This window comes from Tamandua tetradactyla, chromosome 1, assembly GCF_023851605.1.
Source record: "Tamandua tetradactyla isolate mTamTet1 chromosome 1, mTamTet1.pri, whole genome shotgun sequence".
Lineage (NCBI taxonomy): Eukaryota > Metazoa > Chordata > Mammalia > Pilosa > Myrmecophagidae > Tamandua > Tamandua tetradactyla.
The window spans coordinates 6023054-6574757 of NC_135327.1; the positions used below are offsets into that span (position 1 = coordinate 6023054).

Below are 551704 nucleotides of genomic sequence, written 5' to 3' on the forward strand. Positions count from 1 at the left end.
TGGGGGCAGGTGGGGGACACTGAGAAGGACGGGGGGGCGTGGCTTCAAGGAAGCAGGCGGAGGGGTTGGGATGGGCGGGGCGTGTGACTGGAGTTGAGGATAAGGGTGGAGGGCTGCAGGGAGGAGGGGAGGGGCAGGCCTGTTGGGCTCTGGGCTTCAAGCCACAGAGCACTCTCTTCTCTCTCATCACTGCTCCACTCTGCACACTGCCAGGCATACAGCAGGTGCTTAATCAGTACTTACAGGACAAAAGATAGACTTGTCCACCCCACATGGAGCCTGCTCTGATGTCTTCTTGTCTCTCTTGCAGGCGCCCAGACAGGGCGGCCCTGGGTCCTGGAAGGACCGGCGGGGCCCGACAAGCACCCGGCTCTCGGCGCAAGGACCACGGCGCACACTCGACCCGGGAGCCGCGGCCGCGCTGCCTGGTGACCGGCCCCGCGGGGGGCGCGGGCGGGGACCCCGGGGGCCGCCCATGCCCCGGCTGCGGCCGCGCCCCCTCCCGCTGGAGCCGGGCGCGCCGGTGGCTGGGCGGCGGTCGGGGCCGCGGGCCTGTCCGGGGGCCCCGTCGGGAGCCGCGTCCCGGCGGCCGCGCGGAGGCCACCATGTGACGCGGCGCCCCTCCGTCGAGCGACCGAGCGGCGGCGCCCCGGTGCCTCCCGTCCATGCGTCTAGGCCCCGGCCCCGCGCAGCCCAAGCATGAGGCCGCGGCCCGACGGTCGGGGGCCCCGCGCGGGAGCGGCGCTGTCGCCCGCGCTGCTGCTGCTGCTGCTGGGACGCCTGTGGGCGGCGGGCGCGCCGGGGCCCCGCGAGGACGGCACGCTCGGGGCCGGCCGCGTGAAGCGTGGCTGGGTGTGGAACCAGTTCTTCGTGGTGGAGGAGTACACGGGCACCGAGCCCCTGTACGTGGGCAAGGTAAAGTGGGGCCCCCCACCTGCTGCGTAGACCCAGTTCCTCTTCCTTCCCAAGTCCCCGTGGGGAGTGCCTCCAGCCAGTGGCTCCCTGGCCAGAGGGGGTCATGCATCCCACATCCCCCTCTCCCTAGCCAGCACCACCCCCACCGCCAAGCGGATACTCTCGGGAGGCCGAGCCCAGATTCCACCCCTAGCCTACCAGGGTCAACCCCCACCCCCACCCCCACCCCCGTGCAGCCTCACTTCCCTCCGTGCTCATCAGCCCTCCTGCCCCTGCCCCAACCCCTGCCCTCTTCCTCCACCAGGCCTCTGCCTAGGCTCCTTTCTCCCCGAGAACTGTAGTTACCTTATACTCAGCTATAAGTCTCAGCTCAAATGCCACTTCCTCAGAGAAGCCCTCCTTGACCACACGCCCTTCCCCATCATGAGCCCTCAGAGGTCCCTCCATCTTTTCTTCCTGACACTTAATTGTGCATATGTTTGATTATGTGATTGGCATGTATCTTCTCCATTAGACTGTTTAGCTCACTATTGAATCCCCAGTGCCCAGAACAGACATTGCTCACAAACAGTTCAGTGAATTCATGAATGAATGAAAACTACTCTCTCAGACCCTCTGAGTAAATGCTGATTAATCTGGCTGAAGATCTGGTCCCTGGAAATATGAAGAGCCGAGAAGGCCATTTGTTCATCCATTCAATCCCTAGGCCTTTTGTGGGGCCCAAGGGTGATGTTGGGGAGGGCAGAGCCTCTACCATTTGGGGGATCCCCGAGTAGGGAGATATTCTGGTTCATAAAAAGCCTCTCAAGTCAGGCCTGACATTAATTAGGCACTCTTGGCTGGCTTCATGGAAGAAAAAACATTTGTGTTGGGTTTTGATGTACGAATAGGAGCTCTTTAGGCTGATGAAGAAGGGGGCATAGCCTACACAAAGACATGGAGGCCTGAAGGAGCCTAATTTATTCAGAGATTTAAGTGCCAGCAGTTGGTGTGTTGGAATGGAAGGTGCTTATAGGGCATGAAAATGGGGTGGTGCCCAGAAACATTTCTCTGACTTTTGTCAAGGCCAGTCAGCTATCCAGTAAGTTTTGGTCAGAGGAGGAAGTGGGGAGACTAAGTCCAGAGTTTCCTGTGGGCCTAAGTGAAGCTGAGAATTGGTGAGGCTGAGCTCTGTTCTGAGGCTCAGTGTTTAAGACCCTTGGCAGGGATAGGAGGAAGTTCTAGATTTAAGCCTTAGGGCTTACCTTGCAAGAAAACCATTTTCTCTGATCTAAGCACATGATTCCTTAGTCCTTGGCTACTTTCCCCTCCATACACAGGGCTGAAGTTGATCTCCACGGGTGAGTGAAGGGTTTGACAAATGGCGCTCAGAGAGGTTCAGAGCCTGGCTCAAATTTGTCCAATAACCTAATGGCAGAGCCCAGGACTCCTGACTCCCAGCTGGACCAGTGAGATAGTGGGGCTAGTAGGAAGAGGGTGAGAGGATGGGGAAGGAGGAAGTGGTGCTAGGCAAGAGCTAATGGGGACTCAGGCTTTGGAGCTAGATACACTCTAGTTCGAGGCTTGGTTTTGCCAACCAATGAACAGTGTGACATTCAACAAGTTACTTTACCTCTCTGAGCCTCAGTCTCCTCATCTGTAACAGTGGGACTCAGAGAGCCACCTCCTAGGATTTTTGAGAGGATTAAAGGAAAAAGCAGCAGGCTAAAGTGTTCAGCCTAGGGTCTGGCTATTTTGTTTTATTTTTAAATTACTCTCATCTGTTTGCTCGAGCTGCTGTGGAAGATACCATGCAATGGGTTGGCTTAAACAATGGGAGTTTATTGCTCATGATTTGAGAAGCTAGAAGTCCAGCATCAAGGAACTGGCGGGCTGTAGCTCCCGGCAATCCTGCATCTTACAGTGATCCCTTTCTCCTTGTTTCTGTTCCTCTCATTTCTGCTGACGTTGGCTTCTTCTGACTGATTGCATCTGGATCTCCCTTGCTTCTAAGGACTCCATTTGTATGAATTAAAGCCCGTCTAAATAGGATCTTCAAAGATGCTATTTCCAAATGAGTCCACACCTTGACTAATGAAAACGTCTTCAAAGGTCCTGTTTACAAACGGGCTCCCACGCGCAGGAACTAGGATGAAGACTTGAGCGTATCTTTTGTGGGGAACATGATTCAATCCCAACATGGTAGAAAGCAGTTAACCCTTAAATCGCAAGGGAGAAGTCCTTGTTCCCTTTTGTAGACAAGGATCCGCTGTCTAGAAAGGGCAAGGTCATGGCGGGGACAGGTGGCTTGGCCAGGATTTGAACCTGTGTGCATTGGCGTTCTTAGCCCCCGTGAGAAAAGGCCAGTCCCAGCCCGATTCTCCAAATGTCTGAGTCCTGTGGGCCTGGGAGAAGGACTTTGATCCAGGATGACCTCAGAGGGAGAAGGAAGCGCTGGGACATACATTACGTCTGCCTTGAGCGTGTGCCAGCCGAGGTCATCACGGGCACCCTCCACCGAGCGGACCTCCCTGCCCACCTCTATCCTGAGAAGATGACCAGAACCACTTGTTGATTCGCCACTTTCACCTGCGTTCACCTAGCCATTGTCATATCAGAGCATGAGCCGAGCCCCACCCCCATCTCCTGGAACCAGCCTGTCCGCGATGGGAGGGCCCTAGAGGGTCCGCTCGTTATAAGCCAGGGAATCTGAGGCCCAAAGCAAAGATCACGCCTCGGCCACAGAGCCACCTGATGACTGAACCGACCCAAGGAAGCGGGTCTCCTGGCCCGGGCGCCGTGCCCCTTCGAATGAGCAACCCTGTAGGAAGCATCTGCTCTGAGTCAGGCATCCTGCAGGACCCGGGGTCTTTCCTTCACTCCACATCCTCCCGGCCATCAAACTGTGTCATCCTCTGGGTCCGCCTTCGCCACCCGGAGCCCATGCTCTCACCCTCAGGACCCCCTCCAGATATGTGCTCTTTGCAGGGAGTGGGGAGAAGTTGCCATCTCTTTGCAAACGCTTGCCCAGAGCACGCTTTCCTCTGAGCAGTGGTAGAAGGTGGGGTTAAGCTTGCAGCCTCTGAAGGTAGATCTCCCGGACTCGAATCCCAGCCTTGCTGCTTTTTATCTCCGTGACCTGGGCACACGATTTAACCTTCACTGTGCCTCTGATACCTCCTCGGCTGCGTGAGGCTCTTCCTTGCACGCCCCTTCACTGGTTGTGGTAAGGGTGAGTGGGTTAGCATTGGCCAAGAACTAGAACAGCACCTGGCTGCTTAGCTGCGTGGTCAGTATTAACGTTTATCGTTTTGGTCTAGCACATCTCCAGCAGCTTGGTTCTGCCGTCTGCACTGTGAACCCTGCCGCAAGTCCTGCAAGCCATCTTGGCAACCTACACCCTCGTTTCTCAACACTGAAAGGGGGACGTTGTCCCTAACCCACTCCCCACTCTAGGAATATGCGCTTGGCCTTTTAAGAATCACCCGTCTCCTTCCCAGCTGAGTCCCTACAGCCATGCGAGCATTTGTGTGTGCACACACACACACACACACATGCACACACGCACACACACACACGCCACGCTCTCACTCTTCAGGGGAAGGACTTCTCCACGGCTTCAGTTAATTCACTGCTTCCAGGTCCCCCCATCCCAGGAGCTGCTTGGAGCATCCGTCCTTGTCGAATTCCGAAGGTAGCTTAGCAACAGCATCATCCGCAGACGAATCCTGGGCACCCAACCTATTTCACAGCCGCCTCCTCCATCACTCACCACCAGACTCCTGGGGACCCCTGGGGACGCCGGGCCTGTGGTGGTCGCGCGGCATCCCCCCCCCACAGCTCACAGCCCCCCCCAGCCCCCACGAGCAGCCCTGGCCCACCTCTTCCCCTCACCTTCCCGCAACACCCACCCAAACGCAACCTCCCAGCATTTCCATAAAATCTGGGTGCTTTGACTAATCCCTTTCCCGAACTGTAATTTCCCCTGAGGCTTCTGTCAGCTGGATGCGGATTTTGTAGGATTTTTAATTTTTTTTTAAAAGATAGAATTATGGGGTCAGCACTTATGACCAACTCCTGTGGGCGGCGAGATCTATTTTAGATATACGGCAGGATTAAAGTAGGGAGGAGAGCAGATTTAATTAAGTTGCTAATATTTAAAGAAAATTGATGAACTCCTGGTTTACGAGTGGCACAGGCGTGAACAGACCCTTCATTCTGGGGGAGGCTTTTTATTTGATTTGCTTTCCATTTAAATCCTGCACTCGTTTTATTTGCGTAGCCACACTGTCCATTTAATTGTCTTTAATAAGGAAAACGTACCTCCGCTCACATTTAATTTTGATTTAATTAGGAGGAAGTAATTAATGGCCTTGTAAATCCCATCTTTCAGCCCCCTCCCGGGAAGGGAAGCCATCATTCTTGTGTTTCTCACTTTGTTTATGAGTGAGGGCTGGGGGGATTCTCCTCCTGGGACCAGCCACATTTGATATGATGGAAAGAACCCAGGTTGTGGAGTTGGGCCTGGGGGGTGCCTCTTGTTAGCTACATGACTTTATGCCCTAAGACGTAGGTCCTTTCTAGGCCTCTGTTGGCCAATCTGTGCAATGGGCAGAAAATAATTCCCGGCTCATAATGTCATTATGAGATAATGGTGAAAAGGGCCTAGACCTCTGCCTGGAACCTGTTGGGCTCCCAGGGACTCTGTACCCTTGTCTGGATCCTGTGTGCCTGAGATTAGATGGAGTGGGTCTGTCCTCCCGAAACCCCAGGAAGACAGTGGGGAAATCTGATGACAGTTGTGTCTTTCGTTTATTGTTGATTCAGTGTGTTTGGGGCTGAGTGCTAGAAGAGGGAATTGAACAAGCTCACAGCCTCATACTTGCGTGTGCATGGAAACTTGCTTGCACTTGCACGCACACAAGTAACTCAGCCCTCCCATTTCCCTTGCATTTCTTTTGCTGGCATCATCAGAGCACCTGCTGTGTGCTGGCATGAGGAGTTCAGAGACAAAACATACTTAGCTCGTGCCCCTGAGGCCCATCATAGCTGGGGAGACTACACTAGACTGTTACAAGGGAGAATGGGGTAGAGGGCAAGGTGTGGGGGGCAGGGACGTGCAGAGCAGGGAGAAGGCTCTTTCTCCAAATGGGCAGGTATCTGAGAGGATTGCCTGGAGGAGGAGCTAAGATGAGTCTTCAAAGACATCCAATGGGTTGATGCCCCCTGTATCTCCAGTGAGGCAAGATTTTTTGAGTCTGTGGTTCTTGTGTCAGGAGATGGGGGACGATCTAGATGAACCCCTCAATCCCTCCTGCAAAGTGGGAAATGGAGAGGGAACTCGTCTATGTTGAACACCTACTGTGTGCCAGGAGCTTGTCTCATGAACAGAACCTATGGAGGGGCAGTATCAATCCCATGCACAGAAAAGAAAACTGAGGCTCCGAGAAGGCTGGCCACTTGCCCAGAACCAGACAGCAAGTCGGTGGCAAAGCTGAAGCTGGCATTCAGCTTGTCACCGACTCCAAAGTCCGTCATCTTTCCTGTTCTGTGGTTTTGCGGTCCTTTCCCACATAATAAAATCGAGGCTCGGAGAGCCTTGCACCACAGACTGCCGGGTGCAAGAGAGAAGACAGGTGTCAAGGCCTCTCCTGAAGGGCGCAGACCAGGGACTGCCCTGCAGCCCCCTCCCTCAGCCCCACCCCGGAAGCATTGCAAGCCCAATAGCCAAACTCCTAGAGGCCGCAGAGGCTCCAACAACACTTTGGAGTCAAAAAACACCTGGGCCCACCTGAGTCTTGACTGGAAAATGGGAATACATCCCTACATGCCACAAGTTCAGTTTGATGTCTATGGTCAGCCTGCAACATATGCCTGGCACGTAGTAGGCACTCAATAAACAGGAGCCCTGTCCCCCAATCTCCAGTCATGGCTGAGAGTCTTGAGAAGTATCTTCCAAAAGCAAAGCCAGCGCACACCGTCCCTGCTGCAGAGTCAGGACCCCAGCGGGCAGGGAAGGCAGCCCCAGCCCCGACTCCACCTCAGTTGCATGCTCTGAGCTCAGCTCGGCCCTGACTCTGCAGTCCCCAGAGAGCGGCCGCTTGGCCCCAGCCTGAGTTCTGCTCTGACTTCACGGAAGAACACCTGTGATTTCACCACTGGGTTCCACTCCTCATTCTTAAACAATCCCTGTCCGGGTCTGAGTCAAGGGCTGCAGGGGCATGACGGAGACCCAGGAGACAGGGAAGGACGAAAACCACCATTTACAGGACGCTTGGGTCGTTGCCAACACGTGGCATTTCATCCTCATCACACCTGTGCCAGGTAGGGCTTGACCTGATTTCTCAGGTTGGAAAATTGCAGCTGAGACAGTGGAATAAGAAGCCACGTGGCATCAGTGAGCAGAGGCAGGGCAGCTGTGACATCAGGCGCTTGGCTTTGCCCACTTAACAGCTGTGTGGCAGAGTAAATGCCCTCCCCCCCCCCGTGCCTCACTTTTCCCATCTGAGAAATGGGGATGATGAGGATAACGTTTTATAGGGCAGTGATAACAGCTGTTGAGCATCCTCACCAAGGGCTTCTCTTCCACCACGCCGCACAGACGTGTTTGCTGATTAAATACACAGACACCAGGACTTATTGGAAAGTGAGTGGAAGAACCCCGGAAGAAAAGAATGTACCCGCCTGGGCAAAAGGAAAGGCGAAAAGAATGAACAACAAACCTAAGAGCCAGGTCTCCTCATCCCCGATGCTGTCAGTGATTCAGGGCCGACGTCCAGAGATAATTTTATTGGGGGCATTAAACTGAGTTATGAGGTTTTTACAATCCAGCCACTTATGAGAAATCTATTAACAGTAACTGGACAGGAAGAAGCCTTCTCAGTGGCGCCCAGGATGGGCATTAATTGGGGCAATCTATAACAGGACAGGGACCCAGAAAGGTTCCACGAGACGCCTCCATTTACTCCCCGCAATTTCTGCTGAGAATCAGCAGACTCGCCAAAAGGAGAGAGATGCCCATTAATCGGCTAATGAAATATGAAAATGTTTATGGGCCATTCAATCTTCCAAATGGCACTTCTATAATCCACCTTTCAGACACAAAGTTCCACTGGCAGAATTTATACCCAGCTCCTCCTACGTGCCAGGGGGTGGGCGTGCGTCGCCCTCCATGACGACTTGTATTGACACCTGTCCAGCTGGGTGACCTGGGACCTCTAACGATCCCATCAACCGCGGAAGCTTCAAGAGGCACTGGGACCCGTCCGAGCTCCCTGGCTTACCTGGAATGCAGTTTCCTTGGCTCGGGGCTGCCTTAGAGATTTGGGCATCGGAGCGTAAGGGCTTAGATGTTTCTGTTTGGGGGAACAGCCTCCTTGATGGTTCCTTGCCCAAGAGATCCCCGTGTCGCGAGAGCAGCCTAGGACCTGAGGTCTAACCGGGCCTGGATTCAGTCCCAGTTGTATGCAGCAGACATTTAGTAGTGCTAGAATAATGGTAGGAAACATTTTTTAGGTACTTATTGTTGTCTCAGGCAGGGCTGGTTTTCAGCTAGTACAAGTTGATAGAGGGGCACTGGTTGTTAAAACAGCAAAAACCTCCCTAACTGTAGTAAACAGTCTCCCCCACCCGCCGCCTCCCCTCTCTCAGCCTTGGATCTCTGCAAGTTCCAGCAACCAGTGGGTTCCTGCCAGCCCAGCAGGGGCCTGGACAGAGCTCCCGCCATGGTCAGTGCCCCTGCCATTCTGGCTGTCCATATACTTTCTAAAAATAATGTATTTAGTTTTAATTGTAGTAAAATATACGTAGCATAAAAATCGTTTTCATCACTTGAAGTTGACAGTTCTTTGACACTAAGTGTGTTACAATTTCGTGTAACTTTCACTCTGTCTTTTTCCAGCCTCTTTGCATTATCGCAATCCAAGACTCCTACTCATTTAGCAGTAACTCCCCATCCCCCAACCCCGACTCCTGGTAACCACTATTCCGCTTTCTGTTGCTATGAATTTGCTTATTCTAAGTATTTCATATAAGAGATATCGTAATATTGGTCCTTTCGTGTGTGGCTTATTTCACTCAACAGCTTATCTTTGAGGGTTATCCATTTTGGTAGCGTGTAGCATGTACCACCCATCACTTCTTTTTACAGCTGAATAATATTCCGTCATGTGCATGGACCCTATCTCGTGTGTCATTTCTTCTGATGTTTTGGACACTTGCGTTGCTTCCGCCTGTTGCCTGTTGTGCATAATGCTGTGATAAACACTGGTGTGAAATGGCTGTCCGAGTCCCTGCTTTCAGGTCTTTGGGGAATATTCCTAGGAGTAGAATTGCCAGGTCATGTGGCCAGTCTATGTTTAACTTTCTGAGGAATCACCAAACTTCTCCTCAATGATGACAAACCCAACTAGGGTTCCTGTTTTTCGGCGTCCTCGCCGAAACTTGTTATTTTCAGTTTTTTTGTTAATAGCCAGCCCACTGGATGTGAGGTGGTATCTCGTTGCAATTTTAATTTGCATTTCTCTGTCGGCTAATGATATTGATCTTTGGCCTGTGTTTTAATTGGGTTGTTTGTCTTTTTGCTGTTAAGCTGTAGGAGTTCTTTATATATTCTAGATAATAAACCTTTATCAGCTATAGGGTTTCCAAATATTTTCTTCCCGTTCTGTAGATTGTCTTTTCACTTTCTTGAAAATGTCCATTGATGCACAAAAGGTTTAATTTTGATGAAGTCCATTTATCTATTTCTTCTTTTGTTGCTTGTGCTTTTGGTGTAAAATCCAAAACTCCGTCGCCTACTACAAGGTCCTGAAGATATTTCCCTGTGTTTTCTTGTAAGAGTTTTGTAGTATCAGCTTTTGCATTTAGGTCATTGATCCATTTTGAATTAACTTTCAGGTATGGTGAGAGGTAGATGGATTTCCAGTTGCCCCAGCACCATGTTGACATGACTCTTATTTCCTTATTGAATTGACTCGGTACCCTTGTTGGCAATCCACTGGCCATATATGTGTGGATTTACCCCTGGAGTCTCAATTCTGTTCCATTGGCCTATGTGTCTGTCCTTCTACCAGTGCCACATTGTTTAGTTTAGTTGAGTTTTGTATTGTATCTCCCTACATAGGTTTATATCTATATATCTATATCTACAGCTTATCTATACAATCACACACACAGAGGCAGATCTGTGATATGTATATCATAGGGAAAATTTTGTTCGCAGTGTTTTTGTTGTTTGTTTGTTTGTGGGGTGCGTGGGCTGGGAATTGAACCTGAGTCTCTTACCGCTGGATGACCCTCGCACCCCTCCACACCATTTTAATTATTGAAACTTTAGAGTAAGTTTTGGAATCAGGACATGGGAGTCCTCCAACTTTGTTCTTCTCTTTCAAGGTTGCTTTGGCTATCAGGGCCTTTTGCGATTCCAATTTGAGAATCAACTTTTCCATTTCTGAAAAAAAGAAGGGATTTTGTTAGGGGTTGCATCGCTATACTTTAAAAGCTTTTATTGTGGTTACATAGTATAATAAATATAACATAAAATTTGTCATTATAACCATTTAAGTGTCCAATTTGGTGGCACTAATTATATTCACAGTGTTATGCAGCCATTGCCACCATCCATTTCCAGAACTTTTTCATCGCCCCCAACAGGGCCCTGTATCGGTTAGGGAATAACTTGCCAACCGCTGGTAAAGCCTGGTCTACTTTTTGTCTCTATGAATTTGCTTTTTCTAAATATTTCCTATAAGTGGGGTCTGGCTTATTTCATTCACCCTAATGTTTTCAAGGTTCACCCATGTTGTAGCATGTATCAGAGCTTCATTCTTTTTTGTGACGATTAGTATTCTAGCCACCACATTTTGTTCCTTCATCTGTTGTGGGAGCTTTGATTGTTCCCAGCCAGTGGCTGTTGGGGGCTAATGCTGCTATGAACATCGGTTTGCAGGTATCTGCTCGAGTCCCTCTTTTCTGTTCTTTAGGGAATATTCCTCGTAGCAAAATTTCCAGGACACATGAAAATCTATGTTTCTCATTTTGAAGACCTGCCAAATTGTTTTCCACAGCGGCTGCACCGTTTCATATTCTCACCAGCAATGCAAGAGGGGTTCTAATTTCTCCACACCCTCCACCAACATTTGTTATTTTCCATTTTTTAAATAATAACCATCTTAGTGGGCTGTTCCTATATTAAAAGTCACATGGTGCCAGAGGGTGCTAAGGGATTCTTAACTCAGTCCTCCCACCGCCTCCAGGAGGTGCTGTTACTATGTCCATGTCACCGACGAGGCGGCTGGGAGATGCAGTAACTTGATCAGGAGCACACGGCCAGGCCTGCCAGCTCCAGAGCGGGGCTAACTCTCCTGCCCAAGCGCACCTCCGGGGAGGCTGCAGAATGGGGTAGGAAAGTCCAGGCCCTGGAGCTAGGCTGGTTTTTCCACTGGTCTGACCTCAAGTGAGTCATCCTACTTCTTTGATCCTCAGTTTCTTCCACTGTAAAAAGATAGATGGCAAAGTACACACCGTTTTCAATAACAGATAGAGCATCCAGACAGAAGATCAATAAGGAAATAGAAGGCTTGAACAATGCTTTAACCAGCGGGACCCAATGGACATGTATAGAACTTCACCCAGCAGCTCTAGAACCCACACACTTGTCTCGTGCACGTGGGTCATTCTCCAGGATAGAGCATATCTTAGGTCACAGATCAAGTCTCAAGAAATCCAAAAAAGATTGCAGCCATGCAAAGTATCTTTCTGACCATACTGGAATGAAGCTAGAAATCTATAACAGAGGGAAAGCTGGAAAATTCACAATAGATGAAAAATTCAACAACCAGTGGGTCAAAGAATAAATCGCTAGGGAAATTAGACAAATGAAAGTGAAAATACAACATATCAAAACATACGGGGTGCAGCAAGGGCAATGCTCAGAGGGAAATTTATGGCTGTAAATGCTAACATTAAAAAAGAAGGAAGATCTCAAATCAGAACCTTAACCTCAAACTTAGAGAAACTAGAAAATGAAGAGCAAACTAAACCCAAAGTAAGCAGAAGGAAGGAAAATATAAACATTAGTGCAGAGATCAATGGAATAGAGAACAGAAAAATAATAGAATCAACAAAACCCTAAAAAAAAAGTTTGCCCCTTTGAAAAGATTGATAAAATTGGCAATCCTTTAGCTAGACTGACAAAGAATAAAAGAGAGGCTGCATTTTAAGAAACGAAAGGAAGGACGCTACTGACCCCAAAGAGATAGAAAGGATTGTAAGAGGATAATATGAACAATTGTACACCAACAAATTGTATAACCTAGATGAAATGGGCAAATTCCTGGAAACATGCAAATTACCTGAACTGACTCAGGAAGAAATAGAAGATCTTCACAGACCAATGACAGATAAAGGAATTGAATCATAATCATAAACCTCCCAACAAAGAAAAAAATCCGGGACCGTCTGGCCTGACTGGTAAGGAATATCAAACATCAAAAAAATCAAAGTGAAGGGAACACTTCCTAACTCATTCTGTGAGGCTAGCATCACTGTAATGCCAAAGCCAGATAAAAATTACAGGATGATATCTCTCATGAATATAGATGCAAAAATCCTCAAAAAATACCAGGAAACAGAATCCAATAGCATAGTAAAAAGATTATACACCACAAGCAAGTGGGATTTCTCCCAGGAATACAAGGGTGGTTCCACTTATGAAAATCAAATAATGAACTATACCACAATAATAGAATGAAGGAAGTAAACTACATGATCATTTTGATTGACACAGGAAATTCATTGACAAAATCTAGTATCCCTTCATGATAAAAAAATACTCAGAAAACTATGATAGAAGGAAATTTCCTCAACATAATAAAGGTTATATATGGAAAAACCCACAGCTAGCACCATATTCAATGGCGAAAGACTGAAAGCTTTCCCCCTAAAATCAAGAATGGGACAAGGATGCCCACTGTCACCACTATTATTCAACATTGTGCTAGAAGTTCTAGCCAGAAATATTAGGCAAGAAAAAGAAATAAACTTTATCCAAATTGGAAAGGAAGAAATAAAACTTTCCCTATTCACAGATGACATCATCCTATATAGAGAAAATCCCAAAGACTCTACAGGAAAGCTAAAGAGCTGATAAATAAGTTCAACCGAGTGGTGGATCAATATGCAGAAATCAGTTGTGTCTCTATACACTAGCAATGAACAATCCAAAAAGGAAATCAAGAAAACAATTCCATTTACGATAGCAACTAAAAGAATCAAGTATCTAGGAATAAATTTAACCAAGGATATGAAGGGCTTGTACACAGAAAACTACAAAATACTGCTGAGAGAAACAAAGAAGACCTAAATAAATGGAAAGACATGTTCATGGATTGAAAGGTTGACTATTGCTAAGATGCCAAAACTACGCAAAGCAACTTACAGATTCAGTGCAATCCTAATCAAAATTCCAGGAGCTTTCTTCATAGAAGTGGAAGAACCAATCGTCAAATTCATATTGCAAAGGCAAGGGGCCCTGAGTAGCCAAAACCATCTTGAAAAGGGACAACAAAATTAGAGGAGTCAGACTTCCCAATTTCAAAACTTATCACAAAGCTACAGTCATCCAAGCAGAGTGATACTGGGACAAGGACAGACATATAGACCAATGAAGTAGAACTGAAAGTTTATAAATAAACACGTCTATAGCCAACTGATTTTTGACATGGGTTCCAAGTCCACTCAACGGTGAAAGAACAGTCTCTTCAACAAATGGTGCTGGAAAACTGGGCATCCACACGTAAGAGAACCAAAGTGGACCCGTACTCACACCATATACAGAATTGACTCAGAGTGGATCAAATGCCTAAATATAGGAACTAAAACTATAAAGTTCCTAGAAGAGAACCGAGGGGGATAACTTCAGGACCTTGTGTTAGGCAATGGATTCTTAGACCTGGCACTGAAGACACGAGGAACAGAAGAAAAAATGGATAAATTGGATCTCATCAAAATTTTAAACTTTTGTGCATCAAAAGACATTTTCAAGAAAGTGAAGAGATAATCTAGAGAATGGCCCAATTGAAAAAATGGGCTAAGAACTTACTAGACATTTCTCCAAATATGTGTCCGATAAGCATATGAAAAGGCGCTCAGCATCGTTAGGCGTAGGGAAATGCAAATCAGAACCACAGTGACATACCACTGTGTACCAACAGAATGGCTGTTACTAATTTAAAAGAAAAACACAGCAAATGAATAATAACAAGAGTTAGTGACTACGTGGAGAAGCGGGGCCCCTTGTGCATTGTTGATGGAAATGTAAAATGGTGCGACTGCTATGGAAAATACTTTGGCATTTCCTCAGAAAGTTCAATATAGAATTACCATATGACCCACATCCCAATTCTGAGTATATGCCCTAAAGGATTGAAAGCAGAGCCTCAGACAGCTATCCACATGCCAGTGTTCAGAGCAGCATAATTCACGATAGCCAAAAGATGGACTCAACCTACGTGCCAGTGATCAGATGAATGGACAAAGTGTGGTCTCTCCATGCAATGGACTGTTACTCAGCTGTGAGAAGGAATGAAGTACCAGCTACAACATGAATAACCTTGAAGACATGATGTTGCAAGTTATAAGCCAGATACACAAAGACAAATATTGCTGGAGCTCACCTATATGAAATAACTATGATATGCAAACCCATAGAGACAGAAAGTAAATTACAGGAAACAGGGGCAGCGATAGAGGAATTAGTGCTTATTCGATAGAGTGTGTTTGGGGTGATGGGAAAGTTTTGATAATGGACAGTGGTGATGGTGGCATGACACTGTGTATGTGATTAACAATACTGAATTGTATACTTACAAGTGATTAAACCTGGAAATATGTAGTATATGTTACCACAAGAAATTTTTTTTACGAGGATATCAAAACCTTCTCCAGCAGGCTTTGCAGGAAGGAGCCCTGAACTAGGGAAATTGGTGCAGTCCCGACATAGTCGCTGCTCCTTGGATTTAGATTCCTTTCTCCCTCTCTCCGCTCACTCCCTACCCTGGCCCTGGGCAGTCCCTGAGCCTGGCTCTCCAGATGCCAAGATGAGTGAAAAACCCCTCCTAACTTCCAGGGTCTCAGAGGCTAGGAAGCTCAAAGTGAGGTCCGCCAACCAGCAGCTTGGAAATTTGTTAGAAGTGCAAAAATCTCAAGCCCCACCCCAGACCTACTGCGTCAGAATCTACATTTTAATCAGATCCCTAGGTAATGTGCTTGCACATTAAGGTCTGAGACGCACTGGTTATAGCAATCCTACAACACTGAACATGATGATGATGGCTTGGGGTATTGCAGAGATAGAGGGGAACCGGGGTGGGGGGGGAGGGGATCCAGAGAAGCTTCTGGGAAGAGGTGGCACTTGAGCTGAGCCCTGCAGGATGAGGAGACTTGCAATAGGCGGGGAAGTAAGGGCGGGGTACTCAATGCAGGAGCTGAACCGAGGGCTCCCGTGCTGAAAGCCTTTGGCTTCTTTGTAAAGGCAATGAGGAAACGGAAGGGCTGCAAGCCGGGAAGGACGTGTTCGAACTCCTCTTAGGCTGATGCTCTGGCTGCAGAGGGGAAGGTAGATGGCAGGGCAGGGCTGGAGTGGGGAGAGCCATGGAGAGCTGGGGAAGCCCTCCAGGCCAGACCCAGGGAGGCGGGCCCCGGAGGAGGCTGGCTCAGCGAAGAGGTGGGCTTGGGGAACCGGCGCCCCGTGGGAGCCGAGGTGGGGAGGCCGAGGGCGGCTCCCACCCCAGCCTCCACCCCGCCTTCCCCCGCCTCCCCAGATCCACTCCGACTCGGACGAGGGCGACGGCGCCATCAAGTACACCATCTCGGGCGAGGGCGCCGGGACCGTCTTCCTGATCGACGAGCTGACGGGCGACATCCACGCCACGCAGCGTCTGGACCGCGAGCAGAAGGCTCTGTACACGCTGCGGGCGCAGGCCCGGGACCGCGCCACCGACCGCCCGCTGGAGCCCGAGTCCGAGTTCATCATCAAGGTGCAGGACATCAACGACAGCGAGCCCCGCTTCCTGCACGGCCCCTACATCGGCAGCGTGCCCGAGCTCTCGCCCACAGGTGGGCTGCGGGCTCCAGGGGCGGGGGGGAGCCAGGCTGGCCTGTCCTCGGGGCGGGCGGTGCGGTCGGGAGCTGCCAGGTCCCGGGTGGGAGCCTGCTGTGGGGGGGGATGTGGCTGACCCCTTGGAAAAGGCAGAAGGGCCACGAACCGCTGCCGGGTGCCCAAATGGACTCGGGCAGACTCCCGGGCCCAGTGGCACACGTGGCCAGGGCTGCACACGGGAACTCAGCCGCAGGCGTGATGCAGCTCCCGTGTAGGCAAGCACATGCGATGGGCCCCGTCACGCACATACTCGTGTGTCGTGCACCCACACACAGGCCAACACGCAGGCACAGCCACATGTCTGGACACAGCTTTGCACGCAGGTAGGGCCCCACATACCAGCTGGACAGAGCAGCTGCCCACGCCCCTGCCGCAGCACAGCCCCACACCCCGGCCCGCGCACGCACCGTCGCGCGCAGGCACAGCTGCAGCCCTCCGCTCCCCGGATGAGCACAGCCCTGGGCGCAGCCCCCACCCAGACCCACTCGCGTGCCCAGGTGCACCCAAACATGAACACAGCCACACCAGAAAGACCTTAGTGGGACACAGCGGAAACAAGAGCCAGCCGTGTGCCCAGAGACAGCCTCACACCCTGACATAGCTCATCCCATCCTGCACAGGAAACAGCCCCTCACGCCGCCATGGCTTCTGTCCAGATCAGTCACCAATGTAGACACGAGAAAAGCTGCAGCTAGGCGCAGTCACACTGGGGACCGGCTCCACCGGGCGCGGCCTCAGATGGGCAGAGGCACGGTCAGGTGCACCCACATCCAGCCAGCTCCACTCACTGCCCACGAGGAAGCGACGGCACCCTGAAACCCAGCACTGGGGACCTGGCTCCCCCACACTCATGCCTGGATGTGGCTGCAACCACCCAGGGGCGCTGAACACATAGTTGAATATATAGAAAAATACGAGGAAGCACACCCCCCGAAATACACGTCTGCAAAAGTCCTCAGACACAGCCATACTCAAAAACCCACATTCGTGCCGCTTCAGAGTCTAAAGGTGGGATGGACCTGCCGCCTCCCTCCCCGGGACCCACAGGCAGTTGTCTGACCATCACAGTCCTACTTAGCCTGGGGCTTCCGAGGCCGTGGTAGACACTGGAGTCGTGGGTGAAGGGTACAAGCCAGTGGCCGCCCTCTCCTTCCCCGCCGTGTTGGCCGAAGCCCTCTGCATGTCGGATCTGATAGGAGCAGTGGCCTCGTCTCCTAGACCACACTTGGTCACAGGCCCACTGAGGTCCCGGCTCACGCTCTGTCACTGAGTCAGTGAGGCCAGGGGCTTGTTCTTGCCTCTCTCTGAGGCTGGCTGACAGAGGCTTGGGTGTTTGAGTTCCTAGGGGAGTGTGCCGTTGGCCCCAGCTCCCACAGGCTGGGCCAGACCTGACAGGTTGGTGATAACGAGAAGCAGCTAGTAAGGGAAGAGGGTGAAGTGAGTCACTGGGAATTCTGGGGTCCAAGGAATGAGGAAAGTGGGGAGCAGTGAAGACATGTGTGTGATTGTGGGCTGGTATATACCCACTATGGATAAGCACGTGTGTGTGATGTGCATATGCATTCACATACGTGTGCAGACATGGCTAGCCAAATGGCCCCTTAAGGCCTGCACTTGCACACGGCATGCATGCCCTGTGTCTCTTGTTCATTCCACACACTTGGAATGAATGTGTGCATTCATTCATTCAGCCAATATTTTCTGAGTGCCTACTATGTGCTAAGGAATGTTCTAGGCACTGAGAAGACAGCAGTGAACAGGCAGATGAGACAGGAGATGCCCTCCTGTTCTTGCGGAGGGCATGTTCTGGCTGGAGGAGACAATGAGCAAATGAACAAATGCATCATTGGTCCAGGAAATCCTCTCTGAGGTGACGTTGAAGCAGAGACCTGAAAGAAGCGGGCTCTGGTGGAAGAGCATTCCAGGCAGGGGAACAGAATGTGCAAAAAGCGCTGAGATTGAATTCCCTTGAAGAATTCAGAGGGTGCCAGTGTGGCTGCAGCAGAGCGAGTGTGAAGGTAAATAGAGATGGAGAGGAGGCCAGACCATGCAGCCACGGAGAACCCAGCCAGGGCATGGCCTCTTAAGCTGAGTGAGCTGGGAAGTCGGTGGAGGGTCTTGTTCAGAGGAGTGACCTGGTCTGAGTTAGAGTTAACAGGACCCCATGATTACTCTGCAAAGAATAGATGACGGTAGGGGGTGGCAGGCAAGGACAGAAGCAGGTGGCCCATTGAGGAAGACATTGCAAATGATCAAGGCAGGAAAAGATGGCTTTGAACAAGGTGGCACCAGTGAAGGTGTTGAAAAGAGGTCACCTTTAGGGTATATTTTGAAAGTACAGCTGAAAGCATTTGCTAATGATTGGCTGTGGGATGTGAGAGAAAAAAATACTCAATGACTGTCAGGATTTTGACTGGAGCAATGAAATAAATGGAATTTCCATTTGTTGAAAGGGGAGAAACAGTGAGAGGAACAGATTTGGGATGGAGGGAAATCAAGAGTTTGAATTCAGATGTGCTCACGTAGAAATACATATGAGACAACCAAGTGGAGAACTTGAAAAAAGCAGTTCAGGGGAGAAGTCTGGGTTGGAGAGATCAAGTTGGAAGTTGTTGATGGCAAATACCCATGGAATTTCAGAGCCCAGTGGGAGCCTGGAAATCAGTTCTGCAATTTGGGGAAACTGAGGCTCAGAACGGCAGTGGCTTTCCCAAGGTCACAGAGCAAGTCAGAGGCAGCACAAGCTCCTGGCTTCCCTGACCCAGCAGCTTTCACCCCCTAACTCAGACTCTGATCTAAGACGGCCTGTGCCTGTCTCCCTTCACCCAGCGCTGCCTTGTTTGTTTCTGCCTGGAAAAGGCCAGAAGGGCCGTAAGAGACGAGGCTGGAGAAGAAGGCAGGTGCCATGCCTGAAGAAAGCAGAAGTCATGCTTGAGGGAAGCAGGTAGCCTGGGAAAGGCTTAAACAAGGAATTTGTGTGGTCAGGTCTGCATCTTAGAAAGTGGACACTGGATGGGGCTGGGGGTGCAGGCCCTGTAGCCACAAAAGCAGCTCACCCCTCATTACCTCACTCTCTCTTCTGCTCTGTGAGGTTGGCAGACTGAGGTGAGCACCACAGTGAGCAGAGGGAGCACGGAGGCTCGGGGAGGGACCGAGCAGACTAGTGATGGAGCAAGTAGCTGGGCTCAGCTCCCAGCCTGTCGGAATGTCAGGGGTCTTTAAAAAGATGTCCAGGCCAGACCCTCGTTGCCCAGATGGGGAAAGTGAGGCTGGGAGGAGGGGAAGGACTCGGTCAAGGTCACTCTGTGGATAGGTGGTCAGAGCGTCAAGGCCACGTGTCTAAGGACACCCAGCCCTGCCTCCCCTCCGTCCCCCAGCCCTCTGACCCTCACAGGCCACTCAGAAAAAAGTCGGGCAGGGGATGAGCTGGGGAATCCAGGTCGGGGAGGGAAAGAGCAGAAATTAAATTAGCTTATTTCATTTGAGCAATTTTTTGAAGGGGAAGCAAATCTGACACGGGGTGCTTATGGAGACTGCAGGCGGCTTCGGAAATCAGTCACAATTACTGAGCTTCCTGATCGGGGGCTGGGGGAGGCGGTGCCGACAAGCGGTGCCAGGGTCTGGGCAGCTTTGGAGATCAGAGGGAGCAGGGGCGCAGCTTGGGACATGAAAGGCAACAGCGCTCACAAATTAAACCGCGCACAGCTTAAAAGGGAAGAGGAATGTGCCGGGGGCTTCCAATGAGCCACGCTTCTGAGAAGGCGACATCAAGCCAAGCTGCACCTGGTGCAGCAAAGCAGGTGGCGAGCTGAGAGTCAGGAGGCCCGGCTCCCCCCTGACCTTGGGCAAATCCGCTACCCTCTCTGGGCCCCAACTTGCCCATCTGCTCATTGAAGCGATTCATTCATTGAAAGCTATTTACTAATGCCTACTACCACCCAAAGTACATGCTGGTACAGGGAGAGGGGCTGTCAAGAAATAAACAGGCAAATACATCATACGCCAGGTGCTGTAGGTGCTATGAAGCATAAGGGAATTCTTCTGTGTGGTTAAGGGAGCCCTATTTTAGAGAGAGTGGTCAAGAAAGGGGACATTTCAACAAAGAGCTGAAGGAACTAAAAGAATAAGCTAAGGAGCTATCTAAAAGCTGATCTTCAAACTTTATTGTGCATCCAAATTACCTGGGGTGTCTATTAAAACAGGTTGCTGGTCTCCACCCCCAAAGTTTCTGCTTCAGTAAGTCTGGGATGCAACCCAAGAGTTGGCATTTCTAACACATTCTCAGGAGGTGCCAGTGCCGTGGCCCAGGGACCACACATCTCGAACCACTAAGCTACTGTAGGAGTATTCCAGGCAGTGGGAACAGCAGGTACAAAGGTCCTGAGGCAGAGCAAGGAGGCCAGTGTAGTAGAAGAGAAGATTGAATGAAGGGGAGCATGTCCAATAAGGGCAGAAGAAGTAACAGAAGCCAGATGACAAAGGACTCAGTAGCCATTGAAAGGTTTTTGATTCTGAGTGACATTGGGAGCAGAGGAGTGGCACGAGACAATGTACATTTTCAGTCAATGACATGTGGGCCACCATGTTGAAAACAGACTGTAGTGGGCAAGGTTGGAAATAGGGAGAGCAGGAGAGAGGCAACTGCAATAGTACAAGCAGGAGGGGATGGTGACATGAACCAGTACAGGTAGAAGAGTTGGATCCTGGATGGACTTTGCAGGTACAGTCAGCAGTCAGTGAGTGATTGGATATGGGGAGGAGGGAGAGAGGAGCTGAGGATGACATCACGATTTCTGCCCCAGGAGGCTGGATGGAGGGCGCTGCTATTACTACATAGCAGCTGGAACGCTCCAGAGGGAGCACGTTTGCAGCACACAATTAAGAATTCACTTTGGACATGTTGAGACTGAGACGTCTACTGGAAATCCAGGCAAAGATGTCAAGGAGGCAGTTGAATCTATGAGTCTGGAGGTCAAAAGAGATCAGAGCTAGAGATACAACTTTGGAAGTTGTCAGCAGAGAGAGGAAATTTGAAGCGTGAGGCTGGATGAGCTCACCAGGGGAGTGAGTTCTGATGCAGGAGAGTCAGAATGGAGGCTCTCTCCATGCAGAGGGACCAGGCTGCTTCTCTGGGATGTCACAGTCGGACTAAGGGATGGAGAGAGGATTCGTCATGGCCCCATACCCAGTTCAACTCCACTCACTCGTTAGTATCAACTGTGTACAAAACACTGTACTTGGCACCGTTGAGGATACAGAAATGAGAAGCTCAGTTCAACACATATTTATTAGTTGCTACTTTATTCTGGGCACTGCAGGGGATGTAAAGATAAGTAATTGAATTAAATCCACAAATGTTTATTAGCACCCATTATATACAAGGCCTCCAATGGACTTGGCTCGGAGGGGATTGCAAAGATGAGTCACCCGACTTAGCAAACATTTATTAGCACCTACTTTATATATAGCCCCACAGGGGATAGAAAAATAAGTAGTTGCTTTCAATTCAATAAACATATATTAGCGTCTACTAGGAAACTAGCACTTTGCTAGGGATATGGTGGTGCAAGGATGAGCGAGACACCGCTTATGACCTCAAAGGCGTAGCGGATCTGTTTCATCGCTTGTACCAACTCTGATGAATTGGTGGTGGTGGGAGGGCTGTGTTGAGCAGGTTTCTGAAGGCTCATTCAGACTCATAAGAAAAAATACTGCAATCGATTAGTGATGTCTGGTGCGAGCAAAAGGAGAATGGGGTGGCACGTAGGCCACAGAGTTGGCCTTGCTCAACTGAGGGATTGGGGCTCTGCAGAACAGGGAAAAGGACAGGGGCCCTGACACAGCCACTTTCCCGTGGATTCCAATTCTGCTGTGAGTAGCAGCTTTCATAGATGGAAAAAGGCTGTTTTGTAGTGCAGCCTCTACTTCTTGGGACATTCACTAAATAATAGCTATCAGCCAATATTGCTTTCCCAGAGCTATTTCCTTTTATTCTCACAAAGCTGGGGAATAAGCTGGGCAGGTATCGCTGTCCCCATTTTGCCGATGAGGAAATAAATGCAATGAGAGATAAAGTGACTTGTTTGAGGTTCCAGGGACAGAGCTAGAGCCAGAAGTACATCCAGTCTCTGGAACCAGCCCCCGAGTTCCTGGCCTCAGCCTGCATGACTGCCCGCGGGGAAACCGTCCCAACCATTTCTGGAGCTTGTACAGGACCTTACAGCTTACACGGCACTGTCACATCCTCATCTCCTTTCACCTGCCCAGGGTGAAAGGGGCTCTCTTGGCGTGAGTGTTGGCACCTCCATTTTACACCTCAGGAACCTGAGGCCCGAAGAAGGGAAGGGAATTGTAATTGGGAGAGCACGCTGTCTCACTCCCAACTCCAGCGCTTATAGGGAAGGAGAGGGTGGCAGAGAGGAAAGGAAGGAAGCAGGAGGCAGCGTCTTCCCCCAGGGTCTCATTCGGGACAGGCAGCAGCAGGCTGGGAACCTCCAATCGCCCTGTCTTCAGCTGGAGATAGGAAGGCTCAGCCGCCCCAGGCCCAGGCGAGGAATCAATTGCTGGCCTCTGCAGAGACAACTTCTAAAGATGTTTTTAATTAAAGTCCAAGAAGATCTATACGTGCAATATCTCCTCGCCTAGCAACGGCACTGGCTTTCACCGCCTGGATTGTGGGGAACGGGACAGGAGGCTGCTGGGGGGCGGGGGGTGGGTGGCAGCGAAGAGCAGAGGTCCCGCCTGCGGGAGTGGGCCCGTGACCCTGCTGACCTCGACAGGCAGGAGTGCACCCAGGTCTCTCTCTTTGCCTTGTCCATCAATGAATCATTCAACAAACACGAATGGCAAGCCCTGGCTCACCTAGGTCGTGAAGGTGACAAAGCCAGCATCCAGCCCTCACGGGCCTAGCACATAGTAGGCGCTCTGTGCATGCTGAGTGCATGAATGGAATGGAATTATGAGCCAAAAATGTTTCCGCAAGTGGCAGAGTGGTGCTAGTGCGGACACAGAGTGCTGCTGTCCCACATGGACAGGGTCATCTTAGCTGAGATCCCCATTTAAGTGTGGAGAGGACACATGGGGGGCCTCAATTTGGGATCATACAAGCGTCCCCCCTCCCTCTCTGGGGGACATATTAGATTCCCACTCACACACTTAGGGGTTCCCTGTAGGGCCCAGTCTGTGGCTGGGATGCAGTAAGAAAGAATGAATGAGGAGGGCATTTGGGAGGCTCCTGGAGACTCTGGAGAAGCGAGTGTTTGCAGCGTCGGGAGCCCCCACCCCATAAAGCCAAACTTCACCTTTCTTGAGCCTGCTCGCATTCCCTCCCCCCTCCCCTTGTTTCATATGAATCTCTGTCTCCATTTCTGCTTACCTCTGCTTTCCTACCTCTTTCTATACCTCTCGCTGTCTCGCTTTCTCCCTGACTGTCTGTATCTCTGTCATTCTGACTCTCGCGTCTTTGTCTCTGTCCTAGTGTGTCTGTCTGTCTCAGGGTGTCTCTGTTTTCCCTCTTTCTCTCTGCCTCTCTGCTCCCCTTTCTCTCTGGGTCTCTGTCCTTTTGTCCCTTGTTTCTTTCCCCATCTGTCTGTGCCACCTTCTCTGTCACTTGCCTCTGGGCCTGCCCCCTCCCCCTCTATCTGGTGACACCCCCCACTCCCCGCAGCCACTTTCCTGGCCTCCTGTGACTCATCCGTCTCTATTAGGCCTCCCAGGCCTGGCGGCGGCACCAGGTGGAATCTGCCCCAGGAGCCACATTACAAGTGATGATGGAAGAGGGAGCCGGGGAGGGGTCAGCTGAGGAGGGGGCATAAGGCGGGGAGCTTGAGAGGGGGCTTGTTTCCCGTGTAATCTGAACATTACCAGAGACTGGACAGGTGGTTTTTAATTTTTAATAGAAAGCATTCTGTGCAGTTCTGGAAGCTGTAGGGGTTGGGGCTTTTTTTTCAATTTTTTATAAAGTTTGAGAAGCTAAATGTGAGCCAAGGGTCTCCCCAAGCCACGCGGGGTGGCAGAGGGAGGCAGGGAAGAGGCGAGCTGGTAATAATCACAGATGTCTTCATAACGATGGCATGCGGTCCCTTGTCTGAGGACCCTGTTCCTTTCCTAGGTACCCCATCTCCTTTTTCTCACTGAGTGGGAGGGGGGGTGTCCCACAACCAGGGAGGCAGGAGGGATCGAGTGTTATCTTCACTTTAGAGTGGGGAAACCGATGCCCAGTGAGGTCAGGTAATGTCCCGAGGGCCGGGCTGGGCTGGGGTTCACATCCTGGGGCCCGAGCCCCACTCCACGTGGCGCCTGAGCCAGCTGTGGCCCCTCCTGAGGCTTCTGGGACCGAGTCTTGGGTCTTAGTCATATGCCATGAATAGTGAGGCTCGGCCAGGGGGAGAAAACAGGAAAGAATTCCGGCCTGGGAACCAGGACACAGGTTCCAGGACTGGCTCCATGACAAGCCTCGTCAGAGTCGCCCAGATGGACCCGAGCTGCTTGTTGTCCCGGGGTCTCTTGAGCCGAGGCTGGCCTTCGGGCCTCCTGAGCATGCAGAGAGAGGGGACAGGACCGATCGCCCAGCGAGCGCACACGACATGCCCGGCTCCACCTGCCACCTTAATCCATCGTCTCAATCCCTGAAAGACAGAGATTACAGGCGGGGAAACTGGTTAGCTGGGTGGAAGGCCTGGCCGCAGCTGCCGGGTGGACAGACCTGGCTGTGAATCTTTCCCTACCGACAGTGAATGATGTGGCCTCGGGAAAGTCGCTGCACTCCTCTGTGACGCCGTTTCCCATCAGTTCAGTGAGGTGGTGGATGTAGGGCTGCAGTTACCAGCCCGGGACACATTTTAGAATCCCTCTGGGAGTTTGGAAAAATAGCTTTGCCCGGCCCCCGCCCCAAGAGAGGCCTATTTAATTGTTCTGGGGTGGCACGCAGCATCAGTTTTATTTTAAAGCTCCCCAGGAGATTGTAACGGGCAGCCAGGTTGAGAAACGCCAGCCTCTGTGCTCTCCAAGGACCAGCTTTCCAGCTGGACACTCCACGTGGCTCCCTGGGCTCCAAGAGTGCATTTACCCAGGAATCAGCTGGGTAACCCTTTCTGCTCCAGTCTGGTCTTAGGCCCTCTGACCCACCTAATAGAGGGGCTGAGAAGCAGCCCCTCTGCACTCAGCCCTCCCAACCCAGTCCAGCCCTGCTTCTAGGACTTCCAACTAGAAGCAGCTGTCAGGAAGGGAGAATCCTGAACCTAACTTCTTGCCCCGCCCCCCTCCTTCTCCCGTTCTCTGACACTTACTGTTACTCCTGTTCCACAAATGAGGACATTGAGACACGAAGGGATCCATTGCTTAATCTTATTCAGCCTCTACTTCCTCATCTGTAAGGCAGAAATCCTTGAAGGGCTCAACCTCCAGACCTTACTGTACAAATTCCATGAGAAAACATAAAGTATAAAGGCAGCACCAAACAAAGTATTCAATAAGTGATAATGATCATCATTATTATTAAATAGTGATATATAATGAGTTTCATTATTCATTCCTATTTCATTATCCATTCGTATTTACACTCTTTACCGTGCGTAGCAGTTTTCTTAGCTGTGAAATGGGAATGATGCAGTGGAATGCTGCAGCCGGCTTGTACAGGTCACGAGTGCCAGATATTTTCAGGAGTTTTGCAAGCCGGTGGAGGTCACGTTGGCAGCTTGCAATTGGCCCTCATGGGAGTATTTACACCACAGAAATCAGCAAACACCACAAAGCAGGTCATTCCATCCCAGCTCTCACCCACCCCCAGCCTGTGGTTAAACATGTACCAGCAAACCACTGCATCTCCCCCAGAGTTGGTGCCAGGACTGATGGACTCGATGGTGCATTGTGAGATGTAAACTGCTGAACCTGGGGGGCTGCCCCTGAGGCACCCCCACAGCAGCCACAAGCCTGGCACCCTTTTATCTGCTGATTCTGGGGAGCTGCTGGCCTGTGGAGAAGGCGGGAGGGGCATGTGGCTGAGGAAGCCTTCCCCGGCGCCTGGGGAGCCCGTGTGAGTCACTGACCCCACGCCACCCCATGCATGGACATTAACTGCAATGGCTGCAATAAAGCATCCGGGATTGGGGAAATGACTCCATCATCCCCGCGGGAGTCCCTGGGACGCAGCCAGGGAAGGAGAGCGCTCAGCTGGCTCCCTGGGGACTCACTCAGCCTGATGTGCCTTGCCCCGGGTGGGGGTGGGGGGCCCACAGCGGGGAGGGGTTACGAGAGAGGCTCAAACAGCCACAACGGGCACAAACAGCCACTATTTATTGGGTACCCCCCAAGAGCCTGATGCTTTATTTACCGCCTCCATTTCAGCACCTCCATGAGGAAGGCGTGATTGTGCCATTGTGCACTGGCAAGCGCTGCAAGGACAGCCGCCACCTGCATTTATGCAGTGCCTGGCGTGGGCTAGGCACGGTCCTCTGGGCTGAACATCCAGGTCTATTTGAATTCTCACGACAACCCCAAAAGTTCTGGAGCAGTGTCACTCCCATTTCACACATGAGGACGTTGAGGCACAGGGGGGCTCCCAACGTGCCCTCAGTCACACTGCAAGTCAGTGGTAGAACCGCCATTGATCGGGACTCAGTCTACCGAGCCGCTGTCCCCACAGTCACTGTGTCTGCGCTGGCACTGCCACCCACAGGGGTTTTGGCATCAGAGGGCCCTGGATGCAAATTTTACCACTTTCTCGCTGTTTGCCCTTAGTCAGGGCTCCTCCTCTATCTGACCTGTGGCCTCACCTGTCATATTAGAGGGGCCACTCTGCCTTGCCGAGAGGTGGTGGGGGTTGGAGTGGCTGGGGGAGCCGGGCTCGGGGGACATTCAGCAGGAGTTCATGCCTCATACGGTCAGCAGGTGCCTGTGGTTGAGCCCTTGGCTTTGAGTAGGAGACCCCCAGCCCTCAGCCTCGGGAGGCAGGGGGCCTGCCCACCACACCGCTCTTCCCCGGCTTCTCCAGGCAGCTGTGACACGGTTGAGACGGAGCTGGAGCTGCCAGGGAGAGAGGCGCATTGCAGGGCCGGTTCAGGAGGCTCGGGCTGGGAGGGGGGACCTGCAGAGGGAAATGAGAAATGCAAAAGAATGAAAAATAAATACATGTGTCTGCCTGGAGTGATGGAGGGCCTGGGGCTGGAGGCGGGGGAGGTGGCGGCAGGCGGGCTGAGCAGAATTGCTGCCCCAGCACTTCAGGGCCTCCCTCATTAGCCAGGTGGTGACCTGGCCTCACGTCTCCGGAAAGGTTGGGGTGGACCAGACTGGCTGGACTGGGGTGGGGGCTGGGGTCTCGCGCCTGCTCCTCCGTCTGACCCACCCCCACCCTGCTTGGTCCAGCCTCACGCGCCAAGCCCTGCTTTCGTCAAATTGAACATGATGTCAAATTAGAGCCATCTCGGACAGGCCGGGAGAAGCTCCCAGTTTAATGAGGCAGCGTCGAAAATCAATAACTTAATTGCCGCTGTTTGATGGACTTTTATCCAATTTATACTCTCCCCTGCAGCCTACGTGCTGAGCATGAGGAGGAGGGGGTCTGTCTGGGCCCCCGGGGGAGGGCCGAGGAGGGGCCGGGGGTCCCAGCCACCTACTTCCCAAAGGGAGACCTGGGCCCTGCCCCTCTCCTGCCCAGGGCTGCGATGACCAGGGGACGGTGGCCCTGGGTCCCCCATGAGTTCCATCCCCCTCCCACCCCATCTCCCTCAAAGCAGGGGGCACAGACGTGCCTGGCTGGAGCAGGAGGGGCTGGGGTGGGGGCCTGGTTCCCAGCCCCCCTCTGCCTCTGAGCTGGCCCTTCCTGCCCCTCCCCGCACTGAGCGGGTGCTGCTCTGTGCCAGCTTCAATTGCATCCCCTGCACCCCCTGAATCAGGGACTAGAGTTAACCCCATTTTGCTGAAGGGGAAACTGAGATTCAGAGAGGCTACCAACCCTTGTCCGAGCCCCCCAGCTGGGACCCACTGCAGCGACCTGTGGACTGGGATGGGACCCCACCGCCGCAGGTGGAGCCTCCACCTGGCAGGAAGCTGGCTGGGACACACGTGGTGGGGTGGGGGCGAGGGGCGGGGACAGGGGCGGGGTAGGCTCCCAGGACCTCTGGGCGGGGCTCCTCTCCCCGCTTCCCAGGGGTGGGGTGAGTGGGGGTGGTGAGCACAGCGGCGCCAGCTGACCCCTGTCTCGCTTGGTCCCCCGGGCCCAGGCACGTCGGTCATGCAGGTGATGGCCTCGGATGCGGATGACCCCACATACGGCAGCAGCGCTCGGCTGGTGTACAGCGTGCTGGACGGAGAGCGCCACTTCACCGTGGACCCCAAGACCGGTGAGGGGCGGGGTGGGGGCAGGGCCAGCGAGGCCGCAAGGAGGACCCAAGAAAGCAAAAGCGTGGGCAGGGGGTGAGGGGCCCCCAAAAGACTTGAGAGGTCTGAGCTCAGTGGCCGCATTTGTCCCTGGAGGTAAAGTGAGGCAGGCGTGCCCGCAGCCCTCACAGGGCTACAAGTGCAGCTCGGGGCGAGGGCTGGTGACCTTTTCTGCAGTTTGGGAAGCTGGGTTCCCAGGGCTGGTGTTGAGCTGATGAAGAGGCTTTCCAGCAGAGACAGAGACGGCTGGGGGGGTGGGGGGTGGCATCTGTTTTTGCTTATTTGTCCCCCACCGTCAACACCAGCATCCCCAGCCACCCACCCGCCCCACTTCAACTGGAGTTGTGCAGCTGGGAGTGGCTTGTGGTGCTCTAACCAGCCTCCCCCCGCCCCGGGTGGAAGGGGCAGGGTGGGAGTGAAGGCTGGAGGTGAGATCAGAACCACAGACCGTTTAGCAGATACCATCCTGGGGCTCACAGTTGGGTGGGGACAGGGCACTGGCAAATGCACACGCGATTAGGGTACATGGGCAAGAATAGGGTTTATGGCTTTTTGGAGGCATGGCAGCAAATTCCCAGAGGAGAAGTAGGGGTTGACAGAGAAGGGCGTTCCGGGCAGAGGGCACTGCGTGCCAAACATTGGAAGAAACAGCTTGACGCAAGAGGGGAACTGAAGCAGCTCAGCCTTGGGGGAGCGGGAGTGTTGAGAGGTGAGGCGGGGAGGCTGGCAGGGGCCTGGCTGGGCCGGGTCCCAGGCTAAGGAGCTTAGATTTATCCTGGCAGCAAGGCAGGGGGAGAGAGGGGAGTGGAGCGGGGAGGGTGGGGGCTGCATTGGGTGAGCACAGAGTTACAGTCGCGTTCGCTTACACATAATGTCTTCATTTTGTTTCCTCCTTGCAAGAGTAAGACATTTTGGAAAGCATTCCAACATTAAAGAAATGTAAAAACTACAAAATGAAAGCCACCTCCCAGCCCCCAGACCCAGTTATTGCAGCCCCAAAAGGTAGCCACTTGGTGTCAAGATCCTATGAGAACTTGGGCTTGTTCGCTTGAAAAATATTTTTTGAATAGATAATGCATTTCAGAACTCAAAATTCAAAAAGTCCAAATGGATATTTTAGTGATGATCCGTCACACCATCCAATCTCCCGGCCACCCAGTCTCTGTCCCTAAGGAAACCAATGTAATTTTCTTGTGCGTCTTTACAGAAAATAGGAACATGCATTTGTTTTATTTTCTTACACAAATGGTAGCTGTGCGGACACACTACACACACTGCTTACCTTTTTCCCTTAACAATACATCTTGAAGATTATCCCAAATCAGTACATAAAGAGCTTCCACATTCTTTTATTTAACTGCCGTTATGGATACACTAAAATTTATTTTGCCAGTCCCCTATTGATGGACACTTCCAGTGTTCCCAATCTTTTGCTACAATGAGCACCGCTGCAACGGATAACCTCATACATACATCATCTTTCGCGTGTGCAAGTGTATCTGCAGGATAATTTTCGGGAAAGTGGAAAAGCTGGGTCAAAGAGCATGTGCAGTCGGAATCGCAATAGATATTACCCGAGTGTGCCAGATTACACGCCCGCAGCCAGGAGTGAGAGCACCTGCCTCCCTCCCCTCCCCCACCAGGTGGGTTCATTGATGGCTTTTAAGCAGCAAAGTGACATGATCAGGTTTTCATTTTAACAAGCTCCCTCGACTGCTGCTGTGGAGTATGGCTCAGAGGTGGGAACTGGAGGTGGGGAGCCCCTAGAACCTGGGGTGCCCAGCGTATCTCTCCAAAGGACGAGGAGCAAAGGCCCACGCTCTTTCTCAGCTCCCACCTGGGCTCCTGAATCCCCTTCCCCTAGTTAGGGGGCCGGAAGTGATGAGGCTTGGTCCTGAGAGTTAGTTGAGATGTGAGGGAGGAGAATGGGCGGGCTCAGTGAGGTCCTGCAAAGGGCAAACCCTCAGAACGCGGGGCCTGGGTGAGCCTGCAGAAGTAGGTCGAGGGAAGAATCGGGGGATACCTAACTTTGGGGCCTGGGCTGGGGAAGGTACCCCCTACAGAAATAGAGGAATGTGCATTAACAAAACTACCTAGAAGCTGAGGACTCAATGAATGTGTCCTGGAATCTGGTCCCAGATCCAAAGGATTCAGTTGAAACCATATTGGCTTTAAGGTGATGAGAGAACCGGTAAGAAATATCTAGAGCATTGCACAAGCCATCTGAAATCTGGGCCTGGGGTGCTGAGACTAGTTAAGTTTCTTTAAGTTCTCGTTTCCCCAGGCTTGTTGTGAGGATCAGTGAGGAGGGGTTCATTCATTCATTCATTCATTCAGCGACTGTTTATTGAGTGCCTACTACGTGCCTGGCTCTGTTCTAGGCACTGGTGAGGGATACAGAAAATAACCAAGTGAGCATATTATATAGTCAGGTAGTGATGGGTGGGGACTAGGAAGACACATAAAACAGGGTAAGGAGATAGATGAAGAAATCAAGACAGCAGAGTTCTCACCTGCTATGCTGGAGACCAATTCCCGGTGCTTGCCCATGTGAAAAAAAGAGAATCAAGACAGGCCCTTCTGGGGAGGTTACTTTGGGCAGAGACCTGAATGAAGTGAGGGTGGAGCCACGTGGAGACCTGGGGGGAGCACCCTGCAGGCAGAGGTTGCATCGTGTGCATGAAAAGCTCAGTGCCGGCACCAGTGTAGACCTTAGCAGGGATGATGGGGGTGAGGAAGGCTTCCTCCATGGAGCCTAAGAGGCAAGGGCTTTAGAGTTGATGAACTTTCCATAGGAAAGGGAGCGAGAGAACCTAGGAATAAGGAAAAGGCCAGGACTGACTCCTGGGGGGTGGCAGGGGTGGGCGTGTGGAGGCTCAGACACCACGAAAGCAGAAGGGAAGCCAAACCCTGAGAAAGCGCATCCCCGGCTGCAGAAGGCTGGGAGAGGAAGGCTGGCGAGTGAGAGGCCGTAGGGCCCGGGATGGCGGGCCAGTGAGCACGGGGCCAGGCAGGTGGAGGAGTCCAGGTGGGGTCCTTGTTCCTGGGGCCCTGGGGACAACAAGGGTCTCTCAACTTCCTCAGACAGACATGTCCCACGAATTTCCAGAGTTTTCCTCCCCCTACTCACAGCCCCACAACAGGAGCTGCCCTGATGCCATTCCCAGCCCCAGCTCCATTTCCCCAGCCAGGAATATTCCACTGCTGCGGCTCTATATTTAGCAGCTGCTGCAAGGTACAGTCTGTTCTCGCTGTGCAGCTAGCGGGGAGCAGAGCTGGAACAGGGCCTGAGAGGAAGGTGTGAGGAGCGGGGAGGGGGGGGCACCCAGGTCCCAGGGCCACAGAAGGAATTACCTTGCATGTTTCAAAGGCCAGGCTTGCTGGCCACCCTCTACCCCCAGAGGCGACAGGGATGGCATTTGTGGGCTAATGAGGCGTCACACGGGCTCCCGGGCCACCTCTGCAGCATTTGGAGGAGGCGGCGGGGGGGGGCGGCGGGAACAACAGCTGGAGGTGGGGGCCGTGGGTGAGGAGCGGACAGCAGGGAGCCGTAGCCGGGTTATAATTCCCAGCCCCCTCCCACCACCACCTCTGCACACACCCAGAGCCGCCCTCGGAGGCTTCCAGATCGCTGCTGAGGGTCCTCTACTGGGCCAGAGATGTTCGTTTTCCCAGGGAGGAGTGAAGCCAGTATTTGTTGGGCGCTTCCTAAATGTCAGCTCCTGGGGTCAGGGTGGAGAACTAGACCTGGTTTCTGCCCACACAGAGCTTTTGTTCTAACAGAGAAGGAAGAAACAAATAGGCAACTACATGCAAGCTGTGAGAGGGGAAGTGCGGGGGCTGTGGGGTCAGACAGTCTGAATGTTTATTGAGCACCTACTATGTGCCAGCCCCTATAGATGAGATGATGAGCCAGCCAGGGGACTTTTTTCTGAGGGTGTCTGACTCAGGACTTGAGAAGGGAGCTTAGCAAGGCATCTCCAAAAAGTGAGACCCAGTGCTGGGAGCTTTGTCTCATTTAATCCTCTCAACTGCCCCACTGAGTGGATATCCCCATGTTGCAGAATTGGAAACCGAGGTTCAGGAAAGCTCAAGAATTTGCCCAAGGTCATGTAGCAAGCAAATGGCAGAAGGAAGACTTGAATCCACATTTAACTTTAAAGCCCCTCCTTTTTTTGCCCTGCCCACCTTGTCCAGCAGTGGCAAGAGTAGGTCCTCAGTGAGGGTCTAATAACAGGATACATCAATGAATGAATTTGCAGAGCCAGAGGTTTCAAGAACAACTTCATGGATTGATTTGCGATGTTTTTTTAGCCCAGGCCCCCCAGGAGCGCAACAGCCACCACTGTGCTTCTCCCGGCATCAGGGCTAGAGTGGAAACAGGACATAGTAGATAAAATACACCATAAATCCCTTCCCTTCCTGCCCGGAGCCTCTTTGCCACTCCTCTCATCAGCAAGTGGAGTCTGTTTCTCCACCCCTTGAATCTGGGCTGGCTTGTGACTTGCTTGGGCCAGTAGCATGTGGCAGATGTGATGTGATGCAGCTTCTAAGACTAAGCTTAAGAGACCTCCCAGGTTGGAACATTGTTGAGGCCACCAGGTAAGAAGTCAGCCCAGCCTGCTGGAGGCTGAGAGAACCTGGCAGCCCAGCTGACGGCCAGAATCAACTGCCAGACCTGTGAACGAGAACCTGGCAGCCCAGTCGATCCTGCAGTTAAAGCAGCTGCATGAGTGAGCCCTGACGAAACCAGCTGAGGGACCACCCAGCCAGCTAATTTCTGTGTCAGCTACTGCTGTGTAACAAACCACCCCCACGCTCAGTAGCTTCAAACGACAATGCTTTCTTATCTATCACAACTCTGTGGTCTGTCTGGGCAGCTCTTTTGCTGGGGTCCCTCATGTCACAGCCGTCAGCTGCCAGACAGCTGGGTCCCTCTTTCTGCTTGGGTCACGTTTGCAGATGTCCCATTAGCCAAGGCAAGTCACATAGCAAAGCCACGGTCAGTGGTGGGGATGGGTCCACCCACGGGCGTGGGTCACAGGAGCTGTTACCCATGGGCGCCTCCGGGGTGACCCAGGGACACCCAGACCCTCCATCCCTCTGAGCTTTGTGGCAGTTCTCAGCTGAGAAGGGATTCGTGTTTGCAGTTCCCCAGCAGCTGGAAGTGGCAGGGACAGCAGGAAGGTGGGTCAGCCGGAGCTCTTCTCCTCACCCCCAGGGGCAGACCTTGGCCAGACCCCATTCTAAGCTCACCCAGAGCTGGGGTGGCTGTGCCTTTAGTACCCAAACCCATAGATGGACAGGCCCCCCAAATCCCCCTACCAACCCCCTCCACTCAGTGAGATACTAGATGTAAAGGGGCACACAATGAGGCTTAGCACCCAGCAGGTGCCAACCTAAGGAGCTCCCTTCCCTGCCTTGCTGCCTCATCCACTCCGGACCCCCTGCCTTGGCACAGTGGCCACTCCAGTGTCCACCAGTCTGTCTGGGCAGACCGTCTTTCTTTACCCCTTCCTATCTCTCTCCCTCTCTGTTGTCTGTGAGTGGGCCTTTGGGCCTTTTCTCTCTGTCTCTGTTATTCTTTGTCTTTTTTCTCCTTTCTTTCTCTTCTTGTTTGTTTCTTTCAATATCGCTGTCTCTCTCTCTCTCTCTCTCTCTCTCTCTCTCTCTCGTGTGTTTGTATGCCTCTGACCCTCTGTCCCTCTCTGGGTTGTCTCTGCCTTTGTGTGTGTCTATCTCTGTCTCTCTCCCTCTCTTTCTGTCTCTCTCTGGACCTCCTCCTGGATGTATCTCTCTGACCTTATTTCTCCCCTCTTTCCTTCTCTCTTTTTTCTGTTTGCTGTCTCCCTCCCCCTCTTTCCTTAGCGTTTCCTTCTCCCTCACCTCTGCCCTTGGCTCTCACGAGGTTTCTTTCTCTATCCATATCTTTCCCAGCCCCCCTTTCTTCTCTCTCCAGCTCCTCCCTCTCCATCACCTTCTTCCTTCCCCTCTCCTTTCTCCCCTTCACCCATCCAGTCCCCCAGGGTGGAGAATATGACAGACACCACCCCCAGCACAGCCCCGGATTCATCCAGCAGACCACCAGGCCTTGGCCTGTCCCCTCCCCCCACCCCCACCCCTGAAAGGCCCCCTTCACAGCTCCAGGGTTTAGGGGCAGCACTGGGAGAGAGGTCAGGGAGGGCCTGCTGCGGGACTGAAAGGGTGGCTTGTCTGGTTAGGACTGAGAAAGCAAGGGGGGTGTGAGGGAGTGGAGACAGGGCCGTGGGGTGATGACATCTTGTGCAGGGGACCTGGGCTGTCCCCCACAGCTCCCGGGGTGGCCAGGCAGGAACTCCTGTTGCACAGCAGGTACGAACAGGGACTCTGGACCCAAATACCTTTTGAATCCTGGCTGTGCTGCTTTCTATAAGTGCCACCTCAGTCAGACACCTAGCCTCTCTGTGCCTCCATTTTCCCGTCTGTTAAATGGGTACAGACTGCTTCCCTTATAGAGCTAGTGAGAGGACTCAATGAGACAAGTCACTTACGGTGCTTAGAGCAGGGCCAGGGACAGAGCGATGGCTTATAAATGTCAGTTACTATTCATCACCTGGTGTCCTCAGGACATGAAGCTGTCACTGTGTTTCTCTGTGGTTCTCCACCGATTTTGCCCCCGAGGGCCATCTGATGGTGTCTGATGGCATTTTTGTTCTCCATGACTCAGGGGTGCCCTGACATCAAGTGGATGGGGGCCAGTGATGCTTGGTGTACAGGAGCTCCCACCCCACCCCCACCCCGCAAAGAATTATCCTGTCCAACATGTCGGTAGTGCCAAGGCCCTTTAAGGAGGTGTGGTTGTCCCCATTTTACAGATAAGGAAACTGAGGTTCAGAGAGGTAAAAAGACTTGCTCAAGATCACATGGTCGAAAAGATGGTCAAATCCGTCTGCCTCCGAGGCTCCTTGTCACTGGAAGGAGCAGCTGGGCAGAGGCTGGGTCGGGGGTGCTGCTGAGGGTCTCGGACGCCGCTGGCGGGGGGTCTGCATGGCCTCCATCAGACAGACGACCCATCCCGGGTCTCCAGTTGATCTCCCCAAAGCAAGCCCACCCCTAGGCCGCCCCCTGACAACACAGCCACGCACACAAACACACACGAACACATCCCACTGCTTTAGTGGAGTGTGGGGGGCTGTTTGGGGACATCAGCGGTCGGAGCTCGGGCTTTCCAGGGCACATCGCGGGGCTGCCGGTGCGTGACGCCGTGTGGCCTCAGCCCGGGGCTGCGCCTGCCACCACCTGTGCTCGGCAGGTGGAGCGGGTGGCGGGAGAGGCCCGCAACGCCTCAGCGACTTCCCTCCCAACGCCCCTCTCTCCGGCTGGCGGGGAGCCGAGGAGCCCGGCCTGCCCTTCGCCGGAATTCATCCTGCAGCCACCCCGGTTCCTGCACTGCAGCCCATAACAGCTCGTAACAGCTCGGAGGATTGTCTCCTTCAATGGCGAAGGGGGTGTGAGCGTGGATAAACACGTGTGACGGTGCCTATGAGTGTTTGTGTGCAGTATGTGTGAGAGATGTCCTGGGTGTGTGCACAGCGAGTGTGACACCGGGGTGAGTGCACACGCGTGGCATATCTGGCCCAGGGCACTGTGATCAGTGCTCACCAAACTGCTCCTCTGAACCTGGCTCTAGGCACAAGCCAGGCTCGTGCGGAGAATATCAGGGTCACCTTCAGTGACCTTCAGTGACCTTCAGTACTTCAGTGACACCTCAGTTTCCCCACTGAGGCCCACAAAGTGGGGTCGGCTGCTCAGAGGTTTAGGGTCCCAGTTCCAAGGCTTCTTTTTAGAAAACCTCACAAGTCCATGCTGCTGCTCGTGCTGTCTATCCACGTGTCTGAGCGTGTGTGTGTGTGTGTGTGTGACAATATGTATTTGAGAATGTGTGTGACTTTTTTGAGTGTACATGTGTATTTGAAAATGGGTGTGTGCAAGTGTATGTGTATGGGTGTGAGCCAGTGTGTACATGCTAGTAGGCTTCTGCGTAGCTGTGTGTGCATCTGTATATAGGTGAATAAGTCTATACAGGTGTAAGTGGATGAGTGCTTTGGTGCGTGTGCACCTGCGTGAGTGTGTGTGAGTGTGCACGGTGGCTGCCGAGCCCTGCCCCTGCGTCTGTGGCCCTGTCAGTGTCTCCCCCGGTGAGTGGGAACGGACCCGGCGCTCTCCGGGCCTGGGTCCTGCCTCAGCCTCTGCGAGGGGCCCCCACGTGGGCCGGGAGCTGGGGGGAGGCACCTCTGGCCTCACCCGCACCCACCCCCCCGCCCGCAGGCGTGATCCGGACGGCGGTGCCCGACCTCGACCGCGAGAGTCAGGAGCGCTACGAGGTGGTGATCCAGGCCACAGACATGGCCGGCCAGCTGGGCGGCCTCTCGGGCTCCACCACAGTCACCATCGTGGTCACCGATGTCAACGACAACCCGCCCCGGTTCCCGCAGAGTGAGTGAGGCCCCTCTCGAGGGAGGCTGGCCCCTGCGCGTCTGTCTGTTACTCCACCCGAGCCTCCTCCGCCCAGCTCCTGCAGCCTTCCCCTCGGGCTTCCCTGGGGGGAGGCGCCGTGTCTGTCCCTCCATCTGACTACCCGCTGACCTCCAGCTTCTCTTTAGGCTTCCCACTATAAAAGGGTCCCTTCTGTCCATCTGTCTGTCCACCCAGCTCACCCATTCACCCCCGGCCCCCGCCAATTAAGCTTCTTGCAGAGGGAGCTCCAGATTTGCCTGATTTTCCATACGTCCTGGTAATGCAGGTTCCTTCCCTCCCCTCCCCCTGCTTCCTGCTGAGGGTGGCCCCCTCCAGCCATCCGTCCGTCCACCCATGTCCTTCACAGGCCCTTGCATAAGCCCCCTTCTGCTTACTGCACAGTGAGCTGCCACACGCTGTACTGACCCAGGCTTGCCTAGGGAAGGCAAGATACAGGGCTATAAGACAGAGGCTGCAGCCCAGACAGAGGGGCCCATTTGTGGATGGAGAAACTGAGGCCTGGAGTGAAAGGCGCTTCTCCCTCTGGGCCTGGAGAGCAGGCTTCTGGGCTCCTTCCACCGCCTGCCTCTGCCGGCACCCCAGCCCCTATCAGCGCAGCCAGCTCCTCTGTCACACTCAGACCAGGACAGACGCCAGGGAGCCGTGCCTGGGAAGCCGCCAGAGCTGGCAGAGACTAAACTCCGCAGGGAGCTCAGCTGATTCCTATCGGGCACGTCACCACGCGAGGTCTGCTGATCTCACATTAGGCCCTGCCGCAGGGGACTGACCCCCGCGAGATAAGGGGATTCAATCCCTTAGCTGAGGGCTTAGCACCACCGCGGGGTGGGCAGAGCCTGCCGGCCCCTCCGCATCACTGTGGAGCTGGCACAGAGGCAGGGCCACCCATCCCCTGAAGCCTCAAAGCTCCACACAGAGGGCTGAGGGCCCCTGCCTTCTGCCCCATTGTGCCAGGCCTGATGCCAGCCCTGAGCTGGAAGGGGAGGGCACAGCAGAGAGGGGGAGGCACAGGCCCCAGGAAGACTCTTGTTTATTCATGCATTCATTCATTTTTAAAAATATGTCTTTATTGTGAAAAATAGCATACAAACAGAAGGACATAAAATATAAATGTCCGTTTTAACAAATAATTATAAAGAAAACCACCCTGTAACCACCAACCAGGACCCCAGAGGCTCCCACATAGCCTTTCCTGATCATAACTTCTCCCCAGATCTAGTCCTGCAGAGTGAACCACCATCTGCTTTTATGATCATCATTTTCTGGCTTTTCTTTAGCATCTCTTCATCTCCTTCTGCATTGCCAAATATTACAGTTTAATTTTGCCTGGTTGTAAAGCTTGTATAGAAGGAGTTATACAAATTCTTTTGCATCTTGCCTTTTTTTTCTTAGAATTATATTTATGAAATCTATGTGTTGCTGGTAGCTATGACCTCTCCCTTTTCGTGGCTCTATAGTATTCCATTGTATGGATATACCGCAATGTCTCCTAATGCCATTTGCACGCATTTCTCTAAGGTAAATACAGGGGGCTAGAATTGCTGGGACACGGGATATATTCCCCTTCAACTTTACTAAATAAAGCTGCTTACCAGGAGGGAATGAGAGTGTCCATGGCACCATGTCCTCACCAACACTTGGTAGTGTCAGGCTCTTTGATTTGCATTAATCTGGTGAGTGTGTACTGGTAACCCAGGCTGGTTTCCATTCATTCACCTCACTAGTCTCTCACACATTTCATTTATGCAGCAGCCTGGCATTCCGCCAAGCCCTGAGAACGCCTGATGCGTAAGTGATATGTTCCCTGTCTTCCAGGAGCTCTACCCAAGAGAGAGAGAAAATAAGCAGAAAATGATAGTGAAAGGCAGTGAGCCCTGCAATGGCGTGAGCTTGGGGGGGGGGTGGGGGTGGGAACACAGGAGCAAATCCTGGAGGTCTGGGAAGGTTCCCTGGAGGAGGTAACATTTGTGAGACTTAAAGGAAGAGTGAGAATAGGGGGATGACGGCTTGAGGAGAATAGAGAGGAATGTAAGAACTTCCATCGGGCTGAAGGTAGAGCTGAGGTGGGGGGGGGGGTGAGAGGTGAGGCTGGGGAAGGCAGCAGGTGTGTTCTAGGGTGGGCCAAGGGGCTTTGTCGTGGGAAGGGATTAGAGCAGGGAGTGCCATGGTCAGCTTGTGGTTTAGAAAGCCCCTCTGGCTGCTGTGTGGGAAGAGGCTAGAGGCAGCCACTCCACATAAGGGGTGCTCAGGCTTGGGGGGGGGCCAGAGTGACAGGCACCCCCATCCCCACAGCCCCTGCTTCACTTGGGCTGTCCATTAGCAAGGCATCTTCGCCTGGGCTCTAGGAGAGCAAGGCTGCTGCACCCACCTGCCGTCATCCCTTCTAGTTTCCCCTGGGCTTCCCCCTCCAGCCTCAATGGCCATCTTGACATTCTTCACACATGCCAAGCTTTGCACCTACCTCAGGGCCTTTGCACCTGCCGCTCCCTCTGTCTGGAATGCTCTTACCCAGACACCCACTTGGCTTATTCCCTCACCTCCCTCAGACCTTTGGAAAAAAATATCATAGTAGCGAGGCCTTTCTTGATCATCTTATTTAAAACTGCAGCCCCCCATTAGCTTTCCCCATTTCCCTTCCCTGCTTGATTTTTCTCCAAAGTATGCATCACCATTTGACATTCTGTATGCTTTACTATTGTGATTGTTTAGTGTCTTTCTCCCTTAAAGGAAAGCACCAGGAGGGTTGGGGGCGGGGGGTGTCTGTTTTGCTTGTTCCTGTAACCCCAGTACCTAGAACTTCGCCTGGGACATCATGGGCACCCAACCAGCATGCTGAAATGAAGGAATAACTGCCACTAACATCAACAGCAAAGTCGGGGGGAGCACCAACATTTTCATACAATCACCTTTCATTTATGGAGCAGCTGCCATGTGCCAGACTCTGCACTAATCATGTGACAGGCGCTGTCATCTAAGTTAAGTGTCATAGCAGTACCGTTGGGAAGGTACTATTTTTGCTCCCATTCTACAGATGAGGAAACCAAGGCTCAGGATTCCACAGCAAGGACTGACTCTGCAGCCTTAGCCTTTCTACCACTGCGCTCTTCTGCCCTCCTCCCCAGGCAGCTGGAGAAACCTAAGCCCAAAGAACTGTGGGTTCACTCACCCTCCTCTTTGCATCACCTCCTGCATCTCTGCAGAGCACACACCCCTCCCAGCTGCACTCTGGCCAAGCAGGGAGCCCCTTGCAGACAGGGGGTCCTCCCTGGAGGTGCATCTGGGCCCACCACCTCCCTCCCCCGAACCACAGGAGGCTGGGCTAGGGTTGCCCCCACCCCTGCTCACAGCCGTGTCCCCCACAGAGATGTACCAGTTCAGCATCCAGGAGTCGGCACCTGTTGGCACGGCTGTGGGGCGAGTGAAGGCCGAGGACTCGGACGTGGGCGAGAACACAGACATGACTTACCAACTCAAGGAGGAGAGCGGCAGCGGCGGCCAAACCTTCAAGGTCACCACGGACAGCGACACTCAGGAGGCCGTCATTGTCGTGCAGAAGGTGGGGCTGCCCCAGGGATGGGGGAGTCAGGTCCCAGGGGCCACAGATTCAGGAACGCCCCAGCAGCCAAACAGTCCCACCCAGTCCACTCCAGGGGTTAGGCCCCCCAGGGACCCAGGACCCACCTAGGAAACACTGATGCTTTTTTTACACAAGAGAACCCCGAGGCACAGGAGCTTAGGTAACCTGCCCAGCAGGGCAGGGGCATGGGGCCGGGCAACCTGGCCCCATGATGAATCCATCTTCTTCAGCACTGTGGGGCTTCTTGATCTCCATTTGTCCTCACTGTAAGATGAGCCCATTTCACAGATGGGGAATGGGAGGCCTGGAGGGGTCCAGCAGCAGAGCAGCAGAACCAGCCTGCAAGCCTGGCCTTGGGACTTCAGCACAGCAGTTGCTCTCTTTGTCCTCGTCCGCCTGCCGCCCACTCCCTCCCCCTCCCATCCCGGTCCCCTCCACTGCTCCAGCAGTGGCGCCTGAGGTATCTCCATGGAGCCAGCGCTGGCTGGGGGCGGGGGGGGGGGGGCAGGGCCCCCGCCTGATTGATGATCTGGCTCCCGAGTCCATGGTGAGCCATCGCTCACTCCTAGGCCAGGCCACCGGGGCCTCCCAGCATCCTGACTTCCCAGGCAACAGGATGGGGGGAGGAGGCGGCCACTGCCACGGAAGGGGGTGGAGTGTGGGGCAAAGGGGGGATCCCTCTACAGGGCAGGCACCTTCCCGGGGATCCCTGGGAAGGTCACCTTGCAGTGGAGGTACCTGCAGGTCCACCATCAGGATTGCTCTTTGCTATAAGGCTTGGACTTTAGGCACCCAGGCCTGGGCTGGTTTGTCAGAGGGACACCCCATAGCACCCACTATCACCACATGAGCAGTCAGATCTCAGACGACAGCTCTGGAGGCCGTCTGGTTTATTCAGGCTCAACACACATTGGTTGCTACCTGATGTCTCTCTCATTTAACCTCCCAGCTGAGGACCAGAGAGGCTGAAACAATGGCCCTGGTCACACAGCTAGTCAGCAGCAAGGCCAGGATTTAAACCCAGGGTCTTGTGGCTTCAGACCCAGTGCCCCTTCCTCTCCTGGGGCCAAGAGCCAGGTCCCTGGAGCCCCAGTAGCCACAGTCCCACCCACTCCACCCCAGGGATTAGGCCTGGGTCACTAGCAGAGCCACACTGCCTGGGTTCAAATTGGGCTCTGCTAGTGGCTTGGGCAAGTTACTGAGCCTCCCTGGGCCTCAACTTCCTCATCTGTAAAACGGGGATAACTGCAGCACAAGCCTGTTAGGATACTGAGGATGCCTGGCCCATAGTAAGTGCTGGGGAAGTGTTTGCTACACAAATTATTGCAACGCCCCCACGCATTGTGCCGGCAGGCTGGAAGTCTGGGGGCTTGGTACCTTCTCCCCTAACTGGCTGTATCTCCCTAGGCAAGCCCCCTTCCCCCCCACCCCCGCAGGGCCTGGGTGTCCCCACCTGTAACCCGGTCTCAGCCAGCGCCTTGGCAGCTGTGTGACCTCCTGGGGCCGCTGCGCCCTCTCTGGACCCACCTCCCTGGGTGGGGCCCTGGAGTCTGCCGGCCGGGCAGAGACCCCCGCCCCCTAACCGGCCGCCGCCCCCTCCCCCAGCGCCTGGACTTCGAGTCCCAGCCGGTGCACACGGTGGTCCTGGAGGCCCTCAACAAGTTTGCCGACCCCCGCTTCGCCGACCTGGGCACGTTCCGCGACCAGGCGATCGTGCGCGTGGCCGTGACCGACGTGGACGAGCCCCCCGAGTTCCGGCCGCCCTCCGGCCTCCTGGAGGTGCAGGAGGACGCGCAGGTGGGCTCCCTGGTCGGCGTGGTGACTGCGCGGGACCCCGACGCCGCCAACCGGCCCGTCCGGTGAGACCCCCGCCCGGGGCCCACGCCCGCTGCCCGCGCTCCCGCCGCCGCCGCCGCCGCCCGCGGACTGACTGCCGCGCCGAGGGGGGGGCCGGGCCGAGGGAGGGGCCGGGCCGAGGGCTGGGGGACGCCAGACAGATGGGCGCAGACAGGGAGAGAGACCGGCGGGGAGGCCGGGAGACGAAGGAAACCGGTGGTGAGACGCCGCAGAGGGGGGCCAGCACGGGAGGGGGAGCGGGGTGCAGGGGGGCTCCGGGCCCCCTTGGCTCCCCGTGGCGCTCTCAGCAGTTTCCATCCCACCCATCTGACCCAGAGCCCCAAAGTCCCCTCCCGCAGTGCCCCTCCCTCTGCACACCTCCACCTGGGCACCGCCCCCACCTGCGGCCCGGTGGGCTGAACCCAAGGAACCAACCAGCACTTCTTCCTCAGCCTCCCGCTCCTTCACAACTTCATCTTTCCAGCTATGGGGTCCCAAACGTGGGCGACACCCTCCACTCCTCTTCCCCCCCCCCACATCCATCAGCAAATCTTGTCGTCTCTGTGTTAAAGTACACCCAGAATCAGGGCACTCCTCGCCACCCCTGCTCTCCACCCTGTCCCAAGCCACCCTGTCCTCTTGCCTGGAGCACCCCAGTTGTCTCCTCATTGATCCCCCTGCTTCAGTCCTTGCTCTCCCCCCACCCCATCTTTGAAAAATATTTGATGGTGGTACCAGCTACCTAAAACATAAAATGTGCCGCTTTATGGTTCAGTGGCATTAATTACATTTACAGTGTGTGCTGCCATCACCACCACCCACCCCAGACCTTCTGTGTCACCCCAAAGGAGCCCTGCACCCATTAAGCAGTAACTCACCAGTCCCTGGTAGCCCCAACCTACTTTCTGTCTCTGAGAATTTACTTATTCTAGATATGTCATATAAGTGGGATCATATAATATTTGTCCTTTTGTTCCCGTCTTATTTCACTTGGCATAATGTTTTCAAGGTTCATCTATGCTGTGGCATGTGTCAGAATGCCATGCCTTTTCACAGCCAAGTAACATTCCATTTAAGGAAAGACCACATTTTGTTTATCCATTCATCTGTCAATAGACCCTTGGGTCACCCCCCCCCCCTTTTAATCTAGAATCAGTACAGAAGCCAGACTGGTCCTGCTCACAGGTAAATCAGAGCGTGTCCCCCTCTGCCCCCAAAGACACCTGCCTTGCTCAGAATAAAAGCCAAAGGCCTCACAGTGCCCCACAGACCCTATGTGATCTGGGCATGAGGGGGAGGGATAGAAACAAAGTCAATTTGAGAACCCCTGCATTGCACAGTTCCAGAGGGTGACATCCCCATAGTCTTCTGTGTGAATGGCACTCTCAGAATTGTGCAGTGCACAGCCTGTGCAACTTTATGTGCAGACTTTAGGTTAGGAGACACAAAAATGTCATCCTGCTTAAGTGCCCACGGGCCCTCAGTCAGGGAGATATCCCCAGTAGTCTGGGAAGACTTCCTGGAAGAGGCAGGACTTGAATTGAGCTGGGTATCTGGATGTGGTCAGGTGGAAATATGAAGGCATTCCAGGTGGAGGAGCAGCTTGTGCAGATGTATGGAGGCCGAGGAGTGGTGGGTGTGCCTGGGGCAGAGCAGGCTGTGGTGGCTACAATGGACTGGGGGAGTTGGGGCAGGAAAGGTAAAGTCTAACAGGGCCTGGACAGGCTGAGGAGTTCAGACTTTATCCAGAAGTCCAGCATGCCTGCATTGCCTCCAGCCCCCTCACTACCAAAACCATCTGCCACTGCCTCTGAACTACTCCACCTCCCTTCCACCCTGGCTGTAGGTCCAGGCTTTAACTGTCCCCCTTGGCCTGAGGCCTGGCCCCAGACCTCTCCCAGGAGGCATTATCAGTTCTAGTTGTCAGGAGACTGAGGCCCAGAGAGGGGAGGAGGCTTCCTCAGGCTCTCCAAGAGAGTAAAGTACCAGAAGTACAAGTCCTGGCTTCCAGGCCAGTGCGCCTGTCTGCCTACTCCCCTCCCCTCCGGTATCCCTCTTCACACCCACTTCCCGGGCTTCTCCTTCCTCCCTCCTCCCTCCTCCCCCTTCCCTTTCCTCCTCCTTTCATCTGCACTGAAAGAGCCAACTTTGAAACCTGCTTCTCACTCTCACCTTCTTTCATCTCCCTTTGCCAGCCCTTCCCTCGGGCTCCTCAGATGCAGGGGCAGTGAGGAGCTTGAGACAGGTCCAATTCACCACCACACAGTGACTCAGTCGAGGGCAGAGCCCAGGAGGAGCTCCCAGACTGCCAGGGACAAACATGGACACAGGAGGCCAGTGAGGGGCTGTGGACAACAGAGAAGGGGGTCCTCGGGGGCCATGGGTGCTGCCCAGAGCCTGCCTTCTTCACCGGCTCCCACGTTCCAAGGGGCACTGACCTGGCCAACAACTATCCATGGGCTCGTGCCCAGCTCTGTTCCAGGCAATGGGGAAGCAGTGGCGATAAGACAAGGTCCCCGCTCATGTGGAGTTTACCTTCTCTGATGGGGAGACAGACAATTCACAAGTCAGCAAATGGTTAAACAGGATCATTTCAGACATGAGTTATAAAGAAAGTGAAACAGGAAAAGAACAAGGAGGGCTTGGGGCCACATGGGCCTGTGTCCAATTGTGTGGTCAGGGAGCTGACAGATGAGCTCAGACCAGAACAATGAAGAGAGAGACAACCTTGCCAGGATGTGGGGAAGAGCATTCCAGGCTGAGAACAGCAAGTGCAAAAGTCCTGGGACAGGAACTACCTTAGTATGTTCGTGGACATGAAGAAATGAAGTGGTATCCTATGAGGCTTTGCCTCACACACTTTGGGGGGCATAGTAGGTGCCCAGGAAGTACAGGAATGCTGACTGTACAGAGCAAGTTCTCTGAGCCCCTGCACTGGAGAGAGTGGAAAGTGACTCATATCAGTGCATTTACCACTCAGGAGGTACTATACCCATTTTACAGATGAAGAAACTGAGGGTCAGAGTGGGAAAACAACTGGCCTAGAATCACCCAACTCAAAAGGGGCAGGACTTAATTGCACGGGTAGTTTAGTGGTTAGAATGCCCGCCTTTCATGTGGGAGACCCGGGTTCGATTCCTGGACCATGCACCCCCAAAAAAAAAGAAAAGAAAAAAAGGGGGAGGGACTTGGATTTAGCCCAAGATCATCTGCTTCCCCAGTCTGGCTGCCTGTCATTTCACCCCTGCTTCTTAACTCTCTTTCTGGTTGGCAAAGTTGCCACACCTGGGCTGTACTCTCCCTGGGCTCAGGCCACACAGATAAGTCATCGGCCCATGGAAGGCTGGGCCCCCATGTCAACTAACCCAATAATGAATCCAGTTCTAAGCAGGCTTGGGGTTGAGTCAGGAACTTGAGGACAAGGAGGCTCGAAAAAGGAACAGATCATTTGTGCACCAGGGAGGGGAATGAGTGCAGGCTTCCCCTGGTGTCTCCTGAGAAAGGGCAACAGGATGAGGCTTGGAATGGGGAGAGGGCTCTCCAGGTAGGAGGGATGGCAAGGGGCAGGTGGCAGGAACAGAAGCACGGTGCCAGGAGGGTATGTTCAGGAAGAGACATCAGCCAGCATTAGCCACATCAGATTGGTGAGAAGTGAGCAACACCTGGGGACAGGCTGTGACGGACCTGAATGCCAGGTTGGAGTGGGACTTCATCCTGTGGGCAGTGGGGAAGCCTGGGAAGGTTTAAGAGGGAGAGAGGAGAGTGCTCAGATGGACCCTGTCTCTGGATTAGGCAGCCTTGCAGAAAGACTGGTCATTCACCCACCCAGCCATGTTCCTACCAGCCCCAGTCCTGGCCTTACTGTGACTCTCCTTGAGCCTTAAAGTAGGAAGGTCCGCACTGGACCAGAGGGAGCAAACCCTTCATATCCACCCAGCACGCCACAAAGGGGTGCAGCAGTTAAGTTCATGGGCTTTGCAATCGGATAAACCTGGCTTCAAATCCCAGGTCAGCTGTACAACTCCGAGCAAGCCACTGTATCCCCTCCAAACCTCAGTTTCCCCATCTCTAAAGTGGGCTTCATGATAGTACCTGCCTCATTCATTTATTAAATATCTGCTACCTACCAGGTTGTGCACTTGGTATTCCCAGAGTTGGGGGGAGTATTAAGTGCTTGGTACATAGTAGGTCCTCAGGCAGTGGACCTCGCCATTTTTCTCAGTGGTCTGGCAGCCCATTTCTTCCCTTCGTTCTGCAACCAGTGCTGACCACGTGCAGGTCTGCAGGCATTGTGTGTGGGTGTTTGAGCACGTGCCTTAATGAAGGCAGAGAGAAAGGAAGCCTTCATCCCCTTGGCTTGCAGCCCCTTTGGTTTCTGAAAAGATCCCCCCACCCCCCAACAGCTAAGGTCACACAGCTAAGTTTCAAATTAGGCAGATGGGCACAAAATCCACACTCTTAACCACAATTCCCAGGCCTCCTTGTTCACCCACACACAAACACAGACCTATATCCTCTCCTGCACCCTTCCCCTCTTCCATGCTCCACTTCCCCTACCCACCGTCCTGACTGAGTAAGGAGTAGGATGGGGAGATTTGAGTGGAAGCTTCTCGGCCCGCAGAGCCTCCTGTTCTCCTCGGGCCACTGGCAAAGCCCTGACGTTCACAGCTGTGCACCTACCCCCAGCATGCAGACAGCACACCGGGCCGAGGGACCCCCAAATCTCCCTGCCAGCCATCAGGGACTAAGAATTAGAGTAACAAGAGTTCCCATCCATGGAGTATTTTGCTGGAACTCAGTTCGGCACTTTATATATATATTTAATCTAGCCAACACCCTTGCCAGGTGGGCTAGTCACACCAAGACGGGGTCCACACAGGCCTGGATCCGGAGCAGGGCTAAGCAGCTGCCTTTCTTGAGCCTTTGCTCTTCCAACTGCAAAGCACACCTTGCACACACACACACGCACACACTCACCTCTCTCATATTCAAGGCATGCCAACCCACAGAACATTCACACACATTCTCCCACCCACAACATACACCAGACACACAATTCATGAACCGACACGCGACGCGCATAAGGGCCTCTGACGTCCGCCCCGCCACACTCCCCGCAGCCCACCCAGCTGCCCCCACCCTCCCCCGCTCCCTGACCCACAGCCCCCCCATTCCCGAGTCTTTGGCTGGTTAATGGTGGGTCCCCGCGGCCCCCACCCTACGGCCTTGGGAACAGCTGCCTCCGCTTAGATTCCAGCCTCCTCCTTCCCCTCCAGGAGGAAACAAAAGACTAAAAACAGGAGGAGGAGGAGGAGGGCTGAGCACAGAGGGGAGAAGCGAGAAGGCGGGTGGCGTCCTCCCCATGCCCGGCCCAGGGATGAGGAGCCCCAGGCTATGTTGTGTCCCTGGCGCTCTCTTGGACTCTGTTCTCCAACATGGAAAATCAGGTGGAGATTTCCAAGGTTCCTTCCAGCTGAGCTGCCCCTCAGAGTCTGGCCTTACCTCCTTCTGACCCAAACATCCTAACACAGCCAGGCTGGGGACAAAGGGAACCTGAGATTCTATGCACGGAGGCTTGGATGGTTCCACAAGCAAGAAAGAACTCTGGGCATAGAGTCCCAAATTTGTGTACCAGCACCAGTTCTGTCACAGAGTCCCTGTGCAACCTCAGGTGGGGTCATTGCTAGCCCATATGGCACCTTTGTGTACATAAGAAAAAAGTGCCTCTCTGAGGAACTACTAGCAGAATTCTGGCTGGGTCACCCTCACTTCCTCCTTTAGCCTGGTCCTCTTGTGTACTACACAACCTGCACAACTGTACTTGGCAGCCCTGCGCTTGGCAAGTTCATGTCTGAGTCTCTGCCTTCCTCTGCAAAACAGGGGTGACTGTACTGGCCCCACAGGATGGTGGGGAGGGGCCTGGCCTGTTTCCTTCACCACTTTCTCCTCAGGGCCTAGCCTAGAGCAGCAGAGAGAAGGCACCTGGTCAGTGTTTAGGAGATAACGAAATGAATGGAGGCAGGGCTGGGGGCAAAGCCATCTACAAACTGTTAACTGCTGTACTGAGGGGAGCAGTTACCACCATGGGTCACCCAGGCCAGAGTGGTCAGGGAAAAGGACGCTGTGGGCTTGGCAGCTTAGGGACAGGAAGAAGCATTACACTGGGGACCCCAAAGATGGCCTAATAATGTCCGCCAGGCCTGGGCGCACAGCCCTTTGCAGTTTGCCAGCTGCCTTCACCTCCGCCCTAACAGCCGACAGGAAGAGAACAGGGCCGTCACCTCCTCTGGTCCACACCACAGTGTGAGGTGCATATGAATCACCCCCATTTCCAGACGAGCAAATGGAAGTCTAGGAGGCCAAGGGATTCCGCGGGGGTGGAGTGGGGGTGGGGGGGTGGAATGAGGGTTAGAGCCCGGATTCTAACCCAGCTCCGAGCCTTGCGCGTCTGTGTGGCCCCACCGGGGATCATTTTTGCCACTCAACACATGAGGAAGAGGAGGCTGGGGGCGCCCAGCGGGCGGTATTCCCGGGTCCTCCCTTCCCCGGGCCTCAGTTTCCCCTGCTGAGAGATGGGGGCAGGACCGCGGGAGGAGCAGTGGGGTGGGTGCTCGCGCCGGGCAGGCCCCACGGCCACCCTGCGCCGAGTGCACAGTGAGCCCTGCTTGGTATTCGCGGCCTTTGTCCGCCCGCGTTATCAGCACGGGGAGGCGGCGGCCGGCGCTGGCAGGGCCTCTCCCGGCCGCCGCCGCCGCCGCCCGAGACATGGGTCGGACACAGGCCTTTCAGGCCTGGAGCCGGCGCACAAAGGCCCGGGAAGAAGGCGGAACAAAGGGCTTTTTCACGCGGCTTCTGAAAAGCCGCAGATCAGCTCGCGCGTGCTGCGCAAGCGGGGAAGGGCCGGCAGCTCGCACCCCCGCCCGCCCACGCGGGACCCTGGCCACAGGCCCTCGCTCAGCCCACAGCCCTGGGCTGGGGCCTCTATCCCCGGCGGACCGCAGAGGGCCTTCCAACGCCAGAACCGACCCCCCTCGCCCTGCTCAGAATACCCCCCTTGGCTCCCCAGTGCACGTCACCCTCCTGGATGCCACCTCCTGCGGCTCCTATTCCGATATCCCACCCCCACCCGCAGCCCGCCCAGCCCTGGGTTTTGCACAGCTCGCCTTCTCCTGCACAAACCGCGCCTCTCTCCCCTGTCCCGCCTGTGCGGCCGTCTGTCCCCCCTCCCACTGCCCATCCAGAAGGCCATCACCCCCACCCCCGTCCCCTTCCCATCTCTATCCCCACCCCCATCCCTTCCCCTTCCCCATTCTCAAGCCCAATTTCATGGCTACTTCTGGGGAGATAAGAATCAAATACTCAGTAGCTGCTGACTCTGGGCCAGGCACTTTGCCTACTTCCGGTTCTTACAACAACTGTGGGTGCAAATTACGAGCCCCGCTGCCTGGCTGAGAAGCTAAGACGCAGCTGAGGGTGGCCCGAGGTCCCACCGCGGGCCCTGCGTCTGGGAGGCCACCCCAGCCCCGCCGCCCTGCGCCCCCGCTGGAGAGCCTCTGCCGCTCGGATCCCCGAGGCGGGCGACGCCTCTCGGGGGGTGCGGAGGAAGCGCGCGCAGCCTCCGCCCACTGCGGGGCCCTGGCTCAGCCCCGCCTGCCCCGCGCAGGTACGCCATCGACCGCGACTCGGATTTGGACGAGATCTTCGACATCGATGAGGACACGGGCGCCATCGTAACGGGCAAGGGGCTGGACCGCGAGACGGCTGGCTGGCACAACATCACGGTGCTGGCCATGGAGGCTGGTAGGCCCGGGGCCCCGCTGCGCGGATTGAGGGGGTTGGAAGCAAAGGCTGGGGGCGGGGCCAAGGCCCGAAAGAGGCGGGGCAAACGCTGATGAGCGGGCCCTAGTCAAGGAAGGGGCGGGTCCTGAGACATGCTTTCTTCCCTCTTCCTTTATGTATGTAGCACCTACTACATACCGGGCACGGTTCTAGGGGCTGGGGAGACAGCCTTGAGTAAGATGGAACAGCTCCTGTCCTCAACAAACAGAAAGGGTGTATGTCCTGTGTCAGGTGATGGTAAGCGCGAAGAAGCAGCAGCAGGGAAAGAAGAAATCAGGAAAAAGAATTGGGGGGAGAGTAAGTGTGGTTTCTCACAGGGGGAGGCTGCTCTGAGAAGGAGACATTTCAGCCAAGACGGAATAACATGAGGAAGCTGCACAGACACCTGGGGAGAGGGCTCCAGGCTGCGAGAACAGCCTGTGCAAAGGCCCTGAGGTGGCAGTTTGCCTGGCGTGTGGTTGGCAGGGGACAGAATGGCTGGCACCGAGCGAGGTGGGGTCCCGTGGAGGGGGGTGAGCAGAGGAGGGCCGTTGTCTGACTTAGGACTCCTCTGGCCGCTGCATTGAGAAGAGACTTGGGGCTGAGGGGGGAGCAGGGGCTGGGCTAGGAGCCAAGCGGGACAGTGGGTGGCCTGACCCTGGCTGCAGCGATGGAGGGGTCCTCCTGGAGTTACACACTGAAGACAGGACCTGCTGATGGGCACATGTAAGGAGTTGAGGTCGACTCCAGAGTGTTTGAGTGTCTCAAGACTGCTGTGAGTGTGGGGGTTCCAGGTACCTCTGTGCATCTGGGAGAGAAAGGGGGGGTGACCCTGAGACAGGGTGGCAAGAGGAATAGGCCAGGGCGGTGAGCAGGGGGAGTCCCGGAGCACCAGGAGAGGGGTGGGTACGCCTCCAGGGCCTTCTCTGACTGCCAGGCCCCCTCTGTACTGGGAACCACCCACCCCACGGCCACGGGGCTGGTCCCCAGGTTCCCAGGAGGCGGTAGGCAGTCAAGGGAACACTCAGAGTCCCTGAGCCGAGGGCAGGTGACATTTACACTCACTGCATACCTCGGCCTCCAGGCCCTCCTGCCTCCCTCTTCTCCCCTCTGCTGGAGTCCTCCCCCCGCCCCCCCCACTTTCTCAGGCTCCGCCAGCCCACTGCTGGCCGAGGAAGTCCCTGGGCTGAAGTTCCCTCTGTCTCTTTCAACTTCAGTTTAAAAGAAAATACAAAGCTGGCTCAAACCTCAGTGCCTGCTGCTCCCGAGCCTTTGAATGCACTCCTCCAGGGCAGGAAAAGGAGATAACAAAGGTGGCTGGAGAGGAAGTGGCGGCTGGACTGGGGAGGGGGCGGAGAAGAGAGGCCTCCTTCCTTAGCTCCCCCCTTTCCTCCCTGGGCAGCAACTGAAGCTCTGGCTGCAGATGAGTGGAGGGGGGGGGGGGGGGACAGGGCTGGTTGCTAGGCAGAGAGAGGCCCTCTCCCATCCCATAAACCCCCGCCCGCCTGTCACACTGCCTGAGGTGCCACCATTAGCAGGTCCCCTCTTGGGTTAAGCACTGTGCACCTCCCCAGTGGGTCTCCTTGGCAGTGCAGCTCAAGTAGCAGACAAAGGCGGTCACACTGAGGGGAATGTGTTTGCCATTTCACAGGCAAAAGAAAGTTGGGGGATGCCCCCCCCCCACAAACATTTTACAGTTGTTACCTAAGACATATTCTGGGCTAAATGTTTCCTAGCACCTATTTTACCGAATCCTCACAATAGCCTGATGAGGTGGCATGACCAGCACCCATTTTACTGATGGGAAAATCGAGGATCTGAGAGTTAGGAGACTTGCCAGAGGGCGTGCAGGGGCAGAGTGGGGCTTGGACCAGGTCTGCCCAGTTCCCTCCACGGCCTTGCCACGTGGCCTCCATTTCCTGGCACCCTCTGTTCCCTGAGCCCCTCCGCTGTCCTACCCACCCATTCCCAGCAGCTGACCGTGAGGACTGAGATGGGGGCAGGACAGGAGAAGGCTGGGCAAGTGACTCGAGCCCCCTCTCCGAGCTGTAACCAGGACTCCTGCCCCTTCCACCCCAGGATATTAATCAGTGGAAAAGTGGATGGTTCCCGCTTCCCAGTGCTGGGGGTTGAGGATTAAATAGGATAAGACGTGAGTGCATTTAGCCCAGTGGTTGATACTTAATAAATGCTCAATTAATGGAATCTATTGGTCTTGACATATATTGGGCACTGATTCTGTGCCAGGCACTTTACAGGGATGAGCTCATTGAGTCATCCGAGCAGCCCTGAGAGGTGTCACTACCGCTGTTGTCCCAGGGTGCAGGTAAGCGCACTGAGACTCAGCCAGGTGAAGTCATCTGTCCAAATTCCCACCCGTTCCACCCCAGCCTGTCTGACTCCAGAGCCCGCTCTCGCCCAGCCATCCCTCAAGTCACATTTCCTTGGTGCCAGGCATGCGGCCGGGAGCTGTCACATATATCCACCCCCTCCTCCTTCTCGCCACTCCTGTGAATCGAATACAAAAGTATTATCCCCGTTTTACAGAGAAGGAAACAGAGGCTCAGGACGGAAGAGGGGTGTCCCCGAGGTCATAGGGGCGGTTGAGGCAGGGCCACAGCACCCCTGCAGACCTCCGGCTCCCGGGAGCCCACTGCACCACGTGCACTACCTGCCCTTGTCCTCCTGCCCGGGCCCCTTGGCCTCCCGGGAGGCAGAGGGACGGCCGAGGGGTCACAGCAGCTCGCCGGCTCCCGGGCGTAACAAACAGGAGGTGACAGGAATCCGAGGGGACGTGTTTATACACAGCGGCTGAGCCTGGCGGGCACCTCGGGGAACGTGGCACTCAGCCGGGAGCCGGCGCCGTCACCCCGCATTGCCTCGAAGCCTCCTGCAGCCACTTAGTATGCCGGCCCCCCTCTTCCTCAGCGTCTGAGTCATCCATTCTCCCCATGCAGACGCTCCTTCCACTGACATTATCTTTAACGTTTTGTAATCATGAAATATTAATGACCAATATTGAATTTCAAGTACAATTTGTGTCTGAAGGCTTCGGTGGAAAGGGCAGTTGTAAAGGGACAGTGTTCAAAGAGACAGGGGGGACTTGGGAAGTGACCGCTGGCGAGGAGGGTGCCGGGGAGACTGTGTCCAAGCCACCTCCTCCGGGGTCACCAGACCCCGATCTGGTCCAGGAGGGGAGCATCTGGGTGTCCCGGACAGCAGAGGGTTAACCGGGTCAGAAGCTTCGACATCTGGGCCACCTCAGGCCAAGTCGTGTCCCACGGAACCCTGCATTTTCCCTCCCTGCCATGGAGCATGCTTTATGATGAATATATTCATCCGTGTACTTGCTTACTATCTCCCCCAGGAAACTGTGCATTCCGTGGGGGCAGCGTCTGGGCTGTACCTGCAGCTTTCATACCGGGCCTGGCACAAAGGCCATCAGTATTTGCTGGATAAACAGATGGACAGGCTTGTCCCACCGTCGGGGAAGTGGGGTTGAGTGGTGGAGAAGAGCTCGTTCCAGCTGCATGGTTTCCAGCCGTGTGCTCTTGGACAAGTCACTCCCCTTCCCGTTGCCTTAGTTTTCTCATCTAGAAAATGGTGCCATGACAATGAACTCTACCTTATTGGATGACTGCATGGATAGTAACTTTCAGTAAAGGCAGCTTCTGTCTATTTAAAGCTTGCAATAGGCCAGGTGTGGTGCTGAGGTCTTTATATCATCCCCTGGGGATTAGAAATCATGTAAAGAGCCTAGCGTGATGTCTGCACATAGCAGGGGTTTTATTACTAGAGAAAGACTCTGAGAGGAAAGGCAACGTCAGAGATGACGGGTTCCAGCCCCTCCTGCCCCCCACCCTGTCCATAGCTGGGGAAACTGAGGCCCAAGGAAGGGACGCAGTTTGCCCGAGTCAACCGATGAGGCTGGCTGACTCTCAGGCCGGCATTCCTCACGAGGACAGCTGAGGCAGGTCTGAGGGATTTGGAAGAAGGAGCAGGGACGGGATGAGGGCGTGCAGTGCCCTCCGGGGACTCACCCCCACGTGGACCCTCAGCCAGTGTTTTCCGTCACCCACCCTCCGCTGGGCTGGGTGCTGGGATCTGCCATCAGCACGGAGCCAGCTCGGCCACTGGCCTCTGAGCTCACAGGTGGCGGCGAGGGGCACGTCAACAGGCAGTGGCCACGCAGAGTGGACGTGAAGGGGCTGTGGCACTCGGAGCACGGGTGACTCTGAGGGGCAGGAGGCTGGAACCCCTTCCTGGAGGAGCTGACATCTCAGTTGGGCCTCAAGGGCTGAGGACGTCTCTCCAGGCAGAAAGGGGGTGCAGCGCCCCAAGCAGAAAGGCCTCGAAGCTTGGAAGTCCACTGCCGTCCTGAGAGCAGAGAGCCTTCCCTGGGGCTGGGCGCTGAGGCAGCTGAGGGTCTCCTGGAGGCCCCAGGGAGCCGGCGCGGATGTGCCACCCCTGCTTCCCTCGGGTTCAGGGTGGAGGGTGGGTTGGAGGGGTCAAGCCTGGAGCAGGGAGAACAGCGGAGAGGTTGCCAGAAAGAGTCCAGATTTGACGTTGTAGTGTGGGTGCCAGGGCAGGGCTAGGATGGGTGGAAGGAGTCTCCAGAGAGGCAGAGTGCCGTGTAGTCTGAGGAAGGGGCTGCTTCTGAAGGCAGTGAGCTCCCCGTCTCCAGAGGTGTGCAAATCAGATCTGGGCATCTTCTAAAACTGGGCCCTCCTGGAGCTCAGTGCCACCTTAAGGACCTGACAGACGCTGACAGGAACGAAGATTTTGTGACTTTAGATGGTGTCTCAGGAGAACAACCCATTAGGAACCAACTCAGCCCCCCAGGAAGGAAACTTTCTCCCACCCCCCCCCCCCCAAGCCTGGGAATGCTGTGGTTCCAGCCTGCCCAAAGCCTCCAGTCCCCACATGGAAGCCAAACAGACCCACAGAGCCTACGCCCCGAGAGAAGGCGAAGGGCGCCCAGGCTCCTGCTTCCCCCGCAGGTGAGAGGCAGGGCAGGAGGGGCAAGGAGCCTGTTCCCTGCCGCCCTGACACCCACCCCCTGCTGTGAGCACACACCCCCCCCCCGCCCCCAGACCCCCCCCCCCCCCACCGCCCTGCCTGCTTGTCTTGGCCGACTTGTAATTGGGATGATAAATCTTCCTGCCCAGCTGGCCAGCTCTAATCAGAGACTGGAACTGGTTGTTTGGATGCGATTTAAACCTGGGGGGTGGAGGGGGTGTCTGGGCTCTGCTCCCCCCCCCCCCCCCCCGCAAATGTGAGTGGTGAGGGCGCTCCTTCAGACTGCACTCGCTCGCGTTCTCTCTCCCTCTCTTTCTCTCCCCACTTTTCTCTCTTTCCCACGCCCACTCTCTCTCTCTGGGCTTCTCTTTTTCTCTGGAACTGTCAAGGAGAACCTCAGGGCCCAACTCCATTCGTTTTACTTTTGAGAAAAGCTTAGCCCTGAAAGAGACAGTAACTGGCTGCCACAGCCTGACTGCCTGTTGGTTGAGGGGTCCTTGGGGGGGTGCACGCCCCCGGACAGAGCCCCCCGGACATGCTCAGGCTGTCCTGGTTACGCCCCAAGCCACGCTCTAGGCGCCCGTGGCCTAGTCAGGGGGGCCCCAGCCGCCGAAGTCCATGCATTGGACAGGTGTTTATCACACACCCCCTACGGCCGTGCCCTGTTCCAGGTGCTGGGGAAACAGCAGGAAACAAAATAGGCAAAAGTCTCGACTCGCATCCTTGCAGTAAACGACGTAAGTAAGTGCAGACATAAAGGGATGCTGGATAAGTGCTACGGAGAGAAATGAAGCAGGGAAGGGGTCTCTGGTGGGCTAGAGGAGACAGACTGTAAAAAGGTGCCAGGGAAGTTCTCTCTGAGATGACATCTGGGCACAGACCTGGAAGAGGCAGAGGAGCGAGCTTGGAGCAGGGCAAAAGAGGGGGAGTAGGGGAGAGACAAGGCCAGGGAGGTAGCAGGGGACCTCACAGGCTATGCAGGACCTTGGCTTTTTGTCCAGGGTAGAGAGTGGTCAAGGAAAGCTTCCTGGAGGAGGTGGGAGCTTTTGTTTTGGGCTTTGAAGGCAAGTAGAATTCTGACAGGTAAAGATTGTAAGAAAGGCAGTATGATGAGGTGGTTAGAATTCCCACCTTTGGGACCAGACCCAGGGTCAAGTCCCAGCTTCATCAGATGATCTGGTGAGAACTCGGGCAGGTAGCTGCATCTCCTTGAGCCAATTTTCCCATCAGTGAAACAGCGAGAAGACTGTCCCTGCCTCCCACAGTGAACGGCAGGATGAAGTGGGGCAGCACGGATCATGGTCCAGGGTAGGTTAAGTTTGCTGTTGTCCTTCAGGGCACACGTTCCCAGGAGAGCCCTAAAAGGGCCGCCAGGCCAGGCCCCACCTCCTCTTCCCTGCCCGCTCACCCCCAGTCCCCTAAGCCTGGTTTAGCCAGATGAATAACTGCTAGGACCTGGGGTCTTCCTTGGAAGGGATCCAGCGACCCATCATCTATGGCCTTCCCTCTACCCCTGGGCCTTTGCACATGCTGTTCTCAGTCCCTGCAGCACTGTTTCTCTCCCTGTCCCCTTCACCTGATGATTTCCTAGTCACATCTCAGCCCAAATGTCATTTACTCCAGGGAAAACTTCCTTGCACGCCACCAGGGCAGGACCCCCGGCTCCACTTTCTCACAGGCGCTGAGGTTTATTCTTTCAGCTCTCTCACTGTCAGTTCTGCCGCTAGCCCAAGAGACCACATCGGTCTTATACATAGCAGATGTTCAGTCAATAACTGTCAGCAAAAACCAGAAGTCTCTGTTCCAAATGGCCCAGCCCAGTACCTGTCCCTTCTAAAGAAGGGACTCTGAGGCCCGAAGAAGGTAGGAACTCTGCCCACGCTGCCTGGCTCTGGCCTCTTCCCGAGGCAGCCCCTGAGCTGCCCAGCCTCCTTGGCCCCAGAACTTCACCTGCCACCCCCTGGATTAATGGTGAGCCAGCTTAGGGGAAAAAAGCATTGGGCAGAAGCACGTTTAATTTTAATTTAGGAATCAGTTAAGGCTGCAGGCCTGTTCAGCTCTGGGCTGTCAATCACCCTTCCTCAAGGCTGCATCAATTAGTTTAAAAATATTGAATGTAATTTTGCCTGACACAACATATTGCAGCTACTGCAAAATATAATTTATTTTAGAAGAAGAAATAATTAAACTAATTTGCATGTCAGTCAGCTGAACTGAGATGCCAGGAGGGGAGTGGGGCCCGGTGGGGGTCCCAGCCCCGGAGGGGGCACCTGCTACAAGGTGCTAGGTGAAGTCAGTTCAGGTTTGGGTCCACGCAACAGCTGCCACCAGATGGACACGTGTCCAGGCCACAGGGGGGCCCGTTTACGTTGTACCTGAACCAAAGCCGGGCCTGGGCTCGGGAGACCTGGAGGCCAACCCCAGCCCTGCTGCTGACCTGCCTTGTGGCCTGGTCTTGCCCCTCTCTGGGCCTCAGTTTCCCCCTGTGTAAAACGGGATTAACAATACTCCTTCACAGAGTTGTTTTGTGGAGTGAATGAGGTCATCATTTGTTATAAGTTGGAAACAATGCACAGAGGTCAAGGCTATTCAATTGATGGCGTCCCTGTTTTATATCAGAAGCATTAAAGGTGGTAAATGTATGAATTATCTTTTATCAATTATTATAAATGATACTGATTGTGATCAGGAGGGGTTGGAGGAAGTCCAGAGGTGAGAGACCAGGTCAGATCCCCACCCCTGCCTGTCCCCCTTGGGCAGTGATTCACACACACCCTGTAAGACTCACCCATGTAGCTTTCAAAAACCGTCCATGGCCAGGCCGTGGCATCAGTATTCGTTAAAGGCTCCCCAGGGATGCCACCAGGCCGGGGAAGCTCTGCTCAGATGTCAGTGGCACAGGATTTGACTGGGCCAGCCTGAGCTCTGGGGAGTCCTGGCCCCCACCATCTCCGGGGTCCCAGGATAAGTCCTGCAGGTGGCATCTTCGGCAGTGTAGAAGCATTCCCTCTTGGGTGCTCACTCGGTTGCCCTCTCAGATCTGAGACCCTCACTCAGGCCAAAGGTTCATTCAGGGCCTTTCCAAGAGGTGAAGGGTGACATTTAAAAAGAGAAGGTGGGAGGGAGCCCAGCATGGCCCAAAGGAATGGGGGTCCCAGCAGCAGTGGGGCCAGCCCTCCAGTGGAACAGCTTCTCTGCTGCCCCCCCCACGCCACATGGCGCATGGGCCCCTCTCTCCCTCTCTCTCCAGCCCCTACCCCACCCTGCTGCAGGCGCCCCGGCTGTTCCTGCCCGTGTCCCTCGCCCTCCCTCCTCCTCAAGGCGCTGCCGTCTGTCTGCAGCGCGCTCTTAAAAATAACGGCTCACCCGGCATTCCCAGTCACGACTCCCATCTCTCACCCCCGTAAAAGCAAGCGCCCCTCTAATCGCTGAAGTGGCAGATCTGGGTGAGCTGAGAAGATAAGCTGCCCCAGCTGAGGCAAGCTCCAGAGAGGGGTTGGGTCTTAGTTAATTAAAGACTCCCTCCCTCCTCTCCCCAGCCCCCCAGGAGGTGGCCGCACCTGCCTCCCAATCTCCATTTCTCTCTCTTTATCAACACATGAGCAGCTGCATTCAGTGGGCCCCCAAGTTCAGAGAAAGAGGAAGCCAAGCAGCCCCGGCTCCCCACAAAATTCACAGGGTGCCCAGCTGCCTGGAAACTTTCAGGCCGCAGAGAGCGCTTTCTGCTCGCCAGGCTGGAGACCCAGCCAGCAGTCACTGCTTGGAAATAGGGTGTTGTTTCCAGGGGGTGCTCAAGAGGTCACTGGCCGCTGGAACGCAGCAATCAGACCACATTGGCTGAGAGAGCTGAGGACAGAGACCAAGCAGGCACTCAGGGACCCCAGAAAGGGCCAACATTCCAGGTGCTGGAAAGGTACCCCAACATCCTAGAGTCATATAATGTTATTGCTAAAAGGACTGTTTGAGGACATCTGTTTGTTTATTTAACAGATACTTATATAGCACTTACTATGTGTTGTGTATGCAGTTTTAAGAGCTTTGCGGATAGGAATTCCATCCACCCTCTTAACCCAACTATTACTATTAACCTCATCTTGCAAGTGAGAAAACCAAGGCACAGAGAGGGTAAGTGACCTGACCCAGGTCACATAGCCAGGAAGCAGCAGAGATGGGATAGATGCTGCTTGGCTCCACCATCCTTGGCTCTTCAGCAATGTGCTGTCCTCATTTTCCAGGTGTGGAAATTGCTATCGGAGAGGGAAAGGTCTTGCCCAAGATCAAACTCTGGGTCAGGGGCAGGGCCACTGGAATCCAGGCCTCCTTCTTCCTCAGTTTTCCCAGGCTTCGTTCATTCATTCACCAAATGTATTACAACTTGCTATGCTGCGACCCAGGGATGAATGAGACCAGGGCGTGGGCTTCAGGGACATGATAGTTGAAGGGGTGGGGGTCTGGCCCACACCCACCTCCGGTGGGCTTGTCTTGCTCTCAGGATAGAGTTTTTGTTTGTTTGTTTTATTTTTTATTTGTTCTCAGGATAGAGTTTTGAAAGAGCAGAGGTCTTGAAGTTCCACTGCCAGCTGCGTGGACTGAAGACCAGTTTTTAAAACTTCCCCATGTTTTAGTTTGTCCTCTGCAAGATGGAGATAAAAATTGTACCAAGCCATGAGATTTCTGCAAGGATACCTGAAATACTGGATGTGCACCCCTCACGTGCTTTCTGTGCACTCTGTGGTGGTGGAGGTGGAGGTGACGGTGGAGATGGCGGTGGCGGTGGCGGTGGAGGTGGAGGTGGAGGTGGAGGTGGCGGTGGAGGTGGCGGTGGAGGTGGAGGTGGCGGTAGAGGTGGCGGTGGAGGTGGTGGTGGTGGTGGAGGTGGAGATGGTGGTGGAGGTGATGGTGGTGCTGGAGGTGGTGGCAGTGGAGGTGGCGGTGGAGGTGGCGGTGGAGGTGGTGGTGGCGGTGGAGGTGAAGATGGCAGTAGAGGTAGTGGTGGTGGTGGTGGAGGTGATGGTGGAGGTGGAGGTGGTAGAGGTGGAGGTGGTGGTGGAGGTGGAGGTGGTAGAGGTGGAGGTGGTGGTGGTGGTGGAGGTGGTGGTGGAGGTGGAGGTGGTAGAGGTGGAGGTGGAGGTGGAGGTGGTGGTGGAGGTGGAGGTGGCGGTGGCGGTGGCAGTGGAGGTGGAGGTGGAGGTGACGGTGGAGGTGGAGGTGGCGGTGGAGGTGGCGGTGGTGGTGGAGGTGGAGGTGGCGGTAGAGGTGGCGGTGGCGGTGGAGGTGATGTTGGTGATGAGATGGTGGTATCAGTGATTTTGGTGGGGGTGGTGGTAGTAATGGTACAAATGGCGATTGTGACGGTGGTGCTGGGGAACGGGGTGATGATCATAATGCCTTTGGTGTTTGTGTTGGTGGCAGAAACGAGGCTGAGCTAGTGAATGTGGTGCTGGATGTGAGTGGTGATGGTGGTGCTGATGAACTCATGATGGAAGTGTTGATGATCATGGAGGTGGTGATGATGGCAGAGATGTGGTGATGGCGTCGGTGATGGTGGGGATGGAGGTGGTGGGACTGGAAGCTATGGTGGTAGAGGTGGTGGTAATCATTCCACTGCATTGGAAGTGTCGGTATTGGCGATGATGATGGTGACAGTGGTGGTGAAGATAATAATAGAGATAGTGAAGGTGTCTGGGTGATAGTGAGGGGTTGATTCTGGGGATTATGGTGGTAAAGGTTGTGGAGATGATGCCAGTGGTAACGGTGGAGATGGTGGTGGTGATGGGAAGGGTGGTGGTCCAGTGGTGGTAAGAGTGGAGATGATTACTCACTTATATCTAGACATCACCAGTTCTGGGCCTGTCAGCAGCTTAGTCAACCCACAGATCTCTCAGGTGACACCCCCCCCCAATCCTGCTCTAGTAGCAGAGAGAAGGTTGTCTGCACCCCATGGTTGATGCCCCGCCCCCGCTCCTGTGCTCTGGTTTCAGAAAACCACGCCCAGCTATCCCGGGCATCTCTGAGGATCCGAATCCTGGATGTGAATGACAATCCGCCCGAGCTGGCCACACCCTACGAGGCAGCCGTGTGTGAGGATGCCGAGCCAGGCCAGGTACCGCTAAGGGGCTGGGACTGGGGGGCTGCCAGCCCGGGGCTCCTTCCACTCAGCCTCACCCCCAGCCGTCCACCTCCCCCTTCAGCTCGTCCAGACCATCAGTGTGGTGGACAGGGACGAGCCCCAGGGTGGGCATCGCTTCTACTTCCGCCTGGTGCCCGAAGCGCCCAGCAGCCCCCACTTCTCCTTGCTCGATATCCAAGGTGAGTTACTGCTGAGCCTCCCAATCTCGGCTGCGCAGGGGAGGGGCCTAGCCTCCTGGTCCCTCCTATATTATAGATGGAGAGACTGGGGCATGCAGAGGGTCCGGGTTGGGTCTAGGATAACGAAGGAGTCCGGGACAAGCTGGACCTGTCCCCCGAGCCATGGGGAACAAGCAGGCGGGGTCAGTGGAGTGAAGCGGGACATCCCGAGGGTAGGGAGAGATGGATGGAAGGGTACAGAGAGGCATGAGGCGAGAGTGGTCAGGGCAGGCATGCTGCTAGGGTGGAAAGAGCCTCCTGTTCCACGTGAAGGTTGAAATAACCCCCCTGTACACACTCCCCACCCTTCCGTCTAAAAGGTGCTTCATCTCACTCCATTTCTGTTCGCATCCTCACAGCCACCCTGGGAGATGGTTTTGCAGTCTGTTGTGCAGGCAATGAGACTTGGGCTCTAAGAGGACAGGGACCGGCCCAGGGTCACAGAGGGAGCTGAGGGGCTGGGACTGAAACCCCACCTGCCTCAGCTCCAGGGTTCCTCCTGCCTTAGTACCCCACCTTTAAGCACAGCGAACCCACCGTGACCTTCTCCAGAAAGTTCCCCAGAAAGTTGAGGCTTGGACCTTTGAAGGATGGAATCGGAGATGGGGGCGCTTAAGGGTTGGTGGCTGGGAGCCAGGGACTTGGGGCCAGGCTCAGAGGGCGGCTCCTTGTGCCAGCCTGGCAGCTGCTTCTCTAAGTCTCAGTTTCATTGTCTGAAATGGGGCTGATGAGGCTGCTGCTCGTGCGCCGGGGACCCCAGGCTGCTGTCAGTGCTTAACACATGTCAGTTCCTTCATTCAGCAGTGACTGATCCTACGACACACAAGCCCCTGGTGGGCCCTGGAAGTACGGTGGCAAACAAGACAAAATCCCTGCCCTTGTGGAGTTTACATTCGAGTGAAAGGAGACAGGAACTAAACATAAATAAATATGATAATTGGCTGTGGGAAAAAATAATGCAATCTCCACAAGAGTCTGAACTTTTTTTTTTGTTTTTACTGCCAGACCTGGGTGCCCAGAGTAGTGCCTGGTGTATAGTAGGTGATCAAGTTTGATAAATGAAAAAAAATGAAGGTAAAAGGAAAGAACGTGATGAAGTGATGGAGAGGGGAAGCTGTTCTAAGTAGGGAAGTCCTTGTTGACAGGCTCATTTGCATAGGGATCTGAAGGAAATGAGGCCACACAGGGAGCAGGGCCAAGGGCAATATCCAGACGGGAGAAACAGCAAGTGCAAAGGCCCTGAGGTACGAGCAAAAAGGAGACCGGCCTAGCTGGAGCGAGTGAGTGGCAGGACTGGGAGGAGACATGGTCAGAGAGGCTGTGGGGGCCAGTTCATTTTGGCTCCTTCTGGCCCTGGAATGAATCTGGGGTCACCCCAGGACCTTTACATCACCACCAGTAGCCTGCAAAGGGGAGGGACCCTCAGTGACGTGAAGGCCTAACCAGTCTGTGTTATTTAACTACCAGTGCAAGTCGGATACCTGATCAGAGGGATGTTGAGCATAACTGGAACAGGATTCCAGGGCCCTGCCAGGCTGGACATTAACTCCTTAGTTGGTTTTGGCAAGGTCTGGGGGAGGGGTACCGGCGGCAAAGGCAGAGGCAGCAGGGGAGACTTGGGGGACTCAGAGCAGCCACTATTTAGACCTTTCTAGATGTATTTCAGTATTTTAACAACGGGTGCAGCCCTGCCTGCTCACCAGTCCACTGCTGTCCTGGGCTGGCCCCAGGAGACACAGGTCGCCCTGGTCGACCTCACCCCAGGGGGCCTCAAGTCCTGCTCACACTGTCTGGGTTTGGCCAGAGGCCACCGGAGCTCACATCCCGTGTGATCACCTGACACGAGCTCGGGGGGCAAGGGGACAGCAGTGTCCCTGAGGTCAGGGCATCCACAGAAGGCTCCTTCTCCAGGCCCCTAGCCCCTTCCCTCCACGTGCCAAGCCCCCTCCTCCTCAGCATATAAATATCCTGGGTGACAAATGGCTACCCCAACCCATCTGTTTCTTTGTACAAATTTGTAGCCAGTTTGGAAACGTGATTTATAAATATTGCTTTTGCAGCCAGGGATTGACACTGATGTATGTCAGGACAGATGGATGGGTGCAGTGCCAGGCACAGAGCCCGCCTAGGAGGGTGGGGTGAGGGCCCGGGGCAGCCAGAGCCACCCCCAGCTGAGGTCAGCTGGAGCCCGGGATGCAGGATGCTCAGGGACCCCCTTTTGGGGGGCAGAGGAGCAGCAGGCACCAGGACGCTCAGAACACATAGCTCCATGGCCAAAGACAGCAATCCTGGGAGGCAACCATCTCCCCTTCACTCCCCCTGCCCTTGCGTAGGAGTTTGAGGCTGAGCCGGGGCCAGCCTCTCATTTCTAAAATCTGCTACTTCTCTCTGCCTCCACTACCACTGCACCTCACACCGAAAGCACACGAGAGCTTCCTAACTGGTCTTCACAGCCACTCTCTTATTTCAGATCACAAGCTCCCCCAGCTAGAATGTAGGATCAGAGGGGAACGGACCATGCATGCCTGGTTCGCTGCTGTTCCCCCAGGGCTGGAACAGTCCTGACATGTAGAGGTGCTCAGTTAATATTTGCTGCTGAATGAATGAATGATGTGTCTTTAGATCACTCCTTTACTTAAAACCCACCAATATTATCTTGGAAGAAAATAATTCAAATTTTTAGAAAATAACCCAAATTCCTTTCTATGGCCCCCAAGACTGTCCATGAGAGCCCCTGCCTACCCCTCCAGCCTCATCTTGACTCACTCCAGCCATCCCACTCATCCCTCCAGCTGCACCAAACGGCTTTCAGTTCCTTGAGTGTATTATGCGCCTTCCAACTTCAGCGCCTTTGCATCAACCGTTCCCTCTCCCGATTAATACCTACGCGTCTTTCAGGACCCAGCACTGATAGCACTTCCTACAAGAAGTCCTCCCTGTCCTCCCAAGCTAGGGCAGGTCCTCTCTTATGGGCTGTTCCTATACTTTTCCTTCACAGCATTCATCTTGGCTTGTCATTGTAAACTCAGTTGTGGGTTTATTTGATTCCTATTTGTCTCTCACATTAGAATATGAGCTCAGATCCAGGGCTCTTCACTGTTTTCCCCCAGTTCCTAGAATGAAGCTAGCACATAGTACTTACTCAATAAAGATGTGTTGGATGGATGAATGCATGGAAGGACAGAAGGAAGGGAGGGAGGGAGGGAGGGGAGGAAAGGAGGGAGAGAGGGAGGGAGGGGAGGAAAGGAGGGAGGGAGGGAGGGAGGGGAGGAAAGGAGGGAGGGAGGGAGGGAGGGGAGGAAAGGAGGAAAAGAGGGAGGGAGGGAGGGAGGGGGGCGGGGAGGAAGGAAGGAAGGAAGGAAGGAAGGGAAGGATGGATGGATGGAAGAATGGAAGGATCAGTGGATGGATGGATGAAAAAGGTAGCTATACCACCAACTCCCTGGATAAACTCAGACTTCTCTCTGAGCCTCAGTTTCCACATATGTAAAATGGGGATAATGCCACAACTTTTGTGATTGTGAGCAAGATGATTATGTATTTAAAGTACCCAACACAGTCCTTGACACATACAGAGCTTCCAGTCAATGCAGTTGAATCCACACCATTCTCTCTTTTCCTATCTTGCCCTTGAGTCTTCCTTCCCCAGGGAAGGCAGATATTTTCACAGCTGGGGTTGACTCACGGTTTGACAGGAGGGCTGGAGTTCAAGCCAGAGCCTGAGTAGCTGACCCAGGACTCCAAGTTATCCCAAAAGTAGTGGTTCATTCACGCATCATTCTCCAGGCCTGGCTCCGTGTCAGGTCCCGACTGACCACATGGCAAAGAGACAGGCACCCAGGAATATAACATAAACTTATGGGTGCTGTGACAGGGTGTGTGTGGCTCTTTGCAGTCAGAGCAGGGCTGGGGAGCAGCCATAAATCCTCCCTCCCTGGAAGGTGGAGAAGGGACGCCACAGAAAAGAGGCAGCATTTCGCTGGAGCGTCTCAGGTGAGACCTTCCCCAGGCAAGGCGGAGAGGGTGCTCCACACAGCGGGAAGTGCGTGCAGAGACGCGGGGCAGCCAAGGCGGGGAGCAGGCGCGTAGTGTGGCCAGAGATAGGGGTGAGGCTGGCATGAGAACCAGCGCTGCCTGAGGAGGGTGGTGCCCAGGAACGATCCGAGGGCTCCTGGGTACATGACCCCGCTTAATCCTCACGTCCACAAGGAGGAAATGCTACTGTTTTTCTCAGGTTACAAATGTGGAAACTGAGGTCAAAGACTCTACGTGAGTTTCCCAGGCTCATCAATGATGGACCCAGCATTATTTCTAGCATTTGAATGGATAGTTGCAAATAGTAAGAGTAATAGACTAGCATAATGAGCCCTCGTGTGCTCGTCACACGGCTTCGCCCCCTGACCGATCTTCTCGGGTCCACTTTGCAGCTGTGCCCCGGGTCACAGAGCCAGGCCCTCCAAGGGCCCGCTCCCCTGCAGCGTGTCCATCACGGGCAAGACCAGGCCTGGGGCTTTCCAGTCGGGGCTGAGTCAACCGAGACCAGCCTGGGGGCAGGGAGAAGGACGGGCTTGCGGGGTGGAGGCCTCGGCCCCGGCAGGAAGGCAGGAGACCTCCCTCGGCAGAACTGGCCGCCAAGGTGGGGGCAGCAGCCAGCTGGGCGCCGGGCCCTCCTGTGCCACCACGTCAGCAGCCTGGCGGAAAGGGGAATGCAGGCCCCTAGGAGAGATGGAGGGGAGGGAAGAGAGGAGGGGAAGTGAGCACCGGTGGTCACCGAAGCCCAAGTCCCAAGACCAGACCCCCGTTCCCCTGGGTACCGCCTGGCTGTCCCAGCAACAGGCTGACCCAGCAGAATGGGTGCATTTCTGTTGTTCACTGTCCCCTCTGGCCTCGCTTCCCCAGGTGTAAAAAGGAAAGACGTGGATGAGGAGAGCCTGGTGCTCTGGGGTCCTGCATCAGGCCCCACCGCCAGGCCCCCACCCCCAAGCTCAGCCTCTTAACTAGAGCCTCAGCGCCTGCACCAGGGCTCTAGACAGGCTCGGGGGTATTGGGGGACAGAGAGGTCCCTCAGCCAAAGGAGGGTGCCAGCCGGTCCCCTCTGAGGACCCAAGACTTGTCAGGGCCCGACAGACCAGAGCGTAAGGACCGCTGGCCAGCCGGGGTCCGAGCGCCCTGGGCAGCTGGGGCGGAACCTGAGAGGGAACAAAAGCAGGATGTTAAGATGAAAAACCAAAGCAAAACAAATGACAGAGCCAGGGACAGGACCTTGGCCTAGCCGGAGACAGAATCTTGGAAAAGCTGGGGACAGGACCTTGGCAGAGCTGGGGACAAAATCTTGGAAGAGCCGAACACAGAGTCTTGAGACAGCTGGGACTAGCATCCTGGGACAGCTGAGGACCGAAGCACGGGCTGGGTGGCTGGGGACAGCAGAGGCCGCCGGGGAGACGGTCAGGGAACCGGGTCACAGGGCTGGGGGTGGGGGGGAGGGCAGGCGCAGTAGCTGGGGCGGAAGCGGGAGGCGGTGGGGGACGGGCTGGCCTTGGGGTGCCATCACAGCCACCCCCTCTCCCGGAGCAGACAACACGGCGGCCGTGCACACGCAGCACGTGGGCTTCAACCGGCAGGACCAGGACGTGTTCCTGCTGCCCATCCTGGTGGTGGACGACGGGCCGGCCCCGCTCAGCAGCACCGGCACCCTCACCATCCGTGTGTGCGGCTGCGATAGCGCCGGCACCATCCAGTCCTGCAACGCCACGGCCTTCGCCATGGCCGCCTCCCTCAGCCCCGGCGCCCTCATCGCTCTGCTGGTCTGCGCCCTCATCCTGGTCGGTGAGTCCACCGAGAGCCATCTCCTTGCCTGGTGGCCTCCGGTCCCAGCTCCAGGCTTTCCTCCCCACCGGGCCTCAGTTTCCCTCTCCGTGCAGAGATGGTCCAGCCCAAAGGATGGCCAAGCCCTAACACACCCGTGAGGCGTCCTCTAAGTTCAGAGAAGCACCCTACCCCAACTTGAGTCCTGCGGGCCCCACCGCCACCCAGCCCGCACGCCTCTCCCCAGTCAACATCTAATTTTTTAAAACAAAATGTATTTTTTAACATTCTCCTGTGTATGGTACTTTGTAACTCTCTATGTATTGGTAAAAAAGGGATACTGTGACTCTCACAACCACCCAGCCAGGCATATCATTCCCATTTTTCAGATGAGGAAACTGAGGTTCAGAGAGGCTACGTGGCTAAGGGAGGTACACAGGGAGCCTCTTAACTCACTTCCTGTGTTCCCTGATCCTTTAAGGACACCGCCTGTGGTGTATCTAAACTGGGGACAAAACCTTGGGGCAGCTGGGGCCACGGCTTAAGATATTAGGGCGAAAAATCCAATCTGGTGCCAGTCCCGCCGACAGCCATCTGAGCCCCCAAATGACCCCACTGAAGAGGCTCCAGGAGCTGAACTAGATTCCAGTGGCCAAAATGCCACCTAGCACCATCACAGCCTCGCAAGGTCAGAGACATGGCCCGGCCTCAGCTCAAGCCTGGGTGGCACGCACAGCCAGGGCGACGGGCACTCAGGGAGCTCCAGGCTGCAGACAGTTTTGCTCAGTTCCCGGGGAGATGCCGGCTGCACCCCACCCCCTCCTTCCACCTCCCCCTGGTGTGGCCCCTACCTACCCTCAGGGGCCCCAGGGTGGCCCCGTTCGAACACACTGCCCCTCCTCAGGCCCCTGAAGCAGCCCTGGGCAGGCTCTTCCTGGCCGGGCAGCCCAGGCCCCCCTGCCCAGGCCCCCCTGCCTTCCCCACCCTCAGAAGCCCTTTTTCCAGAGGGTGCACTTTACAGTGGTTTCATTTTCTGAGGCAGTGCAAACAAATTTCTGCCTAATTGCCCACAAACGAAGAAAGTGCACATCAGTGCTCTAAAGGTGACGGGCGGAATCGCTGATCAGGCCGAGCACATCTGTCGCCGCCGCCCGCGCTCCCCACCATCTGCTCTCGTAGGCATCCCCGCAGCGGCTCCCGGCCTCTGACAACGAACGCCGCCCATCCATCTTTCCCACTTCTCCCCTGACACCTCCCTTCCCTCGTGCCCTCCCTCTGGACCTGCTCGCTGGGCCCCACCCTCTTCCCTGTCACAGGACACCGCGTTAGGCTGACAGCCAGCCCCTGTCCCCGTGGCAGTGGCAGCTGACTCTGGCCACCGGCCTGGCTGGAGCCATCGGGAGCAGCAAGAAGAATCTAGAACAGTCCCCAGCCTATATCCATCCATCCATCCATCTATCCATCCGTACATCCATCTATTCATTTCATCCTCTCACTCATTCCTGCGTTTACTTGTATGTCCATTCGGGGAGCAGCTCAAATCTGCAAGACTTTTCCATGCACTGGGGATTCATCAGTAAGTCAAAAGTCCTGAGTTTCTGGAAAGGTGGAGTGGCCATTTCTGAGATGGGGCAGTCTAAGGGGAGAGAAAGGAGAGAGATCATGACTTCAACTTTAAACATCTTACTTTTGAGATTCTCGTGGTCACCCAAGAGGACACGTTGAGTAGGATGTTGGATACACAGTCTGGGAGAAGTCCAGGCTGGAGGTTGAGATGTGGGAGATGTCAGCCTCTAAATGGAACCAAAAGCCACTAGTTAGAGGAGGGGGACCGTGTCCTAGGACATCTCACGTCAAGAAGTCAGAGAGATGAGAAGCCTGCTTAGAAGACAGAGAACGAATAATCAGGGAGGAGGGAAGAGAATGTGGAGTCCTGGAAGTCACGTGAAAAAAGCCAAGAGAGGACGATTCATTCATTCACTCATCTCCCCAACTCTCCATCCAACTCTTCATTCATTCATCCATCCAACAAGTAGCTTCCAGTGCTCACTGCCTGCTAGGCACCAGCCGGGGGAGCATTTCCCTGACCCGCCAGGGTAGTTGGGGATCTGTTAACACGGCAGGGTTGGGGCTCCTAAATTTGAGTGACCTCATCATCACCTTAAAACAGACAGCTGGGCCTGTAGATCTAGGGTAATGCCCAAGATTTACATTTCTGACAAGTGCCCAGGTGACGGTGGGGCTGCTAGTTCAGGGACCAATAGGGCAGAGCCCATTACCAGAGGAGCCCAGAGGGGAAGGCACTGAGCCTCTCCTGGAGCCCACAGGGAAGGTTCCTGCAGGAGACTCCTGGACCTGAGACTCCAAGGACTGAGCAGGGGCTCAGGGCTTCTGAAGTGGACAGAGGACGGTGAGGATGAAGGTGAAAGGTCAGAGTCAAGGACATCTCTCACTCCCTCAGGCCCATTTGTCCTTCATCTGTCCCCTCCCACCCCCCAGGCCTAAGGTCTTTCTGAGTGAGGGTGGGGACCTCCGAGGTATAACCCAGCTCCCAACACCCTTGAAAACTCTTAACATAGCTCTCTATGCTGCTCAGCAGGGGTAGGCTAGCCTCAACTTGCATACCTCCCAAGATGGGTAGCTCACTACCTCTCCAGAGAGCCAGCTCAGTTTTGACTGGAAGACAGGTCTTCTTGGGCATAAATGTAGGGAATTCCACCACTGTGGGGGGCTCCCCTTTGTCCTGAGGGAGGGGTGTCCCCAGAAGCCCCCCCGCGTGGCTGGGCCTCACTCGCCCTCTTCTCCCCCGGTGCAGTGCTGGTGCTGCTGATTCTCACCCTCCGACGCCACCACAAAAGCCACCTGAGCTCGGACGACGACGAGGACATGCGGGACAACGTCATCAAATACAACGACGAGGGCGGCGGCGAGCAGGACACGGAAGCCTACGACATGTCGGCGCTGCGGAGCCTCTACGACTTCGGCGAGCTCAAGGGCGGCGACGCGGGCGGCAGCGGGGGCCCAGACAGCTCCCCCCAGGCCCGCCTGCCGTCGGAGCGCCGCTCGCTGCCGCGGGAGCAGCCCAGCCCCGAGCCGGACTTCGCCCTGTTCAGGGACTTCATCGGCCGCAAGGTGGCGCTGGCGGACGGGGACCTGTCGGTGCCGCCCTACGACGCCTTCCAGACCTACGCCTTCGAGGGCGCGGACTCGCCGGCGGCCTCGCTCAGCTCGCTGCACAGCGGCTCGTCGGGCTCGGAGCAGGACTTTGCCTATCTCAGCAGCTGGGGCCCGCGCTTCAGGCCCCTGGCCGCGCTCTATGCCGGCCACCGCGCGGACGACGAGGCCCCGGCCTCCTAGCCTCCACCCCCACCCCGCCACGGCCTGCCGTCGGCCCGCCCCGTCGGGGGCCTCCTTGGGCCCGAGGACCAAAGCATTCCTCATCCCCGTCCCCACCCTCCCACCCTCCGCGGGCGGCCGGACGGGAGCGACTTGTGAGGGGCGGACACCCCTACGTGCTCTACCCCAACCCCCGGGCAGCTTTCGGACCCAGGGACGCGGAAATTACAACCAGCGTCATTAAAACTGCGGCGACACCTGGCATCGCCTGCGTGGCTCTGGGGTTAGAAAGGGAGATGGGGTGGGGTGGTGGCAATAAGGAGGGGCAGGACCCTCAGTCCTGGCTCAGGATTCGGGGTGCTGGAGGGTTAACTCTGATGACCCAAACAGGGTTAAGAGAAGAGAAAGAAGGGCTGTTGATTTACTAAATGTCTGCTATGTGCTGGGATGCTGTAGGGAGACCACCTCAGTTGTCATGGAAACCATGAGGCAGGGTCCTCCACCTAACAAGCGGGGAAAGCTGCCCAGAGAGGTTAGGGTACCTGTCCAAGGCAGCCCAGCGAGTGAATGGCGGAGTTCCGGCAGTTATCAACTGCCTGGCCTCAGACAAGTTACCTCCTTTCTCTGGGCCTCAGTTTCCTCACCTGTCAAATGGGGTTAATAAAGAAGCTACCTCGGAGAATGTGGAGGATAGCAGGGATTGATACCTGCTGAGTACTTAGGGACAGTGCCTGGCACATCATAAGTGTTCACTAAATGTTAGCTGTTGTCACTCTTAGCACCTTCATTGTCATTGCTAGAAGCCCAGTGTCTCTGCCTCCCAGAACTCAGCTCCCTCTGCTGCCCCAGGTGTCCTCCCCCTTTTCCCATCATCCCTAAGGGTGGAGGAAATGGTGTCAACTGTGATCTCCTGCTCCCACCCAGGGTTGGGGGTGGGGACACCCCCAGGGGCTTCAGAGCGTTCTGGAGTCATGAGGCTGCCGTAGATGCTGGCGGTGAATCCAGCTGGGACTCAAAGAATGAATAGAACGTGGCTGAGCACGAGCATTCCAAGCAGAAGCACGTCAGCAAAGGAGATGGTGGGAGATCAGGTGGGGGCTTCGGGAGAGGTGTGTGGCCCCAGAGGCTGGACCCTGGGGTGGGAGGATGGTGGGATGTGGGGCAGGGAAGGTTGATTGGAAGCAGACTGAAAAGATCTTGAAAGCCAGGCTAAGGAACTTGACACTTTGCTCAACTTGAACATGTCCAAAAAGGGTAGCTAATGGTGGTGATGGGGGAAGGGTTGGGGGTATCAACCCAAGTGGAGGGATATTTGGGGCCCTCAGCTCATCCTCCGTGGGACCCTTAACCCATGGTTCCTACAGCTCATGCTGCAAATGGGTACAGTAACTTGGGGAGACATGGGCTCACCTCCCTCAGCCGTGTGTGCCCAGCTCTCATAGAATCCCAACAATTTTTAGGTTGGTTGTTGACATCCCATTATGCCACGCAGGAAGTTGAGACTCAGAGGGGCAAGGTGATGGGCTCAAGATCACTCAGAGTAGGGGACAGAGCTGGGACAATGCCGGTTCCCCGACTCCGTAGGCACCAGCTGTCGGCCCAGGCTCCTGCCAAGAAGGAGGTTACTGGGAACTACGTCTCTAGAGAGCACACGGACAGGGTTCACAAGGACCCTTGAACAAAAGCCAAACCCTGGAGACTGGGAATGCCTTGGCCAATGTCAGACAAAGTTAAAGAACATTATTCATCCAGACTCACCTTCTGAGCCTCTGGGTCTGGCATTTACCAGCTGTGTGACCTTGGACAAGTCGTTTACCCTCTCTGTCCCTCAATGTTCTTATCTGTAAAGTGGGCACACTCATAGCACCTATTTGTAGGGTTGTAGCGAGGGCTTAATGCAATAATAGAAGCTGACACTTACTGAGCGGTCCATGTACCAGGCACTGCTCTAAGCACTCTACAGGAATTAACTCGTTTCATCCTACAGCAACCCAACGAGCTCTCCCCATTTCATAGGCGAGGAAACTGAAACACAGAGAATTTAAGTAACTTGCCCAAGATCAAATTGCTACTAAGAGGAGTTGCCACGATTAGAAGCAGGGCATGTTGGCCCCAGAACCCACCCCACTGATGGCACACAGTGTCTGCCACACAGCATGCTCACATATTCCAGATGAATCCTGATGGCAGCTGTCTGGGCTCCTGGAGAGCTTGATTCTCCCCTCACTGCATTCTAGAGCCTGTGGGAGCCCTGGAGCCGCCCCATGACTGCTGCTAATTCAGGCGGGGGCAGGAGGGCAATGCTCTCCCCATCCCCTCTGCTGCACTCCCTGCAACCACACCTGCTGTCTCCATCAGGCCCTGAGCCAACGCAGGAATGAAAACCAATGAATCCAGCCCCTTCTCTGACTCCACGAGACGCCCACTCATGCCAGGCATCTCATGAGTTTGAGATAATTTTCTTGAGTTGGGGACCCATAAGAGGATCACCCTGTGGGGTACCTGGCCTTTGGCTGTCTCACCAGCTCCCTCCAGATTCCCTCCCAAATGCTCCAAATTCTTCTCCCTGTGTCATGCAGAGAGTCTGGCCACCCCAGCTCCTGGGGTCTGCAAAGGTGCATACCCAACTCTGTCAAGGAGGTCAGAGAACTAAGAGTTACCACGAGCGCCCTCCTTCCAGGGGGAAATGATAAATCCTCCCCATTTTATCATCATCGCTGCCGCCATCATTATCATGGGATGGGAGTGTGCTGGGGAACATGAGCAAGAACTGATGGATAATTGGGCAAGAATTTCAGAGGCGGGGATATTGATGACAGCAGCAGTGACAACGAGCATGCTGATGGACGCAGCGCACTTACACAGCGCTTGCTGGTGCCAAAGTCTCTTCTCAGCACTGTACATTATTAAAACCAGCACGGGTCAGACCCGTGGGGCGTGGGCTCCATCTCGCTGTCTAGCGCATGACATACTTGCCTGTTGGATTGTGAGCAGGCGCGCTCATTAGCGCCATGCTATGGAGGAGAAGCCCAAGGCTTACAGGTGGAGAGGGCACAAAGCTGATCAGGGCGTGGGACCCTGCTCGGCTCTGCACGCAGGGCGACTCGGAGTCTGAGTGGAGCTTCTGGGTGTGGGGGGCGGGATGCAGGGGAAAGAGAGAAGCAGGTTGGTGCGAAGGGGGGACATCCCAGACAGGTGGTAGAGCCAGGGAGCAGGGTGGAGGTGGGGCCGGAATGGCTGGACCCCGTTGGGGTCTGGTCTGCCTCCCTGGTGGGTACCAACGTGCTGGTGTCAGCACATGGCTGTGGACACGCACCAGGGAAGTGGGAAGCCAGTCCCAAGCACTCCAGGCCAAGAACTAACCTCTCCTCCTCCCGACTCTGGCAGCTCAGGGAGCCGCTGTCAGAGGGGGCGGCTAAGTGCCCACATCCGCCAGCCTGCTGTCGTCACCGCCTGCCCCAGGTCACAGATCAGCAGCTTCACTTACCTCCTGCCAGCAAGCGCTCTCAGGCCAGCTCTGTCACTGGCCACTGAGCCTTTGGAAAATGTAACCCTCTCAGCCTCTCTCTGAGGCCCCTCTCAGGGCAAGGGGACCCGTTCCAGGACACACACGGGTGCACAAGCACGCCTACATACTCATGCCGGCACATGATGCACGCACACGTATACCCACAGACATGACCCCACAATTGTACGCAGTGCACATAGGCGTGTTCTTAGCCAGGCATACGGTGCAAATGCCTGCAGGTCTGCCAATGCACTCTCTCAGCCAGCATACCATGCAAGGACCAGAGGCAATCTTCGCACGTGCAAACAATGTGTATTAACACACTCACATCTGCACACAAAGCATGTAATGTCTGTCCATAGCTGAGTTTTCTTGCAGTCATGCATTTGTGTGCACACTGATGCTGTGAAGTGAGTGTGCACATCTCTCCTCTCAGGAATGCACTTGTGCATGTTGGTGAGCCTCTGTGGGTCCCCAGACACTCACGTTCGAGTACATGGTACAGATTTGTGTACATCCTCAGATGTGCTTGGCAGCACGAACACAGCTCCATGCACTCATTCATAACACCTTGCACATTTGCAAACACGCACAGGAAATTATGTGAAGCCTCAGGAACAATCATTTACAGACTTTAAATTCTATAGATGTGCTTGCACACGTGAGCACACAGGCCCGTGTGTACAGACCTAAGTGCATGCTCCCTACAAGCATCTAAAATAGGCGAACAAACTGGCATCCTCCCACAAGCGCTCAGACTTACACCACGCATGCACACTCACAATGCTGCCCACCCCCACGCCGCTGCCTGCTTGCATGGCTCTGCCTCCACTTCCCGGCCCACGTGGCCTCAGGCAGCTAACCAGCCCCGTCCACAGGCACCTGCAGGCAGGTCCACTATAGCTCCCCCACGGGTGCCTATCTCCACACACGCACATTCATGCGTGCAGGCACGTGCCTCTGAAGGCCGTCTCCTGCACGTGTGCAGAGTCAGAGCCCCGGCACGTGGATGCACACACACACACACCCCGGAGTGCCCTAGCCCTGGGTTGTCAGGTGCGCTGGGGACAGCGGGAACGGTGCCCACACACAGAAATCGCCACTCACGCAGAATTGCATCTGCCGCAAACTTCTCATCTGCTGTGCAAATGATGATTAAATGTTATTGTGTAAGAGAAAACAGCAAGGAGGGATTCATTAGCTTCATTGTCAGAAAGGACTCCATGGGCCCCAGCTCCCAACTCCAAGGCTGACTTAACCCCCTGTGTGCTGGGGCCACCGCGCTCAGACGTGGGCTCACAGAGAATGACAGCCCAAGAGAGAAAGATGTCGGTGCTGGACCACCTGAGCCAGCTTGGGGGCAGAGAGAGCACTGGACCGGGCGTCACGAGGCCTGCGTAGTCGCTGCCACCGTGCCTTTCATTTGCCGTGAGACCTTGGACTCGTCATTTCACGCACTGAATAATTTCTCAGACCTACGGTGTCCCCAGGGATGTAGAGACCCAGAGGCCACGGTCCCCTCTGGATGCAGGGGGCCTTTCGGATGGAGAAGGTCATTCCAGGCAGAGGAAAGAACTGAAGCAAAGGCCCGGGAGTGTGTGAACACGGCAGGGCTTGTACCATGCCTGGACAGCTCAGTTGAAAGATAGATTGTGAAGGGTCCAGTGAAGCCTTCCAAAGAGCTTGAGACTTTTCCTGTGAACAGTGGACAGTCATGAAAGGCGCCGGATAGGGCTGCCCGATGAAATGGGGAGGGCCCATATAGTTTGAATTTCTGGTAAGCAGAAATAATTTTTTTGGTATTAAGGTATCCTAAATATTGTATGCAACCTACACAAAAATTTCATTTTTTATTTTTAATTTGAATTTAACTGGGAAGCTTGTACTTTAATTGCTCAATCTAGTGACCCTATAGCAACTTTGCATTTCAGAAACATCACACTGTGCCCAGGGCGGATTCGAGGATGAGAGGAGACAGGGATACCACGAGGAGGGATGGTGGAGATTGAATTCAATCACGTTCTCACCTTCTTCTTTAGTCAGAGATCCCCAAATTTTTGCTGGGCACATGGAATATCAATTACAGAGACCGCATTTTCCAACCTCCATTCCAAGTAGGTATCTCCTGGACCAAGTCCTGACAATAGGACACGCACGTAGTTATCATGAGGCAGCTTCTGGTAAACCTCCTTAAGAGACTGCTGGCACTTGCTTCTTGCCTCTTTTCCTCTCTCCTTCCTACTGGCTGAACACAGCTGAGATGACTGGAGCTCAAGCAGCCATCCTGGACCAGGAGGACAAAGGGCCATGCCCTGGAGATAGCCAGACAGTGAGCTAGAAGGAAAGTAGGTTCCTTTGAACCTCATGGTGCTGCCCGGAGCCCTGAGCTACCTACCTCAGGACCTGGTTTACCTGAGATAGAAATAAACTTCCCACTTGCTAAAATCAGTTATTTTGCTCTTCTGTCCCAGGGAGCTAAGCCTATTTCTAGTTGAGACAGGAGTCTGACATGGGAATCTGAGAGAGAGAATGAGGTTTAAACCAGGTCAGCAACAACGGATTTGAGAAACATTTAGGAGGAAGACTTAGCAGGAGTCAGCAATTGACTCGATATGGAACAGAGGTAGAAAGGTCAAAGGTTTCCGGCTTGAGTGACAAGGACGGCAGAGCAGGTAATGAGCCAGGGAACCCAGGAGAAGCCTCAGACCTGGGGTCAGGGGAAGTTGGTTTGGTTTTGGATGTGTTGAGTTTGAGGGGCCTGCAGGCCATGTGCACGAGATATGAAAATTCAGGACTGGAGCCCAGGGAAGAGGCAAAGGCTAAAGACAGATTTGTTGGTCACCCACATCTATGGGTTTATGGAAGTTGTAAGAGCAAAGCAGGCCCGGGGAGGGTGTGCAGGTGACGGGATCAGAGGGCCGAGGGTAAACTCTGAGGAGCGTCAGAACCCAAGGAGCAGGGTGCAGACTGGGGTGCGGGTGGGGGAGCCACTGGGACCTCCGTTGCCCCAGCTGGGAAAGGGGCAGCTGGGAGAGGTAACCTACCTGATCCCAAAAATTCCTCCCTGGTCGGATATTCAAGGATTTTAAGGTCTGATCTTACACTGTTGATTTCCTGTCCCTGTAGCTCAGTTTCCCCTGGTGGAAAATGGGCTAAAAGTAGTCCCTATGTCATAGGGGTTTTAGGGAGGGTTGGTGACTGAGACCAAAGCACTTGGCCGGGCTTTGTCATCGAGTAAGAGCGAAGTAATGACAGCTGCTAGTACGTGGACGAGGGCTTGACCTGGAGTAGACGCCATGTGGTGGTGAGTCCTTTTTCCTACCCAAGCCCAGGAGACTGGAAGCCGGGCGGGCGCCTCGCTGGGCGCTTTAGTGGCAGGACACCAAGCTAGGTGGGGAGAAGGGGAAAATGGGGAAAAGAGAGGGAAGGAGCAGAGTGGGGTTTTATGGAAAGTCTCCCAGAGGAAGAACTACACAATCCAGGCCCCAAGGGTGGGGAAATTGGGGGGAGCCGAGGGGAGAGGGCTGCGAGCAGGAGGAGGGGGCTGCCAACGGGAGGAGGGGCTGCGAGTGGGAGGAGGGGGCTGCGAGCGGGAGGAGGGAGCTGCGAGCGGGAGGAGGGGGCTGCGAGTGGGAGGAGGGAGCTGCGAGCGGGAGGAGGGGCTGCGAGCGGGAGGAGGCGGCTGCCAGCAGGATGGAGCCTGGCACCCACCAGGCGGCCTGGAAGCCAAGGCTCCCACACCTGCAAACTGGGCCCTTGGGGAGCAGAAGAGAGCTGGGAGGGGAGCTGAAACTGCTCCCCGCAGGTCCGGCCAGCCTTCCCTCCGGGGCTGTGCGAGCCCCCCCACTTTGGAGGAGGGCAGTGTTGTGTAGTCAGAAGGAGGCTTGGAGACTGGTCACCAGCTGCAAGGGGGCAGGGGGGGGGTCGGATATTTTTTTCCTTTCCTTTTCCCTCATGCCCACTAGCTTACACAGACCCTCACATTTGAACACACACACACCACTCGGAGAAAACCAGAGACCCACAAATGCCCGTGTACTGCCACGGAGAACCCTCAGACACAAAGACCTGCGCAGAATCATACACACACCCGTACTTAGCACGCATGTTACAGACGTGGAGACAGCCCTGGCACGGCCCACAGCCGCTCACATCCCCAGCCGCGCAGATGCACACTCATGTCTCCACGCGGGCACACTGACACCCACGCAGACTCACCTACAGGGGCACAGCGGTGTTTTCACACACACACACGCAGGTCAGACGGCTGCATGCGCGTGCTCCCAGACCTACAGACCCACACCCAGACACAAAGCACATGGCCAAGCACATTCATGCGCGTGCACACACACACACACACACACACACACACAGGCTTCCAATCCCACTGTGGTTGGCAGGTCCCCGGCCTGCGCCCGGCCTGGCCTCGCGGCTCACATTCACTCCCCCGCACGGGGGGGGGCAGTTCAACCCCCACCTCCACCAGCGCCAGAGCAGGGGCAGTGAGGCAGGGGCCCCCTCTACACTCTGCTGTCCCCTCCCACCTTTGTAGTTGGGCTGGGATTTACAAACCTAGACACGCACACACACATCCCACCACATAAACACTGGAGCACTTTCCTGTTCACAGCCGCGCCCACTGAGCGTGCACACAGCGCAGAGGGCCCCAAGGTTAGTGTGCACACAGATCCCAGGTGTCACGAGTCGGGGCACGCTGCGACACAGATGCACAGTCTCATAACCCATCAGTGCAATGTGTGTGCACCCTTCTGGGGAGTGAGCTGATGTGTGTAAACTCGCAGGCATGCAGTGACACGCTTATACAGTCACACGCCGATCCCAGTCTGTGCTTATGTGGGCACTCGCCAGGATGCCTGAGCGTGTGTGTGCACCAACACACAGCCGCCCTGTACAGGCACAGAAACGCTGGGACACGCGAACACCTGCCCGTGCACACGCAGAGTGCCCAGGCCCCTCGCTGGCCCTTAGCAGTCCCCCCCCTGCTGAACCCAAGATTGCCCAGGCTGATTTCCCAGGAAAGGGGCCTCGGCACACCTGTCAACCTGCTGCTTGTCACTCCATCACGCCCGGTGCACTGACATTCAGAGCCCAGCACTGAAATGATCGCATTTAGCTGTAATGTACCACAGATTGCACTGACATTTGGAAAATTTTCCACCTCGGGACCCGTTTGACTTCAAACTTTTTCCTGGAAGAGGAGAGAAGTGGCAGAGAGGCGGCAGTGAGGGCCTGCAGTGTTCTGAAAGGGAGATGCCTCCCAGCCAGACCTCAAAAGCTGAGCCTCCCGACCTCACTTCCCAGAGGCCAGCCACAGGGGCAGCATCTACCTGGGGACAGGGAGGAGGGATGGACGTCCCTAAGGCAGAGACAAAGTTACAAACCTTGCAGCAGTCTTCACAGGCCTGGCAGTACCCCCTCACTCTCAGCGAGGCTCCTACTAAGTGCCAGAGCTTGTTTTACACAGGTTACATTTTCATGTGCTCATTTGACGATCACATCACAGCAACCCGGCAAGGAAGAAACTATTATTGCCTTATTTGAATGATGAGGGACCTGAAGTTCAGAGAGGTGAAGTGACCTGGCCAAGGTCATACAGCCAGGAAGTGCTGGAGCTGAGATTGGAACTCAAGTCCACCTGGCTCCAGAATCCACCCTTTTCCCACTTCCGTGCAAGCAGGCAAGATGTGACATGGAGCTGGGCAGATGCTGAATCCTCCCCTGCATTGATCACATCCTTTACCCTTCTCTTCTTTTCCATCTTCTCCCCTTCCTCTGGCTTCCCCTCTTGCCCTCCACTTTCCCTCCCCTCTGCCTCTCTAAACACGGGACCAGTGTGCCCAGAGTGACGGTGCCGTCGGAGGCCGCTTTCTCTGATGGAGGAGGTGGGCCTGAGCTGCCCCGGGGACTCCGAGGAGTGGAAGGGGAGGACGGACATCTGCAGAGGAGATGTGCAAGCCTGGCACAACAGTCTCAGGGAGCCCTGCCTCTTAGTGGGTGAAATGGCTGGGTCCTTCAGGTGACAGCTGTGGAGAGCCGGGGCCTGGACTGGGGAGACGTGCCGGGGTGGCCCAGCCCTCTCCGAGGCCGTGCCCAGCTCGGGATCCAGGCCACAAGGCCATCCGGCAAGACCAATGGCAGCCAGAGGGTCATGCACCCACTCCCCAGAGGAGGGGCCGTGAGAGTCCCGGGGACGACATTGGTGGAGACCTGGGCAGTGTGGGAGGGAGGGAGGGTGGGGAGGGCAGGGACGATGGGGAGGGATCTTACAAGGCAGGATGGAAGTGACATGGTCCCCGCTACTCCAAAAAAGAGATGAAAGAGGTGGGAAGGCTGTCAGGCCCTCTGAGGAGCTGATTAATCTCCTTAAGTAAGTCAGAGTCCAACTTCCCAAAAGGCAAAAGAAAGTTAGGTTAATCTACTCTAAATGATTCCTGAACTTCTCAGGGGTGGGAATCAATACGCACACTCTCTCTCTCCTCATAAGTAATTCTCGGTAATTGCAAGAAAGAGATCTTCTGTGGAAAATGACATTCTAGCTGCAGAGAGACGGCCAGCTGTGGGGATTGATGGGCCCCCAGTTGGGGAGGCAGCCCTGGGGGGAGGACGGGGCGCTGCCACCTTCTCATCACGGGGCCTCAGAGTCAGCCGAGTTTCTCTTCCTGCAGGAGCTTTAACTGGGTGGGGGAAGGGAGACAGAATAAGGAGGAAGAGGTGAGCTAAGCGCCTCCACGGACGCAAGCAAAGGCCCCTCCCAGTGCCCATCAGCGATGCCCATGGGTGATTTCAGAGCGGACCCCCAGGGCCCACCCTGATGCCAAGCAAAGCATATCTGCCCCTCGCCAATTTCCTGGGCAGACCAATGCTTGGCACCAACACCGTGAGGGCACCATCTCTGCTCGTCAAAGATGCCTTTGGGGCACCCCCGGGGGCCCAGCACCTCTCTCCTCAGGAGTGTCCCTCAGTGTCCATCCCCAGAGGCCTGGGTGGCACCCTCACCTCTGCTCCCGACCATAGAGACTCTGTTCTTTCTGAGCATTGAGCGTCTCCACTAACCACGGTTCTGGAACGTCATCGGAGCTCACTAAACAGCTGCAAAGTCAATGAATGAGTGAATGAATGTTCTTGGGAAGGACAGGAACTGCTTGTATCCTGTTCGTCAGCCTGTGCTCAGAAACTTACACAGTGCCTGGCTAAGGCGAGTGCTCTATAAACAACTGTTGGATGGATGGATGGATGGATGGATGGATGGATGGATGGATGGATGGATGGTGGTCGGATGGTAGCATGGAAGGAAGGAAGGAGGGAAGGAGGGAATTTGAAAGGGAGACAACTTTGGGAGCATATTTAGTGCCCATCTGTAATTCCAGGCCATCAGCCTCTGAGACCAGCACAAGGTGATCCTGAGAGAGAAAGGAAACCCACTGCCTCCTCCACCCCTAGCAGTTCTGGGCTGCCACGTGGCCTTGGTGGCTTCACCCGGTTCTCGCCTGGGCAGTAGGGATGAGGTGGGTGGGGGGATGGGCAGAGGCCAGGAGAGCCTCTCACCTCCAGGCCCTGCCCTCCTCACTCCCATGCTCCAACCTGGGTACAGTTTTCTAGAATGTCCCCAGGTCCTGAAGGAAAAGCTCATTCCTGTGATTTGCCCATTAAAACGTCAGTAGCTGCCTGGCGGCTGGAGAGCCAGTTGTCAGCGGCCCTGCCTGGCAGCGGGTTGGCAGGCAGTCCAGCGGGGAAGCCGGGAGGGGGCCGACAGGGCCCAGGCGCTGCTGTCAGCCCAACCCCTCTGCAGCCACCAGCTTAGGGCAGACGTGCCCATGCCCCCTGGCAGAGCTGACCACCAGTGCCCTCCAGAGCAGGGCTGGGGAAGTTCAATCTACCTGCCACCCATTCAGCACTCACCATGTGCCCAGTCCTCTGCACCATCTAATCTGCACCCTCAGGACAACCCTAAAAGTGGGATCAGGCACAGATGAGCCCCATTTCACAACGAAGGAAACTACGGCTCAGAGAGGTGAGGAAAGTCTCCCAAGGTCACACAGTGAGGGAGCGGTAGAGTCAGCACCCAAATCTAGGCTGCTCGGGCCCAGAGCCCGGGTCCCGTAGATGGTAAGTCACAGCCTCTCTGGCTCTATGTTCAGCATTGGCGCGTGACAGCTTGAGATGGGAGCAGCCTCACTGCAGGCAGGGGTGGCCAGTGACAACAAGGAGCGACCTCTGACCTCCACCAGCCAACTCAGCTGTTTGCAAGCTGTCATAGCCCCAGAGGATTTGGAGCTCAAGTCAGCAGGCAGAGATGAAGGGACCTCATCTCTGGGAGCTCTGCTGGCCCAGGGTGCCCCTTCTGTGAAGTAGGAAAACACACTTGTGCCCAGGTGAGACCCGGCAGCCCTGCGCATGACGAGCCTGCACCACCACGCGTGGCAGCCCGACCCTGGCTTTGACGTCCTGCTCCACTCTGAAATCGCAGGACCTTGGAACTCCAGGAGTATTGGCTCAATCAGCATTCTCCTAGTTTCAGCCATTCATCTACCAGACCCATGATTTCTGCCACATCCAAGTCCCGTCTGGGCGATTATTTACTTAATGTATGTCGTCACACAATCCTCTTCTTATATATAAGCAATTTTATTTTAAAAGCAAAACTTCTATGATTACATTAAGTGAAAAACCAGAACCTTGGACATAAATGGTGAAGTCAAAGTAAACCCACTAAGAAGAGGGATATTAATGCCTGCTCTGATAACATCTGCCGAAGGCTTCAGCCTGAGTCTTGCCCTCTCTTTGCTACAAAGGAAGATTACTCAAGATTAGTAAGTATTAGAGAACTGTTAAAGGCATCCCAGCAGCCAACTGACCCTCCCTCTTTGACATAATCCAGCGGATGAGAGAGAACCAAGGTGAAGCGGTCTTTTTCAGCAGATGCCAGTGCATGGCTATTTGTTTCTCCATGTGGACCAAACCAGGGGCTTGCTGGCCACACTGTTGGAAGCTCTGGGCTTGATGCTAACTCAAGGGCTTCCTCAAGCTGATATGCCCAGCTACTGCATGGGTCCAGCTCAAGAGCCTTGGGTTTTCACCACAGTTCTTTCGCTATTTGCTGTGCATCATTGGGAGAGTCCCCTCCCTTCTCTGTGCCTCACTTAGAATATTCTCTGCAGATGCTTTCAGCTCTGATATTCTAGAATCTGAGAGCTGAAGGGGTGCTTGCATTGGCTTGGACAGGGCTTAGGAAACTTTTCTAGGAAAGGACCACATAGCAAACATTTTCAACTTTGCAGGTTCTACGGTCTCAGCAACGACTCAACTCTGCCATTGCGGTGTGAAAGCCCAGGGGACAATATGCGCGCCAATGGACATGGCCGTGTTCCCATAAAACTTTATTTACAGAAACAAGGTGGGAGTTTGCCAACCCCTGGTCTGGGTCTAGGAGGACGAAAGAGGGCCCAGGGTTGGGGAAATTCCCTTTAGTTCCAGGTCTGGGATCAGGGCAGGCTTTGGTCCCCTGTGAGACCCCCAGCCTCCCCACCCCAAAGTCGTTACCCCCTTTATCTCCCCCTCCCCTTTCCAAACTTTCTCACAGGACGGGATCTGTCATCCTGCAAGGTGAGTCCCTCAGAGCTGGCCAGACCTTTGAGCGCCCTCTCCCCATTTCAGTCCGGTTCGGCCCAGACATACAGGGTTGGATTCGAAACCCACCTCCAGCACGTGACCTCCTTCCTCTCTAGCATGATATCCTCAGTGCTAAAGCGAGGATCTCTCTATACCCACCCCTATCAGGTTAATTGCAAGGAGTACAGAGTTCATTTCTACAAAGCACTCAGTGCTGCTATTACGCTAACATCAACAGCCCCTGGCCGTGGGACCTCCCAGCCCATCCCTCCTCACGCACCCCCGCCAGGCCCCCCCACGCCCCTCCCCGCACTCCGGGCGGGCCTCCCCTCAGTGTGTCTGCTCCACAAATCACTGCCATCGATTTCTTGGAAAGTGGCTTTAGGGTTTCTGTGATTTTTTTTTCCATTTGGTTTTAAATCCGGGTTTATTCTTAGCGCCTTAAGGGAGGAAGTAGAGATTTGGGAGGCAGGTGGTGCTGGGTTTTCCTTCCCTTCCTCTTCCGACGTCCCCCGCCCCCCCCCCCCCAGCGCCCTCCACTGCTCGGCCTGACTTGTCTCTCCCCCCAGAGCAGGAAGAGCACACAGGGCCTCTGCCCGCCCATGGGAGAGGGGCTTAGATTCCAGGCCCCCTGGACTGAGACCCCTCAAGTCCTAGTCAGGCTCCGTCTGGGTCTTTCTCCCACCACCCCTCCTTGGGCTCAGGGCGCTGACTCAAGGGGCCCCCACCTCTGCCCCTCCCCAGCTGTGCGGCCCTGGACGTGCCATTAAAACCCTCGCAGCCTCTGTTTCTTCACCTGCAGGATGGGCGCATCGGCGCTCGCCTAGCACAGTGGGCAACCGGGGGGGGGGGGGGGGAGCCATGGGCTGAGGCTGGCCAGCGCTCTGCATGCATAAGGGGTCTCCGCAAGGCCTGTTGGATGGCAGGGGGTCCGGCTCCCTCCCGGAGGCTGCGGGGTCCAGGTGGAGGCAGGCGGAGGCCTTCCCAACTGGGCCTTTCAAGCTCAGACTCTGGAAATGTTGCAGCTGCCGCTCTGCTACGACCCAGCTGGGACCCACTGACAGCATCTTAATTTCAGCCCAAGCTCTTTTCCAGACGGGCTGCTAATTAGGGCTAATGGGCAGCTCTCCCCACTGGCTCCCGCTGCTGCCTCCGCCCCCTCCATTAAAGCAGGCCACTGAGCAGGGTCGCTGGGCCTCTGCCCAGGCCCTGGTTGGTGGGTCAGCACTCTGGTTAAGCATTGCTCTCCAAAGCCAGGGGAGAGCTTATCTGTTGCTTTTCCACCAAACAGATGGGAGGTGGAGGGGAAGGGGCAGAACTCACCCAGACAGTCAGTGACCATGTACCCAGCTCCTACGTTTTGCCAGATAAGCCAGACCGGAAGCTGGACACTCTGGAATACCAATCCCAGCTTAATCTTGTGCTGGCTGTGTGACCTTGGGCATATGTCTTAGCCTCTCTGAACCCAGGTCTCCACATCTGTAAAAGGGATGTTGTGAGGGTGAAATACGATAGCAAACCTGGTAGGCTGCATACAACGGCCAGCAGCACAACCAGGAACTGGCAGGGGCTTGGGGGAGGGGGGCTCATAAAGGGCCTTTGGGTGCCGTCCTGGGAAGCTGGAACTTCATGCAGAGAACAATGAGCTGTAACAGTTCTCACCATGGTCCTGTTCTTTTGACACTTCTTTAGCCCATCCTAGGTGATGAGAACACAGTAACAGGTATGCTGCCCCAGCACTTACTCTATACCAGGGACTGTGCTGGGGGGCTTACAGGGACTAACTCACTCAACCCTCACTGATACCCTGCAAGGTGGACATGGCTATTATCCCCATTTCACAGATACGGAGAGTGAGGCACAGAAAGGTCAAGAAACCTGCCCACCATCACTCAGCGAGTATTGGGTGATGTACCATTGTCTAACAAAGTCCCCCAAAATTTAGTAGCTTAAGACAATAAGTATTTATTACATCTTTGTCACTGTGGGTCGAGAGTCCAGACACGGTCTGGCTGGTGACTCAGGGACTCTCACCTGGAAGCCAGGTGTCACCCTGGGCTGCGCAGACTTATTCACCTCCTTCTTGGCTGAAGACACCAGCTCCTTGCTCCAAGGGCATCTCCATAAGGCTACTCAGTAGGTGGAGGCTGGTTTCTCTCCTAGAAAGCAAACAAGAGAGAGAGCGCGCACCCAACAGAAGCCATAGTCTTTTCCTAACCTCATCTCAGAAGTGACATCCCACCGCTTTTGCCATATTGAAATTGCTAGAAATGAGTCACTAGGTCCAGCCCACGCTCAAAAGAAGGGGCTCACACGAGGACGTGATGACCAGTGCACCCAAACTAGAGCCATTTTAGAGGCGACTTACCCCAGCCAGTAACTGTGCAGCTGGCTCCAGATTGCATGTCCTTAATTCAGAAGCTGGGCCACATCCCAGCTCCATGATGGCTGCCTGAAGGATGAGAAATGAGACCACCAGCCCTGCCTTCCCGCAGCTCACCCTCCAGCGAGGGAAGCAGAAAGTAAGAGAGTGCCATGAAAAGTGCCACAGTAGAGGAAGGCAATGCAGATGGACAGGAGGGCTTCCTGGAGGAGGCGCAAAAGACAAGATGGAATTGGCCAAGCAAAGAGGGATGTGGAAGAGAATTTGGTAGCTGGAACAACTTGTATGGAGGCTCATGTGCAAGGCTGGTGCTTTGTGTGGAAGCCAATGTGTGTGTTGGAGGAAGGAAGGTGGGGTGGAGAGAGATGGACCTGGAGAGGTAAAAAGAGACCAAGTCGTAAAGGGGGGCAGAGAAGGAACATGGATTTTATACCAAAGAACTACAGAGTCACAGAAGGCTGTCCACAGTAAGATTTGTGCTTTAGAAGGACTAACCTAAATGGTATGAAAAATGGAAGGAGGAAACTGGGGACAAGGAGAGAAGTGAAAAGTCTCTCCATTCCTCCCTTCTTTTAATTCATTCATTTGGACAATATATTTTTATAAGGCCCACTATAGGTACTGTTCTAGGCACTGGGGATACAGCAATAAATAAGACAGAAGTCTGTCCTCTCGTGAAAATTACATTCTAGTGGGAGAGAAAAAAATTAATAATAATAATAATAAAGTAGGACAATGGAATAGTAAAAGGGTCACTTTCGACCGGGTGTTTGGGGAAGGCAAAATCGACCTTTATACCTGAAGGATGAGTGCGAGCGGGTCGGGGAACCCCTGTGGGAGAGCACCCCAGGCAGAGGCAGCAGCTCATGCAAAGGTCCTGAGGTGGGAACGAGCCTGGTTGGAGGCCAGTACAGCTAAGGCACACCAGGCAAGCGGGAGATGGACAGGAAATGAGGCCAAAGAAGTAGAGGGAAGCTGGGACAAGAGAAGCGGAGGCCTGACGCCGAGCCCTAGAGCGGGTGGAGAGGTGGCGATGGTGAGAAGTGGTATTAATAAAGCGCAATCCACTGGCCTTGGGTAAGCAAACCCGGGTAATGATGCTGAGCCCCGTGGGCAGGGGGGCCGTGGTCAGGGAGGCAGAGGAGAGAGGCTGGCCCGGCCCAGGCCCACTTTACGAGCAGGCCTCCTGCCCCCAGGGTTAGCCGCAGTGAGCAGTCATCACGGTCAGACCCCGGTGAAGTCAGCATTTGCATATTTCTTTAATAAAAAGTTATGGCTATACAAAGACAGAGAATTAATTACCCAGCATATTTTCCCTCCACTCCCTCTCCTCCTTTCCACATTGCCATGGCCCCAATTGCTTTCCACGACTTCTGGCTGAGTCAGCAGACCCCCCCTCTTCTGCAAGGGGGCGCAGGCCCAATAAATATGTACTTACTGCGTGTGTGCCGCAGCCAGCCAGGCCTGCACAGGCAGCACCCCCAGCCCCTCTGCCTGACGTATTAGGCCAGCACCCAGGACCGCTTTAGCTATTTATTTTCACTAAGAAATTAAATTAGATAGTTTGATAGCTTTCTGTGTAATTATGGGGAAAAAAAATACATCTCATATAATTTTTTCCATAATTAGGAGGAGAAGGGAGAGCATTAAGCACCCAAACCCCTTCCATTAGTGGGGTTCCCCCTTCTTTCCTCCCCAGCTACGTGGGGGTAGGGAGGTGCCCGTACAGCACACAGAGGGAGTTGGGGGTGGGGGTGGGAATTGCGTGTGGTTGCACGTGAGCCCCGGAGGGCCGGGCTGCGTGGAGAAGTGAGCAGTTTCTCCTGGCAGGGTCTTGGGCAGGCCACCTGAGTTCTCATCCTGGTTCTGTCCTTTATACTAGCTGTGTGGCCTTCGGTAAATTGCTTAACCTCTCTGAGCCTTAGTATCTTCAACCATAAAAGGAGTTGTCATGAGGATAAAATAAGATTTTTATCTGGAATCGTGTCTCCCTGGCTGAGTCCAGCTCTGAGATCCTGGATGCAGGTCATTCATCCTTTCAGTGCCAGGAACTGCTGCAGAATCCTCAGAACCACCATTTTCAGTGGGGATCAGGAGCTTGGCCTTATCCGCATTGAACCAATGAGGGAAGGGTTGCCTGGGCTCGATTCTCTGCCCCGGCAGCTAAGGGCCAGTTTTAAGTCAGGCAGGCCAGCGAGCCCAGCCTCCAATCCTGACCTGGGAGACAGCTGCTGTCCTTGGGGTGGGCAGGAGGCCCCTTTCCCTTTCACCCCAGACTTAGTGGGGACCCATGGCTTTCACTCGCCCCTCTGTGTGGCCAGGGAAACAGAAGCCCAGAAACAAAGAGCGGGGTACAGGCACCCCACAGGGCCAGCAGGGGCTGGAACCGGGGTCCTGGCGCCGCCGACCCCCCTCACCCCCCCACCCCCGCTCACTCCCCACGGGCTGGATAATTAGCTGGTTGATTAGAGCTGATTGCAACCCCCCGCGGGGCAGAAGAGGGAGCCCCGCCTCGGCGGATCCCGATGGCCGATGGGGGCAGGTGCAGAGGCTGCACAGGCAATACGGGCTGCTGGGGTCCTTTCCTGCCAGCCCTTCCCAGGCTGGCTGCTGGTGCCCCCCATGTGAAGGCCCCAGGAAAACAATGCTTTAACCCATGCCAGAGAAACTGAAACTAAATTGAGGGGCTCCCTGGGCCAGATCACCTGAGTTCTCATCCTGGCTCTGCCATTTATACTAGCTGTGTGGCCTTGCACAAATTGCTTAACCTCTCTGAGCCTTAGTATCTTCAACCATAAAAGGAGTTGTCATCAGGATAAAATAAGATTCTACAAGTAACACGCGTGACCGGGAGCAAGTGCCAAGGAAAGGTTATTTCCCAAGTCCCTGAAAGTGGGAAAAGCAACTTACCAGCTTCTTACCCAAAGGCTGTATGACCCCGATGGATGCAGGAAAAAGTTCTGTCTGGGTACCACCAGCCCTCCCCAGGAACAGGGTGTTGCAGCCGTTCTCCGTGCCCTGTGGAACCCCCCCCCACCACATACCTCAAGATCTTAGAGGGGGCCTGGGAAAGGAAATGTCATGCATCGACCCTCTGTGTGTTCCAGGGGTGAGCCCGAGGGGAAGTCATTTAAACTGCAGGTGAATTCCTGTTTTCCAGAGGGGAAATCGGTCCCCAGGGATTGCACAGATCACATCCAGGGGGCGCAGAGCCAAAACTCGACTGTGGGCCTCTCTGACCCCAGGACCTCCCGGCAGCTGAAGGACCAGGCTGCAGCCCCCTCCCTGCGTGGGAACACACCTGAGCTCAGGTGGCCCTGCCCACCCCAGGCCTGGCAGGGGGCAGGAACCCAGCTGAGCGGAGCACGGAGGCTTTAATGGAGGAAGCTAATCAGGGAATCCTAGAGAGGATGCCAGAGTAGATCCAATTAAAATGCCAGCGTCTGTGAGTTCCCCGTTTTAATTTTCCACAAATTAGCTTAAAAGGTGGGATGGAAATGAAGATATTAGTTGTGTTTTTTTTTTTTTTTTTTTAGAGCCAAGAAGGAAAATCCGTTGAGGATTATATTACTTGTTTCTCTTTAAAAAACAAAATCACTCTCTGCCAGGGGATTTGGGGTTGGCTCTCCCCACCCGTGGAGGCGATTTTCAGGACCTGCTTGGTAGAGTGGGAGCCTGGTAACTCCTTCATAAAATAAAGCCTGGTTCCCAGGTGAGTGCCTACTGTGTACCTCCCAGCCCTCTCCCACCCCTGCAGGTCGGCACCGTTGCCCACTTTCTCATCTGACACGTGGAGAGGTGAAATGTGCTGCCATGACCACACAGCTGGGAAATGGCAGCCCCTGACTCCAGCAGCCGTGCCCTCCCCACTGCAGCCCCAGGCCCGGGCCCCCACCTCCTCCCCGCTCCCTGGTCCCAGCCCCGCTCCCTGGTCCCAGCCCCGCTCTGGGAACTTGGGGAAGTGGGGATGCGGATACCCACCAGCCCCGGCCCGCCTGCTTTGCCCAGCGGGACCAGCCAGAGGCTATTAGTATTCCGAGGCCCTGTGGGTTTCCTGGGCCTTCTCCCAAGGTGCGTACCACCCCCGCCCACTGCCCCCCCCCGCCCCCGCCATCCTGGCTTACCCAGGGCAGCTGTGGTTTCCACCTCCCTCCACCCGCTGCAGAAGCTGGGTCTCGGGCTGCCTTCCCGCACCCCATGGCTGGGACTCAGCCCATCCATCACCCTGTCCCTACAAAGGCCGGCTCCTGTCCCCCTCCACCGCACCCCACACCCCGCCGTGACTGGCCTGGCAGCCCGTGCCCTTGATCTCACCACAATGCCCTCCCCCCGGGGCCACAGCACCGCCACCCTCCTACCTGCCTGTCTGCTGGAAAGAATTCATTTTGCCAGTGTGGAAACAATACAAGCCAAGGCTCAGCGGCAACCTCCCTCCCCAGCCTCCCACTTAGGGGACAGCCCCGCACACCCCTAAGTTCTGCTTCGAATCCTGGGGCAGGATCCTGGCAGAGACCAAGCTCCCACCCTTCCAGTCTGTGTGTCTTTAACCAAGTGACTAACCCTCTCTGAGCCTCTGTTTCCTCATCTGCAGGATGGGTATAATAAAATCTATGACACTGTAATTATTACCCTCTTCCCTCCCAAAACTGGGAGGCGTGGGGCCCACAAGGAGGAAGAGGCAGCAGCGGGCTAAGGTGAGGTGAGGCTTCCTTTAATGAAGCCCCGAGTGAGTCCCAGAGAAGGAGATCCATGAGGCTTTAGGGAGCAGGGTGACAGGTGAAAGCATCCCACTTCTCCCTGGCTGAGCACTCAGGGCTTGGGTTACAAGGCCAGTGGGTGGGCAAGGGCTGGGGCTGATGAGCTCAAGTGTGAGGGTCACGTGAATCTAGAGTGAACCCTACATCCACGGCTTTGGGAGCCCTGCCTGCCCCAGATGGCGTGCGTCCATACTGGACTTCGGGGTGGGGAGGTATGTGGGAAGAAGCCGGGCATTTCAGGGCAGTGAGGAATGGGTGCTGGATGGCTCCTGGGCGGCAAGTGAAAGCCCGCCCAAGTCTCCAGCTCTTCCTTTATCCCTCACCCCACTCTCAGCACACAGAGTCCTCAGACCCTTGTCCCCCCACCCACCCACCCAGCCTGCACCTCCACACCCTGCCCTGGGGCAAGGAGATCAAGGGATAAAGGGAAGAAAGCTCGTCACCCCCTTTTTCCCCAACAAGGCAAATCCTCCCCAAATCGCCCTTCAGGGCCTGGGAAAGGCAGATCCATTCCTCGGGGAGCTCAGAGGTCTGCTGCCTTATCTAAGTCCATGGAACAAGCATTTTGCATTTATTCCCCCAAAATGTGTTGCCGAATTGCGTTCCAGCCCATGGCTCCCAGCCATCTGCAGAGAGAAATCCAGTTAGACCTTGTATAATAAGTTCCTGGCAATCTTGCTGAGGACGCTAGGTCATAAAAGTCTCCTGGTTTTATCGCCGGTAACAGACACGGAGTGAAATTAAGTTGTCTTATCAAATTTAGATAATATATATCCCTCTAGAGCAGAAGGCGCTGCATGGGGCTTTCGTGGTATGAGCCCAGCAGGGGAGCTGGGGCATGAAGGGAGTGTTCTGGGGAGGGGGCAGGGCATCCTGGGAAGATTAGCAAGACTGGTCAGCAGGAGGGACGGCGAGCAACCCGGTTTGGAGGGTTCAGTGTCAGTCAGACCTGGCTTTGAGCCCTAGCTCTGTCATTTCCACCCTGGGTGAACTTGGACAGTTTGCTCCGCTTCCGAGGGCCTCAGGCTCCTCATCCGAGAAGTGGGCATGAGACTTAGATGAGAGGCTAACTGCAACTAGCCTAGCCCAGTGCTTGGCAGGTAGAGAACTCTCCATCACGATTTCTATAATCTGGAGGGAGACAATTAATTATCTGATCCCCTCTCTTCTCATTTATTGATGGAGAAGCTGAGGCCCAGAGAGGGGTAAGTACGTGAACAGTGATCGCCCAAGCAGACTGGGTCCCCAAGTCACCCCTTCAAGGCTAAGCCATCCCAATTTCAGCCTCCTGCAAAAGGTCAAAATCTGCCTCTTTGCTGCCTGGGTCTGCAGACCTGCCCAGTATGAATGGACCTACACAGTAGAAAATGTGGCTGTCCCTTTGCTAGGGGAGTGAATTCCCAGGACATTGCCTAGAGCCCGGTTTCCACAGTCCTGTCCAGCTAATCCTGGGAAACTTGTCCCACTGTTCCAGGAGGGGGCTGTCACTCCCAAAACCAGTGGCTGCCTGATGGAATTTGCCTCCCTTTCTCCCAATGCTCAGATCCTCTCTGTGACAGCCTCATCTTTGGCTTGCATACCTCCAGTGACAGAGAACTCACTGCCTTAACAGATATTTGTTCCATGTCCCCATTCTGGGCTTAAGACAACTCCAACTCTTCTGACTTCTAAACCCATACTCACTCGAGAACCACACCCTGCCATCACAAATTGTTTTCAGTGCTGCCCTGAGTGTGTGAGCCTGTGCATGTTGATGGATTTCTGTGTGTATGTGTGTGTGTTCCATACCGTGAGGTCTGAAGGGAGAGAGAGCTGGGCTGTTACAGCTCTGCCTCCTCTAAGGACCAGGCCTGGCACACAGCTGGTACTCAGAAAGAATTATGATACTAATGTTTATTGAGCACTTACTATGTGGCAGATGTAAGTCACCTGCATTAGCTCACTTAACCATTATTATAACTCTGAGATGCGTTAGCCATTATTATCTCCAATTTGCAGAGAGGAAGGCTGAGGCACAGCCAGGTTCAGGGGTTTGCCCGGGTTCAAACAGCCAGTAGGTGGGAGAGCCCAGACTTGACCGCAGGTGGTGTGAATCCAGAGCCGTCGTTACCGCCCAGCTAAGAGATTTCTCCATATCACTGGGAAAGCAGGAAAGGAAGGAAAAAAGGATATCCATCTCTTCCAAATAGACTGGACTCCTAGGGGTAGGAAATAGGTCATATGCATCTACCTTTTCCTCCAGTACCCAACACGGTGCTTGGCAAATATTACCTGCTCAATAAATGTTTGTTCAATGAGTGTTTACTCATCGAAGTCAACCTTTTCTCCCCCACCATTCCACAAGTCCTTGGGGATCTGTAGGGTGGCCCTCAGCCCATTACATGTGAGTTAGAAAAAGGCACCCCCTCTATGCAGGTACAACCCCACAGATCCAGCCTGGCAAGCCAACAGTCAATGGTGCAAAGATAAAATCTGCCCTTTCTTTTGGGGAGTCATGGCCCTGAGCCAGGGGTCCCCAACTTGACCCCTTTCCTGGGGACTCTTATCAACGTTCCATGGAAGAATTGTCTGTGGAAATCCCACTCTGGCTTCTAGACCTTAGCACAAAGCCTGAACATGCATTAGGCTTCAGGAGTGTTTGTTGAGTGACTATTTGTCAGCCTTTACATCCCTCCTACCCTTTTTTGCCTGCAGCCAGTCTGAGCCCCAGGAGAGCAATTGCTGCAAGAGCCACCAGCTGGGTGTTATGTGGCCATGTTGCTGATGGGGGAGTTTGTAGACATAAAAGGGACAGGCAGGGTCAGGCATAATTGGTAAATATTTGTCTATCTAATCAGAGGGCCTTTTAATTAGCATTTGTTTTTTTTGTGTTGCTTTTTTTTTCTTCTTCTTCTTTTTTTTTTTACTTTCTGCAAGAAGTCAATTAAATGTAGCAGATGGAGGAGAACATAGGGGTTTCCTTGTCTCCCACCATCTGTTCCAGCCCGCCATGACCACCACCCCCAGCTGCGCCCCCACCTCATTGGCGGAGCTGCCTGCCAGTTGCCAAAGGAGGGCGGGGCCTAGGGGACGGTGCGCCAGGCAGGTCTTTGGTGTCCAGGTTTCCCTGGCCACCCTGCTCCTGCAGGTTGATCCTGTCCACGCTGCCTGTGACCCTGAGGACAGCTGGACATCTTCTCTTCCTGCCTGCCAAGAAGCCGGGATGCGCTTGTTTTAGCTCCCACGGCAGGTCTGCCAGGGTGCCCCAGCCGGACAGGACTTGTTCAGTCCAACAAATACTTACTGAATGTTTGCTGTATGCCAGGCCATGTGTTGGGCACCAGGGACATATATCTCTGCCCTTCGGGAATTGGTCATTCATTGGGCAAGGTATTTGCTCATTCATTCTTTCCATAGTTGTTAGGCAGTGTGTAGGCCAAGCTCCATGCCAGGGCTTGCACACAAAGATGAATCCATGGTTTTATAATAACGTCCCAATGTGACATCCCTGGTGCTCCCCACAGCCCCAGCGCTCCCCCCACCCCACTGCTCCCCACAGCTCCACTGCTCCTCACAGCCCTAGTCTCCCCTCAGTCTAGTGCTCCCCGCACCTCAGTGCTCCCCGCACCTCAGTGCTCCCCACACCTCAGTACTCCCCACAATCAAGTGCTCCCACAGACCTAGCACTCCCTACACTCTAGTGCTCCCCACACTTTAGTGCTTCCCACAGCCCTAGTGCTCCTCACAGCCCTGGTGCTCCCCACACCCCTACTCCCCACAACCATGGTGCTCCCCACACCACAGGACTCTGCTCCTGGTTTGGCTGTTGCTGGATAGTCATCTGTCCTCCCCCATCCTGTCTGGGGTCCTGCTGAGGGTCCAGACCCATCTGTCCTGCTCATCCACACTGCCCCCCAGTACAGGCACAGCAGCTGGCACACGCCCCACCACCCATCAATCCCACCAACGCTGACAGAATAGAAGTAAACCAGGTGGAGAAAAGGAGACAGGGCATCATACCGGGCAGGGACCAAACTTCACAAGGACGTGATGGCTTGGAAGTTTCCTAGGTGTTTCCAGAACGGGGAGAGGGCCAACGTGGCATAGGAAAGAAAGGGGAAGGGCTAGAGGTAAACACAGGCCTTCAAGTTTCGAGTTTATCCTGATGAGCCGACTTCAGGCGTTGACATTCCCCTCCATGAATGTGACTGTTGTTGCCTTTTGTCTTCAAAGGATCACTGTTTTCACTTTGCTTTTTAATAGCAGCTTTGTTGACATCTCGTTCACATACCATAAATTTCACCCTTTTAGGATACACACTTCAGCGGAGTTTAGTCTATTTGCAGAGTCGTGCGACTATCCCCGCAACCTAATCTCAGAACATCCCCATCACCCCAAAAAGAAATTCCATCCCCATTAGCAGTCACTGCCCATTCCCCTCTTCCCCCCGGCTCCTGGGAGCTACTAACGAACTTTGTTTCTAAGGATTTGCCTATTCTGGACATTTCATATAAATGGCATAGTTTTCAGGGTTCATCCATATTGTCACATTGTGTCAAACCTCATTACTTTTTATTGCCAAATAATAGTCCTTTGATAGACCACGTTTTGTTTATCCATTCATCAGTTGGTAGATGTTTGAGTTGTTTCTACCTTTTGGTTATTATGAATAGTGCTGCTATCAATATTTGTGTTCAAAGTTTTTGTGCAGTTATATTTTTGGTCTCTTCGCTATATACCTAGGAGTGAAATTGCTGGGTGACAGTAATTCTAAGTTTAACTTTTGAGGCTCTTGCAAACTATTTTCCAAAGCGATTGCTTCATTTTACAATCCCATCAGCAATGTATGGGGATTCCGGTTTCTCTCCATTTTTTCCAACACTTGTTAATTTCTGTCTTTTTAATTTTAGTCATTCTAATATGCATGTAGTGGTATCGCACTGCGGTTTTTATTCGTGTCTGCCTAGTAACTACTGACGTTGGGCACTTTTTTCATGTCCTTATTAGCCATTTGTACGTCTCCTTTAGAGAAATATCTATTCAAATCCTTTGTCAATGCTTTAATTGGGTCATTTGTCTCTTTTTTTCAAGTTGCAAGTGTTCTTTACATACTATGGATGCAAGTCCCTTATCAGATTTTCCACTCTATTTTAAAAATGGAAACTTGTATCGTTGCCTGAAATGGAAAAAGACAGTTATTACCTATGTCATAAGTCAAAGGGAATTGTAAAATAAATACAAATCATTAATTCAGTCAAAGATACTTAATGATCCTTTATGTCCTGGGCACAGTTCTTGGCACAGGGACTGCAGCCATGAAAAGACAGGTGAAGTTCCTGTGTACATGGGGCACATAATTCGTCAGGGAAAAATCAAACAAAGGAAGCAAATAAAAATGTCACAGACTGGGACATGCTCTGCAGAGAGCTAGGAAGGGGGGGTGCATAGTTCCTGGGGGCTATTTTATGATGGGATGGTCGGGAAGGCCTCTCTCAGGAGGTGACCCACAGGTGGACGGCTAAAGGATGAGAAGGTACGAGCCTGCAGAGATCAAGGAGGATAGGATTCTGGTAGAAGGAATAAGGGGAACTAAGGGTACAAAAGAAGGGCAGTGTGGTTGGAGCCGAGTGGGCGAGGGGGAGAAATGCATGGAGGGAGTGGGAGAAAAGGACAGTAACTCGCCCAAGCAAGGCCTTGTAAATCAGAACGGAGAGTTCAGATTATAGCAAACGCTTAGGGAATGCCCTCTAAGAGTTTTAAGCAGGGGAGTGACACAATCTGATTAATGTTTTTAAAAGACCCTCCAGCTTCTGTCTGGCACATGGACTGCTGGAGGATCCAGGGAGACCAGTGCAGGTGAGAGATGATGAGGGCTCAGACCAGGGGGGTAGGAAATGGAGAGAAGTGGCTATTTTTGGAAAATGTTTTGCAGGCAGAGTTGACAGGCATGGTGATGGATTGGATGAGGAAGGCGAGGGAGAAAGAGGAATCGAGGAGACCTCCTGGATGAGTGGCTTGGGATGCGGGGTGGAGGGATGATTTTACCATCTACGAAACGAGGCAGGAAGGAACAGAGTGGGTGGGGGGGGAGCTCGAAGCTCCATTTTGGACTTTTGGATTAGACAGATCTGCTGGACAGGCAGAGGGATGGGTTAGGAAGGCAGCAGAAATTGATCTGAGCCTGGAGGGGCGCATCTGGGAGTCACTGAATGGTGTTTGAAACCACAGGACTGGGGAAGACCCGAGGCAAGATAGAGCCCAAAGCAGGACCCAAAAGCGCACCAGCATTTAGGGCCAGCCCCAAAGGAAAAGCCAAAAAAGGAGACTGGGAAGGACAGCCAGTGAAGCAGGATGGCAAACAAGAAAGTGTGGGGTTGAGGAGCCAAGAGAGAAGATGGTTCGAGAAGGGAATTGTTGGAGATGTCAAGTTTTAAAGTAAAGCGGTGCTGCTGAGTTCTAACGAGACCCGGGTGTTTGCTGGTTAGCTCTGAGACTGGGTCTGATCTTCCTTTGGCCAGAGGAGTGAAAGGCAAACCAGCACCAGACGGAGATGTTCTCGTTGGCATTGAAAGAGAGCTGGAAAGTTCCCAAGATTACTCCAGATTATTTAGTAAGGGTATCTTGTAGTACTTGAAGTTATTCCCAAACCTACAGGGTATAATGGCAAACTTTGAGCCACTCCTAGAGGCAAAGGGGAGTCATGGAAGGCTGTGGAAGAGGGGCATGACATGGTCAAATTAACGAGCCTGGAGAATGGCCAGGGGAGAAGAAGCAGGGAGGAGGCTGCTGGAATGGTCCCAGTGAGAGGTGGGGAGGTCTGAGGAGGCAAAACCTAGAGAGTTTTAGGAGATCACCCTGACCCTTCACTGTGACTCCTCAGTCACAGCCAAACGCCTGCTTTTCTGCTCATCCCATGTCCCACCTCTTCCCTCTGCTCTCTCTGGGGCCCTCTAAACCCTCATCAGTTCCCTCTCTGCCCCACTTGACACACAAGGCTAGAACTTCTTGAATGCTTACTATGTGCCAGGCACTTTTCTAACCACTTTACCTGTATTACCCATTGAATCTTCATACCTGTCCATTTACATATGAGAAAACTGATGCACAGAGAGGTCTAGCAATTTGTCCAAGGTTGCACAGTGTGTGAACAGTGAGCTGGGATTCTAACCCAGGGACTCTGACTTGAGTCTATATTACAGTGATAGAGGAAATGTGGCCCAACCTCCTATCCAACAAGAAACCCCTTCTTCCTTGACTCATTCCTTACAAACCTCCAGTGATAGGCATTTCACCACCTCGCAGGTCAGTCTACTTTGTTGGTCAAGTTGATTTATGAAACCCTTTTTTTCTATATCTGCCATGTGTCTTCCTGTAGCTTCTCCCCACTGGTGAGGGAGCAGAGGCCTGGGGACTGGCAGGCTGGAAGGAACGAGAAACGAGGAGAAGAGAAGCAGACCAGGGTTAGTAGCTGTGTGGCCTTGAGCAAGTCACTGTCCTCTCTGGGCCCCCATTGCCTCATCTGCTAGCCTGGCTGATGACAGGCGATGTCGCTGTCAGGACTGTGGCTGGCGCACAGCCCGTGGCCAGGCCCGCAGCGAGCTGCTGGCAGGAGGGGGCTTTCTGCTCGGTACAGCTGTCACCTCCGTCCCGAGGACCCCTCGCTCCTGTCCCTCGAGGGCCGCAGCCTCAGGCCCTACTGTGGTTTGATCTCATCCCATCCCCGGGCTCCCCCCCCCCCCCCGCCGCCCCCTGCAGCTCAGGTGCACCCCGCTGCACCTGCTCCCTCCTAATCAGGTTGCAGGGGCCACCCACCGCCCCCTGCAGGGCCCCAGGAGGTTTCCTGCTAATTCCTCTTCCTCAATCAGCTGCTTGCTGCCTCACCACTGATTGCCCCTTTGTTCCCCGCCAGGCCCAGACCCTCCCACCTCCAGGGCCTGGCTGGGCCCAGGCCTCCTCCTGGGTGCCGGCCCTACCTGCTGCCCTGCCCACCTGCCCCTGTCCATCTGTTCATCAGGCTGGCGGGGCCCACAGGCTCCTGAGGGCTGGTGGGGCGTGAACAAAACCACCGAGGAGCCTGTGGGTGTGCACACGCCCCCACAATCAAGAAACAGACACACACATATTCATCCTAATAAAGCACACGCACGCGCACACACACGCCCCACTAAAAAGGAGAACCAACACCCAGGAGCAACAGCCATAGAGCTCACAGGTTACTTCAAAGGACATCTGCATTAACCAGGGAAACACACACACATACTCCTTTGGAAACAAAAACCCACAAATCCACAGCACGCAGCAGCACACACACACACACACACACACACATATACACAGTCCAGGAGGCCCATAGGCACCCCAGTCTGGCTACTGCAACCCCACCCCCAACCCTCTGCCCCTGCACCCCCTTTTCTTAATTCCTAGGATGGGGCAGGTAGGTTGATGCCCATGGCTCTCGGCCAGCACTGCCTGGTCTGCCCTCCCCACCGCGAGCCTCAGGGCTGCTCTCGACACACGCCCCCTGCCACCCCGAGGTCCCTGTCCACACAGCACCGTCCGTGGGTGCTCAGAGTTGGGCTGCCTGCCTTTATCATCCCCCAAAGCCACTGTGACCCCTCCTGGGAAGAAACGGAGAAGGGGGGCTGACAACAAGATGGGGTGGCCAAGGACAGCTGCCTGGAACCTGCCCTGCCCGGAGACCCCAGCAGGAGCCACCTGGTTTCCAGTGGCATCTTGGTGTTCGGGGGGGTGGCCCCCCCCCCCCCCCCCCGAGAGCGACTTAGGTGGGGGGCAGGCTCTCACCCTGCAGGCTTGTTGAGTGCACTGCCCAGCCCCCCAGTTCAGGGCCCTTCCCCCCATCCCCTGGCCTAAGGGCCAGCCAGGGTGCTCTGTCCCCAATCCGAGGACACACAGCCCTGTGGCCCGGGTCATCAAAATACTGAACTGTTCCACACCCAAGGGTGAACAGCTGCTGCCCTCGGTCCCCACAAGCAGCCCTGGTGTACTGGACCCTCCCCTGGTTCCCTCCTCATTCCCAGGAATTAAAGAGTTAACACCTGGCACTACGGGGGGCCTCAGGGCCCTGCCCTCCCTTGGCCCTTCTGATGGTTCCTGTCCAGGATTACAGGGAGGTCATTAAATATTTGAAAATAAAACGCCAGGCCCTTGGCCTTGACCCTGGCTCTGTCCCTCCAGCCTCTCCTCCTGGACTCACTTGCCCTCCCCCACCCCCTGTCCAGCCTTTAAATAGAGCCCTAAACCTCCCCGCAAGACCTTAGAGAGGGCGCCAGGGATGTCCCCTCTCCTGGTCTCAGCCAAGGGGGGTTGGCAATAGCCCTGCAAGCTGAGCCCCAGCTTTCTCTGCAGCTCACACACCTTGCTGGCCCCTCTCCCACCCATTCACCCCCCCAACCTCCCCCCACCAGTCTCTCCATCATCTGTACAGATTTATTTCACGATAATTTCATTTCATCCCTGGCTCCAGAAAGATGGATTGGCCGGCGAGGTGATTGGGGAATCGGTGTTGGGCTCATAAATTTGCTGTCCCTCCATGAAGCTCCCCACACGGAGGGCGGAGAGTGTGACATGGGCGACCGTCCATCTCTCCCTGCCGCCTTTCCTTGGGGGCGGGGGTGGGGGGAGGGAGAAGGCTGCACAAAGGGGAATTCCCCTGCCCTAGAGCTGGGGAGGGATCTCTCTCCACTTTTGTTACCAACAAGGCTGCTTGTCACTGGCCTGGCAGGACAGCCCGCCCTCCCCGCCCCAGCCCCACCGACGGGGCGGCTGTCCCGCTGGCTGAGCGCTGGAGCTGGGGGAAGAGGGGTCCAGAAGCAGGGGCGCCTGCCCCTCCTCTCTCCTCTCACTAGTCAGCGGGAGGCATTGTGCTGGCCGGGAGCAGGAGGCTTGCCGACAGCTAGCTGCTTCTAGGAGGGAGTACACACACTCACACACGTGCACACTTGCACGCACATCAAACCAGTATGCACACACGCAGAATAGTAGCACGCCCACACGAACACCTGCCAAAGAAGAGATCACAAACACAACAGCAGAATCAAAGTCGCATAAGAGGCAGACATATGGGATTTGGACTCAAGAGCCAGAAATTGGATACTGGCTGTGCTGTGTGGCCTTGGGCCGCTTACTCAACCTCTCTGAGCCTCACCCCGCTCAGCCGCAAGGTAAAGTATACTCCCTCTGAGGGTTGTGGTCAGGATCAAGTATAAAATGGCACATAAATGGTAGCTGGAATCAGGATTGTGATGTCACTCACACCTACCACTCCCCCAATTGCACATGCACACACCTGCACACTGCCAAGCACGCACCTCTCCACCTCCGCCCTCCAGGAGCTGCTCAGAATGGTGCAGCCCAGGGTCCCCAGGCCCACAGGGCCCTTTTGCCAAGGACGTGAATTGGGGTCCTCTTCCCGCCCTCCCTCGCCATCGGTGCCCATACCTCGTACCCCCACACCCCCAATTCAGGTCACTTCCATTATCCTATTCCAGACAGGCCCTCCTCTCCCTAACCTCCACGCTCCTGGGTGTCAGGAAACCAGAGTCACAGTTAAAACAAAACTGGGAGGTCACTAGGGGATGGGTGGGGTGAGAGGCCAGAAGGCAAAGGGGGTGGATGCCGCAAACAGTGTAAAGTAGGAGCAGACTGGCACTCACAGAGAGGCCTGGGGTCTAAACAGGCTGCTCAGGCCTGGGTGAGATTTAGACTCCCCAGGCAGGGTGGTGATGGTGGGGGGGGGGGGTGTTAAAAGCAATCCTGGGGCTCGGACTACCACCCTCACACCCCTGCCCCAAGGAAATGATATTTGATTGGTCTGGGATGAGGCCTAGGTGATTCTAGGGGTGAGGAACTCAGGCTTGTGGCTAGTCAGTCCGAGACCCCTGCGCTTCCAGCTCCAGCTGTGTGACCTTGGATGAGTTGCCTCCCCTCTCTGAACCTCATGTGGGGAGCCTGCCAACCCACTGGGCCTTGGAGCAGACTGGGGGCCTCCAGGAGTCAGCCCCGGGCTGCTTCTCACCCCCAACCCCCACTCAGCCCTCCTGCCTCTCCCCAGGTTACACATTAGCCTCCCACCTTCCCCGAGCATTTCTTGTCTCTCCCCCGCCCCCCTTTCCTGGGGTCCAGGTTGGGATCTGGCAAGGAGGGAAAGGAGCCTCCAATTAGGTTCCTAGGAGGGTCCATTTCTCCTCCTGAACCCAACTTTCCAGATGGGGGCAGGGGATGGTGCGAGGCAGCTCTGGCGAGAATTTCAGCCCATCACTCCTTCCCCAATTAGTATTCCAAGGAGAGCCAGCTCCACAGGCCCCGGGATTTGTTTGCCAGCCGGCCAATTCCCTGTCTCCCCAGTTCAGAGTGAGTAATTCTGTCCCTCCCAGGCCCATTCAAGGGAGTGAATAATTAGTTACATTCAATTAGGCCCCTCGCTGCTGCCCTGGCTCCCGCCTGCCTCACTTGGGGCCCAGGCTCAGTAATGAGTTTGCACGTGGCTGACATGGGGGCGAGTGTTAAACACCCCCAGCCCCGCCCCCAGCCCCCGCAGGTGGGAGAGCTTGGAGGGAAGGGTGGGCGGGGAAATACCAGAAGGGCAGGGGACGGGAAGTGAGAAAGCTGGGGGTCAGGACTGGAGGAGAGGGGAGACAGACATGAAGGGAAAAAGGGAGGTGGGAGGGGAGGGGTGGAGAGAAAGGGGAAAAGTGTAGAGGGCACCAGGAGGCGGGTGGGACAATGGAGAGGCAAGGAAACCTCCTAAACGTCTGTGGTTAACGGAGTCTTTACATGGATCGGCCTTACAGTGGAATCCCATGTGGCAATTAAGAAGCATGTTGCAGATCTATATTTATTGGCACGGAGAGATGTCTGCCGTATACTGCTAAGCAAAGAAGGCTGCTTACAAAACAAGTGTATATTATAATAGCCCAAGTTTAAAAAATATTTTTGGCATAAGAAACAAGTCTGAAAGGACTGCACCCTGTGTCTGGCAGAGCTGGGAAGGTGGTCTGGTCTTATTCTCCTGTTTATTGCTTGGGGGGGGGTTGCACTGCACAAGTATGACTTATTTATAATTAGCCAAAACAATAATAATTGTTGAAAAGAGAACAAGGGTGAGATGGAGGAGCTGGGAGATGAGGAAAGGAGGCGGCGAGGGAGCAAGGCAGAAAGCAGGGAGTGGGGGTGGAGGGAGGGGCAGAGATTCTGGGGTGGGGGGGAATGGGAGGGAGTCCTGGGGCGAGGAGGGGGGCTGGAACCAGCCTGCACCAGAGCCCAGTCGCATGTACCAGCCAGCCGGGGTGGGAGGGGGCGGGAGGAGAGGGGCACCCACAGGCACCCACCTGACCTGGCTCTCTGGAGCCCAGTGCTTGGTGTCCGGTGGGGCCAAAGCTGCTCACTGACCTTGCTGAGCCCCACCCTGGGCCCCTCTGACAATGCCCGCTCCCCAGGGGAGACCCCCACATGAGCGTCCCCATCTCCCAGACTCCAGGATCACAGCAGGACTTTTTTCTTTTTCTTTTACAAATTCAAGCAGCATCTTCACCGCCCCCCCCCCCCGGCCCACCCTCACAGGTGGGTTTGTCATTTTCTGTGCCCAAATCACTCTGAGTAGAGAAATCCCTGGGAGCAGAGACTTTAATAACGTCTGCTGCCCAAGGAATCGACGGCAAGCCCCAAGGCTAAGGCAGGACGGTGCGCGGGAGGGAAGGGCCACGGGGGCCACAGGACTTCCAAGGACATGGACACTCAGCTCAGCAGACCTTTTAGAGCGGCTACCAGGGGCGTGCCTGCGTGTCCAGGCCTCCTGCCTGGGTGCCGGGTGTTGAGGAAGGCAGGCAGGGCATCAGCTTCATGCGGTGGAAACCCCAGAGATCTGGGTTCCCTGTGAAACCTGCCTCTGGCATATTGCCTGACCTGGCTGGCTCTGGACCCTCTCCGAGCCTCAGTTTCCCCATTATAAAACAAGAGGGTCAGACACACCAAAGCTCCCGATCTCCTTTAATTGCAACCCTTTGCAAGTTTCTTGGGCTCTTGCAAAGTTCTTGAATGTTCGGAGTTGCCAGCATTTAACTATAGGGAGATTGCTAAATAAAGGAGGGAAAGAATGGAAAGGTTGAGACCGGGGGAACGGATGAAGTTGCAGAGTAGAGGCCGCAGGAGGCTCAGGCCGGCGGGGTCGCGGAGTGGATTGTCTCACCTCCAAAGGAAGGGCGGGAGTGGCCTGAGGCTGGAGAAAATCCGCTGGGGGCAGGTGGCCCCGCAGCCGCCAGGGCCTCCCGCGTTACCTTGGCGCCACCTGCTGGCTGCCGTGGGCCTCACACCCGCCCCTCCACCCCACAGGCCGGGGCGGACCCAGCCAGGTTTGCCCGCTTGGTGGTTTGTAGAATAGGTCGGAGCCTTAGACCTCACGCCACCCCTTCAACCAGCACCTAGAGAAGCCAAAGCCCAGAACCAGCGAGGACCTTGTCCAAGGTCACATCGAAAGTTCCTCCCTGGCCAAGCTCCCACGAGAACCCGGAAGTCGCTGGCTGCCAAGAACGACAAACAACTCATCCGCCTTGTCCGGGATGCTGAGATAGGCAGAGTCCCCGCTGCTCGCGCCGGACCTCCCAATGTCTGGGGGCTTTCCCCACAATCAGGCCGTGAGAGGGGGCGGGGGCAGGTAGCTCATTGGAGAGTTGAACCCAAGAAGCACTGGTTGGGGAGCGGGGGACACGAGGCACAATCGGGAAGGGACAGAAACCGAGGCAGAGTGCCTTCCAGGCTGTTCCAGGCCAATGAGGCAACTGGGGTGCCCCCTCCGGGTCCTGGGAGACCCCTCACGGGTGTCCCTCCCCAGGGCAAGGACGCCAGGCTATTTATCCTCCAAGCCTTCTCCCTAGTTGGCCACTCCCCCTCATGCGTCCCACCCGCCCCCACACCCTTGCCAAGTACGTGCTCAAGACCAGGGAAAGGGCGACAGATGGACGCGGCTGCTTCCATAGAGACCTGAATGCCGAGGGCAGAGGTTCTCAAAGCCTGAGCCTGGAACCAGCAGCAGAACCATCATCTGGGAACTTGTTAGAAATTCAAACTGCGCTCCATCCCAGTCCTACTGAATCGAGTGTGAGAACCTCTGACCCAAGAGAGTCCAGGGAGGCACCAGTAGCGCCTACTACAGGCCTTGTGCCCATCTGACAGATGTGGGAACTGAGGCCAAGAGGCAGCAGTGACTCGCCCAAGGTCACACAGGTAGCAGGTGGCAGGTGTGGGCCCTTGGTCTCTTTCCACCACTCTGCCTTGCACAGCAGTGAGGAACTCGAGCATTCGGGCTCCAGGCAGGGAACGAGCGTGAGGCCCCGAAACCCCCACCTGCTCCCCCCCAACTCACTCCACTTGCGCCCAAGTGGCCTTGGAGCCCTTCTGGGAAGCCTGCCAGGCCAGGTGCCGTCTGGGCTCTCCGCTGCCCTTGCCGCCTGCATCAGGGACAAGCCCTCTCAACCCCCATCCTACAGCCAGCAGGATACTTTGGGGAAATTCCAAGCAGCTTCTTTTCGGGAAAAGGTTGAGACCCTACATGAAATCCAACCTGGCCTTATCCCCGTCACAGATCACTGAGCTGGGGCCAAAGCTGCCTCCTCACCGCCCCTCCCTCCTTGTCCTACAACCTTCCCCACTCCCCTCCCCTCTGCTCCCACTCCATCTGCCGCTCCTCCTGGCTAGGCTCCCCCTCAGTTGGCACAGCAGGAAAAGAGAACAGGACACTATTTTTATCCTGAGATGCTGCCGGGGGAAGGGGCACCATCTGACCGAGAAGTAGCAGCTCCTGTTGCAGTTGGAAGGTCAGAAGGAGGTGGGAGGCCAGGATCACCCCAAGAAGGTGCCCCAGCTATAGGTCCAGAGAGCACGCAGGTCTGGGAGAAGCAGCACAGGACCAAGAGGGACAGACGCTCTGAGTTTGGCCCCACTACAGACTGCTGTGTGACCTCGGAAAGATACGTCACCTCTCTGGTCCACTGTAAAAGAAGGGCCATTTTTGTGAGCACAAATCACAGAGAATGCTTCACAAGCATGGTGCCAAATGCGAGGACACGTGGTGGGGCAGCGGCAGCCTCGGGATGTTCTTATTCAGCCTTAGAAAATGCCCTAATTCTGCGGGCCTGACAATAAGTTAAACAGCTCATGTCACCCAGCGTGTCCACCCCCACCTTTCTTTTTACTTGTTTGATGAGCTTTTTAATTACATAAGCCATATGCAAATCCACTCTCCTTTTGGAAAAGTAAAATAAAGCACTATGGGAAAGCCAAGTTTCCCTTTAACCAACCCTTCCCCAGACCTTGCTCAGTGTCCACTCTTGGAGTTGCTGATTTTCTGTGTATCCTTCCAGAAGTCTTGTTATATAGATTACCCTCGTAACCCCTAAGACATATATTATATGTATACACAGATGCATAGTCACTACATCACATTGGTTTTGAGCATGCGCTGTTTGAAAAATTCCAGACCTATCAAAAAAAGTACCCTGCTTTCTTTCCCCTCCTCAGCAGCATTTTACTGTTGACAGGCAGTTAGGTGACTCCAGTTCTCCACCATCACAGACGGCGCTGCAACAGGCACGGTGTGTGTCTCCCCGGGCACTCGGCGACCCCTGGGCACATCCCGGAGGGTATGACGGATAGGCCCCTCTTGGCCCCCAAAGGGTTCCGCCTTGGCGGGGAGGGCAGGCTGGGAGACGGGGTGCGCTCCAGGGTGGGGGCACGTGGTCCGAGCTGAGCGGGTCCCGTCTGGAGTCCCAAGCCCCTGCCCCCGCCCCTGTCCCGGGCCCCCGGCCTCACTGCCTCTCTTGCACCGAGATGCGGCTGTCCTTGCCGTCCTCCTGGGCCACCAGCTGGCATCCGTGTAAGGTCTCCTGCACCGGGGCCATGGGGTCGGGGCCGGGAATGTCGTCCAGGAAGATGGTCTCCTCAGGAGCTTTCCTTCCAACCTCAGCCGGGTAGGCCTGGCGAGGGGGGGGCAGGCGGTGAGGGTCCCCCCGGTGCCCCCCTGCGCCCTCCCTTCTCCCACACCAAAGGTCCCTGCCCATTTCCTGGGTGCCTCCCGCCCCCTGCTGGCCGCACAGAAGGTGACAAGAGGTTTCCAGAGTGGGCGCTGCCCCTCCCAGCCCAGGCCCCAAAGACAGGGTGCCCCACGCGCACAGGAAGGGAGGGCGGGACAGCAGGTGCCAGGGGTGCCCGGGCGCCCGGAGCGGGGCGGGGGTGGTGGTGCAGGAGGGCCGGGGCTGGGGCTGGGGCAATGAGAGGAGCCAAATCTGCCGCCACCGCCCAGTTCACAGGGACAGACCCTACGTCCGTCACTCCCAGGGGCCACCTACCTTATTCTCTGGCCTCCTGACCGCCTTTCCTAGAGGAAGAAATGGGACGGAGGGGCGGGAAGGCCAGGTGAGGAAGCAGGCGGCCGGCTCTGGACCTGCCCCCCCCCCCCATCGCCTCCCCACCTGGGGACTCACTGATACAGGTGGATGCGAGGACGAAGAGGATGGCAAACAGGACTGCCACCACGATGGGGACGACCACTAGGGCTCTCTTCCGAGGTGGGGGTGGCCCTGGAGAGAGGAGCCCTCAGCAGCCGCTCGCCACCACCCGGCCGGACCAGCTGTCCCTGCGGCACCCTAGGCCCCTTCAGTGTCCGCCTCTCCCCCACCACGACTTCCAGACACATGGCCCTCGGGGGCGTGTGGCCATCAGGGTGTCGTTCGTGTGACCAGCGCTTTTTGCTGTTGTTTAGGATTTTAAAATATTTGCCAACGTTTTTAAATACGGAGATTCTATATAAAAATCTGGATTTCTCTTAAAATCTTGGAAGATCTGGTCCCAGGGGGGCCTGGAATTCCCACCTGGCAACCATCAGCTCCACACACTTCTCCCCCCTAGTCTCTGCCCAGCGGCACTGCTGCCTTCCTTGCAAAAGAATGGGTAGGGAAAGTAAATCATTTCTTGTAATGTCTCTATTCTTAGCAGGGAAATGAAAGAAAGACCAAGAGGTGAGGCTAATGAGGCAGCTGCCCTGGGCACAAACTTAAGGGGCACCAAAACACTCAGTAATCAGGATGAATAATATTTCAATGCAATTTAAAAAAAAAAAAATCAAATCCGCCAACGACAGGCTGCAGGCCAGCCACCTGTTTTTTAAATAAAGTTTTATTGGATCCAGGACCAGGATTAGGGTGCAGCAAAAGAAGCCAGCTGCTACAAGGACGGCATCTCTTTGTAAAACTTTGATAGCTTGCTCGTTGCCAATTTTTTTTTGGCATTAATTTTGGCTGCTTAAACTACTGCATGAAAATATTTATCGTGATTACTGCATTTTTTTTTGGACACCGTTTTAAATGCGGAGCCCAAGGCACCCTGTCCCAGCCTTGCCAAGAGGAAGATGAATTTTAAGAAAAAAGCAAAGAGAGGATTTTCCTTCCTCTGCACTCATTTACAGGTGCTGCCCAATGGCTGTGATTATGTGAGTTTGTGAGCGGTGCCGCAGGACCAGCTCCCCTCCCTCTACAACTAAAGCTGGGGCCCAGAGGGGACAACGTCACACTGTGCCAGCGCCTAAAGCTCAGGGGGGCAGAACAGCTATGATGGAGCGCCTCCAACACCCGGCACCCACAACAACCCAAGGTCGGAAGCGCTGGCATCATCCCGCTCTGCTGAGGCTCCCCCAAGTAAACGGCCGAGCTGGGAAGCCCCCACCCCAAACCGCGTCCCCTTCTTACTTCCCTTCCTCTCCCTTTCCCCATCCGTGCTTCTTGGTGGGTGCCTCTGTCTCCCGCCTTCAGGGTCCCACCTTCCAAGCCTCCTAAGACCCGCTCTCAGGACTCACCGCAGCGAGCGTCAGTGGTGTTAGTTCCCTCCAGCAGCACCATCAGGTCTTGGGTCTCACAGCTGTGTACAAAGGCACATGTGCGTACACACACACACACACACACACACACACACACAGAAAGCGATGCTAAGCTTCCCCAACCATTAGATTTCCAACTCCAGAGAGAGGCAGTCAAAATAATCAACAAGTCTGGGCTCACCGAGCACATATTACTTGCAACATCTATGCTGGTTATTATGGGATGAAAGAAGACCTAAGACAGACTGTTCTTACAGAACGCATGAGCGGAGAGCAGAGATTATCGCACATGAAATCTTTAAGGAGTACTAACAGGAGAGCCTGTAATGCGTGCCAGACTCTGTGATATAGGCTAAAGGGAGATAAGAACTGCTCGGAAAGGGGGGAGGCAGACTCCACCATGGCCGGTCCAAGAGATGATGGGTTCAGAATGAGGTGGGGTTCTCAGCCTTGGCACTACCAGCATTTAGGGTCAGAAATTTCTCGGCTGTGAGGAGCTGTCCTGTGCATGGTAGGATGTTTAGCAACATCTCTGGTCTCCACCCACTAGACCCCAGTAGCATCCCTCTCCCCAGCTGTGGCAATCAAAATGTCTCCAGACATTTCCAAATGTGTCATGGGGAGCAAAACTGCGCCCAGTGGAGAAGTCTGGGTTTAAGGGTATCAGGAAAGACTCCCCTGGGGAGGGACGATCTGAGCCGGCCTGGAGGAGGTGAAGTTCAGAGCAGCAGTGCATTCTGCTGAGAGGAGCCCCGTGGCCGGGAGGGGGATCAGGGGGTCGTGTGCAGGCCGGTGTTTGGGAATCATGGAAAACTGGGTCCTCAGAAGCAGATCACTGGTGAACAGCCACGGGGTTTCAGCCGAACTCAGCCGGTGAGCCCTACCAGCACCCAACCAGAGGACTCAGGCACGGAGAGGAATATTTTCCAAGATTCCATCATCCAGAGAATTGAGAGGGGGAGGAAACTGCAGGAAAAGCAGGCAGTGCAGGAGCGTGGGGAGGAGAAGGCCTGGCCCAGCGTCCTGCAGGAGGAGGGGAGGGTCTGCCGGAGATGGGCCTGACAAAGGCAAGCCCACCCAAGGTGGGGGAGAGAAGGAAGGGCCCAAGGGGGCAGGTGTTCAGTCCCATCTGAAAAGGGCACTTTACACCGCGAGACAAAGGTCACTCCTATTCCCAAAGGCCAAACGAGGACCCCTGCCCGATCCGGTACTTCCTAAGCTGCGGCCGGATGCTGACCCCACCCTCCACCCCCACCGAACCCACACGCGCCTCCAGTTCTCGCTCAGGCACCAGACACCATCAGGAGGCACGGGCTGAGCACCTGCGGTGTACGAGGCACTGCTCTAGGCACAGGGGATGCATCCGTGAAAACAAAACACAAGAAAAGGCCAAGTCGCGACACTTAATGGAGTTGGCCAACGACGGGGCACAGGCAGGCAGTATTGGTGTAAAAACTAGGAGGGACAATCTACGTGTTTGTGTGCGTGTGTGTGCTGACTTTTGTTTGTTTGCATATAGACTCTCTGGAAGGGCCTGGCTCGGGGGCTGTCTCCAAGGAGGCCAAGGCGAGCACCGCACCGAGGAGTCTGAGTTTCATTCAGAAGACTCTCGGAGCTTTAAAATAGGAGAGTGTCATGATCTGAACAGAATTTAAGAAAGCACACTTTGGCCACAGGATGGAGAGCCAGCTGAGGAGGCCGAGGCGTCACCCAGGCCGGGGGAGATGGCAGACCTGGTGAGAAGGAGATGTTTCCGAAGAGACCCGGGAGGCTGTGTGGACGGGACCCAGGGACTGACTTGGGGTGCCTTTTGGAGGGCGAGGGAAACGGGTGTGGAGTGTGTCTCAGACCCCAGAGCCCGCGCTGCCCACAGGTGGCCCGGGGGGGGGGGGGGCGCGGCAGACCCTTGATGGCCAGGCCTGAGAGTCCAGGACTCAAGAAACAAATCGAGACACGAGGTGTTCCCTGGAAACCACAGGATGGCAAAGGGGCTGAAACCCTGGATGTGGAGGAGATGGTGGCCCAGTGGTTAGAGACACAGCCTGGAACAGAGCCCCAGGGAAGAAAGGTCAAGGACCAGGAAAAGAGGAAGCACAAAAGGAGGGGTGGAAGGAAATCTAAGGAAGGTGCCATGGTACTCCAAGATGGAGGAGTTTCACGAAGGTGCTTCCACTCAGAGAGAGCAGACAAGAAAATGCTGGGAAGTTTCCTTCTGGTCTGCCAGGAGGTCTCTGCAGATGTTTTGCAAGTCCGCATGCGTGCATGAACACAGGGAGCAGAAGCGGAAGGACAGACAGTCGTCTGGGGCAGGGAGCAGAAGGGGAGGAGGCTTTATACCTTGTCCACGGGTGACACTTCTCAGAAGTAGATGACACACTGGAGAAGAAGCCAACCGGGCAGGGTTCACAGAGAGTGTCAGAAACCCCTGTCGCTGGGAGCAGGTGGGGAGAGGAGGGAAGGGACATTGATCATCGTGGGGGCCACACGCCCGGCTCTCAAGGGGGCAAGTGGACAGCTGGGGCGGGAAGAGCGCCCTTCCCCGCCATGCCGCAGCCCCCAGGACTCCTTCTGTGGCCCTCCGAAGGCAGACGTCCATGACTGGGGACGGAATGGAGACTTCCATTTCCTGCCCCTGAGCTCTAGTCCTGCCTCCAGAGCCGAATCCAAGATAGACCACTCACCAGCCTGCTTGACCCCGAAGCCTGGAGGGCACAGGGAATGCCGGGTGCAGCTCTCGCAGGCGTCGCTGGCACAGTGCAGACCCTCCTGGCATGCACAGGTGGTATCCGTTTCTGTGGTACCCTCCCTCTGCACCTGGAGTCCTAGGTCTGAGCAGAGGTGGGCAGAAAGGATGGGTACCCCTTGCTGGGCCACCCTCGGAGCCCCACTCCTCACTCCGCCTGCCCTTTTTTCTTAGACCCGCTTCCAAGTAGGAACGATAAGCAAATTATTTAACAATTACTTCAACCCAGACTCCAAGCCATCAGAACAGACCCTGGCTATTTACAGAAAACAAACCAACCCGAGTGGCCATCTAGCCGGCAAGGAGCTGGAATCGCAGCCCTGTTCCCAGGCCTCCCACCCCCAGCCCCCACGCACTGGGGTCACAGTATTTGTGCTGGTGACAGCGGGTCTCTCTGTTCCAAGTATCTAGGAATTCGCCCGCATCGCAAAGACGGCACTCTGTGTCGCTGACCTGGGTGCAGTCGTTCACCAGTTTCTCTCCTGGAAAACATCAGGAAATGAGGACATTCCGGCCAGTGCAGTGGCCAGGCCTGGCTTTACAGCTGGGGCCGCACAGATGGAAGCCTCAGACCCTTCCAGCCTTCGTGGTCTGGTGGGGGGGGGGGCGTCCCACGAGACAGGGGCCCTAGTCCTGGGTGGGTGGAGGTCCACCTGGTAGAGGGAACCCAGAACATTCTGAGAGCGGGACAGGGGTGGGAAGTCCCAGGCGCTGCTTTCAGATTCGAGCGTGCAGTCAGCACATGGGTTGTGTCCACCAGCAAACCAAGAGGACTTCTACCATGGGGCCAGAAAGGGGGCAGCTCACCTGGTGGGCACAAGTTGCAGCACTGGCTGTTTACTAGGTACTGTTTTCCTCTGCATCCGGTGGCGGGTTCGGGCTGGACCTGAAAACAGAACGTGGAATTGAGGGATCTTGAAATCTCTGCCACAGCCTCCTGGCCAGAAAGTGAAAGTCGGTGGGACCGAGACTGCAAGTCTGCTGGACGTTCCAAGCAGAAAGTGGGGCCTGTACACTGCTTTGTGGGTTTGTTTTGAACGGAACTGCCAACTGATCAGATTATAAGAGCACCTGGGGAGTCATTCTGATCATTTGAAAGTGATTGCTCAGGAACTTCACCCCGTCTCTGAACTCAACAGATCCTCCTTCTGGCTCTATGCCTGAGCCTTGCCTCTTTCTCAAAGAGCTCCAGACACCGCCCCGGAGGACTGAGGCTGCCTGACGTCAGCTGGTCCCAGTCCTGGTTGGGGCTATATTTAGCATCTGACCACTTCCTCTCATTCTTTTTCTCCTCCTCCCACCACCCTCCTCGGGTTTTCTCCCTCCAACTCTTCATCCCTGGATCATCCGGCCCCTCCGTCCTGAAATGCTAGATGTGTGAAGCTAGAAGTACAAAATTCAGCTCTTTCATTTTGCAGAGGATGAGACTAAAGGCCAAGGTGGCTAGGTCACCCGCCCAAGATCCCCAGAGATGGAATCCAAATGAGAACCCAGGTCTCCCTGCGCCCTTCCTCCATCAACTTGAGGTGCCACCCGTGCTACTAATTACTTCTTGTTAACTTAAGTACACTTATTTTTTAATTTTTTTCACATTTTTTATTGTGAAAATGGCACATATTCAAAAAAGCAATAAATGTCAAAATATATTGTAAAAAGTAGTTATAGAACAGATTTCAGAGTTTGGTATGGGTTACAGTTCCACAATTTTAGGTTTTCCTTTCTAGCTGCTCCAAGACACTGGAGACTAAAAGAAATATCAATATAATGATTCAGCAGTCATATTCATTTGTTAAATCCGACTTTCTCTGTTATAACTCCTCCTTCTCCTTTCATCTTTCTCCCAATCTTTAGGGGTATTTGGGCAAGGCCGATTATAACTTTTTCATGTTGGAAAGGGGTGTCGATAATATAGGATAGGATGATAGAACTAGCTGATGTTCTAAGAGAGGCTGGCCCCTCTAGGTTTCAGGACATATCTAATACAGGGACCCCTCTAGAGGTTGTAGGTTTCTGGAAAGTAATCGTAGTGCAGGATGCTTTTTGGAGAACCTCAGAGTCCTCAGTGTTCTTTAGGGTTGGCAGGAATAGCTTTGGTTGTGTGTTGGCAAACCACGATAAATAGCAATATCTACCTGAAGCTGTGTAAGAGTAGCCTCCAGAACAGCCTCTTGAATCTATCTAAACCCTCTCATCCACCTCATTTGGTTACAGTTCTTTTCTCCCTTTCAGTCAGGAAGGCTTTGTCAATCCCACAGCGCCAGGGCCGGGCTCATCCCTGGGAGTCATCTCCCATGTTGCCAGGGAGACATTTACCCCTGGATGCCATGTCCATGTAGGGGGGAGGGTAATGATTATACCTGCAGAGTCGCACTTAGAGAGCGGTCACATCTGAGCAACAAAAGAGTTTCTCTGGAAGTAATTCTTAGATATAACTATAAGTAGGCTTAGCTTCTCTGCTACATAAATAAGCTTCACAAGAGCAAGCCTCAAGATCAGAGGCTTGGCCTATTGAGTTGGGAGTCCCTAATGTTTGAGACAGCATCAGGGGTTTCCCCAGTGGTATAGCTTAATTAGTCCATATTTTTTCTTCCTTCTCTCAGGGGACAGTACACTTATTTTTAAAATAAACCTTAGATCATTGCTGGGAGAGGAGGGCCAGTATCACTTCTCATAAATAAAAAGTAACTCTAAAAATAAAATCAACAGAAACGGATGGTTGCGTTGTTTGCTGCAGGCCCTCCAACCGATGCCTGCTCTTGATTTTTGTTTAAAAAAGAGGCGTAGGGCAGTGCAACAGTGGCTCAGTGGCAGAATTCTTGCCTGCCATGCCAGAGACCCGGGTTTGATTCTCAGAGCCTGCCCATGCAAAAAAAAAAAAAATGCTTAGCAAGCACTTGAGAGGCATGAACTGTATACTCTAACTCCAAAGATTTAAAAAGAATTCAGAGGAAATCTGTGTTGTTTAGTTCTATATCTACATGTTACCTAAAATCATCCCACCCTTCAGGAATAGCCAATATAAAGAGCACAGGTTTGAGCCAGGCAGCTTTTGTAACACTAACTTGCTTCTCTTAGCCCCAGTTTTCTCATCTCTGAAATGGGAAGAGTAATAACTGCCCTGCAGTTTGGGTTGTGAAGATGAGGAAATATATAAGAATATGGCCTGGCACTGTGTCCAGAACACAATAGGTGCTCATTAAACAGCAGCTTTGGGTTATCACACGGGTGCGAGTTTCGACTTAATGCCCAGCACCCTGGCTAACTGGCTGGCTGTCCAGGATCTTACCAGATTGGTGGTTCCCACTGAGTCTGGATATCTGAGCAAATTACGTGCAGAAGTTCATCTTACCCCAGATGGGGAAGGAAGTAGAAAAGGCTACACCATCCGGTGCAGGTTCTCCCCTTATCCCTTTTGGGCTTTCTCACCATGCTCTCAGAGCAATGAAAGCCCTTGATGCCATCTCTAAGAACATGAGAAATGCAGGTTCTCCTCGGTCCCCAGCCCCCCAGCTCTGGGCTTCCCACCAAGAAGCTCGAGAGCAGGACTTGGAGACGCTCACCATCAGAGGCACATGGAATCAGTTACGTGTGGATTCTGCCCAGGTTCCACTGTTACCAACCATGAGACTTTTAGCAAGACACGTCTCCTTTCTAAGCCTCAGTTTCCCCATCTGTATAATGGGACAGTTGGAAGGAATCAGAAACAGATTCCAAGCATCCAGCTCAAAGTGTGATACATAGGATGCCCTCAATAAACAGCCCCTGCTATTGTCCTTGACAAGGCCCAGCCTCTTCCTGGAGGCGAAATGGGACTATGAGGGCAGACTCTGCTCTTGAGAAGCCCAGGTCTCCCTGGTTCTTCCTCCATCCCCTCCCACAAGGTCCCTCCTTCTCTCTCCAGCTCCACCCTCCTCCTGCTTCCTTTCTCCATTAGAGCCAATTACTTAGAGTGAAAATGAAAGCTCTGGAAGCAAAGCAGCTTTCCCACTGACCCTCCTCCGTTGCTGCCAGAAGTCATTCCTGCCCAACAAGCCTCAGGCTGGAATCTACAGCCCCTGGAAAAGGGGTAGGCCAGAGGCGCTGCGATGAGAGGGCCAGGTACTTGGGGGATTCCTGGCCTCCAGAATGAGGAACTACAAAAATACATTTAAACAAAAAATGAGTCAAACGTGAGGCCTCTGAAAATCCCGGAGATGTGCTTGGTTGGTTCTGGGCCCTTCTGATGCCTGGAGAAACCCTTGCTGGTCCCTAACCTTTCTCGGGGCCCCTGGGTCTTCTTGAATTCAGGAGGCTGAGACACGCAGCCTCTGGTATTTTTCATAAATCGGCTCGCCCGGGATTTGGGAGGAGACGTTAGAAGCCCCTTACCTTCTCAAGAAAGTACCCAGGGCTCTGCACCCACCCCTTTTTCCCGTAAGATGCCCTAGAAGAAGGCGGCGGCAGCTGGCAGGAGATGATAACCACTCAAAGAGACTGGTCTCTGTCCACACAGAGAAAGACGCAGGAAAAGGGCCACGCCTGCCCCTTCCCTCGGCCAGCCTGCCTTCCCGTCTTCCAAGACCTCTCACCCGTCTCTGTGCGGCCAGTCCCGGGAGCAAGACAGACTCCAGGAAAAGACCTGAAGTTTCCCAAACCCAGCCCCACGGGCTCAGCCTAGGCACGTTTCTACCTGCAGTGCCCTCCCCGCGCGCGCTCTAGGCTGCCTGGGACCCCAGACCGGGAGGAGGGAGACGCAGCCCACCCCACTCAGCCAGGACCGGGGGCACCCCGCCCAGCTTGCACTCCTCCTCTCCCCAAAATCACCAGGAAGATCCCGTCCCCTGTTGCCTTCCCATTCCGCACGCTCAAGCCCCAGACTCCCCGGTGGCATCGGGGCAGAAATTCAACTCACGGTGCTCAGCAAGCATCCCCAGAAGAGACCGTGCAGGGGAAGGCGGCCCATGGCGCGGCGACAGCGGACGGCGCCCAGCCGGGGCCCCTAGCAGCGCCCCGGGCCCAGCCTGCGGCCGGGGCGGGGTCTGCAGCGGCCAATCGCGGCGGGCCCGGCCGGGTGGGCGGGGCTCCCGGCGTCTCCGCCCCCCGGGATTTCCCCTGGACCTTCCCAAAGGGCCCCTCCTCCTGGAGCCAGGACGCGCCGCTGTACGGAAGAGGGAGGGCCGGGGAGATCCCTTGCTCCTCTCCCCCTGCGCCCACGAGAACAAGCCGAGAAGGGCCGAGGGCCCAGCCTGTCTCCCGGGCAGGGGTGGGGTGGGGGGCGAAGGGAGGGGAGAGAGCTCCCCGGGGGTGCTGGGACCCGCACGGGTCTCCTCCGCCGCCTCCGGGAATTCCGGCAGAAGCAAAAGCGTCCGCAGTGGGACCGAGCGGCCTGATGAAGTTTCCCTGCTGCAGAAAACGGGAAGGCCACGTGGGACGCAGGCGTTTCAAGGAAAAGTGTTTCCCCACGTCAGAGTTTCGGCCTCCTTTAGAGGAAATTCCCCCGCGTGGGAGCACCTCTCAGCCTCCCATCCATGCATTCATCCATGCATCCCTGAGTTGCCGCCTGGATTCAATTCCACGCCAAACCTGACACCACCTGCTCCAGACAGCCTTTGGGGGAGACCATAGGGCCCCTTTGAGAATCCTGTGAGACTCGGGGGGCCTCTCCTTGTTCAGAAACACACACGCACCCACGCACACACACACACACATACACACACACTTGTGCCTACATGTCCGGGTTCCATCCCCAAGCCGTCCTTGACCCAGTGACGCCCATCCTTGTGCTGGAACGCAGGATGCCTGGGTTCTGATCCGAGTCACCCCATGCTGGGCTGGGCTCCCTTGAGACTCAGTTCCCACCCACCCACCCACCCTCACCCCCAGTGAAAGCTGAAGAGCCTGAACTCGACTGTGATGGGGACGATGACCTTAGCTCTGAATTTCTGTGCCAGGCCCAAAGTCCAGATCAGGAAGGATGGGGAGGGAGTTGCTGCTGACCCAGTCCCCCACAGGGACAGCCCTGTGCCTACCTCTGGAACCCACCCCTTTGTTCCATCACCTCTGCCACCCCTGCTTCAGGTTCTGTCATCTCTCACCTGGACTCTCCCAGCAGAGAAGCTCCCTCCTCTTTGCATCATAAGCACCTGCTGAGCACCTATTTTGTGCCAAGCAGGCCTCACCGCATGACACCCGTCCCTCTCATTACTCTAGTTCTCTGATCCGGTTTCTTCCCTGCTGGAAACCCGCGTGGAGCTCTCCTCCAGCCGGGCCCTGATCCTAACTCCTTAGCTGGGCAGAGCGCCCCACCCCACTCAGCCTCCGCCCGCCTCACCCCTCGCTGCCTGCTGGGTCCCCCCACCACGCTGGCCTCAGCCCTGCTCTCCTTCTCCCCATTTCCCAAACACACGGGTGCTCTACTTACTGTGTCTTTCTGTTGCCTTTCTTCGACCAATTTAAATTTTGCCGCCTCTGAAGCCTTCCCCAGCTCCCTGGCACAAAGGTAGACAGTCCACCGCACGCCCACCTGGTATCCCCAGGTACCAGCCTGGGCCCCCTCCACCGGGACCTCCGTGAAGTCCAGTGGCGCATAATAGGACACCCACGCACATTTGCTGAATGAACAAATAAATAAACAAGCAGGTCCAGTAACTTGTCATTCTAAGTACTGCCTCCACCATGAAGAGAAATTGGGAGGGGGCATAGATCTGGAATTATGGACACACAGACCCCAAGCTTCAGTTGGGGTCAGAAGGGGTGGCGGCCCCTTGGACAGAAGGGGTGGCGGCCCCTTGGACAGAAGGGGTGGCGGCCAGATACCAATAGGTCAGGGACACCTGAAACCAGTGTCCGGGGGACGTCACTAAACCCACACGAACATACCCAGGGTGAAGTCAAACGTTAAAATACATTTTCCTTTTTTAACCTACTTTGAAAACACAACCACAGCTTTAATTCCTTTGGGAAAGGGGCATTACCATAATAACTTTAGCTATTACTTATTCTTTATTTGTTTGATTCCAAAATTGGGCCCTTCACAAAACTGCCTTAGGAAGCAAGCACGCAGAATTAAAACATTAATTATATTATATAAAACATAACATAGCAGCAATTAAAGCAACTGAAATTAATGTGTGAAAGAATAAATAGTAGCCTTCGGGTTGCCCCATGGGGCGAAGACCAGAGAAGATAAAGAGAAGATATTTTAGTGCATACATATCCTGAGGAGACATGGACTGGTGGGCACGGACCCAGAGAAGGAATAGAATCTTCTTGGCCTGAGAAGAGACTGCCGGAGGAGGGAAGGGAGAAGTCGTTTTAGAGGGGGGTGGCAATATTTCAGAGTCCTATTAAAGAGGGAAACCATGAAGATTCCATAGGGCAAAGGACATTTCGGAAACGTGGGGACCCAGGATTTTGGAATAATAGTGGAAATGGCTTTGAGGCCATGGGGTTGGGGTGGCAGGTGTCACAGTTCAGGTGAATAGTGAGGAGAGGGATGGAGTGCAAGTGTCAAACCAGAACCTGGGACCAGACGGTTCTACGTAAAATGCAAATCCAGTTGTGTTGTTTCTCTGCCCGGAGCAACTCCCAGGACCCTCTTTCCTTAAACTCTCTCGGCTGCAAGGCCGGGGGCAGGGGAGCTCCCTGCTCTGTTCGCGCATCTGGCTCCAGCCCTGTACCATGTGCTGGGCTGTCCCTGTGCCTGGAAAGCCCTTTCCCACTCTCATCGAGCCAGCTCCTAACATCCCATCCTTCCAGTCTCGGCCCTGCCTATCTGGAAAGCGCGCTCTGCCAGCCAGCCTGGACTGTACACCACCACCTCCCGGCACCTGCCCGGACTCCGCAGCTCTAACCTCAGCAGGATTCCAGCCCCTCCATGCTACATTTCAATGATTCTGTTTACTTGTGGAACCAGTATATTGAGGTGACTCAATTTTGTGGAGCACGCTAATGAAGCTTTTCCCCCCAATCTCTGCCTCCAATCATGCCATGGCAAATCTCACTTGTCCATCCCTTAATGACATCTTGGGCAGATTGCATTACTTTTGGATCACTTTCTGTCGTTAGACCTCATACAGGATGCTGAAAGAGTGTGGGAGCAGACGGGGGACCAGTAGGCTCCATCCCCTGTGTCCCCCACTCTGTGGCACTTCCCCATCTCCGCCAGATGCCCGGGCTCTCCAGCTGCGGTTCCCAGGTCCAGCTGTGGACAATACTCTTTCCCTTCAGCTCAGCAGAGTTGGGTCGGGAACTCAGAAACTCAGGAGAAAACCCTACCAGAAGTTCAGAAACCTCCAGAGCCAGCGAAACAGATGGGTTGGGTTGAGAAGGTCCAGTAGTTTCTTTGTTCCGACCTGGTTAAAGGCACTTGCTAGCTTGACTGACGCTGATTCCAGGGCAGGCTTAGGCTTCTCAGTCTCTGGGGTCTGGAGTAAGAGAGGGGGTGATTCTCAACCGAAAGGGGGAAGAGAGAAATGAGACAAAATAAAGTGTCAGTGACTGAGAGATTCCAGAGTCGAGAGTTTATCCTGGAGGTTATCTTATGCATTAAATAGATATCACCTTTTTTGTTAAGGTATATTGGAGAGGCTGGAGGGAACTGCCTGAAAATGTAGAGCTGTGTTCCAGCAGCCATGTTTCTTGAAGATGATTGTATAATGATATAGCTTTCACAGTGTGACTGTGTGAGTGTGAAAACCTTGTGTCTGATGCTCCTTTTATCTATCTTATCAACAGACGAGTAAAACATGTGGATTAAAAATAAATAAATAATAGGGGGAACAAATGTTAAAATAAATTTAGCAGATTACAATGCTAGTGATCAATGAAAGGGAGGGGTAAGAGGTATGGTATGTATGAAATTTTTTCTGTTTTCTTTTTATTTCTTTTTCTGAATTGATGCAAATGTTCTAAGAAACGATCATGATGATGAATATACAACTATGTGATAAAAAAAGAATGTTCATATTGTATGTTGATTGGTTTTATTAATAAAAATTTTAAAAAGAGAGAGAGAGGGGTGATGTGGGGGAGTCCACATCCCCACCGTGGCCTGGAGGCCCTGTGGGGACTGGTTCTGCTGTCCCCTCACTCCGCTCGCCCACTCGTCTGCTACCCTGCAGCCCGCCAGGGCTCTGTCCACCCCTCTGCTGGAAACGCCCCTCATCCGCCCTCCCCCTGCTGACACCCCCTCACCACTCAGGATCAGCTGCGCAGCACCTCGGCAGAGAGGCCTTCCCTCACCAGCCTGTCTGAGATAGGCACCCTGCACTGCCGAACCACCTCCCCCATCACTGGCCCCTCTTGTGGCACCTGTCCTAGGGACAGTTGTCATGGCAAACAGCAGGAGACGGAGCTGGTGAAGGGAAACGGAAAGGTGTCGGGCAGTTCATGGAATCCACTGGAAGGCAGGAACCATGGAGGCCAGGCACAAACAGTGCCCTGCCCCGGCACAGGTCTCGCAATTGGACTCCGGGGTGGTGGGGGGAGGGGGGGATTGGACAGACTCCTGGAGTGACCCCACCCCCTGGGGGGTCACACCCTTGAGCCCTGCCAGCCCTCCTTGTACAGGGTTGGCCTGTGTGCCCAATGGAAGCCAGCAGAAATGGTGCTCTGTCACTCTCAATATTAGGTTATGAAAGTACTGCAGCTTCTCACTTATGTGCCCTGTTGCTCTCCCTCTCTCTCTCTCACTCTCTCTCTCTCTCCCGTCCTCTCCTTCCCCCACTTTCCTCCTCCCCTCCCCTCCCCCTCCCTCCCTCTTACTTTCTGTCTGGTCATTCTCTTGGGAGAAGCCTGCTGTATGTCCCGAGGACACTCAGGAAGCCTGCAGAGAGGCCCACGGGGCCACCAGCCACTTCGGAGACCTTGGGAGTGGATCCCCCCAAGTCAAGCCTCAGGTGACTTCCGCTTCAGTTGACACCTTGGCCTTGGCTGTAACCTCGTGCAAGCCCTGAACGAGAACTGCCCAGCCAAGATTCCCCACCCAGGGGAACGTGAGATGATAAATGCTTGTGGGTTCAAGTCACCACATTTCACCATAACTTGTGATCCAAACTCGCCCAGCATTCCCTGTAGGTTCAGAGCTGTGGACAGGGACATCAGAGTGGCACCCCGTGACTTCCACCCAAGCTCTGGCTGCCAGGAAGGAGAAAGAACTCCCTGTGCCCTCTTGGCCTCCTCGGTGGGCCCTGCCCTCCCCAGCCATTGCCTCTCAGATAAGAAGGGTTTTCAGAGGCTGAGCAGCCAAAACAATCCAGGGGCATTGCAGTGTTCCTTCAACACCTCCCACGAGCTGTGGCTCGCTATGGCAGGATGGCATTTCTCTCCTTTCCCCACCTCCTCTTAGCTTTGGGCACCAAGCTAGAAAACCAAAGAAAATTGACACCCTCTTGGCCCAAGAGTGCAGGGGAAATACCCTCAAAAGTAAAAAATTTGTCTGCCTTAAAAATGCCGAACCCTGAGGAAAGACCCATGAAAAATCCACTTCTTATATTCCGGGAATTAATGAAAATGAAATGAAGTTTGAAAATCAGGATCAAGATACAATTCTGCTTTTTTTTTCCATATGACCAAAGCCCAATGAGTGAAGCTTTTACTGCTCAAGATATAGCTCAGCACACACACACACACACACGCACACACACTCATGCACAGACACCCCCCCCACACACACACGCACGGACACACACACGCACATACACAGACACACACACTTTATTACAGACCAAAAATGTACAGGCCATGGTCCTATCCTGAAATTAGATCATCATTCTCATTTCTACATTTGTAAGTGTCACTTTTAGTCCTCGGCTATCTGTACCTCCAGATTTTTCTTTCCCAGGGATATCACAGATAGATTCTGTTTCACATTCTATGACGTTATACCATGTGTATTTATTTCCACTTTTGTGAACATCAGTTTTTTATGTGTCTTTAAGCCTCTCATTTTCCCTTCCAACTCTACCCTTCCCTCTCCCCATCACATACGGGAAGTATCCATCCACATATTTAAGATATGTGTGTTCATTTCATAAGAAATCTTCATCTTTTTTCTGCAATCCCTTTTCACACTTACAAATATATGATGGAGAGGTGGTGGCTTGGAACTGTATGTACCCCAGAAACTCATGTTCTTAAAGCTAATCCGTTGCTGTGGGAGTAAACCTAATTGTAAGTGGGGCCTTTTGATGAGGTTACTTCAGTTAAGGCAAAACCCAGGGTGAGTCTTAATCCTTTTATGGAGCCTTTTACCGAGAGAAAGAGAGAAAAGCCACAGAAGCAAGAACCTGTAATCAATGAGACCCAGAAGCGAAGGGAGAGAGCAGCAGATGCTGCCACGTGCTTTACTATGTGGCAATGAAGCCAGGATCACCAGCAGCTAATTATGGGGAAGCAAACAGGGTCCTGACAATGCCTTGATTTGGACATTTTCACGACCTAAAACTGTAAGCCTATAAGCTAATAAATTCCCATGGCTAAAGACGATGCATCTCATGGTATCTGCCTTGAGCAGCCTAGGAAACTAAAATACACAGACATTATTCCAGTGAGTAGAAACAGATCTGAGACATGTATTTAATGCTGGTGTAATAGTCCATGGTATGGACTTACACAATTTATTCAGCTCTTCTCCTGCTGACGGACACTCAAACTGCGTCTAGGTTTTTACCACTGAGAAGCACGCTGCAACAACACAGCCTTGTGCACACGTCCTTAAGCACTTGTGCTTTTATTTCTATCGAATAGATTTCTAGAAGTGGAATTTCCAGATACGAATATTTTAAATGCTAACAGATGTTTTCAAAATATTTTCTAAAATGATGGAAAATTCATATGTAGGAAGTGCCCTTTACCTTGCATTCTCTCCATCACTAGATGCTATCATTCTTTTTCATTTTTGACCGTTTGATGGGTGAAGGGATACATCACATTGTTGTTTTAATTTACATTTCCCCAATTATTAATGAAGCTGAGCATCCTCTCAAATGTTTATTAACCATTTGGACTTCCTCTTCTATGTACTCACTATATATAGCCTGGCCCGTTTTCTGTTGTCGCTGTTGTTTTCTGAATTGCCTTTTTCTTTTCTATTTCATCCCTTCATGTATCCGTTCACAAATATTTACTGAGTGTGTTTTACACTGTCTCGCCCGGCTCATTAGCCCTCCCTGCAAAGCCTTCCTGCCCCTCCCTGTCTCACTTCCCCACTTCCTCACTTCCCGGTGCTTCCGGGAGTCACCCCCCACAGAAGCTACTTGCACACATGTCTTGGTCTCAGTTTCTGTTTCTGGGAGAATCCGACGGAGGCGCCTTGATTTACGGTCGAGGACCCAGCAGCAGGCTGCGCAGCCTGCCGGGTAAGAGGGCCTCTGAAGCTGGACGCCTTGAGGACCTTCTTAACCTCTGGTCCCTCTTTTGTAAAAATGGACGTAATAGCTCAAAACGTTATTATAAGGATTAAACAGATTATGTTATTTCTCATCTTAAGGTCTCGTAAAAATAATAAACGATATTTTTAACCCGAGGGAGTACAAGCCGCTCACCTTGGGTCACACGGGAACGGGGACCCTCATGTCCCATCTCACACTCTTCTGTGTCCCCTGGGTCAGGGATTGTAGAGTAACGGGGACCTACTCATCTGGGCTTTGAATTTCCTAGACTTGTAGGCGGAGTAGGGTGTCAGGCAGCGCCGTCCAGTAGAACTTTCTGTGAGGATGGACACATTCTCTACCTGTCCCATTCGGTATGACAGCCACTAGCCACCTGTGCCTTCCCAACACCCGAAATGGGGCTAGTGCAACCAAGGAAGTGAATTTTTAATTCTAACACACTTAAACAGCCACATGTGCCTGGTGGCTAACATATTGGATGGCTTGGGTCTAGAGGACGGGGGTTGGACAAGGATGGGAGAAGTCTTTCTTGGCTCTTTTCTTCCCCCTCTATTTTTTTTCCTCCAGTCACCTCCCCTGGCCTCATCCTCCTCGTCATACCACACCCCGCCCTTCCCCTCCTTTCTACGTGCCAGGTTCCATGGAAGGAAGCAGCAGGGACTGTGACAACGTTGTATTTTCATAGACCCAGCAAGGTGAAACAAACTCCTTTGTGATCCCAGTGTTGAAAGACAAGACAAATGCCTGCTATAAATAAAGCTGAATAAAGATCCTTTTCTAGATGGCTTTCATTGTTCCCTGCTCCCTGTTCCCTTATAGTACTCATGCTGAGATAATTTCCAGCTCCTTGGATTCTCAATAGTTATAAAACATACCATTACCTCATTTTCGTTTCATTAGATCTACAGATCATAAGACTACTTTGATTCTTATTACCAAGTTCAGCATTAATGGTTTCAAAATAATGGTTCTTTCTGGTTCAGCATGCGTCCAAAACAGAACTTCCGACTTGAGTATTCTTTTATCTCCTTCTTCCTACTTTTAACTCTAGTCTAGACAATGGCGGCTAATGAAGTGGTGCAGATGCCAGCATGTATTTCAGATACACGGAGACGCTTCCCGGCACCGTTCTGTAACCCCAAAGCAAAAACAGTAAAAGTAGTAATTTCTTTCTAAACCATCTAATCCTGATGGATAACATGGAAAGGTCTTTCTGACTCATATATCTGATAAGCCTTCGGCTCTCCCTGGCTACATTTCCAGGGTCTCTTTAATTAACTCTGCAGGGCACAGTGAAACACATGGGCTTAGCAGCTTGGCAGAGAAGGGTCTGAATCTTGACTAGGTGGCTTAGAAGCAAGGACACATGGCTTCCCCTCTTTGAGATTCAGCTTTCTCACCTGTAAAATGGAGGTGAGAAGCATGTACCTTGCAGGTTGTGGCAAGGACAAAGGGGATTCCCATAGGAAGCAGGCTTTTGACATCTCGGAGTGCAGGGACTCCGCCACTGGTAAACTGCTCTGTGACTTTGGGTAATTGACCAGCCTTTCTGAGTCTGCTTTCTCATCTGTAAGTTAGAGATAATTATAATAACCACCTTTTAGGGCAGTGGGAGGAGTCATGGAGCAGGGATATAGCCTGTTGCATGGTCTCAGCGTGGTGTCTTGCTCTGAGAAAACCCTCCCCTCTTTTTTAAACCCTCAGGAGAGCTTCTGACTGCTACTGCAGTAGTGGATGAATTTCCCAAGAGCCTGGTTCTTAAGTTTTGTGCGTGTTGTGGACTCGCATGGCAATCTGAAGAAGTCTATGGCCCCTTCCCAGAAAAGTGTTTTCAATGCGCAGAATAAGACACACAGTGTTACAAAGAAAACCAGTTATATTGAAATGCAGTCATTGAAATATTGAAAAGACAAATGTTGAGTTAGTACTCTATGTGCTTCTTTATTAATGAATTAATAACAAGATCTCATGGAAGGTCTAACACGTCCATAATTTCAAAGCAATGATGAATGCAAACAATAATTGAAGACCTCTGCAACCAGTGTCATGTGATATGAAATGCCCGTGACTTCTGAAGGTGACCTTGCAGCAGGCCCCGCTACTACTACACCGGTTTGTTGCCCACATTCGTAATTGAAAGGAACGCTTAACTTCAGTGAGGGGTTAATGAGAATAAGGAATTAGGTCTTTCTCACTCGAGCTCATGAATCCCGGGTTTGGAGCCCCTGCTTTAGGATATATTTTAACACCCCTTTCTCCTCAGCTGTGGGCCCAACTCAGTGATTAGGAGGTAACAGGTAAAAATGTCCTTGCATCCCATCACACAGGCTAAGTGCACCGTCCTACAGGGCATGTAACAGACAGACAGGATCTACTCCCAGACAATTCGCATTCAGCACTTACAACCGTGGCAGGTATGTATCAAAGAGCTTACATTTGTTAACTCATCAATTCAGAGCCATCCTTTGAAGTAGGTTCTATAATTATCCCTATTTTACAAAGGAGGAAACTGAGGCACAGAGAAGTTAAGTGACATGCCCATGTTCACACAGTTAGTAAATGGTGGAGCCAGAATTAACCATGCCTACCTGCCTCTATCTGGGAGCAGGAAGTAAAGTTTAAATTCAAACCTCTGGGAGGAGGAAGGAAAAAGAAAGATGGGGATGTAGGAAAGGGAATGGGAGACTATTTTAAGCAGAGGGAATGGATGGTGCAAAGGCGCAGAGGTAGAAAGAACAAAGGGAATGTGGGGCCTGAAAGAATACCAATGCGGTTGGCAGGTTGGAAAGCAAAAGAGGCAGGGGCATAAGATAAGGTGAGGCCCGAAGGCAGAAAGCAGAAGGCCTAGTTGGAAGGTGATTGAAGCGGCCATGGGTTCATAGATAAGGGAGATTTGGGGGGGAAGGAGGTGGCGCACTAGATGTGGGGGTGAGGCATAGCCCACTGTGGCAGTCTAAATTTCCCAAAGATGGTCACAACTCTATCTCCCACCTCACAGGCTCTTCTTGCAATGTGACTCTGAGGTTCGTACCTTCAAGAGGCTGGGGTGATGTTCTCTTCCCTTGAGTCTGGCCAGGCTTGGGGAGCCATGTGACCTTCCGGTCAGTGCCAATAAAGGTTAACACACCTTCCACCTGCTTCCTTCAGGCCGCTCGCCTAGAGAGCTCCGAGCTCCACGTAAGCAGCACAACTCCGAGGCTGCCGAGCTGTGAGGAAGCCCAAGTAGCCCATGCAGAGACGACGTGGGGAGTCCCCGAGACTACATGCAGAGAGAGAGGTGCCCGGTCAGACCCCAGCTGCTCCAGCTCCAGCCACTTTCTCACAATATCCACGTTAGAGACCCCATGCCAGAACTGCCCGGCCAAGCCTTTCCCAAATTCCTGATGCCCAGAAACTACAAATGAGAATAAAATGGCCGTTTTCTACCATTAAGTGTTGACCCTGGAACACTCATCCTTCAGAGTCTCTCTCCACCGCCCAGCCATTTATCCGGTTCTCACAAGGGAGATTTGTCACTCTCAGTTTGGTTTATTTGTGAGGGACCCTGAAAATTGGTGATGGTTTGTAGGTACGTTATCTCTGTAATTTCAATTACCCAGCCCAATGGTTTGGAGAGCATTTCTTCAAACTACAAGATGCTCAGAATCTAGACGCATTGACTCCGAATCTAAAGGGTATGGTGAAACTTGGTCCAGCTGACCTGCCCTGCTTCTGGACATTATCCTTTAGGTTTCTCTATGGTTATTGTCCTTACATTCTAATTCTATACCTCATCACATGCAGGCAAATTTGGAGATGGCCCCTTTAAGAATTTCAAGAAAAGCATTGATCAGATTTTCTTGGCACTCTGAGCAGCACAAACAGGATTCATTTTGCTGCATTAAAGATAAGTCTCTTTAAATGTTTTCATGATCATATTTTACATGGTTCTAGAAATAAAATTACTAAATATGTCCATCTAGAGTAATAACAATGGAAACCATTAATTTGAGCCTCCTATAGAAAAAATAATCATGTGTGATAAGAAAGAGATGCAAAGGTAGTTCAGAAAAGGTTTATATGAGATAAGCTTAGGGGAGAAAGGGAATCTAATTAGGCCTATTTGTGACATCATGCACCAAAATCAACTTTGATTGGATTAAATATTTCATTGTTAAAAGGGGGCGGGGAGAAAGCCATGGTAAAATTAGAAAATGAAAATGGGGATTTATTAAGTTTTCTGGAGGGAGGAATAACTTGGTTCACTACAGCAGCCACTAGTCTAGGATTCTTTGGCCTTCTTCCTTGACTTTGACAAGGAGGGCGTTTGCTGTATTAGTTTCCTATAGCTACTGTAGCAAATTACTGCAAGTTTAGTGGCTAAAAACAGCAGAATTTATTATCCTATGTTCTGGAGGTCAGAACCCCAGAATAGGTCAGCAGGGCACGTTCCTTCTGGAGGTGCCAGGGGAGGATCCGTTTTCTTGCCTTTTCCAGCTTCTATGGGCCACCCACATTCCTTGGCTCGTGGTCCCTTCCTCCAGCCTCAAAACCAGCAGCATGGCCTCTTCCAATCTCCCTCTCTGACTCTCCTGCCTCCCTCTTGTAAGGACCCCTGAGACTACATGGGGCCCACCCAATAATCCAGGATAGTCTCCCCCCTCCACATCCTTAATTTAATTACGTTTGCAAAATCCCGCTGGCCATGTAAACTGATCTAGTCAAAAGCTCCTGCGATTAGGATATTTTGGGAGGTCACGTATTCCATCTACCACAGCTGTGCGGAATTATGCTGACTCTGGTAGTTACATTCAGGTGTCAACTTGGCCAGGTGAAGGCACCTAGTTCTGTTGCTGTGGCCATGAGCCAATGGTACGTGAACCTCATCTGTTGCTGATTACATCTGCAGTCAGCTAGGAGGCATGCCCGCTGCAGTGAATGATGTTTGACTTAATTGGCTGGTGTTTAAATGGGAGAGCTCAATTTAGCACAGCCCAAGCAGCTCAGCATACCTCATCTCAGCACTCGCAGCTCAGCCCAAGCCTTTGGAGATGCAGAAAGGAATCACCCCGGGGAAAGTTGGTGGAATCCAGAGGTCTGGAGAGAAGGCCAGCAGAGATTGCCCTGTGTCTTCCCACATAAGAAAGAACCTCAGATGAAAGTTAGCTGCCTTTCCCTTGAAGAACTAATGAAATAAATCCCCTTTTATTAAAAGCCAGTCCATCGGCGGGCCACGATGGCTTAGCAGGCAGAGTTCTCACCTGCCATACCAGAGGACCCGGGTTCGATTCCCAATGCCTGACCATGTTAAAAAAAAAAAAAAAAAGCCAGTCCGTCTCTGGTGTGTTGCATTCTGGCAGCTAGTAAACTAGAACACTGACACATTTGGGTATGTCATAGGGGCTGGGCTCCAGACCCAAAGATCCTGCCAAAATGGACCCTCTGAGGGTTGGGTGGGACCTTAGCAGGCCGTTGGCCAGTTTCCTGAGCCACCTCTCTCAACATAAAAGAGAGCTTGTCAAGTGGCAGCAGTAGATTTCTGACCCACCTATCTGACTCTGCCATTAGCTCTGTCGGAGTGGGACTGGGAACTGATATCCCACCATAGGCCCCTCCACCACCATGCCCATGTGCTGGGTGACAGGCCTCACTGATCGCCCTCCAGTGACATTTATTCCATTCGTGCCACATGCGAATGGAGAGATCCATGAAAACCCAAGGTCCTGGCTTTGTGGGGATGTTCTAACCATCTGTCAGCAAAAGCAAAGCTATAAAAAGACACAGACCAAGGTGTCATCTCCAGGCGAACATAGAGAAGATGAGATCTCTGAGCTCTCAAGTCCACAGCACTGTTGTAAGAGCTTTAGTGGCTCTCTCAGTTAATTAAACTTACTTCATACTGGCCTCAAGAGGCTCGTGGTAGTCCCACCCATTTTGCAGGTGAAGAAGGTAAGGTACAGGAGGCCAAGAAAGCAGTCCAAGTTTTCTCAGAGAGGAAGCGGTGGAGCAGAGACTTGATCATAGGCCTGCCTGAATCCACATTTCGTGTTCCTTATCCACCAAGACGTAGGAAATGATGAATTCCCCCCAATAAACTCCAGCCAAGAAAATGACAGCTTCAGATATCTGTTTATATGACACGCTGGGTGTATTAGTCAGGATTCTCTAGAGAAACAGAACCAACAGAATTAATAAACCTCTTAATATTTACATATATATAAATATTCCTATAATATTATAGGAATTGGCTCATGCAACCACGGGGATTCACAAAGTCTGAAATCCTAGGGACAGGCCACAAATTGGGAACTCTACCATGATGTTGAATTCCCCTGGAGAAGTGCGAGTTGGGAATTTCAATGATGGTGATGATGAATACCCCAGGGGAAGCTGGCTGTCTGGAGTAGAGCTGGAAATTCTTCTTTCCAACTGCTGAAATCATCCTTTCTTGCCTTGCAATCTTCCACTGAGTGAATGAGGAGATGTCCCTCATTGCTGAAGACAGTCTCCTTTGTTGATTGTAGATGTAATCAGCCATAGATGTCATCAACTAATGATATAAATCCATGAAATCCCCTGACAGTAACCATGGGGCCAGCATTTGCTTGACCAAACAACTGGACACCATAACCTAGCCAAGTTGACCCATGAACTTAACCATCACTCTGGGTAAATCTCCTAGGGCAGTCTAGGGGAGTCCTGGGGTGGGGGGTGGGGGGTGGGGGGTCATGAAGCTTGTGAAGGTAAACTGCAGCCCCCTCTGCCCCCAGTCTCAACCAAGGCCTCTCTCCTCGCAGCTCTCCTCCCCTCTCTCAGACCAAGGAGGAGAAATACAGAGGTTCTTGGCCTTTACTAAGTCGTGTGAACTCTTCGAGAATTGGAAATGAGAAATGTTAATCCCTTTGCCTGGAAAAAATGCATTTGTGCATATAAATACATTTCTAGTTCTAGTCAAAAGGGCTTAGAAATATATATATATACTTCCATGTCTTCCTGCCAAAACTGTATAATGTAAACCTAACAATGACGATACATCAGACAAAACCATAGGACAGTCTATGAAATGGACAGCCTGTATCTTCAAAAAGTCAAGGTCATGACAGACAAAGACGGACTGAGGAACTATTACAGATTAAAGGAGGCCAAAGAGACTTGAAAACTAAATGCAACATGTAATACTGGGCCAGAAAGCAATTTGGATACTGAACCAAAAAAAAAATTTTTTTTTTAGAGTTTTTGCTCTAAAGGATATTAGTAGGACAATGAAAGAAATTCAAATAAGGCCTAAAGATTATATAATATAGTATCCGTGTTAATTTCCTGATTTGATCATTGTGCTATGGCTTTGAAAGGAAATGTCTGATTTAAGGATATAAACGCTGATCAAGGATTTAGGCGTAATGGGATATTTATTCCTGTTACTTTCAAATGAAGAGAAAAATGATGGTATGGATATACATACATATGTGTGGATATATACATACATTCAGAGAGAGAAGAGAGAAACAAGGTAAAATGTTTAAGATTTAGGTAATCTGGGTGAATGACCTTCAAGAATTCTTTGTACTATTTTTACAACTGTTCGTTAAATCTGAAATGATTTCAAATAAAATTTTTTAAACTCCTTTTATAAATCCTGGAATCTAGAGCCAGAACGCTTCCTTGTGTAGTGAATGAGAATTGCAGGCAACCTGCGACCTGCCTGAGCTCAGCACATCTCGAGGGTTATAGATAAAGGCTGGGCAGAGCTTCCATGAGACAGTGAGCAGGACAGGGTGGCGAAATGCTTCCTAAACCGAGGAGTGCAGTGTAAGCCAGGGGACAAGACCCCCCACCACCACCACCACCACCGGTGCTCTGTGAAGTTGGGCAAGTCATGCAAGTTCAACTGTCTCATCTGTAAAATGGACATCCTAATAGTATTTAACGAGGAGAATATTTTTATGACATTGGGAAAGTGGAGGATCTCTTAAGGCACAGAACGCCCAAAGCATAAAGGAAAAGATTGAAACATACGACTGTATTAAATTCTAAGACATTTGAATAAGACACCATAAACAAAGTAAAAGGACAAACCACAGACAGAAGACCTAACCCTGACACCAGATTGATGTCCAGAATATATAAAGTTCCCTTGTGGATCAATAAGAAAAACATAAATAAACTCAATAGAAAATGGCCAGAAATTTCAACATGCAGTCAACAGCCTATAAGAAAAGATGCTCAATATCACTGTATTCAGGAAAAATAAAACCAAAACAACGAAGATAGAATTTCACATCATTGCCAAAGGCAAAAATAAATAAAAGAATAAAGTCTGAAAATACCGAGGGTTGGCAAGGATATCTAAAAATGGTACTTCGTATGCATTGCTGGCAGGAATATATACACTAACACATTTTTGGAGAGCAATCTGGCAAAACCTAGTACAGTTCAAAAGATGTGATACACTACAAAATCAGCAATTCCATTCCTGGGTGTGTGTGTCCTCTGACACATGTGTCTAAGGACATATGTCCTGCTATGTTCAATGCAGCACTATTTGTTTTAAGGGGAAAAAATATAACTGTTCCTTAGACTAGATACATATATTGTATCTAAATTCATGCAATAAAATACTATGCAGTAGTTCAAATGAATAAATTAGAGCCATAGCTCTCAAAGCTTAGGGTGCATTGGACTCATCAGAAGGGTTTGGTAAAGCCAGATTGCTGAAAATTTATATTTTAACTAGTGCATTTCCTAATTTAACTTTTTGGTGAGTATAATTGAACACCATAAGTACATGGAATCTTGAACAAAGCATGAGATTTTGTTGGTTTGTCCAGGTTAGTGTGACGCCCCGATAAATCCCAGAGTGATTTGGGCAGTGAATAAGGAAGTATTTGCAAAATTCCATTGGGGGAATGGGGAGAAAGGGGAAAATATTCAACTTCCCCATTTGGAGACCAAATCAATAGGTCAAGCCCTCGATCTTGGGGTTTGCCACAATGAAACATATCCCTGCAAAGGATAGACTAAGCCTACTTAAAATTATGCCTGAGTCACCCCCAGAGAACTTCGTTTATTGCTCAAATGTGGCCTCTCTCTCTCTAAGTGGATATAGCAAGTGAACTCACTGCCCTTCCCCTCTACATGGGACATGACTCCCAGGAGTGTGGACTTTCCTGGCAACGTGGGACAGAGATCTTGGGATGAACTGGGACTCAGCATCAAGGGATTGAGAAAATCTTCTCGACCAAAAAGGGGAAGAGAGAAATGAGACAAAATAAAGTGTTAATGGCTGAGAGATTTCAAATAGAGTCGAGAGGTTATCCTGGGGGTTATTCTTACGCATTATTTAGGTATCTCTTTTCAGTTTATGGTGTATTTGAGTAGCTAGAGGGAAGTACCTGAAACTGTAGGGCTATGTTCAGTAGCCTTGTTTTTTGAAGATGATTGTATGCAGATATAACGTTTACAGTGCGACTGTGTGATTGTGAAAACTGTGTATCTGATGCTCCCTTTAACTAGGGTATGGACAGATGAGTAAAAAATCTGGGCAAAAAATAAACAAATAATAGGGGGAACAAAGTTTAAAATACATTGGGTAGATGGAAATACTAGTGGTCAATGAGAGGGAGCGGTAAGGGGTATGTATGTATGAGGTTTTTTCTTTTTTCTCTTTGTTTCTTTTTCTGGAGTGATGCAAACGTTCTAAAAACTTCTCATGGTGCTGAATACACAACTATGTGATGATATTGTGAGCCATGTATGGAACATTTGGATGTTAAGAATGTTTGTGTGTGTACATTGTTTATCAATTGGAAAAAAAAAAAAGACAGATTGCTGAGCTCCACTCTCAGAGTTTGCGATTCCTCAGGTCTAGGGCACGGCCTGAAAAGCTGCATTTCTAACGAGTTCTCAGGTGCTGCTGCTATCGGTCCAGGAACCACACTTTTGAGTCCACAAACTAGTTAAATGTTTGAATGCACCTAAATCCAAAAACCTAGTGCAGATTTTTTTTTAATCAAGTCATGAAAGCAGACAAAATATATCTATTAAACAATAGTATAAACGTTTATGGATATATACCTTTATAACAAAAATACAAAATGTCCATGGGAATGTATTGGAAGAGAGTGATTAACTTTGGGTTAGGAAGGCAAGGCGATGGGAGGGGAAGGAGATGAGATGGGAGGGGGCGTCTTAGCTGTTTCTGTATCATTGAGTTTCTTTTCAAAAGGAAAGGTCTGTGGGTGACCCAGTGGTGGGCTGTCCTTTCATGCTGGAGACTTGGGTTCAATTCCTGGACCATGCATCCCAAAGGAAAAAAAAAAAAGACAAAGGTCTGAAGCAAATTGGTAAAAGCATTGGCGTCTGTTTAGTGACAGTGATAAATAGAAAGGTATGTCATATTATTTTCTATGCTTTAATGTATGCTTGAAACGTTAATTAAATTGAGATTTTAGATTACATAGTATCTTATCACATAGTGTTGTTTTTAGGAGGGATAAATGATATACTATGAAATTTTGGGGTAAAGATGGCAAAGTGAAGCTGAGTCACAGATTCTCTATCCCTGTGTATCTAACAAAAATAGAATAAAATGATAAAATTAAAAGGTAGGAGGATTAATCCATTCAATCAAACAATGAAAGGGGAACAACTTTGTGGCATTAGCGTCAAGGAAGCCAAGGAGAGAAATAGAAGATTCTGGACTGAAGCAAGTATGGTTCTTAACCTGCTCCACAAAAGGACACGGGAAAGCAAGTGAATCCATAAAATCTGAGACTTTTCACCCCTACCCTAGAGCGGGTGAATAGCTTGAGGAAAAGGAGAAGTCCCTGGAAGTGGAGGTCCCTATGTGCCACCAGCGCTCTCAGAGATAGGAAAAACCACCCAGTTCCATTCTCCTGGGCTCCAATGAGGAGTTATAGTAAAGATCTGAGTGGATCTGCTCACAGACATTGGACCCACCCTTGGGTGGGGACGGGGAGTCTGGAAAAGGCCATTTATCCAAGTCACAGAAGAGGGAGATGAGGCCAAATTCCACCGTACATCCCCCCACCCCCCCCACCCCACCAGTACACCTGTCCCCGCCCTGCTCAGGCCACTTCACAGTGGACAGAACCATAAAGAATTAGCTAACGGTCCTGAAAAAAGTATGCTCCAGATTGTACCATGGCAGGCTGGCATACAATTATAAAGCTAATATTATGCCAACGAAAGTACCAGGACCGAGGCTCCGAAGTCTCAGGAAGTAGGCGTTATTGGTCTGTGCACACAGGGCTCAGCCGAGTCACCTATGAAAGTCTGAGCCCCGGACAGGGGCTGACATAAGACTTTTATAGGCAGACTGGCTATAAAAAGGACAGGGTTTTCCTAACATGGTAACTGGCGATGTTTGGAGGAGACAATTGGCTGTGCGCCTTGGCCAGAGCGGGAAGTCGAGCAAAGCTGAGTTTACGAAGCGGATGAGCCGTTAGGGGTGGGGGCTGTACGGGACCTTCTTATCCTGTCGTGTGCTTCTTGTAGCTGACCTTGGGGACTTTCCAGAGGGGAAGTAAACCTGAGCAAACAAGGAGGGGTGAGGGTCTTGCCTGCCTGCTACATGCCCCCTTTGACACTTGCCCATGCCCATGGCAGTTGCATCACTTTCCTCTTGTTGTAGCTGCGGGTATTTCCGGATGGCCGGACCTTCTGCTGCTGTTTTCCTTTCTACCAAGGCCTCAAGAGAGCGCCGTAAGCCACCAGTCAGGAGCCTCAGACGCTAATAATCAGGGTTTTAAACCCCTCAAATACAGAAAACCACCCTCTGAATAGGTCACTGGGCTCCAACCTTTCCACGTTTGAACAGGTACATGCGCGAGCTTTTCCATGTGGTGGGTTATTTCTCTAATGACTTTCCTTTGTTCGTCTATCTGGAGACAACAGTCAGTCCAGTGAAATTCTCCGCAGACCCCCGGCCTTGTCTGCCGGGGGTAATCTAGGGCCAGCCTATCCTGGAGGACTGTGGCTTGGATTGTGTCCTGTTTCTCGGCCAGGGAGTTGAGGGCGTTGCAGTCCTGTTGGTTATTAATGGCAGCCCGGCCTGAAGAAGGATGAGGCGGTGAGCCACATCGGTGGGAGTGCTATACCCCAGGACCCGTCTTTGGCCCAAGTGGTGGGTCCGTAATACGGAATTATTCGTTCCGGGGGCCACTCGTCATCCTTCCAATCTCCAGTGGTTATCCCTGTACTCACGCTCCTTGCTTTCCTGGCCTTACTCGTATGGGGTCTCCCAGGTGATCCTCCCATGCCAGGGGCATTCAGAAAAAGGCCAGCCTGATGGTCCCTGGGGCACATGCCCCAGCCCACCCAGCGGGCAGCTGTTTATAGGCTGTTTGCCCACATGTCCAACAGAGTCCTCGGGGGCCAGCCAAGGGCCAGGGGTGCTTATGTTTTCCCGGTACTTAAATTAAGCTTGGGGAGCGGGGATGACGGACTACCATTTTCCTTTCCCTCAAAAGAGGGTCATGTGGGTGTCTGTGTTGTGGACCTGTTGTCCTGAGCACGGCAGTTCACCGATGGCACGGTGTATGGGGAGCCCTCTCGTGCCGCCCGATGCTCTCCCACCATCGCTGTGGCCAAGCTCCACTGGCTATCCCGAAGCTCAGGGAATCCGGGGAGGGCGGTATTCAGGGTTGAGTCATTGACCCCTTTCCAGTCCTTTGCTCCCCAGAGCCACTGATCTCCTACTCCTGCTCCTCCACAGACGGAGTGTGAGGAGATCCCGAGGGAGGAGGCTATCTGCTCAGCCAGCTGAATGGATAGGTGCTGAGGGGGTCGAACCTAGAGGTGTCAATGGCTGCTTTTGGCGGGCTCAACTCTGGTTGGCGGCGGTGGAATATGGGGCACTGCTGAGGACCGGCTGGTGGGGCCGTACATTTCGGTGTAGATAAATGGCGCCCTGTGCCTGGAGGCAGCAGGTCCCCACCCCTCAGCTCGATGTGCATCCATCTGCCAGAAGGACCAGGCGTGGTGAGGCTTTAAATCCGGTGGGGATAAAATTGTAATGAACCTGGGTGCAAGGGGAAGCACGCTTGAGCTATGCTTCTGGCTGGAGTTGGCTGCCAAGCTCCTGGCCTCGGTTCTGCAGGCTTACAATCATGTGGGTGCACCCGGCATTGTCCCTGTATTAAATTCTAGGTGGGCCTGGGAGGGAAGAGCTACCCTGCCGGGGTTATGGTGATAGTTCTACCCTGAGAGACTAGCAAAATACAGCAGTGTTGAGCGAGGAGGGTTATAACACACTGGGGAACGTCCCTCGGGGGTGTACACAGAATACTGGGTCCCATTAAGGTGGCAGGTCTGGGGGTGCCGCAGCTGGAATACCGGTTGTAGAAGATGATGGTGGTTTCTACTTCGGCTCTGAGGCACACCGTGCACGGTGCTGTCCCTGGGAGGGGAGTGTCAGAGGACCCACGCCTTAGGCAGCGGCTAGGAAGGCTAAGGCGGTCAAGAACACGATCAACACAAACAAAGAGATTAAAGGCAACGCCCACAAAACGGGGTACTCGGGCTGATTCGTAGTTCCCCAAGCTCTGGCCGCGGGTTGACTAGCTGTCTCCGGTGAGCCAGGGCAGGGCAACAGCAAGCGTCGGTTGCTCAGGACCAGGGGTGCACTCCCAAGCCTGGGGCAGCCGTCTTGACCCGAGAGTGGTGCATCCACGGGATGGTCTCAGAGACCTTGACAGCTGTTGGGGTGGCTAGAACGACGCGACAATGACCTCTCCATTGAGGCTGGAGGGAGCCTTTTTTCCAGTCTCCTGCCCACACCAAGTCCCAGGGCTTAAACTCATGTAGGGGGGAGTAGATGGTTCGGGTACTGCTTCCAACACCCTCCCTTTTAGTTCACCTAAAACTTTTCCTTGCCATACTAACTGCTGAGTTATGCTCAGGCCCCCAACTTCCCGGTGGTGTCCCTGCAGGACCCTAGTGAGAGGTGGTGGCCTCCCGGATACTAGCTCAAAAGGGGAAAAGCCTGTCTTCTTCGGAGAGGCAGATCTGATTCTGAACAGAGCTATAGGGAGCGCTTGTACTCAGGTCAGTTTTGCCTCCTGGCAGATTTTTTTTTAATTGTCCTTTCAGAGTTCGATTCATCTGTTCCAGTTTTCCACTGCTTTGAGGTCGAGAGGCAGTGTGGAGCTTCCAAGTTATCTGCAGGGCCTTTGCTAACTTCTGGAGAGCTTCGGCCACAAAGGCTGGGCCGCTATCAGAGCCAGTGGTGAGTGGCATTCCATATTGAGGGATGATGCCCCCTTAGGAGGGCTCGTGCCACGTCCTGGGTAGTCTCTGAGCGGGTGGGGTACACTTCCACTCACCTGAGAAAGCACAGAAGAATACCAGGAGGTGGTGATAACCCTGGGCCCGCAGCAACTCGGCGAAGTCGACCTGTAAGTCCTTGAATGGGCTTAGGCCTGCCAATCAGTGGTTCAAACCTCTCATGTTGCCACTAGGCTGTTCGGTGCTGTTTCTGTGGCAGGGGACACACCTTTTACATGCTACCTTTACCCAGGAAGGGAGCTTGGGTACGTAGAGGTGGGTGCCCAAACTGGCAGTGAGAGCCTTCTCTCCAAAGTGAGCCTGGTGGCTCCTCACCAGGGGCCAGGCTAGACTCTGGGGGATGGCAATGCGCCCTTCGTGCAGGACCCACCATCCGTCATGACGCTTCTGGCCTTCTCTGGACAGTCAGCTGTCTTCTGGTTGGGAGTACTTTGGTTTCTCTTTCCACTCCTGTAAGGCACAGGGATAAGAGGGGCGAGGAGCGGCTTGGACTCGAAAGGGAATGTTAACTGGCCCAGTGCTGCCTCTCTGGCAGCTGAAGCCTCTTTGCGGTTGCCTTTTGCTAAAGTTAAGCAGTTTCCCCGAGCGGTGGTCAGAGGAGTGGATGACGGCTATGGTGGAAGGTGCCAAGACCGCCTCCAGCAAGGCGGGACCTCTGGTCCATACTTAGCATGCTTCCCCCCTGCTGTTATGAGTCCCCGTTCTTTGTACAATGCCCCATGCACATGTAGTGTTGTAAACGCATACTTCAAGTCAGTGTAGATGGTGACTTCTTGTCCCACCACTACCTGTTGACCTCTGGTAAGCATGATGAGTTTGGCCTGCTGAGCCGAAGTCCCGGTGGGCAACTCTTCTGCCTCCGTTATGTCCGCTAGAGTGACAACTGCATACCCGGCATGGGGTACCCCATCTCTCACCATACTGCTTCCATCAGTGAACAGTTCAATGTCGGGGTATTCCAGCGGTTGATCTTTCAGGTCCAGGCCCCTGGAGCAGACCTTGTCTGCAGTCTCTATGCTGTTGCGTTGCGGCGCCCCCAGCCCGGTTGGCAGTAGAGTGGCGGGGTTCAGAGTTTGGCAGACACCGAGGTGCAAGTTCGGGTCCCGCACAAGGTGACCTGGTACCTGGTGAGTCTTGCATTCGACAGCCAGAGGCGTCCCTTCTGCTCCATGAGGCTGGAGACCGAATGAGGGAACAACATGGTCAGTTTCTGCCTGAACGTGAGTTTCCCTGCCTCATGGACCAAGAAGGCAGTGGCAGCAACAGCTCTCAGGCAGGAGGGCCACCCCAGTGCCACATGATCCAGCTGTCTGGGGAGGTAGGCCACAGGCCTCTTCCGTGATCCGAGAGTCTGGGTTAAGACCCGGATGGCTGTCCCTTCCCGCTCACTCACGGATGGACGGACGAACAGGGTGAAGGGTTTTTCCAGATCTGGGAGGCCCAGACCTGCAGCTTGTGTGAGCGCCATCTTCCGGCGTTGGAAAGTGTGCTCCTGCTCGGTCCCCCACCGGAACGGGTCTCTGTCAGCACCCTTCGTAACCTCGTAGAGGGGTCTTGCTAACAGCACGTAGTTCGGGATGTAGACTCTGCAGAACCCGGGTGCCCCTAGAAATTCTCTGACTTGCTTCCTGGAAGTTGGCGTAGGGATGGCACAGACTACCGGCCCCGGGCTCCAGATTCCCTGCTGTAGGTAGAAGCCTAGGTACTTCACTTGCTGCTGGCAGATTTGGGCCTTTTTCCGGGACATGGGATGTCCTGCCCGGTCCAGGTGGTGAAGGAGGCATTCCATCCCTTGCTCACAGTCACAGAGGGATTCGGTGGCAAGCAGGAGATCGTCTACGTATTGCAGAATGATGCAGCTGCAAGCTTTTGCCAGGAAGGACTGTAGATCTTTCCCTAGTGCTTGCCCGAAGATGGTGGGGGAGTTCTTGAAATCCTGGGGCAACCTGGTCCAAGCATACTGTCTCCTGGTTCCCACGGAGGGCCTCTCCCACTCGAAGGCGAATACTTCCTGGCTGACTGGGGCCACCCAGATGCAGAAGGAAGCGTCCTTCAAGTCCGGGCAGGAGAACCACTCGGCCTTCCCAGGACCAGGCTGAGGAGGGTACATGGGTTAGAGACCACCAGTGGATCGTTTCTGTGACTGCACTGACTGCTCACAGGTCTTGAACGGGTGAAATTCCCCCGTCTGACCTTTCTTTACGGCAGCAGTGGGGTGTTCCACGGGGAGTTGTAAGGCTTTATGATCTGATGGAACTCCAGTCGCGCCAAGTGGCCCTGGGTCCCCTCAAAGCCCTTCTGGGGAATTGGGTACTGTCGCACTGCCACAGGGCGTGCCGTGGGCCTCAGGGCAATTACCACTGCGGGGCAGTGCCTGGCTGGGCCCAGCCGGTTGTGTTGGGCCCAGATGCTTGGAATGTCTGGGGACGGCAGGCTAGGCCGGGCTTCCCCTTCCGTTTTAGGTTCTTCATGCAGCCGCCACTCCTCGCCTGTGGGCATGGTTAGATACATGATTTTTCATGGGCCGTCAATCCTTAAGGAAGTCGCTCCCTCGGGGCCAAAAGCAATCTGAGCATGCAGTTTCCTGAGGAGGTAGGTCTCCCGCTAGCAGCGGGCACTGTAGTACAGGGACTGGTGCCATACCAAGTAGCCTCCAATGCTGCACTCTCTGGCCTTCAGGAACGGCTTCTCCCCTATGGCACTGGAAAATGGGCAGGCTTCCCCCAAGGTTCAGGTCACTGCTGAACGCTCAGCACCCGTGTCTACCATGAAGTCCAGTGCTTGACCCCCCACTTCCACTCTGACCATGGGTTCCTGGGGGCCTAGAAGGATGGAACCCGGTCTGTCCTAGTCAGAGAGCTCGTCAATGGCCAGCGCCACGGCGGCGGGAACAGGAAGAGGCCTGCGGCTGGTGTCCCGCCTTTCCTTGCCTGCCGTTGGCACTCATTCTTCCAGTGTCCCTCCTACTCGGGCCTGTCGGTTCCTTTCTGGTCGGGGTCCTAGGTCCCACTTCTCGAATGCAGCAGCCCTCTCTCTGAATTCTCGCTTCTTTATCCTGGTCCCCGCTTGGTCCTGACTGACCAACCCCTTCGCGGCCACTTCAATCAGCTGGCTCGTGTTCATGCCACAAACCCCTCTACCTTCCGGAGTTTTTGGCGAATGTCAGGGGCTGCCTGCCCCACGAAGGCGGTGTTCACCAACATCTGGTTGTCGGGATCGAACGGGGTGTATTGGTGGAAGGTTTCCATTAGCCGCTGGAGGAACTCGCTTGGGGCTCACCTGGCTTCTGCGGGGCTTCTCTGACTTTGGGCATGTCGGTGGTCTTTTGGCCGCCCTGCCTGAGGCCCTGGAGGAGGGCTCCGGGAATGGGTGGAGGGATCTTAAATCGGCCTCAGTGTTCGGGCCCCACTGTGGATCATCCCCCGGGAAGCTGCCAGCAGCCTATCAAGTGGGGTCCAAAGTGCCATCAGGCGCACTCTCCTCCGGGTGTCTTTTTGCTGCCGCTCCGATGTGCCAGCGCTCTTTGGTGTTGAGGACAGTCATGACCAGCAGTTTACAGGGCTGGTGCGTCTGGAAGAGGTCAGTTACCGCTTGCGGCCTCTCAGCGTATGACGGCGCGTGGTTTTTCCAATTCAGTAAGTCGGTTGAGGGGAACAGGACAGACATCCATGAAGGTTCTTCTCCCCTCCTGGAGGTCTCCCTGGACATCGACACAGGGCGGCCCTCGAGTTTCTCTCGGAGGCATCATGGGGCGATCCGCACCCTGCCACACAGTTGTCACGGCTCTGGGGGTTCAGGAGTGGCCGGACTTAACGCAGCCTCGGGCAATGTTTCTGGATGGCTGGGTGGACTCAGGTCTCCGGTCTGGGCAACCCCAATGCCACCGCGGGCGAGAGAGGTGAGAATATCACCAGTCTCTCAATTCCGGACGAGCCCCCAGATATGTTGCGTGAACGAAAGCACCAGGACCGAGGCTCCGAAGTCTCAGGAAGTAGGTGTTATTGTTCTGTGCACACAGGGCCCAGCCGAGTCACCTCTGAAAGCCTGAGCCTGGAACAGGGGCCGACATAAGACTTTTATAGGCAGATTGGCTCATGTGGGACAGGGTCTCCTAATAGGGTAGCTGGCGATGTTTGGAGGCGATGATTGGCTGTGCCCTGTGGCCCGAGCGGGAAGTCGCACAGAGCTGAGCGGTTAGGAGTGGGGACTGTACAGGACCTTCTTATCTTGTTTACGTGTGCTTCTTGTAGCTGACCTTGGGGACTTTCCAAAAGGGAAGTAACTTGAGCAAACAAGGAGGGGTGAGGGTCTTGCCTGCCTGCTACACTAACAGGCATACATTCCTCAAACACTAAAATGAGACTTTCTTGATAAAAACTTAAGTCAGCCAATAAATTAAAGGACTCAGGTATTAAGATACTGTTGTAAAGAGCAGGTGAACACGAATACATTGAAATACAGAATTTAGCAGCTGTGGGAATTATTACTTCAGAAAGGAAAATAAATATTATAAGTCTTGAAAGCATATTTTGCTTTTATTATTATTGTTATTATTATTATCCAAAAAAAAAAAAATCAGTACGAGAACAGAACAGGCATTGCCCAAAGATCCTTATAGGTTGGGAGAAGGACGAAAGGAGAAGGAGGAGGTATAACAGAGAAAATGGGATTAAACAAACAAGTATGATTGCTGAATTACTACATTAATATTCCTTATAGCCTCCAGTGTTTTGGGGCAGCTAAAAGGAAAAATCTGAGATAGTGGAATGGTAGCCCATGACAAACTCTGGGATCTGTTCTGTAACTACTTGTTGAAGTGTACTTCGAAAATTATCGCTTTTTTCTTTCTTTGTTTTGTATATGTGTTACATAATAGAATAAAAAAACATCACTGGGGGAGGAAGTTCAATAAAAATTTTGATTTCCACATCTTTTAGAACTGGGAGTTAATCAATATTGTCTGATATTGAAAGTTTGATTTTTAAAAATGACTTTGACTACTAAATAATTGGCAAAGTCTTTCTCTTTCCTGTACACAAATCTTGTAGGAACTAATAATGGTTATCAGGAACATTTGATATTTGATATCTGATGATTCCTTCAGTGTGGAGTTGCCAAATAAAATACAGTACACCTAGTTACATTTGAATTCCAGATAAATGATGAATCATTTTTTAGTATAAGCATGTTCAAAATATCGCATGGAACACACTTATACTAAAAATCTTTCGTTGTTTATTTAAATTTTCATTTTGTTTTCTTATTTGCTATATATGAAATTCTACTTCAATGTCATTTCAATGTTTTTATAAATATTAGCTATCATATACAGGATGTAAAGTGCTATACAAATGAAACACATTATAATGGGGAAAGTGTGGATACAATTGAAAAACCATGGGACTTTGAATTAAAAACTTGGGTACTGAGCTCTAGTTCTGCCTCAACATCTCAGTAAATGCATGACTTTGGACAAATCACTTAATGTAAGCATCACTTCCTCAAAGTCTATAAAATTGGGTTTTGTGTGTGTGTGTGTGTGTGTGTACATCTCATTTAATCCTCACCATGACCCCAAGAAGGTGTTACTATCTCTGCTGCCAAAATGAGACACTTGGGGCTTGGTTGAAGCTCTGTGAAGCAGGGGCCACATCTGTCTTGTCTCCCATGCCTGAGCTTAGCCCAATAAACATACCTGGTAGGTGCTAAGAAAATACTGAATATGTAAAAGAGTCCCAAAACTCATATCATATTAAAGGGAAGAGCCAAGTTTTGAACCAGATCTTTTTTATTCCAAATCTGGACTCTTTTATTTTCTAACTTTTCATTAAAAAAAAAAAATTTAGGTGTACTTTACATATAGTAAAATACACAATCTTTAGGGCACACCTCTGTAAACGTTTACCTTTGTGTATATCCCATGTAATAGATCAAGATTAACACATTTTCCTCTGCCCTGTAAGTCTCCTCAAGCATAGATTTTCCCAGTCTATGCCCCCTCCATCTCCATCTCCCAGAGCTAATTTCTATTCTGACTTCTATCACCAAAGATTTGATTTAATCAAAGCTCTCACTCTTAAATTCTAGATTTCCCCTCTCCTGTGATGTATCAGATCAGATACAAAGTGTATGTAAAAGTGTTTTATAACCCATTAGGCGGTGTCTGAGCCCCCTCGGTGTTTAGAATAGGTCCTTATGTCAGCTCACCCATCACCCATCCAAAAGTGAAAATGAAATAGACTCTATTATGCCCTGAATTTGTCCAAATGGAAGATTTTACCCCAAGATTTTTTTCTGATCCTCTTCAATAGTCCTGTCTTTAAAAAATTGCCAATTTCCTTTATCATAAATCTTTCGGCCCTCCTTCCTCTGGATATTCCTGAATCTCCACCCCCATTAGCCTAGAAGTGGCTGGCTTCACACCTACAAAGCACGTTGAAATACTAAGAATAATACTGATTAGAGAAAAAGCAAATGAATAGCTCAAAAACATTCTTCTACTATTGAATATACTATTGAACCCACTCTTCCTTTCTTACTTTTTTACTCCATTCAACAAATATTTCCTGAGCACCAACGCTGCTTCCTCAGCAGGGGTTATTGTTTATGTAGAATTCCTCATTGCCCCAAATTGACCATCCTGTGAGTCATACAAGGCAAAGCTCTCATGGCTCCAAGGAAACGCATGCTCTTTAGTATTGGCTGGATATTAAACTAAAGCTTCTTTCCCTCAGGCTCCCCTTACTAGGGGAGAACCACTGAGCTCAAAGTCATTACCAAATTGTAGGACCACTGAGCTCTAAAGTTCCATCTGACAGAAATCAAGCAGCTTCCGTTGTAGCAGACTTTCCTTGTATTCGTTGGTCAAACTTTGCAGGACCACAATTGAAGGTTTAGAGGCTGTACACCATTCAAGTACCCGTGTCTTGGAAGGGAACTTATCTCAGAAGATGGTGTCACACAGTTAAATGAGCACGTTCAGGCAGCAAGCTGTGCTGGCTTGAGTCCTGGCATGCCACATGCTCTCTGTAGACTCTCAAGCAAATTAACTGGCCTTAATGGCCACATCTGTAAAATGGTACCTACATTATAAGATAAAATGAGGTCATATTTGTAAGGGACCCAGCACATTATAGGCACACAATAAATGTTACCTATTATTATGTAAGTCAAACATCTAAATGGGAAGACATCTTCTGTGTAAGAATGTCTGCCTACGGAATTAACTTTCCCCATCATAAAATATTCGTCACATTATATTACTATAACTTGTTTATTGCTTGTATTCCCTACAAGGTTGTAAGTTCTCTGAAGGCAGGGACCTGGTCTGTTTTGTTCTCCATTCTCCACAGTGCCAAGCACATAATCACACATTAAATGTTTGTTAAATGCATGGATGAATACATCAAGCGCTGATTTAAGGAACTGCCATACAATCCTAAACCAACAATCTCTTGCTTGGTTATCTTAATCTAATTATCATGATTCTTCCTTCATCAAAGAGGAAAGAATAAGAATCAACATTTGTAAAGTAGTATCATTTGACAGGCTTTGTGCTTTTATCTTTAATCTCATATAATTTTGTAAAGTAGGAATTTTGATAACCATTTTGCTTGTGGGTAAACTAGGGCTCCAGTTACACCCTCTGGAATCCCTATTCTTTCCTTCAGAGCATTTAACTCAGTTTGCAGGGACACACTCAAGTGTGAGTATCCACCTAAAGCCATCTCTCCACTAGACTGTAATCTCCAAGACAGCAGAGATGGGTCTGCAAGCGCTCACAATAATGCCTAGCAAGTAGGTGCATAATAAATCAAGGGCCACCAAGCAGGTGTATAATGAACATTTGGTGAGTAAATGAGTGATGTGAGCACATGAGTGGGTGTCAAACAAACCTGGCTTCCCATGGTGTATTCAAATGTCACAGCCACTATTTTTTATAGCATGCTCACTATTCACAAGACCCCATGGGGTCTGAGGCATTTCCTAACTAATAAAACAGCCTACGGGATTCAAACAGTGATGGCTGTGATTGATAGAGAGTATTTAAAACTGTGTGAGCAAATTCCATTCCCTGTGACAAATATATTCTATAGATTAAAGAACAGTACAATGTTTTACATGCTTCACAGTCGACAGGTACATTCTGGGAAATCCGTTCTTGACACTGAATAAATATTCCAGGAAGAAACAAATAACTCAAGAAGAATCTGTGCAACTATCTCCGAAAGCCTTTTGCCTCTTGTCAGTGAAACTAATAGGGTACAAAACCTATTTAAATGTAAATTTAAATAAAACATCTTCTCCACCTCTTGGTTTCCGTGTGCCAGGTGATCCCGGAGGTCAGAGGAATATACACAACTTCCCACACACATCCCCCACCTTAAAGAGTCAAAATTTGGGTTTGGAAAATTCAATAGTTAAAAAAATATTATGCAAGACTAAAAGCAAAGGATTCGAGGATTGAAATGTTCTATTTCCACAGTTAGAGAAGAAGGAGTGTGCTCTAAAAGCGAGGGCCGGGGCAGGGGCTGGGGTTGGGGGCGGGGTGGGGAACAGAGACTTGACCATTGACCCTTTGGAGGAGGGCGCAGGCCTAGAGCCTATGCCCAGACCTGGACGCCGTTTCTAGGCAACCCCCAGCGCTCAACCACCGCCCTAGAGCCACTTCCCCGCCCTCATTGCCAGGGTGATTGACGCCTTAATTCAGTGCTGTCGTAAACCTGCCCGGTCTCGCGACACTGTCGCACTTGCCGCTGCGTGCGCGCCCTCTGCCCCCGTCTCCAATCTCCGCCCCGGCCGCCATTGCCTCGTGCCCGCGCCGGTCGGTTGGTGGCGCCTTTGTCCTACAGCGGGCAGGTGGGCTGAGGCGGAGGCGGCAGCGGTGGGCCTGAGGAGAAGGAGCGGCCGGGAGCCCGCCGCGCTGGTAGCGGTGAGTGCCGGGAAGCAGTGGCCGTCCGCCAAGACGTTGGGCGAACTGGCAGGCGGTTGAAGGGGGGGGCCGGGGCCGGACGGGGAGGCTGAGGCGGGAGGGCCCGCTGGACGCGCGGCCGCGGCCTCGTCTCCTCTCCGGGTGCGCGCGGGTCTGCGCATGCCCTGTGCGGGGCGCGGCCTCCCATGGCTCTCCGCAAGTCCAGGCCCGGGGCCTGGACAGCCTGTGGTGTGGTCGAGTCGCGAGGCGCCGCACCTCAGCAGCCCCTCAGTGCGCGAACCGCCGATACTAGCCCTGCGGCCTTCTCTGTGGGGTGCGGGGCTGCACGCACTTCGCCCGCTTCTCGAAATGGCGAAGTGAAGTCGCTCGCCTGTCGGCGCTCAGCGAGTCGATGGCGCAGTCGGGGCTCGAACCCGGGCCGCTGCGGGCGTTCTCGCGGCGTAGTGCGGCGTGCGGAGCTCTGGTGCCCGTCGCCGCCGCCCGGCGGCCCCGTGACCGCATCCTCGGGGCGTCTCCTTATCATGTGCCACCCCCACCCATCTTATAGACGCCGACCCCGGGTTTAGAGAACCGGGAAGGGAACTGTGCCCGAGGTTCCGCCGGAGAGTGGCGAGAGAGCCAGCGCTCGAACCTGCTGGCTGTCCTGTTCCCTGACCCAGGGCGCTTTCCGCTCCCCGACACCTGCCCAGGGGCCTCTCACAGGACGGCGTTTCCCACATTTCCGTCTCTCGCGTTCCACCCTCACGTCCGTGTACCACCTGTACTGCTCTTTACTAAATGTTATCTTCTCACTCTTTCGTGAATTTATTTGTTCGAAACGGAAACTTAAATCACAAGCCGTTCATTGGAAAGCCAGTTATCTTTCTAATGCTCATTAAAAAAAATAATAAATACCTATCTGTTAAAGTAAACAGTGCGTCCTTGTTCCTCCTGAAATTTATTTTGCGTTCCACGCTTTGGGAAACGCTACCCTAGCAGTGTGGGTTTATGGGATTAATTGTAGTCCTTCTGGCTTTGGCTCTGTGCACACAATTTTTCCCTGAGGCATAGCAGATTCCGTGAGATGCCCTGGGATCTTCGGGGATGGTGATTAATATCATATAAGCTTTCTCTTGTAAACTCTTGTCATTGTTGGCAAGTAGTTGGTCCTGTCAAATGCAAGTACTGTGTACAAGTGTACCTGGTGTGTCCCCTCAGTTTTCTCACAGCATTGCGGCGTGGTAGCCATCTGACAGTTTATGTCTCTCCCAACACTGACCGAGCTTTTTTAGTTTCTGACGACTCTAGATTTAATGCTTTGTTTTGTTTAATAAGTCACCTTGGGTGTGAAAGCTCACTTTGCGTTAACTTTTGAATCAGTAACGCTCTAACTTTGCATTGTGGATATTGGAAATCATTCCTTACTTTGGTTTCTTTGCCTTTCTATTAGTTCTTTTCTCTGTTCTTTCACCCTCCAGATATTCTTTGAAACCTGTGGCATGGTCTCAATCTAAAACGTAGAAACACTGATTTTCCTGGTGGGATGTTCTGAAGAAACCATATTGTAAACTTCAGTGAAGGAATCTTTCTAGATGCAGGTTGTCCAATGTTGCAAGCCTATGAACACCACACCTTTAAAGGAGGCATTGGCTCATTAAGTTCTTTATAAATTAATAGTCTGTTTTATTTATAGTCTTTTTATAAGCTCTATTTTTGTGTGAGAGAGAGCAGATATAGCTTAATTCCTTGAAAGGAAACTCAGAGAAATCAGCTCAGGCCATTCAAAGCTTTTACACAACCCAAAGGCTTTGTAAAAGAATTTTCCCTGTTTAAAAAAAAAAAAAGTTCTGTTGGCGTTACTTTGATATAAACACACTGTAGAACCCATAGAAAGCTAAGGTCATTTTCATCAAATTTCCAAGAAACAGTCCTGTGTAGAGAAGAAATAAGAATTTGATTTTAGTCAGGTGTAAATTTCAGAACTTTAGCAAGTAGAGCTTCATCTACCAGTGCTCAAAAGCTGGGAGTAGACATCTTTTGGAAAAGGCTTTAGAAGTCTTTTGAGAAAGAGCTTGATGGTTTACAACTTGTTTTAAAAAACCATTGCGATTATTCCATGCCTATGACCTGCAGATGGCAGTGCCTTTGTACAGCTTGTTGCTACAAGAAGAATTATTGGAATTCAGTTGTGCTTTTAAGAATGGAAAACTTTGGAGGAAATATGTTTAATTTTTTATTCCCTTCAGTTTATGCTGTTCCTTTGCTTTTGACTCCCCACATGAAGAATGAAATAAATGCTCATTCCTAAACTTACTATTAGTGGTAATGATAACACAACCAGCAGTGCATATGATTTACAAATCAGGTTTACAAATATCAATTCATTTGCTCCTGCTGACCATCTTGAGATAATCTCTCGGTATTATATCCTCTTTTACGTATGAGAAATAGTGGCTCAGAACATATTCGAGATATTATCAGAGATAAAAGAGTTCGCGGTCAAGCAAAATTGAGAAATGTAAAGGTAAAGCTGTGTTCTTACTCCAGATTTTCTTAGAGACTTTAACTTGCTAAACCAGATATCCAAAAGAGGAAGATGTCAGTACACCTTTCTCTTGTTATCCTCCCATCAAACATCTTGAGGTGTTAGTGTTCACAAAAATCAATTACTCTTTCTACTATACTGTGTTTCCCTTGTGGTTTATTAATAATTATGGTATGTTTTTGAGATAAATGCTTTTTAAAAGCTCATCGTCAGCTTTTTTGTGCCAAAAAAAAAGTTTGTCCTACACATTTGTCTAGACTGTTCTGCGCAAATGAACTGTCAAAAAGTTAAAAGAGTAGTGACCAAAAGAAAATTTAAAATTACCCTCTGTGTTACTCTCATTAATTTAATGAGAGGCATTAATGAAAGGATCAAGGTAAGGCTACTATCTGAATCAGCAGCACATTAAGGAACTATGAAGTGTGCTGACAGCTAAATATATAATATCAGCATGCTTTCTTCTTTTTAAAAGGTGGTTTTATTACCATCAGATATGAATATTTATAGAGATGGTCATTTTCATTTCTTTATTCATTCACTGAAAAATTAAGAGATAATGAGTCATCTGGACCAATCACTTTTACATATTTTACGGTCAGAACTTTTCCAGACAATAGAGATCTTTTCCCTTTACTTCATGTTCAAAACAACATCATTTATCCATATAAAGGCTGACGATTTTGGGCAAGGATCGAGGCAGTTCATGTTCCTCTGAAGAACAGTTGTAAATCACGTGTCTGAGATCTTGCGATCTTTAAAATATGTTGAGTGTTCTGCTGGTTTAGTTCTGGAATGATTGAATTACTGAAGGTTGGGTTGATCCAGCAGATAGTAGGCAAGCTTTTGAGAATTTTGAATTGTAAGTAATTTGACTTTGCATTCACTTGACTATGCATTTGGGGATTGAGATAGTGATAACGTGTTTAGTCAAAAAGTTTGCTTTTAAATGTTCTTCAGATATTATTTTTGATAGTCAAAGGAAAAAAATTAGAACTAAGATTTTTGTAAAGTTTTAAAACTTAGGATTATTAATGTGTAACTGAACCTTTTGCAGCTGTTGGAAAATTTACCTTAGGGTGGTGTTCATCAAAATGTGATCCCTCAAAAACTGCTTCAGTGTCACCAGAACAACTTGTTGGAAATAGATTTCTTGGGTGCATCCCCCTCATCCCTCATTGACAAAGTATCTGAAGGTAGGATCCAGGGAATCTGCCTTTCAGAAGCTACAAGGTGGTTTTTAGGAAACTCAAGTTTGAGAATCACTGCTTTAGGATGTTAGAAAATGGGAAATACGTTGAAGTAGATTCTAGCATCAATCTCTTTATAGCTCTGATTACTAATTGGGAATTGACAGTTCTGATTTATGGTTGGATTTACATTAATGGGTGTGTGTTAAGCAAGTCCTTAACTATAAAATGTTTTTACCAAGATTGAACTAGAATAGAAGTAGTTTGAATATCTGAGGGACATTGACTATTTTAATTCCTTCCATTCATATCAGTAGGATGCTTTCACTTCTTGAGAACAAAGAAACAGACCTACCAAGATTCCATGCTCTGCTTATTAATTTAAGATTTGCTCCAGTTTGTTTTTAGTGGTATTGATGAGAAATTATGTGTGGCCGTTTTTCTCATTTTTGCAAAGAGTTATATTTAGAAAACAAAATGCCTCAAAGAAACATCAGGAATTCTAGCCTCTACCATCAAAACAATGCTGACAGTTTCGATTTGCAGAATTTATAAAGAACTTTAGTTGGCAGTTTGCCCCTCATTAGTCAGGGGTGCAGTACTATTTAAAAAAAAAAAACAGCCAACTCAGTGGTTGGTTAATATTTTTCCTGCCTTTTATAACAGAGTAATTGGAGGAAGAAGCTTAAGTTTTCAGGATATTTTTTTAAATGAACAAATGAACTTGAAGACAAATGATAGATTGCACATTCCTCCTGTAGAGAAAACAGGGTCACTGACTTTATAATTGAGTATTATCATCATTAGGTTTAGTACTCTGGAAACTTGAATTGATCGTTCCATTTCCTTTGGAGGTAGCATTGTGACTATGCTTTCTATGTTGTTTTCATGGATTATATTTTTTACAGATCTTAGTCACTACCATCACATTTTCTTTGAAACAGATGTTTGTGGGTTATTTTCCCTACAATACAAGGATTTAGGGAGATTTCTAAATTGGAGTATCTAAGTTATGTTATGATATATAAGCTAAAGGGAAAAATAGATGACAGAGCAATAGTTCCCCAGTCCTGCAAAGAATCACCTGAGAACCGTGTTAAAATAGATTCCTAGGCTCTATTGTCAGATCCTGTAAGTTTGCACAAGGCCTGGGAATCTGATTTTTATCTATCTTAACTATAATCCAGGTAGTGCTAATATACCTTCAATAAGAAGTAGGGACAAAAAACTATATACATTAATATAAGGAAAGGTAGTTTGTTGTCTTTTCTTCCTGACCAGTGGGTTGAAGTAATAGATGAGTGGCTGTTAATGACTCCTCTGGCCACCCATTTTTCTCCTACTGTTCCCTTCAGAGTTAAACCAATGATCCTTGAAGAATATTATTACAATGGGTAATATGCTGAATATCTGAAGTTTAAATACTCCCTCCCCCCCTTTCTTTCTTTTCAGTTTTATATATACAGTAAAGCTTCATTCATTTGTCTTCACTGAAACTGTGTAGCAGCCTCCTAACAGGCAGGCCCTTTTGCCACCAATTTCTTCCTTTCGCATAGCGAAAACCTTTGCTGTCTAGATTTAGTCGGACTCTGGTTTCACCTGCCATTCCTGTCTCTTTTCCTCCTCTTATCCCCAAGTTCCCTTTACCAAACTTCCTATGATATATCTAACTTTTTATATCCTTAACAAAATTGCTTTACCTTTACATATGATGGAATGCCTTTTCTCTTTCTGGTAAACTTATCCTTCAAGACCCAGTTTAAATATTATTTTTCAGCTCTCCCTGCCTCCTGTAACCCCTTCACCCCATTCTTTCCAGTCTCCTCCCTGCTTCTCTCCCCTGCTGTACACATACTACCCAATGTTAGGACTCTGTTATTTCTCCCTTAATCATACTTTAAATGAAATTGTAGTTATTTATGTACATGTACCCTCCCCCTTCCTTTATTAAACAATGAACTTAAGGCAGGGAATTTTAGCTTTGTCATTTCTATATGTCTAAGACCTAGTAACAGGTTGTGACACATAGGCAAATGTTAAATAATTGAAGCATTTAATATACTAATTATACATTCTACTTTTGAAGTTCATTAATTAGTTCTCTGAGGATCTCTACTTGCATAGTTTAGTTGAAATTTTGCCCGTTTTATATAAAACTGTATTTTTTAAAATTTTATAGCTCCCTATATATCTCTAGCATTCTCCAATTAAAATTATATTTTAAAAATATCAAAAAGCTGGGACTTTTTTTACCAGTTAGATTGACTCACCCTCTGTGATTCCAAATTAATGTGGTGTTTCGCTAGTTGTCTCCTTGAGTCAACACAGGCAGGATATCCATTTTAACAAGAAGGAAATACAGGAAAAACCAGTGAGTTGAATTTCCTAAAGTGGGACTAGAACTCAGATTGACTGATTCCTAGCTAAGTGTTTTTTCTTCAGAAGAAGTAAAAAGAACAGGAAATAAAATGTTGGTAGTGAATTTTTATATGAAGAATTGAAGTGAATAGAATGTCAGTAGCAAAAAAACAAGAACATTATAGAGGTGGTAGAAATTAGATTGGTAATTGGACAAATAGGTTCTACCCTGCTGAGTGTCTCTAGGGCACTTGAAACATTGGAACCTGGTAATCAGTGCCTAGCCTAGAACTGGCCTTTTCTAGATTCTGTCGTCAACATCTGATCAGGGAGTCCTGGTAAAAGAGAGTTTTTCTGAATGGAAACCATGTCTTTCCACTCCCTATTGGAGGTAGGATAGGATAATGTTTAAGCACTTTGGCATGAGACCTGGGTTTGAGTCCCAGCTCTGCCTCCTCATAATTGTGTTGCCTCAGATAAGTCAGTTTCTCTAAACCTCAAGTTTCTTATTTGCTAACTAGAGATCATAATAGTGCTTAACTCCGAAGGTTATAGAAAGAATTGAATGGGATAATGCACATAATGTTCTTAGGGCTGTCCCTGGGACAGAGTAAGCATTCTGTAAATATGAGTTGTTCTTATTTCCCCCATTTTGTGTTCTCAGGAAAAATACTTTAATACAGTTTAAAATACAATTTTAAACCTTTTTTTTTTATTGTGAAATATAATGTGTATACAAAAAAGCAGTAAATTTCCAAGTACATTTTAACTAGTAGTTATAGAATGGATTTTAATGTTTGGTATGGATTACAGTTTTATGATTCTTTGTTTTTTCTTCTAGCTGCTCCAAGACACTGGAGACCGAAAGAAATATCAATATGATGATTTAGCAGTCATATTCATTTGTTAAATCCTATCTTCTCAGTTATATTCCTTTTCTTTCTTTTTTTAATATAATTTTAATTGGAGAATACTGGAGATATATAGGAAGGATGTATAGTATTCAAAATGAGCTTAAAGCAAGCAAATCATTCTCTTATCCCTTACTGGTTGCAATACAAATTTTTAAAATATCCCTGATGTTACAATATAACACCAAAGGCATCTTCATACATATCATTAAAATGAGAAGTATTGGGTCACTTCTGCCAGTTTGGGGGATTAATCTGTGATATCCACTGTCTTGTCTGTATAGTTTTCCAACTGTTATCATCATATAATTACAATTTGGTAATTCCTGATTGTTGGTTGGTTTTCAGCTAAGCCTTTTGGGGATTTTTATTTTATTTTATTTTATTTCATTTGTAGTCAGTTTTTGAAATTATATAAGCCTTTGGAATCTCTCAGCAGCCAGTGGTGGTATGTCACTAAGTATCACGGTTCATACTGCTCTTGATATTTCAAGTCTTCATTATTTTCCATCCTATATAGCCTGGGAAATGTAAAATTGATTTTTAAGGTGAAAATTGTTGTTTTGTAGTGATACAATTAAACAATAGGCAAAACAAAGCAGTTCTTGGTACTATGAATGAAACATGCATTTTTATTTATAGCATACCCAAGGACCATTGTGTGAACCCTGTCTGGCATATAAGTCTAAAATAAAATTGTAGATTCGTTATTATATCTTTCTTTGGGAATTCTTCACTCCACTCTTTTGTGGTTTAAACAGTTCTGCCACTTCCTGTAAAACATCATGTTTCCTAAATTATTTTTGTTTTTTTCCTTTTATATAAATCTCTTTTGTTAGTCTTTTTTCCCTGTCTAAAAATCCTTGAGAGTACTGCTTTTAACTGTTTCCAGAAGGCCACTTGGAAATGATAGATATCTAGGCTATGGTGGTTTTGAATAGCATTCACATGGCTAATGTAATTAATAGAATATAGAAGAAGCACCACCCAATCTGAGATGAAAAAGATACCAAGAGCCTACCTTTTGGTCTTTTGGGCAGTTGGACAGAATAGAAGTATAGCAGGTGGAGAAAGAACATCCTTTCTTTCCTTTTCTATGCGAGGGGGGCCTTTTGCCCTGAGACTCCCAAGTTACACTACCCTCTTGTTAATTAACTTCTCCACTCCAATCAGAGTTCCTGGCTTGATGTCCAAAAAGGTTCCCAAATTGTCTTCCCAGCTTTTCTCCCTTTTTCTTTCCGTTTTCTTAGTGCAGATTATCTATCTCTGTAAGGATTTAGGAAGAAAGTAATCTGATTAAACTAATTAGTACAAAAGCCCTTTCACCAGTTTCAGTATTTGCGTGTTCAAAGAAAAAATTGTTCAGATGAACCTCTGATGTTCAAATAATGGGTTTAAAAAATTGTGTAACAAATTGTGATGGGGCAAGCTTTTCTTGGCTCCTTAAATCTTTGCTATACTGTGACTAGCTCCCCAAAGTTATTCCTTCTCTCTGTTCTTCCTGTATTCTGAATTCATAGATTCTCCAAAAATTCTCTACGCATGAGTGTTAGGATAGTGTGTGTATGTGTGTATGTGTGTGTGTGTGTTGGTGGGGAGGGGAGATTAGTGGTGGTGATAGTTTTGTTTCCACAACTCTGACTGTACTCCCCTCCTCAACTCCTTAGCCCCTTTGATAGAAATAGACTCGATCAAAAATTTTCAGGTCTTGTTTTCTACATCTCTCATCCATGATGGAGGTTTAAGGTTCTCTTAAAGAGGAGGCAAATAAATGAACACTTGCCATGGTGCACTGAAAGTTTGATGACCCCTAAAATTAAGAAAGTTTTCTAAGAGTTCTCTATTTTGCAGAAGAAACAAACAGTAAGCCACACCATCCAGATATAATTGCTTTGGATTATTCAATGAAAATATATCTCAGGAGGCAGAATACAGTTAAGATTGTTTAAAAATATAATCTTAAGTGTTTTAAAAATAATCTTTCAAGTAATTGTAAAGAATTTTCACCAGCCTTCAAGGTAAACTGTTTACTTTCTTCATTCCAACTGGAACCAGTTTTGCCCTGAAAATACATAATACATGACCACTTTGGTCACCCCAATCCTATATGTAGAAACTTACCAATTAAAGTAGTGCCATATGTGCTATACTCTCACCTAAATGTTTGCCAGGTCAGTGTTTAGATGTGTGTCTGAATACAAGACTAATGATATATGGTCCTGCAGGGAGATATGGTACTTATTTAGAAGTGATCTTAGCACAGACACACACAGGGTATTCCATAGAGACTTTGAAAACTATTTAAATAATCAAAAACTTATTACTTTTCTCTCTGATTTGTTTCTGCTCTATATTAGAAAGCAGTACAAAGAAATGGCAGCAGTCTATGTTCATAGACCCCTAAATGGTCTGCCATTATATATAATTCAGACATTAGTGAACTTCAGAGCCTATAGATTGTGAAAGTGCCACATACAATACCAAAGATAACATTGATCTAGTCCTATATAGAAGATATTTCCTAAATATTTTTAAAATAAAAATTATATCCAGTGAATATAGAATATGTGTCTCTATTTAGATTTATGTTATCTTTAGTTTTGTCAAAAGCCATTCTTCTCCTGCACATAATAGAAATTTCTGATTTCAAATGTATTAGATGATCCTTCTCTCTTAAACAGGAACTCAGAAGTCAGCAACGTAGCATGGTAGCAATACAGCATGGTAAAGTCTATTCCAGATCTCTCAGATGCCTGTTACTGCTGTGGTTTTTCATATGATGGGAATCTGGTTGGGGTATTAAAATTACATTATTACTATTTTAAAGTATTCAAATTATATGGGTGCTTATTACCATTTGGTGTCATTAGATACACGATTGTTTGATATAAAACAAAGGGAACAAAACTATACTACAGCAGGAATCAGTTTTATTTCTTCCTTCAACTGGAGTATGAAGATTTTAATGCAGTTATCTTTAAGTAATAAAAATTGTCAAGTGTTATTTTGGACATGGATTACATTTCTCTAGCTGCTCATCAATTCTTATACACGGTGTATATTTTCAGTTCAGTTGTTGCAAAGGAGTTTTTGTTTTGGTTTTAGCAAAGCAGATTTTAACTGCACAGATTTGCTTTTCTATTGTAATTCCACTGTTCTCTATTATCTAGTTGCATATACCAGACTTTTTAATGAAATTTGTTTTGATGAGTGTTTTATTACCTAACCCTAATATACCAAATACCAATTCTTATTCTTAGGCACTTCTATATGAAGATTGTAGGTGTTAAATTTCGTATTTGTCGTTTAAGGGAAATAAATTTTTATCCTGCATCTTATTCTGGAAGATTCTGTTCAGTGGTACGCAACACAAGGCTCACTAAAAGGAGGTGCTACTTCATGGAATGTTGAAAGTTTTGAGGCATCAGATTCCAGCTGTTACTTCTTTTTCACATAAAATAGAATTGCCTTTTCTATATGTTTTTAAACCCTTTTCCCTTATCTTCCCCCCCCCCCCCACTTTCCCCTACAAAAGAATCTTACAGCCAACGCTCCAAGAATTTAGAAAACACCTTCCTTCCATCCCCTTTGGAGGAGGCAGCTGTCAGGTTTAGGGCTTGGCGTAGTTGTTAAAGCATCAGAATAATCATTTTACACGAATTGTGTGTTAGCTAGAAAACTGAGGGACATTGCTTACCAAGACTTGACAATGTACTGCCTTAACTTAATAATAAAAATTGCTCAAGTGACAGTGTCTCTGCTGAATGAATTTTCTTACACCATCTGGTTGTCATTGTAATTTTTTTGTTGTTGCTTTCATTTGAAATGTGCTGATGATCTTGTTTTTATTCCATAGCATTGAACAAATGGGTTGATTATTCTTTTCAGATATTAATAAGGCAGCGGAAAGAAGAAATATGAATACGGCTCCATCAAGACCCAGCCCCACACGAAGGTAAAGTACCCTGAAGCAGTGAGTTACCTTGGGAGAGTTGGGCTCTGGGGAGTTAAGCCCAACTTCGTACATCAAGGGTCTTTTCTTCCCCCCAACAAATCAGAAACTCAAGCAAACAATAAGAACATGAACCTTGTGTGAAGGGCCTTGCTGCTTGTTTTTTTTTAAACATACCTCAGGAGATGCAGAGGAAGCTTTGTGTTTTCGGTGGCAAACCCAGCAAGTTCAGCTTGCAACATGAGTTGCAGGCAAATGGAAGAGGATAACCCTCTGTCTATCCCCAGCTCACGTGCCAAGGGGGGGCCTCCACATCAGGAGGACTGCCCTAAGGCCATTGGTGTGTGCCATGCTGCCCTTTGGCTGGCAGCAAAGATTCGACTCTTCATTCCAAATGGCTGCCAGTCGAGATGTTAACCCAGGTTTACGGAAAGTGCTGCTTGAGAGATTACTGCTATGCCTGTGCTGCAGATCCCCTGTTTACTCTTATGTTTGGGTTACCTATTTGAAAGGAAATAAAAAAGGGCAAGAACTCTCCACCTCTCAGAAGTCTCCCTTTTTCTTAGCTTTCCTGGAAATAGCATTTTCCCAATATATTCTTCCTCCTAGTATACACAAAGGAGACAGTCCTGATGTGGACCCTTGAGATATGCATTAAATTGGCCTCTTCTCTCAAAGAAGAGCCATATTTAATGTTACTGGTTACACCAAATATGAGTATATTGTATGCAGACTGTCTGACCCCATGACAGCACACAAGTGGATGCTGCATGTGCAGTTTTTGTGGATTTCAGTCAGATATGAAATATTTCATATCTGATATCTTTTCAAGGCCCGAATGGGTACTTAGTATGGATTTTGCCTTTGCCCTTAAGTAAAAATGCCAGTTTTCCACAGTAAACTATATATGACTACAGTGAAGTAAATACTGCTAATATATGTACTCATACATTCTGTATACTTATACATAAAGTACCAATCTGTACTGGTAGCTCCTCAGATCACCTTGGTATATATCCAACAAACTAAGCACTTAATGTGACATACAGCTGTCCCACTTTTGAACAGAAACACCTATGCTTTGTTATATAGGAAAGACTGTCTTTTCTGTGTTTGTTGTCTTTGTCCCTACTTGGTTGTGAAGTGTGGGTACATTATAGCTACCACTAAGAGATTACATGTGTCAACTCTGCAGAGTTCAAGCAGATCCTAGAGGCAAAATAATGCTATTGATTTCAATTGGATCCTTTTTCCACTCTGCTCGTGCAGAGGAGCTGAATCCAACACAACTACAGCTAGGCTACACAGCTACAGCTGTACAACAGCCGTCAGATGGATGCCTGGCTATCCATTGATTACACTGCAGAAGTGGGCAGATACATTGGTATTCTTTCTTTTCTCTTTTTACGCCATAAGAATTGCCTGCAGCTTGCAGGTAAATACTGTATTGATTGTGTATATGTGGGTGTATGTATGTGTATCCTAAAGAGCATAAATGAATGCTGCAGAACTTCAACAGTTCCATATCATGCTGCTTCCATATAATGCTGCAGATATTGGACAGTCTCATCTGTATTACTCCTCATTGTCCCAATAAATGGGGCATACAGATGGTTAGGAGTTTGCATCTAATGGTCAGAAATATGGAGCTCCCATTGGAAACGATGGTAGCCAAGTGATTAGAAAGGAGATTAGGTGTGCATCCAATTTCCAGTGAGCTCTTATATGTGCACTGTAGATTTCTGAACTGTATGACTTACCAGAAGGGGTGTGGAATTTGTGGCTATAAACACACTGACTCTATTAGTAAAATTCCCCCCTCCCGCCCTTTCTTGTCCCCGTCATGCATGTGATCTTTGGATAATGTTATCTGTGTATTACTGCAGGCAGAGAGAACTTGTTCATTGCAGAATAGAGAGTATCTCCTGTTTGTGTTATGGGTTGAGAATGATCCTTTGTATAATCCTATTAATGATATGTATCTAAGTGCTTTCAACGTTTCCAATTTATTATAGCTATCCTGCAGACATTGGCACTGTTGAGGAAATAACCATCTCTAACTGGAATCCAGTATAGCCTTGGCCGGGGTGTTGAATTAAAACAATTAATTTCATCCCAACCTGAAGTGGGTGGAAAGTAGGATTAGTAATACCTAATTTTTTTTTTAATAATAGCCAACAAACAAAAAAACTCACACCAAAAAAAATAAAAACAGCATTTTTTTTAATTAAAAATTTTTTTTTAGACATAACAACATACAGGCATGAACATTCTTACCATATGATCACTCTATTCTTGGTATATAATAAAAAACTCACAATTATCATCACATGGTTGTATATTCATCACTGTGATTATTTCTTAGAACATTTGTATCAATTCAGAAAAAGAAATAAAAAGAAAAAAAACTCATACAAACCCTACCCCTTACCCTCCCTCTCATTGATTGCTAATATTTCCATCTACCCAATTTATTTTAGCCTTTGTTTCCCCTATTTTTTTCTATGTCCCTTAAACCACTCCCTTTCATTGATCACTAGTATTTCAATCTACTAAATTTATTTTAACATTTGTTCCCCCTATTATTTATTTATTTTTAATCCACGTTGTACACATCTGTCCATACTGTAGATAAAAGGAGCATTGGACACAAGGTTTTCGCAATCACATAGTCACATTGCGAAAGCTATATCATTATATAATCTTCAAGAAACATGGCTGCTGGAACACAGCTCTACAGTTTCAGGCACTTCCCTCCAGCCTCTCCAATATACCCTAACTAAAAAGTTGATAACTGTATAATGCATAAGAATAACCTCCAGGGTAACCTCTCAACTCTGTTTGAAATCTCTCAGCCGTTGACACTTTATTTTGTCTCATTTCTCTCTTCCCCGTTTTGGTCTACAAAGTTTTCTCAATCTCTTGATGCTGAGTCCCACCTCATTCTAGGATTTCTGTCCCACATTGCCAGGAAGGTTTATACCCCTGGGAGTCATGTCCCAAGTAGAGACGGGGAGGGTAGTGAGTTTGCTTGTCGTGTTGGCTGAGAGAGAGAGGCTACATCTGAGCAACAAAAGAGGTTCTCTGGGGGTGACTCTTAGGTCTAATTTTAAGTAGGCTTAGCCTATCCTTTGTGAGAATAAGTTTCATATGAACAAACCCCAAGATTGAGGGCTCACCCTGTTGCTTTGATTGTCCCCACTGCTTGTGAGAGTATCAGGAATTCTCCACATGGGGAAGTTGAACTTTCCCCCATTGTCACCATTCCCCCAAGGGAACTTGGCAGATACTTTTTTATTCACTGTTCAAATCACTCTGGGATTAATCGGGGCATCACTCTGGACAAACGTACAAACTCTCATGCCCTACTCAAGGTTCCTTATACTTAGAGTGTTCAATTAAACTGTCCGCATAAGTTATGTTAGGAAATGCACCAAATTATGAATTTTGTACCAAATAAACATTTATTGCTTTAGTCTTACACATAAGTTAAGCTTTTAAAATATGAATTACCATCTGTTTTCAACACCCTGCAATACTGACATTCCTTTGTTCTTCCTCATGCAAAAACATTTTTTAATTATAAACACCATTTTTAAATGAACTATCTCTCTTTACCAGATATATAAGTATATATTTATATAAATATGCAAATCACCTTTCTATACTTTTAGAAATATCTCCCTCCTCAGAAATGAATTCTAAACTGAGATTGTTCGGGGTTGTGGGTAGGGCAGTGAATTTCTGTGTTGTTTACAGTCAGCAGGAGGACTGCTAGGCTAAATCACATTCCATTAAGAATCAATCTTCCCCTTGGTGGTAGGTCCCTAACTGGGTTCCTCAGCATGTTCTTTAACACAAATGAAGTTCTGAACTGTCATGCTTATTTTCTTCAGGAAAGAGGAATGGTCACATTTAGTAAAATGTGTTCTGAACCCCATCTAAAACATAGGCAGAGTCCCAGGTTTTTTGTTTGTTTTTTTTGTTTTGTTTTGTTTTGTTTTACCTCAAAAACCCAGAAGCCAGGAAAATGGAACATTATATTCAGAATAGAGCACTAACATTTTGGTCATTGCCCTGATCGTACATTATCTCTTTAAGATGTACCAGTAGAGCTAGAATAAAATTCAGTAAGTAGGCAAAGTGATTAATGAGTGATTAGTCTCGAAGGGGCTAACCACTTTCCTGAGGGTGAACTTTGGGTATTTCTCTCACTTTGGGTGCATGCTTCCAGTCAAAAGCCTTGTTATAATTCCAAATGTACTGGTATGTCGACACCAACCAAACTGCTTTCATTTGGCAGCCCTAAATAAATTGTTTTTTCCCCTCAGCCATATGGGATGCATTGTTCACAGAGAAAAAATACTGTACCTATGGCAAATATTTCCCTTAAATTGTACCTCTTTGTCTTCAGTACTGTCTACCTTTAATAAGAAAATTGTTTTAGGCATGCTGGTGAGACTTTTATAATGCCTTGTTTTGCTGGGCTTAAATCTTGGATGTCAAGTGTGTAATCCTGACAACGTTGGCCTAGCTAAGCATGGAACTCTGCATCAGGGTTCTTGATCAAGTTTCCCCTACTCTGGATCAAGTTTCAGCCTGAATTCTTATCATCTAACCTTTGGACCACTTCAGTTGGACTTCTTTGAGCACATTGCATGGTTACCCTGCCAGTTATTTCACATTGCTACTAGGCCTTACTAGTCCTAAACTTCTTCAAAGACAGAATCAGGATTCTGGTTGGACATCAGACATTCTCAGTTTTCATCTTCAGCTCAACACCTTCACACACCGGTCTCAAATTGAAGTATATCCCTGTACAGACATGGCCTCCAAGTATTAGTTTTAAGAATCTGTGTCTCTTAAGCCTTTCTGTTAGGACCTAAAGAAGAGTAAATAGAATTAATTTGTCTACATCAAAAGCTCTGCAGACGATTTTCACCATATATTTGGGGATTTGAGGGATGTTAGGTATGGTGCCTCTTTGGTGAAAGTCATCAGGAATTGACTCACTGGAAATAAACTGGCTATGAACAAGTCTCCTAAATGGATTAAGATGATTTCTGCTTGTAATCCACAGTGCTGTAATTCCTTTGATAACTGCGAATTCCTTGGGTATAAGGCAGCTCTGGCTCTAGGTGGGCTTCACAATTACAGAATCCAAGCCATGACTGCCTCTGCAATAAGAGTTGAAAGAAAAGTCATCAGTTCTCAGCACATGCCACCTCTGCCAACAGAAAAGTCATATTTGTACTTCAGAAAAAATTCATCAGCTTGCGTTCCAGGGCGAAGCGTGGGTACTTAAAAAGCTTGGATCTTGAGCTGTAGCATCTCACTGCACCCCATATCCTACCTGCATCTAATGGCAAACTTCTTCACAAGGAACAGAAAGGAAGATGTTAACTTCTACAGAAAAAGAAAGGAAAGTACAGGGGCCTTCCTCCCTGATGTTCTGTACAGCCAAGGCCAGAGAACACCATCCCAGGCCTGGGGGTGTAGTCTCTAGCTGAAGAGAAGCTCATAGTCCATCAAAGTCCTCCAAGATGAGCCTCTGTCGTTTCTTACTCTTTAGGCTTTCGGAAGCTTAGTGCTCTACACATACCTGTAGTCCCTGGGAGTCAAAGCAGTTCTGCAGAAGCACGTCATTTGCCACCTGGGCCGTGGTTTTCTTTTCACCTACTCCCCACTGTCCCCTTACCTCCCAAATGTTTCCAAATGATGTGATTGTATTTCTCTCAAGGCAAAAAAAACATTTGCCCCTTTTTTCCCCTGCTGAATAACTGAGGAATTTATACAGAATTTTAGTTGCGTTTGCTACCTGCCTTCAGTTTGTGGACTCCAGTGCTGAAATTTATGTAACCACTGTTCATTGTCTTTTTAGCCTCTATGACGTGCCTGAGGGTACACTGCATTTGATCTACTTTAGTAAAACACCTATGGTGCCATGGGGTGACACTGTGAACTGTATTATGCTCCAGAATCCTCTTTTAACGTATTTGTTATCTGAGGTCAAGCCTCTCGTGCAGGAGGCTTTGTCCTTGTGGCACTATAAATCCTGCACACTGTCCCACCCTTTTGTTAGCTGTGTTCTCATTTTGAGAAAGTTGCTGTGACCAACAGCAGGAGCCTTTTTTTGTTCTTGGGAGTTCATTTGGGTCTTAAGTGACCTTAAAGAGTTTTTTGTTTTCTTTTTGTCTCAAAAGAGCAGGAGTCTGTCATACTGCTGTTTTGGAGAAAGGGAAAAGGTTTTGCCTCTTCATTTTAGAGAGTTATTATCTTCTTTTTCCTTGCTTCCACTGCTTTGATTCTTTTCCCTCTTGTAAATATCACCTCTTTTACATTTTTATGCAGAAAACGATTGAGAAAAAAGTAGTATTTTTATTGTACCTAGACTTTAGATTCTTTGAGGGAAGGGGAGGGCTGCCTGTCTTAAACTGGAAGCATGAACCCAGACTTTGGGAATATAGGGTTATAGTCAGTCTCCAGAGTTAGACTCTGACAGGTAAGTAAGGTTTTTCAGTTGATTCAAAAGAATAGGAACCAATGTGGCATAATTCCCCTAAGGTTGTGAATAGCATGCTGTGACATGATCCGCATCCCCCATCCCCATTCCTGTCAGCCTAAGCCCCTGCGTGTGGTCTGCGGTCTTGTCAGATTAGTGATTTCTTTCAGCCGTGATTGCCAAGAACACTTGAAATCTGATTCCACCTCTAATGACTACTTCTAACTACTCCCCAAGGCAGGTTTATCTACTGATCTTTAATAATCCAAAAATACTTAGCAGTTATACTTTCCCATTAGAGCCTGAGTGTTTGCCCACACTGTATACTACATCAGATGTTATTCATGTTAGGAGGATTATATGACATAATAGAAAAAGTTGAAGTAAGAATCTTACTAGTCTGCATTTTATTTAATAAGAAAAGTGGTATTTAGGTATCATTTAAAGTCCCTGATCTCCTGTATGTTTGCTCCTACAGATCAGGAATACTAGTGAGCCTTAAAACATAGAACCAGAACTTTTTTCATAGAAGCAAAATTGGCATTTAAATTGTTTTTGCTGTGCCCATGTAGATGAAGTGGAATTCATGTTTTCTCCTAAGCTGATAGCATAATAAATGATTGGTATGTATAATCATGGTAGATGAAAGAAATATAAACAAAACATGGTGTCTGCTCTTAAGAGGCTTACAATTTAGCTGAGTAATTCAATTAAGTCAACATTTACTCAACTCTGTACTGTGCCCTAGGGACACAGTGAAAAACAAAGCCTTCAAGAGAACTTACTGCTTTGTAGGGAAACCATATAAACATATAACTATAGAACATATGATAAATGTAGTAATAGAAGTATGTACAGGAGCAAGATTCAGTCAGCATATTTATAGGACTTCTCTGCCAGGCATTGATCTAGATAGTGGGTTTCTACTGGAGATGGATGTAGTCCTTGATTTCATGGAGCTTCCCATCTAGTAAGGGAGCCAAGCAGTAAATATATAATGCAAACTGTGGTAAATGACATAAAGTAAAAAGATCAAAGTGCTGTGGGAGAATATGGCCAGGATTTAGGGATAAACTTTTAAAGTAACAGAATCAGGGAATTACCTGTGTAAGTGATACTTACATTGAGACCCGACAAGTGAATATGGGTCTTTGCCTGATGCTCAACTTAGAGAGATTGAGAAAGACCTTGGCTAATTGTAACTGAAAGTCCAGTATATCAGGAGAATCAGGAACTAGGGAGAGGGTGAACTAAGGTTGGAGAAGACAAGCCAAGATCATGCAAGACCACACTAGCTTTAGTGGAGAGAGGAGAGGCAAGAGCAAAAATGGATTGACTACTTTAGACACTTCTTGCTATGATTCTGATGAGAGATGATTATGGATTAGCCTTCAATAGTAACAATTAAGGTAAAGAAAAGTAGGCAGAATTGACAGCAATTTTAGAAAAAGAATCAACAGACTTTGGAAATGTGGTTGGAAGAGTAGGTGAGACTTTAAGGGGAAGATGATTCCCAGTTCCCTGGCTTGAGCAACTGAGTAGGTATATGTGTATTAAAATGAAAAGGACTGAAGGAGGAACATATTTATAGGAGAAGTTCAGGACAAGATTTACAGAGGAGGTAAGTAATTCTTAAAAGTGGGTCAGACAAGACTTTTTACATAAAGGTAAATAACAGTGTAAAGTTTTTATCTTAAAATCAAGAGGAGTAATGGAAATAGGTGAGAGTTGAGCAGGAGGAGAGAGCAGTTACTAGGAAGGTTAGGGAAGGCTTTTTCTTTTCTCTACATTTTTTTTTTATTTTTTATTAACTAAAAAAAAGAATTACAAGAAGCACAAACATTCCCAACACATACACTCAGCAATTCACAATATCATCACCTAGTTGCATATTCATCATCATGATCATTTCCCACACATTTGCATCAATTCAGAAAAAGACATAAAAAGACAACAGAAAAATAAAACAAAAACAGGAAAAAAGAATTTTACACATACCATACCCCTTACCCCTCGCTTTCATTGATCACTAGCATTTCAAACTAAATTTATTTTAACATTTTTCCCCCTATTATTTATTTTTATTCCATATATTCTACTCATCTGTTGACAAGGTAGATAAAAGGAGCATCAGACACAAGGTTTTCACACTCACACAGTCACATTGTGAAAGCTATTTCATTATACAGTCATCCTCAAGAAACATGGCTATTGGAACACAGCTCTACATTTTCAGGCAGTTCCCTCCAGCCTCTCCATTACATCTTGAATAACAAGACGATATGTACTTGATGCATAAGAATAACCTCCAGGATAACCTCTCGACTCTGTTTGGAATCTCTCAGCCATTGACACTTTGTCTCATTTCCCTCTTTCCCCTTTTGGTCTAGAAGGTTTTCTCAATCCCTTGATGCTAAGTCTCAGCTCACTCTAGGGTTTTTCTCAGTCCCTTGATGCTGAGTCTCTGCTCATTCCAAGATCTCTGTCCCACATTGCTAGGAAGGTCCACACCCCTGGGAGTCATGTCCCATGTAGAGAGGGGTAGGGTGGTGAGACTGCTCGTTGTGTTGGCTGGAGAGAGGGGCCACATCTGAGCAACAAAAGAGGCTCTCTTGGGGGTGACTCTTAGGCCTAAATTTTAAGTAGACTTGACCTATCCTTTGCGGGGTTAAGTTTCATATGAACAAACCCCAAGAATGGGGGCTCTGCCTGTAGCCTTGGTTGTCCACACTGTTTGTGAGAATATCAAGAATTCAACTTGGGGAAGTTGAATTTCTCCCTGTTCTCACCACTCCCCAAAGGGGACCTTGCAGATACTTTTCCACTCACTGATCGAATCACTCTGGGATTCATCGGGGCGTCACTCTGGACAAACCAATACAAAATCTCTCATGTCCTACCTGAGATTCCAAGTACTTATGGCGTTCAATCAAACTATCTACATAAGTTATATTAGGAAATGCACTAGTCAAAATATTAATTTTGTAACAGGTAAACATTTTTTGCTTTAGTCTCACACAGAAGGTGACATTTTAAAATATTACCATCTATTTTCAGTACCCTACAATAATGACATTCCTTTGTTCTTCCTCATGCAAAAACATTTTTAAATCTGTACCTTGTACGTTTCACTGTTATTATACACTCTAGGCATTCCTAGATTATACCATCTCAATCCTTAACATCTATCTTTCTGATTTCAATATGTCTCCAGCCCTCCTCCCTCTAGGGAAGGCTTTTTGAAAGATGAAGAACATGACCTTGCCTGTGAGGATTGGGTGATACTTAAATTAGTACAGGAAAGATATTCCAGGTGGGGAAAACCTTGTAAGCAAAAAAATTTGAGACATATGTTGTGTGAGTTTAGTCATAAGAACAATTTAAGTAGTACTGAGGGGATTGTAGCTGGTAATAGGGAGAGAGTAGTTGAAAAGAGGACAGGTTTATTAGAAAGGGGTACCCAAAAGCTTACCAGACAAGCTGCAGTTAGTAATAGGTAGAAATTGGCATGTTAGGATGGTTATCTGATATTTATGGGTTGAATGAATTGAAATCTGAAAAATTGGTTTCTGTTTTGTTTTTGTTTTTTGGAAACTCTTGTGATGGTACCAGCATAGAAATACAGGCTTGGATTGGATTTAGGAATCCAGAAGGAATGGAAAGAAAAAAATGAACAGGACCCAAATTACCAAATAAGGAAGGAAGAATTAAAGCTCATTTTCAAAGACATACCTTGATAATGGGAAATGATTTTGGGCATAGGTGGAAAAGTCAGTAATGGGTTGGAGTAAGTTTAATTTTAGATAGAATGGGGATAATTTCTTGTGAAGAACATTGAGTCAGAATAGCCCAAGCATATCTATGATTTCAAAGTCTTTAACAAAACAGTAACAAAAAAAGCCTTGGATAAAAAGGAGCCAGTTTTCTGCATAGGCCTTCAGATTGAAAGATTATAGCTGCATTGACAAGGCATAACAACTGCTTATTCTTAATCCTTTATTATGTGTGTATCGTATTGTACATTCTCCTTTTTTGCTTAATTTGCTTATCATCCTAAGTATTTTAAGTGAAGTTTTCCGTACTTGAAGGATACTCTTTTAGTCACCATTACTTTGTATGAAATTGTGCTATTTATTCTTTTTTTTTCTTCATGAATCTTCTCCCTTTTGCCTTCCCCCAATTTTTCTGTCCCTTTTAAAATCTCTTCCAGATAAGACAGAAATAGATTGGGAGAAAATAGGTTTCAGGGGAAAGGCTCTTTCATTTTGAAAACCTGTTAAGAATAAGATAATAGTGAGGCATGTATAAGGAATATCACAGTATTCCCTGAAGCTTGATGAATGCTTTTACTTTAGTCAAAAACATTAGCTTTTGGCCTAATATCCTTATCTTCTGAGATTCTAGAACCTACTAGGCCTTAACTGTTGACTAGATGGATGACTGTCCTTAAAAATTTAGTCATGTTCTCACTGTTTGGCTGCTGTGTTTTGGAGAAAAACACTTGGAGGGTGGGGCCTTCCTCCTATAGGAGGTGAAGGTTGGCAGCCTTCAATTTCTTTGTCTTAGCATCTTCTTGCTCCCGCCCCCAGGGATCCCTATGGCTTTGGAGACAGTCGAGACACAAGACGTGATCGATCCCCAATTCGAGGAAGTCCAAGGAGAGAGCCCAGAGATGGCAGAAATGGCCGGGATGCCCGCGATAGCAGAGACATGCGAGAACCCCGAGACTTGCGGGACCACAGAGACAGCAGAGACCTTCGGGACCACAGAGACAGCAGAAGTATGCGCGACGCTCGGGACATGAGGGACCTCAGAGACTTTCGGGATCTAAGAGACTCTAGGGATTTTCGAGATCATCGGGACCCTGTATATGACAGATACCGAGATGTGAGAGACTCCCGAGATCCTATGTACAGGTACAGACACAGGCATTCTGCTTATTTTTGTAATTTTTTTATGCCTATTCTGTTGATATAATCAAATGCTTTTTCAGTCTTATATTTCAAATGTCTTTCTAGTGATAGATACTCAGTAAATATTTGCTTAATATGTGAATGGTTGATTGATTGTGCTGAGTGAATGAATCCAGGTCTTGCCCTGTGGCTTGCGAAAGGTAACATTGTGCAAGTGGAAGAAGATAGAGTGCAAATTGTGTTGGCAGTGTAAAAGGGAAGGTGGGTGGGGGACCTTGGAATGGTTCCTTGAAACTCATATGAATAATTGTTATTTTGCATTTGTTGTTGAAAAATTACTAATAGCCTGATCTATGGTGGGTGCTTCACATATGTTATTTCTGTCGGTCCATCCCACCCTCCACCCCCATCATTTTATAAGGCAGCTTAACTCAGTCACAGCTACAGAGCCTGTAAGCAGTGTATCCCAGATACAAGCCTTGTTTGTCTAATTCCAAAGTCCTATGCCTTACTTCACTTACTTCCTCAGAGGGAACTAGGTCTCAAAGAATTCTCTATATTGCATTTCTGCAGCATGGAACAGAGTTTAAATTGTTGCAAATTTCCTTAACTTTTCAGGAGAGAAGGCTCTTACGACCGATACCTGCGAATGGATGACTATTGCAGAAGAAAGGATGACTCTTACTTTGACCGTTATAGAGATAGCTTTGATGGACGAGGCCCACCAGGGCCAGAAAGTCAGTCTCGTGCAAAAGGTATAATAGCAGAAGCAGCCTGGTCTTATTATTGGTAGAACACTTTACAGAAGAAAAGAAAATAATAACCTATACCCCAGTTGAAAAAGAGCTAATTACTTGAACAGGCAGTTCACCAAAAGAAGAAATATAAATAACCCATTAATGTATAGAGAACATATAGATTGAAAATAGTTTTTTAAATGCAGATTAGTATCATCTGTCTGGTTAATCATCCAACAGGAAGAAATAAATAGGAAATTCCAACAATAAAAAATGAACTGAAGACATTAAGTGTTTACTTTTTGCCCATTGATCAGATAATTAGAACCATGCACATTTTGTATTTCTTTTCAACATGGATTTTTTATAATTTTTACTTAAACACATCTGTTTCTTTTTAGGTAAAGATAAACATGTTTTTTTAAGAGTCTGGTTTTTCTCAATAGATCTTGAAAGTTTTTCAAATTGTTGTTATCTGGTCAAGTTGAGATGTTTAAGAACCTCATTTTTAATTTGTTATAAAACTTTACTAACTCTTTTTTTTTTCCCAAGAGAGTTTTCCACAAACTCAAACATCTGTCAAAAAAGTCCGAAATAGTTCCCCCTCCTAAAAAAAAAAAAGCAAACTTGCATAATAATGAATTGCCCTTTTTTTTTAATCCACCAAATTGGCAAGAATCAAAAGGGATGATAATACCCAGTATTGACTAAGTGGTGAATAAGTAGGCACTAGGTGATCCACCTCTGTGGAGGTATAAATTAGGACTCCCTTTTTATAGGGCAGTTTGGCAATATGCACTAGAAGCATTAAAATAATCATGCCCTTTAATCCAACCATTTCATTTTGAGGAATTTATAATAGGAAAATATTAATACTGGTTATTTTTAGGAGGAAACTAGAAGATTAATTCACAATATACATGTGTTACAACCCTTGCCTATAAGTAGTTCAAGACTCAAAATAAAGCCTGTGGCTTGTTTTTTTTTTGAAGGGCACAGTCCTTATTTCAGTTTTCCTTAATGGTGTCTTGTAGAACGTCTGAAACGTGAGGAACGGCGTAGAGAAGAGCTTTATCGTCAGTATTTTGAGGAAATCCAGAGACGCTTTGATTCTGAGAGGCCTGTTGATTGTTCGGTGATCGTCGTCAATAAGCAAACTAAGTAAGAACCCTTTGAATTTTACTCCCCAGTACAGAGAAGGATCAGAAGAGAAATTCAGGCTCCCTTTTGGCAGCTCTACCCAGTAAACTTGGGCTGTTTATTCTGATGCTATGTTAGCCAAAGTTCCTTCACTTCTAGGCAACAGAAAGCCCAAAGGGGAGATTTTGGGTTTAACTGTGAAGTTCGGGCATAGCCAGATCCAGGGTCAAACTTATCATCAAAACCTGCCTCTGTGCTGGTGTCTCAGTGCTGCTTTTCTCAGTGTTATCATTCATTCTCAGTCAGTGTTTCCATTTGAAAAAGCAGAGTGGCACTGGCCTCCAGTTATGTTTCTTCTTAGCTTAGCAAACCCAGTAGAAAGAGTTTCTCTTTCCCAGAACTTCCACCAAAAGTCCTGGGATTATTTCTCTTTGGACTGACCTGGGTCACTTTGACATTCCTAAATGCCAGTTACCATGACCAGCAGTGCTGAAAATGTTTTGATTGGCCAGGCCTGGATCTTGTGTTCAGGGCAGAATCAGCCTTGTAGAGCCATGTGAACTGAGAGTGGGAGAGGGCTGCCTTCTCAAAGGAAAACTGGAGGGAGAATGGATGCTGATCAGTCGGAGCAGTTGGCACCCCCATCACAAGACAAGACTGGATCCCCAGTGCTCTGGGAGGCACATGTCTCTGCATCTGTTATCCAAGAACCAGCCCTTCATTGTGAGGTGCCGTGGCCTTGTAGAACTGTTAGATGACCACGTTAGTCAAGCCAGAGTTCACAGCACCATTTTACTCCACTTTTGCCACCTCTGATTTACAGTCTCTCCTCCAGTAGGGAGAGCAGAAAAGCAGAGGGAGTAGCAGCTTGCAGGCTTGGCAGGTAGTTGTGTTCCTTTTTCCCCAGGTGGTTAGCAGATAACTTCATATATTTTCTAGCAGTTTGGGGTTAAAGGGCTAATTTCAAAGCAGTAACTAGGGAAATAGGTGTTGAAACACCAAGCAACCGGCAGAATTGAAAAGCTCTCAGCTGCCTTGGGCAGAGATAGATGGTGCTCTAACTGTGGATGGCTTTTTTTTAATACCAACTGTATACTAGGTACTGGGACTATAAGAGAAACCTAAACACACAGCCTTTGTGGAGTTTATGCACCAGTTGGGCAGATGACAAAAGTATGTAGGTAATGAGTCAGTCCGATGAGAAAAGAATATATCAGGGATTTAATTAGATTGGCAAGAAAAGTCAAGGAAATTACTTAAATGATATTTTTCCTGTTTTATTGGTAAAGAAAGTGAGGTTCATAAGAGGTAAAGGGACTTGCTTAAAGCATCACAACTTTGCAAGTAAATGGTAAAGCTGAGGGATCCAGTCCCATCTTTCTTACTTTAAAGCCCATTTTTTCCTCACTGTGTGAAAAGTGAGACTGTGTAGCCTCCCCAAAGACAGACGTTTGCCACAAGTCTTAGGCAGTGGTAGGATGGTGTTATGGAAGAATCAGCTTCTGTCAACTTCTTGTGGAATCTTGGACAAGTCAAAACAATTCTGAGCCAGTCTAAAGCAAGGGAATTGGCTTAGATCCTTGGAGCCTGAAGAGGGCACTGGAAAGAGACAGCACGAGCTAGGATTTGAGCTCTCTACCTGCACATACAGTTAGCAGAGAGGAAGTAATGCATAGATTGGAAATTGGTCGAGGGGGGCTTACCCTGGACGCTGTTTTTGTTTCTACAGAGATTATGCTGAATCTGTGGGGCGGAAGGTGCGAGACCTGGGCATGGTAGTAGACTTGATCTTCCTCAACACAGAGGTGTCACTGTCACAAGCTTTGGAGGATGTTAGCAGGGGAGGGTCTCCTTTTGCGATTGTCATCACCCAGCAACATCAAATTCACCGCTCCTGCACAGTCAACATCATGTTTGGAACCCCACAAGGTACAGAGGCCCAAAATGGGTCAGAATCCCAGAGATCACAAGTCCATTAATTATTTTCAGCCTTACTCATCCAAAGATTCTGAGCAACTGACTCATGAATTTCACCTCAAATATGGTGGGCCCTTCTGTAAGTGGACTGGAGGAAACTTGCAGTCATTTTTCTAACCTGGTATTCTTTCAGTGGATACAGTTCTGGCCCTGCTATTTAAAATGTACTGTACATAGCCATTAAGGGTATACAGCGGTGGGCTGGCAGATATTTAACAACTGATGCTCTGAAGCAGGGAAGGAAAGTGCCCTGGTTTGTATAGCGTCTCCTCATTGCCGTGGTGTCAGTACTCTCGGTGTGTATTTCACACCACCAGCATGAAGTCACTGACGTGGCTATTGGAAGGAAATACACGTAGTTGACTGTCACTAGTGAGGGCCAGCCCCAGCACACCTGTGGCACATGCAGCTTGGAACATGATAGAATCCTTACTTCCACCTAACTTATAAGTGGAGGACAAAGGCGGGTAACAGGCAATTGGGATACTGTTTATAAGTGCTCTGGAGAAGTGAGCAGAGGAGGTCGTGAGAACAAGGAAGAAAGAGATCCTTATACCACCACCACCACTACCCCACCCCCCGGAGACTCATGATAGGTTCCTTCGGGTCCTTCCCTCAAGTGCCTTTTAGCTTACTTTGAGCCCGGAGTGTGAGACTCAGCCAGCTGATACCCTCCTAGGTGTGCTTAAAGCACGTGGCACCATAGGACAGACTTTTCCCTTTTGCCACTGTATTTGGGTTTCAATTTGCCTGACCCGTTAAACCCATAACCATAGAATACATAAGGCCCTCCTGTGAGCCACTTGTCTCCTAGACAGGATCCTCAAGATGTGTGTGGACATTCATATAAAGTTCAGAGAAGTCTTCTTGGTACCATTGAAACCACGTTGCACAGGGTTGAGGAGAGGGGTTATTTAGGATCACACTTTAATCTTATCCCATGACCTTTAGACTAGTGGATTCAAAAACAGTAAGCCAGCTCTGTTTTGAGGAGCACAGTGGGGAGCCAGGCTTTACAGAGGGGCTTTTTGGCCTCCTGGTGCAGTCTAGAGGCTGCTGGGCATGCCCCCTGTGGTTATTCTCCACATAGTCTGTTTGAATCTGTGGGAGGCCATCATGTTTCTTTGATTTTTACTACAAGTCTGTGATCAAGGAATTATCCCCAAAGAACCAACTCTGTATACAGATATGTGTTCCTTGCCAAAGATATCCATTCACCTCTCAACTTTCGTTTCCCTCTGACCCCTTGAGCCCCCACACCCCCATCCCTGAAGCTTTTTGTCACTGAAGTGGTTTTCTTGCCTGTTTGAGGTTAGGAACGGCTCAGTAGAGTCTAGCAAGTGGGCACTTAGATCTGTCACCGGAGAAAATAACTAACTCGTCATTCCCTCCCGCAGAGCATCGCAACATGCCTCAGGCAGACGCCATGGTGCTGGTGGCCAGAAATTATGAACGCTACAAGAATGAGTGCCGAGAGAAGGAACGTGAGGAGATTGCCAGACAGGCAGCCAAGATGGCTGATGAAGCCATCCTACAGGAAAGGGAGCGAGGAGGCCCTGAGGAGGGAGTGAGAGGTGGACACCCTCCAGCCATCCAGAGCCTCATCAACCTGCTGGCAGACAACAGGTACCTCACTGCTGAAGAGACCGACAAGATCATCAACTATCTCCGAGAGCGGAAGGAGCGGCTAATGAGGAGCAGCACCGACTCTCTGCCTGGTGAGCTACGTGGCAGGGCCGAGGTGAAGTTCTGACTCTGCATTTCTCTAATCCCCAGACTCTTGTTGGGAGGGTGTCAGGCCCAGACTCTTTGGGGTGTGTTTCGGGAATTGGCCCATCCCTTGGGTTCTTCCATGGGCCATACTTCCTGATACAATGATAACTTAAAAATTTGATACTGAATTCTGCTCCCTTTAGTTAATATGGTGTGGTGGGTGGAACTGGTGTTTCTGGCTCCTTGTAGCTGAAACGTATGCCCATTTTTGTTAGCGTTTCTCTGGGGAAACTAGGCTGTTTACTGAAAACAGCACATAGCATGAATTGGCCCCTTGGGGACGTTGATGTTATAGTCTATGTACTGTGTGATTGATGTGACTCAGTGACTGTTGTACTTCCCTTGGCTACTAGGCCTCCTGTCCTTGGGGGGGTTGTTTTCAACCAGATACCTCCCTCTTCTGTTTTCCAGGCTCGATTTCCCGCCAACCACTCGGGGCGACCTCGGGTGCCTCGCTGAAGACACAGCCGAGCTCCCAACCACTCCAGAGTGGCCAAGTGCTCTCCTCTGCTACACCCACTCCAGCTGCAACCCCCACCTCCCAGCAAGAGCTTCAGGCCAAAATCCTCAGCCTCTTCAATAGTGGCACGGTTACGGCCAATAGCAGCTCTACATCCCCCTCTGTCGCTGCTGGAAGCACTCAGAACCAGAATTTTTCCACAGCAGCAAGCAGCCAGCCTCAGCAAAGATCACAGGCCTCTGGCAATCAGCCTCCAAACATTTTGGGACAGGCAGGATCTGCCCGGAACATGGGCCCCAGGCCTGGGGCTCCTTCCCAAGGGCTCTTTGGCCAGCCTTCCAGTCGCCTGGCACCTGCCAGCAACATGGCTAGCCAGAGGCCTGTGTCTTCCACAGGTATCAACTTTGACAATCCAAGTGTACAGAAGGCTCTGGACACCCTGATCCAGAGTGGCCCTGCTCTTTCCCACCTTGTTAGCCAGACCACAGCACAGGTGGGGCGGCCCCAGGCCCCCATGGGATCTTACCAGAGGCATTACTGAGGCTAAATCTCTCAACTACTCCCAGTCCCCTCATTCCCTGGCCTCTTCCTACTTATTGCGTTCTAAATAGAGTTATTTGGAGGATGTTCTTTGCGCCTGTCCAGGTCCACATTGAATGTTGTAAGTTTCTACCACCTGCTCTCTCCTCTACTCAAGGCTATGTTGCTTATTCCTTCCAAAGTCAGAGTTTATACTGCATTTAGGGGTGTGTTTGTTGTTGGTTTTGTTTTTTGTGGGGGTTTTTGTTTTGTTTTTAGAAGATACATAATTTCTGGGGTCACTTGGGCAGTACATGTGGGCTCAGTTTTGATGGGTTTCTTAGGTCCCTTTGTCAGCTGGATTGAGGAGAGGAAAGGAAGATGCAGCCAGGCCCCAAACTGGCTGAGTTTGGAATAGCATTTTTCTGTCACTACCTTTATCCCTTTTGAACCTTCTGAAGCTTCCCAGCCTGGCCCAGCGCCAGCCAGAGCTCAGGCTTCTGCCCTGGATGCAGTGGCAGGCACAGTGATGTCCTGCCCTCATTGTGCATGGGTGGGGACTAGAAGAGACTGCTTGAGCATTCATAAATCACTTGCCCCAGAGTTGGTGACGAGTGGCCATGGCAGCCCAAATGCAGGAAATTTTCTGCCTGAGCCAGGGTTGTTTGGTTTTGTTGTGGGGTTTTGTTTGTTTGTTTGTTTTTCTGTTTTCTTTTTTATTTGCATTTATTTGGAGGATCTTCAGTGGACTGAACAGCTCCATTCCCAAGCAGTTTTAATATAAACTGTGAATCTGGGCCCCAACCACTCTTACCCCTCTTAATGTTTCTGTTAGCATCTCCCTCTCTGGTGGTAGTTTCATGGAGTCAGCTCTGAGAAGGCAACTCTAGACTCTGGATAGTGAACACCTTTTTTTTCCCCCCAGTGATTGATTTGTGTCTTTGGCTCAAAAAACAAGCTTTTGTTTTCATCTAGATTCTTGTTCTGTTTTCTGAGCAGCAGGAGGCAGGGACCATTTTGATATCAGACTTTGGGTAACTGGGCATGTTCTTGGTACAGTTTTGAGCCAGAGTGAAATTGTTAGAGGGAGGGCTTCTGGCTGCTGCTCTAAAATGGAGCCAAAGGAAGCTACCCTCCCCCTATGGAGAGTACTTATTAAGAGCCCTTTGGATCACTGTCTCAAGGGGCCCCTGGCAGGGTGCAGGAGAGAGAGAGCAGTGAGTAACAACCTCAGCTGAGTCTCTGCCAGTAGTTGAACAGACAATGGTTTCAAAACTCAAGGTCCCCAGATGGCAGCATTTTATGTTCTGACCTGTTTGTGTTATATAGTGTTTTGTTTTTTTTTTCCTCTTTGGAACTCTTGTGTTGTTAATAAGATGAGATGATTACTTTTTAATTAAAATGAAAAAGTAAAATCTGTGTTCATCTGTTTTTTTGAGTTGACTATCTGCGGCACCTCTTTCCAGGGGGCTATTTCCCAGGGTTGGAAGGTGAGAGTCCCCATTTAGTCTGCCTTGAGGCCTGGGGTCTGCTCCATTATGTCCTCAACCTGTAGATAGTCCTCAAACCATCTTTTAACTCTACCTTCTCTTATACAGTTCATCTCATTGGAAACTTTAATAACAGCTCGAGGCAAAAGCCTGCTGGCTAATAATAATGCTGCGTTAACCTTACTTCTGCTAACAGACATTCAGTGTGTTGGAAGGTTTGACTTCTTATTCTAGGAAAGGAAAATGGGGCTGTGAAAAGGCCATTTCTGGGTCACAGCGAGTGGTGTGGAGGTGCTCTGCTGACGTGATTCCCTCTCAGTTGCTGCCTTCCGTTCTGTCCATAGTGCAGGGAGTTGGCAGAACCACAGAACCACAGAACTTGGAGGACCATGGAGAGCACTTACTAGCCAGCCCACTAGGAAAGTTGGGATGTGTGGGGAAGTAACTAGACAGGCTCAGTAGGTTAGGACCAGCCACACGCCCACAGCACTGAGCCTGCCACTGGTAAGCATGCCCCATCTCTTAGGAGATGACAGTAGTGCAGCCCTCTACCACTCCTGCTACTCGTTTTTTTGTCCCTACAGGACAGGGCCCTGGACCAGCCTGTCAGTGCACAAACTAATCAACCCGACTTGGGGCTTCAGCCTGTCTCTTCTATGTCAGTGAAGATCATTGTTTCTGAATAAGAGTCTGGGGCACCCCTGGAGGGCCACCTTGAGTACCCCTCTTTCCACCTGCTTATTCTTCCCTCCTTGAGTATCCAAACAGCATACCTCATGTCATGAAGGGTATAATAAAATCATTTTTATTGCATTTTGTGCAGATGGGAGTCTAAAAAATTAATACAGTAAAAGCTATAAAGCATTAAATGGGAGCATTCAACAATTAAAGGAAAGAACCAACCCTCTCCTTTTCATATTGGCACAAGGAACACAAGATCAATACTGAGGCAGAGTGCAGAATACCGAAACACACTGAAAGTTAAAGGCAGGCCTAATAATAATAGTAATAAATACTCTTGATTTGGTTTGCAACCTCTCCTATTTACAAGGGTTTTCAATTGCATTGCATTGCCCTGCACATAGATCGACTAAACCAAAAGCAACACTAGTATCACTACAAGGCTACTGAAATATTGCACTCAGAATAAAAGTCACTTGAATGAACATGAAACATCTAGCTACAGTGATTATAAAGATAATTTTGATGACTGACATGATAACATTCATAACAAATATTGCACATGTAGCACAGAAAACTTGGGTTTTTGTTGTGAGATGTTTTCATCAACGGAAACTGCTCTTGCCAACCAGACGGTCCCAGCCCAGATAGTGCAACTTTGGTTCCCTAATTGGTGTTGGTTCAGCCTCTTTCACCTTCTGCCCAGTCCACCACTTCAGCCCTGGATTGTTTAGGCCCCCAGAAAGCTGGGGAGGCTGTGGTTCTCATAGGGAGGTCTTGTGACAGATGCAGGGCTGGTGTTAACACTTCTAACTTTCTGACTGGTAGCTGGGAGAATCCATCCGGTCCCCTGATGAACTCTGAGGGACCTGGCTCTAACTGCAGAACTGGCCTCCAACCACAGTATCTACCCCACTAGGATGGCACCAGCTCAGGCTCTCTGCCTGGGGCTCAAAGGAAAAGACACGGTGAGGTCAGGTGTACCCCGTGGCCCCAGCTCTGGGAGGTGGGCAGGATGTCTAACTTCGGTGCACGGGCCAGGGCCCTGGGGCTGGAGGTACTGTCCCCAGCCCCAGAGGGTGCTGGGATGAGCATGCAGGGCCTGTGCCCCTGTTAACGATGTGCCCTGGGGAAATGGAACCTGGCCTGTGCACCTTCTGTAGGGACAGAGGTCGGTTCCGACTGGGCTGGTGCGGCGGAAGCGCCAAGGACTGGAGCTAGGAAACCAAAGGCCTTAGGCTCTAGTTGGAGGAGGGCAGGGAGGCCCTAAGCACAAAGCACGTAGCCACTCCAGCCCTCCCCCGGGCCCGGGTGGCTGGGGTGTGCTAGAGGCCGCTGCTAGGCAGCGAGGCCGGGCTTCACGGGAGGCGGAGAAGGCGACTGGGTCCCCGAAGCCGGAGCTGCCGACTGGGGACAAGGGCGGGAACATCAGGCTCAGCAGTGGGGCCTCCTTGGTGGGTCGGGCCCCTGAACCAGAATCATTCCCTCTTCCATCACCTATTCCAGGGAGGAAACTCTGAAGAGGGGGCGCCGTCCAGCTCCCCAATTTCAGTCTTTGGCGAGGAACCATGGGATGAGGGGAGCAGGCGGCAAGCCGACCAGGGAGAGACGCCTGCTCCGCCCAGCGAAGGCACCGGGGCGGGGCTTCCTCGGGGGCGGGGCCTCTCGGTTTCTCTCCCTCCCGAGGAGCGCCCCTCCCCCGTCCTGGCCCCAGCGTGCATAAGAGCCGATGAGATGAGGCTGCGCGCGTGGGTCTGCAGCCGCGGTGGAAGCTCACGTCCGCTGGGAGGCGAATCCAGGAAAAGCTGGACACTTCTCTCCCCTCATCTCAGCAAAGAGCTAGGGGGAAGGGTCGGAAGCCAAGGGCGCGTGGGTAGTGCGAGGAGGCGAGAGCGGGGCGGGGGTGTCGAGGGGCCATGGCCACGACGCCCGCCTGGGCCGAAAGCACTTTTTGCCCTCAAAACCCTACTTCCCGAGGCCTCTGGCCCTCCCGGGCGCCCCCGGCGGGAGAGCTCGCCCGTGGCGAGAAGTCCGTTGCGCGTCTAGTCACATAAATATGGGCACGTTAAAAATACACGCGATGTCTCCTGTACACTATGTATAGGCTCGGCCCGCCCGCGCGCCCGGGTTCCGCGGAAAGGGGCGGCGGTCACGGCCGAGAGCCACCTCCCCGCCTGGCGCCCCGAGGCCGCGGGGACGTCGGGGAGCAGCGCGCGAGGGGTGTAGGGCGAGGAGCCCGGCCGGGCGCGGGGACCGGCCGGGGCCGGTGTCCCCAGCCCCGCCTGGGGGGAAGGGGTCGCGCGGACTGCCCGGGGTCCTCGAGCCCCGGCTCCGCTCCTTTCCGCTCCGCGCCCCCTCGCGCCCTTTATTGCAGCGTCTCCTCTGGTGGGGCGAGGCCGAGCTTAGAGAAGGGGCGGCGCAGCCGGGGCCGACGGGGCGCTGGGGGGCTGGCCTCCGCGCGCGCCCGTCCTCTCCGAGTCAGCCCCGACGGGCGAGGCCTGCGGGCTCCAGGCAGCGGGGAAAGGGGCCGGGGCGCGGGTCTATGTAAACGATGACAGCGGCGGGGGGCGCGGCGAGGGCTCCGGGGCCGCCGGCCGGGCGCGCTCGGCCCGGGTGGCAGGTCCTGGCTCTCAGGAGTAGATGGTGATGACCTCGCGGCCGCCGCCGCGGACCAGCATCACACGGTCCAGGTGCTCGGTGAGGACCTCGAGGAACTCCATGTCTGAGCTCTCGTCAAGGAGGACAGCGCCCCTTTCCCTCCCGACGGCGTGGGCCGCTCAGCAACCCCGGCCCGGGCTGGGATGCAGGGCCCCTGAAGCCCTCGCCCCGGCCCCACCGTGACCGTCAGGATACAGTTTTCGTCGCCGTTGCGGTTGCGCGGAGGCCCGGGCATGTTGAGCAAAACGAGTTTGGCGTCCCGGGATTTCTTCACGATGACCTCGTTGAGCCGCACGGCCGTGTGCATGCGCCGCACGTTGGACTGATTCCTGCGGGGGGCGGGGAGCGGGAGCCCGGGGCACGGGACAGCTGAACCCGGTGGTCCTGCCAGCCCCCGGCCGGATGGGGCTCCCGGGATCGCCAACCCAGATCTCTCCAAGACAGGCTAGAGACCCCAGAGGTTAGGGGCGCAAACTGGGGCTTACGATGGGATGGGCATGCAAAGAGCGGGGACCCTGGGCAACCCAGAAGAGAGAATGAAAAAAAAGTAGGAAGCACTTACAAGTTCTCCCACTCCCTTCAGGAAACAAGAGATGCAGAGAGAGGAAGAAAACAGAGAAGGATCAGAAAAAGAGGGAGCACGGGGGGGGGGGGGGTGCTGGAGCCACAGCACCCACCCTGCCTGAATACCGGCCCCAGGTCCCCGCTCCCACTTTACCCTCCCACTGCCTGCACCTGCACCTGCACGCTCTGAGCCCTAACCATCAGCCTCGACCCCCTAGGCCTCAGGTGGGGCAAACAAGATCAGGTCTGAGCTGGGGCTCTGCACTGCCAGACTGGGGGTCTTTCTGTTCTTTGGCTCTCCATCAGGAGGAAAGATTCTTTGGGCTCCCCCAGCCCCATCCCATAGCCCCAAGCCCATACGGCTTCATGCTGAAGAAGTCCTTGATGCCCTCGGAGGAGACAGGGCTGGGCCCCTTATTCTTCTCTGCCACCGACTTGTCCTTGGTCCAGGTGAGATGCACCTTCTCAGGATCCACCTCCCCCTCCCCCTCGGGCTCCTCCCCTGGGGATGGCGAGCTGCTGGGGCAGCTGGGAGCGCTCTGGTCGTGGATCAGCTGCACCTGAGGGGTGAATGAAGGGATGGCAGGTGATTCCTTGGGCGGCCAAAGGTGCTGCTCCCAATGGCAGGGAATTAGCCACCCCAGCCACACACCTCCTCCTCTGGCTTCTCCTCACTGTCAGCAGCCGTCTCTTCTGGGACGTTGAGACGGAGCCGGGTGTTAGCTGGGTTTTTTCTCCGGATGGAGCCTCGAGACTCATCTGTGATACTCTGGATCTAGGGAATGACACACTGGTTGGCACCAGCTCTGCTGGGAGTCACACCCACGCCCTACAAAGAGCTGCCACCAAAGCCGACGTTCAGCCAGGACACGCGTTTTGGAACCTGTTCCAGTTAAAATATTGCAACGTTTCTGTGGCAAAGAACCACTGCCTCCGCTGACCTGGCCACCTCAGTCCCCCTCCAGAACCCCCAACAACTGGAACCAAGGGATTAACACCTGACACAGCAAGCATCTTCTCTCCCTTAGCACCGTGGGCCAGGGCCAGTCAGTGCATGTGCCATTCCCTCACAACGTTCCCACCACCCCTGGCTGGCACCTTCACCCTCAGATGGCCTGTCCTTCCCAGCTAAAGGGATCACTGCGCATTCCCCTGAGGATCCTTTAATCACATTCTGAGATGTATGTTATCCACACTTGGGGAACCCATCACCTTCACCTGTAGATCTGCCACTCATTCCCCGTGTAACCCGCCACCCACCTCCGGGAACTCTTCTGCCCCAAGCCGTGATGGACCAGCACTCATTCCCCAAGGGCCTAACAGCCAGTCCCAGGGGAAGGGGGGGTCATCCATCCATAATCCAGTGATTCCACACTACCCACACCAGGGGGACTCTTACACTCCTCCCCCACTGATCACCTTCCCCTGCCCCAGAAGCCATCAACCACACGCCAGGAGCTTCACTCCCAACGCCCACTCATCACCTGTTATCCCTAAATATCCATCTGTCACCCCCTCTCTGAACCCTTGTCCTTGAATGAACCCTTGTCCCCCACACTGGCATCATCATCCATCCCCAGGGGACCCTCTATCTATATTGGCACCCACCACTCACTCTTGGGTCCCAGAAGCCACAGGCACAGGGGAATACCTGTCACCCATGCTAAGGGCCCTTCTGCACCCTGATTGGGGGGCTAGGTAGGTGCAGCTACAGTACGTGCCCCTGCTCCCGGGGCGCCTGGAGTGGGGAGGCAGGGCTGGGGGGATAGGTGATGAGCAGTGCTGCAGGGGAATGCGGCAGGGCCAACCGCCAGGAGATCAGCCCTGGGCCATCCTGACCCTGCAGACCCCAGGCCGGCGACCATGTGGCCTTGTCTACTCCCAGCCAGGGCCATCTCACCTCCCGCTCCCGCTCGTTCTTGGTTAAATGCATCTGTTTGAGGATCTGGGAGCGCTGCTCCATCACCAGCGTCTTCTCGTAGGTGTAAGCTGAAATGTCGCTCTCGTGCTGTGGGCAGACAGGGAGAGGGCAGGAGGGGAGAGGGAGGAAAGTAGGAGCTCTGAGCTCAAGGTCAAGGGGACGGAGGCTGGGACCCCTTCCTTCTGCCAGTCTCACCAAGGGCCAAGTTTAATCAAGGCTTGCGGGAGGCGAGGACAGAACAGAGGGGAAGGTGCTCTCTCAGGCAGAGCAGCTCATTCCCTCCTCAGCCCAGTGCAGGGCCTGGCCCAGGAATGGATGAATGAATAAATGAGTGGATTACTTAATCACCTCAGTGAATGGAGTAGGGGAAGAAAGAAGAAACAAAAGGATGAGTGTTCATGGGTGAATGGGTGGGTGAGTGAGTGAACGAATACGTTAATGATTGTATGGGTAGATTAATGAATGCACAGAGGGATGAATGGATGGATAAGTGAACTGGGGATGAGGCGAGGGTGGACGAGGGGCTGCACAGAACAGACGTTAGGAACCTGGACTCTGCCTGGGTTTGAATCTTGGCCCTGTCACTTATTGCAGTGTATTGTGGGGCAAACCACTTAACCTTTCTGTGCCTTAACTTCTTAATCTGTAAAATGGAAATGGGTATAGTAATTGTATCAGTCTCACGGGCCACGGTGAGAATTAACACATACAAAGCACAGAGCAGGCCTGGCAGAGGACGCTCACCCTGTATCACAGCCTGATAAAGGGGGACGTGGGTGGCAGCACCCTCGGGTGAGCCCTTAGTGCTTGAGGCTAAGGGGTGGGGTGGGGACCCAGCATCATGCCCCAATGGGTGCTGCTGGAGCCGAGAGGGAAGAGGTGCAGTGGGACTGCAAGATGGGCGGGGCAGCCCCTGGGACTCACCATCTCCACCACCTCCACCTCGGCGGTGATGCGCAGGTGGTATAGGAACGTGGTCAGGTCCTTCTTCATCTGGATGCTGTTGTCATCCATCTGGGCCACGGTGAAGATGCGCATCCGGCACTTTCGCCACACCTGCCGGGCAAGGCCGGGCAGCGTCGCCCACGGGCAGCCAGGAGGCCCCTGCCGCCTCGTCCCCCCAGTACACACTCAGGCTGACCTGAAATCCCCCTCTCAGGGCCCACTCGCTATAAAAACTCCCCTGCCCAGGCCTGAGGTGCCCCCGTTAACCATTCGGTTCCTTGGGTTAAGGATTGCTGGCCTTTCAAAAGGCCAGGACGTCTGAGGGGGAGATGCAGTGCTCAGCACCTGAGAACAGGACAGGAGGACACAGGGACCAGCCCAGGCGGAGCCCCTGAGCCTTGTCTATGGATGTGCAAGCACGCACACATGCACACACAGAAGTGCTCACACATCTGTGTGCATGCACACACACGAGCGCTCACACATTTGCATGCACACACACTCATACACCTGCGCGCATGCTCACACACCTGCCTGCACACACACTCATACACCTGCATGCATACACACACACGAGCGCTCACACATCTGCATGCACACTCATACACCTGCGTGCATACACACACACGAGCACTCACACATCTGCATGCACACACTCATACACCTGCGTGCATGCACCTGCGCTCACACACCTGAGTGCATGCGTGCACACACACGCCCGCAAACCCACGCAACACATGCTCACACCCTCACCTTGTGGTGCCGCAGCAGGAAGGGCAGCAGCATGAGCATGCCCCCGTCGTGCACGATCCACCAGACGTCGATGCTGCCCTCGGAAAAGCGCTCAGGATTCCCGGGAAACATGGACACGTTCTTGGTGACCAGCAGGGCCAGGTGGCCAGCCGTGGTTTCCCGGACCAGCTCTGCAGAAGGCCGGGGGGTTGGGCAGTGACTCGGGTCCCCTCCCAGCACCCAGCAGCCACAGGGGCTCCTGGCACTCAGCCCCCACCCCACCCGGCCTGGGGCTGGGGAGTCGGAAAACCATCTCCCTGGGCCTCAGTTTCCCCAGCTGTCCAATGACCATCACACCACCTGCCCTTTCTGATAATAAAGAACCCTGCCCTGCATGAACTCATGTAATCATCCCCAGACATGTAACTATGATCTACCTACAAAGAAGCGAGAGCAGCCTGAAGTTAACAGGGCAGGCTAAGGGCTGGTTCAAATCCTGGCTTACCAGCTGTGTGACAGGAAGCAAATTCCTTCATTTCTCTGTGCCTCAGTTTCACAACCAAGAAATCAGAGAAAACAGTTCCTACCCCTCATAAGACTGCTGAGACACTTGGAGAAAACTCGCTTGGCATGCAGTACACATTCTGTGTTGTTTCATTTCTCTATTCCTATCAGCAACTATTAGCAAGGAATCTGACGCTCAGAGAGGGTGAGTCACCTGTTCGCGATCACACAGCCAGGTAGTGCCAGAGCTGAGATTGAGACCCAGGTCTCTGCAACTTTAAAGCGGCAGTTCTCCCCGCTGCCCTGTCCACCTCCCAGGAGCCCAGCGGGAGCCAAGACTTCATCCTGTTTATAGGTGAGTCCCCAGCACATAGTGCTGCACCCGGCACACGGCCAGCTTGGCACGTGGTCACCTACACAGGCCCCATCCGCATTGGCCGTGCCTAGGGAAAGGTCCCCACTGCAGCCCACCAAGCACCCGTTACCGATGAAGTTCCTCCAGGTCTGATGATCTTCCTTCTGCCGCCAGTTGCGGGGCCAGCCAACGAGCACGGTGTTGTGCTGCAGCCCCCCGAGGCCCCCGGACTGGATCAGGTGGGACACGCCGTCGCGCAGGTTGGAGGAAATCACCACCTGGCAGAAACCTTTCACCTTCTCCGCCTCCATCAGGCGCCGGATGGACTGGTGGCGGGGGGGTCAGACCAGGGGCAGGCTCAGGCCTGCGGGGTCCCGGCCCGGCCCCTTCAGCGCCCCCACCTCTGCCCTCGCCCCTCTATCCACCCGGACCTCCCGGAAGTTCAGTTCTGTCCACATCAGCCCGAGGCCAGAACCATGCGTGGCTCCCCATTGCCCCCGGCCCCCACTTCTTATCTGTCAAGAAGGGCTCTTTGCCCCCTGTCCCACACTTCCCGCCTTCCTGCCTTTGCCACTCACACGGCCCCTGGCCCGGTGTGGCCCCCACCCCCGCTGTTCATGGCCCCCTGCCCAGCCCATCTGAAATGTCACCTTCTCCATATACCACCTCCCCCGCCAGGACAGAATTAAACTGGGCTTCTCTGCGTGACCCATGTGTTTTAACAGTTTTGAACATAGCATAATAATAAATATTTTAACTGCCCATTTAATCGTCACTGTGGGGTGTCCACACTGCTCCCATATTATGAAGGAGGAAACTGAGGCTCAGAAAAATCGAGGCTTGCTTAAGGCCACACAGTCAGGGGGGGCTACAGAGCTAATGGATGTTGCTGTGGGATACAAATCCAGGGATTCTGACTCCAGCCCCCATACTTTCACTTACTGTCCTCATGACAGACAGAGGTGCTATTTCTACCACTGCCACCTCCTGGCTGTGTGACCTTGGGCAAGTCACCCTACCTCTCTGAGCTTTGGTTTTATCACCTGTTAAATGGCGGTCACGGTACCTACTCATTAAGCAGTAGGGAGCGTTACACAACACAAGGCGCCACAATGCCCGTAAGGGCTTAGGGGAGCACCTGGAAATCATGAACACTCAACACCTTGTGTGACCCTTATGCCATCAACGCTCTAGCATCTGACATGTCTGAGAGCCTCCCGTGTGTGTTCTGTCTTCCCCACGAGACTGCAACCACCCTGAGGGCTGGGACTTGGTCTTAAACGTCCCATGCCTGCCACACAGCCCCTTTTCTGTGGCACACAATGAACTGAGCCGAGCAGCTGAGGCCTCCAGCTCTAGGCCCTGAAAGCCGGTGAGGCTGAAACAGCAAATGTCACAAGTCTTTAGGATGCCCCTCCCTTGCCTTACCTTTCTTCTCTTGTGCCCCTTTTTGTCTCCCCACACCTAGCCAAGGCCCTGAGGGCAGAGCAGCCTGAATGCCGGACAAACCCCTCCTCCATTACCCTTCAGGCTCTAGAAACCACTGAATGCTGAGAGCAGCCACGCTGGCTCTGCACGCAGCGCTGTGGCCCACCGGATGGGAGGCAGCATGCCAAGAGGAACGTGGGGTGAAATCCTGACAATGCTTCCAGCCTGCTGTGTGACTTTCAGCAAACTGCTTTCCCTCTCTGGGCCTCAGTTTCCTTCTGTGCCAAATATGGACCCTAACTCTGCCTACTCCAAAAAGTACAGGATCCAAATGAGTCTATAAATGTGAAAACACTGTGAGATATTTTTACTTTGCCAGGAAGAAGTCTGGAGTATAAATCAAGCAACGTTAACGCTGAGTTGTGGTTTTCTGTCCTTTAAGAAGTGACCTCACTTTCCTTATCCATAAAATGGGCCCTCCTTCATCTGGTGGTCTTTGGCTCTGAACTGGAGTCTAAGGAACTCACTTCTTGAGCCTTTAGGCTCCTCTTCAAAGGAAGAGGACATCAGACCCTGAGTCCCCTTTGATACCCAGGGGGTAAAGGAGGGAAGTACAAAGGGACCCGACCGCCTTCCCAAGGGCCCTCTCCTTGCCCCCCCACCCCATCCCCCCGGGCCTCCCCTCACCTCCTCTGCCCGCTGGGCCTGGGGATGGTGGTCCAGAAAGGTGCCCTCCAGGACAGAGCCCACGATGGTCAGGCCCTTGCCGGCCTTGAGCTGGGAGGTCAGCGAGAGCAGCTGCGGATGCACCACGTTCTGGTCTTGGTCCACGCGCACCAGCACCAGCAGCTGCGGCCTAGGGAGGGCCCAGAGCCACACAATCACCTGCCACCTGCTCGCCCAGCCGCCTGCGGCAGGCCCAACCCGCTCACTGGCACGTGCGCCCTCCCGCGCCCACAGCCGCCCACCGAGCCATCCAAACATGCATCCATCCATCCCTTGACTATCAACCCATCCAACCTCTCCCCATCCAACCCATCCATCCACCACCCACCCACTGATTTCACCTTCACCAATCCACTCTTCTATCCATATTCATTTACCCATCCATACATTATTCATTAACTCTGCACACATCCACCTCCTCACCATCCGTTCACTCATCCATCTCTTCACCCAACCATCCTCCCATACGTCCATGCACTTATCCATCCACCCATCTATTTAGTCACTGATTTCCTTATTCATTTAGCCATCCCCATCCACCCACCGCCTATCGATTTAATAAGCCTTCTCTAAGCACCTACTCCAGACTAGAACCTGTGCTAAGCATCTGAGGATTCACGTACAAGTAATGTAAACCCCTGCCTTCCAGAAGACGCAGTTTAGTTGCCATCAGCAAAGACAAACCAGCGATGTCCTAGGCATGGATCACACCCCAGGCCTTACACGTGGCAAAGTGAAGGAAACGAACGGGGGGGCGGGTTGGGTGAGCAGAGCAGTCAGCTCTAAAGCACCCTGGGCGGAGAGGCAGGAGGCAGAGAGGCCGGTTCCAGTTCTGCCTTCCATGACCGCTCAGCCCCTCTCTGGTCCTTGATTCTCACATGAATAAAATGGAGGGATGATGTTACTAATTAGAGTTCCCTAAGAGCCCTAAAACCCTCAGAGTGAATGACTCTACCTCTTCCAAAGCAAGCGCTACTCGGTGTTATCTCTCTCTCTCTCTCTGTGCACCTTCTCTGTGGAACTGTGAACTCATGGCATTCCCAGAGACTGGAAGGGGGCTTGGCATATATCATGCATTCACACATCCTTCTAACCAATGGAGGAATGAATGAATGAATGAAGGGTCAGAAGGCTGACACGGTGGATCGGGTTTGGGAACAAGTGTCTGTGACTCAGCTCAGCTCGGGTATTGAAGTGGGGAGGGCTCAATGCAGAGAGGTTAAGGCAGCGCCACTGAGGGGCCGCTCAGCAAAGTGAAGCAGGTGGGTACATTGGCCCCGCCCCCTTCCCCTCCGCCCCCCCCAGTCCCTCCCACACGTGGCCCCCACCTACCTCCAGTTCTTGGTGTGTGGGGGCCCTTCCTCCAGGCGCAAGAGTGCATAGCGAGCAGCACTGAGAGACAGGCCTCGGATGCCGTCACCCCACTCCTTCTCGGCCCTGGGGGCCAGGGAGGGGCGTCAGAGAGCAGCCAGGAGAGCACCGCCCCCCCACGCGGTGAGCCAGCAGCCTCAGGGCAGAACTGTCTGTCTCAGGCTCAGAAAGGACCCCCAAGGCACTCCTGCCACCTGGCTCAGGCAAGTCTTGGCTAAATTTCCTTGGAAAATCCATCCTAAACCCATTCTCTTAGCATCCTGTCCATCGCACAAAGCCCGGCTTCTCCCTGTGCCCACACCCCCACCCCCCAGTCCTTTCCCATTGCACATCTGCCCCTCCCCCTCCACTCTATGCCGCACCCTCCTGCATACAGCTTGGCCACCACCCCTCCAAGCACCCCTTTTCTCTCCCCGCGCCCCCCCACCCTGCAGCCTCTCTGCCCCTCCCCCCTTGCATACTGACCCGCGATATTCGATGTATTTGTAGATGAGGCCGGCGATAAGCATGGCCACCAAGGCATAATACCAGGAGCAGATGAACATGAGGGCCAGGCAGAGGCTCATGCCCAGGAAGGAGAGGGTCCTGCACACAGGGAGGGCCCGGCCTGTGAGCCCGGGTAGCACTGCAGCTGGAGTCGGGCTCAGACGGTCAGGGCCAGGTGGGCAGGGGCTGGACAGGAGCCCCGAGGCCCAGGTCCCGGGGAGTCACCCCATCATGGCCTTGAGCCCCAAGGGGACCTGGACACCTGGATGAGTGACCCCCACAGGCAGGAAAGCACAACCCTAGCCCCACCCAAGTGCTCGAGGCACCGTCCCATCCGGCCCCCACCCCTTCGTCCCTGACAAACAGCCCAGGCCAGGTGCTTCTGAGGCAGGAATCCTGGGGACTGCTGGGGGCAGGACCTTCCGGGAGGCGCTGCCTGGGGACAGGCCACTGGCCACACAGGGGTTCTGGGATGGCGGCACCAGGGGGCCTTGGGCTGCCCTCACTGTAGAACAGGCCTGACAATTTCCATCCTGCCGAACCCCACCGACCCACCGGGAGGGGGAAGAGCCGCGAAGTGAGATGCTAAGAGGGGCCACAGGCCCACAAAGGACCATCCCCCATGCAGCCAGCACACTGATGCCCACCTGCGCCCTGGTCGGCTGGTGCCGGCAGCGCCCCCATTTCACAGCTGAGCAAACTGAGGCTCGAGACGCTACAAGACCTGCCCGAGATCGCACAGCCAGGAAGTGCAATCGTGCTTCCAATTGGGTCAGGTCGACGTCTGCCCTCTGTGCTGCCTGGGAAGGGCCTCATAAGATTGATGAGAGGGAAAAAGGAGGCGGCACATGTCACATGCTTAGCATGGTGCCTGGTACAGATGACCCATGGGAGCAGGCTGGCAGCTGAGGCTGTGCTGTGTCACCCTCTCCAGGACCTTTCCCTTCTGTGCTGACTGGGCTACGGAGGCCAGAGAAAATGGGATTCCCTATTCAAGTCTGGGGTCCCTTGAATAGGGGGAGGAGGGACTGGGGTGGACCTGAGGGGATGGCCCTGGGTGGGCGCTGAAAGAGGCGGCACCCACCAGTGGTAATATCGAAAGCGAGGCCTCCAGTTGGGAGTTCTCAGCAGGGTCTGCACCGCACACGCCAGATTCACAAACATGTAGCACATCAGGAAGAACCTGGGACGCAGAAAGGGCCCGGGGCAGGCCAAGATGCAGCAGGAGGCCGGAGCCGGAACAGAGGCACAGGGGGAGAGCGGGGGCGGGGGAGAAGCCGGGAGGGGGCCCAACCGCAACCTGCTGCTCAGGATGGTGGGTTCAAAGGCTAAATCACCCCCATCACCCGTGCGGAGGTCGCCCCCGACACCCGTGCGGATGTCAACCCCCATCACCCGTGCGGACGTCACCCCCGACACCCGTGCGGACGTCACCCCCAACACCCGTGCAGATGTCACCCCCATCACCCGTGCGGAGGTCGCCCCCGACACCCGTGCGGATGTCAACCCCCATCACCCGTGCGGACGTCACCCCCGACACCCGTGCGGACGTCACCCCCAACACCCGTGCGGATGTCACCCCCATCACCCGTGCGGAGGTCGCCTCCCGTCACCCGTGCGGATGTCACCCCCAACACCCGTGCGGATGGCTCTCTATATAACAAAGCACGGCCTACAGTGACTATAAGGGGATCTCCTGTGCTGGCTGAAGTGGGTTGTCAAGGGTCCTAGCTGGAGGATCCGGGGAGAGGAGACACAGAGGGGGGCAGGAGGCTGGACACGCACATGGAGAGGATAGGGGCGACCTCGTCGAGTGACGCGATGAGGATGCCGATTTCACAGATGCAAGCGGTCAGGAGCAGCGCCCAGGTCGGCTCTCCGTTGGCTTTGCCGTGGCCAAAGACCTAGGGACAGAGCAGCCAGCATGGGGGCCGAGACCGTAAGGACTGCTCGGCCCCTTCCCCCAGGCTTGGGGACCAGGGAATTAGAGGCAGGTCTCCCTAACTAGTGAGGAGATGGGGAGAGGACGGCACATTTCCCATCCTCCGGGGGGTACTTCTAGCTCTTTCTCAGCCACCCAAGGAGGGTGCCACACTTTGCTGTATCCCTCCCACCCTGACACTGGTACCTCAGTGCCAGGAAGTTACATGATCCTTAAAGGGGAAAAGGAGCTCCAGGGGCACAGATGGGAGAAGGGCTATCAGGAGGTCAGCAAGAGGCCACGGTCGTGCGCTCTACAAATCTTTTAAGCACCAGGAAGAGTCACCCATTTCTTGCCCTTTGGCTGTCTCCCTGAGTCCCTGCCCAACCACTGGGCCAAAGGAGGGCCATTTGCCCCCAGTGACAGACACCTCTGCCCTACGAGATGGTGCTGACTTAGGACCAAACCCCAAGTAAGGTGCCCCACTCTGCTCAGCGGCGGGGCAGGGCATGAGTGCCCAGGAGGACAGCCAAGGCTGGCCGTGGCCCTGGCTCAGCGGAGGTCTCACCCTTCCCCTCTGGGCAGAGGCCGGGCTGCTCGGCGGGGGTGGGGCGGGGTGGGCTGTTCTCCCCGCACACACACACTCGTGGGCAGACACTCCCCACACAAACCTGCAGGAAGGGCACTATACCATCCCGAGAGATGGCCTGCAGCAGGCGCGGGGCCCCCGTGAGGCTCTGCAACCCAGCCCCACAGGTGGAGAAGAAGGAGCCGATGACAATGACCCAGGGGGATGGCCAGGCCAGCGTCCCCACCACCAGGTTGCCGTTCACAGCTTCACCGAACCTAAACGGAGCAGGAGAGGACGGATGGGCAGCGGCCCCTGGGAAGGTCTCCCCAAGCCAATACAGGACCGGTTGTGCACCCCAACACGGGAGAGACAGAGCCCCGAGCGTCCTGGGCACTTCCTGTCTGTGTGACCTCGGGCAAGTCATTTAACCTCTCCGAGCCTCAGCTTGGTTTCCTCATCTGTGAAACCATTAGAAACTATCTCATAAGATTGATGAGAGGATAAAGGAGGTGGCACATGTCACATGCTTAGCACGGCGCCTGATACAGATTACCAGCAGCACTTCTAGCAAAGGGCCATTGTGTATCGTGGGCAAGTTTCTTAGGCTCTTGGAACCTCAGCGTCTCCATCTGGGAAATGGAGCACCTAGCCTCATCCACGTGGTGGCAACTGGGGGAATCTAAGAATTTTCTAGTACTGATGCTCTTAAGGTGGAAGGAGATGGCTCAGTAGGTAGAGAGAATTCTGTCCCTGTTGAAGGACCTCAAAACTCAGATGAAGGGCTCCACTGCGCGACTTTTTGTATCACTTTCAATCTTGGGAGAGGTCTATGGTTAAATGATATGAGATAAGCGGAGGTTAAACTGCCCTAACGACTAAGAGGGCGAAAAAGATGCAGGATTTCCACGTGGCCATGTCACTTTCCTGCTTAAAACCCTTCAGGGCTTCCCCGACATTTTATAAAATGCAGCTTCAACTTCCTGGTACCAAAGCTCAGGCCTCAAGACCACGGCTCCAGCCTCACGTCCCCACGCTCCGCCTTACAGGAGCCGGCGGTGCCCAGGGACCCGACTTCCGCAAGCTGAGCCCCTGCTTCCCGGGATGTTTCTCCCTTCCACCTTCATTCGTGCTGTCTTTACTGCCTGGAAATGCCCTCCTCCCTCTACTTAGTGTTAAAAGTTGGAAAATTAAATGAGATAATGCGTTGAAGGCACATCTAGTATCCCAGTCCCTAGGAAGCCCTCCCCAACCCCCTGAGGGCTCCCCCCTCCCACGCCCTCCCATCGCCCCCGGGGCTTCACTTTATTACCACTCTGACCAGTCCGCATTTAAAGTCTCTTTACAAGTATGGTTACCACCCCAAAAGAGCTCCTTCCGGACCAAGCCCATATGTTACTTTTCTTTGTAGGCCCAGAACCCAGGTCGGTGACAAAACATCAACATTCACTAAATATCTGCTAAACGAATTAATGAATTAATAGATTTTTAAGAAAAAAAAAGTAAGATTATCATTCCAAGGGAAATGAGACCCCACGGAAGTTTTCTGGGCTGGACTGACATGGGAAAGGTGAAATACGGGAAGATGAGCTTGCAGGCAGCCCCCTGTGGCTTTCCTCCTACTGGGCCCAAAGCACAGGACTCAGCATCCTCTGCAGGTCTGCTTCTCCCTTACAACCCCACAGGAAAGCGCCATCCTTGATTCCTTTACTTACTTGTCCCGCAGGACGACTCCCTCAATGCAGGCGCCGAACAGAACAACGGAGCTGATGTCTGCAGTAGAGGATGAAGGAGAACGCCCAGGGTGGGGTGCCCCTCCTCTCCACCCCTCCTGCACCAGCCCTTCAGCTGCCCTCTCCCCAGCGTGCCCCACCCGGGCGGTCCCGGCCCGGCAGTGCAGGATACAGACAGCAGAGGTGGTGGCGATGGCCAGGATGGTGCCAGTGGGAATGGACTTCTGGGCATCCCTCAGATCCCCAGAGCGGTTAGAACCAGCCATGATCCCTGTGAACAGAGAAGAAGAGCTAGGACAGGAGCCAGGGCCATGGGGAGACCAGACAGACAGACAGAAAGGACATCGGCCTCAGAGACAGGAAGAGCATGTCACTTGGCTTCCCTGAATTCCCTCATCTGTGTCACAGGGACTGAGCTGTTGGCTCCCACCTAGGTGGTAGGGTGTGGGCCAAGAAATCCCCATCTTTGGCTTTGTCCTACCCAGCCACTCCCAGGCAGGGTCTCCCCTTCACCTGTGACCGAGGGGAAGTAGATGCCAACCAGCAGGGTGAAGTAGGAGGTCATATCACTGAAGACATAGGGATGGTCCATATCAACAGGGGTGCCATCTGCCAGGCCCATGGAGGGCATCCCCTGCTTCTCCACAATCACGCCCTTGGTCAGGTAGGAGCTCCACAGGTTCTCTGTGGGGAGACGAGACGCTCAGCGGGCGGAGCCAGAAGTCAGGGCACCAGAGCTCTGGGACCAGGAGGTGGAATGGGCAAAAGGTCAGGGTCAAAGCCACGTCACTGCCCCCAGACCCTGGTTCCATTTTATTTCCCCCATGTCCTGAGCCCCCGCTCTGGGTCAGATCACGTGCAGGGTGTTCACACACGAGTCAGACCTAGTCCCTGTCCTCAAGGATTTCAGTCTAGGGGGATAAACAGACCCATAAACCCCTATCTCAGGCTCACTCAACACGTCCCAGATGATCTCCCCACTTCCCCACCCCAGATCAGCTTCTTTCCTGCTGCCAGTAAATGGCACCACTATCAATTATGCTAGTTTGGAATTGCCCTCACTTGCTCCCACTCCACATCCTCCATACCAAACCATCTCCAAATCCTGTCCATTCCCTCTCCTAAATATTCCTCAAATGTGCCCCTTGTCTCTACTCCAGGATCTCTTGACTTTGGCACTGTTGAGATTTTGGACTAGTTTATTTTTTTGTTTGCAGGGGAGGCTGCCCTGTGCCTTATAGGATGTTTAGCAACATCTCAGCCTCTACCCACTAGATGCCAGCAGCATCCCCCCTTTAGCTGTAATGGGCAAGACTATCTCCAGACATCCCATGTCCTCTAGAGGACAAAATGACCCCTGGTTGAGAGGTACTGCTCATTCCCACCGGCATGGCTCCACCACTCTCATTCAGAAAACCATCATCTCTCACCTGGCCTCCCTGCCTCCATTCCATCCCTTTTTAACCCACCCCCAATAACAGCCAGTGTGAGCCTTCAGACATGCAGACCTGACCCTGTCCCTCCCTTTCAAAAAACCCTTGGGTGGCACTTCATCGTTCTTCAACATGGCTTCCAGATGCCCTAATCTGGCTAATGCCAGCCTCCCCAACATCACCCCCTTGCTACTCCTTCCTTTGCACTTTGTGCCCCAGTCATACCAAATTATTTTGTGATTGGAAGGACACAGTATGCTCTTTTGTGTCTGCATGATTGTAGGCAAGCTGGTCTTCTGTCTAGTAATTTCCTTATTCCCCTAGTAGAACTGGAAATCTTTTGTTTGTCCTTCAAAGCCTCCTAGGGTTTTGGAAGCCTTGTCTTGCCGCCTCAGACACGTGATCATTCCTCCCGAGCAGACCCTGTTCACTGAGTGCACCTCCATGAACACTATAACTCATTTGCTAATACATCTGTTTCTGTTGCTAGACTACTTGAGGCAAAGAACTGTGATTTATTTATTTTGTGTTCTTAGTGCTTAGCATACTGCTAGACCCTTAGCAGGAGCTTAGTGGGATACTTTTTAAACTGATTCTCCTGAAACTGAAACTGTTAGGTAGTGAGATACTTAAAGACTCCTCTTCATCTCTACCCTTCCATGAAGCCAAGCACAGAATATGGTCCAGAGTAGGTGCTCAATTAAAACAGACTGAGTTTAAGAGCATCCCAAAGAGAACCCCTTCATCCTAACTGCTTAACCTACTAACCCTGCAGCATTCCCTGGGGACCTAAACTCTTCCCTTCCCCAGACCTTTGATGAGCCCACTGGCTGCACCAGGAATGCCCTGGATCTCCGTGACATTGTTCCGGGTGAAGTACTCATCACAGGTGGCGTTGAGAAAGCGGGAGGAGCAGAAAAGGCCCCAGAGCCGCGTGGTCACAGTCTCATTTCCTTCCCAAGCCAGCTTGGCACAGACATCAAAGCCATGGCGAGACAGTGTGCGGTTGCCCAGGAGGCAGATCCTAGGGAGAGAAACAAGGGAGGAGTATGGGGAGGGCCTTGCCTTGCCCTAGCTTTACAACAGAACCACTGGTAGAGCTTCAAAAATGCAGATCCTCATTTCCATCTGACTTAATTGGACTGGAGCCTGAAACATCATCATGCTTTCAAAGCTCCCCCAAATGATTCTAATATACAGCCACGTGGAGAACCACTGCTTAATTACGTTGCAATGTTTCAGCACTACGGACAGCCTTCAATCGGTGCCCGCCTCCTCCGGGCATTGGAAATAGGGGACTCTGCCCTACAAAGAGTCCGAACCCACAGGAATCTGAGCCTTGGACCCTCTTTTCTGTGTTCTTTCCCATTCTAGAGAATTCGTCCAACACCAAGAGGTTGTCCCGTTCCAGGAAACTGTCCCCACCCAGGAAATGTTCCCCTTACCATAATGTCCATCCCTTGACCAGCCATTCCCACTTAGGAAGTCCACCATATCTGCAAGAAGTTGGCCCTTACAAGGCAAATGTTCCCATTCTCAGAGAAGTTATTCCCCCTAAACAGACTGCTCCAGAACAGGAGAGTTTCTTTCCTCCCAAAGGAAGTCATTCCCAACCCACAATCACTCAGGTTCTGAAAGGTGGGGTGAGTGGATGTGGCGGTGACTGGCATGCAGACCCTGAGGCCAGGCCAGGCCTGGAGGAGGACCGTGCCTTAGGCTCAGAGAGGCAGCACTCACGGGAAGTTGGGTGGGTCGAAGGCAGACTTGATGACCCCTGCATAGATCGCCAGGATAGAGAGGATGACACAACCCAGGAAGACGAGCGCAAATTTGTTGACATACTTGACACCCACAAATACCACGGTGGCCATGCAAGTGAGCACACAGGTGCCATACACTCGCATATTGTTCAGCATGGCTGCCGCCTCCCCGCTGGCATCCTCGGCCTTGAAGATGGCCATAGCTGGGAAGAGGTAAGCCTGCGGGAAAGGAGCAAGGCGGTCAGGCAAGTGGCCCGGTAAAGACCAACCGAGAATACACCCAAGGGAAACAACCTGAGGTGCTGACCGGGCTTGGGGAAAGAAGACATCTGTCACAGCATGTTTAGGAGAGCAAGACTGGAATAACATTCAGTGACAGAGGAATGGTTAAGGAAAGCAATTTCATCTTGCAAGAACTACGATGCAGTCATTAAAAATGATATTATAAAAATGTTGAAAGCAATTGTTTATTTCTCCTAGTTTGTTATTCATTATATCTCTCGATGATTATCTGTTATTTTGTCATTTCCAATAGAAAGCTATAAATTAGAGGTTCATCATTAGACGATTGAGTAAAAAAATTATGATATTTCCATATAGGCTACAGAGTTGTTAAAAAGAATGACATGGGGGTACGAGGGTAGTTGAGTGGAGGAGTTATTGCCCGCCATGCGGGAGACCTGGGTTCGATTCCTGGCCTGTGCACTCCCCACCTCCCCCCACCAAAAAAAAGTTCAACAAATGGTGCTGCAATAATGGGACAATCACATGGAAAAAGAATGAAATGTGACCCCCACCACAGAGCATACAAAAACAAAAAAGAACGACACAGATTTATATGGAGATTCAAAAAGCTATCTGTGCTATATGAGGTGAAAACAATCAGGCTAAAAAAAGGGAATAAAGCTTGTGATCTGTTTCTGTAAATACATATATACGTGTACCTGTATCAGTGCCTGTGTTTAGATACACCAAAATGTTACCAGTAGTTTTCCCTAAGTAGTGAAAATGTAAATAATCTTTCGCTTCTCCTTTTGCACATCTGTATTTTCTAAAACTTCTACACTAAATATTAAAGTGTATATTCTTACAAAAGTTATTTTCACTTGTCAATTATGTTTACAAAGAATTTCAAGTTATTTAGAGTAATGTCTGTGGCACAGAATTATATTTTACAAAGGCAGGACACCATACTGCATAGAAAAACAAAACCAATACACCAAAATGCTAATGCTGATTTTCTTTGTGGAAATGTCATTCCCTTCTTTACATTCTTTGATATATTTCCAATTTTGTATAATTGGAAGAATCACTTTTACCATAATAAACAGTTATTGCATTTTTTTTTTTTTTAAAGAGAGAGGGAGGAAGGGAAGGAAAGACAGAGAGAAGGAAGGAAGGATGGAAGGAAGGAAGGGAGGAAGAAAGGGAAACATCTTTAAACATTTTCTTGTTTTATTGTATTTTGTTTGTTTGTTTGTTTTTTACATGGGCTGGGGCCGGGAATCGAACCGAGGTCCTCCGGCATGGCAGGCAAGCACTTTGCCCGCTGAGCCACCGCGGCCCCCCCAGTTATTGCATTTTTTTAAGTCCTGGAAGGTCACTTACTCATCTCTCATCACTCGCCTCCCAGACCTTGGCTCCCCAGCCCACCCTCTCCCTGCACAACTCCAGCCTGGCCCAAAATCGGGACCCTGCAACCCATGTGAGTTCCAGGCCTCCAAGAGAGTGTGGTGCCACGGACAAGCACAGGCTTTGGCGTGAGAAAGACACAGGCTCACATCCCTCCCACAAGCTCCTTAAACTCTCTGAGCCTTGCTTTCCTCATCTTAGGGCTCTGTCCTCTTTTTTATTTCACCGGGCTCGGCAGAAGCGGGGGCAGGAGGGACTGGTGCTCAGGGGGAGGGCTGGGCATGGGAGAGCAGCCCCTGGGCCTAGGGGGTCCTACCCTGGCTGGTCCGTGCTGAGCGAGCCCAGCACGGGTGGGGGGCAGGGGCTGGAGGTGCGAACCCCTCCCTAGGGTCCGGATGGGGTCCCAGCCCCGCCTTGCCATCCTGCCACAGCGCTCAGTCCCTCCTGCTGTCTGGGGCACACGACCCCACACTCACTGCCCAACCTGGAGTAAAATGGCAGATTCCTAGGAGAACAGGAGAGTCATGAGGCCCACAAGGAGAAAGCGCTTGGGAAACGTCAGCTCCACTTCCTGTACCCCTGGGAACCCTGTCCAGCTCCCACACCCTCCAGGAGGGACAAGAAGGACAGAGCCCTAAGTCAGCAGCCCTCGCCTTCAAACCCTCTGCCCAGGCATAGCCCCCAACTGGGCCTCCCGGGGAGGTGCCCACCCTCACGCCCCACCACTCACTCTCCACGTGGGTCCCTCATAGCTTTCTTCTCTTGGGCAATCCAAGAGCTGCCATTCCTCTGCAGTGAACTCATGGAGCCCTTAGCACAGTCCCTGGTATGTGGTCGGGATCCCAACATGGTAGCTATTGTGTGACATTACTACTATTACTTCTACTGTTGTTTATTTATTATTCTTTTTTTGCATGGGCAGGTACCAGGAATCGAACCCAGGTCTCCGGCATGGCAGGCGGGAACTCTGCCTGCTGAGTCACCGTGGCCCGCCCTTCTACTGTTATTTTAATCCACTTCCACCATTTAGTAGCTGAGTGACCTTCAGCAAGTTGCATCACCTCTCTGAGCTTCAGTTTTCTCATTTGTAAAATGGGAATCATAATACCTAAGCCTCAGGAGGATTCCAGATCATGACTGTAAAGCACTTGGAACTGTGCTGAGAACACAGCGGGTGCCTGGTAAATGACAACCATTTATGTACTTAGTGCATCTTGTCTTCCCAACTGCACTGTGGACTCTCTAAAGGCAGACACCACACTGACTTCTCTTTGGCCTTACTTCATGGCCTGGCCTACAGGGGGTGTCCGGGAGCACCGGGGAGCTGACGGCCCAGGGCCCCACACCTCCTCCTTGGCCCCTCTCACCAGCAAGATTTCGATGGTGCCCAGGATGTACATGGCCCCAGCAAAGGTAGTGCCCAGGTAGAAGCAGAGGCCCACGGCACCACCAAACTCTGGGCCCAGAGACCTGGAAATCATGTAGTAGGAGCCGCCAGCTGCAGAGAGAACCTAGTATCAGCAAGAAATTCAAGGGGCACTGGGCTGCTGAAGGGGCACGGGGCCCAAGGACAGAGACAGAGAGGGGTCTGCTCGGCCTTACAGGCTTTTCAGGCTGCAGCCCTGAAAAGGGGCCTGGTGAGAGTCCCAGCCGGCCGCTCTACATGGGGTTTTGCAGCTCTAATGACCGTACTCCCCAGCTGAGGAGGTCAGGGTGGGATAGGAGGGCCTACGGCTGCCACTGTCTCATCCACACCAGCGGCCGCCTCCCCCCCACCCCAGCAGGGCTGCCCTTACCGCCTCCATCAGCACTGTCACCCAGACACAGGCCTGCAATGCCCCAATCGCCCCAAAACCCCAGGGCACCGTCCCGCCCTCCAACTCTTCAGGAAGGCCCAGGCACATACCAGGCACAACACCGTTGGTGGCGATGGCACTCATCGAGATGGCCGTAAGCATGGTCTGCAGGAGAGAGGGGGTCAGCGCGGCGGCTGGGGTGGTGGGCAGCAAGGCCTGGGTGGGGGCCAAGCCTTACATCCCAGGAACACCCGCCAAACCCACAGGTTCTCTTCCACTGAGCTTCTCCCTGGTCCTGTTCCAACTTCCACTCCTGCCAAGTCCTCTTGTCAAGAAAACCTCTTATTCACCACGTGAGCGAAGGAGCACACACCATAGCATCAGGGAGCTCGGGGCAGGGGGAGCGGGGGTCCCAGCCTGACCTCTGCACTTCTCTAAGGCTCAGGTCCTTCATGTATAAAATAAGGGCAGGCCCCTCGGCACTGTCTACCCTGCATGCAGAGCCCTCTCAGAGGATGTGAGAGGAACTGCACACGTGACCACAAGCAGGTGTTCAGTGAATATTTGACTTTTTAGACAGGATGGAAAGAACCCAGCTGTATAGCTGTTTGTGGCACATGACCCTATTCTTCATGAGTCTGGCCCTATCAAAGGTTAACTATGATGGGATTATGGGTGGGCTTTATTTTCATCTTTACACTTATCTTTTTCATCACCGAACCTGCATGACTTGTGTAAACACGCGCGCGCACACACGCACGCACACACACAGAGACAGGTGACCCCGGTTAACAGTGATCGAGGGACGAGCTGGCGAGATGCAGGCAGGCCCAGCCAGAGCGCGTTTATCCCCAAAGCGCACAGGCAGCGGCGCCTATAAAAAGCTCGGGTCTCCTGCTCGCCCCACCCCCGCCCGCCCCCAGGCCTCGGGCCGGTCCCAGCTGCCGCGCGCGCGTGGGCGAGGCGGGGGCGGCACTCACGCAGGAGCAGCAGATGAACACCATGCAGAAGGCCTCCAGGACGCCCGCGATGCCCACCACCCAGGTGAGCCGCAGGAACAGGATGACGCCGAAGATGTTCTGCAGGCACGGCAGGTACACGCCCATGAAGGTGCCCATACGTGGGGCCTGCCGGGAGCCCGCGTCAGCCTCTGCGGCCACACCCGGCCCAGCCCCCTCCCCTGTTCCCCCCTCCCACCCCCAACTCCTGCCCCTCCGATTCAATCCTCCCTTCTCTGCTCTCCTCCAGCTCCCATCCCTTCAGGCCTCCACCCTCCAGCCTGTAGGAGGCTCGCTCTCCATCTCCATCCCTCATTCCCCATTCCCTCCTCTCCCCACAGCCCCCTCTCCCATCCCTCCGCCTCCCTCATCCATCCCTTCATCTGACTCCATTTCTCCTCCTCCCCTCCATCCTTTCTTCCTCCCCCATCCCTTATTTCCCAAAACTCCCCACCTGCACCGGCTTCTTTTTGCCACCCTCATTGTTTTCTGCCTCTTCGTGCTCCCTACTTCCCTGGGGCAGGTTGGTGTAGTTGGCCAGACCGCTGAGCAGGGAGGACACCATGGGGCTGGTGTCCATCTCCTCCTGCAGAAGGAGGGTGGCAGTGTCAAGACGCTGGGGGTGGGGGGTAGGAGGTGGCGTCAGCGGGAGGGAAGGGTGCAGAGGGAGATATGAGGGTGAGAGCAAAACCACTGAGGTTGAGATGGGACGGGGAAGGAGGAGGAACAGCAAGGAGAGCAGGGAAAAAGGAGAGTAGGATAAGAAGAGGCGAGGAGGGGGTAGAGGAGGTAAAGCCAGGGAAGAAGAAGGAGCAGTGGGGGAGAGTCAAGGAATAAAGATGGAGAGGAGAGCACTATGCCCTAAGGAGGGAGGCAGCAGCTGATAGGCGGGGATAATGAATTGTAGGTGGGGGCCCAACACCGCTAGCAGCCCACCTCAAACAGGGCCATGTTCTTGCCATCGTACTCCTTTCCCTTCTCTGTGTCAGTGCTGTTGATGAAGGGACTGCTCTCCTTGGGGTTGCCATCACCTGAGAAGGCAGAGCAGTTATGGGTCTGGCGCCAGCTGCTTGCCCTCCATCCACTTGGGCATCCAGCTGTGTAGCCATTTTAACACTGAACCTCAGTTTGGTCAATGGAAAAATGGAGATAATACTACCTTCCTTGCATGATTTTAGATTGAAAGCATGTACAAAGACCCCAACGTACAACTTGGAAGTAACAAGTATTTAATAAACGTGCAAATGTTTCCCTGCTCTCTTGGGGGTCCTACTTCGTTTCCAGGACACTCACAGAGATGCTTCGGGGCCCCCTTCTTGAACATCTCTGGACCCATCCTGAGGCAGAGGCATGCTTTCTCCCAGAGGACAGGACAGAAACACATAGCCTGAGGCCCCAGGGACACTCCACCTCTTGAAGAAGTGACTCCTTCCAGCCTCTCCTATACCCCTCATTCATCTTTGGTCAACGTGCATTTATCAGATGGCTACCATGTGCCAGCACGAGCACAGGGAGCAAATGGCAAAATAAACACCATCCCTGCCCTCAGGGAGCCCAAGCTCAGGGAAGATGAACCAATAATCAGGAATCTCCAACCCAGAGCGGTAACACTCTGATAGAAGACAAACAAGGAACTGTGCGGACACAGGAAAGGCATCCAGCCCAGTCGGGGAGGTCACAGAAGGCTTGCCAGAGGAAGTGATGTTTCGGCTGAGAACTGAAGGATAAGTAAGAACTAGACTAGGAGAGAGGCAGGGAAAGCATTCCAGGCAAATAGAACAATATGTATGATGGTCCAGAGGTGAGAGCAAACAGAGTGGGTGAAAGGAGCCAAGAGCAGTTTGAGCTGGCTGGAATCTGAGGAAGGAGCATGTGAGGAGATGACGGATGGATAGTGGCATATGAGAAGATAAGCCCGGGAAGGTAAAGTGTGGGCTGGGTCCCTCAAAGATTAACAGGTCATGTTAAAAAGTTCGACCTCATCCAGAGGACTGTGGGAAGTCACTGAAGAACTTCAGTCAAAGAAGTGCCATGACAAAAGGACATTAGGTGACTTCACTAATATGAACTCCCTAGAAAATGTAAACTCAGACTACTAAAATAAAGAATATAGGAGATTTGGAGATAGACAGAATCTAGGGAAGGAGGAGCAATTACCTAATATGTAGAGATTTGTTAAGGAGGTTGAACTTAAATGTATGGGAATGGATAGAGGTGTGGGTAGTAGGTTAGTGGGATTATAAGTAATAGTGCCATATATATTTTTTTGCACAGTAAGAAGGGTTTTTTTTTATTTGAAATATAATCTGAGCAACATGAGTGCAGCTGAGAGGAGGAGGGATGGCCATCTGGGGCAGGAGAATAGTGCCATATTGAAGGTGAATAGTATTGAAAGGAGTTGTTTAAAGTCAGATATCTCACTGATTAGCACTACAAATAAAAATAAGTTCTTGCATGAACTACTTCAAAGGTATTACACTTGTATAAAAAGTTAGTGGTGGAGAGGCAAATGGGGAAAACTATCTTTGCATGCCTTGGACTACATTTAACAGAAATATCTCCCTAGTACCACAGTAATAGTATAGATAAGTAATGGGGGGGATAAGAGTTTTGGGTTTTCTCTTGGTGTGGGAGTGTCTATCTGTTACTCTTCTCTTTGGAGCAATGAAAATTGTCTAAATTGAGATTAGTGATGATTACATAACTAAGTGAGGATATTGTGAGACATTGTTTATTTTTGATAGAATGTATGATAAGTGAATATATTTTAACAAAATCTTCAGATTCAAACAGATAAATAAACAAAGTGCCATGATCAGATTTATATTGGAAAATAGGCACTCTGGTCTTTAGGTGAAGAATACAGATTCTAGTTGGAGACTTCCAGTGATCCAGGCAAGGGACTGATGATGGAGGCAAGGGAGGGCAATGGACAGACTCAAGGATTCTTAGCACTTATTTCCATATCGGGTGTTTGGGGAAGGGCAATGAATAATCTGGGGTAATGCCTAGGGTTTCTAGCATAGGTGAACGGGTGGATGGTGGTGCTACTAAATAAATGGAGGAGACTGGAACAGGAGGAAGCTGAGGGTGGGGAAGATGATAAATTTGGTTAAGGGTAAGATGCTGTAAGACACTCAAGTAGGTATGTCCAGAAACCACATGGATATGCTGGTAACTCTAGGATGGAGAAGACAGATTGGGCAGAGGAAGAGATGGGAGTCATCCATGTAAGGATATGTAGGAAGTATACGAAGCCAAGTGCCTGGATGAGACCACCCAAGGAGAAAGCCTCTCAGACATCAGGAGGGCAGGGTCCTTTCAGAGAGGTGTAAGTGCCCCCACCCCAAGCATATTTCCTTGGCTCGTCATCACCCTTCATCAGTGCCAGGCCTGAATTCCATCGTGGACCTCTCTCTGGACCCTGAAGAAACACTCCTCCAATCCCAAGTGAAGCTGAGGCTCTATGTACTTTAAATCTACTGGTCTTCTCATGTCCCGGCATCTCTCCCTCCCCATTTCCATCTGCCCAAATCTCATTCTTCTCCTCTCTACCTCCTGGAAACTTTCCTTAGTCACCCATCTAGGGTCCATCCCCAGAGCATGAGCTTTTCCTCTGTTAGAAGCTCAATCCCATCCTATCTCAAAATCCGGGGGGAGAAGAGTAAGTGATGCCTCACCTGCTCCAGAGAATCCCACCACCCACTGTCTTTTGCCACCACCTCCACCTCATCCATCAGAGCAGGAACTACTGGTTCCTGGGTAAGGGACCACCACCAGCTCTTTCTTCTTCTCATATATGTAAGTTCCTGGAGAAGCAGACCATCCTCCCAGTGGGGGCCCAGCACGTGACAGATACTCTGGAAAAGAGTTTTGGGAGATAAATTTCCCTGGGTTCCCTTCCTGACCCCAGGATCTCAGAAGAGCCACCTGGAGCCAAAGAATGGGAGAAATAAGAGGGAAGGGAGATGCCGTCCTTTAAAAATGCTGACAAGATGCCTCCTATTCGCTCCACACCATGGTGGGGACTAGGGAAGTTGAGGGAAGATGAGACGAGAAGAAATTTCCTAGTGGTTAGACAAAGGGCTGAAGTCAAGGAGACCTAGTTTCCAGTCCAAGCTTCATGGATGCGTCGTCACGTCGGGCAAGTCACTTGAAAGCCCTAAACCTCAGTTTCCTCCTGTGCAAAGGGATTTAATAACCGTGCTTAACTCACAGGCCTGTTGCGGAGATTAAATAACACCCGCTGGGTGTGCCTAACTCGTGAGGGTAGCTTTTGCTACGCTTGTTGTTATCAGCAAACGTGATGCCCCTCCTGCCCAGGTTCCCCATCCCACACCACCCACCCACCCACCCCCACCCGCAAGCTTTAGGGGCTCTGGCTCCTGTCGGGCTGGGCCCCTCCCCACGCCGCGTCCGCTCTCAAGGCCACGGCACCCTAACAGGTGAGCTCCTCCCCTCCGCCTACACGCCCCCTCTCAAGCCCCGCCTCCTTCGCGGGGGCGGGGGGCGCGTGGGGGGTGGGGTGGGAAAGGGGGCGTCGCGGCCCGAGACCCGGCGAGGAGGCTGCAGGGCGCTGGTCTCCATGGCGACCGCGCGGGCAGAGCGCGCAGCGCAGAGCTCAGCAGGCCCCGCGCCGGCCGCGGCTTATGTAACGCGGCGCGCAGACTCGCGGCCGGGTCCCCGCGCGGAGCGGCGGGCAGGGGAGGGGGCGGCGCGCGCGGCTCGCCCAGGGGCCCGCCTTCCCACCCGCCGCCGGGGTCGGACCCCAGGCGCCCGGGCCTCGACTGCCAGAGCCGACGTCGTCCCCTCCTTGGAAGGCCAGGCGCACCGCGTCCGGGCCGGGGGCCGGGGAGCTTCCTGGGCGTTCCACCGAGTGGGCCCGCGAAGGCAGAACTCGGCCCGATTCCTCAGAGCCGGGCGTCAGGACGGCGGGGGAGCGCCCGGGAGCGCGCGCCCGCGGAAGGCCCGGCCAGAAGGAGGCTGAGGCCTCCCCGCCCCCGCCCCCGCCCCCGCCCCCAGGGAGCTCTCAGCCCGAATCGGCTTTCAATTAAGCTGCGGCGGCCTGAGCTCCCGGGGAGGAAGGAGGCGAGCGGCGCGGACTAAGGAGCCTCCCCTGGGCCCCGGGGCCAGGCCTGGGGGAATCCCCAAGCCAGCTCCGGGGTGAGGGGGCATCAGAGCCCAAGGGAAAAGGAGACCTGGAGGCAGGGGGCAATATCCTTGGGTTCTTCTTTAGTCTAGAGGCGCCCGCTCAGTCCGGCCGTTCCCACCTCCCCGCAGTCAACACCCAGATCCTCCCCCTACATCCCAAGACCGCCAGGGGCTCTTGTCTGATGGTCCTTCCTCCCTCAAGGCCGGCAGGTGCTCAGCGCCCCCTACCACCATCTCCAGGAGCCGCTGGGAGGCTGACCCGCTCTGGGGCCCAGAATGCCAGGTCCTGGTTAGTCTAGTTCCCGGTGGTGGACCCCACATAGAGTTTCGAGATGGCCCCGCTATACTCAGTGTCTGGAATTTGCTGCGGATGGAGACAGCTGAATGGAGTTCCTAGTTTGGCTCCTGAGCCACACACATAAATGCCACTTTTCTAGGCCTCCGAAGACCTCAGTGAAACCCCACAGCAGAGCGCTGACTGATGTAGGGCAGAGAAAAGGGGGGGGGGGGGGGATCGGACCATCCACCGTATCTGTGGGAACAGAGAGACGACCTCTCAGGCTGTGTCCGGGACCTCAGTGTTGAGGCATCGGAAGGGGATCCCGGATGGAAATGACCCCTCTCTGCTCCCAGGACGCAGCGTCTGAATGCCTGGGCTGCTGCAGACGCGACTTTGCCAACCCCCTCCCCCCACAGGTGAAGGCTGGGGAAGGCTGCGGGATGAGGTGACCCCAGGGGCACTGGGGAGATGGATGAGCTGGGCAATCGGCTGTTCTGGCCCCTGTATATCACGCAGCCCCGTGGAGCAAGAGGGGGTCTCAGACAAAGGATTGAGGACCCTGGTGTGCACAGCCTTCCCAAGCGGCCACTTAGCCCTGGCTCGGATCCAGAGTCCAGAGGACCTTAGAGTCTAAACTGCCAGTCCCTAGAAGACTCCATTCTTTCAGGGCCCTTCAGTCATCCCTCAGCGAGGTCTGCGGGAGTCTCAGCCCAGAGGGTCAATCAATGCCCAGGGGAGCATTTGAAGGCGCTGAGTGCAGACAGCCGGAGCGGGAGGCGCGCTATTGCGCAGGGGACACAGCACCGCTGGAGGGTGTGTGTGTGTGGGGGGGCAGCTGACAGTCATGATGGATGGCTGAAACCGCTGGGGGGCGGCGGGGAACATGGGACCCCGAGGGGGTGCTGGCCTGGAAGACCTCGGAACGGGGAAACCGCGGAGGAGGGCGAGGGAGAGTGGAAGCAACGAAAGGACTTGCTCTGAACCCCTCGGCTCCTGGCGAATCTCTGCACCCACCGCAGCGCGTCTGCAGTGTCAGCGCGGCCGTGCTGGGCCCTCAGCCTCTAGGACCCCACTCCTGAGGCCTCATTCGGAAACCAGCGAAGCCGATAGAATGGCATCCCCTGCCCCGCCCTGGGAAGCTCACTGCCGCCCCAGGGCATCAAGAGGAGAGGGAAAGGGGGAAGAAAGATCTTGCTTCGGGTCCTGAAGAGAAGCCCCTGGGGAAGAGAGAGGACAGAGAGAGGGAGGTTCTGCAAAGTAGAGACGAATATCTCCGGAGGAGGTACGCTCCAGTCTGAGCTCCGACATCGGGCTGCCTTGGGGGAGGGGCCCGGATTGCACCAAGTGTCCCCTGAAGAAGACACCGCAGCCCGGACGGGGGCTGTCATATGCCTCTAACTCCCTATATCCACCTTCCCCCACCTTTCAGCTGGAAGTCTCAGAACGAGGGACTGCCGCAGACTGTACCCCCCACCCCCCACCCCCCCCACCCCGCGACGCCGGTCCCCGCTCTGCGCCAGGACGCCGGGGTCCCTTCTCGGGGAAAGCAGTCCTCCTCCCGCTCCGTCGAGCTCCACGTCAGCCCTTCCTATCTCCACCATCCCCTTCCTACCGCCTTTCCCGCTTTGCTAAAGCCTGGTCTGTACCCGGGGCCGTGGGCAACCGCAAGCCCTCGGCTGTCAGCCCTGCCCCCGGGCGCGGCGCATTCCAGCACCTCGGACAGCGCCTGGCGCATTCCAATGGAACCAGGCGCCAGGCCGCCTCCGGCGCCCACCGCCCGGGTCAGTCCCAGCCTCTTCTCCGAAAAAGGCAACCCCCGCTCCGCCTCCAACCCCAGAGCTGCCTCCCCTCCACGCCGCCCCCGGACCACAGCTTACCAGGGTTGGCTCCCCCATCGCCGTCCTCGCAGTCCGTCAGGTTGTTTAGCATGGTGGCGGCGCGGCGCCGGGCCGGGGGGTGGCTGCGTCGCCTTGCCCGCGCCCCTCTGCCCGCCTTCGCCGCTCTCTAGCTCGCTCTAGCTCTCGCTTTCCGCTCCACGGAGGAGGAAGCTGCAGTGCCCGCCTGCCCGGCGCACACACACTCGCACACGGACACACGCTCACACCCGCGCGCGCCCCCTCCCAGCGGCGGCGCTGCTCACCTCATCCCGTATGCAGGAGGCGTGAGCCACTGGCGGGGTTTGAGGGGGGGGGGAGCGCGGGAGGGAGAGAGGAGAGGGAACCAGGAGCCGGCAGAGCAGCCTGGAGGCCCCTTTGCACGAAAACTGGGGGCCTGCGCGTGTGGGCTGGAGGGGAAGTGCGGGGTTCGGGGGCCTCGCCTCCCTTGAGCAGACGCAGTCCCCCCTCCCACTCTTCGACGTAGGCGGGGCCCGGCACGTGGGCAGGTGCCATCCCGCGCCCTAAAAATAACGGCAGGGAACTAGGTCGCGGCCGCGGGGAGGCGACCTGACAGCGGCTGCTGGGCAGGGGGTCTGGGGGGACCCCCGGAGGGGAAGATAAGGGGGACTGAGGCAGGAGGGGGTGGCACCATGTAATACGCAGCCCTGGGGAACCTGACTGCAAAGCTGGAGAGGCCGACCCTGAAAGGAGGAGGAGAACCAGACCCTCTACCATATCACTGTTTAAGGGGAGGGAGCTGGATGCCTGTTAAAGCCCGGGGCGGGGGGAGGGGGTAACTGAAGGACTGTGCTGTCTCCGGGGCTTCAGGGTCACCAGATTGAACCATCTGGCCCATCCTTTCTTCAAATGGGAGGGGACAGAGCCTGAGGAGATGCAGCGAACTCTCTCATGTGCTTAGACTGACAGGAGTCCCACATCCCACTTCCAAGTCAGATCTCTGGGACCCGCAGACAGGGACCCTCTGAGTGTGGAGTGATCCCTGGGGAGATGTGATGAGAAGGAGAGGAGGAAGCAGTAAGGTTCCCAGAGCTCTGACTCCCCACTGAGGATGGTGCAGCCTCCAGGGAGGGCAGGCTGATCCAAAGCCTGGCCAGGGACAGAGTGGGGGAGGGTGGAATGAGGCTGCCTGTCGGTTTGGGACCAGATTTTCTCCTGGGGCGGGAGTATCTAATCCCCTAATCCAGGATTGCTGTCTGAGGCTTCTAGAGGCAACAGTCTCTCGATGTTCCTCCCCTTCCCCAGAGATCATTTTGGGACCCCCTCACCAGCCCTAGAGTCCAGGCTTGAGCCAGTAGTGGAGACAACTCAGGAAGCAGTGTCAAAGGTTTGGACCTTTTGAGTCTCTGGAAGAGCTAAACATCTGAGGGAAGGAGCAGACTAAAGAGAAATGGCCACCAGACTTACCCTAGCCCCCGATGCTAGCCCCCTAAATTCCAGAAAAATTCCAGGGCTGAAGGGGATCTTGCCAATGATCTCACTTAATGCAAAGCTTTCATTTTATAGCTTTCATTTACTAAGACCCAGAGAGAGGAAATGACTACCTGTTAACCCAATGCCAGTGAATGGCAGAACTCAGTCTGGAACCCAGTTCTCGCTACTCCAGTTTAGGACTCTCCTTTTCAACAGAACCCCCTTTTAAACTGGCCCTGCCTCCAACAGACGGGACAAGCAGTCATTACCATGCTGCTCAGCAGCCTGATTCCTGACACCTGTAAAAAGGAACAGGGACTAGGTCGGGGGTGAGTTTTCCTCTCATTTCTTGTTCAGACTTTGGAGGTGCAGAACTGGAGTGGCTTGTCTGCGGCAACGGAAAGCGAGCCGAGAAGAATTTTAAGGGTCCTAAAGAACCATCCATAACCCTGGAGACTCCATTATAGGGCAGGACTCTTTCAGGACCATGGACAGGGCAAAAGCCAGCGGCCCAGACTCCATTGCCAGAATTTCCATGACTTCAGGCTGGGTGAACCATGGCATCCGTGATAGCCAAGTCAGATATGCCTCTGAGGGACCTACCAATATTACTGCCAATGGGTTTTGTAGACACGCACAGACCCTTGAGGGTAGAGAGCTAGCTATTCAGACAAGGTGTGAGAATTGGTCTTCTTGGGTCTCCCATATAGTAAACCACACAAAAAAGGGAGGTGTGTTTGGATTGGTGACAGGGATCCAAAAGAGAGCAGGTAGCCCACCTGTGTTCAGGAGTGTTTAAGAGCGTCTAAGCACCCCACTACACACATACCACCATCACCTCACTAGGGTTTTCTCTTACGCTATAGAGATATGTAACATAGTAAAATGTGCATAGTGTGTGTCTGAGAAGCACTGTGGAATTAAGTACATGTTGAGATTACTCAGAAACCCCAGGTCTAGAGGGGCTCCTCCATGGATATTCCCTTATTTTATGGCCCAGAGGTAGTAAAAAAAAAAAAAAAAATCTCTGCCTATCCAAAGAGCCATATTTTACTGAATCCACTGACAGGGAAATCTAGATCCCAAAGGCATACAATTGAAGGCAGGGTACCCAATCTTTCCACCCTCACCAGAACTCCTTTCTCAAGAGGCATATGAAATTCAGTATCCCCGCCTGTAAAATGGAAAGATCAGGCTGGATAATCCAGAGGACTTCTTCCTGTTCTGAAAACTTTTAATGCTGTCCCCATTTCCCTCAGACTAAAGCCATAGAGTCCTTGAGGAGCCCAGGCCAATGAGAACATGGCCTAAAGGCAAGACCCTGGCCCCTCAGTTCACACCCCTCACCTCTCAAAGAGACTGGGTCCTACTCTGGCTTCAGGTCAATACTCTGACTTGAGACTTTGAAACAAACATACTGCAAGCATCTCCTGCATTGCCAGCAAGATGTGACCCTCAACTGTGAGCCCCAGGAACTTGACTGCCAGTTCAGCATCCTGTCCCCACCCAGAACCCTAAGAAGATCTAAGGTTAGGGGGACCCTCTCATTAAAGCAGCACAAGATGCAGAGCTGGCAGTGTCCTATTTCTGAACTTTGAGTCTCTAAAACTCATTCTCCCCCCTACTGTATGCTTCTCAGAGAGGAAAAAATCTCAGGGAGGTTGCCTCCTGGCTCTCTTAGGATTTGAGAGCTGGAGGAGACTTTATATAATATTTTTTACCCTCCACTTATGGGGAAATTGGAATCTAAAATGGAAAGGCACAAATTTTCTTCCTGGATGAAAATGTGGCTGTCTGGGAACTAAAATCCAGCTCCCTGACCTTCAGCCCAGGGCTCCCTCCACTGCACCAGGATGAGGCACTATTTTGAGGGAGCTGAGGCCATCTGGTTGTGTCAGTCCCCATCCTTATCTCCACATCATTATCCCCATCATTATCTGGTCTCATGGGGTCAAGGCTCTGAACCCCCTTCTTCACCCTTCTCTTCACCACCTGCATGCCCCCTCCTCCAAACCTCAACTCCTTGCAGTGAATTGATGAGTCCAGCACACAGCACACCCCACACACAGGGCTCGCCACAGAGCACGTCAACCACCACCGTCTCCGTAGCAACCAGGGGCTTAATTAACAGGCTGCATCTCCGTCACCATGGCAATGGCACCCCAACAACCCCTCATTCCCCTTCGGACTCAGCTCATCTTCCCTCTTCCCCAATCCAGAACCCCTTCTCACTGTACCCACCCCTCATCCCCATCCCACCAGCGATCTGGGCCTACAGATCGCTGTGGTTCATTGAGAAGAGGGGAGGGGAGAAGAAGGGGAAGAGAGAGAGGGAGAGAGTGAGCAGCCTGTCACCATGGCAACTGCAGCCCCGTTCATAACCACTTTGTTGCCATGGAGATTCCCAAGGCTCACCTTGGGCTGAGGTACCGGGCAGTGAGGTTCTGAGCCCTGGTTTGGGAGGCGGGGTCACTAGAAAACTCCCTGGACAGGTTGCAGGAGACCTTTAGATCAGACATTTGCACCAATAACAGCATCTTCCCAATTTACAGATGGAGAGACTAAAACCTGAGATCCGGATCTAGGGGAGGCACTATACCCTTCTAGAAGAGTATAATTTAGAAGAACATCACCCTTCTAAATCATCAGAGAATTTTAGCTTTTTTTTTTTTTTGGCTAGAAGTATACTCAGATAACTTTCTATTCTATTCTAAACTTTGTACTGCAGATGGGGAAATTGAGGCTCAGCGAGGGGAAGCAATGGACCCAAGGAGCTAGAGAGCGAATGGACTAATTTACAGTCTTGCTCTGTTCTTGTAACCCAAGTTGGCTCCCTTTCCCTCCAATTTCTGAGAGTCTTAACCCAGGCCCAGTTCTCTTTCCACTGCTCTGTCCTCCTCACTGAGAAACTGAGACACAGTAGGAGCGTGTGTACAGAGATGGGGAAGAGGCTTGGAGTTGTAGCAATTTATTTCAGGGACACTTCTATCCAGCCAGTTCACCGTTAGTCTTCCCAAGGTTCTGCTGAGGCAACCGGGGCATGGGGCTGCAACCCAGAGTTAATGGTAGCTTCAGGGCCCAGCCTCAAACTTGCTTTTTGTGCCCACTGTAAGTCGTTTCCCATCTATAGCTGATTCTCTGAGAGCCAGAAGTCCCCCAGGGGTAAACCCCATTCCCTTGGCACAAAATGAAGGACAATGGTCACACACATGACCTGCAAAACTTCCCCCAATGCTCCTTCCACGTTACACATGCTGCTGTGCCTCCCTTTGGGCCTGGGGAAGGACAGGAGGTGGGGAGAGCATCTCCCTGGGGCTAGAGGACTGGCACAAGAACAGCTGTGAGAAAGATGACACCAGATGTTGGGTTCCCCACGGGAGCTGTTGTTGCCTGCTTCCCATGCAGTGTGATCTCCCTAGGAGGCGGTGCTCAAAGCTGACAGGGCTTAAGAGGCTAAAAGTCATCCAAATCTTTCTGAAAATGGAGCTTCTGACACACATATGCAGACAGGCACCCACTCACAGACAGACAGATGCAGAGATCCTCACCCTGACACACCTATCAATACACCAGATACAGGAACACACATAAGCACTGACAGGTCATCAGAGCCAGTGTGGGATGCTCCTTCCTCAAGACACACACACAGAGCCCTGCCACAGAACCCAGAATTCCATGCTCACATCAGTTTGCACACATGTCTGCATGCCCAGGGTCTGAGGGCTGGATTTCACCTCAGTCTTGCAGGGAGATGTGGGTGTGAATGGGAAGACTGACCAAGCATCTTGGGACAAGAGAGGGGCAGGGAATGGGGGTGGGAAGAGAGAAGGGGTAGGAGAAGCAGACGCCTACAGCCACAACCCCTCTGACCTGAGCACAAAGCCCTTACTAAGTGCCAGGCTCTAGGTTTAGAACTCAGAATACAGGGATAAAAGGATGTAGTCCCTGCCCTTGAGATGCTCCAATGGAGGCGACAGTAAATAGCTGCTCTCCACTGGGACATGTGCTTTAATGGTGCAGTGGGTGGAGAGGAGAGAAAATGACTACTTATGCCTGGGAGCAAGAAAAAGTGAGAAGGCTTTCAGAAGAGGTTAAATGAGCTATGACTTAGAAAGTGATAGGAGTTTCCCTGGCTGCTGGGGAAGGTAGCAAACACAGGTATACCAGGAACAAATGAGGAGAGGATGCAAATGAGGAGAGGACTCGAATGACAGATTATCCTCCAGGTGACAGAGAGCCTGTGTAGAGCGTGGTTAGGGCAGGACACGAGGCAGGCAGACCAGTGGGGAGGCTGTGGGCGCCGCCACGTGAGAGACCCAGCTTAGACCAGCGTGGGGGTGGCAGAGGTGGGGAGATGTGGCCGGATTCAGGGTGAGTTTGGAGTGGAGTGGCCAAGACTCGAGGAAATTGGATTTAGTAGGAAGAGAAAAAGAGGTGTTGAAAACGGCTCCCGGATTTCTCGCTTTCAAGTCTGGAAGGATGATAAAGCCGTTCATGAAAACGGGAAAAGGGGCAGACTCACTATGGGGAAGACCAAGAGTGGGGGAAAAAAAATCCAAGTGCCATGTCCAGGAAGCGGTCGGTTCACAGAGTTCACTGGAGAAGTCCAGGCCTCGGTTGGGTCAAATATGTAGTGAAGCAGTTCGCCCTTCGAGGGCTCTGGGCGCCTGCGTTTGCCGGGGTCAGGACAGCTCACCTGCGGCTCAGCAGCGACCCCTGGTGGCCGGGGAGGCGCTTCCTCCTCCCGGCTCGGGGGCCACGCCAAGCCGATTCGCGTGGTTCCTTCCAGACCCCAGGGGCGCAGCGCCCGCGAGTGGACCTGTGACAAGTGCCCCCGCCGGGGAGGCTGGGTGTACAGCCAGGACGTTACTTCTCCACCGAAGGCGAGAAAGCTCCTTCCCCTCCCCTCTCCTCTGTACCCAGCGTGTAACTTCCATTCCGAGGCCATTGCAACGGCCCAAGAGGAAGAACTCCTTCTAAACTGGCCCCTCCCAACCTTTCCGGAGCTGAGGCAGAGAAGGAGCTAAGTGGGACCTCGAGGGTCAGGGCTGGAATCCCCACGGGATCCGCCCTGGCTCTGGCTGTCCAGGGTTAAACCAACTTTCCTTTCTCCCGTCTCCACCCCGGGATCCCCAGGCGCTGTCCGCTCTGCGTCCCGGAAGGCAGAGGAGTGGAGGGCCCACCCGGCACCAATGGATGGCCCCTGACCCAGCCCCGGCCTCAACCACAGGGCTCCTTCTCCCTCCCTCCCCGACTCCAACCCCGGCCCGGGCGCTACCCCGCAGCCTCCCGGCCCAACCCCTTCCCCTCTGGTCCCGCCCTTTCCCGCCCCTTAGCCGAGTCGTCCCGCCCCCTCCCCTTGGCTGTGGACCCAGCCCCTCAGCCAGGCAGCCCTCCCCTTTCCTTAAGCCCACCTTTTCCCCTCTGGTTCCGCCCCCCATTCGATATCCCCCCCGCCCCTTTAGTGTCCCTCGGCCCGACCCCTTTCACCCTAGCCCCTCCAATCGCAAGATCCGCCCCTTCGCCTCGTTCCCAGCCCTTTTGCTGGCCCCACCCTCTTCCTGTGTGGCCCCACCCACCTGACGTGGTCCCGCCCCTTCACACCTTTGGCCCCGCCCCCTCGCACGGCTCCCGGCTCCCGTCGCATCTCCAGCCGAGTGCTGAGCCCCCCGACTCCAGCCCGGGCCCCACCCCTTCCCACAGAAGGCCCGCCCCCTGCCCCGCGCCTCCTCCCGCCTCGGCCCCGCCCCCTGCGGCCTCTACCTTTGGCGTCTTCCCCCCGGAGGTGGCGGGGCTCCGCTACCGAGTGCCGGCGGGACTCCGGGTCCGAGGACCCGGCGGGCCCCGCGAGGGGCAGCGAGGTGACCGTGAACCTGCGGCTCATGACGCGGACAGGGGCCCTGCGGCCGCGACGCGGGCCCCGAGCGCACAAGTGGCCGCAGCCGGGCTCTTGGAGGGAGAAAGAGCCGATTCCCCCACCCGCCGCCCGCCGCCCGCCGGCCGCGGGGCCGCGCGGGGTCCTAGTGCCCGCTGAGCCGAGCCTCCTTGAATACCGAGGACCCCGCCCCGCCCCTCAACCCCACCGCGAGCGCCCGAGGAGCGCTTCCTTCCGCAGCGGAGAGCTGCCCCTACCCTCGGAGCCCCAGTGTGCTCCCCGTCTCTACTGGGCTCCCCTAAACATCTGTGGCTCATTCATTCATTCGATATGGGATAGCACCCTGTGTTCAGGTACTGCTGCTAGGCATTGGGGATCCACAGTGAATGGGATTGTGTGACTCTATACCCCGTGTCGCATAAGTTCTAGTGAGAGGTGATGGGGGAAATACCATAAACAAACGCAGAGACAAGATAGTTTTAGATGCTGGTGTGTGTTAAGAAAATAAAATAGGGCCATGGGATAATGATTACAGGGAAGAGCTACTTTAGGGAATGATCTGGGAAGGCCTCCCAGAAGAGGTGATATTTGAACTGACACCTGAATGTTGAGAAGGAGCCAGCCATGCTCCTGAGGGAAGAGTTTTCTGGTAGAGGAAATAGTAGGTGCAAAGGTCCTGGGGTGGGAAGAAGCCTGGGCTGTTGAAGGAGCAGCAAGAAGACTAGTGTATCTGGAACAGTGAGTGGAGAGGAAAGTGACAGATGAGGAAGGAGAGGAGGGCAGGTCATGTGTTCTTGAAGGCCTCGGGGACAAGCCTGGATTCTTTTCTAATCCACAAGGAGGAAGCCATTGGAGGTTTTTGAACTGGGGAATGATGTGACCTGATTTATAGTTTAACAGATTGCTCTGGCTGCTGGATGAAGACTCGACTAAAGGAGGGCATGAGTGAAACTGGGAGTCTAATTAGGAGGCTCCTGCACACCTTCAAGTGAGAGGTGATGATAGCTGGGCTAGAGTGGTGGCAGTCATCTGATCCCAGATATGTTTTGAAAGTGGAGCCTTCAGGACGTGCTGATGGATTGGATGTGGCATGTGATGAAAAGACAGGAGTCAAGGAGGACTCCTGGAAACTCACACGGCTCGTAGGAGTATAAAGTTGGGCAAAACCACTTTGGAAAACTGGTCATCTCTACTAAAGTTGAGTACTCATACTCTTAGGTAATTCCATGCCTATGTATACAGACAGAAGAAATGGTTGCACATTTTCACCGTAAGACATTCCCAAGAATGTTCATGCAGCTTTATCTATAATAGCCTCAAACTGAGAAGGACCCAAATGCCCATCAGTAGTGAAAGGGATAAATTGTGGCAGAGTCACATGATGGAATACTACACAGTAGTGAACAATCAACAAGTCAACAATTCATAGAACATAAACCAATCTCACCAATACAACAATGAGCAAAAGCAGCCAAATAGGAGATTACAGGCTATATGACACTAAGTAAAATGCAAAAATAGCTAATAACTAAGTAAGCTGTTAGAAGTCGTGACGGTGACTATTTTTAGGGAGAAGTGGATAGTGGATAGTGATTACAAGACAATATGAGGGAGGACCCTGGGATGCTGACTGTATTTTGTTTCTTGATCTGGGCGCAGGTTACAGTTGTGTTTGGTTTGTGAAAAATGATTCAAATGTACACTTATGAGAGGTGAACTTGTCAGGATGTTCATTATACTAGAGCAATGGTTTTCAACCTGGGGTTAGTGTTGCCCATCAGGGGGCATTTTGCAATATCTGGAGACACTTTGGGTGCTTACAACTGGGGTAAGGTGGCAGGTTGGATTGGCATCCAGTGGCTAGAGGCCGCTTGTGCCATCCAGGCCTGCACCAAGCTGCCTGGCCATGAGCCAAAGGTTTGCCAGTGCCTCCATGCCCCACAGCAGGACCTGTAGCCGGGGCTGGGAAGGAGAGACTAACCCTGAGTCAGGACAGCATCTGGCCATGGATCCCACTCCATCTCCCATGCCACCCCACCCCTTACCACTTCCTAGGGGAAGACTAAACATCCTACAGTGCACAATACAGCTCCCCACAACAAAGAATTATCCAACCCAAAATGTAAATCAGTAGTTCCAAGGCTGAGAAGCCCTGTACAAGAATAAGACATTTAGATAATTGATTCCTAGATTTTAGGACTGATCGAGATTTAACTTGCTAAAGCAGGTAGATGGGGTTACTTTTACTGAGATGGGGAAAATTGAAGAAGCATATTTGAAAGGTGGTGACCCTGAATTCAGCTCAGGAACCTGTTAGGTTGGAAGCTCTTAAGCATCTTAGGAGCAACGTGGGGTAAGCAGTTGAATGTATGAGTCTGGAATTCTGGGGAGAGGTTGAGGCTGGGGATGTAAATTTAGGAGTCTTTAGCAGAGAGATGTTATTTAAAGCTGAGGGACTAGCTAAGATCACAGGGAGCGAGAGTTCATGGAGATGAAGTTCAAGGATTTAGCACGAATAACATTTTCTCATCCAGAAGCTGGGAAGGGAATGCACCAGCCAAGAAGATGGGAAAAAAATTGGCTGGTTAGGTGGGATGTCCCAGAGGAGACGTGAAGAAAGAAGTTCGAGAAGAAAAGCATGATCAGTTGTGTCAAACTTGCTAAGAGATGGCTTAACATGAGCACAGAGAAGTACCCATGTTTTGTGGCTACAGGAAGGTCACAGGTAACTTTGCAGAGGGTGATTTTAGTGGTGTCATGGGGTAGGACCCAAACTGGAAATGGTTGAAGAGAGAATTGGGAATTGAGAAAATGGAGACCACACTTGGGGGAATATTTACCATGAAAGGGGTTTGAAAACAGAGATATGGGAATTTCTAGAGGGATGTAGGGGTCAAGAGGGATGTAAATAAACCACACTGAAGGATGTTGTACACCAATGGAAATGGATTATTCCTAAGAAAGGGGCTCCTTCCAGGAGGAAATTCTCTGAACCCTGCCTTAATCCCCTAGTAGTTTGACTCCAAGTTTAGAAGATTAAATCTGATCAAGCCCATCACCTCCACTTGCCCACCCAACCCTTCAGTCAAGTCGCTCTCCTATCTTGTGGGGTCAAATCCATACCCCTTAGCCTAGCATTTGGACTGTCTCTGATAAAGCCTAAACCACTCTCTGATCTCAACCATGTCAGAATCCTCTCTGTTCCCCTTCTCAACTTCTGAGCCATTTGCAGTTCCCCAAGCAAACCCCTGCTTTTTCTCTTCTCCAAGCATTTGCTCCAAAAGCGCACTTTCAAACCCCACCGTCCCCACTCCCTAGTTATAAGACTTTGGGTGAGTTGTGTAATTCTCTCTGCCTCAGTTTCCTCCTTTGTAAAACAGAGGTGGTGGTGATAGCAATAGTAATCGTACTTAGAAGGTAACAGTAGCATCTGTCTCATGGGGCTGTTTTAAGGATTAACTGTGTTGGTACAGACAAAACACTGGCACACAGTCAGTGCTATACCAGGGGTGTATGTATAATCCATGGTTTATTTATCCACTTGCCTGACTCTTCCTGGGCATTCAACTTATTGCCGTTTTCTCACTATACAGATAATGCTGCAGTCAACATCTTCGATGTATCATTTTGTGCACACACGTGTGAGGGTTGGAGAGCAGGCACATTTTTAGGCTCCATGGTTCTTGGTAAATTTCCCTCTAGGAAGACTGTTTCACTTGCACAGGAAGCAGCTCTTGCTCATTCTTGCAGATTCAGCTCAAGTTCAGATGTTATCTTGGCTGGGAAATGTTCACAGACTATCACACGCACAGGCACGCACACACCATTACCCACACCCTGCGCAGTCTTCAAGCATATTCCCACAGCCACAGAATCACCTTCACAGCTGTATTGGGCTCTCGGGATGGGAATGGAGTCTACATATTAAGCCAAGTCCCTGGGGGATTCCTACCCATCTAAGTTGCAGAACCCCTGAGAGGTCCTCAAGGGCAGGAACACACTCTTATTCATTTATCTCCAGTGTCCAACACAGTGCCTGGCTCCATGGAGGGGCTCAATGTCCGGCGAATGGCTAATGGGTGGGCCATTTCCTCCGCTATGAAACAGGGATAATCGTAGCCTACCTTCCAGTACGGTGGTTGCAAGGAATGTAAGTTTGCAAGGAATGAATATGCTAATGTCTATGAAGTGCTTACAGCATTGCCTGGCACATAGTAAACCACCTATCTGTTTAATTAATTTAAAAACCACTTCTCAAAGTTAGAGAATCCAAGTTTATTTTAAAATTCTAACAACCGAAAAAGGAAGGTGGGAGGAGAGGGCCAGCCCACCTCCACTCCCCTCTGACTCCCAGAACAGACCCACCAATTTGTATCCGGCAAACTGGCGCCTCCCCTATAGGGGATAGTCCCCATAGAGGACCCACTCCACACTGCCAAGGCAGGGGGGTGCCTTACTCCTCTGGGCACTGCAGGATGTCATAGGTCACGTAACCCACTTGGTCCACCTGGTTCACCTCCTGCCGAGAACTCACGCGCCAGTAGAAGCGGTCCTCGCAGAAGTAGGCTTTCTCTGCAGGGGGAAACAGGCAGAGGGGTATGACTCCAACTGCCCAGCAGACACATACAGAAACAGGAGCAAGAGCTCTACAATCATCCCTCCTGTCCTTTTCTAGATCTTTCCAAGGTCTTCGCCTGACACCTCCATCTCCCTCACCTTCCCGTGGGATGCTGGAGGGCACAGACCTCTATTTTCCAACCACTGGCACAGAGCCTGGCACATGGTACACATTTCATGAATGAACTAACATATAAATGAATGCATGATCTATTGAATGGTCAGAACAATTCCTGCAACATTCATTCATTCAACAAATTCATTCATCTACTCAGCAAATACTTAGGTGAGGGACAACATGTGCCAAGCACTGTTTGAGGCCTTCAGGATACAGCAGAGAAAAATATGGAAAAGATCTCAGTCCGTTGGGTGTTTGCACTGTAGTAAGATAATACAGACTATTAACAAGCAAGTAATTAAATGAGATTGGTTTGACAGTGCAAAAAAGCTGTGCAGGAAACAAAAGTGAGTGCGTGAATAGATAATTAGAGTCAGAGAAGTCCTCTCTGAAAAGATGGTCCTTAGACCCGAAGGATGAGAGGGAGGCAGCCAGGTGACAACTGGGAACAAGTCTTTCAGACAGAAGGGACAACTGGCACAAAGGCCCTGATCCAGGAATGGCCTCAATATGTTCAAAGAGCCCCTGAAGTGGGTGGGCAGAGCAGAGCGAATGTCAGAGCAGCGGCAGGAGACCAAGACAGAGAGCTGGGGCCAGCTCTTTTCTTGACCTTGGAATGAGTCAGGGGTCAACCTCAGGACCAGTGTCTCTACTCCTAACCTGTCTCTACCCCCAGGGAATATATTAAAGACATTAGACAACCAGGATGGGTTGGACCAGAATTTCTGCAAAGGTGGTGAAAACTGGCAGCTGCAAAAAATATTTTGGCCATAGAGTCAACAGAACCTATTAACTTATTGAATGTGAGTGGGGAGTGAGAAAGAGAAAGCAAGTATAACTCCAACTATCCTCATTTTACAGGTGGGGAAACTGAGGCTCTGGGAGTGGCAGCAATTTGCCCAAAGACACACAGCTATGAACTGTCTTATGTCTTACTGGCTCTGTGGAGGGAGCACAGGGCATGGCACATTATAGACACTCAATAGATATTGTTTAGTAAAGGAATGAGCTCTCATGCAAACCATGTATTGTGCTGGGGTATGTGGGGTGGGAGGTGAGGGGGGTAGTTTCCAGCCCAGGAGGCAAGAAATTTGGGTCCTGGTCCCGGCCATGCCCCTGACTCCCTGTATGACCTCGGAAAGGATCCTTATCTGGGATGGGGCGTTTACCTCAGTCCCGACGGGCTTTTCACTTTCTCACTTAGAATTTGGCCACCACTAAGGCAGGGGAGTGCAAGAGCCTGGGAAGTGTTTCGTGAGGGCCCCTCCCCTCCCATTCTCTCTCCTCCCCTCCCCTCCCTTCCTTTCCCCTCCCCTCCCTCCCCTTCTCTCTCCTCCCCTTCTCTCTCCTCCCGTTCCCTCCCTTCCCTTCCTCTCCCGTCCCCTCCGCACCCCTCCCCTCCCCTCTCTTCCCCTCCCCGGGCAGCAGCCCCTTACCTCGGTACTGGAAGACGTCATGCGAGTTCAAGGGCACGCTGGGGAACATCAGGTCCACCGGGCTGGCGCTCCGGGGATCCACCTTCTGCGTCTTCAAATCGAACCTGCGGGAAGGCAGCGAGGCGAGGGGCGCTGAGCCGCGGGCGGGCGGTGCGGGGCCCCGGGCAGGCGGTGGCGGCGGCTCTCACCTCCAGAAGCGCTGCGGGCTGAAGAGCAGCACCTTCCCCTTGCCGCGCGGGAGCGCCCCGACGACGCGCGTCACCTCCGGGCCCAGACCCAGCTTGTCCAGCTGCCTCGGGCCCAGCACCTTCGCGCCCGTGTATACCCACACCTGGCGCCCTGCGGGGGAGAAGGGTCGCATCGATCGGGGCGCGGGCAGGGAGGCTGAATTCCTCTTGAACGTAAGGGGTGGGGGGAGCCCCGAGGCCCTTCTCCAGCGCGCAGACGCACAGTCCGGCACCCCGGGGGCAGAGCCGCTGGGTGGGTTCGTCAAGGGTGCAGGGCCGGGAACGGCCGAAATTCGACCCTAGATAAATGAGCTAAACTGCCTGGTCTAGGAATGCCCGAAGGGGCACCTTTTTTCTAATCTAAACAAAGTCGTCTCGTGGCTTATCCTGGGCGTCTCAGTTCTCTTCCAAGGCGGTGAGGGGTTGGGGGGGACTAACCAGAGAAGAAGAAAATCTTCTTGGTGAGCGGGTCCTGAAAGGCAGAGTCCAGCCTGCGGGGCAGCTCGGGCCACGTGCTGGTGATGAGGAAGGGGCCCTGCAGCCGGGGCGCCCTGCCCTCAGACATGCGCCAGTACCTCCTGCCGACGTGAAACGGGAAAGGCCGGGCACTGAGGCTTGAGCCAAGGGCTCAAGAACAGGCAGGTCCCTCCTCCAAGACCCTCGGTGGACCACACACCCCTGCCGCCCTCACCCATCCTTGAAGACATGCAGACGATTCCCGAGCTCGGCCATGGCATCGAAGATCCGCACGTTGCAGGCATCATCCGCTGGATCCAAAGGCCTTGTGGGGGCTGCAGAAGGGCCCGCGGTGGGGGGACCCGTGGGGCCAGCTGAAGGGGGGCCAGTGGGGCCCACAGTGGGGCGTTCTGAGGGGGGAGCAGTAGGGGGTCCTGTGGGGCAGGTTGTAGGGGGAGCTGGGGGCTGGGTTTGAGGTGCTGTGGTGGTTGGAGGTCCAGGAGCTGGCTCAGGGTGAGGACCTGAAAACAGGCACCACATGAGACCCCCTCCATTCGTCCATGCCCCCCTGTCCACACAGCATGCCCCCCCCGGACACATACTGTCCTCCTCACATTACTTCCTTCTCCCAGCCACAGGCACATCCCTTCCTTCCAAGCCATATTTACCTCATTCCTGGGCTGTGTCAGTCTTACAGGCACAAGACAGCCAGGTTTTCCCACCCCAAAAGGGTTCTGAGACCTCCCTATGTGCTAAGCTTAGGACCAAGAGCTTTATAAACCCACATTAGCTGTTTAATCTTCACAGGAACCCTTTGTAGATACTCTGCTATCCCCATTTTTTTTTAATGAAGACATAACACTAATGATGATGACAAGTGATGATAACAGTAAAAATATGGAACACCTATATGGCTCTCACTATGTGCTGGGCATTGTTTTAACTCATTTAATCCTCAGAGGCAAGTGCTGCTATGAACCCCATTTTACAGATGAGGAAACTGAAGCACTGAGGGGCATATTGCAAGGTCACCTCGCCAGGAAGCAGCAGGACTGGCTCTTGAACCCTTGGCCTCCCTCCCTCCAGAGTCTGGGCTCTAGAAGCACTATCTCCAAGCGCGGACCCCTGTCCTTCTCCAGAGGTTGCAGTCGCCCCCTCCCCCTCCATTTCTGCCCCACAGCCTCACCATAGAGATGCTGGATGCCCTTCACGTCGTCCTCATGCAGAGGGGGCCCCTCGGTGAAACTATACATGGGGTACATGAGCGCCTCCGGCACCGACGAGTGGTCTAAGCCCAGCGCGTGGCCGAACTCGTGCGCCGCCACAAGGAACAGACTGTAACCTGCGGGCAGAGGGAGCCTGCGGCGTGAGCGCCACCGCGAGCCCCCACCTAGCCCCAGGCTTCGGCCATCCCCGTCCCGGCGCCCCGGCCGCGCCCCCAAGCCCCGGGATGCCGGGATTCTGCTCGCCTTGGTCGGGGCAGAAGCCCCACTTCTTGTCGCGATCGAAGTCTGAGGTGGTGGCGCACCAGAGGCGCCGATCTCTGCGGCCCTCGCTGGTGCAGCTCGAGTACTCTTTGCCCAGGAAGACGAACGGAAAGACGCACAGCTCCCCGGGTGAGTTCCCCCCGATCACCGTCGAATCGACTGGGGAAACCCAGGACCTTGGGTGAGCCGGGTGAGTGGGTCCCACAAGGAGCCAGGGGGCGAGCCAAAGGAGCTCGGGTCCCCGGGGCCCAGCGCCTAGGGAGCGCTCAGGGGCACGACTGAGACTATTCAAGGCGGCTGGGTGGGGACCTGGAAACCTGAGACCCTGGAAGCCGGCGATGGCGGAGCGGGTGGGGCGCAGGGCAGCCGGCTGCGGAGGAGGGGCAACTGGAAGGAGGGGCCACGGAGGTGGGCGGGGCCGCGATGGCGCCGAGGACCCACCCGGCGTGGCAAATGGGCGCAGGGGCCGCGTTTCCGGGATCCTGGCTGGATCGGGGGGCGGGTCTGAATCTGGTAGGCGGGGCGGAGGTACCTCGGGTCGGGCAGAAACCGTAGAGCTGGTCCTCGTCGTAGCTGGCGGTGGTGGCGCACCAACTGTAGCCGTCCGAGCGACCGTCGGTGGTGCAAGCAGAGTAGGAGCGGTCCTCGAAGACGAAAGGAAACTCGCAGGGCTTGCCGCCCGCGTTGCCGCCCACGGTGAAGAGACCTGGGGAGACCCGACACTATCAGCCCGACGCGCGACAAGCTCATTGACCCACGGGTCAATCATCGTCATCCCTCCTCTCCTCGGGTCCCAGGTGAGGGCCCAGATAGCCAGAGAGTGGCATACAGGCCGCATAGCCCTAGAGGCAGCACTGGGACCAGAACCCAGGGTTTTAGACCCTGGGGAGTGCCGGGCGTCCCCACGCCTTGCCGCGACCCCATGCTCACTCTCGCTGGGGCAGAAGCCGAACTGGCGGTCGGTGTCGTAGTCGGCAGTGGTGCTGCACCAGGGCTTGCCGTCGGAGCGGCCGTCGGTGGTGCACGCCGAGTAGGAGCGGCCCTCAAAAGTGAAGGGGAAGTGGCAGGGGGCGCCGTCTGCGTTTCCAAACCTGGTCGGAACCACTGCGGGGGGAGGGAGACGCGAATCAGGGCGGCTGGTGACGCGGGTGAAGGGAGAAGGGCCCCCGGGCCCGGCCCGTGCGCCTCCGTGTGCGCCTCCGTGTCTCACCGACGCCTTTGCCCAGCGACCACAGCTCATCGTCGTCGAAGTGGGCGTCGCCCTGAATGCCGGGGCCTGGAGGGAAGGCGTGTGCCAGGAGCCCGTCCTTCCCGTCGAAGGGATACCCGTCTCCGTGCTCTAAAGAGGGGGGTGGAGAGGAAGGCAGTCAGCCGAGTAGGCTGGGCACTCCTCCAGGGCGCCGGAATGCGGGGTCAACGGCCAGCCCAAGTCTGGCCTGCGCGCTCCTCTCCAAACCCTGCGCCCCCGCTCCGCGCCGGATCCGGCAGTGGGGGGAGGGGGAGCCCGGGGGGTGGGACGCGAGGCAGGACTGGGGGGGGCGGAAGAAAGAGCCGGGTCACCTACCCCCACCGTGGTCCTCCCTCACGCCCCTCCCATCCCCGCCCAGGACCACCGTCCCCCACCCCCGCCGGCTTTCCCTTTCCCGCATGCTTACCCGCGACACCAAACTGGATGACGATGTCGGCGTCCCAGCTGTAGACGCGGGTGAAGGTCAGCGGCGTCACGGCGCTCCACACGGCGAAGGCGCGGGCAAAGGCGTCGTCGATCACGTCGCGGGGCAAGTCTTCCGAGTAGTTCTGGATCCTGCCAGCGAAAGGCGGGAGGAACCGGGTCAGAAGCGGGAGGCCCGGACAGGGGCAGTGGCTGCGTCCCTAGTCTCCTCCGCGTCGGCATTCGCGACGCTTCCTTGGTCTAGACAGAACTTTCAGACGCGTTTCCTTTGCACCCTCGCGTGAGCCCAGCCGCGAGGACAGGGGTGGAGCTCCGCGTGCAGCCGCACGTTAGGTCCGAAGGCCCCGCCGCCCCGCTCAGCGCCGCCCGGCTCAGCATCGCCCTGCGCAGCGGACCCAGCCTCGCACCAGTACGTGATGTTGTGGTGGCGCCACTTGAGCTCGCCCTCGAAGGTCGCAAAGCCGCCCACGTCCGGGACGCCGCAGCGCGGAGCCCGCATGGCCTCTAGGGTGATGCTGTCCAGCTCGCCCGTCTGGGGCAGTGCCAGGCGCTTCTGGAGAAGCAGCAGCGCTGGACTCAGCGACGGCTTCCCCTCTTGTATGTCAGCCACAGCAGTGTAGCCATAGCGGAACAGGTAATCCTGTGGATGGAGGGACAATGAGGCCCTCCCAAGGACATCCCAGTGTCCTGACTCCCTTTCTCCTCCCTCTTGGGCCATGGCTCTGTCCCTCTAAACGCCCTAGGACTAGGGAGAAGGCATTGAAGCCAGGACTTGGTATCCTGGATACCAGCACCTTGTGCACACCCAGGAATTTCCCCTCCCCAACGACATCCTCAACTCCTTTCCATTCCCAGATGCCCCTGGTTCATGCCAACCCACAGGACCGCCCAGGGTGACCCCTGTTCACCCCTAGCCCGTGCTCACCTATGAAATACCCAGGACCCTCTACAGTCACTCCCAGCCCTTGGCCACCCCAGAATCCTCCAAGGCTCTCCCAGGCACCTTTTCCCATTACCTAGGTAGGAGCCCCCCCATTGCCCATCCCAGGCCACCACTGCCCAAAGCCTCCTCAGGAACCCCCCAGTGCCTGCCCCTGGGCCTCTCCGTTCTCCAGTCATGTCCATCATGCCCCCACCCTCCCATCCCTAAAGCATCCCCTCTGAGACCTTATGCTCTCCCTGCGGACCCTTGCTGCCTTCCTGGCCAGCTCTCCCCAACTCTAGCACAGGGTGTACCCTTACCTCTGCCAGCTGCCTGTCAGTGAGATTGGTTCGCAGTTCTCCCGGGAAGACCACGACGGTGGGCTGGCGCCCGGCGGGGGCGGCGGAGCAACAGCCCAGCCCCAGGAGCGCCAGGACCAGGGACTGCCAGGGGATCATGGTGAGGGTAGCAGTGTCTGGCTGCAGCTGCCCTCCTGGGGACTTTAAGCTGGCACTGGTAGCTGAATCAGTGACCCCGCCCCTCCCCTCCAGGCGGGGGCTGACTCAGGGGATGGTGTGTGTCTGTGTGTCTGTGTGTGTGTGTGTGTGTGTGTTGAGCCCCAGCAAGAAAAGGCAAAGAAAGATCTTACACCACCTCCTCCTCTCCCCCGCTGCCCACAGTCCCCACTGCTGAGTCAGAAAAGACCCCAGACCCACAGGAAACCACGGGCCTTTAAGGGAGGGGTTGGATTTTGCAAACTGCAGAGCTCGTGAGAACTGTCTGAAAGGGAGGGAGGGGACCAGGCTGGAGGGCTCTCTCGGTCCTCAGTCTGAAGGCCCCAGATGGTTGGCCAAAGACAAGGGCAGGAACTCCAGAGGCCGCTTTCTGAGCCTACGGATCCCCCTACCCACTTGTCCTTCATGAAACATCCCCCTCTTCTGGCCAGAGCCCCTCCTTGACCCCTTCTTCACACCCGGCTCTGTCCTCCTTTCTTCTCTTTGGAAGTCTTCGTTGACTCAGCTTCCCCTCCCTGCTCCAGTGGGGGTGGAAGGAATAGGCTCTGCTCTGCAGGAATTGGGGAATTCCACTGGGCACCCCCTGTCTTTGACAGGCTAGGTGCTGGAGTGCAGTAAGGGGCAGACATGACTTCACTCTTCCTTCAGTGTCTTGGGCAATTCTCTTTGCCACTCTGAATTTGTTTCCTCAGCTCTAAAAAGGTCTAAATTGATGCGAACATAAAATGAGATCAAACACATAAAATGTTTAGTACGGTATGCATTGCAAGCTCCCTGTAGATGGTCATGGTTGCTTTTAATTATCTGCACCAAGACAATGATTCCAATTTGGGATGAGGAAACCCAGGTCTTGGGCCTGGCCCTTCCCCTCCCTGGGCTTCAGACTTACCTGCAAAACGAGGAGGTGGGATAAGCTCAGGGAGCCCCCAGCCCCACTCCACCCAGCGCAAACTCCAGCCTGCATTATCACCACTACACCGACAACCATTAGCCCCGCCCCCATCCCCCACCAGCCAAGTGTGGGAGGGGCCTAGAACTTGCTTTCAAGGCCTTATTTGGGAAGAACAACAGAAACAATTTAACAAGCCTATTTTAAGGTCCTACTGTGTGCCAGGCACTTTACATACTTATAAATACATTTGTGAGATTGAAACCATTAATTTCCTTTACAGGAAAATTGAAACTCTAAAATTCATTAATTGATGCGCATCTACTTTGGAGACACAGAGTCCTGGTGTCCAGTCCCAGCTCTGCCATTTCCCACCTGTGCAAACCTGGCCAAGGCCCTTCATTTCCGAGCCATAAGAAAACGCTAAATTACCTTTTTAAAAATATATTGACCGTGTCAAGCACTGTGATAAGGTTCCTATAAGCATCTCATTTCAGCCTCACTGTCAGCCTTGAGGTGGATTTAATGAGCAGGTTTCAGAGGAGGAAATGAAGGCTCAGAGTAGTTAAGGAACTTGTCAGCGACCACACAGCGTTCACACACAGGCCCAGGACTCAAGCCTAGGGTTGTCTGGTCCTCAGATCTGAGCTTTTTCACCTTTATTGCCATTCACAGGGAACTGAGATGAGGAGTAGGGCTGCAGGAAATTCGTAACCCGAACCCTTCTTCCCTGATCCTGTGCCACCCACTGAGGATAACAGAGGATGTTTAGGCCTTCAAGGAAATGAGAAGCTAAAGTTAGGGGACATGGGAGACCCATTTTCCAGTCTTGGGAGTGTGGGAGTCATGGTATCATATGATTTTAGAGATGAAAATGAACTAAGAGATGTTCCAATCCAGGGAATCTTAATTTCGGCGGCAGGCAGGGCTTTAGAAGCATCCATGACGCACCCTACCTTGGCGTCATCTCTATATATCCATCAGCTCTCTCAACCTTAGCATTATTGGCATTTGGGGCTCGAGAGCTCTTTGTTTTGAGGGGCTTGCGCATTGTAGGATGTTTGGCAACATCCCTTGGCCTCAACCAACTAGATAACAGCTGCACCTCCCCCTGCCAGTTGTGACAACCAAAAATGTTACTAGACATTGCCAAATGTCCCCAGGGAGTGGGGGGAGAAAGAGGCAAAATTGCCCCAGTTGAGAACCACTGGTTTATTTTTCTATGCAAAATGTTCCGTAGAACACTGATTCTTCTATGCAAAATGTTACATTTTTTAATCAAAACTTCAAACTCTTAATGACGAATCCGTAAGATCATTTACTGAACAAACTTTTATTGTGTTTTTATGGACCAGGCATTACACCAAAATAGCCTTTGTCCTCATGCTCATGGAGCTGAGACTCCAGTAGGGAAGAGATTCAATAAGTAATTAATTCCCAGAGAGACAAGCAGCACAGAAGTGGAGGTGTACTTCTCTGCTCCAATTATGCCCATTGTGCAGATGAGAAAACTGAGTCCCAGAATGAAGACGTGACCTCTCTTAGATCCCAGAGCAAGTCAGGGACAGTGTGTGGGTAACTGAGCCGCTTATGAAGCAATATAGGGCCCTGGCTGAGAGGCTGGACCCGGGAGCCAGGATATCTACGTTCAAACCTCAGTTCTGCCACTCACTTGCTGTGTGACCTGAATAATTGACTTAAACTTGCCTGTACTTCCATTTCCCATCCATAAAATGGGAATAATAATAGTGCTTACCTCATAGGGTTGTCCTTAAGGATGAAAAATGGGTTATATCTGATGTAACTTTATCTGTAAGTTATATCTGCTTTATCAAATGAGTTACCAGATATAAAGTGCCTGACACATGATAATAAGTGCTTGCTGCTACTCTAATTATGATCGCCTCTGGGCCAGCTGGCTGTTTCCACCAACCAGACAGCAGGGAGAGAGCACCCAGCCAGGAACCCCAGAGCTTGATTCCTGGAGCAAATCCAACCAAGAATCCACTCCCCGCCGCCCCCCCCCCCCCACTTCCTGCTTCACACACCCCCTCCCGCCTCCCCCCCCACCACTACCCACCCAGGGCTCCACAACCCCCATAAAGGGGAACTAGGGGAGAACTTGGCTTTCAACACATCAAGGGCAGGAAGTGGTTCTGGTTACCACATCCCCTTCCCCACTTCCCTCCCTCAGCCCCTCCTTCTAATACCACTGCCGAGGTTAGCCAAGACCCTGGGAGAGGAGGCAAGGAGCAGGCTTCACCTCCAGCCTCCCACCTCCCCAACCCTGACTGGGTCGGACTCCAAGCCCCTCGCCCAGCTGGACTCCCCATTGGGAAGGGGAGGGGGCCGGCCCTGGAGCCCTGAGTCACCCGCTAGATGACACAGTCCTGCAGGCTGTGATTAGTAACTCCAGGTCCCCAGACCTGGGTCAGCCTCACGAGATGAGGCATCGACACCCCCCACCCCCATCTAGGATGGGGGAACTCTGAGACTCTCCCAAACCTGCCAGAGAGGGGAGGGCCAACCAACCTTGAGTGGCCTTGGCAGGATGTGGGGGAGACATCGTGTCTGGGGTGAACCAGAAAGGTGTTATGCCCTACAAGACATTGCCCCAAGGGAGAGCATCACTCCGAGGCCCGCCCCCCTCCGCACCCACCATCCCTAGCCCCAGGGCAGTGGCAATTCCCCAGCTGATTCTTTGAGGTGCTAATAGTAAGTCATGCCTCCCACACACATGCACAGAGCACTGTGACCAGGGAAGCCCAGAGTGTGGACTTGGGATCAGACCTCTGGGGCCATGTCTGAACTCCTGCTGCAGACCAGCTGTGGGGCCTTAGACAAGTCACTTTGCTTGCAAGTCTCCATTTCCCCAGTAAAATGGAAGAAAGAACAATGCCCACCTCAGAGGGTGGAGGGAAGGATTAAATGAGATTATGTAGTAAAGGATTTTAGCCTATTTGGCATATAGTAGTTATGCAAAAAAAAAAAAAGAGAGAGAGTTAGCTATTATGATTATGTTACTCTGGTGCACTCACTTCATTCTTACAAATTAGGGTCCATGATTCCATTTTATTGATCAGAGACACTGAGGCTCAGGGATGGGCCTAAATCCATGCAGTCAGCAAGGGGGCAGAGCTGGGTCTCAACCCAGATGACACCAGCACCCTGTTTCCACCCCGCTCTCCCCGTAGTTCTCTGTGGGGGGCACTCACCCGTTGATGCAGCACTGTCGTGTACCTTTTCACATCTGACTTGCACCACTTGGCCCATCTTCTTTGGGTCATTTCAGAACTCCTAGGCATCCGGGGGGGAGGCAGAAGCTGTGAGCCATTTAAAAGGGGATGGACCCAAGGCACAGATAAGTGCTTGAAATTGCTCAGGGTCACACAGCGTGTGAGTGATGGGGCTCTGGCCTAGGCCCTCTGACTCCAAATCCCGTGCTCAGATCTGGTCACTGGATCTGGCAAGAAGGAAGTCCATGGGGGAAGCAACCTGGGCGGTAGGGGTGGAAGTGGCCCAGAAATCGGGCTGGAGAGGGTTAAGCTTGGGAACCAACAGAAGGAGAGAGTATACTGAGCTGGGATGTGTAGGAAAAAAAGGAGGAGGTGATAAAAAAGGAAAAGAAAGAGTAAGGAAGCTGGGAGGGACAAAGAACGGTCAAGTGGCAGTTCCTTTAAGGTTCATATCCACAAAAAGGGGTGGTTCTGGGAAGGGGGAGATGTGTGAATTGAGGGGGCAAAAGGGACAGTTCCTCTGGGGCTGGATTACCCACTGACAGGTAAGGTTGTGCTTGGGGTCCCAGCATGTAGGCGCAACCCAAAAATACATGTTTAAAAACTTTATTTGGTATTTGAAAACAAAATCCTTGAAGTAGCCAGCCTGGGAAAACTCAGGTCTTTGTTAGACTTCCTCATATAGTCACTTCAGGGTTCGGTGCCGTTGCCTTCCTTTGGATGACATACGGGAGATGGCACCCTCGTGTCAGTGCTCACGGGCCCTAAAGCCCTAAATCTGGTTCTGTTAGCAATGGAGGGCAGCATGGGTGGGGGACTCTTAATCCTAGGGAAGTCCGAAGTTGAAACAGAGGTCCCTCAGCCCGTGCTGGCTGGATGAATTGAGAGCTGGAGATCAGAGCAGAAGGGAGAAGTCCATACACGCACACGGAGCGACTGGCAGCACAGTTTGTCCCTTTTACAGTCCCAGGGATGAGCTAGAGTTACTAAATTATAGTAATAGCCAGGAGTTACTTTCAAATGTTTAACCACCGGGAGCCGGGGAGCCCACACCAATCAGAAGTGGCACTAGAGAGAGCTCCTGGAAGCCCCCTGCCGCGTGGCCTTCATTAACCCTTTCGTTCCTGGATGGGCAGAAGGAGCAATGGCTCTGGGGCTGGAAGGCTCTGGTCAGCTCCCACTCCGGATGGATAGGGAAATACTTTGGTATTTGGACAACTGGTGCTGCAGTGCTAGTGCATACGAACCATACGTCGGCCTGCCTATAGCCCCCTTCATTAGAAGGACAAGCTCCTGAGGCCTGCCCTGGTGGACCGGCTCGAGCTAAATATAGGCCCAAAGAGCATGCAGGTAGAATAAGGGTCTTATGGGAACACCTGTTCAGCAGTGCAGCCTCAAATTTGGCTGTACATCGGAATCATCTGGGATTTTCCTTTAACTACGGATGTCTGGGTTTCATCCCCGGAGAGTCTAATTTAATTGGTCTGGGGTGTAGCCTGACCATTAGGATTTATTCAAGTTCCCCAGCGATTCTAATAGGCAGCCCAGTTTGAGAACATGTCTATATGGGGGTCCTGCCCAGTTTGAGAACACTTCTATATGACCCCCACCCCCACCCCCACCCCGGAAGCCTGTTAGAGACTCCAGATTAAGAACCCCTTGGTTTGCATCAGTATTTCCCAAGGCTGGGGGACTTGAAAAAACACACAACAGATTCTCCAGCCTCACCTCCCAGGTTCTGATTCAGTCAATCTGCGGTGGGGCCCGGAATCGGATGGTAGCAAGCTCTGCTGGTTTAGAAATCACCGAGGGAGGCAGCCCCTGAGGGCAGTGGCAATGGAGAGAGGTTCAGAGATTCTGTCCCTCTCTCCCCCACCCCACCCCCTACACAGCTGAAGCAATTGAGAAGTCTTTGCAAGGAAGTATCCAGAACCAATTTCCTCAGCTCTTCCTTCCCCTGTGCTGTGGAGACATCGCTTCAAAGAAAACGCTCTGAAACAGAGCCCGAGACGCCCTCCCGGGAGAGCCGTTTTCCGGCTGTGCTGCCGCAGAGCCCCAAGGCTGCGGGCCGGCTGGGCCTGCTCTGATTGCCTTTTCTCCCCATTAATCCTGGGACACCCTCATTTAGATGCGATCTGCATACATTTGCATATTGAGTTCCCTGCTCCTCCTGGCCCTCCTTCCCCTGTGGCATGTTAGGAGAAAATAAAACTAATGTATTTGCTAAGCCTGCTGAGTTGTGTTGGAACCTCATGCAATGCTGGGACTTTGATACACCTGAAGCCGGGGGTGTTAAGATGAGCGTCAGCTCCAACCCAGTTCCTGATGGGAGGCAAGGCTGGAGGTCTCCAGTGGGAAAGACGGGAATCTACCAGAGCAGGGGGCTTGGAAGCTTCCCGGCTCAGAGGGGCAGGCAGAGTTCCATCCCAGCCTCAGTAGGGGCTTGGCTTGGAAGCCACCATGGAGAGGCCATCCAGGTGGCCGCTGGGGCAATGGAAGGGACAGGGTGCTGGGATCAGACAGACCTGGCAGAGCTGTGTGAACTGCCCTCCCTGAATCTCAGTGTCCTCATCTTTATAAAGAGGTAAGAAGCTCATTCCGTGATGCTGGGAGCTTGTCTTTATTTGGCTACGCAGGCATGGAATATCTTTCCCATCCATGATGGGCCTGCCAGTGGTTGAATCTTGGTGGGTATTCTAGTTATCTATGACTTCATGACAAATGACCTTGAAACTTAACAGACACTTCCTTGTGCCATGGTGGCTCATTGGCAGAGTTCTTGCCTGCCATGCCTGAGACTCTGGTTCGATTCCCTGTGCCTGCCCATGTGAAAAAAAAAAAGAGAGACACTTCCTTATTAACAGATCTCATGATTCTGTGGGTCGGGAATTTAGATCGAGCACCCAGGACTGCTCTGCTCTGCATCACGATGCCTGGGGCTTCAGCTCAGGGCTGGTATTGAACTGGTGGTTGAATTTTAGAATCCGATGGTTTCACCCATATTCCTGGGGCCTGGTGGCCAGCTGGAAGGCTGACCTCCACTGGGCCCCTCTCCCTCCCCATTGCAATCTCAGGCCTCTCCACAAGGTCTCTCCAGTCTGTCCTACAGAATGGCTCAGGCTCTGAGACCAAGGCAGAAGCTGCCAGTTCTTTTAAATGCTGAGCCTGGAATTGGCTGCATTCTGTTGGTTAAAGCAGTCACAGGCCAGTCTCTTCAAGGGAAGGGAAATAGAGAGCACCTCTCCATGCAGTAGTGTTAAAGGGTTTGCAGCCTTCTTTAACCTTCCAAAGAGGAAGAGGCAGGCTCCCAATGAAAGCTCTATGATGCACACCTTGACAAGGCTTGGAGCAGGATGCTCCCATCCAGAGGTGCTATGCTGACTCCAGCAGAAGGCAGCACTAAAAGCCCAGAGGCGGCAGCAGCCCTGAGGTTCCTCACAGGCTGTCCCTGCCACAAGGTCCTGGCCATGACCACTGCTGACCTGCGTTCCTAGCTCCGGCTCAGTTTCCAAGTCTAGCCTCAAGCCTTCACAGCAAGGCTGTGAGTCTCAAAAAAAACTCTTATACTACATTCCTTTTGGCTTAGGATAGCAGGAACCAGTTTTGATTGCTTGCAAACAAGGGTCCCTAATAACACAAACACCATTCCCTTCCTTCTCCTTGACTCTCTCAATATCCAGCTTTGATTTGAAGCACCTCTAACTCACTTCCAAAAGCCCCTGGATATCACCTCTTGAATAATCCAGCAGCACTTCCAGTGCCATGTGGTCCACCCCCCCCACCCCCAACCCCCGGACCTGCTCTTGACTTCTTGCTCCCTCTACTGCTTTTTATTCATGACACCTCTCTTCCCAGGCTCCCGATTTCCAAACCATCTTTATTTGATCTTCTAGTGCCCCCACCTCATGTCATCTAAATAGTTTTCAACCTGGATAGCCCCCAAATCCATCCCCTCCGTCCTCTGTTCTCACTGCCATTGCTTCTCACTGCCACTCCTCACCTGTTATTGCAATAGCTGAGCCCATCGAGCATCCTAGAACCCGCACTCCCAGATTCATCCTCTCTTGTCAGCCAACACTGATCGTGCTCCAGAAGATTCCATATCCCTAGTGCCTCGAGAATGTAGTCTGAGCGCCTTACCCTTCACCCTCCAGAACCTGGCCCCAGCTTAGTTTTGCAATCGTCCTTGCAACTAGGGGCCAGAAGAAAATGACAATGCTGTGTAGTGCCTTGCTACTCAAAGTGTAATCACGGGCTTGCAGCATTGGCGTCCCCTGGAAGCCTGTTAGCAATGCAGAACCCGGAGGTGAATCCCAGACCAGCTGCATCAGAATCTGCGTTTTAACAAGATCCACCCCCCCACAAAGTTTGAAAATTTACTGACAGCAGTGGTATCCAGAAAGAGACTCAGAGGAACAGGGCCAGGAAATAGACTTTGTCCAGACGGAACCATTGAACTTGCAGGAAAATGGGATACACAGCAGATGACAATTCTGAACAAACACATGAACTTGACTTCCCAAGGCTATTAAAAATGCCTAACTCACAGGTATTAGCAAATAAAAAGGCTGCCCCAGATGGCTCCCTGATGAGGAAGGCAGGGTTCTTAGTTCTCATTTCCATTCAGCAAACAGGAGCTCTTGCTGGATGCCAGGCTGTGTGCTGGGCATGTGGAATCCAAGGAACCGTGAGCCCTGTGCTGTAAGATCACGATCCAGGAAGGGAGACAGACCACGGAGAGGCACCTTCCATAATGGGGCCCCCACCTCCCACACACCCACTCAGCACTCCAGTCCTGGAGCCTCAGTTCCTGAAACAGACCGTGCTCTGGCCTCTGTGCCTTTGCACTCTCCAACATTCCCTGCTTCAAACCCTTCCCATGCTCCCGCCCCCACCCCCCAACCCCCCCCCCACCCCTCCCCACCCCCACCCCCGCTGCCCTCACCCTTTGCCTTGCAAAATCTTATTCATCTTTGAGATTTCAGCTGAGATGTCATTTCTTCCAGGGAAATGCTGATAAGGATCTCAACCTGGGAAGGGGCCTCTTCTGTGCTCCCATGCTCCCTCCCCCAGCCCACCACTTCCCTTATTGTGGCATTTTCACAATTCAGAGGGCATTTCCTGTTTATTTGTCTACCTCTCCCTGCACACTGAGGACATCTTGAGGACCGGCTCTTTGTCATACACGGCTTCCATTGCATTCTCGGGTGTTTCTTAAATATAGACACACAAATAGTAATTCTAGCCAGCGTTTTTTGAGCTCATGCTCTGTGCCAAGCACTGACTTGAGCATTTATATGTATTAACCCATATAATCCTCACAACTACGCTGTTGTGAGGTGGATGCTGTTATTTTTCCAGTTTCACAGATGAATTAATAGAGGCACAGAGAAGTAAAGTGACTTGCCGGGGTCACACAGCTTATAACCTAGTCCAGTAGCAGAGTAGGGATTCAAACCCAGGCAGTCTGGCTTCAGAGTCTGCAAATTGGAATAGGTGGTGATTACTCTAAGGATGATAAGACAGAGATCAATGAAGTCTTCAGTGGGAAAAACGCCTTAGCCAGGTTTTGAAGGGTGAATAGGAGTTTGCCATATGCGCAAGGAGGAGCAGGGCTTTGCGGATTTAATGACTTCCAACCTAGGTTCCACCTGTCAGTGTCAAAGGTTCCTGGAGAACAAATGAAAGGCAATTGACAGCACTCCAGACTTGGTCCACAACGCCCAGCAGGGTGAATGCCTCAGCCAGGATGAATGCAGGTCCGGTTTCAGTCTGAGTCACCCATGGGTAAGCAGGGGCGGATTACACACACACTGGGGCTCTGGTCCTTAGATGCCTGCACAGGGGAGAAGTACACGTCCCTTCTTCCTTGCCCCAAGGCTCAAGGTTTCCTTCCTGAATCACCACTCCTTCCTGAAGGATTGGCTCACCCCCTCAGCAAAGAAGGTCCTAGCACCTGCCCGAGCACACCTTTGGGCAGGTGTGAGCTCAGATCAGACCTGGAGCCTATGCAGAGTGCAAGGGAGCTTCCCCCTTCCCTACAAAGCACCCCAAACCGTATCTGGGGCTGTCCTCCACCTGATCTTACAGATTCAGGGGTCTTCCCTCTTTTATAACCACAGAACCCTTTTAAGAAACTGTATCTCAAGGGAGCCCAACAGGTAAAGCTGAGAAGAGGGTGCTGCTTGGCTCCCCCTCCCCACTGCCCAAAGCCCTGTCCAGCCCTCTCATTTTATGTCAGAAAAACCGAGGCCCAGTGGAGGAGACTTGCCAAGGACACAAGGTAAGTTGGGGTCAGCACCAGGACAGGCCATCGGGTTTCCTGAATCAAAGCAGTGCTCTTTTTCTTCAACAATGCCATCTCTCCTGTCCTCTTGGGACAATCTGGAGGGCTCTTCATCCAACTCGTTCACACTGTTCATTCATTCATTCATTCATTCATTCAGTACATCTTTAATAGGTTCCTTCTAAGTGTCAGGCTCCAGCCAGTTTCCTGATCTCAAGGGGTAACAAACTGATGTGTAAGACAAACACATTAGCAGACATTTACAAAGCCACCACAGAGTTCCTATCTAATGTGGTTCATCGTCATATTCCCAGGGGCTGGCCCACAGTAGCTGTTCAATATAAAATATGTGTGGCGTTCTAAGAAAGGAGTGACAGGGCATGAGGAGCTGACAAGGTGGGGGGGCCATGTCAGACCTCAGAGCCCCTCCTGCTATCTCCTCTCCTCTTCCCATCACTCAGCAGCACCTGGAGAATGAAAAGAGAGTTCAGACCCCTGCTCTGCCTGAGTTCCCAGCTTTGTGTTTTGGCTGATCTGGACCCCGGCTGTCTGATGTGGCCAGGAGGCACATGTGGCTATTTCAGTTTAAATTAGTTAAAATTAAAAATTCCGTTCTCTAGTCTCTCTAGCCACGTGTCAAGTGCCCGGTAGCCACGTGTGGCCTGTGGCCACCATATTGCACAGCACAGGTTCGGGGACTGCAGGAAGTTCTAATGACAGTGCTGCTCATCACCACAACGACTTCTGGATTTTGGATTTCGTGGGTCAGGACATTTTCGAAAATATTTAAGAACTGGTAACTCTTCACTTTGCCAGAAATTTTAAAAAGGCATAATAATAATAATAAAAACACAAATACTAAAAGTAAAGTGAGCTTCTTGATTGGGTCCTGGATTTAAAAACAAGAGAGACCCATGTCGAAGGCTACAACTGGAGAAATTTGACTATCGATTGTATATATAGCATCGTATCAATGTTGACATTCCCAATCGTAGGAACTCACTGTGGTTATGCAGGAGAATGCCCTCGGCTTTGGAGAGGCCCAGAGGAGGATTTAGGAGTGAGATGTCAGGACGAGAGGGAAAAGGAGGGGAGAATGGGTAAATCGAAGTGAGAGTTACAGGCGCGCTCATTCCTGAAACTATTCTGAAGTCATTTTATTTTTCAAAATAAAAAGTTAGAAAAAGTCAGGAGGGAATGAATGGTTTTGACTACTGAACAGAGCACGAGGGATCTCCCGGGGCTATGACACTGGTTCCGTGGATGTGGTCACTGAGTGGAAACCCATCAAACTGCGCGCTTGGAATCTGTGCACATTACACCGCTATGTTGTACGCCTGTAAAAAATGTACCTGAAAATAAGTAAATTAGTCACTGGGGGGAAGCTGGGGAAAGGGTAAATGGGAACTCGGTACTATTTTTACAACTCCCAAATTCTGATTTAAAAAATCTAAAAAAAAAAGAAAGTAAACTCGAATGACCAAGTGCTAACATCATTAATTTATTTAAATTTTAAAAATAAAAAGCATAGTAAGGACACATCCTCAAAATAAAAGAGAGACTCTTAAGGTGAAATTTTACACCCTTCCTTTTGCGAGGAATCCATGAGAGAAATCTCATCATAGACCAGCGCCAGCCGCAGCAGAACAGAGTGGCTGCCTCAGAGTCACCTGAGGAGCTCTAAAAAAAAACCAGAATTCCAGAGAGTTCACCAGGAGAAGATACGGAGTCCAGAAATACACTGGAACACATATGGGAGTTTAGCGTATGGTAAAAGCGGCACTGCAATTCAGTGAGGGAAGACAGATTGTTCAGTCTGATGTTGGTTCAATTGGCTACTCACTTGGAAATAGATAAGGCCACCTCATTCCTATCACCAAAATAAATTCCAGAGGGATGAGAATTTTAATTTAAAAAAACCTAAAAGTACTAGAAGAGAATATGGAATGTTTCTCTGATAAAAGAAGTAGCAACTACTTTTGACAAATGTTCTGAATACTCAACTTATTCTCTGCTTGGTCATGGAGATGGGGACAGATGGTAATAACTGCCCTCCAGGACCTCACATTTTAGTGTGGTAAACCTAGAACAGTGATTTACTCCCAGGTTTTAAGATCCTACTAATCATGAATAATAATTTAAAAATTATTTGCGTTTTAAATAATCTTAAAGTGGGGAAATCATTTCTATGCACAACCCAAAATCTCATTATGAAAAAGATAAGTAAATTTGACCAAATGCAAATGGCCCACTGGGGGGGAGGGGCACGGTGGGTAGAATTTTGCAACACAAATAAGTAAATTAATTTCCCTAATATACAAAGTGTTCAGACAAATCAACAGGCAAAGATAAACAATCCAGTGTTTGGAGAGAGCATGGGGCAATAGACAACCTTATACATCGTTGGTTAAAGTGTAAATTGGTTATGGTTAAACTTTGGGGAATGCAATTTGGACATAATTTAAATGGACATACCTTTGACCTAGGAATTTCACTGCTGAGATTTTTATTCTTACAAATATAATCACACAAAAATTCATTGTGCTATTCTTGCAACTCAAGCAAACAGGTAGGCTCAAGGATGCTTATTGCAGTACTGTTTATAATAGCAAACTAACCGGAAAAACCCAAGTGCCCGTCAGTAGGGAACTGACTAAGTACAGTACGTCCGTAGAGCGGATCAAAAAGAAGCCATCAAAAAAGAAGGAGTTGTGTCTATAAGTGCTTATGTAAAACTATCCGGACGAAAGCTATTAAATGGGGGCTTGGGGAAAGCAATGTACACACAATCAGTATTATATGATCCAAGGTGTGCCCAGACTTAAAACTGGAGGGTACACAAGGAACTGGTAACAGTGGTTACCCTAGGAAGGGCACTGAGATTGAGGCACAAGGAGAGAGATTTTTTTCTTTTTGGGGGGAGTGCGTAGTCCGGGAATCGAACCCAGGTCTCCCACATGGAAGGCGCGCATTCTACCACTGAACCACCGGTGCACCCCAGGAGAGAGATTTTTACTTGAGCTTTATACCTTTCCACGCTCCTTAAATTTTTGTATACCAGGAACATTTTTTAAGGTTTTTTTTTTTTTACTTTTTAAGGTTGAATTTGAAATTCTGAAATAGCCTAGGCCTAGGAAAACTACGGATCATAATGAAGCAAATCCAGGCTTCCACTACCCGGTGATTTCATGTGATGGATACAGGCTGATGGTTTCATGACCAGGTTCTCTTTCCTGCCTAGTGGTAACGCTTTCGTGAATTTAGTTACCAAACAACTATGTTTTTAATGTTTCATTACTTCCATATGTATCAGTGAAAAATATATTGTTTTGCATGTTTTATTCTTATTATAAATAGTACTGATGTGTATAGTATAACTCTTAGGGTCTTGGACTTCACCCTCAAGAGGGGCCCCCCTGGCCCTTCTCTGTCTGCACCTCCTCTCCAGGGAGCAAGGAATCCAAGAGGCCAAAGGAGAGGGCACACTTGGGGCCTGGGAGCCTCAGACAGACCTCTCTGGGTGCCAAGACTCCAGAACCCCAGCCCAAATGGCCTCGAGCCTGCCTGCAGGATCCATCTGTCCATGCAGTCCTCTTCCTAGAGCCCCTCCTTCTCAGGGCCGACTGTGCCTCTGTGTTCCCCGAGGCTAGCAGGGTGCAGTGCGGGAGGGGATGCAGCTGAAAACAGGCTCCAGTGTCCACCCACAGCAGTACCGCGTGGGGAATGGACCTCCATCTGTATTCTTGCTTTGGATTCTCTTCTTCCCACTCACAAATTAAATCCTCGGCCTTCTGCAACTTGCTTTTCCACTCAACGTTACCCTTGAAGCTTTATCTGTGTTAACGTCTGTAGCTGCATTGATATTGATCTTCACTCCCACACGGTATTTCTTTAAAGTCGCAGAAGTTCCATATCCCTGGGCTCCCCACCCCGCCGCCCCCCCCCCCCCGGGAGTTCTCAGGTCGGGGAGGGGCCAGAGGGAGATGGAAGCCTCCCCCGTCTTTTGGGAGATGCAGCTCGGCAGCCCAGCCCGGGAAGCTCAGGCAGAGAAGCCCTTCTTGGCTCCCCCGGCCTGGCGCCGGCCAGTCCTGCAGCTCTCTGCCGCCCGCCGCCTGGCCCCGGGGTTCCGCGGGGACCGGCCGCGGGGCCCAGGCTCCGGGGTTTCGGCGGGGGAGACCTGGCGGAGGCCGCGCGCGCCCCCTGCTGGAGGGAAACCCAGGGCCAGCACTGCACACGCATTGCAGCCCGCACTCTTCTCGGAAAATGTTCAAGGTAGCACAGACATTCTAACAGCCTCCATTTGCGGAGCCTTCATTAGAGGTGGAGGAGGGCAGTGGTGGCAAAGTCAGGCTGGGATCAAGTCCTCAGCCCTCCACGGACTCTCTGTGTGACCTCTGGCAAGTCATTGGGCCTCTGAGAAGCTCCGATCCTCTCGGAAAAAACGGGGCAGTCGTGTCCCCTCCCTGATGGGGCTGTTTTGAGGATTGGAATCAGTAGTGTAAGACAATCAGAATGACGCCCAGCAGGCAGCGAACGCGAGTTATTACTAGATAGCTGACCCAGCGCTAAGGACGTCTCACCCTACCGAGCACTCACTCGTGCCAGCCGCGGTTCTATGTTCTTTCTGTTGATAGGGCCATTTAATCATCGAACTCCATAAGGTGAGGCCTCTCGTCCGCACACCCGCTTTACAGGAAAGGAAATGAGGAACAGAGATCAAGCCACTTGCCCAGAGGCTCACAGGCTGTCATTGATGAGTGTGATTTGAACCCAGGCAATTGTGCTCCAGAGTCCGTACTTTTAACTACTGCATTGTCACATCAATCCCATGAGGCAGGTATGATAAAGAGGCCACGGAGACTCAGAAAGGTGAAGGGACTTGCCTCAGATCACACAGTGAATAAGGACTTGCGCCCTGGCCTGGATTTGACCCAGTTCTTTCACCCTGCATTGTCTCACGTGACAGCATGACAGCCCGGCAGGCATGGTGACCCTGTGTGACAAGTGAGGGTGCTGAGCTCAGATGGCTGAGTGATTCGCTGAAGGTCACAGAGCTGGTTAGTTGGGAGCATATTCTGCTGGGGGTGGGGCCCTAGGACACCGTGTTCAGACCCAGCACCTCCACAGCACCCTGCTGCAGCCCCTGGCCATCCCTTGTCTTTATGATCACAATTCCTCTTCCCAGCGATCTGAGTTTAGCACCACTTGCTTTCAGGCCGTCCTCAGCACAGCTGTCAAAGCTGTGCTCTCAGGCTGTCACTCAGCGTCAGCTTTGCCTTGACATTGGCTCCTGGGGCTTCCTGCAGGGCTTAGGGCTCAGAGTCCTCTCCCTGCCCTCGGGGAGGCAGCTGGCCCAATAGAAAGAGCAGGGGGTTGAAGCCAGACCATGCAGGGTTCAAATCCAGCTGTACACCTTCATTTCTGCACAATCCTGAGCAAATTTCCTCACTTCCCTGAACTCCCGTTTCATCATCTCTAAAATGAGGGTAATGATTGGAGCGTTGCAAGCTGTTGAGAGGGTGGAACACGGTACACTATTATAGCACCTGGGGACATAGCAGGGGTTCAGTAAACGTTTGATGATCCCTTCATTAGGGCTTTGCTCCAGACCCTTGCCTCCAGGGGTGCACACTGCCCCCCACCCCCACCGCAGGTCCAGCACTCTCCACCTTCACTTCCAAGACAGTCCTTGACCTCTTAATGTCTGTGTCCCGGTGTCAGGGTTGGGCTGGACTCATTAGACATGTGCCCTCTGCGGTGCCTGAGAAGGTCAGGATTGCAGGTGGAGTGATTTATCAGTCACCATCCAATGGTCCAACAAGATTGCCTGGGCACCTTCTATGTGCCAGTAACTGTTCTTGGTAACAGAGTGACAGTGATGAACAAGGACATTGCATCTGACATGTATTTTTGAGCATCACCTATTCACTGTCCAGATGCTGAGCCAGGCACTGTCCATAATGACATGAGCCACATTTATTGGGCACTTACAATGTTTTCCGTACAGTTTCACTTAATCCTCACAGCAGCCGTATGAACTATTAGCACCACCCCCAATTTATAGGCGAGGAAGCAGAGGTAGAGAGAGTTAAGTAACTGAAAGTGGACTGGCATTTGACTGCAGGCAGTCTGGGTCCAGGGTCTTTGAGCTTAACCATGCACCACCCGTTCTCCCTTTTATTCCTCAAAGTTCACTGTGAGTAGAAACTAATGTTATTCCCATTTTACAGATGAGGAAACTGAGGCTTAGAAGAAATGAGGCCTAAGGTCACATCATATAAATGTAGGTGCTGGGATATGTGGACTTCTTGGTTCCATCTGACTCAAGTCCTTTGCCCTGTGGTATGCTACCAAGAACTGACTCATTTAAAAATCATTCTCTGCCCAGCAGAGAAACAATTCGGACCTAGCTCTGGTCTTGGGGGACTCAGTCTGTTGAGGAAGATGGGAAGTAACTGGCAGCCCTGCAATGTAGTAAATGTTATGACAGCGACAGGTGGTGTGTCAAGGAGCTCGCAGGAGGGCGATAGCAACTGCACTGGGAAGGAGCCAGGGAGGTTTCTGGAGGTAATGCTTAAATGGGATAAGCAAAGATAAGAGCCTAGGAGGACCACAGGGACCTGGGCAGGGGTGGGGGGGTGGCGTCTGACAAAGCAAACACGATATGGCTCCTGTCTAGGTATGGGACTGTGTGTGCTGGTTAATTTTTTTTCCATTTCTCTTAAATCGATTCTCTGTTCTCCTCCTGCTGTGCTCTGTATCACTGAGGCTGATCCCTGCAAACCACATTCTCCTGGGCTCCCCTGTCAATTGACTTCTGGCTAGGATCAGCCAATGGTAAGCCCCGTGAAAGCCGAGGGTGGGAGGGAGGGAGAAGCCAGACTATTTCTTCCTCCTTTTCTGCCTTGGGAGGGGCGTGTGACACGTGACTTTGGCAGCTGCTGTGACTCTTTCATGGTCTTAGCTCCGGCCAGGTAGGCCCATGGTGGTACTTCTTCCCTCTGCGTGGCTCCAGTTCCTGGTCTCTAGTAATACCACCCTCTCCCCTGATGCCTCCAGCCCTAGGAGAGGTAGTGCCTTCCTTAGGTTGCTAACCTCAGATTTGCTTCAACTTCCCTGCTTAGTTTTCTGCTCTAGAAACACCTTTGCGACTGATTCCCCCTATTATTCCCTCTTTTGAATCATCTGGCATAGTCTTGTTTGTCTGACTGGACCCTGATGCTGTGTAGTACCGGTTTCCTTGTCTATAAAATGAGGGTGTATTCATTCATTCATACAATAGATGTGCATCCAGTAGCTACCTTGTGACCCAAAGCCTGTGCTAAATGTAGAGGATACCAGAGGAAACAAGAAAAATGAAAGGAGATGAAAATCCAGGCCTTGCCTATCCCTCATGTCTTTGTAATGATCAGATGAGATGTTTGCATAAATGCCACCTGATGCCTGGGTGTCAGAACTTACCATCATCTACAAACAAGCAAACACTATTTGGACTTCAGCCTGTTTTCTGAATCTAAGCGTTCTGGTCCTTGGGCCTCTCCCCATTACCCACAACCCCTGCCCCTCCTCCAAACCTGAGAGAGATTTAGGACAAATAAAAGGAAGCCTTAATTTACACCATGGGGTGTCAACTTAAGAGACTCATTTTCCCAAGTGGTGGTACAATTTTAAGTTATAAACAGGTTTTAAAAAAAAGTTTTAGCTAAACCATAGATAACAGGGGCCTAGAGAGAGGTAGAGATGCCCCAGAGTACCTACCCACCTGCTCAAGGCCGACGCCAGCCTGGCTGCCCTCCTGTGGTATTCAAGTACAAGGGCAGGAGCACCAGAATGGGAGTCAGGAAACAAGCGTGTGAACCCCAGCTTTGCTGATGGTCAACAGCATGATCTTGGACAAGCTGCTTTGCTGCTCTTGAGCCTCAATTTCTTCATCTGTAATTTGGAAATATTGAGAGTACTTACTCTCTCTGGTTTTTGTAATAATTTTTAAATGCATATAAAGCATGTAATGCAGCCCAGCCTCTCCAGAACATCAGCTAGTTCCATTTCCCTACCCTGTATTAGTGTCAGACCCTTTCAACATGAAAAAGTTAGAATGGCCATAGCCCAAACACCCCTTAAGAGTGGGACAGAAAGATTAAAGGTGACGATGGAATTATACAAAGATAGGATTTAACAAATGAATATGAATGCTGAATCATTGATATCTCTGTTAGTCTCCAGTACCTTAGAGCAGCTAGAAGTAAAAACTGAAAATTGTGGAATTGTAACCCATGTCAAACTCTGAAATATGTTCTACAACCAATTATGGTGCTGTGTTTTGAAATTTATTACTTTTCTGTATTTGTTATTTTTCACAAAAAAAGAAAGGAAAAACAATTATTGGGGTGATAAAAAATATTTAAGCATTCTAGCCTTCTATATTCTGGAGCAGCTAGAAGGAAAAGTCTGAGAGGACAGTATGGTAGCTCATGACAAACTCGGGGATCTGTCCTGTAACCACTTGTTGAAGAGTGCTTTGAAAACTATTTTTTTTTTTATTTCTTTGCTTTGTATATGTTATGATATATAATAAAAAAGTAAAAAAAAAAAAAAAAGCACGTAATGCAGGAGCTAGCTGGCACCTGGTAAGTGCTCAATAACCATTAGCTAGTATGACTGTGAACTACTACAGTTGGAATCCTGGCCCTTTCACCTAGACCAACAAACCCATTGCCATAACCCTGTCTGCCTGCTACTTGCTGTGTAATCTTGAGTATGTTACGTTGGCTCTCTGGCTTAGCTTCCTCATCTGAAAAACGGGAAAACAGCAACTACTCTGCCTGACTCAAGAAAAGAGAGCTAAAGCATCATCTAAGAACAAGGTATCATTACTATATGAGATAGTACAGCAATGTAAGTGTGGAGTCTGGAGCCTGGATTTCAATCCTAGCTTCACCCCTTACTAGTCTGTGCCTCATATGTAAAATGGAGATAACAATGGCACCTACCTCATAAGGTGGTTGTAAAGAGTAAATAAATTAATGTAGATAAAATGCTTAGAAGAGTGCTTGGCACAGAATATTCTTACTATTACCAAGCACACTTCACATGGTGCCTGCATGTTTGGAGCTTTGCAGTCACACAGACCTGGGTTTGTATCCCAGCTCCCTGACTTAACTGTGTGACCTTGAACAAGTCATTTCCCTTCTTTTTCTCTACAGTGAAGGATAACAACCCTTCTGCTTCCTTGAGAAGATAACATGATTCAGCCAAGTATCCATACAGTGCTGGTCACTGGGTAGTGCTCATTTAAAGTGTTTTCCCTCCTCTTCCCCTCTTGGCTCCTCAGCGCTGTGCATTCTTCTCAATAGTCCACTTTAGCATCCTTCTGAGCCAGAGGACCTTCACTGACGCCAGAAGTCTCCCTGACAAAGCTGAGGCCAGTTCTGCAGAACATGTGTGCTGGAGGGAAGAAATCTGGATTAGCAGTCAGAAAACGAGGGTTTGCTTGTCTTTGTAATGGAAGGATTCTGATAAGTTGTTCCAAGGAGCCATGAGACGTTGGGCCATAGCTTTCCCTCTCTGGGCCTTAGGCTCCCCTTCATTTTCATGCTCAGACTGTTAATAGACTGGTGAAACAGTAGCAAAGACTAGACTTTGAGCTGAATCTTAGCTGGGCTGGGAATGAGAATGGATACATGGAGCTACTCCTGAGTACCCTGCACCTTTGGGGCAGATGACCTGGTCAGAGGCAGGATGCATCCCACAGTCCAAGGAGCATGGGGCACAGGACGAGGGTATGCTTCAGAGGGGCTGAGGAAATCAGGGCCACACTGAAAAAGTGCCCCAGGAGTGCAAAGTTAATCTGTCATCATGCCAGTACTGATCCAGCGCTCCAGAAATGCTCTGGGGCTCAGTCACCGATGGGGAGAAAGGAATAGATAAAGCCTTCATACTCAAGTGCACACAAATGATAATAGCTCAAAGACACCCCTCCCGCCCCCATGTTTTTTCGCTAGTTTTAAACTTTTTATTTTGAAATAATTTCAATCTCACAGAATAGTTGCAGATAATTAAAACCCCATACAGAGCACCCCCACATACCCCCACCCTACCGGATCTCCAGATCCCCAGCTCTAACACCCTGCCACACTTGCTGAATCATTCCATGTATCTGTTCAACTATCTATTAACCTATTTCCTGAACATTTCAGAATAGATTCCATACATCATGCTATTTGAATACTTAGTATTTACATGTACATTTCCCAAGTACAAGGCTATTCACACATAACCACCTTACATGCAGTTATTAAGCTTAAGAAATTTAACATTGACATACAACTTCCAATTATTTCATATGTTCCAGTAAAGGCTTCTGAGCCCTTTCTCCTCCAGTATTAGATATCTAGTATCACACACTGCATTTTACTGCCATTGTCTCTTTCATCGTTCTTTCTATTTTTAGTTAATTATGAAAACATATACATTTGTAAACTCTCCCATCTCAACCACTCCCAAGTGTACCATTCAGTGGGATCAATTACATTTCTGATGTTTCGGTGCTTGCACCACAGTCCATTACCAGAGCTTTCCCAGCACCCCAAAGAGAAATCTTACCTTACACGCACGCAAAACAGCCCCTGGAAACTTGTATTCTACTTTCATTCTCTATGGGTTTGCATATTCTCTGACATTTTCTTTTTAACATGTTTTCTCTACAAAAGTTTTTTGAGATCCTTGTCCTCAAAATCTGTGATTTTCAATCGAGAAAAATAACCTATGCAAACAGAGACTCAGGGACAAAAAGCAGGGCGCGGAATTTCCTCTCCAGTGCTCTTCCACTGCAAAGTAAGACTTAAACAGAAAATGGTCCCAAAGGTAGGTACCAGCAGGAGGGGAGTACCTTTGCTGAAGGGCTGGAGATCTTTAACCGTCATCATCTACACTGAGCAGAGGACAACTATGGAAGGATGTCTCGACCTCACGCTAAATTAATTTAACATGTATGTAAAGTCCACCAAGGGCCTGTCCTTAACTCCTTTCTATATCCCCGGCCACCCAGACTTTCTTCCTGAGTCCTCTTACTTGAGGTGACGTTGGACCAGCCACTTCCCATCTCTGGGCCTCAGTGTTCCCATCTGTACTTCAAGGTTCTATGCTCCCCACTTCCCGGGACACATTAAGTCTCATGGGGGAGGGAGATTCCGAGTAGATTTGATAAGAGTGTTAAGTAATCGGCAAAGAGCCAAATGTTATGACTGAAAACCCTGCCAAGTCAATGCTTCCCAGTCGCTCCAAGTTTTCCGCGCTGCAGAGGGTACTTCCGATTTAGTTCCGGGAGAGGCGTGGCCAGCCCACTGGAAGCCACGCCCCAGGAGAACGGGGCAGGGCTTCATCGCGCCCAACCCTGCGGCCGGGGAAGGGACCCAGCAGTGACGTCACAACTAACCTAGTATTAATCCGCCACAGGGAAAGTAAGTCCCTAACCCATTGGGGTCTTCATCACCCAAACCAAGCAACATGCAAAATTATATGCCCTCTCCAGTTGTTACTGCGGTTTCGAGACCTCGAGAAGACCTTTTGGCACACTGGAAACCTATTTTAATCAGGGTGAGCAGAGAAAGTAGTTCCGGCCTATGGTACGCCGACGAGTCCCTCCGCGGCGGGGGGGAAGAGGATGGCGACCTCGTCGATGCCGGAATCGGAGAAGAACGCGGATACAAAAGCTTCGGGTGAGGGTCGGAAGAGTCAGGTCGCCCCACTGCGCCCTTCCGTGGAGCGGAGTCGCACTGAGCGGGCACCTGGAGGTGAGGTCCCGGGCCGGCAGGGCTGTCCGAACAAGGCCCCGGGGTCCCAGGCCCTTTAGTCGCTCTCGCACTTGCCTGAGCGGAAACCGGGCGCCGCCGCAAGATGGCGTCGGGCCTGGAGCGCAGGCAGAGCCGGGGACAGCCCCGAGTCGCCAGGCCCCGGGACCGTCGTTGTCAGCCCCCTCCGCAGGGGAACAAGGGGAGGGGGGAGCGAGCTGCTGACCCAGGGGGCTTGTGGGCTGTACCACAGATCCTGCACCTGGGGGGATGTGGGGGGCCGAAGGGTTGAACCACTGAGCTAGGATGGGGCCTAAAGAGCAGACCATCTACGTGAATCATGGTGGGGAGGGGGAAAGGGTCAAAATGACCGGCCATTGACCACGGAGCTGGAGATGGGGAAGGGCCTTAGACTGGGAGGCGAGGTCTCCTTGAGTTTTTCCCGAGTTGCCCTCTGTGGAAGCGAGACAGGGTCGCCTCGTCGGAGCCTCAGTCTTTGCATCTGCGAAATGGGCACAAGGGTGAAGATGGGAGCGCCGTCATTGTTGAGGTCCGGGCCTTGGCCCACCTGTTCCAGCCCCCGCCACCCCTTCTCGCAGAGTGAAAGCCACAGACCCTGTTCCCCGGACCCGGGCTACCCCACGAGCCAATGGAGGAGAACGAGGTGGAGAGCAGTAGCGACGCGACCCCTCTCCCTGGCCGGCCCGAGGAGCCCTCCGAGAGCGGTCTGGGAGTGGGCACCTCGGAAGCCGTGTCGGCGGACAGCAGCGACTTCGCGGCTGCCCCAGGGCCGGAGGAGACCGATGACTCCCGCGTGGGCCAAAGTTCGGATCTCGGCAGTCGCTCTCTGGTATGCATAGGGCTGGATTGCTTGGGTGGAGGCAGGGGGCCGCAGGCATCAGTGCCTGGCAGCCAAGGGGAAGCAGCCAGAAAGACTTGCTTAATAGTTAGTATTTATTGTTTCTGGTTTACTGTGAGCCGGGCACTGGGCTAAGCCCCTAATGTGAATTGTCTCATTTAAACCTCATACCTTGTAAGACACGTCACACTTTTTCCCTTTATCGAAAAAGGAAACCTAGACACAGAGCACAGACAGAGCCAAGATCCAAATCTGAGCTGTGGTATTGTGCATTACACTACCCAGTATTTTCAACTTTTAGAGGAAGTTGGCCTGGTTCAAGTCTTGGTCCTGCCTCTGGTTCACTGGAAAACTTCTTAGGGCTTCAGTATCCCCACCTGTGAAGGCAAGCAGGAATATGTCTCCCAGGGTACTCTGTTGAGGAGCAGCAGACTCTCTTGGAAACACTGTAAACCATCTATTCCTGGCTCTGCCACTCCTAGCCCTGTGATCTTAGGCAAACTACCCAACTTCTAGATGACCCTGTCCTCATCTGTCGAGTGGAAATGATAAATATGCCTGCCTTGCATGGTTTTTGTGAAAATTAAATGAGATAATATGTGCAAAACAATTAAAACAGCATTCAGCAAATAGTAAGCACTCAGATATTAGCCAATGCTGTCATTATTATTTTCTGCAAAATAGTAATTGTATTCAAGATAATGCTTGATACGGGTGTTTAACAGTGTCCCTCATTTTGAAGTCCAGGGGTTTGATTCGTTCGGCTGTGTCAGGCCTGCCATGTGATGGGCCCTAGGAATAGGTCAGGTACAAGACAGGCGTGGTCCCGCCCTCGTGGAGAATACTCCATGGGGCTTGTTAACATCAGAGTGAGCAGTTCTGTGAAGGGGAGCACAGGGGCCTGCAGCACTGAGGGTGGGGCAATCCTAACTTGACCTTGGGGATCAGGGTCAGCTAGAAGCAGTACCAGCTAAATAGTCACAAGAAGCCACATAAGGAAGAGTGTTTCAGGCAAAAGGAACAACTTACGCAAAGGCCCAGTGAAAATAGCTCTGTCTGGCTGTTCTGTGGGCTGTGAGGATGTGGGGCCCTTTCCTTTATTCTGGGGGTGACCCCTGAACAGAGCCAGGAATCCCAGCGCTTACTCTTGGGGAGTGGAGTGGGGAGACTCTGTGACTGGAGGGCTTCTCCCATTGATCCTCAATGAGTCTGAGGGTGTGGGGGCTCCACTACCTTGTCTTTGACCCAGAAAGTTCTTTTTAGGGGTGGCAGCCCGCCTTGCTCTATCCCTGACCCTTGAACTCCTTCCCTGTCTCCTGCACCCCAGGAAGAGGTATCCCAGGAGGAAGTATCCGAGAGCAGCTCAAGCACAGATCCTCTGCCTCATGGCTATCTCCCTGATTCGTCTTCTGTGTCCCGAGGACTGGTTGTGGGGGTGACAGGCGGCCCTACAGCCCTGGTGCACTCCAGTGCACTCCCAGACCCCGCCATGCTGGTATCCGACTGCACTGCTTCTTCCTCGGACCTTGGCTCAGCCATCGACAAGATCATCGAGTCCACCATCGGGCCTGACCTCATCCAGAGTGAGTCAGGCTGAGGGTTGCAAGGTCGTCATTCAGGGGTTTGCTGGCAGAGTCTCATGCACATCCCAGCTGTGTGAGCTCAGGCAAATAGTCTTACCACTCTGAATGTATAAAATGGGAGTAGTAACTCCTGTCTTGTCTGGTAGGTGTCATGAGGATTTAGTGAGAAATGCAGTAAAGCTCTTGGTGTAGTGCATGGCATATAATATGCACTCAGTAATTTCAGAAGCAGCAGTAATTTACTTTGGGTAACTGCTTTATGTATGGTAGGTCATTTAATCCTCCTCGGAACCAAAAGGTAGGTACTGTTATGCTCATGTTCTGGATGAGAAATCTGAGGCACAGAGGATGTAAAGTAACCTACTCACTGTCACCAGCAAGCAGTGGATGGCGGTGGGTCCTGAACTCAGACAGTCTAATTCCAGAGCTTGCACTCTTAAGTCCCAGTACTGTACCTTCTATTATTAATGACATGGGTAAGAGCTGTAGCTGAGAAGCCAACCCTAAGGAAGTGGTGCAGGAGCTGGGCTCTGACCTCAGAGAAGATTTAGATGGGAAGGATGAGGACTGTTCTAGTTTGCTAGCTGCCGGAATGCAATATACTAGAAACGGAATGGCTTTTAAAAAGGGGAATTTAATAAGTTGCTAGTTTACAGTTCTAAGGCCAAGATAATGTCCCAGTTAAAGCAAGTCTATGGAAATGTCCAATCAGAGGCATCCAGGGAAAGATACCTTGGTTCAAGAAGGCCGATGAATGTCAGGGTTTCTCTCTCAAGTGGAAGGGCACATGGCAAACACAGTCAGGGTTCCTCTCTCATCTGAAAGGTTACATGGCAAACACGGTGCCATCTGCTAGCTTCTTCTCCTGGCTTCCTGTTTCATGAAGCTCCCCAGGAGGCGTTTTCCTTCTTCATCTACAAAGTTCACTGGCTGGTGGACTCTCTGCTTCTCGTGCCTGTGTTGTTCTCTGCTCTCTCAGAAATCTCTCATTCTCCAAATGTTTCCTTTTTTATAGGACTCCAGAAATTTATCAAGACCCACCCAGATGAGTGGAGACATGTCGTCATCTAATCCAGCTTAACAACCACTCTTGATTAAATCACATCTCCAGGGAGATGATCTGATTACATGATTCAATACATACAGTATTGAATAGGGATTAGTCTACCTTTATGGAATGGGATTTTGATTAAAACATGGGTTTTCTAGGGTACATACATCCAGCACAAGGACCTTTCAGGTTTAAGATCAGAGTGGTCAAAGGCCTGGCAGCTGGGCATCCTGTGGGACTGTGGGCTGGCTGCTGGGTCAGTATGCATGCACTTGCCCTCCTAACATCCCTGCCAGAGGCAGCTGAGCTCAGAGGGGCAGTGCAGCTGGTTCTCAGTCACGTGGGCAATCCAGAAAGGAGTGTGGATTGGACCCACTCCTAGGCCAACATGGGCCCTGTGGGATGTGGGTCTACAGTGGGGCCCCCTCCCTAGAAGATGTGACTCCCCAAACATCTCTGTCTAGGCTGCATCACTGTGACCAGTGCTGAGGATGGTGGGGCCGAGACCACACGGTACCTGATCCTGCAGGGCCCAGATGATGGTAAGATTCCTGGTGCCAGACCCAGGGAGGCCTGCAGGGGAGCAGGGGTTGCCACAGGCTCTGCCACAGTGGTCTTGACAGGTTATTCAGTGCTCTGGCACAGTGACCTCTGGTGGGGGCTTGTTGGTCCTGGGATCCTTGGGCCTGCCTGGAAGGGGGCAGCTATAGCTTGTGGCCAACCCCCTCCACATCCCCCCCTCCACTCCCCTCACCCACCCCAGGTGCCCCCATGGCATCACCGATGTCCAGTTCCACCCTGGCCCACAGCCTGGCAGCCATTGAGGCCCTGGCTGATGGCCCCACATCCACGTCCACGTGCCTGGAACCACCTGAGGAGGTGCAGGGGGGGCCCAGCTCCCCGATGGCACAACTGCCTCCAGGCTCTGGAGCCAAGGAGCCAGACCTGCAAAGCCTGGAGGCTATGATGGAGGTGGTGGTGGTGCAGCAGTTCAAGTGCAAGATGTGCCAGTACCGGAGCAGTGCCAAGGCCACGCTGCTGCGCCACATGCGGGAGCGGCACTTCCGCCCAGGTGTGTCGGCCCGGCCTGGATTGCACAGGTGAGGGTGGGGGTGGGGTCCAGGGAGGCAGAGACAGCAGGCATGTCTTAACCACCGCCAGCAGCAGTAACAGCAGCAGCCGGTAAGAAAGGACGTCTCAGAAAGTGGGGCAGCTCGACCAAGACCCTGGAGGAGGAGGGGCCGGACGAGGAGGATGATGATGACATCGTGGATGCCGGAGCCATTGATGACCTGGAGGGTAGGGCTCTGTAGTTCCTGGGCTGCCACCCCTCCCCCCTATCCACTTCAGATACCTGCTGAGCTCCTTCTGGCCCACACGGATGGCCAGGAAGGAGGATTTGGCACCGATGCAGCTTCAGGAGCCTCCAGTATAAGAGGAGGGTGGGGTCTGGGTCAGGTACCTGGGTATGCAGTTGTCCAGGCTGTGCACTGAAAAAGAGCACTTCATCCGGGAGAGCCCTGTTCACGTTTGTCCAATAGAAGTATGATGCAGACCACATATATGCTTTTAATTTTTTGGTAGCCATGACTTTTAAAAAAGTAAAGAAGTAATTAAAAACTTATTGTGGCAATATACACATAACATTTTCCATTTATGAAATTAATTTCAATCATATTTTATTTACCCAGTATATTTAAATTATCATTTCAGTATGCAGTTATAAAAAATTTTAGTGACTTTTTTTTTTCGGGTGGAACTCTTGAAATCCGATGTGTGTTTTGCACTTAAAGTGCGTTTCTGGTTAGACTGTGCACATTTTATGCAGTTCATGGCTGCTGGATTGGAGAGAATAGTCATAGAGTGTGTAGACTTGAATGTTTATTACAACTATTTTCCAACAATGGCTATAAAGTTGTCCTAAGGAAGATTCTGACTCATATAAAGGTGCTGTGTGAACTAGTGGTAGATACCAGGAGAGGTACAAAGAAAGGACGGCAGGAGCCCCGGAGAGGGGCGCTCGCAGTCAGCCGGGGGTGTTAGGAAGGCCTGAAGGCGACATCGCTGGTGGCCTTGAAGGGGGAGTAGGGTCCCAGTTGGTAGGGGCGGAGAAGTGGGTCTCGTTCCAGGGGAGCTGGAAGGGGTCAGGGCTGAAAGGGCGGCTCCACCCACTGACACCTACCTTGCTTTTCCACCCCCGCAGAGGACAGTGACTACAACCCAGCTGAGGATGAGCCCCGAGGCCGGCAGCTGCGACCCCCGCGCCCCGCCCCCAGTACCCCAAGACCCCGAAGGAGACCCGGCCGGCCCAGGAAGCTGCCTCGTCTGGAGACGTCAGACCTTCCAGATGGTGAGACTTGATCACGGGAGAGTCAGGGTGGTGGGGCCAAGGGGGCCCTCGTTCCCCATGGGCTTCTGGGGAGCCCTCGGGCTGAGGGTGCCGTGCAGAGCAGCACGTCTCAACCCAGCGTGACCTGCGGCCCAGTGAAGGGGAAATCTCTCCCAGGCCCAAGCATGGGAAACCCTGACTCAGGAAGCCGAATCTCAGGTTTAGAAAAGTTCCTTTCAATAATAAATTTCTATTTGAATACTGAAGCAAAAACAGGAATAAGTCCTAGTTCTGGGACTGTTGGAGGAACTCTAGCTTCGAGCGTTATTGGGGGCGGGGATGACCCAGATGTGGATATGAGTGCCAGCTCTGCCACTTACTAGCTGTAGGACCTGCAGCTTTTTTGTTTTTAAGCAGTGTTATCAAGATAGGTTTACACACCATATAATCCATCCAAAGTCTACAAACAGTGGTTCACAGTTACACCAAATAGTTGTGCATTCATCACCACAATTTTAGATAATTTTCATTACTCCAAAAAAGGAAAGAAAAAAAAACGTGCCATATCCCTTATCCCTCCCTATTTTTGACCCTTAACATTGGTGTGGTAGATTTGTTACTGTTCATAAAGAATATTAAAATATTACTGTTAACATAGTCCGTAGTTTGCATTCGGAGCATTTTTTCCCATATACCGCCCTACTACTCTGTGCACTTTTTATTTACGTGAGCAGGCACTGGGAATCAAATCCAGGTGGCCGGCATGGCAGGCAAGAATTCTGCCATTGAGCCACCATCGCCCCGCCCCCACCCTCCTACTAACTCCTTCTAATAGTGAATACATTTGTTCTGGAGTTCATTGAAGAACATTTGTGTATTTGCACTGTTAATCACAGTCATTGTGCTTCAGCAGGGTTCACTGTGTTGTGCAGTCCCATGTTTTGTCCTCTAACTTTCCTTTTAGTGACATGCGTGACCCTGACTTCCCCTTGCAACCACAATCACATGTAATTCACTGCTGTTCATTACACTCACCATAATATGCTACATCACCTCTGTCTGTTCCCAAATATTTAAATTCAACCTAGTTAAACGTTCTACACACATTGAGCATCCCATCCCCAGTTCTCTACCCTCATTCTCTCTCCTGGTAACCTACATTCTAGATTTTAACTTTATAAGTTTACTGATTATGATTACTTCATATTAGTGAGATCATACAGTATTTATCCTTTTGTGTCTGGTTTACTCAACGTAATGTCCTCAAGGCTCATCTATGTTGTTACATGTGTCAGGATTTCATTCCTTCTTACTGCTGAATAATATTTTATTATATGTAAGCACCACATTTAGTTTATCCTTTCACTGGTTTATAGACGCTTGGATTGATTCCATCTTTTGGCAGTTGTGAGTAATGCCACTAGGAACGTTAGGTGTGCAAATGTCTGTTCGCACTGGTGCTTTCAGTTCTGAGAATACACCTAGTAGCAGGGTTGCTGGATCATATGGGAGTTTCTGTGCTTCTTATGGAACCGCCAGACTGCCTTCCACAGTTGCTGTACCATGTTACATTCCCACTGACAGTGAATTAAGTGTTCCTGTTTCTCTATATCCTCTCCACCACTTGTAGTTTTCTGTTTGTTTAATAGTGACAATTCTTCTAAGTGTGAAATGATAAATCATTGTGGTTTTGATTTGCATTTCCCTGATAGCTAGTGATGTTGAGAATCTTTTCATGTGCTTTGTAGCCATTTGTATTTCCTCCTTGGAAAAAATGTCTATTCAAGTCTTTTGTCCATTATTAAATTGTCTTGTTTGACTTTTTATCATTGAGTTGTAGGATTTCTTTATATATTTTGGATATTAAACCATTATTGAACATGTGGTTTCCAAATATTTTCTCCCTTTGAGTAGGCTGCCTTTCTACCTTTTTGACAAAGTCCTTTCATGCCCAAAAGTATTCAATTTTGAGAAACTCCCATTTATCTATTTTTCACTTTCATTGCTTGGGTTTTAAGTGTCAAATCTAAGAAATCTTTGCCTACCACAATGCCTTGAAAGTGCTTCCCTACATTTTCTTCTAGGAGTTGTATGGTCCTATCTCTTACATTGAGATCTGTGATCCATTTTGAGTTAATTTTTGTATATGGTGTGAGATAGAGGTCTTCTTTCATTCTTTTGGATATGACTATCCGGTTCTACCAACACCATTTGTTTTGTTTTGTTTTGTTTTGTTATGGTGAAAAAACTTGTATGTAGAATTTGCCAGCTGGGCTCAGGTTGGATGACCCCAATTTGCATCTTAAGCATCATGGTCAGGATTGAGGCGAACGTCCGCCTCCTTGTCCCCGCCAGGCCTGACTGGTGTTGGCCTTGGCCGCATCAGTGCCCTGTACTTCTTCACAGCCTGTCTGATCTGGCACTTGTTGGCCTCGACGTCCACAGAGAACACAAATGTGTGGCTGTCGTCAGCCTTCTCTGTGGCTGACTCAGTGGCTGGGGGAACCTGATGATGGCATAGTGGTCAAGCTTATTTATCCCGGGGTGCTTTCCAAGGATTTTTGGATTATCTTCCGAGACACAGCGCCTTGGGCCACTGGAATGTGGGTGAAGTACGGGTCTTTTTTTGTGTGGCCGTGGACGCCTTTCAGTGCTGCCTTCTTGGCTTTCAAAGGCTTTGCTCTGGCTTCAGTTTTGGGAGAGACAGAGGCTTCCTTCTTTGCTTTCAGTGGCATCTTCGTGAAAAGCAGCACCGTTTGTTAGAGAGACTGTTCTATCCTAGTTGAGTATTCTTGGCAGCCTTACTGAAAATCAATTGACCATAAATATATGGGTCTATTTCTGAACCCTCAGTTTGTTCCTTTGATCAATATGTCTCTCTCTCTATTTTTCTTTTGAATTGTATTTGACTTTATTGCACTTTGCACGTAATAGGTTTTTACAAATTGAAGGTTTCTGGCAACCTGACTCAAGCAAGTCTTTCAGTGCCATTTTCCCAATAATGTGTGCTCATTTCATGTCTCTGTGTCACATTTTGGTAACTGTCACGATACTTCAAACTTTTTCATTATTATTATGTCTATTATGGTGATCTGTGATCAATGATTTTTTAAAGATATTTTAATTGATATCTTCACACACTGTACAGTCAATCCATCATATACAATCAGTGGCTCACAGTAGCATCACATAGTTATGTATTCATCACCATGATCTATTTTTAGAACATTTGCATCGTTCTAGAAAAAAAATAAAGAAAACCATACGTCCCACACCTTTACCCCTCTCTCTCATTGGCCACTAGTATTGCAGTCTACCCAATTTTTTTACCCTTAGCCTCCTCCCCTATTATTTATTTTCTCCCATGACTTATTTATTTATTTAACATTTTTTCTTGTTATGTATGACATATATACTAAGAAAAGAAAGAAAAAGCAATGATTTTCAAAGTATACTTCAACAAGTAGGTACAGAATGGATTTCAAAGTTTGTTAAGGGTTACCATTCCCCTATTTCAGGTTTTTTTCTTCTAGCTGCTCCAAAACACTGGAGGCTAGAAGAAATATTTTTTTCTTTTTTGTGAAAAATAACATATATACAAAAAAGCAATAAATTTCAAAGCACATTGCAACAATTAGTTGTAGAACAGATTTCAGAGTTTGGTATGGGTTACGATTCCACTATTTTAGGTATTTAAGATACTGGAGACTAAAAGAAATATCACTATAATGATTCAGCAATCATAGTCGTTTGTTAAACCCTACTTTCTCTGTATAACTCCACCATCACCTTTGATATTTTCCCACTCTTTAGGGGCATTATAATTTTTTCATGTTGGAAGGGGCTGTCGATAATATGAGATAGGAAGGTGGAACAATTTGATGCTTTGGAGAGGCTGGCCCCTCTGCATTTCAAGACTTATCTGGTCCAGGGACCCATCTGGAGGTTGTAGGTTTCTGGATTGTTACCCTAGTGCATGGAACCTTTGTAGAATCTTATATATTGCCCTTGGTGTTCTTTAGGATTGGCTGGAATGGTTTTGGTTGGGGTTTGGCAAGTTATGGTACGTAGTGATGTCTAACTGAAACTCGCATAAGAGTGACCTCCAGAGTAGCCTCTTGACTCTATTTGAAGTCTCTCAGCCACTGGTACCTTATTCGTTATGTTCTTTCCCCGCTTTTGGTCAGGATGGCATTGTTGATCCCACAGTACCAGGGCCTTATCTCATCCCTGGGAGTCCTCTCCCATTCCGCGAAGGAGACCGTCACTCATGGATGTCATGTCCCCTGTAGCGGGGAAGACTGTGATTTTACTTGCACAGTTGGGCTTAGAGAAAGGCCAAATCTAAGCAACAAAAGAGGTCCTCTGGAAATAACTCTTATGCATACCTATAGGTAGGCTAATCTTCTCTGCTGCATACATAAGCTTCACAAGAGCAAGTCTCAAGATCAAGGGCTTGGCCTATTGATTTGGGTGTCCCTAATGTTTGGCACAGTATCAGGGGTTTCCCCAGTAGTAAAGTTTAATAGTTCCATATTTTTTCTCCCATCCCTCAAGGGACTTTACCAATCCCTTTTTTTTTTTTTTGCCAATACTTTTTGATTATCTTCTTAATTTGCTCTGGGATGTATCCAGGCATTACATTAAGTTATACAGAATTAAAGACTCTAATTCTTATTCTGGGTTCCCTGTATTTGGATTGTTTAAATGATCTGTCCAGACAGGTTGAGCTAGATTATGTGCTACAGAAAATTTAGGTTCTGGACAAAATAAGCCCTTCTTCTGTTGGTCTGAAAGAGTAGATGAGTTTCTAAAATATAGACAGTGTCTTCCTTACCCCTGTATTCTGAATTGCCTTAATCCTGACCTGATTAGCTTCATTCTTAACCCTCAATACCAGGTCATACATATATAAAACAGCCTCTCAAAATCCAGAAGTAAAAATAACCACTCTGGGATAAATGTGACTGCAATTGTAAATAAGAGCTTACAATCTAGGCCCCTATTTTCTTATAAGTATTTTCTAAATGAGACCATATAATAATTGCTGTTTTGTTTCTGGCTTATTTTGCCCCACCAAATGTCCCACAGATTTATTCACAGTGTTGCATGCCTTACAACTTCGTTCCTTTTTGTAATAGCACAATATTCAATCATATATATACTCCATGATTTGCCAGTCTACTTCTCAGTCAGTGCACAAACCACCTGCGTTCATTAAGCATCATGTATAATGTCCCAAGTCCACAGTCCATCAACACTCAATTTTAGATAATTTCATTGTTCCCAAGAGAAGAATAACCAGTAAACACACCCTCACCAAATAGAAAATCTAAACCTCCCCCTTAACTCTTTTTTTTTAATTAAAGAATACCAAACAAATGCAAACATTCTTAACTTTTGATCATTCTGTTCCAGTAATTCGCAGTATCATCACATAGTTGCATATTCATCATCATCATGATCATTTCTTGGAACATTTGCATCTATTCAGAAAAAGAAATAAAAAGAAAACAGAAAAAAATTAATACATACCATATCCCTTACCCCTCCCTTTCATTGATCACTAGCATTTTAGTCTAAATTTATTTTAACATTTGTTCCCCTTATTATTTATTTTTATTCCATGTTTTCCTCATCTGTCAATAAGGTAGATAAAAGGAGCATCAGACACAAGGTTTGCACAATCACACAGTCACATTGTGAAAGCTGTATCATTATAAGCTTTCTTGTTTATTTTGTTTCTTGAAGACGATAAGTTGTATCGTCTTCAAGAAACATGGCTACTGGAACACAGCTCTACATTCTCAGGCAGTTCCCTCCAGCCTCTCCGTCACATCTTGACTAACAAGGTGAAATCTATTTAATGCGTAAGAATAACCTCCAGGGTAACCTCTTTATTCTGTTTGGAATCTCTCAGCCATTGACACTTTATTTTGTCTCATTTCTCTCTTCCCCCTTTTGGTCGAGAAGGTTTTCTCAACCCCTTGATTCTGAGTCTCAGCTCATTCTATCTCCCCCTTAACCCTTGTCCCTCCCTCCATTATTTACCCCTGGTGTTGCAGTGGTACTGTTAATGTTTTCCTGTTAAACACAGCCCATAGCACGCAATAGCAGTTTTCCCCCATGCCCCGAACTTATAGACTCTTTGTGCAAGATTCATACCTTTGAAGTAGTTTGTGCAATAACTTATTTATATTTGTAGTGTTAACCAGTTGGACACATCCCTTTCAATCATGTTCAGTATGGTAATATTACTTAGAGACCCAGTAGAAAACTGCCTTCACTTCTGCTTATTCCCTTACACCTCATTAGCTAACTGTTCACCCATCTCTAGCTTCTGTATATCTCTAGGTTCCCTGTATTCTGTTTTTAACTTTATCATGGTCATAAAAGTGGGATCATATGGTATCTGTCCTTTTGTGTCTGACTTATTTCACTCAGCATGATGTCCTCAAGGCTCATCCATCTTGTCATGTGCTTCAAGACTTCATTTTATCTTACTGCTGCATAATACCATTGTATGTATATGCCACATTTTGTTAAGCCACTTGTCTGTTGATGGGTGTCCTTTTTTTTGTATGCATCTGTCCATAACCTGGATAACGAAAGCATCGACCACGGGGAATATATCTCTCTTTCTGCCAGTACCATGCTTTGTAATATGCTTTAAAGTCAGGCAGTGAGTCCTCCCACTTCATTCTTCTTTTTGGAGATGTTTTTGGCTATTTGGGGCCCCGTAGTCTTCCAAATAAATTTGATGATTGGCTTTTCCCTTTCTTCATAGAAGGTTGTTGGAATTTTGATTGGGATTGTGATGAATATGTTAATCTATTTGGGTAGAAAATTGACATCTTAACTATATTTAATCTTCCAACCCATGAACACACAATGTCCTTCTATTTATTTGCATCTTTAATTTCTTTTAAGCAATGTTTTGTAGTTTTCTGAATACACATGCTTTACAGTTTTCTGAATACACATGCTTTACATCCTTGGTTAAGTATATTCCTGTATATTTAATTCTTTTAGTTAGGATTATAAACAGAATTTTTTTCTTGATTTCCTCCTGAGATTGCACATTACTAGTGTATAGAAACGTTACTGATTTTTGCACGTTGATCTTGTATCCTGCCATTTTGCTGAACTTTTATTAGGTTTGGTAGCTTTGTCATTTTTTTGGAACTTTCTAGATATAGGATCGTGACATCTGCAAACAGTGAAGATTTTACTTCTTCTTTTCTGATTTGGATGCCTTTCATTTCTTTTTCTTGCCTAGCTGCTCTAGCTAGAACTTCTAGCACAATGTTGATGACAGTGGGTATCCTTGTCTTGTTCCCAATCTTAAAATGAAAGTTCTGAGTCTCTCACCATTGAGTATGTTGTTAGCTTAGCTGTGGGTTTTTCATACAGGCCCTCGATCACGTTGAGGAAGTTTCCTTCTGTTGCTACCTTTTGACACATTTTTGTCGAGAAAGGATACTGGATTTTGTCAAATGCTTTTTCTGCATCGAGATGATCATGAGATTTTTCCCTTTCAATATGTTAAAAAGTGGTATGTTCCATTGATTTTTTTTGGTTGAACCACCCTTGCATACCTGGAATGACCCCCTCTTATTTTCTGATTCTACTTATTTGCATCTTCTCTCTTTTGTCTTTGTCATTCTAGCTAAGGGTTTGTCAGTTTATTGATCTTCTCAAAGAACCAGCTTTGGGTTTTATTGAATCTCTGTGCTTTTTTTGTTCTCAATTTCATTTATTTCTGCTCTAATCTTTGTTACATCTTTTCTTTTGCTTGCTTTGGGGTTTGTTTGCTATCTTTTTCTAGTTCCTCCTGGTGTGTAATTAGTTCTTTGATTTTAGCTCATTTTTCCTTTTTAATGTAGACATTTAGGGCTATAAATTTCCCTCTCAGCACTGCCTTCACTGCAGCCCATATGTTTTGATAGGTATGAGATGTTTATTCATCTCAAGATATTTACTAATTTCTCTTGTAATTTCTTCTCTGACCCACTGATTATTTAAGAAAGTGTTATTTAACCTCCCATATATTATGAATTTTCCCATTCTACATCTGTTATTGATTTCAAACTTCATCCCATTCTGATCAGAGAAAGTGTTTTGTGTCATTTCAGTCTTTTTAAATTGAATCCTGCTTTGTAACACAACATGTGGCCTATCCTGAAGAATGATCCATAAGCACTTGAGGAGAATGTGTATACCCTCCTGGGATACGGTGTTCTGTAAAAGTCTGTTAGGTCTAGTTCATTTATCATTTTATTGGAATTCTGTTTCCTTATTGATCCTCCGTCTAGATGTTCTATATATGGATGAGAGTGCTGTACTGAAGTCCCCAACTGTTATCGTAGACTTGTCTGTTTCTCCCTTTAGTTTTGCCAGTGTTTGCCTCATGTATTTTGGGGCACCTGCTTAGGTGCATAAATATTTATGATAGTTATTTCTGCTTGGTAGATTGCCACTCTTACTAATATATAATGTCCTTCCTTGCCTCTTATTACATTTTTGTACTTAAACTCTATTTTGTCTGTTAGAGTAGCTACCCCAGCTCTTTTTGGTTGCTGTTTGTGTGGAATATCTTTTTCCAACCTTTCACTTTCAGCCTGTTGTGTCCTTGGGTCTAAGGTAGACAGCATATAGATGGATCTTTTTTTTTTAATCCATTCTGCCAATCTGTGTCTTTTGATTGGAGAGTTTAATTCATTAACATTCAGTGTTATTGCTATTAAGGCAGTACTTACTTCAACCATTTTATCCTTTGGCCTTTATATATCATAGCTTATTTTTGTCTCTGTTTTTATTCTTTCAGTTACCCTTTCTGATAATCTTCATTTCTGCCCTCTCCTCTAAGCCTCACTCTCCTGTCTTTTCTTTTAAGCCTGCAGAACTCCCTTTCTTGTAAGGCAGGACTCTTGTTGACAAAATCTCTCAGCTTCTGTTTATCTGTGAACATTTTAAACTCATTTTTGACATAGAGTTATGCCAGGTAGAGAATTCTTGGCTGGCAGTTTTTCTCTTTCAGTACTTTAAATATACCACACTGCTGCTTTCTTGCCTCTGTGGTCACTGATGAGAAATCGGCACTTACTCTTATCATAGTTCCCTTGTATGTGACAAATCCTTTCCTCTCACTGCTTTCAGAATCCTCTCTTTATCTTTGGCAGTTGACATTCTGATTAGTATGTGTCTTGGAGTGGGAATGTTAGAGTTTATTCTGTTTGGAGTTCATTGTGCTTCTTGGACTTGAACCTTATGTCTTTCATAAGAATTGGGAAGTTTTTAGCCATTGTTTTCTTGAATGTTATTTCTACCCCTTTTTCCTTCTCTTCTCTTCTGGGGCACCTGTGGTGTATATGCTTTGTGTTGTCACTCAGTTGACCTGGAGCAAATTACTTTACCTCTTGAATCTCCTGTTTCCTTATTTATGAATGGAAATGATAGCAGCCTCTGCTTTTTTTTTTCCCTTTTGCATGGGCAGGCACCAGGAACTGAACCCGGGTCTCTGGCATGGCAAGTGAGAACTCTGCCTGATGAGCCACCGTGGCCCACCCAGCCCCTGCTTTTTTAGAATTGTTTTGAGAGTTAAATCATATATACAGAAAGCACATGCAGTCTTTGTACATGCAGTTTGAGGAAGTTGTTATATTCTTTAGTTTCTCCTTTATAAAATAACTTTTTACCGAGATACATGATTGGAAAAGGCACATATCCTGAGAGCACAGCTCAAAGAATTTTCACAGTATTAATGATTATATATGTAGAACGGAATGAGCATATATTAAGGATGTTTGCGTTTCTTTCTTGTAATTTTTTTAATTAATAAAAAATTATAAAAAGAAGTTTTCACAGTGAGCATATCTGTTTTACAAGCAGAGCAGTCAAGAAACAGCATTCATTACCTGCACAGTATGCAGTGTTTAACTTTAAAAACGTTACATTTAAACATTTGATTTTTTCGAATAGGCAACACTTTCAAATAGTTGAAACTCTAAAACATTTGAAACCATGTACAGGAAGTCAGTGTCCCTCGCACCTACCCTGTCATTAAAGTAGCGTGATTGTTTCCCAAACCTTAGGATGTTTCTGTGAGGCCAGTGGAGCAGTGGTTAGCGTCTCTGGTAAATGGGGAAAATGAGACTCATGGAGAGGAATGGGTTTGCCTGAAGGCACACAGCACGTCGGTGCCAGAGCTGGGTCTAGAACCCAGGTCCTCCGGTAGGGGACTCCAGTTCTCTTGCTGCTGTTCCAGGCATTGCCCATTAGGTCAGGCGTGTGCGCACCAGCTCAGCGGATGGGGCTGTCAGTGCTGCCCTCTGCCCACAGGCTGTCTGTGTTGTCCCCTGGACCTGACTTGCTGCCCATCGGTGGTCTGTGACCATGCGAGGAGGGAGGTGGGTACTGTTTTTGCTGGCGGTGCACACTGGGTAACTTCTGTCCTGGCGTGTCCGTGGCAGGTGTGGAAGGAGAACCTTTAGTGAGTTCCCAGAGTGGACAGACGCCCCCTGAAGCACAGGACCCTGAGGCTCCCAGCTCCTCGGGCCCAGGACACCAGGTGGTTCTGGGCAAGGCCATTAGGGCCCCCTCAGAACCTGGTGTGAGCCAGTCAGGCACAGAGAATACAGCACCCTCCAGCCAGGACGGGCCCGAGGCCCCACCTCGCCGCCGGGGTCGGCCCTCCAGGCGCTTCCTAGGCAAGAAATACCGCAAGTACGTGGGGTGGAGGTGAGCCTAGGGGAGGCAGCGGGGTGGACCCCTTGTGGCCCCACCCCAACCCCAACCCACACCCTTCCGGCAGGTACTACTATAAGTCCCCCAAACCCCTCCTGAGGCCCTTCCTGTGCCGCATCTGCGGCTCCCGCTTCCTGTCCCACGAGGACCTGCGCTTCCACGTGAACTCCCACGAGGCCGGAGACCCGCAGCTCTTCAAGTGCCTGCAGTGCAGCTACCGCTCCCGCCGCTGGTCTTCCCTCAAGGTGTGTGGGCAGCCAGGGAGGCGCGGGGTGGGGCGGGATGGGGCGGGGGGGCTGGGTGGGCTCTCCCTTTCTGGGCCATCTCAGGCAGGGAGAGGAGAAGGCAGGCAAAGACCACCTGATGGCGCTGAGAGGGAGGGGCCCCTGCGCATCACTGGGCATGTCTGCCCCATGGGCGCGCTGGAGAAAGACTGTAGCACTTAGGTGCCACTTGCATGTGGAGAGAGGGCCCGGGTAGGCTTGTCGTGGTTGGTTTTGCAGGCTGTGCACTACAGGATGGCGTTGCATTTTCAGAGTGTTGTTCACATCATAGATTTGCTTGTTCCTGACCACAAACACAGATGGCATAGAATTCTCACGTGCCATGTGGGAGACCCGGGTTCTTTGCTCTTCCCCGCCACCCCCCCCCCCCCCGCAAAAAAAATTCAACAGATGGTGCTGCAATAATGGGATACTCACATGGAAAAAGAATGGAATGTGACCCCCTCTATACAGCATACAAAACACACACACACACACAGAGATAGCAGTAAATTGTTTTAGCTAATCAGTATGTTAGGAAAATTTCCCAGCAAATAGCAGTTATGTGTCTGAAGAAAGGCGCTCCTTTTTCTTCTTAACTGGGGTGCCATGTGGACCTGCAGCAGCCCTGAGCCTGTCTTTTATCCAGTTCCCACAATGTCCCCAGCCAGGTAGGAGCATCCTGACTTCATCGTCTCAGCAGCCCCGTGAGTTGTAGATGCTGAAAGCCCCAGGAAACCACAGCTCATCTTGGCCTAAGGGATATAGCAAGCTGGCAGGAGAAGGAGCACATTGCAGCTACAGATGGTCAGATAGCTAAGCCCATGCTCTGCCATTCACTAGGACACTGAGGCACCTTGGCAGGTCACCGCACTCTGAGCCTGCTTCCTCCTCTGTCTGGCACTCTCTAGCTCTGTGAGCCAGTTTCCACGGCACACCTGAGGTTCACTTGCTGTGGGCACAGGCAGGGGGCCAGGAGGTGAGGTCAGTCCCCAGCCCCGTCCCTCCCCTCTCTCCCAGGAGCACATGTTCAACCACGTGGGCAGTAAGCCCTACAAGTGTGACGAGTGCAGCTACACCAGCGTCTACCGGAAGGACGTCGTGCGGCATGCGGCCGTGCACAGCCGGGACCGGTCAGTGGGTGTGGGTGGTACAGAAGCGGGGAGGCTACCTGAACCAGTCTCTGGGTGGGGCAGGGGTGTGGGATCTGTTGGGGTGGGAAATAGAGGCCCAGGGTAACCAGTGTTCCCCCTGATGGAACACCTGCTCTGGGCCAGCCCATTGGAGCACGTTGTAGCTCTGCCCAGAAAGACAAGGGGCTTTATCCCAGGTCACCTGGTTCTAAAAGGGGCCGGAGCAGGGTCCCCAGTTCAGGCTCTTCCATGCTGTGAGCTTTAGCTTCCCATCTGAAAATGGTGGTGGTCAGTGTTGAGAAATTGTATTTAAAGGGCCTTGGCAAATGATCCAAAGATCCCCCAACTCCAAGTGCAGCCTACCTCTCACAGAGCTGAGAGAGCAGACTCAGGACTCGTGGATGGAAAAACAAAAACCCTTAGGGTCTTAGTGCTTGCCCACTGAATTATAGTTAGGTCTGCAGTCTCAGAAAGGCTTTACTTTCCCATCAGATGGGGCATGGGGAACAGAAGTTGAATATGGAGACCCACCAGGACAGTTGCTCTCAAACTGGGGGAAAGGCAGCCCTCTAAGATGCTTATAAATTTTCTTAAAAATAAAAAGGTTCTAAAAATAACAATAATAAATAAAATAAAAATAAAAAGACTCTATGACCAAATAAGATTAGGGGACACCAGGTTGAACATTGGTTTGACAGATCTCTTTCCTGCAGGACTTCTCAGAGCCTGCAATGTACAGATGGTAGTCTGTGACAGAGGGAGAAAGAATGTACCATTTCACTGAACTTAGTTGACTGCAAAACTTATTCACAGCATGCCTTTTATCACTTCCCCCAGGGAAACTCTGTCAGAAAAAAAGCTGTTCTAAGGGAAAGTGTTCTTCACTGGAGAGTAGGGGCAATAGGGGCTGCAGCTGGTTCTGGTCGCCATCAGGGGGTGTGGAGCGGGCTTGGAGAAGATGTGCCTAACTCCTGTGCCTTTCTGTCCTAGGAAGAAGAGGCCAGATCCGGTGAGTCTGGGGCCCTGGCCTGGGAAGGGCTGCCAAGGAGGACTCCGGGCAGGAGATGGCGTCTTACTTTCCCACTTCCCTTTCCCTCTTCATCTCACCCCTTGTGCTTTTCCAGACCCCAAAGCTGAGCTCCTTCCCCTGCCCCGTGTGCGGCCGTGTGTACCCCATGCAAAAGCGGCTCACGCAGCACATGAAGACGCACAGCACGGAGAAACCCCACATGTGTGACAAGGTGGTTGGGGGCCCAGGGCTGGGCTGTGGGTCTGGAAACCTCCCTGGGTGCGCCCACCATCTAACACTCCACCCCACCCCACCCCCAGTGCGGAAAGTCCTTTAAGAAGCGCTACACCTTCAAGATGCACCTGCTCACGCACATCCAGGCTGTCGCCAACCGCAGGTATGTCCCCAGGGCGGCTCTGGGATGGGAGCAACCCCCATCCCCACCCCCACCAGCCCTGTCGCTGAGCTTTCTTCCCTCCAACTGCTTCCAGGTTCAAGTGTGAGTTCTGTGACTTTGTCTGTGAGGACAAGAAGGCACTGCTGAACCATCAGCTGTCCCATGTCAGCGACAAGCCCTTTAAATGTAGCTTCTGTCCCTATCGCACCTTCCGAGAGGATTTCCTGCTGTCCCATGTGGCCGTCAAGCACACAGGTCAATCCCATCACATCCCAGTCCCACCTCACCAGCCCTCAGCCTACCCCGCTTCCCTATCGGAGTCAGCTCTTGTCTTCTTCCTTCCCCCTTGGCACCCCAATCACAGAAGCATCTTAAGTCCTTCCAAATGCAAAGAGAGTCCCCTTTGGGTGTGCTGAATCTTTAATCTGAGCTTAAATTCCAGCTCAGCTCCCTTCTCTCTGGGTGACTCTGGCCAGTCAGTCACTTGCACTCTTTGAGCTTAAGTTTCCTTAGCTGCGAAATGGGGAAATGAGAAGTATCTGCCATATGGTTATTAGGATAGTTACAAAACATCCATTTGTGGCTGTCTCTGTGCTGAGTGCCAGGGCTAGGATGGGCCTTACACAGCCTCTGCCCTCAGTAGATAAAGCAGCAAAAAGTTGGTTCTTCCTCTTCTTTCTACTTCCTAGTGGTAGGTCCACTAAGGGGGAATTAGAAGAAGGGAGCCAGGGGCTCTCTTAGCCAGATTGCTGTTTACCAGGGTGAGAAAGAAGGGAAGATGATTCACAAGAGGAGTTTGGGTCATGGACCTTGAAAATAATGCAGAGCATGATTTATTTCTGTCCTGGTCCTGCCACAGTGGACAGCAGCTTGCATTTGCTGAGCTTGAGAATGAGTCATTAGGAGTGAGTCACTGGAGAGGTCCTTGGGGCCCTCGAAGACTTCTTGGTTAGGGTAAGCCGGGGTGGATGGGTGCCAGCAGCCCCCATGTGTGCTTTCAGGGGCCAAGCCTTTTGCCTGCGAATACTGCCACTTCAGCACCCGGCACAAGAAGAACCTGCGTCTGCACGTGCGGTGCCGACATGCAAGCTGCTTTGAGGAATGGGGGCGGCGCCACCCCGAGGAGCCCCCCTCCCGCCGTCGTCCATTCTTCTCTCTGCAGCAGATTGAGGAGCTGAAGCAGCAGCATAGTGCAGCCCCTGGGCCACCCCCCAGCTCCCCAGGACCTTGCGAGGTATGGATGGCTTTCATAGTAGAGAATGAAGATACCATAGCTTAATCCAGAATGTAGTTTATTATTCCCAGCAGCCCAGGGACGATGTGGCAGCTCCTCAATAATCAGAGACCAAGCTCCCTGTAAATTTTTGCTCAGCTCTCCTATGCACTTGACTTTCATCTTCATGGTTGCCTCATGGTCCAGAATGGCTGCAGAAGCTCCAGATGTCCCAGGCTCATCCCAGAGAAGAAATAGCAGGAAGAGATGGAAGAAGGCAAAAAGGATGCCTGCCATCTGTCTGTCTCTTTATGAACTGTATCAGAAGTTTCTGCTTAGCCATGTGGCCACACTATCTAACTAAGGGAGACTGAGAAACGTAGTCTTACATATTCTCCTCCTACCCCCTGCCCCCAGTGAAATTCAGAATTCTGTTAGCAGTGCAGAAGTAGGGAGGATGGGTTCAGGGGAGGCACTTAGTGGCCTCTGCCACACTTGAGCTCATGCTGCAGCCCTGGGATGATTGACCACATGGCGTTCTGGAAGAAACCAGGCACTGGGGTCAGGGAGATAGGAGTTCCAAGTCCCAGCTCTGCCATTTATAGCTGTGGGATCTTGGGCATGTCACTTCACTTCTCTGAGCCTATTCATCTGTAGCACAGAGCAAGTAAATCTCTGGAAAAATGGTTATAAAGATTAGATAAACCACCAACAGATTAAAAAGTGCCTGGTGTGCAGTAGGCACTGAGTGTGTGCTTGAATCTGATAAGCTTGGCCTTTTCCCATCCCACAGATCCCCCCAGATGCAACGCCTTTCCAGGCCTCCCAGGCCCCCCCACTGCTCTGTTCTGATACCCTGGGCAGTGCCACCATAATCTACCAGCAAGGTGAGTCCTGAGGCAGGCTGGGGGCTCAGAGATCCAGACATGGTAAGGACTTACATGGGAGGGGGCTGGGAAATGGGGCGGGGATGTTGGGTGCCAGCTTTCCAGCACTTTCTAAGGCCATGGTCCCATTCCACCTCACCCAGGAGCTGAGGAGTCCACTGCGATGGCCACACAGACGGCCTTGGATCTGCTGCTGAACATGAGCGCTCAGCGGGAGCTGGGGGGCACAGCCTTGCAGGTGAGCCGCTGAGATCTACCCCCTTCCAAGTGACCAGGGTACCCGTGCTAGGGCAGAGTGATGAATGGGGCATGGACCACGCCCCTACCTCAGCCCCTTAGTGGGGAATACAGATCCACTGCAATCCAGTGGGCACGTGCAGAGGAGTGGAAGGCCTCGGTCACTCCACTCCAGAGGCTCCAGTGACCTGCTGAGCTGAGCAGGAAGTGGCCTGCTGGGGCCCAGTTGGCTTGGCTCTCCTCCTAGCTCTGTGGCCATCCTGTGCTTGTGGGTGCCCACCCAGGGGTTTGAACTGGCTTCCTGTCTAGCCAAATAGCCTTGTCCCGGGAGGTCTCCTACAGTCTCATGGCCCCCAAAAGCTCTGTCTCTCTTCTACCTCTCTCTTGAGCCACAGTGGCCTTGGCACGTTCTCCTCCAGCCACCACATCCTGTACAGTTTATCGGCTTTACTTCTCCCCCCTCCACCCAGGACCTTCTTACCAAGTTGTCTTCCCTGCGCATTCAGCCTATCGCCAAGGCGCAGACAGTTAGCATCTCTTGTGTTCTAGCCTTATGAAAAGATGCTGAGTGTGTATTTGAGATTACAAAGTCCAATAACTTGGAGCAGTAGCGTACTGCTGGGGGCTGAACAGCGACTCAGAAGAGAAGGAGGCTGTCCTCAGACCCAGAAATCAGATCCGTGGCATTGAGGGATGTGTAGAAGTTTTGCAGTTTTAGTTAGTCCTGAATAGTTTTTGCCTTTGGTATCATACCTAGAAGACTTCCCCACCTTCTCCCCAAGGTTGTGTAAGCATTCACTTTATATTTTCTTCTTAGGGTTTCATTTAACACTTAAACCTTTCTGCATCTGGAATTAGTTTTTGGTGTATGCAGAAAGGTAGGGGTCTTCATTGTTTTTTCTCCCCCAAATGTTGTCCAGTGCCACATACTGGATATTCCAAACTTCCCACGTGGTTTGAAATGCCCCCTTTTTCGTGCACTAGATTCCCACATATATAGGAATCTGTTTATAGACTTTAGTTGTGTTCTATGAGTCTGCCAGTGTCATGCTGTTTTTTGTTTGTTTTCCTGACTGTTAAAAACTTGTTTGTAAAAAACACGCACATACAAAATAAACATTAAGAAATGTTCAAAACAGAGCTCATAGGCCCTTAACATTCCTTCCCTGCCCTCAGGAACACACTGCTGGTGGGTTAAGAACCACGTGCACTAATATGTAGAACCTCAGTTCCTTGTGAAAACCGGGTCGTGCTGTTCATTCTCACCGACAGTCTGCTTTTACTTCAGGCCACAGAATGCGATGCACATGTGGCTGGCAGCATGTACAGGTCTTATTCCTAACATCTCCACATCACTCATCGTAAAGATGCTCTAAAATTTATTTAGTCAATTCTTTATTGGTTGAATTAGTTTTGATTCAAAAAGTGCTTCTAGCTACTTTTTAAGCTTAAAAAAAAAAAGGCCTCTGAGTAGAACTGGAGGGCGGCAGGGTAGGAAGCCTTATAAAAGGGTTCACATTTGCAGAACCACAGCTGTGCTTCTCTACAGCCTTCCCAGTACCAGCTGTTGGACATCGTAAATCTCTGCCCATCTAGTGGGAGCACATAGTTCAGGTCTTCGTTTTTCATTCTGGGATTAAACATGGGTGTGGGCTTCTTCCTGCATATTCAGAGGCCATTTTTATTTCTTCTTTGAATTATACCTGTTTATGTTCTACATCTATTTTTCTGTGGTTAACCTTTTTATTACTGCTTTGTAAGAGCTCTTTATAGTATGGGAAGTTCACGTTTTACCTCTCATATGAGGTGTCAGATATTCCCTCCAGTTTGTTTTTGTTTATAAATATAATTATTTATTTTTAGAGAACTTAAAGGTTTATAGAAAAAAACACATGAAATACAGTTCCCATATTACTCTCCCCCTATTATTAACACCTTGCATTAGTGAGGTACATTGTTACAGTTCATGAAAGCTCATTTTTATAATTGTACTATTCATTAGAGTCTATCATTTACAATAGGGTTCACTGTGTTATACATCCATGTTTTGTTTTTTAATGTTATTCTACTAACATATATACAACCTAAGATGTCCCCTTTTGACCATATTCAAATATATATAGTTCAGTGTATTTTAGTTTTTTACTTTGTTTTGTGCTTTATTTTGTTGTAAGCTTTATTACCTTTTACTGACGTGATTAGAAAAATGTCCTGACCACAAGATTAGAAAAATGCATTCTATTTTAATATACTCAGAATTTCATTTATTACATTTCAATCTTTAATCCATTTGAAGTAGACTTTGTAGTAAAACGTGAAATAGAGCACTAACTTTATCATTTTTTCTTAAATGGTTTAACCACTTGTGTTTCTACCCGAATGCTCTTTTTTGCTTTTTAAAAGGGAATTTAATAAGTTGCAAGTTTACAGTTATATGGCTGTGAAAATGTCCAAATTTAAGGCAAGGCTATAAAAATGTCGAAACTAAGGCATCCAGGTAAAGAGACCTTAGTTCAAGAAGGTTGATGACACTGAGGGTTACTCTTAGCTGGAAAGGCACGAGGTGACCTCTGTTAGCTTTCTCTCCAGGCTTCTCCAGTGGCTTCCCCAGGGGTGTTTTCTTTCTGCACCTCCACAGGTCTGTGTTGGTTCTGTTGGTTCTTAGCTTTTTTCAAAATGGTTCCCTCTTTTTTAAAATTTTTATTGACAGATCTTCACACATATATAGTCCATACATGGTATACAATCAGTGGCTCCCGATATCATCACATAGTTGTGTATTCATCACCATGATCATTTTTAGAGCATTTGTATCACTCCAGAAAAAAAAGTAAAAAGTAAAAACTCTTATGTCCCATACCCCATTGACCACTAGTATTTCAATCTACCCAATTGATTTTACCCGTTATCCCCCTATTATATATTTACTTTTTATCCACTTTTTTTTACTCATCTGTCCATACCCTGGATAAAAGGAGCATCAAACACAAGGTTTTCACAATCACACGGTCATATTGTAAAAGCTCTGTAGTGCTACAGTCGTCTCTGAGAATCAAGGCTACTGGAATACAGTTCAACAGTTTCAGGTACTTCCCTTCAGACACTCTAATACACCATAAACTAAAAAGGGATATCTGTACAATGCATAAGAATAACCTCCAGGATAACCTCTTGACGCTCTTTGAAATCTCTCAGTCACTGAAATTTGTTTCAACTCATTTCTCTCCTCCTCCTTTTGGTTAAGAAGGCTTTCTCAATCCCTTGTTGCCAGGTCCCAGCTAATCCCCAGAGTTCTGCCCACATTACCGAAGATTTACACCCTGGGAGTCATGTCCCATACAGTGGGGAGGGCAGTGAGTTCACTTGCTGAGTTCGCTTAGAGAGAGAGAGGTCATATCTGAGCAACAAAAGAGGTTCTTGGCATAATTTTAAGTAGGCTTAGCCTATCCTTTGCAGGAATAAGTTTCATAGAGGCAAACCCCTATTGTTTTGGTTGTCCCCACTGCTTGTGAGAATATCAGAAATTCTCCAAATGGGGAAGTTGAATATTTCCTCCTTTTTCACCACTGCCTCATGGGGACCTTGCAAATACTTCTCTATTCACTGCCCAAATTACTCTGGCATATATTGGGACATCACAGTAACCTGGACAAACCAACAAGATCTTATGCCCTGTTCAAGATTCCTTGTACTTACGGTGTTCGACCAAACTGGCCATAAAAGTTAAATTAGGTGACGCACTACCCAAAATATAAATTTTGCACCAACTAGACATGTCTCCCTTTGGTCTCACACCGAAGTTGAAGTTTTAAAATATGGGCAATACCATCCTTTACCTTGTATTTTAATCTACCTTAGTGCTGTCCAGATCAGCTTCCTTCATAACTCTAGTTGAAGTCCGATCCCTTTTTCAACTTTTTGAACGGTTCCTGTATGGGGTACTGCTGACTTTCATAGCTTCAGAGCTCTAACTCTGAGTCTCAAGTGTCACATAAATACCCACAGTTTCTAGGAAAGACCATGTTATAAACAAACAGCTCAGTATCTTGGAATTTAGAAATAACAGTTACAACTCCTGAATTGTGCCTGCTGAGAGAGCTTGTAGGCCCCAACTTGATAACTCATGCTCTCGACTTCAGTTCACTGAGTTTTTATATGATAATTAGTCCATATGAATGAGGCATGATAATTTGTCTTTTTGTTTCTAACATTTCATTCAACATACAGGCCTTAAGGTTCATTCACCTGGTTGCCTGCTCACAACTTCATTCCTTCTTGGGGCCACTCAGTAGTCTGCTGTATGTGGACACCACAGTTCCCCCTTCCATTTCTCAGTCGCCGTACTCTTAGGCCACCTCCATCCATTGTGGATCATGAACACCAGTGTGCAAATGTCCATTCATGTCCCTGCACTCAGTTTCCTAGCAACGGAGTTTCAGGATCATACAGCAACCCCAGCCCCAGCCTCCTGTGGAACCACCACACTGCCCTCCAAGGGGCTGCACCTCTTGGTTTCCCTACCAACACTGTTTCTCTGTGATCATTTTTAAAGTTTTATTTGTACATCCTGCAATCTAGCCTAAATCCCAGTGTTTCTTAACCTTGAAACTATTGATATTTGGGGCCAGATAATTTTTTGTTTGAGGATGGGACTGTCCTGTGGCCTGCTCTCTACCCACGAGACGTCATAACACCCCCCCCACCTTTGTGACAATCAAAAAATCCCTCCAGGCTTTGCCAGATGTCCCCTGCGGGGCAAAATCGCACTACCCTATTCTTGTTAGGTCTGTTTCCAGTTGCCGGGTGGGATTTGGAAGGCTAAAGTGTATCTTAGAACTTGGGTTGTGCAAACAAGTGGAGGTGGCCTGGGGCATGGATGAGCTCTGAGGTGCTTGTCTCTAGGTAAGGCTCTTTCGCACCAGTCCCTTCACCCCCAGCCCCATCCTTAATGCCCGCTGGTGTCATTACAGGTGGCTGTGGTGAAGTCGGAGGATGTGGAAGCAGAGTTGGCATCTCCAGGGGGACAGCCCTCCCCAGCAGGTGCCGCTCCACAGGTGGTTACCCTCCATGTGGCAGAGCCAGGGGGCAGCGTGGCAGCCGAAGGCCAGCTTGGCCCCCCTGACCTACAGCAGATCACCCTGGCATCTGGGGCATTTGGTGGGGCTGGCTACAGTGTCATCACAGCACCCCCTATGGAGGAGGGGACATCAGCTCCTGGCACACCTTATAGGTGAGATCTGCAGTCTGCAAGTGCCCCTTCAACCGTTCATAGACTTGCTGGGGGCAGTCAGATGAGGACCCTGGTCACCCAAGCCTAATTGGCAAGAGGCGGAAACTCACATAAAGTGATGGGGTGGGGAGGGAGGGGGCGGTTTGTAACCGTGTCAACAGAGTAGGAGCAGCTGTTTTTTTTCACCACTTACATGTGCCAGTCTTGTGCCACTCATGATCTTACCTAAAGTACTCCCATGAGATCTATGAGAAACAGGCTCAGAAAGGTTAAGTGACAAAGTCACATGCAGTAGGTGAGCATTTGATCTTTTGTCCCTTTGGTCCCCAAACCCATGAGCTCTTTCTTCTGAATGGCCCCTGAGGTCTTTTCCAGTTCTGATATTTGAGCAAGCTCAGGTTCCTTGCCTAGCAGTTGACGTCTGGCACCTATGCTTGGCTTCCTCTGTAAGGAGCGAGTTTGAGGCAGAAATGTTTATGTGTTTACTGAACCCTTGGGCAGTCTGAGGAGCCCTGAATCCAACTAGCAAATTGTTTGACTGGGACGGGAGTCAGGGTCCCTGGTCTGTGCCCTGGGCTAGCACTGGGTAGGCCAGTCCCTCAGCATCTGCCTCTGTCTTGGGTTGCAGGTCCTTGTATCTCTGCCTCACCCACTGGCCCCTGGAAAAGCCAGGACACAGGGACTCCCCCTACCCCCTCAGCTGCCCTGTTGGCCTGGCCCTCTCCTTTTTTCCCACTTGACCAGATTTGGGCTGGACCCCTGGGGCTTTGTGCCTCACAGCCCACTCCACCCCCATGCTCACCAGGATCAGCAGGGATTACTGCTTTTTGAGCAGGACAATATATCGGGTACCTGATAACCATTTCTAGACGAGGCCGTGGAGGTTCAGCAGATAAAGATCAGAACCAGGATTTAAACCACGGTCCATCTCAGTGGATGATCATGTCTTGGGGAAGGGCACTTCTGCGGCTGTCTGTCCTTTCCTGGAACCCTGCCCCATCCCTCTCCTCCTCTGTCCACAGTGAGGAGCCCCCCGGGGAGGCAGCCCAGGCCGTGGTTGTGAGCAACACCCTGAAAGAAGCTGGCACCCACTACATCATGGCAGCCGATGGGACCCAGCTGCACCACATTGAGGCGAGACTCTGGGAAGACAACCCCTTCCCTGTCACCCACCTCCCTCCCCTCCCCAGCTCCTCATGTGCACTCATCTCTCCACAGCTGACAGCAGATGGCTCCATCTCATTCCCGAGTCCAGATGCCTTGGCCTCTGGAGCCAAGTGGCCCCTGCTGCAGTGTGGGGGGCTGCCCAGAGATGGCCCTGAGCCCCCATCTCCAGCCAGGACCCACCAGGTGGGGGAGCCCCAGGTCTCTGCCTCCCCACCCCCTGCAGCTAGCAAAGCCCTGGGCCTGGCAGTGCCCCCCTCCCCTCCAACTGCAGCTACTGCGATGTCAAAGAAGTTTTCCTGCAAGATCTGTGCCGAGGCGTTCCCTGGCCGAGCCGAGATGGAGAGTCACAAACGGGCTCATGCTGGGCCTACTGCCTTCAAGTGCCCCGACTGCCCTTTCAGTGCCCGCCAGTGGCCTGAGGTCCGGGTAGGTCCCCCCGTTGTCACTCATTCAGCCACTCATTTGTATTATAAACCTTTATTGAGCACCACCACCCTCCACTCCTCAATCCAGGCCCTCTGATCATTTTTAGGGTCACAGACATGACTCAGCCAGGCCCCAGCTTGCAGGTAGGGAGGCAAGGCCAGACAACATTCCCAGTGCAAAAAAGCATACATGACTGAGAGCCCAGAAAGAAGAACAAGTCATGTGGACTTGAGAGTACTGGGGAAGATATCATAGAAGAGGTAATGGTTGAACTGGGACTGTAGGAGCAAAGGCACAGAAGTGTGAAGCCATGAGGCTTGCTGAGGGAGATCTGAGGGCAGAGAGGCTCAGGGGTGGTGGGTGTGACAGTGCTGAGAATGCGGGTGAGGCAGATAAACAGCCCAGTTTGAGGGCTCCCTCTCTTTGTTCAAGGGTTTCTAGTGTTCAGATCCAGCCATACACTAAACCCTCATAGCAGCTCAGTGGGGGTGAATAGGACCAGAGGAGGCTGGGGCCTTAGTTAGATACGCCCAAGCACCCCAGAATTTCAGGGTGGGAAGGGACCTTCTCATCCAACAGCTGTAGGTTCCATGTGGGTCAACTTTGAGTCTGAGGACAGGAATGGGATTGTCCAGGTGCCCTAAGGATGGAGCTAAGGTCTTTCACTCTTTTAGTACACAGTAGTACCAAGAGGTTTTGATCTACTTTATATAGGATTTGGATATTCCCAGGTCCACTTCACCCGAGGACAGGTTCCTGCAGTGCTCTGTGGGGACTGGGGTTTTGCTGCCACACGCCCTGACATGCCCCTTCCACAGGCCCACATGGCACAGCACTCCAGCCTTCGGCCCCACCAGTGCAGCCAATGCAGCTTTGCTTCCAAGAACAAGAAGGACCTGCGGCGGCACATGCTGACCCACACCAACGAGAAGCCTTTTGCGTGTCACCTCTGTGGCCAGCGGTGAGGCCAGACACTGGAGGGAGGGGGCTGCTGGGGACCCCCAAAGTTGAGCTGCCCCTGAGCCTTCCCCCCTCTTCCTCAGTTTCAACCGTAACGGGCACCTCAAGTTCCATATCCAGCGGCTGCACAGTCCTGATGGGAGGAAGTCGGGGGCCCCTACAGCCCGGGCCCCAGCGCAGACTATCATCCTGAACAGTGACGATGAGACCCTAGCCACACTGCACAGTAAGCTCCCCTGCCCGTGGACCCCACTGCTCCAGAGGGCACCTGAGGGCTGGGGTGGGGGCTGGGGCATTCCAGGTTTCCCTGGAGCTCCCGGGTGAGTCTCCTGCCCTCTCTGCCCAGCTGCATTCCAGTCCAGTCATGGGGTCCTGGGCCCAGAACGGCTACACCAAGCACTGGGCCAGGAACATATCATCGTGGCCCAGGAGCAAACAGTGACCAATCAGGTGAGAGCCAGGGCTGGGGGCCAAGCTGGCAAGTCATGGGCAGGGTTAGGGGTAGGGGTGCACAGAGAGCTGAGGCTAGAGCTGGCTTCACCCTGGCAGGAGGAAGCCACCTACATCCAAGAGATCACTATGGCAGACGGCCAGACAGTACAACATCTGGTTACATCCGACAACCAGGTGAGCAATGTGGCCACCTCTACCCCTGGCCCAGGACCCACCTCGGGAAGAACGTGCTTTCCAGGCCACTCTGCCCCGAGCCCACACTGGCACTGCCATTGTTAATGATGGGCTGTCTCTGGCCCCCAGCCACCTGCCTTCACTCCACCTCTCCTTAGGTGCAGTACATAATCTCCCAGGATGGAGTCCAGCACCTTCTTCCCCAGGAGTACGTAGTGGTTCCTGAGGGTCACCACATCCAGGTACGCCAGGCCTGGGGCAGGGTGGGAAGTTGGGAAAGACTTGCCCGGCCTCCTTCCAGGATCATGGGGTTGGCTTCCTCTCTTCAGGTACAGGAGGGCCAGATCACACATATCCAGTATGAACAAGGGGCCCCATACCTACAGGAGTCCCAGGTAGAGCCCTTGGGGGACCAGGTGGTACTGGGGCTTGGGCAGGGCTCCTTCTGGGCCCCATCTCAGTGGCTTTTTCCCTCCAGATCCAGTATGTACCAGTATCCCCAGGCCAGCAGCTTGTCACACAGGCTCAGCTAGAAGCTGCAGCACACTCAGCTGTCTCAGGTATGGGGCTGGACCCTGAGAACTAAGGGGGCTGTGGCTCAGGCCTAGTTCCTGGGATCTCAGGCTCATCACCCTTTCCCTCCCTTGGCAGCAGTGGCTGATGCTGCCATGGCCCAAGCCCAGGGCCTGTTTGGCACAGAGGAGGCTGTACCTGAACCCACTCAGCAGCTGCAGCCTCAGGGCATCGAGTACGACGTCATCACCCTGGCCGATGACTGAGCCCTAGGGGCCCTACACAGACCATGGATGTTGGGGCCAGCCCTGCTGGGGGTGGTATGAGGGTACCTACCTCCCTGTTGCACCTTGGGTCCCCAGATACTGGGCTCCAGGGAAGCCATACCTGTGCTGCTGGGTTAGGGTGCCACAGGCCCCATCCAGGACATGCTGGATATCCCAGCCTGCAGGCAGGCTTTGGGAGAGAAGTTTATTTTTGTTTGGATGGACTCACTGGCCCCTCAGTCTCAATAAAGGGACTGGAGTCCAGCCCTGGCCAGCTGAGTTTGCTTGCTGCCTCAGCCTGAACCAGGCAGACATGGGAAGCAGAACGAAGGAGGAGCCTGTTAGCCCACCAAGCGTGAGATTGAGTTGGAAGACACATTACCCCCCCCCCCCCAGTGCATTTTGCTGTCTCTGTAAGTACGGTGGCCCAACAACGGGCAGACTCTTGGGGCAGAGGCCCATTAGTGGGAGAGATGGCTGAACTGGTGAGAATGCCACCATGCCCCATCACACCTTGCTGTAGTACCCTGGGCCCTAGAGGAAACCTCCGCTCCATGGCTTAAATCCTGAAGGGCAGGTGCAGCCAGGTGGCTGTATGTGACTCAGGATGCTTCTGTCCGAGCCTGGACTTGGTGTGCTGGCTTCAGGGCCAGGAGTCTGGCTATTAGCCCTCTGCTCCCCAGAAGTGCTGGTGTGTGCCCAGTTGTGGGAACTTGGGGCTGAGAGACAGATGATGGAGGCCCTGGGGGCTCTTCAGCCAGGACCCAGCTGTGGAGGGATACCAGGGTGCTGGGCTGGGGTGTGAAAGCCCAGGGGCCATGAGAAGCTGAGCCTGGAAGGAGAGAGCTGTGGTCCCACATGGAACTCCAGATTCCTCAGCTTTCTCTGCCCTTAAGACCCTCACACATTCTTGGGGGGTGGTTTCTGTATTTTCTTTTACAAATGAAACAAGGTGGCAACAGGATGTTGGGGGAGGAGGCAGTTGGGGCCTATTTACAGGGGAGCTGGAGTGAGTTTGAACTGGGAAGTCAGGGGTGGGGGTGGGGGCGGGGAGGGGGAGCCCTGGCAGAGCCACACTCTCCCTATGTCCCTGGCAGCCTGAGTCCTGCTGCCAGCCCCGGGGGAGGAGCCTGAGGAAGGCCCGAGTCGCAGCAGTCCGGCCCGAGTCGCAGCAGTCCAGACCAGCACCCCTCGGCCCTCCCCCGCGCACCGTGCTAAGTGGCCTGGGGCTCGCGGCTAGGACCCTGTTCACGGCCCGAGTCCCGGTCCTTGGCCTCAGAGGAGGAGGAGCCAGAGCTGTGGCTGCGGCCTGACTGCCGGTGCGCGCTGCTCAGCTCCTGCAGCTTGGCGGGCGTGGGCCCCCACTTGGCAAAGCCAGGGTCGTTCTGCAGGAAGAGCACAGCTGTATTGTGGACGGCCTTGTAGTGCATTTCCTCCCTGTGGGGAAAAGGCAGCTGCTCAGGGTCTGGCTCGGCCTGGCCTCATGGGCCCAGCTGGGGCCTCCTAGGTCCACCCTCCCTGGGCACCCACTTCTTGCAGACGTGCTGGGAGCCACTGCGGTACTCGTGCTCAAAAGCAGGCAGGACCAGCTGGTGGCGTTTGAAGCGGCTCTGCTCCATGCGGGTGAGCGCCGGGGTCGGGGGTTCCCGCCATTCAGGGATGAACACGATGAAGGACAGGGGTTCCAGAGAGCTCTCGAGCAGTCTCTGTGGGAGGGGGACATGGGATGGATGTCAGGGGCTTCCCCTCAGCTGGCTGGTACTCCTGCCCACTGGCCCCGTGCAGCAGCGGCACACCTACCTCAAAGTGCGAGACCATGGCATCCATGAGCTCCTCGCAGAACGGAGGGTTGGCCTCGAAGGAGCCACTCAGCGGGGAGAAGTCCAGGCAGGGCCTGGGGACAGACGTGAGCATTCTAAGTCCCATCAGGATCCAATTCCCAACCAAAAGTGGGGGCCAACCCCACTCAGGACTGAAGAGACAACCCTCGTGAGGCCAGAAGCCCACATCCACCTTTCATGGGCATCTCTTTTCCTTTGACACCAGCCTGGGATGAGGCATGTGCGTCTCCCTTGAAGGGATGAGGACAGAGAAGCTTGGAGGCTTGGATGCCTGAGACCACCAAGCTTCCTGGAGGAGTTGGGGTTTGGGAAATGTGGCTCTGACCCTGCTGCTGCCACAGCACAGACCATGCCCAGGGTTTCCCCCAGCTGCTGGGCTTTCCTCCTCTTGACAGCCTGCCCTCCTCTTCCTCCTGCAGTCAGTGTTGTTCTTTCCTCTCCTACCTGCTCATCTTCTCTTCCCCCCATTAGTATGTAGGGTCTTTGAGGTCTGTGTTATCACTTGCCATTCCAAACCTGAGCTAATTCACTGAGAAACACACAGGCCGTGTTAGGGATGTGACATGTCTACCCACAGGGCCAGAAAAGCCGAGACTCCCAGAGTTAAATTAAGTGGCATGCCCAAAGTCACAGAGCTGGTAAATGGTGAAGACTACACCTGAGACTGCCCGACTCCAAAGCCTTAAAGCAAAAAAAAAGCAGCTGGCCAACATGGCTCTCACCCGCGGGAGCCAAAGTAGCCGTCTGTGTCGGGAAAGGCAGAGCAGTACTGGCGGAAGTAGCAGTTGAGGGGCGAAGCGAAGCACTCGAAGCTGACGCCGAAGAGCCGATGGAGGGCCTCGAAGACGTGCACGGGCAGCGACCCCTGTAGGCCTGTCCCCTCATAGAGGCCTACGCCAAACATCATCTGCAGGGCGGTCATGGTCAGCGTCTTGGGCTTAGCCTCCCTGCTCCCTCCAGAGAGCTCCCCCTCAAGCCCCTGCTGCTCCATGCCTGTACCTGGTACCGTCGGAGAAGACACCAGACCCGGGGCAGGAACCTCTCAAAGGCAGAGTCATCAATGCAACTGTAGCGATAAAGGAGCCACTGTAGGAGAGAAAGCAGTAGTTTCAACAGTGCTCCCTTGCGCCCTCATCACTGGCCTCCTGCTGAGGATTCTGGATCAACAAAGATCCGGGGCTCTAACTCCTTCCACTGGCTAGGCTGTTCTTCCACCATTTCCCCTGGCTCTTACCAGCTTGCTGAAGTAGTTGCGGCTGACCTTGACCATCTCTCCCTTATAGCGTATGCAGACCACGCTATTCTCCATGTGCATCTCCACGGTGGGCATGGGGGGTGCAGACACGGCCAGCCGGACTGGATAGCAGTATACCAGGCGGGGCTCTACCTCGGGGGCCTCCACCTCCTCTGTGGGCAGGACAGCAGTGAGGGCTGGGCTGCCGGGCTGCCCCAGCCTCTGCTCTCTCTCACCCCAAGCAGCTTCAGTGCCTGTATGTACCAGTATTGCACACACCCAATGAATCCCCCCAGGAAGAAAGGGTGGTGAGTTATCCTTCCACACCAATAAACTGGTTCAGTCAGCTTTGGGAACACAAAGTCAAAACAGAAAAGAACAAAACAGGCTATTGACAGGGGAGAACTGGCGGTCTGTGTCAACATGCTTAGTTCTGAAGCATGGGACATGGGTGGATAAGCAGGCTAGGGTCTGGGCGTTGCAGCCAGGCAGGATACCAGAAGTATACTGCCTTTGTCCTAACAGTCATAACGCTTTACTTAAGGATCTTTCTCTACCAACTTCTGTTATCCTCATCACTTCTCCCTGTTCCTTAGAGAAGAGCTGAACCCCCCTAAATCAGAGAATATAGCCTCAAACTAAAGGGAATAATTGCCAAAAAAATGGGTTTCCCCAAACCACCAGCTCAACTTGTTCCTTCAGGGCCTGTCGATGCCATCACAGACAGCCCTCCTACACCTGTCCTACCTGGGATGTTGTTTTCCTTGAGGATGGCAAGATGCTTCTCACGGATACGCTTAACGTACTCCAGAGAGATGTGATAGATCTTGCTGCAGATGCCTTCCACGGAGTCCTTGGCTGCGGCTGAAACATGGGGGCCACACTGCCTCCGCAGATGCTCCAAGCGATCCTGAGGAGACACTCCTGATCAGGGGTCTAGAGGGAGACCAAAGGACCACTTTTGGGCTGGCAAGGAAGGGTAGGTAATTGCAAAGCTGGTGGATTCCAGCAGTCCTCGTTTTGAAACCTGCCTCTCCTACTTACTAGCTGTGTCCATATCCTTTGGCTTCTCTAAGCCTTATTTCTCAGTTATCAAGGGAACAGGGCCATTTGAATATTAAATATGACCATTCCCATTAAGGGTGTACCAAGACCCAGCATACAGTAAGAGTCCAATATGTGCTAGCAGTTATTGTTGGCATTATACTGTGCCAGATCCCATATAATAGCTGTGGAAATGAACAAACCAGGCACAGTCCCCAACTTACGAACCGCTTGCAAGTCTATTGGGAAGAGAGACATTTACAAAATAGGGGTTCTCTGGTATTGCACAATTAAAATTTAAGCTTTCAGCTACTTGCAAGGATGACTGCAGGCGTTTGTAATTTTGCTAATCACAACTGTGAAGCTGAGGAGTGAAAATGAGTCACTCTGGCTAGTGCGTACACCTACCTTTTCCACTCTCTACGTGTCAAGTACACAGTTACTATGGTGAAGTGCCCAACCTTGTCTCTTGTGAAAAATGGCCCTGAAAAGAAAGCCCATTGCTAGTGCTGGTGGAGAGGTTTAAGAAGTGATGGGTTTGGGCCAGAAAAGTATTGTTTTAGACACATTAAGAATAGGGAAATAAATTTGGTGGTAGCTCTTAATTGCGATATGAATACACACACAAGAGAAAGCAATTTTTGTCAATCTGTTTCCAGAAATCTACCCAAGGGAGGTTGAACAATCATTACATTGAAAAATTAAGTTGTGTGTGGCTAAGCATAGGATTCCATTAAGAATCTTAACAGAAATGAACTTTGGGAGAGAGCTGGGAACCTAAGTAAACATCAAAAGTTTGGAGACGGCTGAATGTCAAAGGTCTGCTGCACTACATAAGAACAAGCTGCTAGGGGAGGCCCTGCCCAACATGGACAGGCAGAGAGGGCTTCTTGGAGAAGTGGCAACAGAGGCTTTAAAATGGCCTTGCTCGGGGGGGCTACGCACCATGTAGTCCTCCTTGGAGGCTGAGTGGTCCTTCCGTAGCCAGCTGAAAGTGTCTTCCACATTCCACTTGACCACTTTTCTGCTGTCAGGGGATGCGCTCCTGCCAGTTGAGAGCAGGAGAGGCAGATGGCTCAGCCCTTATCAGCCGGCTGGAAACGTGTACCAACCCCACCCACCCACCCACCCACCAGCATCTTAGGTGCAAAGGGGAATCAGCCCCTTGACTCACACCACAGCCCTTGTTCTGTCTTCTGCCACCAACAATGGCAGAGCCCTGAGAGTGGGTCAGATGGCCTCCTGCCCCGCTCCAGTCACAAACCCATCTTGCTTGGGGCAGGAGGGGAGAGAGCCAAACCTGGATTCGATGAGTCGCCTGGCAGCCTCAGCGTATTTAAACAGCAGGCGTTTGGCTTCCTCCCGGAACTTGATTCTGGATAGCCTAGGTTAGAGTGGGCGACGTTAGAGCCCTTCTATACATAACTGCACTGAAACCAAATGACCCAAAGGTCCTCAGTTGTGAGGCTGTACCTGATGGGAATGTCATTCATGATTTCCCGGAACATGGATGGCGACACGACTGGTTCACAGTTGCTTGGCAACAGGGGATCAGATCCTTTGTCTACCACCTTGCGCTCCAGCATCCAGCGGTTGAAAGATTCGCGAGGAGGCTCAATGCCTGCAGGACAGGAGAGCTGATGAAGGTCCACATTTAGTCAAGAGTTTCTCTTGAGGCCTGGCAAACAGGAGGCATCATGGTGGCAATTAGAGGTAGAAGCATAAAGGACATGGACCCAGTTATTTGGAAGATCAGAGCCTAGACTGTTTTGCAAAGCATATTCTGGTTATTAGTACTTTGAATGTTATTAAGTGTTACAGAGTAAAGAAAGGAGGAGTGGGTTCTACATCCCAGTAGCTGAGCAGATTTACTTACTAACTATAAATAAAAGCTGCAGTTTATTGAACACTTACCCATTTCATTTCCTCCATGGAATAACCCTGGTTTTGATGCCTTTTTACAGATTTGTAAAAGGGCTTTGAGCAGTGCCCAGCATGTAGTAAGTGCTATGGAAGTGTGAATTATTCTTGTCACTGACCTCAGCCACCCTTATGAGTAGGTGTTACTATTCTGCCTGTGTTACAGATGAGGAAACCAAGGTACAGAGAGCGTAAGAGATGAGTCCTGAATCACAGAGCCAAGTGGTGGAGCTGGGACTCTTAAGCAGGTGTGCCCCCTCCATAGTGCCTGCCCCTAACCTCTAGGTTCTACTGTGCCATCCCCAAGTCCACCCGGCCAACCCCCAGTTTTTTCTAAAGGCCGAGGCCTGGGAGGCAGCTACCCTCTCGCTGCTGGCACAGCTCCCGGTAGTGCTGCCGAAGCTTCAGGATGAGCTGAGAGCGAAGCAGCTCCACTTCGGGATGCGGGGGCAGCACCTCTGAAGGCCCCCGGTGCTTGATGACGGCATTGGTTTGGATGTCCAGATCCCAGTACACCCTTGGAGCACACACAGGAACGATGAGGAGAGAAGAGAAAGGGGAGAGAGAGGTGCCCTGCCCACCACCACCATCCCGTAGTCCCAGACAGGCTGGCTGTCAGTAATGGGTGTCCCTGAGCTGGTCAGCAAGGACTCACTCAGTGGGTCGCAGGAGAGCTGTCTGTTGTTTATCTTCAGAGGATGTACCCCAAATCTTTAGCATTGGGGTTCCTGGAACACTGGGGGAGCTGGGCACCGACTGGGCTATGGGTGTCACAGGGATTTCAATCTGAAGCAAAAGAGCCACAGAGGCATCAGGAAATTCAGCAAATAGGCTCCAATGTTCTGAGCATATAGTGAGCTGAGTGCCAGCACCCCCGCCTGACCAACATGCTGAGGCTCAGCCCTTGCAAGGAATCTGCTGGTTGCCTGTCTGAGCTAGCACTTACCAGCCAGGTCCTGCGAGCAAGCAGACACTCACCTTAGGCTTCTTCACGCCATTGCCGCTGGGCTGCTCTTCTGAGAGCTGCCGCTTTCTGGGCTTGTTCTCAGCCGGGGGGGTTTCCACCAAGCTTGAGTCTTGGGGCAGTGGGGTCGCATTCAGCCCCAAAGGGTCCGACTGGTGGAGAGAGACCAGCAGAGTTGCAACCAGGGCCGTGGCCTGGGAGCCCCAGGACGGAGGAATCCTGATGCCCTCCCACACCCTGCTCCAGCTCTTTGAGAAGGGTAGAGGGGGCTGGGATACAGGTGGAGAAGACCAGACCTCAAGCAGGGAGCCTGAGTTCCACTCCTGCCTGTCTCACTGGCTGTGAATCTGAGCAAGTTACCGCCCTTCCTATTTCCCCCACCTTCAAAATGGCCAGGCTAAGAAGGCCCTTGCCCTTTAGAAGAATCAGTGAACACAACTTACTTAACATCTAGCATGGAATCAGTGCTCAGTTTTGTTTTCCTTAGGAACCAGAATGAAGTAAAAAATAAAGGAAAAACTCAAGAAATGCTTATTTTAAAAAGCAAGACACTGTGGTTAGAAGTACTTTGGAGACATCGAGAATATGAGTGTGGTGTAAGCAGTGTGGCCTTGAAGTCACTTCAAGCTACAAGCCCTGCTCTGCCTCTTACTAACAGTGAGGTCTTGGGCTAGTCATCTCCCCTGAGCTTCAGTTTCTTTACGTGCAAAAGGAGGTGCCACCTGGCTTGACTGTGCCCAGTGAGATGGGCCCAAAAGCCCACATTCCTGCTTGTACTTCCCCATCACAGACATCTCAGCTTCTGGAATGCTCTTCTCCCTCCTGCCACATTCACCTAGCTAACCTCGCTACTAGTTCTCAGAGAAGCTCTGCCTGCCCCATCCCCTTCCCAGACCAGGTCAGGTCCTCTGATATACTGTAACACCCACCATTCTTCCTGTAAGTGCCACCATTATAATTCTACAGTTAACTGATCATTTGTTTAATGCCTGTCTCCCTCCAGTGGACCAGGAGCTCCAGGAGAACAGAGATCACGTCTAACATGTTCACAACTGCATCGCTGGTATAATGCCCAACAGGCAGAAGTTCCATATCAAACACTAACATAGTTATCTGCTCTCCTATCTCAGTGAAGTTCCATAGAGAACATGGATGTTATGTCTTGCCTGTCATTGTATACCCAGGTCTTGGCACAGGGCTGGGGTACACAGTAGCTGCTCAGAGTACATTTGGGGAAGGCCTAGAAACCAGAGGCTGCCTTGAGACCGCTGCCCTAGCTGACACTCACAATCACATCATGCTGGCCCAGCACAGGCATTTCCCAGAGTGACTGGTTAGTGAATCGGTTGAAGTAGTAGGGACGGTTCTCCCTCCTGCTCCAGCACTTCTCCCAGCCTGCATGCACCAGCTCCTCTGGAAATGAGCACAGAGACCCACCAGGGTCTGAGTTGTTCCTGGGTGCCATCAGCCCCCCTGCCACTCCCACCACTGTCTCGTCAGTACCTGGGAGGTCCTGTACCAGGCGAATGGGCTTTGGAGAGCAAGGCTGGCTCTGATTGGATGTGCCTGGGGAGTGACTCAGCAGGGATGCCTCCTCCCGGGGGCTGCCATGGTTCTCATTGGCCATCTCAGCACCCACACGGGACCTGCCACATAGAAGACCAAATATTGTCAGGGCCAGCAGGGCACGGAAGTCAGTTCCACCCAGCACCCACCAATTAGAATCCACTGAGGACCCCACTGTACCACCCACAGATAGGAAAGTCCTGTTCTAGAGGGCAATCCAGTCCTGTCCTAGAGGGCAAGCATGGTGCCACAAAAGGAGCCCTTGGGTATATGGTGCTGTTTCTTCAAGAGTAAAATGGGTGCCCTCCTGCTGTTCCTCCAGACCAGAATACCCTTTTTCAGTTCTCTGCCTAGCTTGACACCAGGCTCACCTCCAGGAAGCCTTCCTTGGTAGGTGGTCAGAGGCACTCCTCAGGGCCATGAACACCTCTATCTTAGCACTCAGATGGTCTGGTTATCAACTGGGTTACAAACTCCTCATTAGACTACCAGAACTCCAAGACTAGGAATTGGGTCCAATTCAGTTCTTTCCAATGCTTAGCATGGTATCTGTCTCCTATAGGACCTCAATTTATTCTGCAAATATTTACAAAGCATCAATGTGGCAAATGAGAGAATAAGGCTTCCTACAAGAGCGACCCTCTTTTTCTCTGCTTCCTAACTGGAACAAAGCACAGCTGGGGAAGGCATGGAATCTATTTGGTTGCCCAGTATACACTACAGGGCAGAAAACAATCTGTTACTAAAAGAATCAATGGAACTGAAAAGGAATACCTAATTCAGTGTTTCCTAATCCTACAGTAAAAATTTACTTTAAACACAAGCAAGGCCAGATTCCTCAGATTTGTATTCCCTGACACCACCACCCAAAGCACATTCAGCACAAGCCTCAACAACCAAAGCAGCTCCCAGCCTGGAGTGCTGGACTCCTAGGAGTCCAAATGAAATGGGCTTGCTGAAGCTAAAGCTCTTTTCAATATGTCACCACACCCAAAAGAAATTAAGCATTTACCCAAGATAAGACCACAAAGATGAGCTTAAACACCAATTATCTTTGCTTGTTGAAATGTTATCGACTTAGTGTGGTCACAATGGTTAGCTCATGCTGATCAGAAGCTCTGACTGCCTGTTGACAACATCAAAAGAATTGCTGAGACAGTGATTTTATTTTACACTTAGTTATAGATGTCTCTTAATTTAGAAAGGGAAAAATAAATCGTTATTTCATTTGGCAAATAAAAATGCAGAAGGCAAAAGGAAATAGATACAACAAAAGGGGACCTTGACAACGAAAAGGTTTTGAACCACTGAACAAGGGGAGAAAAAACTAGCTGCCTTGGTTCTCCGGGAAGAAGGGAATCCCAGTGCTGTGGGGGCTGAGCCATGGATTTCAAGGCTGGGCATGGTCCGTTTCTCTCACCCTCTGGGGTCTGCAATGCTAGCATGAGAAGGTTTTCTTCTCTGGCAGGATGGACCCCCACGTCACAGGGTCGCACAGAGGCAGGAGGGAGGCCTGCCTGGAGGAAGGCTCAGCACAGGTGGGTAGGCTGGTCAGCAGTGTAGTGGATGGGGCCCTAGGGGATTCCTTGTGTCAGCAGCTGGAGAGCAAACAGAAAGAAAGACAGTCGCAGACTTGTGAAATGTTGCAGGTCAGGGACGATGGCAAAGGCCCAGGGCAATGTGGAAAGCCCCTGGGCAGGGCAGGGCACCTGTGGGGGCATCTGGGGATCCAGGAGATGAAAGTGGTATTTTTCAATCTTTCCAATCAACAGGCAGGCTTCACAGGCATGCAACCTGAGCATCTCATGACTCAGATGGGCCCTGAACTTGGTTTCTGATGTCACCATCTTGTTCTTAATAATTTTTTTAACAGAGGGTCCCACATTTTCATTTTGCATTGGCACATTTTCATTTTGCATTGGATGCTGCAAATTGTGTGGCCAATTGTGCCAACCAAAATACCAAGAGAAAAGTAAACAAGCATACACATCAGAGATCTGGAGACACGGTCAGCTCTAAACCCACAGCAAGTGACAGACACACTTCTTTGAATCATGTCTTTAAAAAACAAAACACAAAACATGCAAACGCATTGAATAACACATCTTGTTTATCTTTATTTAAATATGTTTTCCCCATGAAACGCTCCATGATATTGATGCACGAGGTAGTAGAACTATCCAGAAGAGGCACAAGCAGCACAGCTTTAGCGACACCAAATGGGGGCAATGCAGTGTTTCCAAGACCAGTTGTGCATCAGAATCACCCAGGAGCTTGTAAAAAATTCAAATTCCTTTACCTCAGTCCAGATCTTAGGCCTCAGAGATGGCGAGGGGAGCTACACAAAAATCTGTAATTGTTAAACACACCCCAAGAGTGAGACTGAGAGAAGGGATCATAACTGATTTTTTCATTTCACAGCGTTTGAAATTTTTACCAATTTCTATATGATTAAAAATAGAGCTTTTAGGGCGGGCCACAGTGGCTCAGCAGGCGGAGTTCTTGCCTGCCATGACGGAGACCCGGGTTCCATTCCCGGTGCCTGTCCACGCAAAAAAATAAAAAAATAGAGCTTTTTTATTCCTCAGGTGATCCGGGTGCAGTAAATGTGTGGCCGAAGCTCTGGGGTTGGACAGACCCGGGTCCCTGACCCTTTTGTAGCTTACGGGTTTACAAACAGGAATCCCCTAACCTCTCTGGTCCTGATGCGTAGTCTAGCATATCGTCCACACTAAGAGATAGGCGCTACTTTTAAGACGACGTTTTTATTTATCCTGTAGCTTTTCGACCCCCATGCATGCCACAGTTTGAGAAGTGCAGAGAAACTTAAGGATAAACAACTGTATTAGTGCAACGAGAGGAACCCACCAAAATGAAAAGACAGGCCGGTCCGGGATTGGAGGAAGATGGAGTAGGAGCGTCTCGGGAATGCACCAATCAGAATCCTGCATCCCAAGGGGGGAGGAGTCAAAGGGTTTGCAAAGTGCGCGGGCGCAAGGGGGACGCGCGAAAGAAAGGAGGGGCGAACTATAGCGCGCGTGCACCTTTCCCTCCCCCACACCCCCAACCGCAGCGGGGGCGGGCTGTTTGGCGCGCGCGCGCCGACCCATCTCCGGGACTCCGCCCCCCGCCCTGCCGCGCGCGCCCGCCCCCGGGCTGAGGCGACTCAGAGTCGGAGCCCGACACAAAGGCGGTGGCGGCGGCGGCAGCGGAGGGGCTCTGGAGGCCGCTCCGCCCGCGCTCTCGAGGCCTACCTCCCTCACCCCGGCCGCCGGACCGGCCACCCTTCGGCTGGGCTAAGATGGCGGCGGCGACAGAGACGGGGCAAGCCGCAAACCCGAACGGAAAGCGCCAGAGAGGCTGCCGCTGCCTGGTCTCAAATCCCGGGACGCTGGCGCAGCTCGCAACGGGACCATGGCTTCCTGGGGCTCTTACCTGCCCGGAGCGGACTCGAGGGGATGCGACTACACGTTCTACTCGACCGCCCGTTTAGCCGCCTCCGCCTCGCCCTCCCCAGCGCCGCTGCCGCCATCTTGTGACCCGGCCCGGGACTCCGGGCTGCGCATGCGCTGATAACGCCTCTGTGGGACCTCGGCTCTGCCGCGCCGCCATCTTGAGTGTGGCAGCCTCGACTGGGTCCTCAGACCCTGCATGCTTTCGGTTCCTTCCTCTTCCTCCTATTCTACCCTCGGCCTTGAGGAGCGGGGGAATATCTTTACAGGCCCTGGAGTGTGGTCTGAGGGCGGAACGAACACCCCGGCCTCAGTTTCCCCAGTCAGCAACACCCACAGGGGCCGGAGGATCCGAGTGGGCGGTCCGTTGGCAGGGCCAGACTGAGTGTGCGCAGCAGGGGGCGCGGGGCTGGCTTGGAAGCTGCTGGGGGCTCGGGCTTACCCGCCTGCCCGGGGGCGGAGTCCTGGTGACGTGGGCGCTGGAGGTGGCGGGACCGGGGTCCTAACCCGGACGCGGCTCTCGTCACGTACAGTGCCTTTGTCCCTCTGAATGCTTCCCTGTCTTGGATCCTGGGATACTTTTCCGGCCATTTCCTGTGTCCGTGATTCATGCAACTCGAACCTCCCATAATGAGGTTGCACAAGTTATAAATGCTCTTGAATAGAGGAAAAGAAAAAAGACGAGGGATGTAAATAGAGCCTTCGGCCAAGTAAGTGCGTCTGAGGGCTTTCTAACACTGACAAGTAGCCGCTAGTGCAGTTCGTAGCCTCGCCGATACCTCAAACCGGCCACATGGGTTAGCTGCCCGAGACTGGCAATGGCTAGGGTGCGCCGTGTCCTAGCCGCGGGGTTCTTTGGTGGGAGCGGGCAGCGACTCGGAACGGTAGCTCCCCTCCCTCCGTCAAGTCTAGACCTCCAGTGGCAGCTCGGGGAAAGGACAAGTTAGCCACCTGCTGTGTGGAGCCCGAGGCTGCAGAAACCCCAACTAAGGCTGCGGGTGTCAGTAACCTTGGAAGCGAGGGGTGTGAATGGTAGTTACAGACCAGGATCAGACTAACCGTTCATGTCCCACCTCCACCCTAGACGTGTCGAACCCCTTTTTAAACTTTAGTTTCCTCGAATGGAAGAGGTTTCATGAGGATTCAATGGGGTGGTGCACATAAAAGACCTCAGCAAGGTACTTGACTGGTCGTGAATGCTTAATAAATGCTAGCTATTAGCAGCTAACAGTACCTGAGTTGTCATGGGTTCTTAATGTTAGCAATTCCCTCCAGAAATATACTGGTTCTATGTACACGTGGTACATGCAGCAGTATCTGCTCACACAGCTTACTGTTCAGGTGGGAGGCTTGGTAGGAAATCAGGTGCCTGAGCCCCACCTCAAACTTACACAGGGACATCCATGTCCTGTTTTGCCTGGGACAGTCTTGGCTTATGCCTGTTGATCTGACATAATTATTAATCCTACCTCCTTTCTCAAGAGTGTTCTGGTTTGAATAATAAATGCTGGGATCACTGCATCTACAGAGTGCTCAGTCTTACAAGCTCCCAGCTAGTTCTTATTCACACTAAAGTATAGAAATCATGTAATTATCAGTTCTTGTTTTTATGTTCTCAAAGTATTTCCTCATTCATTATTCAGATTCTCTTAACGATTGATAAGCAAATCCCAAGTGCCTATTCCTCCGTTTTGCCTTGTGATACTCTAAAAGACCGTGGGAGCAGGAATTATCCCAAATCTGCACATGAGGAAACAGGCTGAGGGGATTGGGCCAAGGATGAAGCAATTGATCATGTTCACACAGCCATAAAGTAACAACTTTTTGAGAGGCTGTGCTATATACATATAACCTGATTTTCCCCTGGAACTTTGAATACCTAGAGTAGGAGTTCTGCACATTGGAAGTCAGCATTGCCACATGCAACAACTGTTAAAGAAATTGAGAAAGAGATGAGGCTTCAATTAGAGATGAGAATGAAGATGACGTGGTCAAGACTAAAGTAAATCAAAATACAAGGGTAAGGAGAACATTGTATTTTAGAATTTCACCTGCTGTATAAGACCAAAGGAAGAGAGGTTTAGTTTGTTCAAAAACTGAATTTTCTGTAGCACATAATCTCATTCAACCTGTCTGGAAGGATCATTTAAACAACCGAAACACGGAGCCCAGAATGAAAGTGAGGGCTTGTAATTCTGTATAGAAGTATTGGCAAAGCCCCTTAGGGGATGGGAGAAAAATATGGAACTATTAAACTTTGCCACAGGGAAACCCCTGATACTGTCTTTGTTCATTTCTTGTCACTACCCTCTAGGCAGGGGCTTCTTAAAGATGGGGACTGGGGCTTGTCCTCTGTACCTCCCACACTGAGCGATGTGCCTGATCCTCTGTAAATGTAACCACAGACAGACTACACTGGTTTAAGCCTGGGTGACTTTTCGGGTATCCCTGTTTCTATTCCAGGCTCTGGTTTCTGTGGCGGGAACACTAAGGCAGTGAACGCCCTTTGGGATGCCAGGAAAAGCATGAGCTGCTTGCTGTGGCAGAATCTGCCTGGATCGTGGAGTCATCTACTCTCAAGATGGGGCAGGCCAGATTGAGCCAAGATCCCAGTGCATTCAAGCCCTCTGGCAGCTTATCTGGACTAAGAATTCTCACCAAATCAGCAAGTCTGGGCTGGGAGAAATAGTTGTGATAAGCAGGGCCCCTCCAAGTGGGACCACGCTTGTTTAAATAGACTTCTGTGAGGGTCTTACATTCTTAATAATTTTTTTTAACAAGAAGCCCCCATTTTCAGTTTGCGCCTGGGCCCTAAATATTATGGAGGCAATCCTGGCTGGGAGCCCACTGCCAGGGCCTCAGAGGTCCCCAGCCTCAACTCAGGACAAAGCCTGGCCTCCATGTTAAAGCAGAAACGTAAACATGCAGGCTCAGGTTTTCCTTAACCTCGGCATTCTCTTCACCTACAGCAAGCAGCAGCTGAGAGGGAGCCCATATTTCATTCCCTGAGGTCTGGCAGTTGCAGAAGGGAGGCTCCAGGAAGTTTCCTGCAGGTCTTGCACTGGATTGTTTCCATCTCACACCCCATGGTGGAGCTGCCCACAGACCCTATTCTGTAGTTTAAACAGTCTCAAGGCAGTTTTCAGGGCAAGTGGGCCGGGTCCCAACAGAGCTGTGGAAGGGAGGTTTCTACCCCAAGAATGTGGTTCCCACAGGGAGTGGCTCCTGGCTGTTCTGGGAGCAGACAAGAGAAGCCACTCAGGCCAAGAATAGATGAGAGGGGTGAGGCGTTTCCTTTGGTACTCCTGAACCTGTCGTGTGTGATGTCCTGTGACGCTCCCTTCCTCCCTTTCTTCATTGGGCTGGGCCCTGTTTGTGTCATGAGGCCTGTGGGCTTTGAAAACTAGCAATAAACAAGACAGACTCTGTCCTCAGGGAGCTCACAGAACAGTGGGGGAGGCAGGCACGCAAACAAATCCTCTGCTGCCATTAGATAAGCGCTCGCTCTAAGGTTAATGACCAAGGGCCCTGAGAACACAGAGGAGTAGACTTCAGAAGAGATGGCAACGGGGTGGACAAGGAAGAGGAAGGGTAGAGCCTGTGCAGAAACCTGGAGGTATGGAGCAACATGGCCTGTTGGGAGAGATGGGGATGGTTGGCCTGAGCACTGCCAGGGAATGGGGAGGAGGTGCAGGTCTAACCAAAACCTTGGAATCCAAATTCAGTCCCTGCCCTGGGTTAGTGCTCCACCCCTGGTAGTGTTTAGGTTAGCTCAGGGGGAGCGGGGGGGGGGGGGGGGGGGGGGGGGGGGAAGTATTTGTAGTTGTCCCATCTTCACCCCACACCCACCCATTTCCCGAGATGCCCATTTTTCTACTTTGGGCAGAGTGCCAAGGACTAGGATGTTTACACTATGAGCTGAGTCTGCAGAATTAAATCTCAGACTTCTCCAAAAAGAGGCCAGAGTGACAACTGGCAGCTTCCTGCAAGCCTGAGATCAGAGGAAATTTTGACCAAGAGAGGAAAGGGAGGAGGACACCCAGCTGAGACTAGGCCCCAGAGAGGGTTCCTAGGACACTTTGTTACCGGGCAAAGGCCATGGATTCTCTGCCTGATGCGCTCAATAACCAATTTCTGAGACCCCGGGGTTTCAAAGAAAGAGTTCATCACTAGGCACATAGTAGGAGAGTGGGTGGCCTAGCAACCCAAAATCTGTCTCCCCCAACTGCAGTAATTCTGATGGTTTTATTAGAGAAAGTGCTGGGCAGGGTTCAGGATAATGAGCACGGTGGCTCCACATGTTGTAATTAGAGGGGACTCTAAGTATTGAGCATGCGCAGATTGATCACATGCTTAGTCACAGAACGTATGTAAGGAAATGGTGGAATGAGGTATGGGTGGCTTTAGGTTATAGTCTAAGCTCCTGTGCATGTCAGGTGGATCCACTTTGGTTAGATCCAGTCTTGGTCATAAAGATAACTTTGGACTTGGGGTGGGTTAGTTCTGGGCTGACCTAAGACCCTTCATTAATAAACATTAGGAGCTGTCTGTAGGGATGACAAGACTCTATAGTTGAAAAATTGGACAACTGCGTACAAATGAAGGTTAGTCACAAGGTTTTACAATCCCGGGGCAGAAGTTAAGGGCTGTATAATCATTTTCAGAGCTCAAGGCGGCTGGTTTACAATTTAGAGATTTCAGATATTTACCTCTGTCTATCCCAATATACCAGAAAGCAAAAAGGAATATCTAAATAACGATTCAGCAATCAAAATCATCCCTTAAATTCTGATTTTTCAGTTACAATTTGGCTTCTAACCCAGAGGTTGCAACCCTGATTGTGGCAAAAATGTTTAACAGCTTTTTTTGTGATATCATTTATATACCATGAAATTAACCTGTTTCAAATATACAATTCTAAGATTTTTCTAATGTAGTCTTTCACATCTTGTTTCTTTCACTTAGCATGTTTTTGAGATCCATCCATGTAGCAAGTATCAGTACAGTAGTCTTGTTCTCTTTTATTGCTGTATAGTGCACCGTGTTTTGTTTCTCTGTTCACCAGTTGATGGAAATTTGGGTTGTTTCCAGTTTTTAGTTGTTGTGAATAATGCTGCTATTCCCATTCATATAGAAATCTTCCTGTGAACATGTGTTTTCATTTCTCTTGGGTAGACGCCTAGAAGTGGAATTGCTGGGCTGTATGGTAAATTTATGTTTAACTTTTTAAGAAACTGCCAAACTGTTTTCCAAGGCAGCTGTACCATTTTGCATTCCCACCAGCAATGTAAAGCGTCCCCATTTCTATACATCCTTGCCAGCTCTTTTATTATATCCTGCTTGCAAACTTTTAGAAAACACTCACCAATGCCTGAGCCCCCCACCCCAGGCAAATTAAATCAGAATCTTGGGGTTTGGAGTGCAGCCATTTTTTTTTAATTAAAAAATAATACAAACAACTCTACTTTAAAGCTGCTAATGTGCAGAAGAATTGAGAACTGCTGATCTAACTTCAGGCTTCAAGTTCTGTCCTAAGGTACACAGAGAAGGACCTCAAACTCACCAGCCCCAGGAAACAAAGGGGCTTGGGTGTGGGAGACAAGATGCCACACTGAGCCACATGTCTTGTCCCAGGGCAGACAGACCTGTTGGAAGGTGAGGCGAAGCAAGGGGGCTGGGAGAGGGTAGGGTAGGATGTACAGATTTCTGCACTGCCAGCCCAGATGCTGAGGGGGCAACTCCTGTGACCTTAGGGATTGCTCAGCCCTCTAAAGAGATTAGCAAAATATGACATTCTTGGCTGCAGATCTGTTCCAAATAACCGTGGAGAAATGCATGGAGATGGGTGGTGCCAGTAAGCAGAAGGAGCTTTGAGGCTAAGCGGGGGATTAGGTCAGGGCCATACAGTCTGCAATAAAATCTGCTTTTAAAGGGTCTGCAGATGATAACCACCCATTCTTGAGTTCAATAAATGTTGACTGAGCATGGCCGTATGCTGGGCACTGTGGATACAGCCATGAATAAGAGAGTCAGGCTCCTGTCTTTCTGGGTACAGTCTACTGGAAAAAAATACACAATAGAGAATTAATCAAATGGAGTGCCAGGAAATGATGGGGAAGAGGCCTCTCCGTGGGGGTGACATTTGAGCAGAGATGTGAGTGAGTTTAGGAAGCCAACTATGCAAAGGTCTGTGATAGTTGGTAGAGAGAAGAGCTCATGGAAAGACAGGATGAATGAGCTTGGTGTACTCCAAAGGATGGGAGCAGAAGGCACTGGAGAGGCGCGTAGGCAAGAGCAGAGATCACCTGGAGTCTGTCCGGGGCCATGGGGCAGAGTCCAGGCTTTGTTTGGTGTGATGGGGAGTCATTGGAGGGCTTTGAGCAGGGTATTAAAATGCTCATTTCCACTTTTTAAAGATCAGTTTGCTGCTGTGGGAAGAACAGACCTATGGGGAAAATAGAGATAGGGAGATGAGGCAGGTTGTCCAGGTAAAGGATGGGAACGGCTTAGACCAGTGTTGGCGAAAATGGAGAGAACTGTATAGTTGTGGGACATCTTTTGGAATTAGAGACACCAGGATTTGCTGACATGGGGTGTAAGGGAAAAAGGGAGTCAAGGAGAATCCCTATGTTTTTGACTTGAGCATCTGGGAGAAAGATTGTGCCATGATCTGAGATGGAGTGAGAGAAGAGAATTGGGTACCAGAGGGTGGGGTGCTAAACTTTCACCAGATCTAGCAGGGTGAAAGAGAGGAGGGAGGGAGGCTGGAGCACTGTGATGGTCGCATGACTCCTGGCTGGGTACGGGGCAGCACTCCTTAGCCAATGAGTTGGTTCACCCACAGCCTGTGTTGAGTTGGGACCCCAGAGACTGTAGCATTATGGCATCCTGGAAAAATTCAGGAGGCTGGAATGTGTTGGCTGCTTCTTACAATCTTTAGGGGGGTCCTGCCTTTGGGAAGACTGGAAGTAGTGCCCGTTCTTATTATCAAAAGAAAGAAACACTACTTCTTTTTGCCCCCTGCCTTCAGTTACCCTGAAATGTTATGAGTGACTTTTGAAATTCAAACATCCAGAAGTACTGCTACAGCCCCTCCTCCCCACCCTCAAAGCATAGACCAAGTAGCTCATGGCGAGAGGCCAAGGAAGCAAAGCCAGTCGCGAAGCTTAGAGGACCAGAGTCAGCCCACAAGCTGGAAAGGAGGGTGACCTATGAAGAAAGGCGAGAAGAAATCGGAGAGGAGTGAGCTGCTCAAGGCCACTGTCTGAGCTGAGATGGGGAAGCACAGGGTGCAGGGGGCGAAGCACCCTGGGGGCTAGGGAAGCAATGCCCTATGAAGAAAACTTAGAATCCTTGAGTAGCAAACCAGTGAGGGCACTCAGGGACCAAGTGGCCGGCGCCTTCCCTCAAAAAAGGAACTGGTCTTCAGGGGGGAAATGGAAAAGGAAAGGAGAAAGAAAAAGTCCAGGCCTCCAAGCTTCAGAAGCCACAGAAAGGCAGTGGACAGCTGTGCCCTGGCTGAACCCAAAAGCCCCAGGCCCCCTCCTTGTCTGGTAACTGTGTGGCCCCCATGGGGCCGCTCCTGTCCAGCTGCATTCTAGAATTAGATAGTCATTTGGCCCAACTGGGGAGATGTAACCAGGTCTGACATCTGCCTCCCCTGCCCACCCCCCAGGCCGTCTGGCTCCCCTCTCACACTGTCCTGGTGCCCACGCTGACCAACGCAGGCACATCACAAACGGCCCTGCTCATGGGCTCCCGCAGACCGAGTGAGAGGGAGGGGTCACTTTCTGGGAGGTAGCTTGAGTGGCGTCAGGGGCGGGGTGGGGATGGTCAAGAGGGGTGACGGGCTGACTCAGCTTCTCTAAGCCATGCCAAGCCACGCAGGAAGCCAAAGAACACACAGATGGGGTGGGGGAGGGGGAGAGGGAGGGGGGGTCCAGGCCACGCATGTCCAGCTTGGGCAGAGATCCAGCTTAGTGTCCTGCAGTCCCTGGGACCTGTATTTGCTCACTTGGACCAGCTGCCTCCTCCTGCTGCGCCTCAGTTTCCCAATCTGCAAAGCAGGGATGAGAACAGTACCTTAAGGGATTGCTGGGAGGATTAAATGGGGTAAAAGAAAAAAGAGAGCAAGAGAAAGTTCAGTGGCTAAGGGCATGGATATGAAGCCAGACTAAGTTTGACTCACAGATCTACCACTTGTTAGCTCTGTAACCTTGAGATAATGACTTAACCTCTCTGGGCCTCAATTTCCCCCTCTGTAGAACGGGGATGAGGATACCTACCTTAAAGGATGTTATGAGGTGTGAGCAAGTTAATATTTTAAAAGTGCTTTGTAGTGCTTGCTGAATAGTTAGTGCTAATAATCAGAGCCATTTATTGAGCCCTTAGGTGTGCCGAGTGCTAAGTTCAGCACTTTATACACATTCTCACATTTAATCCTCACCGCTACCCAGGGAGCCAGGCAAGTGCCAGTTCATCCTCATTTTACAGATGTGGTAACTGAGGATCAGAGAGCGATTTACTTTCTGGTTTACTCTAGCACAGAGCAGGCCAACTATGGCTGGCTGATCAAAACTGGAGCAGCCTGTTCGTTTAAATATCTTCTATGGTGCAGAGTTGGACAGTAGCGTGGGGCTCATACAGCAGAAAATATTTACTCTCTGGCCCTTTACAGAAAGAGCTTAGGGTGTCTGCACTGGAAAATGGCAGAAACAGGATTTGAATCAGGTCCATCCGCATCCAAAGCACATCACTGCTCTATTATTTTTTTGCTGTGTCCCTGCATCATAAACGCTAGAAAAGTATTCCTTTACCATCTCTGAGTGCTGGGAAGCTTCCCCGTCCCTCTTCAAAGCCAAGAGGGAAAATGGGGAGGTTTTGGTCCCAAGACCTCTCAAACCAATCAAATGAGGAGGTGGAGAGTGCCTCCGCCAGCATCCCTCTGAAGTGGGAGGGTTTGGGACACAGGTTGCTTTGGGGAAAAGGGGAAACCCATGCAGTGGTGCTGGGCAGGCTGAGACAAGTCCCTGGACCTGAGAACAGAGACTACACCTTCTCGGCTCCCAGCCCAGATGTGGTCTGTATTTAGAGTCACTCAGACTAAGGCTTGCAAGGTACAAGATTCCAAAAGAATCCGGGGGCAGCGTCGGTATCTCCTGCTCCCCAGTGCTATGCCAGGGCTCAAACCAGTTCAATCACTCAGCAAATATCTACTCTGTACCTATTCTGTGCCAGGTACTGTTCTAGGCACTGGGATACAGTCGTGAACAAGATCTCAGCTGTCATGAAGATAGATAATAAATAAACCAGCAAGGAATATTAAAAAGTAATAAAAAGCAAATAAAAATTACAGTGTGATGTGATGATGGCAACTGCTAGGTAGGCAGGGAGGGCCTCTTGGAAGAGGCAGCACCTAAGCTGAGATCAAATGTGCAAGGAGCTAGCCATGGCGGCCATGGCAGATCAGGTGGGAAGCCATTCCAGGTAGAGGGAACAGCAAAGGCAAATGCCCTGAGCAGGAAGGACTTGCATATTCAAGGCAGAGAAAGGTCAGCATGGTTGGAGTGGAATGGAGAGGGTGAGGGGTGGTGGATGAGCTGGCCCTGTCACATGCCTGTAAATGAGGTGTGGAGGTAGGATTTGATTCCCAGCACCATGGAAAACCACTAGATGATGGCTAATGATTGTAGCTAACATTTTTTAAATCTATTACTAAATGCCAGATGCTTATTTAAGCCCTTTAAGTGCATTAACTCATTTAATCCTCATAAGCGATCCTAAGAGGGAGGTACTTTATCCTTATTTAAAGATGAGTAATCTGAGGCCCAAAGTTGTTAAAACTACTGACCCAAGGTCTCATGGAAACATTAAAAGCTCACCTGGGCTGTTCTGGGGACATTGCATTGCAGAGGACAAAACCCTGCAGGAGATAAAAATTATACAAAGATAGAGCTTCCGTTTCAGTTGGAAAAATGAGAGGATTCTAGGAGGGGTGAGGGTTACAGAAGTTCAAAGAAATCTCAGATAGCCACTTAAGTACTTCCTCCTTTGGATGCCCTCAGTACTTTCTTCCTCCTCGACCCTTTCTACTGGTGGTCCCTGCTCCTAACATAATAACCAGCAATTACTAGGTGCTTGTGGTGCGCCATGCACCCTTCCCAGCACGTTACTTGCCTGATTCCATTTAATTTATTCTTGCAATAACCTGAAATTATTGTTTCCATTTTAGGATGAGGAGGAGACTGAGGTTCAGAGTGCTTAAGTAACCTGTCCAAGAAGAATTGGCCATGCTGGGATTTTAATCTTGGCCTGTCAGGTGCAAGAGCCTCAGCATTTATAAAAACCTATCTCCCACTCTTCCATGAACCATCTTTGGGCTTCCCCACAGCAGCCACAGGATTGTCTTCACCTCTAGTTTCCTGCTAAAGAAGGTCGATACTCATATGTACCCACCTCATCAGTTGTTAAGAAGGTTAAATGAAATAACCTAGACCTAGGGTGACCAACTTGATTTGCCTGGGGACTGAGGAGTTTCTGGGAAGGGGAACTTTCAGCCTGGAAACTGGGAAAGCCCTGAGCAAAGCAGGATGAGTGGATCACCCCACTTAGATGAGTGCCTGGTGCTCAATACACGGTGAAGGAACATTAGCCACGACTGCTTCTCCTTTGCTCTTGCATCCATTTACAAACAAAAGGGTGGCAAGCACCTACTCTGTGCCCTGACCTACCAGTTGGGAACATTGCACACAGTAGGTAGTAGGTGGAGGATATGGTGCAGATCCACAGGTCCTGGGGAAATACCAAACCTCATTCTGGGTTATTCCCATCCTCTGCCTCTGTGTCTCCATCTCCTGGACTGCAGCACTTGGGCCCACATGAGAGAGGGGTCTGGGCCTGTAAGGTGCCCAGACAGTGACCCAGAGACAGTTGGGGATGCGTGGAGAGAGGCCTGGAAGGGAGAATTCTTGAGATGATTGTGGGTGGAAGGAAAAGAAAAAATGCGCTTTGCACATTGACTTTGGGCGTTGCCCGGGCTGCAGTAAAGGCCTAATGGGAAGTTCCTCGTGTCAGACCCATGTGCTTGTTGAGGAAACTGAGGCTCAATCCAAAGCAAAGTGACTTGCCCAAGACCACACAGGAAGAGATGAGTAACTGGGACGTGAACCCAGGGACTCCGAGTTCCAGGGAGTTTGGGGGGCGGGGTGCAGCGGTTCCCGCACTCCCTCCGGACTCGCTCTGTACCCCACTTGTCTAGACCGCGGCCGGGCTTGTCGCGGAGCTCCTGACAGCCCTCTCCACCATTCCAACAGCCAGCGTCCCGCCCCGAGGGAGGAGGGGAGGGAGGGGGGAGAGGAAGCAGGGCCGGGGAGGCCTGGCGTTATAAAGGCGACGAGAACGGCGCTGCCGGCCAGACCCCGCAGCCCGGATCCCCAGCGCCACCGCTGAGTGAGTTTGGACGCGTCCCACCCCGCCCCGGGACCCTCACCCCGCCGCCTCGCCGACCGAACCCCGGGTGGGGGGGAGAGCCGAGAAGCAGGGTGCTGAGATGGGGGCTGGGGGCACTAGGCAGAGCTCGGAAGCTGGAGATTCAGGATTCGGAGGGGCCGCGAGTCCCGGGGGCCCGTGGTGCGGCCGCCCACCCCCTGCCCTCCCCCGGCGCGGGGCCCCGAGACCGCGAGCCGTGGTGCCGGAGGGTGCGTGCAGCCGCTTCCATGGCAACGCGCAAGCCCGCGCTCACCCTCTGCTGAGGAACCGGGAGGTCGTGGAGGGACGTGCTGGGCCCCTGGAAGTCCACACCCGTCACGAGGCTGTGAACAGGGACGTCTCCTCTTCCCTGCCCCAAATCCTCTAGGAGCCAGAGCTCTAGTCGCTTTGCTTCTCTGAGTCTCAGTTTCCCTATCTGCCAAATGGAGGCAATTTTATCAGTTCCAAGTTCCCCGAAGAACTACCTCGGGATAACGATCTGGCCCGTCCCCCCTCTGGTTGGAAGTCGGGGGAGGGGGGTCGGATGACCCCAGCGGCCCCACCCCATCCCCAGGCCCGCGCACCATGGCCCTCCTCGGGGCCCTGCTCCTAACCCTGCTGGTAGGCGCTCACGCCGAGCTCTCGGGCTGCAAGATTCGCATCACCTCCAAGGCGCTGGAGCTCGGTAAGAACGCGGGGCGCGGGGCGGGGGGACCGTGGGGTCCCCTCGCGGGGCCGGGGATGCAGACGCTAAGGGTCTCGCTGGCCCCTCAGTGAAGCAGGAAGGGCTGCGCTTTCTGGAGCAAGAGCTGGAGACCATCAGCATCCCGGACTTGCGGGGCAGAGAGGGCCACTTCTACTACAACATCTCCGAGTGAGTGCGGGGCCTCGGGGGCGAAGGCCGGGCGTGGCCAAAGCACGGGGTCTCGGGAAACTCGACGGCAAAGGGAAATGGGCTGTGACTAAATCGATGGGGGGGCCTTAAGAAGCAGGACCAGGCCCGGGAGCAAGGCCAAGGCAGCTGACATAAAAGAGACCAAGGCGGTGGGCGTGGCCTAAGAAGTGTAGGCGGGGCCAGGAATGAAGCGGGACCAATGGAATTAGGCGGAGTCGAGGAACTTGACCAATAGACGAGAGCGGGGTCTGGTTTAGGATGGGACCGCGGTGGTGGGGGACCCGATAACTGGGAAATTGGAAGGGGCTTAGGTGATGGAGGCCAAGTCAAAGGACCCACTTAAAGACCGGGTCAAGCGACACCCCTAGAAGCCCCAATTTCTAGGAGATGAGGTGCAGATCACCTGTAACGCCTGGGTCAGCTCATCTCTGACCCTTGAGGAGCGAGGAAGCATTCCACAATCCCAATTTCCCGAGGGTGGACTGGAAGAGGAGGGATGGACATTCCCGTGGCTGGGTGGGGTCGCCTCTTCTTGGCCCTGGGGGCTGCGGGCAGGCTCCGGTCTCTAGGCCATTTAAGGGATCTGGGCCCTGGGTCTCACCGTGACCCCCACCCCACCCAGGGTGAAGGTCACCGAGCTGGAGCTGACCGACTCTGAGCTCCATTTCCAACCCGAGCAGGAGCTGATGCTACAAATCACCAACGCCTCCTTAGGGCTGCGCTTCCGGAGACAGCTTCTCTATTGGTTCTTGTGAGGACCCCGCACTCTCAAGGAATAGTGTGTGTGTGGGAGGGTGTCAGGAGGCCTGGGGTACTGCGGGCAAGCCCTAAGCTTTTCTGAGGCTCCCCTTCTTCATCGGAAGCATAGGACAGTCAGAACCCTGTCACGGGAGTTGATGGGAGGGCTTGGTGGGCTGTCTGGTGCGCTGTGGGAAACGAAGCCCTATTAAGAGGTATCACGACCTATGGGGGCGAGTGAAGACCCAGTCAGGCGCCCAGCGGGGGTGAGCATTAGCACCCCCTCCCCTGGCAGCTATGACGGGGGCTACATCAACACCTCAGCCGAGGGCGTGTCCATCCACACGGCCCTGCAGCTCTCCCGCGACCCCACTGGCCGGATCAAGGTGTCCAACGTCTCCTGCCAGGCCTTTGTCTCCAGAATGCACGCAGTCTTCGGGGGAACCTTCAAGTAAGCCCCGACCCCAGCGCCCCCCCCCCCCCCCGCAGCCCTGCAGCCCACCCGTCTGGTGCAACGCAAAGCGCATGGGCCTGAGTCAGGCCAGTTCCACCACCAGCCGCCTGCGCCACCCGGGGCAGGTCGCTGCAGCTCTGAGCCTCTTTCTCCTTATGGCTAAAATGGGGGTGATAAGGGAACCTATTTTCTAAGATTGTTCTGAGGATAATTTGAGTCAATATATGAAAACATATTCGGAATAGTTCCTGGCATCTAATAAATGCTCTCCCAAGTGCCAGCCGCTCAGTGAGAGTCATAGTGAGGATTAGATTGTGTTCAGTGGGACAGGAGGTGGGTTCTCAGTGATTGGCAGTCCTTACTAATAATAACAAAAATAACACAGTTGCCAGTTCTGGGCTGAGAAGGGACCTTGCGCTGGTTCTGGAAGAGGGGGTTGGGGAGGGGGGAAGATGGTGGGTTTATCGCCTGGTGGTGGCACTGTCAGCTTTTTATTTATTCAGCAAACAATTGGCTGTCAGGTCCTGGGGTTCCAGAAAGCAGCTCAGAGCCTCGCTGGAGGGACAAAACATTTGTCATCAAGGCCTTGAGGGAGGAGCCAAGAAAATACTCTGGGGGTTCAGAGAAGCGTGATCTGGGAAGACTGTCTGGAGGAGGAAGCATCTGAATCAGGACGGGGGAAATACAGGGCGGGGCACATTCCAGATGCAGGAGGTGGTGGTGGTCGTAGCATAAGGAGGTAGGAATACTCAGAGCAGGTTCAGGGAGCAGATGGGTTCATTTGGCTGGAGGAGGGGTGGGGGACAGGGAATAGGAGAGATCTTGAAAATCAGGCTGGAAAGATTTGGGCCCAGGTCTTGGGAAACTGCCAGGAAAGAGCTGGCAATTCAGGTGGAAGGCGAGGAATCCACGCTCCCACTAGCACCTGTGGTCACTGTGATTTCTCCTGGACCTGGGCTGAATGAGGGGCAGGGTCTGGGCTCAGCTGGCCTCTCCTCTCCCCGCAGGAAGCTGTATGAATTCCTCTCCACATTCATCATCTCAGGAATGCGCTTCCTGCTCAACCAGCAGGTGCAGGCAGTGGCAGGGTAGGGGGCAGGGGGCAAGGGGCAGGGGGCAGGGGGCAGGGGGTGAGTGCAGCCTCTCTGTTCCCGGGCCCTGACACTTCTCAGATCTGCCCTGTGGTCCACCATGCTGGGATGGTCCTGCTCAACTCTCTCCTGGACACGGTGCCTGGTGAGTTGGCGCTGGCTGGGCCAGGAGCTCAGGGCCAGCCCTGGAGCTGGTGTAGGGGTGGGGACGAGGCTGGCAGCCCAGGCACCCTTCCAGCCCTGCTGTCCAGCAGCCTTGGGCTCAGAGGTGGCCACCGCCATGCTTTGTCGCCCTGGGTGAGTACTCATTTCTGTCTTTCACTGGGCCGGTAATGCCTTCCTCCAGGGGTGGTTGGGATGATGAGCCAAGGGGACAGGAGACAATTGTCAAGGTCCTCAATATGTGCATCATGTGGCACTTAACAGGGGCTCAATTAACGTGAATTCTCTTCCCCTAAGCCAGGACCTCTACCTATTATAAGGCAGAGATTGTGTCCCGATACGGTCCACACGTAGCCAGGGAAGGAAGGACCAGCAGCCAGGGCAGGGCTCCTTGCCATGTTGTTCTGATGTGATGGAACTCTGCAGTAGTCCTAGTTAGCGGTACTAGCCAGCTGACATCACCGAGCACTCACTACACACCAGACACTAATTTGAAGGGCCCATGTCACTGCTGGGTGGGTGAGGCATGAGGCCCCGTCTGAGTGGCCCGGGCGCCCTCCTGCAGTGCGCAGCTCCGTGGACGAGTTCGTCGGCATTGACTACTCCCTCCTCAAGGACCCCGTGGCCTCCACCAGCAACCTGGACATGGACTTTCGGGTGAGCTGCCGGGGCTGGCGTGTGACCTTCGACCTCCTAATCAGACGCCTTCCTCCTTTCTTCCCCAAGTGGCTGCTTTTATCTCCCAAAAGCCCAGCTCTGGTGAGGTCACGCCATCTCCTAGAATGCTGTGGCTCCTGTGGCCCACTTCAGACCATGGTTCAGCCTCCTGTGTCTGGAATCCGAGCCTTGTCAGATTTGTATGGCCCCATCTTTCCAGCCTCATCCCATTTCCCTGCAGCTGCTCTTTTCCCAAATATGCCCCCCTCCCTTCTCACCTCGAGGTCCTTGCTTGCTCTGCCTTTCCCAGTCTCCTTGAAGGAGGTGGACATAAAGCTCTAGGCACATAATCTCAGTCTACCTTCTAACAAGCCTGGGGCAGGTAGTAACACTTCACCTGTTTTAAGGATTGGGAGACTGGCTCAGAGAGGTGAGATCACCTGCCCAAAGTCACACAGCTGGAGTGGCCAGCCTTGCTTGGAACCACTATGCTTTGCTCCTCCTGATGGAGTGCAGCAGAGGGTTTCAGAGCAGATGCCAGAGACGTCATGCCTGGAGTTCAAGTCCTGGCTCTGCCATTTATGAGCAGCGCAACCTTAAGTAAATGGAAACAATACTGTAATAAAACATATCTCATAGGGTTGTTAAGTATATAAAAGTAAATTTATGTAAAGGGCTTACACACTACCTGGCACACAATTACTGTGCAAACAGTAATTATTGCTTTTAGGGCTCACTCAGTGGTCACCTCTTCCTGGAACTCCTTCCTGATTTCCCTCCTCCGGTCTGAGGGGACTGCCCTCCTTTCCATGTCTTTTAAGAGATGTGCTTATGAGGCCCCCAAGGGCAGCAGCAGGGCTGGGCCCCCCACCATCTCCCTGCAGTGCCTAGCACAGGGCTGGGAGACAGGGGCTGTCCGCCTGGGTCCTGCCTTGAGCCTGAGCCTGACCCCCACCCCAGGGGGCCTTCTTCCCCCTGGCAGGGGGGAACTGGAGCCTGCCCAACCGGGCCGTGGAGCCCCAGCTGCAGGAGGAGGAGCGGATGGTGTATATGGCCTTCTCCGAATTCTTTTTTGACTCTGCAATGGAGAGTTACTTCCGGGCGGGGGTCCTGCGGTTGTCGCTGATTGGGGACAAGGTACACTAGGGCCCTGATGTGGGGCGGGCAAGAGGGGCCAGTGATGGAGCTTGTGATGACCCTGCTCCCCCCACCCCATCCTGTCTCCAGGTGCCCCACAACATGGACATGCTGCTGCGGGCCACCTTCTTTGGGAGCTTGGTCCTGCTGGTGAGCGCGGCCAGGACGGAGGAATGGCGCCCGGGTTGGGGGGCACACCACCTGCACTCCAGATGAGGGGGGCCACTGAGGGTGCAGGCGGAGACCCCCTCCATGGCCGCACAGTAGACAGAAGGCCTGGTCTCTTGCCCAAGGCCAAAGCCCCGCCCCTGGCCGAGCCTGCTCCCTGGTCGTTGCAGGAGGCATGCTGCCTCTCTGCCTCTGCCCCGCCTCCTTCACCGTGTCCTGATGGGATGAAAACCCAAGCTTTGCAGCCAAAGGGGGCTTTAGTGACGATGAAGATATTTCTACTTATTTTCAGTTGTGTAAAGGGAGCGGAGTGTCAAAAATTTTATAAAGAAATATTGCAGTTCTCATAAAGAGCTAGAGGACTAAGTCCTAGGTTCAGTTTTGCAAGTGATAAGGCTGGGATTTGGACCTGGATTTTAATCTGTGATTCCACATCATGCTGGCTTTCTCCTCTATCCTATACAATGTCACAGGGGTGTAATGAGGATTAAATCAATTAATATCTGTAAAGCAATTAAAACCACAGCTGGCAAAGGACCCAAGAAGTGCCAGCTGCTTTATTATCATCACCAAACTTACTGCCAAGTGGCTAAGAACAGGGACTCTGTTTCCAGACTGTCTGGGTTCAAATCCAAGCTCTGCAGTTTAGTAACAGCATAACCTAGGTCAAGCTCCTTAACCTCTCTGTGCCTCAATTTCCCCATCAGTAAAATGGGATTATAGGACTGCCTCCAAGGGCCATCGGGAGGTTTAAATGAGCTAATACACGGGAAATGTCCAGAGCCTCGTGTAGAAGAGGAAGCACTGGCTCAACGCTAGTTATTAACTAGAAGAAATGGCGCAGCAGTTTAGAGAAAGGACAGATGAGGGTGGGCTGGGATATTTCATGCCAAGAAGGTGTTCCTGGGATTGGAGATGAATCCTGAATGGTGAGAATTTAGGGAAGGAGACCTTGCTAGAAGGGCCACACAGTGGGCAAAGGGACAGAGGCAGGATGCGGAGCTGGGGGTCTTGGAAGCCGGACCCGTCTGCTCTTTGCAAGTACGGGCTCCTGTTCCCGCGCTCACGCTTCCTCCCGCCTGCCCCAGAGCCCGGCAGTGATGGACGCCCCACTGAAGCTGGAGCTGCGGGTCACGGCGCCGCCGCGATGCACCATCAAGCCCTCGGGCACCACCATCTTCGTTACTGCCCGCGTCACCATCGCCCTGGTCCCGCCCCAGCAGCCGGAGGTGCAGCTGTCCAGCATGAGCATGGTGCGAGCGCCCGGGCGGGGCCGCGGACGGCAGGGCGGCGGGGCTGCGGGGCCCGGGGCGGTAGTACACTCTCCACGCTCTCCACAGGACGCCCGGCTCGGCGCGAAGATGGCGCTGCGGGGCAAGGCGCTGCGCGCGCAGCTGGACCTCCGGAAGTACGCAGGGACTGGGGGGACTGCGGGGGTGCGCCGGGACGAGCACGCGGGCCCCACAGAGTCCCGGGGCTGAAATGCAGCCACCCCACTGAGGCGCGTCGCAGCTGGGCCTCTCTTTGCCTACAAAGGCGCAGGTGGTAGGAGATGGGGATACAGGTCCTGTCCAGGCACACAGCTGGCGTCGGGGAACCAGAGCGGCCAGGAACACGGGTTTGGGCAGAAACCTCAGCACATCTTGGCTTTGTGACCTACCTCCGAAGCCTCTTTTTGTCCTCAGTTAAATGCAGGTAGCTGGTGGCTTACCCGTATTGGACAGCACAGAAACCCAGAACGTTCTTTAAGACGTTAAGTGACAATACAGGTGGTTCATAGTCGCCTTTCTAGAGGCAGGTTCTGCCACTTATGAACCGTGTGACCTTAGGCAAACCATTTAACCTCGCTGAGCCTAGGATCCGGGTCTAACTAATCTTTCAGCTCTGGCTAATTGTCACCTCCTCCAGGAAACCCTCGACCCCCACAGGTTGTGTTCCCACAGCCTTTCTCTTCAGGTTATAAGAACTTAGAGTTGTAGGATCTCTGTTGCTTTTCTGTCTCTCCTAAACTGGGAACCCTCAAAGCCTAGGATCCCGGTCTCTAGTTCTAAATTCTGGGCTCAGGAACTGAATGAATCAATGAGACCCCTGTCTGCCCCTGCACAGGGCTTCCTCACCATCGGGGCTTCATTTTCCTCATAAGGCTCAACTTACAGTAGCACAAGGTCTCCAGAGGTCATGAGGATTAAATTAGTTGATTTTTTAAAAAGGCATTTGAATATTTAACTTTTGTTAATATGCGTAGTATCTGGCAAGGAGTAAGTACTGTAAGTTTTGTTAAATAAAAATATATCTGGCTTATAGGAAGTGCTAGACATATAAATGGAGCTAAAAATAATAAGTAACAGATTTGGAGAAAATGAGGCCCAGAGAAGGAGAGACGACTTGCCCACGGATACGCACCTGGCAAGTGGTACAGCCGCCTGGAAAGAGAAAAAGGTGGCACATCTAGGATTGAACCTCAGGGGCTTCTGGCGGCTAGCTTGGGCGGCCTGAGAAAGGGGAGGGCAGCTTCCAGAGCTCGTGCCCACCGGGTGCTTTTCTCTCCTGCAGGTTCCGAGTCTACTCGAACCAGTCTGCGTTTGAGTCACTGGCGGTGAGTTGGGCCTGCTGGGTGGGCCAGGCTGGGAGTTTGGCGGCAAGCCTGCACCCTTCTTGTTCCTCTGACTTCTCCCCTCTTCCCTCCCAGCTGATCCCGCTGCAGGCGCCCCTGAAGACCATGCTGCAGATTGTGGTGATGCCCATCCTCAATGGTAGGGCTGGTGGGCAGGGAGTAGGAGGGTGGAGGGAGGGGGCGCTGGGCCCAACGGCCCGAGCTGAACCAACTACTCCCACCTGCAGAGCGGACCAGGCGTGGGGTGCAGATCCCACTACCCGAAGGCATGAGCTTTGTGCGTGAGGTGGTGACAAACCATGCGGTGAGTGGGGGCATGCTGGGGAAGGAGGGCAGATCCCCCCCCTTATCAGCTGCCCTCTCACATTTTAATCTTATACCAGACTCCTCCAGCCCTTTGCACAGGCCTTGCCTTCTCCCTTGGATCACCCTTGTCTGAGTCCATCCCCAACCCCTAACTAATCTTTCAGCTCTGGCTAATTGTCACCTCCTCCAGGAAACCCTCGACCCCCACAGGTTGTGTTCCCACAGCCTTTCTCTTCAGGTTATAAGAACTTAGAGTTGTAGGATCTCTGTTGCTTTTCTGTCTCTCCTAAACTGGGAACCCTCAAAGCCTAGGATCCAGGTCTCTAGTTCTAAATTCTGGGCTCAGGAATTGAATGAATCAATGAGACCCCTGTTTGCCCCTGCACAGGGCTTCCTCACCATCGGGGCTGACCTCCACTTTGTCAAAGGACTGCGAGAGGTGATTGAGAAGAACCGTCCCGCTCGTGTCAGGGAGCCCCAGGCACCCAGTGCCCCCCCACCATCCACGGCAGCTGTCTAAGCCCTCGGCCCCACCCTGGGAGCTGACATCCAGGACTCCAGCCCCTCCCTCTGGCCCCACGCCCAGCCTGCAGCAGCCCTCTTGAAACCCACAGAGAAGCCAGGGTTTTGAACTGTGCCCAATTTAATTCTATAATCACACTCGATCCATAATTATTCCCTCCCTGCCCCGCCCCCCAAGGACAATCAAAAGCCTACTAGGTTCCTGAGGTGGGATCAGTGCATCAAGAGAGGCATTCCTTAAGCAGGGGAGGGCACGGGCCCCACCCCATGGGGGTCTGTGGTAGGAATAAAGTGCTAACTCACCCCCGGGCTGTGCACGGGAGGCACTGGTGCCTGGTCTGAGAAGCACAGGGTGGTGGATGGTGCGGGCCAGCTCTGGAGGCAGGGCCCTGCCCCGCAGGAGCATGGCGCCTAAAGCAGGGTCCCCTCCTAGCGAGAGAGGCTGAGAGAGGCTGGGAGGTGCTGGGTCTGGGCTCATCAGTAAGGCTCCTTGTTCAGGAAGCGGGAGAACATGGTGAGGGCAGCCTGGGGCTTGTCGGTGGGGACCATGTGCCCAGCGCCCTGAGAAAGAGAGCTTTGTGGAGACTCGGACCCCCACGTGCCCCTCCCCTAGAGCCCCTGTACTCTGGGCTGCTCCTTCACCCCACTGGATCCTCAGGTCCGAGGACTTCCTCATCTCCCCGACCCTTCCCCAGGCCCTGGCTCTCTGGCCTCCTATCTCGGCCCCACCAAAGTTGCCCTTACAGGGGTCAGATGGTAGCCCAGCCCAGAAGGAAGTGGGAAGGAAGACGGGTGAGGGGTGTTCCTAGCCCTCCACGCTCTTCCCTGCTGGCCCCAACCAGGCCCCCGCCATACCTTTATGGTGAGAAAGGCAATGTTGGAGAACTCCTTCACAAAGCCAGCAATCTGCTCCCCGCTGTCCCCGTAGTCCACCAGCCAGGGTCGGCGCTGCACCTCCATCTGCCCCACCCGAAAGGCTCGTATCAGCCTGTAGCAACCCCTTTTCCCCTGCCCACGGCTGGCAGGGAGACCTTTGGCCAGAAACTGCTCTCAAGCAGCCAGCCACACCCAGGCACAGGGAAGCCCTCCTCCTCTCACAGCCTGATCCCAGGGCCAGAATGCTCTCTTACCTTCTGGTTGAGGGAATCCACAAACCACTCATCCCCCATGAAATTGCAGGCCATGTCCACATCTCCATTGTATAAAAGGATCCGGTACCTCTGAAGCAGGACAGGGGACAAATGGGTGGTCCAGAGCAAGCCCAGGCCCCATCCCCTCCTAGTTCAAGCCCTACCCCTCAGGGGCTCAAGGGGCCCAGCTAAATAGCATGAAGCAGAAAATTCTTATGTTTTCTGTCTGCTTACCACCCGGCTAGCACTGTACTAAATGCTTTGGCTATGAAAGCAGGTGTCATAATTGTACCCATTTTACAGATGAGGAAACAGAGGCTCAAGATAGTTACCAAACTTGCCCAGGGTCCTATGGCTAGTAAAGGGCCTCGCATCCAAGCAGCCTGAGCCCAGAGCCCATGTTGTTAACCACTGTGCTGCCCAGAGCCAGGTTCTAATGTATGTAAACTCAGACAAAGCCCTCCCCCACCCTGAGCCTCCATCTGTCTGTTTCTAACATGAGCTAACTAGCTCTTCTTACCCTTCAGGCTCCCTAGCAGAACAGCACGAGGTGGGGACAGATCTGGGCTCACCTCCTGATCGTGCCAACCAGACTCTCAGGCAAGTGACTTCATCTCTTGGAGTCACCACCCTTCCCCATGTGTCCCTAGGAATCTGTAGCTAAAGGAGCCCCTGCCTTGCCCTCTTGCTCCAGGATTCTGAGGCTTCTGGTAGATTCAGCTGTGCTGCCCCCACTCACCTGTGAGCTGAGCAGCTTAAGGTACTGGGAGTCCATGGTTTGGTAGAGACGGCGGTATTGCAAATTCACCAGGAAGCTGCCAGGAGCACATGGCCAGGGCCCCAGGAAAACCAGAGAGGAGGGAAGCATTAGATACGACCTTGTCTCCCATCCCCAACTGCAGCCCAGGAGGGAGGCAGCTGGATTCCAGTCCCCTCAGGCATGTCATCTCTCTAGGACTTCCCTAGATGGGAGGCTGGAATTGAGAGTTCTCTAACCCACCCCCATTTGGAAATGTATAGAACAATTTTTTTGTTGTCACAATGACTGGGATGCATCTGACACTTAGTGCTTAGGGGCCAACAGGTGTGGAAGCCACAGCATATAAAGGAGGGTAGGTTATGTGCAATGGCCAATCAGAATGGATCTGCGCAGGGCATCACCTCTTTATTTGCTGGGATCAGAGGGGATCTGGACAGCTGGGCATGATGTCGGGCTGGGAGTAAGGGGGCCATGGGACATTGTCTATTTACTAAACGTGAGAATAACTGATATTTCAACAACCAGTATGGCCCACTTCAGAATGAATCAGCTGAGTGTCATCCACTGAGGGTCAGAGATGTACAACTGATTGCCCCTGAATGCCCTTAGTGTCCCTTCTAACTAGCCAGAGGTCGCCTGGGAACCTGGCACCTGCCATTCCCAACAGCCCGCCGCCCCCAGGCCGCGAGCCGTCAGGGAGCCTCACTTGCACATTTCCCAGCCGGGTAGTTGCTCGGGGATGTGGAGGACCTTCCGCACGTAAGGGTTGTTGAGGTAGGTGGAGGGGGCTGTGGTGTTGGTGCAGGGGGGGTCCAAGCGCACCTTAGCCCCAGAGCGCAGCCGTGCCTGGGGGCATGGGTGGAAGGTCAGGGCTGTGGCTCCCTGCCTCCCACGCCCTGCTGGGAGGAAGCCCATGCCTTGGCACACACCTGATGCTGCATCCGCTTGAGTGGCAGGCGAGTGAAGATGTTGCCCAAGTCCTGGCTCACAAGGGCATCCTTCTCATACCTGAATGTGCGATGGGAGATGTTTGGCTGGGCCTCCGGAGGAGGCTGGGGCTGGCCCAGGGGCACACAGCAGGGCCTACCTTAACTGGCCAGGCACCCCCCCGGCACACGGGGCGTAGAGGTTGTAGATGTTGAGGCCGGAGTTCCCCACGATGCGGGACACTTCCTGAAGCTGCAGTGACACACCGAGCCACCGTGCTTTATAGTTCCCTGGCCTTTCCACCACCTTACCCGACTGTCCCCGAGATTTCTCACTCGCCCACTTCACCCACTGCCATCACCATCCCCCACTTTTTTCAGAGGCAAGGACACAGGCTCGGGGGAGGGATCTGCCAGTCCTGGGTCCAGCTCCCAGTCCCATGACTTCCTTGTACTCTGACCCACAGCACGGTGACTTCAACTTTCTTGGCCTCAATTTCCTCATTTGGACAATATGGCTAGTACCATCTCCTTTGAAGGAAATCTCAAAGATGAAATCACCTATATATAGTTCAGCAAAGTGCCTGGCACAGGGGAGACATCTGATAAATGTGAAGTCCTTTCTCCCCTGGAGGAGTTATAGGATTTTCCCAGAAAAACCACAGGAAGCGGTGGGGTGGGGCATGCACACACACACACGCCCCAGAGCATCCCAAACAGCTGAAAGGTGCAGGCTAGGAAAGCAGTGGAGATGTGGTTCCGTTCCCAGGGTTAGGGGTGGCTGGGCCGACATAGGGAGGGGGCTGAACCTCACGTTGGTCACACATTCTGGGTCTTTGTTGTCATAGAAGTTACACTTGTTTTGAGGGCAGCAGTGGGTCTGGAGTGAAGACCAGAGTCTAGAGGAGATCACATAAAAGGTGCTCAGGCCCATCATGGGCAGAGAGGGTGAGCACCCCAGCTCTCCCCTCCAACTCCTAATCAGGACCTGACCCCAGGGGATTAGGAAATACATCACAGGCTGGGGAGGTCACCAAACCTAGCTCCTGAAGAAGTGCTCCACGGTCATGTGGTCAACCCTACAAAGTCCTTTTACATTCTGATTTCTCCTATTGGCCTTTGAGCACTGAACCCTTCCAGAAACCCCCACCCACACCTTCAACTCATAAACCAGGGCAAAGCTCTGGGATGTCATGCCTCGGGGACAGACCTGAGAGCTCATGACCCACCACACCCTGGAGATTGCCCAACTGCCCCTTTCCCAATACCTGTTCCCCAGGAGACCGTGGTAGTAGGCAAAATAGACCAGGGAGTTGTCGTTCTGCTCATAGGAGGAGAGTCCATTGCCCACAGCAAGCCCCTGTGAAACATCCAAGGGCATTCAACTCATCTGGAGGGGGAGGATGAGGAAGAGGTGGAGCCTCCCATGACCTCCACCCAAAACTTTAGCAATCTGGACACTGAAACCGAGGACGGTTTGTGAGGGTGGGCAGGTGGGGGTCGCCACTCAGTGAAAAGAACAGAACTCGCGGCCTGACAGGTGGGCATGGGCAGTCCACAAGCAGAGACAGGCCAGTTCGTGGCAGGAATGCTATGGAAGAGGCTGGGTTGGAAGGGGAAGTTGACCTTTCTGAATCTGCTATCCACAAAGCTAGGACCAGAGACACTGTCATTCCCGCCCATGGTAGCCCTGACCTGCAGGTTCATGCTGGGGTCTTGCATGACCAGCACGGCCAGGGTGGGGATGTAGATGCCGGCATAGCTCTCGCCCGTAAGGAAAAGTTCATTGTCCTTGTACTCCGGGAAGAGACGGAAGAAATCTTGGAGGGCCTCAAAATTGTTCTGGGCGACCTGGAAATGGGAGGATGGAGGGAATCCAGAGGCTTTGGTATTTGATCTGGAAAGAATCCCAGAGATAATGAGACCAACCCATTCTGTTTGTGCAAGAGGAAGTGACTTGGCTAAGACCACACCAAACAGCTTGTGGCAGAGTCAAAGGTGGACTCCAAGGCCATGCTCTCCCCCCATAATGTCATCTTTAGAGAGCCAGGGAGGCTGGGGAGGTTGGTGGGCACTGGACCCACCTCAGTGTCATTGGTCACGTAATATTTGTCATCGGAGTAGGAGAAGCCCACCCCAGCTGGGGATTCGAGGTACAGCATGTTGGCCATCTAGAAGGAGGAGGTAACAAGCTGAAGCGGTTCCCCACCACATTCAGGTCACCAGAGACCCCCACAGGACCAACAGCCCCAGTTGTACCAGGTTCCAAGAATAGGGGTTGTACTCCAGAGTGACGCCATCTGGCTGGACCTGGGGAGAAAAGAGATGGCTAAGTCCCAAGGGCCACCTGGGTGGTGGGAAAGGAGCAGCATTCTGGGCACTTCACACAAGGGCAAAAACCCTCAAAGGTCAAGAGTCGGACCAATGTACAGATGAAGAGACGGGCTTAGGAAGAAGGAAAAAGTTTGGGGAATCACAGTCCTTTTCTCCCTCTTCCCCAGACTTTTCCTTTGGGAACTGCCTCTTCCCTTTCCCTTTCCTAGTTACTGAAGGAAGCAGCTGCTTTCCACTCACCAAGAAAGGGCCGTGCTCTGTAAGGAACCCATCCAGGGAGCTGCAACCCGGACCCCCATTGAGCCAAAGCACCACAGGACTTTTTTCAGGATCCTTCTGGGACTCCACAAACCTTTGGAGGGGAGTCAGGGAAGGGTCAACACAGATGGAAGCCCGGAGCCCCAATTCCTCCTACCTCGGGGGCACGGAGAGCTAGTCCAGCCCACTTAGTCTCCCACCTCCTTCAAGCCCTCTCTGCTCCCGGTACCCCGGGCCTGTCGCATCCCCTGGTGGGGTACCCCACTGCCGCGCACCCCCACTACCCCCACACCCGCCTAGGGAGGCAAGGCCGCAGACCAGTAGTGCAGGCGCTTGGAGCCGGTGCCTCTCAGGTAGCCCGAGTACTGGTTGAAAGACGGTTGCTTGGCCAGCCCTGGGAGGCACTGGATCTCGTCCTCCTTGGGCGCGGCCTCGCTTCGAGGTTCCCGGGAGAGGAGCAGCAGGAATAGGAGCAGTGGCGATTGCGCGGCCCCGACCATCTGCGGGAAGAAGAAGCGGATGCCTGCTGTTTACGCGCTCCCTCGCTCCGCCGCGCTTCGGTGCAGCAGCCCCAGGGGAGGAGCTGGCGGTGCACTGGCGAGGGCAGCCCCGCTCCCAGTAGCCTAGCCGCCTCCTCTGCACGCGGACCGGGGTGCGGAGAGCTCGCCTGGCCCACGAAGTCCCCCTACCTCCGCTCTTACTCTCCACGAGGTGCCCGGCGACTGCTCCCTGGCGTCTTTCCTCTCCGGGAGGTGCCGGGCGACTGGAGGTCACGTGTGCCCCGGGCCACGTGAGCTCCGGCCTCACATGACCGTCTTCCCGGGCCCCCGGGTTGGTTTCTGCGGTCTTGGGGAGGGGCGGGGCGGTGGGAGGAGGGACAGGGGCGGTCTCAGTCCGGTCAGAACCTGCGAACTTCGCGGGTCATACCTCGGGCACACGCGGCTAGATACCCGGGTGTGGGCGGCCCCGTTGCCGCAGCCTCCCGGGGGGCCCCGCCTTGGCCGGATGGCTGAGCAGGCGGCGCTAGGACCCCCGGGGCAGAGCCTCGGGGAAGGGAATCGGGTGGGGGGAAATACCTTACAAGGTGCCCCCGCTGTGGTCCTCTGAGCCCGGCGCCTAAAATAGCCCCCGGCGCCCGCTGGCCAGCCTCCGGGCCGGGAGATGGCAGCTCCTTCTGAGCCCGCAGGGTTGGGTGCTCCCTGGAGGCCCGCGTGGCCCGAGCCCCCTCCCACCCGCTTCCACCCGGTGCACGGTGCCAACATCCGCGTGGACTCGTCGGGGACGCGGGCCACCCGCGTGGAGAGCTTCGCCCACGGCGTGTGCTTCAGTCGCGAGCCGCTCGCCCCTGGCCAGGTTTTCCTGGTTGAGATCGAGGAGAAAGAGCTGGGCTGGTGCGGACACCTGCGCCTCGGCCTGACCGCGCTCGACCCCGCCAGCCTGGCCGCGGTGCCCGAGTTCTCGCTGCCCGACTTGGTCAGCCTGGGCCACACCTGGGTCTTCGCCATCACTCGCCACCACAACCGCGTGCCCCCGGAGGACCGCCCGGAGGCGGAGGCCGCGGTCCCCAGCCGCCCCCCGGCCCTGCTGGCTGAACCCTATCTGTGTATTGGGCAGTTTCGCATTCCCCGGGACCGCCTAGTGGGCCGCAGCCGGCCTGGACTCTACAGCCACCTCTTGGACCAGCTCTACGAGCTGAACGTGTTGCCCCCGACCGCGCGCCGCAGCCGCCTCGGCGTTCTCTTCTGCCCCCACCGCGACGGCACCGCCAACATGCACATCGTCATCAACGGCGAGGACATGGGCCCTAGCGCCCGGGGGCTGCCAGCCACCCAGCCCCTCTACGCGGTGGTGGACGTGTTCGCCTCCACCAAGAGCGTGCGCCTGGTGCAGCTCGAGTACGGCTGTAGGTATCCCGCCCCTCGGCAGGACCCCTCCCAGCCCAGTATGGGAACAAAAACCTCCTAGGACTTTCTAGCCAGCTACCTTGACCTTGGTCTGCCCAAACAGTAGCTGGGAAATCAGGGAAATTGGCTTCAAATCCCACTCTGCTTGTGATCTTGGACAAGTCCCTCCCTCACACTGGGCCTCAGTTTACCCATCTTGGCTGTGATTGATTAGGATGTCCTGCAAGGGCCCTTTTGGCTTTGACAGTATGTTCTATATTAACCTAGGCAGGGATTCTAATCAGCCTTCTTGAGATTTGTGTGCTCTATTAGAAAAACACTCATCGATTTGGAAGAGGCTTCACAGACGCCAGTTGAGAGCTTCACTGGAGTCCTGTTAAGCCCTTGATTCATGTCTACGATCTCATTTGATGAATTCAGTGAACAAAAACTCACTCTGGTAGGCTTATGGTAAAGGCTATGGTTGCACAGGTAAATCACACTACCCCTGCCTCTTGGACACTGCTGGGTGAGTGGGCTAGGCAGTGCACTCGGTGATGTGATGGAAAGAGGGCTGCAGCACTAGAGGAGTTCTCAGCCATGTTAGCAGCCTCATGAAGCAGGCTGGGTCTGGAGAGAACTAGGGACTTGTCCAAATTAATAGCAAAGTGGGCCTAGATCTTTTAGATCTTCTGACCTAGGTCTTCTGGGCCTCAGTGTCAGGCCCCCTGTAAAGTTCAGTTTGCCTCTGACAGTCTTCTTTCCACAGTGCCATCCCTGCAGACCCTCTGCCGCCTGGTGATCCAGAGGAACGTGGTGCACCGGCTGGCCATTGATGGGCTTCACCTTCCCAAAGGACTGAAGGATTTCTGCAAGTACGAGTGAGGGCCCAGGCCACCCTGGCCCAGGGCTGCTGGAGCTGTGGCTGGTCTGGAGCTGGCCACATGGTTGCCAGGACCAGAAATAAACACAGCCAGTGCTGACACTCTGATCACTGGAGGGTGTCCTTGCTCCTGCAGCTTGTGAGAGGCCCTTCCTTAGAATTACTGCAGGTCGACAGTAGAGTAACAGAGAGCAGTTGAGAGCTCACCCAGAGCCGTGGGTCTTAGCCTGGTTACTCGGTCATCATCTGGGATACTTAAAGAGTATTGAAGTCCCAGACCCCATTTCCAGAGGTTCTCATTTAGTTTTATCAGGGGATTAGGTCCAGACACTTTTTTTTTTCTCTAAAGTTCCACTGCAGATTCTAATGTCTGGCCAGGGTACAGAAGCATTTCCCCAGGACAGAAGTCTTCAACCTTGGCATGTGTTGTAATCAATCTGACGAGCTTTCAAAAATCCTGATGCCGGGATCTGACCCTGGAATTTTGATTTACTTATTGTGGGATGAGACCAGGCATCAGGATTTTTCAAAGCTCCCCAAGAGTTTCTAATGGGCAGCCCTGGCTTTAAGAACCAGGGCTATTTCATTTTGTGGATGGGAAATCGAGGCCCAGAGATGGGACCATATTTGTCCAAGATCACATGGAAAATGAATGAATCTTCTTCTGTCACACACAGGGCACAGAGCACTAGACTCCTAATCTTGAATCTCTGACCATTTGCTTCCATACAAATGATCTTATCTAATCCTCACAACTCCTGGTGAGATGGTGGACAGTCATCACCCCACTTTACAGACGATTTGGGCTTGACTCGCCCAAGGTAAGGATGGGCAAGAACCTAGAATGCCCAGCTCCTGGCCCAGCACTCTTTTATCCCTATTGTCCTAACACATTCTAGAATCAACAAATCGGTGCTGTGAGGTGGGTTCTAGGTGTAAAGGGGAGGAACTGTGAGGTGAAGTTCTAGAAGGGTGGAGAGAGTAGGACAGGAGGCAGATGACTGTTCCCTCACAACCAGGGGCCTTGGGGTGGCCATGTCCTACTTCACGTCTCCACAAGCTCATTTAGGTCTTCTAGCTTCCACCCAAGGTGAGAAAGGGGCTCCAGGAACTGGAAGGGGTACTGCAACTTCCCCTAAGATGCTGCCTTCTGACTCTGGGGAGGTGGGGGTTCTGCTGGGCCTTTGAGCCACTTCTTAGAAGAAAAGACATTCCAAAAGTCCCTGCCAATTACTGCCCACTTGCTCATTCATTCAACAAACACCTCTTCATCACTCAGTGTTGAGCACTGGGGATGTGGCTATGCCACCTGGTCCCTAGCCTCCAGGCAGCGCTCTCAGGCCAGTCTTAATTGTACCTGTTCCCAATGGTCTGCCCCGTGCCCTGCCCCGCAGGGCCTCCTCCAGGAGGCCAAGAATAACATTCCATCTCATTCCTGTCTCTGCAGGTGGGGCTGCTTCTCCAGGCTCGTCCCTTGGCCTCTATAGCCCTGCAGAGCCAGTGGTGGTGGCCCCCAGTGGGCTAGACCCACTGAGCCAGAAAGCTCAACAGCTGGTACCTGCTCCCCAGGCCTGGGGTCCAGCCCTGGCAGTGCCAGAAGCCAGGGGCTGCCCTGGAGGTGCTAGCTGGGAGCCACTGCGGTGGAAGGAGTACAGCCGATACTGCCACAAATTCCCCCACTTGAGGCAGCCGGAGAGCTTGGGCTGGGAGGACGGCTGCTCCAGGGGCACAGTTCCCCAGCCGGGGGCCCCCAGCAGACCTGGGCCCCTGCTGCTGTGCGGGCTGTCACCAGGGGTGCTGCAGATGTCCCCTGAGGCAGGGGGGAAGGAAGCTGGCTGCCAACCCAACATCTGCATCCTTACCCTGGCCATGATGATTGCTGGCATCCCCACTGTGCCCGTCCCAGGTCTGCGGGAAGAGGACCTGATCCGGGCTGCTCAAGCTTTCATGATGGCCCATCCGGAGCCAGAGGGCGCTGTGGAAGGGGCACGGTGGGAGCAGGCGTACTCCCACAATGCCTCTGGGCAGATGGCCCTAGTGAGATCCAGGAGGGGCCAGCCTCCTGGCTCCTGCTTGTAGCTGGATGAAATAGCACCAGACATATAGGGTGGCTTCTCTGTATGATTTTTGGGCAGAGAAGGTTGGGGGCCCATGACAGAGATGGTATAGGGTGGTTGCTTGAGTGGCTCAAACAACCACCAGTCCTTCATTAGGGTCCAGACCCCAGGAAGTTTCTCCACATACTAGATATTGTTGTGGGGACTCAAATCAAAATTTCTTGTACAAAATTCTGTATTAGGCAATATGGATTTCTTTCTTGCCTTAAATCTCCAGCCTGCTGAGGGCAGGCAATGGGGCCTCAGGCAAAGAAGGAAACTAATATTTACTTGAGTACCTATTGGGCATCAGGCTCATTCTATGCCCATTCTCCTTTAATCCTGACAGCCCTGTAGAGATCCCCATTTTTGCAGATGAACCATTTGAGGCTTCATGAGGTGACTTGCCTGAGGTCCCAAAGCTAATAAAAAGGCAGAATTAGGATACAAAGATCAGGCAGGGAAGGAACCAGTGTCCAATTCCAAAATCTGCCTTCTTTCCACCATCTACCCACACTGCCTTCTACAAAAAACTAAACAAGTGCTGGAAAGTGCAACATTTGACTTTAATGACCCCAGGATGGAGTAGGGAGAGAATGCTGGGAGCTTGGCTGAGCCACCTTCCCTGAGAGGCCTCTTCCTCTGTAGGAAGGCTCCTAGGCCTGCTTACTCAGGGAGGATGGGTTAAGGAAGTCTCTTACTACTCAGGAAACTTACCAAGCCTCAGCCCTCAACTTCAACCTCTTAGGACAGGAATTGCCTATTTTTGTAAGGCCCACAAGTTTTTACCTTATGAAAAGATTGTTAAAAAGAAAAAGAGACCATATATGCGCAGCAAAGCCTAAAACATTTATCTGTCCCTTTTCAGAGAAACCTTACTGACTCTTGTCTTAGGAAACCAAACACATACTAGGTAGTGGATGCAGTGGAGAAGACCCCTGTCCTTCCTTTCCTGGAAGGAGGGCTCAGGGAAATACAACAGGGGCTGTGTGAGTGTGTCTGTGTCTGTAGGGGTGGATATAAGTGTATACAAGTGCGTGAGCACGTTTGGGCCTTGAGGGAATCAGAGTTGGACCTGCTCATAAGGGCCGATCCAGCTGTCAGCCAGTTCCCGCAGGGTGCTGTACCGCCGCTCAAACTCCTCCTGGCCGCAATGCTGTAAGAGCTGACCCACCTCCTCAGTGAGGAAAGCCACTGCCAGGTGCTTTTCCAGGGCTTCACTCCAACTGCTGTCCAGGATGCCCTCTAGACTGGTGGCAGAGTCTGCTTTCCATTGCGCCGGCAGCATGTTGGGCTGTAGCACCTGGTGGCGAGCACTGAGCATGGCTAGGATGTGGCGACAGGGCAGGTGGAAGGCCTGGTTAAAGTAGCAGCTGCAGCTGGCAGGGGGCTGGGGCTGTACCCTATGGGTATCCTCCAGGATCTGTATGTTCACCTTTTCTGAGCCAGAGCCAATAAGGTGCATGGATTTCTGGACGACAGCAAGCTCGCCCAGGCAGAGCTGGGCTGCTGGACCAGTGCAGATGGCATTGAGAGAGTGCCGGATACGGGCTTCGATCAACCGCTCCACTTTAGGGCTTTCGGGGATGGCGTCTGAGGGGGTGTGATTATTCTGGGGACTCAGACCCAGGCTGAAGCTGTCTCCAGAGTTCTGCTGTATGTATCGGAGTAGGGAGGCCAAGCCTTGTTCTACAGACGGAGTGGTGCCGAATACCTGGCTGAGGATGTGGGTGATGATCTCCAGGCCCTGGAAGTAGCGGCTGCTCTCGGCTCGGCTTCTCCAGCGGTGGGCCAACCAGATGCGGTCATAGAGCAGCCAGTGTAAATGGAGCTCAGACAGCTGGGTAGAGGGGATCCAGTTGCTTAGGAGAGTATACAGCTTCCTCAGGTTGCCTGCTGTGGCCGAGCACATTGTGTTCCGCAGGGTGGTCAGGAGCAGCCTCTCTATTGGCCGTCTGAGGGACAGTTGATAGAACTTGCCCTGGAGGAACTTACAGATGTGGAAGGCTGAGAGAAGGACCTCAGCTGCAGGGAACTCCATGGCCAGACTGGGCAGCGGAAGGAAGTGAGGATCCACCAGGATGGTACATACTCTCTCCCATGCTGGGTTAAACTTCTTGAACACCTGGAACATCTGGGCCAGGCCTTCAGCATCCTCCCTAGCAGGGATGGCCAAGTAGACTGCCCGGGCAAAGTGACCCTCTAGCTGCACCCGAGGTCCATCCACCAGGAAGGTGTATAAGACCTTGCCCCTTGGGTTATAGGTCCGGTGGATAAATAAGACTTCGGGGAAATGGGCAAAGACCCCCTGCATATAGCAGCTCTGGTAGTTGAGGGTGACCAACTGGGCAGTCTTGCTAACCTGGTATAGCAGCATGGGTGCGCTTGGGTCCTCAAACAGGAGTTCATTCAGTATTGTTGAGGCCATGGGAGAGATGAGAGGTGTCTAGATGCTGAAGTCAAAATGCTCTCCTATTGAGGCTGCTGTCCAGAAGGCTCTTGGTCTCTCAAGTTCCAACTATGTTTAGGCTTGAGGCTGGACAGTAGTTTTAAGATCTTGTTCCAAAGAAGGGCCTACAGAGAGAAAAGGGGGCTTAAGGAATCAGTGGGGACTTGGCTCTTCAATTATACACCAAAAAAAATATTAATTGAACACTTACTATGTGCCAGCACTGTTTTGGGGGAGGTATGCAATAAACATGTCAACAAATAAACAGGCTATATCAGATAATGTTACAAAGACCATAAAACCAGGTTACAGGTCAGAAAGTAAGTTGGAGGAGGGGGACATACTTGAGCTAAGGTGGCCAAGGAAGGCCTCTCTGGGGGAAAGAGGGGGGACCTTGGAGCTGTAACCCAGATGATAAGGAGAAGCCATCCAGAAACAGATTTGGCTCCAGGGGATTTAAATGGCTGTGAAGGCCAGCGCTGCATGACTTTTTTTTTTTTAAATACCATTTAAAATATTTGTATAGCAGTATAGAGCAATTTACAAGTTGCTTCTTGGCCTCTATTTTCTCATTTGGTCCTGATATATACAAGATAACTGCCTTTGCCCCAACTTTACTGTGTGATCTTGAGCAAGTCAGTGACCCACTCTGAGTCTCAATCCCTTCAACCATATAATGGAATAAACAAATTCCATGGCTTCTCCTACCTCTAGGCGAAATCCTGTATTAACTGCATTGTGCAATGCTCTCTTTAATGTTCCCTCTGTTTGGCCTCAAGCCGGATTATTGCCCCCATTTTACAGATGAGAATCTTTGGCTCCAGATTCTGACCGCTTTCCACAGCTCTAGGGGTCAAAAGACCAGGCACTGAGAGGAGGCGCGGCCTTTGATCTCTCACCTCTAGCCCGAGCAGGAGCTGTGTCACAGCTGACCTCAGTGACCAGCTGCCTCACACTTCCACCGCTTCAGAAATCACTTACCCACAGCCTGGCTCCGACGCCATTTCTCCCCATTTGACCCTGCCCCGACTCTAACTGACCTGTAGGCTCACCAACTGCGGCGCCAGCTTCCCAGCGACTCGGGCCAATGGCCCGAGGAGTTCAGTTTTGGTCTTTGGTGCCACAGACCAATCGTTGCCCAGAATGCCGTGGGCGGGCACTGTTACCAGGGCTACAAGGGGCTCGGCAGGCCGTAACCACGCAAACGTAAGGATATTTGCATGAAGGAGAGGCTGAGCCCTGAGGCCGCAGCCCCCGCGCGTCTGGAAGATGACTGGAAGGCCGCGTTTCTGCGCAAACTCCCTTGAAGGTCGAAAATGAAAATAAATGGCAGTGTTTTACTTTTACAAATAAGGAAATCCTTTTTTGTCAAACCCGAGTCTGAGGGGGTTAGAAAAGGGTGCATGAGCAGTCGCGCGGCGTCTTCTGCCTTGTGGGGAGACCGAGGCCAGGGCCCAACTCTGTCCCTCAGGGCCCAGGGGCCCAACCCTCGGGGATGAGAACATCCAGATCCGCCTGAGAGACCTGAACCGTGGCGTTGCAGGGTCAAACCCCTCCAGTGTTTTAGAGAGACAGGCCCACGTGGTGCTGTGACGTAAGGTCATGGTAAAGAGTGCAGGGGCCAGGACAGACTGCCATGTTTTGGCCTCATTTTCCCTGAGGATGTCAGTCAAGACCTCCAGCAATCATGGAAAGCTTAGATGATGAAGATAACAAGTAGCCATGCGACAACAGGGATAAATCTTAGACATGCAAAAGAACAATGATATGATTCCACTTATATGAATTAACTAGAATATGCAAATTCACAGAGACAAAGTAGATTACAGATTATCAACTGTGGGGATGGAGGCAGGGAAGGGGGTGTAATTGCTTGATGGGTACAGAGTTTCTGTCTGGAGTGATGGGAAAGTTTTGGTACTGGATGGTGGTGATGGTAGCACAACGTTATGAATTAATTAAAAGCACTGAATTGGACACTAGAAAGTGGTTAAAATGGGAAATGCTATATAAACACAATAAAATATTTTCAAAAAGGAAATAAAGCAAGTTAAAGGACAGACATATTAAAAAGGAAGATTCCGAACATGTATGATAAAATGACCTACTTTATTAATATATAAAGAATTTTCACATATCAATAAGAAAAAGACAAATGACCCAGAAAAAGACAAATGAGAGAAGATGTGAATGGGTAATTCACACTAAAATAGCTAATGGATATACATAAAAAGTTTGCTAACTAACAATAACACAGAAGTCATTGTGTTTATTGCTGAAATGTAAAAGTTTTGTTTATATAGACCTAGAGGAAAACTTCAGGATTGGAATCGGCCAACATGCTAATTTTCAGATGAGGAAATTAGAGTCAAAGAAATTAGGAACTTCCCCACAGACATCTAGCAAATTGCTAGCAGTCAAATCTAGAATTCTGTTTTCTAACTTCCCTGTCTATTTGGCATCCTCCTGTTAGAATATGGGCAGCCTGAAGTCAATGATGAAGCTTGGTTGGTAGGAAGAGGTGGATCAGGAAATTGGTAAATCTTTGAAATTTGAGGCATGTTTTTAATTGGCTCCCTAAATCCATTGCATGGATGATATTAAATTTCCTTTAAAATTATCAAATCCAACCTCCAGCGCCCGCTTCCTGACAGTAAAATCAGCAGTCCTGTTAGGCAATCCACCTCCCAGAAGCAACTCCCACATCTTTCCCTATTCAAGTAGAATACATGTCCCTTGCATATTTGATTTTATTAAAAACAAACGGAAAACCTTTATTTAATACAAATAAAATAGATACAAATGACAAATTCTTAAAGAGCAGCAACAGCCAACGATCACCCTTCTTCCCTCTGTCCCTGAAATCAGGCCCTTTTGCTAGGCCCATTTTGTCTCACCTTCTCCTGGGGCAGGGGTTCACCTCTGTAAAGTGAATAGGATCTGATCTTGGGGTAGGGGGTGGAAGAGGGATGATCTTTCAGCACGGAAATAGCTTTGGCCTTGAACAATGAATGAGACTCTCGAAGACTGCCAAAGATACGACAGAAATGGGCTGTCATGTACAATTAATTCCTCTCCTTTCTACTGTAACAATCTTCCTAGCCCTAACTAGGAAGACACTGGTAATAAAAAGCTGACCCCAGCGTGACCTCCCCACTTTGAGCTCTCAGACTTCCAAGGAGAAGGGCTTGTAGTCCAGTGTGCCAGCTCAAGAGCTTCAATCATGAATCACGGCTCCACCAGGATGGAGCCTTCCCCTTCCTCTGGCTTTCCCCAGAGGAAAGGGAGTTGACCCACATCCTCGAAGTCCCCTGGCTGCTGACTGGACTCAGGCAGCTTGCAGGGGTCAGCCCAGATGTCCACAATCTTGCGCAGGGTGGAAAAGCGCTCCTCCAGCTCCGGCCCCTCACTCTGCATTAGCAGGTTGGCCAGCTCCCTGCTTAGGTCCTGAATCATGTCCTGTTGTCCTTGCTTCCCAGGCTGGCCTGTGTTTGGGACCAAAACTGTGTCCCCATTGGGCCCAAGAAGGTGCTGATACCTTTTCTGCCACCGGCGGCACACCATGGCTTCACCCACGGACTGCTGGCTGGTATGCAACAGGGCCAAAATGTGCCGGCATGGCAGGTGGTAGCATTGTTGAAAGGAACAGCTGCAACTGCAGCCATCTTTGCTAACCTGGTGAGAGTTCTCTAACAGCTGAACATCCACTGAGGAGCCAGCCACATCCACCAGATGGGTGGAGTTCTGTACCACCTCCCACTCATTGTGGCACAGTTTATAGGCCAGCGGGGAGCCACACTGGTGCAAATTGTTGAGCATATCACTTTGGGAGGGCTGCACCTGCTGCTGTGGGTCCAACTTTGTTGCTTCCCCTGGGATCCAGGAAGGCTTGGTAAGGGTCCCTCCACAGATTCCGAAAGCCTTCTTGGACGTCGGTAGCATGCTGCTTGCTGGCCGAGCCCGCTTTAACTTGGGAGGAGCTGTGGGCAAGTTCTTCACGCCTTTGGTATTAAATAAATCTATGTAATCCACAAAGCTAAGGATGCAGTCCAGCAGGGACTGCTGTTCCCGAAAGAGGCTTGACACTTTGCTGGTGACAATGTCCAGGCTGTCCATGTAGGTGTTACACGCATGCAGCCCCTTCCTGACATGCATATACCACAGCAGTTCACAGGAGAACCAGTGGGCCTGCAGGAAACTGAAGAGATCCTCATCCAGCAGGGCTTGGGACATCTGAGAGAGATTTTGCAGGCTGGCCTCGGAAGTGACAAACACAGCCTTCCTCAGGGCTTCCTTCATGAGCCTTTTAAAGGATGGCTCAGCCGAACTACGATGTAACTTCTTTTCCAAGAGTCGGGTCGTGTGGTAGATGGAAAGGAGGATGCGGGCGGCAGGAAAGATCTCCTGCAGGATAGCCCGGTGAGGGAAGGATGGGTCCACAAAGACCACTTTGACCTTAGGCCAATCAGAGTTGAACTCTGTGAAGATGCTCAGCATCTTGGCCACAGATGTAGCTGTCTCAGCCTTAAGCACAGCAAAGTGTACCACTCGACCTTCTCGCTCCTTGTTCTCCACCAAAAAAGCATAGAGGATATGGCCCTGGGCGTTCTCTACCCGGTGCAGCAGGAGAGTCTCTGGGAAGCGAATGAACAGGTAGCTCATCTTGCTGCTCTGGAAGCTGAGTCGGTCCAGGTCTTGGCCGTTGCCCACACTGAGGGAGGCCATGGAACCCTCATCTACTTTGAGAAAGTTCTTCATCACCTTTGCTATCTTGCCCAGGTCAGAAAGAGTGATGCCCTCTTGCTCAGGCTTTGAGGGCACAGGGACCTTATCTAGAAGAAGCGATGGTTCAACTAGGGACTTCTTGGCTATGTCAAGGTTTCTCTTGATTGTGGGCCACACAGGCTGGGGTTTCTGCAGGTACATTGTCTTCTGCACTTTGCCCGGAGTGTTTCCTCCAAGACCAACCGTTTTAGAGTCAAGGTGTATATGCTCGGTGTTCAGTTCACTGATAAATAGTCTATCTAGTTTCTCGTTGTACTGCAGGAGCAAGTATGCTGGGCACATGTCTGACTCCGGTGTTCTCTTCCTGTTGGACTGGGTCCGAATACAGACAAATTTCACTTGCACATATCTAGGGAAGGTAGAGGTGACAATCAGAAAGGTGCTGACCACCCCCTTCTAAGGCCCTGTACATGACTCTCTTAGGGACTTAAATTGACTTGTGTTTCCTGGCGGCCACAATGTAACGTAGGGTGCAGAGAAACAAGCTTTAGGCTAACTTTCAAGTCCTAAAGTACTCAGCTCTTTTCTTCAAGATCCTTTCTAACTATATAATTCCTCATATTTTCAGCTATAGCAACTCTAAGCCCAAACTACTATCACTCACTCTCCATGTCCATTTGTAGTTGCCAACAATTCAATCTGAGCAAGATACAAGGGAAAATAAGACAAGAGGCCAGCAGCAGATTAACCAGAGCAGATTGCTCACGGTTTAAAATGTCCCCTTCATTCTGTCCTTTGGGAGCCACTGTTTCCACCTCCTCCAGACATCAATGATAAAAGAGAGGCCTTAAGGACACTGAACTTGATCAGTGGTTTTCAGCTGAGCTCTTTGGGGTTCTCTGGGGATTAAGGACATGTCAAGGCCTCCTCTCTAAGAGGGAAAGAGCTCTGCTTATCTGTTTCATTTAAAGAAAAATTTCAGCACCCTAAAAAAAAGTTTGATAATCACTGGGGTCAATGGTCTTCAGGGTCCCTTCTACATTTGGCATTCTAGGCTGAAAGTGATGATTTGAAAGAGACAGGTAGTTAAATTGAGCATCTGCCCTTTCTCTCTCTCTATGCCCATTTTACCCATGCTTCAAGGTCTGAATCAGGAACCACCTTCTCCAAGAGCCTTTGGTGATGTCCCCAAGCCAGAATAATTGCTCTTTTCTCTGAATTCACACATTTCTCTAAAAGGCTTAACTGAGTGACATTATACCTAGTGCCTAGAGGGATTACTGGAGGCAGACCACCAGGATTTGAATCCTGGTTCTGTCACCTAGTAGCTCTTTGAATTTAGGCAAATCATTCATCTTTCTGTGTACAGTTTCTTCACTGTAAAATAAGACTATCTTATTAGGATTGTTGTAAGGATTAAATGAGCCACAAGGACAATATTTGGCCCAGAGGCTGGTTCAGCTTTATCTTTATAGCCGATATAAGTTAGCTATTATTTTTTTTTTTACAGCTTCTGTACCTTGTGACATTATCTTGGGTGTCTGTTCTGCTATTTAATTTATCAAATGGTTATGCAGTCCCTTTCCAATTAGAGGGAGAAGTCTCCAAGTGGCAGTACTAAGTTACACCTCACATTTTTCCAAGTACCTAACACAGTGCCATACTTTCAGCAGATGCTTATCAAAGGCTTACTGGATCGATGAATCACGGACCACAGGTGAGTGGGATGGGTCACACCCCTGCCTCCTCAGGGAGTGTTCAAGCCCAAAGGTCAGGGGAGGGGACACAAATCTCACCCCTGGAATGACATGGCAGTCAGGGAACTTGATGCACCCTTTTCCAAATACCGTAATCCAGCTGATCCTGTTTGCCCACCATGTGGGGCAAGCTTAGAAAAACAGGATGTGTCAGGCTCATCACTGAGAGGGTGGAGGGGCCTGGGACTGAGGATGACTGTACCTCTTGTGTACACAGTTGTGGGGCAGCTCTGCCATCCTTAGCTTGAGGCCAGAAGGGGCTGGGACAGCCCAATAGCATGTGAGGCCAGTGGGGGGTGATCACAGTGTGGCTGCTGCCTTTTTCTTCAGCTCCATTCTCCACTCTTCACTATCTTGTTTTCTATGACTTAGGAAAAAAAAAAAAACACTGCCCACAGCTTCCTGTGTTCACTATGCTGCATCTCACCCTGTGCCTTTGCTCATGTTTATCCCTCTATCTGGAAGGCCCTTTCCACCTTTCTTTATCTCAGACCTTACTCAGCCTTAGAGATCATAGGCATCCATCATCTTTCCTAGAAAGCGTTTTCCATGCCCTTAGACTGTGTCCTACCATTCTGTTCTCAATAGTTTAGAATAAAACTCTGGATCGTCAATTCATATGGATTTTATGTGCACTTAGTGAATGCTTGATGAGGTACTCCAAAGAACGTTACTGATGACTGCCAATCAAAAAGCTCTTTATATCATTTCTGGCTCCCCTATGACCACACCTCCAAGGATGGGAACCTTGGCATTCTTTTTAATTCCTTTCTCCTTTTCTCCTTGGTGCCCATATCCAATATGCTAACAAACTTTTAAAATTCTTCCTTACCACTACTCCAAGTACTGAAGATTTATTATATGCCACGTTATATATTAAGCCATAACATGCATCATTTTAAGCTAGGTAAGGGGTACTATTATCATCCACATTTTATAGAAGATGAAGCAGCCTTAAAGAGGTTCAGCAGTGTTCTCAAGGGGAGGACCTGAAATTTTAACCAAGTCTGTCTGACTACCATTATGCGGAGCGTGTAATTCACCAGTGTGTTGCCTTTCTTCCTTTAAAATATTCCTCATTCTGATTCTTTTCTCAGAACTCCCATTTTTGCCCTCCTCATCTTGACCTCCTCCTATACACCTTGGTCAGCTTCAATAACTTCCTTGATGGTTTCTAAACATACTGTCCTCATTGGCATCATGCATTTCAGACTTAATGGGTACTACGTTGAAGCCTGTTATTTTTTTCCTGCTCCCTTTAATTTTTAAAATTGAGATATAACTTATATGCAGTAAAGTACACACTTGTTTTGTAAAAATTCATTCAGTATTGTAGTTATTTTAATCTAGACTTATCTCTGTCTCTCCAGTAAAAACAGACTCCGTTAGAGGCAGGGACAATGCTGATTTCTAAAAGTGCTCAACCAGGATCTGGAGGAAGGAAAAGTCAGTCAGTCTTGTTTCCTTCTAGTCTACTCTGAATTTTCTTCCTGGACTGTAAACCCAGAAGGCAAGGGCCTGACCGTGCCTCCACTGTGCCCCCAGTGCCTGGCACTGTCTCTGGTACATACCAGCAGCCCTACAGATTTATACTGAACAAATGTCAAATGAGTGAATGTAGGACATAGAAAGTTCTTCCTACAACACAAGATCACAGGAGTAGAGTTCTGTTAGACAACTTGGTTCCCAGTCTTAGCACTATATGTAACTCTGGACCAGTCCTTTGCCTAATTTCAAGCATTTACTGAGTCCTACTATGTACCAGACATTGTATTAGTTGCTTGGAAAGCTACAGGGACAAATTAAACAATCCCTACTCTCAAAGTGTAGTGAGCAACAACAACAACAAAAGTCTAGTGAACAGAGACATGATTATATAGGTGGCCAGTAAAAGTTAAAATAAAGTGAATGTTTTCCTATTTGGAACGATGGAAATGTTTTAGTAATGGATGGTAATGATGGTAGAATGACACTGTGAACATATTAACAGCAATGAAATATAGACCTGAATGTGGTTAAAAGGGGAAATGTTATACTGTACATATATGGTAATGGGAATAAAAATTTTTTAAAAATCTATGAAAAAAAATAAAGTGAATGTTAAATAGAGGTACAAGCAATATATTTACAACCAAAGAAAGAGTGATTTGCTCTGACTATAGGATTGGCATAGATTAAGACTCTAGATTAATTTTACATAAGATTTTTGTCCTTGAACAATTGTACCTTGAACAATGAATGAGAAGGATTTTTATAGGTGAAGAAAGGGCAAAGCCATTTTAGACAATGTAACTTGAGTTAGGAACAAGACAGCAGTCAGAAGATCTTAGCTCTGAGATCCTAACTGTGTGACCTCAGCAAATCACTTTACTTCCTTTAAGCCTTCAATTCTTTACTCTAAATATGCAAATAACAATAAAATAAGCACCTCCTGATCCAAGAACAATCAGTACCACTTAAAGTGACTGCATTTAAAAGGCCGTAGCAGATTCTGTTGGCTCATCCTTTTGTCCCTCCCTCCAAAAGAACTTCAATTTTATTTAAAATGCTACCCCTCCCCCCACATACCTATACACTTCAGGAATAGTGTAAACCAATTAAAATAATCCCATAAGGAATGGGCATGGCTATTGGCCCAATTCTGGCCAAAGAAACATGAGAGAAGTCTGTAAGAAACCAAAGTAGACTATTTTTTCTGGCTGTGCCTCCTTTATTTTGTGCCATGTAGGGAATCATCCCAGGGGCAAAGCTGAGAACTGAGGATGGCAGAGTGGAAAGATGGAAATACTTCCGGTCACTGAAACAATCACCTTCAGAGGCCCACCTCTGGGCTTCTGATTTGGGGAACTAATACGCGAAGTTCAGCCATATTTTTCAGCCAAATTGCAGCCAAAAACATCCCTAGAAACATTTCATAATAAATAGTGGAAAAAAGATTTGAGTGAACCTCTCTCTACATGGGACATGACTCCCAGGGGTGTAAACCTCCCTGGCAACATGGGACAGAAATCCTAGAATGAGCCGGGACTCAGCATCAAGGGACTGAGAAAGCCTTCTCGACCGAAAGGGGGAAGAAAGAAATGAAACAAAATAAAGTGTCAGTGGCTGAGAGATTTCAAACAGTCGAGAGGTTATCCTACAGTTATTCTTATGCATTATATCACCTTTTTAGTTAAGATATATTGGAGAGGTTGAAGGGAAGTGCCTGAAAATGTAGAGCTGTGTTGAAGGAGCCTTATTTCTTGATGATGATTATATAATGATATAGCTTTTGTGATGTGACTGTGTGATTGTGAAAACCTTGTGTCTGATGCTCCCTTTATCTAATGGTTTGGACAGATGAGTAAAACATATGGATTAAAAATAAATAAATAATGGGGGGAACAAATGCTAAAATTTAAAAATATATATATTGGGTAGATGGAAATACTAGTGGTCAATGAGAGGGAGGGGTAAGGGGTGCGGTATGTATGAGTGTTTTCCTTTTTATTTCTTTTTCTGGTGTGTTGCAAATATTCTAAAAAATAATCATGGTGATGAATATACAACTATGTGATGACATTGTGAGCCAGGGATTGTACACCATGTACGGAATATTTGTATGTTAAGAATGTATGTGCTTATATGTTATTGTAGCAATAAAAATTTAAACAAAAAATTAAAAAAAAAAAAAGATTTGAGTGAAATGTTTTCTTAAAAAAACAGACGGTGCGACAGTGGTTCAGTGGCAGAATTCTTGCCTGCCATGCTGGAGACCCAGGTTCAATTCCCAGTGCCTGCCCATGCAAAAAATAAAAAAGACAAAAATTATGATGCTACTATTATCTTGTATTAACAAAATGTAGGTTATAATGGCAACTATATGCCAATTCTGAAAATAATCAAAGAATGACTCAAAGCAACTTCTTTTTTTTTTTCTGGTATAGTTATCCCATACAGTATACTTTATTTTTCTCTCATTTTTTTAATATGCAAAGGTCAGTTCTGCCAAAATATTCTGGGTCTTTATCAAGTTTCCAAGGGTGTATCTTATTGCATTTCAAGTTCCATCATATCCTTGTTAATTGCCCTCTTCATTTGCTAACTGGTATAAGGTGGAGGGTGATGTAAATAGTTCTCTTTTCTTACTTTCAGGGATTTCAGTAAGTCCTGCAGCCCACTGGAGATGTGCAAATTCAGTGCAACCAGTTTTCTCTGTATTGTAATTATCCTGACGTTTACCACATCTATGGATCAGCTAGGCACTGACTACCAAAGATGCTGATGGGACTGGAAGGAGATACAGGAGGGAATGGCTAAACAGGCACTAATTTATTAGCAAGATTTTTGTATTTGCTTTCCTTTACAGCTCTGGATGCATGGACAATGAAAACTCACATAACAAAGGCCAGCTGAAAGGGCTGTGATGAGGATTCAGTGAGACAAGGCCTATGAAATTCTTAGCAAAGTATAGGAATGTGTTCCAAAAAGTATCCAAAAATGGTCACTGTCAAACTGAGTAGCAATGGAGAGCGACGTCAGAATACTGTGGAGTGCTTGAAGAACATTAATTCCCAAAAAGGCCTAACAAAAAGAAACACTCAACAGCCATAAAAATATGAGAGGGGAAATTGGTCATAAAAATCATAGAATCTCTCCATTGACAGGGACTTTGGGTCATTTAATTAAATCCCTTCCAAGGCTTACAATTCCTACAACATATTTCCCAAGTACTTACCGCTTCTATCATATAGAAATATATGATATATGAGTCAATTTACAAATATTACTGAGCACTATGCTTCAGCACCTACGTGCATTTTCCTATTTAATCTTCGTCACAACCCTCCTCATTTTACAGAGGACGAGTCTGTGTCTCAGGGGTTAAAAAGTCTTGCCCAAAGTTAAGGGTTTTGAATAAAATAAGATCACTGCCTGTATGGCATTGCTGGGAGTCATCCCTTTCCAAGAAATGGCAGGGACTTCCCAGATGATAAAAACTGACTACAAGGACAGGACTCAGAGATGGCAGAACAATCCCAATAACGGTGCAATGTGACCAACCTCTAGTGATAAACTGATCTTGGTCCCGTGGGGACAGCGCTTTAGAAACGGACGTGTATACCATTCTAACTAAGTGTACCTCTTCCCTGCTTTGTAGGAACCTCCCATGTAATGAAGAATTTAACTGTCAACCAATTATTGTAACTTTCCACTTAGAAGTCTCCTACATCCTTTTTTTGTTTTATGCATGGTCTGGAAATCGAATCCGGGGCTCCTGCATGGAAAGTGAACATTCTACCACCGAATCACCCATGCATCCCTAAGTGCTTTTATAAGGAGCTGTGATCAGATGGTTATTGAGACTCACTCCACTCAGTCTGAGATGTCCAGGCATGCAAACAGTCTCTCCTTCAATCTACATTGTACATTGTTGTTTTCTTTTAGCAAGGGCAAGGCCTGTTTCTCTGAATCCGGAGCCTTAATCTTAACTACTGCACCAGAGTTTCTGGAACGTCAATAAATCATAAGCCATCTTTACATCTGCCATAGCCACCCACATATCATTGCATATTATTTTCAAGTGGTTTTCTTCAAATCGGCTCACGTGCTTTGCTCTGCATTACAAGAAGATTTTATGTCTACATATTTAAATAAATACTTACTACTAAAATCTTGCCTGACCACCAGCAGTATGTATATGTATACGTGGCTGTGGGAAATACTGCACTCTGCTGAACTGTCTCCTAAAATAATTTCCCCAACCTGTCCCCAGTACCCAAAGAGCAGCACATGTTCTTCGTATTCTTGTGTCACTAAAAAGCCCAACACAGTGCACTGTTTACAGAGCCAGTATCCAATAAATAATCCAAGAATATCCTTTACAACACCCCTAACAAGCTGTCGACCTGTGTCTGCTTAAAGGCCTGTGTCACTCATAAATTCACTATCTCATAAGCTAGTTCAGTCCACTATTGTCCTCAAGGGTAGAGATCACAAATTATTCATCTTTGTACCAGCCCAAAGCCTGACTTTTAGGCTCTTAATAAAAGTTTGCTGAATGAATAAATGAACAAAGGATATTAGAAAGCTGTACACTCTAATGGTTAAGTATGGCAGCTAAGAGCTCTGGCAATAAACAGGCTGGATCTAACCATCAGTTCTAACACCTAGATGCTTTCCTTTAGTTTCCTAAAATACAGCCTTCAAAGAGTAACATAACTAAACTCTGAGCCTTAATATAATGCAGGGAGGTAGAAACTATTAGTCTCCCCTTAACATCTGATTTCATCTGCAGTTTTCCTATCTGTAGCATAATAATAACAATAAAAGCAGCTAATATTTATGAAAGACCTTCTAGTACTAGGCACAATTTTAAGCATTTTACAAGTGTTAACTCACTTAATGAGAACAACAAAACTTGCCTCTGATGAAGTTTGTGCTGGTTTGAAAGGAAGTATGCCCCCTAAGAAAAGCCATGTTTTAATATAAATCCCATTTCATAAAGGTAGAATAATCTCTATTCAATACTGTATGTTTGAAACTGTGATTGGATCATCTCCCTCGTTGATGTGATTTAGTCAAGAATGGTTGTTAAACTGGATTAAGGGATGACATGTCTCCACCTATTTGGGTGGTTATTGATTAGTTTCTGAAGTCCTATAAAAGAGGAAATATTTTGGAGAATGAGAGATTCAGAAAGAGCAGAACGATGTAACCATGATATGCAGAGAGTCAACAAGCCAGCAACCATTGGAGATGAAGAAGGAAAACACCTCCCGGGGAGCTTCATGAGCAGGAAACCAGGAGAGAAAGCTAGCAGATGACACCATGTTCGCCATGTGCCCTTCCAGCTGAGAGAGAAGCCCTGACTGTGTTCGCCATGTGCCTTCTCACTTGAGAGAGAAACCCTGAACTTCATCGGCCTTCTTGAACCAAGGTATCTTTCCCTGAATGCCTTTGATTGGACATTTCTTTAGACTTGTTTTAATTGGGACATTTTCTTGGCCTTAGAACTGTTAACCAGCAACTCATTAAATTCCCCTTGTTAAAAGCCGTTCCATTTCTGGTATATTGCATTCTGGCAGCTAGGAAACTAGAACAAGGTTATTCACAATGAAGGTGAACATGCTTTGTAAACTATCTCTGCCAACTGCCAGAAATATGAAAATATTTAGTAATGGATGGTGATGACGGTAGCAGGACACGGTGAACATAATTAACAGCACTGAAATATAGATCTAAATGTGGTTAAAAAGGGAAATGTTATATTGTATATATGGTAATAGGATAAAAAAATTTTAAAAGTCCATGAAACTGCACTCAAACAGTGAGCTCTAAGTTAAACCAGGGACTAAGCTAACAGCACAATTATAAAAATGTGCTCTCACCAATTGTAACAAATGTACCACACCAATGCAAGGTGTTAATACTAGGGTGGAATATGGGAATCCTGTATTTTATACACGATCTTTCTGTAAATCCACAATTTCTCCAATAAAAAGTTAAAGAAAAAAAGTCAGGAATGACAATGTGCTAACAAACCACCCCCCACCACCCCAAAACCAGGTTAAGTTTTCCTGTATTACTCCCATCCAGCATCTTGAACTTTTCCCTTTTCCTTTTGGAGCCTTTACCACAATTTTAAGTAAATAATTATTTCTGTGATTATAGTTTAATATCTGTTTTCCTGACTAGAGGGTAAGCTCTGTGAGAGCAGGGGCCCCATTTGTCTTTTCTAACACTGACTCTCTGACACTAGCATGGAGTAAATTTTCAGTAAGCAATTTGCTGAAGTTAATGAATTAAACAGTAGAACTTATAATAAGGCTGACTTGCCCAAACAAGTGGAATAAGTAATATGGAATAATCTCTAACATACATTAATAAGTGAGAAAAGCAAGGTACAAAATGATGTGTATAAATAGTAGGCTGCCACTTATGTTTAAAGTAAGATGCATGCACACATACAAAGTATGCCTGTTTAGGCACAGGGCTTCTCAGTGGTTGTCTCTAGATAATGCAGTGGAAGGGACAATGACTTTTAGACCTTTTGGTAAGATCTGAATTTTTTTTAATGACATGACTATATTAATCCTTCGAAAACAAATTCATTTTTTTAGTTTTTCAACTTACAAAAACAAAAATAAACGAAACTTATACCCAAGCCTCTATCTATATATCTGGGCCAATCCAACTGTCTTTCCTGCTGTCCTCCAGCATAAATCTCACTTCTGGCTAAGCAAGTCTCCTCACTGCCTTTTGAACACCACATTAACATCCATATTAATGCATACCATTTCTCCCTCCAGATGTTAATCCTCCTGTGGTAAGAAGAGTGGCCCTCAAAGATGTCCACATCCTAATGACTGGACCCTGTGAATAGTTTAGGTTATGTCAGGACAAAGGGGGATTAAAATTGCAGATGGATTTTAGGTTTCTAATCAACTGATTTAAAAATAGGGAAACTGTCCTAGATTATCTGAGTGGGTCCTTAAAAGTGGAAGGAAGAGAAGGAGATGTGATGACAGAAGCAACGTCAGAGTGATATGAAGTGACAGCTCAATCTGCCATTGGTTGGCTTTGAAGATGGAGGAAGGTGCCATGAGCCAAAGAGTGTGGGCAGCCTCTAAAAGCTGAGAAAGGCAAGGAATCTTGAAAACATCACGTTGAATGAAATAAACCAGACATAAGAGGGTAAATAGTATATGATTTCACTTACAGAAATAACTAGAGTATGCGAGTTCAGAAGCAGGAAGTAGATTACAGGTTCCGGGGGTGGGGATGGGATGTTACTGCTTAACAGGAACAGAGTTTCTGTTTGGGTTGTGGAAAAGTTTTGGTACTAGATGATGGTCATGGCTGCATAGCATTGTGAATATAAATACTCCCACTGAATTAGATACTTGGAAGTGGTTAAAATGGGAAATTTTATTTTGCATTTATGTTACCACAATATATATATTTTTAAGCATGGAAAGAGATTCTCCTCTAGAACTTCTGAGAAAGGAATGCAGTCCTGTGAACACCCTGATGTTAACACCGAGAGTCGTTGTCTGTTTTCTAATCTACAGAACTTTATGATAATAAATTTGCGTGGGTTTAAGCCACTAAATTGATGGTAATTTGTTATAGCAGCAAGTAAAAAACTAAGATACTTCCCAACAACTCCCCATTTTGGCAGGATCTGTTCAGACTTCCTTGCTCTTCTCTAGCCCACAGCAATTTTTCTCTCTTCCAGCACTAATCACCTAATGATACATTCATTTGACAAACAATTATTTAACGCCTGCTATGAGCCAAACTCTGTGCTAGACTCTGGGGATACACTAGTGACAGAACCTCTCTCTGCAAGAGTCAGTCAATCCAGAGAAACTCCAGAAAACTGTATTCCAAAACAATGTGCTAAGAGCCGTAACGGGTGCAGTAGGAACAAAAAGAAGGAGCCATCACACCTCATCTTGGGAAAGTCAAAAAGGTTTCCTCGAAGAAGCACTGAGACCTGAATGAAAAGTAGTAATTAACCAAAACTGTTTTCTACATGTGGTCCAAAGTGGCATCAGACTGCAAGAGAATACTTAATAATTATTTCTAAACACATAGCATTCATTTCACATGAACACTCTTTCATTTTACATTGAATCGGTCAATCTGATCCTAAAGTACACTTATTTTTTTTTTGCTATTTTACTGTTACCACATAAATATTATGGCTTAGATTGGGGCTAAAATAGGTTTGACTATTAAGACTGGATGAATTTACAGAAAAATGTGAATTAAGATATAGTACAAGACATGGCAAAAACTGAGATAATGGTACACAAAATAACTGACCATTTAAGGAAAAGTGAGTTAAGATAAACGAATGGGCAAGGTCATTCTAGCCAGAGGAAATGATAAATGTAAAGCAGCAGCAGCTTGGGACAGGGACTGAGCGTGGAGCAGCTCCTATAAGGATGGAGTACACTGGGCAAGATGGAGAGGTCAGAAAAGTCAGCTGGCATGGACAGCCAGTTAAAGACCCTGAAGGCAACTAGAAGCTATTGCTTTTTATTTGAATTAGACCCTACACAGCTTGAGAGAAGGGCATTTTTTGGTATTCTTTTCACTTTCTAGCACGGCGTTACCCACATAAGACAGAGTCCCCAAACCTCACAATGGCAGGAAGACTCAAACTGATCTCATCCGCCAAGCACAGCACGCCACAGTTTCTCACACACATCACTTTCTTTCATATATCTGTGCCTTTGCTTCCGCAGCTCCTTCTTTCCTGGTCAAACTGCTCCTTGCTACTAGATAACTAACCACTGACCTCCTATGCTAGTGGTCTGCAATTCATTCAAGGACCACAGAAACCATTACTTCCAGTATGAAGCCTCTCCCTACCTCCCAGATATGCTACCTCCTCTGCACACAACTTTTTTCAAAGCTTTTATCACATATTAATTAGCTTACCTGAGTCCAAATCTATCCTTAAGTTCCTTGAGGATAGGTTTGATTCTTATTCATCATTATGTCATATGTACTCAGCACAACATTGGACTTCAGAGTTGTGGAAACAACCAAGCCTGGATGCTTTGGCCAAACGTCTCAACTCTGAGATCCCAAATTGGGGCCCACAGATATAATTTGACTCCCAAAGTTGGCCCACAAAGAGTTAAAATTTGAACCGATTTCCAATTTTTAAAAGGTGGACAAGTTCACATGAAAGTCAGAATTTCTGATCTCCTCTTATCTTTCGCACATGGAAGCAATCAGCTGGAGTTGATTAGATGGGGCCTGCTCTCCAATTGACCCAATTCACACTTCTTTCTGTTGTTGCCAGCACAGAGGCCTGGTGTCAGTTATCTCATCATTCTTTTTTCTTATAGTAAAATTAAAAGGTACGTTAAACTTTCTTACACTGGGCTGTTTGGCCTGAGCCTTCAAGGCATTTGAGTTTTTAACTCCTGTTTTCTCATCTGTCAAATGGGAAAAATGACATTTATCTAAAATCTTCAATACAGCTCTGCAGGGAAAAGCGTGCACAAAGTAACAAATGCTGCCTTGGAAGATGGCGGGAATATCAGGAGCTCAAGAACCATTTCTAGGATGGTTTTTATAGAATGAATGAATGAATCAGCCAACTAACAATGGACTGTTACTGCTTTGTGAAGAGGGGACTGATGAAGGAAATTATAGCCGAGGTGTTTTTTACTTTGTGAAGGCCACACTGTGTCTGGGATCTTGAAGGTGCTCAAAAAAGGGGGAAAAAAAAAAAAAAGGACAAATGGCAGTCATGAATTTCAGAAAAACTTGCTGAAAAAAGGAGTGAATGAAGGTGATATGGGTTATCAAAATGTTACGCCTGTTGAGGTTTTGCTCTCTTTTCACAAGACAAACAGCAGGTGCTCAATAAGTGCCCCTTGACTGAATGGCTGCGGAATGAGATAAGGGCCCAACTGTATTTCCCTCCTCCTCCTCCTCCTCCAGGCCGCCCTCCTGGAGCTGGGAATGTGCTCCAGGGCGCCCCCTCCACCCTCCGGCCCCGCCCCGCCCCCGCCCTGCCCTTACAGGATATCCTCGCGGATGGACGTGCCATGGTTGAGGTTGTGGAAGCGGACGGAGACGCAGTCCCTGAGAATGAAGGAGCACCTGTTCTCCTTTTTGTAGGCGCTGAAGCACTCTTTGAAGTCCTTGTAGGTCTCGAAGCAGCTACCTAGCTCCATGGCTGACCCCTCAGCTCACACCAGGGGTCAGAGGTCACACTGTAAGAGAACAGGAGGCCTTAGGGTCGGCCACACCCGGATGGCCTAACAGGAGGAGTCCAAGGTCTAGGGGCTGATAAAGGGGTGGAGGCGTCTTTGCTGTCTAACCGAGGGAAAAGACGCTCAGCCTTTATTATTCAGTCCCAGGGATCTGCCGCCTCACCAGCGCATCCAATCACACGCGAGATTCCCAGACTGGCACTCATTCCCTCCAATACTTAGAAAAGACTAGCCCCACCCACCCGAGGACAGACAGGAGCCCTAGCCAATCATAACCCCGCCTCCACCAGGGCCCGCCGGGGACTTCCGATTACTAGGATAAACTGCCGGAAGCTGCGGATTCTGATGAAGTCTCCCGGTGCCCCACCCGATGCAAAGTCCCGGGCTGGCGGCGCGAGGGAGAGATGTCGATCCCGCAGGTTCCGGAGGAGGAGGGCAGACAGGGTGACGGCGATCCCCTGGGGGACCTCCGCAGCGTCCTGGTCACCAGCGTGCTCAACCTCGAGCCGCTGGACGAGGATCTCTTCAGGTAGCCGGCCGCACCTGACTCGCACCCCCCATTAGGACAGAGGCTTCTGCTCTCGACGGTCGCCACCCTGGGCGCCCAGCTCCGGCACGAGGATGGGCTAGGCGGGGGAGGCAGACTGTGCGTTTGGTAAAGGGCGTGCTCCGGACAGCGCTGTCCTTACTGCTGCGGCTTCGTCCCTCCTCCTCCGTGCTGGGGCGTGCAGCGCCACCTCTAGGAAGTCCTTGTCGACCGGACAGATAAGGTGGTGGCCTGAGAACCTACTCGGAAGCCTGCTCTTAGGGGTGATGCCTTTGGGAGAGCCAGCCTAGAAATGGCGGTGATTTGCCCTAGGGCGCTTTGCAGCTCAGATTTCAAATTTAAGTGCCTTGGTTCGCAGCTTCTTGCCTATTCATCAGAATTTTCCTTTTGCAACCCCTCCCCACCATTACCAGTTGATGGGATCTGGTAATTTATAACATCCTGGGGCCTGAGCTCGTTGCCTGTTTTCTTGCCCACATTAGTTAAGCTTTTGACTGAGCTGGGGATATCATATTTTTGGCCTCTAAAGCTCCTGCGGGCTCGATTAGAAACTATCTTAGTCTTTTAACCTCCTTTCCCCGACATAACAAATTGCAGTGACTTGGAGGGTTCTTAGCAAAGTAGGTAATGGAAAATGACCAACACTGGGGCAGGTTTGTGGGAAGCTTGAGACCTAATTCTTTCAACCTTTAAAGCTCAAGCACTGGGCAAACTTTTTCACCTCCCTGGGCCTCAGTTTACTCATCTGTCCAGTGAGTGGCTTAGACGTGCTTGATGTCTGAGAGCCCTTCCAGCTTGGAATCTGATTCTAGGAAGAACTGGGCTATTGTAGGTGATGGTTGCAGGTGGCAGGCCTTAATGCAGCCTACCCCCAGCCTTTGGGGTTCACCTAGCCCTACCCCGGTATGGGGAGTAGAAGAAACACTAGTCTTGAGATTAAAAGACCCACATATTGTCCAGGGTTTGTAGTGTTTAGATCGTATGACCTTGCTCAAGTCACTTTCCATCTCTGATCCATGTTCTCATACTTGGATAAGGGGTTGGATTGTTATTCTTAACTGAAGTCCATAGATTAGGGTGGTCATAAAGGTTATATGCAGAGTAATGCGAAGATATTTACCTGGAGAGAAGATCCATGGCTTTTGCCATGTTCACAAAAGTATCCCAAACCCCAATAATGCTAAGAGGTTTGTCTGCACCAGAGGTTTATTGGGGGCCATAGAATTAGGCCTAGCACTCAAGTCCCATCCATTTTTTCCTTCTTCCCACAGAGGAAGGCATTACTGGGTACCCACCACCCAGCGGCTGTTTGGAGGTCAGATCGTGGGCCAGGCCCTGGTGGCTGCAGCCAAGTCTGTGGGCGAAGACATCCACGTGCATTCCCTGCACTGCTACTTTGTTCGGTCAGGTAGGTTACCTCCTTCCTGCCCCCACCCTCGTTCAGGTGTCTCAGCAGCCACCTCATCCTGGCCTTGGGGGGGCTGCCTGAGGAGAAAGGGGAGGAGAGGGAAAATGAAAGGAAGAGGGGAAAGAGAATGTGAGTTAGTTGAGTCCTTAGGGGAGCCTCCCAAGAGAGGACCGAAGCCTTGGACCTCACACCTGCTGAGACTTGCTGGTCATCTGGCCCAGCAACACCGTGTTGTCCATTTGTTCATTGTGGGTCTTTTGTTCTTCATTCTTCACACCTTCTGGTGCCATGCACTGTGCTAGAGTGCCCATAATTTTAAGAGTCACTGACTTCAGTATAGTCCCATCAGGTGAGAAGATTTTGTAGAACTTTATATTCTGAGATTTGTAAAAAAAACTATCAAAAATTAGTGGATTCCCCCTTCATTTTACAGATATAAAATGTTATAATAAATATATTTTTTTCTTACCACATGACCCTGCCTCCCCACTTCCCATCCTTGTATTACCTGAAAGTCATTGCTATAAAGTATTTCAGTAGTTACCCCGTGCCCAGCCCAACTCTTACCTCTATGCTAGTTAGAAGCAGATGTGTACTTTATTTTCCAGTTTAGTTGTAAGCTTCAAAGGTTGGCCTTTTTTTTTTTTTTTTTTTTTTAATTAAAAAAAGAATTAACAAAACAATTAGAAATCATTCCAATCTACATGTACAATCAATAATTCTTAATAACATCACATAGTTGCATATTCATCATTTCTTAGTACATTTGCATCGATTTAGAAAAAGAAATAAAAAGACAACAGAATAAGAATTAAAACAATAATAGAAAGAAAAAAAACCAAAAAAAACAAAAACAAAAAACCTATACCTCACATGCAGCTTCATTCAGTGTTTTAACATAATTGCATTACAATTGGGTAGTATTGTGCTGTCCATTTCTGAGTTTTTATATCCAGTCCCGTTGTACAGACTTCATCTCCAATTATCCCTTCTCTTTTTTTTTTTTTTTAATTAACGGAAAAAAAGAAATTAACCCAACATTTAGAGATCATACCATTCTACACATGCAATCATTAATTCTTAACATCATCACATAGAAGCATGATCATCATTTCTTAGTACTTTTGCATTTGTTTAGAAGAACTAGCAACATAACCGAAAAAGATATAGAATGTTAATATAGAGAAAAAAATAAAAGTAATAATAGTAAAATCAAAACAAAACAAAACAAAACAAAACAAAAACCTATAGCTCAGATGCAGCTTCATTCAGTGTTTTAACATGATTACTTTACAATTAGGTATTATTGTGCTGTCCATTTTTGAGTTTTTGTATCTAGTCCTGTTGCACAGTCTGTATCCCTTCAGCTTCAATTACCCATTGTCTTACCCTGTTTCTAACTCCTGCTGAACTCTGTTACCAATGACATATTTCAAGTTTATTCTCGAATGTCCGTTCACATCAGTGGGACCATACAGTATTTGTCCTTTAGTTTTTGGCTGGATTCACTCAGCATAATATTCTCTAGGTCCATCCATGTTATTACATGGTTCATAAGTTTATCTTGTCTTAAAGCTGCATAATATTCCATCGTATGTATATACCACAGTTTGTTTAGCCACTCTTCTGTTGATGGAGATTTTGGCTGTTTCCATCTCTTTGCAATTGTAAATAATGCTGCTATAAACATTGGTGTGCAAATGTCCGTTTGTGTCTTTGCCCTTAAGTCCTTTGAGTAGATACCTAGCAATGGTATTGCTGGGTCGTATGGCAATTCTATATTCAGCTTTTTGAGGAACCGCCAAACTGCCTTCCACAGTGGTTGCACCCTTTGACATTCCCACCAACAGTGGATAAGTGTGCCTCTTTCTCCGCATCCTCTCCAGCACTTGTCATTTTCTGTTTTGTTGATAATGGCCATTCTGGTGGGTGTGAGATGATATCTCATTGTGGTTTTGATTTGCATTTCTCTAATGGCCAGGGACATTGAGCATCTCTTCATGTGCCTCTTGGCCATCCGTATTTCCTCTTCTGAGAGGTGTCTGTTCAAGTCTTTTTCCCATTTTGTAATTGGGTTGGCTGTCTTTTTGTTGTTGAGATGAACAATCTCTTTATAAATTCTGGATACTAGACCTTTATCTGATATATCATTTCCAAATATTGTCTCCCATTGTGAAGGCTGTCTTTCTACTTTCTTGATGAAGTTCTTTGATGCACAAAAGTGTTTAATTTTGAGGAGTTCCCATTTATTTATTTCCTTCTTCAGTGCTCTTGCTTTAGGTTTAAGGTCCATAAAACCGCCTCCAGTTGTAAGATCCATAAGATATCTCCCAACATTTTCCTCTAACTGTTTTATGGTCTTAGACCTAATGTTTAGATCTTTGATCCATTTTGAGTTAACTTTTGTATAGGGTGTGAGAGATGGGTCTTCTTTCATTCTTTTGCATATGGATATCCAGTTCTCTAGGCACCATTTATTGAAGAGACTGCTCTGTCCCAGGTGAGTTGGCTTGACTGCCTTATCAAAGATCAAATGTCCATAGATGAGAGGGTCTATATCTGAGCACTCTATTCGATTCCATTGGTCGATATATCTATCTTTATGCCAATACCATGCTGTTTTGACCACTGTGGCTTCATAATATGCCTTAAAGTCAGGCAGCACGAGACCTCCAGCTTCGTTTTTTTTCCTCAAGATGTTTTTAGCAATTCGGGGCACCCTGCCCTTCCAGATAAATTTGCTTATTGGTTTTTCTATTTCTGAAAAATAAGTTGTTGGGATTTTGATTGGTATTGCATTGAATCTGTAAATCAATTTAGGTAGGATTGACATCTTAACTATATTTAGTCTTCCAATCCATGAACACGGTATGCCCTTCCATCTATTTAGGTCTTCTGTGATTTCTTTTAGCAGTTTTTTGTAGTTTTCTTTATATAGGTTTTTTGTCTCTTTAGTTAAATTTATTCCTAGGTATTTTATTCTTTTAGTTGCAATTGTAAATGGGATTCGTTTCTTGATTTCCCCCTCAGCTTGTTCATTACTAGTGTATAGAAATGCTACAGATTTTTGAATGTTGATCTTGTAACCTGCTACTTTGCTGTACTCATTTATTAGCTCTAGTAGTTTTGTTGTGGATTTTTCCGGGTTTTCGACGTATAGTATCATATCGTCTGCAAACAGTGATAGTTTTACTTCTTCCTTTCCAATTTTGATGCCTTGTATTTCTTTTTCTTGTCTAATTGCTCTGGCTAGAACCTCCAACACAATGTTGAATAATAGTGGTGATAGTGGACATCCTTGTCTTGTTCCTGATCTTAGGGGGAAAGTTTTCAATTTTTCCCCATTGAGGATGATATTAGCTGTGGGTTTTTCATATACTCCCTCTATCATTTTAAGGAAGTTCCCTTGTATTCCTATCTTTTGAAGTGTTTTCAACAGGAAAGGATGTTGAATCTTGTCGAATGCCTTCTCTGCATCAATTGAGATGATCATGTGATTTTTCTGCTTTGATTTGTTGATATGGTGTATTACATTAATTGATTTTCTTATGTTGAACCATCCTTGCATACCTGGGATGAATCCTACTTGGTCATGATGTATAATTCTTTTAATGTGTTGTTGGATACGATTTGCTAGAATTTTATTGAGGATTTTTGCATCTGTATTCATTAGAGAGATTGGTCTGTAGTTTTCTTTTTTTGTAATATCTTTGCCTGGTTTTGGTATGAGGGTGATGTTGGCTTCATAGAATGAATTAGGTAGTTTTCCCTCCACTTCGATTTTTTTGAAGAGTTTGAAGAGAATTGGTACTAATTCTTTCTGGAACGTTTGGTAGAATTCACATGTGAAGCCATCTGGTCCTGGACTTTTCTTTTTAGGAAGCTTTTGAATGACTAATTCAATTTCTTTACTTGTGATTGGTTTGTTGAGGTCATCTATGTCTTCTTGAGTCAAAGTTGGTTGTTCATGTCTTTCCAGGAACCCGTCCATTTCCTCTAAATTGTTGTATTTATTAGCGTAAAGTTGTTCATAGTATCCTGTTATTACCTTCTTTATTTCTGTGAGGTCAGTAGTTATGTCTCCTCTTCCATTTCTGATCTTATTTATTTGCATCCTCTCTCTTCTTCTTTTTGTCAATCTTGCTAAGGGCCCATCAATCTTATTGATTTTCTCATAGAACCAACTTCTGGCCTTATTGATTTTCTCTATTGTTTTCATGTTTTCAATTTCATTTATTTGTGCTCTAATCTTTGTTATTTCTTTCCTTTTGCTTGCTTTGGGGTTAGCTTGCTGTTCTTTCTCCAGTTCTTCCAAATGGATAGTTAATTCCTGAATTTTTTCCTTTTCTTCTTTTCTGATATAGGCATTTAGAGCAATAAATTTCCCTCTTAGCACTGCCTTTGCTGCGTCCCATAAGTTTTGATATGTTGTGTTTTCATTTTCATTCGCCTCGAGGTATTTGCTAATTTCTCTTGCAATTTCTTCTTTGACCCAGTCGTTGTTTAGGAGTGTGTTGTTGAGCCTCCACGTATTTGTGAATTTTCTGGCACTCTGCCTATTATTGATTTCCAACATCATTCCTTTATGGTCCGAGAAAGTGTTGTGTAAGATTTCAATCTTTTTAAATTTGTTAAGACTTGCTTTGTGACCCAGCATATGGTCTATCTTTGAGAATGATCCATGAGCACTTGAGAAAAAGGTGTATCCTGCTGTTGTGGGATGTAATGTCCTATAAATGTCTATTAAGTCTAGTTCATTTATAGTAATATTCAGATTCTCTATTTCTTTGTTGATCCTCTGTCTAGATGTTCTGTCCCTTGATGAGAGTGGTGAGTTGAAGTCTCCAACTATTATGGTATATGAGTCTATTTCCCTTTTCAGTGTTTGCAGTATATTCCTCACGTATTTTGGGGCATTCTGATTCGGTGCGTAAATATTTATGATTGTTATGTCTTCTTGTTTAATTGTTCCTTTTATTAGTATATAGTGTCCTTCTTTGTCTCTTTTAACTGTTTTACATTTGAAGTCTTATTTGTTGGATATTAGTATAGCCACTCCTGCTCTTTTCTGGTTGTTATTTGCATGAAATATGTTTTCCCAACCTTTCACTTTCAACCTATGTTTATCTTTGGGTCTAAGATGTGTTTCCTGTAGACAGCATATAGAAGGATCCTGTTTTTTAATCCATTCTGCCAATCTATGTCTTTTGATTGGGGAATTCAGTCCATTGACATTTAGTGTTATTACTGTTTGGATAATATTTTCCTCTAACATTTTGCCTTTTGTATTATATATATCATATCTGATTTTCCTTCTTTCTACACTCTTTTCCATATCTCTCTCTTCTGTCTTTTTGTATCTGACTCTAGTGCTCCCTTTAGTATTTCTTGCAGAGCTGGTCTCTTGGTCACAAATTCTTTCAGTGACTTTTTGTCTGAGAATGTTTTAATTTCTCCCTCATTTTTGAAGGATAATTTTGCTGGATATAGGAGTCTTGGTTGGCAGTTTTTCTCTTTTAGTATTTTAAATATATCATCCCACTGTCTTCTAGCTTCCATGGTTTCTGCTGAGAAATCTACACAAAGTCTTATTGGGTTTCCCTTGTATGTAATGGATTGTTTTTCTCTTGCTGCTTTCAAGATCTTCTCTTTCTCTTTGACCTCTGACATTCTAACTAATAAGTGTCTTGGAGAACGCCTATTTGGGTCTAATCTCTTTGGGGTGCGCTGTACTTCTTGAATCTGTAATTTTAGGTCTTTCATAAGAGTTGGGAAATTTTCAGTGATAATTTCTTCCATTAGTTTTTCTCCTCCTTTTCCCTTCTCTTCTCCTTCTGGGACACCCACAACACGTATATTTGTGCGGTTCATATTGTCCTTGAGTTCCCTGATACCCTGTTCAAATTTTTCCATTCTTTTCCCTATAGTTTCTGTTTCTTTTTGGAATTCAGATGTTCCATCCTCCAAATCACTAATTCTATCTTCTGTCTCTTTAAATCTATCATTGTAGCTATCCATTATTTTTTCTATGTTTGCTACTTTATCCTTCACTTCCATAAGTTCTGCGATTTGTTTTTTCAGTTTTTCTATTTCTTCTTTATGTTCAGCCCATGTCCTCTTCATGTCCTCCCTCAATTTATCGATTTCATTTTTGAAGAGGTTTTCCATTTCTGTTCGTATATTCAGCATTAGTTGTCTCAGCTCTTGTGTCTCATTTGAGCTATTGGTTTGTTCCTTTGACTGAGCCATATTCTCAATCTTTTGAGCGTGGACAGTTATCTTCTGCTGCTGGCGTCTGGGCATTTATTCAGATTTCTCTTGGTGTTGGACCCAGCAAGGTTGTAATATTTTTCTGTGAAATCTCTGGGTTCTGTTTTTCTTATCCTGCCCAGTAAGTGGCGCTCGTGGCACACGTTTGTCTGCGGGTCCCACCAGTAAAAGGTGCTGTGGGACCTTAAACTTTGGAAAACTCTCGCCGTCCTGGGGGTTCGCTAGCCGAAGCGGCTTGAGCCGGCCCGGGGTCCGAACGCAGGGAGGGTTGCTGGTCGCCGCAGCCAGGGAAAGAGCCCGTCCGAATTTCCTAGTCGGCCCTGGGCAACAAGCGTGGCGGGAGGGCGCCAGCGGCAGCGGCCCACCCGAGAGAGTGCACGTTCCCCGGGAGTCACGGGGTCACCGTTCTCCGCGGCCTGGGGGTTTCCGATCCAATTCTCTCAGTTGGTCCGGGGCGTGGTGTGGGCGCCAGTCGCCTTGGTTTCAGGGGACCACCTCTCCAATTCTCCCAGCCGGCCCGGGAAGGGGGAAGGGAGTAACTCCGGCCGCTTGCCACCCCGCCCGGTAAGGCCCGCGCGCCTCGGCGATCTCACCCGAGCTGCTTCTCTCAGCCAGCCAGCCGTTCCAGGATGGGGTACGCTGTCTTTTTTATCTCTGTTGTGGCTTTGGGCGCTTTCTGTATCGTTTCTACTCCCCTAGTAGGTGTCCTGGAGAAGAAACTAAGATCTGCGCGTCTTACTAAGCCGCCATCTTCCAGGAAGTGTCCCAAAGGTTGGCCTTTTGATGATGCAATCCTTCTGGGCCAGTGAAAGACCTGTTTTGTTTTGTTTGTCTGGGTGGGGCATTATCTTACCCCTCAGAATCTGTTTCTTCATCTTGAAATATAATAATTACGTGAGTCTTTGCAGGTAAAGCATCTAATGTAGGGACTGGCACATTGCATATTTTCCCATAAATAATAATTATTTTTATGATGAGCTCATGGAAATAATTAAAAATTGCATATTACAGCATACACCAAGTAACATGAGAGGTGGGCACTCCTGCCACCATTCTGTGTATAAGGAAACTGGGACCCAAAGAGGTTTAGTGGCAGTTCCCATGGCTGCTTAGGGAGGCAGAGTCAGGATTTCACCTTGTGTTTGTGGACTGCTCCTTTCTCTTTCACCCAGGCGCTGGGTGAAAGATCCTTTTCCTTGGAAATTCTCCATCTCAGGGGAGACAAGAAATTAGCCATGCCTAAGCTGCCATTTCAAAATTAATCGTCAATTATTTATTCCTCAAGCACCTTCTGGAAATGGTGCAAGACAGCTTATAATATAGTACTACTAAAAATCAAAGTACAGCAGGCTAGTAGTAATGGGATTTGGGGAAATGACTGTACCAAAACTAGGCTAAGACATATTATTGCAGTTAGTTCTTAGTTTCCTGGCAGCAAGGCAAAAAGGAAGCACTCTTAGTTTGTGATGTGAGCCTCTATCAAATACATTAAATATAACTAATGATTATGTTTCAATGATTTTTTAATAAGAGATGCTGTGGGAGGGAGTCCTTGACCATTTATCATATCAATTCTTTTTCTAAAGTTAGGGAAGAATGTTAATCAGCAGGTGTTTTAAGTATTTCTCTGAGGAGGTAAAAGAATGTAATACAGGAATCATCTGAATTGTTAAACAGGTTTAGAGCTAAGAGAATCTAGAGCAGGTTCTCGACCAAAAGGGGGAAGAGAGAAATGAGACAAAATAAAGTGTCAATGGCTGAGAGATTTCAAACAGAGTCGAGAAGATATCCTGGAGTTATTCTTATGCATTATATAGATACCACCTTTTTAGTTAAGGTATATTGGAGAGGCCGAAGGGAAGTGCCTGAAAATGTAGAGCTGTGTTCCAGCAGCCTTGTATCTTGAAGATAATTGTATAATGATATAGCTTTTGTGATGTGACTGTGTGATTGTGAAAACCTTGTGTCTGATGCTCCTTTTATCTATGGTATGGACAGATGAGTAAAACATATGGATTAAAAATAAATAAATAATAGGAGGAACAAATGTTAAAATAAATTTAGTAGATTGAAATGCTAGTGATCAATGAAAGGGAGTAGTAAGGGGTAGAGAAAAAAAATAGGGGAAACAAAAGCTAAAATATATTGGGTAGATGGAAATACAAGCAGTCAGTGAGAGGGAGGGGTAAGGGGTATGGTATGAGTTTTTTTCTTTTTATTTCTTTTTCTGAAATGATGCAGATGTTCTAAGAAATAATCATGGTGATGAATATACAACTATGTGATGATACTGTGAGTTATTGATTATATACCAAGAATGAAATGATCATATGGTAAGAATGTATGTGTTGGTATGTTATGTTTAAAAAAAAGAAAAAAGAAAGAAAAGAGAATCTAGAGCAGGAGCCAACAAGCTTTTTCTGTAAAGGACCCAGAAAATGGTAAGTACTTTAGGTTTTGCAGGCCATATGGTCTCTGTCATGGCTACTCAACTTTGCTGTTATAGCATGAAAATGGCCCTAGATAATATATAAACGGATGAGCATGGCTGTGTTCCGAAAAATTTTATTTACAAAAGCTGGCAGCAAGCTGGATTTGGCCCATGGGTCATAATTTGCTATTCCCTGATAAAAAGAAATTGCTCTGGACTCACGACAGGATCCAGGACACAGACAGAACAAGACAAAGGCTTGGAGTATTTATTTTATTTAACAAACACTTATAGAGTACTTATAATGTGCCAGATATTATTCTGAACACTTTACCATTATGAACTCATTTAATTCTTGTACAAATCTTATGATGATTTCCATTCTATAGATGAAGAAACTGTCCAGAGAGGTTAAGTGACTTTCCCAAGGTCACACAGCTGGTGAGTGGCAGAGCTGGTATTTGAACGCAGGGAATCAGGCAATGTCCAGATTGTTTTATGCTGCTGACAGAGGAGCTCCACCCGCACCAAGAGAAATGACTAAGCCTGGTGTTTTCTCTGTGTGCCCAGTATCTACTGAACTAAAGAAAGGAATGGAGGATGAATGGCAGAGGTGCCTGGCTGGCCCTTATGATGATTATAGGGCCTATGGGGCTGATTCAGGGGCTCACCATGTCTCTTGTGCTCACTACAGGGGACCCAAAGGTACCAGTGCTGTACCAGGTGGAGCGGACGCGAACAGGGGCAAGCTTCTCGGTGCGCTTCGTGAAGGCCGTGCAGCACGGCAAGCCCATCTTCATCTGCCAGGCCTCCTTCCAGCGGGTCCAGCCCAGCCCTGTGCAGCACCAGTTCTCCATGCCCACTGTACCCCCACCGGAGGAGCTGCTTGACTATGAGGCCCTCATTGACCAGTATTTAAGGTGAGCAACCTGGGAGGCTCTAGGGTAGTGTTTCCAAGCTGTGGTTGCCACTTAGTAGCTGGTCATAGAATCCTCTAGTGGGCTTTGATTAGCATTTAAAAAATATAGAACAGAAAAGAAACTCTTGGAGTATATTGTATGCACTAAGGATAAAAAAACTTTTGTGAAACTTTACTTTCGGTTGTTTGTGTTTCTGGTGTGTGTGAGTGTGCACAGGGGTATTGAACCATGGTGTAAAATGCAGGGCTTATATCCAGCAAATACAGACTCTGCCACAGCTTTGCTACTTGTAAACTTGTGTAACTACTTGTTAAATAACCACCTCTCTAGCCCCCTAAGATGATCCCATCTCCTCCTCCTGGCTCATCCATGAGCCAGCAGCTGAAGCTGGGAATCCTTTAGCGTCCTGGTGCAGAGCTGTGGCCTGTGTCTGTTCTATCAGCCACTGCCAATTGCCTTACTGGGTGTTAGATATTTTGAATATCATCTGGTAAAGTGCATTTCTTCCTCGGGTCACAGCTACCAAAGTTTGAAAAATGCTGATACAGGGGGAAAAGCTCAGGTTCAGACAAAGGACAGTCACATGGATTCTGGCTGAAGTTGTGCCTCTGTTAGTGCCACTTCTGTGTGACCTTGCCTAACACCCCAGCTTCTCAGGGGCCCCATTCTCTTCATCTAAAACAAGGGAGTAGTCATTTATGCTCTTCCTTCACAGCTGTGTTATCTGGACAGCGCCTCTGCTTAGTGTTGAATGCTAGAGAGGAAGCAGAGTATGATGGGGTTTGGGAGCCCAAAAGGCATGGTTCAAATATAGACTGGCCATACTAGCTATATGAACTGGGGCAAGTTGCTTTACCTCTGAGCCCTCAGTTGTAAAATGGTAGTAACAATAATTTCTACCTCATAAGGTTGCTATAGGGATTAAATGAGATAAGAGATATAAAGCACTGAGTGGGTTTTCAGTAAATTGTAGTTATTTCACTGTAAGCAGAGAGGAATAAACACCGATATGTGTTCAGTGCTTAACAACTATTTGCTGAAATGAAATGAAGACATTGTTCATAAGAGGCCCTAGATGTACAGCTGTGCTGTTCAATATGGTAGCCACCAGGCACATTTGGCTATATTAATTTAATTAAAATAAAACAGAATTGACAGTTCCGTTCCTTAGTTGCGCTGGCCACATTTCAAGCTCTCAGTAGCAACATGTGGGCAGTGGCTACGATAGTGGACGGTGCATAACAGAACATCCCATCATCGGAAAAGGTTGTATCAGACAGTAACCGAGAGGATTGGATGAAAATGGTAGCTTCCAAGAGGAGCTGGGAGTGGTGGTTATCATGGGGAAGAGGCTTCCCTAGAAATGGGCTTCTCCCTCCTAAGGAGACAGTGTTCCCAACTGCTTAGGGTTAGGTAACTCAGTCCAAGTTGGGTAGCCTATTCCTTGAATAGTTAGAATAGTGAAGTAGTTACAGAGTACAAACTATGGAGCCAGACAGCCTAGATCTAAATCCTGCCTTCTCTACTTACTGAGCAAACTACTTGGCCTCTCTGCTTATTTCATTTATCAGATGGGAAAAATGACGGTACCTCACGAGGAATGAGTGTATGTGAAATGCTTAGAACAGGGCATAGGGCTCACCTTATTACTGTGATGTGTGAGCTATATATGCATTATCTTGTCTTCTCCATGTTTGCTATGAGGTAGTTATTATCATTATCCAGAATTAACAGTTCTGTTCCTTAGTTGCACTGGAACTAAGATGGGAAAATAGGCTCAGAGAGATAGTACTAACTTGGATGAGGTCACATAGGTCATAAGTGGGAAAGAAGGGATTCAGATAGTATGCATGCTATTCTGCCTGCCAGGAGTGGAGGGAGCTTCTGGGATAATTCCGGAATTCCTGTGGAAGAACGAAAGGGGTCATTTCAGATGAGAGGCTTCCACTCTTTTTGAGTCTTCCCTCAATCCCTCTGCCTTTTACTTTCAGGGACCCTAACCTCCAAGAGAAATACAGAGTGGGACTGAACCAAATTACTGCCCAGGAGGTACCCATTGAGATCAAGCTGGTAAATCCACCCACCCTGAGCCAGCTGGAGAGGATGGAGCCCAAACAGATGTTCTGGGTGCGAGCCCGGGGCTTTATTGGTAAGAGGACCTCACAGGCTGGAGGAAGACACTCCCCATGGGCCTAGACCTGTAATTCCTTTGCCCTGTGTGACCCTGGGTATTGTTACTTTCCCTCTCTGGGTTTGTTTCCTTATCTGCATGATAAGAAAGGTGACTCAGCTTCTTGTGGGGGCCTCTCTTAGCCCTGTGGATGGGAAGAATGGAAGAGGACAACAGTCCCACCATAAACCCTTTCTGGAGAAGGCAAGGCACTGCTAATCATTATGTGCCTTTGTGCATACTGGAAAAAGGGCCCCCTTCCAGGACCCAGGGTGGGAGGCTTGATGAGTGGAGACTGGATTTCAGGCCTCACTCACCCTCCACCTCCCTCCCTGCCAGCACACACCTTGGGTCAAGTGCCCTTGTGCAGCAAACAGTCTGCACATCTGTGCATGGACACCTCTTTCACCCGCAACTTTCCTGCAGCTCCTGAGCCATAAAACTCAGGAGCCCAGGGCTAATGGGGCTGGGACCTGTTGCAGGGGAGGGTGACATCAAGATGCACTGCTGTGTGGCTGCCTATATCTCGGACTATGCCTTCCTGGGCACGGCCATGCTGCCCCACCTCTGCCAGCATAAGGTGCACTTCATGGTCTCGCTGGACCACTCCATGTGGTTCCACGCCCCCTTCCGAGCTGACCAGTGGATGCTCTATGAGTGCGAGAGCCCCTGGGCTGGTGAGTGTGGGACCATGTGGGGCAAGGGCACTGACCCTGGGGTGGCAGGGATCATGGCTTCTTGGTCAGTGCTGTTCCCTACTTCCTGTGGGAAAACTGTGCAGGTTATTCTTGGCCCCTACCCCATGCTCTGGCATCCTGATCTTCAAAATGACAAGGTAGGGCTTTCTATGAAGGGGATACCTTTTTAGCTCCAGAGTTCTATAACATGCTGGGAAGGTCAAAGGAAAGATTCATAGAGACTAGTTCTAGTTTCAGAACCACCTCAGATTCTCTATGACCTTGGGCAAATCCACTCTCCTTTCTGAGCCTCAGTTTCCCCATGTGAATAAATGGGGGGTGGTGTTAGAGCAGTGGTATCTAAACCTGATGGCCCATCAGACTGTCACTGGGGGGAACCAATTTGGTGATTACCCTGGTTGAGGGGTAGGGGCAGTCAGGACACTCAATAGTCTCTAAGGCTCCCACTTGGACGTCCTTTTATGGGATAAGGAGAAACCCAGACTCATTCATCAGTGACTCGTCTCAGAACCCTGGGTTCTTTTCCAAGGAAGTATATTTCAAATGAAGAAGAGTTCTGCTTTATAAAACAGGAACCGCACTTAAGGTTCTCTTCATATTCAAGGGATACTCTAAATTATCGACAGCCTCAGCATAGGGGATTAACAACCTTGAATTTAGGACATTTGGGTTTAGGTTTGGCCCTGATATTTAAGTTCCTGAAGTTCCTGACCCTCTCTAGACTTTAGTGTCATTGTCTGGAAAATGGGACAACAAATGTCTGCTTCACTTGGCTATGGTGAGAACTAAATGAGCCATGTTACGTGTAAGGGAAACCAGTGGTTCCCTTCATAAACATCAGACTCCACATGGCAGCCAAATCACATGGTTCTAGTGGTTTTCTTTTTCTCCCTGGGGGTGGTGGTGGTGGTGGGGGGGATATTTTTCAAGAATTGCCAGCCTGGAGGACCTGGTTTGATTTTAAAAAGGGAACTGATGGGTTTCCTAACAGTGTCCAGTGGTGGGGCAGATCTGCTTGGCCAGGTCACTGGGTGAGATTGTACCCAGAGATCTTCCCTTTGTGATCTCTTTGAGGAAGCCAGTGGATATGTGAAAGTGCTCATTACCCAGCAAGAGGAGTTCCTGCGGGAGGGGTTATCCCCCAGTGACTGGCCACAATGGGCTTATAAAAGGGCACTTGGGTATTTGGAACGGCCACAACTCAGTGGTGCCATCGTGGTGGTGGAGGTGGTGGTGGGGCAGCCGTCCTGGGCCAAACCATTTCACAAAATGTTTTTGGCTGTGTTGAGACAGAGAGAAAGCAGTTCTCACCCTTCTCGCCCAACAGGTGGTTCCCGGGGGCTGGTCCATGGGCGGCTGTGGCGTCGGGATGGGGTCCTGGCTGTGTCCTGTGCCCAGGAGGGTGTGATCCGAGTGAAGCCCCGGGTCACAGAAAGCAAGCTCTAGCCAGAGGTACCAGCTTGGCCTGGGGCTTCAAGGTTCACCCTTCTACCCCTACTCCAGAGGCAAGAGTTATAGTCAAGGGCTGGGCCTTCTACCCCACACATCCAATAAAGAGACTGCTGCCACAGGAGTGACTGGCCTTTAATTCCCCTGGGCCAGACAGCAGTCCTCCCTGGATGCCTCCACGCCAGGACTCGAAGGGCAGAGTCTCTAGCCTTTTGGCCAGGCTGCCTCCATGGCTCGGAGGCCCATGGAAAAGGGACCTTTGACACTGACTGGGACATAGTCCCCAGCTGCTCCGAAGCTGGAGAGGCTTCATGCACCATCCCAGGGCAACTCCAGCCACAGTTCACCTTGAGCCCAGTTGAACAGAAGAAACCAGTTTTCTCAGACTGTTGCACATTCTCTTTCTGAAACTTCTAAGGGCTCCTACCATGCCCTTTAGCCTCCCAGTTGCTGTCTGTGTTCTCTTCTGGGCCATTCCACCATCTTGAGGCAGCCCCTCTCCTTACAGTGGCCTTAAGTCTAGGCAAGGATTAGTCCAGCACCTCCTTGATAAGCAACTCTTTGAGACTGGGGGGTGGCATGGGGGTGAGGCCTGCCTCCTGCAGAGCTTGCAACCGGGCCTCTGACTGACGTTTGTCTAGGCCCAGGCGCCAGGAGAGCCGGACATGGGCCTCCAGGAAAGGTGCCAGCAAAGAGTGGGGGCTGTTATCCCCTAGAAGATGCAGGGCCCTCTCACAGCATGCCCGGGCCTCCCCAGGGTCCTCCAGCTCCTGGTGGCACACGGCCAACCCAGCCAGGGTCAGCAGGGGGCGGTCAGGGCCTGAGGGGGTGCCCAGTTGGGTCTGTAGCTGCCAGGCATTGGCCCAGAGTGCCAGAGCCTCCCGATAGAGGCCGGTGCAGGTGAGGCTCTGTGCCTGCCGCAGCTCAGGCAGTACAAAGAAGTCCTGCAGGTCTGGGGCATGGCGCAGCTCGGGCACTGCTTGCAGGTGGCCCAAAAACTGCTCAAAGGCCCTGCTGCGGCGGGCAATGGTCTCTGCAGTAAAATTCCGGCGTAGGCGCTTACGGGGAAAGGAGATGGCAGCCATGGGGCCTCGGAACTGACGCTGGAGGCTTCGATGCAGCCGCTCAAAATCTGAATAGCGGCGAGAGATCTGGGTAGGCTGGCGATCTGGCAGCCCTGGGCCCATCACGGCGAGGGTGTAGAGCTGCAGGGAGGGTGGGTGTCAGGACAGGTGCAAGTTGTCCACAGGCTACTTCCCACCCAGCCCATGCACATCCAGCTCTGTTCCCCACCTCTTCCCTTCACCCCAGGCCTGGGCCTAGGACAGTGGGAGCTGCTGGGAAAGCCCAGTTCTATCTTACCTGAGGCTCGTCTGAAATGACCCAGGCCCAAGGCAGCACGGAGAGAGAAAGACAGAGATGAGCTTCAGTGCCTGGGGCTGCTGCCCCTTTTGCCCCTTCTAGGGAGTACTTCCTCCTCATGGAGCAGCTGGCTCTTCTGACGACCCCTCTGAAATCCAGGCTGGTTTCCTGGGCCTCTGAGCCAACCTTCAGGACCAGCTTGGAGCTTTGCTACACTGTGGACACATGCCCCCACATTCCTACCAAGTTATTCCAAACCAGATCCAGGGATGGGTCTTGGGACAGCCCAAATAGCAGTAACTGAAAAGGACACTGGACCAGTTCTCAAGTTCCTCAGCCCAGGTGAGCTACCTCCTCCCTAGGTGACTTCTGGCAGGACATTTTCCCTCTTGGACCAGGTCAGTGTTTGCTCAAGTGCGGGACATGTACACAGTGTTGCTATCTGTGGTTTTTAGGTGGTAAGTACTAGAATAAATATTCTTAAATTATAGGTGGGAGGTGATTCCCCCTTTGATTCTCTTTTAATCTTGCTGACTACAATTGAGGAACTCAGTTTCTTCAACATGCCATCTCCATTTTAGAAAAGAGACAAAAAGCAAATCTCAGGTCAAGGCTTTCTCAGGAAATAGCTTCTAGGCAGGATTTAATAACACTATTTAGTTTTCTCTGCTTTTTACTTTTATGGGGAGCTTTTCTTTAAGGCAAGTGAGGTTTTTCACACATGGCAGTGCTATGAAATTGTCTTTTTAGAATAAACTTATTTTAAAACCAGGTTCATATAAAGAAAAAAACATTAAGCCAATAATGGTACCAGTCATATTTAGATATGACAAGAATTGTGAAGGCAGTACTGGAATGGCTGAGGTTTGGGAAACACTGGATAAGATGACCTAAGCTTTCCTAGGCCTGAGAAGCTGAATATGAGTTACTCTATAATAATGTTTAGTCAACATATTATAAAAAGGGGATTAGCAAGTGTTAGGTGTTAAGGGCATGCTGACACCAAACCCAGATTTTTCTCTCCAATTTGTTTTGTGGAACTGCCAATTTTACTGCCACCCTTATTCAGTTAGGTTTGCCTGCTTTAGCCTTCTCTTGAAGATTCTCAGTGCATGTTAATATAAAGGATTTGAAAGTCTCACAATAAAGAAATCTGCTTTACTTTTTGTTCAACTTTGTATTCCTAAGACATTGACTGCAAAACCTCTTTTTCTTTTCTTTCAAGGAACAGTTATTAGCATTATAAGAAACCAGTTTTCTGCAGGACACATTTCAGAAAGCACTGGTCTATAATAGCCCCTTATGTCCACCTAGCTTTTATTTTTATCTTTAATTAGCAACCCAAACACCATTATACATCCATGATTTCATCCTTGTAATGTCCCACTGCCACGCCCACTGAGGTAAGTAGTACAGTAGCTCCATTAATGAGTACTTACCTTGTGCCAGGTGCTGTGCTGAGCATTAACATGTATTACATCATTTAATTGTCCTAACAGTTCTGCAAGGAAGGGGTCATTATCCCTGACAGCTGAAGAAATGCTCAAAGAAGGGGCAAAGGACTTACCACCTGCACTAAGTGACAGCTGATGAGTAGCCCAGCTGGGATTTGAACCCACACAGATCCAATTCCAAAGCCTGAGCTCTTAACTCCCATAAGTCAAATGGGGATTAGGGTCCTCATTGGACAAAGGAGGTGATTTGCTGCCCCGTACATGGACCAGGTCATACCTGGGCCATTTGTGTTCTAACCGGCCATTTGTCTCCCATCCAGGTACCCAGTCGCCCCATTCCTCCCTGCCTTCAGGCTGCTCCTTGGTGGCTGCTCCTTGGTGTCCTCTTCCTGTGCATGACTCCCCCCTCCCCCAGAGCTCTGGGACTTTTGCCCCTGAACACCTGAGTGTCAGAGTCAATCCTTACTCGAATTGGAGGAGTCTTCCCATGGGCGTGGCCCTGTTTACTAACAGAAGCAGAGAAGGGTGGAGAGGCCCAGATGTGGGACAGAGCTCCAGGCCCCCTTCCTGCTGAGTCAGATGTGGAGGATGGTATGGAAGAGGAGGGAGGTTAGGGGCAGGCCTGATGGAAAACAGGATCTGGCAGACCTCATTCTCAGTTCCTTCCACAGTGAGGAAAACAGTTTCCCCAGGTTGCTCTTCACCTCAACCCCCATCTCCATCCCCTAAATCAAGACAGATGATTCTGCACAGGATAGATGCTTGGGAATGTACTTACCTGAGTTGGAAGGAGGCCACAACAGTTTCCCTTTTTGCAGCTATTTTCAATCCAAAGTAAAATAATAATACAGCTGCCACTTCAGAATGCCAGGCTCAGTGCTAAGAGTTTTTTGTGCTGTCTCATCTAATTCCTCCACAGTCCCCTGAGGTAAATATCATTATCGCTATCCCCATTGCTCAGATGAGAAAACTGTGTCATCAAGCTCACACAACTCACTCAAGGCCAAGCAACTGGCAATAAACGGGATTTGAATCAAGGCTGGTGTGGCTCCGAAGTCCATTTCTTTCACCACTATCCTGTGGAACTTGGGTCTTAAGTCTGACCCAGATAATCAGATAATATCCTTCCCTTTGTATCTTGCTACAATTTGCAAAACCCTTGGCTCATGCACCAGCTCTAGGTCTCAAAACCAGGCTAGGGGCTGGTCTCTAAGATTTGGTTCAGTCTTAGAGAAGCTCAGTAATTTGTCCAAGAACTTCTCAAGTTACTTTTCCTTTCTGGCCTCTGTAAAACGGAGCAGCTTTTTCTAACTGCACAGCCAGAGATCCCCTCCCTGGCAGTTACAGCCTTCTCTTATCTCTTTTAGCCACACCACGTTTATAGACTCAGAGCCTAGGGGTTCTTGGACCCTCACTCACCACGTACTTGGAGGGTGGGTCCTTGACTACATTGGCGCTGGTAACCTCAAATAGTAGCCGCTGGGGTACCAGGGTGTTCCGGGACTTCTTCCAAAAATCCTGCAGCTGCCGCGCCAGGAGCGGACCCCGCGGCCCATCAGTCTGGGAACTTCCCTCTGCACGAGGACACATGTGCCCAGTCAGGTCAGCACCGGGCCAGGACCCACGTGCCCAAGTGCCAACTTATTTCACTTTATTCCCATTTTACAGAGGTGGAACTGAGGGCTAGCGGGGGGTCTGGTGCCAAACAGTGCCTGGCACATAATGGACATTAAATAATAGTCCAGTCAGCAAAGCATTCTAGCACGTTACTAATACTTTACATCCCAGGTCCTCTACTTTTAATGCCCCCAAAGACCCTCAGATGGGAGTGATTTTTTTTTCATTTGATGCAAGGGAAAACTTGGCTCAGAGAAGCGTGACGCTCTCAAGGTCACAGGACCAGAGGTGGCTGGGACACTTCAAGAAGTGGGGCTGCGGCCGGATCAGCTCCGAGCGCCGGGAGACGATGCTGCGCGGAGGCCTAGTGGGGCCCCGGTCCCGGCCCCGTCTCCCGCACTCGCCTGCGTCTTCACCCGACGCACGGCGCGCGGTGGGCAACGGGTCGGGGCCAGCGTCCTCCTCGTCGTCGTCGTCGTCCCCGAGGTCGTCGTCCTCGGCGCTGGTGAAGCTGAGGGTGCCGCTGAGGCGCGAGGACAGGCCCTCGGCGTCGTCGTCCTCCAGTTCCGAACTCTCCGGGAACTGCTCGGCCTCGGGGCCGCCCGCCGCCTCCCCGGGGCCGTCGCCGGCCAGGGCGTGCCGCAGCCGGTACAGGAGCCGGGAGGCCATGGCACCCTGGGGGGAGCACCCGGGGCTGGGTCCTCGGCCCCTGCGGGAGGTGGCCCCCAGCCCGGGCGCGGCGGAGGGGCGGGGCACTGGCCGGTGGAGGGAGGGGCGCCGCGGAGGCCCCGCCCCCGCCCGCTGGGGGTCCCGCGCGCCCCGGGCCTCCTGCCGCGCCGCCATCCCCCCGCCCGCGCAGCCTGGGCCGCGCTCCTCCGCGGAGGGTCACCGGGTCCTCCCCGCTTCTCTGCCCGCCCCGCGCGCCTCTACCTCCGGCGCCCCGCCGAGCGCCCAGGGCGCCCCGCTCCCCGGGAAGGCCCGCAACCCCGCTGTGGCTCGCCGAAACCGGCCGGGCGCCGCGGCTCCGCCGGCCCAGGCCGCTCCGAGCGCCGCTTCCTGCCGCCGCCCCGCCTCCGGCCCCGCCCGCTGCCCGGAGCCGCCCGGGAATTCCGGGCCCCGCGCCCCGGGAGGGACTTGGGAATCCGGGGCCGGCCTGGGCGAGCCTCACGCCTCGGCCGGGTTGTCCCCCAACTGGGCGGGAGCGCACCCTCCTCGAACCCTCGCACCCCTCCCAGCAGCCCTGTCCGCCCCATCTTTCCACTTCGTTGTCCCCGGAGCTCTCTAACTTTCCGAAGTCATTATGCAGCAGAGGACGCCCATTTCTCCAGTGAGGAATCCGGGCCTGGAGTGGGTGCGGGATCTGGGCTGGCGTCTGATCTGACTGTAATTTTGCAACTGGTAGCATCAGCTCAGGCGGGGATCCCAGGGCCCAGCACCAGGCAGGGGCTGACGAAATGCTCAGTTACATCATGATTTTGTTTCTACAGTGCTCACAGGCTTTCACAAGCTCATTTGAGTCTCGCATGTAGGGAGTAGGTCAAAGGGGAAACTAAGAACCAGGAAGGCCAGTCATTTGCCCAAAATTCCACAGCCTGCTAGAGATTTCTAGGTGTGGGGACTTGGAACCAGAGCCTCCTGAGCTCCGCATCCTGCTCTTCTCCCGCGCAGCAGGGCTGCTGTCATCTCAGCAGCTCCTCTGGGGCGCCGGTTTCATTTTCTCTGTGGAGGGGAAGGGTCGGTTGATAAGAATTAAGAATCATTTGAGGCTTCCTGTTAGAAGGTCTAGATGTCTGTCTCTAGCAGGGCAGGTATCTTAGTTATACGATTAAACAAAACCTCCCTGAAAGCAGTTGCAACCCTGTTGGGAGTGGGCCTGGAGAGGAGTGGCAGGGACGTGTCTGCACAGAGAGCACACTCTCTGCCCTCCCTCAAGTGGGCGGGGCAGGGTTCGCTTCTTAGGTGCCACGGCGTCCAGAGTTCAGTTGGCGGCACCTTACATGGTGTCACATTTCACCCTCACAATATCCTGGAGTCTATTACTGGACAATGATGATCCATTTTCAAGATGAAGAAACCAAGGCAACTTGACTTTCCCAAGGTCCACAGCTAGGAAATAGGGGAACAAATCCATGTAATTTCAAAGCTCCTCCTGCTCTTTATGCCAATAAATAAACATTGGCTGAATATTACCTTGCACTTTGATAAATGCCTCAAAAGACCGAGTACAAATAGTGTTCATAAAACCATGGCTGTCAGAGTGTGCTGGCTTGAAGCTGTGATGTACCCCAGAAAAGGCCATAATCTTTTAGTTCCTTCCTGCGGGTGTGAGCCCTTTGTGGTGGCACCTTCTGATTAGGTTATTTCAATTGAGATGTGACCCACCCAATTCAAGGAGGAGGGTACTTAATCCTCTATTGGAGTCCTTTATGAGAGGATAAAAGGCAGAAAAAGCCAGAGGGCTCAGAGTAGAACACCCAAAGAGAGCTCAGAGTGGAACGAGAACCGGAGAAGTTCAGGGAAGAGGCTGCTGGAACCAGAAGCTGAAAGCAAGGGGACCTGGGAGCAAAGGAGGCAGCAGATGCCAGCCATGTGTGTGCCCATGTGGCAGAGGGGTCCCAGATGCCAGTGGCCTGTCTTTGGAGTCCAGGTATCATTCTGTTACTGCCTTAATTTGGACATTTTCAGGGCCTTAGAACTGTAAATTTATCAACTAATAAATCCCCGTTGTAAAAGCCAACCCACTTCTGATATATTGCATCCCCGCAGCTTTAGCAAACTGGAGCCCAGAGCCAAAAGGGTCTCTCAAAAATCTGGCCTATTGCTTCCATTTTATAGTTGGGAAGTCTGAGGCTTAGTGAGGGGAATGGACTTACCCATACAACAGGTCTTCTGATCCACAACTTTGAATTCCCCAAAACTCTTAGACTGCATATGCCATCTCCTTACAACCTCCCTGCGAGATAGTTACCTAACTCCTGCTTGAAAACATCCAGTGACAGGGAGCTCATTTCCTTATAAAGCTGCTGGTTCCCGTGATTGTTATTTAGTCCTTCCTTTTATTGAATCAGATCCCAGTCATTTCAGCTATGTATGTATTGAATGCCTGCTAAGTGGCAAGTGCTAGGCCCTGGAGGATGCAGTGGTGAACAGGAAACAGTGTCTGGTCAGGGTGATACAGAACACATTGTGATCATACAGCATGCTCAGTGCTGTGATTCAAGAAACTACTGGAGACCTCTCTGAAGTCCCCTGACCTGAGAATAGGGGAGGGGGGATCCTGGAGCAAGAGATGTTAAAGCTGAAAAAGATAGTAGGGAAGTAGGCAGGCAAAGAGAGGGAAGAAGGGGTTCCTGGTAGAAAAAAACAACATGCACAAGGGCATGGAGGTTCTAAAGGGTGATATTTGGGGGAGTATTTAAGTCTGATCACAGCAGAGCAGCATTCAAGGTGGAGAGAGGAGGAAGGAGTAAGATCAGAGGGGTAGATGGGACCCTGCTTGCCACACTGAGGAATTTGACTTTATTTCTCTGAATGAAAGAACACACAAATGAACAAACAATCTCTGCAGGTTCACAACCTCTGTTTCCAAGTATTTTGTGTCCAAACTGGAGGCCCCTAGGTGTTGCCCCTTGGCCCTTTGCCTGGCTGGGGGAGGTCCTTTTTTGCCTGACCTGGTTCTGCTGAGCTTTCCTTGGGAATGTCTATATATAGGGAAAGGAGGCAGCCCAGTTGTCACTGTCCATCTGCCTTCCCTGCTGTGCAGCACCCCCTCCCTGGCCCCAGGACCCATGCCCTACCAGCTTGGTGCGCTTTCTATTGATTTAGCCACTGTCCAGGAGCCTGGCCTACCCCAAAATGCCCAGCCTGGAACCTGAGGATTCTTGGGTGGTCTCTCTTCAGACTAGAGCTGCCCACTTCATTCACTCTCCAGATGGCCAGCTGAGCTCTTCCAGATACCTTCATGGAGCTCTAGGAGGAGGTCAGCTGCCCCTTCAACTATAGAGAAACTTTCCCTGGGACCACCCATTCCCCCACCACCCCACCCACCAAAAAAAACCCAAAATCAAAACCAAAGTGAATCCCAAACACCCTTTTCCTGGAGGAGACAGGCTGTCTGCTCTCTATGCTTATCTTATTTACAGCCCCCTTCATGACCCCTTCCAAATGCCCCCATCATCTCCCCCTCCCCCTCCTCCCCCTCTGCCCAGGACCATCTGTCCCAGGTTATCCCTGTCAGGATTAATAATAAGAATCACCAACATGCATACAGATGCTTATGGTTTCCAAAGCACTTCAGGAAAATGGGGATAATAATAGTTACTACCTCATGGGATGAAAACTAGCTGAGCTCATATGGTTTAAATGCTCAGTGTGTGGCAAGTCATAAAGGTTCAACAAACTGGTCATAGCTGTCTACCAAGGTTTAAAGACAGGACTTGCCTGCCATGTACCTGGCACAGGCTAGGTGGCATATCTGGGCTCCTGTTTATAGCGATCTCTCTGTAAGGGAGGTTATGACTATCCCCATCTCATAGATGAGAAGACTGAGGCTCAGAGAGGCATTGCCACCTGCACAGTGTCACACAGCTCACAGAGGCAGGACTTTGGATCTTGGGTTTTGGACAGCATAGCTGTGCTCTGCCTACTCTATCTCCCCTGCTGCCCCATTTTCCTCTGTTCTGATTGTCGGTACCCATCTTGGCACAAGTGTGCCTCCTGAGCCGGGGCTCCCTGAGGCAGGGAGCAGGGAAAGTCCTCCTCACAAGAATCTAGGACGCCAAGGCCTGCCACCTGCTCAGAGGCTTAAATTTCTCTGCAAGGGCCCTTGGCTAAATTAGGTAATGGGCTAGGATTCTGGGAGGGGTGGGGCTCGCTGACCCCAGAATCTGATTGGCCAGGCTAACCAGTCCTGGGGAGCAGGAAGGCGGGAGGGGAAGGGGCCCCTACAAATCCCGGGGGCTGGAGAGGGCTGGGGCATCCTCGGGTGGTGGTGTGCAGAGGAGGTGACACGCAGCTGAGGATCCCAAGCCAACGACAATCATGGTAAGGGTAAGGATGGACTTCGTTCTCTCCCTTGCTGGAGCACTTCTGGGCCTCTCCCAGGCCAGACCGGGTGTGCAGGATGCGGGTCAGTAAGTCGGAGTTTTACAGTTGCGGTGTGAAGTGTCCTGGAAGCCAGGGGTCTTGGGGGAAGGCTGGGAAGAAGGCCTTCTACTTCTCTTGGAAGGGGAAGGTTGGGATGTTCCATGGGTTGATGCTCAAGGCTTGCCGATTCCTTCCAGGCCTTGGGACTCCCAGCACTGTCAGTCACAGAGCTGTGAGGGGTCTTCACTTATCTCCCTCACGGTAGAGTTGGGGACCCTGAGACCCACAGCAGGTTGACTAAGGTCCCAGTGAGAGAGTGGCAGGAGTGGGCCTCAAGCCTGGCCAAACCTTCCAACTGTCCATGGTAGGAAAAGCTTCTCCAGAAGATTGGGTGCCTGCAGCCAGCTTAGGTGCAGGGCTCCAGAGCCTCGAGAGTGATGGGAAAAGGCAGAAGACGACAGACCAGACTTGGGAAGACCGCAGCCTCCCAGAAAGGGGCTCTGATTTGGGACTGTCATTTTCTCCTGAGACCCCCACCCCCACCCCACTTCACTTCAAGGAGTAACTAGACCCCAGAGACCAGCTGCTATTGCCCTTGCCTGATTAAAAATAGCCTGCCCTTCTGGCACCGGAAAGAAGGGTGGCAGGAGGGGGGGCAAGGGGGAGGCAGTGGCTGAAGAACTCCTTGGACATCTCAGCCCTTCCTCGCTGCCAAGCATCAGTCCAATGGCCCCTCCTTCCATGAAGCCTCCACAGATGGTCCGGCTGGGATATGACCGGAAAGCTCTACGGCAATCTTACTCTCGCCCTCTCAAGGCCACCAGCACCTTTTACCTAGCATGAGAGTGTTTACTGGGATGACTAAGTCCTAAGAACCTTACCATTTGGAGCCCTGCCTTCCACCTCTGCAAGTTCTCTGAGGGGAGGGATGATGAGTCCAGGTCTTCTGGGTCCGTGTATGGCCTGTGGCCTGGCACAGTACATGCCCACTAGCTTTGTGTTGCGTCATCATTTACTGAGCACCGCCTGAAGTAGGACCGCATTATCAGGTGCTAGGAAAAATCACGCTGGAATGATGCTTTCTGAAGCCCTTTCACACCCGTAATTTCATCTCAATCTAGAGAAAAAATGAGGGTACACTAAGTGACTTGCCCAAGGTCAGTGGGGGTTGTCGACTGGCCTTCAGACTGATAAACGAGGAGATCTTGGACATAACCTGTGTCTGCCCCTGAGTTCTTTTCAACTGGGGTGGATGCTGTGGGGCCAGGCAGCAGCTCGGCAAGTGTGGACCCGGTTTTCCTGAGGCCCCAGGAGTACTCACAGAAACTGGGGGTGGCGGGAAGAGGGTGAAGGCAAGAATCCGCCCGAGGGCTTGCTTCCCCTGCATCCTGACTCCCCGTGTCTTCTGCAGACGGACCAGCAGGCTGAGGCCCGGTCCTATCTCAGCGAGGAGATGATTGCTGGTGAGTGGGCGGGGGGCACCGGGTGTGGGGGTGCGTGGGCAGGTGGGAGGGTGGCTGTGGGGCTGGCAGGCTCGCCAGCTCGCCGCAGCCTTGGACGCCTACTCTCCGGGCAGAGTTCAAGGCCGCCTTCGACATGTTCGATGCCGATGGCGGCGGGGACATCAGCGTCAAGGAGCTGGGCACGGTGATGAGGATGCTGGGCCAGACGCCCACCAAGGAGGAGCTGGACGCCATCATCGAGGAGGTGGACGAGGACGGTGAGTGCAGGCCCCGGGTCGGCGGGGTGGGGCACGGCGAGGAGGGGCGGCGTCCGGGGCTCCGGCTCAGGCGGCCGCCCCGCGTCCTCAGGCAGCGGCACCATCGACTTTGAGGAGTTCCTGGTCATGATGGTGCGCCAGATGAAAGAGGACGCCAAGGGCAAGAGCGAGGAGGAGCTGGCGGAGTGCTTCCGCATCTTCGACAGGTGCGCAGGGCGCGGGGGGAGGGGCCTGGGGGCGAGTCCCCGGGAGGGAGGGGCCGCGGGAAGGGGCCGAGGAGCGCGGCCGGGGCGACGTGCTGCCGCTCCGCCCCAAGGAACGCCGACGGCTACATCGACGCCGAGGAGCTGGCCGAGATTTTCAGGGCGTCCGGGGAGCACGTGACGGACGAGGAGCTCGAATCCCTAATGAAGGACGGGGACAAGAACAACGACGGCCGCATCGACTTCGACGGTGAGGGCCGCGGGAGCCAAGTCGAGGGGGGCGCATGCGCGGGGGGCGCACACGCGCGCGCTGGCTTTGTGGGCGGGGCCGGTCGGAGCCCGACCGAGGCCCCTCCCCCTTGCGGGCGGGTCGGGCGTGCGGGAGCGTTTGTGCGGTTTGTTAGTTAGTACCGGGGTGGCCCCTCCGCGTGGCCCGAGGCCTGGCCGGCCCGCGCTCGGCCCCTGCCGCAGTTCTCCGCGTCGCGAGTGGGTAATCCCTGATGCCCTCTCCCGCTCCCTCCCTGCAGAGTTCCTGAAGATGATGGAGGGTGTGCAGTAAGGAGTCGGCCCGCGCCCCCGCCGACACCGCGTGTCCCTGGCCGTAGGCGGCTCGGCCGCAGCCGCGCCCAGTCCCCGGCCCCGGCAGGGAGGCGCTGCGCCTTCTGGGTCTGCGTCCGGCAGGAATAAACGCAAACATTGCAAAGCGCGTGGCCTGAGTGAGGGGGACCGGGGACGTCTCCCCGGCGAGGCGGCGGGAGCGGCGGGATGCGGGAGGGCGTGGGGCCGTGCTCGCCAGTTCACGGCCGGCTGCGGGCCTTTGGCGCTGGGCGTGGGCCGCTCGGAGGCCGCGGGGGGCTTCCCGCCGAGTCCCGCAAGCTGGCAGCCCGAGGAGGGTGCAGGCGCGGCAGGACCGCGGGGTGACTCTGGAGGCCTCCCTTTCTGGGACCTTTGGCTATTGGGTGCCACACTTGTCACACCTGCAGCTGCGCGGCACGGGCGGGGATGGGGGTGAGAAGAAAGAAGAAGGAAGGGGCGCGGGGGTCTTATCCCAGGCATCATTATTTGTACTCAACCTTCAACTTCGTCTGAGCGCTTACTAAAAAGTACTGGCCCCTGAAGGGGTGAGGGTGCACAGGCACAAAGCCCTGAAGGAGGTCCTGACGTTATTATCTGGCCTTTGGGTCCCTGCCCCCACCTGACCACCCCTTAGTCCCCTGCCTGCGCTCAGCAGAGGGTTAGCAGAATGGTCTTGCCAAAATGAAGTCTGACCCGGTCACTCCCCTGTTGAAAGTCCTTCACGGCCCCCCATTGCCTCTAGAATCACATCCAAAATCCTCTCCACTGTCCGCGCCCTTTGCATGTCCACCTTCGCGGGCCTCCAGCCACACTGGGCAACTTAACACTTTTGCTCTGGACATGTGGTGCACTTTCAAGCCCTTGAGCCTTTGCACAACAGTTCCCCCTCCCTGGAATGCCCTTCCCGCTCCTGTGAGCTTGGCCAGTTCTTCAGCCCACTCAGGTGCCATCGTCTGTGCCCACTGGCTGCAGTTTCCAGCTCCCATAGCTCATGCATAACTCAATTACAGCAAGCATCAGGTCATTGCTAATTAAGTGTAGTGGTGGTTAAGCTTTAGGGTCAGGCTGAGTTTAAATCCTCATTGCCTGTGACAACAGAAATCACTCTGTGCCTCAGTTTCCATGTCTGTAATGGGGATATTATGACTATCTACTTCATAGGGTTGTGAAAATGAGTTAATGTTTATGAAGCGCCTGGGACACAACATTTAGTAAATGCCAATTTAATAGATTAATATTAAATAAATACATTTAAGAAATGCTAACCTTAATGACATCATCATCATCATCATTCTTGAATCCCTGGACTGTCCTGTTCTTAGGCATTAGTACAGTCCCCCCTCACCCAATGCTTTCTTCTCCCCTTTCTGTCCCATTCATATGTCTCCAGTTCCTATCTCCAGCTGGGATCAGGGCTGGGATTTAATAATCCTCACTGTTTATTGGGTGCCTACTGTGTGCCTTACATGCATGGTCTCATTTACCACACAGCAACCCTGGAAGCAGATGCTATTATTATCCCCATTTTACAGATGAGGAAACGAAGGCAAGGCGAGGTACTACAAGCACAAATAATAAAATAACTGGGATAACAGCATTGCTGTCAAGGCTCTGAACTATGATCCCAGGACCTGCTGACTTCTCTACCTGGAGACTCTGGGCACCTCAAACTGGCCTGCCCCAAACTGATGACATCCACCCCCATGCTGTTCTGTTTCGGGGTTCCCACCTCAGGGATGGAACCACTCTGCCACCCAGGGGCCCCAGTCCAGAATCCTGGAGCTCATCATCCACATCTCATCAGTCACGATATCCTGCCACCTTGTGTCTCTTTACCCATTCACTGTCCACGCCTACTCAGTGCCAGAACTCGGGCCACCTCATTGCTTGCCTGGCTCCTGCTGAGGTGGTTAATCTCCTTCCAGCCACCCGCTCCCCAGAGTGTAGACAGGAGGGTCTTCTAAAAGCAAAGCAGATCATCTGCCTGTCCTGCTAAGGCTTCATTAGCTCCTGATTGCCCTCAAGGTGAAGCCCAGGCATTTTAATCTGGCTTTGCAAAGCTGATCTGACATCCCTGCCTCCCCACCAGCCTGTTTTCCTCATTTTCTTCCCAACACCCCTGAAGAAAATCTTATCCAAGAAATGTGCTTTCCTACATCTCCTTCATGGCTCAATCTCCTTCTCCAGAGAGGCTTCTCTGACTGTATTCTGCATTAGGTGCCCCACCTCTGTGCTTTCATAGCAACATGTGAGCCCAGTAGCCAACGTTTATTAACACATAAAAATTGTACGAGCTTAGGTACTAGTATTATTCCTATTAGTATAAGTGTTTACACCTGCAGCATGGAGTGGATCCAGGATTCTAAGTCATTCTGCCGACCTGGTTTGAGCTCTTCTCCATCATGCTGTAAGCCACTGACTCTGCTATGCCCTGAACCTACCCATTGAACTTTTCCCCTCCTTTATCCCTACCTCCAAGCATAGGCCTTCACCTTGTAGGCACTCAGTAATTGTGTAGAGTGAATGGGGTTAACAATCCTAGCTTCCAGTACTCTACTAGGCTGCTTTCTGTTGTGAGGGACAGAACCCTAAATCAAACTGGGTTAAACCAAAATGGCTCTTGAAACAGATGTCAAAGCACTGGAGGCCATAGTCTCAAGTGTCATCTCTCAGCGTTTGGTCCGTCTAGCATTCTTCTGTCTGCAGTTATCTCTGCCAGCAGCCCAGGCTCCCTCTGCTTAGCAACCCCATTAGTAAAAGAATTGCTATTCATTGACCCCAGGGCGGGCTGATTGGTTCTGAACCGCAGTTTAGAGTTGGGCTCCTGTGATCTACACAAAGTAGGTCATGTGGTCATCTGAGGATGAATCCACAGGTCGAGGGCCACTTGGCGGTCTCCCCAAGGCAGACAAAATACGTCCACCAGACCTAACACTGCACAACCAGCTCAATGCCAGGTACTGAATTCTGCTCTTGGTTCCCAACTTGCCCCAAAGTGAGTCTCAGAAATACCTGAAGTGCTTGTTGACTCACCGATTGGGACTTCCCATTTCTAACAAGCTTCCAGAAGAAGCCTGTGCCTCCCTAGAACCACAGCTTCTGCTAAATACCCCTGCTTCCCACTATTTCAGCAGCAGTGACATCACCGAAGAACTGATTAGCAATGCAGAGTCTTAAGCCTCACCCCAGAGCAGCTGTGCCAGAATTTGCATTTTAACAAATCCCTAGGTGAAGTTGTAAACATTTTAGATTGCTAAACGCTGCTCCTAGCCTGGAGAGGGCTGAGGGCCCAATTTTTGAGCTGAGGCAGCTGAGCGGAGGTCACCCAGTTTCATTCCCAGACCAGACACGCTAGTTCTCTCTGCATGTGGCTGCCTGCTGGGGGTGAGGACAAGGGCAGAGGAGGTGGGCCTGGGCCAGCGAGTTAAGAGGAAGGGGTGGGTGAGAACCTCCCTCCCCCCAGCCTCACCCAAGGCTGCTGCTGGCAGAGCCGAGCAGTCTGTGAGGAGCCTGAGACCCCCCTGGGCTGTGCTGGCACACACGGGGGTGCTGCTTATCCACCTTGGTGCCCTCCCTGCAGGCCCTGGGCTGGGCCTAGCTCATTCTGCTCTCCCCCACCCCTTCCGGCCCCGTGGGGACCCAGCTGGGCAGGGGCTCACAGACCAGAGGGTGCCGTGGGTCTGTGGGGAGGTGATGTGAGGGGCTGGGGGCCTGGGCCAGTGGGCGGAGTGACTGGAGATGCTGGCAGAGACGAAACAGGTGACTGTGCACCCCTGGCGCAAGGTCATCCACCGGGGATGCGGGCGAGCCCAGGGCAGACCTGAGAGTTCCCCCAGGGAAGGCGCTTTCTCTCAACCCAGACCCTGACCTGTGCGTCACCTACTGCCCCTGCCACCCTTGCTCTTTTTACAAGTTACTGCTGTTTCCGGCCCATCTGCTGTCCAGCTGGGGCAGCCCTGATAGTCACTGAAGGTTCCGCTGTGTCATGACTCCACAGCCACAGGCATTATTGTGACACCACTTCACAGATGGGAAAACAGATGTGGAGCTATGAAGTAACTGTCATCAAGGGAACAAACCTAGTCATCTCACTACCGGGCCAACAGCCTCGCAGCTGCTTCTACTCCCTGAGGAAGGGCAGGGTCCGAACCCAGACCCCTAAGTCTGACCTGCACTGACAGTGAGCACACACTTCCAAGCCTAGGGGAACTGCAAGGCGACAGCTTGTAAAAAAACCGAAATGCATTTATTTAATTAATATATTCATCACAAGGGCAACAAAGATTTAATTTAAAAAACAGAAACAAAACAAAAATGACACCACCTATATGCAGGAAAGGACAGACCATCAAAGGGAAAAATGAAAAGACAACACAAAGAGAGAGGCTGGACAGTCTGGGTCAGGGCTCTTCGCTGGACACGTGCTTTGAGTAGGTCTCTTGCAGGTACTTCTTAAAGGCTGGAAGAGAGCAGGTAGGTCTCAGTGAGTGGTGGGGACAGGTGGGCAAGAGGGCAGGTTGACTATATAAGCAAAGGATGGAAGAGGTTGGGGAGGGACTTAATTCTCAGCAGCAGTATTCCCCTATGCAGCCCACCCAGCCATGTCTCCAGGACGGGCTTCGCTTCAGCGAGCCTGGGGCTCAGGGGCAGGGAGCTATTAGCGAGCGAGTCTTTTGCGCAAGACTTTGCCTTTTGAGAAAACCCCTCAGCCTACATTCATGCATGTTTTTACAACCCAGTCCTCAGGACACAGCCCCACGTCTCTGAGATCCTTCTGTTTGAAGACTGGGGAGGAATCACCCTATGTCTGATGAAGGAGGAAGAACACACCTGTGGGGTTTTTCCAGAGTTCAGCAGCATGTGTGTTCAAAGGGCTTTCGATGTTGGGTTCTGTGGGTGGAAAGATAAAGGACAGTTAAGGGAGTGGAAGAAGCTGGCCGAGGGAAGTCCTAGGCAGGTTCCCGGGTTGCAGGGGAGGGGCTGGTCTCAGAAGTCACCTCCCAGCAGGCTCTGGATGGAGAGGAGGATGGTTCTGACGTCATACAAGGCAGACCACTTGTCCTTCAGGATGTCCAGGCAGATGTTACCCTGAGTGTCCACGTTGGGGTGGTAGCAGGGCGTGAGAAACTTGACCGTGGGTGCGTTGTAGGGGTAGCCACTGGGGAACTCCAGGGAGAGCTTATACCGCAGGTCTTCATATACCTGGCATTTGGAGAAAAAGGCGAGTGGTGAGTAGTGAGCCTCTCGTCTCCATCCAAACCCCATATAAATGGTTGCTGGGACCTTTGAGTTTCCTTAATGGACCACTAAACTCCAAGTCTGGTTCTGGTGTTTTTTTTTCTCTCTCTGGTGGCCACGGTCACCCAACTGTGAGGTGCCTTGTCTATTGCACAGGGTTGGCATGTGCCATCAGCAAGGAATAAAGAACTGGAGGGGACTTTAAGTAGTCTTTATCCAGGGGCTGGAAAAATGGCAAACTGTGGGCCATCAAAGCAGTGCTTTGGTCCAACTAGAATTTTAACTATTTGTCAATACGTTAAGAACTAAGAGATTTTGTACACAAATCTGGATGTCTGCCTATCTCAAATCAGATTTGCAATAATGGGAAGCTGCCCTCTTGAGACTTGTCCTCCATTCATTTACTTTGCTGCCTGGCCCTCTGTAGGAATCTAAGATGGAGAGTCTTGCTTTAAACCCACTCTATACCCTATTACTGTACACATGGAGAGAACAAGGCCACAAGGCTCAGAACACGTGAACAGACATGAGGGAGTTCTTTTGCCCAGCTAAAGCCTTGAAGCAGATATGGCATTTGGATCGCTCTTCCCCTCAGCTACCCCAGACTCAGCAAAGTCCCACTCATCCACCCCAACCCTACACTTACTGTGCCAGCTGCTCCATGGATGGTCCCCACCCACTTGAAAAGGTTGTCTGATTCAGGGAAGGCAGAAATTCCTTTGTCACCAGACATCTGGAGAGGAAACCAACACTTGCTAGACTGCTGGGTACACTTTTTGGACATAGCAAAGAGGATCAGTGGGTCAGCATCCCTTATTCTCAATCTCATGACACTTTTGATCCAAAATAAAGCAATCAGACCAAGTTGAGAGGGAAATGATTAGAGTCTTGGGGCTGAACATGCCCCTCCCAGGAACAAGTACTGGGATTACATAAATCCATCACCAGCTAAGGAGAGAGGGGTTATGTAGGAAGCAGCCCTGTACTCGCAGTCACGCTGGTTGTTGGGAATTCAATTCCATGTTATTGTGTGCCTGTTACATATAAAGCCCAGAGATTAGTACAGGAAAGACTTCCGAAACAAGAGGGATAGGCGATGTGGGCACTGAAGGATTTGAGCGGAGTATTCAGGGGTAATGTAGGAAAGGACATCTGGAAAGAGGAGGAAGTTGGCGTGGGTCAAGTTTTGGGCAGAGAAGTAGAACCACGCCAGACAGGCAAAGTTTGCCTATGGGGAAGGGTGAATTGGGAGGTGGCGGTGGACTAAATGGCTGGGGGTCAGCGTAGCTTAGTAACTCACCATGAGGGTCATCAACTCCTGCTGTAGCCTGCAAAAAGAGCATATGGGGTCACCGGGGGGCCTGGATGCGTCAGAGCTCCAGGTGGTGTCACCTCCCACCCAGTCCCTCTGGAGGAGCAGTCATGAGGCTTCCACCTTCAGTAAGGTCAGACTCAGCTCGGGCACACTCGCCCCCATCTCCAGAGCAGGGTCCTAGTGAGTCCTCTCCTTCCCTCATTCCAGGGTCTGGTCAGTTCTATTCCCACTGCTCTTCTGGCGCCTCTCCCCGGACCTGATCTCAAGTACTCCCTTCCTCCGCCCCCGCCGCCTGCGGAACGGTTTGGAAGAGCAGCCCCAGGTCCCGGCGTGCCTCCCCGAGCCCTACCCGCCCAGTCCTTACCCGCTTCAGGAGGGGGGATCCCGGAAGTCCACGCTCTTGGCCCCGAGGCCCAGGGCATGCCCGGCCCGGACGAGTGATTAACCGCATCACTTACCTCTTACCCACGGAGCCCCGGGCGGCGCCCCCGCTGGGCTCGGCCCCCTTCCGTGCGGCGGCCACGCTGGCGGCGGCTGGGTCGCGGTTCTGGGACGCCATCCGGGTAGCGTTGGCAGGGACACGGAAGCTTGGGAGGGATCACGACTACAACTGTAGGGCTGCCGGCCCGTCCGCCAGTGTTTGAATTGTAACCCTCCGGCAGCATCGACCAATCAGCGGCTCGCTTGGGTTTGATCCAGCCAATGGGGCGCGCCGGAGTGCTCTGTCACTGCGCAACTGCTTGACCCACCCGCCGGCGCGCCACTATTGGGTGACGGGATCTTGCTTCTGAGGGCCGATTGGTAGGAGAGGCTGTCATTAACTAACGCATCTGTAGCGGATTGGCTGCCTTTGGAAAACGCTTAACATTAAAGGGCCAAGAAAAAGTCCATCTGAGACGAGCCTCTTCAGAGGAAACGCCCTGCCACTCTCTTACACGCCCGTCACACCCAGCCCTGATTCCTTCTCTCGTGGGAAGCGAGTGCCTTCACTCTTGTGCCGCTCACACTTTCCCCCCCAAACAGAAACCCCCATTGTATGACCTGGGCACCTTTGTAGGGTCTCTCTGTATCTGAAAAGCCCAGCAAGGGAGGAACTTAGAGGCTAACGGCCCGAGCAGAAGACTCCCTATCAGGACTCATGGGTTCATGGGTTCTGCTTCTTCAAACAGGTTTGCTGTGTGGCCTTGGGCACAACAGTTTGTGTTCTAATCTGTAAAACAGGTTATAATCTGTATTACTCTGCATTATTTATATGGCCTGTGATCAGCCCGTATGGGACCATTCTCCTAGGTCCACACCTTAGTGGGGCGAAGAAATAAGGAAGAGAGGAACAGGGAGGGTTGCAAGGCACATGGTGTTCCCAGTTTGGTCTCATAAAACAGATATGCATGGGGCAGTAGGATCTTCCTGGTTCTAACCTGGGACAGGGGAGGAGGGGATCTGGTCTTTTTTTCCCACATCACTTCCATCTAGAGCTCTTGATGTTTTCTCAGCCCCCACAAGGCAGACTGCACAGCAGGCTCACCATCTGTGTTTTTTAAAAACGGTTTTATTGCTTCTTATCCTAACAACTTTACAACTATAGATTCACAGGCCAGTCTGGAGGACTTGCAGAGAGTCATTACAAACCAGCCCAGGCAGAGCTTAAATTAATGCAGCTGAGATTCCTTTAGGAGCAGTGCCAGCGGCTGCCTCAGCCACGTGGGAAGGAAGGCTTTGGAGGAGGGCTGTGGAGTGTGGCCAGGGGACCCGCCTCAGGTCTGTGGAGGCGCTTCAACAGTACGATGCTCATTCTCTGTCCGTAGTGTCTCCATGTACTTTCGCATCTTCTCAACCATCCAGGAGGGTAGGACAAAGGATTTCAGCTCTTCCAACTTCAGGTCGAGGCATCCCCTGGAACAGACATTGAGGCGTGAAGTGAAGCAGGGGAGCCCAGGGCTACTTTGAAGCCAGGGGTAGGGTAGGGGACAGGAGAGCCACTGATTTTACCTGTAGTCATCACTGGCAGCAAGGTCCCGGATGTCCTCCTCGATGAGGAGGTAGGCCTGGGGAGGGAGGGGCAGCAAAGTGAGTAGTCAATGCCTCTGATTCATTTCATTCCTACTCAGTAACAATTTATTAAATACCTGCTTTATGCAAGGCCTGCTACTAGACTGGAAGGGGGGTATATGTGCATAGTTTACATTTAGTGGGGAGATGAAGTAGGGAGAGATTTTCTGGGGAATGGGACTGGACTGGAGTCTGGTTATTTATTTATAGCCTTGTCCTCTTTTTAAAAAGGGCCTGAAGGAGCTTACAACATGGCAAGAGAGCTATAAAATATACATGGAAACATGAAATTAGAGGGAGGAAGACATATGCTGACTCTGGGGACTAAGATAATTGAGTTTTGTGGCAAAGGGGACCTACAACACTGCACTGCTATGCAATGTGCTCCGGCACCTGTACAACTGCTGTCACCATGTCATGGCCTGCACAGGGTACAAGCCCTCCTGGGAGCCTATCACATGTAGATATTGTCTATCACACTGGAGAGTCTGCTGCGGGAGATATCTTTTTCTAGTGTTAGAATCAAGAATAACTGTGTGTCCCTTGAGTAATTTGATTGTCTTTATCTTATGGGTACTGTGAACTACTTGCAGATCAGATATGCTTGAGGGGCTAGAGCTGAATTTGCAAACACTTACAGAAGTGCACAGGTATCTGAATTCAGCAATTTAAATAAAAACACTTTTTAAACTAGTCTTGTTCTTGGCTAAGTTTTAGGTCTTGCCCTTCCTTTTTATTCCATCTGTTTCTTATTTATTTTCCATTTTATGTATCTTTGAGAAATCTTTTTTGAAATAAGGGGTAGGCATAAATATAGTAGTAAAATAAGACAGCTTTCATCACCAGAAAGAAGATGGCATGCCGGTTTGCAAGGAAGCCACTACATTCTAATAAGAAAGTCCTAAGTGAGCCCTCAGGCAGGGGCGTGGCATATGGCGGACACAGCCCTCTACCAAGTTTTAGAACAAAGGCAACAACGATTTTTCCCAAGGCCGTTACTCTATATTAGCTGAGTCTACATAACGGTGCTCCTGGAAGGGGCTGTCAGCTGAGGCAAGAAAGTTTCATTTCATATGACTCCTACTGATAAGTAGCGCTGCTTGGAGCACTGTGCTGAGAAAGGATTCCATAGCTGTGTCTGGTGGAAGTGTGCTGTAACCGATAGGTGAAACCTGTCAATGGGCACTTAAAGGAAAAGCATTAGTGTGGCTTGCACCTGCTGTTTCTTTGCTCAGCTAATATAATCCAAATAAGTGGACTTGGGAGGATAGACTGGGAGGGTGAGAGGCAGTGTGTAGGAAACTTAGGGACAGGGAAAGGAATCCAGGGATCAAGTTCTGTCTCACATTCATCAGGCTTTGGTGTCTCCCATATCTGGAGGTGAGCTGTCACGTAGAGCCAGAACCCTGCTCCCTAGGCTGGGTGGGTCTCTGGCAGTGTCATGTGTGAACGATGCTTACCATCTTCCCCCCTGTTGCCCGCATGTGATGCTGCTCTGCCAGCCAGTGCTTGTCCTGGGGGTCAGCTGCATACTGTGAGGGATGAAGTCACAGGGCGAGACATTAGCCTGGTGCAAAGGGCCCTTTTCTCTTTGGTTCAGGAACATACTCTTGGCCCTTGAGCTTACCAACAAGCTCTTGTTTCAGCATGGTGAGTGTAGAGGGCTCGTCAATCTTTTCAGAGCAAACCGAACCAGTTCCCAGGAGGCCAAGTCATGGGACCCAGTTGTTGGAGATTTAGAGCACTTCTAATCCCAACCCTTGCCTTTCTCAAAATACTGCATCTCTGGTGATGGAAGGGACTGGTGATTATTATTATTATTATTTTATTAATTAAAAAAAGATTAACTAACACAACATTTAGAAATCATTCCATTCTACATATGCAATCAGTAATTCTTAATATCATCACATAGATGTATGATCATCATTTCTTAGTACATTTGCATCGATTTAGAAAAAGAAATAGCAAGACAACAGAAAAAGAAATAAAATGATAATATAGAGAAAAAAATAAAAATAAAAAATACAAAAAATATATATAAAAAACAAAACAAACAAACAAACAAAAAACCATAGCTCAGACGCAGCTTCATTCAGTGTTTTAACATAATTACATTACAATTAGGTAGTATTGTGCTGTCCATATTTGAGTTTTTGTATCTAGTCCTGTTGCACAGTCTGTATCCCTTCAGCTCCAATTACCCATTATCTTACCCTGTTTCTAACTCCTGATGGTCTCTGTTACCAATGACATATTCCAAGTTTATTCTCGAATGTCAGTTCACATCAGTGGGACCATACAGTATTTTTCCTTTAGTTTTTGGCTAGTCTCACTCAGCATAATGTTCTCTAGGTCCATCCATGTTATTACATACTTCATAAGTTTATCCTGTCTTAAAGCTGCATAATATTCCATCATATGTACATACCACAGTTTGTTTAGCCACTCGTCTGTTGATGGACATTTTGGCTGTTTCCATCTCTTTGCAATTGTAAATAATGCTGCTATAAACATTGGTGTGCAAATGTCCATTTGTGTCTTTGCCCTTAAGTCCTTTGAGTAGATACCTAGCAATGGTATTGCTGGGTCGTATGACAATTCTATATTCAGTTTTTTGAGGAACCGCCAAACTGCCTTCCACAGTGGTTGCACCATTTGACATTCCCACCAACAGTGGATAAGTGTGCCTCTTTCTCCACATCCTCTCCAGCACTTGGGACTGGTGATTATTTATTTGGAACTCCTCTTTTAAAAAAAGATCTTAGGTGGCTTATGATACGTATGCTTACTATGGTGACCAGGTCTTCTAAAACAAATCAGAACACTTCATGCACTGGGGGAAGCAGAACAGTATCAAGGTTAGGAACTTTTTTTTTTTTTTTTTTTAGGAACTTGTTTTTGAAGCTAGACAAACAAGGTTTAAATACTGGTTTCTGCCACTTATTACATGGTGTAAACCTGGACAATAATTTCCTCCAGTCTCAGTTCCCTCATCTGTAAAATGGAGAACAGTAATAATTCTCTTAAAGGGTTGTTAAGAATAAGAGAGGGCACCAAAGAACACAGACAAATGGCCCATAAGCACATGCAAAGATGCTGAACATCATTTGAAATATGGAAATACATATTTAAACCACAGTGAGATATCTAGAATATCTCACTAGAATAGTTTATATTTAAATAATGGAAAATATGAGTATTGGTGAGATTGTAGAGAAATAGGAATCCTTGTGTATTGTTGGTGGAAATTTAAAATGGTGCAGCAGCTGCTGTGGAAGACAGTTTGATGGTTCCTCAGAGAGTTAAGTACAGAATTACCAAACGACCTGGCAATTCCACTTCTAGGTATACACCCGAAATAGATGAAGGCAGGCACTCGGACAGGTATCTGTATAGCAATGTTCACTGCAGCATTATTCACAATAGCTATAAGGTGGAAAGTATCCAAGTGTCTGTGAATATATGCACGGATAAACAAAATGTGGTATATCCACACAATGGAATATTATTTAGTTTTAGAAAAGAATGAAGTTCTGATACAAACTCCAAAATGGATAAACCTTGAAGATATCATACTGAGTGAAATAAGCCTGACACAAAAGGACAGATATTATATGATCTCACTTATATGAGATAGCCAGAACATGCAAACTTCAGAGACAGAAAGAAGATTACAGATTGTAAGGGACAAGATGGGGATGGGGGATGGGGAGTTACTGCTTAGTGGGTACAGAATTTCTATTTGGGATAATGGAAAAGCTCGGTAATGGATGATGGTAATGGTAGCACAACATTGTGAATGAATTAATACCACTGAATTGTAGACCTGAAAGTGGTTAAAATGGGAAATGTTATGTTGTATATATGTTTCCACAGTAAAAAATAAATAAATTGGAAAGAACATGGGAAAGAAAAAAACCCACAAAACTATAGCCAAAATCTAACAATGAATATCAAATCTAAATAAATTTAGGACTAAGACAAAAATAAATTTGAGGATTATGGCTACAGAACAGAATTTAATAGTGATAAATTCAAATGAAGGAGAAATGATATAATTAACAACAGCTGGGAGAGAAAAGGGAAAGCCTGTGGGAGGTGATGTAAGTATAATGATTTTCTTATCCTTAACAGCTGGGGCCAAACTGATAAATCTGGCAACAGGATAAGTATACCGAACAGTAAAAACAAAACAAAAACAAGAAGGATAATTTAATCAACCAAAATCGGGTAGATGAAAAGAGGAAGAGAAGAGGAGAAGAAAAAGAAATATGTATAAAGCTAATCACTGAAGCATTATTTGTAATACAAGGAAAATGGGGGAAAAAAACCTAAATTTCTACAGAGAATGATTAAATAAACTGTGACACATTCATGCAATGAAATACTATTTGGCTATAAAATAAAAAGGATGTTTCTCTATGTAGTGATATAAAAGGCTCAACAAAATTATGGGTAAGGGAAAAAATTCAGGTACAGAACTCTCTGTATTATAAATAAGGGAAATGAATAGGCAAACGTATTTCTCTTTACATATTTAAACCATCTCTTGAATGATGTCAAAGAAACTGGTAACACTACCTCTGTTGAGGGAAAATTGAGTATTTGGAGAGAGAAGGATGAAAAAGAGATTTTCAATGTATACCCTTTGCTCCTTTTGAAATTGGAACCAGTGGGATACGATTTTTAAAAATAAATAAAATTTAAGTTAAATAAAAAAGAATTAAGCAGGTGGGTATAAAAAAAGAACTAAATACAGTATCTGACACACAGTAAGTGCTCAACAGAGGCAGGTTTTATAAAATAGGTTGAATATTTGAAATAGATAAAAAGTCTGGAGTGTATGATCTTACCCTTCAGGTTTAATTGTTTTACCTCTTAGGTATTATGTTAAAAATTTTCAAAGCATGCACTCTCTGACCCAGCAACTCCACTGCCAGAAATTTACCCTTCAGAATCACCTACACGTGTACACAAGGATATTGGAACAAGGATTTTTGGTGCAGCCTCATTTATAAAAGGAAAACATTGGAAAAAATTTAAATGTCCATCAAAAGGGAATAATTAAATAAGTTATGGGATATATAAATGAATTCTAAACAGCTCTTAAAAATAAAATGAGACAATGTGGAAAATTGACTAAGATAATATCCAGTGGTTTATAGTGGTTGACAAACTTTTTCTGTAATGGGTCAGAGTAAATATTTTAAACTTTATCAGGCACATAGATCTCTGTGGCATATTCTTTTTTTCGTTTAACACAACTAAAAATGAAGAATTCTGAGTTGAAAAAAATAGGTGACAGGTTGGATTTGGCTCACAGGTCATACATAGTTTGCCCTGCACTAGAATGTAAATTCCAGGAGAGCAAAGAGTATTGACTCTTGTTTTCTGATTTATTTCCAGCACCGTGAGAGTGCCTGATGTATAACAGATAGTCAGTAAATATTTGTTCAAAGAATGAATGAATTTTGGAGTGCAAAAAATAAAGTCAGAACAATATAGTAGGGTCTCAACATATGCAAAAAAACCACGAAAGGTTAACAGTATGATTATAAAAAGGTGTTTGCATCAGTTTTAACAAATGTACCACACAACGCAATGTTTTACTAATAAGGTATTATATGAAATCCTGTGTTTTATGCATGATTGTTTTGTAAACACACAACTTCTTTAATTAAAAAAGAAAAAAAGAGAGGAAAAAGAAAAGCCACGAAAGAGCATACGCATTCACAGGTGCAGACACGCTTGGGAAGGGCGGAGGAGATGTATCACTGCAGTTCACCTCTGGGGGAGGGAGTCAGTGCTAGGGAGAAGGGGAACTTGGTGTTTTGCTCTCTGTATGCTTTTGTGTATTGTTTGAATCTTTTTACAACAAGAATGGATTTATATATTATTTCTATAAAAAAGAAAAATTAGAAAAATGTTCTTTGAAGGATAGAAAAATAGGCAAAAGATATAAAAGGCAGTTTATAGAAGAAATACAAATAGATCACAAATTAATGAACAGATGTCTATCATCAGTAATAGGAAACTGCAAAGTGAAACAACAGATTTTCCCTACGCTTACTAGACAGAAGATTATAATGAGAGGTAATAACCACTGTTGATAACAGTGTGGGATGGTGAGAGTTAGTTCATTACAAATGGGGGGGGGGGCTGTCTTAGAATTGGGAAACTTTGCTGCTAATCATGATTACCATTTTTTGAGCCCTTACTATGTGCGGCACTGTTCTGGGTGCTTTTCTGCACTCTTAATTCTGTATGTCCTAAGAGGTTGATCTATCATCATTGTCATTTTGTAGATGACAAAACAGGCTCAGAAATGTGCAGCCACCTGCCAGGGTTACGCAACTAGTAGGTAAAGGAACCAGGACTAAACACACACACTTAACCATTATGTAACAGGAATTCAAAGAAGAGCCAAGAGCATATACATTTGTGTGATGATGCATGCAAAGCTCTTGGAAGGTGGACCTTAAAGAACAGATAGAGACAGGGGAGGGGAGGAAGGGAGGTATTCAAATGAAGGGAAAAGCAGGCATGAAGATGCTAAGAAAGGAAAATGAAAAAGTAGCAAGTAGGCTAAATTGTCCAGGTGTTAGGTAGGATCCTACAATGGAAAGGTAGGAAGTGGGTCTGACCTTCAAAGAACTTGCCACCCAAAGAACCGGCACAGAATGTGGCAGATGAAGCCCATGATTCTGAGCCCCCAAAGGGTCCGTGCAGTTTTGGCATGGAACAACCAGCCTTATGTAGAGATACAAAAAATGTATTTTGAACACATATGCCTTTGTCACTTTTCTAATATATTTAGATGCTTTTGTGATGGGTAAAATACACACATTCCTTTAAGATGGTGAGTGAATAGTATCAAATAGTGAAGATAAAGCACAGCTGTCCCCAGGAGAGGAGTACCCTATTGGAAAAGTTAGAATTACTGTGCCTTCATTCAGTCTCTTTATTTTAGATTACTGTCTAAGGTAGTGGTTAAGAGCTTAGGCTTTGGCAAAGACACACCAGGACTGAATCCTGACTCACCACTTATTAGCTGAGTAACCTTGGACAAGTCATTTAGCCTTTCTCACTAGTGTTTTTTTTTTTTTTTTCATTTGTAAAATAAGAATAGCAATATCTATCTTAAAGGACAGTTCCATGAAATCACATAAGTGTAGAACTTAAAACAGTGTTTGGCACACAGAAAAGGCAAGGAAAGTAGCAGTTATAGAAACAGAGTATTTAGTAAATCATGAAAGGTAATAGCAGAGAGGCAACTGGAACCAGATGCCCTGATCCCCAGAGCAGTGTTTGGACCAAGTCTTTCTGTGGCATCTACAACTTTCAATGCCTCTACTTCCAGTGACAGGGCCTGGCTAACTCCCAGCACTCACCTACCTTAAAGAGGTGGGGGTGCTTGATGTAGATTCTCCCTCTGGTGCCTCCCATACCCAGGGCCCTGGAAGGGAACAGATGAGAGGTAAGGATTCCAGCAGTGACAGTCCTGGTGGTGAACTCCTGATCTGCCTTTTCCTCAGTGTCAAAACTTTCACACTTACTTATTGGCTCGAGATCCCAACACAAAGGTAGTAGATTCATTCAGTCGAGCTGGGTCCCACTATATAAAAAAATAGAGCCTGTTAGGGTGAGGTTTAATCTGGTAGGCAGGACAGAAATTCTCTTCTCCTTGCCTTCTCCTGCCACAACCTGTGTCCTTTATTCAACAGTTTAATGAGGAAACTGAGTACTTACACTGGGCTAGGCCCTGCACTAGATACTGGTGACAGAGAGATGAGTGAGATACAGGCTTTGTTCCCCAGGAGGCCACAGACACATGTTTAGATAATTACACCATCACACAATATGGCAACGATACAGATGAGTACAGGATATTATATGAGGGGTGCCAAGAGGGGTGGGTTTAGCCAGGAAAGCTTCCTTGGAGAGGTAATTCCCAAGTTAATTCTAAAAGGGGGAGCAGAAATCAGGCAGGTAGAGGGAAGAAGGAGAGAATTCCAGGCAGCATGGACAACAGCAGGTGAGAGCTGTCTTGGTTTGCTAGAGAGACTACGAGCACTTCTGTGTTCTAAAGGAGAGAGAGCACAAGTTAGGGAATGGTAATTGGTGAAGCTGAAGAAAGAAGCAGAGAAGGGGTGGGGGCCTTAGTATGCTATGTGAAAGGGTCTGCATTTTATTTATTCTGTAGGTAACGGGGAGTTAGTTGTTGAAAGCCTCTCAACAGGGTATGACAGAGTCAGGTTTGCTCTGATGATAACTCACTCTTACAGCAATGTGGATAATGGATTTGAGGTAGCAAAACCATAGGCAGAGAGGCTAGTTTAGAGGCTGCTGTAATAAAGCAGTTTTGAAAGAAGATGAGGGCCTGAATTAGCACAGTAGTAGAGATGAAGAGGGGGTATAGGAATTGCAATATATTTAGGAGGCAGAATCACCCAGGACTTGACTGGATATAGGGAGGTGAAGGAGGGGAAGAAACAAAGATGACTAAAAGAGAGAACATACCAGAAGGTCAATTTTTAAAAAAAATTTTTTTATTAATTAAAAAAAATTAACAGACAAAACATTAAGATATCATTCCATTCTACATATACAATCAGTAATTCTTAACGGAAGGTCAATTTTGAGTTCAATTTTGAATATGCTGAGTCAGAAGTTGGAACTGCCAGCCAGAAAGGTTCAGCAGGCAGAAGGAAATACAAGTCTTAACTACACAGAGATGTGGGACAAAGTTATGGGAGTTTTAGTACACAGGAGTCCCTGAAACATGAAAGTTCAGATCATCCGGAGAGAAACTTTAGGTGGAGAAGACAAGTGGGCCAAGGAGATGATTCTAGGGGACACTCATATATATGAATCATGCTGAGGAAGCTCTTACAAAAAAGAGGGAAGGAATGTTTGGAGAGGAACAGAAAGATCTAGGAGAATGCAGTATCACTAGCTCTAAGGGAGTAAAGAGTTTCAGAAGAAAGGGATTTCCAGAGTGAAAGCAGAAGGGGCCAGATGAGAGGTGGACAATGTCAACTGAATACAGTCTCAACCATGGCAGCAGCATTTTATCTATGTTACTGAAGAAAGGATTCTTCAGAGTATACTCAAGTATAATAAGAGCATAAGATAATTAGATAAAATAAGATAATTTCCTGCCCCCAGTGGAGCTGGCACGAAAGGAAAGTCCTTAACTATAGAATGAGAACAATCTATCTTACAAGGTGGTTGAAAAGATTAAATAAAATAATCCATAAAAGAGACAGGGTGGCTCCTGTCACACATTAAATACTAAATAAATATTAGTGATCACAAACTTTTACAAAGAGAAGCCTTCTCCAGCAAAGACTCCAGTCCTTTCATTTTATCTTTCATTTGCCCCTAATTCCAGTCCCTATTTGGGATCCTTCCAGTGTGGCTGTGGGCATGGAAGATGGCTCTGTAATGCACAATATCCTTCCTCTCCCCCCCAGCCCTTTTCTCTCACTGTGAGGCCCAGAGCGTTGGTGGCATCTCCCGGGATAGTGGACACCGCCATGTTCAGATAAACTTACCTTGGGGCCCTCCCGGCGAATTGGTTCACAGGATTTTGGTTTCCATCTGATTGGAAGGAAAGAAGAAAGGTGAATTCTCCGAGGTGAGGCCTAGGACTGGAGAAAGCTTGCTGCTGTTGGTGGGGGTTCCCACATACTCTCCCTTTAGCAGACTTCTTCTAGGTAAACCATCAGAGAAGCCAGATCACCTCTGGCTTTATCTGCTTTACATATTGGGCAGCCACATAAGGTTTTGTTTGAAGAAGATTCTGTTGCTTAAAAAATGTTTGAAAACTACTACCTTGGAGGCAATGTCGTACAGTTTTCCCCTTATTAGCAATCTGACCTTGGGCAAATAATCTTTTGGAGTCTATTTCCTTATTTGCATAATTAATTATACCTTCTTGAGTGGGTGGCTGTTTAGTATTAAATGATAAAATATGTAGGGTGCTTAGACCTGTTACTGGTACATCATAAGGGCTCAATATATGCTGACAGTTATTAAAAACTATGGTGTTCAAGCAAGCTGAGACAAAATCAAGATAAAACAGCTACCTCCTCACTGCTCTCCCTCTCACCTTCAAACTAGGATAACCCTCTTTCATGGTTACCTGGTGTTATGATTTTGCCAGGCACAGAACTCTGGCCGCTGTTCCTCCAGGCCCTCTCCCTCCCTCTCTCCCTTCCGCCCTGACCACATGGTTGGCCCCTACTCACACCATGCCTGCAGCGGCCCGGTCATTGGACAGGATGTGTCCTGGAGGCCGTCCCTTTCTCTGCCACAAAGAACAGCTGTCAGAGGCCCGACCTGATGGAAGTCTCACCCCCCCAATGGCAGGTCAAGGGTTAGTTGGTGGAGATGGTTTTCCAAAGAGAACAAATGATGCTTGAGAATAAAAAAGGGAGGGGTAACTGTTTCTCAGGTCCTGCCTCTCATGCCCAAAGGGCCCCAAAGAGCCCAAAGGTGCATTAAGGAAGCTCAGCGCCTTCTTCTGGAGCTAATGCATTCTTCCCGGCCAGAAAACAAGAAGATGCTCTACCTTTTTGGGGACGGGGCTTCCTCGATGGGCACACTCCTCTTCTGCCTGCCGGCCACGCTGGAGGAAAAGGGAAGGGAGTCAGTGGAGACCACTGCCTGGGAGCTGCTGCACCGGGGAGAGCTCCTGGACCATAGCCCACTGGCCCTTAATTGACCCAGGCCTCAGAAGCCCTCCCAGGATGATACCATTTGGACCTGGTTCTACAGATGGTGGCACATGAAACCTCGCTGGGGCCAAGTATTTTCCGGCCTCCCAGTCTGATTTGTCTGCTCTCAAATGCCTCTGGGATGCAGTGACTCTGACCTTTATCCCTGGAAGCTCATGGGTCAGTCGGGGTATTACTTTTTCTCCATCTGAAAACAGGAGCTTGGCCTAAAAGGGAAAGACCAAGTTTTAACAAGCAGTGTTTTGGTGGGTAAGTACCTCTTGCCTCCATTTTTACAAACACAACTAACTCTAAACTGGGTTAAATTTTTTTATGGTCCATACAATGGCACCCTAGAAATTATATTATAAATAGTTATTTAAAAACATGAGTAATTATTGGTTATTGTTGAAAATTTAGAAAATGTAAATAAGCAAAATTAAAAACCCCATCAAATGTGAAATCTCCTTATTCACAGAAGACTGTCAACTTTTTTTTTTTTTTAAACAAAGCCTGAAAGTTATTGGCTCAATAAGTGCGATCTAGGCATATCCGGCTGCATGTGGGGTGGATCCAGGTGTTCAGAGGATGTCATCAAGCTTCAGTGTCTTTTATTCTTTATCTCTTCTTTCTTGGTGTTGGCTTCATTTCCAGGCCCTCTCTCTTTCCATGTGGCCCCAGAAACTTCAGGTCCACTGGCTATCAGCTTCCAGGCCAGGAGAAAGAAAGGGTCACTTTTGCAATAGCTTCAGAGAATTACTGAAGCTTCAGAGAATTATTCACTGGCTCACTGCACCTCACTGACTACATCCAGGTCATGGACCCACCTCAGGGGTTAGAGGAGGTTGGGAGGAAGTAGACAGAAACAAGAGATTATATAACAAAGAAAATTTGCTATGCTACCAACAGAAGAATAAAGCAAAATCATCAGAGGTCCATAATTCTTGAACCTGCATGATCCCATAGAAAGTGGAATTCTCTGATAGGGGTCCTTGACTGTGCATTGGTCTTAAAATCCTGATGCTCAAGCTACACCGTAGAATAGTGAAAGCAAGGTCTCTGGGGGTAGTCTAGGCATCAGAATTTTTTTTTTAAAATTTTTTATTAATTTAAAAAAATTACAAGAAAGAAACACAAACGTTCTTAGTATATGCTCATTCCATTCTACATATATGATCAGTAATTCACAATATTGCATAGTTGCATATTCATCATCATGATCATTTCTTAGAACATTTGCATCAATTCAGACAATATTGCATAGTTGCATATTCATCATCATGATAATTTCTTAGAACATTTGCATCAATTCAGAAAAAGAAATAAAGACAACAGAAAAATAAAACAAAAACAGAAAAAAAAAGTTACACACCATACCCCTTACCTCTCTCTTTCATTGATCACTAGCATTTCAAACTAAATTTATTTTAACATTTGTTCCCCCTATTATTTTTTATTCCATATGTTCTACTCATCTGTTGACAAGGCAGATAAAAGAACCATCAGACACAAGGTTTTCACAACCACACAGTCACACTGCGAAAGCTATATCATTATACAATCATCTTCAAGAAACATGGCTACTGGAACACAGCTCTACATTTTCAGGCAGTTCCCTCCAGCCTCTCTATAACATCTTGGATAACAAAGTAATATCTACTTAATGTGTAAGAATAACCTCCAGGCTACCCTCTCGAGTCTGTTTGGAATCTCTCAGCCATTGACACTTTGCCTCATTTCATTCTTCCCCTTTTTGGTTGAGAAGGTTTTCCTAATTCCTTGATGCTAAGTCTCAGCTCATTCTGGGATTTCTGTCCCATGTTTAGGCATTGGAATTTTTAAAAACTCGCTAGATGATTACAACATGCAGCCAGGGTTAAATAAAGCAAACGTTCCAGTTTCTTGGTCTTCATTATTAAAACTGGCTGTTTATGAATACACTGATTATACCAAATTCCAGCCTAGCAGTCCAGAGCCCAGCTGTCATGAGCTGTTCATCTGGGAAGTGTGCCTGAATTCCTTCTCTCCCAAATGCTGAACAAGGGCAGGCCACATGAGCCCCCAAGGGAAGCCTTCAGACGTCCACAGTTCTCCTCAGTGCCTAGAACCAGGCTTGTTTCTTCAAGGGTAAGGGATGATGCCACTGGGACCCACAGGACAGAGCCTAGTCACTGTTCTCAGTGTAACCAGGGCTCTGTGGGGGCCTAGGAGGCCTGATGCCGGGAGCCATGGCTGTCCTGGGTTGAGCCTGGCAGAATACCAAGTAGAAGGAAGAGGGGGTACCCCTGGGAGAGGAGAGATTTTACCCAGAGCAGGATTTATCTGAGGAAATTCTTAACCTACCGGGACTGAAGAGTCTCTTGGCAGAAAGAGGCTGAGCTGGCAAACAACAGCTTGTTCTTTAGTATCCACATTGGTAGGTAAGCTCCAGAAACAAAACAGGGGGGGACTCACTATTATCATGGTGCTTTGCCTGCCTGGGTCTCCCTGCTGTTAAAACACTGAGATGGGTGGCAGGAGCTCAAGACTCCTTTGTGATCTTTGGTAAGTCCCTTCTTCTCTCTGGGCCTCAGTTTCCCCTTTATAACTAAGGAACTGCACAGCTCACCACTAAGGTCCCTTGCTGGAGGCCATTTCGGCAGTCCACTACCATATATGATGAATGTTTCCCTTTGAGAAAGTGCATGTCTGTTGCCTTGCCCTATTATGTGTCCTGAAGGAGAGTCTCAAGGTGTCCCATGGACCTGGCCCTTTTCAATTCTTTTGCTCTCAGCTGAGTCTCCTCTGGTCTTTCCTTCAGGAGGTTCAGCCTCTCATCCCAGAGCCTGTAGGAGTTTTCTTTCTTTTTTTTAAATTTAGAAATACTTTCAAACTCATAGAATTGTTACAAAAATAAAATAAACCCCATAAGAGAAGTCCAATATACCTCGTCACCCCAGATACCAAATCCTCCAATTTTAACATTTTATCACATTTGCCATATCATCCTATCTATCCATATATCTGTCTATCTAGTTATCAATCCATTTTCTGAACACTTGAGTGTAGGTCGTTTACATTATGTTCCTTAAATACTTAATATTGCCATGTACATTACCTAAGAACAAAGATATTCATTTATGTAACCACCTTAAGTGCAGTATATCAAGTTCAAAAAATTTTAAAGCTTACAATCTATATTCCAATTTTTGATGTCTCAGTAATTCCTTTGAGTCTTTTCTCCTCCCTTACTAGATCCCAATGAGGATCATGTACTGCATTTAATTATCATTGTCTCTTTAGTTACTTTCTTTCTTTTTACTTTTTAAATTGTGGGAACATACATAAAACATAAACTTTCTCATTTAACCACTCCCGAGTATACTATTCAATGCGATTCATCACATTCACAATACTGCAGTATTCTTACCACCTCCCATTACTAAAATTTTCCCATCTCTCCAAACAGCAACCCAAGAACCGTCATGCATGAACTCCCTACACCCCCTGCCCCTGGCAACCTGTGGTATAAATTTCTGTCTCTATAAGTTTCATATTCTCCAATATTTTCTTTGTAGTTCCCACAGGGCTTAAATTTAACATCCTAAATCTACAGCAATCCCATTTGTTTTGATAACCAACCTAACTTCAATAGTACACATAAACTATGTTCCTATCCCCCTCCATCCCCACTTTATGTAGTTCTTATGAGTACAAAACCACTGATTTATCATTACATTTATGCATTTGCCTTTTAGATCCTGTGGGAAGTAAAAAGTGAGTTACAAACCAAAAATACAGTAGCACTGGCATTTATATTTACCCATGTTGTCACCCTCATGAGAGCCTTTTATTTCTTCATGTGGCTTCTATTTATTGTCCTTTCCTTTCAACCTGTAGAATTTTCTTTAGCATCTCTTGCAGTGCCTGTCCAGTGGTGATAATCTCTGTCAGTTTTCATTTATCTGGGAATGTTTTTTTTTTTTTTGGCTTTTAAAAAGGGGAATTTAATAAGTTGCTAGTTTACAGTCTAAGGCTGAGAAATAGCTTTTTAAATTTATTGAGACTTGCTTTGTGACCCAGCAGATGGTCTATCTTTGAGAATGATCCATGAGCACTTGAGAAAAAGATGTATCCTGCTGTTGTGGGGTGTAACGTTCTATAAATGTCTGTTAAGTCTAGTTCATTTATTGTATTATTCAAATTCTCTTTTTCTTTACTGATCCTCTGTCTAGATGTTCTGTCCATTGATGAGAGTGGGGAATTGAAGTCTCCAACTATTATGGTAGATGTGTCTATTTCCCTTTTCAGTGTTTGCCTCATGTATTTTGGGGCATTCTGGTTCGGTGCATAAATATTTATGATTGTTATGTCTTCATGTTGAATTGTTCCTTTTATTAGTACATAGTATCCTTCTTTGTCTCTTTTAACTGTTTTACATTTGAAGTCTTATTTGTTGGATATTAGTATAGCTACTCCTGCTCTTTTCTGCTTGTTATTTGCATGAAATATCTTTTCCCAGCCTTTCACTTTCAACCTATATTTATCTTTGGGTCTAAGATGTGTTTCTTGTAGACAGCATATAGATGGGTCCTGTTTTTTTAATCCATTCTGCCAGTCTATGTCTTTTGATTGGGGAGTTTAATCCATTAACATTTAGTGTTATTACTGAACAGGTAGTACTTTCTTCTACCATTTTGCCTTTTGGATTTTATCTGTCATATCTAACTTTCCTTCTTTTTACCTTTACTCATAGTCTTCCTTTCTACACTCTTCTCCACACCTCTCTTCTGTCTTTTCATATCTGTCTTTAGTGCTCCCTTTAGTATTTCTTGCAGAGCTGGTCTCTTGGTCACAAATTCTCTCAGTGATTTTTTTGTCTGAAAATGGTTTAATTTCTCCCTCATTTTTGAAGGACAATTTTGCTGGATATAGAATTCTTGGTTGGCAGTTTTTCTCTTTTAGTAATTTAAATATATCACCCCACTATCTTCTCGCCTCCATGGTTTTTGCTGAGAAATCTACGCATAGTCTTATTGGGATTCCCTTGTATGTGACGGATTGCTTTTCTCTTGCTACTTTCAAGATCCTCTCTTTCTCTTTGACCTCTGACATTCTGATTAGTAAGTGTCTTGGAGTATGTCTATTTGGATCTATTCTCTTTGGGGTATGCTGCACTTCCTAGATCTGTAATTTTAAGTCTTTCATAAGAGTTGGGAAATTTTCAGTGATAATTTCCTCCATTAGTTTTTCTCCTCCTTTTCCCTTCTTTTCTTCTGGGATACCCACAACACGTATATTCATGCGCTTCATATTGTCATTCAATTCCCTGAGTCCCTGCTCATATTTTTCCATTTTTTTCCCTATATCTTCTTTTTCTTGTCGGATTTCAGATGTTCCATCCTCCAGTTCACTAATCCTATCTTCTGCCTCTCGAAATCTACCATTGTAGGTTTCCATTGCTTTTTTCATCTCTTCTACTGTGCCTTTCATTCCCATAAGTTCTGTGATTTTTTTTTTCAGACTTACGATTTCTTCTTTTTGTTCATTCCTCATCTTCTTTATATCCTCCCTCAATTCAATGATTTGGTTTTTGATGAGATTTTCCATGTCTGTTCATATATTCTGAATTAATTGTTTTAGCTCTTGTATCTCATTTGAATTGTTAGTTTGTTCCTTTGACTGGGCTATATCTTCAATTTTCCTAGTGTCATTTTTTATTTTTTGCTGGTGTCTAGACATTTAATTACCTTAATGAGTTTATTCTGGAGATTGCTTTCATTTCTTTTACATAGAGTTTTCTTGCTGGATGAATTTGTTGTCTATCTGTTCTTTGACATTCAGTTCAGCTTTTTCTGGACCTCTAGCTTAGGTTTTGTTTAACAGAGGATAATTTTTCAGTTTTTGTTTTCTTGTTTCTTGCCCTGCTTGTATGGTGCCTTTTACCCCCCCACCCTTAGGAGGGCCTACTTAGGTATTATAGACCCCAGCTGGATTTTTCCCAGACCAAACTGCCTCCTATCAGGAGGAAAGAGTCACCTGCGTTGGTTTCCCTGAGGGTGAGACACAGCAGGTTTAAAGGCTTTCCTGTGAAGTCTCTGGACTCTGTTTTTCTCATCCTGCCCAGTATGTGGCGCTTTTCTGCCTGCGGGTCCCGTCAGCGTAAGATGATGTGCTACCTTTAACTTTGGCAGACTCTCCCTGCTGGGGGCGTGGTGGAGACAGAGGAGAGGTTGTAGGCTGGTTTAAATGGATTCAAATTACCAAGACTTGGTGTCTGAATTCCTTGAGGGATTCCACCTGAGTTGGGCTTCACCCCTCCCCTGGGGAAGGCACAGGCTCCAGACAAGCCCTCAAATGAGCTTGTTTCTCCCTATGCCTGGGGCAGGCAGTTGCAACCTGAGAAGTCCTGCCGCTGTATCCAAAAGCAGTCAAGCCTTTGTAGAAACACAGCCACAAAAACCTATGTTTCTTCTCTTTTTTTCTTTTTCCGTCAGCCCTGTGCCCTTGGTGCTGGGGCAAAAATGAGTGACTTCCGCTTTGCCCAGGTTCACCTAGCTGGGGGCCTATTTTTAGTAGTCAGAATTTGTTAATTAATTCCACAATTGGCATTTGGTTGGGTTCAGCCCCTGTTGCTGGTAAAGTCTCTTTTCTTTCCCCTCTGGAAAGCAGTGGGGGAAGGGCGACAGCTGCCATGGCCTGGGGAACTCATGGTTCTGGGGAGGTTTTCAGCTGGTCCAGCTGGTCCAGACTGGGGTACACTGCGTGTCCAGTCACTGATGTGGCCCCAGGAGCTGTTCTGTACTGTTTCTGGTTATTTAGTAGTTGTTGTGGAGGACAAACTAAAACACGCACATTGCTAAGCCGCCATCTTGACCCCACCCCTATCTGGGAATGTTTTAATCTCAACCTTATTTTTTGAAAGACAGTTTTGCTGGATATAGAATTCTTGGTTGGCAATTTTTTCTTTCAGCATTTAAGCTATGTCATCCCACTACCTTCTTGCCACCATGGTTTTGATGAGGAATTGACACTTAATCTTACTGAGGCTCCACTGTAGGTGACATGTTGCTTCTCTCATGTGGCTTTCAGAATTCTTGTTTTATCTTTGACATTCAAAACTTTGATGATGGTGCCTGTTTTAGTTTCCTAGGCTGCTCAAGCAAATACCATGAAATGGTTCAGTTTAAACAATGAGAATTTATTGGTTCATAATTTTGAGGCCAGGAAAATGTCCAGATCAAAGCATCATCAAGGCAATGCTTTCTCTCTGAAGTCTGTGTCATTCTGGGGCTGCCTGCTGGTGATCCTTGGTTCTTCTGTCACATGACAAGGCACAAGGCAGCATCTCCTGGTTTCTTCCTTCTTTTCCAGGTTCTGTTTCAGTTTCTTGCTTCCTGTGACTTTCTCTCTGTCTGAATTTCTGCTTATAATGGACTACAGTAATAGGATTAAGACCCATCCTGATTGAGGTGGCTCACCCTGTCACAAGTAGCCTCATAACTGTTTACAATGAGTTCACACTCAAAGGAATGGATTAAATTCAAGAACACATTTTTTTTCTGGGGTATTTGTAGCTTCAAACCACCAAAGTATCCCACAGGCTCCTCAGGTTCTGATCACTTTTCTTTATTCTTTCTTTTTTCTGCTCCTCAAACTGAACAATTTCAATTGTCTTATCTTCAAGTTCTCTGATTCGTTCTTCTACCAGCTCCAGCATTTGCTGTTGAACCCCTCTAGGGAATTAAAAATTTTTGTTACTATAGTTTTCAGCTCTGTTTTGATCTTTTTCATAATTTGTATCTCTCTCTGACATTCTCTTTGAGTTTAGTCATTGTTTTCCTGATTTCCTTTAGTTCTCTGTCCACATTTTCTTTTACTTCTGGGGGTATAACTAGGACCATTTTTTTAAAAAAGTATTTGTTTAGAATAGCCCAGGTCTGGTTCTCATTGATGTTTTCTAAAGCTTTAATCTTCTCCTTTGCCTATGCCATTACTTCTTGTTTCTTTGTATGTTTCATAATCTTTTGTTGAAACCTGGACATATTTGATATTTTAATGTGAAATTTAGGCTTTGAGGCAACTTTCCTTAAGTTTATATCTGGGCAGTTTTATGACAGAGCTTTACTTGAATGCCAAGAGCTAACAAACAAGCAAACAAACAAAAAAAAAAAAAAAAAAGAAGGGAAAAAATGAAGACACCTTTCTCAGTCTTTGCAGATTGACCTTCAGGGCTTACCCATAGAGTAAGTTAACAGAGTAGCTCTAGCACAAAGCACAGGGGCCTCCCTGATCCTTGCTGAGTATGAGCCTTATCTTGGGCATGTGTACAGGGCCTTAGGAATTCCTCTGTTTACACGGTGGCCAATGCTCTATCCTCCCTAGGAAATAGTTTCCTCATGGTATAGGATACTGCATGTATGTCCTATAGCCAGCAATCCCTTGCCCCAGGCAGCAAACTTGACTGTACTCCTACAGTGTGTTCTCCTGGAGAGTTCTATAAGCTGCCTCCTACATGCAGGAAAAGTTCTGGGACAGGCAGTCCATTGTGCCACCACCAGAGAGATTGGGTCAAAATAAACTCCCATTATGTGTATAAAGGTGACTGTGCTCCCTTCAGAACCAGGACCAGGGATCTCCACATGGGAGCATGGGCTGGCTCTGTGTTGCGCCTGTGATGGGTAGGAGAGGGGCCAGCCAGGGCACCATGAGATCCTAACGCTTTTAAGTAGGCTTTCTCTTGATTTGGTGCTCGCCTTGTTACTGTAATACTTTAACTGTTTTCTGGAGCTTTGAGAAGGATGTTTCTGCTAGTTCTTGCTGTTATACATATCTTCTGTGGGGTGATGAAGCTCTGAAGTGTCTCACTCCAATTGGAACAGAGCAGAGCCTATTTTTAATATTGTGATATAAATTCTTCCTGACTTTTTCCCACATAAATATATATATTTTTAACTAAATCTATTAATATAATACACATTCTTCAGTTAACTGCTTTTTATTCATTTAATAAATATTGAGTACCTAGTACATAAGAGCTAGGGATATAGCAGTAAATAGGATAACCAAAGTCTGTGCTCCTGTGGAGCTTATATTCTGTGGGTATGGCTAGAATATAGTGAGTAAGAAGGAGTGAGATGAAGTTTGAGAAAAAGGACAAGAACTGGTCCAGGTAAGGATCTGTGGGTCATGGTAAAGCCTTTGGATTTCATTCTACCTGCAAGAGGAAGTCAGTGGAGGATTTCAAGGAGTGAAGTGATATGATCTGACTCATCTTTAAAGAGATCAGTTTGGATGTTGTGGGAAGAATGGACTGGAGGTGGGTAAGAGTGGAAGGAGCTCAGGGCTGAGATATAAATGTGCAAATCATCAGTGTTAAATAAGATTCAAAGCCACAGAGCTAGACAAATCACTTAGAAAGAGTGAGCCCCAGAACAGAACTGGGACTATACCAATTATTAGAGGGAAAGAAGACAAGCTGGATAAAGAAGTCCAGTCCAAGGCACTGGAGTCAAGATAGGAAAGTATTCCAAAAAAGAAATGATCCACTTGTGACAAAAGCCACCAAGAAACTAAGTTGAAGACCATTAGGGTCCTTATGACTTAACAATATGAAGGTGACCTTGATAAGAGAGGTTCCAATGAAATGGGGGAATGAAGCCAAAATACGGTAAGGAGAAGAGTGAAAGGGGAATGGGAGGGCAGAAAGTGGAGCCAGTGATCACTGGCAACCTGTCCTGAAGTCTGGCTGTAAAGAGAACAGAGAAACAGTGTGGCAGCTGGAGGGGATTTTGGGTTCCAGGATGGCTTACCTTGGTATCCCCAGTGCCCCCAGTGAATTGAACACACATGTATAAAAACAAAGGGAAAAGACTAGAAGGAAACAGATCAAAATGTTAACAGAAGTTATTGTTGGATAATGAGATTATGAGAAAGTTTAATTTTTTTCCTTATAGTTTATATTTTCTAATTTTAATATTATTACAAGCAGCAGGTAACATTTCTTGCGTGCTTAGAGACTGATCTACACACTTTCAGAGTATTGCCACTTTTAGAGTATGGCAATTCTATTTTGCAGATGAAAAAACTGAGGTTTAAGAAGGTGAAATAATTTGTCTAAGGTCACACAGCTAGTCAGTGATGAGGCCAGGATGCAAATCTGGGCAGTCTAATCAAGAGAATGCTTGCATTCTTAACCACTGCACCAAATTTCTCTTGAATTCTAATGAATTTACATTATTTGAATAATAAAATGAACAAATAAAAGCCTCTGTACTGCAAAACAAAATCAATGAAGCAAACAAAATTCACAAGGCAACATGCTGCAGATAGGATCAGTCATTTCTCCCTAAGAAAGCTCCATACATGGGTAGCTAAGGAGATGAGGGTTGACCACCACTGAGATGGCTAAAATGTGGCATCTAGAAGTGCAAACAAGGAAATCACGTTTTAATCCAATCCAAACTAAGAAAAAAACTAAGCTAATTATATCATATGCAGTCTGAAGAATTTAACACAACAAGAAGTTTACACAAGGGGGCCCCAAAGAGCACCAAAGGATCCTGCTGCCCTCCTGAAAGCCAAGTTCTGTTGTAAGGCAAAAATATGTATTATAATTATGAATGTAACTACCATGTACTTAATATCTGGTATGTTCTGTGTTATATGCTTATGTGCTGTGTTGGTGGTTTATGTATATTAGCTCATTTAATCCTCACAGCAAACCCCTGGAGTGGTGGTGGTCTTATTTCCAATTTTAAAGACGAGGAAACTGAAGCTCAGAAAGACTAAAAAACATGCTCAATGTTTCTGAATTCATCTGATTTCACATTAAACAAGTTTAAAACAACTCTTTGGGTTTTCTACCTTCCTATGCTTTGATTCCATGGTAATCAAACAACTCTAGCTCCCCAGCTGCATTGATGCTGGAAAAGGGGTGGAACTCTGGAAAGTAGACAAGGGATCCAGGAGACTGGAAAAGCAGAGTATGTCCAATTAACTTCACCTTTACCTTCATCTTTCACAGGAACTCTGCAATAACATCTTAACTTCCCTTCCAAACCAATCTCCTCATTGCAGTTAGAATGATTTCAAAATGCAAAACTCACTTGGCCGCTTTTCTACTTTAAACTCCAGATCTTTCATTTGGCTTCTAGTGCTCTGCTTGATCTGGCTTCTGCCTACCTCTCCAGCCTTATCACATACCATCATTCTTCTCTTGCTTTTGAAAGCCAGCAATATTGGCTTCTTTCTGTTCCTTGAACATACTATACTATGTTCCCTTCTGCCCATGGGCTGTGACCCTCTGGTGTATTCTCACTGCCCCCTATATTTATAGTATTTATAACAATTTTTTTTTATTATAAGTACATTGTATAATTATGGGAGTAATGTCAAGGATCTGGGGCAAGAACCATGTCCATTTTGCACACCACTGTTGGGGCCTGGCACAGATCATGGCATGGTCCTACATTACAGATACTCAATATATATTGGTCAAAGAAATAAACTCAAGAAAGCATTTTGGGATGCAAGTGAGAGTGAAGGTTTTATAAATCTAATCTTGATTCAGCTCAAACTTATAAGAATATCACTAACAAACCTAAGTGCTTTATTATTAGCAAATGTTACAAATGACCATAACATACTAGTCCTAGAATGAATTAGTTAACTGGCCTCTTATGAATTGGTTAGCTTTAATTTAATAATCATGAGAACCAGATTAGTTTTCACTGCACTGATAAGACAGAGTTACCCCCTTTCGAAGCTGAGGTCCAGGCCCTATTCTTGCTCCTTTTGGAGGCTCTGCCTGAGTAGTTAACCAGCCAACTACCCAGAAGATATTTCTCTTTCATCTCACTATACTTATCCTTATAGGACTAAACTCAAACTAATCCTTGTGGCTCTGGTTATGAAGAAATTTCCACCTCTGACAGCTAATGGTCTCAAAGTCAAGTATGGAAACTGGGTGAGGCTGACAATGCCTATTAATAACAGCAGCTGATACATGTAAACAGGTTCACTACTATCTTGGGAACACAGGCTGTTCTAGTTTGCTAGCTGCCTGAATGCAATATACCAGAAATGGAATGGCTTTTAAAAAGAAGAATTTAATAAGTTGCTAGTTTACAGTTCTAAGGCCAAGATAATGTCCCAATTACAAAAAGTCTATAGGAATGTCCAATCAAAGGCATCCAGGGAAAGATACCTTGGTTCTAGAAGGCCGATGAAGTTCAGGGTTTCTCTCTCATCCAAGAAGGTGAACACAGTCACGGTTTCCCTCTCAGCTGGAAGGGCACATGGCGAGCAAGGCATCATCTGCTAGCTTTCTCTCTCCTGGCTTCCCATTTCATGAAGCTCCCCTGAAGGCGTTTTCCTTCTTCACCTCCAAAGGTCGCTGGCTTGTGGGCTCTCTGTGAATTGCACTCATTCTCCAAAATGTTTCTTCTTTTATAGGACTCCAGAATCCACCCAAATGGGCAGAGACATGTCTCCTAATCCAGTTTAACAATCACACTTGATTGGGTTACATCTCCAAGGAGATGATCTAATTACAGATTCAAACATACAGTATTGAATAGGGATTATTCTGCCTTTATGAAATGGGATTTAGATTAAAACATGGCTTTTCTAGGGACATACATACTTTCAAACCAGCACACAGCCATTTACAGATCTGATGTCATGCTTCCTAAGCACATCTTGACAGGCAGAGAGGCAGAAAGGGTGACAGTCTCCTTGATATAAAAGGGGCTGTAACTACTTGAAGGCAATCAACCAAACACTTGTAGAGGCGAGACAGAACTTTAGCTATTCTAACTTGCACTTATTCTAAGCTTCAATTTCTTTGTAAAATAGGGATTTAAAAATGCCTCCATATAAGGTTTCTTCTGAGACAGAAATGAAATAATGCATGTACCTGGCATATAGTAGCTACTGGATAAATGTTAGTTTCCCCTTCTCTGTTGGCAAGTTTCAAGCCCTATCGAGACGTAAGTGGTTTGTTAGGCATTCCCCAAAATACCACTGATGAGGGGATCACACTTCTTAGCAGAGCTTTGAGGTAGCAAAGTACCTACATTTCACCTCCTTTGGTCTTACCTGTTCCAGGCAGCTCCGACAGGCCTCTTGGATCAGCTGTTCTGCATCTACTTCTTCCCCGATGTTGTCTCGCACGTTCAGTGCTGCCTTCTGGAAGAACTAGGGTGAAGCACAATAAGGAGAGGGTCAGAAATTCAGCCAAATTTGTATCAATCTGAGGGGAACCGAATATAAAACAGAAGCTTTTATCCGACTCTCATATAGAAGGGAAAAGTGATTATGAGCATGCCTTTGGGATCAGACTGATTCCCAGTCTAGGCTATAGCATGTCCCACTCAATTCTGTTTCCTTAGGATGTAATCATGGAGATGTCTAAAGGATGGTCACATAGTATTAACATGTAAAAAGTTCAAAACTGAAAAATAACCTAAATATTCATCTATAGGATAAATTATGGCATATCCATACAATAAAATACTATGCAATTGTTACAAATGACAGTAAGGGTGATATAGGAGAATATTTTTTTTGACACAAAAAGGTACTAATGATATACTGATAAGTACTGGAAACAGGTTATAAAATAGTTTGGTATAGTATGAGCCCACTTACGTAAAATAGCAAAAAGCAAATACATGACATAAGAGAGCTGTAAAGATATATATTAAAGTAAGAGCAGTGAGACTATGGATGATTATTTTCTTCTTTTAGCTTTTCAGTATTCTGTACATTTTTCTAATGTTCATGTTTAAAAAGTTCTGTAGTAAGGAAAAAAAAAGAATGCCAGTGATGGAAGCAAGCAAGCCGAGGTAGGCCAGGAAAGATCCAGATAGCAGAAAATCCTAATTTAATTCTAACTTTTCCCAATTTGAAAGATAGATTTGTGGAATAGGGAGGAGACCTGGCATGGGTCCCAGGACACCAGCAACCCCAACCGGCTAGGGAAAGGGAAGGCGACACTTCCTCTTCTGGATACGGAGGAGAGCTTGAGACCGAAACACCGGGGGATGAGGTGACGTGAGACCCAAACTAAGGTACCTGGGAAACATTCACAAAAAGAGTCCAAGTTGTATTTCCAAAATAAAGTGTCAAACTTTGTTGGGGTAAAAGAAAATTCTAGAATCTGTAAACAATGCTCCTACTATGAGAGATAATTATTGGGGATGTACAGTCATTTTATATTTAGCTAGTTCAAATGCCTTTTTGTTAACATCAAACTAAAGTAAGACGGTGATTGGATTGGACCCCAGATTCCAAAAGTTAAGGAAGAAAATTTATTATTTTCTAGGTGTGTTTGACTTTAAAACAAAAAAATCAGAAATTGGAAATCAATCCTGGTGCTCAATACTGATTATTGTTAAGTGAAAGCCAGTTCAAATACTTTGGATACTTTGCATCTAGATTGTGAGGTAGGTAGTACAATGAATACATGAGAGTGAGTGTATGCTACCTCTGGACCCAAGAATGAAACCAGGTCATGAACGATAAATTCTCAAACACTGCTGGTAGAAATGTAAAATGGTACAATTTTTCTGGAGGGAAAAATGTGCTTTTCCTTTTATCTACTAATTCCATCACTAGGAATTTATTCCCCAGAAAAAGTCTCACATGTGAACAAAGATGTACATTCAAAGTGTAGCACTGTTTGTAATAAAGAAAAACTGGAAACAACCCAAATGTTCTAGGGATTGGTCAAATTATGGTACATCTGTACAACAGACTCCTCTGTAATTATTGTAAAAGAAATAGGGCAAATTTATTGTACTAACCTAGAAATATGACTAAAGTATATTAAGAGAAAAAGTTGCAGAACAGTGTGTGTAAAGTAGTACTAATTAAAAAAAAATGTTCAAGCAAACATATACACAGATACATCAGGGAGAATATGTAGTCACTATTAACAGTTGTTATCTCTGGGAGGTGAGCTTTAGTTACTTTCAGTTTTTATTTTGCTTACTATCTGCATTATTTTTCCCAAAAGTTTCTTTTAAAAATTTTCAAACATATAGAGAGGTTGATAGAATTATTTGATGAACATCCAATACTCACCACTTAGTCTATAATTAACATTTTGCTATATTCACTTTATCACATTATCTACCTACTTATCTGTCCCTCTATCCACCAATCAATCCATTTTATAATCTTTATTATTATAATTAAAACATGCATTTATTAATAAGAAAATAAATCAGTAAAGAGTAACAATATCTTGAATGAGATCAGCAATATCTAGAAATTACTCATCATAAAAAATTTTTAAGAAAGTAGGTAGTTGAGATTTGGGAACATCATCAAGGTGATCAGATGAGGTGAATCAAGAGCGAGCTTATTGGTAGCTGTGATGCAACTGATTATCTGTACTCTGAATGCAAACATATATTATGTATATAATACAATATAAAATATTATATTTGCCTTATTTACATGAGGCTTTCGTACTCACAGCCTATATAAGAAAGGAGTCCAGAGCCACAAATTGTGTTTAATTAGCATTTGTACACAAGAGTTTCTCAGTCTTGCTATCTACTATTGGGAAACAACGAGGAAAAGGCTTTGGAGGCTGACAATCCTGGGGTTAATCCTAGCCTATTCTCTCCATAGTGGCATGAACTCTTTATTTCTGTATATGTAAAGGTGCAGTGGTGTGAGAAGGCATGGTGCATTCTGGGATAAGCTAAGATAAGGGGCAGAAATAACCAGGGCATACATGGACAGGGATGTGGCTGAAGTCTGAGCACAATGTACCTTATGTGCCACATTAAGGAATTTGGATTTTGTCCAGAAGACAAAGGGAAGTCACTCAGGGATTTTAAACAGAAAGTGATACCATTGGATTTACACTTTAGAAATCACACAGGCAGCTTTTTGGAGGGTGGGTTAAAAGAGGGCAAGAACAGAGGCAGTTAGGGATCACAGCAGGAGTCCCAATGAGAAATAATGAAGGCCAAGCCAAGACAGAGACACAGGAGAAAAGGGGAACGTTTGACAGATTGGGAAGTGGAGTGTACAGGACTTCACAGATTGGGAAGTGGAGTGTACAGGACTTCACAGATTGGGGAGTGGAGTGTACAGGACTTCACAGATTGGGAAGTGGAGTGTACAGGACTTCACAGATTGGGGAGTGGAGTGTACAGGACTTCACAGATTGGGGAGTGGAGTGTACAGGACTTCACAGATTGGGGAGTGGAGTGTATAGGACTTCACAGATTGGGAAGTGGAGTGTACAGGACTTCACAGATTGGGGAGTGGAGTGTACAGGACTTCACAGATTGGGGAGTGGAGTGTACAGGACTTCACAGATTGGGGAGTGGAGTGTACAGGACTTCACAGATTGGGAAGTGGAGTGTACAGGACTTCACAGATTGGGGAGTGGAGTGTACAGGACTTCACAGATTGGGGAGTGGAGTGTACAGGACTTCACAGATTGGGGAGTGGAGTGTATAGGACTTCACAGATTGGGAAGTGGAGTGTACAGGACTTCACAGATTGGGGAGTGGAGTGTACAGGACTTCACAGATTGGGGAGTGGAGTGTACAGGACTTCACAGATTGGGAAGTGGAGTGTACAGGACTTCACAGATTGGGGAGTGGAGTGTACAGGACTTCACAGATTGGGAAGTGGAGTGTACAGGACTTCAAAGATTGGGGAGTGGAGTGTATAGGATAAAGAAGATGAAAGGGAAGGCAGAGTCCTCAATAAATCCTGTTGCTATCTTTAAAATACATATGGAATCTGAGTCTTTCCCAACATTCTTACTGCTAATATTCAAGCCACCGTCATCTCGTCAGGACTATTCCAATAAGTGCCTAAGTGATCCTCCCAGTCTATTCTCTAGGCAATTGCAAGAGTGCTCCCCTTAAAATGCTCACATCATGTGCTTTGTTCGACTCTCTAAGGGCCTCTATTTTATTCAGAATAAAATCCAAAATCCTCACCATGACTTAAAAGGTCCTGTACAAGCTCATCTCTCCTCTACCTTCCTAGGCCTTCACAAAGGCCAATGTGTTGCTCTGGATATGCCAAGCACTCCTGCCTTGAAGCCTTTGCTCTTGTTTCCCCTGAGGGGACTGATTCTCCCCAAAATACCTGCATGGCTTGCTTTTTCCTCACTTTATTCGGGTCTCTGCTCAGATGTCCTCTTATGAGAGGGTTTTCCTAGCTACAACATATAAAATAGCCCTCCTGTTTCCTACTGGTCATTCTCTCCCTATCCTCCTCTGTCATTCCCTACTATAGTACTTATTTGTTTAAAGAGAGCAAGGACATTGTCTGTTTTGTTCAGTGCTATATCCCCAGTGCCTAGAAGAGTGCCTGGTATTATAGTAGGCACTCAATAAATACTTGTGGAATGAATGAATAAACAAGAGGAAGAGATTTAGGACAAAAACCAAAGAGTTCAGTTCTGAACATGTTGTGTTCAAAGCACCCATGGAACATTCTAGTAGAGGTATGCAGAAGTTTATTTAGGGACCCAGGAAATAATTTTAAACTATCATGGTGATGTTATTAAAGAAATATTAAAACACTTGTTGGATGCTTATTACATTTCCAGAACAGTGCTAAGCACATTGTGCTTCATTCATTTCATGCAACAGCTTAGCAAAAGGTGCACTCGAATTACCCCTAAGAGAGAAAACTGCTTAGGAATTCAGAATTAGAAAACTAGATATCTGTGTGTACTAGATAGAGCCAGAAAGAGTGCTAATGGGCTTCCCATGAGTCTTTCTCCCTGTTAATCTTTTGTCCTTGTGGTTCTCTCACCTTCATGTACTTGTTAAAGACAGTCTGGATCTCCTCATTGATGCTAGGCTGCAGGACAGCACGGAGGAGGTCCATGGAGATGGCAGGATCTGTAAAACTATTCAGGGGAGAGATAGTTAGTGGACATGGCCCAAATGCATCCATTCTCAGTCTGCCCAGCTAACTGCTGATACATAATCCTTTAACAGCAATAACAAAGAGCTTTTATTGAACACTAGTTATGTGCAAACCACATTAGATGCATGACTTTATTTCATTCTCATAAAACTCTATGAATGTTATTTTTAAAGTGTTTTAGGAAATACAATATTCATGCAGTAAAACCCACTTACTTTCACAAATAATTATAAATACTACCCAGGTCAAGAAATATAATGAACATATCTAGGGTTCATTTTGTGCTCTCTCTATCCCTTCCCTGAGAAGGACTCTACTATTAGCCCCCTTTTACTCTTGAGAAAACAGAGTTTCAGAGGGGTTAGATGGCTTGTGAGAGTCTGCATTAGAACCCAGTTGTCTGACTCCAGAGTCTGCCCTCTTAACCTTTACACTATACTGCCTCTTTAGAGCCTTCAACCAGAGCCAGTGGATGTAAGGGATCTTAGGAACTGTTCAATCTACCCTCCTCATTTTGTCTGAGTTCAGAGTAGGAAATGACTTGCTCAAGGATAAATAAAGTTACAGGAACTGGGTCTCCTCTTCCCTAGTCCAGTGCTCTTCTTTTTTTAAAAAATATTTTTACTGAGATCGCATCATGCACACATAGCCCATCCAAAGTATACAATTAATAGCTCACAACAGCATCACAGTTGTGCACTTAACACCATGATCATTTTCTGAACACTTGCATCACTCCAGAAAAAGAAAAAACTCATACATCCCATACCCCTTATCCTCCTTCTCACTGATCACTAGTATTTCAGTCTACCCAAATTTTTTTAACTCCTTATCCCCCCCATTATTCATTTCTTTATTTTGTCTGTATTTTTTTTTAACTAATCTGTCCATACCCTGGATAAAGGTAACATCAGACATGAGGTTTTCACAATCACATGATCACACTGTAAAAGTTATATAGTTATACAATCGTCTTTAAGAATCAAGGCTACTGGAACACGTTCAACAGCTTCAGGTACTTCCTTCTAGTCACTCCAATACACCACAGACTAAAAAGGGATAGTGTGCCAGTTTGAATCTGTTGTGTACCTCAGAAAAGCCATGTTCTTTAATCCTCATTCAATATTGCTGGGTGGGCTCTTTTTTATTGTTTCCATGGAGATGTGACCCACCCAATTGCAGGTGGTAACTTTTGATTAGATGGTCTCCGTGGAGCTGTGTGGGGTTCAAGGGGGGGGTTGCTTACTATAGCGCTTTAAGAGGGAACAATTTTTGGAAAGAGCCAACAGAACCAACAGAGCTCACACAGTCAGAGACCTTTGGATATGCCTAAAGAAAACACCCCTGGGGAAGCCACTGAAGAAGCCTGGAGAGAAAGCTAGCAGATGTTGCCATGTGCCTTTCTAGCTGAGAGAAATCCCAAACATCATCAGCTTTCTTAAGCCAAGGTATCTTTCCCTGGAAGTCTAATTTGGACATTTTCATGGTCTTAGAACTGTAAACCTGCAACTTAATAAATTCCCCTTTTTAAAAGCCATTCCGTTTCTGGTATATGGCATTCCGGCAGTTTTTACAAACTAAAACAGATCTCTATATAATGCATATGAGTAACTTCCAGGATAACCTCCCAACTGGATGAAATCCCTTAGCCACTGAAACTTGTCTCATTTCTCTCTTCCCTCTTTTGGCCAAGAAGGCTCTCTCAACCCCATGATGCTGGGTCCTGGCTTATCCCCAGGAGTCCTGTCCCATGTTGCAGGAAGAGTAACACCTCTGGGAGTCGTATTCCAAACATAGGGTGGGGGGCAGTGAATACACCTGTTGAGCTGTCTTAGAGAGAGAGGCCACATCTGAGCAAAAAAGAGGTTCTCTGGGGGTGACTCTTATGCAGTCATTCGGGAGCCCAGCTTCTCCTTTGCAGGGCTAAATTTCAAAGGGGCAAACCCCAAGATCAAGGGCTCAGCCTATTGAATGGGTTGTTCCCACTGCTTGCAGGAATAACAGGAATTCTCCAGATGGGGAAACTGAATATTTCTGCCTTTCTCTCAGTACTTAAGGGGACTTTGCAAATACTTTTTTTTATTCTCTGCTCAGCTTACTCTGGGAAGTAAAAGGGCATTACACTAATCTACACAAACCAACAAGATCTCACACCCTATTCAAGATTCCATATAATTATGGTGTTCAAATAAACTGATCATACAAGTTAAATTGGATAATACACTACCTGAAACAGAAAAAACCCACACCTCTTCCTTTGGTCTCACATAGAAGTTGAAGTTTAAAAATATGGACCATTTCATCCTTTACCCTGTACTCTGATTTACCTTAGTCCTGTCCAAATCAGCTTCACTTATACCTCTAATCAAAGTCTGATCACTTTTTTTTACTTTTTAAACAGTTGCTGTATGGGATAATGCTAACTTTCACAGCTTCAGAACTCTGACTCTGCCTCAGGTGTCACATAAAATACTCAAAATTTCAGGGAACGACCAGTTTATACACAAATTGCTCAGTATCTCAGAATTTAGAAATAACAGCTACAACTCCAGAACAGACGTGACTGCTTCAAGAGCTTACAATCTAGGACCCTTCACAATAGGCCCCAATCTGATAACCCATGCCTTTGACTTCAATTCTCCAAGTTTGTATATTATAGTTAGTCCATATGAGTGAGGCATGATAATACGTCTTTTTGTTTCTGACATTTCATTCAATATACTGTCCTCCCGTTTCATTCACCTAGTTGCATGCCTCACAATTCAGTGCTCTTTCTACTGGCTGTAGATCGCTTCTCGGTCTTGTGTAGTGGGGACCCCAAAGCTGCCATTCAAGCCAGTGCCTGGGAAATAAAGCCTGCCAAGGGGGAGCCCTACCTTGTTGTCATCTGTGAACGGCGGCCCCTTCGCTGCACCTGTCTGTGCTTTATCATGATGTTCCAAGGATTCTGTGGGGATCAAGGAAGCAGACGTCACCGATCCTGTGACATAATGGTGGGGTTGCGAGGATAGGTAGAAGTTAAACCTAGAAATCCTTGCTTTTCAGATCCCTTCATCGCCTCTCCAACCTTGGGGTGTGGGGAATAGCAGCGGTTGGAAGACCCTGACCGGGAAGAACTGAGGAAAAGCTCCTGCCTCGAAAGTCTCAACCCCACTTTTTTTCTGTAACGGTAGAAGGAAGGGACCCAGCGTTGGTAGAGGGCCTACTCTGTGGCAGGTGACATAGCCACATTTATCATCCCATGCCCACAACAAGTCTAGGAGGCAGCTACTAATCATCTCCATTTTGTATTAGAGGAAACTGGAACTCAGGGAGTTGACAGAACGGGTCCACGTCACCTAGCTAAGGGGGCGGCACCAGAATTTGAATCCGGGTCGTCGGGCTGGGAAAACGCCAACTCCCTCGACAGCACCAGACTCCGCGTTCTCTCGCCCGCGGGCCAGGGTCCCGGGAGCCCGAGGCCCCGTCCGGCCCGAGCCCAGGTCCAGCCCTGGCCTCACCGGGGGCGCCCTCACCGTGAGAACCAGCTGCCCCGCTGAGCCCGCGTCCCCATGCTCGGGGCCACCTCGCTCTGCCCCGCCGGGTCCCCGCGGCTGCTCGGCTTCCCCAGTAGCCCCCATGGCGTCCCCGGTCCCCACAGCTTCAGTCCGACTTTGCCACCGGCCGGAAGGTGGCTTCGTGACGTCATTGGGCCGCGCCACTCGCTAGCCCGGAAGCGAGCTAAGGCGAGCGGCGCAGTTGTCATGGGAACCGAACCGCTGCCACTGGCCGGGGTGCGGGGTTCGGAGAAGCCTTGTGTGTGTGGGTTGCTGCAGGTTTCTCCAGCGAGGGCGCTGCGCCTCAGGAGTGGGCGTTCGGTCGGTAGTGAGCTTATAGGTGGCATTCAGTCAAGGGCCGTTCTGCCAAGCGCGGTGTAGGAGGAGGGGAGCAGGTTTCCATGGGCTGGGATTAGGGAGCGGAGGCGGGTATTTTGTACAGCGGTGTCTGCAGTTCAGTTTTCGGAAATTTTGTATTTGAATATGCCCGGCACTCAGCCCCGGGAATTAGAGTGCGACCTGAAGTGGATGAGGGGGTGTGGGGGTTGGGTGGGCGGCGGGACAAAACCCTGCAAGACTGGTCTGGCCCATGCCATCCCAAACACCCACAGCTGCATCTTTCTAGGCCTTGAGAGATCTGAAGGCATCAGGTGACATTTGGGTCTTGGCTTGTGGATTTCCTCTGTTCCAGGGAGCTGGGCTTCTCTTCCGCACAAGACTGATGATTCTGGGATAGGCTGGGGATGTAGAAATTTAATCGCTGTAGAGTTTATCTGTTATGGCTCGAAAGTGAGTCCTTGCCTGATGTGCACAGCCAATCACTACACACTTGGATTTTGAGGAGAGAAAGAAGTTATTGCTAAACTCAAAGCAAGGAGATTAGAAGGCCTATGGATCATAAATCTGTCTCCCCAAATTGGAGAAACTTTCAGCGTTTTATACCATTCAAGCAAAGAGGCAGGCTTAGGATAAGGAACAAGAAGGTCAGTTCTGGCATGACTTATGTTTCTTCATTAATAATTATCAAGGGTGCTTTGTGTAGAAGCACGAGACATCACAGTGCTACTGCAAAACAAGATAAGGGGATAAAAACAGCCAGTCGTGAGTTACTTGTTGCAACCTCTGAACTAGTTTTCTTACCTCTAAGATTACTGTGCAGATTAAAATAATAAATGTACATAAAACACACAATAGGTCATCAACAGATACTAATTATCTCCACACTCCAACATCAGCCTTTTAAAGATGAGAAACCTTCCTGGCACCAAATTTTTTGGTTCTGCTAAGGCGATTTTAACCTTGTGTCTTGAAAGTCCTCTGCCCTTTAACCCCAGCAGGGCTCAGGAGTACCAATGGACATCATTGTGTATCATGGCTGACTAAAGTCATAGGTAGGACCAATAAAGAAAAATAAAAGAAATACAGGAAGAAGAGAAAAAGAAAGGGGGTACATAGAGAGTCAAGTATTCAAGTGATACCAACTGTTCTTTTGGGTTCTGCTAACTAGCCTTCATACAGTTCAAGAATGGCCTGTGTGGGCTAGAGGGACATACAGTTTTTTGCTGCATTTGTATTAGTTCTGAACAAACTCAAATGCTGCTTTTCTGTCATTGATAGTTTGTAAGTAGCCTTTTGCATTTTCTGTTTTCCAGGTTGCTAAGATGAATAGAAGTCACAGTGTGTTTTATTTGCTTTTGGTTCTTATTAAGTTGCATCTCTAGTGCTTTCCTTTGTTTTTCTCGGCTACAGAAGTGTCTTTCCAAAACCCTTTAGGCTGTCTTTGATCCTTTATCTGATGGCCATCCTTCCTTTTCTCCAGTTACCCACTAGGTTCCACAATGCTATCCAAGGGTGGTGTGTGTATTGCATTTCAGGGTTTGATCACTCCCATCACATGTGCCCTTTGGTAGTGCCAGGAATTTTCTCACATACCAGCAACCAGTCCCTTTTCTTCTTGCCAGGAGAAGACATCCTGGGGGGAATATTGCGAAAGAGAACACTGGGCCTGAATTTGGGGCAGTCCCCTAGTCCTTCCCCATCTGTTAGTTCATCCTCTGGGCAAGGTGTATAGTTCTGACCCGAACTGAGCTGTCATTTGAACTCTCAGCATCATCATGATGTTGAACTACCTCTTCCTCCTGAAGGCACTTGTTACTCTTTGGTCCCTGTCATCCTGGCTAACTGCAGGAGAGCATGGTGAGCTGGTATTTGGGGTCTTTGGCTAACAGTAACAGAAAGTGACGAGGGGAGATGGTCATCTCTGTAGTTCAGGACTGCATGAGTGGATGCTTGGGACAGCCAGTATAGGTCTTCTTGACTTTCTTCACTGTCTCTGTACAAGGAGATAGGACTTCCAACTGGGGTTTCTAGCGGAGTTCCCCGAGAGCACCCTAAGGAAGATCACCCCATCTTCTCTCTCTCCCTCTCTCTTAATCTTCACAGTCGTTGGTCCTTTAGTGGTTGTAGGGGAGCAAAAATGCCAGTTGCAGAGGTATTTTGGAGAGGAATGTTTGGAAAGGCTGGAAGTCTTTGAAGTTTTCCCCATTTCATGAGGCCTGGCCAGTTACCTTGGGCTTACATGGTATCTTTTGCAGTGAAAGAGGGAGAATGCCCTCCTGATAAGAATCCATGCAAAGAGCTGTGCCAAGGGGATGAATCGTGTCCGGCTGGGCAGAAGTGCTGCAGCACAGGCTGTGGTCGGGTCTGCCGAGGAGATGTTCCTAAAGGTATGTTGGCATGAGGGGCAAAATCCCAGTGTGTTCTCTGAGCCTGCTTTTGGGATAGATGGAAACAGAGAATTTACTGTCTCCTAGGTTAGCTCTTGAAATCTAACTTGCCTAGAGTACCTCTTCTTCCTTTTGGAATCCCTTCTTTATTCAGTGTCCCCAGTTCCTTAACTCAGGAAAGAATGTACCACTGATTATCTCTTTTACTTTGTATTCAGAGTTCCTATGATGGCTGGAGGGGAAAGTTGAAAAGGAAAGTCTGTTTAATGTAATGATTAAGAGGGTGGGCCCTAGAGCCTTTTTTAAAGCCTTCCTTTTTTAAGCCTTAATATACTCATCTATAACAGTGGGATAATTGTTTCTACCTCATAGAATCGTTGTGAGGTTCAAATAAGATGTTCCTGGCACATGGTAAATGCCAGTGAATGTTACAGTGAATGTTGGCTATTGCTCTTTTTTTTTCATTAAAAAAATTGTATTGATGAGACAATGTACAAGCACATACATTCCCAACATACAAGCATTCCACACACGGTGCACAACCAGCAGCCCACAACATCACCACATAGTTGTGCATTCACCACCACGATCATACCCCAGAACAGCGGCTTCACTCCAGAAAAAGAAACAGAGAAAAAAGAGCTCGCACACACCACACCCCCTTGGCTGTTGTTCTTGTTGTTATTGTCCCTTTGCTCTGGCACCAGTGTCCAGAGAGGCTTGAAGGATGCTCAGGACTTTCTTCCTCTGACTTCCCCTGTTGCTCTGCCTGTGGGTGTCCCCGGGTACCATTATTTCCTGTCTATGGCTCTGTCTCCTTTTTTTTTTTCTGCAGGGAGGAAAGGAGATTGTCCCAGGGTTATTTGGAGACAACCCTGCTTTAAAAGGTGCATCAGTGACGAGACATGTCCAGGTCTAAAGAAATGCTGCACGTCTGGCTGCAACAGGAGCTGTGTGGCCCCCATCCTTAAGCGAAAACCGGGTAAGAAACCCCATCATACCCTGTAGTCTGTGTGGTCTGCTTGTTTCTTTCTCAAATATGCCCATGTCATCTTGTTGGACTTATTTTACTTTGAGAGATAATAAGTGTGTGCTAATATATTGGGCACTTTTAGAAAAATTGGTGTACAGAAAGTACCGAAGCTGCGTGCATGTTTGTGGCATGCGTGTGCTCGAGGCAGGCAGAGGACGCTGTCAGAAGGGTAACCTCGACATATACTGGTTTGCAGGCAGGCCTGAGAGCTGTTGGGCGATTTCTGATTCCTGCTGTCAGTTGTGATAGACTGTATTAAAATCTTAGCTAGAGAATTTGCAAAGAGATAGCAGAAGAGAATCTTGGTACCTTTGCAAGGCCAAACGCACATATCACTGTTCTCTTGCCTTTGGCACTCTTTGCCTGCGTGCACACACAGGATATCCATGTACTGTTGGAAACCGGTTCTGTAGAGAGGTGTTTGAAAGGGATTTCTTACCTTACGACCCAGTTCTCCATTTATTCATTCATTCCTTCAACAAATCTTTATACTTAATCTAGAGTCAATGCTGGGTTCTGGGTGTTTTGTTGGGAGCAAAATGAATCCCATTTTTGACTTCATGGAGTCCTAGTCTAGTGGGGGAGAAAGATGTTTAGTAATAAATACGAATGTAAATAAATATGTAATTTCAAATTGAGATAAGGACAACAAAGGAAAGTTAAAAGGTGCTGAGAGAGGGAGGGAGAGGGAGGGAGAGAGAGGGAGAGGAGAAAGAGGGAATAAATATGAATATAATGGGGAAACTCACTTTAGATTGGGTGATGGCCTGTTTAGTGTACTGACATTTAAGCTGCAGCCTGGGGGAAAGTTAAAGTTAGCCAGGTGAAGGATATGATGAACTGTCCAGGAAGAGAGAAAAGCATGTGCAGAGGTCTTAAGATGAGAAGGAACTCACCACATTTAAAAATGGAAAGAAAGCCTGTGTTAGAATAGAGATAGAGAGGGGAAGGTGGTTCCAAGTTACGATGGAGATGAACAAGAAGGTGAAAAATGGCATCCCCTCAACTAGGGAGGTGGAAGTGGAGATGGGAAAAGGTAACAGAGTTGAGAAAATTTTCAGGTAGAAATGACAGAACTTTCTGTTCTATTCCTTGTGTGCCCCCTCACCCCCCATTCCCGTGAGGGGCTGCCAATGGTACTAGAAATTGACAATTTGTCTTCTATGGCCAGCCCCTTCTTGTTTCTGTCTTGTTTCAGATTTTCACAGCTGCTTTTTCTTCTTTGTTATTCCAGATAGGTTTTATGATCATATTGTCAATTTATTCCCCAAAACACTGAAGCTACTTTGTTTTGGAATGGTGTTGGGTTTATAAATTAACTTAGGGAGAACTGACATTTTTAAAACATTGAATCTTTGTGTCTTATCATTGTTCAAGTGTATTTGATATAGTTCAGGGCATTTTATAGTTTTAAAATATTTCCTGATAAACTTTCCTAGGTATTTTATTTTCTTCTTTGCTGTATTAAATGGAGCCTTACATTACGTCTTCCATTATGTTTTCTAAAGGAGCTGGATCCATCTTCTCCTCTGAGATGATAGCATGTTACAGTGGAAAAGTTTGCACTGTGGTTGTCAGAGATCTTGGTTTAAACTGAACATTTGCCAGGTACTGGCCAGGGATCCTTGGACCAGTCTCTTCTGCTTCTTTGAGGCTTGGTTGCCTACTCTGTAACATGGAGCAGATAATAGCTACCTCAGTGGGTTGTTGTAATGATTCAAAGCATGTAAAATATTTGGTCCTCAATATACATTAACTCCCTTCCATTTGGGATAGGTCAGAGTACAATTTCTAAGTAGCTCCTCTTATCCAGAACCAGGATTGCTTTCTCATCCTCTGATAGTTCCTCTTTGAGACCCTGAAATGCCACAACGTGTGACATCTATTTCCTTCCAGACAAACCTCCCTAGGTAGTAGGTCCTGTACCCAGTGGGACTGCCTGTGCATGGCTTAGGCAAGCTTTCTTGAGCAGCCTGACCATAAGAGAAGAAAAGAGAGTTGCACTCCTTGCCGGGACTTTTGGGCCCCAGCTCTGGAAGCAAGGCCTGGGAACCTGTCTCAGGCCAGTCACTCACTGCCAACTTGTTGGACTTGGTGCAATCTTGCCAATGTTTGAAGCTGATGGCTTAATACAGAGGCTGAGGGAGAGACTGACAGACAGGGACAGCACTTTTGTGAGCTGCTCTGGGCCCCTGGCTTGGCTAGATGGAACTTCTTATTTAACTTGGAACCAGGCAGGCAGCTAGAATAGTGAATCTCCCATAGATCTGCTGGGAGCTGACTTGCTGAGCGGGGTTCCTAGCCTGGCGGGAGGCAATACTGAGTTGTGGTTAACTACTTTTCTGCCATTCCAGTTCTAGAGGAGTGCTGGGCCGCTCACCCAACAGGACTGGTTGCTACATGTAACCCCACAGGAAGCACTCCTTCCTGGCCTATGAGCAGTTCCTGCCTCCTCTAAGCTCTGAGGTTGCTGGAGGTTTACCGTAGTCATTGAAGGTCTGTTTGGCAGTCAGGCTGCCAGCAGGCTTAGGTCAGAAACTGGGACCTGCTCTCAAGAGACAGTTCTAGCCCGTTAGGGGTCTAGACTCTGGTTTGTCTGCTTGCTTTGTGGTCTCGAATGAGTCCCTTCATTTCCCTGAGTCTCACTTTTGTCATTTGTCAAATGGGGATGCGATGGTTAAGTTCATGTCAACTTGACTTGTGGTTGTCCAGTCGTTTGGTTTAGCAAGCGCTGCTGTGATCGTTATTGCCGTCGTTGTCCTCTCTCTCTAGAGACCCCGACTGATAGAGATTTGCTGCCGGGTGTGGTTCTGGAGAAATAGAATTTTAAGGATGAGATTTCTGAGTTGGTTCTGGGGTTTTTGCAATTGGTTCTCTAATCTGATTAGATTAAAAACATTAATGACTCTATTTCCAACAATCAAGATGGCTGACTATGTGAAATAAGCCTTTTCTCCCAGGGCACACATAGAAACCTTCATGTCCTTCATAAGGCACGTACGTTGGAAAGTTGCTTTTTCCATCATGGCAGACTTCCTGGAGCCAGCCATATGCAATCATACTTACCTGTTTCTACTCAGAGGCACCTGGCCAGTCCTGTTTTACTTCTCTACAAAACCTTTAACTGCCTGCTGATCTTTTTTTTCCATTTTAACTATTTGAAATAAACACTGAGACAAATGAGTCATGGTGGGTTGATTTGCTTTGGACGTGGCCTTCTGTGGGTGTGTCTGCTCCCCGTGACCTGAACAGCTGACAACATGTTTTAACCGTGAGGTAATAGACTATTTCATTGTGAATCAAGAGGCTGAGTTTCATCCTGCTTTGCCACTGACTCATTCTGTACTTCTGGGAAAGTCCTTTCTCTTCTCTGAGTCTCATTGTCTGCATAGGGATGATCTTCATCAGAAATGTGCTTGGCTGTGTGTAACGGAAAGTTAACCAAACAGGGCTTGTTTTTCTCACACAGCATGAAGTCCTGAGTTGGTGCCAGGGCTGGCGTGGCGGCTCCACGATGCACTCGAGGATGAGACTGTATCTCTCCTTGGGAGTACTTCTGCCCTATCGCTCCGTGTTTGTCTGTCTTCTGAAATGGAAGAAGAAAGAACGGAGGGGGCCGTTAGAAACGGGTGGTCCCTGTGATCAGGAGTGTAAAAGTTTTCCCAGTTTATGTCTTAGTTTATAGCCACTCCTAGTTTCAGGAGAATCTGGGGAAGTGAATAAGTTCAGCTGGGCTTATTGCCTTTCGGAACAAACCTGGGGCTCTGCTAATAAGTGTTTCAGTTATCCTCTGCTGTATAACAAGCCACCCCAAAAGTTAAGAGGCTTAACATGCAAACAGTTTCTTTTTTCTCAAAGTTGTGTAGGTTGACTGGAATCAGCTGGGCAGTTCTTATACCCACATGATGTGGCTGAGGTTCCTCAAGCAGGGAGGTCAGTGGAGAGCATGGCTGGGACTGGAGTGTCCAGGATGGCCTCTCTTCCTCCAGAGTCTTTTTGTTCAGTGTCTCTCATCATTCTGCTTTACAGCATGGCAGCTGGTTTCCAAGAGGGAGTGTTCTAAGAGGACAAGCCCCACTATTCAAGTGTTTATTAGGCCTCTGCCTGCAACATACTCGCTAATATCCCATTGGTGAAAGCAAATCACATAGCCAAGCCCAGCGTCAGCATGGGAGGGGTCTACTCAGGGGACACATCTGAGGGGATGGGGTCCATTGGTGACCACCCAGGTAATGGTCTACCACAGTAAGAAAGAAGGGAGACGTTGCTAGGTGTATGCGTGGAGTAACTGAGAATGGGGACACCAATGGGCATTTGCACGCTGTTGTTTACTGCAACAGTGTTTGAGATTTGCAATGGATGGCGGTGGCCTAAGGGTACAACCAGTGAAGAATGGAAGCAGGAACAATGGACTAGTGAGCAGCTGCAAGAAGGAATGAAGTCGTGGGGTATTAAAGTAGGTGAAAAAGAAAGAAAGAAAGAAGGGAGAATGAATATTGGATTGGCAGCTAGTGTATTTGCCTCAGTAGGTTAGACCTGAATGGTGTTTATTAAACTGAGTCCTGAAGTCAATTTAGTAGTTTATGCCCAGCATTAAAAAAAAAGAAGAAATGGAAAGAATGTAAACTATCAGGGTGCTTTGCATATGCATATATATGCACATATCTGGACATTTTAAACTTATCTATATTCGCATATACATGGCACATGGTGAAAAATGTGTTTTGTAGCCTGAGTGACAAAGATATAAGGGCATCTTTGGGCCCTAATGCTCTGATTCTGTGGCAGAGTTTGGCGGTGACTGTCCTGCCGATCCCCTTCCGTGTGAGGAGCTGTGCGAGGGGGATGCGGCCTGTCCCCAGGGGCAGAAATGCTGCAGCACCGGCTGTGGCCACGCCTGTCGAGGAGACATTGAGGGAGGTAGGTAGGCTTTTGGGGGAGGAAGTCCTTGCGTGTTTCCTGGGCCCTAGGGTTGACTTGGGAGGGAGCCATCTGTGGCCTTCTTCTCTTTCCTTCCTGGGAGGAGCCAGAGTCCTCATCCTTCCTGCCCTCCCTTAACCCCAGCCCAGAGAAACCTCTTTCTAGGGCCAAGGGGCTCAGGTAGTCAATTAAAACTAGGGAAGGCAGTGTGGGGTAGTAGGAAAACATAAAAACAACAACAAAAACCCTAGGCCAGAAACAGGTAGGTGTCTGCCTTTGGATCTTGGTTCTGACGCTGATGTTTTCTGTGACCTTCTTGAGCTCTAGTTTCTTTATCTGTAAAATGGAAAAGTTGGTAAGATCTTTAGTTTTCAGACCTAATTTTTAGCACAAAACTTTTCTCCCCTTCCAAATGAAATCTTTAGGTGGAAGCAACATGCATTCAACAGATAAAAGTATTCCTGATCTGATTCCTTTGTTTCTTTAATTAAAAAAAACAAAAACAAAATTTTGTGTTGTTTGAATGTATTTTAAAAATTTTATTGTGGTAACATAGATACAACATAAAAATTTCTATTTTAATCACTTTCAAGTATACAATTCAGTGGTGCTAATTGCATTCACAATGTAATTACCATCATCACCACCCTTTACCCAAACTTTTCCATCACCCAAACCCATTAAGCATTCACTCCCCAGCACCCACCCACCCTCACCACTCCCTGGTAACCTGTAATGTATATATATATATATATATATATTTTTTTTTTTTTTGCACGGGCAGGCACTGGTAATTGAACTTGGGTCTCTGGCATGGTAGGTGAGAACTCTGCCACTGTGCCACCGTTGCCCACCCTGTAATGTATTTTTGTCTCTATAAATTTGCATATTATAGTTATTTTCATATAAATAAAATTATATAATATTTGTCCTTTTGTTTCTGGCTTATTTCACCCAACATTATGTCCTCAAATTAAAAAAAACAACCAATATACATTTTTGAGCGCTCCTTTTGTGCTAGTCAATGTGGAACCCAATTTCAAAGTTTGATGAAAGGAGATGACCCAGGTACTAGGGGAGCACAAAACAGGGGCACCAAACCTCATCTAAAATGGCAAAGAAGGCCTTCCTGAGGAAGTGACACCTAAACCGAAGCCCAGGCGAAGGAGGAGTGGGTGGTGGTCTGGAAATCTTGCTTCTTCTGCACTCCCACCAGCCCCCACAGACCTACAGAGATGTCAGGCCCTGAGTAATTTAGGCAACTCCCTGTGCAATGCCGTTTGAAAACCTTTGGCCCAGATGCTGTTTGGGTCCTTTCAGATTCTCAGATCTTGTAGCTTCAGAGTTTCCCAGCTACTTTGGTAACGATCTATCTGGTGTCAGGGATTGCTTTACTTGGAGCCTCTGAGTGTGAGTTCCAGATGGGAACTAGCAGTCAGTTTTGCTGACCACGTGGTTCCTTTTCTTTGCCTATTTTTCCTACAGGGAGGGGCGGTAACTGCCCAAACATTCTGGCAGGCCTGTGCATCATGGGCTGCCTGGTTGATGAGGACTGTTCAGTCGGAGAAAAGTGCTGCAAGTCAGGCTGTGGCCGGTTCTGTGCCCCACCGGTCTTGCCACCCAAACTGATCATAAACTCCAACTGGACTGTCAAGTCTGATTCTGAATTAGGTGAATACAGTCCACCATTATCAACAAAGAGTTCATGCTATGTGCAGAGCACCGGCTTTGGTGTTGGGGAAGGGGACTACAGATGGCCAAGACAGGGTTTTTGCCCTTGGAGAGTCTAGTTGGAGAGAAAGCACACTTTAGAGATCAGAGCCCTTGTGAAGACAATATGGGCTTATGGGCATCCAGCGTGGGTGTGGCTCTCTGGGGAGATCTTTCCAGTCCGAAAGACTGTGACGGTGGAAAGCTAGCACAGAGAACATGTTGGGCAGGTGATCTGGTGAACGCTAGCAAAGGGCAGAGGATGGAACGTATGGGTTAAGTTGGGGTGGGGTGGGAATGTGGGCAGGGTGAAGGTGGGTAAGTGAATAGACCCACTGTTTTTATAATAGGAGATATGTGGTTGACATCTGAATGCTGAAAGTCTTCAATACCAGCTTGGACTGGATTGTCTAGGAAGCAGGGAGGCGTTTAAGGCTTTTGAGGGCAAGGTATGCCCAGCTTCTCTGGGGAGAGGGAGAACACATTGGGTAGCTGGAGCCTGGAAGGGTACAGTTGTGACTTGGTATTTTTTCTGCTTTCAGAGATCCCCGTGCCCTAGCTGTTCTGATTTGCCCTGGCTTCTTTGGTGACTCCGGGGGCCTTGTCCTGGTAGCCAGTAAAGGATGACACCCTGGGGCTCATGACACTTCAATGGACACCCACGGTCCTTTCTTCTCTGCTTTTCTTCCCATTACTGCCCTGAGCACAGAAAACAGCCCTGGGTTGGGCAGGGGAAATGGTGCTTCTCCCCAATAAAGGCTGGTACTGACTCTCTTGTCTGTGCTGTTTGGGGCAAAGATGAGGAAGCGCAAGGAGGACTGAGCATGGCTGGTGGGATTATATTTAGAAGGGATGGGTCATCTATTCTTTCTGAGAATACTGCAGATAGGTGGGTGTGGCTAGAGAGAGATTGGTGAGAGCTAAACCCAGAGTGACTTGCCATTGATCTCTCTCTCAAGCCCCAGGATGAGATGGCCAGTCCCTGTTTTGGGGCCTGCTATCCTTTCTTTGTTCTTTTACTGGAGATCGTGATTGTGGTTGGAACTGGGGTGGATGGCTATAGTTTGTTCTTTCTGACTGCGGAAATCAGCAGTTTACCTTTAAGCCCTTCAAGTGATTGGATGAGACTCCTCTCATAGCTGAAGGCAATCTCCTTTGTTGATTGTAAATATAATCAGCCAGACATGCAATCATCTGACTAATGATTTCAATCTATGAAATACCCTCACAGTAACAATCAGGCCAGTGCTTGCTTGATCGAACAAGTGTACATCATAACCTAGCCAAGTGGACACATGAACTCAACCATTACACCCCCTTCCAGTTTTTTGCTTATCAGTTTGTTAATTATTAACAAAATACAAAGACATGTGCATGCTTTAAAAAAATCAGCATGGAAGAGCTTTCAATAAAAAAAACAGCTTGGGAATCTTGAAGGTCTGTAGAATGATTTTCTGCAGGCGCTGAGGGTGGGATTGGAGAGGAGGTGTGAACCCCAGGCACAGCTCAGGCTGAGCCCTGGGAGAGCAGCCCCCTTCCAGGCCTTCTCTTTTCCTCTAGGGCAGCCTACCCTGTCCAGGTGGGAGCCGCTGACCTGAAGTGGCAACATCACACCAGGCTGTGTGTATGTGTGCACTTGTGTGTAAGTTGAGTTGAAATTGAACTTGGGGTTGTGTTGGAGTTGGAGGTTAAGGGCTGAGATAGAGCCAAATTTTAGGTCTTTCACCCCAAAACCTTTCTGGAAGACTTTTTCTACTATTATACCCAAAACCAAAGAAGCTGTCAGTTCTGGGGGAGCAGGTCTCAATGGACCCTGAACCTATTCCCTAATGTTGCACCTTGAGAATAGTTTCTAACCAGGTTGTTGCAAAGCAACACTCCTCCCCTGTGCTGATACATGGCGTCCTCCCAGTGGGCAGGAATTTCTGGGGCTCTGACACTTGTCAGTCCTCAAGTATGGGTTCACCAAGACCTGCTCTTTGATCATTACCATGGGTCTCATAGTCCTCCCTCCTCTACCCCTTTCCTTGGCCACCTGGAGGTATAAATCATTGGATCCACATGTGCTCTCAGTCTCAGCAGCAACTTGTGCCCTTGCCACCAATCCCTGCTGTTGTTCTGGACCTCACTGCTCTCTCTAGTAGGGTGTAATGTCACTGGTAAGTGGGTTACGTGGGGTGGGGAAGCTGGAGGCTTGGCACATGCCCACTGGAGGGGGAAGGTTCTTTTGAAGTCTGAATTCCCTTTCTCAAGTTGTCAAGGGCATTGGTGCACAGGTATAAGTCAAGGGTGAAGAAGGCCCCATAAGAATGATCAGCTAACGCTTACTGAATGCTAACTATGAACCAGGCACTGAGTTAAGAACTTTACATCCAAAATCTCATGGTCCTCATAGTAGTTCCATGAAGTTGTGTTTTTCAGATGAGGAAGCTGAGATTCAGAAAGTTTGAATAACTTGCCCAAAGTCCCATGTATATTGCCAGACTAGAGTTCCACCCTTTGTTTTCTTGACTCCAAAATTCTTCTAATTTTGATATTCTACTTCCTTCCTCTGTAAATTATTTCAAGACTAGTGGAACCACGGTGATAATTTGAGAAGTAAGGAAAAGGGAACAGGCAGGGCTAACTCTGAGTTTTAGTCCAGATTGGCCGGATGATCTAGGGCACGTCATCACCCCTCTCTTAGGCTATTGATTCTCATTTAAAAAATGAGAACATAGACATCCGTGAGACTTATGGTCCCCTTCAGCACTAAGATTTCTTCTTAGCAGAGCAGGTCTCAGGGGAACGATTGACCCTTGACATATCTGACCCATTCTTGGGCTTCCTTTCACACTTTCTAATTTGCATTCTGGCTACTCTGCCACCTTGCTCTTAGCTTCTGACCATCAGATAACAGCCCTTGAATTGTTTTCTTCCCACAGTGACTTGGGCCCCCGTTCCAGCCTGGCCCAGGATGCCAGTGCTCCCCAGGACAGGGAAATGAAATGGGCTTTCTGAGGGGAGGCTCAGAGCCCAGACACTAAAGATGGAGTGTGGGTATCCAGCGTGAGATAAAGACCTAGCAAGAGTGATGGGGCTCCAACGCTGTCCTCCCCTTGCGTTCTGGGCTCTGCCATGCTTTGGAGGTGAGTGTCAGTGGGCAGGAATTGTGAGTAGAAAGAATTCTTTGCTGGGTGCTTGATTCCCAGCACCACCAGAGGGCAGCTGAAGCCTATGTAAGTCAGAGACCATTTCCAGGCAAGAGAAACAAAATGAACATTCCAGAAGACTAGTTAAAGGAAAAGTTCACAGTTTATTGTCTGAGTTCCTCCCAGCATTTTCAAGCCACTTTGAGAAAAAGCTACATAGCTGGGTTGATACTCTGTAGGGACCTTATTAGGTGCACGAAATGCATTTAATAAATTAAAACCTAACATTGTGCCCTCCCTTTTCACATAAATTCGAATGCTTCTGTATTTTTGGCAAAATCTATCTTAGGGACATTGTACATCGTGTTGTCTCAGTGTTTCTTGCACAAAACCACAGAGTTAAATTACTGTGGAGCCCAAGACTAGGAAAAAGTTTTTCTCTTCCAACTAGCTAGTGTGACAGATGGGAAAGGAAATAAATTCCTGGGCACTCCTTGTTACCAACTCCTGTCCTAGGTGCTTTTTAGAGCAGATTTTGTCTTTGCCTTGGCTACCAGGAAGCCGAGAGCTAAGGTTTCCTCTCAATTCCAGTGAACAGAATACTTTGGGGATTAGGAGCTTGGATTTCAGAGTTAGCCCTGAATTTGAATCTATATACCACAGTTTGTTTAGCCACTCGTCTGTTGATGGACATTTTGGCTGTTTCCATCTCTTTGCAATTGTAAATAATGCTGCTATAAATATTGGTGTGCAAGTGTCTGTTTGTGTCTTCACCCTTAAGTCCTCTGAGTAGATACCTAGCAGTGGTATTGCTGGGTCATATGGCAATTCTATATTCAGCTTTTTGAGGAACCGCCAAACTGCCTTCCACAGTGGTTGCACCATTTGACATTCCCACCAACAGTGAATAAGTGTGCCTCTTTCTCCACATCCTCTCCAGCACTTGTCATTTTCTGTTTTGTTGATAATGGCCATTCTGGTGGGTGTGAGATGATATCTCATTGTGGTTTTTTTTTTTTCTATCTTTTTTTTTTTTTTTACATGGGCAGGCACCGGGAATCGAACCCAGGTCCTCGGGCTTGGCAGGCAAGCATTCTTACCTGCTGAGCCACCGTGGCCTGCCCTCTCATTGTGGTTTTGATTTGCATTTCTCTAACCGCCAGGGATGTTGAGCATCTCTTCATGTGCCTTTTGGCCATTTGTATTTCCTCTTCTGAGAGTTGTCTGTTCAAGTCTTTTTCCCATTTTGTAATTGAATTGGCTGTCTTTTTGTTGTTGAGTTGAACAATCTCTTTATAAATTCTGGATACTAGACCTTTATCTGATATGTCGTTTCCAAATATTGTCTCCCATTGTATAGGCTGTCTTTTTACTTTCTTTCTTTCTTTATTTATTTTTTTTTATTTTTATTTTTTATTAACGGAAAAAAAAAAATTAACACAACATTTAGAAATCATACCATTCTACATATGCACTCAGTAATTCTTAACATCATCACATAGATGCATGATCATTGTTTCTTAGTACATTTGCATCGGTTTAGAGGAACTAGCAACACAACAGAAAAAGATATAAAATGTTAATATAAAGAAAAGAAATAAAAGTAGTAGTAATAGTAAAAAACAACAACAACAAACAAACCAACAAGCAAACAAAAACAAAAAAAAACCCTATAGCTCAGATGCAGCTTCATTCAGTATTTTAACATGATTACTTTACAATTAGGTATTATTGTGCTGTCCATTTTTGAGTTTTTGTATCTAGTCCTGTTGCACAGTCTGTATCCCTTCAGCTTCAATTACCCATTGTCTTACCCTGTTTCTAACTCCTGCTGAACTCTGTTACCAATGACATATTTCAAGTTTATTCTCGAATGTCTGTTCACATCAGTGGGACCATACAGTATTTGTCCTTTAGTTTTTGGCTGGATTCACTCAGCATAATATTCTCTAGGTCCATCCATGTTATTACATGGTTCATAAGTTTATCTTGTCTTAAAGCTGCATAATATTCCATCGTATGTATATACCACAGTTTGTTTAGCCACTCTTCTGTTGATGGAGATTTTGGCTGTTTCCATCTCTTTGCAATTGCAAACAACGCTGCTATAAACATTGGTGTGCAAATGTCCGTTTGTGTCTTTGCCCTTAAGTCCTTTGAGTAGATACCTAGCAATGGTATTGCTGGGTCGTATGGCAATTCTATATTCAGCTTTTTGAGGAACCGCCAAACTGCCTTCCACAGTGGTTGCACCCTTTGACATTCCCACCAACAGTGGATAAGTGTGCCTCTTTCTCCGCATCCTCTCCAGCACTTGTCATTTTCTGTTTTGTTGATAATGGCCATTCTGGTGGGTGTGAGATGATATCTCATTGTGGTTTTGATTTGCATTTCTCTAATGGCCAGGGACATTGAGCATCTCTTCATGTGCCTCTTGGCCATCCGTATTTCTTCTTCTGGTAGGTGTCTGTTTAAGTCTTTTTCCCATTTTGTAATTGGGTTGGCTGTCTTTTTGTTGTTGAGTTGAATAATCTCTTTATAAATTCTGGATACTAGACCTTTATCTGATATGTCGTTTCCAAATATTGTCTCCCATTGTGTAGGCTGTCTTTCTACTTTCTTGATGAAGTTCTCTGATGCACAAAAGTGTTTAATTTTGAGGAGCTCCCATTTATTTATTTCCTTCTTCAGTGTTCTTGCTTTAGGTTTAAGGTCCATAAAACCACCTCCAGTTGTAAGATCCATAAGATATCTCCCAACATTTTCCTCTATCTGTTTTATGGTCTTAGACCTAATGTTTAGATCTTTGATCCATTTTGAGTTAACTTTTGTATAGGGTGTGAGAGATGGGTCTTTTTTCATTCTTTTGCATATGGATATCCTCTTTTTACTTTCTTGATGAAGTTCTTTGATGCACAAAAGTGTTTAATTTTGAGGAGCTCCCATTTATTTATTTCTTTCTTCAGTGCTCTTTGCTTTAGGTGTAAGGTCCATAAAACCGCCTCCAATGATAAGATTTATAATATATCTCCCTACATTTTCCTCTAACTGTTTTATGGTCTTAGACCTAATGTTTAGATCTTTGATTCATTTTGAGTTAACTTTTGTATAGGGTGTGAGATATGAGTCGTCTTTCATTCTTTTGCATATGGATATCCAGTTCTCTAGGCACCATTTATTGAAGAGACTATTCTGTCCCAAATGAGTTGGCTTGACTGCCTTATCAAAGATCAAATGTCCATAGATGAAGGAGTCTATATCTGAGCACTCTATTTGATTCCATTGGTCAATATATGTATCTTTATGCCAATACCATGCTGTTTTGACCCTTTGGCTTCATAATATGCCTTAAAGTCAGGCAGTGTGAGACCTCCAACTTCGTTTTTTTTCTCAAGATACTTTTAGCAATTCGGGGCACCCTGCCCTTCCAGATAAATTTGCTTATTGGTTTTTCTATTTCTGAAAAATAAGTTGTTGGGATTTTGATTGGTATTGCGTTGAATCTGTAAATCAATTTAGGTAGAATTGACATCTTAACTATATTTAGTCTTCCAATCCATGAACACGATATGCCCTTTCATCTATTTAGGTCTTCTGTGATTTCTTTTAACAGTTTCTTGTAGTTTTCTTTGTATAAGTCTTTTGTCTCTTTAGTTAAATTTATTCCTAAGTATTTTATTCTTTTAGTTGCAATTGTAAATGGAATTCGTTTCTTGATTTCACCCTCATCTTGTTCATTACTAGTGTATAGAAACACTACAGGTTTTTGAATGTGATCTTGTAACCTGCCACTTTGCTGTACTCGTCTATTAGCTCTAGTAGCTTTGCTGTGGATTTTTCAGGGTTTTCGACGTATAGTGTCATATCATCTGCAAACAGTGATATTTTTACTTCTTCCTTTCCAATTTTTATGCCTTGTATTTCTTTTTCTTGTCTAATTGCTCTGGCTAGAAATTCCAACATGATGTTGAATAACAGTGGTGATAGTGGACATCCTTGCCTTGTTCCTGATCTTAGGGGAAAAGCTTTCAGTTTTTCCCCATTGAGGATGATATTAGCTGTGGGTTTTTCATATATTCCCATTATCATTTTAAGGAAGTTCCCTTGTATTCCTATCCTTTGAAGTGTTTTCAACAGGAAAGGATGTTGAATCTTGTCAAATGCCTTCTCTGCATCAATTGAGATGATCATGTGATTTTTCTGCTTTGATTTGTTGATATGGTGTATTACATTAATTGATTTTCTTATGTTGAACCATCCTTGCATACCTGGGATGAATCCTACTTGGTCATGATGTATAATTCTTTTAATGTGTTGCTGGATTTGATTTGCTAGAATTTTGTTGAGGATTTTTGCATCTATATACATTAGAGAGATTGGTCTGTAGTTTTCTTTTTTTGTAATATCTTTGTCTGGTTTTGGTATGAGGGTGATGTTGGCTTCATAGAATGAATTAGGTAGCTTTCCCTCCACTTCAATTTTTTTGAAGAGTTTGAGCAGGGTTGGTACTAATTCTTTCTGGAATGTTTGATAGAATTCACATGTGAAGCCGTCTGGTCCTGGTCTTTTCTTTTTGGGAAGCTTTTTAATGAATGATTCAATTTCTTTACTTGTGATTGGTTTGTTGAGGTCATCTATTTCTTCTTGAGTCAAAGTTGGTTGTTCATGCCTTTCTAGGAAGTTGTCCATTTCATCTACATTGTTGTATTTATTAGCATAAAGTTGTTCATAGTATCCTGTTATTACCTCCTTTATTTCTGTGAGGTCAGCGGTTATGTCTCCTCTTCCATTTCTGATCTTATTTATTTGCATCCTCTCTCTTCTTCTTTTTGTCAGTCTTGCTAAGGGCCCATCAATCTTATTGATTTTCTCATAGAACCAACTTCTGGTTTTATTGATTTTCTCAATTGTTTTCATGTTCTCAAGTTCATTTATTTCTGCTCTAATCTTTGTTATTTCTTTCCTCTTGCTTGCTTTGGGGTTAGTTTGCTGTTCTTTCTCCAATTCTTCCAAGTGGACAGTTAATTCCCGAATTTTTGCCCTTTCTTCTTTTTTGATATAGACTTTTAGAGCAATAAATTTCCCTCTTAGCACTGCCTTTGCTGCATCCCATAAGTTTTGATATGTTGTGTTTTCATTTTCATTCTCCTGGAGATATTTACTGATTTCTCTTGTAATTTCTTCCTTGACCCACTGGTTGTTTAAGAGTGTGTTGTTGAGCCTCCACATATTTGTGAATTTTCTGGCGTTCTGCCTATTATTGATTTACAACTTCATTCCTTTATGATCTGAGAAAGTGTTGTGTATGATTTCAATCTTTTTAAAATTGTTGAGACTTGCTTGTGACCCAGCATATGGTCTATCTTTGAGAATGATCCATAAGCACTTGAGAAAAAGGTGTATCCTACTGTTGTGGGGTGTAATGTCCTATAAATATCTATTAAGTCTAGCTCATTTATTTTAATATTCAAATTCTCTGTTTCTTTATTGATCCTCTGTCTAGATGTTCTGTCCATTGGTGAGAGTGGGGAATTGAAGTCTCCAACTATTATGGTAGATGTGTCTATTTCCCTTTTCAGTGTTTGCAGTGTTTGCCGCACGTATTTTGGGGCATTCTGGTTTGGTGCATAAATATTTATAATTGTTATGTCTTCTTGTTGAATTGTTCCTTTTATTAGTAGATAGTATCCTTCTTTGTCTCTTTTAACTGTTTTACATTTGAAGTCTAATTTGTTGGATATTAGTATAGCTACTCCTGCTCTTTTCTGGTTGTTATTTGCATGAAATATCTTTTCCCAACCTTTCACTTTCAACCTATGTTTATCTTTGGGTCTAAGATGTGTTTCCTGTAGACAGCATATAGAAGGATCCTGTTTTTTAATCCATTCTGCCAGTCTATGTCTTTTGATTGGGGAGTTCAGTCCATTAACATTTAGTGTTATTACTGTTTGGGTAGTACTTTCCTCTACCATTTTGCCTTTTGTATTTTATATTTCATGTCTAATTTTCCTTCTTTCTACACTCTTCTCCACACCTCTGTCTTCTGTCTTTTCATATCTGTCTCTAGTGCTCCCTTTAGTATTTCTTACAGAGCTGGTCTCTTGGTCACAAATTCTCTCAGTGATTTTGTGTCTGAAAATGTTTTAATTTCTCCCTCATTTTTGAAGGACAATTTTGCAGGGTATAGAATTCTTGGTTGGCAGTTTTTCTCTTTTAGTAGTTTAAATATATCATCCCACTGTCTTCTCGCCTCCATGGTTTCTGCTGAGAAATCTACACATAGTCTTATTGGGTTTCCCTTGTATGTGATGGATTGCTTTTCTCTTGCTGCTTTCAAGATCCTCTCTTTCTCTTTGACCTCTGACATTCTGACTAGTAAGTGTCTTGGAGAATGTCTATTTGGATCTATTCTCTTTGAGGTGCACTGCACTTCTTGGATCTGTAATTTTAGGTCTTTTATAAGAGTTGGGAAATTTTCAGTGACAATTTCTTTCATTAGTTTTTCTCCTCCTTTTCCCTTCTCTTCTCCTTCCGGGACACCCACAACGCGTTTATTTGTGCGCTTCATATTATTATTCAATTCCCTGAGTCCCTGCTCATATTTTTCCATTCTTTTCCCTATAGTTTCTGTTTCTTTTTGGATTTCAGATGTTCCATCCTCCAGTTCACTTATCCTAACTTCTGTCTCTTGAAATCTACCATTGTAGGTTTCCATTGTTTTTTTCATCTCTTCTACTGTATCTTTCATTCCCATAAGTTCTGTGATTTGTTTTTTCAGACTTTCCATTTCTTCTTTTTGTTCATTCCTTGCCTTCTTCATATCCTCCCTCAATTCATTGATTTGGTTTTTGATGAGGTTTTCCATTTCTGTTCGTATATTCTGAATTAATTGTTTCAGCTCCTGTATCTCATTTGAACTGTTGGTTTGTTCCTTTGACTGGGCCATATCTTCAATTTTCCTGGTGTGATTTGTTTTTTTTTGCTGGCGACTGGACATTTAATTACCTTAATTAGTTTATTCTGGAGATTGCTTTCACTTATCTTACCTAGGGTTTTCTTGCTAGATGAGTTTGTTGTCTATCTTTTCTTTGACCTTCAGTTCAGCTTTTTCTGGGCCTCTAGCTTAAGTTTTGTTTAACAGAGGGTAATTTTTCAGTTCTTGTTTTCTTGTTTCTTGTCCTGCTTGTAAGGTGTCTTTTCCCTCCCCACCCTTAGGAGGGTCTACATAGGTATTACAGACTCCAGCCGGGTTTTCCCGGACTAAACTGGCCTCCTATCATGGGGAAGGAGTCACCTGCGTCAGTTTTCCCTGAGGGTGAGACCCAGCAGGTTGAAAGAATTTCCTGTGAAGTCTCTGGGCTCTGTTTTTCTTATCCTGCCCAGTATGTGGTGCTTGTCTGCCTGCGGGTCCCACCAGCAAAAAATGTTGTGGTTCCTTTAACTTTGGAAGGCTCTCCCTGCTGGGGGCATGGTGGAGACAGAGGAGAGGTTGTAGGCTGGTTTAATGAATTCAAATTGCCAAGCCCTGGGTTCTTAATTCCTTGAGAAAAGGATTCCACCTGAGTTGCGTTTCACCCCTCCCCTGGGGAAGGCTCAGGTGGGAGACAGCCCTGAAAGCAGTCCGTTTCTGCCTATGCCTGGGGCAGTTGCAGCCCGAGTAGTCCCGCCGCTGAATCCAGAGGCAGCCAAGCCTCCGTAGAAACAGCCACAAAAACCTCCGTTTCATCCCCTTTCCTCTTTTTTGGTTAGCCCAGTAAGCGACCTCTGCCTTGACCAGTTTCACCTGAGCTGGGGCCTATTTTTAGTAGTCAGAATTTGTTTATTAATGCCACAATTGGTGTTTGGTTGGACTCAGTCCCTGCTACTGTTAGAGTGTCTTTACTTTCCCTCCGGGAAGCCGCCTGTGGGGGAGGGGTGCCGGGCGCCGGCCGCTGTGGCTTGGGGAACTCACGGTTCTGGAGACTCGCAGCCGGTCCAGCTGGTCCAGACTGGGGTACGCTGTGTGTCTGGTCACTCTTGTGGCTCCGGGAGCTGTTCTGTACTGTTTCTGGTTATTTAGTAGTTGTTCTGGAGGACGAACTAAAATGCGCACATTGCTAAGCCGCCATCTTGGCCCCTGTAACCAGGACCTTTTCCTCAGGCTGGTGCCCCACAGGCCACTCACTGCACGCTTCTGCCGTGGCCGCCTGGCCTGTCCCGATCCACAGCAGCCCAGAGCCTGAATTTCAATCTAGACTCTTCTGCTGCCTATTTGCCCTGAGCCAAATTTCAGTGGATGGCTGTGAAGATATACTACACAACCCCACAGGATGGAGCCTGGCACAAAGTGTGTGCTGCTGCTATTCAGTTTTTCTGACAAAATTAATGTTCTCCTGCTGTTCTAGTTTGCAAGCTGCCAGAATGCAATATACCAGGAATGGAATGGCTTTTTAAAAGGGAAATTTACTAAGTTGCAAGTTTATATAGTTCTAAGGCTGAAAATGTCCAAATTAAAGCAAGGCTATAGAAATGTCCAATCTAAGACATCCAGGGAAGGATAACCTTGGTTCAAGAAGGCCAATGATGTTCAGGGTTTCTCTCTCAACTGGAAAGGCATATGGTGAACATGGTGACGTCTGCTAACTTTCCCTCCAGGCTTCTTCTTTCATGAAACTCCCCGAGGATGTTTTCCTTCTTCATCTCCAAAGATCTCTGGCTGCATGGGCTCTGTCATTCTTGTAACTCTGAAGCTTTTTCCAAAATGCTTCCTCTTTTAAAGGATGCCAGTAAACTAATCAAGATCCACTTGGAATGGGTTGAGTCATCTCTCCTTCTAATCTGATGTTAATACCCCACAATAGGGTATGCCTCATCTCCATGGAGGTAATCTAATCAACCTTCCAACCTAAAGTACTGAATAAGGATGAAAAGAAATGGCTGCCTCCACAGGATGGATCAAGATTAAAACATGTCTTTTCTAGGGTACATAAGTCCTTTCAAACTAGCACACCCACCACCCTCTTTTATCCCTTGTCTCTGCTCCTTTTCATTCTTAGTTTAAAGATTTTCAATTTCTGTTTTAGAGTATTAAGTTTCTCAAATACTGTTTTGAAGAATATGGAGGTGTGGGGAAATATGTATATGAGAGGTTAGTCCCAGTAGAATTTTTGGGCAGAAAGAAACATCTGGAGCAGTGCTATCAATAGAAATAATGGGAGCCACGAATGTCATTTCATCATTTCTAATAGCCACATTAAAAAAGTAAAAAGTGAAATCAATTTAAATTATTTTATTTAACTCAATATTTCCAAAATGTAATAATTTTAATGGGTACTCAATATAAAAATATTCCTATTTTATAACCTTTTCTTCATACCAAGTCTTTGTAATCCAGTGTGTATTTTACATTTATAGTACATCTCATCTTGGTGTAGACACATTTTAAGCACTCACTAGTTACATGTGGTTAGTGCTACCATATTGGACAGCAAGTCTAGAGGTTAAAGTCTAGTCTCCTACCTCTAGTAAGAATGACTTTATACTAAGCAGTTGGGTCAGGAGCTAAGTGAAAGCTTACAGATGCTTAGAATGGAAACCACTGGCATCAGAAGCTGGAAGCAATGGAATCAGAAACAAGGACCAGCAGACACCAGCTGGTCCAATGTGACAGACATTGACCTTTTTTGAGTCAAGGCGTCTTTTTCTGGATGCCTTAGTTTGGACATTTTTATGGCCATAGAACTATAAACTTGTCACTTAATAAATTCCGTTTTTAAAAACTGTTTCATTTTTGGCATATTGCATTGCAACAGCATTTAGCTAACTAAAACAGAAGGTAATGAGTTTATTTACAGAGTTGGGCTTACAGAGAGAGCCACATCTAAGCAACAAAAAGTTCTCTTTTTTGCTTAGAGATGTGAGTTCGATTCCCGGTGCCTGCCTATGCAAAAAAAAAAAAAAAAAAAAAAAAGGTTCTCTGGACATGACTCTTAGGCATAATTATTGATGGACTTAGCTTCTCCATTACAGAAATAAGTTTTCTAACAGCAACTTGGGAGTCCATAATGCTTGAGAGAATATCAGGAATTTCCCAGGTGGGGAAGTTTAATAGATGCATATTTTTTCCAGTCCCCAAGGGACTTTGCAAATAGTTTTTGCTATTTGCCCAACCTTATCTGGAATGTATCAGGGTATTACATTAAGCTATATAAAATGACAACATCTCACTTCCTATTCTAGGCTCCATGCGTTTATGTTGCTTAAATGTACTGACCAGACAAGTTAAGTTAGATTGTGTGCTATTGAAAATTTACATTTTGGACAGAATAAACATCTCACACATTTTGGACAAAATAAACATCTCAAACTTCACACTGAAGGTGAAGTTCTAAAATACAGACAGTATCATCCTTTACTGTGTATTCTTATTTACTTTAGTTCTAACCAGATAAGTTTCATTTTTTATCTCTAATTGAAGTCTGTTCTCTTTTTTGGCTTCTTTAACAGTTGCTGTATGGAGTAATGATGATTTTTAGAGCTGCAGAACTCTAACTCTGAGTCTTAGTTGTCATACGGGTACTCAAAATTCCAGGAAAATATCAGGTTATATGCATAGAGCACAGCATCTCAGAATTTAGAAATAACACTTAAAACTCAGGAATGAACATGACTGCTGTAAGAGCTTATAATCTAGGCCCTAATTTTCTTATATGTGTTTTCTAAATGAGACCATCCAAGATTTGTCCTTTTGTCTCTGGCTTACCTTGCTCACAGAGAAGTAACTTTAATGCTGGAGATGTTAGGTGTTGTGGAAGCCCTCATGATAGTTGTTTCCCTCCCAGGAGCCCTGTTTCCCTCCTAAAGGCCCTTGCCTGAGTGGTTACAGCAGCGACTTTGAGCGTCAGGGGAAAAACTAGTGCTGCTGCAACAGCTGTGGCTTCCAGCGTGCAAGGACTGTGCAGAGTGAGGAGGAGTGGGGGTTGCTTTGCTGGAATAACTGATGTTAAGGCCTTGTTGCCTGGAAGAGGGTTGCCATGATTTGCCAGTGTTTCAGTGGTCTTGGACTGACATCTTTGCCTACAGTCTTGCCAGGGCAATTCTGCTTCTCCTGTCTCTAAGTCACTGTCTCCTGGACATTCACCTGCTGCTTCCCCTTCCCCTCAGGTATACATTTAGTTGCTTCATTTCCCTGTGTTTTATTTTCCTACAGCTGTGTAACAAATTGGCACAAACTTGGTGGCTTAAATCAAGAGAAATTTATTTTCTCACAGTTCTAGAGGCCAGAAGTCCGAAGTCAAAATGCTGATGGAGCTGCATGGCCTCCGAAAGCTCTAGGGAGGGTCCTTTAAGGCCTCCATGTGTTCCCTGGCTCGTGGCCGCATCCTTCTACTCTGCCTCCATCTTCACTTGGCCTTCCCCTCCTCTCTTTGTCTTCTCTTTTGTTTCTTATAAGGACATTTGCCATTGGATTTAGGCATCACCTGGCTAATCCAGGATGATCCCATCTCAAGGTTCTTAGTTGTATCTGTAAAGACCCTTTTCCCAAATAAGGTCACATTTACAGAATGGACATATCTTTTGGGAGCCACCATTGAACCCACTATAGCCTTTCTCACTCCAGGTGATGCAAAGTTACCTCTCCCCACAGACAGCAAGTGGGGCCTCTCCCTGCGAATCCCCTTTGACCCACAGATATGTTGGTCCCATCCTGACTCCCCCTCAAACCAGGTGGCACAATGTCTTTATCATTGATCCTTGGTCTGTCATGCCACTAGGATGACCAGCCATCCAAGTCTGTCCAGTGCTGGGGTGGGTGGGGAACTGGGTGGGGAAGGGAAGTCAGGTCTTCTCTGCTATGAGGTAGGAGTTGGGGGCGTGGGTGGGCAGGGCTTTCCCTCAGGAGGAACTTGGGGGGTGACTTCTTCCTCCTCTGACCTTCTCTCACTCTCTCCTCTCTACCCGCCCCCACCCCTCCCCCAGGAGGCTGTGCCAGCAGCCCAGGCAGTCCAGTCTACAATGTCCGTCCTTGTCTTACGGTTCTTCTGTAACTCCAGCACCCAGCGGTGTGAGCACTTTGTCTTTGGTGGCTATGGCAGGAAGGACAACTCCCAGAGCCAGGAGGACTGTTGTGGGAGGCTGGGGACCTAGTGGGATGGCTGGCATGAGCCGTGTGTATGTGGGAGCAGGAGGGCTGGGTGCAGAGGACAGGGTGGGCTGGATAGGGGGCATCAGGCTCCTTGGACAGAGTGAGGCAGGCCCAAGAGACCCAGGCAGTGTTTGGGGACCACTGGGGTCTCTGGAGGGTTGCAGCTGGCACCTCCCTGGGACTCAGGCAGATGAAGTGTTTGGTGACCTGCAAAGGTGAGGAACCCAGGAAGGCAGCTTGGGTGGATGGAGGGGCTGGCGGATCCCAGAGAATGTAAAATGTAGTGATCATAGTGACACTAATCCTTGCACTTACTTTTTTCTTATTTTCTCTCAAAGTGCTTTCCTAACCGTCTTCTCAAAAGTTCCTCCCAGGTTCTGATTTGGGAAGGTTTCCTGCATTTGTCCTCTCCCCACAGCCTTCAACAGGTATCCACAAGCTCCACCAGTATCAACTTCAAATTTGACTGTGTGACGGTGGACAGTTCCTTTTCTGTGTGTGGGCCTCAGGTCCTCCATTTGTAAAAGGAGGGGTTTTAGAGCCGACTTGCTTCAACAGGACTTGTCAGCATGCAGATTCCCGAACCCCATCGTGGAGATTTTGATTCAGTAGGTCAAAAGTAAGGAGGGCTAAGGACGCTGGTTATTTATATGTTTATTTATTTGGAGCTATCTTGTTAAAAAGTTCCTCAGAGGACTTTTTTTAAACATTTTTTTTTTTTCATCACTTCTTAGTATATTTGCATCGATTTAGAAAAAGAAATAAAAAGACAACAGAATAAGAATTAAAACAATAACAGAAAGAAAAAAAAACAAAAACAAAAAACCTATACCTCACATGCAGCTTCATTCAGTGTTTTAACATAATTGCATTACAATTGGGTAGTATTGCGCTGTCCATTTCTGAGTTTTTATATCCAGTCCCGTTGTACAGTCTGTATCCCTTCATCTCCAATTATCCCTTCTCTTTTTTCTTTTTTTTTTTTAATTAACGGAAAAAAAGAAATTAACCCAACATTTAGAGATCATACCATTCTACACATGCAATCAGTAATTCTTAACATCATCACATAGATGCATGATCATCATTTCTTAGTACATTTGCATTGGTTTAGAAGAACTAGCAACATAACCGAAAAAGATATAGAATGTTAATATAGAGAAAAAAATACAAGTAATAATAGTAAATTCAAAACAAAACAAAACAAAACAAAACAAAAACCTATAGCTCAGATGCAGCTTCATTCAGTGTTTTAACATGATTACTTTACAATTAGGTATTATTGTGCTGTCCATTTTTGAGTTTTTGTATCTAGTCCTGTTGCACAGTCTGTATCCCTTCAGCTTCAATTACCCATTGTCTTACCCTGTTTCTAACTCCTGCTGAACTCTGTTACCAATGACATATTTCAAGTTTATTCTCGAATGACCGTTCACATCAGTGGGACCATACAGTATTTGTCCTTTAGTTTTTGGCTGGATTCACTCAGCATAATATTCTCTAGGTCCATCCATGTTATTACATGGTTCATAAGTTTATCTTGTCTTAAAGCTGCATAATATTCCATCGTATGTATATACCACAGTTTGTTTAGCCACTCTTCTGTTGATGGAGATTTTGGCTGTTTCCATCTCTTTGCAATTGTAAATAATGCTGCTATAAACATTGGTGTGCAAATGTCCGTTTGTGTCTTTGCCCTTAAGTCCTTTGAGTAGATACCTAGCAATGGTATTGCTGGGTCGTATGGCAATTCTATATTCAGCTTTTTGAGGAACCGCCAAACTGCCTTCCACAGTGGTTGCACCCTTTGACATTCCCACCAACAGTGGATAAGTGTGCCTCTTTCTCCGCATCCTCTCCAGCACTTGTCATTTTCTGTTTTGTTGATAATGGCCATTCTGGTGGGTGTGAGATGATATCTCATTGTGGTTTTGATTTGCATTTCTCTAATGGCCAGGGACATTGAGCATCTCTTCATGTGCCTCTTGGCCATCCGTATTTCCTCTTCTGAGAGGTGTCTGTTCAAGTCTTTTTCCCATTTTGTAATTGGGTTGGCTGTCTTTTTGTTGTTGAGATGAACAATCTCTTTATAAATTCTGGATACTAGACCTTTATCTGATATATCATTTCCAAATATTGTCTCCCATTGTGAAGGCTGTCTTTCTACTTTCTTGATGAAGTTCTTTGATGCACAAAAGTGTTTAATTTTGAGGAGCTCCCATTTATTTATTTCCTTCTTCAGTGCTCTTGCTTTAGGTTTAAGGTCCATAAAACCGCCTCCAGTTGTAAGATCCATAAGATATCTCCCAACATTTTCCTCTAACTGTTTTATGGTCTTAGACCTAATGTTTAGATCTTTGATCCATTTTGAGTTAACTTTTGTATAGGGTGTGAGAGATGGGTCTTCTTTCATTCTTTTGCATATGGATATCCAGTTCTCTAGGCACCATTTATTGAAGAGACTGCTCTGTCCCAGGTGAGTTGGCTTGACTGCCTTATCAAAGATCAAATGTCCATAGATGAGAGGGTCTATATCTGAGCACTCTATTCGATTCCATTGGTCGATATATCTATCTTTATGCCAATACCATGCTGTTTTGACCACTGTGGCTTCATAATATGCCTTAAAGTCAGGCAGCGCGAGACCTCCAGCTTCGTTTTTTTTCCTCAAGATGTTTTTAGCAATTCGGGGCACCCTGCCCTTCCAGATAAATTTGCTTATTGGTTTTTCTATTTCTGAAAAATAAGTTGTTGGGATTTTGATTGGTATTGCATTGAATCTGTAAATCAATTTAGGTAGGATTGACATCTTAACTATATTTAGTCTTCCAATCCATGAACACGGTATGCCCTTCCATCTATTTAGGTCTTCTGTGATTTCTTTTAGCAGTTTTTTGTAGTTTTCTTTACATAGGTTTTTTGTCTCTTTGGTTAAATTTATTCCTAGGTATTTTATTCTTTTAGTTGCAATTGTAAATGGGATTCGTTTCTTGATTTCCCCCTCAGCTTGTTCATTACTAGTGTATAGAAATGCTACAGATTTTTGAATGTTGATCTTGTAACCTGCTACTTTGCTGTACTCATTTATTAGCTCTAGTAGTTTTGTTGTGGATTTTTCCGGGTTTTCGACGTATAGTATCATATCGTCTGCAAACAGTGATAGTTTTACTTCTTCCTTTCCAATTTTGATGCCTTGTATTTCTTTTTCTTGTCTAATTGCTCTGGCTAGAACCTCCAACACAATGTTGAATAATAGTGGTGATAGTGGACATCCTTGTCTTGTTCCTGATCTTAGGGGGAAAGTTTTCAATTTTTCCCCATTGAGGATGATATTAGCTGTGGGTTTTTCATATATTCCCTCTATCATTTTAAGGAAGTTCCCTTGTATTCCTATCTTTTGAAGTGTTTTCAACAGGAAAGGATGTTGAATCTTGTCGAATGCCTTCTCTGCATCAATTGAGATGATCATGTGATTTTTCTGCTTTGATTTGTTGATATGGTGTATTACATTAATTGATTTTCTTATGTTGAACCATCCTTGCATACCTGGGATGAATCCTACTTGGTCATGATGTATAATTCTTTTAATGTGCTGTTGGATACGATTTGCTAGAATTTTATTGAGGATTTTTGCATCTGTATTCATTAGAGAGATTGGTCTGTAGTTTTCTTTTTTTGTAATATCTTTGCCTGGTTTTGGTATGAGGGTGATGTTGGCTTCATAGAATGAATTAGGTAGTTTTCCCTCCACTTCGATTTTTTTGAAGAGTTTGAAGAGAATTGGTACTAATTCTTTCTGGAACGTTTGGTAGAATTCACATGTGAAGCCATCTGGTCCTGGACTTTTCTTTTTAGGAAGCTTTTGAATGACTAATTCAATTTCTTTACTTGTGATTGGTTTGTTGAGGTCATCTATGTCTTCTTGAGTCAAAGTTGGTTGTTCATGTCTTTCCAGGAACCCGTCCATTTCCTCTAAATTGTTGTATTTATTAGCGTAAAGTTGTTCATAGTATCCTGTTATTACCTCCTTTATTTCTGTGAGGTCAGTAGTTATGTCTCCTCTTCCATTTCTGATCTTATTTATTTGCATCCTCTCTCTTCTTCTTTTTGTCAATCTTGCTAAGGGCCCATCAATCTTATTGATTTTCTCATAGAACCAACTTCTGGCCTTATTGATTTTCTCTATTGTTTTCATGTTTTCAATTTCATTTATTTGTGCTCTAATCTTTGTTATTTCTTTCCTTTTGCTTGCTTTGGGGTTAGCTTGCTGTTCTTTCTCCAGTTCTTCCAAATGGATAGTTAATTCCTGAATTTTTGCCTTTTCTTCTTTTCTGATATAGGCATTTAGAGCAATAAATTTCCCTCTTAGCACTGCCTTTGCTGCGTCCCATAAGTTTTGATATGTTGTGTTTTCATTTTCATTCGCCTCGAGGTATTTGCTAATTTCTCTTGCAATTTCTTCTTTGACCCAGTCGTTGTTTAGGAGTGTGTTGTTGAGCCTCCACGTATTTGTGAATTTTCTGGCACTCTGCCTATTATTGATTTCCAACATCATTCCTTTATGGTCCTAGAAAGTGTTGTGTAAGATTTCAATCTTTTTAAATTTGTTAAGACTTGCTTTGTGACCCAGCATATGGTCTATCTTTGAGAATGATCCATGAGCACTTGAGAAAAAGGTGTATCCTGCTGTTGTGGGATGTAATGTCCTATAAATGTCTATTAAGTCTAGTTCATTTATAGTAATATTCAGATTCTCTATTTCTTTGTTGATCCTCTGTCTAGATGTTCTGTCCCTTGATGAGAGTGGTGAGTTGAAGTCTCCAACTATTATGGTATATGAGTCTATTTCCCTTTTCAGTGTTTGCAGTATATTCCTCACGTATTTTGGGGCATTCTGATTCGGTGCGTAAATATTTATGATTGTTATGTCTTCTTGTTTAATTGTTCCTTTTATTAGTATATAGTGTCCTTCTTTGTCTCTTTTAACTGTTTTACATTTGAAGTCTAATTTGTTGGATATTAGTATAGCCACTCCTGCTCTTTTCTGGTTGTTATTTGCATGAAATATCTTTTCCCAACCTTTCACTTTCAACCTATGTTTATCTTTGGGTCTAAGATGTGTTTCCTGTAGACAGCATATAGAAGGATCCTGTTTTTTAATCCATTCTGCCAATCTATGTCTTTTGATTGGGGAATTCAGTCCATTGACATTTAGTGTTATTACTGTTTGGATAATATTTTCCTCTAACATTTTGCCTTTTGTATTATATATATCATATCTGATTTTCCTTCTTTCTACACTCTTTTCCATATCTCTCTCTTCTGTCTTTTTGTATCTGACTCTAGTGCTCCCTTTAGTATTTCTTGCAGAGCTGGTCTCTTGGTCACAAATTCTTTCAGTGACTTTTTGTCTGAGAATGTTTTAATTTCTCCCTCATTTTTGAAGGATAATTTTGCTGGATATAGGAGTCTTGGTTGGCAGTTTTTCTCTTTTAGTATTTTAAATATATCATCCCACTGTCTTCTAGCTTCCATGGTTTCTGCTGAGAAATCTACACAAAGTCTTATTGGGTTTCCCTTGTATGTAATGGATTGTTTTTCTCTTGCTGCTTTCAAGATCTTCTCTTTCTCTTTGACCTCTGACATTCTAACTAGTAAGTGTCTTGGAGAACGCCTATTTGGGTCTAATCTCTTTGGGGTGCGCTGTACTTCTTGAATCTGTAATTTTAGGTCTTTCATAAGAGTTGGGAAATTTTCAGTGATAATTTCTTCCATTAGTTTTTCTCCTCCTTTTCCCTTCTCTTCTCCTTCTGGGACACCCACAACACGTATATTTGTGCGGTTCATATTGTCCTTGAGTTCCCTGATACCCTGTTCAAATTTTTCCATTCTTTTCCCTATAGTTTCTGTTTCTTTTTGGAATTCAGATGTTCCATCCTCCAAATCACTAATTCTATCTTCTGTCTCTTTAAATCTATCATTGTAGCTATCCATTATTTTTTCTATGTTTGCTACTTTATCCTTCACTTCCATAAGTTCTGCGATTTGTTTTTTCAGTTTTTCTATTTCTTCTTTATGTTCAGCCCATGTCCTCTTCATGTCCTCCCTCAATTTATCGATTTCATTTTTGAAGAGGTTTTCCATTTCTGTTCGTATATTCAGCATTAGTTGTCTCAGCTCTTGTGTCTCATTTGAGCTATTGGTTTGTTCCTTTGACTGAGCCATATTCTCAATCTTTTGAGCATGGACAGTTATCTTCTGCTGCTGGCGTCTGGGCATTTATTCAGATTTCTCTTGGTGTTGGACCCAGCAAGGTTGTAATATTTTTCTGTGAAATCTCTGGGTTCTGTTTTTCTTATCCTGCCCAGTAGGTGGCGCTCGTGGCACACGTTTGTCTGCGGGTCCCACCAGTAAAAGGTGCTGTGGGACCTTAAACTTTGGAAAACTCTCGCCGTCCTGGGGGTTCGCTAGCCGAAGCGGCTTGAGCCGGCCGGGGTCCGAACGCAGGGAGGGTTGCTGGTCGCCGCAGCCAGGGAAAGAGCCCGTCCGAATTTCCTAGTCGGCCCTGGGCAACAAGCGTGGCGGGAGGGCGCCAGTGGCAGCAGCCCACCCGGGAGAGTGCACGTTCCCCCGGAGTCACGGGTTTGGAAGGGGCCTCCCCCACCCGTCACCGTTCTCCGCAGCCTGGGGGTTTCCGATCCAATTCTCTCAGTTGGTCCGGGGGCTGCGCGTGGTGTGGGCGCCAGCCGTCTTTGTTTCAGGGGACCGCCTCTCCAATTCTCCCAGCCGGCCCGGGAAGGGGGAAGGGAGTAACTCCGGCCGCTTGCCACCCCGCCCGGTAAGGCCCGCGCGCCTCGGCGATCTCACCCGAGCTGCTTCTCTCAGCCAGCCAGCCGTTCCAGGATGGGGTACGCTGTCTTTTTTTATCTCTGTTGTGGCTTTGGGCGCTTTCTGTATCGTTTCTACTCCCCTAGTAGGTGTCCTGGAGAAGAAACTAAGATCCGCGCGTCTTACTAAGCCGCCATCTTCCAGGAAGTCCCTTTTTAAACATTTTTATTTAAGAAAACAAACAATACCCTTAGAACCACCAAAAATGGGTATCTTAGTTGGCTTAACCATAGGCATATTTAAATAAAGTATCCGTATAATCATTGTAAAACCTGTGTTTGCACAGTAAGTTTCATAAATCAATTTAAAATTAAGGTAACAAGGGAAAAAAAATCTACAAATCCAGATAGCAAATTTCTTAAATTCTAAGTATTAAACACTAACTTAAATATCCTTCAACACTGTGAATTTTCTCAAAATATCAGCAGAATGTTATTACAAATACCTACATCGCTATGGTAATGACCTATGTTACTAAACGTTTTCCTGATTTCAGGGAAATATGTAGATACAAATATTTTTACAGCTAACATATGAAAATAGTTACCACCTATAACTGGATAACTTAGCTTATCCATAGGCATGTTTAAATAGAATATCTAAGTAATCACTGTAAAGCCTGTTTGTACAATATGTTTCATAAACCAATTTAAAATTAAAGCAAGGAGGAAAAAACCTACAGATACAGGTATCAGAGTCTCTTAGATTCTAAATATTAGATTATCTTAAATACCATTTGATTATTGAAACTGTGTGTGTTCTCAAAATATCAAGTAAAAAGTTATTACAAATCTCAACTTTGCTATAGTTAAGAAAATGTTACTAAACATTTTTCAAATTTTTGATTTGAGGAATTTATTTTATCTAATATTATTATAGCTGCCTATAGTTTTTTTTTAACCTTTTTGAGGAAAATATAACACACACACACACACACACACACACATATGTATATATAAAGAAATAAAAAGCAGTAATTTTCAAAGCATACTTCAACAAGCAGCTACAGTACAGTCCCAGAGTTTGTCATGGGCAACCATGCCCTCATCTCAGATTTTTCCTTCTAGCTGCTTTAGAACACTGGAGGCTTTACCAGAGTCATAATAATGGAATCGTACAGTATCTGTCCTTTTGTGTCTGACTTATTTCACTCAGCATTATGTCTTCAAGGTTCATCCACATTGTCATGTATTTCACGACATCATTTTGTCTAAATGTTACATAATATTTCATCGTATGTATCTATTAATTTCCTCTGCCTATTTTATAATTGAGCTGTTTGTTCTTTTGTTGTTGAGCTGTATAATTTCTTTAAGTACACAGACTGTCAAGTCTTTATCTGATATGTGATTTCCAAATATTTTCTCCCATTGAGTTGGCTGCCTCTTCATTTTCTAAACAAAGTCCTTCGAGGCACAGAAGCTTTGATCTTAAGGAGTTCTCATTTGTTTATTTTTTCTTTCACAGTTGTGCTTTGGGTGTAAAGTTTAAGAAGCTACCTCCTATTACTAGATTGTGAAGATGTTTCCCTACATTTTCTTCTAGAAGTTTTATGGTACTAGCTCTTACATTTAGGTCTTTAATCCATTTTGAATAATTTTTTGTATAGGGTATAAGGTAGGGGTCCTCTTTCATTCTTTTGTCTATTGAAATCCAGTTCTCCCATGCCCATTTATTGAAAACACTATTCTGTCCCAGTTCAGTGGATTTGGGGGCCTTATAAATTTGGTGGTCAATCACTGCACTCTTGGAATTTAAAAAGTGTATATTTTTATGGAAATACCATCACATACCATATAATCTGCCCAAAATACACAATCAGTGACTCACAGTATCATCACATAGTTGTGTATTCATCACCATGGTCATTTTTAGAACATTTACATCACTACAGAAAAAGAAAAAAGAAAAAAACCTTGCACATGCCATCCCTTTCATTGACCACTAGTATTGTAATCTACCCAGTTTTGTTTTGTTTTGTTTTTTGTTTTAACCTCTACAGGGGATTTTAAAGCAGTGATCTGGTTTAGGGATCTCTGCATAAGAAGTTGGTGAAATCACCTCCAAAAAGCATGTGTGATCCTCATTTAGTAATTTTAAATGTTCATTCTCCTTTCCCCTTTCTCTTGTTTTTCTTTTCTCTTCAGTTTTCCTGCATTTTTAGAGCTTTTATATGCTTTGGATCATGAATCTTTTTTTTATTTTTGGGTGCATGGTCCAGAAATTGAACCCGGGTCTCCTGCATAGAACACTGAACCACCCGTGTAGTAACCCATGAGTCCTTTTATTATTCCTTTCCACTGCCTCCTCACCCTTCCTCTTCTTTCTCCTCCTCTCCTCTTCCTTCTTCTTCAGTTTCTTATGTTTTGAGAAAGGATGCATAATCACTGCTGAGAAGTTCAAAGAGGAAGAGCTCATCATCCATAGATAAACATTGTTAACCCGCCTGGTGAACATCCTTCCAAGTTTGCTTTATAAATACACATGTGATGGTTTGAAGCTATATGTACATCAGAAAATATCATGTTCTTTTAACCCATTCCTGTGTGTGTAGACCTTTTTTTTTTGTAGGTGGGAACTTTTGATTAGGTTATTTAAATTGAGATGTGATCCGTCTCATTCAAGGTAGATCTTAATCCTCTTATCGGAGTCCTTTATAAGAAGATAAAACACAGAGAAAAAAAAAAGCTCCAGAGAATCTAAGGGAGACAGAAGCTAAGAAAGTTTAATTGAAATTAGATTGAAAGTAAACATCTTTGAAGTCATTTGGCAAAAATCATGGGAAATAGGACAAGCAGCAGCTACAGAGTTCTGGAGCCTTGTTAAAGATACAAAATAAATATTTAAGGAAATGGAACACTTTAGCAAGTTGTGCTGGTTTGAAAGGAAGTGTGCCCCCTAAGAAAAGCCATGTTTTAATATAAATCCCGTTTCATAAATGTAGAATAATCTCTATTCAATGCTGTATGTTTGGAACTGTAATGAGATAATCTCCCTGGATGATGCGATTTAGTCAAGAGTGGTTGTTACACTGGATTAAGGGATGACATGTCTCCACCCATTTGGGTGGGTCTTGATTGGTTTATTGGAGTCCTATAAAAGAGAAAATATTTTGGAGAATGAGAGATTCAGAGAGAGCAGAGAATGCTGCAGCACCACGAAACAGAGAGTCCACCAACCAGCGACCTTTGGAGATGAAGAAGGAAAACGCCTCCTGGGGAGCTTCATGAAACCGGAAGCCAGGAGAGAAAGCTAGCAGATGACACCGTGTTCGCCATGTGCCCTTCCAGCTGAGAGAGAAGCCCTGACTGTGTTAGCCATGTGCCTTCTCACTTGAGAGAGAAACCCTGAACTTCATCAGCCTTTTTGAACCAAGGTATCTTTCCCTGGATGTCTTTGATTGGACATTTCTATAGACTTGTTTTAATTGGGACATTTTCTCAGCCTTAGAACTGTAAACCAGCAACTTATTAAATTCCCCCCTTTAAAAGCCATTCCATTTCTGGTATACTGCATTCCGGCAGCTAGCAAACTAGAACACAAGTAAACATGAGTTTCTATGACATGTTGTCAAATGACAAAAGTCTGTTACTGAGCAACAGGAATAAAATGCTTCCCGTGACTGCTACCCATATCCATTTCTGCATATTGTCTTAGTTTGCTAAAGCTGACAGAATGCAATATACCAGAAATGGACTAGTTTTTAACAATGGAGATTTATTATTATGATTATTATTAGCTTACAAATTTACAGTTCTGAGACTGTGAAAATGTCCAAATTAAGGTATCAATAAGACTTAAATCAATTAAAGTGATGTATTAAACGCCAAAGCCTCTATTCTTCCTGCAACACCTATTGGCATGCAGGCTTTAGAGTGCTATTGAGATTTCTTTTTTCTTTTTTTAAATGCAATTTTATTGAGATCTATTATATATTCACATACCATATAATCATCCAAATTGTACAATCAGTGCTTCACAGTATCATCATATAGCTGTGCATTCATCATCACAATAGATTTTTGAACATTTTCATTACTCCAAAATAAAAATAAAAATAAGAAAAAAAGTAAAAAAGAACACCTTAAGCATCCCATTCCCCTCCTCTCCCTATTATTTATTTTCTTTCCCCTTTTGCACTAGGTTTGTCAGTAATTCCCTGCCAAACCACGGCCCAGATCTCATGTATGGGGCTCAATTCTACTTGGGGGTCTGTTAAAAGCTATGCAGAAAAGACTTTGCATGGGTTCAGCAGCAGAAAGTGTGCCTGTCACGTGGGAGACCCAGGTTCACCTTCTGGCCCATGCACCAAAAGAAGAAAACAGGAAAAAAAAAAATACTTGGGGTCTGTGAAAAACTAGGCAGACAGGGAAGCACAGATGGTTCAGTGATAGAAAGCTTGCCTGTCATGTGGGAGACCCGGGTTCCACTCCTGGCCCATGCTAAAGGAAAAAAAGGCTGGTCGTCGAGTTGCTCAGCTGGCCTCCTTGGCCTTGCCTCTACATCTATGCATGCCCCTGGACCTTTGTCGGTAAGAGGGAGTGGGACTCGGATCCCACGAACCTCCCTTATCAACTGATCCCACCCCCCTCCCCAAGGGGGGACCCCCCAGTCTCTGCCCAAACCAGGCGCCCACGCCTGCCTGCCGCAGGGATGGAAGGCATGCACTGCGCACCAACCCAATGGTCCTCATGCACAGCGTAAGCACATCTGCCACCCTCTGGGCTCCTGTGGGAATCCAGCCATGGGGCCACAAGGGAAGACCTCCCAGACCTGCTGCAGGAGCTGGCTGGAGCACAGGAGTGTGCTGCACCTTTGGAATCTGTGCCGCTCCATGTGCCGCCTGCCCTGCTGAGAACATGGGTGTCTCTAACTTTTTTACATTTGAAGTTTAATTTGTTGGATATTAGTATAGCTACCCGCTCTCTTTCTGGTTGTTGTTTGCATGAAATATCTTTTTCCAGCCTTTCACTTTCAATCTGTCTTTGTCCATGGGTCTAATGTGAGTCTCTTGTAGCCACTATATAGATGGATCCTGATTTTTAATCCTTTTTGCCAGTCTATGCATTTTGATTGGGGTGTTTAATTCATTAACATTTGATGTTATTACAGTAAAGATAGTACTCTTCTATCATTTTGTCTTTTGGATTTTATATGTCACATCTTATTTTTTTCCTCTTACTGATAGTCTTCATTTCTACACTCTTCTCCAGACTTCTCTCTCTCCTGTTTTTTCCTGTCTGCCTGTAGTGCTCCCTTTAGTATTTCTTGCAGAGCCACTCTCTTAGTCACAAACTCTCTGAGTGTCTGTTTGTCTGATAATATTTTAAACTCTCCTTTTTTTTTAACATGGAGATTATTTTATTACTTCATCTTTTTTTTGGTATGCTTGATAGTTTCCATTGTAAAAACTATTTTTTTTTTACAAAATTAAGTTTTTATTACACTTATACAAATGTCAAAAAGGGGAAGTACCGTCTGCTGTGATACTGTAATGCAGGAAGACCTCATCTGAGGGTGTGGACAGGCTCATAGGACAAGATCACACTCTTTTAACATTTGCTCCCCCTATTATTCATCTTTATTCCATATGTTTTACTCGTCTGTTGATAAGGCAGATAAAAGGAGCATCAGGCACAAGGTTTTCACAATCACACAGTCACATTGTGAAAGCTTTATCATTATACAATCATCTTCTAGAAACATGGCTACTGGAACACAGCTCTACATTTTCAGGCAGTTAAGATCAAACTCTTGCTCCATCAAAGTTCAGGGCTTGGGATACAAAAAACTCCCAACAATCTAAAATAAAGAAGTACTTGTAATTTGGTGGATTTCCAGAAATTTCTGCCATTTTGTCTCCCCCTTTTTGAAGGACAGTTTTATTGGTATAGAATTCTTGGTTGGCAGTTTTTCTCTTTCAGAATCTTAAAATATATCATAGTGTTGCTTTCTTGCCTCCATGTGGGAAATCCACATGTAGTCTTATCAAGCTTCCTTTGTATGTGATCGATTGTTTTTCTCTCACTGCTTTCAGAATTCTCTCTTTGTTTTTGACATTTGACAATCTGATTAGTAAGTGTCTTGGAGTAGGTCTATGCAGATCTATTCTGTTTGGGGACATTGTGTTGTAATTTTATATCTCTCATAAGCGATGGGAAATTTTCAGTGATTATTTCCTCCATTATTCCTTCTGCTCCTTTTCCCTTATCTTCTCCTTCTGGAACACCTGTAACACAGATATTCATGTGTTTCATGTTGCCATTTCATTTCCTGAGACCCTGCTCATATTGTTCAGTTCTTTTCCCTGTTTATTCTTTTGTGTGTAGCATTTCAGATGTCCTGTCTCTTCTATTGTTCCTTTCATTCCCATAAGTTCTGCCATTTTTTTTCAAGCTTTTGAGTTCTTATTTATGGTTGCCCAATGTCTTCTTTATGGTCTTTATCTCTTTTGCCGTATTGTCCCTCAACTCGTTGATTTGATTTTAATTTGATTTAGCTTATTTGATTGAATTAATTAGTTTCAATTCCTGTATCTCATTTGAAGTGTTAGTTTATTCCTTTGACTGGGTCTTATCTTTGTTTTTCCTAGAACGACTCATAAGTTTTTGTTGGTGTCTTGGCATCTGCTTTCCTTGATTAGTTTATTCTGAAGGTCGTTTTCATTCTTTTACCTAGGGTTTTCTTCTTGGTTGGCTTTGCTCTCTGTTTTTTTTTTAGTGTTCAGTTCAACTTATTCTAGACCACTATCATAGCCTCTATTTAACTCTTCAGAATTTTTCAGCTCTTTTTTTTTTCTGGTTCTTGTCCTGCCTAAATGGCACCATTTTTTAAAAAAGCATGTTTTCCCATATATCATCGACCCCAGTCAGATTTTTCTCAGACAAGACAGGCCCAGGTCTCAGGAGGAGGACGTAATCAGTAGTAAGTTTCCCTGGGGATGAGACCAAGCAGGCTGTTAGGATTCCTGTGAAACCTCTAGACTCTGCTTTTCCTAACCTTCCCTCTCTTCAACCTGCCGCCCTTCACCAGCGTAAAGTGGTGCAGTGCCTTCAATTCTAAACTGACCCTGTAGCTGCCAAGCGTTGGCTGAGACAGATGCTGATGTAGAAGGCAGGTTTAGGACTTAGCCCATGGAGTCTGAATCCTCTGACTGAGCAGGCCTCATCCGTTTTCCTGGGGAAGATAAGTTCTTTAGGGAATTAACTTCTTCACTTGTTACTTTGACTCTCAGACCTATCTTAACTCTGTCCTTGTCTGGATCAGGGATGACAATTGAAAATGTCTGAGGATTTCTCTAATGAGCTATTTAGAATAATTTTTTTTAAATCCCTTTGCAGAGCTGGTCCCCAGCCCCCAAGATTCACCTGTCAAGAACCAGAGTTCGTACCTTGCTTTGTTTGCCTTGGGGTACAGCCCTTTTCCAGTATTCTGAGCTGGGCTGACTCTAAAAGTCTCAGTTTTTTGTTTTTGCTTTTTTTCCTCTTCAGCCCTGCCTCCTGTCTGCCTGGAGAAACCTCAGGATTCCTTCCCTGCTTGCCTCTTGATATTTTTTGTTCTTGGTTTTAATTTTTAGATTCTTCTATCAGGCTGTGATCCATTTTATAGGTTATATCTTTCCATTTTTACTATTCTACCTGGTTTTAATATCTTTTCCTTTAAACATAGGCTTCTCTTTTTAGCACTCTCTCACTTGAGGCTAGGTAAAATAAACAACTTAGTTCCTTCTTTCTCCCCTGTTTTCTTTTGCTTTCTTGGCACTGAAACTCAATGCCAAAGCAAGCCTGCCTCAACACTCATCAAATGGCTCAGATCATCAGGGTCCCCAATAATTAAAGATTTGAGGTACTTAATGCAAGACTGACTTAGAGACTGAAATTAAAATTGTTTCTTTCTAAATTTCCTGATTGCAAATTCTGTTTAAGTTAAGCAAAGCTGAGCTTTTCAAATTACTTTGCTGTTGCCCTAAGTGCACCCCTGGTCTAGGAGCTGGTGAGCCAGGCTTGCCCTGGAATGGAGCCTTTATGTAGCTGGGTAGTTTTGCCATCCAGGTCCTCTGTTACCAACAGAAAGAGACTGGCAAACTTAAGGAAACAGGAGTGTGCTGGAAAGATGCTGGGGCTCTCATGAAATACAGAAAGCTGGCACTCCAGGATTGGAGGTGATGGCACTTTGGAAGGTTGAGTCCTACAGGAAACAGGAAACACATGGTCCAACAGGAAAGGGTGGTCGTGATGGCCCTGCTGTGACAGTGAAGTTCCCTTTGTCTCCACTACTTCTTTTAAGATTCAAATTTCCTTAGAGATTTTGGTTACCAATTGAGGGTTTCTCAACCTCCCTGCTTTTAACATCTTGGGCTGAATAATTCTTTGTCTGGGGGACTGCCCTGTACATTGTGAGATGTATAGCAGCATTCCTGGCTGCTGACCACTTGATGCCTGCTTCCATCTCCCAGCCATTTGTGAAAACCAAAAATGTTCCTAGACATTGCCAAACGTTCCCAGGGGCAAAATCGGCCCTGGGTGAGATCCTATTTCTTAACTCATGTTCTTGTGGTTAGAAAAAGATCTGGCTCCTGGACTTCTGTTGTGGGAAGCAGTCACCTGGAATTAATACTCGCAAGAGGTCACAGAATGGGGGAGAGAGAATTGGCTTCTATGAGGAAGGAGAAAGAGATGCTAAGCAGCCCCCAATGAGTTCTTAGGGTCATATAGGTTCCTATTAAGAGTATTTCACATCTTATATATGGAAGCCATAAATACGGAGAGGACTGACAGGGGCTGGATACATTGCTGGCAGTGTCCCCTGACCCCAACCTGTTTTTCTGTCTCTATATCAGGTTAACCACAACCTGGTGGACTGAGGATTTATTTTCTGGGCTGAGCTGTGAGTTGTGGGTAGGTGAGGTGTTTCTTGAGAGCCAGTAAAACCTTTCCTACAACTTGTCTGGCTTTTTTTTTTTCTCTTCCCAAAAGAGTGATCTCAGGGCTAGGTAAGTCACTGGACCCAATTGCAAAGTGGACAAGGCATTTCTTGCTACCTCTGCTCAACAGAAAGACTGGGAAGCTCAAATGAAACACAGACAACCTTTGAGAGAGCACAGGAAAAAAGCCAAGATCTGGCCCTTTAAATGATCGTGATGCCAAGACACCAGATCTCTCTTTGTGATGTTGCCGTTTAGTGACACTTCCCTCTTGGTCCAGCTAGAGGGTGCTCCTTCCCCCTCCGGGTCATTATCACTCATTTCCACAAAAGGATATGTTATCAGTCATTTCACCTGCATTTGACTATAAGTTACTCCCTTATAATTCCTAAACACTTTCTCATTTCTTACTTATTTTGAGGCATTATTGGATATTAGTACTACTTCACTTTGTTAACTAACCCAGACAACCAACTTTTCTCGAGTTCTATTTGTCCTGTTCGAGAGCTAGGGAAAGAGTGGGGAGCAATATGCTAAGACCTCTGCTCCAGCACAGCTCATGGTCTTGGCTAGTTCATGTTACTTGGCTAGCTCCTGGTCTGCTGAGCTCTGCTTTGGTTCTCACCTACCATTCTTGTCTGAAAAGTCTCAAGGAGGTTCGTACACAGAGGCATAAGCAAGGCAGTGAAGCTCTGTATAATTACCTTCGGCGGTGGTCCAAACCTCATTTTAAACTCTACTGAGCTGTGTTGGGCCACGTGGATGATTTCTTTTACTGAGTTCAGGTCAGCTCAAGGAGTCTGCAACACAGTGATTAAAACCTGGCCTCCAGAGCATGCAGATCCCAGCTCCACTGTGGACTGGCTCATTCTCCTAGACAAACTTTCTTCCTTTGGAAAATAATAATATGCCTACTTTATGGGGTTCCTGCAGGATTTAAGGCATTTAGGACAGTGGGCGGCATGTGGTTAGAGGTTAAGTACCCGTGAGTTAACATTATTCTTCATTTGTTTTGTGTCTTACTGGCGTGAGGTACATAACATGTGAGAGAACACAGAAGGAAGGGAAGGAACAGACAGCACTGTCCCTGTGCTTATATGAAAATAAGTTGAAGGTATCATAACACTTTACTCCCAAAAAGCATCAGTATACATCTTTTAAGAATAAAGGAATTTCTCTATATAAATACACAATCACAACTATGAAAATTAATAATTCAAAAAAATTAATAATTCCCCATCATCTAACATCCATCATATTCAAATTTTCCTGATTATCACCAAAATGTCTCTTATAGCTATATATATATATATATTTTTTTCTTTTGAATCAGTATTCAGTTAAGGTTCACCAATAGTTTTTGGTTGTTTTGACCCTTTTAAACTCCTTACATTTTTTTTGAGTCCACACCGATTGTTTTGTAGAATATGTTACATTCTGGAGTCTTCTGTTTCCTCATGGTGTCTTTTTTTTTTCCTAAAACAACAAAAATTCTTTTTATTAAATGCTTAGAAAATAAGAGTAAAATTGAAATCACATATAACATCACTATTGAGAGATAACAAATGTTACCTTTTGCTGTATTTGCTTCCAGATACACACATACTTTTAAGAATTGATTATACTATTAACTTTTTAAAAATAAAATAAAGCTGTTTAAGTCACCTGGGAACTTTAAAAACTACAAGCTGCTTTCTAAACCAATTAAATCAGAATCTCTCGGGGTAGTTCCCAGGTTTCAGTAATTTTTTTTAATAACTTCTTTTATTAGAGAAATTGTATGTTTACAGAAAGATCATGCAGAAAAGACATAAATCCCATACCTTCCTCCCTCCCCTGCCCTGACATATGCAGTTTTCCTTATTCTTAAAACTGCATTAATGTGGTACTTTTGTTACAAATGATGAAACAATACTATTATAATTAGACTATTAGTTATGGTTCATTAGTTTACATTAGGATTTAAAACTATCCAAGAATTCCAAAGTGCAGCCCAGGTTGAGAACTTCTGAACTAAAGCGAGCCGCTCGGTCAGAAAGGAAACAGAACAAGTCACTTCTAGACCAAGAAATCTGAACTCTTGATTGCTTCCATTTTGCATGAGGCAACATGTAAAAAAATTTACATGGAAAAAAAATTTCTATGTACCAGACCCTGTTATACTTAGGCCCACAGCAATACAAGATCCAGCTGATGTTGAAACACATGCTTATGCCCCTAAGGTCAGTGCTTTTCCTATTGCACCACAAATGCCCTGATTTGGGTAAGGGGCAACTGAAGTGCTGGAGGCACATTAATTCTCGTGTCAGTTTGGGTCCTCTCAGAAGCAGAATTAGGACAAGATTATTGGGGGGAAATCCTGTGAAGGAAAAAAGAGGAGGGACCCAGACAAGGCAGAGAGAACTTTAAGACATCAATGCAGGTTTGACCCCTGTGAAGGAGAAAAGGAAGGAAGGAGAATTGGATAGAAAGAGTCTCAGATAGAGGAGATGTTCTAAACAAGTTCAGCGAGGCTGATGGGTAGTCCTCAAGACAAAAGCCGTGTGTTACTGGGGACTTGCATCTTGCAGGAATGGGTTTGAGTATCTCTGATGTGCTCAGGCTTTGACTGGGAACAGTCCATCTGATGCATGACCTTGGCACAAACTTGGGGTCATGATTCTGGACGGGCAGTAGCCAGAGTTGTCAGTTGATTATTTCAGCCCAAGTAGTGCATTTTTACAGCTACCCCAAGCCCCAGGTGGGTAAATGTTCTCGGGGCTATGGCCTAGGAGGAGATGACATCATATCCATCTTCAGCAGATTACATGGTACCCCCAACTTGGCTGTGTTCAGATTGGTCAGGCCATAGTTAAAAGTAATGGTTCTATGCTGCCTTGAAAACAGTTGCTTTCTTGACATTTTGTTAAGATATCATTTTAATCTATTCTGGTATAAAGTTCCCAGGTGACTCAAATAATTCATTCAACATTGAGAATAACTTGTCTAGTTCCTCAGGGAAGAAGACTTAGCACTTCTTTTCCACCCCACAGCTTGCTAATCTATGCACTCTGAAGTTATGAAGAGAACCACACACTGTGGGAATTCTCAACAGATCCTGAATTTTTCCTCTTATTTTCCTTGAGGAGCAGCTTTTTGTAAGCAACCCAGAGTTTAGGAAAAAGCTGCCATAAGATTGAATATCTCTCCCTTTGAGTTGGGAACCCTAAGAGTCAGGGTGAACTAGAAGTAGATGGGCCTCACAGGAACTGAAGGCTTTGAATCATCTCAGTCCTTACAGGTGAATTGGAGGAGACTTAGATTTCTAGTGCCATCAGGTGACTGGCAAAAGTGACCATAAAACAGGGGTGGTTCAGTGGCAGAATGCTTGCCTCCCATGCAGGAGACCCAGGTTCAGTTCCTAGCCCATGCACTGGAGGAAGAAAAAACCCAAAAGCAAACTTCCATTATCAGACCCAGGACTCAACGAATGATGTTTTGAAAACATTACTCTCCCTTCTGAAACCCTCCATTTTTGTATATCACAGTTGGGATAAATTTCAAACTTCTTCCTCTAACATACAAAGCCCTGCATGACCCTGGACCCTTCTAACTTCTACATCCTCACTGTTCCTTACTCATCCCCCCAGCCCTATGGGGCAACTCAATTCTTTCAGTGTGTCATGGTCTGTCCTGCCTCAAGGTTTCCCTACTGGAATGCCTGCTTACAACCCTCCTTTGCTGAGTTAGGCTTAGATATCAGCTTAACCATTGCTTTGTTTGGACAGTTTTCCTGAATCTATGGGCAGACTTTTTCCCTGCACTACCTGTTAATAATATTCTGTGCTAGATCAGGTATCACAGTTCACCCTCAGATCCTTGCAATGACATAATTATTAGATTAATGCCTGACTCTTTTCCAGATTATCAAGTCCATGATGATAGGGTCTTGTCTCTTTGCTCATTACCATATCCCATGCCTCATGTGGTGTCTGGTTCATTCTGGCCACTCAGTTAATATGTGCTGAATGACTGAAGAAGTAAGGGAAGTGGCATTGTGCATAGAAAAATTTTCCAACTGAGAGTCAAGGTACAAAGAGATGTATATATGATCCTAAGAGACACTCTGAGACATATGTCAAGTCATTTTACATTTCAGATCTTCAGTGCCAAAATGTATAATAGTTCAGGGTAGGACTAGATCTTTTAGTCACTTTTCCCTCTTAAAGTCCATGACATCCATAAAATTAATGAAATTGAGGCAAAAGCATGATATTGGAAATAACGATATAGAAGAGACACGTGGGACTTGAACATTGGTGGAATTAAGATTTTAACCACAGACACTGTGTGTCCTCGACCAAAGGCCTGAAAAAAGACATGGTGCTTGAGGACAAGTATCCTGGCAACAGCGGATAGAATGTAATGGAGTAAGAGGTTTAGAAGTGCTTAGATCATGAATGAGTCTGATGAGTGGACTCTAGCTGGCTGGGACTCGTGTCAGGGTGGCAGATGTGGAAATGGCAAGGAGGGAGTAATCCATCAAATGCAATAAAGGCCAGACTTGGAGAAGATCTGTAATTTGGGGCCAGGAAATGGAAGTGGGTGTGGTTAGATGGAGGATGGATCTGAATCTTTGTGAAAATCATGGGATATATCTGCTTATCTTCCTTTCTAGGTCTTTCTCTGCACTCAGATGTGAAAGAAAAGTGCATTGGGTATCCCTTGAGTGATAGACAAACTGTGCCACTGCTCCACCAAACCTTTTCTTTTTGGGGTCCTTGGAAACAGAAACCAGAACCATTCTTAAATAACTTCAAATTTTTTTAGACATATATGATGGAACTTTTCTCTTTTCAGTTTTTCTTGTGTAAATTTGACTTGGGAAGAAATTAGAGGCAGGACCACAATATGTCTTTGGCGTGTACTCTAAGACCTTGCTTTCATCTTTGTTCCCCTTTATCAGCGATTTTTCCCTCAAAATATCTCACTTGAATTTAAAGTGAAACTCATTTAGGTTTCCTATAGATTTATGTCCTGTGTTACTTTTCAGATGTGTAGTTCTGTGTTGAGGACTGTGAATATTGATGGCTCTATGCCTTTTTATTGATATTTGTGGGCACCTGTGAAAATCTACCTTCAGCACCAAGGACAGCACACAATACCTTTTTCTTAGTGGCAAATTTAGGATTCCTTGAGAAGATGAATTTAGGCAATCACACAAGCGCCAAGAAAAAACCTGAAAACCTGAGGCTAGACTGGACTTTGGGTAATCATTGTTTCCAGTTTTTTTTTTTTTTTTTTGTCCTCAGAGAGGACTTAGAGTACTTCCTTGGACTAGAATATAGCTCTAAACGACTTTTCAGGGTGATTGCACTCAAGTCTTGTTTATGTAACACTCTATTGTATAGTAGTCAGAGGGCAGATAGATAGTCTTCAGATTCCATGGGTGGGCAATGGGTAGGTTATACTCTATAATTTCAAGTCTTTGAACACAATTTTATCTGGACTCAGAATGGTCTGGGTTCTTAGACTTTAACACAGAAGCTACCAGAATCTTTTTGTTTCCTTTGTCCTTTTTTTTGTACAGGAATAATTCCTGGGAAAGAGATTCAAATACCATCTATAACCTGTATTTCTGCCAACCCCCAAGTAGACTCCAATGTATGTTCATAGTATAGGGGCAAGGGTTGCCAGAGTGGAACCAGAATGCCCATGGGCTTTCTAGTCACAGCTTTACCCTGGGCCATGGTTCCCCTACTAGTTATGACTCTTAGGATCACTGGCTTAGGCTGCTCATATCATGGGACTCATTTGGAAAGCATGGTTGTTGATGAGAATGTGGAGCAGGCGATAGGGCAGATGGGAGTGACCCTCTATGCTCTGACTTTGGAGAATCAGCTTGATTCAAGCTCTCATCTGTAAAGTCACAATATCTATATTGTGGGACACTGTAGAAATTTTCCTAGAATATGAGAAATGTAGGGGTTGAATACTCAATAATTTGGGGCCAATGAGACACTTTAATAATGATTATTTTGGTGTCACTTATATGGCAATCCACTGGGGTCAGTGACAAAAATACAGAAATGGATTCAGTAATATCAATAACGATTGCCTTTATATAGAATAATCATTACATGGGCCAGGCTGGTGCCTTTAGAGACGTCATTTATAGTTTACTTTGGAAGAGTCTGGAGTGGGAAGAAATGAGTAAATTCAGACCAGGTATGACACACAGGATTTTTTCAGTTAAAATTTTAAACAGTTTATTTAGCCTGAAAGAAAAACGTGGGCAAGGAAATTATGAAGAATTCTAAATTCAAAAAAAATTACAGAAATATTCTAATTTTTAAATGTAAAAATTTACTCTGAATAATCTTGGCCTAATTTCTCCATAACCAGTAGTTCTTTTTCCTTGTTTTCTCTTTCTGTCATATTAAGCCTCCGGTCTTCCTTGACCTCGGTCACTGTTAATAAATAAATTAATTAAGTGATTATTATGTCCACTGGTAGAATCAATTGATTCTACCTATTGATTCTATAGGTCATTTACTTCAGCAGAACAGAATAGTTATCTTTAATGTTAATATCCCCCTGACCCATACACCTATCTAAGAAATATTAATGAGCAAATGTAGCACTAGACTCCCAAGATATACAAATTAACAAATAGAAGTCTGCTCTTGAGTTTAAGACCATTGTTTAGCCATTCATTATCGATGCTGAATCATGATCATTGTCTTCCCTGCTCTCTTGACACTCCCACACCCTCTCTTTCCCTTGTGCAGCAGTAAGGTTTTGGAAAAGAGTTAAAAAAACAAAAACAAAAACAAAAACCTGAGGTTGTCATGGTAGTAGTGAGATGCAGGGTGGGAGCAAGGTGCTCTGGAACTTTTCCTGAGTGAGCCTGGGTAAGAACCTTCTCTGGGCTTTAATTTTCATAATTTTATAGGCGCTTTGTTGGACTAAGTTATCTGAGAAACCACAATTTATGCCTATACCTACTGTCCCCAACCCAACAATAGGCTCTTGTCCCATTGCATGTTTTCCTTGGCTTTTCATAGCCTCTTGGTTGTTTTTTCTTGAAAACCATGATCCCTGGAATTTGGTGCCATTGGGGGTAGGGTGGGATGCTGAGACACTCACTGTTCAGGAATACAATAATCTTCACAGACAAATTTATGTTTAAAGTTGTTTCTGTTGCCTCCACAGCCAGAGAAGATGAAGGGCTCACACATAAATGTCAAAATGTTGTAGTAGAATCTTGTCAAAACTAGTTTACAGGTGCCCTTCAATGGAGGATAGTTGCAGTATTCTGTGCATGAGAATCCCAGACAGTCAGATTTTCTTCTGCAAGACCAAGCCAGCACTCTTTTCCTCATGGGCTCAGACAACTAAAGCTCATCAATCCATGCTAATCTTCCTAGTGCCTTTTTACTGGGGAGCCAGCTTTATTTTCCTGAGCAGAGAGCTCATTGCATATGGCAATATGTGTCAATGACTGTAGATGACAGCCTGGGCCAGTAACTTGGGAAAACAGTTGAAGATAGGCAATAAGGTAGCTCTACTAGGAGGTGCCAAGAAAGACCTGAAGCTTCCTCCATCCTTCATAGTATTCACTCCCACATCTCATTTCCTGACTCTGAATGCTCCGCATTACTGGGAGCAAACATCTCATGTGCTCTCCTAAGAACCCACAGTTCAAAGTCTTTAATTTCACCCCCACAGTCTCTGCAAACACATAAGCTAAAAGATCATATATCCTTTACACTTACTCCTAAATAGTCTTAAAATGTCTAGTCCTGTGGGAGCTCTTTCTTCCTTTCATCAGGATGGAACCTTTCTCCCCTTTTGCCTGCCCATTCAGACTCACCTTTTTTTACTGGGACCACGGAGGTGGGTGGTTAGAGCAGGAGTAATGACGACCATGTTGGAGACAAAGAAAGAGTTATTGTCAATCCTCTTGAAGTCCGTCTACAACTCTTATCCACTACTGGGACTTTGCCTTCTTTACCATGAATGCTTCATATGTGCCTATTATAATTTGGATCAAGAGCAAATTAATTTAAACAAGTAGAATGTGAGCGCCCTTAGATATGAATGATGACCTCTATTTCTCTGTATCTGTGAAATGTGACACAGTAGTTCTGCACGTACATGTTCAGTAGAATTGACATTCACCTAATACACACATACGCACTTGCCCTCATCCACACCAAAGGAAAGTAATTTCCTGAACACCCCTGACATCAATCCGATTCTCATAATCTCCACTCCTCTTGTACTGAAATCTCTTGGAAAAAACTCACCTCCTGTCTTCTTCCTTTTCCAATCCAAAGAGGGAACTCAATATAACCCACTGAATCAGATGCCCTTGAGTCATATGGTTTGAGATAAAAGGCGGACTTGATTCCTGGTTTTTGGCAGCAACTCTCCCCAGGCTTCCCAGACCTCCTCCTTCACCATGGCTTCCTAGTTTGCCTTTCCTTACCTCCGAGATGTCCACTTTCACACAATTCTTTCTTGGTTTCTTTAGGGATCAGTGCACCTGGGAGTGCATGGAAGAGCATGGAAAATAAGAGGAGCCACAGAAAAAGAGTGATCCATTCAGGCTTCATGGTGTTGCAAATAGCAGATATGAAAGAGTCCTGGACTAAGCTGAAATTATACCTTGGAGGTGGAGCTCCTTCTTTCGGGAGGAGTTGAACCCATCTCTCTGATTTCATCCCCCGAGGGCTCAAGCCTCAGCAGGGTTCTGGCACATCCAAGATCAGCCTAGTGAGCAGGACAGTAAGTGCTTGGGTACCCAGCCATGTAGCTTGAAAGGCTACATTTGTCAGAGCCCTGCTGTGAACCTCCGTCTCCCCCTCTCTCCTCCGCCTCTAGCGGTGATGACCACTCATGGTTCAGGATATTAACATCTCTATAATGAACAGTTCAGTGCAAGATAAATTATTATCTGGACTTTAGTATAAAAATGTGAAATTATGATGGTAAACTAACTAAGCCTCAAACATAAGAAACTGGAAGAAAACCAGCAAAATAAATCAAAAGAAAGTAGACAGAAGGCATTGATAAAGATAGCAGTGGAAAATGGATGAATTAGGAAAAAAGAAACACTAAGACTGCCAAATAAAATCAAAAGTTTGTAATTAAGAACGCTATCAAAATAGACAAAACTCCGAAAAGAATGCCAAAAAAATTTTTAAAAAAACAGAGAGAAAAATCTTCAATAATGGGGATGCAAAAAGGATAGAACTGAAACATGAAGACATGAAAAATTTACCAGGAAATAGTTTGTGAAGAGTTTATACAACTTTATAAAGAGAAGTATAAAAATCTTGACAAAAATGAGATTGCCCAAACTGACTCAAAATACAGCAGAATATCTGAGTTCATTAATAAAGATGCATGAAATTTAATTAGTTGCTAATTTTACTGGTGAGTTCAATCACTCATTAACAAATTTCTGTCTTTTAAACTATTCTATTAAAAACACTTTCACGTGACAAAAACCTACAAAAGCTATTTCTCCTTATCATATTCTTTCTTGAATTAGAAAAAGTAAAAATCTCCCTTTCCTCAGTCCTTACATCCCATCTCCATTTTTTTTCCATATACTTGGAGGCCTATTTCTAGGTATCAGTATTCTTTGCTACTCCAAATGCCAGAACCACTGCTGTGACGGTGAATTACATTTTAGCCACCCCCTTCTCATGTCTCTCAAGGTGGGAAACAATCAGTCAGTTTATTTTATATAGGAAATGGAGTGTTGATGAATTCATTAAGTGGCCTTCATTAAGAAAGCTTCTAACCTAGAATGAGCTGAGACCCAGCATCAAGGGATTGAGAAAACCTTTTCAACCAAAAGGGGGAAGAGTGAAAGGAGACAAAGTGTCAATGGCTGAGAGATTCCAAACAGAGTCGAGAGGTTATCCTGGAGGTTATTCTTATGCATTAAGTAGATATCACCTTGTTATCCAAGATGTAATGGAGAGGCTGGAGGGAACTGCCTGAAAATGCAGAGCTGTGTTCCAGTAACCATGTTTCTTGAAGATGATTGTATAATGATATAGCTTTCACAGTGTGACTGTGTGATTGTGAAAACCTTGTATCTGATGCTCCTTTTATCTACCTTATCAACAAACGAGAGGAACATATGGAGTAAAAATAAATAATAGGGGGAACAAATGTTAAAATAGATTTAGTTTGAGATGCTAGTGATCAATGAAAGGGATCAGTAAGGGGTATGGCCTGTAAAATTTTTTTTTTCTGTTTGTTATATTTTTCTGTTGCCTTTTTATTTCTTTTTCTGAATTGATGCTAATGTTCTGGGAAATGATCATGATGACGAATATGCAACTATGTGATGATATTATGAATTGCTGAGTGTATGTGTTGGGAATGTTTGTGTTTCTTGTAATTTTTTTTAATTAATAAAAAATTTTTTTTTTTTTTTTTTAAAGAGAGAGGGAGGAAGGGAAGGAAAGACAGAGAAGGAAGGAAGGATGGGAGGAAGAAAGGGAAACATCTTTAAACATTTTCTTGTTTTATTATATTTTGTTTGTTTGTTTGTTTTTTACATGGGCTGGGGCCGGGAATCGAACCGGGGTCCTCCGGCATGGCAGGCAAGCACTCTTGCCCGCTGAGCCACCGCGGCCCGCCCAATAAAAAATTTTTTTAAAAAAGAAAGCTTCTACCTTAGTTTTAAAAACAAGTACATAATTGAAATCATGCTATGCAGATGGATCTGGGACTGACATTTATCCTGTAACCTTACATTGCTGAGTGTTTTACTGGTCAGTGCATAAAGATGCACTGATCAATTAAAGAGCCACATGGATGGTACCAACATATCATAATTTATTTAATACATTTCTATCAATACCCAATTAGGTTGTTTTCAATGGGCTATTACAAATAACATAATAGTGATTATTTTTATAGTTGGAGCTTTATGTAATAATGCAATTATTACTATGACAAATTTTTAGAGGTGGTTGGTTTCTGGTTCAAAGGCACATACATTATAAATTTTAATAGGTGCTACCCAATCACCACAGCCTTGCCCACACTCATTAACAACCTGTAAAATTTTGGTAACTCTAATGAGTGAAAAATGGCAGATCAATTTTTTAATTTCTATTTCCCCATTACTAAGGAGGGTGAGAATACTTTACTATGGTTATTGACATTTTGAATTTGTGAATTGTCTCTTTGTATGCCTTTTTTTTACACTTTGAGATATCTTTTTATATATTGATTTACAAGGACACTTTAGAAATTGAGTCTTAGTGGTACATTTGCTGTAAGTGTTCTTTTAATCTGGGTGTTATTTGTGCTCTCATCCTGATAAAATTTTTTCATCAATTTAGCAGTTTTAATATTTATATAATTTTCTCTGTCATTTATAAATTCAGTAGCTTCTGAGTTTCCTGTCATATTAGGAGGTCCTTCACCACCCCAAATTTAGAAAAAGATTCTCCTATATTTTCTTCTATTACTTTATCACTTTATTCTTTTTTGCATTCACAACATTAATAAATATGAAATTTGTTTTTGTAGATGGCATGAGGGTAGGGATCTAATTTGACTATGATATCAAATAAATAGTCATTGTCCTAATACCATCGATTGAAGAATATATCAATTTCTTATTGATTCAAAATTACCAACTTCTTCATATCCTCAATTATACTAGGATCTATTTCTGGATTTTCAATTTGATTTTGTCTATGAATGTTCCTATTCTTGTGCAAAAACCATAATGTTTTTTTATTGACACATAATTCACAACCATAAAAATTCACCCTTTTAAAATGTACAATTCAGTGATTTTTTTAGTATATTGACAAAGTTCTAGATCATCTATCAAATTCTAGAACATTTTCACCACCTCACAAAGAGATCTGGTATCCATCAGCATATCCTTTCCCCTGGCAACAATCTACTTTCTGTATCTGTAAATTTGCCTTCTGGACATTTCATATAAATGAAATCATACAATATGGGACCTTTTGTGTCTGCCTCCTTTCATTGAACATAATGCCTTCAGAGTTCATCCATGTTGTAGCCTGTCTCAGTATGTACTCTTTAAAAAAAAAAGACTTTATTTTTTAGAACAGTTTTAGATTTATAGAAAAATTGTGCAGAAAGCGGACAGAATTCCCATAGAAACTCTTTCCTTCCCCCTCACAGTTTCCCCTATTATTAACATCTTGCATCAGTGTGTTATACTTGTAACAACCAATGAAGTAATATTGATACATTTTTTTACTAACTAACATCCATTGGTTACAATAGGGTTTGTTGTGTTGTATAGCTCTATGGGCTTTGACAAATGCTTAATGCTGTATCTGCCATGACTGCATCATACAGAAAAGTTTCACTGCCCTAAAAATGCTCTGTGCCCCACCTGCTTGTCTGTCCTTCTCCCCCTCTCCCCCCTGACAACCACTGATCTTTTCACTGTCTCCACAGATTTACCTTTTCCAGAATGTTTTACTGTTAGAATCATACAATATGTATTTCAGCCCTTTTTAATGGCTGAATAATTTCCCATTGCATGTATATAGGACATTTTATTAAACCATTCATCAAAGGATGGACTTTTGGGTTGTTTCCATGTTTTTTATCTATTATGAAAAATGTTTCAGTGAACATTCATGAGCAAGTTTTTATGTAGACATATGTTTTCATTTTTCTTGAGTATATACCTGGGAATGGAATTGCTGGCTCATATGGCAACTCTCTGTTTAACTTCTTAAGGATGCCAAACTGTTTTCCATTTCCACCAGTGTTGAATGAGGGTCCCAATTTCCCCACATTATTGCCGACATTTGTTATTGTCTGTCTTTTTTATTATAACCATACTAGTGGATGTGAAGTGGTATTTCATTATGGTTTTGATTTTCATTTCTTTAATGGCCAATGATGTTGAGCATCTCTTCATGTGCTTATTGACCATTTGTATATCTTGTCTGGAGAAATGTCTATTCAAATCCTTTGCTCATTTTTGAACTTAGATATTTGTCTTTGTATTGCTGAGTTATAAGAGTCCGTTCTATATTCTGGATACTAATCCTTGTCAAATATGTGATTTCCAAAATTTTTTGCCTATTCTATGGGTTGTCTTTTCACTTTCTTTCCTTTTTTTTTTTTTTTTTTTTTTTTTTTTTACATGGGTAGGCACCGGGAATTGAACCCCGGTCTACGGCATGGCAGGCAAGAACTCTGCCTGCTGAGCCATTGTAGCCCGCTCTGGCTTTTCACTTTCTTTTTTTTTTTTACACGGGCAGGCACCAGGAATCGAACCCAGGTCCTTGGGCATGGCAGGCAAGCATTCTTACCTGCTGAGCCACCGTGGCCCTCCCTCTTTTCACTTTCTTGATAGTGTCCTTTGAAAGACAAAACTTTTAATTTTGATGAAGTCCAATGTATCTACTTTTTCTTTATTTGTGCTTTTCATGTCATATCTGTGAAATCACTACTAACTCAGCATCATAGGGCTTATGCCAGTGTTTTCTTCTAAGAGTTTTATAGTTTCAGCTCTTATATTTAGCTATATACATAATTCATTTTGAATTCATTTTTGTTTATGATGTGAGATGGAGGTCCATTTTCATTCTTTTGAACCATTCCTTAAAGTGATTATTCTTTCCCCATTGAATTGTTTTGGCATCCTTGTTGAAAACCAATTGATCACAAATATAAGGGTTTGTTTACAATCTCTCAATTTTATTTCACTTATCTGTATGTATATACTAATGCCATACCATAGTCTTGGTTACTATAGCTTCATAGTAAGTTTTGAAATCAGAAAGTGTGAGTTCTCCAACTTTATTCTTTTTCAAGATGTTTTTGGTTATTCTGGGTCTCTTACAATTCCATACAAATTTTAGGATCAACTTGTAGATTTTTGGAAAAAAAAAGGCAGCTTGGATTTTAATGGGCACAGAGGTGAATCTCTATATGAATGTGGGCAAATCTGTCATTTTAACAACAAAATCTTCCAATCCAGACCATGGGATATTTTCCCATTTGTTTAGACCCTCTTTAACTTCTTTTAATGATGTTTTGTAGTTTTCAGTGTTCAAGTCTTGTACTTTTAAAAAATTTATTCCTCAGAATTTTATTCTTTTAGACATCATTGAAAATTAAATTGTATTCTTAATTTCATTTTAAGATTATTCATTGCTACTGTACAGAATGCAATTGATTTTTAGATATTGATCTTATTTCTTGCAACCTTGTGAATTCAGTTATTAATTCTAATAGTTTCTTTATGCCTTCCTTAAGATTTTCTACATACAGGTTCATTAATGTGTTGTTTGCAAATAGAGACAGTTTTTCCAGTGTTGACGCTTTTTATTTTTTTCTTGCCTAATTTCTCTAGTTAGAACCTCCAGTATAATGTTGAATAAATGGCCAGAAAAGATCCTTGTCTTGTTCTTGATAATAGGGGGAAAGCTTTCAGTCTTTCACCATTAGATGTGGCATTATCTCTGGGTTTTTATAGATTCCCTTTACAGTTTGAGGAAGTTCCTTTCTATTCCTAGTTTGTTGAGAGTTTTTAATCATGTAAGGGTGTTGGATTTTGTCAAATGCTTTTTCTGTATCAATTGAGATGATCATGTGGTTTTTGTGTTTTACTCTATTAAATAGAATATTACACTGATGGATTTTCATATGTTCAAACAACCTTGCACACCTGGGACAACTCAGGGTGCATTATCCTTTTATATTTCACATATTTGTTTATGATTATTATGTCTTCCTGATGGATTGATTCTTTTAACATTATAAAATGTCCTCTTACCAACAAATTTTTGTCTTAAATTCTATTTTGTCTGATAGTATATCCACTGCAGCTCTTTTTTGTTATTGATTGCATACTATCATCTCCTTCACCTTTTTTTTTAACCATTCATCTTTTATTGGATGTTAGTTTTCAATTAGATATGAAAGAATTCCCCAAGGATCGTGTTTCTCAAAGAGGGGCAGGGCAGAGGTGGCCACAGTCAAGAATGCAGAGTGCATCCTCACTGGCTTCCTCAGTGGTACTTGCATAACCGTTCATAGTTGAGTTCCTTGTATGACAGGCAGTAGCTGAAAACCATATAAGCTGTCAGCACTGTAGAAATTCCAGCAGTGCCATCTTTCTTCACATTAACATACTTCTTGTAGTACCAGGAGTAACCTCTTCATAGGCTCCCATCACAATCCTGCTTTGTAGCTGGATCCATGAGTTCTTCTTCACTGGCATGACAGACACCATGTTGGAGTCCTGAGTGTCCACTGACTCTCTTATACTTTTGACCTATCTAAGTCTTTGAACTTAAAGTGTGTCTCTTGTAGACAGCATGTAGTTAGATAATATATTTTAAAAATTAATTCTGCCAGTCTCTACCTTGCAATTGGAGTGTTTAATCCATTTACATTTAATGCAATTATTTATACAATAGAATTTACACCTGTCATTTGCAATTTGTTTTCTATCTATCTATCTATCTATCTATCTATCTATCTATCTATCTATCTATATATTTCTTTTTGTTCTTCTTTTCTTCCACTATTGCCTTCTTTTGTGCTAAAAATTAAAAAATTTTTTTATTATATAGTATAACATACATATGAAGCAAAGAAATAAAAAAGCAATAGTTTTCAAAGCAGTCTTCAACAAGTGGTTATGGGACAAATCCCAGAGTTTCTCATGGGCTACCATATGATCCTCTCATATTTTTCCTTCTAGCTGCTCCAAAATATAGGAGGCTAGAGGGCTTAAATACTTTTTTATAATCACAATTGACTTTTTTTGGTGAAAAATAACATATATACAAAAAAGCTGTAAATTTCAAAGCACAGCACCACAATTAGTTGTAGAATGTCTTTCAAACTTTGACATGGGTTACAATTCACAATTTTAGGTTTTTACTTCTAGCTGCTCTAAAATACTGGAGACTAAAAGAGATATCAATTTAATGATTCGGCATTCATATTCATTTGTTAAGTCCCATCTTCTATGTATAATTCTGCTATCAACTTTCATCCTTCCATACCTCTCTTTAGGGTTGTTTGGGCAATGGCAATTCTAAATTTTTGATATTGGAAGGATCTGTCACTAATATGGGGTAGGGAGATGGAACTATCTGATGTTCTGTAGAGGTTGGGCTAGGTTTCAGAACTTATCTGGACCAGGGACCCATCTGGAGGTTGTAGGTTTCTGGAAAGTTACTCTAGTGCCTGGAACCCTTGTGGAATCTTATATATTGCCCTTGGTGTTCTTTAGGATTGGCTGGAATGGTCCTGATGGGGGTTGGCAGGTCAGAATAAGTAGCAGGGTCTACCTTAAGCTTGCTTAAGAGTAACCTCCAGAGTAGCCTCTCGACTCTATTTGAACTCTCTCTGCCACTGATACTTTATTAATTACACTTCTTTCCCCCTTTTGGTCAGGATGTAATTGTTGATCCCACAGTGCCAGGTCTGGATTCATCCCTGGGAGTCCTCTCCCATGTCACCAGGGAGACCTTCACCCCTGGGATGTCATGTCCCACGTAGGGAGGAGGGCAATGATTTCACTTACAGAGTTGGGCTTAGAGAGACTGAGGCCACATCTGAGCAACACCAGAGGTCCTCCAGAAGTAACTCTTAGGCCTGCCTATAGGTAGTCTAAGCTTCTATGCTACCTACATAAGCTTCACAAGAGTAAGCCTCATGATCGAGGGGATGGCCTGTTGACTTGGTTATCCCTAAAGTTTGACACAGTATCAGGGGATTCCCTGATGGTAAGGTTTAATAGTTCCATGCTTTTTCTCCCCTCCCTCAGGGGACTTTGCCAATACTTTTTGATTATCTGTTTAATATACTCTAGGATGTTTCTAGGCATTACAATAATCTATACAGGATTAAAGGACCTCTTTCTTATTCTGTGCTTGCCTGTGTTTCAATTGTTCAAATGAGCTGTACAGATAGGTTGAATTAGATTATGCACTACAGAAAATTTCAGTTCCAGATCAAATAAACTTTTCTTTCATTGGTCTTAAAGAGTATGTATGATTCTAAAGCATAGATACTGTCTTCCTTACCCCTATGCTCTGAATTACCTTAACCCCAACTTGTTCAGCTTCGTTCTTATCTCTAAATATCAGGTTATATATTTAAAGCAGCATCTCAAAATCCAGAAATAATAATCACCACTCTGGACTTAATGTGTCTGTTCTAAAAGCTTACAATCTAGGCCCTTGTTTTCTATAAGCATTTTCTAAAGGTGACCATACCATTGTTTTTTTGTTCTGGCTTATTTTGTCTCACCAGATGTCCCATGTGTTCATTTATATCATTGCATATCTCACAACATTCTTCCTTTTTGTAGTAGCACAGCCTTTGTTCATAAGTATACACCATCGTTCGTCATTCTACTTCTCCATCATTGCATCCTTTAGCCACCTGCATTCATTGGTCATTATGTAGAGGCCCAAAGTTCCCAGTCCATCAACATTCTCAATTTTAGATATGTGCTAAATATTTTTTGGCTTGTGCCACTTTAATTCCTCTGTCATATATTGTGTGTGTATGTGTATGTGTGTTTGGAATCATTTTCTTAGTGATTGCCCTGGGGAATCTAGTTAAGGTTTTAATTTATAAGATTCTGTTTTGGATTAATAACAACTTAATTTCAATTGTTTATAAAAACTTTGCTCCTATGTAGTTCCAGTCCTTCCTTCCTTCTTTGTTCTTTAATCTTTATATAAAATTATATCTTTATACATCATATACTCATCAACTCAGATTTATAATTATTGCTTTATGTGTTTGCCATTTAAATCAGATAGGAGAAAAAATAGTTACAAGCAAAAATACATTTATACTGTCTTTTATATTTGCTTGTGTAGTTATCTTTATTGGTACTCTATTCGTTCATATAGAGTCAAGTTACTTTCTAGTGTCCTTTCACTCTATCTTAATGACTTCCTTTAGTGTTTTTTATTTCTAGTGATGAATTCTGCCTGATTTTTTCCTTTCATATGAAAATGTCTTATTTTTTCCCTCATTTTGAAGGATGATTTTTCTGTAAATACAATTATTGGTTGACAGTATTTTTCTTTCAGTACTTTGAATGTGTCATTTCATTGCTTTTTTGCTTTCATGATTTCTGATGAGAAATCAGCTGTTAATTTAATTGAGGATCTTTTGCACATCTTGTGTTGCTTTTGTCTTGCTCCTTTTAAAGATTATCCCTTTATCTTAGTTTTGTTTTTTCATTAGAGAGGTTTTAGTTTTACAGAAAAAGTCATGTAGAAAATACAGAGTTCCCATATGTTCCCTTCCCCTGTAGTTTTCCTTAATAGTAACCCTTTTCATTAGTGTGGTACCTTTGTTGTAATTGGTGAAACAATGCAATTATAATTATACCATTAACTATAGTTATAGTATACATGAAATTTCATTGTTTGGTATAGTCCTATGTTTTTTTTTGAATTTTTATTCTTGTGACATATAGACACCATAAAATTTCCCTCTTTAAACAATGTTCAGAAGTATAAGTCAGTGATATTAAGTACATTCACATTGTGTGCTACTATCACCACTATCTGTTACCAAAGTTTCCATCATCCTAAACAGAAACTCCATACCAATTTAGCCTTAACTCACCATTCCCTACCCCTGCCACCTGGTAACCAGAATTCTAGTTTCTGACTCTCTGAATATGCTTATTCTAATTGTTTCATATCAGTGAGATCATACATATTTGTCCTTTTGTGTCTGGCTTATTTCATTCAACATGATGTCTTCATGTATACCAGATTATCTTTAGCTGTTCATCTATTGATGGAACTTCTATTACTTCCATCTGTTGGCAATTGTGAATAATGCCACTATGAACGTTGGCATTGGTGTGCAAATATCTGCTCAAGTCCCTGTTTTCTTTTGGGTATATACCTGGAAGTGGAATTGCTGGGTCATATTGTAATTCTATACTTAGCTTTCCAAGGAAGCACCAATTTTTTTTTATTTTTTTTTCTTTTTAAGCAGCACCAAACTCTTATGTGCAGCAGATGTATGATTTTACATTCTCACCAACAGTGAATGAGTTTTCCTATTTCTCTGCATCCACTCCAACACTTGTACTTTTTCATTTTTAATAGCAGCCATTCTTTTGGGTGTAAAATGTATATCTCATTGTGGTTTTGTTTTGCATTTCCCTAATGGCTAATGATGTTGAACATCTTTTCATGTACTTTTGTTCATTTGCATATTTTGTTTGGAGAAATGTCTATTCAAGAGATTTTGCCTATTTTCAAATTGTGTTGTTTGTCTTTTTGTTACTGAGTTGTAGGATCTCTTTATTTATTCTGGATGTGAGACCCTTTTCATAAATGTGGTTTCAAAATATTTTCTCCTATTCTGTAGGTTGTCTTCATACTTTCATGATGTCTTTTGGTGCACACATTTTTATATTTTGATGAAGCCCCATTTATTCATTTTTTTCTTTTGTTGCTCATGCTTTTGGTATAAAGTCTAAGAAACCATGTCTAACACAAGTTCCTAAAGATGCCTCCCTATGTTTTCTTCCAGGTGTTTTATAGTTTTGGTTCTTATATTTAGTCTTTGATTCAGTCTGAGTTGATTTTTGTATATGGTGTGAGATAGGGGTTCCCCTTCATTTGTTTGCATGTGGCTATCCAGTTTACCAGCACCATTTGTTGAAGAGACTATTCTTTCTCAATTGAATGGAGTTGGCATCCTTGTCAAAAATCAGCTGGCCATACATGTGAGGTTTTATTTCTAAAACCTCAATGAAATTCCATTGACCTATATGTCTGTCCTTGTGCTAGCACTGTGCTGTTTTGGTTATTGTAGCTTGGTAATAAGTTTCAAACTCAGAAAATGTGAGCCCTCTAACTTTGTTCTTCTTTTTCAAGATGGTTTTATCTGTTGGGGCTCCTCAGCCTTCCATACAAATTTTATGATTTTTTTTCATTTCTGCAAATAAGAATGCTGCAATTTTTATTGGGATTGCATCAAATCTGTACATCACTTGAGGTAGAATTGACATCTTAACAATATTTAGTCTTCCAATCCATGAACATGGTATGGCCTCCCATTTACTTAGGTCTTTTAGCAATGTTTTGTAGTTTTCTGTGTACGAGTTTTTACATCCTTGGTTAGATCTAGTCCTATATATTTCATTCTTTTAGTTACTATTATGAATGAATTTTTTTCCCTTGATTTCTCTTCTGATTGTTTATTTACCAATATAAGAAACACTACTGACTCACTCCCAAGAAGCAGGGGGCCTGAGTGATGGAACCATACTTGTCTCCTGAGTGCTGATTTCTTAAATCAACCTCGACGCCCCTCTCCTGACTCGGCTTCAAGAGCCGGACGCGGCAATTGGAGGTCCCACCGAGATCGGGAACGAGGGATTATCGGACGAGGCTCCACGACTGTAGGCACGGGGAACCGAACCCGGGACTCTGGCATGGCAGGAGGACTTCCTGGAAGATGGCGGCTTAGTAAGACGCGCGGATCTTAGTTTCTTCTCCAGGACAGCTACTAGGGGAGTAGAAACGATACAGAAAGTGCCCAAAGCCACAACAGAGATGAAAAAGACAGCGTACCCCATCCTGGAACAGCTGGCTGGCTGAGAGAAGCAGCTCGGGTGAGATCGCCGAGGCGCGCGGGCTTCACCAGGCGGGGCGGCAAGCGGCCGGAGTTACTCCCTTCCCCCTTCCCGGGCCGGCTGGGAGAATTGGAGAGGCGGTCCCCTGAAACCAAGGCGGCTGGCACCCACACCACGCGCGGCCCCCCGGACCAACTGAGAGAATTGGATTGGAAACCCCCAGGCCGCGGAGAACGGTGACGGGTGGGGGAGGCCCCTTCCAAACCCGTGACTCCCGGGGAACGTGCACTCTCTCGGGCGGGCCGCTGCCGCTGGCGCCCTCCCGCCACGCTTGTCGCCCAGGGCCGACTAGGAAATTCGGAGGGGCTCTTTCCCGGGCTGCGGCGACCAGCAACCCTCCCTGCGTTCGGACCCCGGGCCGGCTCAAGCCGCTTCAGCTAGCGAACCCCCCGGACGGCGAGAGTTTTCCAAAGTTTAAGGTCCCACAGCACCTTTTACTGGTGGGACCCGCAGACAAACGTGTGCCACGAGCGCCACCTACTGGGCAGGATAAGAAAAACAGAACTCAGAGATTTCACAGGAAAATCTTCCAAACTTTTGGATCCAATACCCAGGGAAATCTGTCTAAATGCGCAGACGCCAACAGAAGATAACGGATCACGCTCAAATAATTGAAAATATGGCCCAGTCAAAGGAACAAACCAATAGTTCAAATGAGATACAGGAGCTGAGACAACTAATGCTAAATATACGAACAGAAATGGAAAACCTCTTCAAAAACGAAATCGATAAATTGAGGGAGGACATGAAGAAGACATGGGCTGAACATAAAGAAGAAATAGAAAAACTGAAAAAACGAATCACAGAACTTATGGAAGTGAAGGACAAAGTAGAAAAGATAGAAAAAACAATGGATACCTACAATGATAGATTCAAAGAGACAGAAGATAGAATTAGTGATTTGGAGGATGGAACATCTGAATTCCAAAAACAAACAGAAACTATCAGGAAAAGAATGGAAAAATTTGAACAGGGTATCAGGGAACTCAAGGACAATATGAACCGCACAAATATACGTGTTGTGGGTGTCCCAGAAGGAGAAGAGAAGGGAAAAGGAGGAGAAAAACTAATGGAAGAAATTTTCACTGAAAATTTCCCAACTCTTATGAAAAACCTAAAATTACAGATCCAAGAAGTGCAGCGTACCCCAAAGAGATTAGACCCAAATAGGCGTTCTCCAAGACACTTACTAGTTAGAATGTCAGAGGTCAAAGAGAAAGAGAGGATCTTGAAAGCAGCAAGAGAAAAACAATCCATCACATACAAGGGAAACCCAATAAGACTATGTGTAGATTTCTCAGCAGAAACCATGGAGGCTAGAAGACAGTGGGATGATATATTTAAATTACTAAAAGAGAAAAACTGCCAACCAAGACTCCTATATCCAGCAAAATTGTCCTTCAAAAATGAGGGAGAAATTAAAAAATTCTCAGACAAAAAGTCACTGAGAGAATTTGTGACCAAGAGACCAGCTCTGCAAGAAATACTAAAGGGAGCACTAGAGTCAGATACAAAAAGACAGAAGAGAGAGACATGGAGAAGAGTGTAGAAAGAAGGAAAGTCAGATATGATATAGATAATACAAAAGGCAAAATGGCAGAGGAAAATATTATCCAAACAGTAATAACACTAAATGTTAATGGACTGAATTCCCCAATCAAAAGACATAGATTGGCAGAATGGATTAAAAAACAGGATCCTTCTATATGCTGTCTACAGGAAACACATCTTAGACCCAAAGATAAACATAGGTTGAAAGTGAAAGGTTGGGAAAAGATATTTCATGCAAATAACAACCAGAAAATAGCAGGAGTGGCTATACTAATATCCAACAAGTTAGACTTCAAATGTAAAACAGTTAAAAGAAATAAAGAAGGACACTATATACTAATAAAAGGAACAATTAAACAAGAAGACATAACAATCATAAATATTTATGCACCGAACCAGAATGCCCCAAAATACGTGAGGAATACACTGCAAACACTGAAAAGGGAAATAGACACAAATACCATAATAGTTGGAGACTTCAATTCCCCACTCTCATCAATGGACAGAACATCTAGACAGAGGATCAATAAAGAAATAGAGAATCTGAATATTACTATAAAGGAGCTAGACTTAACAGACATTTATAGGACATTACATCCCACAACAGCAGGATACACCTTTTTCTCAAGTGCTCATGGATCATTCTCAAAGATAGACCATATGCTGGGTCACAAAGCAGGTCTTAACAAATTTAAAAAGATTGAAATCATACACAACACATTCTCGGATCATAAAGGAATGAAGTTGGAAATCAATAATAGGCGGAATGCCAGAAAATTCACAAATACCTGGAGGCTCAACAACACACTCTTAAACAACGAGTGGGTCAAAGAAGAAATTGCAAGAGAAATTAGTAAATACCTCGAGGCAAATGAAAATGAAAACACAACATATCAAAACTTATGGGATGGCGCAAAGGCAGTGCTAAGAGGGAAATTTATTGCCCTAAATGCCTATATCAGAAAAGAAGAAAAGGCAAAAATGCAGGAATTAACTGTTCAATTGGAAGAACTGGAGAAATAACGGCAAACTAATCCCAAAGCAAACAAAAGGAAAGAAATAACAAAGATCAGAGCAGAAATAAATGAAATTGAAAATATGAAAACAGTAGAGAAAATCAATAAGGCCAGAAGTTGGTTCTATGAGAAAATCAATAAGATTGATGGGCCCCTATCAAGATTGACAAAAAGAAGAAGAGAGAGGATGCAAATAAATAAGATCAGAAATGGAAGAGGAGACATAACTACTGACCTCACAGAAATAAAGGAGGTAATAACAGGATACTATGAACAACTTTACACTAATAAATACAACAATTTAGATGAAATGGACGGGTTCCTGGAAAGACATGAACAACCAACTTTGACTCAAGAAGACATAGATGACCTCAACAAACCAATCACAAGTAAAGAAATTGAATTAGTCATTCAAAAGCTTCCTAAAAAGAAAAGTCCAGGACCAGATGGCTTCACATGTGAATTCTACCAAACGTCCCAGAAAGAATTAGTACCAATTCTCCTCAAACTCTTCAACATAATCGAAGTGGAGGGAAAACTGCCTAATTCATTCTATGAAGCCAACATCACCCTCATACCAAAACCAGGCAAAGATATTACAAAAAAAGAAAACTACAGACCAATCTCTCTAATGAATACAGATGCAAAAATCCTCAATAAAATTCTAGCAAATCGTATCCAACAACACATTAAAAGAATTATACATCATGACCAAGTAGGATTCATCCCAGGTATGCAAGGATGGTTCAACATAAGAAAATCAATTAATGTAATACACCATATCAACAAATCAAAGCAGAAAAATCACATGATCATCTCAATTGATGCAGAGAAGGCATTCGACAAGATTCAACATCCTTTCCTGTTGAAAACACTTCAAAAGATAGGAATACAAGGGAACTTCCTTAAAATGATAGAGGGAATATATGAAAAACCCACAGCTAATATCATCCTCAATGGGGAAAAATTGAAAACTTTCCCCCTAAGATCAGGAACAAGACAAGGATGTCCACTATCACCACTATTATTCAACATCGTGTTGGAGGTTCTAGCCAGAGCAATTAGACAAGAAAAAGAAATACAAGGCACCAAAATTGGAAAGGAAGAAGTAAAACTATCACTGTTTGCAGACGATATGATACTATACGTCGAAAACCCGGAAAAATCCACAACAAAACTACTAGAGCTAATAAATGAGTACAGCAAAGTAGCAGGTTACAAGATCAACATTCAAAAATCTGTAGCATTTCTATACACTAGTAATGAACAAGCTGAGGGGGAAATCAAGAAACGAATCCCATTTACAATTGCAACTAAAAGAATAAAATACCTAGGAATAAATTTAACTAAAGAGACAAAAAACCTATGTAAAGAAAACTACAAAAAACTGCTAAAAGAAATCACAGAAGACCTAAATAGATGGAAGGGCATACCGTGTTCATGGATTGGAAGACTAAATATAGTTAAGATGTCAATCCTACCTAAATTGATTTACAGATTCAACGCAATACCAATCAAAATCCCAACAACTTATTTTTCAGAAATAGAAAAACCAATAAGCAAATTTATCTGGAAGGGCAGGGTGCCCCGAATTGCTAAAAGCATCTTGAGGAAAAAAAACGAAGCTGGAGGTCTCGCGCTGCCTGACTTTAAGGCATATTATGAAGCCACAGTGGTCAAAACAGCATGGTATTGGCATAAAGATAGATATATCGACCAATGGAATCGAATAGAGTGCTCAGATATAGACCCTCTCATCTATGGACATTTGATCTTTGATAAGGCAGTCAAGCCAACTCACCTGGGACAGAGCAGTCTCTTCAATAAATGGTGCCTAGAGAACTGGATATCCATATGCAAAAGAATGAAAGAAGACCCATGTCTCACACCCTATACAAAAGTTAACTCAAAATGGATCAAAGATCTAAACATTAGAAAACAGTTAGAGGAAAATGTTGGGAGATATCTTATGGATCTTACAACTGGAGGCGGTTTTATGGACCTTAAACCTAAAGCAAGAGCACTGAAGAAGGAAATAAATAAATGGGAACTCCTCAAAATTAAACACTTTTGTGCATCAAAGAACTTCATCAAGAAAGTAGAAAGACAGCCTTCACAATGGGAGACAATATTTGGAAATGATATATCAGATAAAGGTCTAGTATCCAGAATTTATAAAGAGATTGTTCATCTCAACAACAAAAAGACAGCCAACCCAATTACAAAATGGGAAAAAGACTTGAACAGACACCTATCAGAAGAGGAAATACAAATGGCCAAAAGACACATGAAGAGATGCTCAATGTCCCTGGCCATTAGAGAAATGCAAATCAAAACCACAATGAGATATCATCTCACACCCACCAGAATGGCCATTATCAACAAAACAGAAAATGACAAGTGCTGGAGAGGATGTGGAGAAAGAGGCACACTTATCCACTGTTGGTGGGAATGTCAAAGTGTGCAACCACTGTGGAAGGCAGTTTGGCGGTTCCTCAAAAAGCTGAATATAGAATTGCCATACGACCCAGCAATACCATTGCTGGGTATCTACTCAAAGGACTTAAGGGCAAAGACACAAACGGACATTTGCACACCAATGTTTATAGCAGCGTTATTTACAATTGCAAAGAGATGGAAACAGCTGAAATCTCCATCAACAGAAGAGTGGCTAAACAAACTGTGGTATATACATACGATGGAATATTATGCAGCTTTAAGACAGGATAAACTTATGAAGCATGTAATAACATGGATGGACCTAGAGAACATTATGCTGAGTGAGTCTAGCCAAAAACTAAAGGACAAATACTGTATGGTCCCACTGATGTGAACAGACATTCGAGAATAAATTTGGAATATGTCCTTGATAACAGAGTCCAGCAGGAGGTAGAAACAGAGTAAGATAATGGCCAATTGGAGTTGAAGGGATACAGACGGTGTAACAGGACTAGATACAAAAACTCAAAAATGGACAGCACAATAATACCTAATTGTAAAGTAATCATGTTAAAACACTGAATGAAGCTGCATCTGAGCTATAGGTTTTTGTTTTGTTTTGTTTTGTTTTGATTTTACTATTATTACTTTTATTTTTTTCTCTATATTAACATTCTGTATCTTTTTCGGTTATGTTGCTAGTTCTTCTAAACCAATGCATATTACTAAGAAATGATGATCATGCATCTATGTGATGATGTTAAGAATTAATGATTGCATATGTAGAATGGTATGTTCTCTAAATGTTGGGTTAATTTCTTTTTTCCGTTAATTAAAAAAAAAAAAAAAAAAGAAGGGATAATTGGAGCTGAAGGGATACAGACTGTACAACGGGACTGGATATAAAAACTCAGAAATGGACAGCACAATACTACCCAATTGTAATGCAATTATGTTAAAACACTGAATGAAGCTGCATGTGAGGTATAGGTTTTTTGTTTTTTTGTTTTTTTTTTTCTTTCTATTATTGTTTTAATTCTTATTCTGTTGTCTTTTTATTTCTTTTTCTAAATTGATGCAAATGTACTAAGAAATGATGAATATGCAACTATGTGATATTATTAAGAATTACTGATTGTACATGTAGATTGGAATGATTTCTAATTGTTTAGTTAATTCTTTTTTTAATTAATAAAAAAAAGAAACACTACTGATTTTTGCACATTGATTTCATATACTGACACTGCTGATTTTTTTTTATTAGCTCTAGTAACTTTGCTATTGATTTTTCAGGATTTTCTATGTATAGTATCATGGCACTTGTAAATAGTGAAAGTTTGACTTCTTCCTTTCTGATATGGTTGCCTCTTATTTTTATTTTTTAAAATTTGAGTGGGAATTTTATTATTTTAATAGTATTGTGAACAGGATATTTTGCAGTGCAAGTTCTAATCCATTATTATAGTATAAAGAAAAACACCACAACCTTATTTTCTTAATTGGCATATAAACTTGAATCAACAAAAAAAGTTGCCAAAATAGAAGATAAACAAAGTAAAACATCAAGTGTAAAATGTATTAAAATTTTTGAACTGTAGGCACAAGAAAATTTCACCATGTCATCTACACTGTTGGTGGTTGAATCATGTTCCTTGCAAAAGGCTTAGTTAAGTTTCAACCCCTGGTCCTGTGGGTCGTAAGTAAGATCTCTTCAAGATGTTACTTCTGTAAGGTATTGCCCAACTGAATCAAGTTGGTCTTTAATCCAGATTACTGGAGTCCTTTATAAGCAGAGTGAAAATCAGACAGAGAGAGAAGCCACAGGGAGCAGCCAGAAGCCAGAAGTCAACAGAACATGGAAGACTGATCAAATATTGCTGTCCAGTCAGAAGAAAACAATCTTGGGAGGAAGCAAGCAAGCTTTCTTACCTCTGAAACCATAAGTTAACCCATCGCATGGTATTTGTTTTAGCACCTAGGAAATTAGAACATAAAGTATCATAGAAGTTTAAAAAAAAACATTCTAGATGCATTTCAAAAAAAGAAATTTGTAAATTTGTCTATGCATTCTTTCCTCATGACATAGCTTTTGTTTTCTCCTTTTAGAACAGATATCAGCATGTCTACCATATAAGTGAAAATAGGAAAAATAAACATTTTCCACATTGGCACAGCACAACCTGCTCCTGGATCTCGTGGTTTCTGATCATAAGATTGTGAGGGAAACATTTGTCATAACACAAACTGCGTATGGTACTATGTGTTTTCTAAATGTCCCCTGAAAGCAAAAACTCATTCTCCTTGGAAAATATATCCTGAGAAGAGAGAACTACTGACTGATAAGGTACTATGGCACAACTGGCAGAGGTAATGCAAATGTTCGGAAATCATATCACCACTCTACTTCACTGTTTATGGTGGGAAATTAAGTAAGGTATGTAATAAATGTGGATCTGACTCAAATGTATATCATTTAGGTCCAACAGCCCTCAAACTCTTAATTATGTCCACAATTACTGTGTATTATGGAAGTCAAAGGCAATTGGTAGAATTTTTAATGGGGTAAACCCTTTGACCTTAGAAGTAAAGATATTGAGGGTAAGAAAAGCCAAGTGGAAGTATCTATAATGGCTCCTCCCACTCTCTGCCAAACTAAAAAATCAAAAGCAATGCTGCATACCTGGGGACTTGGAAGAGTCTGGCATTTCCATGAAAGATTTGAAAGATATAAACGTGGAGAATGTTAGGCACTATCACTTTAGTAGATTTGATATTCGGTTGAGAGATGTTTGCAAATATGATTCCATTGAATTGGAAATGGAAGGTGACATCGGCATGTTTTAGACTGCTTACATCACAAGGAAAACAGACAAGAAATTAGTTATAGCTTGGCTTAGGGTGGTTGACCCTATCAAGAGTAAGTAGGATTAATGTTTCACAAAAGGGGAAGTGAAGATATAAATGTGTTTTCCAGAGCATCTAATTGCACTGCTACATTAAGTGCTAAAGTTGAATAAAACTTAGAAAGTCTGGAATACCTAAACATGAAGTGACTAGTCAGGCCAACTTCTTGTTCTTTAGGAATGGTTTGGTTTACCCTATGCTAAAAATTCCCATATTATCTGAATAATATTTAATCTGCTGTGCGAGGCTATGTGTTATTAGAGGGCGCCAAATGAGACATTATTCCTTCTTTTAAGGCTTTCATAATGAAGTTATATAAAGGAGTTTAAATCTGATTTAATAGTTGATAAGTAGTGGTAAAGTGCCTGGAGTTGGCTAGAGTATGATTCCCACTGTGAAGAGTAAAATCAGGGCCAGAAAATGCAGTAAAAGGAATTTGAAGGAGCTTGCCTCCGTGTTTCCAACAAGCTCAACATCTCGCTTCTCTTGCTGACCAGCTCCACTGCCCCAGTGAGGCCAAGGCTGGGTAGTGACAGAGCCTAGACTATGGTAGAGGAATAAATATGTTCCGCAGTATGTACCTGGATACCTTGCATTCTGCCCTTGTGTGCTCAGAAGAAGGGCTACCGGATGGCACCATTATTTAAATATCTGGTTCCTGAAGTACTCACAAGGCCATGTGCGGGTGTGGGAGTGAATGTTTTGAACTGCAGGCCCCCAGGGAGAGAAGATGAGATGTTCTGTTCTAGTGCAGGCATGGGGTCCAAGACGTCAAGTGGAAAATGGTGAGGGTCATTAACTCTGCTTTCTTTCTTAAGGAGAGATGCTTGAAAAAACTTGGAGTACCCAGTGAACCCATTAGCAGTCCATCAGAATGAAGAAAGAGTCTACCTTAGAACAGATGTGAAATGGCCCCAGGGGCACAAGGAAATTTCATGAGCAGGTAGAATACACTCCCAGCCCATGGAATATATTCTTCTAGTGTTGTCACAGAATTTGAAACCCATACTTATGGCTTTGTTGAGAATTCCTGAAGACCAGGTGACTAAAGTTGAAAAAATTGTTGTCTAGTTTGCACGTGTTCCTCTGTGATATATGTTAGGGCCAATTGGAAATGAACTGCTTCAACATTTATTACTCCATTGCCCTGAAGGACAATGGGGAATGGAAAATTTCCCAATGAGCAGAACTTATGAACATATACATACTTGCCTACTTTCTCTGTTTTGCAAGGGTAGTGGAATAAATAAGATTAGAGAATTGGTAAGAACAAGTTTACAAAAGGGCAATGTGAATGGAACTTTCATTATGACACCTAATAGGTGCTCAAGAATAATTTGTTGAATGAATGGACTTATAACATAAGATTATTCATGTTCTATGTAATTGTTCATCATAAGTTCCCCAGAATAGTAGATATTCTTAATAATCAGATGGACCAGATATATCACTCTGTAAATACTATGTTCTCACTTGGGAAGCTCATCACCAGATCAATAGGATCATAATAATCATAACCATGGTCTTAGATATGGAAACTAGACATACATTCAACTAAAGACTTCAAACTTTTAAATGGCCCATTTGCTATAATTCTAACTTGTGACCATGCTATAAAAGGATCAAGTAGTGGATCATTTGGGAGATTTGACCTCATAAATACACTCATAATGAAATTAAACTTGTATTTTTTGTGCATCATGTCTTTGTCAATACCAACTAAAATAGACTTACTGAATGCCTTAGCATCATCCTAGTAAGTAATAATACATTGTCTCTGACCACTTTAGGAACTTACTTCCCAGGGTAAGAAGTAAGGAAATATACTAATGCCTATGCTCCACTTTATATATTCCCATCTCTGAGGCATCTTGTTTTACAAAATTAAAGGTGCAGCTATGCTGCAAGGCTGGCATTTTCTCCTGTAGTATGCAATATAAGCCCTTTTGTGTTATTTCTAAGGTAGCAAATACACATGAGTTTGGGAACCAAGGAGTGTTGGTGTGGGTTATGTATTTTATGATCCCATTATGTAATTTTTTTTGCTACCCATGCCTATAATTAAGAGCTCTACTGGTTTAGTAGATCTTGTATCTAAATGGGGAATGCTTCCAATAAGAGATTCAAAATGGCCCTATTGAATGGGGAGCTGAGATTTATTTTAAGTCAATTCAGTCTCCCACAGGAGACTTGGAAAATTAGAAAAAAGGGGAGAGATTACAGTTTACCTGCAATGATCTGTGAAGATAAGATGGGGGTTAAATTTCCACCTTAAGCACCACCAGGCAAATGGATACAGCCCGTACATGTAACTGTACCTAATCTCAGTTGTAAAGTAAAATGGAAATCATCAGAGTCTGAGAGATGAAAAGATAAAAGCTTGCACAGACAGTTCTACCAAGAGCTCAAAGCACTCAAGAATGAAGTTTTATGTGAAGAATGCAGATTATCTGTGGGATTGGCCAAAGGCAAAAGAATATAGAATGTGCAATGAAGGAGGCGTGTTAACACAAAGCAGCAATTACAGCCTTATGATGAATAGCACAAATAAAGCTGCTTTTATTTTCCTTCTTGTTGTGTTGTACCATTTCCCCCCTAGGATTTCTTTCTTATTGCTTTCATCGTTTTGTGTAGGTGTGTTGGTTGACAGTATTATTGAACAGATAGTCCACAGGATTTGTTGGTAGAATACAGATGGCCCTCATTTAGAGATTTTATACTTGCAGCCATTTAAAGCAGCCAGAGATGACTTTTGATTGTCTCCCTTTAAGGATTAAATATTTCATTATGATGTTAAGCCAAGGCATTAAAAATAGTTATGAGTGGAATAGAAGGGAGTTTGTGACAATGCCTGTTCATGTTCGTTCAGCATTTATTCCATTTCTGGTAATAGCATGCAAACATCCCTTTATAGAATTGCCCCTCCCCTGGTGGGGCTGTTGTTCACAGTGCCTGAAGTTACCTAAACATATCAGCTTGAGAAAATTAAGGATGGGATGATTGGGAGCTGAGCCTGTTAGTATAAACCTCAGGGAGCTGAGGCATTTGGTGTTCTGGGATTTTGCTTTATATTGAGCCATTTTTTATTTCTATTTATTCCTGATACCTGGACCAGGAATGATCCAGTCATGGTTTTGTAAATAACAGTCATGGTTTTGTAAATAACAGTCATGGTTTTGTACTAAGCAGGCAAATTCTTATCTTTAATTTGAACAAGAGGATGTAGGTCGGATTTAAAAATTTCCTGTTTTTCTGCACAGAATTCACTAATTCTGTTGCATATTAACATACATAGGACTGATAATATCATCTCTGTAGCATTGTATCTAGGTAACCTCAGTATGATGGTAGCAGGGATATGGTTTTGAAAATTATTAAATCTATGTTTGTCATTTCTTAGGCATCCAAATCTTCCTAATTGCTTTGAAATTATTTGTCCATTGAACCTGAGGCATATATTATTTCAGAGGAGCTCAGCTGTGAGTTCCAATAGAGAGTTAAAGTTTTCTTTGGTTGTTAAAATTGTCAAACATGGAAAACAGTGAGACATAACAGTTACATGCTTTTAACACTTACCAAGACATGCCAAACTTATTTAATTTATACTCCTGTGCACTTTCTTTTATTCTCATTTTTTTTATTAAGGAAATTGTAGGTTTACAGAAAAACCATGCATAAAATACAGACTTCTCATATACCATACAATTATTAATATCTTGCCTTAGTGTGGTTCATTTGTCACAATTCATGAAAAGATATTTTTATAGTTGTACTATTAACTGTAGCCCATTGTTTACAATAGAATTCACTTTCATTGTGCTGTACAGTCCTGTTTTTGTTTAGTTTTATTCTACTAATATAAATTCAACTTAAAATATTCCCTTTTAACCACATTCCAATATAAAATTCAGTGCTGTTAATTACATTCACAATGTTGTGCTCCCATCATCACCACCCATTACCGAAACTTTACAATCAACCCAAATTGAAACTCTGCACAATTTAAGCATTAATTTTTCATTCCCCACCCCACTCCAGCCCCTGGTAACCTATATCCTATATTCTGACTTATTCTATTTATTTCATATCAATGAGATCATACAATATTTGTCCTTTTGTGTTTGGCTTATGTTACTCAACATGATGCCTTAAAGGTTCATCCATGTTGTAACTTGTATCCGAACTTCATTGCATTTCGCAGCTGAATAATATTCCATTGCATGTATGTACTATATTTTATTTATCCATTCATCAGTTGATGGTCACTTGGGTTGCTTCTACATTTTGGCAATTGTAATTAATGATACCGTTAACACTGGTGTGCAAATTTCTGTTCAATTTCCTGCTTTCAGATCTTGTGGGTATATACGTAGAAGTGGGATTGCCCGGTTATACTGTAATTCTACACCTAACTTTCTGAGGAACCATTAAACTGCCTTCCACAGCAGCTGCACCATTTTACATTTCCACCAACAATGAATGAGTGTTCCTATTTCTCCACTTCCTCTCCAACACTTGTAATTTTCCATTTTTTATATAGTAGCCATTCTAATGGGTGTGAAATGGTATCTCACTATGGTTTTGATTTGCATTTCCTTAATAGTTAATGATGTTGAACATCTTTTCATGTGCTTCTTCTGCATTTGTACATCCTCTTTGGAGGAATGTCTATTCAAGTCTTTTGCCTGTTTTTTTTTTTTTTTTTTTTTGTATTTTATTTTTTATTTATTTATTTATTTATTTTTACATCCAGTCCCCCCGTCTTTTTTTTTTTTTAATTAATTAAAAAAAGAATTAACAAAACAATTAGAAATCATTCCAATCTACATGTACAATCAGTAATTCTTAATAACATCACATAGTTGCATATTCATCATTTCTTAGTACATTTGCATCGATTTAGAAAAAGAAATAAAAAGACAACAGAATAAGAATTAAAACAATAATAGAAAGAAAAAATACAAAAAAAAACAAAAACAAAAAACCTATACCTCACATGCAGCTTCATTCAGTGTTTTAACATAATTGCATTACAATTGGGTAGTATTGTGCTGTCCATTTCTGAGTTTTTATATCCAGTCCCGTTGTACAGTCTGTATCCCTTCATCTCCAATTATCCCTTCTCTTTTTTTTTTTTTTTTTAATTAACGGAAAAAAAGAAATTAACCCAACATTTAGAGATCATACCATTCTACACATGCAATCATTAATTCTTAACATCATCACATAGATGCATGATCATCATTTCTTAGTACATTTGCATTGGTTTAGAAGAACTAGCAACATAACCGAAAAAGATATAGAATGTTAATATAGAGAAAAAAATAAAAGTAATAATAGTAAAATCAAAACAAAACAACACAAAACAAAACAAAAACCTATAGCTCAGATGCAGCTTCATTCAGTGTTTTAACATGATTACTTTACAATTAGGTATTATTGTGCTGTCCATTTTTGAGTTTTTGTATCTAGTCTTGTTGCACAGTCTGTATCCCTTCAGCTTCAATTACCCATTGTCTTACCCTGTTTCTAACTCCTGCTGAACTCTGTTACCAATGACATATTTCAAGTTTATTCTCGAATGTCTGTTCACATCAGTGGGACCATACAGTATTTGTCCTTTAGTTTTTGGCTGGATTCACTCAGCATAATATTCTCTAGGTCCATCCATGTTATTACATGGTTCATAAGTTTATCTTGTCTTAAAGCTGCATAATATTCCATCGTATGTATATACCACAGTTTGTTTAGCCACTCTTCTGTTGATGGAGATTTTGGCTGTTTCCATCTCTTTGCAATTGTAAATAATGCTGCTATAAACATTGGTGTGCAAATGTCCGTTTGTGTCTTTGCCCTTAAGTCCTTTGAGTAGATACCTAGCAATGGTATTGCTGGGTCGTATGGCAGTTCTATATTCAGCTTTTTGAGGAACCGCCAAACTGCCTTCCACAGTGGTTGCACCCTTTGACATTCCCACCAACAGTGGATAAGTGTGCCTCTTTCTCCGCATCCTCTCCAGCACTTGTCATTTTCTGTTTTGTTGATAATGGCCATTCTGGTGGGTGTGAGATGATATCTCATTGTGGTTTTGATTTGCATTTCTCTAATGGCCAGGGACATTGAGCATCTCTTCATGTGCCTCTTGGCCATCCGTATTTCCTCTTCTGAGAGGTGTCTGTTCAAGTCTTTTTCCCATTTTGTAATTGGGTTGGCTGTCTTTTTGTTGTTGAGATGAACAATCTCTTTATAAATTCTGGATACTAGACCTTTATCTGATATATCATTTCCAAATATTGTCTCCCATTGTGAAGGCTGTCTTTCTACTTTCTTGATGAAGTTCTTTGATGCACAAAAGTGTTTAATTTTGAGGAGTTCCCATTTATTTATTTCCTTCTTCAGTGCTCTTGCTTTAGGTTTAAGGTCCATAAAACCGCCTCCAGTTGTAAGATCCATAAGATATCTCCCAACATTTTCCTCTAACTGTTTTATGGTCTTAGACCTAATGTTTAGATCTTTGATCCATTTTGAGTTAACTTTTGTATAGGGTGTGAGAGATGGGTCTTCTTTCATTCTTTTGCATATGGATATCCAGTTCTCTAGGCACCATTTATTGAAGAGACTGCTCTGTCCCAGGTGAGTTGGCTTGACTGCCTTATCAAAGATCAAATGTCCATAGATGAGAGGGTCTATATCTGAGCACTCTATTCGATTCCATTGGTCGATATATCTATCTTTATGCCAATACCATGCTGTTTTGACCACTGTGGCTTCATAATATGCCTTAAAGTCAGGCAGCGCGAGACCTCCAGCTTCGTTTTTTTTCCTCAAGATGTTTTTAGCAATTCGGGGCACCCTGCCCTTCCAGATAAATTTGCTTATTGGTTTTTCTATTTCTGAAAAATAAGTTGTTGGGATTTTGATTGGTATTGCATTGAATCTGTAAATCAATTTAGGTAGGATTGACATCTTAACTATATTTAGTCTTCCAATCCATGAACACGGTATGCCCTTCCATCTATTTAGGTCTTCTGTGATTTCTTTTAGCAGTTTTTTGTAGTTTTCTTTACATAGGTTTTTTGTCTCTTTAGTTAAATTTATTCCTAGGTATTTTATTCTTTTAGTTGCAATTGTAAATGGGATTCGTTTCTTGATTTCCCCCTCAGCTTGTTCATTACTAGTGTATAGAAATGCTACAGATTTTTGAATGTTGATCTTGTAACCTGCTACTTTGCTGTACTCATTTATTAGCTCTAGTAGTTTTGTTGTGGATTTTTCCGGGTTTTCGACGTATAGTATCATATCGTCTGCAAACAGTGATAGTTTTACTTCTTCCTTACCAATTTTGATGCCTTGTATTTCTTTTTCTTGTCTAATTGCTCTGGCTAGAACCTCCAACACAAGGTTGAATAATAGTGGTGATAGTGGACATCCTTGTCTTGTTCCTGATCTTAGGGGGAAAGTTTTCAATTTTTCCCCATTGAGGATGATATTAGCTGTGGGTTTTTCATATATTCCCTCTATCATTTTAAGGAAGTTCCCTTGTATTCCTATCTTTTGAAGTGTTTTCAACAGGAAAGGATGTTGAATCTTGTCGAATGCCTTCTCTGCATCAATTGAGATGATCATGTGATTTTTCTGCTTTGATTTGTTGATATGGTGTATTACATTAATTGATTTTCTTATGTTGAACCATCCTTGCATACCTGGGATGAATCCTACTTGGTCATGATGTATAATTCTTTTAATGTGCTGTTGGATACGATTTGCTAGAATTTTATTGAGGATTTTTGCATCTGTATTCATTAGAGAGATTGGTCTGTAGTTTTCTTTTTTTGTAATATCTTTGCCTGGTTTTGGTATGAGGGTGATGTTGGCTTCATAGAATGAATTGGGTAGTTTTCCCTCCACTTCGATTTTTTTGAAGAGTTTGAAGAGAATTGGTACTAATTCTTTCTGGAACGTTTGGTAGAATTCACATGTGAAGCCATCTGGTCCTGGACTTTTCTTTTTAGGAAGCTTTTGAATGACTAATTCAATTTCTTTACTTGTGATTGGTTTGTTGAGGTCATCTATGTCTTCTTGAGTCAAAGTTGGTTGTTCATGTCTTTCCAGGAACCCGTCCATTTCCTCTAAATTGTTGTATTTATTAGCGTAAAGTTGTTCATAGTATCCTGTTATTACCTCCTTTATTTCTGTGAGGTCAGTAGTTATGTCTCCTCTTCCATTTCTGATCTTATTTATTTGCATCCTCTCTCTTCTTCTTTTTGTCAATCTTGCTAAGGGCCCATCAATCTTATTGATTTTCTCATAGAACCAACTTCTGGCCTTATTGATATTCTCTATTGTTTTCATGTTTTCAATTTCATTTATTTCTGCTCTAATCTTTGTTATTTCTTTCCTTTTGCTTGCTTTGGGGTTAGCTTGCTGTTCTTTCTCCAGTTCTTCCAAATGGATAGTTAATTCCTGAATTTTTGCCTTTTCTTCTTTTCTGATATAGGCATTTAGAGCAATAAATTTCCCTCTTAGCACTGCCTTTGCTGCGTCCCATAAGTTTTGATATGTTGTGTTTTCATTTTCATTCGCCTCGAGGTATTTGCTAATTTCCCTTGCAATTTCTTCTTTGACCCAGTCGTTGTTTAGGAGTGTGTTGTTGAGCCTCCACGTATTTGTGAATTTTCTGGCACTCTGCCTATTATTGATTTCCAACATCATTCCTTTATGGTCCGAGAAAGTGTTGTGTAAGATTTCAATCTTTTTAAATTTGTTAAGACTTGCTTTGTGACCCAGCATATGGTCTATCTTTGAGAATGATCCATGAGCACTTGAGAAAAAGGTGTATCCTGCTGTTGTGGGATGTAATGTCCTATAAATGTCTATTAAGTCTATTTCATTTATAGTTATATTCAGATTCTCTATTTCTTTGTTGATCCTCTGTCTAGATGTTCTGTCCCTTGATGAGAGTGGTGAGTTGAAGTCTCCAACTATTATGGTATATGAGTCTATTTCCCTTTTCAATGTTTGCAGTATATTCCTCACGTATTTTGGGGCATTCTGATTCGGTGCGTAAATATTTATGATTGTTATGTCTTCTTGTTTAACTGTTCCTTTTATTAGTATATAGTGTCCTTCTTTGTCTCTTTTAACTGTTTTACATTTGAAGTCTAATTTGTTGGATATTAGTATAGCCACTCCTGCTCTTTTCTGGTTGTTATTTGCATGAAATATCTTTTCCCAACCTTTCACTTTCAACCTATGTTTATCTTTGGGTCTAAGATGTGTTTCCTGTAGACAGCATATAGAAGGATCCTGTTTTTTAATCCATTCTGCCAATCTATGTCTTTTGATTGGGGAATTCAGTCCATTGACATTTAGTGTTATTACTGTTTGGATAATATTTTCCTCTACCATTTTGCCTTTTGTATTATATATATCATATCTGATTTTCCTTCTTTCTACACTCTTTTCCATATCTCTCTCTTCTGTCTTTTTGTATCTGACTCTAGTGCTCCCTTTAGTATTTCTTGCAGAGCTGGTCTCTTGGTCACAAATTCTTTCAGTGACTTTTTGTCTGAGAATGTTTTAATTTCTCCCTCATTTTTGAAGGATAATTTTGCTGGATATAGGAGTCTTGGTTGGCAGTTTTTCTCTTTTAGTATTTTAAATATATCATCCCACTGTCTTCTAGCTTCCATGGTTTCTGCTGAGAAATCTACACAAAATCTTATTGGGTTTCCCTTGTATGTAATGGATTGTTTTTCTCTTGCTGCTTTCAAGATCTTCTCTTTCTCTTTGACCTCTGACATTCTAACTAGTAAGTGTCTTGGAGAACGCCTATTTGGGTCTAATCTCTTTGGGGTGCGCTGCACTTCTTGGATCTGTAATTTTAGGTCTTTCATAAGAGTTGGGAAATTTTCAGTGATAATTTCTTCCATTAGTTTTTCTCCTCCTTTTCCCTTCTCTTCTCCTTCTGGGACACCCACAACACGTATATTTGTGCGGTTCATATTGTCCTTGAGTTCCCTGATACCCTGTTCAAATTTTTCCATTCTTTTCCCTATAGTTTCTGTTTCTTTTTGGAATTCAGATGTTCTATCCTCCAAATCACTAATTCTATCTTCTGTCTCTTTAAATCTATCATTGTAGCTATCCATTATTTTTTCTATGTTTGCTACTTTATCCTTCACTTCCATAAGTTCTGCGATTTGTTTTTTCAGTTTTTCTATTTCTTCTTTATGTTCAGCCCATGTCCTCTTCATGTCCTCCCTCAATTTATCGATTTCATTTTTGAAGAGGTTTTCCATTTCTGTTCATATATTCAGCATTAGTTGTCTCAGCTCTTGTGACTCATTCGAGCTATTGGTTTGTTCCTTTGACTGAGCCATATTCTCAATCTTTTGAGCGTGGACAGTTATCTTCTGCTGCTGGCGTCTGGGCATTTATTCAGATTTCTCTTGGTGTTGGACCCAGCAAGGTTGTAATATTTTTCTGTGAAATCTCTGGGTTCTGTTTTTCTTATCCTGCCCAGTAGGTGGCGCTCGTGGCACCCGTTTGTCTGCGGGTCCCACCAGTAAAAGGTGCTGTGGGACCTTAAACTTTGGAAAACTCTCGCCGTCCTGGGGGTTCGCTAGCCGAAACGGCTTGAGCCGGCCCGGGGTCCGAACGCAGGGAGGGTTGCTGGTCGCCTCAGCCAGGGAAAGAGCCCGTCCGAATTTCCTAGTCGGCCCTGGGCAACAAGCGTGGCGGGAGGGCGCCAGCGGCAGCGGCCCGCCCAAGAGAGTGCACGTTCCCCGGGAGTCACGGGTTTGGAAGGGGCCTCCCCCACCCGTCACCGTTCTCCGCGGCCTGGGGGTTTCCGATCCAATTCTCTCAGTTGGTCCGGGGGCTGCGCGTGGTGTGGGCGCCAGCCGTCTTTGTTTCAGGGGACCGCCTCTCCAATTCTCCCAGCTGGCCCGGGAAGGGGGAAGGGAGTAACTCCGGCCGCTTGCCACCCCGCCCGGTAAGGCCCGCGCGCCTCGGCGATCTCACCCGAGCTGCTTCTCTCAGCCAGCCAGCCGTTTCAGGATGGGGTACGCTGTCTTTTTTATCTCTGTTGTGGCTTTGGGCGCTTTCTGTATCGTTTCTACTCCCCTAGTAGGTGTCCTGGAGAAGAAACTAAGATCCGCGCGTCTTACTAAGCCGCCATCTTCCAGGAAGTCTCCTGCCTGTTTTTAAAATGGGTTGTTTGTCTTTTTATTGTTGAGTTCTAGGATTTCTCTACATAGTCTGTTTATGCAACCGTTATTGCACATGTGGTTTCCAAATATTTTCTCCCATTGAGTAGGTAGTCTTTTCATTTTCATGATGATGTTGTTTGAGGTACAAATGTTTTTAATTTTGATGTGGTCCTATTTATCTACTTTTTTCTTTCATTGCTTGTGCTTTGGGTATAAAGTCTAAGAAACCGTTGCCTAATACAAGACTTTGAAGTTGCTTCTCTATGTTTTCTTCTAGGAGTTTTATAGTTTTGATCCTTATATTTAGGTCTTTGAACTTTTTTTTTTTTTTTTTTTTTTTTGCAATTTCTTACACATCTACGTCGTTTGTTTTATTAACACTGTCGCTTTTAACGAAAAAAGCCCTATGAGTAACTACAAAGAACTTTAAAGGAAATAGCTGCTTTTTTTTTTTTAACGCACACATTGGGCCTTGATAAAAATCAAGGCCTTCAAAAAATTATCTTTGAACCATTTTGAGTTGACTTTTGTATATGGTGTGAGATAGGGATTCTCCTTCATTCTTTTGCATATGGATATCCAGTTCTCCCAGCACCATTTATTGAAGAGACTGTTCTTTCCCAATTTTCCCACCATTTCATTTTGAAACAAACTGCAGACATCATATCTTTTCATTCACAAATAGTTCAGCCTGCTTTTTAAAAAGTGAGGACACTTAGTTTTGAAACAAAATCGAAAAATCATATCACACCTAATGAATTATATGTAATTTTTAGTTTCATTAAATATAAAGTCACTGTTTAAATTTCCCCAAATGTTTTAAAAATATTTTAATTGTAATTTTATTTTTGAAATTAGGTTTTAAGTAAGATTGATGTACCTTTCATCTCTCAGTTCTTACTTAGTATATATCTTTACCTCTTTTCATTTTTAATAACTTATTTTTAAAGAAACCAGATAGTTTATCCTGTCCATTTTCCTTCTTTCTGGATTGTGCTAGTGTGCCAAGATATGCATTGAATTCATTCCACTGTCTCCTGTATTGCCTGTTATGATAGTCAGAATGACCCCCCCCCAAAGTTATCAAATCCTAAGCCTTGGATCCTAATAATGTCTTATTAGGAATAAGGGTGTTTGCATATGTGATTAAATTAGGGATCTCGAGATGGGAGAAACTATCTTGGATTATCCAAGTTATCCATCACACGTGTCTTTATAAGAGAGAAGCATAGTTTCAGAATGCCCCACCCTTTCCAAAATGATCTTTTTTCACTCTCTGGGGGCCACCTTAAATATATAAGCTTTTACATAAACATCTGAGTACTCTGCTTAAAAGATAAGAATTTTCCGTGTGGGACCAAAAAAAAAAAAAAAAAAGGCCAGAGTATTTTAAGCAAAAAATTACAAACATATATTTGCAATGTCCCTTGCTCTAAAAAAAGAAAAAGAAAAAAGAGAGAAGCAGAGGGAGATTTGACACAGACAGAAGAGGAGAGGGCAATGTGCCTCTGGAGGCACCATGGTACCCAGATGGGATTACAGGCTGAGTAGTTTGATGCTGGCTACAGTGCATTTCCCACCAGGGGATAGGCTGTCAGGGTCAGTGGCTGGGAAGGGAGTGGAGGTGCTTTCTTTCATGGCTCCAAAGCAGCTAATGTCTCTGTGTCTCTTACTAACCATTCCCATAGTCCCAATAAGCAGAAGACTTTATAGTGACAGAGCTGGATGGGAGAGAATGTAGGTTGGGAAGAGCTGAATGAATACCTCTTGTTTTGCACCTGTGTCTCAGGTAGGATGGCTGAATGACATGACTTTTAATCTTCCATCTCTGAAGTGTCACCATGGTTGTATTCAAATAAGGGAGTAAATGTTCTGATTTTTATGTCCATAGCAGAAGATGCAATGTTCTGTTTCAAGGCAATGTGTGGGCGTGAGACTTAGGAAGAAAGGTATATGAGGTGGAAAGCAGAGAAGGTCATTAACCTAATCTAATCTTTGGTGATTACTCTCTGCTTTGTCTACTAGGGAATGTTTTAAGGAAGGAGCTTGAGAAATGTTCGGTTATCCAGTGAACCTAGCAGCTGTCCACTGTAATGAGGAAAGAATCTGTATGAGATCAGGGTAAGCAATCCCGAATGCCCAATAAATGAGCGGGTTATGCTCCTATTACACCTCTTCCTGCAGTGCTGTCTCAGGCCCCGCAATCCACATTTACGCCCTCACTGGGCATTCCCAGTGGCCTGATGTGTAAGAATGAAAAAAATAAAAGGATCCTAGTTTATTAGTAGCTTTCTCTAATGTAATATTAGAGAATATATACATTATATATTTAATATATATAATACAATACATATATTATTTAATATAATAATAAAAATATATACATGTAATATTAGAGAATAATAAAAACCAAGTTTAATGAAAAATGTTTATAGTTCCATTGTTACTGAGAGACAGAAGAAAGTCAAACTTTTCCCAATGGGCAGGACTAGAAACAGTCCCAGTCCTAGTCCATTTGACGTGAAAGGAGAGATGGACTATGTTACAGATTTTTGGGCAGTATGGGTAAGGGTCGCCTATGTCATAAGATACGTGGAAGAAGCAATATTGGAAAATCTGTTTTGGAATTTGGGCCTGGAAATTCTGCCCAAATATGAAAGTTCAACAGGAGGGGCTTCTTGTTTGCTGAGACATTGGTTTGTTACCATGCATCATGGGGGGGGCTCATTCATAGATCAGCTAGTTGATTTGTCCTCTTAGTATAGACTCTCATAATGGGCTTAGATTTGCTTTTCTTCTCCATCATACCTCTGCCAATTCCATCCTTCATGAAATTGATGAATGCCTTATTTTCATCACATGAATGAGTTTAACACTGTCTTTACCAGGGAACTCATTTCACTTTGAAAGATGTAAGGCAATGAGTTAATGCCTATGGTGCTAATTACATTTATTTGCTTAAAAATTCAGAGGTTTCTGGTTGTATAAAACATGCAATTGAAGATGCAATTATGCTTCACCTGAGTGGTGGTACCTTGCCAGGCCTCGGATCTCTCCTGTAGTACGCTGTGTGTTCTCTGAATTTGTTACATTTATTTCTGGAAACCCATGGGGTGTAGATGTGGTTGAAACCTTACATCCCAGCCAAAGGTCCACTCGCAACGTCTTTACTTCTCATCTTCCTGATTCTGGGCTCTTTTGATTCACCAGTTGTTGTTGTTGTTTTGTCTGTACATCTAATGGAAGACTGCTTCCATCAAGTAATGTGAAAATGGCTCCACTGAATGTGAAATGGAGACCAATATCTGATATTTTAGATTCTTCATGAAACTAGGAAAATAGATATGCTGGTTTGAAAGGATGTATGTGCCCTTGAAAAGCCATGTTTTAATCAAAATCCCACTTCGTAGAGGCAGAATAATCCCTATTCAATACCGTATGTAGTTAGATCATCTCCCTAGAGATGTAATCCAATCAAGAGTGGTTGTTAAACTGGATTAGGGGAGATAAGTCTCCACCCCACTTGGGTGGGTATTGATTGGTTTACTGGGGTCCTATAAAAGAGGAAACATTTTGGAGAATGAAAGAGATTTGGAGAGAGCAGAGAATGCTGCAGCACCACGAAACAGAGTGTCCACAGCCAGTGACCTTTGGAGATGAAGAAGGAAAATGCCTCCCGGGGAGCTTCATGAAACAGGAAGCCAGGGGAGAAAGCTAGCAGATGATGCCAGGCTCTCCATGTGCCCTTCCAGCTGAGAGAGAAACTGTGGCTGTGTTCACCATGTGCCTTGTAACTTGAAAGAGAAACCCTGAACTTCATCAGCCTTTTTGAACCAAGGTGTCTGTGCTGGTTTGAAAGGAAGTATGCCCCCTAAGAAAAGCCATGTTTTAATATAAATCTCATTTCTTAAAGGTAGAATAATCCCTATTCAATACTGTATATTTGAAATTGCAATAAGATCATCTCCCTGGTTGATATGATTTAGTTAAGAATGGTTGTTAAACTGGATTAGGGGATGACATGTCTCCACCCATTTCAGTGGGTCTTGATTAGTTTCTGAAGTCCTATAAAAGAGGAAGCATTTTGGAGAATGAGAGATTCGGAGAAAGCAACACTACAAAGCAGAGAGTCCACCAACCAGTGACCTTTGGAGATGAAGAAGGAAGACACCTCCTGGGGAGCTTCATGAAATAGGAAGCCAGGAGAGAAAGCTAGCAGATGACGCCATGTTCGCCATGTGCCCTTCCAGCTGAGAGAGAAGCCCTGACTGTGTTCGCCATGTGCCTTCTCACTTGAGAGAGAAACCCTGAACTTCATTGGCCTTCTTGAACCAAGGTATCTTTCCCTAGATGCCTTTGATTGGACATTTCTTTAGACTTGCTTTAATTGGGACATTTTCTCTGCCTTAGAACTGTAAACTAGCAACTCATTAAATTCCCCTTTTTAAAAGCCATTCTGTTTCTGGTATATTGCATTCCAGCAGCTAGCAAACTAGAACAGTGTCTTTCCCTGGATACCTTTGATTGGACATTTCTATTGACTTGTTCTAACTGGGACATTTTCTCGACCTTGGAACTGTAAACTAGCAACCTATTAAATTCCCCTTTTAAAAAGCCATTCCATTTCTGGTATATTGCATTCTGGCAGCTAGCAAACTAGAACAATAGGTAAAAAAGGAGTTAAGGTTTTGCATGACTCTGTTAGGGGAATTTATAGTTAATGCTCCACAATATAGGTTGTAAAGGGCACGGCTGCCACCTCAGGGCACATAAGACTGCAATATAGTTGATGGCAAAGTTTACTGGATGGTAAAAATTGTGAAAGCTGAAAGATGATAATGCTGAAAACTTTCACAAGTAGGTCCAAGATGAGTGCATTGAATCATTGAAGGTTTGATTACTATGTGTGTAAAGAATGTAGATAAACATGTAGTAGTTGGGTTCAGGTGTCAACTTGGCCAGATGAAGGTGACTAGTTCTATTGCCATGGACATGAGCCAATGGTACGTGAACCTCATCTGTTGCTGATTACATCTGCAGTTGGAGGCGTGCCTGCTGCAATGAATGATGTTTGATTTAATTGGCTGGTGCTTTAATGAGAGAGCTCAGTGTAGCACAGCCTAAGCAGCTCAGCATACCTCATCTCAGCACTCACAGCTCAGCCCAGGTCTTTGGAGATACAGAAAGGAATCACTCCGGGGAAAGTTGTTGGAACCCAGAGACCTGGAAAGAAGGCCAGCAGAGATCGCCCTGTGCCTTCCCATGTAAGAAAGAATCTCAGTTGAAAGTTAGCTGCCCTTCCTCTGAAGAGCTATGCACTTTTAACTAAGCAAATCCCCTTTTATTAAAAGCCAATCCATCTCTGGTGTGTTGCATTCTGGCAGCTAGCAAACTAGAACAGCATGGGTGCTGTACAAAGGCAAAGAAAATGGAATGTACGACAGTGCAGGGATGTTACAAAAACCAGTTCCATCCTTATGATGAGCAGGAAAAACAAATGTTAACCTGTTGTTTATTTGCTTGTGTTATTTGAATTTAGAAGTCCTATTCTCTTATTTCAAGTCCCTTGTTTTAATTTAGGGTGTGTTGTTTGTTGGTAAACTTTATGTTGTATTCCTTATATTGCAGAATTTCTTGTTAGGATTCAAATGGAACTTGAAGAGACATCACCTGGAAACTAAGATCTGAAGATAGATAAAGTAGCCAAATAAGACTTTTGGTTGAACTCTTTGGGAGGTGGGTACATGGTTTTAGGTATGTTAAGCAAAGGAATTAATGAATTAAAAGAGATTAATGAATTAAAAGCAGGTGAGTGAACTGATAGTCAAAGGGAGTAATGGAATGGGCATATATTCTTTCTCCCTGCTCAGGATTATCCTTGTCTTGGTAATAGGATTTTTTTTTTTTGTATACTGTATGGCAGGGATTACATTTTATTCTTTTTCCATGTGAGTTTCCCGTTATTGCAGCACCATGTGCTGAATTGTTGTTTGTTTGTTGTTTGCTTGTGTTTTTTTGGGAAGTGCATGGGCTGGGAATCGAACCCGGGTCTCCCGCATGGCAGGTGAGAATTCTACCACTGAACTACCCTTGCACCCTCTGGTAATATGATCTTAATTTTCCCTTGGGATTGTGGCCCTCCTCTGGTGACATTGTCAATAATCACGGTGCCCTACATTGTCTATAAGGTAGGTGGCAGGAGTTATTCCAGGAAGGGAGGTGTGAGAGATGTGGAAATTGTGTAAAACTCTGGGCACCCAGGCAGTTTATCCTCTTGAATTTTGTTTCCGATTAAACAAATGTAAATGTTGTTCCGTCACTGGTACCAGAACTCTTCTCTAAAGCACTCGTTGTTTTGTACTTAGGAGATAAATTCTTATATGCTATTTGGACATCATGATGAAGATGGGACTCAGAGGTTTGCCTGATTGTCTGAGTGGTTTGCATTAATTCCATAGCATATTATACCTCTACATGATTGATGGTATCAAGTATTTGTATGTGAGTGCTAGGTAATAGTAAGATAAAAATTATATCATGTTTGTCATTCCCAGCAAATTTAATATTCTTAGTTTGCCCTGCAAATGTTCATCTGTTGACTCTGCAGCATTTATTGCTCGGTGGAAGTGTAGGGAATGAGTACTAGAAGAAAGGCATCATGTTTCATTTAAGAGTCCCAGTACAGAATTTTAATAAACTTTTGTACTGCAGATTTAAAATATTTATTAAAGTAGAGAGAAAACTATATATCTATCATCAAATTTAATAATTACCAATACATAGCCAATCTTGTTTCATCTATTTCTCTATTCTTTCTTCAAACCTTGCTGGTTTATTTTGAAGTAAATCTTCAGATGGCTCATTGTTTCATCCATCAATTATTTAATCTATTTTTTCCAATATACAGAGTATATTGAATTTTCAAACAAAGCCACAGGGCTATGCTTTCCTAAACTATTAACAATAATTTTAAAAAATAGGATAACATATCTCAATTTGTCAAAATTATTCCTATTATCTGAAAAATTAACAATGTTGTCTTTGTTTAAATAGGAACCCAAACAAGGTCCACTTATTGTATCTATTAGTATGCCACTTCAATCTCTCTTCATGTGTAGATCGACTTCTTTTTGTATGGCAAAGAGCCATTTCTTTCTTTTTTATTACAGCTCTATTGAAGTATAATTCCCATACCTTAAAACTCACCATTTTAAAGTGTACAATTTAATTGTAGTATACCTAAAGAGTTTTGAAACCATCACTACTATCTAACTGAAGAAAATTTTTATCAATCCTTAAAAGAAATCTCATACCCACAAGCAGACACTCCCCACCCTTCCTCCTCTCAGCTCCTGGTAACCACTGATACCCTTTCAATGTCTCTAGATGTACTTATTCTGTACCATACAGTAAATGGAATTGTATATTATTTCTGTAACTGGCTTCTTTCACTTAGAATAATGATTTCAAGATTCATCCATATTGTAGTTTGCATCAGTACCTAATTCCTTTTTATTTTATGGATATACCACATTTTGTTTAGCCATTCATGAGTTAATGGGCATTTGGATGGTTTCCATATTTTAACTATTATGAATGATGCTTCTATAAACATTTGTATGTAAGTTTTTGTGTGGCTATGTTTTCATTTCCCTTGAGTATATGTGTAGGAAAGGAATTGCTGGGTCATATGGTAACTCTATGAGTAACTTTCTGAGGAACTGTCAGACTGTTTATAGAGCGTTTACACCATTTTACCTTCCCAGCAGCAGTATATGAGTGTTCCTATTTATCCACATTCTCACCAACACTTGTTATTACGTGATTTTTTTGTCTCCCCCTATGCTTGATTATTTTGATTGTATATTGGACAATGTCAGTTGTCTCTTCCAGAATGGGCAGAAATCCCTAAGCAAAAAAAGTGACTTCAATGTACAAATTCACATCTCAGTCTCATTCTTCCAAATCTTAGACCAAAATTTTTTACTACCTTATTATTGCTTTCCAATTCCTTCAAATAGATGACTTTTATATTTCCCTGACTTTTCTAGCTATTCTCCATGGGAGATTGCTCTGAATGTACCAGTCCATGATTTCTGAAAAATATTTTCTGTACTCATGTTATAATCATACATGGAAAGGTTCAGGACATTTTCATGAATGCAATGGGCATTGGATTAATGCTGTTTTTAGAACAAGTATAATTGGGGCTTCTGAATATTTATTATATCTTTCCAGCAACCTCAGGATAATTGCATATATGAGTGTCAAGGAGTAGATAGAGGTTTGGAGACCGAAAGATCAATTTTTGCATTTGACTCAAGATGCATTGTGTAATAAAATTTCCAAGAAGACTTTGTTTTGGGAATTATTGGATGCTTGATTAATAATTAATAAAGAGCCACTTTATTTTTCTTTTGACTAATGATCCTTGTAAGCATTCTTCATCAGTTAGAACTCCATATATAGGGAGAGGTGAACCCCAAACATGCTTGAGCCCAATAGGGGTCAATGAGAATATTTATTTCCTGACTCTCTGCTCTCAGATGATGCAGTGAAGGTCCTCAATGAATATTTATTCAATCTTCATCAAGACCTACCTGACAGTATATGGATTGGAATCTGTGAGTTTTAGTTATATACCAAGAGAACCCAATCTCCCTTTCCCTGTGGTTCTTCTTGACCTGAGAGACCTCACCAGGGATGAACTGGGTCCATACTGGTGTCCTTTTGTTCTCCCAACTCTCCTGAGGGCCTGAGTTTTGAGTTGGGAATCTCAGGGGCTGGAGTGACTGAGTTGAAAGGTGGACTTGCTAGGTATTTTGGATCCTCTAGTGTGAGGATTCCTCTTCCTTTTTCCACTTTGCCTATGTCTCCCTCATAATTGGTCTACACTTATGCTTAAGGAGTTCAGTTTTATGTAGTAGAGACAATGACAGTATAATATAATCCATAATATCATAGGCTAAATGCCAGAAGCTTTAGTGTACATGTGAAAAGCACCTAATCCCATTTTAGGGAATCAGGGAAGCTGCAGCCAAAAAGATAAGGAGGAATGTTCAGATGAAGAGGAAGTTGGGAAAAAACATCTAGCCTTATGAAACAGCTTGTATACAGATCTGGAAGCAAGGAAGAAAGTTGGTCAAATTCGGGGAAACAGGTCAGTTTGGTAGTGATTGAGATGAAATTCAAAGAGTAAACAGGGTCCAGATCAAAAAGGAGATAATAAAGATGAGAGCAGAGATCATTGAGAGAGAAAACAAAGTGACAATGTGCTGGATCAACAAAGTTGTTCTTCAAGAGATTGAGAAAACAGACAAACCTCTGGAGATATTAATGAAAAAAGAGAAGGCATAAATAAGTACTATTATGATTGAAAAAGGACACACACTTATAATGGATTCCTGGACCACTGCTTAGAAGAGTGCTGCCCAGGAGAGCAACTTCACTTGCATCAAACAAGAAATAAACTTTTATTGTGCCCAGCTATTGAGATTTTGGGGCTGCTGTATTTCCTTAGCATAGTTCTGCAAATCCTAAAATGCCAGTGGAAGAACATTTTAAATAGCGAGAATGACAGATAGAGGGAATGTATAGCATAATCAAAGGGAAAAATGAAGACAGTAAAAGTTGGAGACTCATTTCCCAATTTCAAAACTTATCACAAAGTTTCAGTTATCATGGCAATGTGGTACTGGCTTAAAATAGGCATATAGATCGTGGAACAGAATTGGAAGTCCAGAAATAAATCCTTATATTTATAGTGAATTCTGTGAAACACAGAGACTACCTAGGAAGATTGAATCATTAATAAAAAATCCTGCAATATAAAAAAGCCCAAGGTCAAGCGGCTCTACTGGTAAATTTTACCAAACAGTCAAAGAAGAATTAACAAAAATTCTGCTCAAACTCTTTCATAAAATTGAAGAGGAGGAAACATTCCAAAACTCATCCTATGAGGTCAACATCACCCAAATACAAAACCAGATAAAGACACCACAAGAAAAGAAAATTACAAATCAATATCCCTTATGAGTATAGATGCAAGAATCCTCAACAAAATACCAGCAAACTAAATCCAAGAGCATATAAAAGAATTAAACATGATCAAGTGGGACTTATTCTAGGTATGTAAGGGTAATTCAGGATAAGAAAATCAATTAATGGAATATGTCACATTAATAGAACAAAAGAAAAAACCCACATGATCATTTCAGTTGATGCAGAAAAGGCATTTGACAAAATTCAGCATCTTTTCTTGATAAAAGCAGTTAGAAAACAAGGAATAGAAGGAAATTTCCTCAACATGATAAAGGGCATATATGAAAAAATGCAACTAACGTCATACTCAATGGTGAAAGACTGAAAACTTTTCTGCTAAGATCAGGAACAAGACAAGGATACCCATTGTCACCATTGTTATTCAATATTGTACCAGAAATTCTAGCCAGAGCAATTAGTCATGAAAAGGAAATGAATCAAAATTGGGAAAGAAGTCAAATTTTCCCTAGTTTCAGGTGACATTATACTATATGTGGAAAATCCCAAATCCATAACAAAATTACTAGAGCTAATAAACAAATTCAGCAAAGTGACAGGGTATTAGATCAATGTGTAAAAGTCTGTAATGTTTCTAATACTGGTAATGAACAATAATGAGAAGAAATCAAGAAAAGCATTCTATTCATAATAGTAATTAAAAGAATGAAATATCTAGAAACAGATTTAACCAAGGATGTAATAGACTTGTACACAGAAAACCACAAAACGTTGCTAAAAGAAATTAAAGAAGACCTAAATAAATGAAAGGACATTCCATGTTCATGGATTGGAAGACTAAATATTGTTAAGATGTCAATTCTACCCAGTGATGTACAGATTCAATGCAATCCTAATAAAAAATCCAGCAGCCTTATTTTCAAAATAAGAAAAGGCAAGAATCAAATTCATATGAAAGTGTAAGGGGCCCCAAATAGTCAAAACCATTGTTAAAAAGAAGAACAAAGTTAGAGTACTCACATTTCCTGAATTTGAAACTTATTACCAAGCTACAGTAACTAAAACAGCACAGTGCTGGCACAAGGATGACATATAGACCAATGGAATCTCATTGAGACTTCAGAAACAAATCTTCACATGTATGGCCAGTTGATTTTTGACAAGATACCAAGTCCATTCAATTGAGAAAGAATAGTTTCTTCAACCAATGGTACTGGGAAAACTGGATACCCATATGCAAAGAATGAAGGGGATCCCCTATCTCACACCATATACTAAAATCAACTCAAATTGGATCAAAGACCTAAATATATGAATCCAAACTATCAACCTTCCAGAAAAAGACTCTAAATCTACCAAAGAAAGCACAAGTTGAGTGATCTGGGCTTTGATCTTTCTACCCTGCACCTGCTCTGTCCCATCCACTCACTAACATACACAATAAAAGCAAAAAGAGCTCACATTCCTAAGGATGAATGAAATTCACGAACAAAACAACATAACCACGATAACAAAAAGAAACAAGAAGCTGAAAAACCAATATCAAACGACCCAGAATTAACTGAAGAGATAAATGATATAGGCATAATTAATTCTAAAATCAATGAGTGCATACAGTATCTTAACGAAGGAGCATATATTAGAGAAAAACCAATAAAAATACAGGGTTTGGAAAATGCAATAGATGAACAAAGTAACTTCATAACTTGGATAAATGTAATATATACAGCCAAAGTATGAATTAATAAGGTAGAAGATTAGGTCAAGAAGTTCCTCAAAATATTAGAAAAAGGATAAAGAAATTAAAAACATAAAAATTAAGGTATATGACCCCAGCCCCATCACTTCCTTTACAATTTAGTCCCAAAGCTACCAGGTGTGCTAGAGTAAGGCAGACGTCTGCTCTACCAATGATGGAGGGCTGCAGCGGTCCAGAAGAAGGTTTTCAAAGCCCAGTAGAGTAACGAGGTTATCTTCTTTGAAATGTAGCCAGGCATGGGGTGCCAAAGGAGATGAGGTGGGCATACAAGTGGGGAAGGTGGAGGCAGCCGCGATGAGAAATTGGTTATGGACTGAATAGATAAGTGAATATCAAGGATAATGGCAGCCAGGGTGAATCCGATGAGGCTGGATGGAATTGGAAGGGATTGGAGTGAAGTCATTGTTTTTACTTCAGAGATAGCTGTAAGCCTACATTTAGATGTACATGCGTGACATGTATATATGCATACAGATAATCTTCAGCTCTTCCATTAAGAGGGTTTGGGAGTCTCAGTGCCCCAGTAGTAACTGGCACACTTTGCAGTGAGAACTTGGCCTCTAAACATCAACCTCTACTAAAAAAAAAAACAGGGCTCCTGAGAGAAATGGCTGATGCCAGGAATAGGGCAGAGAAAACACAAGATAGGCCTTATACCCAAAGCAGGAAAGTGTGCAAATAATGAAAGCAGACACCCCACAATTGACCAGGATGGGCTTGTTTATTCCCATTTGTTTCTGAGAAAAACTAATCCCCTTCCTCCCCCAATCTTTCTCTCCCAGAGAACTTATTTATACTTCTGCCCTAGACGTATTTTCTGTGGAAATTTTCTTTTTGAGGTTTAGTCATCTATCCCTCAGTATGTATAGAAGAAAGGGGAACTGGGAGCTAACATTATGTTATCTCAGTTCCCCTTGTGGTACTTGCTGTTTCTGGTCTGACAAAGCAGTAGGCAATGCTGAACCCAGATCTATGTGTTGGGGAGAATAGCATGACTCAAAAATTCTAACCAAACTAATTTCCCTAGCTTTGGGTCCCAGCAGTCCGTCCTGTGTATCTGTTCCTTTTCTCACCTACTGCCCTGTCTTTCCCTAGAGGACACTCAGTCTTGACTTTAAGTTTTCATACCCAGGTAACCTCTTTTACTTCTGTGGCTTCTCCAGGAGTTGGCTGGAAAGAGAAAGAAAACAGCCCATGAGAGCATTTCATTTTGTTCACTTCTTGGATAGCCAGCATCATGTCTCACTATAGGAAAATCTCTCAACTTCCATTTATATGGACCAGTCAGATTAGCTGGTCCCTGTTATTTTAGGGTCCATGGCATGGTTCTTGCAGTTGATTGGACTCAAGAATGATCAGTAATTCTAGGGTCTTCACCAAAGTAGAAATGTCCCTGAGTAAACTAGATCATTAAAGTCCCACCTCTTCAGAGGAAACCCTGTCTGGATGAGGGCCTGAGCCGGAAGGCAGCACATTTTTGCAGAAAAATGCCTCTGTTTGGGGACTGGGTTTCCTAGTTTTAAGATTAGCAGAAATCAGGTTATGTGTGTCATTATAGGATTTTCCTGGCTTATCATGCCCTTGATGTTAGGCCTAGCTGTCACTGGCACAAAATGTAATTCATAGGTGAGGGATTGGATTTTTTCTCTAAGAAATTCCTACTTCTGTGTGGGATCATCTGAGATGCCTGAAAAAAACAATTCAGAGGTGACATAGTCAACATGAATGCCCTGCATCTGGGCAGATAATGGCTATGCTAAACTTTGTAGCATTATATTCAGAAGACTCTTGGAAACCAGTGTTTGGATGTTTGTTCTGTTGTAGCGGAAAAGTTCATTTGGCTGAAGTTGAGGGTTTCCTTTCCGGAGTGACTGGCAATGGATGTGTCAAATTTCAATGATTCAGGTATTAAACAAATGTCAAAATAACTATTCATGAATTGGGGACCAGGTCAGGAGGTCAGTTAGACTAATTGTGGTTCATGACTGTGGACATTAATCAGGAAACTTGACAAGGAAAAATTTGTTCTGAGTGCAGGGACATTACATCTGAATGTGAGGTTTACTGTTAAGTTTGCTTTGAAGGGCAAAAGGGAGCACAGCTTCTGTCTGTTAGGCACAGGGTCGTTAAGGATTCCACTCAAGACAGCGAGCCAAAGATTAACAGCTTTATTGAAGGAATAAAGTATGGAGGAAGCAGGTGGGAGAGCGAAAAGAAGAAAGCAAGTAGGAACCTGAAATTGGCTCCTACCTGGGGAGCCAGGAGGAAGAAAAAGAAGATGGCTCAGGTTCTTTGTTCTGGGAGCTTTGTCTTAAAGGGACAGTGACGCCAGGAGGGGAGGGTGCCCATTAGGTGGTGTGTTGTTCCCTGACTGGATGGGGGCTTGTTGACTTAGGGTTCATATGACAGAGTGCTGAGGCGTTCTCCTTTGATGTACACGTGCATGTATCAGGCAGGGTGAGATGCTGGCAGGGGAGGGTGTTATTAGCTATGCCATTTGGAGGATACAATTCTAGCTAGTATGGCAATTGGCTCATATCTGTGTCCTTGGACCTGCCAAGAACGCTGAGGGAGCTCAGCATCAAGAGTTCCTTCTGCTCTTAGTCTGAAATCCAACACTGTCCATTAACTAGTTCTTCGTGATAAGGAAAGTGATACAAACCTAAACCAATCTGGTGAGTCAAACTTAAAACAGTCTGAGTATTGTTTGCATGTATGAGGAATGGTTTAGGAGAAAGGAGGAGTTAGTGGATGGAAACTTTTGACATTCCAGTTCTGAATAAGGCAGTGTGAGAGAAATTCAGAAAAAAGGGGAGCTGTCACAAATACTTTTTCATTTTAATGGTTCTAGAGTTATTCATCAGGAAAGACAAAATTAGGGTCAGGAAAATAGCAAAAGCATGGAAGTTTCAAGGATTATTTCAAAGATACCAAAATTGGTCTCAACTTTCTTCTCTCTTGGTTTCAGGTGATATATTAAACAGCTCCTTGGTGGTTCCAGATGGTTTATCAAGCAGCTCACATCCTCTTAGGAATTCCTGTTTAAGCAAACAAAAAAAACAAAACAGATCTATGTTGTAGATTTTGGAAATTCTCCCTGAATTAACAAAGGTCATTTTTATCTCAGGGGAAGCTCAGAGGATGCCTTCTCTTTCAATGTCCCTCCTGTTCATTGATTAATTTCTCATTCTTTTGTCTATTCAACCCAAAACATAGTCATTGTTTACTGTGTGGCAGGCACTGCAGAGATTCACCAGGGATATGAAATAAATTAAACAAAATTTTTGCTTTTGAATTTACTCCCAAGACCACTGCTCATCTCACTCTTCTGGAAATGAGCCATCCCTCAGTCCATGAACCTTCAGTTCCTATGACTGGGAAATATTAATCTGTGGGAAGGGAGCTTGGTTGTAAAAACCAGCGTGTTCTTATGGAGGGTTCACAGGTCTAAGCATTCAAGGGTTGGATTTGGGTGACCTTGTACACGTAAGGTGACTGTCAGATCGTGGTAGAAACCTGGCTATACCATTTAATAATGTGACGTTGTGTAGGTTAGCTACTCCTGCTAGCCTTGTTTTCCTTAGTTGTCACATGAAAATAATGATACACATCTACCTTAGGGTGGTTTTAACTTTAAATCATATATATATATATATATATATTGCTTAGTGCAGTGCCTGACACTTGGTAATTGTTTAATAAATGGTCACTATTATTTTCTCTCTGGATTTTTTATTTCTTAACTGCAAAAAGGAGCAAAATGATCCTGAGATCCAACCCAACCATTAAACCTTTTGATTTTGACAGTCCTCCCTCTTCCTACCCCAAATCAGAACCAGCTGCTGATCTGTACCTCTGTATCCTGGGATCTCAGAGCCTCCCTTTTCTTCCCCCCAAAGACCAAAAATGGGATTGGGTTCCTTACTGTTTTATTTTATAGTCTTCAACACAGGTGATTTGACATTCTATCTTAAGCTTGAAGTTGTTAAGGTTGCCATCACAGCCAGTGAAGAAAAAACTTTGACATTTTTTGGAGGTTTTGTTGTAGAAATATCTGAAGTGAATTTCATAGCAGCTGCCAATGTCCATGTCCATTTCGCAGGGATCTGCATGAGAGATTCCCATTGAATTGCGGGTTGGTTGGTTGGTTGGTTAGCAGCAGGAGATACTGTCTTTATGGACACTTAAAAGTTCATCAGTTTAGCCTGCAAACATTCCCATGTTCAAGGTCACTGAAGAACAGCTGATTTTCCCTTGGAATTGGGTGATTTGGCAAGACTGGCCTTAGGCAATGCAAAATGGTGGAACGACTCCAGGCTCTGGTCCTGACCAGTGACTTGGAGGGGTGGTCAGTGAAAAAGGAGGTTCCACCACTTGTGAAAAGCCATGAGAATCCCCCCATTTCACATCTTCCATTTTGCCAAAACCCATTATTCTCCTGCTCCTCCATACTCTCATCTTCCTCAGGTAGGGCACACAATTCAGAAAGCCAACATTCCAGTTTTCATGTGCTCTCCACACCACCTAAATACCAAATTTTAGCTAACTGGGCCCTCTGCTATCTTCAAAGCACTAGCTAAGAAAACCAAGGTGCATATCCCTGGGGGTAATGCTCACTTGTCCCTCAGCTTGTCATCTTTTCTTTCTACTTTTCCAAAGGCAAACTCTCTGTTTTTATTGTTAAGAATAGGGGAGTGGCCTTGGGGTAATGGTGAGAAAGGGGAACAATTCACCTTCCCCAAGTGGAGAATTCTTGATATTCTCACAAGAAGTGGGGATAGCCAAAGCAGTGGGCTGAGCCCCCAATCTTGGGGTTTGTTCATATGAGACTTAACCCTGCAAAGGATAGGCTAAGCCTACTTGGGATTGGGCTTGGGGGTCACCCCCAAGAGAACCTCTTTTGTTGCTCAGATGTGGCCTTGCTCTCTCAGCCAACACGACAGGTGGACTCATTGCCCTTCCCCTCTCTACATAGGACATGATTCCCAGGTGTGGACCTTGCTGACAGTGTGGGACAGAAATCCTGGAATAAGCTGGGACTGAGCACCAAGGGATTGAGAGAACCTTCTCGACCGAAAGGGGGAAGAGAGAAATGAGACAAAAAGTGTCAATGGCTGAGAGATTCCAAACAGAGTGAGGAGGTTATCCTGGAGGTTATTCTTATGCATTAAATAGATACCACCTTTTTAGTTAAGGCATGGCAGAGAGTCTGGAGGGAACTGCCTGAGAATGTAGAGCTGTGTTCCAGTGGCCATGTTTCCTGAAGATGATTGTATAATGATATAGCTTTCGGAACGTGACTGTGTGATTGTGAAAACCTTGTGTCTGATACTTCTTTTATCTACCTTAGGACAGATGAGTAAAACATATGGATTAAAAATAAATGGATAATAGAGGGAACAAATGTCAAAATAAATTTAGTAGATTGAAATGCTAGTGATCGGTGAATGGGAGGGCTGGGGTATAGTATGTATGAATTTTTTTTGTTTTCTTTTTATATCTTTTTCTGAATTGATACAATATTCTAAGAAATGATAATGATGATTAATATACGACTATGTGATGAAAAAAAAGAATGTTCATATTGTATGTTGATTGGTTTTATTAATTAAAAAAAAGAATAGGGGAGTGGGAGAGGTGCAATTAGCCACAATCATAGATTGTTGACCCCACCTTACTCAAGCAGACAGCCTGGAATTTATGGCCTGATACAGCTAGCTATTTAAATGCAGTTATGGGGTGCACGGGTGTTTCAGTGGTAGAATGCTCACCTTCTATGCAGGAGACTCGAGTTCGATTCCCAGACCATGCACGCCCACCCCCCCTACCCCGCCACCATCCCCCAAAGGACGGTACAACGGTACTTCAAAGTGGTAGAATTCTCACCTGCCCATGCGGGAGACCCAGGTTGATCCTGGACCATGCACCTCCCAAAAACAAGTAAGTAAATAAATAAATACAATTATGCACAATATCTTACAACCACCCTCTGAAGCAGGAAATTTACTTATTTCTATTTTATGCATTTAGAAACTGAGGCTAAGGGCTAGTAAGCAGTTTAGTGACTTGTCTAAGGGCACACATCCTCTAAGTAACAGGGCCAGAATTTGGAGTATCTGACTCAGAGTAGATTGTGACACCTCCCCAAGATCTGTGCCGGTACATATTGTTTATGGAAGAAATTCCTCTTGCCGTTTCACTTCTACATTGTGAGGTCCTCTATTCAGGGACAAGTATTCAAGTGTTTTCATATGTCCAGAGCTCAGATACTTAAATGGCCTCCATTCGATTAATCTCCCACCTCCCATTTCTCTCGCATCCCAGTATGAGACCTTTGAAATTTGCCCTAAAACCCCAATTCAAAAGGGGCCTCCTACCGAAGAGATTCCTTTCCAGAAGGGACTCATTTGTATCATAATTTGCTCTTCCTCACCTAACACCTACAAGCGCCCCCGATTAAGTTATGACCTGGGTCAAAGGACGAAGGATCTATGGGGTTGACACCAAAGAAGGAACTGCCTGGACCACCTGGATCACAGATGCTTTCAACACCTTCCCCCTCTCAAATCGGTCTTTGGATTTCTTTTCAACAACCTCTTCTCAAGTTCATACCTTTGAGTTTTCCACACACCATTTCGGTAACTTTATCAACACCACCCATCAGTGGGCCGGTCAGCAAGGAGAAGATGAAAAGCCCAAGGAGAAACCCCAACTTAGCAGGCTTCATGGTGCAGCCGGTAGCAGGTCCGAGAGTTTCGGCATCAGCTGATGTTATGTCTTAGGCTTGAAACTTGAGGACTTGATCTCAACTCCCTGAAAGGCCAGGACTGGGCATTACTAGGTGTTGAGTTGTACAGTGAGTGCTTGGTTACTCAGACATGAAACTGAAGGTCCCAGGCTGATTAGACCCCTGATAGTGAGTCCCATGCACATCTAGAAACCACAGAAACTTAAGGATCAGAGCAACTGACATGTTTAACTGTGGAGGCTAGAACCACAGTGGAGGACAGAGGACAGAGCAAGGAAGAAATCAAGGAGCCTCACCTTTCCCTTCTTTGACCTTCTACAGTGCAGAAACACTGATTCAGGCACACCAGGAAGAATTTTATAAACACAATAATAATAGTAACAATAGTAAGTAAACCCTAGAGTACTTCCTTCATGCCAGGCACTATTTTTAGTGATTTACGTACACAAAATCATTTTATTGTCACATCCATCCCATGAGGTAGATCTCCATGCATGAGATAGGTAAAATTATTGCCATCATTTTACAGGTGAGGAAACTGAGGCAGAGGTTAAATTACATGTCACAGGCCTATTATCTATTGAACAATGGAGACAAGATTTGAAGTTGGCTTTTAATTATAAGTTTATGCTCCTAATCACTAGATGATTCTATCTGAGAACATGGGGATTCCTTGGCTCTGTTTTCCTTTAAAAATTTTGAAATTTTTTTGAAGGGTATTTTGTTTGTTTAATACATCTGAAAAGAATGCATATATAAACAGTTGAGACATGAGAAAGCATTGGTTCAACACTAACGAATCTACAAGGATTAGGATTGGAGAAGGTGGAAAAGAGTACCTAAAAATAAAAAAAAAAAAGGGAAAATAAAAGCTGATAATATCCCTACTAACACTCATGAACAGTCTTCATAAGAGCCTTTCCATGATTTTTGTTAAAATAGAGAACCTCAGCTGGCTTCTCTAGGGTTCTTCGGCTGCAAAACAGAAATAAGGGGATTCCCCTGACTGGTCCATGCTGTTAAATGTCCTCCCCACCCCACGCCCACCCCCAGTTCTTAACGAAGAGGGGCTCCCTCCCCAACACTTGAAAGAGGATGGGAATCATTCCAGACATCTCTCTTTTAGCTCCACTCCCCACATCTCCTCTATATACCAGGTCTTCAGGTGTGTTCTAGGAACACCAACCATATCAGGCACTATTAAACTGCACATCTATACGCTAAGCATATAAGACAATGACTGACAGGGAAAATGTTTTTTTAATTAAGAATGCAACTCATTTGGTGTATTTCAAAAGGTGTAATACTTTTCTTCTTTATCAGTAAACGAAGTTAGAAATTAACTTAAAAAAAATTCGGCAAATAGCAAACAGATTTCCTTGAAAGTCACAGTCATTTATAGAATGCATGCCAGAAAACAGGAGGGCAAGCCAGGTTCCACCCACTTTCCTGAATTTCATCAAATACTGAAGCTACCCAAGCGTGGAGAGAAAAGGCAACTTTCAAAAAGGAGTATGTTATTAAATGAGAGGCATTGACATACTTCTTCCTAAAAGCACCAGGTGGAAAATGTTTTCTAAACTAGACCTAGGAAGAGTGTGGAATCAATCCATCTCCCCCCCTCAAGGGCTGTCCACCACTGGCTAACGAATTAAAAACAAGACTAAATAAAAACAAACTCCCTCAGACTCTCCCCACCCCCCCCAAAAAAAGAAAAGGGAAAGAAGGAAAAACAAGAAAACCACTAAGATGTCTCAGATTACTTGTCAGAGTGGAACCAGGGTGCAGCTTCAACAATTCAAATGAGTCTGTTACAGAGTCATTGCAAGCATGCCTTGCTTTTAACAAATCAAACAAAAAAATTTTTGAAACAACAAAACAAAAACTAGTACTGACCACTTTTATGCCTATACACAATTATTAAAAATTAGCTAGCATTGGGAGGGGGCATGAGGGCCACACCTCGGGGCCTTGTCTCACACGTGTGCATGTGGGCAGTGCAGGGTCTTTGTCATTATTGCAAAAACGAATTTTAATTTTTAATCTTTAGTTTGATTTCAACATGGCTTTTAGTATGATGCCGACACCAGCTGTGCAGGAAGGGCCCTGGAGAGATGGTCATAGCAGTGCACACCTGTGGCTCTTCTTCGGTTCTGGGGGCTCCAGGGCAGCCAGTATTGCTTCATCAAATCCATTCTGTAGCCCTTGCTGCGTGAGTGCAGAACACTCCACAACACTCCACATATTTGACTGCCTTCACGTCACAAGCAGCTTCTCAGCAGTCTCCGGAGTGACGGGCTTCTGTGTGTTCTTGGCAAGTTTCTCAATAGTAGAGGGGTCATCTCTGAGATCAGTCTGGGTCCCAACAAGCAAGGAGGGAGTCTTTGGACAGTGATGAGTTATCTCAGGTGCCCACTTTTCTTTCACATTTTCAAATGAGGACAGAGACCACTGAAAAACAGACTAGAAATACATCTGTTTGTGGGTAGCTCGGCGGTGGTAATCTGCCATAATTCTCTTGCCCTACAGTATCAAAAAGTCCAAGAGTATATGGCTCTCCATCAATCATAACTGTGACTGCGGAGTTGTCAAAACTGTCGGTCTATGTTCAGATGGAAACGTGTTTGTTGTGGAGGGTATCAGGAGACATGTTTTACCAACGGCACCATCACCCACAGCAACGCACTTAATTGTCTGCATTACTGAAGCAGTTTTGTATCCACTTTAAATATTTCAAATTCGATGTTGACCTCAGCTCTTCCGCTGGGGCGTTAAAGTTCTGAAATTTTGACTTTCACATTTATATACTAAAACTGTCTGAAACTGATTTTTTTATCGTCCCATGCCAGTCTTTTGAGAAAATTGTGCTGCTATATGTTAATTCAGTTCACTTAATTACTTTTTATTATGTCAAACAAGTTGCCAAAGGCCACCAGTCATGAAGTTATACAATCACTTTTTCATATTTTGTTCAGGAACAAAAATCAAATACAAAGAAATGTTGAAGTGAATTTGAAAACTGCTCTTTGGCATCTTTGTTGGACATTTTCTTATTTTATTTTTTCCCAAAAGGTGGCAATTAAAGGTCAGGGAGTATAGTGGCAGAGAAGAAGGATGAAAATAGAACGGGTAAAATGCAAAAATAAGTTTTTGCTAGATTTCATTTTCAAAGTTTCAAGCATTTTCAAAATTTTTTTAAGTTTTGCACCAAAAAAGGTGTCGATACTTTTCACTCCATGCTTGTCAACCTTAGGTAGAGCCTTCTGAGCTGCAGTCACTTTGCTATTTTTCTTATCAGTCTTCAAATCTTTAGCATTAAATTTAGTGTCATCTTTTGCTTCTACAGGCTCATCTGATAACTTTGTTTTCTTTGACAGAGGGTTTGACAATGAAGGCAAAGGTTCTGGAAGCTTTAAATATTTAGGTAAGTCATCACTTAATCCTTCAGAAATGTATTCAGTTATCAGACAGTGGGCCTAACAAATGTAATCCTCTTCCTTATCTCTGGACACCTGGGCACCAGGTAAAAAGGCACCTGATTGTACTGGGCTCCAAACTTGCCGTTACTGGCTTTTAATGCTGCTGTAGTTTGAATTACCTTTCTCCCCCAGCCACTTTAATGTCTTCTGTTTGCTGTATTTGTAATGTTTCTCGCTATCTATTTCTTTTTCCTCTGTCACACAGTGAAGCAACGTCTCCAGTTCAGGAAACTGCAGCAACAAGATGCAATTTGGAAATATGCTGTCTGCCACTACTTGATCAAGGGGCTGAAACTTGCCCCTCCTTATTAGCCTTTCTGAGATAGATAAGGAGCCCACAGATGTGCCAAAGTGGAGACATCCTCCTAACTGAACTATAGATTTATAAACCAAGAGTGGTGTTTTTTCTTGAAAACTTTGATTTCAAACAGCTGCCAAACACATATTGAACAGGTAAATGGCTCCTTCCCCTGAATATGGGTTAACTGATTTTACAAACTAAAGGCCACTTTTGGTAGCAAGAAGACGTGCTGGCAGGCGCGCCCCACATCCCGGTGCTGCCCCCCGCTGCGTGCAGCGCGCTCCTCGGGGCCGGCTTGGGAGTGGCTGGGGCCTCCGGTTCACTGGAATTGATTTTTTTGTAAGGTGTGCAGTCAGAGGCCAATATAAGTTTTTTTCTGTTGTTTCTGACCCACTTATTGAAGAGCTCCTCTTTTTACCCAGGCATATAAAAACTTTGATTATATCGATAGGACTTTTTCTGAGCTCTTTATTTCACTACACTGTATTTCATTTTGCCAAAGCCGCTATATAATCTCCTGAACTTTCTAATAAATCTTGCTTTATGTTAAAGCATATTTCCAGTCTTGTTTTTCAGAATATTTTAGGATTTTTTCATTTTCATATAAATATTAGAAATATTGTGTCAATTTCTTCAAATCACCTCTTATGGATTTTGATTTGGGTTGTATGGAATAACATCTTTACAACATTATCTTAAATATATAATTCTCCAGATGTTTTGGTCTTCATTAATATCTTCCAAGAAGGTTTATGATACTTCTTACGCAGGCCTTGCACATCTTATTTATATTTTTTATAATATTGCAAATCATATCTTTAAACATTACTTTTCTGTTTCTGGAATACAAAAATGCAATTTATGTTGTTTATTAATCTTATATTACTATAATGTCTTGTTATTTCTAATGACTTGTCCATGGTTCCTTTTGGCTTTTCTGAATAGCCAATTATTATTGTGTGCCTAAAGGACAATTTTGTGTTTTCCTTTCAAATATATATGTTTTAATTTCTATTTTTAGCATAGTACACTGGCTAAGATTCAAGTACACTGTGAAACAGAAGTATAGTGGTTGATCTGCCTTTATTCCTGATTTTGAAGAAATGTTTGTAATAGTTTCACCTTAAAGAATAATATACACTGTATATTTTTATGGCCATTTTGGTGTGTTTATGTGGCATCCTATTGTGGTTTTAATTTGCATTTGAATGGTTACTAAAGCTTGAGTGAGTGCCTTTCATGCGGTAATTGGGCATTTACATATTTTCTTTCATAAAGTGCACATTTAAGGCTCTTGCCAGTTTTTCTGTTTGATTTTCTTTCTTTTAAAATAATAAACTTTATTTTTAGAGTATTTTCAGGTTTACAGAAGAATTGGGCAGAAAGTATGCAGCGTTTCTATCTCCCCGTCACACCCCCCTCCCACGGTTTCTCCTATTTTTAACATCTTGTGTTAATGCATTAGTGTGGAATTTGTTATAATTGATAAACTAATGTTGATACATTATTAGTAACTGAAGTCTATAGTCCACATCACGTTCATTGTTTGTATCATACAGTTCTATGAGTTTTGGCAAATACAGAATCTTATGTTTCCACTATTACTATGTAGCAGAATAGTTTCATTGCCCTAAAAATGATCTTGTGCTCCACCTATTCATTCCTCTTCCATTCCCCTCAAATCCCTGGCAACTGTTGATCTTTTTACTGTCTCTGTAGTTTTGTCTTTTCCAGGTTGTAATATGGTTGGAATCATATAGTATATGGCCTTTTCAGACTGGCTTCTTTCAATCAGAAATGTGCATCTAAGGTTCTTCCATGTCTTCTCATGGCTTTAAAGCCAATATCTTTTCATTGCTGAGTAACATTCCATTGTATGGATGTACCATAGTTTGTTTGTCAGATTATCCTTTTTATATTTATTTGTGGAGATTTTTCTTTAAAATATATTTTATATTTGAACGGGTGGCTGGTTATACATGGTCCTCTCTGAGGCCTGGGGCACAAAAAGTCTTTCTGAGCATCGAGGTGGAAGGCCCGCCCTCTGCTCCAGGGTAAATCACCCACTCCTCATGCATGGGTGAGTCGGCTCTCCTGCCCTGAAATTTCTTGGCTTCAGACCAAAGCTTCCACGATTCTGCCTTGGAAGTCATTTTTCCTTCAATTTGTCCCTTTTTCTGCCCTTTTTTTTTCAATCCAGACTCACAGTGGTTCCATTCATACAGCTCTCACAAAAATTTTTTTGGCTTGGCATGCATCACAGGGATTCCAACCATCAGACAACAGGATTTCCCACAAATCCTTTCTGGATAACTCCATTTCCAATCCTGGCTTGTGCTGAAATAGCAGACTGGGTCCTTGTTTTCTTAAATCTTCACATGGGGCACTATTCTCTGGGGACTCATTTTCCGAAAGTTTGAAATTTTCCAAACTATCAGTTTCTGGTTTCTTTGTACCCAAGAGTTCAGTTCTCAGCATATTCCTTTCCTCTCACATTTTACTGTAGCCTGCAAGGAGAACCCAGGCTGCATTTTTCACATTAAGTTTGGAAATTTCCTCAGCTAGATATCCCAGTTCATCACTTTCAAATTCTCCTTTCCATCCAACACCAGTACTCAATTTTGCCACTTTAAAGCAAGGGGCACCTTCCTTCCAGTTTGCAGTGACACATTCATCATTTCTGTCTAAGACCTCATTTCAAGTCCACATTTCTACCAACAGTCTGTTCAAAGCAATTCAGACCTTTTCTATCAAGCATATAAAAATTCTCCCAGAACTTTTCCCTTATCCATTTATAAAGCCATCCCAGCACTTTTGGTATTTGCAAATCATAGTACCCCACTTCTCTGGTGCCAAACAAGAGGATACTTTCTCAGAGGAAAGGCAGCTGGCATCTGGGGTTCCTCTGACACACAGGAAGGCATATGGCAATGTCTGCTGTCCTTCTCTCTCAGCTTCTGGTTTCAAATGGCTCTCTTAGCTCCTGTGAGTCCTTCCTGCTTCTCCTTGGGGCATTTTCTTTCTTAGCTTCTCTCCCATAAAGGGTCTAAGAAAAGATTAAGACTGACCTTGAATTGAGTGCTTCACATTTCCATGGAAATAACCTAATCAAAAGGTCCACCGACAGCAGGTCTGTCCCCACAGGAATGGATTAGAAGAACATGGCTCTTCTGAGGTACATAACAGGTTCAAACCAGCACATCTTGTTAGATTTATTCCCAAGTATTTGCTGTGTGGGGTGCTGTTGAAAATGGTGTAATTTAAGAAATCTTAGTTTCCAGCCTCTCTGTTACTGATCATGATCAATAAAAATGCAGTTAATTTTTTATACTAACAACATAGCCTTATGTTCTTGCTAAATTTATTTTTTAATTATAATAATAAGAATTTATCTATAAATTTTTTGGATCCTTTTCACACACAATCATGTTATCAACTTTAGGATGGCCTCACTAGAGGCATTGGAAGTGCTTGTTCTTTCCCATTTTCTGGAAAAGTTTGTAAAAGTTGTATGCTATATATTCCTAAAAGTTTGTGAAAGTCACCAGGAAAACTTTGTTTCTGGAGTTTTCTTGGTGGAAACATTTTTAATAATAAATTAAATTTATTTAATAGTTATTCAACTAACTATTGAATATTTTTATTCATTTTTCTACAATTTCAACCCATTTCTTTCAAATTTTAAGTATCTTTATAGTTAAAGTTTACCTTTCATAATAGCAGCTTAGTCAGATAATCATTGTCTTCATTTGAATATTTATTTCATTTATTTTGATGTAATTACTGAAATATTTGGGTTTAAATCTACTATAATACTGCATGATTTTAGATGCTGTCATCTCTTCTATGTACTTTCTTTCCTATTAGCTTACTTTATTTTTAATTTTTTAAAATTAGAACAGTTTTAGGTTTACAGAAAAGTTATGCAGAAAGTACAGAGTTTCTATATAACCCTCCCCCATCCAGATACACATGCAGTTTTCCCTAACATGTTGCATTAGTGTGGTACTTTGGTTACAATCGACGAAACAGCAGTATCATAATTAACTTAGTTCCACTGTTTACGTTAGGTTTAGGTGTTGTACTGGTCTACTCCCCTTTGGTAGTAACTTATATCCAACCCAATATTCCCTTTTAAATCCTTTTTCTAACATACAATTCAGTGGTATTAATTGCATTCACTAAGTTGTGCCTCCATTGCCATCATCTATTGCCAAAACTTTTTTATCATCTCAAATAGAAACTCTGTACAATTCATTCCCCAGTCCCCTCTGGCATCTGGTTCTGGTAACCTGTATTCTAGTTTCTGACTTTATGAATTTGCATATTCTGCTAATTTCATAAAAGTGAGCTCATTACAGTATATTTCCTTTTGTGTTAGCTTATTTCACTTGATGTGATTTATTCAAGGTTTATTCATGTTGTGGCATCATCAGGCCTTCATTCCTTTTTATGGCTGAGTGCTATTCCATTGTTTAACCATTCATCCGTTGCTTCCATCTTTTGACAATTGTGATTAATGCTGCTATGAACATCGTTGTGAAAATATCTGTTTGAATCCCTGCTTTCAGTTCTTTTGGGTATATATCTGGAATTGGGATTGCTGGGTCATATGGCAATTATCAACTTTCCAAGCAATTGCCAAACCGTTTCCCACAGTGGCTGCACCATTTTATGTTTTACACCAACAATGAATGAGTGTTTTATTTCTCCACATCTGCTCCAACATTTATAATTTTCCATTTTTTTTTTTTTTTTTTTTTTTTTTTTTAGGGAGGAAGGGAAGGAAAGACAGAGAAGGAAGGAAGGATGGAAGGAAGGAAGGGAGGAAGAAAGGGAAACATCTTTAAACATTTTCTTGTTTTATTATATTTTGTTTGTTTGTTTGTTTTTTACATGGGCTGGGGCCGGGAATCGAACCGGGGTCCTCCGGCACGGCAGGCAAGCACTCTTGCCCGCTGAGCCACCGCGGCCCGCCCAATTTTCCATTTTTTAACAGTAGCCATTTTAGTGAATGTAAGATGGTATCTCATTGTGGTTTTGATTTGTATTTCCCTGTTGGATAATGACATTGAGCATTGTGTATGTGACAGGTACTTTCCAGTTCTGCCATATTTCCCTCAAAGCAAGTGGATCCTACTGTATCACTAAGTTCTCTAATTAAGTCCTCCAACCCTCAGACCATATTCAAGATCTTGGGATCACAGATCATGTAAGGTAAATGATAAGATTTCCATTTAAAAATTTTTTGATATTCCCATTTTAAACTGAAAAATAAAGGTTAAATGAGAAGTTGGCTATAGTTTGTATTGATTGAGAACGGGGCTGATAATCCATTTTCCTTATTCCTTAAGATCACTCCTTATATCCCACCCTTTTCAGTAAATCCTCAAAATTTTAATAATGATAATAATCATAACAGCTCATGTCTGTGTCACAGTAGGGAGTTGAGAATATATATTTTTGGATGTTAGTTCATTTGAACTTTCTCTTGCACAATCCCATGGAAGAGGGAGAATAGGATTTCTCTTATGATTCTCCTAAGGAGGGGCACAGGACTCACAGGGACAGACTTGGAAGTGATGGCGCCAAGCAGAGGGAGATTCAGATTTTGTGAGGCCTAAAGCTTGGACAATTTCAGCGACCCTATTTTCGAAAAATGCAAAACTGCAAATGCAATGTTATTTACTTAGAATGAGGTAAAAGAAATTACAACCAATTATAAACTTATAAACTACAACAAACATTATGCATCCCAGAAAAATAACATATTTTATTATTTTTCAAATTCCTTTATTTTAAATTCTTTAAATCCCTTTGTAGCCTTTAAAAACTTTTATTTTAAAGACCTTTTCCTATACTTTGTGGCTGATTTTTTTAAATCACCTTTTCTTGTGATGGTGTATTTTATAAGATCTTATTTTACAGAGGAAACCAAGTGTTTACTCTAGCATTGTTGATCAAATTTTAAAACTTATTACTGATAGTTTAGGAAAGACCATTTCCAGTTTCATAACTTATTATTGGTAATGCCACACCTGTACCTTCCTCTGTAGCCTCTGGCTCAGATGGTGAGGCATGCTAGGGACAAGCCCTTGAAGAACTCTAGCCCTTTGATCTTGACCTCATGGACCCTCATTGCAGGGGCTACAGCTACTGAATCCACTCTACCAGGTCCTTGCTCTCTTGCTGTAGCTATCTCTGGGACCTGATATGGCCGTGAAGCCTGACCCCAAGCAGGTTTCGTTGCAGTGGCTAGTTCAGAATTTTTGCCCTGAGGTCATAGAATATGAGATCAGCATGCTTGGTGAGTGCAACCAAGGGTAAGCTGTAACTGGTATTTGACCAAATGTGGACACAGTAGAAACTCAATACCAGCACGATGGCATGGAGGGTGCCCCCAGGCTGGAATAGTGCTCCCTGCCTCCACACATGGATGGGGCTGCTGCTTCCTCCCCTATTCATGGGAGGAAACTACACTGAGCCTTGGAAGGGACTCTTGCAGGTGAGGGTGCTGAAGCTTAAGCTTCGTCTCTTTCATGGTAAATTGTCTTTGGAGCCAAGCTCAAAATCTATTTGCAACTCAGACCTTGTTGAGGATAGTGTTCTCAAATTTATTGCTTCCTAATACCTTCCTAAAAATGGATTGAAAAAAATCATATTTGTAGACGTCTGTGGGGCAGGTGGATAAGCAGTCCATTCATTCTTCTGGGCTTTTCTAACTTATCCCCAGATCACATTATATTAAGCTTTCAGAGAACTACTGTAAATGAGTTATGTGTTGTCAGCTGATACGTAATTACCCTTTAAAGAAATATCCCCATGGAATTCTTCCTAACACGAGTCTAACGTGAGGCCACCTGGAGGGTGTTCGCCTCACCAGGCAATACTCCCTTTCTGAGAACATTTGGAAGAACTAGTCTCCTTTGCCATTTATTACCATGAATGTTTGCATTTTTCACGAGCATCTATCTGGGCTTACCTCATGCTCACTCTAAACTCTGTAACTGACTGTGTTCCCCCGCTTTGTGCTGTTTGCCCAAAAGCTTAGAGCCAATTTCGTGACATCTAGTGAGTCTGTGACTCTGGCATTCATTGGTTGCACTCATCTCATTCATGGCTCTATTATGTTTCTTATCCTTGTTTCTCCTTTGCTTTGTTTTCCTTATATAAGCTAAATGTGCTTTTGTTCAGACTATGTATTATGGATCTTGAAAGCTCCCTTAAATCCTTTCTGAAATAAAGTTGAATATCAAGAAATAAATGAATAAAGCCATAAACCGATTTGAATCCAGGCCTTCACAGTAAATTAAATTCCTTTTCCCAGGACACGGTGGTGTTTTTAAAGCGGAGGGATGGAGCGGGGCTCTGGGAACACAAGGTCCCTCTGTGTTTCAATAGCTTCATGGCTGGGTACTTGGGCACACCCTGTTCTGCCCCAAGGACTGAGAGGAGGTGGAGAGGGGAAGCTGGGAACCAAGCACAGGAGGGGCCGCCAGGAATCACCACCGTCTCCTAACAACACCAACAAGGAAATGTCATCATGAAGCTGACACAATAAGTCTCTACTCTTGGTGTCTACGGATTGAATAACCCAGCAGCTATGCTGCCACAGTCAGATTGGGGTTGCCAGTCCATCAGGGTTTGTGTGGGAGGGAAACCTTTTCAGTCAGTGCCATTTCACCCATCTCTGTACGGAGCTGACAAGGCTACAGGGAGAGGTTATTTGAGGGAGGGACTTTTCAGCAAGTGAGCAACTCTCGGGAGTTTCAGGGCAAGCTGGGAACATGGAACTTCTGGGTCATGGTTGGCAGCTTCCCTGAGGACTTAATAAAGTGCTTCATCAGGGTACTATGACTTTTTTTTTTTTTTTTGCATGGGCAGTCACTGGGAATCGAACCCAGGTCTCCAGTATGGCAGGCAGGCACTCTGCCTGCTGAGCCGTGGCTCGCTCCAGGGTGCTAGACTTTTTAAGTAGTAGCTGGCTAGGCTAGATGAAGACTAATTTCAATTACAGCCATAAATCTATTGACAATGCACCTCTTTATTAGCCATTTCGCCTATTTCTCACTTCCTTACTCCTCTGCTAGTATTTCCTGGAATTTTAGTTTGACTTTGCTTATGGTGGTTTTTTACATCATGAATTAAAAAATTATTCAATTTATCAATCTTTCCCTTCCTTTCTTCTAGACTCTGAGTCACAGAAAGACTTTATTTTATTTTTATTGATAAAACTTAACATACAAACATATAAACATTCTTATCATAAGAACATTCCATATATGGTGTACAATTAATGGCTCACAATATCACCACATAGTTGTGTTATGGGGTTTATTTTTGTCCATGATGAGGCATGGGATCCAATTTTATCTCTTGTCAAATGACAAAGTAATGTCCTAGCTCCGTCTCTTTAGTAGTCTACCTTTTATCTAGTGATTTGAAATACACTGTTATGCTGAATTTCTCTCTGTACTTGTCTGGTTTCGGATGTTCTCTTCTGTTCCTCTGCCTCATCTTTCTACGCATGCATCAGTATCCTCTTTCTCTTACTTTTTGAGGCTTTAGATAATCTTTTCCCATTTGGCTAAGTCCTCTCTCATTGCTTTACTTTTCTAGGGCTTCCAAGCTATTAATGAATCCTTATTTTTCAGTACAAACTTTAGAATCTTGTCCCGTTCCAGAAAAAAATTTTTTTTCTGTGCCTTTTTTTGTTGCATAACATTTACAAATTAACATAAGGAAAATTAACATATTTAATATTGAGATATACAATCCTAAAAGAGGAGATGCTTTTCCATTTCAAGTTTGTTTTTGTATATTTCATCTTAGCTTTGAAATTTTCCTTAAGCTATTTTGCACATTTCATATTAGGTTTATTCCTAACTATTCTACCTCTTTGTTGAATCATAAAATGTTTTTCTCTTCTGTTTTATTTTCTAATTGCTAATTGATTTTTATATGAATTAATGATTTTGAATAATTTGATGACTTACTGAATTTTTAAATATTTGACTTAATTTTATTCCTAATTTCAGTGGGTTTGCCTTGTATATAATCATATCATCTAACATAAAAATAGTTTTACTCATTTATTCTTATTGTAATGCCCCATACAGTTTTCTCTTTTCTAATTAATTGACTAGTATCTCCAATATTGAAAAAAAAACAGTCCTGTAATTAGGGGTCTTTTTTTCACTTTTTTCTTGACATTGGTGAAAATGCCTTAGCATTGCCATATTAAGTAATATGTTGGTTTGAGGACCAAAGTACATGTATATTTTGTCATGTAAAAAAATTATAAGGAATAACCTATCAATTATTATTTTTTAGTAGTTTCAGCAAGAAAGTGATTAAAATCATTTAACACCTTTTTGGTACCTGTGGAAACAATGATTGTGTGTGTGTTGAACTTTTTATTAATAACACATATATAACTCAAAATTTCCCATTTTAGCCACTTGAGAGTATACAGTTCAGTACTATTGTGTCAATCCTTAGATGCAATAATATGAACATTACATTAACAGTATATTATTGTGTTTTTCTAATATTAAATGATTTCAGGGTTGCTAGTACTCTGTTGCAAAGTATTATTAATGTGGTATAGGATTCCACTTCTTAGGATTTATTTAGGATTTTTGAATTGATATTCGTAATTCATAATGGGATTACTCTGTAGTGTTCTGTTTTATGCTAGCTTGTGGTATACTTGCTTCAAATAAAGATATAATATGGCAGTTCTGTTTCATATTGTATGAGATGAAACAATTTAAATAGCAGGGGTGCTTTTAGCATTTGACATTGAAGTTTTCCCCTGTGGAGTCATCTGAGGCAGGTGCTTGTTTGTGGGTGCTTTGTTAACTTGCTGTCTTTCTCCTATGGACATCGGTCTCTTGAAACTTTCTATCTTAAGACAATTTTGGTAAATTATGCTAGGAGAGCTTTTATTTTTTAAATATATTTGCATAGACTTGAGTGAAATTCTCTTTTATAGCGTTAAAATTTTTCTGTGCTTCAGTGAAGAATGATGTTTTTGTTGTGTTGATGTTTTTATTTCTGCACTACATTCATTTCTACTTTCACTTTTTTATTATCTTTCTTGTCTTTACTTTGTTTTGTTTACTTTTTCATTTCTTTTTTCATTTTTCGGGGATAGAATCTAAGTCATTCCTTTTCATTCTTTCGTTTTTATTGACATAAGCATTTAATGCTATGAATGACTCTCATTTATTTGTTAACTCTATTGTATATTTGCTAGTATGTTATATTTTCATTATAATTATTTGTTAAACATTCTAGAAGCTTTCTACCTTTTCACAAATAATTATTTCACTGTAATTTTAAAAGTTCAGGTGGAAGGTCTTTTTTTGCAAATTTGTTATCAACTTCTATTATTACATTCTGATCATAGTGCTGTTTATATCATTTCCCTTTTTGGAATATATGGACTTTTCTTTTGTGTCTAGTATATAGCAAAATTTTTTGAATATTCTATGTGTGTTTGAAGGGAAGGTATATTCTCAATTATCAAGGTATAAAATTCTCTCTCTCTTGGTACCTACCTACCTACCCACCTATACAATGTATATCAGTAAAGTTCACCTCATTGTTTTAATTGTTGTTAGATCTTTTATTTTTATTTACCTTTTGGCCACATCATCTATCTTGGACTAAGGGTTGTATATTGCAATCTCTTATATTTATTATGCTTCTCTCTAACTAGTCGTCCATCTCTTGTAGTTTCTGCTTTATGAAGGTGGTTGCTGTGTTATCTGGTACATAGATATTATTCATGACTATTTCATATTATAAGTAAACTTATGACTTTTCTTATTATAAACTGTCCTTCTTTGTTACATCTAGTGCCTTTTAGTCTGAATTCTATGATATTTGATGTCAGGTTCATAACTTCTGCTTTCTTACTGTTCCCATTTTCCTGATATACTATTGTCCATCCTGTTATTTTGAGACTTTTGAGTCTCTTGGTTTTTGTGTTTCTCTTCTATGCAGTATAAGTTGGGTTTTGCCTTGAGGACAAATATGAAAAAATATTTTTGAAATAGGAGAGTTGTGCCCAGCTGCAGTTCTTCATATGACTATTGTATTTGCTTGCAACCCTTTCGTATTATTTTATGTTATATGAACTGTGGTGATTTATGTTATATTTCCTGTTTTCTTCTCTACTTCTAGAAATTTTAATACCATTAGCAGTCTTTTCATTATTTAACTGCTAATATTTGATTTCTTATTATTTTTTTTTTTTTTAACATGGGCAGGCACCGGGAATCGAACCTGGGTCCTCTGGCATGGCAGGCGAGCATGCTTGCCTGCTGAACCACCGTGGCCCACCCTGATTTCTCAAATTTTAATAATTGAATTTTATTCTTATTTGTGTATGTGACAATCTATACTTTCTTTTTGCCATCTCCATTCTCTTCCCATTTTTAACTACACCATTTCTATTTTATCAGAACATATAACAGTTTTTGTGTCATTCTTGATCCCATCTTTGATTTAGTCTTAGATCTATAGTTAAGACTCTTGCTATTCAATAATATTTTTGTCATAGTATCCCCATTCATATCTTGGTTGAATAAAACTCCTTCTTCATTAGATTTCTCAGGAAAGCTTCCCTGAGTTTTTGCATGTTTAAAGCTGTTTTCCTATCGCTCTGATACTGGAAGGATGGCTTGGTCGATTAGAAAATTCTTATCCCATAATTTCTTCCTTCACTTTCTTGAAAATACGGCCACAGTAGTATTTTGCTTTGTAGGTGCTTGTCAAAAAGACTAATGAGTACCTTATTACTTTTCTTAGCAAGCTATTTGTTCTTCTTTTCTTAGAAGCCCTGAAGATTTTTCTTTTACTTAAATCTAATAGTTTTAATAGCACATGTTAAGGTTGACTATTCTGGGTCAGTCTTTTTCCCATGCAGAGTTTTTTTCTTTCTTCTATATTTAGATTCAGGTCTTCTTTTAATTTAGAAAATGTTCTTGGATTTAGTCTTACATCATTTATATTTCATTGTGTCTTGTTTGAGTTCCACCCGGGAAAGCATTGAGAGAAGGTCTTATGTATAAATAGTTTATTTTTGAAAGACAGTCTTGCTAGATATAAAATTCTTTGTTGGCTATTGTTTTCCTTCATCTCACTGCCATTTTGCCTCCATGGTCTCTGATCAGAAATCACAGCTTGATCTTATCAGGACTCCCTTGTACATAACACGTTGCTGATCTCTTGCAGCTTTCAGAATCCTCTCCTTGACCTTGGCAGGTAATTTTTTTTTGGGGGGGGGCATGTAATATTTTGACTACTATGTGTGAGCATGGTTCCCTTCAAGTTTATCCTGTTTGGAGTTTGTTGGGCTTTCTGAATATGTATATTTATGCCTTTCATTAAATTTGGGGAGTTTTCACCCCATTATTTACCTGAGTATTCCTTCTGCCCCTTTCTCTCTTCTCCTTCTGGCACTCCCATGATGTGTACATTGGTACGCCTGATGGTTTCTTAAGTTCTATTCATTTTTTTACATTCTTTTTTCTTTCTGCTCCTCAGCCTAAGTCATTTCAATTGTCTTGTCTTTGTGTTTACAGATTCTTCACAATCTGCTGTTAAAATCCTCTAGGGAATTTTTCATTTTGGTTACTATGAATATCGTCAACTCCAATATTTCTGCTTGGCTCCTTTTAATAATTTCTCTTTCTTTATTGAGATTCATTGACTGCTTGTCTGCTATCCTTTAGTTTTTTTTTTTTTTTCTCCATGTTTTCCTTTATCTCCTGGAGCATACTGAGAATATTTTTAAAAAACTCTTTCTTCAGTATGTCCAAAGTCTATTCCTCTTCACTGATGTGATTTCTGAACTTTTATCTTGTTCCTTTGGATAGGCCACCATTTCTTATTTCTCTGCTTGTCTTGTAATCTTCTGTTGTACACTGTACATTTTAATATTTTAAAGTGCTTCTGGGATTTAGTCCCTGAGTTGTCTGTTCCTTAAGTTTGCATCCAGCTAGTGATATGACAGAGATTTCCTTGAGGAGCTTACAAAAACAAACAATGGAAAGAAAACACCTTTCACAGTCTTTTGAAAATTGGCTCTGTGTTGACTGGTGCACTCTAGAGTTTAACCCTTTTATCAAGGAGATGAGCCTGAAGTGAGAGTGAAGTGTAGGGTCCTCTCCATCTTTTCTGAGACTATATCTTCTCCTGGACTTCTACTTGCTCATGGCCTTGGGTATTCTTTCATTATCCCTACTCCCTATTTAATAGACTTTCCCGCTCATAAATGCTATATTATATATCTTAAAGCTGGTTATTCTTTGTCCTAAGCTGCTTTGACTTAATTGTCTCTTACAATGAAGTTCTGGGAAGGCAAGCTAGAGATGAGTGCCCTGATTCGGTCTTTCATAATGGCAACCGATAGATTGGCACCAACATATAGGCACCCCAGTATGGCATAGGGGATGCTGTCTCCCTCCCGAGCAGGGCCAGGGAACCACAATGGGAGCCACGCCAGCCTCCATACTTCACCAGGGGTGGGGGAGGGCAGGGGTCATCGAGGGTGCCTCAGGCTTCTCTAACTGGTTTTAAAGTTGCATTTTCTTGATTTGGTGCTTTCCTAGTTACTGCAACCTTTTAACTGTTTTTCAGAGTTTTGAGGAAGATGGCTCTGCCAGCTTTTCTAGTTGTTCCAAGATTCTGTAGGGGAAAAGCACCCTGGAGCATCTTATGCCGCCCTCTTGATCAACCACACAAATGGTTTATTAAGAAAACAACTGTAGGGTAAACATGATAATGAAGGTAAGAAAGCTAAAAAAGGAGAGCTCTCATGCTAAAAGCCACAGAGAGTAGCTTCACCTGAGTCCGGGGAAACAGGGAAGGGTAAGTTGTGCCCCAAAGTTGTCCTGATACAAAGCAAGGGAATTGGGCTTTCATTCTCCAGAACCTGTCAGTTATTTGGGGAAGGACTGAATTGAAGGGTTGTGAATCCCAAGGCTGTTTTGCCTTTTACTGCCCATGGACAAAGCTATCTCTAATAACCCAAAGGCAGTCATCTGAAAATGAGCAGCATGTGCTGGCTACTGGAAAGAAAGAACACCAAACCTGGCCAGGTGTGTGTTTTAGTTTCCTAGGCTGCTCAAGCAAATACCATGAAATGTATCAGGTTAAATAATGGGAAATCATTTGCTTACAGTCTCTCTAAAAGAGAGTCCAAATCAAGACATCGTCAAAGCAATGCTTTCTCCCTAAAGACTGGTGTTCTGGGCCTGGCTTCCCCTGATCCTTGGTCCTTGGCTCCTGTATTACATGGCAATGCAGATGACAGCCTCTCCTGGCTTCTCCTTTCTCCTCTGGATTCCACTGAATTTCAGCTCTGGCTGGTCCCTGAGGCTTTCTCTCTTTCTGTCTGAGTTTCATCCACTTATAAAGGGCTCTAGTAATATGATTAAGGACTCATGCTGATTGGGCTGGACCATACCTTAACTGAAGTAACCTCATAAAGTCCTGTTTACAGTGGGTTCATACCCACAGGAATGCATTAAATTAAGAACATATTTTTCTGGGGTACATACAGCTTCAAACGGTCACATGTGGAATAAAGGGGTCTACGGAGACCTGAGTGAAGGGTTATTACAGTTTAGCCCTGCCCCACTCACATCAATGTACCTCGCACCTTAATTTCACTTCATGCTCTCTCAATTCACCTACCCGGTGGTTGGTATGAATATGGAGGAAAACTTACAAAGAAAATAGAAAGAGGCACAGTCCATACTGCTGTTTTTGGTGCCAGGATATGTGATACGCATCATCTCCCTCTACATCCCGTTGCAGACCCTCACACCACGGACAGCATCTTGGGTGGGTTAGGTAGCTTGGTTAGTGCAGCGAAGAAAACATCAACTGTGAGGGTTCTGAGTCCCTGGGTGCCATGGACTTTTCTGTCCTGCTGCTCTATCAGCACAAAGATGTCAAAATGGCCAGAAGGAAACTAGCTTTTGTTTGAGCATCTCCCCTCTGGGAACCAGAACTTCTTTACTCACAGAGACTAATATTGCAGGGTAGGAAGGATAGATTTCCCAACTGAGTGACTGGGAGTGATGTGAAGTACATCCACATATAGTCCCTTGTATCTGAACTCATATGTTACTCTACTGGAAACATTGCAGCAGATAGTAGATTTTGGTTCAAGGTGTATTTTTCAAGTGGAAAGAGAGTGTTCCATATTTGTATAGTGTCACCTCAAAACTGACATTTCACTTGTGTCTTCAGTTGGCCAATCCATATCTCTATTAGGTTGACAGCTTGTAGATGATAAAATACAGGGAAAAATCAAGTGGGTCTTATGATTATGGGCTTATTATCACACTTCTTTAATATAAAGGTGGTCCCTTAGCTAAAGTGATATTATATGGAATCCCATGTCAATAAATCAGACATTCTTTGAGCCATCAGATGGTGCCTCTGGCTGAGGCATTGTAGGACAGAAGAATCAAACTATGCACTCAGAATATGTGTCTATCCTGGGCCAGAAGAGGTGCTGCATTCCCTAATGTAGAAAAGGTTTGATGTACTCAACTTGTGCTAAGTGCTGATTCACTTTTTGGAGGGTTGTTGCCATACAAAGGCTCAGCAGTCTGTGTTGCTGACAGATGGTACGCTGAGCATGGTAGTGGCTACATCAGACAAGATGAATAAGAGCTCATACTGATGAGCTTATGTATAGCTCTCATCTCTGCCATCATGGCTGTGCTATTCATGGGCCCACTGTGCAAGCACTGGTGTGACTGAGGCCAGAGGCTGCCCTGCTCAACTGCCAACACATCTTTATACGCAGATGCATCATGCTTCTTCTGCAGTAGATGAACATTTGGTACCCACTCATTTGTTCATCTTCATCTGTTCCCCAGAATTCTTCCCCCAAGCTTCTTACCTTATTGGTCCTTCAAACCCCGTAACTAACCTGCCACACATTCGCCACCTCTCAGGAAGCCATAGATATCCTTACCTCAGGACCCTTCTCTCTCTACCCAAGTGCAGGCGAACCACGTGAGGCTCTATCCTCAAGGAGGAATTCTCCTCCTTTCAGCAAAATCTCAGTGGGACTGTAGCGTGGCAGTAGTGCATTTTCCGTTTACACTAATATGAAGAGCACAACCACCTATGAATAAAGCTCCATTATTTTCCTACTCCATCAGCTGGTCACTAGGGACCACCTCCTGGGGCCACAGGTATGAGGTGAGGAAAAGCTAGATGTACCCATATTAGGTAACACAGGGATCTAAACTACTCGTTTGTGTAGATTTTGTGTCATATGTTTCTGCTTGTGCTTAGCCCCATATATATCACTTCTATAGAATGATGGATTCCTACTGGGCTTACCTGAACTTGTGACTTCTGGATGCAAAAGCACCAAGCTTATGATTAGCATATTTGATAACAGTTATGTGATATCCTAATTTGAGATACCCAGGCTTTCCAGGGCCAAATAAGATAACAGAAGCTGTTCAATGAACGGTGTATAGTTTTCTCCTGCAGATGGCCTTGCCTTACTTTGGAATCCTAGATGTTTGCAATTCTCCTACTGGGGTTTGCCAGAGGATTTACACATTAGCTACATTTGCCACAGATAACTCTAGCACCATGGAATCTGCCAGGTCATATGGCCCAAGTGATAGTGCCATTTTTACATGGGTTCATCCTATTGTAGAGTCCTCTTATGCCGTGAGTCCCACTCAAAACTGGCAATCTACTGGGTGATCCAATAAATGCCTCATAGTGCTACTCTATCTACAATATATGCTGTCCATTCGATCGTTTACCAAAATAAACCCAGAAATGTTATAGGGTCAAATGAGATGAAATAATTCTGCAATAATAATTGAAAACATGAAAGTATATGTTTATCATGCCGGTGAAAAAGGAAAAAAATTACAAGATTTATTGGTAAAAAACCCAATGTGTGTTGAACACTAGCTTTGTGTTCCACACTCAACTGGAAGATACGTGTTGACTTCTGCTCCCCCTTGAGGTTTTACTTTGAAAGGATCAATCCTTCACAAAAATCTTTGGTGATTCCTCCCAGATGGGGTCGGTAAATCCTCAGCTGGGTTTCCACAGCACCTTGTTCTCTTTCAAAAGTCCTCATCGTTTCTGACTGTAAAAGGGCCACATTGGATACCAGATCAAGATTCAGGAAGAAAAGGATTCTGATACTATTATGTTGAAAGCAAGAGAAAAACAACAATGGATTTTCTCTGGTCATTAATACAGAATAGCCGAAATAGGAAACATACCATTTGCAATATCTAGTTGGACCAGTTTTTCCCTCCATGGAAAATGGGAGAAAATGGATGAGTTCTGTTTCTAAACATATAATGCAAATAAAGATTATTTTCCTCTAAGTTACAACTTGAAAGAAAAAATTAATTAAACAGTATGGGTATATTATAAATATGTTTTGAGAATTGTTTTAAACAAAAGTCCTTTTCACATTGCATTATAATTATTTGGATTTTTGTTTCTCCTGCTGGGTTATGAATCTGATAAAGGAACAGTGCCTGACCTATGCAACGTACATAGCCCCTAGCACGGTGCGCTGCACAGAGGAATTCAATAAACATTAATTCAGTGAATGCTCACCTTTGAGCCTTTAACTACTGTGAGTCAGGAGGAGACATAGCTTACTGAAGGAGCGCATTACAGAAATGAAGCGGGAATCTAATGTTCTTACTTCTACTCCAAGAGAGTATAGCTTTCACATTGTGAAAGCTATATCATTATACAATCATCATCAAGAAACATGGCTACTGGAACACAGCTCCACGTTCTCAGGCACTTCCCTCCAGCCTCTCCATTAGATCTTGACTAACAAGGTGTTTTTTATTTAATGCATTAAGAATAACCTCCAGGATAACCTCTCAACTCTGTTTGGAATCTCTCAGCCATTGACACTTTGTCTCATTTCACTCTTCCCCCCTTTGGTTGAGAAGGTTTTCTCAATCCCTTGATGCTGAGTCTCAACTCATTCTAGGATTTCTGTCTCACGTTGCCAGGAAGGTCCACACCCATGAGAGTCATGTCCCACGCAGAGAGGGGGAGGGTGCCCATAACTTTTGACCTCATTCTTTTGACTGGAAAATTTATATTGTCATCCTCAGTGCAAGGCGAATGGATTGGGGAAGAGCAGCTCCTCTTTGAGCAGCTCCTCTTTGAGCAGCTGTTTCCTATCTATAACCCTTCTTGCTTGGGTTGGTTTCCTTTACTATGTGGATAAAAAGAAACACTGGGGAAAGGTCAAACACCACTCTGCCAACTAAAGATGTGAAGATCAGAGATTTGGAACAGAAATCATGCCTACATTCTGAGAGATATTGCATTAATGGCTGAGGAGTTTGGAGTATCAGAACAGGATCAAATTTTCATCAACATCTCCCCATCTTTTTTGCATCTGAAGTCCAGCACCGCTGGGGAACACTTCTTCGTACTGTTTGGGGAGAATAAATTTCTTTTACTACTGAGACCCCTTTTCCTCCACTCGTTCAAGGTCAAGGGCCATCTCCTGTTAGAGAACTTGCCATGATTCCTTGGCAGACAAACTCCTACCCCTGTCTGAGCTCTAAGGTATAAACTGTGTGTCTCATAACAGATTCCAGTCTCCACATGCATTGTAGTGTTAATGTCTGCACCTATAGTCTCCATTCCAGAGATTTCCATGAGTGCTAGAGACTGGTTACTATACAGGCATTTTCATCTTAAAAGATGTCTCCTCTCCAAGGAAAGAATGGGCAGTGATGGAAATTAGGTATCACTATTAGATAGGGAGGCTTGAAGAGGTAATTTCAAGTAAAGAGTGAAGATCATGTATATTTGAGTAAAACTTGTCCCACCCAGAAAATGTTGAAGTGGAGAACAGCTGGTGGCACTCTTCCCAGAGTCACTGGGCTGGAGAAAGTTGAGAAGAGGAGTCAGTTGACAAAGAAGCAGAGACAGAGGGCCAGAAAGGGTCCACAAGCGAATAGGAAGAAGAGATCACTCACGGGATGAAATCACTTAAACTGAAGGAAGATGTGGAGTAATTGGTTGACAACCTCATGGGGGTGGGAAAAAGTCCCAGACTAAGAACTCATCACCTCCAACTCCCTCAAAACTGAAATCATTTGGCCACATTTTGCAAGAGCTCGATCCTGTCGGTGTTTGGGCTGGCATGATTCTAGTCCTAACTCTGCCACCAGTTAGCACCTCCTTCCCTGCCCGTCTGTCTCTCTCTCTCACATATATACACGGAACACGTACATCTTCTTTAACTCACTAATGACACCTCTGCTTAGCCTAGGAAATGATCAAGGACTTAAGCATGAAGATCAACTTTTTCCCATGACGTTGTTTGAAATATCAATAATTGTCACATCCAAAATACTTGTCAAGAGAGATTTAATTGGGTGTTATGTAGTTACGGAAAATCCTATTTTTGAGAAATAATGACGCGGTGACTATGGATATGAATAAATGCGGGAGGGAAAGGCAGGTAAGAAAATATGTGTCCGACATTCGGAATGGAAGAAAACGGGATTGCTGATACCAAATAAGCTATGAAACTAGAAAGATTGTGGGGGTTGTTTCTTTTCTTTTTCGGGGAGTTCTCTTATAATTAGAAAACAGAGGTAAAGGCGATCTCCCAGGAAATGACAGTCCCCTAGCGAAAGGAGAGCTTTGCTGTGGGAGGGGAGGGCCCGAGCCTGGTGGGCACAGGTCCCGCGGGCAAAGGGCAGGGGACAGGGGCCGCAGGAGCCGCGCCCAGGACTCGCGGGCGGGCGCGCGGGCGCGGTGGAGGGCAGGCGTCCCGTCTCCTGCCCTGGGCCCGGCCTCCTGTGCTCTCCCCGCCCCGCGGCTCCGGGAGAGGCCGGGACTCGGCCGAGCCGGGAAGCCGCGGCTGGGGCGGGCCCATGGCGGCCCGGGCTGCGCTGCCCGCGCTGCTGCTCTGTGCGCTGCTGCTGCTGCTGCTGCTGCTGCCGCCGCAGATCCAGGGGGGGCCCCGGGGCCGCCGGAGAGCGCACGGTGGGTGGGGCCGAGGCCCGGGCGCGGGGTGCGCCCGTCTGCGGGGGACCTGGGAACCGGGACCGGCCCGCGGAGCTCTGGCCCCAGCGCGGGGGGAACTCGGGGTGCCCCGACCATGGCCCCCCAGCCCCTCCCCGGCCCTGGGTGGTGGGGGGAGGACGGGGTAGCCCCCTCTTTCCTTCTCCTCCCGCAGCCCGGCGCGCCCTGGAGAGAGGCGCCCCCGGGCTGAGGGTCAGATGGGGAAAAGTTGTTATTCCTCGACGCCTGTGTATTGGTGAAGAATTAACGTTTAGAGAAAATGGGAGCAGAAAGAAGGGACACGGGCAAGGAAAGACTGGGCTGTACAGGGCCAAGTTAAAGTTGTCATCAGAGGAACCAGGAGCAGGGCGGTGGGAGGAGAAGTAATGGAAGTGACATTTTCTCGGCAGGAATAAAGGGGACTGAGCCTGGGATGAGCGGAGATGGGGGGCATCTGCAAACTCTGGAGGGTAGAAGAGGGTCTGGAAGGCCTCTCTGTGTTCTTGGACTTCCCAGGGTCAGTGTAGATCCTCTGGGGTGGCCTCAGGAGGCCCTGACGAGTAGGGGAGAGAGGACCCTGGCAGCTGTGTGCAGAGGGTCCAGGAGACCTGTGCAGGGGAGTTCTCCTTAGGGGCAGGGGGTGGGGCGGTGAGCTCATAGGATCTAAGGGATTAGCTGTCACCAGGGTTTGGTGAGCGGCATGAAGGGAGCTTCCTGAAGAGTCCAGGGACGTCTTGAGAGGGATGTGGGATTGGGGACAGCAGGAGGCTGTCAGGCTAGAGGAAGGGTGCTCGAGGGGCCTGGTTCCATTCATCATGCCTCCTGCCTCTTTCAGATAACAAGCCCTGCCAGAAGTATCCCAGCATAAATCTTTGCAGCCAGCATTGCTCATTTTTCCAAAAATGTCCAGATACTGACACATGTTGTTCTACCTACTGCGGGAATGTTTGCATGAGCCTCCTGTGAGAATGTAGGTGGGGGAGGGGCTGGGCTGTGTCCTCTTGCTCCCTCCTGCTCTCTGGCAGAGACCATGCCCCCCCGACTGAAGCTCGAGGACTACGAATCCTGACCCAGCAATGCCGCCCTCCTTGCTCCTGCACGACTCTGTCTCTGTGAAATAAACCAGTGCAAACGCCCAGGGACCTGCCTCTTTTGCTCCCACTCCTTTTGCTCCCTGACAACCCCGTTCCAGCACCCACACCTGGTCCTTCCTGTATCAGGTCCGGATCTCCCCCTCCCAGTCTGCTTCCCCGCCCCCCTCCTGGGCCCGCGCTCCCTGCCAGACCCGGGGAGGCTCAGCCCCTTGTTGTTCTGCTCACTGGAGCGCACTCCCAGGGGGGAACCGCTCATGGGTGGCATTCCAAACGCTGAGAAGAACGTTCCCAGCCCTGCAGTCAGGAGGGCCAGCTCAGGCAGGAAATCAGCACAGGCAGAACCTGGGAGTCCCTAGGGGCTGCTTCCTGTCCCTGCCTCGGCCCACCTCACCCCTTCTCCCTGTCTCCTGGTGAGTCTTGGATGACTGTCCCTTTACAATGGGGACAACGAACCCAGGGAAGACCAGTCCTGTGCCAAGGCCAAAAGAGAGTGCAAGGACATGATGTGGCTGGAGGAGGATGTTTCCCTGGACTCCTGTTTGCACACGTCACCTCCATTGTGGCCAGACCAGAGCCATGCAAATGAGTGCCTGCCCTAGCCCACTGTCCCCATCGCCCACCAGTGTGTCTGCGCCTGCTATGGGGGGTGAACTGGGTGCTGTCTGGTAGCTGAGCGGTTGCCTCTTTCCCAAATCCTCTTCCCTATGGTCTCATATTCTTTCCTTTGAACCCAGACGACAGCTGCGGGTGGGAGAACAGGTGACCATGCTGACGCTGCTCAGGTTTGCCTGGCACAGGGGGCTGGAGTCTGGCTCACAGTCCCATGCGGAGTCAGCGGGGGTTCATTCCGGGGACACACACTCCCTCCCTCCCTCCCTCACAATCACAACTCCCCTGCAGTGCTCCTGGGCCCAGGTAGGCCGGCCAGGCCCTGTCGGCAGGGGGCAGTGTGCTGGCCTCTCATACAGATTCCTGGGGGGCCATGCACGAAGGAGGCCTCAGATGAGGAAACCTGCCTCCTTCACACCAGGGCCTCTGACACCCTCAGCAGCATCACTGAGCTCTGGGTTCTGTGGTTCTCCTCTGCCTCTGCCAAGAGCTTCCTTTGGACAAGTGGCTCTTAGGGATGAGACCATGATCAGCTAGTAACACCTACATCATTGAAGGTAAGTGGGAGTAGCACCAGGGTCGCTAAGAGCTATTATTTGGTGCTCTGTTTTCCAAAGGCTCACCCTCCAAACCATCCTCCCAGGCAACACCCAAAATGCCCTGGTGGAGAATATGGAGAGAGACAAAGTGGCTGCCAGGGGTCACAGTGGCAATGCTCTCCCACCTCCCAGCCCATGCTTTCCACCCTGCGGGCTCACTCTGGGTGTAGGCAGATCTAACCCCTGCCCCTGGCCTGAGCACCACGGACCCTGCACTTAATTGGAGCAGTTTCTTTGCTCCCTGTTGATAACATTTTCCCTGACCTGTGTTCCCAAGAACTCTCTGGAACGCTCACCCTGGCCCAGGGAACTCAGAAGCTGCCCCCAGAGCACAGGGCCTGGAAGGGGGTATGCACTGGGCCTCAGTGCAGACTCTGCCCTCTTTGGGAACATCTGTGTCCTCTTCTTAGTTTGCTTCTGGGGAGTGGGGAACCCTGGAAGGTCCTGCATCTCACTGAGGCAGAGGAAGCAGCACATTCAAATTCTGTCCAGACCTGGAATCTCCAAACTATCCAGTCCCAGACATCAGACATGAGGAGTCACAGAAGAGCCGGTCTCTTGGACACAGAACAAATAGCTTCCTGGCTGTCCCTGCTTTTGCATTCCTTCATTCTCCTCCCATTCCTCCGACAGCATCCTTCTCTAAGTTAGTGAAGGATCGTCCCCACCTCAGGCACCGTAACACTGTCAGCCCTGCCTGCCTTCTGTCCTTGGGCTGCTTCATCTCCCAAGGTGGGCCCACGCAGATGCTCTCACCAGCAACATGTGTCCCAGCTCCACCTCTGGCAGCAGCCTGCGTCACTGCAAACCCAGGGAGCCTAGCTCAGGAGTCAGAGTATGTTATGTGAATAATGCAAGTGCTGGGTCTAGTGTTTGAGTGCATCTTTCACCGATATCACCAAGACATGCTCAAAAGCCTTAATAGAATCCAGTGGTCAGTATATGCATTTCATGAAGGTCTTCTATTCAAAGATAGTTGTAGCCTAAACTCTACCATTAAAAGTACATTCCATGATATTATATCCACTAGTAAATTTTGTGCCCAATGTCTTATCTTGGGAAGAATGCCCCTCCTGAAGATTATTAGTGAGTCATGGTTAAAAAAAAAAAGCAAGCATTAATCTAAATTAGGGGACACCAAACTTTTGGTGGTTGTCCTTTTCATATATTGATTTGGGTTTTGTTTTATTATAGCAGTTTTCTTGAATTATACCCCCCTCCCCATTCAAGAGTCCATGTAATTATGATATTCAAGTCAACCTACCGTGCAACTTAAACTAGATAGTGCAATGCCCAAAATATAAATTTTGCATCAGATAAACATCTGTCCCTTTGAACTTGCACAGAAGTTGAAGTTTGAAAATATGGAGCACATCATTGAATTATAATTTTAAATATTAGTTACTTGTGTTTTCTATTTGAGGCGCTCCAAAGATATATATTGAAATTTTTTTCTTTGCCCATTTTCTTTATGGATCTTGTTCTCTCCTATTGTGTTTACCTTTGTATTTTTTTGCCTCTTGGATGTTTTCATTCCTTTTCTCAATGCCTCATATTTTAATTAAACTTATTCTGTCTTGGGCATCTTGTAACTTAATATTTATTTTTAAGATGATTCTTGCTTCTTCTTTTTTTTAAATTGCCTGTCAATTCTAAATTTATATCTCTGGCTTTTGTCTATTTTATATGCTGACTTTTAAAATTTCTGATTCATGGTAATTTTTCCTATGTAAAATATTTGTTTACAGATATTTAATTAAAGTTGTGGTTGTGTACTACAGTTTTTTCTTTTTTCTCCTTTGAGGTTTTTCTGGTGGGAAAGTTTTTTCAGTAGAATTTTTTTATGGTTTTTATTGTGAAATATTAACTGTAATATTAAATATTGCATTGGGGTTAAATATTATTGTAATATTAATTTATTACAAAAAAGCAATAAACTTCAAAGTACATTTTAACAAGTAGTTAGAGAACAGATTTCAGAGTTTGGTACGGGTTACAGTTCCACAATTTCAGGTTTTTCCTTCTAACTGCTCCAAGGCACTGGAGACTAAAAGAAATATCAGTATAATGATTCAGCAGTCATACTCATTTGTTAAATCCTATCTTCTCTGTTATAACTCTTTCTCCTTTGACTCTTCTCCCATTCTTTAGAGATATTTGGGCTATGCCCATTCTAGCCTTTTCATATTGAAAAGGGCTGTTGATAATATAGGATAGTGGGATGGAACTAGCTGATGTTCTGGAGAGGCTGGGCCCTCTGGGTTTCAGGACTTATCTGGCCTAGGAACCATCTGGAAGTTATAAGTTTCTGGAAAGTAAACTTAGTGCATGAAACTTTTGTAGAATTTCAGATAGAGCCCTGAGTGTCCTTTGGGGTTAAGAGGAATGATATTGGTTGGGGTTTGGAAAACGGTGACAACTAGTAATATCTAGCTGAAGCTTGCATGTTTGGAAATAAAGTTTTTGAAATAGTTTTTGCAGTCGGAACTCTCTTAGCCACTGACACTTTGTTACATTTCTTTTCCCCTTTTTGGGCAGAAAGGTGTTGTCTATTCCATGATGCCAGGGCCAGGCTCAACCCTGGGAGTCATGTCCCACGTTGTCAGGGAGACTTTCACCCCTGGATGTCATGTCCCATGTAGGAGGGAGGGTGATGATCTTCCTTGCAGAGTTGGGCTTAGAGAGAGAGAAGCCACACCTGAACAACAAAAGAGGGTTTCTGGAAATAACTCTAAGGCATAATTATGGGTAGGCTTAGCTTCTCCATTATAGAAAGAAGTTTCATAAGAGCAAGCCTCAAGATCAAAAGCCTATTGACTTAGGAGTCCCTAATATTTGAGACAGTATCAGGGGTTTCCCAGCTGGGAAAGTTTAATAGTTTCATGTTTTTTCTTCAGTCCTTTAAGGGACTTTGCCAGTACTTTTAACTGATCTGCCCAACATACTCTGGAATGTATCTGGGCCTTACATTAAGCTATACAGGATTACAGGCCCTCATTCCCATTCTGGGCTCCATGTGTTTGGGTTGTTTAAATGATCTATCCAGGCAGGCTGAGTTACATTGTGTTCTACAGAAAATTTAGGTTCTGGGAAAAATAAACATTTCTTCCTTCGCTTTCATACAGTAGGTGAAGCTGTAAAATACAAACAATATCTTCCTTTGCCCTGTATTCTGACTTACCTTAGTTCCAACTAGATCATTTTCATTCTTATTTCTGACTGAAGCCTGATCTCTGTTTTGGTTTCTTTAACAGTTCTTCTATGTTGCAATGCTGACATTCAGAGCTATAGATCTCCCACTCTGATCTTAAGTGTCACACATATACCCAAAGTTCCAGGGAAACGCCAGCTTATACACACGTAGCATCTCAGAATTTAGAAATAACACTTATAACTCCAGGCTTAATTGACTGATCAATGAGCCGACAATCTATTTTTTATAAGTATTTTCTATAACAACCATACAATATCTGTTCAGCAGAATTGTTTTGATTCACATTTTTGTTTTCTCTAATGGTAATTTTGTATTAAAGTTGTCTGCTATTGTTCTGCTCTGCAGCATTTTATTTTACTAGCGATAATGACTGCATGCTCAAATTGTTCTCACTTTGGCCACTATGAGCTCTTTCTGGTTGGCTCCTGTTTCCTTTGGATATGACTCTCCCCCACCCCCTTTTTTTGAGCCCTTCCTTAGATTCTGCCCCTGAAGAATCTTACATTTTCCATGCCCAATCCCAGAGTCAGCCGTTTCTCTAAAGGGCCATGGCCTTTTTATTTAAAATACAGAAATTGGGCTCTGGGTATGCTCATTGCTGCTGGGGTGTCAGGGCTTCTAGGACTTTTCAGCAGATAGAGCTGGGACATAGATGTGTGTACAACAACTCATGTACACACACGTGTATGACTGTTAGGTATCTGTCTGCATGTATATTAAACTACATGATTTTGCAGTATGTCTCTGACTCGAATCCATTACCCCAGGGTTCATTGTAACCTTCTCCCTCTGCTTATTTGTAACTTCTTCTTCTGACAGTGAGAAATCTGACTGTGATTATCTACCAGATATCTCCTTATTTGTTCAGTCCTGTATACACATAAAGTACTTTTGGAATTGTTCACCCTTTGTCCTGTGAAAAACAAAGTTGCCAGAGACTTGCTTTCTGAGTCCTTGAGTGAACGGGCTGCTTGCCCATTACCCGCACTAAAATGGCATGTGATGACTAAACCTCTATTCTGTGAAGCCCATGAGAAAAGCCTATTAAGAGTTGGAAGCTTGTGTTCATGGTAGGAGGGAACAAGCTGGGAGTTGTAATATGGGCAATCAAGGGTACCTGAATGAGTGACAGAAGCCAAGACCCATTGCTGGTGAATGAGTTTATTTGTCAATAAATTTGCACCTGCTAAGCTCTCAGCGTGAACAGGCCAGTATTCCTGAAATTGGCTGCACAACACTGCTCTCAGACCTCTGAAATGTCTCCCAACCCACATGGGTAGTGGGCCAATGGGAATTTAGGGTGTTTACAGACTTTGAAAGTTTTTCTGGAAGAGAAAAAGATTGGGTGCTTAGAGGCTTGGGAACTCTGAGAATCATGCATTCATTCTCAAGCTAATAGCTCTCTATGCCCACCAGACCAAAGGACAGGAATAGTTTATGTAGCAACAGGACTTGTCTACTGTTGAGTAGGGGAGTGTTGGTCTATCGAGCAAAGAAAGATAGAAACTCGGCTTCTTTCGGCCTGGCTGAGCCATATAGCTCCATGGAAAGGTTCTGACCACGTAAGTAGTGGTTGGAAATCTGGACAAAAGTTAGGATGAAAGAAAACTATTGGATAATATATAATGAGGAAAGCATTTGATTATATAGATATTGATTATATAATGAAAGAAACAATGAGTCCCAAGATCACGTCTGGGTTTATTGGCCAATGAATTGCTTTCCAGTTTCAGGACAGGGAGACTTCATCTTCTACTATTTTTGTGCCTAGGATTTGGGGTACTGCGGTCCTCTGTTTAGGAATAACAGCCTCTAGGAAGCGGATGAGACTCAGTGAGGACACCCACCCAAGCATATCTCCCAACTCACTTTATTTTTCCAGCAGATGTTTCCACAATAGGTCCAGCAGCAGTTGTAATTTCTGTTTTCACACTTAAAGTTCCTAGAACACTTTCGGTTACAATCTTCAACTTTCGGATCTCCCCAGCACTGCTCGAGTAAATCTTCACCTTCTGAAATGGACAGAAGGTGGCAGACGTTGACAGGGCCGCACAGTCAAGGCCAGGGAGAGCAGCCTTTTGTGAGCTCACCGGCTGCTCTTAGAATCTGAGCCCTGACTCCCACTCAAGGGATCGCTCTGTCTTATAAGAAAATCATACCTTCCCAAGCCTCCTCAAATTCCAGCCATCGCATTTTTTAAAATGCAATTTATTCATTTCATATAATATATATTCACACACCATATAAACCATCTGAAGTATACACTCAGCCGTTGCATTTTCACTGGTCCCACCGCATCTTCCTTGACTCCTTTGCATCTTCACTGACCTCTTTGCCTTCTCTGCGCCAACAGGTCCTATTAATGTGGCAGGCCGCTGGGCCCTCTCTATACTCCCAGCATTCATGTACACCCCCCCCACCCCAATAAAATCTCCCCTGATTTAATGGGAGACTTTTAGGGCCTGAGATATCCTCTAGCCCCATGACCACATCCGTTTCATGTGTTGGAAACTAGGCCAGAGACAATAAAGAGCAGATTTTCCTCCTTTCTCTTCCTCTCCTTGCTGACCCTGTCTTTACTAATTCAGCCTCTTTCTAAATCCTCCCCTCTCTTACCCAATTGTCTTGGCACCTTCATTGATTTCATTTTGTTATCAAATGGCCCTAAACTTTGTCCCATTAAGACCCTAGCTCGTGCCTCTTTTTTCTTATCTTTTTAAAATTCTGAAAGATTCGTCAGAATCTTTTTTGGCAGAAAGATCCTGCCACTAAGTCTGAAGGTATGTATTTAAAAATACCCATTTGGTATTCATCAAAGTATAACCAGCCAAGACCCAAAACTTTCGAAAATATGGGCAAGGTAAGATAGCTTTCTACTGAAACCCTTCCCCCCTGCAACATGGCTGGCACCGGCAAATATACCGTCATGGCTTATGGAATGTGTGCAAAAGTTAGCACATACTCATTGCTATTTTCAAGGCTGGAAGAAGATGCCATGGAGGACCTCAGCTTGGGAATTACTTAGATCTCCATGTACTAAATTCTCCAATAGGTGATCCAGAGAGGTTGGGTCCTGAGTCAGATGTGCCAGCCACGGGACCCCTTCACTTGTCCAGGACTGAGCACAGCACCCCCTTCTTTCTTCCCCAACCCAGGCTCACCACCTACTGCCATGATTTTTCCTCATTCCTCCCAGCACAGAGAGTAGCACCAGACAAAGGAAGGTCATGCACAGTGGGGTCCAGGGCTTCATGATGCCGACCACATGAGTCTGCACAGACGCTGTCAGGGAGAGTTATTTTCTTTCCCCGTTGCTGCTAGAGATGGAGAGAGAGAAATAGGGGAAGAGAGATGTGAAGCAAGAGGAAGCACTTATGGATTTCCGCTTCACTCGCCTTCTAGTTATTCTTCCTTGCCCTCTGCCCGCCCGACAATACACACACACACCCCTACACTGAGCGCTGGCTTTACCAAAAGGTACCTTCCCCTCATCCCTCAGGCCTTCCCTTTGCAGAAGAAGATTATTTTTCAAAAGGATTGCCTTGCCTTGATCAACATAGAGTTCATATTCAGCTTACAAAATTCTTAAAATGAAAAAAAAAGTACAAGGAAGGAAATGAAAAATGACAGTAATCCCAGTATGTTGGTATATCTTATTCTGTCTGTTGTATGTGCATATATGATTATCGATAGCTTTATAAAACTGAAATCAGGTCATGCTTGCTGTAATATACCTTGACTCTTTATTTTTAAATATGTAAAAGGATATTAAAATAAATGTTTTGCCCCAGATCTTAAGATAATGGATAGCCTGAGCTGTATAACAGATCAACTTGTAGAAGTTGAGAGAGTGAGTGTGCTAAAAAGTGATTAAGGGATTTAAAACCTTACTCGTTTTGTAGGTAGAAAATGGTCAAGAACTTGACATGCTTTGGAGGAGACAGGGGGCAGAACTACTTTAAAGAGAGCTGCAGTGTGGGTGGCTGGTGCGCTCCCTTAATTCCAAGTCACTGGAAAAGCTTTGAGGATACGATACCTCTCATAGAGCTTTATATATCCCCAAGAGTTTGTGGGGACTCAGTTGACAAGTACCTAAATCACACCTGAGAATGTAAAAAGGTGAGAGGTTGGCTGATGTGACATGTAGTCACAAACAAGAGGCTGCAGTTTGCACTATGGAGTCTGATAGGGCAAAGCATGCAAGAAAGAGGCAATGCAGCTTGTTTTAGATGCCGTCCAGGTGGGCTCCCTGGAAGGGCCTTGGAACTTCAGCAGAAAGAAGCAAATGGTGAGTGACCAAATGCCTAAGGACAGGGGAAGTAGTCACAACAGACCAGCCGGAAAGGAGATGCATTCAGCCATATCAAGAAAACCGCAGGTGGGACACGTCCATCAACCAGGGTGGAAGGAGATTCAAAGAACCCCTGAAGGCACCAACTAGAGAGCGAATTTTAAACAATGCTAATCCCAGAAAGCACAAAACCAGAATACAACACCACCTGCCAAAAAAGCTGTTCTAATCCCTTTATCTCTTCTCCCTCCTCCACCTCCAAAATGGCAGTTAGCCAGCTGGGGTAAGAGTGGCGGAAACAGCAGGAGAAGAAGAAGAGAGGAAAATGATCACTTGCTTATAATTTTAATTTTAATTCAAGCATAGCCTTCTGACTATTACATAGGCCTAGACTTTTTTATATGCTCTAGTTGGGTGGTGTCTTATAACCTAAGAGTGACTGGGAGTCAAGTTCTATACCTAAACTCTCACACAGAGGCAGGAAAAGAACCAGCTCTGCTGAATATAATCAAAAGGGTCAAAGGAGAAGCCTTTCAACATACTACCAGGAATACTCATTCCCTTGATCATTTTCCCAACAAACCAGTGACGCATATTAACATTTTCCCATCCATCATAAAACATATGAATATTTGGGATTTCTCTTGCTTAGAAAAGAAATATCATTGAGAATCATCTTCCACTAGTTTCAGGGCATAAGTTTGTAGATGGAGAAGTGCTGGATAAATGGTACCTGCCAAGTTCAGATTTGAAATAGTTGCTCCCAGTTTTTTTCTCCATTAAGATTGGTTTATTCTGAAAACAGGATATTCGGCTTGTTCTGCCATCAGAGGGAAATTCTCTCTGATTTGTCACTACACTGTGGACTGTTGGAGCAGTATAGGGCTGAGAATAGAAGAAGAGTCTTGGCATCCTAGAGACCTGGGCTTGAATCCCAAGCCAAACCCATTTTAGCTTAGTATGAGTTATGTGATTGACAAATCACACAACGTCTCAGAGCCTCAATTTCCCCATATGTGATATGGTAGGTATATTAGTATCCAACTCATTGTGTTATTACAGATGTTGATATGTGAAGCACCAAGCATAGGGGCTGTCACAGAGAATGTGCAAAATAAATGTTGGCTCAGAACCTCTTACCTCTTCCAGAGGGGTGACAGTTGTTTAACTTCATTGACTTTGTTGTGGTTTAATTTTTGTCTTGTAATTACTTAACTTATTTGGAATTAATTCTGATGGGTAATGTGAGGTTCACTCATTTATTCATCTGTCCTACATTCATTCATTGCACAGATATTTATACCAAGTTATTACTAAAATTCAGGCACTATTCCAAAGCACTGAGGATACGGTAGTGAACAGAGCAGACAAAAATCCCTGCCCCCATAAGGCTTGTTTGAGTCTAGGGGAAAGATAAACAAGATACATGAAGGAAATACATAATATATTAGATGGAGATCAATGTTAAAGAGAAAATAACTTAAGAGAGGTCTAGAGCCAGGAACCTAGACTATGCGAAATAAGCAGGCGCCATTATTTTAGGCAGCTCATTGGTGGTGGAAGTTGGGGCCAAAAGGAGAAAGTTACATGCCATTCACATTCCCAACCCTTTCCCTACATCTCCCTCACTCTCAACCGCCGCTTCATCTTCCTGAAGCCAAACAGAAATGTGGATAAAAGAATCAAGGACAAGGGAGAAGGTTGGATTCGACGAAACCCACACAGTTGAGTGACTGTCCCTTTCCCTGCAAGTGACCAGTTTTCTCTGGAAGGCTTTGGTTTTGCTTCAGTATTTTCAACCAAGCAGAAGAGAACCTGCATTCACTGGTTGAAAGCCCTTCAAATTCTCAAAAGCAGGCACAATACCTAGAGACATTTTAAAAGGTGCAAAACGTTTCAGAAAGGCTAAACTCATTCTTTTGACTTACGTGAAAACTTATAAATTAGAAAACTAAAATTGGAGGTACATGGATCATTAGATGGGTAGCCTTTAACTTTTTTTTTTTTGGTAACTATTATTACAACAGGAAGATGAGTACAAAGAATATCTGTATATCATTTACCTGGATTTACCTATTTTAAGAGTTTACTCCATTTGATTTCTCTGTAGTTATCTCTCACGGTTTTTTTTCTGAAGCAGTTGAGATCATGGCCCTTTATTCCCAGGCACTTCAGTGAGAATTACTTAACAACAGGAGTTTCCTCTTACAGGAACACAAGGCAGATATCAACCTCATTGAATTCAACATTGATACAATATCTTTTCATCTAATCTCCCATCAATATTTCGTTATATCAATTCACCCAATAATGGGGTTTGTCTTTTATGACATTAACAGTTTTGAAGGATATGGTCACTCCTTCCCTTTAATTCACTATACCCCCTTCTGGGTCTACAGGGATTTCTTCAGATTTAGATTTAGGCTATGCATTCTCAGTGGGGATGCCATGCAGGCAATGTTGTATCCTTCTCGGGGCATCATGTATGGAGACCCATGAGGCCCATCTGGGCCGTCTTTTTCACTCTCAGTTTCTACATTTGAATGAGGCAATAATTTCTGCCACAGACAGACGGTGTTGGCATGATCTGGGAGTGCTGTGGACACCCTCGGCCCCGGACCCTAACCCCACGTACCTCTGAAAGCGTCTGTGCTGGAAGAGCTGGTAATTATTGAGCCAATTACTTTTCTCCTGGGGCTGTAAGAACAGCGAAGTGCCTGCACAGGGGACAGAAAATGGTCAGAACAGATTTCAGACTCAGAATTTAATCATGGCTGTGGGCGTGACTGATGTGAGTTGTGCCCCAAGCAAGTCATAAATTGGGACTTACAGAACTGTGTCACTGATTTCCTACGCAAGGAGTACTCACCCCCCCCCCGCCCCCATTTTGCTGCAGGTAATAAAGATAGGGCAGGACACTGTGGACCCGTGACAGCCTCCTTTCCCTACCACGCGGAGGTGAGGGAGGATCTGGGCATCTATTTTTCTCTATCTGTTGGACCATCTTTGTCAAATCCCTTCCATCGGTACATTAATTCTGTGATTGGCTTCCACTTTATCATCGATGTTTTGTGGACTTTGTGCCAATGAAAAGAGAGATCCCTACCAAGTGAGCTTAGAAAAGGTCACGTAACATGAATATCTAAACAGGGACTTAACCTGGATTCAAATCCTGGCTCCCAATTACTTTGGGTGAGACATTAATCCTCTTTGTGCTCAATCTCCTCATTTCCTAGGTGGGGACAATTACATACTCTCCTCATAGGGCTGCTGTAAGGATTCCATAAGTTCCTATGTGTTAAATGCGAAGAGGCCATATATAGTGTAATGTTATTTGAAAAGTAAATGAATGAAACCCTTCCCCAAACAAGTTATCCCAAATCACCCAGCTTAACACCAAACAAATCACAAACCTAGGATAGGAGTATAAAAGAGGTGAAGAGGGCAAAAGAAGAGCTGCATTCCAGTGTGAGAAGCCCAGAATTATGGCTGTGGAGACAGGAACATTTTCTGCAGTGAAAGGAGATGTTCACACAGGAGTATTTTTCTCCCACGTGTTTTTTTTTTTTCAGGTCCAATGAGGAGAGAGAAGTAGAGATGAGGCTTCCTGGTTCCTGCATGAGGAGGGTAAATGTGCAAGAGGGAGGGGACAGAGAAATCTGCTGGGGATCTGGGTACAAAGGAGAGCGAGAGCAAGTGTCCTGTTGTAGTGGGCACAGCAAAAGGCCAGGGAAATTGCCCTGGGCTTGTGTCTTGATTTATTTGGGAGGAATGCTATGCTTGGATGCTCTGTCTCATGAAACAGGGGCCAGGGAAAAGGGGTAAGTCATGACCCATAGGTACATGTTATTCAGGGTTTTTAAGGCTGATAATTAAAACACCTCCCCAACCCAGTGGAACTTCGTCCATTAGCCAGCTACTTCATGCTCATTGCTAATTTAATGACATTAGGCAGCAACACCGGGCTCCTTCCACCTTATGACACCATCTTCAACGTGTGGACTCCACAATTGCTGTGGAAGAAGAAAGAAAACGAAGAGCAACATGCAAGGGTGATCATAGTCAGACCTCGACATGGCAGCCATCAATTCCACCCATATTGCATTGGCTGGAGCCCAGAGAATGTCTCCCCGGTAAAACAGCATATAGAATTTAATACTGGGAGTGGTATTAGGAAGTAGACTTCAGCATAGAATTTGGAATAACCAGTGGCCACCTGACCATGGAAATCTCATCCGATGGTAGGTAGAGCACTAATAACCCTTGGTGTGTAATAGTAGTACAAGTGTTAAAACTTTCATCAGTGGTGAACTAGGATAGGATAGAGATGGAAGGGAATACACTGGCAGGATTGCAACCCCCTTGTTGAAGTGGTGGGGGGAGAGGGTCATAGAGACGAGGTAATAAATGCTGCATGGGATCTGGCCCACAGTTCATCCATTGGGTGCAAAGACCCTCCCAGGGGTCATTTCCAGGTCACTGAATATAAAATTGAAATGACCATACTTAGCAGCAGGTATAAATTTCACCTTGGTTCCATGGTATATGGGGTAAGAGCTACTACAGCAGGAGAAAGCAAGTGAATGCCTCTGAAACTTCCCTTCCTGGACATGACAGTGGCTCAAAGACAATATTACATCATAGATGAAATGACCTCCATTAATAAAGCTACTCATTAAGTCTAAAGGACTGTTGGGATGGTGATCCCATTTTATCCACATTTAAGCTCACCAGTTTGGTCCCTATAAAAACCAGGCAGATCTGGAGGATGACAGTTGAGTCCTGCAAATTCAACCAAGTTGTAGTAATCTCAACTACAACTGATGTGCCAGATGTGATCTCTTTGCTAGAGCATATTACATCCACTCAGGTGCATGGCATTGGCCATTAATTTGGGAATATATTAGTTAATGTCCTAATATTGGCACCAAGAGCGCATGACAGTCCAGGTGGCCGGTATGAAGTCTTTATATGAACAGAGCGACATGGTGCCTCCCTGATATAGCTACTGCCACGCTAAATGTCCAAACTGACAGCAAGAGAAACCAACAATGAGTCCCTGACGCAGCACCGTCCCTTGAGGGCTGCAACCAGCCCTTCGGCGTCAAGTTGAATACATTGGATTCCTTCCATTCTGGACGTGGCATAATTTGACATATAGTCTGGATATAGGTTTGACTTTCCTGACCACAAGGCCTCAGCAGCATCATTATCCGAAAGGTTACAGACTTCCCTATTGACATTAATCACAGACAACATTACATCAGAGGAATGAACCACTTTACATAGCCTGAGTCTCATTAAACATTAAAAAAAATTTTTTTATCATTAAACTTTAAACTATAGCTGCAACTTGGCAACATTAGGCTTTGTGTCAAGAGACCAGAAGGCAAGGAAGGAATCTCCAGCTTGGTGGAGCAATTGATCATGACCAACAGGAGGTGCTAGGACTGCTGAACAACGGAGGTGAGGAGAATGTGTCCGGCAACCAGGT

General features: G+C 47.6%; 22 protein-coding genes, 3 long non-coding RNA genes and 2 pseudogenes across 52 annotated transcripts; 11 read left to right on the forward strand and 16 right to left on the reverse strand.

The window, feature by feature from the left end:
* Positions 1–699: 699 nt before the first annotated feature.
* CDH22 (cadherin 22) lies at positions 700–70773 on the forward strand. Its single transcript, XM_077159422.1, has 11 exons — positions 700–915; positions 15717–16011; positions 28273–28392; positions 36737–36904; positions 40306–40499; positions 42126–42379; positions 50020–50156; positions 61175–61296; positions 61385–61502; positions 67116–67367; positions 70162–70773. Exons 1-11 carry the CDS (start codon positions 700–702, stop codon positions 70701–70703), a joined length of 2418 nt encoding a protein of 805 aa, XP_077015537.1. The 3' UTR covers positions 70704–70773.
* A 34084-nt stretch (positions 70774–104857) lies between these two features.
* On the reverse strand, positions 104858–117380 carry CD40 (CD40 molecule). Of its 3 annotated transcripts, none has more exons than XM_077167786.1 (9): positions 117272–117380; positions 112371–112449; positions 111920–112045; positions 111502–111648; positions 111158–111251; positions 108800–108861; positions 107433–107528; positions 107298–107326; positions 104858–106925 (listed from the first exon to the last, which is right to left on the reverse strand). In XM_077167786.1, exons 1-9 carry the CDS (start codon positions 117284–117286, stop codon positions 106758–106760), a joined length of 816 nt encoding a protein of 271 aa, XP_077023901.1. In that variant the 5' UTR covers positions 117287–117380; the 3' UTR covers positions 104858–106757. The 3 variants fall into 3 exon arrangements, with proteins under 3 accessions (XP_077023901.1, XP_077023900.1, XP_077023899.1); XM_077167785.1 differs by lacking the exon at positions 117272–117380 and adding an exon at positions 116455–116567 and having other exon boundaries at positions 111158–111245; XM_077167784.1 differs by lacking the exon at positions 117272–117380 and adding an exon at positions 116455–116567 and having other exon boundaries at positions 104859–106925.
* Positions 117381–146995: 29615 nt separating this feature from the next.
* On the forward strand, positions 146996–177520 carry NCOA5 (nuclear receptor coactivator 5). 2 transcript variants are annotated; one of them, XM_077167788.1, is made up of 8 exons: positions 146996–147152; positions 158021–158087; positions 169176–169502; positions 170118–170254; positions 171271–171397; positions 173106–173305; positions 174751–175071; positions 175538–177520. In XM_077167788.1, the coding sequence occupies exons 2-8, from the start codon at positions 158050–158052 to the stop codon at positions 176125–176127; spliced, it is 1740 nt and encodes a 579-aa protein (XP_077023903.1). In that variant the 5' UTR covers positions 146996–147152; positions 158021–158049; the 3' UTR covers positions 176128–177520. The 2 variants fall into 2 exon arrangements, with proteins under 2 accessions (XP_077023903.1, XP_077023904.1); XM_077167789.1 differs by having other exon boundaries at positions 146997–147152; positions 174751–175094; positions 175538–175705.
* Positions 177521–180885: 3365 nt separating this feature from the next.
* On the reverse strand, positions 180886–216477 carry SLC12A5 (solute carrier family 12 member 5). The gene is made up of 26 exons (XM_077159427.1): positions 216310–216477; positions 202744–202838; positions 202262–202393; positions 201790–201936; positions 200920–200974; positions 200381–200511; positions 197359–197600; positions 196434–196645; positions 194702–194872; positions 194361–194459; positions 194171–194228; positions 192559–192733; positions 191752–191870; positions 191051–191149; positions 189946–190065; positions 189442–189546; positions 188071–188239; positions 186086–186281; positions 185118–185287; positions 184344–184475; positions 183399–183506; positions 182151–182273; positions 181859–182058; positions 181497–181511; positions 181130–181263; positions 180886–180998 (listed from the first exon to the last, which is right to left on the reverse strand). Exons 1-26 carry the CDS (start codon positions 216428–216430, stop codon positions 180907–180909), a joined length of 3420 nt encoding a protein of 1139 aa, XP_077015542.1. The 5' UTR covers positions 216431–216477; the 3' UTR covers positions 180886–180906.
* Positions 216478–220681: 4204 nt separating this feature from the next.
* Positions 220682–228022, reverse strand: MMP9 (matrix metallopeptidase 9). The gene is made up of 13 exons (XM_077167790.1): positions 227677–228022; positions 226842–227074; positions 226418–226566; positions 225973–226101; positions 225693–225866; positions 225295–225468; positions 224745–224921; positions 224462–224617; positions 223511–223796; positions 223258–223397; positions 222781–222931; positions 222593–222696; positions 220682–220993 (listed from the first exon to the last, which is right to left on the reverse strand). Exons 1-13 carry the CDS (start codon positions 227812–227814, stop codon positions 220875–220877), a joined length of 2130 nt encoding a protein of 709 aa, XP_077023905.1. The 5' UTR covers positions 227815–228022; the 3' UTR covers positions 220682–220874.
* Positions 228023–231263: 3241 nt separating this feature from the next.
* On the reverse strand, positions 231264–233827 carry LOC143683290 (uncharacterized). Its single transcript, XR_013175425.1, has 3 exons — positions 233725–233827; positions 231976–232057; positions 231264–231359 (listed from the first exon to the last, which is right to left on the reverse strand). It is a non-coding gene; the product is annotated as an uncharacterized LOC143683290 (long non-coding RNA).
* A 5649-nt stretch (positions 233828–239476) lies between these two features.
* LOC143689554 (uncharacterized) lies at positions 239477–249707 on the reverse strand. Of its 4 annotated transcripts, XR_013178835.1 has the most exons (4): positions 248885–249707; positions 247548–247726; positions 246045–246214; positions 239477–239634 (listed from the first exon to the last, which is right to left on the reverse strand). It is a non-coding gene; the product is annotated as an uncharacterized LOC143689554 (long non-coding RNA). The 4 variants fall into 4 exon arrangements; XR_013178836.1 differs by having other exon boundaries at positions 246045–247726; positions 249353–249707; XR_013178832.1 differs by having other exon boundaries at positions 239477–239619; positions 246045–247726.
* On the forward strand, positions 249703–282124 carry ZNF335 (zinc finger protein 335). 5 transcript variants are annotated; one of them, XM_077167795.1, is made up of 28 exons: positions 249706–250074; positions 250671–250921; positions 252258–252513; positions 254029–254106; positions 254328–254636; positions 254729–254863; positions 255768–255914; positions 266366–266618; positions 266707–266884; positions 267923–268035; positions 269026–269044; positions 269160–269276; positions 269365–269441; positions 269536–269696; positions 270443–270675; positions 271448–271541; positions 271685–271779; positions 276749–277008; positions 278031–278142; positions 278227–278601; positions 279420–279562; positions 279645–279787; positions 279908–280011; positions 280111–280188; positions 280347–280430; positions 280518–280583; positions 280667–280748; positions 280840–282124. In XM_077167795.1, exons 2-28 carry the CDS (start codon positions 250721–250723, stop codon positions 280965–280967), a joined length of 4041 nt encoding a protein of 1346 aa, XP_077023910.1. In that variant the 5' UTR covers positions 249706–250074; positions 250671–250720; the 3' UTR covers positions 280968–282124. The 5 variants fall into 5 exon arrangements, with proteins under 5 accessions (XP_077023907.1, XP_077023906.1, XP_077023909.1 ...); XM_077167793.1 differs by having other exon boundaries at positions 249705–250074; positions 279908–280188; XM_077167792.1 differs by having other exon boundaries at positions 249703–250074; positions 279908–280188; positions 280347–280583; positions 280843–282124.
* Positions 282125–282131: 7 nt separating this feature from the next.
* On the reverse strand, positions 282132–293433 carry PCIF1 (phosphorylated CTD interacting factor 1). Of its 3 annotated transcripts, XM_077167796.1 has the most exons (19): positions 292972–293433; positions 292405–292481; positions 290957–291134; positions 290549–290662; positions 289474–289616; positions 289259–289383; positions 287985–288122; positions 287662–287792; positions 287369–287523; positions 286560–286707; positions 286387–286470; positions 286032–286131; positions 284790–284952; positions 284043–284215; positions 283808–283894; positions 283531–283715; positions 282768–282861; positions 282498–282673; positions 282132–282404 (listed from the first exon to the last, which is right to left on the reverse strand). In XM_077167796.1, the coding sequence occupies exons 5-19, from the start codon at positions 289595–289597 to the stop codon at positions 282182–282184; spliced, it is 2106 nt and encodes a 701-aa protein (XP_077023911.1). In that variant the 5' UTR covers positions 289598–289616; positions 290549–290662; positions 290957–291134; positions 292405–292481; positions 292972–293433; the 3' UTR covers positions 282132–282181. The 3 variants fall into 3 exon arrangements, with proteins under 3 accessions (XP_077023911.1, XP_077023914.1, XP_077023913.1); XM_077167799.1 differs by lacking the exon at positions 292405–292481; XM_077167798.1 differs by lacking the exon at positions 290549–290662.
* On the forward strand, positions 292697–313507 carry PLTP (phospholipid transfer protein). Of its 3 annotated transcripts, XM_077167808.1 has the most exons (19): positions 292697–293698; positions 294872–295008; positions 295452–296604; positions 303220–304436; positions 305029–305139; positions 305229–305328; positions 305972–306100; positions 306383–306538; positions 307549–307612; positions 307714–307777; positions 308360–308451; positions 309412–309588; positions 309679–309738; positions 310845–311009; positions 311097–311164; positions 312310–312352; positions 312446–312509; positions 312598–312674; positions 313065–313507. In XM_077167808.1, the coding sequence occupies exons 5-19, from the start codon at positions 305040–305042 to the stop codon at positions 313194–313196; spliced, it is 1491 nt and encodes a 496-aa protein (XP_077023923.1). In that variant the 5' UTR covers positions 292697–293698; positions 294872–295008; positions 295452–296604; positions 303220–304436; positions 305029–305039; the 3' UTR covers positions 313197–313507. The 3 variants fall into 3 exon arrangements, with proteins under 3 accessions (XP_077023923.1, XP_077023921.1, XP_077023924.1); XM_077167806.1 differs by lacking the exon at positions 294872–295008; XM_077167809.1 differs by lacking the exons at positions 294872–295008; positions 295452–296604.
* On the reverse strand, positions 313302–319420 carry CTSA (cathepsin A). 2 transcript variants are annotated; one of them, XM_077167814.1, is made up of 15 exons: positions 319296–319420; positions 318925–319106; positions 318589–318700; positions 318274–318324; positions 318099–318185; positions 317710–317865; positions 317283–317374; positions 316829–316913; positions 316176–316267; positions 316018–316096; positions 315795–315934; positions 315068–315143; positions 314329–314418; positions 314054–314158; positions 313302–313759 (listed from the first exon to the last, which is right to left on the reverse strand). In XM_077167814.1, exons 2-15 carry the CDS (start codon positions 319104–319106, stop codon positions 313676–313678), a joined length of 1431 nt encoding a protein of 476 aa, XP_077023929.1. In that variant the 5' UTR covers positions 319296–319420; the 3' UTR covers positions 313302–313675. The 2 variants fall into 2 exon arrangements, with proteins under 2 accessions (XP_077023929.1, XP_077023932.1); XM_077167817.1 differs by having other exon boundaries at positions 319308–319414.
* Positions 319421–319479: 59 nt separating this feature from the next.
* Positions 319480–322157, forward strand: NEURL2 (neuralized E3 ubiquitin protein ligase 2). 2 transcript variants are annotated; one of them, XM_077167832.1, is made up of 3 exons: positions 319480–320509; positions 321259–321364; positions 322050–322157. In XM_077167832.1, the coding sequence occupies exons 1-3, from the start codon at positions 319768–319770 to the stop codon at positions 322084–322086; spliced, it is 885 nt and encodes a 294-aa protein (XP_077023947.1). In that variant the 5' UTR covers positions 319480–319767; the 3' UTR covers positions 322087–322157. The 2 variants fall into 2 exon arrangements, with proteins under 2 accessions (XP_077023947.1, XP_077023949.1); XM_077167834.1 differs by lacking the exon at positions 322050–322157 and having other exon boundaries at positions 321259–321797.
* Positions 322158–322356: 199 nt separating this feature from the next.
* On the forward strand, positions 322357–326706 carry SPATA25 (spermatogenesis associated 25). The gene is made up of 2 exons (XM_077167837.1): positions 322357–322462; positions 322820–326706. The coding sequence occupies exons 1-2, from the start codon at positions 322408–322410 to the stop codon at positions 323449–323451; spliced, it is 687 nt and encodes a 228-aa protein (XP_077023952.1). The 5' UTR covers positions 322357–322407; the 3' UTR covers positions 323452–326706.
* On the reverse strand, positions 324014–327071 carry ZSWIM1 (zinc finger SWIM-type containing 1). 3 transcript variants are annotated; one of them, XM_077167828.1, is made up of 2 exons: positions 326958–327071; positions 324014–326042 (listed from the first exon to the last, which is right to left on the reverse strand). In XM_077167828.1, exon 2 carries the CDS (start codon positions 325894–325896, stop codon positions 324532–324534), a length of 1365 nt encoding a protein of 454 aa, XP_077023943.1. In that variant the 5' UTR covers positions 325897–326042; positions 326958–327071; the 3' UTR covers positions 324014–324531. The 3 variants fall into 3 exon arrangements, with proteins under 3 accessions (XP_077023943.1, XP_077023941.1, XP_077023945.1); XM_077167826.1 differs by having other exon boundaries at positions 326899–327000; XM_077167830.1 differs by lacking the exon at positions 326958–327071 and adding an exon at positions 326817–326921.
* A 934-nt stretch (positions 327072–328005) lies between these two features.
* On the reverse strand, positions 328006–344336 carry ZSWIM3 (zinc finger SWIM-type containing 3). 2 transcript variants are annotated; one of them, XM_077167803.1, is made up of 3 exons: positions 344289–344336; positions 343932–344125; positions 328006–331051 (listed from the first exon to the last, which is right to left on the reverse strand). In XM_077167803.1, exons 2-3 carry the CDS (start codon positions 344084–344086, stop codon positions 329146–329148), a joined length of 2061 nt encoding a protein of 686 aa, XP_077023918.1. In that variant the 5' UTR covers positions 344087–344125; positions 344289–344336; the 3' UTR covers positions 328006–329145. The 2 variants fall into 2 exon arrangements, with proteins under 2 accessions (XP_077023918.1, XP_077023916.1); XM_077167801.1 differs by having other exon boundaries at positions 344234–344289.
* Positions 344337–344430: 94 nt separating this feature from the next.
* On the forward strand, positions 344431–364774 carry ACOT8 (acyl-CoA thioesterase 8). 2 transcript variants are annotated; one of them, XM_077167853.1, is made up of 6 exons: positions 344431–344654; positions 345944–346080; positions 355476–355701; positions 357693–357850; positions 358354–358548; positions 359897–364774. In XM_077167853.1, the coding sequence occupies exons 1-6, from the start codon at positions 344530–344532 to the stop codon at positions 360013–360015; spliced, it is 960 nt and encodes a 319-aa protein (XP_077023968.1). In that variant the 5' UTR covers positions 344431–344529; the 3' UTR covers positions 360016–364774. The 2 variants fall into 2 exon arrangements, with proteins under 2 accessions (XP_077023968.1, XP_077023965.1); XM_077167850.1 differs by having other exon boundaries at positions 358354–360005.
* Positions 358353–365454, reverse strand: SNX21 (sorting nexin family member 21). The gene is made up of 4 exons (XM_077167847.1): positions 365382–365454; positions 364856–365126; positions 364254–364408; positions 358353–361223 (listed from the first exon to the last, which is right to left on the reverse strand). The coding sequence occupies exons 2-4, from the start codon at positions 365118–365120 to the stop codon at positions 360549–360551; spliced, it is 1095 nt and encodes a 364-aa protein (XP_077023962.1). The 5' UTR covers positions 365121–365126; positions 365382–365454; the 3' UTR covers positions 358353–360548.
* A 3912-nt stretch (positions 365455–369366) lies between these two features.
* TNNC2 (troponin C2, fast skeletal type) lies at positions 369367–372162 on the forward strand. Of its 2 annotated transcripts, none has more exons than XM_077167857.1 (6): positions 369367–369494; positions 370948–370999; positions 371113–371256; positions 371348–371462; positions 371573–371709; positions 371987–372162. In XM_077167857.1, exons 1-6 carry the CDS (start codon positions 369492–369494, stop codon positions 372016–372018), a joined length of 483 nt encoding a protein of 160 aa, XP_077023972.1. In that variant the 5' UTR covers positions 369367–369491; the 3' UTR covers positions 372019–372162. The 2 variants fall into 2 exon arrangements, with proteins under 2 accessions (XP_077023972.1, XP_077023969.1); XM_077167854.1 differs by having other exon boundaries at positions 369380–369500.
* Positions 372163–376273: 4111 nt separating this feature from the next.
* UBE2C (ubiquitin conjugating enzyme E2 C) lies at positions 376274–379252 on the reverse strand. 2 transcript variants are annotated; one of them, XM_077167875.1, is made up of 6 exons: positions 379047–379252; positions 378574–378601; positions 377920–378006; positions 377033–377237; positions 376866–376925; positions 376274–376494 (listed from the first exon to the last, which is right to left on the reverse strand). In XM_077167875.1, exons 1-6 carry the CDS (start codon positions 379145–379147, stop codon positions 376436–376438), a joined length of 540 nt encoding a protein of 179 aa, XP_077023990.1. In that variant the 5' UTR covers positions 379148–379252; the 3' UTR covers positions 376274–376435. The 2 variants fall into 2 exon arrangements, with proteins under 2 accessions (XP_077023990.1, XP_077023991.1); XM_077167876.1 differs by lacking the exon at positions 379047–379252 and adding an exon at positions 378709–378918.
* Positions 379253–380117: 865 nt separating this feature from the next.
* DNTTIP1 (deoxynucleotidyltransferase terminal interacting protein 1) lies at positions 380118–412958 on the reverse strand. 3 transcript variants are annotated; one of them, XM_077167862.1, is made up of 13 exons: positions 412778–412951; positions 412139–412209; positions 409146–409242; positions 404442–404540; positions 391520–391588; positions 391217–391273; positions 390894–390952; positions 390198–390243; positions 388197–388255; positions 388036–388096; positions 382098–382169; positions 380578–380633; positions 380118–380481 (listed from the first exon to the last, which is right to left on the reverse strand). In XM_077167862.1, the coding sequence occupies exons 1-13, from the start codon at positions 412880–412882 to the stop codon at positions 380343–380345; spliced, it is 990 nt and encodes a 329-aa protein (XP_077023977.1). In that variant the 5' UTR covers positions 412883–412951; the 3' UTR covers positions 380118–380342. The 3 variants fall into 3 exon arrangements, 2 of the variants coding, with proteins under 2 accessions (XP_077023977.1, XP_077023974.1); XM_077167859.1 differs by lacking the exon at positions 412778–412951 and adding an exon at positions 412601–412722; XR_013178864.1 differs by lacking the exons at positions 380118–380481; positions 380578–380633 and adding an exon at positions 382265–382422 and having other exon boundaries at positions 412778–412958.
* Positions 412959–413020: 62 nt separating this feature from the next.
* WFDC3 (WAP four-disulfide core domain 3) lies at positions 413021–427227 on the forward strand. 2 transcript variants are annotated; one of them, XM_077167872.1, is made up of 8 exons: positions 413021–413119; positions 414906–414994; positions 415393–415524; positions 416360–416506; positions 421346–421477; positions 422963–423148; positions 423538–423636; positions 423730–427227. In XM_077167872.1, the coding sequence occupies exons 2-7, from the start codon at positions 414913–414915 to the stop codon at positions 423564–423566; spliced, it is 708 nt and encodes a 235-aa protein (XP_077023987.1). In that variant the 5' UTR covers positions 413021–413119; positions 414906–414912; the 3' UTR covers positions 423567–423636; positions 423730–427227. The 2 variants fall into 2 exon arrangements, with proteins under 2 accessions (XP_077023987.1, XP_077023986.1); XM_077167871.1 differs by having other exon boundaries at positions 413035–413119; positions 414760–414994.
* Positions 427228–456528: 29301 nt separating this feature from the next.
* On the forward strand, positions 456529–463657 carry LOC143689677 (uncharacterized). Of its 3 annotated transcripts, XR_013178892.1 has the most exons (3): positions 456529–458833; positions 460361–460460; positions 462772–463657. It is a non-coding gene; the product is annotated as an uncharacterized LOC143689677 (long non-coding RNA). The 3 variants fall into 3 exon arrangements; XR_013178888.1 differs by lacking the exon at positions 460361–460460; XR_013178884.1 differs by lacking the exon at positions 460361–460460 and having other exon boundaries at positions 456529–458809.
* A 44313-nt stretch (positions 463658–507970) lies between these two features.
* On the reverse strand, positions 507971–512607 carry SPINT4 (serine peptidase inhibitor, Kunitz type 4). The gene is made up of 3 exons (XM_077159430.1): positions 512412–512607; positions 509725–509905; positions 507971–508837 (listed from the first exon to the last, which is right to left on the reverse strand). The coding sequence occupies exons 1-3, from the start codon at positions 512524–512526 to the stop codon at positions 508828–508830; spliced, it is 306 nt and encodes a 101-aa protein (XP_077015545.1). The 5' UTR covers positions 512527–512607; the 3' UTR covers positions 507971–508827.
* Positions 512608–514665: 2058 nt separating this feature from the next.
* On the reverse strand, positions 514666–515247 carry LOC143683309 (cell division control protein 42 homolog pseudogene; annotated as a pseudogene).
* A 386-nt stretch (positions 515248–515633) lies between these two features.
* LOC143680003 (ribonuclease H2 subunit B pseudogene) lies at positions 515634–523314 on the reverse strand (annotated as a pseudogene).
* Positions 523315–536268: 12954 nt separating this feature from the next.
* On the forward strand, positions 536269–537537 carry WFDC10A (WAP four-disulfide core domain 10A). The gene is made up of 2 exons (XM_077159436.1): positions 536269–536385; positions 537239–537537. Exons 1-2 carry the CDS (start codon positions 536274–536276, stop codon positions 537367–537369), a joined length of 243 nt encoding a protein of 80 aa, XP_077015551.1. The 5' UTR covers positions 536269–536273; the 3' UTR covers positions 537370–537537.
* A 5438-nt stretch (positions 537538–542975) lies between these two features.
* LOC143680012 (protein WFDC11-like) lies at positions 542976–547857 on the reverse strand. Its single transcript, XM_077156576.1, has 4 exons — positions 547840–547857; positions 545088–545190; positions 543789–543931; positions 542976–543244 (listed from the first exon to the last, which is right to left on the reverse strand). The coding sequence occupies exons 1-4, from the start codon at positions 547855–547857 to the stop codon at positions 543224–543226; spliced, it is 285 nt and encodes a 94-aa protein (XP_077012691.1). The 3' UTR covers positions 542976–543223.
* Between the last annotated feature and the right edge of the window lie 3847 nt (positions 547858–551704).

Bases quoted from the DNA above. Each gene is read 5' to 3' on its own strand.
- CDH22 (XM_077159422.1), top strand. From the start codon at position 700: ATGAGGCCGCGGCCCGACGGTCGGGGGCCCCGCGCGGGAGCGGCGCTG. The intron at 16,012-28,272 runs GTGGGCTGCGGG...CCCCGGGCCCAG, and splicing joins GCCCGAGCTCTCGCCCACAG to GCACGTCGGTCATGCAGGTG. The intron at 42,380-50,019 runs GTGAGACCCCCG...TGCCCCGCGCAG, and splicing joins GCCGCCAACCGGCCCGTCCG to GTACGCCATCGACCGCGACT.
- CD40 (XM_077167784.1), bottom strand. From the start codon at position 116,505: ATGGGCCGCCTTCCCCTGCACGGTCTCTTCTGGGGATGCTTGCTGAGC. The intron at 112,046-112,370 runs GTGAGCTGCCCC...GATGTTTTCCAG, and splicing joins CTGCAACTTGTGCCCACCAG to GAGAGAAACTGGTGAACGAC. The intron at 108,862-111,157 runs GTATAAAGCCTC...CTTTGTACACAG, and splicing joins AAGTGTCACCCGTGGACAAG to CTGTGAGACCCAAGACCTGA.
- NCOA5 (XM_077167788.1), top strand. From the start codon at position 158,050: ATGAATACGGCTCCATCAAGACCCAGCCCCACACGAAG. The intron at 169,503-170,117 runs GTACAGACACAG...TTAACTTTTCAG, and splicing joins TCCCGAGATCCTATGTACAG to GAGAGAAGGCTCTTACGACC. The intron at 171,398-173,105 runs GTAAGAACCCTT...TTGTTTCTACAG, and splicing joins GTCGTCAATAAGCAAACTAA to AGATTATGCTGAATCTGTGG.
- SLC12A5 (XM_077159427.1), bottom strand. From the start codon at position 216,430: ATGAGCCGCAGGTTCACGGTCACCTCGCTGCCCCTCGCGGGGCCCGCC. The intron at 202,839-216,309 runs GTAGAGGCCGCA...CTGCCTTCTCAG, and splicing joins CCGGGGGGAAGACGCCAAAG to GTGATGGCAACCCCAAGGAG. The intron at 197,601-200,380 runs GTGAGAGGGGCC...CCTTTCCCGCAG, and splicing joins GCACCATCGAAATCTTGCTG to GCTTACCTCTTCCCAGCTAT.
- MMP9 (XM_077167790.1), bottom strand. From the start codon at position 227,814: ATGATCCCCTGGCAGTCCCTGGTCCTGGCGCTCCTGGGGCTGGGCTGT. The intron at 227,075-227,676 runs GTAAGGGTACAC...CTCCATCCACAG, and splicing joins CTGACAGGCAGCTGGCAGAG to GATTACCTGTTCCGCTATGG. The intron at 225,867-225,972 runs GTGAGACACGGA...CTCCCCCCGCAG, and splicing joins GTCGCTGGGCAAAGGCGTCG to TGGTTCCGACCAGGTTTGGA.
- ZNF335 (XM_077167791.1), top strand. From the start codon at position 250,721: ATGGAGGAGAACGAGGTGGAGAGCAGTAGCGACGCGACCCCTCTCCCT. The intron at 252,514-254,028 runs GTGAGTCAGGCT...ATCTCTGTCTAG, and splicing joins CGGGCCTGACCTCATCCAGA to GCTGCATCACTGTGACCAGT. The intron at 271,542-271,684 runs GTGAGTCCTGAG...CACCTCACCCAG, and splicing joins CACCATAATCTACCAGCAAG to GAGCTGAGGAGTCCACTGCG.
- PCIF1 (XM_077167799.1), bottom strand. From the start codon at position 289,597: ATGGCCAATGAGAACCATGGCAGCCCCCGGGAGGAGGCATCCCTGCTG. The intron at 286,471-286,559 runs GTACAGCCTCAC...ACTCTAACCTAG, and splicing joins ATGAATGACATTCCCATCAG to GCTATCCAGAATCAAGTTCC. The intron at 283,895-284,042 runs GTAAGAGCCAGG...TCTCTCCTACAG, and splicing joins GCAACTACTTCAGCAAGCTG to TGGCTCCTTTATCGCTACAG.
- PLTP (XM_077167808.1), top strand. From the start codon at position 305,040: ATGGCCCTCCTCGGGGCCCTGCTCCTAACCCTGCTGGTAGGCGCTCAC. The intron at 305,329-305,971 runs GTGAGTGCGGGG...CACCCCACCCAG, and splicing joins TTCTACTACAACATCTCCGA to GGTGAAGGTCACCGAGCTGG. The intron at 307,613-307,713 runs GTGCAGGCAGTG...GACACTTCTCAG, and splicing joins GCTTCCTGCTCAACCAGCAG to ATCTGCCCTGTGGTCCACCA.
- CTSA (XM_077167814.1), bottom strand. From the start codon at position 319,106: ATGGTCGGGGCCGCGCAATCGCCACTGCTCCTATTCCTGCTGCTCCTC. The intron at 316,914-317,282 runs GTATTGGGAAAG...GATCTCCTCTAG, and splicing joins CACGGTCTCCTGGGGAACAG to ACTCTGGTCTTCACTCCAGA. The intron at 314,159-314,328 runs GTAAGAGAGCAT...CGGGTGGGGCAG, and splicing joins TGGATTCCCTCAACCAGAAG to ATGGAGGTGCAGCGCCGACC.
- NEURL2 (XM_077167832.1), top strand. From the start codon at position 319,768: ATGGCAGCTCCTTCTGAGCCCGCAGGGTTGGGTGCTCCCTGGAGGCCC. The intron at 320,510-321,258 runs GTAGGTATCCCG...TTCTTTCCACAG, and splicing joins GGTGCAGCTCGAGTACGGCT to TGCCATCCCTGCAGACCCTC. The intron at 321,365-322,049 runs GTACGAGTGAGG...TGTCACACACAG, and splicing joins GGACTGAAGGATTTCTGCAA to GGCACAGAGCACTAGACTCC.
- SPATA25 (XM_077167837.1), top strand. From the start codon at position 322,408: ATGTCCTACTTCACGTCTCCACAAGCTCATTTAGGTCTTCTAGCTTCC. The intron at 322,463-322,819 runs GTGAGAAAGGGG...CTGTCTCTGCAG, and splicing joins TCTTCTAGCTTCCACCCAAG to GTGGGGCTGCTTCTCCAGGC.
- ZSWIM1 (XM_077167828.1), bottom strand. From the start codon at position 325,896: ATGGCCTCAACAATACTGAATGAACTCCTGTTTGAGGACCCAAGCGCA.
- ZSWIM3 (XM_077167803.1), bottom strand. From the start codon at position 344,086: ATGGAGCTAGGTAGCTGCTTCGAGACCTACAAGGACTTCAAAGAGTGC. The intron at 331,052-343,931 runs GTAAGGGCAGGG...TACCTTCCCTAG, and splicing joins TCCATCCGCGAGGATATCCT to ATATGTGCAAGTGAAATTTG.
- ACOT8 (XM_077167850.1), top strand. From the start codon at position 344,530: ATGTCGATCCCGCAGGTTCCGGAGGAGGAGGGCAGACAGGGTGACGGC. The intron at 344,655-345,943 runs GTAGCCGGCCGC...TTCTTCCCACAG, and splicing joins CTGGACGAGGATCTCTTCAG to AGGAAGGCATTACTGGGTAC. The intron at 357,851-358,353 runs GTAAGAGGACCT...GACCTGTTGCAG, and splicing joins GCGAGCCCGGGGCTTTATTG to GGGAGGGTGACATCAAGATG.
- SNX21 (XM_077167847.1), bottom strand. From the start codon at position 365,120: ATGGCCTCCCGGCTCCTGTACCGGCTGCGGCACGCCCTGGCCGGCGAC. The intron at 364,409-364,855 runs GCGAGTGCGGGA...GTCCTCGTGCAG, and splicing joins TGCGTCGGGTGAAGACGCAG to AGGGAAGTTCCCAGACTGAT. The intron at 361,224-364,253 runs GTGAGTGAGGGT...CCCTCCCTGCAG, and splicing joins ACCCACCCTCCAAGTACGTG to CTCTACACCCTCGCCGTGAT.
- TNNC2 (XM_077167854.1), top strand. The intron at 371,000-371,112 runs GTGAGTGGGCGG...CTCTCCGGGCAG, and splicing joins CAGCGAGGAGATGATTGCTG to AGTTCAAGGCCGCCTTCGAC. The intron at 371,257-371,347 runs GTGAGTGCAGGC...CCGCGTCCTCAG, and splicing joins CGAGGAGGTGGACGAGGACG to GCAGCGGCACCATCGACTTT.
- UBE2C (XM_077167875.1), bottom strand. From the start codon at position 379,147: ATGGCGTCCCAGAACCGCGACCCAGCCGCCGCCAGCGTGGCCGCCGCA. The intron at 378,602-379,046 runs GTAAGTGATGCG...CTCTTTTTGCAG, and splicing joins CGGGGCTCCGTGGGTAAGAG to GCTACAGCAGGAGTTGATGA. The intron at 377,238-377,919 runs GTAAGTGTAGGG...TCCAAATGCCAG, and splicing joins TCCATGGAGCAGCTGGCACA to GTATATGAAGACCTGCGGTA.
- DNTTIP1 (XM_077167862.1), bottom strand. From the start codon at position 412,882: ATGGGGGCTACTGGGGAAGCCGAGCAGCCGCGGGGACCCGGCGGGGCA. The intron at 412,210-412,777 runs GTGAGGGCGCCC...TGATCCCCACAG, and splicing joins CGGGGCAGCTGGTTCTCACG to AATCCTTGGAACATCATGAT. The intron at 390,953-391,216 runs GTAGAGCATCTT...TCTTTGTGGCAG, and splicing joins GAAGCCCCGTCCCCAAAAAG to AGAAAGGGACGGCCTCCAGG.
- WFDC3 (XM_077167872.1), top strand. From the start codon at position 414,913: ATGATGTTGAACTACCTCTTCCTCCTGAAGGCACTTGTTACTCTTTGG. The intron at 416,507-421,345 runs GTAAGAAACCCC...ATTCTGTGGCAG, and splicing joins CATCCTTAAGCGAAAACCGG to AGTTTGGCGGTGACTGTCCT. The intron at 423,149-423,537 runs GTGAATACAGTC...TTTTTATAATAG, and splicing joins CAAGTCTGATTCTGAATTAG to GAGATATGTGGTTGACATCT.
- SPINT4 (XM_077159430.1), bottom strand. From the start codon at position 512,526: ATGAAGCCTGCTAAGTTGGGGTTTCTCCTTGGGCTTTTCATCTTCTCC. The intron at 509,906-512,411 runs GTATGAACTTGA...TCTCTCATGCAG, and splicing joins GGTGTGTGGAAAACTCAAAG to ATCCCTGCGAAATGGACATG.
- WFDC10A (XM_077159436.1), top strand. From the start codon at position 536,274: ATGGCGGCCCGGGCTGCGCTGCCCGCGCTGCTGCTCTGTGCGCTGCTG. The intron at 536,386-537,238 runs GTGGGTGGGGCC...TGCCTCTTTCAG, and splicing joins GGGCCGCCGGAGAGCGCACG to ATAACAAGCCCTGCCAGAAG.
- LOC143680012 (XM_077156576.1), bottom strand. The intron at 543,932-545,087 runs GTAGGTGGTGAG...TGTCCATTTCAG, and splicing joins AATGAGGAAAAATCATGGCA to AAGGTGAAGATTTACTCGAG. The intron at 543,245-543,788 runs GTGAGTTGGGAG...TTTCTCTTCCAG, and splicing joins ACATCTGCTGGAAAAATAAA to AAAAACTTTCAAAGTCTGTA.